Source organism: Ambystoma mexicanum, chromosome 6q (genome assembly GCF_040938575.1).
Source record: "Ambystoma mexicanum isolate Mex_15411 chromosome 6q, UKY_AmexF1_1, whole genome shotgun sequence".
NCBI lineage: Eukaryota > Metazoa > Chordata > Amphibia > Caudata > Ambystomatidae > Ambystoma > Ambystoma mexicanum.
The window spans coordinates 1,636,003,181-1,636,579,896 of record NC_090937.1 but is presented as its reverse complement, the minus strand read 5'-3'; the positions used below and the strand labels follow the sequence as shown (position 1 = coordinate 1,636,579,896).

Sequence of the window (576,716 nt, the reverse complement as noted above, 5' to 3'; positions counted from 1 at the left end):
TTTTAATTATGTGGTGTTAACTTAGAGTTGTCTAGATAGGAGTAAGGGTTGGAACTGCTTTCATTATAACTGTGTTTGAAGTGTTTTTACTATATTTTGCTAGAGTGTTTTTAACTTATGTGTATTTTAAATAAATAACTATATACTTTTGAAACCAAGCTCTGGTCAGTGTTTGCTTGTGCTATTGTGTCTGAGTACATATTGTGTATACTTTGCATACTGCCTAACTCTTCTTGAGAGAAGTCTGACTGCTCAGCCACAGCTACCAGGTAAATCTGGGTGGTACAGACTGCTACCAAAGGGGTTTACTGCTCTACCTGTAGTCTTAAATCTTTTGCAGTGTTCCCCAAGGGAACTGCACAGGTTTCTGCCTAACAGCCACCGAGGAAAACAGGGAACCCCATGCATTTTCGAAAAGAGGACACCCGTGGGAATCCGCAGAGGTGTGATTTTCGCCCATCGCCCCAGATTTTTTTACCCAGACAGCCCTGCAAAGTCGGAAATGTGGGGAAAAAAAAGCTTTTTCCGCACATTTCGCTCGCCGCACCCATCGAAACACGCCCCCCACAACACATGGCCTACCGTCCCGCGTTCCCACTGGTGTCCCGATGAAAACGGTACCTCACATGTGTGGGTGCACCTACCTGGCCGCCAAGGGGAAAGCCTAAAACACAAGTAACCCCAAGTCTGTTGTCAGAGGGAAATCTCAGACATTCTGCCGACCGGCGCAACTTACAGATATGGGCCTCGGGTGTCCAAGCCACCGAGGAAAACAGGGAACCCCATGCATTTTCGAAAAGAGGACACCCGTGGGAATCCGCAGAGGTGTGATTTGCGCCCATCGCCCCAGATTTTTTTACCCAGACAGCCATGCAAAGTCGGAAATGTGGGGAAAAAAACGCTTTTTCCGCACATTTCGCTCGCCGCACCCATCGAAACACGCCCCCCACAACACATGGCCTACCGTCCCGCGTTCCCACAGGTGTCCCGATGAAAACGGTACCTCACATGTGTGGGTGCACCTACCTGGCCGCCAAGGGGAAAGCCTAAAATACAAGTAACCCCAAGTCTGTTGTCAGAGGGAAATCTTAGACATTCTGCCGACCGGCGCAACTTACAGATATGGGCCTCGGGTGTCCAAGCCACCGAGGAAAACAGGGAACCCCATGCATTTTCGAAAAGAGGACACCCGTTGGAATCCGCAGAGGTGTGATTTGCGGCCATCGCCCCAGATTTTTTTACCCAGACAGCCCTGCAAAGTCGGAAATGTGGGGAAAAAAATGCTTTTTCCGCACATTTCGCTCGCCGCACCCATCGAAACACGCCCCCCACAACACATGGCCTACCGTCCCGCGTTCCCACAGGTGTCCCGATGAAAACGGTACCTCACATGTGTGGGTGCACCTACCTGGCCGCCAAGGGGAAAGCCTAAAACACAAGTAACCCCAAGTCTGTTGTCAGAGGGAAATCTCAGACATTCTGCCGACCGGCGCAACTTAAAGATATGGGCCTCGGGTGTCCAAGCCACCGAGGAAAACAGGGAACCCCATGCATTTTCGAAAAGAGGACACCCGTGGGAATCCGCAGAGGTGTGATTTGCGCCCATCGCCCCAGATTTTTTTACCCAGACAGCCCTGCAAAGTCGGAAATGTGGGGAAAAAAACGCTTTTTCCGCACATTTCGCTCGCCGCACCCATCGAAACACGCCCCCCACAACACATGGCCTACCGTCCCGCGTTCCCACAGGTGTCCCGATGAAAACGGTACCTCACATGTGTGGGTGCACCTACCTGGCCGCCAAGGGGAAAGCCTAAAACACAAGTAACCCCAAGTCTGTTGTCAGAGGGAAATCTCAGACATTCTGCCGACCGGCGCAACTTACAGATATGGGCCTCGGGTGTCCAAGCCACCGAGGAAAACAGGGAACCCCATGCATTTTCGAAAAGAGGACACCCGTGGGAATCCGCAGAGGTGTGATTTGCGCCCAGCGCCCCAGATTTTTTTACCCAGACAGCCATGCAAAGTCGGAAATGTGGGGAAAAAAATGCTTTTTCCGCACATTTCGCTCGCCGCACCCATCGAAACACGCCCCCCACAACACATGGCCTACCGTCCCGCGTTCCCACAGGTGTCCCGATGAAAACGGTACCTCACATGTGTGGGTGCACCTACCTGGCCGCCAAGGGGAAAGCCTAAAACACAAGTAACCCCAAGTCTGTTGTCAGAGGGAAATCTCAGACATTCTGCCGACCGGCGCAACTTAAAGATATGGGCCTCGGGTGTCCAAGCCACCGAGGAAAACAGGGAACCCCATGCATTTTCGAAAAGAGGACACCCGTGGGAATCCGCAGAGGTGTGATTTGCGCCCATCGCCCCAGATTTTTTTACCCAGACAGCCCTGCAAAGTCGGAAATGTGGGGAAAAAAACGCTTTTTGCGCACATTTCGCTCGCCGCACCCATCGAAACACGCCCCCCACAACACATGGCCTACCGTCCCGCGTTCCCACAGGTGTCCCGATGAAAACGGTACCTCACATGTGTGGGTGCACCTACCTGGCCGCCAAGGGGAAAGCCTAAAACACAAGTAACCCCAAGTCTGTTGTCAGAGGGAAATCTCAGACATTCTGCCGACCGGCGCAACTTACAGATATGGGCCTCGGGTGTCCAAGCCACCGAGGAAAACAGGGAACCCCATGCATTTTCGAAAAGAGGACACCCTTCAGAGGTGTGATTTGCGCCCATCGCCCCAGATTTTTTTACCCAGACAGCCATGCAAAGTCGGAAATGTGGGGAAAAAAACGCTTTTTCCGCACATTTCGCTCGCCGCACCCATCGAAACACGCCCCCCACAACACATGGCCTACCGTCCCGCGTTCCCACAGGTGTCCCGATGAAAACGGTACCTCACATGTGTGAATGCACCTACCTGGCCGCCAAGGGGAAAGCCTAAAATACAAGTAACCCCAAGTCTGTTGTCAGAGGGAAATCTTAGACATTCTGCCGACCGGCGCAACTTACAGATATGGGCCTCGGGTGTCCAAGCCACCGAGGAAAACAGGGAACCCCATGCATTTTCGAAAAGAGGACACCCGTTGGAATCCGCAGAGGTGTGATTTGCGCCCATCGCCCCAGATTTTTTTACCCAGACAGCCCTGCAAAGTCGGAAATGTGGGGAAAAAAACGCTTTTTCCGCACATTTCGCTCGCCGCACCCATCGAAACACGCCCCCCACAACACATAGCCTACCGTCCCGCGTTCCCACAGGTGTCCCGATGAAAACGGTACCTCACATGTGTGGGTGCACCTACCTGGCCGCCAAGGGGAAAGCCTAAAACACAAGTAACCCCAAGTCTGTTGTCAGAGGGAAATCTCAGACATTCTGCCGACCGGCGCAACTTAAAGATATGGGCCTCGGGTGTCCAAGCCACCGAGGAAAACAGGGAACCCCATGCATTTTCGAAAAGAGGACACCCGTGGGAATCCGCAGAGGTGTGATTTGCGCCCATCGCCCCAGATTTTTTTACCCAGACAGCCCTGCAAAGTCGGAAATGTGGGGAAAAAAACGCTTTTTCCGCACATTTCGCTCGCCGCACCCATCGAAACACGCCCCCCACAACACCTGGCCTACCGTCCCGCGTTCCCACAGGTGTCCCGATGAAAACGGTACCTCACATGTGTGGGTGCACCTACCTGGCCGCCAAGGGGAAAGCCTAAAACACAAGTAACCCCAAGTCTGTTGTCAGAGGGAAATCTCAGACATTCTGCCGACCGGCGCAACTTACAGATATGGGCCTCGGGTGTCCAAGCCACCGAGGAAAACAGGGAACCCCATGCATTTTCGAAAAGAGGACACCCGTGGGAATCCGCAGAGGTGTGATTTGCGCCCATCGCCCCAGATTTTTTTACCCAGACAGCCCTGCAAAGTCGGAAATGTGGGGAAAAAAACGCTTTTTCCGCACATTTCGCTCGCCGCACCCATCAAAACACGCCCCCCACAACACATGGCCTACCATCCCGCACTCCCACAGGTGTCCCGATGAAAACGGTACCTCACATGTGTGGGTGCACCTACCTGGCCGCCAAGGGGAAAGCCTAAAACACAAGTAACCCCAAGTCTGTTGTCAGAGGGAAATCTCAGACATTCTGCCGACCGGCGCAACTTACAGATATGGGCCTCGGGTGTCCAAGCCACCGAGGAAAACAGGGAACCCCATGCATTTTCGAAAAGAGGACACCCGTGGGAATCCGCAGAGGTGTGATTTGCGCCCATCGCCCCAGATTTTTTTACCCAGACAGCCCTGCAAAGTCGGAAATGTGGGGAAAAAAACGCTTTTTCCGCACATTTCGCTCGCCGCACCCATCGAAACACGCCCCCCACAACACCTGGCCTACCGTCCCGCGTTCCCACAGGTGTCCCGATGAAAACGGTACCTCACATGTGTGGGTGCACCTACCTGGCCGCCAAGGGGAAAGCCTAAAACACAAGTAACCCCAAGTCTGTTGTCAGAGGGAAATCTCAGACATTCTGCCGACCGGCGCAACTTACAGATATGGGCCTCGGGTGTCCAAGCCACCGAGGAAAACAGGGAACGTCATGCATTTTCGAAAAGAGGACACCCGTGGGAATCCGCAGAGGTGTGATTTGCGCCCATCGCCCCAGATTTTTTTACCCAGACAGCCCTGCAAAGTCGGAAATGTGGGGAAAAAACGCTTTTTCCGCACATTTCACTCGCCGCACCCATCGAAACACGCCCCCCACAACACATGGCCTACCGTCCCGCGTTCCCACAGGTGTCCCGATGAAAACGGTACCTCACATGTGTGGGTGCACCTACCTGGCCGCCAAGGGGAAAGCCTAAAATACAAGTAACCCCAAGTCTGTTGTCAGAGGGAAATCTCAGACATTCTGCCGACCGGCGCAACTTACAGATATGGGCCTCGGGTGTCCAAGCCACCGAGGAAAACAGGGAACCCCATGCATTTTCGAAAAGAGGACACCCGTTGGAATCCGCAGAGGTGTGATTTGCGCCCATCGCCCCAGATTTTTTTACCCAGACAGCCCTGCAAAGTCGGAAATGTGGGGAAAAAAACGCTTTTTCCGCACATTTCGCTCGCCGCACCCATCGAAACACGCCCCCCACAACACATGGCCTACCGTCCCGCGTTCCCACAGGTGTCCCGATGAAAACGGTACCTCACATGTGTGGGTGCACCTACCTGGCCGCCAAGGGGAAAGCCTAAAACGCAAGTAACCCCAAGTCTGTTGTCAGATGGAAATCTCAGACATTCTGCCGACCGGCGCAACTTAAAGATATGGGCCTCGGGTGTCCAAGCCACCGAGGAAAACAGGGAACCCCATGCATTTTCGAAAAGAGGACACCCGTGGGAATCCGCAGAGGTGTGATTTGCGCCCATCGCCCCAGATTTTTTTACCCAGACAGCCCTGCAAAGTCGGAAATGTGGGGAAAAAAACGCTTTTTCCGCACATTTCGCTCGCCGCACCCATCGAAACACGCCCCCCACAACACATGGCCTACCGTCCCGCGTTCCCACAGGTGTCCCGATGAAAACGGTACCTCACATGTGTGGGTGCACCTACCTGGCCGCCAAGGGGAAAGCCTAAAACACAAGTAACCCCAAGTCTGTTGTCAGAGGGAAATCTCAGACATTCTGCCGACCGGCGCAACTTACAGATATGGGCCTCGGGTGTCCAAGCCACCGAGGAAAACAGGGAACCCCATGCATTTTCGAAAAGAGGACACCCTTCAGAGGTGTGATTTGCGCCCATCGCCCTAGATTTTTTTACCCAGACAGCCATGCAAAGTCGGAAATGTGGGGAAAAAAACGCTTTTTCCGCACATTTCGCTCGCCGCACCCATCGAAACACGCCCCCCACAACACATGGCCTACCGTCCCGCGTTCCCACAGGTGTCCCGATGAAAACGGTACCTCACATGTGTGGATGCACCTACCTGGCCGCCAAGGGGAAAGCCTAAAATACAAGTAACCCCAAGTCTGTTGTCAGAGGGAAATCTTAGACATTCTGCCGACCGGCGCAACTTACAGATATGGGCCTCGGGTGTCCAAGCCACCGAGGAAAACAGGGAACCCCATGCATTTTCGAAAAGAGGACACCCTTTGGAATCCGCAGAGGTGTGATTTGCGCCCATCGCCCCAGATTTTTTTACCCAGACAGCCCTGCAAAGTCGGAAATGTGGGGAAAAAAACGCTTTTTCCGCACATTTCGCTCGCCGCACCCATCGAAACACACCCCCCACAACACATAGCCTACCGTCCCGCGTTCCCACAGGTGTCCCGATGAAAACGGTACCTCACATGTGTGGGTGCACCTACCTGGCCGCCAAGGGGAAAGCCTAAAACACAAGTAACCCCAAGTCTGTTGTCAGAGGGAAATCTCAGACATTCTGCCGACCGGCGCAACTTACAGATATGGGCCTCGGGTGTCCAAGCCACCGAGGAAAACAGGGAACCCCATGCATTTTCGAAAAGAGGACACCCGTGGGAATCCGCAGAGGTGTGATTTGCGCCCATCGCCCCAGGTTTTTTTACCCAGACAGCCCTGCAAAGTCGGAAATGTGGGGAAAAAAACGCTTTTTCCGCACATTTCGCTCGCCGCACCCATCGAAACACGCCCCCCACAACACCTGGCCTACCTCCCGCGTTCCCACAGGTGTCCCGATGAAAACGGTACCTCACATGTGTGGGTGCACCTACCTGGCCGCCAAGGGGAAAGCCTAAAACACAAGTAACCCCAAGTCTGTTGTCAGAGGGAAATCTCAGACATTCTGCCGACCGGCGCAACTTACAGATATGGGCCTCGGGTGTCCAAGCCACCGAGGAAAACAGGGAACGTCATGCATTTTCGAAAAGAGGACACCCGTGGGAATCCGCAGAGGTGTGATTTGCGCCCATCGCCCCAGATTTTTTTACCCAGACAGCCCTGCAAAGTCGGAAATGTGGGGAAAAAAACGCTTTTTCCGCACATTTCGCTCGCCGCACCCATCGAAACACGCCCCCCACAACACATGGCCTACCGTCCCGCGTTCCCACAGGTGTCCCGATGAAAACGGTACCTCACATGTGTGGGTGCACCTACCTGGCCGCCAAGGGGAAAGCCTAAAATACAAGTAACCCCAAGTCTGTTGTCAGAGGGAAATCTCAGACATTCTGCCGACCGGCGCAACTTACAGATATGGGCCTCGGGTGTCCAAGCCACCGAGGAAAACAGGGAACCCCATGCATTTTCGAAAAGAGGACACCCGTTGGAATCCGCAGAGGTGTGATTTGCGCCCATCGCCCCAGATTTTTTTACCCAGACAGCCCTGCAAAGTCGGAAATGTGGGGAAAAAAACGCTTTTTCCGCACATTTCGCTCGCCGCACCCATCGAAACACGCCCCCCACAACACATGGCCTACCGTCCCGCGTTCCCACAGGTGTCCCGATGAAAACGGTACCTCACATGTGTGGGTGCACCTACCTGGCCGCCAAGGGGAAAGCCTAAAACGCAAGTAACCCCAAGTCTGTTGTCAGATGGAAATCTCAGACATTCTGCCGACCGGCGCAACTTACAGATATGGGCCTCGGGTGTCCAAGCCACCGAGGAAAACAGGGAACCCCATGCATTTTCGAAAAGAGGACACCCGTGGGAATCCGCAGAGGTGTGATTTGCGCCCATCGCCCCAGATTTTTTTACCCAGACAGCCCTGCAAAGTCGGAAATGTGGGGAAAAAAACGCTTTTTACGCACATTTCGCTCGCCGCACCCATCGAAACACGCCCCCCACAACACATGGCCTACCGTCCCGCGTTCCCACAGGTGTCCCGATGAAAACGGTACCTCACATGTGTGGGTGCACCTACCTGGCCGCCAAGGGGAAAGCCTAAAACACAAGTAACCCCAAGTCTGTTGTCAGAGGGAAATCTCAGACATTCTGCCGACCGGCGCAACTTACAGATATGGGCCTCGGGTGTCCAAGCCACCGAGGAAAACAGGGAACCCCATGCATTTTCGAAAAGAGGACACCCGTGGGAATCCGCAGAGGTGTGATTTGCGCCCATCGCCCCAGATTTTTTTACCCAGACAGCCATGCAAAGTCGGAAATGTGGAGAAAAAAACGCTTTTTCCGCACATTTCGCTCGCCGCACCCATCGAAACACGCCCCCCACAACACATGGCCTACCGTCCCGCGTTCCCACAGGTGTCCCGATGAAAACGGTACCTCACATGTGTGGGTGCACCTACCTGGCCGCCAAGGGGAAAGCCTAAAATACAAGTAACCCCAAGTCTGTTGTCAGAGGGAAATCTCAGACATTCTGCCGACCGGCGCAACTTACAGATATGGGCCTCGGGTGTCCAAGCCACCGAGGAAAACAGGGAACCCCATGCATTTTCGAAAAGAGGACACCCGTTGGAATCCGCAGAGGTGTGATTTGCGCCCATCGCCCCAGATTTTTTTACCCAGACAGCCCTGCAAAGTCGGAAATGTGGGGAAAAAAACGCTTTTTCCGCACATTTCGCTCGCCGCACCCATCGAAACACGCCCCCCACAACACCTGGCCTACCGTCCCGCGTTCCCACAGGTGTCCCGATGAAAACGGTACCTCACATGTGTGGGTGCACCTACCTGGCCGCCAAGGGGAAAGCCTAAAACACAAGTAACCCCAAGTCTGTTGTCAGAGGGAAATCTCAGACATTCTGCCGACCGGCGCAACTTACAGATATGGGCCTCGGGTGTCCAAGCCACCGAGGAAAACAGGGAACGTCATGCATTTTCGAAAAGAGGACACCCGTGGGAATCCGCAGAGGTGTGATTTGCGCCCATCGCCCCAGATTTTTTTACCCAGACAGCCCTGCAAAGTCGGAAATGTGGGGAAAAAACGCTTTTTCCGCACATTTCACTCGCCGCACCCATCGAAACACGCCCCCCACAACACATGGCCTACCGTCCCGCGTTCCCACAGGTGTCCCGATGAAAACGGTACCTCACATGTGTGGGTGCACCTACCTGGCCGCCAAGGGGAAAGCCTAAAATACAAGTAACCCCAAGTCTGTTGTCAGAGGGAAATCTCAGACATTCTGCCGACCGGCGCAACTTACAGATATGGGCCTCGGGTGTCCAAGCCACCGAGGAAAACAGGGAACCCCATGCATTTTCGAAAAGAGGACACCCGTTGGAATCCGCAGAGGTGTGATTTGCGCCCATCGCCCCAGATTTTTTTACCCAGACAGCCCTGCAAAGTCGGAAATGTGGGGAAAAAAACGCTTTTTCCGCACATTTCGCTCGCCGCACCCATCGAAACACGCCCCCCACAACACATGGCCTACCGTCCCGCGTTCCCACAGGTGTCCCGATGAAAACGGTACCTCACATGTGTGGGTGCACCTACCTGGCCGCCAAGGGGAAAGCCTAAAACGCAAGTAACCCCAAGTCTGTTGTCAGATGGAAATCTCAGACATTCTGCCGACCGGAGCAACTTAAAGATATGGGCCTCGGGTGTCCAAGCCACCGAGGAAAACAGGGAACCCCATGCATTTTCGAAAAGAGGACACCCGTGGGAATCCGCAGAGGTGTGATTTGCGCCCATCGCCCCAGATTTTTTTACCCAGACAGCCCTGCAAAGTCGGAAATGTGGGGAAAAAAACGCTTTTTCCGCACATTTCGCTCGCCGCACCCATCGAAACACGCCCCCCACAACACATGGCCTACCGTCCCGCGTTCCCACAGGTGTCCCGATGAAAACGGTACCTCACATGTGTGGGTGCACCTACCTGGCCGCCAAGGGGAAAGCCTAAAACACAAGTAACCCCAAGTCTGTTGTCAGAGGGAAATCTCAGACATTCTGCCGACCGGCGCAACTTACAGATATGGGCCTCGGGTGTCCAAGCCACCGAGGAAAACAGGGAACCCCATGCATTTTCGAAAAGAGGACACCCTTTGGAATCCGCAGAGGTGTGATTTGCGCCCATCGCCCCAGATTTTTTTACCCAGACAGCCCTGCAAAGTCGGAAATGTGGGGAAAAAAACGCTTTTTCCGCACATTTCGCTCGCCGCACCCATCGAAACACACCCCCCACAACACATAGCCTACCGTCCCGCGTTCCCACAGGTGTCCCGATGAAAACGGTACCTCACATGTGTGGGTGCACCTACCTGGCCGCCAAGGGGAAAGCCTAAAACACAAGTAACCCCAAGTCTGTTGTCAGAGGGAAATCTCAGACATTCTGCCGACCGGCGCAACTTACAGATATGGGCCTCGGGTGTCCAAGCCACCGAGGAAAACAGGGAACCCCATGCATTTTCGAAAAGAGGACACCCGTGGGAATCCGCAGAGGTGTGATTTGCGCCCATCGCCCCAGGTTTTTTTACCCAGACAGCCCTGCAAAGTCGGAAATGTGGGGAAAAAAACGCTTTTTCCGCACATTTCGCTCGCCGCACCCATCGAAACACGCCCCCCACAACACCTGGCCTACCTCCCGCGTTCCCACAGGTGTCCCGATGAAAACGGTACCTCACATGTGTGGGTGCACCTACCTGGCCGCCAAGGGGAAAGCCTAAAACACAAGTAACCCCAAGTCTGTTGTCAGAGGGAAATCTCAGACATTCTGCCGACCGGCGCAACTTACAGATATGGGCCTCGGGTGTCCAAGCCACCGAGGAAAACAGGGAACGTCATGCATTTTCGAAAAGAGGACACCCGTGGGAATCCGCAGAGGTGTGATTTGCGCCCATCGCCCCAGATTTTTTTACCCAGACAGCCCTGCAAAGTCGGAAATGTGGGGAAAAAAACGCTTTTTCCGCACATTTCGCTCGCCGCACCCATCGAAACACGCCCCCCACAACACATGGCCTACCGTCCCGCGTTCCCACAGGTGTCCCGATGAAAACGGTACCTCACATGTGTGGGTGCACCTACCTGGCCGCCAAGGGGAAAGCCTAAAATACAAGTAACCCCAAGTCTGTTGTCAGAGGGAAATCTCAGACATTCTGCCGACCGGCGCAACTTACAGATATGGGCCTCGGGTGTCCAAGCCACCGAGGAAAACAGGGAACCCCATGCATTTTCGAAAAGAGGACACCCGTTGGAATCCGCAGAGGTGTGATTTGCGCCCATCGCCCCAGATTTTTTTACCCAGACAGCCCTGCAAAGTCGGAAATGTGGGGAAAAAAACGCTTTTTCCGCACATTTCGCTCGCCGCACCCATCGAAACACGCCCCCCACAACACATGGCCTACCGTCCCGCGTTCCCACAGGTGTCCCGATGAAAACGGTACCTCACATGTGTGGGTGCACCTACCTGGCCGCCAAGGGGAAAGCCTAAAACGCAAGTAACCCCAAGTCTGTTGTCAGATGGAAATCTCAGACATTCTGCCGACCGGCGCAACTTACAGATATGGGCCTCGGGTGTCCAAGCCACCGAGGAAAACAGGGAACCCCATGCATTTTCGAAAAGAGTACACCCGTGGGAATCCGCAGAGGTGTGATTTGCGCCCATCGCCCCAGATTTTTTTACCCAGACAGCCCTGCAAAGTCGGAAATGTGGGGAAAAAAACGCTTTTTACGCACATTTCGCTCGCCGCACCCATCGAAACACGCCCCCCACAACACATGGCCTACCGTCCCGCGTTCCCACAGGTGTCCCGATGAAAACGGTACCTCACATGTGTGGGTGCACCTACCTGGCCGCCAAGGGGAAAGCCTAAAACACAAGTAACCCCAAGTCTGTTGTCAGAGGGAAATCTCAGACATTCTGCCGACCGGCGCAACTTACAGATATGGGCCTCGGGTGTCCAAGCCACCGAGGAAAACAGGGAACCCCATGCATTTTCGAAAAGAGGACACCCGTGGGAATCCGCAGAGGTGTGATTTGCGCCCATCGCCCCAGATTTTTTTACCCAGACAGCCATGCAAAGTCGGAAATGTGGAGAAAAAAACGCTTTTTCCGCACATTTCGCTCGCCGCACCCATCGAAACACGCCCCCCACAACACATGGCCTACCGTCCCGCGTTCCCACAGGTGTCCCGATGAAAACGGTACCTCACATGTGTGGGTGCACCTACCTGGCCGCCAAGGGGAAAGCCTAAAATACAAGTAACCCCAAGTCTGTTGTCAGAGGGAAATCTCAGACATTCTGCCGACCGGCGCAACTTACAGATATGGGCCTCGGGTGTCCAAGCCACCGAGGAAAACAGGGAACCCCATGCATTTTCGAAAAGAGGACACCCGTTGGAATCCGCAGAGGTGTGATTTGCGCCCATCGCCCCAGATTTTTTTACCCAGACAGCCCTGCAAAGTCGGAAATGTGGGGAAAAAAACGCTTTTTCCGCACATTTCGCTCGCCGCACCCATCGAAACACGCCCCCCACAACACATGGCCTACCGTCCCGCGTTCCCACTGGTGTCCCGATGAAAACGGTACCTCACATGTGTGGGTGCACCTACCTGGCCGCCAAGGGGAAAGCCTAAAACACAAGTAACCCCAAGTCTGTTGTCAGAGGGAAATCTCAGACATTCTGCCGACCGGCGCAACTTACAGATATGGGCCTCGGGTGTCCAAGCCACCGAGGAAAACAGGGAACCCCATGCATTTTCGAAAAGAGGACACCCGTTGGAATCCGCAGAGGTGTGATTTGCGCCCATCGCCCCAGATTTTTTTACCCAGACAGCCCTGCAAAGTCGGAAATGTGGGGAAAAAAACGCTTTTTCCGCACATTTCGCTCGCCGCACCCATCGAAACACGCCCCCCACAACACCTGGCCTACCGTCCCGCGTTCCCACAGGTGTCCCGATGAAAACGGTACCTCACATGTGTGGGTGCACCTACCTGGCCGCCAAGGGGAAAGCCTAAAACGCAAGTAACCCCAAGTCTGTTGTCAGAGGGAAATCTCAGACATTCTGCCGACCGGCGCAACTTACAGATATGGGCCTCGGGTGTCCAAGCCACCGAGGAAAACAGGGAACCCCATGCATTTTCGAAAAGAGGACACCCGTGGGAATCCGCAGAGGTGTGATTTGCGCCCATCGCCCCAGATTTTTTTACCCAGACAGCCCTGCAAAGTCAGAAATGTGGGGAAAAAAACGCTTTTTCCGCACATTTCGCTCGCCGCACCCATCGAAACACGCCCCCCACAACACATGGCCTACCGTCCCGCGTTCCCACAGGTGTCCCGATGAAAACGGTACCTCACATGTGTGGGTGCACCTACCTGGCCGCCAAGGGGAAAGCCTAAAACACAAGTAACCCCAAGTCTGTTGTCAGAGGGAAATCTCAGACATTCTGCCGACCGGCGCAACTTACAGATATGGGCCTCGGGTGTCCAAGCCACCGAGGAAAACAGGGAACCCCATGCATTTTCGAAAAGAGGACACCCGTGGGAATCCGCAGAGGTGTGATTTGCGCCCATCGCCCCAGATTTTTTTACCCAGACAGCCCTGCAAAGTCGGAAATGTGGGGAAAAAAACACTTTTTCCGCACATTTCGCTCGCCGCACCCATCGAAACACGCCCCCCACAACACATGGCCTACCGTCCCGCGTTCCCACAGGTGTCCCGATGAAAACGGTACCTCACATGTGTGGGTGCACCTACCTGGCCGCCAAGCGGAAAGCCTAAAACACAAGTAACCCCAAGTCTGTTGTCAGAGGGAAATCTCAGACATTCTGCCGACCGGCGCAACTTACAGATATGGGCTCGGGTGTCCAAGCCACAGAGGAAAACAGGGAACCCCATGCATTTTCGAAAAGAGGACACCCGTGGGAATCCGCAGAGGTGTGATTTGCGCCCATCGCCCCAGATTTTTTTACCCAGACAGCCCTGCAAAGTCAGAAATGTGGGGAAAAAAACGCTTTTTCCGCACATTTCGCTCGCCGCACCCATCGAAACACGCCCCCCACAACACATGGCCTACCGTCCCGCGTTCCCACAGGTGTCCCGATGAAAACGGTACCTCACATGTGTGGGTGCACCTACCTGGCCGCCAAGGGGAAAGCCTAAAACACAAGTAACCCCAAGTCTGTTGTCAGAGGGAAATCTCAGACATTCTGCCGACCGGCGCAACTTACAGATATGGGCCTCGGGTGTCCAAGCCACCGAGGAAAACAGGGAACCCCATGCATTTTCGAAAAGAGGACACCCGTGGGAATCCGCAGAGGTGTGATTTGCGCCCATCGCCCCAGATTTTTTTACCCAGACAGCCCTGCAAAGTCGGAAATGTGGTGAAAAAAACGCTTTTTCCGCACATTTCGCTCGCCGCACCATTCGAAACACGCCCCCCACAACACATGGCCTACCGTCCCGCGTTCCCACAGGTGTCCCGATGAAAACGGTACCTCACATGTGTGGGTGCACCTACCTGGCCGCCAAGGGGAAAGCCTAAAACACAAGTAACCCCAAGTCTGTTGTCAGAGGGAAATCTCAGACATTCTGCCGACCGGCGCAACTTACAGATATGGGCCTCGGGTGTCCAAGCCACCGAGGAAAACGGGGAACCCCATGCATTTTCGAAAAGAGGACACCCGTGGGAATCCGCAGAGGTGTGATTTGCGCCCATCGCCCCAGATTTTTTTACCCAGACAGCCCTGCAAAGTCGGAAATGTGGGGAAAAAAACGCTTTTTCCGCACATTTCGCTCGCCGCACCCATCGAAACACGCCCCCCACAACACATGGCCTACCGTCCCGCGTTCCCACAGGTGTCCCGATGAAAACGGTACCTCACATGTGTGGGTGCACCTACCTGGCCGCCAAGGGGAAAGCCTAAAACACAAGTAACCCCAAGTCTGTTGTCAGAGGGAAATCTCAGACATTCTGCCGACCGGCGCAACTTACAGATATGGGCCTCGGGTGTCCAAGCCACCGAGGAAAACAGGGAACCCCATGCATTTTCGAAAAGAGGACACCCGTGGGAATCCGCAGAGGTGTGATTTGCGCCCATCGCCCCAGATTTTTTTACCCAGACAGCCCTGCAAAGTCGGAAATGTGGGGAAAAAAAAGCTTTTTCCGCACATTTCGCTCGCCGCACCCATCGAAACACGCCCCCCACAACACATGGCCTACCGTCCCGCGTTCCCACTGGTGTCCCGATGAAAACGGTACCTCACATGTGTGGGTGCACCTACCTGGCCGCCAAGGGGAAAGCCTAAAACACAAGTAACCCCAAGTCTGTTGTCAGAGGGAAATCTCAGACATTCTGCCGACCGGCGCAACTTACAGATATGGGCCTCGGGTGTCCAAGCCACCGAGGAAAACAGGGAACCCCATGCATTTTCGAAAAGAGGACACCCGTGGGAATCCGCAGAGGTGTGATTTGCGCCCATCGCCCCAGATTTTTTTACCCAGACAGCCATGCAAAGTCGGAAATGTGGGGAAAAAAACGCTTTTTCCGCACATTTCGCTCGCCGCACCCATCGAAACACGCCCCCCACAACACATGGCCTACCGTCCCGCGTTCCCACAGGTGTCCCGATGAAAACGGTACCTCACATGTGTGGGTGCACCTACCTGGCCGCCAAGGGGAAAGCCTAAAATACAAGTAACCCCAAGTCTGTTGTCAGAGGGAAATCTTAGACATTCTGCCGACCGGCGCAACTTACAGATATGGGCCTCGGGTGTCCAAGCCACCGAGGAAAACAGGGAACCCCATGCATTTTCGAAAAGAGGACACCCGTTGGAATCCGCAGAGGTGTGATTTGCGCCCATCGCCCCAGATTTTTTTACCCAGACAGCCCTGCAAAGTCGGAAATGTGGGGAAAAAAATGCTTTTTCCGCACATTTCGCTCGCCGCACCCATCGAAACACGCCCCCCACAACACATGGCCTACCGTCCCGCGTTCCCACAGGTGTCCCGATGAAAACGGTACCTCACATGTGTGGGTGCACCTACCTGGCCGCCAAGGGGAAAGCCTAAAACACAAGTAACCCCAAGTCTGTTGTCAGAGGGAAATCTCAGACATTCTGCCGACCGGCGCAACTTAAAGATATGGGCCTCGGGTGTCCAAGCCACCGAGGAAAACAGGGAACCCCATGCATTTTCGAAAAGAGGACACCCGTGGGAATCCGCAGAGGTGTGATTTGCGCCCATCGCCCCAGATTTTTTTACCCAGACAGCCCTGCAAAGTCGGAAATGTGGGGAAAAAAACGCTTTTTCCGCACATTTCGCTCGCCGCACCCATCGAAACACGCCCCCCACAACACATGGCCTACCGTCCCGCGTTCCCACAGGTGTCCCGATGAAAACGGTACCTCACATGTGTGGGTGCACCTACCTGGCCGCCAAGGGGAAAGCCTAAAACACAAGTAACCCCAAGTCTGTTGTCAGAGGGAAATCTCAGACATTCTGCCGACCGGCGCAACTTAAAGATATGGGCCTCGGGTGTCCAAGCCACCGAGGAAAACAGGGAACCCCATGCATTTTCGAAAAGAGGACACCCGTGGGAATCCGCAGAGGTGTGATTTGCGCCCATCGCCCCAGATTTTTTTACCCAGACAGCCCTGCAAAGTCGGAAATGTGGGGAAAAAAACGCTTTTTCCGCACATTTCGCTCGCCGCACCCATCGAAACACGCCCCCCACAACACATGGCCTACCGTCCCACGTTCCCATAGGTGTCCCGATGAAAACGGTACCTCACATGTGTGGGTGCACCTACCTGGCCGCCAAGGGGAAAGCCTAAAATACAAGTAACCCCAAGTCTGTTGTCAGAGGGAAATCTTAGACATTCTGCCGACCGGCGCAACTTACAGATATGGGCCTCGGGTGTCCAAGCCACCGAGGAAAACAGGGAACCCCATGCATTTTCGAAAAGAGGACACCCGTGGGAATCCGCAGAGGTGTGATTTGCGCCCATCGCCCCAGATTTTTTTACCCAGACAGCCCTGCAAAGTCGGAAATGTGGGGAAAAAAACGCTTTTTCCGCACATTTCGCTCGCCGCACCCATCGAAACACGCCCCCCACAACACATGGCCTACCGTCCCGCGTTCCCACAGGTGTCCCGATGAAAACGGTACCTCACATGTGTGGGTGCACCTACCTGGCCGCCAAGGGGAAAGCCTAAAACACAAGTAACCCCAAGTCTGTTGTCAGAGGGAAATCTCAGACATTCTGCCGACCGGCGCAACTTACAGATATGGGCCTCGGGTGTCCAAGCCACCGAGGAAAACAGGGAACCCCATGCATTTTCGAAAAGAGGACACCCGTGGGAATCCGCAGAGGTGTGATTTGCGCCCATCGCCCCAGATTTTTTTACCCAGACAGCCCTGCAAAATCGGAAATGTGGTGAAAAAAACGCTTTTTCCGCACATTTCGCTCGCCGCACCCATCGAAACACGCCCCCCACAACACATGGCCTACCGTCCCGCGTTCCCACAGGTGTCCCGATGAAAACGGTACCTCACATGTGTGGGTGCACCTACCTGGCCGCCAAGGGGAAAGCCTAAAACACAAGTAACCCCAAGTCTGTTGTCAGAGGGAAATCTCAGACATTCTGCCGACCGGCGCAACTTACAGATATGGGCCTCGGGTGTCCAAGCCACCGAGGAAAACGGGGAACCCCATGCATTTTCGAAAAGAGGACACCCGTGGGAATCCGCAGAGGTGTGATTTGCGCCCATCGCCCCAGATTTTTTTACCCAGACAGCCCTGCAAAGTCGGAAATGTGGGGAAAAAAAAGCTTTTTCCGCACATTTCGCTCGCCGCACCCATCGAAACACGCCCCCCACAACACATGGCCTACCGTCCCGCGTTCCCACTGGTGTCCCGATGAAAACGGTACCTCACATGTGTGGGTGCACCTACCTGGCCGCCAAGGGGAAAGCCTAAAACACAAGTAACCCCAAGTCTGTTGTCAGAGGGAAATCTCAGACATTCTGCCGACCGGCGCAACTTACAGATATGGGCCTCGGGTGTCCAAGCCACCGAGGAAAACAGGGAACCCCATGCATTTTCGAAAAGAGGACACCCGTGGGAATCCGTAGAGGTGTGATTTGCGCCCATCGCCCCAGATTTTTTTACCCAGACAGCCCTGCAAAGTCGGAAATGTGGGGAAAAAAAAGCTTTTTCCGCACATTTCGCTCGCCGCACCCATCGAAACACGCCCCCCACAACACATGGCCTACCGTCCCGCATTCCCACTGGTGTCCCGATGAAAACGGTACCTCACATGTGTGGGTGCACCTACCTGGCCGCCAAGGGGAAAGCCTAAAACACAAGTAACCCCAAGTCTGTTGTCAGAGGGAAATCTCAGACATTCTGCCGACCGGCGCAACTTACAGATATGGGCCTCGGGTGTCCAAGCCACCGAGGAAAACAGGGAACCCCATGCATTTTCGAAAAGAGGACACCCGTGGGAATCCGCAGAGGTGTGATTTGCGCCCATCGCCCCAGATTTTTTTACCCAGACAGCCCTGCAAAGTCGGAAATGTGGGGAAAAAAAAGCTTTTTCCGCACATTTCGCTCGCCGCACCCATCGAAACACGCCCCCCACAACACATGGCCTACCGTCCCGCGTTCCCACTGGTGTCCCGATGAAAACGGTACCTCACATGTGTGGGTGCACCTACCTGGCCGCCAAGGGGAAAGCCTAAAACACAAGTAACCCCAAGTCTGTTGTCAGAGGGAAATCTCAGACATTCTGCCGACCGGCGCAACTTACAGATATGGGCCTCGGGTGTCCAAGCCACCGAGGAAAACAGGGAACCCCATGCATTTTCGAAAAGAGGACACCCGTGGGAATCCGCAGAGGTGTGATTTGCGCCCATCGCCCCAGATTTATTTACCCAGACAGCCATGCAAAGTCGGAAATGTGGGGAAAAAAACGCTTTTTCCGCACATTTTGCTCGCCGCACCCATCGAAACACGCCCCCCACAACACATGGCCTACCGTCCCGCATTCCCACAGGTGTCCCGATGAAAACGGTACCTCACATGTGTGGGTGCACCTACCTGGCCGCCAAGGGGAAAGCCTAAAATACAAGTAACCCCAAGTCTGTTGTCAGAGGGAAATCTTAGACATTCTGCCGACCGGCGCAACTTACAGATATGGGCCTCGGGTGTCCAAGCCACCGAGGAAAACAGGGAACCCCATGCATTTTCGAAAAGAGGACACCCGTTGGAATCCGCAGAGGTGTGATTTGCGCCCATCGCCCCAGATTTTTTTACCCAGACAGCCCTGCAAAGTCGGAAATGTGGGGAAAAAAATGCTTTTTCCGCACATTTCGCTCGCCGCACCCATCGAAACACGCCCCCCACAACACATGGCCTACCGTCCCGCGTTCCCACAGGTGTCCCGATGAAAACGGTACCTCACATGTGTGGGTGCACCTACCTGGCCGCCAAGGGGAAAGCCTAAAACACAAGTAACCCCAAGTCTGTTGTCAGAGGGAAATCTCAGACATTCTGCCGACCGGCGCAACTTAAAGATATGGGCATCGGGTGTCCAAGCCACCGAGGAAAACAGGGAACCCCATGCATTTTCGAAAAGAGGACACCCGTGGGAATCCGCAGAGGTGTGATTTGCGCCCATCGCCCCAGATTTTTTTACCCAGACAGCCCTGCAAAGTCGGAAATGTGGGGAAAAAAACGCTTTTTCAGCACATTTCGCTCGCCGCACCCATCGAAACACGCCCCCCACAACACATGGCCTACCGTCCCGCGTTCCCACAGGTGTCCCGATGAAAACGGTACCTCACATGTGTGGGTGCACCTACCTGGCCGCCAAGGGGAAAGCCTAAAACACAAGTAACCCCAAGTCTGTTGTCAGAGGGAAATCTCAGACATTCTGCCGACCGGCGCAACTTACAGATATGGGCCTCGGGTGTCCAAGCCACCGAGGAAAACACGGAACCCCATGCATTTTCGAAAAGAGGACACCCGTGGGAATCCGCAGAGGTGTGATTTGCGCCCATCGCCCCAGATTTTTTTACCCAGACAGCCCTGCAAAGTCGGAAATGTGGGGAAAAAAACGCTTTTTCCGCACATTTCGCTCGCCGCACCCATCGAAACACGCCCCCCACAACACATGGCCTACCGTCCCGCGTTCCCACAGGTGTCCCGATGAAAACGGTACCTCACATGTGTGGGTGCACCTACCTGGCCGCCAAGGGGAAAGCCTAAAACACAAGTAACCCCAAGTCTGTTGTCAGAGGGAAATCTCAGACATTCTGCCGACCGGCGCAACTTACAGATATGGGCCTCGGGTGTCCAAGCCACCGAGGAAAACAGGGAACCCCATGCATTTTCGAAAAGAGACACCCGTGGGAATCCGCAGAGGTGTGATTTGCGCCCATCGCCCCAGATTTTTTTACCCAGACAGCCCTGCAAAGTCGGAAATGTGGTGAAAAAAACGCTTTTTCCGCACATTTCGCTCGCCGCACCCATCGAAACACGCCCCCCACAACACATGGCCTACCTTCCCGCGTTCCCACAGGTGTCCCGATGAAAACGGTACCTCACATGTGTGGGTGCACCTACCTGGCCGCCAAGGGGAAAGCCTAAAACACAAGTAACCCCAAGTCTGTTGTCAGAGGGAAATCTCAGACATTCTGCCGACCGGCGCAACTTACAGATATGGGCCTCGGGTGTCCAAGCCACCGAGGAAAACGGGGAACCCCATGCATTTTCGAAAAGAGGACACCCGTGGGAATCCGCAGAGGTGTGATTTGCGCCCATCGCCCCAGATTTTTTTACCCAGACAGCCCTGCAAAGTCGGAAATGTGGGGAAAAAAAAGCTTTTTCCGCACATTTCGCTCGCCGCACCCATCGAAACACGCCCCCCACAACACATGGCCTACCGTCCCGCGTTCCCACTGGTGTCCCGATGAAAACGGTACCTCACATGTGTGGGTGCACCTACCTGGCCGCCAAGGGGAAAGCCTAAAACACAAGTAACCCCAAGTCTGTTGTCAGAGGGAAATCTCAGACATTCTGCCGACCGGCGCAACTTACAGATATGGGCCTCGGGTGTCCAAGCCACCGAGGAAAACAGGGAACCCCATGCATTTTCGAAAAGAGGACACCCGTGGGAATCCGCAGAGGTGTGATTTGCGCCCATCGCCCCAGATTTTTTTACCCAGACAGCCCTGCAAAGTCGGAAATGTGGGGAAAAAAAAGCTTTTTCCGCACATTTCGCTCGCCGCACCCATCGAAACACGCCCCCCACAACACATGGCCTACCGTCCCGCGTTCCCACTGGTGTCCCGATGAAAACGGTACCTCACATGTGTGGGTGCACCTACCTGGCCGCCAAGGGGAAAGCCTAAAACACAAGTAACCCCAAGTCTGTTGTCAGAGGGAAATCTCAGACATTCTGCCGACCGGCGCAACTTACAGATATGGGCCTCGGGTATCCAAGCCACCGAGGAAAACAGGGAACCCCATGCATTTTCGAAAAGAGGACACCCGTGGGAATCCGCAGAGGTGTGATTTGCGCCCATCGCCCCAGATTTATTTACCCAGACAGCCATGCAAAGTCGGAAATGTGGGGAAAAAAACGCTTTTTCCGCACATTTCGCTCGCCGCACCCATCGAAACACGCCCCCCACAACACATGGCCTACCGTCCCGCGTTCCCACAGGTGTCCCGATGAAAACGGTACCTCACATGTGTGGGTGCACCTACCTGGCCGCCAAGGGGAAAGCCTAAAATACAAGTAACCCCAAGTCTGTTGTCAGAGGGAAATCTTAGACATTCTGCCGACCGGCGCAACTTACAGATATGGGCCTCGGGTGTCCAAGCCACCGAGGAAAACAGGGAACCCCATGCATTTTCGAAAAGAGGACACCCGTTGGAATCCGCAGAGGTGTGATTTGCGCCCATCGCCCCAGATTTTTTTACCCAGACAGCCCTGCAAATTCGGAAATGTGGGGAAAAAAATGCTTTTTCCGCACATTTCGCTCGCCGCACCCATCGAAACACGCCCCCCACAACACATAGCCTACCGTCCCGCGTTCCCACAGGTGTCCCGATGAAAACGGTACCTCACATGTGTGGGTGCACCTACCTGGCCGCCAAGGGGAAAGCCTAAAACACAAGTAACCCCAAGTCTGTTGTCAGAGGGAAATCTCAGACATTCTGCCGACCGGCGCAACTTAAAGATATGGGCCTCGGGTGTCCAAGCCACCGAGGAAAACAGGGAACCCCATGCATTTTCGAAAAGAGGACACCCGTGGGAATCTGCAGAGGTGTGATTTGCGCCCATCGCCCCAGATTTTTTTACCCAGACTGTTAGGCAGAAACCTGTGCAGTTCCCTTGGGGAACACTGCAAAAGATTTAAGACTACAGGTAGAGCAGTAAACCCCTTTGGTAGCAGTCTGTACCACCCAGATTTACCTGGTAGCTGTGGCTGAGCAGTCAGACTTCTCTCAAGAAGAGTTAGGCAGTATGCAAAGTATACACAATATGTACCAAAACACAATAGCACAAGCAAACACTGACCAGAGCTTGGTTTCAAAAGTATATAGTTATTTATTTAAAATACACATAAGTTAAAAACACTCTAGCAAAATATAGTAAACACTTCAAACACAGTTATAACGAAAGTAGATTCAATCCTTTCTCCTATCTAGACAACTCTAGGTTAACACCACTTAATTAAAACAGAGATGAGTGCTTAACGTTAGATGACACTCTAGTAGTTTCCAAGAAAGGGAGAGAAAAAGCAGAAATGGGTTAAACACACCACTCTAAGGTCCAGAACACTTGCAATAGGCTCAAAGAAGCACAAAGTCACAGGTGAGCAAAAGTCACTGGGCAGGGCCCACTCTTAGAGTAGCCGGAGCGAAAATGTGCCCAAGATCACACTGTTATTAGGGATTCAAAGTCTTGCAAAGAGTTAGAAAGAGGTTAGAGTGGCTTAGAAAGTTTAGCCAGGGTGTTCCAGGCACTCCCAGGTTCGAAAGCCGGGGGCTAAATCTACCCCGTACAGTCGGTAGCAAGGGAAGCCAGGCGGAACACGGTACCTTAAGCGGAAAGGATCCTCCAGCGGTGGCAGTTGTTCCAGGCAGTGGCAGCTGGGCTCGACGTCGGTCAGGGGAGAGAGAAGTTCTCGCTGAAGAGCAGAAGAAGAGGGTCGTTGCACTGCCCGGGAAGAAACCAGCCGCGGAGTCCTCCGGTTGAAGGGTTGTACCGACTTTCGTGGTTTGGGGTAAAAGTGGTGGGGTTCCGGTTGCCGGGGTGCTTGGCACTGGCAAGGCGGCCACGAGATACCTCGAGAAGCGAAAAGAAGGCGAAAACTGGTTGTCCCCACCAGTCAAGGGAAGGAGCCACTCCGTTAAGAGTTCTCCTCGGTCGTCGGGAAAAGTGGTGAGACGGTTCAGCAGGGCTCCACCGGGTGGTGTCGTCGAAGCAGGTCGGCTCAGCTCTTCCCTCGTCGGATTCTTGGTCCTGTGGCTACTTCTGAAGTTCCAGTCCCCAAAGCCCTGCTTTTATGCAGCAAACCCCCATTCACCCAGCCTAGCTGTCACTCAAACATGCTAAGTGGTGAGCCGGCCGGCTCACCACTTGGGCCAATCAGGACGGAGTGCGACTTGAGTTACCAAGGTAACTCAGTCCAGGGTGCCTAAATCCCCCTCCACCCCTCCTAAGTACCCCAGACAGAGTGGCACCACTTTGGAGGGCTTCTGTGGAGAAGCCCGCCAAAAGTGGAACAAAGGGCTCCACTTTGGGTCAGAGTTACAGAGGCGAACACCAACGCCATTTTAGAATCAAGTTTTGGCAAAAAGTCCCAACCGGAGTTATAAAAATAAATATATAAACCGGTGGTATGTTTAAGGCTACCGTAAATAAATAATTAAATGTGTTAGCCTAAAACAATGGGAAATCCCATAGGAAAATATTCGCGGTCGAATATAAAACGTAGTTTCCACTGCCACCAGCCAAAACTCGATCAGGGGGGACGGAGACGTGCCCCCTCGACTAACAGACCCTGGGGCAATCGAATTGCCCCAGCCAGTACGTCCACAATATGATGGTTTGTACTGGTTCTGTTCAGGATTCAAGACTAGCAAAGTCTTTGGTGACTTTACATGCCCTGGGAGACAGTAGTCAGTCCCAGGGTATGGAGTCTATGTTGGGGAGTCCCTAGGACACCCCTGGGTCACGGCACAGAGGGTGCTGTGTAACCCACATCACAAAAATACATGAGGCCCTATGGAGTAAAAGACCCCATAGCCCATTCAACACAAGGTTTGTCCAAGATAACACAGTTCAACATGTCCAAGAGTGAGGGTAAAAGAGTCTCACTCTTGGCAGGAGAAAAAATTAAACCCCAGAAATCCAGCAAAGCTGCTGGGGGACTCACTAGGGAGGGAAATTCAGCCTAAACAGAGAATTCTCCCTAACACTCGCCCCCCCCAGACTAAGGGACAGGAGGATTTAATCCACTCCTGGATGAACCTCATACCTCTAGTCGATGATATACATCCTAGAGAGTCCATCAGCATTTTGATGGTGACACCCTGACCTGTGCTCAATGGTGAAATCAAACCCTTGCAGGCAGATTGACCATCTCAATAGTTTTGGATTTTCCCCTTTCATTTGCATTAACCATCTCAAGGGTTGGTGGTCAGTCTGAATAACAAAAGTAGAACCATACAAGTATGGCCTAAACTTCTTCAGTGCCCACACAATAGCAAAGCATTCTCTTTCGATAGTTGCCCACCTTGTCTCAGGATCCTTCAGTTTCCTACTGATGAAGCAAATGGGGTGCTCCCTACCCTTCTCATCCAGTTGGCTTAGAACTGCACCTATACCTACATTGGAAGCATCAGTTTGTACAATGAAAGGCTGGTGGTAGTCAGGAGCTCTCAATACTGGAGCTTGGCAAAGAGCTCTCTTCAGTTTTTCAAAGGCCTGATTGCACTCCTCATTCCATTTTACCTTTTTAGGGAATTTGGGAGAGGAGATTACATTCAGTGGAGAAGCTATGGTCCCATAGTTCTCAATGAAATTCCTGTAATATCCAGTGAGGCCTAGAAAAGCTCTCACTTGGGTTTGAGTAGTTGGTGTTGTCCAATTTTGCACAGCTTCAATCTTGCTGGGCAAAGGCCTTATTTCTCCACCTCCTACCTCATGTCCAAGGTAGACCACTTTACTTTGACCAATCTGGCACTTACTGGCTTTGATTGTCAAATGGGCCTGTTCCAGAGCCTGCAACACATGTCCTAGGTGGTTCACATGTTCTTCCCAGGAGTGGCTGAAGACTGCAATGTCATCCAAGTATGCCATGCAGAAATCTTCCATCCCAGCCAGAACTTGGTTCACCATCCTTTGGAATGTGGCAGGTGCATTTTTTAGTCCAAAAGGCATGACCTTAAACTGGTACAAGCCAACTGGGGTTGAAAATGCAGTTTTCTCCTTGGCATGGTCTGTCAGGGCTATTTGCCAATAGCCTGACGTCAGGTCAAATGTGCTGAGGTACTTGGCTGCACCAAGTTTATCCACCAACTCATCTGTCCTGGGCAAAGGGTGGGCATCAGTCTTGGTGACTGCATTTAGAGCTCTATAGTCCACACAGAATCTCAAGTCTTTGGATCCTGCCTTTGGTACTAACACAACTGGGCTAGACCATGGACTAGTAGAGGGCTCTATTACCCCGAGATCAAGCATCTTCTTGACCTCTCCTTTGATGTGGGCTCTGATATGTTCTGACATTCTGTATCCTCTGCTTTTGACTGGCAGACAGTCACCAGTGAGTATCTCATGCTGGCCCCAAGGGGTCAAGCCTGGTGACAGTGAGAACAGGGAGGCAAACTGATTTAACATAGATTTGCACTCCTCTTGTTGCTCAGGTGTCAGGTCTGAAGAGAGATTGACTCCTTCAACTTTTTCATCTAAAGGTACACCTCTGAGGAGATCAGGGAGAGATTCACTCTCTTCCTCCTCTGCAGCTGAAGCTAGAAGCAAGGCTCCTACATCAGGTCTGGAGATGTATGCTTTTAGTCGGTTGGTGTGGAAGACTCTAGGAGCTTCCCTGGGTCTGCCCAGATCCACCAGATAGTTGACCTCTCCAGGTTTTCCCACAACCTTGAAGGGTCCCATCCATTTGTCTTGCAAGGCCCTCTGCCTTGTTGGGAGCATAACTAGAACTAGCTGGTCTTGAGTAAACTCAACCATGTTAGCCTTCTGGTCGTGCCAATGTTTGACCAGGGCTTGACCAGCTTTCAAGTTGTCACTTGCTTCTGCCATCATGTGTGACATTCTCCTCCGGAGACCTATCACATAGTCAGTCACTCTGACTGGCTTGAGGGGAGGAGCACCTTCCAACCCCTCCTTAATCAGGGCCAATGGACCTCTGACTGGATGGCCATAGAGAAGCTCAAAGGGAGAATAACCTACTCCCTCCTGAGGGACTTCTCTATAAGCAAAGAGAAGGCATGGCAGTAGAAGGTCCCACTTTTTCTTAAGGGGTTCTTCCAAAGCACCTATCATGCTCTTCATGGTTCTGTTAAACCTTTCAACCAACCCGTTTGTCTGAGGGTGGTAGGCGGTTGAGAACTTGTAGGTAACTCCACAGGTTTTCCACATGGCCTTCATGTAGTGGGACATAAAGTTTGACCCCCTGTCAGAGATTACCTCCTTAGGAAACCCAACCCTGGTAAAAATACCAAGGAGGGCCTTAGCCACAGCCGGAGCTGTAACAGTCCTCATAGGAATGGCCTCAGGGTACCTAGTAGCATGGTCTACTACAACAAGGATAAACCTGTTGCCTGAGGAGGTTGGAGGATCAAGGGGACCAACAATGTCAATCCCTACCCTCTCAAATGGGACTCCCACAACTGGGAGAGGCACTAAAGGTGCCACATTCTTGGAACCAACCTTACCAGAAGTCTGGCAGGTATGGCAGCTCTTACAATATCTATCTACTTCAGCCCCCATCTTTGGCCAATAAAAGTAGAGTGAGAGCCTTTCCTTGGTCTTCTTGAAACTCAAGTGGCCAGCCAAAGGTATCTCATGGGCTAGTTGTAAGAACTGTTGTCTGTTTTCTTGTGGGACTACAAGGCGTTTGTAGTCTCCAGGTTCAGACTCAGTGGGTTCACTGTAGAAGAGGCCATCTTCCCAGTGCAACCTATACTTCCCAGGCTCTTGCCCATCAGCTTGAGAAGCTGCCTGGTGGCGGAGACCTTCCAGAGTTGGACATTCTCTTTGCCCCTTACGAAAAGCTGCCCTGCTAGGCCCACCTTCTGCCAGTAAAGACTGCAGCTCAGGATGGTCCTCAGGGTCCAAATCTCCAATAAGGTTGGGGCCTCCTTCTAGCTCTTCCTCAGAGTCTAGCTCAACCACACAGGGTTGTACCTCCCTCTCAGCCTCAGCTGGAGGTGGAGTTACAGGTGTAACTTTGGACAACCTAGGGGAAGTCCTTGTTGGAAGCACTGGAGTGCTTGCTGCTGGCTTTTTCCTAGGAGTCTTGGGTTGCCCCTTTGCTCCTGATCTGGTAGTTACTGCAGTAAGTTGCTCCAGTGGTAGAGGAGTGATTTCTGTCATCATCTCCTGAGATAACCCTCTCAGGGTTTTCTCCCTTGCAGGTTTTGTGAGTTCCTGGAACCTTTTGCTAGGAGGTCTGGGGGTATGAGATACAACTCCAAGAGCTTTGAGGTCATTACCCAACAGAACCCTACCTGGCACTTCACATTGTACACTGACAGGTATTTTTACAGCCATATCATTACATTGGATGAGAACTGGTAACTGGGGACACATCTGCACAGGCCCACCAGCTAACTTGGTGAGGCATTTGGGTGCCTTAGCAACATCCTCTGCCTTGAAAAATGATTCATCCACCACAGTTATGCTGGCTCCAGTGTCCCTAATGGCAGGAGTCTCCTGACCATTCACCTGGACACTGTCCTTATAATACTCTTTAGTATTATCGGGGATAGAGTTATAGACATCTAAATTCTGTTGCTCCCACAACCCCAGAGAGACTAAAGAGACACTAGCTGAGACTCCCGTGGGTTCATCAGCTAGTAATAGAAAGTTTCCACTTGCCATATGTACTTCCTCTTCTGGAGCGAAGGCTAAGGAGGCAAGCTGGACCCCTGAAGGTTTACCCTTACATCTGGGATCTCCTTTCACATGGTCAGTAGCCTTACAAACAAAGCATGAGCCAAAGGCTCGCTGGAATGGAGGCTTGTTCTGACCTCCTTCTGGTCTGGGACCAGAAGGTACACTAGCCTGATTTGGTTTCCCTTGTGGCTTACCCTTATAGTTTTGTTTGGGGCCCTCTTTGGAATTTGTAGTATTAGAATTCTCTTTGGAGTCCTTTTTAGACTGTTTCTCCCCATCCTTCTTCTGAGTTACCCCAGAATCCTTGTGAGTGGCCCTGTTGGCAACCCACAAGTCAGCAGCCTTAGCTAGTCTCCGGGAATCCAATTCCCTGGAATCAGCCAAGTGTTGTCTGAGCTCAGGAGAGCAGGCATCATAAATAGTCTCCAACATAAACAAATTCTTCATACCTTCATAAGTGTTCACCTTGTAACCCTTAATCCATCCCTCTAAGTTTTTCAAACATTCACTCACCCAGGTAGCCCAAGGGGTACCATCATGCTTTTTGAGGTTCCTAAACCTCTTAAGATACTGGGAAGGGGTCTTCCCAAACCTAGCTATCAAAGCTAGTTTCACACATTCATAGTCCTTCCTATCCTCCTCCCCCATCTCCATTACCACATCAGTTGCAACAGGGGGAAGCCTAGAGAACAACCAGGTGAGTAAGTCATTTCCTGTGATGTTCTGGAGCCCATGATTATATTCAAACAGAGACAACCAATCCAACACATCCAACTTAGGCTCATACATACCAACCAATTCTTTAGGCATCCGGGGTCTTTTAGGACTGGAACTTCTAGAGGAGCCAGAGAGAGAAACATTCTCAACAGATAATTTCTTCATTTCTAAGTCATACTTGAGCTCCATTTCCCTTAGCCTTAGTTCTTTGTCAGTTTGAGCATTAAGTTTCTTATACTCCAATTCTAGCTTCATTTTCTCCAGTTCAAAGTACTGAGGACTAAATGTGGGACCTGGTAAAGGTCCAGTAGGCACAGCAGGTAGAGCAGGCAGAGGCCTAGGGGGGACAGTTACAACAGCCTCACCCTCCTCTTCTGACTCTTCCTCAGAATCATCAACATTTTGCTCCATGTTAATTTCAACACTGTCATCTACAGTTGCTGGAGTGGTAGGTTCCTCTGAACCATCACCCAGACTTTGGTTAGCTAACAATCTTTCAATCAGCTCCATTTTCTTGCCCTTAGTCAGGAGATCCTTATGTTTACAGAGCACTCTTAAACAATCAGCAGTTTTGGCTGCAAGGGACTCTTGACTATAGCTTTCTATAACTGACATGTTAGAGGTTTTACTTTTTCAGTGCTAAGCTTTGTGGTTAGTTGCACTAAGGTATCTAAAGCACAATAAAATGTATACTCAATACAAATCCCACCGCTGTACACCAGTGTTAGGCAGAAACCTGTGCAGTTCCCTTGGGGAACACTGCAAAAGATTTAAGACTACAGGTAGAGCAGTAAACCCCTTTGGTAGTAGTCTGTACCACCCAGATTTACCTGGTAGCTGTGGCTGAGCAGTCAGACTTCTCTCAAGAAGAGTTAGGCAGTATGCAAAGTATACACAATATGTACCAAAACACAATAGCACAAGCAAACACTGACCAGAGCTTGGTTTCAAAAGTATATAGTTATTTATTTAAAATACACATAAGTTAAAAACACTCTAGCAAAATATAGTAAACACTTCAAACACAGTTATAACGAAAGTAGATTCAATCCTTTCTCCTATCTAGACAACTCTAGGTTAACACCACTTAATTAAAACAGAGGTGAGTGCTTAACGTTAGATGACACTCTAGTAGTTTCCAAGAAAGGGAGAGAAAAAGCAGAAATGGGTTAAACACACCACTCTAAGGTCCAGAACACTTGCAATAGGCTCAAAGAAGCACAAAGTCACAGGTGAGCAAAAGTCACTGGGCAGGGCCCACTCTTAGAGTAGCCGGAGCGAAAATGTGCCCAAGATCACACTGTTATTAGGGATTCAAAGTCTTGCAAAGAGTTAGAAAGAGGTTAGAGTGGCTTAGAAAGTTTAGCCAGGGTGTTCCAGGCACTCCCAGGTTCGAAAGCCGGGGGCTAAATCTACCCCGTACAGTCGGTAGCAAGGGAAGCCAGGCGGAACACGGTACCTTAAGCGGAAAGGATCCTCCAGCGGTGGCAGTTGTTCCAGGCAGTGGCAGCTGGGCTCGACGTCGGTCAGGGGAGAGAGAAGTTCTCGCTGAAGAGCAGAAGAAGAGGGTCGTTGCACTGCCCGGGAAGAAACCAGCCGCGGAGTCCTCCGGTTGAAGGGTTGTACCGACTTTCGTGGTTTGGGGTAAAAGTGGTGGGGTTCCGGTTGCCGGGGTGCTTGGCACTGGCAAGGCGGCCACGAGATACCTCGAGAAGCGAAAAGAAGGCGAAAACTGGTTGTCCCCACCAGTCAAGGGAAGGAGCCACTCCGTTAAGAGTTCTCCTCGGTCGTCGGGAAAAGTGGTGAGACGGTTCAGCAGGGCTCCACCGGGTGGTGTCGTCGAAGCAGGTCGGCTCAGCTCTTCCCTCGTCGGATTCTTGGTCCTGTGGCGACTTCTGAAGTTCCAGTCCCCAAAGCCCTGCTTTTATGCAGCAAACCCCCATTCACCCAGCCTAGCTGTCACTCAAACATGCTAAGTGGTGAGCCGGCCGGCTCACCACTTGGGCCAATCAGGACGGAGTGCGACTTGAGTTACCAAGGTAACTCAGTCCAGGGTGCCTAAATCCCCCTCCACCCCTCCTAAGTACCCCAGACAGAGTGGCACCACTTTGGAGGGCTTCTGTGGAGAAGCCCGCCAAAAGTGGAACAAAGGGCTCCACTTTGGGTCAGAGTTACAGAGGCGAACACCAACGCCATTTTAGAATCAAGTTTTGGCAAAAAGTCCCAACCGGAGTTATAAAAATAAATATATAAACCGGTGGTATGTTTAAGGCTACCGTAAATAAATAATTAAATGTGTTAGCCTAAAACAATGGGAAATCCCATAGGAAAATATTCGCGGTCGAATATAAAACGTAGTTTCCACTGCCACCAGCCAAAACTCGATCAGGGGGGACGGAGACGTGCCCCCTCGACTAACAGACCCTGGGGCAATCGAATTGCCCCAGCCAGTACGTCCACAATATGATGGTTTGTACTGGTTCTGTTCAGGATTCAAGACTAGCAAAGTCTTTGGTGACTTTACATGCCCTGGGAGACAGTAGTCAGTCCCAGGGTATGGAGTCTATGTTGGGGAGTCCCTAGGACACCCCTGGGTCACGGCACAGAGGGTGCTGTGTAACCCACATCACAAAAATACATGAGGCCCTATGGAGTAAAAGACCCCATAGCCCATTCAACACAAGGTTTGTCCAAGATAACACAGTTCAACATGTCCAAGAGTGAGGGTAAAAGAGTCTCACTCTTGGCAGGAGAAAAAATTAAACCCCAGAAATCCAGCAAAGCTGCTGGGGGACTCACTAGGGAGGGAAATTCAGCCTAAACAGAGAATTCGCCCTAACACAGACAGCCCTGCAAAGTCGGAAATGTGGGGAAAAAAACGCTTTTTCCGCACATTTCGCTCGCCGCACCCATCGAAACACGCCCCCCACAACACCTGGCCTACCGTCCCGCGTTCCCACAGGTGTCCCGATGAAAACGGTACCTCACATGTGTGGGTGCACCTACCTGGCCGCCAAGGGGAAAGCCTAAAACACAAGTAACCCCAAGTCTGTTGTCAGAGGGAAATCTCAGACATTCTGCCGACCGGCGCAACTTACAGATATGGGCCTCGGGTGTCCAAGCCACCGAGGAAAACAGGGAACCCCATGCATTTTCGAAAAGAGGACACCCGTGGGAATCCGCAGAGGTGTGATTTGCGCCCATCGCCCCAGATTTTTTTACCCAGACAGCCCTGCAAAGTCGGAAATGTGGGGAAAAAAACGCTTTTTCCGCACATTTCGCTCGCCGCACCCATCGAAACACGCCCCCCACAACACATGGCCTACCGTCCCGCGTTCCCACAGGTGTCCCGATGAAAACGGTACCTCACATGTGTGGGTGCACCTACCTGGCCGCCAAGGGGAAAGCCTAAAACACAAGTAACCCCAAGTCTGTTGTCAGAGGGAAATCTCAGACATTCTGCCGACCGGCGCAACTTACAGATATGGGCCTCGGGTGTCCAAGCCACCGAGGAAAACAGGGAACCCCATGCATTTTCGAAAAGAGGACACCCGTGGGAATCCGCAGAGGTGTGATTTGCGCCCATCGCCCCAGATTTTTTTACCCAGACAGCCCTGCAAAGTCGGAAATGTGGTGAAAAAAACGCTTTTTCCGCACATTTCGCTCGCCGCACCCATCGAAACACGCCCCCCACAACACATGGCCTACCGTCCCGCGTTCCCACAGGTGTCCCGATGAAAACGGTACCTCACATGTGTGGGTGCACCTACCTGGCCGCCAAGGGGAAAGCCTAAAACACAAGTAACCCCAAGTCTGTTGTCAGAGGGAAATCTCAGACATTCTGCCGACCGGCGCAACTTACAGATATGGGCCTCGGGTGTCCAAGCCACCGAGGAAAACGGGGAACCCCATGCATTTTCGAAAAGAGGACACCCGTGGGAATCCGCAGAGGTGTGATTTGCGCCCATCGCCCCAGATTTTTTTACCCAGACAGCCCTGCAAAGTCGGAAATGTGGGGAAAAAAAAGCTTTTTCCGCACATTTCGCTCGCCGCACCCATCGAAACTCGCCCCCCACAACACATGGCCTACCGTCCCGCGTTCCCACTGGTGTCCCGATGAAAACGGTACCTCACATGTGTGGGTGCACCTACCTGGCCGCCAAGGGGAAAGCCTAAAACACAAGTAACCCCAAGTCTGTTGTCAGAGGGAAATCTCAGACATTCTGCCGACCGGCGCAACTTACAGATATGGGCCTCGGGTGTCCAAGCCACCGAGGAAAACAGGGAACCCCATGCATTTTCGAAAAGAGGACACCCGTGGGAATCCGTAGAGGTGTGATTTGCGCCCATCGCCCCAGATTTTTTTACCCAGACAGCCCTGCAAAGTCGGAAATGTGGGGAAAAAAACGCTTTTTCCGCACATTTCGCTCGCCGCACCCATCGAAACACGCCCCCCACAACACATGGCCTACCGTCCCGCGTTCCCACTGGTGTCCCGATGAAAACGGTACCTCACATGTGTGGGTGCACCTACCTGGCCGCCAAGGGGAAAGCCTAAAACACAAGTAACCCCAAGTCTGTTGTCAGAGGGAAATCTCAGACATTCTGCCGACCGGCGCAACTTACAGATATGGGCCTCGGGTGTCCAAGCCACCGAGGAAAACAGGGAACCCCATGCATTTTCGAAAAGAGGACACCCGTGGGAATCCGCAGAGGTGTGATTTGCGCCCATCGCCCCAGATTTTTTTACCCAGACAGCCCTGCAAAGTCGAAAATGTGGGGAAAAAAAAGCTTTTTCCGCACATTTCGCTCGCCGCACCCATCGAAACACGCCCCCCACAACACATGGCCTACCGTCCCGCGTTCCCACTGGTGTCCCGATGAAAACGGTACCTCACATGTGTGGGTGCACCTACCTGGCCGCCAAGGGGAAAGCCTAAAACACAAGTAACCCCAAGTCTGTTGTCAGAGGGAAATCTTAGACATTCTGCCGACCGGCGCAACTTACAGATATGGGCCTCGGGTGTCCAAGCCACCGAGGAAAACAGGGAACCCCATGCATTTTCGAAAAGAGGACACCCGTTGGAATCCGCAGAGGTGTGATTTGCGCCCATCGCCCCAGATTTTTTTACCCAGACAGCCCTGCAAAGTCGGAAATGTGGGGAAAAAAATGCTTTTTCTGCACATTTCGCTCGCCGCACCCATCGAAACACGCCCCCCACAACACATGGCCTACCGTCCCGCGTTCCCACAGGTGTCCCGATGAAAACGGTACCTCACATGTGTGGGTGCACCTACCTGGCCGCCAAGGGGAAAGCCTAAAACACAAGTAACCCCAAGTCTGTTGTCAGAGGGAAATCTCAGACATTCTGCCGACCGGCGCAACTTAAAGATATGGGCCTCGGGTGTCCAAGCCACCGAGGAAAACAGGGAACCCCATGCATTTTCGAAAAGAGGACACCCGTGGGAATCCGCAGAGGTGTGATTTGCGCCCATCGCCCCAGATTTTTTTACCCAGACAGCCCTGCAAAGTCGGAAATGTGGGGAAAAAAAAGCTTTTTCAGCACATTTCGCTCGCCGCACCCATCGAAACACGCCCCCCACAACACATGGCCTACCGTCCCGCGTTCCCACAGGTGTCCCGATGAAAACGGTACCTCACATGTGTGGGTGCACCTACCTGGCCGCCAAGGGGAAAGCCTAAAACACAAGTAACCCCAAGTCTGTTGTCAGAGGGAAATCTCAGACATTCTGCCGACCGGCGCAACTTACAGATATGGGCCTCGGGTGTCCAAGCCACCGAGGAAAACAGGGAACCCCATGCATTTTCGAAAAGAGGACACCCGTGGGAATCCGCAGAGGTGTGATTTGCGCCCATCGCCCCAGATTTTTTTACCCAGACAGCCCTGCAAAGTCGGAAATGTGGGGAAAAAAACGCTTTTTCCGCACATTTCGCTCGCCGCACCCATCGAAACACGCCCCCCACAACACATGGCCTACCGTCCCGCGTTCCCACAGGTGTCCCGATGAAAACGGTACCTCACATGTGTGGGTGCACCTACCTGGCCGCCAAGGGGAAAGCCTAAAACACAAGTAACCCCAAGTCTGTTGTCAGAGGGAAATCTCAGACATTCTGCCGACCGGCGCAACTTACAGATATGGGCCTCGGGTGTCCAAGCCACCGAGGAAAACAGGGAACCCCATGCATTTTCGAAAAGAGGACACCCGTGGGAATCCGCAGAGGTGTGATTTGCGCCCATCGCCCCAGATTTTTTTACCCAGACAGCCCTGCAAAGTCGGAAATGTGGTGAAAAAAACGCTTTTTCCGCACATTTCGCTCGCCGCACCCATCGAAACACGCCCCCCACAACACATGGCCTACCGTCCCGCGTTCCCACAGGTGTCCCGATGAAAACGGTACCTCACATGTGTGGGTGCACCTACCTGGCCGCCAAGGGGAAAGCCTAAAACACAAGTAACCCCAAGTCTGTTGTCAGAGGGAAATCTCAGACATTCTGCCGACCGGCGCAACTTACAGATATGGGCCTCGGGTGTCCAAGCCACCGAGGAAAACGGGGAACCCCATGCATTTTCGAAAAGAGGACACCCGTGGGAATCCGCAGAGGTGTGATTTGCGCCCATCGCCCCAGATTTTTTTACCCAGACAGCCCTGCAAAGTCGGAAATGTGGGGAAAAAAAAGCTTTTTCCGCACATTTCGCTCGCCGCACCCATCGAAACACGCCCCCCACAACACATGGCCTACCGTCCCGCGTTCCCACTGGTGTCCCGATGAAAACGGTACCTCACATGTGTGGGTGCACCTACCTGGCCGCCAAGGGGAAAGCCTAAAACACAAGTAACCCCAAGTCTGTTGTCAGAGGGAAATCTCAGACATTCTGCCGACCGGCGCAACTTACAGATATGGGCCTCGGGTGTCCAAGCCACCGAGGAAAACGGGGAACCCCATGCATTTTCGAAAAGAGGACACCCGTGGGAATCCGCAGAGGTGTGATTTGCGCCCATCGCCCCAGATTTTTTTACCCAGACAGCCCTGCAAAGTCGGAAATGTGGGGAAAAAAAAGCTTTTTCCGCACATTTCGCTCGCCGCACCCATCGAAACACGCCCCCCACAACACATGGCCTACCGTCCCGCGTTCCCACTGGTGTCCCGATGAAAACGGTACCTCACATGTGTGGGTGCACCTACCTGGCCGCCAAGGGGAAAGCCTAAAACACAAGTAACCCCAAGTCTGTTGTCAGAGGGAAATCTCAGACATTCTGCCGACCGGCGCAACTTACAGATATGGGCCTCGGGTGTCCAAGCCACCGAGGAAAACAGGGAACCCCATGCATTTTCGAAAAGAGGACACCCGTGGGAATCCGCAGAGGTGTGATTTGCGCCCATCGCCCCAGATTTTTTTACCCAGACAGCCCTGCAAAGTCGGAAATGTGGGGAAAAAAAAGCTTTTTCCGCACATTTCGCTCGCCGCACCCATCGAAACACGCCCCCCACAACACATGGCCTACCGTCCCGCGTTCCCACTGGTGTCCCGATGAAAACGGTACCTCACATGTGTGGGTGCACCTACCTGGCCGCCAAGGGGAAAGCCTAAAACACAAGTAACCCCAAGTCTGTTGTCAGAGGGAAATCTCAGACATCCTGCCGACCGGCGCAACTTACAGATATGGGCCTCGGGTATCCAAGCCACCGAGGAAAACAGGGAACCCCATGCATTTTCGAAAAGAGGACACCCGTGGGAATCCGCAGAGGTGTGATTTGCGCCCATCGCCCCAGATTTATTTACCCAGACAGCCATGCAAAGTCGGAAATGTGGGGAAAAAAACGCTTTTTCCGCACATTTCGCTCGCCGCACCCATCGAAACACGCCCCCCACAACACATGGCCTACCGTCCCGCGTTCCCACAGGTGTCCCGATGAAAACGGTACCTCACATGTGTGGGTGCACCTACCTGGCCGCCAAGGGGAAAGCCTAAAATACAAGTAACCCCAAGTCTGTTGTCAGAGGGAAATCTTAGACATTCTGCCGACCGGCGCAACTTACAGATATGGGCCTCGGGTGTCCAAGCCACCGAGGAAAACAGGGAACCCCATGCATTTTCGAAAAGAGGACACCCGTTGGAATCCGCAGAGGTGTGATTTGCGCCCATCGCCCCAGATTTTTTTACCCAGACAGCCCTGCAAAGTCGGAAATGTGGGGAAAAAAATGCTTTTTCCGCACATTTCGCTCGCCGCACCCATCGAAACACGCCCCCCACAACACATGGCCTACCGTCCCGCGTTCCCACAGGTGTCCCGATGAAAACGGTACCTCACATGTGTGGGTGCACCTACCTGGCCGCCAAGGGGAAAGCCTAAAACACAAGTAACCCCAAGTCTGTTGTCAGAGGGAAATCTCAGACATTCTGCCGACCGGCGCAACTTAAAGATATGGGCCTCGGGTGTCCAAGCCACCGAGGAAAACAGGGAACCCCATGCATTTTCGAAAAGAGGACACCCGTGGGAATCCGCAGAGGTGTGATTTGCGCCCATCGCCCCAGATTTTTTTACCCAGACAGCCCTGCAAAGTCGGAAATGTGGGGAAAAAAACGCTTTTTCCGCACATTTCGCTCGCCGCACCCATCGAAACACGCCCCCCACAACACATGGCCTACCGTCCCGCGTTCCCACAGGTGTCCCGATGAAAACGGTACCTCACATGTGTGGGTGCACCTACCTGGCCGCCAAGGGGAAAGCCTAAAACACAAGTAACCCCAAGTCTGTTGTCAGAGGGAAATCTCAGACATTCTGCCGACCGGCGCAACTTACAGATATGGGCCTCGGGTGTCCAAGCCACCGAGGAAAACAGGGAACCCCATGCATTTTCGAAAAGAGGACACCCGTGGGAATCCGCAGAGGTGTGATTTGCGCCCATCGCCCCAGATTTTTTTACCCAGACAGCCATGCAAAGTCGGAAATGTGGGGAAAAAAATGCTTTTTCCGCACATTTCGCTCGCCGCACCCATCGAAACACGCCCCCCACAACACATGGCCTACCGTCCCGCGTTCCCACAGGTGTCCCGATGAAAACGGTACCTCACATGTGTGGGTGCACCTACCTGGCCGCCAAGGGGAAAGCCTAAAACACAAGTAACCCCAAGTCTGTTGTCAGAGGGAAATCTCAGACATTCTGCCGACCGGCGCAACTTAAAGATATGGGCCTCGGGTGTCCAAGCCACCGAGGAAAACAGGGAACCCCATGCATTTTCGAAAAGAGGACACCCGTTGGAATCCGCAGAGGTGTGATTTGCGCCCATCGCCCCAGATTTTTTTACCCAGACAGCCCTGCAAAGTCGGAAATGTGGTGAAAAAAACGCTTTTTCCGCACATTTCGCTCGCCGCACCCATCGAAACACGCCCCCCACAACACATGGCCTACCGTCCCGCGTTCCCACAGGTGTCCCGATGAAAACGGTACCTCACATGTGTGGGTGCACCTACCTGGCCGCCAAGGGGAAAGCCTAAAACACAAGTAACCCCAAGTCTGTTGTCAGAGGGAAATCTCAGACATTCTGCCGACCGGCGCAACTTACAGATATGGGCCTCGGGTGTCCAAGCCACCGAGGAAAACGGGGAACCCCATGCATTTTCGAAAAGAGGACACCCGTGGGAATCCGCAGAGGTGTGATTTGCGCCCATCGCCCCAGATTTTTTTACCCAGACAGCCCTGCAAAGTCGGAAATGTGGGGAAAAAAAAGCTTTTTCCGCACATTTCGCTCGCCGCACCCATCGAAACACGCCCCCCACAACACATGGCCTACCGTCCCGCGTTCCCACTGGTGTCCCGATGAAAACGGTACCTCACATGTGTGGGTGCACCTACCTGGCCGCCAAGGGGAAAGCCTAAAACACAAGTAACCCCAAGTCTGTTGTCAGAGGGAAATCTCAGACATTCTGCCGACCGGCGCAACTTACAGATATGGGCCTCGGGTGTCCAAGCCACCGAGGAAAACAGGGAACCCCATGCATTTTCGAAAAGAGGACACCCGTGGGAATCCGCAGAGGTGTGATTTGCGCCCATCGCCCCAGATTTTTTTACCCAGACAGCCCTGCAAAGTCGGAAATGTGGGGAAAAAAAAGCTTTTTCCGCACATTTCGCTCGCCGCACCCATCGAAACACGCCCCCCACAACACATGGCCTACCGTCCCGCGTTCCCACTGGTGTCCCGATGAAAACGGTACCTCACATGTGTGGGTGCACCTACCTGGCCGCCAAGGGGAAAGCCTAAATCACAAGTAACCCCAAGTCTGTTGTCAGAGGGAAATCTCAGACATCCTGCCGACCGGCGCAACTTACAGATATGGGCCTCGGGTATCCAAGCCACCGAGGAAAACAGGGAACCCCATGCATTTTCGAAAAGAGGACACCCGTGGGAATCCGCAGAGGTGTGATTTGCGCCCATCGCCCCAGATTTATTTACCCAGACAGCCATGCAAAGTCGGAAATGTGGGGAAAAAAACGCTTTTTCCGCACATTTCGCTCGCCGCACCCATCGAAACACGCCCCCCACAACACATGGCCTACCGTCCCGCGTTCCCACAGGTGTCCCGATGAAAACGGTACCTCACATGTGTGGGTGCACCTACCTGGCCGCCAAGGGGAAAGCCTAAAATACAAGTAACCCCAAGTCTGTTGTCAGAGGGAAATCTTAGACATTCTGCCGACCGGCGCAACTTACAGATATGGGCCTCGGGTGTCCAAGCCACCGAGGAAAACAGGGAACCCCATGCATTTTCGAAAAGAGGACACCCGTTGGAATCCGCAGAGGTGTGATTTGCGCCCATCGCCCCAGATTTTTTTACCCAGACAGCCCTGCAAAGTCGGAAATGTGGGGAAAAAAATGCTTTTTCCGCACATTTCGCTCGCCGCACCCATCGAAACACGCCCCCCACAACACATGGCCTACCGTCCCGCGTTCCCACAGGTGTCCCGATGAAAACGGTACCTCACATGTGTGGGTGCACCTACCTGGCCGCCAAGGGGAAAGCCTAAAACACAAGTAACCCCAAGTCTGTTGTCAGAGGGAAATCTCAGACATTCTGCCGACCGGCGCAACTTAAAGATATGGGCCTCGGGTGTCCAAGCCACCGAGGAAAACAGGGAACCCCATGCATTTTCGAAAAGAGGACACCCGTGGGAATCCGCAGAGGTGTGATTTGCGCCCATCGCCCCAGATTTTTTTACCCAGACAGCCCTGCAAAGTCGGAAATGTGGGGAAAAAAACGCTTTTTCCGCACATTTCGCTCGCCGCACCCATCGAAACACGCCCCCCACAACACATGGCCTACCGTCCCGCGTTCCCACAGGTGTCCCGATGAAAACGGTACCTCACATGTGTGGGTGCACCTACCTGGCCGCCAAGGGGAAAGCCTAAAACACAAGTAACCCCAAGTCTGTTGTCAGAGGGAAATCTCAGACATTCTGCCGACCGGCGCAACTTACAGATATGGGCCTCGGGTGTCCAAGCCACCGAGGAAAACAGTGAACCCCATGCATTTTCGAAAAGAGGACACCCGTGGGAATCCGCAGAGGTGTGATTTGCGCCCATCGCCCCAGATTTTTTTACCCAGACAGCCATGCAAAGTCGGAAATGTGGGGAAAAAAATGCTTTTTCCGCACATTTCGCTCGCCGCACCCTCGAAACACGCCCCCCACAACACATGGCCTACCGTCCCGCGTTCCCACAGGTGTCCCGATGAAAACGGTACCTCACATGTGTGGGTGCACCTACCTGGCCGCCAAGGGGAAAGCCTAAAACACAAGTAACCCCAAGTCTGTTGTCAGAGGGAAATCTCAGACATTCTGCCGACCGGCGCAACTTAAAGATATGGGCCTCGGGTGTCCAAGCCACCGAGGAAAACAGGGAACCCCATGCATTTTCGAAAAGAGGACACCCTTCAGAGGTGTGATTTGCGCCCATCGCCCCAGATTTTTTTACCCAGACAGCCATGCAAAGTCGGAAATGTGGGGAAAAAAACGCTTTTTCCGCACATTTCGCTCGCCGCACCCATCGAAACACGCCCCCCACAACACATGGCCTACCGTCCCGCGTTCCCACAGGTGTCCCGATGAAAACGGTACCTCGCATGTGTGGGTGCACCTACCTGGCCGCCAAGGGGAAAGCCTAAAATACAAGTAACCCCAAGTCTGTTGTCAGAGGGAAATCTTAGACATTCTGCCGACCGGCGCAACTTACAGATATGGGCCTCGGGTGTCCAAGCCACCGAGGAAAACAGGGAACCCCATGCATTTTCGAAAAGAGGACACCCGTTGGAATCCGCAGAGGTGTGATTTGCGCCCATCGCCCCAGATTTTTTTACCCAGAGAGCCCTGCAAAGTCGGAAATGTGGGGAAAAAAACGCTTTTTCCGCACATTTCGCTCGCCGCACCCATCGAAACACGCCCCCCACAACACATAGCCTACCGTCCCGCGTTCCCACAGGTGTCCCGATGAAAACGGTACCTCACATGTGTGGGTGCACCTACCTGGCCGCCAAGGGGAAAGCCTAAAACACAAGTAACCCCAAGTCTGTTGTCAGAGGGAAATCTCAGACATTCTGCCGACCGGCGCAACTTAAAGATATGGGCCTCGGGTGTCCAAGCCACCGAGGAAAACAGGGAACCCCATGCATTTTCGAAAAGAGGACACCCGTGGGAATCCGCAGAGGTGTGATTTGCGCCCATCGCCCCAGATTTTTTTACCCAGACAGCCCTGCAAAGTCGGAAATGTGGGGAAAAAAACGCTTTTTCCGCACATTTCGCTCGCCGCACCCATCGAAACACGCCCCCCACAACACCTGGCCTACCGTCCCGCGTTCCCACAGGTGTCCCGATGAAAACGGTACCTCACATGTGTGGGTGCACCTACCTGGCCGCCAAGGGGAAAGCCTAAAACACAAGTAACCCCAAGTCTGTTGTCAGAGGGAAATCTCAGACATTCTGCCGACCGGCGCAACTTACAGATATGGGCCTCGGGTGTCCAAGCCACCGAGGAAAACAGGGAACCCCATGCATTTTCGAAAAGAGGACACCCGTGGGAATCCGCAGAGGTGTGATTTGCGCCCATCGCCCCAGATTTTTTTACCCAGACAGCCCTGCAAAGTCGGAAATGTGGGGAAAAAAACGCTTTTTCCGCACATTTCGCTCGCCGCACCCATCAAAACACGCCCCCCACAACACATGGCCTACCATCCCGCGTTCCCACAGGTGTCCCGATGAAAACGGTACCTCACATGTGTGGGTGCACCTACCTGGCCGCCAAGGGGAAAGCCTAAAACACAAGTAACCCCAAACTGTTGTCAGAGGGAAATCTCAGACATTCTGCCGACCGGCGCAACTTACAGATATGGGCCTCGGGTGTCCAAGCCACCGAGGAAAACAGGGAACCCCATGCATTTTCGAAAAGAGGACACCCGTGGGAATCCGCAGAGGTGTGATTTGCGCCCATCGCCCCAGATTTTTTTACCCAGACAGCCCTGCAAAGTCGGAAATGTGGGGAAAAAAACGCTTTTTCCGCACATTTCGCTCGCCGCACCCATCGAAACACGCCCCCCACAACACCTGGCCTACCGTCCCGCGTTCCCACAGGTGTCCCGATGAAAACGGTACCTCACATGTGTGGGTGCACCTACCTGGCCGCCAAGGGGAAAGCCTAAAACACAAGTAACCCCAAGTCTGTTGTCAGAGGGAAATCTCAGACATTCTGCCGACCGGCGCAACTTACAGATATGGGCCTCGGGTGTCCAAGCCACCGAGGAAAACAGGGAACGTCATGCATTTTCGAAAAGAGGACACCCGTGGGAATCTGCAGAGGTGTGATTTGCGCCCATCGCCCCAGATTTTTTTACCCAGACAGCCCTGCAAAGTCGGAAATGTGGGGAAAAAAACGCTTTTTCCGCCCATTTCGCTCGCCGCACCCATCGAAACACGCCCCCCACAACACATGGCCTACCGTCCCGCGTTCCCACAGGTGTCCCGATGAAAACGGTACCTCACATGTGTGGGTGCACCTACCTGGCCGCCAAGGGGAAAGCCTAAAATACAAGTAACCCCAAGTCTGTTGTCAGAGGGAAATCTCAGACATTCTGCCGACCGGCGCAACTTACAGATATGGGCCTCGGGTGTCCAAGCCACCGAGGAAAACAGGGAACCCCATGCATTTTCGAAAAGAGGACACCCGTTGGAATCCGCAGAGGTGTGATTTGCGCCCATCGCCCCAGATTTTTTTACCCAGACAGCCCTGCAAAGTCGGAAATGTGGGGAAAAAAACGCTTTTTCCGCACATTTCGCTCGCCGCACCCATCGAAACACGCCCCCCACAACACATGGCCTACCGTCCCGCGTTCCCACAGGTGTCCCGATGAAAACGGTACCTCACATGTGTGGGTGCACCTACCTGGCCGCCAAGGGGAAAGCCTAAAATACAAGTAACCCCAAGTCTGTTGTCAGAGGGAAATCTCAGACATTCTGCCGACCGGCGCAACTTACAGATATGGGCCTCGGGTGTCCAAGCCACCGAGGAAAACAGGGAACCCCATGCATTTTCGAAAAGAGGACACCTGTGGGAATCCGCAGAGGTGTGATTTGCGCCCATCGCCCCAGATTTTTTTACCCAGACAGCCCTGCAAAGTCGGAAATGTGGGGAAAAAAAAGCTTTTTCCGCACATTTCGCTCGCCGCACCCATCGAAACACGCCCCCCACAACACATGGCCTACCGTCCCGCGTTCCCACAGGTGTCCCGATGAAAACGGTACCTCACATGTGTGGGTGCACCTACCTGGCCGCCAAGGGGAAAGCCTAAAATACAAGTAACCCCAAGTCTGTTGTCAGAGGGAAATCTCAGACATTCTGCCGACCGGCGCAACTTACAGATATGGGCCTCGGGTGTCCAAGCCACCGAGGAAAACAGGGAACCCCATGCATTTTCGAAAAGAGGACACCCGTTGGAATCCGCAGAGGTGTGATTTGCGCCCATCGCCCCAGATTTTTTTACCCAGACAGCCCTGCAAAGTCGGAAATGTGGGGAAAAAAACGCTTTTTCCGCACATTTCGCTCGCCGCACCCATCGAAACACGCCCCCCACAACACATGGCCTACCGTCCCGCGTTCCCACAGGTGTCCCGATGAAAACGGTACCTCACATGTGTGGGTGCACCTACCTGGCCGCCAAGGGGAAAGCCTAAAACACAAGTAACCCCAAGTCTGTTGTCAGAGGGAAATCTCAGACATTCTGCCGACCGGCGCAACTTAAAGATATGGGCCTCGGGTGTCCAAGCCACCGAGGAAAACAGGGAACCCCATGCATTTTCGAAAAGAGGACACCCGTGGGAATCCGCAGAGGTGTGATTTGCGCCCATCGCCCCAGATTTTTTTACCCAGACAGCCCTGCAAAGTCGGAAATGTGGGGAAAAAAACGCCTTTTCCGCACATTTCGCTCGCCGCACCCATCGAAACACGCCCCCCACAACACATGGCCTACAGTCCCGCGTTCCCACAGGTGTCCCGATGAAAACGGTACCTCACATGTGTGGGTGCACCTACCTGGCCGCCAAGGGGAAAGCCTAAAACACAAGTAACCCCAAGTCTGTTGTCAGAGGGAAATCTCAGACATTCTGCCGACCGGTGCAACTTACAGATATGGGCCTCGGGTGTCCAAGCCACCGAGGAAAACAGGGAACCCCATGCATTTTCGAAAAGAGGACACCCGTGGGAATCCGCAGAGGTGTGATTTGCGCCCATCGCCCCAAATTTTTTTACCCAGACAGCCCTGCAAAGTCAGAAATGTGGGGAAAAAAACGCTTTTTCCGCACATTTCGCTCGCGCACCCATCGAAACACGCCCCCCACAACACATGGCCTACCGTCCCGCGTTCCCACAGGTGTCCCGATGAAAACGGTACCTCACATGTGTGGGTGCACCTACCTGGCCGCCAAGGGGAAAGCCTAAAACACAAGTAACCCCAAGTCTGTTGTCAGAGGGAAATCTCAGACATTCTGCCGACCGGCGCAAATTACAGATATGGGCCTCGGGTGTCCAAGCCACCGAGGAAAACAGGGAACCCCATGCATTTTCGAAAAGAGGACACCCGTGGGAATCCGCAGAGGTGTGATTTGCGCCCATCGCCCCAGATTTTTTTACCCAGACAGCCCTGCAAAGTCGGAAATGTGGGGAAAAAAACGCTTTTTCCGCACATTTCGCTCGCCGCACCCATCGAAACACGCCCCCCACAACACATGGCCTACAGTCCCGCGTTCCCACAGGTGTCCCGATGAAAACGGTACCTCACATGTGTGGGTGCACCTACCTGGCCGCCAAGGGGAAAGCCTAAAACACAAGTAACCCCAAGTCTGTTGTCAGAGGGAAATCTCAGACATTCTGCCGACCGGCGCAACTTACAGATATGGGCCTCGGGTGTCCAAGCCACCGAGGAAAACAGGGAACCCCATGCATTTTCGAAAAGAGGACACCCGTGGGAATCCGCAGAGGTGTGATTTGCGCCCATCGCCCCAGATTTTTTTACCCAGACAGCCCTGCAAAGTCGGAAATGTGGGGAAAAAAACGCTTTTTCCGCACATTTCGCTCGCCGCACACATCGAAACACGCCCCCCACAACACATGGCCTACCGTCCCGTGTTCCCACAGGTGTCCCGATGAAAACGGTACCTCACATGTGTGGGTGCACCTACCTGGCCGCCAAGGGGAAAGCCTAAAACACAAGTAACCCCAAGTCTGTTGTCAGAGGGAAATCTCAGACATTCTGCCAACCGGCGCAACTTACAGATATGGGACTCGGGTGTCCAAGCCACCGAGGAAAACAGGGAACCCCATGCATTTTCGAAAAGAGGACACCCGTGGGAATCCGCAGAGGTGTGATTTGCGCCCATCGCCCCAGATTTTTTTACCCAGACAGCCCTGCAAAGTCGGAAATGTGGGGAAAAAAACGCTTTTTCCGCACATTTCGCTCGCCGCACCCATCGAAACACGCCCCCCACAACACATGGCCTACCGTCCCGCGTTCCCACAGGTGTCCCGGTGAAAACGGTACCTCACATGTGTGGGTGCACCTACCTGGCCGCCAAGGCGAAAGCCTAAAACACAAGTAACCCCAAGTCTGTTGTCAGAGGGAAATCTCAGACATTCTGCCGACCGGCGCAACTTACAGATATGGGCCTCGGGTGTCCAAGCCACCGAGGAAAACAGGGAACCCCATGCATTTTCGAAAAGAGGACACCCGTGGGAATCCGCAGAGGTGTGATTTGCGCCCATCGCCCCAGATTTTTTTACCCAGACAGCCCTGCAAAGTCGGAAATGTGGGGAAAAAAACGCTTTTTCCGCACATTTCGCTCGCCGCACCCATCGAAACACGCCCCCCACAACACATGGCCTACCATCCCGCGTTCCCACAGTTGTCCCGATGAAAACGGTACCTCACATGTGTGGGTGCACCTACCTGGCCGCCAAGGGGAAGCCTAAAACACAAGTAACCCCAAGTCTGTTGTCAGAGGGAAATCTCAGACATTCTGCCGACCGGCGCAACTTACAGATATGGGCCTCGGGTGTCCAAGCCACCGAGGAAAACAGGGAACCCCATGCATTTTCGAAAAGAGGACACCCGTGGGAATCCGCAGAGGTGTGATTTGCGCCCATCGCCCCAGATTTTTTTACCCAGACAGCCCTGCAAAGTCGGAAATGTGGGGAAAAAAACGCTTTTTCCGCACATTCCGCTCGCCGCACCCATCGAAACACGCCCCCCACAACACATGGCCTACCGTCCCGCGTTCCCACAGGTGTCCCGATGAAAACGGTACCTCACATGTGTGCGTGCACCTACCTGGCCGCCAAGGGGAAAGCCTAAAACACAAGTAACCCCAAGTCTGTTGTCAGAGGGAAATCTCAGACATTCTGCCGACCGGCGCAACTTACAGATATGGGCCTCGGGTGTCCAAGCCACCAAGGAAAACAGGGAACCCCATGCATTTTCGAAAAGAGGACACCCGTGGGAATCCGCAGGGGTGTGATTTGCGCCCATCGCCCCAGATTTTTTTACCCAGACAGCCCTGCAAAGTCGGAAATGTGGGGAAAAAAACGCTTTTTCTGCACATTTCGCTCGCCGCACCCATCGAAACACGCCCCCCACAACACATGGCCTACCGTCCCGCATTCCCACAGGTGTCCCGATGAAAACGGTACCTCACATGTGTGGGTGCACCTACCTGGCCGCCAAGGGGAAAGACTAAAACACAAGTAACCCCAAGTCTGTTGTCAGAGGGAAATCTCAGACATTCTGCCGACCGGCGCAACTTACAGATATGGGCCTCGGGTGTCCAAGCCACCGAGGAAAACAGGGAACCCCATGCATTTTCGAAAAGAGGACACCCGTGGGAATCCGCAGAGGTGTGATTTGCGCCCATCGCCCCCGATTTTTTTACCCAGACAGCCCTGCAAAGTCGGAAATGTGGGGAAAAAAACGCTTTTTCCGCACATTTCGCTCGCCGCACCCATCGAAACACGCCCCCCACAACACATGGCCTACCGTCCCGCGTTCCCACAGGTGTCCCGATGAAAACGGTACCTCACATGTGTGGGTGCACCTACCTGGTCGCCAAGGGGAAAGCCTAAAACACAAGTAACCCCAAGTCTGTTGTCAGAGGGAAATCTCAGACATTCTGCCGACCGGCGCAACTTACAGATATGGGCCTCGGGTGTCCAAGCCACCGAGGAAAACAGGGAACCCCATGCATTTTCGAAAAGAGGACACCCGTGGGAATCCGCAGAGGTGTGATTTGCGCCCATCGCCCCAGATTTTTTTACCCAGACAGCCCTGCAAAGTCGGAAATGTGGGGAAAAAAACGCTTTTTCCGCACATTTCGCTCGCCGCACCCATCAAAACACGCCCCCCACAACACATGGCCTACCGTCCCGCGTTCCCACAGGTGTCCCGATGAAAACGGTACCTCACATGTGTGGGTGCACCTACCTGGCCGCCAAGGGGAAAGCCTAAAACACAAGTAACCCCAAGTCTGTTGTCAGAGGGAAATCTCAGACATTCTGCCGACCGGCGCAACTTACAGATATGGGCCTCGGGTGTCCAAGCCACCGAGGAAAACAGGGAACCCCATGCATTTTCGAAAAGAGGACACCCGTGGGAATCCGCAGAGGTGTGATTTGCGCCCATCGCCCCAGATTTTTTTACCCAGACAGCCCTGCAAAGTCGGAAATGTGGGGGAAAAAACGCTTTTTCCGCACATTTCGCTCGCCGCACCCGTCGAAACACGCCCCCCACAACACATGGCCTACAGTCCCGCGTTCCCACAGGTGTCCCGATGAAAACGGTACCTCACATGTGTGGGTGCACCTACCTGGCCGCCAAGGGGAAAGCCTAAAACACAAGTAACCCCAAGTCTGTTGTCAGAGGGAAATCTCAGACATTCTGCCGACCAGCGCAACTTACAGATATGGGCTTCGGGTGTCCAAGCCACCGAGGAAAACAGGGAACCCCATGCATTTTCGAAAAGAGGACACCCGTGGGAATCCGCAGAGGTGTGATTTGCGCCCATCGCCCCAGATTTTTTTACCCAGACAGCCCTGCAAAGTCGGAAATGTGGGGAAAAAAACGCTTTTTCCGCACATTTCGCTCACCGCACCCATCGAAACACGCCCCCCACAACACATGGCCTACCGTCCCGCGTTCCCACAGGTGTCCCGATGAAAACGGTACCTCACATGTGTGGGTGCACCTACCTGGCCGCCAAGGGGAAAGCCTAAAACACAAGTAACCCCAAGTCTGTTGTCAGAGGGAAATCTCAGACATTCTGCCGACCGGCGCAACTTACAGATATGGGCCTCGGGTGTCCAAGCCACCGAGGAAAACAGGGAACCCCATGCATTTTCGAAAAGAGGACACCCGTGGGAATCCGCATGGTGTGATTTGCGCCCATCGCCCCAGATTTTTTTACCCAGACAGCTCTGCAAAGTCGGAAATGTGGGGAAAGAAACGCTTTTTCCGCACATTTCGCTCGCCGCACCCATCGAAACACGCCCCCCACAACACATGGCCTACCATCCCGCGTTCCCACAGGTGTCCCGATGAAAACGGTACCTCACATGTGTGGGTGCACCTACCTGGCCGCCAAGGGGAAAGCCTAAAACACAAGTAACCCCAAGTCTGTTGTCAGAGGGAAATCTCAGACATTCTGCCGACCGGCGCAACTTACAGATATGGGCCTCGGGTGTCCAAGCCACAGAGAAAAACAGGGAACCCCATGCATTTTCGAAAAGAGGACACCCGTGGGAATCCGCAGAGGTGTGATTTGCGCCCATCGCCCCAGATTTTTTTACCCAGACAGCCCTGCAAAGTCGGAAATGTGGGGAAAAAAACGCTTTTTCCGCACATTTCGCTCGCCGCACCCATCGAAACACGCCCCCCACAACACATGGCCTACCGTCCCGCGTTCCCACAGGTGTCCCGATGAAAACGGTACCTCACATGTGTGGGTGCACCTACCTGGCCGCCAAGGGGAAAGCCTAAAACACAAGTAACCCCAAGTGTGTTGTCAGAGGGAAATCTCAGACATTCTGCCGACCGGCGCAACTTACAGATATGGGCCTCGGGTGTCCAAGCCACCGAGGAAAACAGGGAACCCCATTCATTTTCGAAAAGAGGACACCCGTGGGAATCCGCAGAGGTGTGATTTGCGCCCATCGCCCCAGATTTTTTTACCCAGACAGCCCTGCAAAGTCGGAAATGTGGGGAAAAAAACGCTTTTTCCGCACATTTCGCTCGCCGCACCCATCGAAACACGCCCCCCACAACACATGGCCTACCATCCCGCGTTCCCACAGGTGTCCCGATGAAAACGGTACCTTACATGTGTTGGTGCACCTACCTGGCCGCCAAGGGGAAAGCCTAAAACACAAGTAACCCCAAGTCTGTTGTCAGAGGGAAATCTCAGACATTCTGCCGACCGGCGCAACTTACAGATATGGGCCTCGGGTGTCCAAGCCACCGAGGAAAACAGGGAACCCCATGCATTTTCGAAAAGAGGACACCCGTGGGAATCCGCAGAGGTGTGATTTGCGCCCATCGCCCCAGATTTTTTTACCCAGACAGCCCTGCAAAGTCGGAAATGTGGGGAAAAAAACGCTTTTTCCGGACATTTCGCTCGCCACACCCATCGAAACACGCCCCCCACAACACATGGCCTACCGTCCCGCGTTCCCACAGGTGTCCCGATGAAAACGGTACCTCACATGTGTGGGTGCACCTACCTGGCCGCCAAGGGGAAAGCCTAAAACACAAGTAACCCCAAGTCTGTTGTCAGAGGGAAATCTCAGACATTCTGCCGACCGGCGCAACTTACAGATATGGGCCTCGGGTGTCCAAGCCACCGAGGAAAACAGGGAACCCCATGCATTTTCGAAAAGAGGACACCCGTGGGAATCCGCAGAGGTGTGATTTGCGCCCATCGCCCCAGATTTTTTTACCCAGACAGCCCTGCAAAGTCGGAAATGTGGGGAAAAAAACGCTTTTTCCGCACATTTTGCTCGCCGCACCCATCGAAACACGCCCCCCACAACACATGGCCTACCGTCCCGCGTTCCCACAGGTGTCCCGATGAAAACGGTACCTCACATGTGTGGGTGCACCTACCTGGCCGCCAAGCGGAAAGCCTAAAACACAAGTAACCCCAAGTCTGTTGTCAGAGGGAAATCTCAGACATTCTGCCGACCGGCGCAACTTACAGATATGGGCCTCGGGTGTCCAAGCCACCGAGGAAAACAGGGAACCCCATGCATTTTCGAAAAGAGGACACCCGTGGGAATCCGCAGAGGTGTGATTTGCGCCCATCGCCCCAGATTTCTTTACCCAGACAGCCCTGCAAAGTCGGAAATGTGGGGAAAAAAAAGCTTTTTCCGCACATTTCGCTCGCCGCACCCATCGAAACACGCCCCCCACAACACATGGCCTACCCTCCCGCGTTCCCACAGGTGTCCCGATGAAAACGGTACCTCACATGTGTGGGTGCACCTACCTGGCCGCCAAGGGGAAAGCCTAAAACACAAGTAACCCCAAGTCTGTTGTCAGAGGGAAATCTCAGACATTCTGCCGACCGGCGCAACTTACAGATATGGGCCTCGGGTGTCCAAGCCACCGAGGAAAACAGGGAACCCCATGCATTTTCGAAAAGAGGACACCCGTGGGAATCCGCAGAGGTGTGATTTGCGCCCATCGCCCCAGATTTTTTTACCCAGACAGCCCTGCAAAGTCAGAAATGTGGGGAAAAAAACGCTTTTTCCGCACATTTCGCTCGCCGCACCCATCGAAACACGCCCCCCACAACACATGGCCTACCGTCCCGCGTTCCCACAGGTGTCCCGATGAAAACGGTACCTCACATTTGTGGGTGCACCTACCTGGCCGCCAAGGGGAAAGCCTAAAACACAAGTAACCCCAAGTCTGTTGTCAGAGGGAAATCTCAGACATTCTGCCGACCGGCGCAACTTACAGATATGGGCCTCGGGTGTCCAAGCCACCAAGGAAAACAGGGAACCCCATGCATTTTCGAAAAGAGGACACCCGTGGGAATCCGCAGAGGTGTGATTTGCGCCCATCGCCCCAGATTTTTTTACCCAGACAGCCCTGCAAAGTCGGAAATGTGGGGAAAAAAACGCTTTTTCCGCACATTTTGCTCGCCGCACCCATCGAAACACGCCCCCCACAACACATGGCCTACCGTCCCGCTTTCCCACAGGTGTCCCGATGAAAACGGTACCTCACATGTGTGGGTGCACCTACCTGGCCGCCAAGGGGAAAGCCTAAAACACAAGTAACCCCAAGTCTGTTGTCAGAGGGAAATCTCAGACATTCTGCCGACCGGCGCAACTTACAGATATAGGCCTCGGGTGTCCAAGCCACCGAGGAAAACAGGGAACCCCATGCATTTTCGAAAAGAGGACACCCGTGGGAATCCGCAGAGGTGTGATTTGCGCCCATCGCCCCAGATTTTTTTACCCAGACAGCCCTGCAAAGTCGGAAATGTGGGGAAAAAACGCTTTTTCCGCACATTTCGCTCGCCGCACCCATCGAAACACACCCCCACAACACATGGCCTACCGTCCCGCGTTCCCACAGGTGTCCCGATGAAAACGGTACCTCACATGTGTGGGTGCACCTACCTGGCCGCCAAGGGGAAAGCCTAAAACACAAGTAACCCCAAGTCTGTTGTCAGAGGGAAATCTCAGACATTCTGCCGACCGGCGCAACTTACAGATATGGGCCTCGGGTGTCCAAGCCACCGAGGAAAACAGGGAACCCCATGCATTTACAAAAAGAGGACACCCGTGGGAATCCGCAGAGGTGTGATTTGCGCCCATCGCCCCAGATTTTTTTACCCAGACAGCCCTGCAAAGTCGGAAATGTGGGGAAAAAAACGCTTTTTCCGCACATTTCGCTCGCCGCACCCATCGAAACACGCCCCCCACAACACATGGCCTACTGTCCCGCGTTCCCACAGGTGTCCCGATGAAAAAGGTACCTCACATGTGTGGGTGCACCTACCTGGCCGCCAAGGGGAAAGCCTAAAACACAAGTAACCCCAAGTCTGTTGTCAGAGGGAAATCTCAGACATTCTGCCGACCGGCGCAACTTACAGATATGGGCCTCGGGTGTCCAAGCCACCGAGGAAAACAGGGAACCCCATGCATTTTCGAAAAGAGGACACCCGTGGGAATCCGCAGAGGTATGATTTGCGCACATCGCCCCAGAATTTATTACCCAGACACCCCCGCAAAGTCTGGGGCACATTTCGGACTTTGCGGGGGTGTCTGGGTAATGAATTCTGGGTCGATGTGCGCAAATCATACCTCTGCGGATTCCCACGGGTGTCCTCTTTTCGGAAATGCATGGGGTTCCCTGTTTTCCTCGGTGGCTTGGACACCCGAGGCCCATATCTGTAAGTTGCGCTGGTCGGCAGAATGTCTGAGATTCCCCTCTGACAACAGACTTGGGGTTACTTGTGTTTTAGGCTTTCCCCTTGGCGGCCAGGTAGGTGCACCCACACAGGTGAGGTACCGTTTTCATCGGGACACCTGTGGGAACGCGGGACAGTAGGCCTTGTGTTGTGGGGGGCGTGTTTCGATGGGTGCGGCGAGCGAAATGTGCGGAAAAAGCGTTTTTTTCCCCACATTTCGGACTTTGCAGGGCTGTCTGGGTAAAAAAATCTGGGGCGATGTGCGCAAATCACACCTCTGCGGATTCCCACGGGTGTCCTCTTTTCAAAAATGCATGGGGTTCCCTGTTTTCCTCGGTGGCTTGGACACTCGAGGCCCATATCTGTAAGTTGCGCCGGTCGGCAGAATGTCTGAGATTTCCCTCTGACAACAGACTTGGGGTTACTTGTGTTTTAGGCTTTCCCCTTGGCGGCCAGGTAGGTGCACCCACACATGTGAGGTACCGTTTTCATCGGGACACCTGTGGGAACGCGGGACGGTAGGCCATGTGTTGTGGGGGGCGTGTTTCGATGGGTGCGGCGAGCGAAATGTGCGGAAAAAGCATTTTTTTTCCCACATTTCGGACTTTGCAGGGCTGTCTGGGTAAAAAAATCTGGGGCGATGGGCGCAAATCACACCTCTGCGGATTCCCACGGGTGTCCTCTTTTCGAAAATGCATGGGGTTCCCTGTTTTCCTCGGTGGCTTGGACACCCGAGGCCCATATCTGTAAGTTGCGCCGGTCGGCAGAATGTCTGAGATTTCCCTCTGACAACAGACTTGGGGTTACTTGTGTTTTAGGCTTTCCCCTTGGCTGCCAGGTAGGTGCACCCATCACATGTGAGGTACCGTTTTCGTCGGGACACCTGTGGGAACATGAGAAGGTATGACACCTGCTGTTGGCGACGTGTTTCGGTGAGTGGACACAGGGAATTGTCTCTGAAATTGGCCGGAAATGAAGACGATTCTAAGACATTTTGCTCTGGCCACCCACCGAAACACACCGCCAACAACACGTGGCCTACCTTCCCGCGTCCCCACACGTGTCCCGATGAAAACGGTACCTCACATGTGTGGGTGCACCTACCGGGGGCGCAAAAGGAAAAGGGTAACCGACTGGGAACCCCAAGCCATTCGCCACTGCCCATGTTGTTCATGTGGGCAACCTACAGATTTGGGCCTAGGGTGTCGCAGCCAGCAAAGGAAACGGGGAACCCCATGCATTTCACAAAAGAGGACACCCGTGGGAATCCACAGAGGTCTGACTTACGCAAATCGGCCCAGAATGTAATACCCAGAACCACCAGCAAAGACCCACATGGGAGAAGGGTGCCCAAGGCCAGGGATATTACCGCCGACTTTGCTGGAGCCCTGGCTGCCCTGCGTTACAGCTTCTCCCCACCAAGGAGTCTCGGCAGTGTGCCAATACCTCCCCGAAGGGAAAAGCTGTAATGCAGCCCAGCCGCAACTCCAGGACAGTTGGAGGTGATTTGCCCAGACGGGCCATTCCCACCCACACCACCAACAATCCAGCCCCAGTCTCACCCACCCCACTGACAGTGGGCCCTAACCATAGAATAATAAAAAACAGTACTCACATAACGTTGCAGCTGCTCGGGTAGAAAAAGCTGTAAACAAAACAAAGAACATGTGTTACCTACGGTCACACCAGCAAAATGTAGCCCTCCCCGGGGGCAGATAAGGGGGGGGCTGTCCTGCACCCCTCCCTGGGCTCAGGCGTATCTGGTCCCAGGAAGGGCTGCATGACTTGGCACCCACTCCATTGCGGGCGGGGGGGAGGGGGTCAACCCCCCATCCCATTAGAAAATTCCCTGACCCTTTGGGGTGCCCCACCGCCCCCCCCTAAAAACCGTTCCACTATTTTCATTTTTTTCCTTTGGTAACCCAACTCCCCTTGGTGCAGAGGGTCACATTGGTGTGCCAATCTGGTGCCGGGGTGCCCAAACCTTACTGCCCCACCCACTGGGGGGGCCTGTCCCACCATTTTTGGGGGCCCTCTCCCACCCCACCCCCAGTGGCTGGGGGACACACCTCATGCAGGACTCCCTGGGCCTCCTCCAAATGGCTGCGTGAGGTACACCCCACCTCCATTTGGGGTGAGGGGGGAGAGGGCCACCCCAAAAGGTGGGGCAGGACCCCCAATAGATGGGGCAGTAGGGTTTGGGCACCCTGGGGGCAGATAGTCACACTAATGTGGCCATCTGCACCAAGCAAAGTAGGGTAAACAAAAAACAAAATACAAACTCACAGGCTGCTTTTTTGGGGGGGCTGAGGGCCACCCTAAATTGGCAGCGCCTGATGTACCGTAACGGGGGGTGGCCCTCAACCCCCCCCACCCCAAATGGAGGGCCCCACCTCATGCAACCCTCCCTGGGGGCAGATAGGGGGGGCCCCACCTCATGCATCCCTCCCTGGGGTCAGTTGCCCCTTCCTAGGAGCAGATATCTGCCCCCAGGGAGGGTTGCATGAGGTGGGGCCCTCCATTTGGGGTGGGGGGGGGGGTTGAGGGCCACCCCCCGTTGCGTTACATCATGCGCTGCCAATTTAGGGTGGCCCTCAGCCCCCCCTAAAAAGCAGCCTGTGATTTTGTATATTTTTTTTTGTTTACCCAACTTGGCTTGGTGCAGATGGCCACATTAGTGTGGCTATCTGCCCCCAGGGTGCCCAAACCTTACAGCCCCATCTATTGGGGGTCCTGCCCCACCTTTTGGGGTGCCCCCCCCACCCCACCCCCAATGGCTGGGGGACACACCTCATGCAGGCCTCCCTGGGCCTCCTCCAAACGGCTGCGTGAGGTACACCCCACCTCCATTTGGGGTGAGGGGGGAGAGGGCCACCCCAAAAGGTGGGGCAGGACCCCCAATAGATGGGGCAGTAGGTTTTGGGCACCCTGGGGGCAGATAGCCACACTAATGTGGCCATCTGCACCAAGCCAAGTTGGGTAAACAAAAAACAAAATGCAAAATCACAGGCTGCTTTTTAGGGGGGGCTGAGGGCCACCCTAAATTGGCAGCGCCTGATGTACCGCAACGGGGGGTGGCCCTCAACCCCCCCCACCCCAAATGGAGGGCCCCACCTCATGCAACCCTCCCTGGGGGCAGATATCTGCTCCTAGGAAGGGGCATCTGACCCCAGGGAGGGATGCATGAGGTGCCCCCCACCTATCTGCCCCCAGGGAGGGTTGCATGAGGTGGGGCCCTCCATTTGGGGTGGGGGGGGTTGAGGGCCACCCCCGTTGCGGTACATCATGCGCTGCCAATTTAGGGTGGCCCTCAGCCCCCCCTAAAAAGCAGCCTGTGATTTTGTATATTTTTTTTTGTTTACCCAACTTGGCTTGGTGCAGATGGGCCCATTAGTGTGGCTATCTGCCCCCAGGGTGCCCAAACCTTACTGCCCCATCTATTGGGGGTCCTGCCCCACCTTTTGGGGTGCCCCCCCCACCCCACCCCCAATGGCTGGGGGACACACCTCATGCAGGCCTCCCTGGGCCTCCTCCAAACGGCTGCGTGAGGTACACCCCACCTCCATTTGGGGTGAGGGGGGAGAGGGCCACCCCAAAAGGTGGGGCAGGACCCCCAATAGATGGGGCAGTAGGGTTTGGGCACCCTGGGGGCAGATAGCCACACTAATGGGCCCATCTGCACCAAGCCAAGTTGGGTAAACAAAAAACAAAATGCAAAATCACAGGCTGCTTTTTAGGGGGGGCTGAGGGCCACCCTAAATTGGCAGCGCCTGATGTACCGCAACGGGGGGTGGCCCTCAACCCCCCCCACCCCAAATGGAGGGCCCCACCTCATGCAACCCTCCCTGGGGGCAGATATCTGCTCCTAGGAAGGGGCATCTGACCCCAGGGAGGGATGCATGAGGTGGGCCCCCCCCTATCTGCCCCCAGGGAGGGTTGCATGAGGTGGGGCCCTCCATTTGGGGTGGGGGGGGTTGAGGGCCACCCCCCGTTGCGTTACATCATGCGCTGCCAATTTAGGGTGGCCCTCAGCCCCCCCTAAAAAGCAGCCTGTGATTTTGTATATTTTTTTTTGTTTACCCAACTTGGCTTGGTGCAGATGGCCACATTAGTGTGGCTATCTGCCCCCAGGGTGATCAAACCTTACTGCCCCATCTATTGGGGGTCCTGCCCCACCTTTTGGGGTGCCCTCCCCCACCCCACCCCCAATGGCTGGGGGACACACCTCATGCAGGCCTCCCTGGGCCTCCTCCAAACGGCTGCGTGAGGTACACCCCACCTCCATTTGGGGTGAGGTGGGAGAGGGCCACCCCAAAAGGTGGGGCAGGACCCCCAATAGATGGGGCAGTAGGGTTTGGGCACCCTGGGGGCAGATAGCCACACTAATGTGGCCATCTGCACCAAGCCAAGTTGGGTAAACAAAAAACAAAATGCAAAATCACAGGCTGCTTTTTAGGGGGGGCTGAGGGCCACCCTAAATTGGCAGCGCCTGATGTACCGCAACGGGGGGTGGCCCTCAACCCCCCCACCCCAAATGGAGGGCCCCACCTCATGCAACCCCCCTGGGGGCAAATATCTGCTCCTAGGAAGGGGCATCTGACCCCAGGGAGGGATGCATGAGGTGCCCCCCCTATCTGCCCCCAGGGAGGGTTGCATGAGGTGGGGCCCTCCATTTGGGGTGGGGGGGGTTGAGGGCCACCCCCCGTTGCGGTACATCATGCGCTGCTAATTTAGGCTGGCCCTCAGCCCCCCCTAAAAAGCAGCCTGTGATTTTGTATATTTTTTTTTGTTTACCCAACTTGTCTTGGTGCAGATGGGCCCATTAGTGTGGCTATCTGCCCCCAGGGTGCCCAAACCTTACTGCCCCATCTATTGGGGGTCCTGCCCCACCTTTTGGGGTGCCCCCCCCACCCCACCCCCAATGGCTGGGGGACACACCTCATGCAGGCCTCCCTGGGCCTCCTCCAAACGGCTGCGTGAGGTACACCCCACCTCCATTTGGGGTGAGGGGGGAGAGGGCCACCCCAAAAGGTGGGGCAGGACCCCCAATAGATGGGGCAGTAGGGTTTGGGCACCCTGGGGGCAGATAGCCACACTAATGGGCCCATCTGCACCAAGCCAAGTTGGGTAAACAAAAAACAAAATGCAAAATCACAGGCTGCTTTTTAGGGGGGGCTGAGGCCCACCCTAAATTGGCAGCGCCTGATGTACCGCAACGGGGGGTGGCCCTCAACCCCCCCCACCCCAAATGGAGGGCCCCACCTCATGCAACCCTCCCTGGGGGCAGATATCTGCTCCTAGGAAGGGGCATCTGACCCCAGGGAGGGATGTATGAGGTGGGCCCCCCCCTATCTGCCCCCAGGGAGGGTTGCATGAGGTGGGGCCCTCCATTTGGGGTGGGGGGGGTTGAGGGCCACCCCCCGTTGCGTTACATCATGCGCTGCCAATTTAGGGTGGCCCTCAGCCCCCCCCTAAAAAGCAGCCTGTGATTTTGTATATATTTTTTTGTTTACCCAACTTGGCTTGGTGCAGATGGCCACATTAGTGTGGCTATCTGCCCCCAGGGTGCCCAAACCTTACTGCCCCATCTATTGGGGGTCCTTCCCCACCTTTTGGGGTGCCCGCCCCACCCCACCCGCAATGGCTGGGGGACACACCTCATGCAGGCCTCCCTGGGCCTCCTCCAAACGGCTGCGTGAGGTACACCCCACCTCCATTTGGGGTGAGGGGGGAGAGGGCCACCCCAAAAGGTGGGGCAGTAGGGTTTGGGCACCCTGGGGGCAGATAGCCACACTAATGTGGCCATCTGCACCAAGCCAAGTTGGGTAAACAAAAAACAAAATGCAAATTCACAGGCTGCTTTTTAGGGGGGGCTGAGGGCCACCCTAAATTGGCAGCGCCTGATGTACCTCAACGGGGGGTGGCCCTCAACCCCCCCCCATCCCAAATGGAGGGCCCCACCTCATGCAACCCTCCCTGGGGGCAGATAGGGGGGGCCCCACCTCATGCATCCCTCCCTGGGGTCAGTTGCCCCTTCCTAGGAGCAGATATCTGCCCCCAGGGAGGGTTGCATGAGGTGGGGCCCTCCATTTGGGGTGGGGGGGGTTGAGGGCCACCCCCCGTTGCGTTACATCATGCGCTGCCAATTTAGGGTGGCCCTCAGCCCCCCCTAAAAAGCAGCCTGTGATTTTGTATATTTTTTTTTGTTTACCCAACTTGGCTTGGTGCAGATGGGCCCATTAGTGTGGCTATCTGCCCCCAGGGTGCCCAAACCTTACTGCCCCATCTATTGGGGGTCCTGCCCCACCTTTTGGGGTGCCCCCCCACCCCACCCCCAATGGCTGGGGGACACACCTCATGCAGGCCTCCCTGGGCCTCCTCCAAACGGCTGCGTGAGGTACACCCCACCTCCATTTGGGGTGAGGGGGGAGAGGGCCACCCCAAAAGGTGGGGCAGGACCCCAATAGATGGGGCAGTAGGGTTTGGGCACCCTGGGGGCAGATAGCCACACTAATGTGGCCATCTGCACCAAGCCAAGTTGGGTAAACAAAAAACAAAATGCAAATTCACAGGCTGCTTTTTAGGGGGGGCTGAGGGCCACCCTAAATTGGCAGCGCCTGATGTACCGCAACGGGGGGTGGCCCTCAACCCCCCCCCACCCCAAATGGAGGGCCCCACCTCATGCAACCCTCCCTGGGGGCAGATGGGGGGGCCCCACCTCATGCATCCCTCCCTGGGGTCAGTTGCCCCTTCCTAGGAGCAGATATCTGCCCCCAGGGAGGGTTGCATGAGGTGGGGCCCTCCATTTGGGGTGGGGGGGGGTTGAGGGCCACCCCCCGTTGCCTTACATCATGCGCTGCCAATTGAGGGTGGCCCTCAGCCCCCCCTAAAAAGCAGCCTGTGATTTTGTATATTTTTTTTTGTTTACCCAACTTGGCTTGGTGCAGATGGCCACATTAGTGTGGCTATCTGCCCCCAGGGTGCCCAAACCTTACTGCCCCATCTATTGGGGGTCCTGCCCCACCTTTTGGGGTGCCCCCCCACCCCACCCCCAATGGCTGGGGGACACACCTCATGCAGGCCTCCCTGGGCCTCCTCCAAACGGCTGCATGAGGTACACCCCACCTCCATTTGGGGTGAGGGGGGAGAGGGCCACCCCAAAAGGTGGGGCAGGACCCCCAATAGATGGGGCAGTAGGGTTTGGGCACCCTGGGGGCAGATAGTCACACTAATGTGGCCATCTGCACCAAGCCAAGTTGGGCAAACAAAAAAAAATATACAAAATCACAGGCTGCTTTTTAGGGGGGGCTGAGGGCCACCCTAAATTGTCAGCGCCTGATGTACCGCAACGGGGGGTGGCCCTCAACCCCCCCACCCCAAATGGAGGGCCCCACCTCATGCAACCCTCCCTGGGGGCAGATAGGGGGGCCCCACCTCATGCATCCCTCCCTGGGGTCAGTTGCCCCTTCCTAGGAGCAGATATCTGCCCCCAGGGAGGGTTGCATGAGGTGGGGACCTCCATTTGGGGTGGGAGGGTTGAGGGCCACCCCCCGTTGCGTTACATCATGCGCTGCCAATTTAGGGTGGCCCTCAGCCCCCCCTAAAAAGCAGCCTGTGATTTTGAATATTTTTTTTTGTTTACCCAAATTGGCTTGGTGCAGATGGCCACATTAGTGTGGCTATCTGCCCCCAGGGTGCCCAAACCTTACTGCCCCATCTATTGGGGGTCCTGCCCCACCTTTTGGGGTGCCCCCCCACCCCACCCCCAATGGCTGGGGGACACACCTCATGCAGGCCTCCCTGGGCCTCCTCCAAACGGCTGCGTGAGGTACACCCCACCTCCATTTGGGGTGAGGGGGGAGAGGGCCACCCCAAAAGGTGGGGCAGGACCCCCAATAGATGGGGCAGTAGGGTTTGGGCACCCTGGGGGCAGATAGCCACACTAATTTGGCCATCTGCACCAAGCCAAGTTGGGTAAACAAAAAACAAAATGCAAAATCACAGGCTGCTTTTTAGGGGGGGCTGAGGGCCACCCTAAATTGGCAGCGCCTGATGTACCGCAACGGGGGGTGGCCCTCAACCCCCCCCCACCCCAAATGGAGGGCCCCACCTCATGCAACCCTCCCTGGGGGCAGATAGGGGGGGGCCACCTCATGCATCCCTCCCTGGGGTCAGTTGCCCCTTCCTAGGAGCAGATATCTGCCCCCAGGGAGGGTTGCAAGGGGTGCCCCCTTTCTACTTCGGTTGGGGGGGCACCCCCCCATGGGGGGACACCCCCCCCCCCTTTAATTCAGTAAAAAAATCCATGGTGGCTAGTGGCCCCCACCCCCATTTCCCATCATTTTATTTTTATTTATTTTTTTACATTCCCTTGGGGCAGATGGTCAGCCATCTGCCCCAGGGTTCACATGCACGTGCCCCCATGCTTTGGGGTCGGGAGGGGGGAGAGGGCTGCTTACTTGAAGCAGCCCCCTCCCCCCCCCACCTCACAAAGAGATCCATGGTAGTCTAGTGGGTTGCTGGTCACGGATCGAGCGCTCTGCGCCGATCCGTGACCAGCAATGCCTCATATGTGGTGTCCTTGGAAAGGGGAGAAAGTCCCCTTTCCAGGGACACCACTTTTTGTTCAATCCCTTGTGGCCTAGTGGGCCCCAGGACCCCAAACCCCCTCCCACCTCCCCCCATCCCTCAGATTATTATTATTTTTTTATATATATATTTCCCTGGGGGCAGATGGCCAGCCATCTGCCCCCAGGGTTCATTTTCATGTGTCCCCATGCTTTGGGGGCCGGGGGGGGGAGAGGGCTGCTTACCTGAAGCAGCCCCCCTCCCCCCAACTCACAAACAGATCCATGGTGGTTCAGTGGGTTGCTGGTCACGGATCAGCGCTCTGCGCTGATCCGTGACCAGCAATGCGGCATATGAGTGGTGTCCCTGGAAAGGGGAGAAAGTCCCCTTTCCAGGGACACCACTTTTAGGTCAATCCCTGGTGGCCCAGTGGGCCCCAGGGCCCAAAACCCCCTCCCACCTCCCTCCTTCCCTCGATTTTTGTTTGATTTTTTCCCCCCCCCCACCCCTGGGGGCAGTGATCATCTGCCCCCAGGGGTCCCTGGCGCTGTGGCCCCATGCTTTGGGGCCACGGGGGAAGTGGGCCGCTTACCTAGTAAGCAGCCCCCTCTCCCCCACGCTTCACAAAAGGATCTTCTTTGATCCGTGATGTTGCTGCCCGCGGATCGAGGCGCCCTGCCCCCGATCTGCGGGCAGCAAAGCCACACAATGGGTACCGTTGGAAAGGGGAAGATCTCCCCTTTCCAACGATACCCGCCTCGATCTCCGGCTTGAAATACAGCCGGAGATCGAGGCGGAACAAGAAGGGGACTCACCTTCTCTCTCCAACGCAGCAGCCGAAAATGGCTGCTGCGTTGGAATTACTTTCCGTTTCACGCCGACGTGCGTAACGCGCGTTGGCGTGAAACTGAAGGAAATCCAACCCCCGGGCAGTGAGGGGGGACCTCCCCCTCACATAGCCCGGGGGTTGGATTACAGTTTTGAGCGATCCCTGCTTCAAAAGAATTCCGCATAATTCTGCGCAGGCCGCAGAACTTATAGCCTTGACTCGAGCTTGTGAACTGTCCGAAGGGCTAACAGTAAACATCTATACGGATAGCCAATATGCCTTTGGGGTGGTTCACAACTTCGGTAGACTTTGGAAGGAACGAGGTTTCTTGACCTCGCATGGTACTAGGATACAACATGGCACTTTAATAGTGCGACTACTCTCAGCACTTGCACTCCCTGTCCAGTTAGCTGTTGTGAAATGCACGGCACATCAGAAGGTTACAGACGATATAGGGAAAGGAAATGCTTTCGCCGACCGCATAGCTAAACAAACTGCCATGGACTCTGACTCTGAAATGTGTATTGTAAGAGAAAATGTAAATCTTCATACTATTGGTGAAAGCATTGACTCTGTAAAAGACATCCAAGCAGATGCCACTGCCGAGGAAACTAAGAGATGGGTTGAAGGTGCAGGGAAATTGGATGATGATGGATGTTGGGTGGACACGGTTGATGGAAAGTGGTTGCTCCCTGACGCCTACATTCTAATGATGGTCGTTATGGCTCACGGTCCAACCCACGTCTGTGCGCGGAAGTTAACTAAAATGTTACATACTGTATGGGCCAATGACAAGATTTTTAAAATTGCAGAGCGTTTCGTTCAAAATTGTATGGTCTGCCTTCGGCACAATGTGGGGAAATGTACCTCGACTCCTAGGGGAAGTTTTGCTCCACCCTCTTTTCCTTTTGAGGTCATTCACTTTGATTTTATTGAAATGGAACGTTGCAATGGCTTCAAATATGTACTAGTTATTATCTGTGCATTTAGTAAATGGGTTGAGGCCTTTCCTGTCAGAGACGCTACTGCTGTAACAACGGCAAAGACAATGCTAAAGGAATATATTCCTCGCTTTGGACTGCCGAGGGTTCTCTGGTCGGATAATGGGCCACATTTTATCACTGCAGTAATTCTGCAAATTTGTGCAGGGCTACAGATTGATAAACGGTTCCATTCGGCCAGACATGCTCAAAGTGCCGGATTAGTGGAAAGACATAACGGCATAATCAAGAACAAGCTCGCTAAGACGTGTGCTGGGACCAAAAAAAAATGGCCAGACGCCTTACCAATTGTGTTACTTTCAATGCGGACAACCCCTCAAACTAAGACTGGGCTCTCTCCCTTTGAGGTGGTAATGGGGAGGCCTGCTAATATTTGGGGGTTGCCTAAAAGCCGCGCATTGCGCGATGTGGAAAATGTACTTCTCTCCGACTACTGTAACCAATTGACTAAAAACCTGTTTTCGATTTATCACCAGGTGCGAGAGGCATTGCCAGTAAAGTTCGAAGGCCCTGGTCACAGTCTACGACCTGGGGATTGGGTGCTTATTAAATACTTCGAAAGGTCATCTTGCTTTGCACCACATTGGAGGGGCCCCTACCAGGTGCTCCTAGTCACTCAGACTGCGGTGCGGGTAGGAGGACGCCGCCATTGGATCCACAGCAGCCACACCAAACGGATCCCACTCCCTGTGCCATACGATACAGAAGACGCAGAATCCCTTTCCGGCGCCGTAATCAACATACCCAAAACAGCAGAAAGTGGAAAGAGAGTATCGGAGACCGTTCCGGAAATTGTAGGGCCCGACAAAACGGCCATCTTGTCTCCCTGCTCTCCCACTGCATCGTTTGTGGATCATCCACCTACCGATCCAACTTCCGTTCACTCACCACCTCCTGTGGGAAGTGACGACATCCTGTCTACTGATTCTTTTGCACCGCAAACTGTGAAGTATAATATCCGCCCGAGGAGATAGGTCTGCAACACAGCTCTTGCTGTACAATTGAAGGAATTGAGGGCTTGCCTTTTTGGCCCAATTGCATAAAGCGTTCTGCTGGCTAAAGGGTTGTGGGAAAGACATTAAGAAGACGCGCAACCGGAGTCACCAGCAAACAAACAATTGGTGTTTTTCGACTGAAGACGACAATGCCCGCACCCGCGACCGCTCGTATTGGACTTTTGGACAAACATGTGACTAGGAGAGACAATGAGCAGATATGTATGGGGGCCCCGAAATCGTTTTGTTGTCTACTTGTGATAATCACGGGATTCTTAGTAACTGTTGGTTGTGGGTTTTGGTACTTGGAGAGAATGTACCCTTTGAATGATTTCCTACCTGTTGAAAATATATCTGTTGTTCCCACTCCTTCTGTGCAACTACATACCTTGTCACCCAGAGATTTCTTGCATAGACGGAATTATCAGAATAATACTCTTCTTCTAATTATGAATGCTACTCATGCAATCCTTAACAGAACCAACTGCTGGATCTGTTCACATCTACCGCAACTTGGGGATAAGGGGCTTAGTTGGTATATTCATCCTTTACCTTTGACAACTGCTTGTTATGCTTCCCTTAGAGCACTATTCTTTTGTCGTTGGTATGACAGCATCTCAGGGAACTTTGATGGTACGAATTTGAATAGCTTTGAGAAACGTGTGTTGATGCCCCTGGGATGCTCGCTCTTTTCAAATAGAAGTAAGCCAAATGGAGCTTCTATTAGGCCTTCTGATAAATTATCTCGCCCTTTCCAATCTTTGATTTCTTTTAAAATGGCTCCGATAGGCAATAAGGATGCCACTCCTCCGTCTTATTTTGTTAACCACAGCCCCGAGTCAGTCTCGTTCTGCATACAGAGGAATGGCACGCGGTCAATGTGCGATTTTAGAAGGTGCGCCAACGTTGCAAATCTGACCAGCGAGAACAGACCTCTGTATGTAGGTGAGCCCGTCTATTTTGTTTGCGGTGATGTAGCATTTCCATGGTTGCCTAGGGATTGGCAGGGAACATGTTATTTAGGAATTTTGTTACCTGGGGTGTTTATTGCCAGCACTGGGGAAATTTTGAAAACTCGTCCACGATGAGATCTAAAAGGGGATACTTCAGCACAAACTTTAGGGGATATAATGAAGTCCTTTGTCCCATTCTTTGGACAAATGATGAATTCGGAAAATATCAGGGGATTAGCCCGAGTATTGGAGAGAACCATCAACCGGTCCACTGACATACTCTACAACATGACTCTAGAACAAAAGGTGATAAGATTAGTAGCACTCCAGAACCGGATGGCATTAGACGTCAACCTGGCTGAGCGTGGAGGAGTATGCAAATTAGTGTGGTCCGCTTGCTGCTTTTACGTACCAGACTCTTCTCCAACGATCTTTAGGGCGATCCAAAATCTGCACATTTTGAGTTCAGAGGTACATGTTCCCGAGGTTAGCTGGGGACTTAGTGCATGGTTTTGGGACCTTCTACGGTCGTGGGGATGGAAGTTGCTCTCGGGTTTACTGATTGTTTCAGGAATCTTGCTGTTTCTTTGTTGCTATATACAATGTCTTCCGAGTATTTGTTCGGCATTAGGGGGATGTTGCGCACAAGTGACAAGTACATTAGGGCGTGAAATATACGCCCCTGATAAGGTCTCCAAAGAATATGTATTGAAAGAAATCTTAGCACCCGACTTGATGGCAATTGATATCTCAGATAATGATTCAGGATGTATGGATATTGCAGTGTGGGGTTACTCGGACAGTGACTAAAATCCAATATAGCGTTTGGCATAGGCCAAAAGGAGGGTTTGTTAGATCTGATATAATATCGTTCTTTCGTTATTATATATGTTGGCCTATGCCTCTCTGCTTTTCGAGGGAATCTGTGTCGCAAGGTCTTGACCTTAGGTTAAGCGAGCCGCCATTTTAGGTCAAACCGCCATTTTGGGTTTGCCACCATGAAAGTCACCCTGTAACCTAAAATGGCCGATCTGTGTTCCCTTGTTTTTGTATTAACCTTCTCGACCTCTGACGACATGTTAATGTCTAACTCGCCTGCAGGCTACATGTTCAGGTCATGTAGACCTTGTCCTCAGATTGACCTAGGATCAGAGGCCTACATGCATTTATAATGTCAAACCGCCAGTGCATATGAATAACAACGATACTTGAAACAGTATATGTGGAAACATGTTGTCTTGTATGATACTGAAAATGTACTGTATTGTGACCAAGAATAAGGAATAATATTGATTCACAAGCCTTATTAATGAAATGTATTTGGGACCAGTTACTCGTATAAATTATGTAAATGCAGAGAAGCCCAGGCGCGGACCCTAGCCCTGGTGAATTATTTACGTACAGGAGGCTGGACATCGTCTTTGAGATGTGTATAAATGCAGCAATGTCCAGCTAGCAAATCCTGCTCACTGCTCGCACTGAACTCACCCGTGTTCTTTGTGATGTACTGACAGCCAAATAGCTATTTGTATACTTTGTTTTGTAACTGTTCAGTTTTGCAATAAAGATTCTGGGAAATCTTTACAAGCCCGTGTTGGTGTATTTCTCTTTGTCTGGTGTAAAAGCCTCATGATTTTATTTCTGATTTCACATGCAAAGGTAAAGAAACAAGGACAGCATTAATAACAATTCTTACCTGGGCAAGCAGCGAGTCCTGGCAGCACCCTGTGCTTCTCTTACCGCGCGCATCTCCTGGCTTCACCACAACCTGCAAGGGAGAAGGAACAAGGTCAGCATTGACAAAGCACTTACCTGGGCAAGCAGCGCTTCGATCGCTCATCCCACCGGAACATCTCCGCAACCTGTACAAAGAAGGGAAGAGAACACAGGTTAGCAATTAACACCAATAAACAGCGCAGCGCGCCGCTCATCAATAACTCACTGTGGTTTCGCTATCGGCGCGGCAACTCTGAGATCGCAACCATCCCTGTGAAAACGAAGAGAGACATTTTTAGGGAACAGCGTAGTGGAGCAAGACGCCGAGAAGACAGAGAAAATGGAGGGCAAGAAAGAGACAGAAAAAAGACGGAAAAGACATTATAACTCATCTGGAAAACAGCAAGCAGAGTCAGAGTCACAGCCGGTCTGGACCTGACATAAGGGCACATGGACCAGTGAAGCAACCAGGTCCACGGAATGCCCGCACCAACCACGCGCCCCTGCACAGAGATGCAGGACGGAGAGTTCAATGCAAAAACCTAAGGTGAGCAATAACCCCAAGGGAGCGGATACGGACCAGAGGGAGGTGGGAGTCCACCCATCACATAACCAGTATCTTAACCCTCCATTTTCCTGTTATAGGTGCTACCCAACGTCTGGCACATAACCAAGCAGAGAGGGGTCCGGGATAGCGCTTCGACCTCCATCCAGTATCGTGTGGCGCCCCCGTGGATACCAGGTGATCGTAACAGGAACCCTAAGTCCTGAGCAGGAGCTTCTATTTCATGGTTGTTAGAACTGTATACTTTGGAACTTGGGGAAGGGAACCCTGAGTCCTAACTTGGACAAGGAAACCCAGAGATTGGAATATGACTATTTTCATCTATAAGGGGAGACTTTTATTGGGTGGAACTATTTTTCACTTGGGGAAGGGAGCTGAAAGGAAGCTACGAGCTGGAAGAAGCTCAGAACTTTGTGTTGAACACAGTTTACTATTTGTTTGTTGACATCCTAATGCATGCAGACCCGTTAAACCCGTCCCGCGAAATTACGAGGTCCCCTCGCGGGAAACGATAAGGACGCCTGGTAAAACCAGGCATCGTTACCGGGCCCGCGAGGGGAAGAGGGAGCTAACAACGGGCCGCTCGTAACCGGCATCGCTTACCGCTACGGGCTATTCTGACCAGTCAGACCGCTATTTACGGTACCGTAAATATCGGTCTTGGGTCACGCGCGCGACCCACCATGCCAAAATTCGCAGCATGGTGTAAACCGGAGCTGATCACAAGTAATGCGCATACGTAAATATTGGCCTCCTTAAGGCCGTAAAGTACCTTACCGGCATGGAGTACATACATTCAGTGGTTCCCAGAGCCACAGGTGCACACAATCAGCACAGGTGGAGGCAATGGAGTCTGCCACAGCAGAAAAGGATCTCACCCACACACCACACCCCCTCCCACACCAAGATGATACCAATAGTGGTAGCAGTACATGAAGCAGGAGGCCCTGCCTGCAAGGGCACAACCACAAGAACAACACCAACAACACACAGGGCCCACCACAGAGTAGACACAGGGGGAGAAGGAGGGTGAGACAGGCCCAGCATGCAGCACCAGTGCAGCCTCCGTCACCACCCCAGCAGCCCCCATTCCCACGCATCAGGTCCGGTCCCTCAAGCGAACCCCTGAGCCGGTACACACCCTCTACCAGCTTGACTGTGACACCATCACCACCATAGTTGGCCTGAGAAATTACGAGATAAGTGAGCATCATACAAATACACACTGCTATCCACGCTTAACTGAAGGTGGTGCCTGTGCCCCACATCCATGCCACAGGCACCTACCAGCGCACAGTGGGGCCCATGCATGGCATATCACAACCGTCCATTTCACAGACGCAGAACCAAGTGCTCGATCACCTCCTCAAGCACACAAGGGACTACAAATCCCTACCATGGACTACCCAGGAGATATACGACACAAAAGTTGCCCCCATGCATTGGCAGGCATGCCAAATTGTATGGGTGCCCCTGACTGCACCCACGTGGATTAGGAGGAACCACATGGCATGCATGTGGCGTATTGCAACCCCAAGCAATAGCACTCCACCAACATGCAGACGGAATGCTACGCAAGCAAGAACATCACACATGGGTGGGCCCGACATCCAGGACCAACTCATGACTCAATGGCCCAGCTGAACTCCACGCTACCCTGCCGCATGGGGCCACATGCAGGACAACGTGCCTGGCTGCTTGGTGAGTCGTCTGACTGTGTCATGCCAGTGCATCTGTGCCACGAGGTGGGTGCCTGCATAAGCAAACCGGATTGAAATGATGATGCCAGTGCACAATGTTCACCCCACCAAACACCATGCCACTGCATATGCTGAATGTGGCTGCCTCCAGCATGTCACCACACTGGACAGTCATCCCTGGGAGGGGATCGAACTGAGGGCAGCAGGGATACCACACCACATCACCGGTTTGGCACACCCATATGAGTGGTGGAAGTCACCATAGTACGGATCAGAGCAGTATGATGAATATGCCACTGACTACAGCCAACACACCCAACTACGGAATCACACAGTACACAGCACTTCATGGATCTAACCTCAAGACTGCTGCATGCATTAATGAAGCACGTACCACGAGATGTGCGTGCCATTGTTCATAGACCATCTCGAAGACGCTCCCCCCTACAGCATTCCATTGCACAGGACACATATTGGGGCCATGAATGGGTTAAATGCATCCATGGACATGTGCGTATGGCCATCAATTACCTGCTGCCATGTAAGACAAGTTCAGTACTCCACCATGACAGTCCAAACACTTACCTTCATTGGCCAGACATGCAGGTGTTGGTGGCTGTTCCTTGACACCATGGTACAGGACCCCTGTCAGAAACCAACAGAACAGGCCCAAGGAGGCCTACAATACTGCCCATAGCCGTGCATGCGTGGAGATGAAGCAGCCACTTGGCTTGCATAAGGCCCATATGAGTTGCCAAAGCTGGTCTGGTGGGGGACCCATCTACTGCAATGTGTAGGTGTCCAAGACCCCCATGTCATGTGTAAAGATGAACAAAATGTGCATCCCTTGGAACGTGGCCCTGTCCCCTGACATGGGACTGCTTACACCAGATGAAGATGGAGTGAAGGAGGAGGAGGAAGTGGCAAGACAGCATCATGGAGCCGGTGCACAGGAGGGACATGTCGTGTGGCAAACATTGATTGGACATCAAAACCAAAACACAAGTCAGCAGAGGGTGACATTACATGGGCACACAGGGCACTGGGTGTGTGGATACTTGTAGACCATGCACTGTCAGATGTCATAATACACATGCTCAATGATGAATGTCCACACAGGTTAATCTTTGCGACACCAACAGTGTATTGTATATTTAAATGCATAAGTGTAAACATTCCCTCCACCACCCCACACCCCTCCCCCCCAACTCTGCAACAAACCCTCACGACCCACCCCCCTCACCCCCAACTCCACAACAAACCCTCACCCCCCCACCCCCCTGACCCCTAACTCCACAACAAACCCTCACCCCCCACCGCCCTCCCCCTAACTCCACAACAGTAGTCCCATGTTGTCCATCAAGGCCACATGTGGCAGCAATGCCGACTACTCCATGCTCCCGGGGCCCAGCGGAGGCCTGTCCCGGCGCCGCATAGAAAGCAGAGAGCATCGCGGTGGGCTTGCCGGGGTGGAGCGACTGGATGAGGGTGTGTCCTCCTGCTGAGGCGGCTGATTGGGATGCGCAGCCTCAAGGGCATCTGCAATGCGTCCAAGGACGTCGCATAACCGGTTCGTGCTCTCCGTGACCACCTGACGCATTGCCCTAAGTTCGTCTAGCCACTCCACCCTGCCCTGGCGGTTGTCTTCCATCAACTCAGTGATGAGGGCAGTGAGCTGTTTTGCACGAAGTGCATCCAGTGATGGTGTTTCATCCCTGCAGGGGATTGGGCCTACATGCCCTGGTAGGGCCTCGACTGGGGAACTGGGCCCGGGATCGGCATCTCCCTGTGCATCGCCACGTGCACTTCGACCAGGTGTGTCAGGCTCCCCTGAGTCACGGCACAACACCTGGGGGACATTGCAGGGCTCTGGGGTGTGGACGGTGGGGTAGGAGTCCTCCTCTGACGCCCCACAGATGGACAAGGGGCTGTCCACGATTTCCAGGGGGGCCGTGGCTGCCACCTCCCCAGCGATGCTCGACTCCTCTGACCTCGGGGTGGCCATTGTGGCAGGTGCAGATGCAGGGAGGGATGGGGGTGGTGCACCCTCCATGGGCCTTGGAGGAGCCGGGGTGGGTGTGTCCTTCCGGGCTGGTAAGCGACGGAACCTGCCTTTGCCCCTGGAGGTGGTGGGACAGCTTGTCTCGGGCTCCTCGCACTCATGCTCACTGCCTGTGGGGGTAGAAGAGAGGGACAACATGAGTGATTGTTTGAGATGCTAATTACATTAATGGCTGCATTCACATTTCAGTCATTTGGGGTTTGTGGCCTTTTGGGCGTTGCAACAGCACTAGTTCCTATGCATGTGTCTGATATGTACGCAGGTGTCGGAGTAACTCATCCTGCCCTGGTAATGTGCAGTCTGACTCGCACACTGCCGAACCTGCTGCACAGTGTGCATAATGGGATGTGCCAGTTAGTGCACTATGGTTGATGTGCATTATGTACTTGCACTTGGCACTTGATTGGGTGGCAGTTGGCTCGGCATTATTTGGATGGGGGGAAGGCAGCATGACAAGGTGCCTTGGACGGCCCTTGTCGGGTGTATTCATCATGTAATTGCCATTGGCAGTGTTGACTTTGGACACTCACCTCCATCAGCAGACGACGTTGCCCCACACTCCATATCGCTGACGTCCTCTATGGATTCGGTCCCAATCAAGGCCACGCATGTCTCCTCCCATGGCTCCAGTCTCATTGGGGAACTTGGGCCCCCTCCGGTCTGCAGTGCCTGACTTCGGTTGGTGGAGAGGATGCTCCGCACCCTCACCCGCAAGTCATCCCACCGCTTGCGGCAGTCCTTGGGTGCGCGGGAGGTGGTGCCTACTGCGCTCACCCTTTGGGCGGTTTGTGCCCAGATGTTTTTTTTGCAGAGCACTGCCTCTCGCCGCATATTGCCGCTGAACACGACGTCAGCGTGCTCCGCCAGGGTGTCGACCATGGCCTGCAGCTCATCCGGGCTAAATCGCTGCTTGCAGAGCCGGTCCGCCGACTTCTTCGGGGCTTTTGGCATTGCTACCGGGTGTGTAGGCCTTTTCCAAACTTCAGATTGCTCCCAAGGGTGCTGCTTGATGAGGATGGCAATGGATTGTGTTTTTAAAGATGGCCGCTGCGCTCCTTCCCGTTCCTGTGCGATGACGATATTTCCGGTTCCGTTATATTGCAGTGACCGTAATTTACGGCATCCGTAAATTACGGTCACCGTTATTTACAGACGTCGCTGCTTCCGTTGCGGTGTTGTTAAGTACGTCTCGCAGCATGCCGGTAGGGGATTTTACGGGCCATTTAGCGGCATGCCGCTAGGTGCTTTACCGGCATGGCGAAAAGCTTGTGCCCGCGAGGTCGTAATGGGCCGCAATTAGCGGTCTGTCACCAGATCGGTCTCGTTCTTTCCGCCATGCCGGTAAGTACCTGAATTTACCTCCAAGCTAGGAAATGAGGCCCAATGACTCTTCGCTTGCTCTCCTCTAACTTTTTTTGTGTTTGAGGTTTCCACCATGCTGCACATGCGCAGCAGGGTAACTCTTCTATTAATGGTGCAGCCAAGGGGAATTCCTGGCTTTACCATTACTTTTATGTGGGAAACACATGCCTCCAAAAAGTATTTGACTGTATGCTTGCAGTGTCAGTTCAACTAGGTATTTATACTGTCCAGGCAGTGTGGAGTGTGACCCTCCTATGTGTGTTGCGCCTTTAAGGGGATGTGTCCCTCCCACGTGTATTGCCCCTTTAAGATGGGCCATGACTGTGTCATGGCCCAAGCTAATAAAAGGAGCCCCTGCAGGCATGTGAGGCAGAACGGCTGCAGACTCCATGAAAGGTTGGTCTGAGTCCGTGTCTCATTAATGATGTAGGCCGCAGGCCTACACGTGGCAGCACAGGCCTGCAGGCCCTGTTGCCATGGGACCATCATGCCAGGACGGTGGCAGAGGTCTGCATGGTCAGGAGCCTGGCAGGTTGTGCCCCCACCCCGATGGCGCTGGTGTCCCATAGTGCCGAGGGGCCTGCCCGATGTCCATGGCAGGCCCCAAACCCCCAAACCCCCACAGGCACTAGGCCTGTGGTGTGCTACGAGGAAACAGCACCCGGGGGCGCCTGTCGGGTGGCCATGGCAGGCGACCCCCAACAATGGCGACGAGGAAGTCGGACTCTCCGTTTCGAAGAAAACGGTGAAAATTTGATGATGAGCCCATGCCCGTCTCTCATGTTTGTTGAGAGAGAAAAGGAAGGAAAGCGACGGAACGAGTGCCCGACCCCACCACGGGTCTGGATTGGCTTGCGCCTCACCGCCTGCGCTACGTAGTGGAACCGGGCCACCATATGGTGAGGTGTGCCCGCGGCGGTCTGCCGAAATGGAGGGAGAGAAGAGGCGCCCGCGGCAATCCGCTGCAATATAAGAGGCGTGTGCCTGTCCCCAACGAAGTCGATATGAAGTGGCTGTGGCCACTGGGGAAGTGAGGTTAGCGAGATGTGTGCGGCGTCCATTGCCGCTCATGAAGGAGGAGGAGCGAAGACAAAGGAAATGTGGGGAGCCTTGCCGGCAAGTACTCCCCGGGCCGCAGCCCTGTGGAGGGTGCTCGTGTGGCCCAGGTGTGAGTTTCGCCTGCAGGCTCCCCTGCATGCTAAACAAGGAAGTCTCCGGTGGAGCCAGAGAGACGTGCACCCGCCCCTCCAGGGGCTGAAGTGGGTGCGCGGCATCCCACCTGTGAAGAAAGGTGAGCGCGCCTATGGAGGATGCCCGGCCCAGCGTGGAAGTGACCTGCGCTTCTGTCTTTGGGGCTGGTGTTGGGCACGGCTGTCAGCCACCTTCACCAACGTTCCAGGCCCACCTGGGGTTGCCAGTCAGGAGCCCAGGAGACCTTCACGTCGGAGCAAAAGGAGAAATACGGATGGCGAGTGACTGGCCCGGCCCCCATCATACAATAAGTGGCAGCGGGCGGTGGAGGTGGAGATGTGCTCCAGCAACAGAGTTATGAAGACAGAAGCAGCCTGCCGAGTGGAGATCCTTGGGCCAAAGAGCTGCGGAATTGGAGTCGCTCCATGTTGCCGATCACAGCACAACGCCCCAGAGGCTTAGAGGCAGCCCAGTATATCACCAAGAAAGCCCAGCATCCCTGCTTTGTTCTAGTTCGCGGTCTGAGTTCCAGCGCAATGCAGATATTTTAAATGCTGGACAGATAGCATGTTGTGTACTAGAAGAGAGGATGCCTTAAGGGGGGGCGTAGAAACATGTGGGATAAAGTGCACGCAGGCAACATAGACATTTGGTTACCAAACGTGGCTGCCCTTCAGTCATAGATGATTGGTCCTGGTCGTGGGTGTGCAGTGAAGAATAAGGAGCTCCGAGTTGGAGGACGGAAGCTCAAAAACACAGTGACACATTATTACAATCTTACTCTGCCTGCAGCCCACATAGTGATCCCGAACACTGCCGGTGGTAGGTGTTACCCGGGGCTCAAGGGGCTAACGCTCATGAGCCCCCTCCATTGGAAAGGCGGAGTTTGACTGGGCAAGGGGGTTATGGGGCACGTGCGCAGCAAGCGACAGTTCCTGCTTGGTTGTGAAAGAATAAAGAAGTTCCTCCTATCTCTCCGTGTGTGCGTCCTTCATTTGGGCCTAGATCCCTAGGCAACATTTGGCGACGAGGATTTCTCCTGCAGACCGGAGTCCTCCTCCTACAGCAGTCCGCTCGTGGTGGCCAACCCAGCGAGCCTCCTCCTCCTGCTCCACCTCCGCGCAACACGGCACTCCGCCGGATCCGCCTCGCCGGACCTCCTCCATCGAACCTCCGCGGAAGCGACCCCGCCCGCGCACGTGCGGGCCTTATCTCCCAGGCGCCATGAGCACCTCCAACCCTGGGTCCAGCCAGGGCTCTCCTCAACTGCCGCGGGTGGCGAAGTCGATTCAACTACGTCTGCCCCCGCCGTTCACTATGACTACTCAAGCCACCAAAGGCCCCAGATGGACCGACTGGATGGACGATTTTCGTCACTTCGTGAGAGGCTCCGGCGACGGGGACTCCCCAACATGAGAGACATTTTCCTCAACCTGGTAGGGGGGGAGATCAAAACGGTCGTTAAGGCCATTCCGCCCGCAGACCAGGACACATTTCCAAAGCTGATCGGTGCTTTGGACAAACTGCTGATCATCGAGGTCAACCGGGACTATGAAAGATATTTGTTCAACCAATGCACCCAACTCCCGCAAGAGACCGTCGACGAATTCATCACACGTCTACGGGTGAAAGGGGCGAACTGCCAATTTGATGCGTTCTCGCTAGAGGAAGCCATCCGGCTGAGGGTGATCGAAGGATGCCTCTCCCCCGCACTCAAGAAACAGCTACTCAAAAAACCGCTCACCATGCCCGAGGTCAGTGAACTCGCCCGCATCCACGAGAGGGTGGATGCGCAGGCCTCAGCCATGGGACACTCCAACAACTCTAAAGTGGACTCGGGGGAACTTGTGGCCGCCATACTGCCCCCCCGTCAAGGCGACAGGGGCCCTCAGCCATATAGACCGCCGACTACCCCGTCGACGTCCACCCCACGTCTACAAAGACAGTGCTACCGCTGCGGGATGTCCTTCCCCCATTCAGGGTCCTGCCCAGCCCTGTCCCAGCGATGCACCAACTGCGGGAGAGAAGGACATTTTCACTCCGTCTGCAGGGAGGGCGTACCGTTTCCACCGATGCGACCCCAGGCGGCCCCCAGAATGCTCTTCCGCCCGCAGCCCCTGCAATACAGCCAGCCGAGACCATACCAACAGGGCCTCGGGCAGAGGCGTTACGTTCGAGCGATGGACGAATACCAAGCGGCAGGATATGCCCCACCGTATGACCAGGCTGAACAGCCTAGACATTTCACGGACGAATATGACAACCCGCCTGCAGAATACAGGCCGGAGACCCTCTACCAAGACGACCAGGCGGCGGCCTACTACGCACCGCAGGACCAATACGACCACGACGAGTTCGTGAACCTTATCCTCGACAACAAGGAGGCCAGGGAGGCCCCGCAAATCCCGCTCAAGATGGCGAACTGCCAATTTCAATTTATGATTGACTCTGGGGCCACAGTGAACATCATGGGTGAACAAGACGATGACCGGATACCATGCCCACCACAGCTCAATCCGTCTCGCTCCAGAATTTTCCAGTGGGGTGCCGCCACCCCGCTACAAACGGTGGGTCAATTCACCCAGTGCCTTCTCCTGAACGGGCGGCAAGTTGATGCGACCATTCACGTGATACGGTCCCTCGCCAAGAGCCGATGCCTCCTCAGCTACCACACGGCGTCGCACCTGGGACTGATCGAGATCCAGGTGAATGTGGGAGACGTGATCACCGCCGCAGCGGCCAACCCCAGCCCGGGGAACGTGGTAGATGCGATTGCTTATCATCAGACTCAATCGCTCGTCTCACAAGAAGACATCGCGGGTGCCTTCCCCAAGCTCTGCGAGGGGCTAGGAAAGCTCCGGGGACCCCCCATCAGGCTCCACATTGACCCCAACGTGCGTCCAGTGCCGCAACATCCCAGAAGGGTCGGATTCCACCTTCAGGAGACAGTTTCGGAGGCACTCCAGCAACTGTTCCGCGACGGCATCATCGAACCGGCGACGGGGCCGATGCCGTGGGTGTCCCCCCTTGTGGTGGTACCCAAGGAAGGGGGAAAGATCCGTTTGTGTGTGGACATGAGGGTGGCCAACACGGCGATTCAACGGGAGAGACACCCGGGACCATGTATTGAGGACATGATTGTGCTGCTGAACAGTGCCCAAATGTTCTCCAAACTGGACCTAAATCAGGGATACCACCAGCTGGAGCTCCACCCTGATTCCCGGCCCATAACCACATTTGCGACACACGACGGGCTCTTCAGATACCGGAGACTGAACTTTGGAATCTCATCTGCCGCTGAGATCTTCCAGGAAGCTATACGCCAGATTATCCGACCTATCAAGGGGGCTCTCAATTACAGCGACGACATTCTCGTCTTTGGATCGTCCAAGGAATCCCATGACAGGGCTCTACACGACACATGCGATGCCCTTCAGAGTGCCGGCCTCACGCTCAATATCTCAAAGTGCCGGTTCAGCAAAACGAAACTCAAGTTCTTTGGACACATCTTCTCCAAGGATGGCATGCTGCCTGACCCCGAGAAGGTCGAGACGATCACCAACCTCGCTGAGCCCCGGCAAGTGGCGGACGTCCGCTCGTTCCTCGGCATGGCGGGATACTGTGCGAGGTACATCCCCCACTATGCCTCCATCACAGACCCGCTGAGGAAACTGTTGCAGAAGGAGTCGTCGTTTGAATGGACACAGGCCTGCCAACAGGCCTTTGCGGACATCAAGCAAGCCCTCGCGGAGGCTCACCGTCTCGCATATTTCAACCCACAGTGGCACACCGAGGTGGTAGTGGATGCCAGCCCCGTAGGCCTCGGTGCCATTCTGGCCCAAACCAGTGGCGCGGATGTTAACCCCAGACACGTGGTTGCATACGCGAGCCGAGCGTTGTCAACGCCTGAACTAGCCTACTCCCAGGCCGAGAAGGAGAGCTTGGCAGCGGTCTGGGCGTGTGAGCATTTCCGCAACTTCATAATCGGGAAAAGATTCACGCTGATCACCGATCATCAGGCACTTCTCTCACTGTTTGGGAACCCGGATACCAAGATGCCACCGAGGATTGAGAGGTGGGGCATCCGCCTCCAAGAATATGATTATGACATTGTACACCGCCCGGGGGGCGACCTGAACCCCGCTGACTACCTCTCCCGACACCCCGTAGGGGCCCCGCTCGCACGGAAGGGTGACGTTGCGTATGTGCAATATGTGGCAGCCCAGGCGCTGCCCCCGGCATTGTCCCTTGCAAGGGTAGCGGCCGCATCAGCAGCCGATCCGACGACAGCCCTGGCGATCAGCCTCACGACGGCCAGCAAGTGGAAAGATCACCACAGAGCCATCCTAGCTCACCCGGGGGTGAACAAACAAGAAATCGAACGGCTAGCCCGGGTACATGGTGAACTTGCGGTAAAGGACGATAATATCCTGCTCAGAGGGTGCAGGATCGTCATCCCTGCCACACTCAGGAGCGAGGTGGTCAGCATAGCGCATGAAGGTCACAGGGGAGCCGAGAACACAAAGAAGCAGCTCAGGTGCCATGTGTGGTTCCCTCTCCTGGATGCAGCCGTTGACGAGTGGGTAAGGAACTGCCACGCCTGTCAGTGCACAGCCCCTGCAGAACTTCCGCCCCCGCTCCAACATACTCAAATACCTGATCACCCATGGGAACGAGTAGCCATGGATTTCTACGGGCCAACTGAAGCGGGCGACTACATCCTGCTCTTCATAGATGAACACTCAAGGTTCCCGATTGCCAAGGTGGTCAATTCCACAGCGTTCACTCAAGTGGCGGCGACGATAGAAGAGGTCTTTAGCGAGTGGGGGATCCCCAAGTGGGTCAAGTCCGACAACGGACCACCATTCTGTGGACACGAATTTGGGACATTGGCAGAACACCTGGGGTTCAGGCACATGAAGATCACACCGCGCCACCCCCAGGCCAATGGAATGGCGGAGCGCTTCATGGCGTCGATCAAGAAGACTATACAGAGGGCACGGCTTGACGCAGTTGATACACACCAAGCGCTATGCCGCCTGTTAAGAGACTACAGGAACACTCCTCATGAGGTCACAAATAAGACGCCCGCAGAGCTCATGTTCCGATACGAGGTGCGAACCCGCATCCCGAGAAGTACGGCGCAGGCTGAGCCGGCCGACCATGATCTGCTCCAGAGAGACGCGGCGGCAAAAGAAAACGCGAGGCGCCGCACCGATGCACGGAGAGGAGCGGTGCCGCTGGAGTTCCAGGTGGGAGATGAAGTCCTGGTGCAACAGCCGGTAAACAGGAAGACAGACCCGCGGTTTGCTCCAAGCCCCATGAGGATTGTTGCCATGAAAGGCACGATGGTGACGGCTGAAGACCAGAATAGGACCGTCACCAGAAACTGTCAGCAGTTCAGGCAATACGCAAGAAGAGAAACCACAGAAGGACCTCAGAGGGCACTCTCACCAGAACCAAGGATGCAGAGGGATGACGAGTGGTTTCCCCCGGAAGGAGATCCCCGGGACATGGGCCAGAGTGAAGCGATTGAAGAGGAGCCCGATCTTGGGACTCGAGGTGAGAGGCCGAGACGACTCATAAAGAAGCCGATGAGACTTGTTGAAGAGTGCTGAGTTATTGTTTGGACACAGAGTGTCAAGTTGATGTTTGGACATATTGTCCGGGGGTAGTGTTACCCGGGGCTCAAGGGGTTAACGCTCATGAGCCCCCTCCATTGGAAAGGCGGAGTTTGACTGGGCAAGGGGGTTATGGGGCACGTGCGCAGCAAGCGACAGTTCCTGCTTGGTTGTGAAAGAATAAAGAAGTTCCTCCTATCTCTCCGTGTGTGCGTCCTTCATTTGGGCCTAGATCCCTAGGCAACAGTAGGCATTGGCGTGCCCTGTGTCAACAACAAAAAAGAGACTGGAATGCAGCATGCCAGCGCTATGCTATGTCTGTGTCCCCGGCACTGGTAGCAATCTTGCAGTGCACTCTGTTGGTGGTGTTGCATCAGACCAAGCTACCTGTCGGGCCAGAGAGAAGGAGGCGCCATGTCCAGGTGCAAGGACGATGTATGGCCCTGTTAGAGGTGCTAACACAGGAGAGGCCTCCAGCCCCACCAGCGTTCCCAGGCGGCCGCGGTGTGTAATATAGTGCGCTCCATGTCAGAGAGATGAGGAAAGGGTCACGGGCCTCCAGCGGTGCTGTGTGGGTGTTCCTGGCATCAGAGCAAGGGAACAATGTGGCGCTCCATGTGGGCGCTATAGAACAAAAGGGGCCACTTGGCAGTGAAGGTAGATATGCTCCATGCCGGAGGCTGTGTTCCAACGAGGAGGTGAGGCTGTGGCTGTACTAAGAGGTAGCGCAGCATGTCGGCACGCTAATAGTGGAAAAGGAAACACTGCACGTCGGCAAGCCAGGTGAATGGACCTCCACTAATACTGGGCCGCCCGTGGTGACCATCAGAGCGCCACGTGCCGAGGCACAGGAGCACAGAAGGGCGGGCATGAACACCGGCATCCCACCCTGGCGCAAACCCATGGAAAGATGCTTAACTGCCAATATCTGGGCATTGGAAAACAGGTGATCATGCAAACTGGAAGGACTACACATAACATGGGGGAACACCCAGACAGAGATTGTGACATCAGCGTGTCTCTGTCCCGTGTCATCCCTCTTGGTAAACTAGAAAATAGCGAGCTTGCTTAGATCAAATGAGTGCAGCGGAGTCCGCTCAGCATGCGTCTCTCAGGGTCAGAGATGAGCAGTGGGTTGTGAGCTTGCTTTGGGACACATTAGTTCGCCATTCCTCAGCTGAAACAACAAGTGAAGGAGGAAGAAGGAGAGGCCCATGCTCAAGATGATGCTCTGAGAATCCTGCCATCGGAAAGGGCCTGGGCTGTGAGGGGGACGGGTACAATGCTGCCTAGGACTGTTTGTTCTTCTACGTCTGCCCTCTCCACTGCCCCCCTTGTACATATCTTGTGGCAGAACTGGGCTGAATGGACGGAATGCCATCCCGCACTGGTCAGAGTGGAAAGAAGTGGTAAAATGAAGAGTGGAGACAAGAGTGGCCTCACTGCGAGGTTAGGTACCGGTGTGCTCCAATGAACTGTAAATGGACTGCCACGTTATCTGCATGTGAGGTCCGGCCAACTATGGGTCTGCAAGCAAACTGATCAGGCGGAAGGCAAAGCAATTGAAGGAAATGACGCCTTGCTTCCAATGCGGGCCCTGCACGTTTGAGTCAAATGGTTTGTACGTTGTAAAGAGGGACACGACTACAGTTCAGCCGCTAGACTGAATGATGGAGCAGGGCCAGAATCCATCTGCTTGCAGTAGCAGGGCCAGAACATTTCAAGGCACTATTCATCTGAACAACCAGGTGCATTGTAGAGACACGTGCCCAGTGCCCCAGGTTTCCACACATGCCACGATGACCACTGCCTTTATAGGCCAGCTAAAGACCATACCACAGGGCATGTACTAAGGGTGGCAGGCCAGCTCCATCGTACAAGCATAGGAATTAGCCCAGTCGCTTTGGCTCACCCTGTCATCTGTGTCCGGCAAAGGCAGACCTCAAGCCCGCACCCCGAAGTAGTGCTAGGCGGAACAGAGGATGCAGCTCAGTGCGAGTGCTGTCCCACCCTCCTTTCCCACGACAGGGAAGAGACACTCCTGCGTTGGGGACCATGGCCAGCGAAGACGGGGTTGAGGAGGATGATACCCACCTACCCGGTCAGCAGCATGGGGCGCAGCCTAGGCACCCTGCTGCCCGCGTGATGCTGGTGGCATAACCTCAGGGGACTGACCCCGGCGGAGATTGGACACCCTACCATCTGGGTCTCGTTATCTGGCCCCAATAACAAGGGACTGAGCCGGTGTGGCCCCTGACGTCCGCCAGGTGAGGCTTTGCCGGCGTTTGGACTGTACCCTCAAGGGATCTGAACCTGTGGAAGTGACCATCCTGTACGGACACTGGTGGAATGTGAACTGGCCTCCGGCAGTCCGGCAGTTACATAAAGAGGACTCAGTGAACACTTGTTTTGATGTGGTCAGCCTGCATAGTAGTTACTTGCGTAAATTGGTATCAGTAAAGAACAGGTATGGGGAGCTGTGATCCCGCAGTTTTTAGGTGTGTGCTGAATGGTGCCAGCCGCTATCAATGGCGTCATTCAGTGGTGGAAGTTCCACTGACCCCAGGTTAATAAAGGGTTGTGTAACATGTGGTTGAACTGCCAACATTCCATCTGTGGTTCACCAACTGTAACTGTCACCTGCGGGGAATATGTAGAGTATGTTGATATGTTTGTGTGCTTATAACTGTGTGAGCCCCATGTGTGTAGCAGTGGGCGTATCCTAGTGGTTGTTGTTCCTATAATTTTGACATAGCCCAAATAGTGTTGTTTTGTAAGGGGCGGATCATGTAGATTTTAGTAACGTTTGTTGGTTTGTTATGAAAAAGGAGGAGTGTGGAGTGTGACCCTCCCATGTGTGTTGCCCCTTTAAGGGGATGTGTCCCTCCCACGTGTATTGCCCCTTTAAGATGGGCCATGACTGTGTCATGGGCCAAGCTAATAAAAGGAGCCCCTGCAGGCACGTGAGACAGAACGGCTGCAGACTCCATGAGAGGTTGGTCTGAGTCCGTGTCTCATTAATGATGTAGGCCGCAGGCCTACACGTGGCGGCACAGGCCTGCAGGCCCTGTTGCCATGGGACCATCATGCCAGGACGGTGGCAGAGGTCCACATGGTCAGGAGCCTGGCAGGCTGTGCCCCCACCCCGATTGGCGCTGGTGTCCCATAGTGCCAAGGGGCCTGCCCGATGTCCATGGCAGGCCCCAAACCCCCACAGGCACTGGGCCTGTGTGGTGCTGCGAGGAAACAGCACCTGGGGGCGCCTGCCGGGTGGCCATGACAGGCGACCCCCAACAGGCAGTGCTCTCAAATTTCCCGTGGCCACGCGTAGGAAGGTCATCCAGTCCTGCTTTTGCTTGGTATCTGCGACTAGAAGTGCCAGAATCCAAAGGGGGGCGGGGGGAAACAGGACTGAATGGCCTACCTATTACGGGCACGAGTAGTATGAGAGTTCTGTCCGGGTTCAGCTGTCCATTTTGGTGCTTGTGAGTGTTATGACGTGCGAACGTCCTTGTCATCAGGGAACGTCTTCCTGCAACCTTACCATCATGCCCAGTGGTCTTGGTGGGCTGCTCTGAGATCAGACTAAGACCCTATAACAACTGGCGACGAGGTGCTTGCTCCGTGTTTCAGTGATTCGCATCACGCACATTGGCGGCCCACGCTGAACTGAAAAAGACTCCCTAAATCGCAGGAGAGCTGGGCTGACCTGGCACACGTCCCGTATCCAGCTGAAGGCCACACCATCATGTTCCCTCACGCTAAACAGGCCCTCGTGCAGGCGGACACGATGCCTGCAGGCCTCCAGGTCCTCAGGTGAGGAGAGGGGAGCTGAGTCTGTTTGCCCCTGGAAAATAAAAAAGAAAAAAAAGATTATAGAGGCACACAACACGCTCAACAGTCAGCTGCCCACCCACTGGCTACAAATCAGGGAGCCTGAGGTCATGGCTGAACAGTCAGCTGCCCACCCACTGGCTACAAATCAGGGAGCCTGAGGTCATGGCTGAACAGTCAGCTGCCCACCCACTGGCTACAAATCAGGGAGCCTGAGGGCATGGCTGAACAGTCAGCTGCCCACCCACTGGCTACAAATCAGGGAGCCTGAGGTCATGGCTGAACAGTCAGCTGCCCACCCACTGGCTACAAATCAGGGAGCCTGAGGTCATGGCTGAACAGTCAGCTGCCCACCCACTGGCTACAAATCAGGGAGCCTGAGGTCATGGCTGAACAGTCAGCTTCCCACCCACTGGCTACAAATCAGGGAGCCTGAGGTCATGGCTGAACAGTCAGCTGCCCACCCACTGGCTACAAATCAGGGAGCCTGAGGGCATGGCTGAACAGTCAGCTGCCCACCCACTGGCTACAAATCAGGGAGCCTGAGGTCATGGCTGAACAGTCAGCTGCCCACCCACTGGCTACAAATCAGGGAGCCTGAGGGCATGGCTGACTGAGGGCATGGCTGAACAGTCAGCTGCCCATCCACTAGCTACAACCCACTAGCTACAAATCATGGAGCCTGAGGTCATGGCTAAACAGTGGTGCTCGTGCCGCCAGGCCCAGGTGTCCTGCTGGGCCCAGTGAAGTACGTGGGGGCACTACAAGTACCAAGAGGTGGTACGGAAGACCCAAGGGTGTCAGGTGGCAGACCTTCATAGGGAGCTTGTGCCAAGGCCCAAAAAATAAGGCCCCATCATGAGTGATGACAGGGAGGAGATGCCATTCTGGCCCCCCTCCGAGTGCCTGTCATCAGGGCACACGTCAAGGGCGGCAGCCTGGTGGCTACCCCGGTGTATTCGATTAGATGTCACAGGAGCCCCTGTGAAGCTAGGCCTCCGATGGGTCATGTAGGTAGAGCATTTTGAGATGATTTTCGAGACTGCTAGAGATGGAGGACATGGCTAGGTGGATGATGTTACTATTCTGAGCGGCAACAGAGTTGCACCAGATATTTAAGAAGCTGCAGCCCAGGGACAACGCTCATGGGGCAGCCACGCATCACTCCAGGAGTACCTCTGCCCGATGGTAAACAGAGACTATGACATTTTGTGACTGCTCAGGACCCCTCAGAATCGCTGGATGCATACCATAGATGCCTACGTCACCTTGTGGTGTCATGCAGATTTAACGACGAAACAGACAAAGTAATGGTCCAAATCACCCAGCATTTCGCTTCATCGAGGCTGCGTCGGCAGATATTAAAAGAACCTGACATCCCGCTAACAAGGATCCTGGAACTCGGCAGGGTGCATGAGCTGTCAGCGTCAAGGGTGGCTCACATGGAGGATGCCATGAGAACAGGGAGACCCATGTTGGGTTGAGAAGCCCACTGAGTGGTCAAAATAAGAACACTCAAAGACCTAAACAGACACCGGCCATGGGCGTCAGGGAGAAGATCAGGTCTTGCGAGTATGTGGTGGAGCCCTATCTCACAATCAGGCATGTCCAGTGACTGGGCAAACATGTGGATGATGTGGGAAGCCAAACCATTTCACAAGAACGTGCAGTGGATCATGGCCAGTTAATCAATCGTCTTGCCCCCCTCACCATCCCCCAACGTCAGCACTCCCAAAACAGAGGTGTGCCACAGCTTTGGATGATGGCTAAGGGTCATTTCTGTCCCGATACGAGGCTGTCACGGTCATTGGCACGGTCACGTCTGGGAATGTGAAGCCGTTGTCCCAGTATCGCAAGCAGTGTCTGCTCCAGAAGCTGGGCACACAGGTGGTCGGTCAAAATCTCCCAAAAAAAAATCTCGAAAAAAAAAGTCGAATTACTCTTTTTTTAATTATATATTTATTTTGGGGTCTGGGATTTTAAAAAAATGGTAAAAAAAGGGGGGGTTGGGGGGAACCCCCCCCATTTCGTATAAAAAACGGCATAAAAAAATGCGACTTTTTTTTTCTACCTTTTTTTGTTCGACCTTTTTTTTCGAGATTTTTCGAGATTTTATCACTATAAACCGGGCACACCATGGATCATGGTTTTCATGTATGGAGGATTCTCCCGCTACCACTGGATTAATGTATTTATTTGTATTTAATATGTGTAACACGCCTAAGCCCGCAGGCGTCGATGCACACAGAAAGACGTTAGACAAACAACAATGACAGGACAGTTAGCAAGAAGTAAGGACCCAGATAGTAGAATGAGACTAAGGTATCAAGTAAACAAAAGAGTACAGTCTCTTGCGGCACACCAACAGGTTCCTTTCCATGCAAAGTTCAGCAGGGAGAGAGTTCCACGCTAGAGGCATGCACTGGAAAAGACCAACTACTACTGTAGTGATACACAAAATTGCAACTTTGCCAATCAGGGCTTTAGATGACAGCATTAGCCGCTGAAAGCCAATAGTGTATTCAAAGTATGTGCTAAAAATGCTGACAGTAGTCTGTTGTAGCACTTCCATTATGCAGTAGTGAGCTACAAGGAATATGCAGGCCTAGTATGAGTGATAGGTCACATTATGCATTGTTGATAGACAGGCAGGGAGAGGGCCCTAGCTCTGTAGCTAATAGACATTTTTGGAGTGTTTGGAACATTATGGCACCTATATAGCGCTTAGATAGCCAGTCTTAAGCGCTATGAACACTCAGCTATGAGTGCATGCATTTTAGAGCTTGCAGATGGGGTTAATACATCCCTGCTTCCCTTAGAATATTCTACCTCACTAACGGTAGCCCTGCATGGCCCCAAGCTAATCTTCCTTTTCTCTGGGAAGGCACTGATAAGACATTCCTGAGCTTTCGCGCAGATGGGCCAGGGAGGGGCTCAGAAGAAGCACAGTGGAAATTAACAGAGTTGGGTTTTTTCCATGAGCCAGCCTATATTTTGCACAGGGAAAGTTCTGGAACTGTGCGTCATGGACGGGCAGCACGAGATTATAAAATATGCATGCTCACATGACTCGGGTGGGAGATCGTCCTGTGGACTTGGTTCGAGCAAGATCAAGTGCCCGGAACGTGGAGCTCTGACGGCACCCAGCAGCGCTGTCCTCTGAACGGGGCTTGTTACAGCTAGCTTATGAGGGCCAGGGTCTCCCAGTGCTGATTGAAGGGGCGTAAAACTGTGTTTCTCTATGTTTCTCTATATTTCTCTATGTTTCTCTATGTTTATCTAAGTTCTATGTTTCTCTATATTTTGCATTTCTCTAAGTTTTGTGCTTTGTAATCTTCTCTAACTTGAATCCCAAATGTATATGAAATTCACTGTTTAGAATAAAATACTAAAACTTATTGAAGGTGTCATTTGTCACTAGCATGAGATCACTGCTCAGCACAATAGAACCTGTATTTTGGGCTGAATTGGGTATTTTTTGCTCTCAAAGGGCTGGCCCCGAGGAAGATTTTGCCCATATCAAGACATTTGGTGGCAGCTTTGTGGGATTTGTGCAGAGCAGTGCCTTGCTGTGAAATGACAAATTATGTGAGAGAACACAGTGCAGAGTGAGGAGCAGGCTGTCGCATTTCCTTGGTGGTCTCACTGCAGCTCTGAGACTTCAAAAGACAGCAATGTTGTGTCGGCTTGCCGTGGCCGATAGCTTGTGTGGTTAAGACTCCCTTCAGTAAATCAGTCGTGACTGACTTATTGCTTGGGAATGGACCCAGGGAGTACAAGGCGATAAACAAGCGGGAAATGGCTTTGTTTAAAGCGCTCCGATGAATGGTCAAGAAAGATGTATGTTCAATTAGGAAAGAATTTTATCATGCGGTTTCCCCAGTTTAAAGTTGTAATTTGAAATGCAAAGTGAGACGGAGTTCTCAACTCTATTCTGTCATGAGGGCAGGGAAAAATAGTTGCAAGGATTTGACATGCAAATTGTGAATAGTATTCTAATCATTGATTCAGCCCCAGTGTGCTAGCGAGTGGGGGGTTGTAATGTACGGAGGCGAAGGTTCGCTTTTTTTGATGTATGCTTTTGAAGTGTTGACATTCCTGAAAAATAACGTGGGGAATGAGCCGTGCTTAGGAGAAAGAGTAACATCTGTGTTGAGAGCCTAAAGGGTTTGTTTTTTTTTGGCAACTGTAAATTCCATGTGCTAGTGGTGGTACATTCTGTTTAAAGGAAACACACTAAAATGACTATATTGCATTTTAAGCTGTGCCATGCTTATAATGGGTGAGAGACTCACTTAAAAAAGGAAGTGAGTGAATGTTATTTGGATTTTCGATTTTTGTGTATTGATTTGAAATTGCAGAATCAGTTTGCAATGGTCTGGGGGGAAAAAACAATTTATATTTTTCTAAATTGCCTCTAAATTGCCCCAGGAGTATTTTTGACTGTTCCCACGATATGCCATGGATTTGTACTGTTGCCTTATAAGTGATGTATGATTTGGAAATAGTGACCTGTTGACTGTGATACATGGTGAAAAATGTTGTTGACACAATAACAGCCCACAAGCAATATAGAGTGTGGGTTGCTCTTGCAGGAAAACCGTGCAGGGAGCTGCACTAAACATGGCATTTTTTAAATGCACTGAAATAAGTGGTTAAATTCTGGCAATGGTACAACAGAATGAAAAATCTGTGTGTGATAAGATAGCACAAAGATTTAGTGGGTTGTGGGTTCTTTTGAAAGATCGCACATTGCATAGGAGTGAGCTTGTGAAGCCAAACTACAAGGTTACAACAAAAAAAAACGTATGCTTTTAAATGGGACAATAATCAGTTTAAAACAGGCTAAAAAGACGCTTTGACATTTTGCTAAATTACATGGAGTAGAATCTGATGAGAAGAGAAAGGGCCTCTTTGAAAATAAGAGTCTTGCTGTGTGTGCAGAGCTTGTGCCTTGAAGATAACTTGCACTGTCTTGGGCGAGGTGCGCGAAGAAAAAAAAACTGTTGGAGGAAGGCAAACAAAAAGCAGAATACTGCACTCCTGTTTAGTGAAATGGTGTTTACAGAAGCTGGCAGATATGAGAGCTTTTCTGAGTTGCTGGAACAGTGCAAGAAAGAGTTAATCTGGATGAACTGTCTGAAACGAGTGCCTTCCATTGAAGCCGCCACAGTGTAAGAGTTATAGGCAAAGAGATAAGCTTGCTGCGCGAAAGATAAACAATGACATTCCTGCATTCCATCCCCTGTGAGAGACACCGTCAGTGTGAGCAAAAAACTGAGGAGAGGGGGTGCAAAGACAGAAATGCTGATCAGAAGTAAAGAATTTGCCCAGTAACACTGGAAGGAAAACAAAGGCTGCATGCAGGATGGCAGACGGGCACATCACATCTGAACATTTGGGGAACTTGTGCATCTGTGAATGGGCTAAGAAAAGACAGCTGCTCATTTCAAGAGACATTGCTGTGCAAACTGCATTCCCATGCACCATGTGATGTGATGTGAAGTGAAGCGACATTGCTGTGCAAGCTGCATCCCAGTGCTCCATGTGATGTGAACTGAAGTAAAGCGCTGTGCACTGGAGAAGAAACCTCTAGGCGCTTTGAGAAGAGAGAATACACAGCTGTTTAAAAATGCAAGCTACATTGCCAGGGCTGGAGTAACTGACAAAGACATTATGGCATTCCAGATGGAAGCAAACCTGACAAAAGCGCTTAGCCGTTTTGCAAGAGACAACATGCAGAGCGGGGCTTTGGAGTACAACATGAACACTGCACATTAGCCATGATCCAGAAGCCTCACGGCTTAGTGCAAGAATGAATGATTTGTTGAAGCAACAAAAAGAAACTGACTTAGACTATCGCGCTCAAAGGGGTGGGCCAAGAAATCAGCAAACACCCTTTGAGAAAATGATAAGTGAAAAAAACCAGAGGCTTGAAAGGCACTAGCTGTATGGAGAAAAATAAACAAAGCTGCTTGTGCAACTGCAGGCGATATTGGACTGAAAGACTTTACCTTTGAAAAATGGAGTGATGCCAGCAGGGCAAACTAAATCAAGATCATGAGACACTGGAAGCAAGTTGGCGTCTGGCATTCGTGATCGCTTTGGTGAAAAAGAAAAGCATTGTGCGACCTGGGTACTTATTATATGGCTTTTGTAAAAGCACAGATCAGTCTGAGGTACCATTGACCAACTATGATTGCATTGCACAAATGAGTTTGTGATTAGGCAGTTACACCCCGTATGGTTGAGTGTAAATAAGCCCCCAGTAACACAAAGAAGGGTGATAAATAATTGTGGTAGCAATGATAAAGTGTGTAGTTACCTGATGAGACTTCTGAAGATGGGGGTGGTGTTCAGGGAAGGGGTGGATAACGCTGATATTGAAGTTTTGATGACATCCTAATGTGAAGAATAACGACATTGTACTTTTGATGGCATCCTAACATTTCTGTTTGTATTTTGCCTAGGCAAAAAAGCAAGACAGTTGCGTGCCATTATGGGCGTAGATGTGTGCAATTTGTGGGTGACACTGATTTCAGAGAATAAGCGAGTCACTGCGAGATTCTATTTCAACTTTAAACGCGTCCTGCACCGCACTCAATGCTGCTAACATGCATGACGTATGAGGACATTTGTTCTGCAACCTGCGAAAGGTGTCCAACAGAGTAATAACTTTTGCTGAACTGGCACGGTGCAGACCTGGCTAGTTATCAAATATTTGATGCTACACATTCAAATGATTCAGTTGATGGAAATAACTTAATTGACATGTCTTGCCTTTCTTGGTTAAAGGACTATGGACAATGAGTTGTGGACTGTAAGATCATGCACCACAAACAGCTGTGTGACACAGCACTTGAATGCTAACACATTGAAAAATGGTTTTTAAATGCACTTTTTGAGATGAATCTGAAAAAACGAAATGGTTTTGCTCTTCCAACTGAATTGCTTTAACCAGAGATGCTTTGCTTTTTTGAAAAAAAACTTCTACGTTGCACGTAGGCAGGAAAATGATTTATGAATTGTTGGGGCAGCAGGATTATGCAAGCAGGAGCGTAATTTATTTTGAGATAAAATGAGTGCGCACATCAAAGTCACCTGTGCGTAGGTTAAGATTCTTAATTGAAGTAATGCTGCCAAGTGTGTGAGCTCTAATTTGAGATGGTAACCTTTGAAACACTGGATACTTTTACAGCCAGCTTAAGGCAGGTAAATGAAACCATGACTGACTTGATGTTTGATTTTATGACACATAGTGTGACACGGTTTTTTGTTAAACCAACCAGTTTCATGTTTTTGTGGGGACAGCTGTCTCCAGCACACTAATGCAAAGAGTCACCTTTTGATTGTAGACATTTGGAATAATTCTTTGGAAAAGCGCTACAAATGAGTATCCACATGGAATTGCTAGCGTACTGGCCTGGTACATTTTCGGGCATCTTTTGTCACTGAATGGATACAACGATTTGTTTAATTTGTTTAATGTGATGTTTTTTCTGACCAAGAACTGCAGCGAGTGTTCTCGCCAAGATTTTATGGACTATAACTTGACTAAATGCATTTTACACAATGGTGTGATGAAACAGCCACTGCCGGATGGTAGTATGGTGTTTGTAGCAAAAACTAATATTGTATATGGTAGATATCCCACTTGAAGAAGGGTATTCTCCAAGACACAGAAGGTAGAAATTACGAACATGTTAGATTTTCCAGTAGTAAGCAACATGTAAATTGTAGGCTGGTAATGCACACCTCTATTATTACAGTGATACACTTAGACATAGATTTATCACGAGGCAATGTTTCCTTAGTACTACCAAGCTGCTACAAATGGAGTCCATTTCTATGGCCCATCACTAGAGTGTGCGTAGCTAGGGAGCTAGATTCATTAATTGCAGGAGCTTTATATGCTTGAGACATAGAAACTGTGCACAATAAGCTAGCCACTATGGGTTCTGATGCCAGCTCTGCTATAGAACTTCTAGCCTAGTGGGGTCCATTGATAAGCCCAACACTGCTACAAGTATTGGCAACCACTGAAGATGGCAGAATTTTAGGTATGAAGACATTTTTTCTGCCATAGGGCAGGTCAACAAGACTGCTAAATACACACGATGCATTGTATGGCAAACATTGTTTAATCAGCAGGTGTTGGCTTTTTACTGAGTGAGGGCGACCATCCTCCACACACTGGCACGCAGAGCTACAGTTACCAGCATACATATGGATTAAATTGCTTGCTTTTGATTGCATGAATAACACATGCCATGCTTGATGCAAATTAGTAGAATTGTTTGTTATTTAGATAACCTGGTGCCCATGGGTTCACCTTGTTCATGAAATTAGATGGTTTCTGGTTGGGTTCCACATACATTGGGGAAGTGTCTAGTCACACAGCCCATAGTCACGTTTGAATGCCCTGGGATCAGGGGGAGGGTAGGCCCTTAGAGTGAAAGGCTGCCAGGTTTAGAGTTGGTAACCATACATAAATGCAATAGTGCATTGTAGATTAGACTACACTGGATTGCCTTGACATTCTAACTGCATGCTGCTTTTTAACTGACAATCAGTTATACAATAATTATTTAGGTATTGTTGTGTAGGCCAGGTTTTGGCTAGAGTAAATGTCCATGTTCACTTTGTGTAGGTATTTTTGTGTAGGCCAGGTTTTGGCAAGGGTATATGTCACTGTTCACTTTGTGTACATTTTTGTTTAGGTAGTGTTTTACCTTGCATGCCACGCTAACTAACCGCTAGAAGATAGTTTGCTTAAACCTCTTGCAAAGCCCCAAGGTCTTTATCACTGCACTAAATACTATATTGATGTGTATTAGTCAGCATTGTCGCACACACTTTGAATAGGGGTGGAATGTAGTGATACACAAAATTGCAAATTTGCCAATCAGGGCTTTAGATGACAGCATTAGCCGCTGAAAGTCAATAGTGTATTCAAAGTATGTGCTAAAAATGCTGACAGTAGTCTGTTGTAGCACTTCCATTATGCAGTAGTGAGCTACAAGGAATATGCAGGCCTAGTATGAGTGATAGGTCACATTATGCATTGTTGATAGACAGGCAGGGAGAGGGCCCTAGCTCTGTAGCTAATAGACATTTTTGGAGTGTTTGGAACATTATGGCACCTATATAGCGCTTAGATAGCCAGTCTTAAGAGCCAGTCTTAAGCGCTATGAACACTAAGCTATGAGTGCATGCCTTTTAGAGCTTGCAGATGGGGTTAATACATCCCTGCTTCCCTTAGAATATTCTGCCTCACTAACGGTAGCCCTGCATGGCCCCAAGCTAATCTTCCTTTTCTCTGGGAAGGCACTGATAAGACATTCCTGAGCTTTCGCGCAGATGGGCCAGGGAGGGGCTCAGAAGAAGCACAGTGGAAATTAACAGAGTTGGGTTTTTTCCATGAGCCAGCCTATATTTTGCACAGGAAAAGTTCTGGAACTGTGCGTCATGGACGGGCAGCACGAGATTATAAAATATGCATGCTCACATGACTCGGTGGGAGATCGTCTTGTGGACTTGGTTCGAGCAAGATCAAGTGCCCGGAACGTGGAGCTCTGACGGCACCCAGCAGCGCTGTCCTCTGAGCGGGGCTTGTTACAGCTAGCTTATGAGGGCCAGGGTCTCCCAGTGCTGATTGAAGGGGCGTAAGACTGTGTTTCTCTATGTTTCTCTATATTTCTCTATGTTTCTCTATGTTTATCTAAGTTCTATGTTTCTCTATATTTTGCATTTCTCTAAGTTTTGTGCTTTGTAATCTTCTCTAACTTGAATCCCAAATGTATATGAAATTCACTGTTTAGAATAAAATACTAAAACTTATTGAAGGTGTCATTTGTCACTAGCATGAGATCACTGCTCAGCACAATAGAACCTGTATTTTGGGCTGAATTGGGTATTTTTTGCTCTCAAAGGGCTGGCCCCGAGGAAGATTTTGCCCATATCAAGACAACTACCTCTTGATCTTTTAGATCTAGGACAAATTAGTCTGAAAGTATTGGAAGACCAAGTCGATCTGGTCTCCTGTTGTTGAGTAAGGCTCAGCTTAAGGAAAGAGGGAGCTGCACAAAATAAGCCTTTGTGGACCATGATATTAAGCTTAAACTGAATTATGGAAGGAATGGACAACCGATGGAGAGCTCTTCTGTGGTCCGAGATGTGGTCTTTTTTAGAGACATTTTTAACAATCCGGGATGTCTCATTTTGGAGAACTTGTAGATTATGTAAGGCACATTTACCTGGCTCCACAAAAAGAGTGTTGCCGTAGTCTCGGCGACGGTTTCACAGTTTTTCGAAGACACTTTAGGCTTCACCAGCCTCAATAACCTCAGAAGATACTGAGATTTGTTTATGATGCTGTCCGCCTGGGTATCAGCTCCCAGGGAAGCATAAAACTATCACTCCAAGGGTCTTGACCTTCTCTCGAACGGGAATAGCATGTCCCTTGATGATAAGATTAGAGAAGCGAGAATGCAGTTTCGATTTCGCGTGAGGTGAACCGAAGATTAGGAGTTCTGTTTTAGGTTTATTTAGGCACAAGCAATTTGACGACATCCAACTCTTCACTAAATTGTATGTATTCTGTACCTTCATAGATTTCTCAATATAGTCACCCGTAAATTCGATTAAGAGCTGGGCGTCATCAGCGTAATTAGTTAACAAAACACCAGACTCATCTAGCAAATTGCATAAAGGCCGAATGTAGACATTAAAAAGGGCTGGTGACAGGCAGGCGCCCTGAGGCACACCACAAATAATGCTCAATTGAGGGGAGGATGGTTGGTCACAAGCTACCCTTGACATGCGGTTGCCAAGAAAAGAGCTAAGCCAAACAAGAGCTTCTCTTGAGCTTGCACCAGTAGTCAACAAGGTTGACAGCAGTCTTTCGTGATCCACCAAATCAAATACTGATGATAAATCCAAGAGCATGAGAAGACTGGATTTGCCTTTGTCAACTATATCTAGCATTAGTGCCTGGAGTTCAAACAGAGCGCCTTACTTGCTAAAATTGGAACGAAAGCCAGACTGTCTGGGATGTAGGATGTTAGAAGATTCAAGATGGCTTTGGAATTGGGTAGTAGCACTTTGTCAACAATTGTCAGCAGGAGACAGACATTATTTATAGGAGTGTCACTACGACATTTTTGATTATGTCTGGGAAAATTTGGTGATCAAAAGAAGCATTTGTAAAATGTGTAAAAAAAAGGAGTAAGCATTTTCAAGTTGTCCAGGATGAACTTTGGCGAAATGACATAGTTTGGGCAGGAAGAAGGGCGCATTTTTTGTAAGACGATCTCCATCTCACCCACGGAGATAGGGTTGACATTAAAAAGCAAGCCAGGCTCTGCAAAAGTATTAGCTAGAGCAGCAGGGAATCTTCCGAAATGTTTACCCTAGCATCAATGATCTTATCTAAAAAAAAGAAAACTGCCACATTGTTATACAGTCATAATCCGTGTGAATGTTCATTCGAATTGCAAATTAGACTTTTCTAATTGTTAAGTAATACAGAACAGTTTCTTGATACAGTTATCAGTTTTCTCAATTTCCCTTTTTTGGTATCAAGAATTTGTTATCTATATGACTTTTCTAACTTTTTCCAAGCCTGTCGATGTTCCTGTTTAGGAGAGCGGAGTACCAGGAATGCGAATGCGAATTGAAGTCATTTTTAATGACCATAGATTTTGGCGGTGCTGACTGCCCCAGAAATCTACTCGGATAGTTGTTGTAAGTGGCAGCTAACTGGATGGAGGAATCAGAGTCCGAAGTGTCAGCCATTAATCTGGGTAGACTACTACACAGCTCTTCCGGGTCGATGATTCTCCTTAGGTTACGAGTTTAAATATGCTTAGAAATGAATGGTGTTTTTCATTCAAGGGTGCTAGACCGAGGATGCTTCTGTCCTGGTCATGTACTTGGGCATAGTACATTTCACCTAGCAAGTCCTATCCGGTGTACACTGATGGGCTCAGGGAGGAGTTACAGGTACTGTTCAAAGGTGTAGGTTACCTCAAGGGTCAAGACGTCAGGTTGCACATGGACCCGTCCGTCCAACCAGTGGCCCTACATCACAGAAGGATCCTGTTTCACCTGAGGAAGAAGGTGGTGGAGGAGCTCATCAAGCTTCTGGAGGCAGACATAATTGAGAGGGTGGGGGCCTCACACTGTGGGTCTCCCCAATTCTCGTGGCGTGCAAGCCCAAAAGCCCAGAGGATGTGCAGATTTGCATGTACATGCGACTCTCCAAATAGGTGTGGTGGGTCAGATGTTGCTGTCACTCGATTACTCTCTTTCCTTGTCATTCTCCTCTTCTTTTTTTCTAGTTCTCTTTGTCCCTTTGCGTTCCTGGACTAAGTTTATTCCTTTCTTCCCATTCAGACTTAAGGTTTTTCTCTTATTCAATGTCCACAATTTGTCTTGACTGGGACGAATTGGAGCATTCCAGTATTGATTGTTTTGTCATTCATTCACTCTTAATGCTATATCTGAACTGGGATGAGCAGGAGCGTGTCGGTAATGATTCTCTGTCTCTTCAGTTACTCTTAACACTTTGTTTTGACTGGGACGAGTAAGGGTGTTTCCAGTAATGATTCTCACTCTCTTCAGTTACTCTTAGCACTTTACCTTGACTAGGACAAGTATGAGCATTCCAGTAATCTTCAGTCCCCCTTCTGGCTCTTCCACTTTCTCCATTACCTGGAGTTTTCAGGGATAAAATTACGGGACTCCTAACAAGCAGGGACCTGCCCCATTCTTTGTCAGGTTGGCTTCTCGTTTTCTCTCTTTGGTCTGTCGTATTCGGACAGCTTCATAGGAAGTGGTATCAGCATTGTTCACGGACCCCCTGGTCTACCATGACTTGCTAGCGGTCATGCCACCAAATCTCTCGCTCTTGATCAGAACGCCTTGCATCAGCTCAGCTTCTCACGTCTCCTCTCCTTTCCTGCTCCACGTGTGTTTTCCTTTGGCATCGGTGGCTGCGTGTCCCAATTTCCTTCAGCGGGTCTCTATGAGCTGATTGGAAACCAGTGGTTCATCTCTCTATCAAAGTCTCTGCCTCCAAGTTTTATTACGCTGTCATGGGACTTCCCCGGCACAATGTCAAAGTCCTTCTTCTTTGTTGGGTTGACAATAGCATATTTGAACCGGTTCTTCATATTTTCCTCTACTTTATGTTTTTGAAGGTGGGCTAGTGATATGTTATTTAGGGAGTTCCTTATATGAACGGGAGTCCTTTTCCCCAAGTGGGGAGGCTCTCCCGGTGAGGTCATGCTTTCCTCTACCCCAATTGACGGTATTACCGAGCAGGCTTACCTCCATAGCCTTACAGTGAAAGGCTCCTTGCTGGGGAGAAGTGACAGAATACCACGATTCATCACACAGGATGCTCAAAAGGGAGCACCATCTGACACCTACCCTGAACAACATCCTTGCAGACTTACAGGGGGCAAAAGTGTTCTCTACGATTGACTATCACCAGGTGCCACTACACAAGGACTCTCGTTCCATCTCAACTTTCTCCTCACAACTGGGACTCTTGTATCAATACAAGAGGCTAGCTTTGGGGTCTCGTCGGCAATGGAGGTCTTCCAGCACACTACCAGGGGCTGGCGGACTCCTGGGTGCCCTAAACATCAGCGACAATGTTCTCATCTTCACGGCGTCCCAGAGAGAGCACATGGTGAGGTTAGCAGCATTGCTGCGATGTCTGGCACAGAATGGGCTGATGCTCAACCGCAAGAAATGCTAATTCCTACACTCCAGTGTCGGTCTGGGTTCATTTTCCACAACCAAGGGCTCTCTCCAGACCCTGCAAAGATGAGGGACATCAAGATGGCCGCTACCTCGGGGTCCCAGACTGATGTCAGGAGCTTCCAAGACATGGAAAACCTCTCCAGGCGGTTTATCCCCAAACCCAGCCTTCCTGATGGAGCCTCTCTGAGTACTCATGAAGAAGGACCATGAGTGAAAGCGGGGCAAGATGGAGCAAGAGGCGTTGGACAACACAAAAAAGGCTCTGGTGGCAGCAACCTCCATGGCGTACATTCACCCATCGCATACTACGCAGCTGGTTGTTGACGCCAGTCTGGTGGGGCTGGAATCTGTGCTACTACAGCTCGACCTAGAAGGTGAAAGGCCCCCTGTGGCATATGAACGCCAAGATTCCCAAATCGAGAGGGAGGCCCTGGTGATACTCTGGGGGTGCAGGCATTTCCACCTGTACATCTGTGGGCACCATGTAACTGTATTGATGGATCATGAACCACTGGTCCCCATCATGATGGCAACTACTCCACGACTGCCCTTCCGGCTGGAGAGGTGGCCACTGCTGCTGCAAGTGATGCTAGTATTTAGGGCTGTGGTGGATAAACCGGCCGACTACCTTTCAAGGCGCTGCTCACAAAGGAATGCTACGACGATGTGGTGGCGGACGTGGAACACCTTATCGGCATGGTCATGAGAGGCTCCGTCCCCAACTCCGTGTTGGTGGCTGACACTGCGCCATGATGAAGGTCTACAAGAGCTCTTGGACCAATTACAAGGGGAGCAGTGGGAGTCGTACCCGTCATCCAGTAGTCATCGGACGTCGGCATCACAGGCATTTCTGCAAGGACTATGGAGGGTGAGGGGCAAACTGTCTAATGGCATAGAAGGGTCCTGGGTGGCAAGCGATTGGTAATAAAACTGAAGTTGCAGCAGCAGGTGTTGGACTTGGCCCATGTAGGACACCTGGGTGCTACCAAAACAAGGTCATGCCTCTGGAAAAAAGTGTGGATCCCCAATGTGGCAGCCAAGATGGAATGGCGCCCTAGAAAGATGTGTGTGGTGCCAAGCAGCTTCACATGCAGCCAGAGCCCAACCCATTGAGACCCGGAGCTAGCCACAGAACCATGGAAAGCACTCAGCTTAGATTTCGGAACAGTCCATCAATCCGGGCACTTCTAAGTGCTGCTAGATGAATACTCGGGGTACCCACTGGTGCACTTTGTGGCATCCACAGCGGCAGAGTCAGTCATCCCAGTCCTGCAACAACTGTTTGCAGCCCTTAGGTTATCAGAATCGGTGAGGTCTGATAACGGCCCGCCATTTCAAGGAGAGGACCTTGCAAGATTCCTTAAATTCTATGGGCTCGAACATCAACACTTTACAGCGTGCTGGCAAGGACCAATGGAGACATCGAATGATTCATGCGCACCCTCAATAAGGCCTTTCGCATTGCCCAAGACCAAGGACAGACCCTGGATGAGGCCCTCACGTCATTTCTGCTACTGAACCACCCCACACACCACGACGGGGGTCGAGCCCGCGGAAGCATTCCTGGGTAAGCCGCTGTGTGGTCATTTAGAAGTAGGGATAAATGGTCACGGATGAAACAGGGCATGAGTCTCTCACAACAAACTGTGGCCTGTGTCCGTGAATTCTGTGGAACGACAAATAAAATTGCGAGAAGACTGGAAGAGGTGGAGCTGATGGGGGCCGCTGGTGGCTCCGTGAAGGAACAGGAGGACAAAAGCAGCCAAACTGAGAGAGGAACAGAGGATTCGGTGATGCACGAAGAGTGGTACCCCGGTGTTCAAAGAGGAACCCCACCACAGAGGTTTGAGGACTATATAATGGACTGACCATAGGTAGAATGTTGCAGAGGGTGTTTAAGCCATGTAACCCAGGCTATCAAGTTTGTTTTGAGTTGGTGTTTGTTATGATAGGTTGGATGGGATGTTATGATGCGCCACGTTCCTGTCATCAGGGAACATGGAGCATCAGAGGAATGATCAAATTGGGGACATGCCCTCGCACGGGTGCCAGTCCCTGCAACCTGAACACCATGTTCTGTGGTCCTTGGTGGGCTGATCTGAGATCCGAGGAAGCAGGATATTTCAAATACTGCAACTAAAAAATGTTGCCTATCCCGAATTCTGGGGCGCTTGTGCGCTGTACTAAAATCCCGATCCCCAATACTCCGACAAAGGAGAGCGTGGGTTGCGGGGGTGTCCCTGCTCCCCTTAGTCAGTGTAATGGCGTTCGGGGGACAAGAAAGGCAAAAAAGAAAAGGGAACAAAGGACCCTGCAACGCCAGTTCAGACCCACGTTTTTGGGAGTGAACTGATGCCACAGGGATGTAGGAGAGCCGCCGAAAAGGTAAGTCGGTGGGTTCATGGGGGGATGTGGGGCACAGTGATCTATGTGATCGCCATGCCGTAAAGGAAGTCGGCTATTTGAAAGTTGACATTATGGGCGGCACAGCGATTACATAATAATAATAATTTGCATTATATAGCGCTACGAACCCTCAGGCATCTGAGCGCTGCTTAGGATTCGAACATCTGCACAGATGTCAAAGCAAGCGCTCTACTCGCTGTGCTATCTACCCGGCTAGATCCGAGGAAGCCTCTATAACAGGGAGCAGCTGGTAACTTCATTTCATTTCACACTCCTCATTTTTAGTGTTGCACCTCAGGCTCCACAGTGCCAAATTAACAGATTGTGATACTGCGAAGGCGAAGGCATGGCTGCCTCCCAAGTCTCACCCTGGCACATCCATCTGGATGATCAGACTCTCCCCTACTCAGTAGGTACTGCCAGAGTCCCAAGCAGGCAGCGAGGCGCAATGAGGTCCTCCGCACCACCTCTTTGGTGGCAGAGATCATGATTGCCACAAAATGCCTCACATCCGCAGCCCACTTTATCGTCAGAATCTAGCACCACTGCTTCCAACGTAGGTAGGGCGGCAGTGCCCTTTGTTAAGATGCTCTTGCCTAATAAAAGTGCACCACACCGGCACTGTTGATTACCTGGTATGCAACAGTGCAGCTTTCACACAATGGCATAACGTCCTGAGTCTGTAAAACTGCCTCTTGAGTCACAATGTCTGCTGCTTCCTGTGACTGCCACACTTAAAACAAGCCCTTTAGAATCAGAGGCAGCTTTAATGAAAAGGGCCCCACTGACCTGGTAGGCACTGGGAGCACCAGAGTAGGTGGGCTGGGGGGGACAAACCTGGTGCAGGAGTGGTTTTGTGGTGGTCGTCGATGGTACAGTGTTGAAAGAATGTTGAAGGAAATTGGTAAATGTTTAATCTAGTTTTTAAGTTCTCTTTTAAGGTCTTCACCTAGAACTAGCTCGGCTCTGTCTCCCCACCAAGTCTTGCTGGGAATAGTTTTACATGCCGCTGACACAGTCCACATCAAGCCCGCAGACAAGAAAGGCAAGGTAGCTGTGACAAAATGACTACTGCTCTGCAGGAGTACAGGGAAGAGTAGTGGCTACGCCTCCTACTCAGCCTCACACTATTACTACTACACCAGCAGTAGATGGGTAGACCTCCTTCTCTTGTGATAACATTGGCTGAATTGGTTCAAGGCAGTGCTCAGAAAAGTGACAAGTCGAAGGCATACTCAATGGTAAACTGGTGCTTTAGCTGAGGTTGTGATGAGAGCTGCTATTGCAGTTGAGAGGTTGAAAGCTTCATCAAAAGAGTGCCAACAGCAGCACTGCGGGCCCTGTCTCAGTTCGAACGCATAGAGTACAGTCAAAGCAGTGCTGCTTTGTACTTCTTCGGGTGCTATAAATCCCACCCAAGGGCTTCTAGGACAAGGTGGCCCCTTCTTGCCCTGCCTTCCCAGTCCAGGGAGTTTGGCTGGCACCTACAGGGGTTCCTTTACCACCTTGTAGAGTGGCAGGGCTTGATCCACAGCAGTTTGCTTCCAAAGTTCCCTGGGAATGGTTTGGGGCCAGCGATCTCATCTACCAACGGTGCTCCAGAGAGGTCTTCTTCTTGATGTACAGGTAAGAATCAAGGAAGGAATGCAAGTCCCTTTCCTTATAAAGGTAAAAGGTCACAAGGGATTGGGCAGAAGCAGCCTGCTTTCAGGGGTCTTATCCCTGTCACCTAAATACCTGACTCCTGGCTTTTTGCACCTTACACATAGTGCCTTGTTCTGCAGGAAAGAGGTGACAGGAAGGACGAGAGCTCAAAGAAAAAACCGAGATGGTGGAATCCTTGGACTAAACTTTCCTACCTTTCTGGCTACTCTAACTCTGCCCCTTACCATGCCTGCAAACATTAAAGACCCATTGGTTTGTAACCCCTGGGTGCAGTGCCGGCTTTTGTTATGTTAGTGGCCCTTTGGCGTAGGGATCCTAGGAGATCTGCTGGTGGGAGTTCCTGTGCATGAGAGGACATGCCTCCCTTCCTCCTGGAGAATCAAAGGCAGGCAGCCTCCTGGCTCCTGTCTCACTTACAGCGGTGGGGACAGCCAGGCTAGCCATGGCTCCACATGGCCCCAACATGCCTGACCCGGAGTGACACTTTTATGATAGCTAATGGCGTGTGACTTTAATGATGTGCGTAGTTTTCCCAGTCACCATACCATAACCAGGCATGGCTTTTTTTTAAAGAATACACTGCCACCAGATTGCTAAGGCAGTCAATCATTGGTTTTGGAGCAGAGGTGCAGAACTTAAAATGCAGTCCCCGCCAGCAGGGACTCAGTGTTTTTGCAGCTTTCAGGAATGAATGCACTATGATTTTAGCATGGATTATTTTTAATGCAAGAGGGGTCTGATCAGCAGGCCTCCCTTTCAGAGACAGAATTTTCAAATTACTCATATGATTATATGTATTAATACATATTAAATATGCCTGGATATTCGCACCCTCACAGATGGCAACCCATCACAGTAGTTTCCTATTCCAGAATATAGGTCCTAGGATTAACAATTAGTCACTAGGTCAGGTCTACTAAATACACTAAAAAGGACAAGCAGTAAACTTTGAATGGCCTAGATGGGTGAATGCAAAGGTGACAGGGTCCTGTTTATCTGTCCCTCGAAAAGCAATCATATGTGTACATAGAGTTGAAACATGCACTTCCTTTTCAGAAGTAGAATGTCAATGTTCAGCTTCGAGTTTGCAGTTTCTGGTTTGGTGGCTGTTGTGTACGCCTTACGTCCCGCTACGCTGTGACGTAAGGCTCTGTTGATTATGATCATCTTCATTATAACCCTTAATATCTTGCAATATGCAGGCGGCTGCAGTGTTTTTCAGTTTACACCACGAGAAGGGTATTTGCAGTTTAAAAATGAAACAAAAAAAGTAGTCTGACAAGAGCAAGTGGAGAACAATAAAATCCAGTGAGGGTGTTGATTCTAATTAAAACACACACAGTGTGTTATCGTGCTACTTGGAATCCTTTTCGCAGTGTTACCTGGAGAATACAGTCTGTCTACACTGTTCATCAATCCTTATTTATTTATTTAATTTATATATTTGTAACTCGCCGAAAGCTTGCAAACATCAGGGCGCGACAAAGATACAAGGACAGAGAGTTCACAAGACAGTACAAGTAGAAAGTAAGGTAGGCTCAACATGAGCGCAGGGGTGGTAAGTGTGTCAATTATTTAAAGAGCGTGGTTTTCAGCTGCTTTCTGAATGATTGGAAGTTGCTTTCAAGCCTGAGGTTGCGGGGTAGCTCGTTCCAAAGGGAGATGGCTTTGGTGGGAAACGCTCTACCTAGGCCTGTGGCTTTTAGTCTAGCATGGCCGGATTCAAGTAATCCTTGCTTAGCAGATCTTAGGCATCTGCTTGGTTCATACCAGTTAAATTTCTTCTTCGGGTATGCCGGAACTGTGCCATTTAGGCGGCGGTGAACCAGTGTCAAGGATTTAAAAATCATACGCTCCTTTATTGCAAGCCAGTGGAGATCGTTTCTGTCTTTTGTAATATGGACGCGTTTGGATTTCCCTGCGATGGATCTGACTGCGTTATTTTGAATAATTTGACATTGCTTAATGCAATTGCTGTTGGCACCTAACAGTAGTGCATTTCTGTAGTCCATTCGGGACAGGATAGTGGTTCTGGCAATTGTAGCGCTGTTTCTGGTGCTTAGGAATGGCCTGATACGGCATATGAGCCTCTGATAGTACTGCAATTCCGTTTCAGGTATGAGACCTGCGCCTCAGCTCCCACTGAAGATTGCAAGTAGATGCCAAGTGTTTTAACTTTATTAGCCACTGTGATGGTGGAGTCCTTTATGAGGAAGGAATAGTAAGCTGAATCACTGCTCGAAACATCCTGCAGGCGTGAAGCGTGCGGTGTGCAGTGTGTGTTATTGTGCTTCTGCTACTGGGAATCTTTTTCACTGTGTTACCTGGAGAATATAGTCTGTCTTCACTTTTCATCAATCCTAAATATGACTCACTGCTCAAAACATCACGTCAGCGCGCAGCACGCAATGTGCACAGTTTGTTATCATGCTACTGCTCCTAGGAATCCTTTTTGCTGTGTTACCTGGAGAACACAGTCTGTCTACACTTTTCATCAATCCTAAATGTGACTCACTGCTCAAAACATCCTGCCAGCGCGGAACACATGGTGTGCACAGTGTGTTATTGTGCTACTGGGAATTCTTTTCGCTGTGTTACCTGGAGAAGACAGTCTGTCGACACTTTTCATCAATCCTAAATGTGATTCACTGCTCAAAACATCCTGCCAGCGCGGCGTATGCGGTGCGCGCAGTGTGTTATCGTGCTAATGCTACTGGGAATACGTTTCGCCGTGTAACCTGGAGAATACAGTCCGTCTACACTTTTCATCAATCCTAATGTGACTCACTGCTCAAAACATCCTGCCAGAGCGGAGCGTGGTGTGTGCGCAGTGTGTTATCGTGTTACCGTGTGATATTGAATGGCTGCACCCAGGACCTTTGAACAGTGAGTCACTGAATGTCGACATAAATCTCTAGCCGTTATCATGCTATGTGTAACGGTTAGCCTGCCAAGCTCCAGGGCTTTTCTTTCCTTCTGATGGCCTTTTTCATAGCCGTTTTAACGGGGTGACTGCGGGCTTCGAGCCTTTGAACCCCTGGTGACTGATCAGAAGCCACATTTAGACCAATTAGAGATACATGGTTTGCACAAAGCACCGATTGTTATTCTGTCTGTAGTCCCTGCCTCCCGGCGCCGAAACGCATTAACGCAAGTTGGCGAGGGGCGCTCACTTTTTCATGGACCGTGGATTTAAGGAGCGGTGCAAAAATGCTCGATTCATCTCAGTCACTGGAACTGGACGCTTCCACGGTGCTGCAGTACGTTATTGATCTACCTCTTCCTCCCTCTCCCGTTATTGAAATCGGAGGGGTAACAAGCGGTGATTCGTACACCTCAAATTAACAACTTTAAGGCAACCAAGCTGAATAACTCCTACTTTTCTAATCAGCAGAAGTGTAATACACTAGTTTACCAAAATCCATCTACATCTGGATTAATGAGAAATCACATCACAACATCCGTAGCCTCAATGCAACAGCTGGAACCAATCACTTGTGTTGACCTTACATCTTCTGAACAGACTGAAAGGGAGGACCAAGGTCTGGACAAAGACTTCTTTCTGAATACTCTGCCAATTTCTTCTGAAGCTCCAGACTCTGATTCAGACTCTGATTAATCTATTACCTCCTATGAGTCTACCCACGCCACAATCCTTGGTGATTAAAGCTTTAGACCCCCCAGTTTTAGGGGTAACTGACCCAATGCTCAAAGAACAAAATCAGGTTTTGAGCTCATTGCTTTCTTTATTTGAACATCTGCATAGACTTTCAAACTCATGCGACACATGTTGATCTAATATGGGGCAAAGTCCAAAACACCTCTGTATCAAATGTGGGGGTCAGACCGTCATTAGGAGGGCAGGAACTACCCTTGGAAAAGCCTCAGGCCGCTTCGGTGTTAGTCCACTCTGACAAGGTGCCACCTATACCACCGGCCCAAGAGGTTTATTTGGTGGAATCAGAGAGGGCCAACAAAGCACTTCCAAATTCTCCGCAAAATGAAGTCCTGGATGATGGTAACACAAAAGCCAAAACTAAGAGTAGGGTCAGCAAAATAAATCCAAGAATCTCAAACCCTCGAAAATATCAAACTCCATCACACTCCAAAAAACACATGTAGTGGCAACCTCCCGGGGACCACTGAGCTGTCTCGGACCACAGAATCTGTACCTCAAATATCCCTCTCAAACAACAAACAGTCACAGTGTGATCTCTTTATGTCCAACACAGTAGGGCCCCTAAATCAGGGAGAGGGTGTATTCCCTTGTGACAAACTGACAACACACTCCTCCGGAAATTCCTTGAGCATTGTTTTCCCCACCCTCCCAACCCTCAGCAATGGTGTGGGATCAGGAAACACTATACAGTACACTACACAAGTGTGCGAGGGCCCCAAAGTTTACGTTTCCCACAGTTTAGCTTTTCCCCAAAATCAACCGATGAGCCATCTTCCAGAGTCTCCTTTATCTGGTTTAAGAAAAGGGGGAAGTTTTGAGAGGTGATTTCCTCCAATCTCACCCTTGGTGGTACCCTTGGTGGTATGCAAGCGACCAGGAGAAGAGAGAAAAAGTGGAAGGTACCACGATTCATCCATCACAGTTTCCTATTTCAAAACAAGAAAAGGGAGGTAAACTGTCCTATACTGAGAATATCAGTGGTAGGCAAAGTGGCTTAAAGTTTGAGGTTACATGCATTACATATGAAAAGAGGTCTTTCGTATTGAACCGGACAGGGATTCTGAGGTTGCTTTCTCAAGTTTCTAGTCTAAAAGCAATAACATCCAGAGACACAGACAGAATCGAATTTCCATTTAGCAGAGGAACCAACGTAGTGTTACTAACATTTGCCAACCCGGTAGCTTATCGCCTTCGGGTTCCGTCTTTCTGGCGGCTACACCCTGTCTTTTATGTCTCCCTTCTCAAGTCCTGTCCAGGCCCTACCCGTCTTCGCTCCCCGGCTGCCCCGGTTTCTCCCTCCTCTCCGGATGTGTTTGAGGTGTCTGCTATTCTGGGGTCCCGTGTTCTTCGGGGGAGGCTTCAGTATCTGGTGGATTGGGTGGGTTATGGGCCCGGGGAGCGCTCCTGGGTCCCTGCCGAGGATGTGTCTGCCTCTCGTTTGGTTTCCCGGTTTCATAGGGATTACCCTCTGTGCCCACGGGGTCATGGGCCCTTGGGGGGGCTCTGTCATGCATTCAACATCACCCCATAACCCTCACGCACACACTCATTCTACCTCACGCTTCGTTTCTCATACACCTAGGCCAGACGACACTCACGCTGCTTTGGGAACTTTACCCCCATCCTCATTTCCCCTCACTCACGTTCGGGGGGTGTCATGTGAGCAAGCTTACCCCAGGGGCCGGACACGCCGCACACCCAAATACAGGGGTTCTCCGCTCCTCCGCTGGCGCCTTCCATGGCGGTTGCGGGATGCTATGCACAGACGGCCGCTTCGGCAACCACCGGCGCGGATCCAGCAGTCACGTGTCCCGGTCCCGGGTCACGTGACACGCTTGCTGGCCTCACTCGCGGATCATGTGATGCGGGGGTGGTCACTACTTAAGCAGTGAACTCCTGCGGTACCGCGCTTCACAGCTGTTCATTTTGGAGGACTCTGTTCGGCGTTTCTGGTTACTTGATTCCACGGTTTTGACTTAGGACTTCTACACGGACTTCTTGGACTACGTTTCTGCATCACCTGCTTGGATTGTTGCCTGACCTCGGATTGTTTGTTTTGGAACTGTCTTGGATTGCCCTGCATGGATTTGGTACTTTGGACATTCTCGCTTCATCAGTTTTTGTGATTCCAGTTATTGCACTACTATTGCAGGCGGGTAGGTTGGGAATTACGCCCAGCCTGCTGTTCCTCTTCCCCCATACTACCGGGGAGCCGGCTCACTTGTTCACCCCCACAAACCACCCCAGCACAGGACATAAGGCATATCAACTCCCTACTTAGGTAAGCCCCTTTACCTATTTTCAGTCATTCTGCTGTACTGTGCTCGCTTGATTGCTAATCAGAGTCTTCTTTGCAGCAGCCTGGGGGTTAGCAGTTTTCCGTGGTTCCGGCCCTTCGACGACAACCCACCTGTGGCCTCAATAACCGCAGAGGGAGTATTATTGCATTCTTCCTCTGTGGTGCTTGGGGACAGAGGTTTCATACTCTTCACGACAATCAAGAACCTGACATTAATGGTGTAAGGTCCCAAAATATCTAGGATTAAAAGTTCGAGTTCCTTTTAGAGGTATGTGTTTTGTAGCCAGCCAAACTTGATCCCCAATCTGGTATTGTGGAGCATCACTCCTATGTTGATCAGCATTTTTCTTGTATTTCTCTTTTGCTTGTTTCAAATGTTCTGTTGCCTCCTTAAAGGCTTGTGTAATAGTTGAGTGCAGATGATTCACTGCAGGCATTTCTAGGTGTTGTGGCGAGTCGAGTTCTGAGGTTCGAGGATGATGTCCATATATGGTATAAAAGGGGCTTTGTCCGGTTCCTGAATGTACAGAGTTATTGTATGCATACTCGGAAATCCATAAAATATCTTTCCAATTACTTTCAGTCTGGTGAAGAATGCAACGTAGGTACTGTTCAAGGGTCTGGTTGGTCCTCTCCGTTTGACCATCGGTCTGGGGGTGGTGACTGGTTGATCACCTCACATCGATTTGCGCCAATTGACAACATTTCTTCCAAAAATGTGAAATGAATTGACTACCTCGGTCAGAAATCAATACGGAAGGAAATCTGTGTATTCTAACAATGTTTTCAAGGAACTCCTTGGCCAGAATTGAAGCAGAAGGTAATCCCTTTAAAGGAATAAAGTGGGCCGTCTTGGAAAAAAGGTCCACAACAACTAGAATGGTGTTAAATCCATTACATGGAGGTAGATCTGTAATGAAGTCTAAAGACAAGGTATGCCATGGTGTAGGTGGAATATCCAAAGGTTGTAAAAGGCCTGCTGGTTTTTTCTTCTGACTTTTTTTTTGGCGCAAATGCCACAAGAAATCACAAATGACTTTACGTCTTTTCGCCAGGTGGGCCACCAGAATTGTCTCTTAATTTTAGCTTCAGTTTTTCCGACACCTGGGTACCCTTCCATCAGGGTGTCATGATAATTGGAGATGACTAGTTCTTGTAGTTCCTTGTGTGGTAGAAATAGTCGCCCTTGGTAGTAAGGTAAGTCATTGATGACTGAGTAATCCGGGCCCTTTTTTACCCAGTCCTGCAGGGCTGCTGGATCGTAGAGTTGTTGGATTTTTAAATGAATGTCTTCTAGTGACTGTAGAGTAGTTATGCCAAGAATTCTTTGTTCTGAAATTATAGGCACGGTTCCGGGTTCGCATATATGCTTCTCCCATCCCTATTCGGGATAAGGCATCCGCCTTGCCATTTTTACTGCCTGGTCGATAAGTGATCACGAAGTCGAATTCGGCAACAGAACAATGCCCATTGAAGTTAGCGCGATGATTGGGCTTTGGGTGTTTTTAAATACTGCAAGTTCCGGTGATCAGGCAGTAAAAATGGCATTACAGTAATGGTGCGCCTGGCACCGAGAAGATAATGTCGCCAAGCCTTAAAGGCGCATTTGATGGCTAATAACTCTTTATCGGTAACTGCATAGTTTAACTTGGGTGCTGAGAATTTTCTGGACCAAAATGTTACTGGGTGAAGTTGACCGGTTTCAGGATCTTTCTGGGACAGGACAGCTCCCATGGCTAAACTGGATGCATCAGTTTCTACTATGTATGGAAGCTCAGGGCGTGGATGCCTTAAAACGGGTGCAGAAGTGAATTTCTCCTTCAGCTCTTGAAAGGCCTTTTCAGCCTCTTCGGTCCACAAGAAGCGTTTGTTTTTTCGCAAAAGTGCTGTGATGGGGTGTACTACATGTGAGAAGTCCAGAATGAATCTGCGGTAGAAATTAGCAAATCCAAGCATGCTTGGTACCCCTTTCACTGAACTGGGTGATGGCCATTTGAGAATTGCGTCGACCTTTCGAGAGTCCATTCGGACTCCTTTCGGAGTCAGGATAAATCCAAGGAATTCAACTTCCGTAGCATGAAAAACAAATTTTTCCAATTTTGCATATAACTTGTGCTGGCGTAATTTCTCAAGCACTACACGCACGTGCTTAACATGGTCTGATTCTGAGGAGGAGTACACTAGAATATCGTCTATGTATACGACAACACAGACGTCAATGAGTTCCCGAAGGACATCCTTCATAAAATATTGGAAGGCTGCTGGCGCATTGCACAACCCGAAGGGCATCACCTGATATTTGAATAATCCGTACTTGGTGCGAAAAGCAGTCTTCCATTCGTCGCCTTTCTTTACACGTACCAGATGATATGCCCCTCGGAGATCTAATTTAGTGTAGATGCAAGCGTCCTTTACTTGGTCTAGTAATTTGGGGATCAGAGGCAATGGATATCGGTTCTTCACCGTAATCTGATTTAATGCGTGGTAGTCTATGCACGTTCTGAGGTCACCTTCCTATTTGGGCACGAAGAATAAAGCTGATGATGCGGGGGACTTAGATGGACGAATGAAGCCTTTAGCGAGGTACTGGTTCAAATATTGTCGTAGGTGAAGGTTTTCGGGTTCCGTAAGGGCATAGATTCTGCTGCATGGAGGTTGCACACCCGGTCTGAGGTCGATTTGACAATCGTATGACCTGTGCGGTGGTAAGGTGTTTGCCTGTTCTTTTTGGAAAACATCCTGGAATTCTTGATATTCCTGAGGTAACTGCACGACTGGATTAGCAACTATGGCCAGGCCTTTGTTCAAGGTTTTTTCCGGGTAACAGGTATGTGCACAATCCGGGAAGGTTATTCTCTTTTCTCGCCAATCAATACAAGGGTTATGTGTTTCTAACCAAGGTATGCCCAGTATTATTTGGAACTGCGGGGCTTTGATTAAGTCAAACACAATAGTCTCTCGATGCCCATCTTGACCCAACAGTGTCATCTCTGTGGTGGAATGAGTTACAGGCCCCGAGGCAATTTCAGTTCCATCGACTGTGGTGATGACATCCGAAGTGGTCTTTTTGCAGAGAGGTAGATTCATCCTAGAAGCCAATTCGTGGTCCAAATAGTTTTCTCGAGCCCCGCTATCAATGTATGTCCTTACAGCGTGCATACGTGATGGCTGCCTTGGATCAATTAGGACCATTGGTATGATTAGATGCGAGGTCTGAGTGTCCTTCTTCAAGCTCGGCAAGCGGACCTCTACGCTTGTCGGGCGCGGTCGTTTCCCGAATCAGGCTCTGTTTGATTTCTATCAGCAACTCCGACTACCTTCTTGGATGGTTTAATAGGGCAATCCCGTAGAAAATGTCCTGAGGTCCCACAGTACAGACACAGTTGCATCTGCCGTCTCCTTTCTCTTTATTTTGTAGTTAAGGGTTCCTTAACCCCCCCGATCTGCATTGGTTCAGATGCATCTGTTCCTTTGGGAGTAACATTGGGTTTAACCAATACCCGATTCTCGAATTTAGCTCGATCAGCCTTTCTATTCTGAAGTCGGTGGTCTAGCTGGACCACTAAGTCTATATATTTTGCGCAATCCTGAGGTGGGTTAACAACTTGGGCCAAAAGATCTTTGAGTTCACCCCGAAGGCCACGATGAAATAATGTAATTCGTTTTACCTCTGGCCATCCGGTTTCCACCACCAACCTATTGAAGGTTGCGATATAGGTTAGCAGGTCCTGGTTACCTTGTCGTAGGGAGAGAAGTTCGTTATCCAGGGCCTGTGCCTGTGAATGTCTGGCAAATAGTCTTTCCATACTCGATTGAAAATCCTGAAAATTCCGAAGAAGAGGGTCATCCTGGTTGACTAGTGGAATTGACCAATCCGCTGCGCTGCCACTAAGGTATGACATTGCAAAGGCTACTTTGGCTTGGTCGTTTGGAAAGGCTCCAGGTCTGCATAAAAAGTGCAAGCGGCATTGGTTCATGAACACGGCGAACCTTTTCGGGTCCCCAGCAAAGCGTTCGGGTGGAGCTAAAGGAATGCTCCCTGGTAGAATCACTTGCACAGGATTGCTCGATGAAATGGGGGTGGGATTTCCCCCCCTGTCCAGGGGTGGGATTTCCCCCCCTGTCCAGGTAATGGTGTTTGCCCAGCTTGGTTTTGCAGTAATTGTCTAGCAAGATCATCAGTGCGCTCCTTTGACACAATCAGTTCTCTCCTGAGGGCATTAGTTTCTTGGCGCGCGGAGTGCACCTCTGCCCTAAGTTCCTCTAACAATTGGGCTAGTTGGTCAGTTTCTGAGGTTTCCATTACGCCCAGGTGGGGATTTGTAGAAAGGCTTTGCGTTCTGTTACGCTCACCTGGTTCCCACAGGGGCGTAGATCGGACCTGGACTGCTGCGGTCTCCACCAACGTGATGCGAAGTGCAGAAATGACAGTCTGGACTGGCCCGCCTAATCTTGTCTGCTGGAGCCGTAGAAGTAATCTCCTTATGTTTTAAATGATGAGCGTAGATACCAGTTACTTCACTGGTTTGAAGGTATGGAGGAGTTCCGGAAGAATATTGGCTTCAGTGTTTATAAAGTTCAAAAAGTTCAATATGTCCGATATTCACTCTTGTTCCATTCCCTCGTAGGTTACAGCTGGGTTCTAGAGATATAGCCTGGAGGCAGCTGATGGCGTTCAGGTAAGAGTCTGTATTACCAAACTCTATGTGGTAAAAGTTGCATGAATTTAACTTGTTGTTTATCTCCCTGTATAGGTGCGGCATAAGAAGGTGCGGTGAATCATAGGTTAATGTTGCCGGTGATAAATCAGGTAAGCCTTATGGTGGCAAAGAATTGTTTTTGTCCGTTCTCTAGGCTCACCTTGTTATTTCTTTGTTTTTCCTCCCAGGTGCTGGGTTTCGACGAAGAGAATGATGGAGGCAGCGCAGAGTCGAAAGATGCTGTGGACTGGTGAGTATTACGCGGAGCAACTGCTGGCGATGCGGCGCGTGCTGGAATAATACTCTTTTCAGGCTCGGAGAAGTGCTGGGTCCGGAATCAGGTAAGAAATCAAATAATGTCCGAGATCTAACCTTTTCTCCTTCTCTTTCCTTTGTCTAGGAGCTCCGGATTTGAGGCGGGTGTGGCAGAAGACTGGATGCTGGTTTACAGGCATGGTGAGCGTTACGCTGCTGGATGCAGAATAACGCGAAGCATGTGCTGCTGTTCGGGCGTGGTTTAAATAGCCTCAAAAGTAGTCACAGGTAAAAAGTGCCTAGAACCACACCCGAGTAAAAAATAGTCCCTGTAGTAAAATAGTCCCATCCAGGCCTCACGTTGGCTTGGATTTATTTGCAGCATGGTCTGCATCAGGTAAGTAAAGTCTATGAGTCTGGCGCCTATGGCACCAGGACTGATTTCTATGATGAGCCTGGTGCCTAAGGCGCCAGGACTGAACCCAGACAGCCCCTAGCCGGGGCTGCTGAGGTTTAAATAAATGTCTAGATGCCTGCTTCCGGGGCTGATGGGCTTGGTCCAGATGCCCGGGGGTAGGCATCATGACAGGGACGTCATTTCACCAAAATGACAGGTGTAGCGGAAGTGCCATCACATGACCATTGACCCCCATGACATCACAGAAAGTGATGTCATTTGACCCCGCTCCCAAGTGACATCACGGGGAGTGATGGCAAACGACCTTCAGATTTTGTAGATGCATCTAGCACCCGTGTTTCCAGGTGCTCTCATTTCAGCCAGATATAAGAACAGAGGTGAAGTCGGTGCAGAGTCTTTCGGAGTTTGGACATTGTGCTTCGCTTTCCTGGATTGTGCCCCTGTGAATCTTTTCACCTGCTTCATACTTGGAGGAGGAGCAACGGACTCTTAGCACCGTCCCGGCCACGGAGCAGCGCAGAGTCGGTGCCGAGTCTTTCGCAGTCTTCGGGAGGTACCGGAACTCCTCTGCATGTGCCTAGGTAAACCTGATTTACACAACTCAGAACTACTTGTGATCCTTCTTTCTTTCCTTTTATTTTTTCCTTTATTTCTTTTTTTTTTTGCTCCTTGCTAAGCACCTAAATATGGTTGCCTCAACTGGGCCATTGACCAGGCACCGGGCCAGACTCCAACTGACTGCGGAATCTGAAAAACATAATCCCGGTCACAGTGACACCGCAGACAACTGCCCCCTACAAGAAGAAGCACACTACACCCAAAGCGCCATCTATCCAGACCGAGAGTGCTGGTGATTGTAAGCCAACCTCGTTCGATCCCAACTCATGCAAATATGCAGACCCTGCTCAAAGCGTCTATGCCGAGGAATTATCATTAACTGCGCTGCAAACACGGAATAACGACCTGCACAGTCCTGATATGAAAAACGAAAGCGCAGAACATACCGCTGACCCACTTGATTGGGCACAAGTGCCCCCAAAGATTGCAATAACAACAGACAAGAGCCTGTCCCCTGAAGCCAATGTAAGACTCAATCCTTTAGCACATGACGCTTCTCGCGTAGCATTTGGACAGAAAGTCACCTGAGAGCCCAACATAAACCAACAAGGAAAAAGTAGTACTTACATGATAGAGAATCAAGACGATAGATGTGATGGCAACAGAATTATGCACATCCTCGCCCTGAATCCTCGAATTACAAGAATGCTGCGAACATTCCGGACAAGCGTAGACTGGCGACACCTTCCCTTGACATTACTGAGATCGAATCAATTATGTTGAACCAAGAGAAACGTGACAACATTTTTGGGGACTTTATACCCTTCAGGCTGGACTTGAGAGACCTGGACGGAATGTCTACACTTAAACAAGAAAACTGTTTTCACACAATTGCCCCAACAACAGTTTCGCAAATACTTGACCATACTAGGGAAATTCATAAGCAGAAAACTAAAAACACCAGTCTCCCGGACACAAATGTGTTAATGCCAACTTCCTCTAGCACACACGATGATCAGAAATGTAAATGCGAACCATCAAGAGAAGATGGTGACACACCTATACCCACGACAATGGCTGAATTGCAAAGCTCTCTCATTGCAGCTACCAGCCAAGCTCTAATACCTTTCATAAAACTGTATGAATGCATAAAAGAAACCATACGCGTCCAGGCAACTTTGATTGCCTTAATTCATACGAAGCAAATGTATATCGAAACATTTGCTACCAAGATACAAACGCGTCTTGAGCAAGAAGCTGAGATTTCTGCCCAATGGCAATCCAGGTTGTTCGATGTGGCGCGAGGTGCCCGTGCTGAGAAAGAACAAATCACAACAACGCTGTTCAAACTACTCGCCGCTAAGCAACAAGAGAAAGTGGATAAGAAAGAGATTGGGCAGAGGATAACAGAACAGATTCTTCTGGCCGGTAAGGGAATTAACCAGTGCAACAAAGAGCATACAGACCCCTCCCAGCTTCGTACGGAAGAAAACCCCAAAAGGCATCCACCACGTGAACAACCAGTAGGAAACATTCGGCAGGTGGAAAACAAAAAATAACTCTGAAATCCTGTTTTCACATCAGAAACGCCACAGTCCTCGAAAGATGGACTCACCACGATAACACTGAAGACACGGGACCAAATTACTCAGCTTCTAACATCGATTCCAACCAATGAAGTGGAATCCTTCTCAATATTCGATACTTCTAGGAAAAAAACTGATAGTCATAAAAAGAAACCTAATGAAATGATTAAAAAAAGGTCTCACCGAGAGTAATGCTAGAGGATCTCGGGCCTTTTTGAGGAACCTGACCTTCCCTCCTAATACTGCGCTGCATTCCAAACAGAAGGAAAAAACTCAGCTCAAAAAGAAAATTGAACCACACCTGAACCAAAGGAACAAGCTGGTGAAACCTAAAACTAACGAAGGACAAGCAGCAGAAGACAAAGCATCAATGGAGACCATGATGAATTTCACCACCCATGATGATGAAATCTCTGATACTTCCGCGGAAAGATTTACAAACTCACCGAAAGAAAGGACTCATTCGGACTCGAAAGGAAAACTCACAAGATCGAGTCCCTAGTCAACCTGAATCTTCAAAAGAAATAATCAACTCCCCTGCGTTACTATCAGAGAAAGTAATTGAGCATTTAAAACTCCCAATATTTCTGTATCCAAGACGTCACAAGGAAGACCCCTTGATCATCCTTCAAAGACAAAAAGAACTAGGCGACGGATTAATAATGAACAGGACAAACCTGTTGCATTTGCTCCATGCAATTCCTACTCTACAATCTCTCAATTCTGGAGATATAAAAGTAATCAAATTTCCAAATAATGAAAGATCAGATTATATAGAGGTATGCTTTTATAAGCAGTAAAACGCAGACAGAGTATTGAATTGCAAATCTTCATTTAGACATCTAGGCTTTTCTTGCTCCGCTCCACTCACATCCAATCATCACTCTCTTGCTGCTAACGATAAGCAAACACATACCTCCGAATGGCACGAAAATTCAAGATCAACTAAAAAATGGTATGAAAACCTAAGACCAATAAAAGAAACACATTTCAACAAAAGAGAATGATCAGACCTCTCTCTAAAGAACACCTGGGCTCAAAGACGGTCTAGAAGTCCACGTAAACAAGACAGAGCAACATTCTGCTCCTTTACTCAAACGCGCCATCTAACCTGGAAAGAAGACGACAAAGCCTAGATGAAGACCCGATCATAGCTGCCACATGAAGAAACTAAACACCAGATCAATCTATGCTCCGAACACCAGAGGATTTTCACACCTTTATACAACAGGAAACCAGGATCTACGGAACTACAAAATTATTTGCCTGCAGGAAACTTGGCCGGTCACCCAACCAACTTGCGATGGCTACTTGAACTGCATTAATCCTGCATTACTGGGAAAAAAAGGGCCACCTTATGCGGGACTCATGACCCTGTGGAAAATAGAAGCCAAATTACATCTAGTGGAAACTCTTAATCACTGGACCCAAATTACTATTCTTGAACATGTCCAAAGCAATAAGTAAAAATAAACGAGCCCTAAAGACCAGAACCTTATTGCCCTGGTGAACATCTACTGGAATTCCGGAGCCGTAAGTGACACTACATTCATAGATGACCTGCACAACATGCTTAGGCGACCTCCAAAGTAAATACACTAATCTGGACATGATTCTATGTGGCGACATGAATATACATCTGTTCTATCCCATCCCAACGGTGCGGAAATACCTTTTTTGAAATTAGACCCCAAAGCTAAACTGTGGACAAAAGAAATAGGCATGAGAAATTTGACCCTATTAAATGAGAAAATAGATGGAGACAATCCTCCGCATCACACCTGGTCGAGAGGAGACTCAATAGCATACCTCGACTACATATATGCTTCAAATAAGATCCTGGAATCAACTAAATGCCTTGCAATTATTACAACCACACTGAGTGACCACTTTAAGATTTCCTTAACATGGTCCACTAATTTTCGATATCTTTTGAAAGAAAATATTACCACCATTGAAATAAATCCAGCTCTAAACAGATTGTGAATTTCTCCATCCCAGTTAAAAACATTGAAAGAAACGTTTCACAACTTTATAAAATCTGGCAAAATCAACTACGAGTGGCTGTTGATCCACTTTAAAATTCATCAAAGAAACAGTGGGAACACAAAAATAGAACGCACCGCACCCATGCATATTGTGAATTGATTGCCTCCAAGAAAAAATCACAGCGCAAACGTCTCCTTGCGGCCCCAAAAATAGACCCGGAAAGGGCTTCTAAGACAGTCCACATACTTGAACAAAGACATCGCAACTGGATGAAATCTATGAAATCCACCCTTGCACAGAACTATGCAGAACTCATGCTCAGGATGCTAGGAAATAAAAATACCAGGGACCTGTGGAAACTCATTAATGGGAACTCCGCGACCCAATCTCGACTATTTGCTGACGTCCATGAAAGGGCACGGGTGGAACATTTTACCAAGGTTTATGGCGACCTGACAAAAACCAAAGGCCTGACCGAGGAGACATTAGACTACCAAAAGAAATGGTACAATAACTGGGACTAAGAAGAACTTCTACAACACATTAGGCATCTGAACAGCTCCAGAGCCCCAGGGCCTGACGGCCTAAGCAATAATATCATCAAACAGCAAACAGAAGACTGGACAGAGCTATGCCTCGAACTTTTCGCATTAATTTCCGAATACAAGTATATTCCTCAAACATGGAAAGGAAACTGCCACTTTGATCCCAGTATTTAAACAAGGAGAAAGAACCCTGCCTACCAACTACAGACCTCTGGCTATGCACGATCCCCTTGGTAAAGTATTCTATTAAAAAGATTGAATGAGTGGGCAACCAAAAAGGGAATTTATGACCCACGTCAGACTGGATTTGGCAAGAAAACCGGAACCAACATAAACTTGATAATCCTAAATATATTAAAACAAGAAGCGTACAGAACCGGAACGCAAGTCCTTGCTGCCTTTGTAGACCTTCAAATGGCCTTTGGCAGTGTCAATAGAAACAAACTTTGGAACAAATTATACACCTGGGAATGCCCCGTGGATATATTAGAGCCAATTAAAGCTCTTTACAGGGACACCACTGTCAAAGTCTGCCTAACTTCAAATGGAGTTGTCTCGTCGCCTATACAAACAGCCAGGGGACTCAAACAAGGATGCCCCCTGGGTGTGACCCTGTTCAACTTCTATCTTTTTGATTCTATGGCAAGCCAAAATGGACTTACATCCTAACCCACCAAAACTCAACGGAATACACATACCTTACATCCTTTATGCCGACGATCTTGTGATCCTCGACAAGACACAAATTGGACTGCAGAGGAGGCTACGGGTGTTTTAAAAATATGTCGAGGGCAACAACATGACAATAAATACTTCCAAAACGCAAATAATGCTATTGACTGCCGAAAAGAACAATAAAGCAAAAACAACTCGGCTATTTTTAGATGGAAAATGACTAGACACAGTCCAAACAACAAAATACCTCGGCATCTGGCTGAATCAGTCAGAAATCGAAGCCCAATTGATGGACAAACTAGAAACAAAACCTGATTGCTTGCCACACAAGGCATATTAATTCATAAAAAATATGGCCAATTTTCTCTGAGACGGATTGTTGCTTTTTATAGGCAAAAAGTGGTGGCCATATGCTGTTATGGAAGCGAGATCCTACTCAATATGCCGCACCAAATATGGAACACAGTGGAAGGGATTTTCTGGCCTAAAATACTTTCCCTTCCAAAGTCTTATCCCATTCCTAGAATCCGTTTTGAACTGGCAACTCAGTCGCTGGAATCAATTAATGCTTGGAAAAACATCGATCTCTATAGAAAGATCATTATCGATTAATATATTCCAGCAATTAGGATTTTCAAAAACTTCAGTCCAGAGATGAAAAACTTCACTATGGACAGATGGAAAGGATTCTGCCGCCAAATCCTTAACAAGTATGATATTAAGGCGCTATATAAATAACACATCATTATCATAACCCGCGAAACATTAATCAACAGACAGATGGAGGCAAAAAAAGGATCTGTGAAAAAGATGGGATAAAAACCATTGATTGAAGAGAAAAGCAAATATCATATGTCACTTAATACGATCCATGAGACAAGAGCACTAAATGAACTACCCAAATACTTTTAAAAAAATCCCTTGCAAAAGAATAAAAAACACCTTCCTCAGATTCCGCATCAACATTCTTCCGACCAGAGAATATCTGTTTGTGCCAGAAGGTTACTTGCAAATCCTGGCTGGTCTAGTTGGCGATCAGTAGAGGACCAAGGGGAGAAAGAAACACGTTTGACTAGCAATCAATATTAAGAGGAGCGGTGAATAAAACCTCTTGGATTGGAATCTGTGCGATTTGAATGAAAATCATACATATTATAACTCCAGAAGACATACTTAGGTTTTAAGAAAGGGGAGAAAAAAATTACATTGAAGAAAGATTTTGCTACTCTATTACCCAGTAATACAACAGAAATATAACAAAACCATGAAAAACAAAATAAATGTACATTAGTTATTTTAAAAAGGATTACACTCACATGATTCAATGTATCATTTTATTTGGTAGATGCATGAGAACTTTCCCATTCAAAGATGGCTGTTAATTTCGTCTTGTTTCCAGAGAGCTTCCTTAGAGACAGTAATTTAATATGGTTTGCTCCATGTAAGAGCTCTGAGCTCCGAGAGTTCCCAAAACGGGCAGGAATGGGTGGGATTAGCCATAGGGAATAGCATGGCTAGGGGCAGGGAATGGGTGGGATCAATAACCAACCAACACCTAATACACTGTGTATCCCTCCTCAAATGCCATTCCTGTGTGCCCCTTGTCAGAAGCCCTTAGCCCTATCTATGCATGAATCAGTATTTGAATGCAATAGTTTGGGCTATTATAGGTGTCGCAAGCTACACCTAATAGCCCAAACAAAAGAAATCACTCCAAGGACATCATTTTTTATTACATAAGGAGTTGGAAGCATAGTGATTTAAAGTGATTTGGCCAGGATCACATACTTTGGTCAAGCAGGGAAAATGAGATTATAGGCCAGTTTTCCTGGTCATATCGTTTGTAATTTGGGAAGTAGATTACGGATTTCATTGCAAGATTGTAGTAAAAGTGTTTGTTAACAGAATTACCACCACTTTACCACAACGCAATACTAAGGGCCTCATCACGAGTTGGTTGGTAACACCGGCGGTATTACCGCCGCCGGTATTAGCCCTACCGCCAAACCCCCCGACGCTATTAGCGCCGGATCACGGGTTTGGCGGTAATGGAATTCCTCATTCCCCACTGAGCACATTTGGGAATGCCACATTCCCCATTGGGCTCAATGGGGAATCTTTGCGCTCTTACCGCTGGCGGATTTCCCGCCGGCGGTAATAGCGCAAATTTTCGGCGGATTTCCCCCCAGCTCAGAGCTGGGGAGAAATCCGCCGAAGCCCTGATTTGGCGGACCCTTAAATCCGGCAATAATAGCGTGACAGCCGGATTTAAGGGTTACCGGCAAACTCGTGATGAGGTCCTAAGAGTTTGGAGGAAATGCCTCCAGCATGTAGCTGGAGGCATTTCCTCCACTTTATCCCCAAAAACGGATGGAATGACTGCAGGTGGAATTACCACCTTCAGTAATTTCTCACAGTCCCCAATGGAGCCCTGCGGGACTCCATGAATGGGGACTAGAACCACGTTATCCCCATTCGTCATTAGTCAAATTTACCACAGATACAAGGGTAGTGACGATAAATGAGTGTGGCAGTATTGTGTGGTAAATATTGCCATACTCTTAAACACCACATATGTCACCTCTCATCCTATCTTCGGTTTTACTTCAACGTTCAGTGTTTACCGTCTTTTCAAATCTACTCCAGTACTGTGTGTTCAATAAATCTTACTTGCAAATCACCCAAACACGTGGTAAATCAACCTGGCAATAAAACGTGTATTTTCCATCAGAACGTTAAAAAGGACACAGCTGAGAATACATTCTCCACATTACAATGCAATGAATGGAAACAAGTGTGTGTGCATCTCATTAAGTAACCTACACTGCCTTTCAGAGAGAGCGCGAGAGAGAGTGAGAGAGCGAGAGCAAGAGAGCCAGGGAGAGAGAGCCAGGGGGCGAGAGAGCGCGAGAGAGCGAGGGGGCCAGAGGGAGCGCGAGAGAGCGAGAGCAAGAGAGCAAGAGAGCCAGGGAGAGAGAGCCAGGGGGCGAGAGAGCGCAAGATAGCACGAGAGAGCGAGGGGGCGAGAGCAAGAGAGCCAGGGAGAGAGAGCCAGGGGGCGAGAGGGAGCGCGAGAGAGTGAGAGAGCGAGAGCAAGAGAGCCAGGGAGAGAGAGCCAGGGGGCGAGAGAGCGCGAGAGAGCGCAAGATAGCGCGAGAGAGCGAGGGGGCGAGAGGGAGCGCGAGAGAGCGAGAGCGAGAGAGCCAGGGAGAGAGAGCCAGGGGGCGAGAGAGCGCAAGATAGCGCGAGAGAGCGAGGGGGCGAGAGAGAGCGCGAGAGAGCGAGAGCAAGAGAGCAAGAGAGCCAGGGAGAGAGAGCCAGGGGTCGAGAGAGCGCAAGATAGCACGAGAGAGCGAGGGGGCGAGAGCAAGAGAGCCAGGGAGAGAGAGCCAGGGGGCGAGAGGGAGCGCGAGAGAGTGAGAGAGCGAGAGCAAGAGAGCCAGGGAGAGAGAGCCAGGGGGCGAGAGAGCGCAAGATAGCACGAGAGAGCGAGGGGGCGAGAGCAAGAGAGCCAGGGAGAGAGAGCGAGGGGGCGAGAGGGAGCGCGAGAGAGCGAGAGCGAGAGAGCCAGGGAGAGAGAGCCAGGGGGCGAGAGAGCGCAAGATAGCACGAGAGAGCGAGGGGGCGAGAGCAAGAGAGCCAGGGAGAGAGAGCCAGGGGGCGAGAGGGAGCGCGAGAGAGTGAGAGAGCGAGAGCAAGAGAGCCAGGGAGAGAGAGCCAGGGGGCGAGAGAGCGCAAGATAGCACGAGAGAGCGAGGGGGCGAGAGCAAGAGAGCCAGGGAGAGAGAGCGAGGGGGCGAGAGGGAGCGCGAGAGAGCGAGAGCGAGAGAGCCAGGGAGAGAGAGCCAGGGGGCGAGAGAGCGCAAGATAGCGCGAGAGAGCGAGGGGGCGAGAGAGAGCCAGGGAGTGAGAGACAGTCTGATCTAGCCACAGATATGTATCTTGCTAGGAAGGATACGTATTTCATGCTTCTCAAGTCAATAAAATAATTACCATAGCAGTTATTTTTGACATGTGTAGAGGATAACAAATATCCACAAATTCTGCCACACTACTTCTGTGAAAGGCGTATTTACCACAAACTGCCACCTATTACATTTAGTACTCTTTGCTTATGGGTAAACCAAGATGACAGATCCAACTCTTCCGGGTTACACTGCCAGAGGCATGTCTTAGCCAGAAACGTTACGGCTATAATTATAGCAGCGCGGGAAAGTGGAATAAACTGGACTCCTTCTCGGAATAATAATAGCCTTGATGAGTCAGAACATTTAGAAGGCCAGTAATGTAGGCAAACGAATAGCCAATGTTGCCACTTAAATTCATTCCTTTTCTGAGAACCATTCATAACCAGAGCCACTGTGTTTTAGTCTATAATCCGAAACTACTGGCATGGGGGCGATGAGATACAGGAGACGGGATCAGAGGAGGAAGATATTTTGAGAATTACAATAGAATTGTAATCTGAGGAGGAGGACACAGCCTCATGGCGCTGTTTGTTTCTTCCCCCATCCATTGCAGACCATGCCATGATAATGCCTATGCTGTTATTCCCCAGTCCAAAAAAAACACGGTCATCTCCTTTAGCCTCCATTTGCTCTCTAGACATACAAAGATGGCGTCCTTCTTGAAAGGGAAAAATACCGCAGCTTTACACAACACTCAGGTCAGGGCAAATTGAGCACTGTATTCCCATTTACAATTAATTTGCTTATAAAAAGTGACATGCAATTTTCTCATTTTTAATTAATTTGTTGTTTTTTTAAAGTAAAATAAAGTACATATTTACAACACAATATGTTTATTATTTAATAAACCTTTCACAAAGATGCTAGAAAACAGATAGCATTTAACACCATAATCTATAGAGAGAGAAAATGCAAGGAAGGCATATTACACATTTTTTAAAACTAACAACATACAAACGTGCCTAGCTAACAACAAACACGTTTTTAACTTTTGTTGTTAAAAAAGAACTGTCATTCATTATCCTCATAAATGTCTGGTTGATATTTCGATAAAAGCATTTTTAGCACCATATTGCTAATAAATAGGGCACTTAATGCATGAGTTGGTCTTTCTCTAGATTTATATCATTCTAGTTGCAAGGTTGATGGGGAGAGTTTGTTAGAAGATGGCGCTGATACGGTGATCGCAGTTTGCAACCCTTGTGACTCCCTTGCGACCCCAATTATTTAAAACAACTTAAAAATAAAATAATGTGTGGGGAGGAAGGAGGCTCCTGGTGTAGTGGGGGTCGCCAGAGACACTGCGGTGCGGGTGCCCCCGCTACACCAGGTCTTGGAGGGTGGGGGTGGCCGGCCCAGTCCTCACCCATCATGCATCTTACGTGGCCTTGTGCCAATTAGGTTGCGCGAGTGCAGGGAAGTGGAAGGGGAGAAGAGCCAGGGGCGCGGGTGAGAACTGCAGGTAACTCAATACGTTCGGCCAGGGGTGGCTCATAAGTGCAGAGAGAAGGGACTGTAGGGTTGCAGATACAGGCCATATGTGCTGGGGTACCTGGAGGCAGTGCGAGGGCAACTGGACATGCAGTAGCCTGGGCCCGAGTTCAGAGGGTAGCCTGGTGACCAGTGCATGGAGCAGACGGGTCTTCATCAGGGGAGAGGAAGAGAGAAGGAGGACGAGAGAAAGCAGAAGTGAAAAAGTAGGTCTTAAGATGCTTCCGGAACAGAGGTGGTTCTGCTCAAGTTTGAGCGAGGCAGTGAGTCTATTCCAGAGGGAGGCCCCAGCCAAAGAGAAAGAGCTCTCTGCTTGGAAAAGCGTCTGACCCTCAGAGAGTTGGAGTGGATGAGTGGAGAGCTTGAGAAGGGAGATGTTTAGGAAGAGAGAGTTGGAGGTAGTGCGGTCTCAGGACCCAGAAAGTCTTGTGGACGATGCAAAGGGTTGCATGCTTCCTAACGCTATAGAGATCAGGGAGTTGACAACTGTTGCACTATGTGCAATTGAATTTGTGGCTGAAAAGTAACACAGCTGTATGTTATTGCGCTTTCCACCAATGGTGCTTTTTCAAAAAGTATCATTCATTTTGCAGAAAATACACCATTATGGAAACAGAGATTGCGGATCTAAGACTAGTCTGGTATGAATGAAGGCAAATGTGCAGGAGACGTTCTTCCCTCACCTAAATGTTTTGCTGGTGTTTGCACAATCGTTGTTCTGTTTGTTTTGGCAAAATCTAAACTAGCTCTGAAGGAGGTTGAGGCAACTCTTTGGGCCACGCCTACCTGGTAGCCATGCCCACCAGGGGGTGGGGCGACTAGGTAGTCATAGGCCCGGAAACTGCCGAACACCAGCTCCATCATTCTGTCATGGGGATGCAGAATATCATACAACACCGGTACGTCTGGTCACCCTAATGCAGTGGTCTTCAACGTTTTTTGTCCATGCCCCCCCTGAGCAAAATTTGGGCAGGCCGGGCTCCTACAAAAAAGCCAAATGGACAGTATGTACAAATGGCTATGAACTATTGCACACCATCACTGCACCCTAGTCCGTGGGCTCCCCCACCTGCTCCATCACAGTCGCTGCGCTGCTCCCTCATCCCACACCTTCCCAGTCCCTGGGCTCACACCATCACAGAACCTGGGCTCTCCCTACCCTGCTCCCACCACTATCCCAGAGCTCTTGCCCATCCTGCTCCCACCACAGTCCCTGGGCTCCCCCATCCCATTCCCAACACGATTTGAGGGCCAGTGGCAGCTGGTGAAGTTTTTAAGTGGAGGTTGCATAAATATTTCCCACAAAAATGCCATAGCGACCGAGCGGAGCGCGGGAACCGAACCAATCAAGTGGGGTTCGGGGTCTTCCCCCGTGTATTTCCTTTAAATTATGGGTTAAAGTGTTGCATTTTAGAGCATACTTTTAAAAAAATGGTTAAAAAGCCAAACAGTTTGCAATTGGAGCTGGAGGGCCAAGGGGGAAAGCATGGTATTTTTGACTGGACATCTATGATAGATATCCAGTAAAAAGAAAATACCATCCCTGTCTCCTGGGCTTCACAGCGCCACAGAAGGAGAGCTGTTTTCGGCAGGTGGGTAGGTGGATTGTGCAACAAAGGCATTTTTAAAATGCTTTTGTTGTACAACCCTCCTTTCCCCCTCTACCCCCCACTCGCCAAAATCAGCTCAATGGACCAAAACAAGCACACACACACACATTTACACAGCAATCACTCTATCATTTACACGAGCAGCCATAACCATACACTCACTCATAACACAAGCATACACGCATCCATACACATTTAAATAAAAAAGAAATGAACATAAACATACCTTCTGCATTGGCCTGCGTGTGTCTGCTGAAACGCCCTGCTACAGGCTGCTCTGTCCGTATGTGCGAGGAGGCGCAGGAGCTCCCCCTCGCACATACAGACATGCAGTGCCCCAGCCAGCATTTCCAATGAGCTATGCAAGGCCGGCGAAGCAAATTGCCCCCAGCCTTGCATGGCTCAGGGAGATTGTGCGCTGGGTAACTGAACTGTCAAAGGGAAACAATGTTTCCCTTTGACAGTTCAGCCAGCCCAGGAGCACTCCCTCAGCTGGAAAAAGCAGCTGAGGGAGTGCTCAGTGTTTCACTGGGCTGGCTCCTCGGCTCCACCATAATAGGGGCCACTGGGTGGACACCCCCTCACCCATTATGGATGAGCCGCCAGGCAATAGGGCAATGCCCGTGCCAAAATGCTAGTGTGTGCCAGTCAAAATGGGCCCCATTTCTGGCCAATGTAGGACAGTTTGATGAGTTACTTCACTATGCAGCTAGTAGTTTTGACCATTGCTGCTGAATAAATATTCTTTAAATGTCACAATTTGTTTATATTTTTACAAAAAACACCCCCTTGTGTACTATTTAAACAGCCTGCGACTAAAGGAATGAACATCCATTTGCAACTGCGGGCTACTCTTTCATTGGTGCTGAGACAGTTTGACGTGCCAGTCCGACCATGTGAGCAGCCCCAGCCCATTTCCTACAAGTTAAAAAAAACATATTTTTTTTTTACATTTGATGCTCAGCTCTCGCGCCCCCTGGGATGCGGCCGCACCCCCTTGGTAGGTGCGCCCTACAGTTTAAAGACCTCTGCCCTAGTGTGTGGGTATTTTATATATATATATATATATGTGATGCTGGACTGAGGAGCAGATTCTGGCGGGAAGAGGTGGCAGATGTGGGGATGGTGGTTGGTGGGAGAGGGAAGGGTGGGTAAAGAGGGGTAGGATCTATGGGCTCCCCGCCAGAAAACCCTTGGGGTAGAACAGAGGCGGCAGAGCCTCTAAGTTTACCCCTCCCTATTTTTTTAAATGGATCTGCCACAGGGTCGTTTTATGAAGAGTGGGGGGATGGCGCGGTGGCTCAGATGAGATGTGGCAAGCTATTCTTTAGAATGAGAGCGCAGAGAGGAGCGGGCACCTCTACCACATGTACCGAGCTCTCTCTGGCCAAAGGCCCCCGTGTTCCAGAACCACATTAGAGTGGGCAAAGCAAACTGAATGTTTAAACTCCATGCGCTACCCACTTCATCCCAAGGAGGGCAGAGCATAGTCCAGCCTATCAGGGATCGAGCCGGTGTAACCGGAAGTGGCAGACATCTCCGTGGGCACGTACTGCACTGGTGGGGTGACACACTTTAAATCCTGACCCCACCTCTACTCTCGCCCCCTTTGTCTCGCAGCCAATTAAGAATCACAAAGCGATTTCTCGGGGACTGCCCCTACCCCGAGAAAGCACCACACGCGGGCACGCAACAAAATGAACTGCTGAAGTTTGGGCACCTCCCAGGATCGGCGTGCCCGAGTAAAACACAGCAAGGGAACGGTGTCTAGGAACGTCCTACCCTATAGTTCCCGCTCACTACGACCTCTTCTCTTGCAGGTGTTTCCCGGTGCCACACATTAGCCCTCCCCGGCTTGCCTCGTTTACTCTCCTCTAGAGTGCATGCCCAGGTCTGCCCAGATCACGTGACCTGAGGTGGGCGGGGCGGGGGAGGGGACTGGAGGGGGCCAGGGGCACAACACTGTACATTAATGAATGAAGAGCGCCTCTTGAATGGCCTGACGCGCCTTCTTCCTTCTATGGAATAGACCCGCCCTCCCCCACACAAACCTCCCTCCCTCGCTCCGCATGACCTCCCCAGCCAGGCTCTGCCACACTCCAGATGCAGACGGGCAGCGCGCCATTCACTTCGTAACAAGTGCCACCACGTCTGCGGTCTGAGTGCCGGACACAGCGCCTAGACGCGTTTGAATCCCCAATTTCAGCGCTTCTTCGCTTCCACCCCATTACCCCTGCCTGTGAGGCGCTGTGATGGACGGCTCTGCGGGGCGATCGGTGCTGCTGTGCTGTGCTGTTGCCCTGCTCCTGTGCCCCTTGCTCGCCCAAGGTAAGATCCCCGGCTGGGCCCCTCCCCCCATTTCCTGATACCCCCGCACCTCGATGCCTTTACAGCGAGTCGTATAGGCCCCTCTTTAATACAGATCCCACCTTGACAGTGTCTGCCCGCAGAGAGGCCAAGAAGTGAATGGGCGGCTGCGACGGTCAGACAGTGCTGCCCTTCACATGAGCGAACTAAGGACAGAGCGGAGAGAGAGCGGCAGATTCAGGACGGACTCCGAAGACGGGGCCCGGGGCCACACTAAAAATGCCAATGTACCTTTGACATTTCTAACCAAAGCAGCAGAGGAACTGGGACTCAAGATCGCGCTGAATGAGCGTCACCCGCTCTCCTTCCGGCGACCCGTGACCTGTCCTGGGTCATTCTGTGTCCAGTTTTGGGGCAGTGGGGGCGGGGGTGTTTATGGAGGGACATAGCAGTGGGACTAAAAACACCACCTACCAATAACCCCGCCACCCCCATATCGGCGTCCCACAGTATTTTTAGCACGTCTTTCTCCTGGATAATAAAAGGTGCGATTTTTATTGTAAAAATAAGCAGGTTCATTCCACAGGAGTCTTTGCCCTGATTGATAATGGGGGGCTTTCCGTGTGCTTGTTTGCACAGCGTCTCTGTTGCGCAATCGGTTACTGCCGGTTGCAGGTTCGAGCTCATCGACGACTTTCTATTGCAGAATTTTGCTCCTGTTACTTAGGATCACCCAATTCCTGGACCTAACCATTTCACCCTAGCTGCTGATGGAGCTGGGCCTTTTGGGGATCGCCCAGTTTAAGGGGGCTTTCCGCAGGCACCGCCTGCCGCGAGCATCGCAGGCATGATACACCGCCCGCTTTAGATGCAGGGACAGAACACCCATTGAGTAGCTGGCAAAAGCCTCTGGCAGTGTTTGTCTTCTGCAGTTAAGCGTGGATTGCTGCAGACACAGCTGTGTGTACAGGTAATAGGCTATTTTTATTAACCTGGTCACATGGTTCCTCCATGTGACCAGGACAACAACCCTGGGAGCTACCATGTCTCCCAACAGGGGTGACATGTAACAGGCGCTATAACGTGGTTAGCCCTTTGAAGGGCCGATCTCTTGTGGCACTGCCCAGCTCATGAACGAGTTTGTGTTAATGCGACAAGAGACAACTGTAACGCTATAGATATGCTGGAAGTGTGCCATGTTTCATTTAAACTGAAAGCAGGAAGACTCAATGAGAGTGGCCACCGTGGTAGAAGCGCATGCAGGTGTGAGCTGCGCAATGAGCACACAGCACTTCTTTTTAAAAATTTAGGATCGAGCCCATGTGGCCTTTTAGGAGTGCATACTAATCGGCTGCAGGGTGTGGTATCTGCCATGCCACTACGGTGGTTCCTTGCCAACTTCCCAAAGGACTGAGATTCTAATACATGCAACCACGCCTTGCTGTGCACAGCTACATGTAAGGTCAAGCATCATGGAGCGTGTTACAGGGAGAGAGCAGGCTCATTGGGGGGAAGCGGGAGCGAGAAGGCAGGAAAGGGAGGAGTCACGAGCGGGAACATCGCCTCCGTGGAAGGTGGCAATTGCTCGCCTTGCTGAGTGATGTCACTTCAGTAGGTGCTGGTATCCTCAGGGGTGACCCCGTGTGTACTCTTTAAAGAAGCTGTGGCTCTGTGCTCTGGCCTCAGGGTGGAATACTTAATGGCTTAGCGGTTAAAGCTTTACATTGTTCCAGCCCTTCTTCAGATGCACAAAATTGAAATAAAGTTGGCGGGGCTGTTCCACGCTACAGATGAGAGCTTGGGAGTCCTATTAGAAAGTCCTAAATGATAGCTAGCCGCATGGCACTTCTGTTAGTTTGGGCTATTGGATGGCAGAGCTAGAGTACAGCTAGGGAGAAATGGCATATGAGGAGGGACACACAGCTTGTAGGTGTTTGGTTATTTGCCCACCCATTGACTACTCGTGGCTGTGCTATCCCTATGGCCAGTCCCACCCAGCACCTGCCCACCCAAAACTGCATGGGAACTCTTTCAAGTCGCCTTATTCAAGCCTTACCATCAAACCGTGCACTGGAAGTGCCTGCCAGTGTTTTTTCAAAGCAGCCTTCTGAGAGTTCATGACTTAATTGGAACCGTACACGTGCTACTGGTGCAATAAAAATGTCTAAACCAGGTCTTACTTCAGCCACACGATGTATAAGCGCTAAGCGCCTTCTACGTCTTGGCACATCTTGTGCATACATATTAAGCATTTGCAGCCACTGCTATTAGATGCCCAGGTACTCGCACCATTTTGCGCCTGCTACCATCAACGGCCACTTAATACAGCTAAGGCTGTGCCTGGCAAGCACCTTTGCCATGCCTAAAGGATAGCCCGAACCTTTGGCATTGCCAATTAGGGCTGTACCGAATAGCATATTTAGTACTTGGCCGAATACTGAATAGTTTGTTAACTATTCGTCGGAAGCCGAATATGAAGCCGAATAGTTGCTTTATTTAATAAATCATGTTGCAAACTTCAAAAAACACACTTATTAAAAAAACAAATAAAGCACCATTTTAAATGCATTATATACTTTTATTTCTCTTCTTTGTAATTAATGTAGCTTCTTTATTTAAAGTATAAAAGCCAGAAATAAAGCAGATTTAACCAAAATGAATGGACCAAATGTACAGAAGATTGTTGCATATTCAGTGCCAGTTAAAGTAGGAGGCTTCACAAATGCAAAAGGACTGCCTTTGTGAATCAGATGCATTACATTCTCTATCCAGTTGCAAAGTCGCTGCAGTCGAGTTTCGAAACTTCTTTTCAGCTCACGTAGAAATTTATAAAATGGTTGATGTCGGCTCAGGCAGGACACAAGTCAAGAGGAAATCTGAAATGCGTAAACTCCATCTCATAACTATTCACCACACCCAAACAAATGCTGCTCACTTTTCACTTATCCTAGCCACTCTTTCTCGCCAATACACAAACATATGCAACTTATAATTCCTGATAAAATATCAGATAATGTTAAACTCAAGATTCAAGTCCTTAAAAAAAGAAAAGGGGGGAATATGACGTATGCAATGGGAAGTGACATGACAGGAACTGAAAGTATCTATGCACATTTCTTTCAGTTTGTTTTTTCCAACTGAAAAAAGTGCACATTGCATATAAACATTTGCCAAAAGAAAAGATGTTCCTGTATTGTTGCAGGCTAAATATAAAAGATGAGCACCTTTTTTGTCTAAGAATATAACAAAACATGCCCTAAAGAGCAGATCACAATCTAAGATATTTTTCAGCTGTGTGATAGCAATTTGTCTGGTCTAATTCTATTCAGTTTTGCAAACTGAAGTCTATATTTGCCTTTCTGAGTTCATGTTGCATTGTATTCAAATGAGAACGTCAAAGTATTCGGCAAGAGCCGAATAGCAAGAAACTATTCGGCCGGAGCCGAATAGCTTTTTTTCAGCCGGAATTCGGCCGAATACTTACTCGAAGCCGAAGTTCGGTACACCCCTATTGCCAATGCTTGTTTTCATTGCATTTTGGACGGACTTGATAGTACTGTTGCAAAATAGAGAGGTGTGCAGGAAAGAAAACCTCCGATTTTAACCTTCCCCGGATAACATCCTTCCTTTTTTGAAACACACAAGCATCTCTTTTTCGTAGACTGTACTTTCCTCACATGTATGAAGCATGCCTTTGACAAACCAAATTGCAAAAGGAGCCTGAGTTGCACACTCGTGTTAAATCTGAAATTCACAACTTAGCCAAAGTGTCAGATGCCGGGAAAATCATTATATAAATATGTAATCAACATTATAATCGCTGTCCACTACTCCGTAAAGCCTCACCTGGTATAGTGCCTCCTATATAATAATAAAGGCGCCCATTCATTTATTGTACATTGGAGAGTTTCTCTGCGCTAACTCTAGGCAGCTTATGTTTAATGTAGCCTTGCACGGTGCCCTCCAGCACCAAAGACTCATTTTGTGATGTTATTTTCTGTGATGTTGCTACGTATGCAAATTTTGGGGAGGCCTGCAAATCATTTTAGACACAGGGTCCCACAAAACCTGGGGCCCCAGCCGGGACTGCCGCACCGAAGGTACATAGCACCAACCTGGCCATTGCGTGCGGGCACCGTGGACACGCATGCCTGTATGCTGGTAGTGGGCACCCTGGGGTCCTCCAGATGCTCTGGCCTGCAGCTCCCATTGTCCCTTGCCAGCCTAGTCCATGGTGAGCTCCATGGGATTTAGACAATATGGCGCACACATAGAGATGCCAAAATACACCTCTTACGTTGCTCCCATACGGTCAGACGCGGAAGTGTAGTATAAAACATTGGTAGGCCGCAGCACTGGTACCTGTAAAGCACCCAGGACGCCTTTTGGGACATTCAGTCTCCCGCCGTATCCCGAGGCATGAGCTCCCTGGGAGTGAGACATACACCCAGAGTGGCCGTGGCTATGCAGCCTGCACCTTAGCAACCTCGCTCACACATGTCATCAGCAGCCCAGCCTTCCTTATGCATGATGGATGGGGCATTTCCAGCTGAAGCACCCCCGCATGGCATGTGTTGCCTGGCAAAGCTGCCACAGTGGAGGCCAGTAACACAAGAAAGCTCCCGTGTAAAGCTGCATTTGCATCCACGCTTACTGGCCTGAGAAACACAAACAGGCCGGCTCTGATGGTGATAGTTAAACGTTTTTTACATTCTGCATAAAAACAATCTGAATTTGTGACAATCTCCCCACCTGATCTTTTTACACAATTCCTTTTATTGCATGTCTTAAAGCGTTGACAGAACAGGGGGTTAAATAAGAGACTTGCAGGTGTGCGTTTTGCATTCAAGGACTTGCATTTTTTCATTCAGGATGTGGAAAATAAAGCTACAATGATAAGCTTGTGCCATACCATGCTTCGATAAGGCTTTACATGTCGTGATAAGCTTGTGGCATACCATGCTTCGATAAGGCTTTACATGTCGTGATAAGCTTGTGCATTACCATGTTTCGACACGGCTTTACATGTCGTGATAAGCTTGTGCCATACCATGCTTCAACAAAGCTTTACATGTCGTGATAAGCTTGTGCCATACCATGTTTCGACATGGCTTTACATGTCGTGATAAGCTTGTGCCATACCATGTTTCAACAAAGCTTTACATGTCGTGATAAGCTTTTGCCATACCATGCTTCAACAAAGCTTTACATGTCGTGATAAGCTTGTGCCATATCATGTTTCGACACGGCTTTACATGTCGTGATAAGCTTGTGCCATATCATGTTTCGACACGGCTTTACATGTCGTGATAAGCTTGTGGCATACCATGTTTCAACAAGGCTTTACGTGTCGTGTTGTTATGCCATGTGTTTATAAAACAGGATTATTGTAGGCCTTGAAACTGAGATATTTGTACCCAGTAAAGCTTGGAAGTTATTTGGTTACTTGCCTACGTTGCAGAGTGGGTTAACAACCCTGCTTCACTGTTTAGCCAAAGTGTGTGCTCCTGGGCACTTTCAGCCTTGCTTTGACTTCACTGTAAAACAGGAGTCCTTTAAGTTCACACCCTTACAGTGAGGCAGGTTTACTAATTTTAGGGAGAACGTGGTGTACCCTCGTGCTCCTCTGTTAGTTGCGCCCAAGTCTGTCACCTAGAATTGTGCCCTGGCCCTTGATCAGTCCCTGTGGGATGTTTTTACCCATGCATCCGAGCCCTACCACAAAAACTGTGCATTACTGGCATTGAAAACATCATGATGGCCAGAACTTCCCAGAAAATGCACAGGGAAATGCATGAAGAATAGGCTGCCACCCATTTTTGCCTATGTTGTGAGCACAGGAGGGCACTGCCTAAAACCACCATTGGGCTACACACAGTAGCCTGAAACCATTGCAAAAGGGGCAATGCTGATTGCCAAAAGCAACCCATAACTATTGGGAATTCATTTTCTTCAGGTCAAATATGGCTAAATTATGGGCACAAAATCATTTTACTGCAGAACCACACCAGTGCCATGTGCTGAACCTGGATAATATACTTTCAAGTAAAATCCTTTCTTGTTTGAAATGCATTAATTCAAGACAGATCCCAAAAAAGGATGCAGTACCGACAAATTCCTCGAGGCGGCGCTAGCGGTCTAAACTCTGACAGGAGAACTGAGTGCAGTAGCTGACAAAGGAATCTGACTCAGCTGGGCTTCAAAGGCTGTGGGTTAATAAAAAACTTAGCCACCTGCTGTTCCCAGAGGCCAAAAGGCTGGGAAACCTCTCACCTCAAGAGATTCACACCAGGAGGTAGGATATCACATGACCCTCTTGATTGATAGAAGGCAGACTGGCTGGCAGCTTGCTGGAGCCCACACAAAAGGCTTTTTCCCTTGAATAGGAGATGATCATTTTGAATGTTGTCTGTAAACAAAGACCTGCCAGCAAGGAGAGACATGTTTCCTGACCCACCCGAGCTTCTAGGAGGCAGACTCAAACACTTTGGGGGGTTGAACTGCAACAAATATATATTTTATAAAAAATACTGATAACTCTTTGTAACCAAATGACAGGAATGTGAAATTTGGGGATCCTTAAAATGAAAAATGTACCCACGATTCAAGACCAAATTCAACTTTGTACCATGTTCTAGGACCGAACCGCGCTATTTATTGATATTGCAGACACTGTGCTTAAGCTAGACCAATGAAAATTTACTGGAGTATGTATGGACAGGCTGTGTATATGTGTATAATTTTTGATGAAAAACCAATGTTGCATAACCCACTAAAATCGAAAATATGTTGCCATTTCTGAATACCAGCTCGCAGGAACTGGAAGCCAGACAGGGACATGTCTTAATTCATCGGTAATATGTACATGTAATGTCAAACAACTGTGTATCTGGGAAATATGTATTTGGATCAAATATAGATTTGTGTGTAAAAATGACAGGGGTGGACCCTGTGGCCATAAAATGTACCTCATCACTCTGACTCACAACTCAGTTCCCCCAATCAAGGGAGAGAGGGAAGCTTGGCCAATGATAAGTTGAGAGAGGGGCTGACTTAGTGATGCTGCGCACACACCCATTTTTAAAAGACATAAAAAGAGCCACTGGAAGCCAGACAGGGATTCACTTTTAATTTGCTGGCGGAGTGTGCTGACATTCAACTTCACATCCAGAGACTTCAATCCATCAATCTTCAGAGACCAAGACTTTACTTCAGAATTTGTAGCAGAGAGGTCAAACCACAAGCTAAATCCCTTTTTAGCAGGCCTCAAATCATTGCAAACTATTCAAAGCCGGGCGAGCTGTTTGAATTCTTTGCCAAGAACTTTTGCCAGAAAGCAGTGCTGTACCCAGATAAAGCAGAGACACCCAGAAAGCGGAACCAGAGATCCAGACGCTGTGAGCAGAATCGGTGCCTGACAGACCCAGCAGAGCAGAGCTGACCCAGAGGCTGTGCGCAGAGACCGTCCGTGGCGAGAGAACCACAGCCAATCCTGACCCGATCCGTGACGAGGCCATTCCTTCCAAAATCTAGTGTGAGTACTCTAGGACTGTGCAAAACCCAATCTCTAAATTTACAATAATCTAATTCAATCTATTTTAATCTATTAGAACTGCATCCTAGAAATCCTGTCACCTGTCATTTTTAAAACTGTCAGCTGTCATTCTGAAACTGTGATTTCAGTTCTGAAAAACTACTTTCACAAAATCGTTCATAACTCCGGAACCGTTTGTGCTAGGAACGAGATTTAACTTTCATCTGAAAGCTTATAATCTAAGCTTTCCAATAAACCTAGAACCGACTTGGCCTGATTTCTTTACCTGTAAAAAGATAGCTGCTTTTGCTTTCCTTTGCTAAAAATTTGCTTGCCTCCTAATAACCATCCCTGAATCATTGCTAAAGTGAGCCTGAACTCAATCCAAGTATCTCTCACTCACCCTGAACCTCCTTAGGGGAATTAAAACAATTTTCAGCATATTTCTCACTTCATTGCCACCACATTCAAAGCATTTTGCCTGTGTTTAAAAACTTCTACCTGTTTTCATCTAAGCTTGCTAGGGGGAACTGAATTTCCTATTGTACTGTGATTGTATTCCCGAAGACTGTGTGTGTTACTTCCATCTCTTTGCCTTGCATATAGGGGGGGTTGAATTGCCACCAGGGGAAAAGTGAACATATTATCTCTTATGAATCCATATCAGTTGTTTTCTGTACTGCATTTTTATTCATCATTGCATCTCTTTGACCTTAAAGCATTCTCAGTTACCTTATCCTCAATACTACTCCTAAGTAACCAAATCAGTTTACCAGTAGAACATTATCCATTGTGGATTACTGCTCATATTCTTAAGTGTGATACACAATATCAATTTATTATAAAAGTGTGATATCAATTATTAATTTATTATAAAAGCGTGGTATCTATATTTTGTTTTATTTCTCAAATAAACCTTTTAACTTGCAAAACAGAACTACTTCTTGGCTCAGTAGGGTCAGGGGGATTCTAAGAGAGGGGTGTTATATAGGGGTAGTCATCCAGAACACATGAACTGGACATAAAGATATATCAATAAGGGTTTCCATTCAGTATCCCAGACTAGGCATTGACTTAGCTTTAGTGTTGAATTGAATCCTCTTACAAGTGGGGGCTCGTAGCCGGGGATTCTGGGTTAGATCTATCACTTGTGCAGATTAATACAGTGTGCTAACTGACAGGATACATACATTCGGTCGGATCACCACGCTGTGTTACGCTGTAAAGCACTCCTCAAAGGAACGCTCTAAGGAAAAGGTCTGTTTTGCAAAAATAAAATACTAATTTCTGTAAGTCAGGACAGAGATCAATCTCTAGAATGACGTTCGTGGTAGACATGAAAATAGCCAGAGAGCACTTCTTACATAAGCTATTTGTGAGAGGTGAATGGGCTGAGCAGGGCTGAGCAGGGCCAGGATGCCTGGTTGCAGGCAATCGTGCAACAGGTCACTGAAACAGGGTCAGACATATGGAGAGATCAGGGTTCATTACATGTGGCCCTGAGTGAACTATATATGGCCCCTAAAGCCAAAGATGAACATAATAAGATTGCCATATTCCCTCATCAGACATTGCTCTCTGCTTACCGGATCATCGCTGCTGGTGGAAAAACCAGCCTCTACGCGCCAGACCTCGCGCTCGCTTCTTGGAGGAGGCAGAGCGCCCTTGCGCTCACGTGACAGGTCACGTGTCTCTTCTGCCGGCTCAAAGAGGAGCACAACCCACCCTTGCGGCGTTAAGCCCGACGGGGTAAAGGGTGCCGGCTGTTGTGCGGCTGTTTGGCGCAGTGGGCCCGCAGAACCACTGCTAGCTTGCTAGACACCGATCAGAAAATGACTGCTCAATCAAGTCATGGTGGACCCGTCTTACAGGCCGATTCATGGAATAAATGTGCGCCGAAAATTCCGGCGCAGAGGGGCCTATACGTGCGCTGCGCCGAAAAATAGCGAAAAGCGCAGGGAAACCAGCGCACGTCGATTCATGGAAGTCCGTGCGTAAGAAAAGCATAGGACGTGCGCTGAAAAAGTGCGCGGCGCACGCCGACGCACAGGTCAACCAACGGCGTGCGCCACGGCCACTGCGCTATCACTCCGAGCGCAGCGCACAGCTCTAAAGTAGGCGGAACACAGGGCGGGACACTCGGAATGGGGAATAAAATGGGGCACAACACTCGGAATGGGGAAGAATGTGGGCGGCACGGGGAAGTACAGGAGGCAAGTGCGCGGAACGCCCACACACTCTCCGGCAACACGTATTCATGGATTCGAACAGGGCAAAACAGCGCTCGATCAAACCAGCGCACAGGCCCAAAAACGTATGCCACAAGTAAGCAGGCGGTAGCGTCCCGACGCACTTAACGAAAGTGCGCCAAAACCTGCGCCAACAAATACCACCCACATACAGCAATGGGCCATACCGTGACCCCAAAGGACAAATGATGTGCAAAGGTGTACGCCATTTACACGGACACCCACTGTTCAAAAATTCGCGCGTGTGTGTACAACGGGTTGCGCGAGAAGTTACTCGCGCGATTGCCCTGGGTACGTGTATCCCGGGGTGCGGGGAAGTCCCACACGCGATTGCCCTGGCCACGTCGATATCAGGGGTGCGTGTGAAGTTCCACACGCGAAAAGCCAGGGTACGTCATTTACAGGGGTGCGCGGGAAGTTTCACACGCGAAAAGCTAGGCTACGGGAATCCCAGGGGTGCGCGTGAAATCCTACACGCGAAAAACTAGGGTACGTCATTTACAGGGGTGCGCGGGAAGTTTCACACGCGGCTCTGCTGGGTGGGTCCTCACAGGTGTTCCATTCACACCCTCCACGTCCCCTGCATGCAACCCACACCACAGGGGACTACCCTGCACACCTGCTCATGCCTCCCACCACCCCCACCCCCCCCGCAGTCAGGGGCACCTGCCAGAAGGCCCCCACCCATGTCTACCACCCCCACCCCCCCCCCCGCAGTCAGGGGCACCTTCCAGCAGGCCCCCACCCATGTCTACCACCCCCCCCCCCGCAGTCAGGGGCACCTACCAGAAGGCCCCCACCCATGTACCATCCATGTCCACCTTCACCTGGGTCACAACCCCACACAATCATGACCGTAATGGACAGTCTGCCCTGCAAGAATTCCCAAACAACTATCCCATCCACCCACATATCAAACACAATGACATGTGACACACCCAATGTAAATCATATGAATGAACACATGTCTGTCACACACAGATGTTGCAAGTGAATGTCCAAACACCCCACATGTCATGCATGAAAGCAATGAGATGATACAACACATTGAAGGATCAAATGAAAATGTATTAAAAATAAACAAGGATGGTAAAAATAAAAAATAACAATAAACATGCAATGCAAACTAAATAATAAAAAAGCACAACCAAAAAAATCAGGAACACTAATTAACAAAAATAAAGTAAAATAGGGGTCCAAAGTCAAAGTCCAAAATCAAATCCAAGTACAAATGAAAGAAGAAACACATTGCCTCATGTGAAAAATTCAAACAAATATTAACATCCCTCAAACTATCAACATGATGATCCGGGTCCATGAGCCCTAATAAATGAAACCTAACTATTTACACTAAGTAAGAAAATGTCTATATACAAAACTGTGGTGCATTGTCCTTTGGCAACCAAATAATAACATTAAAACAAAGGAAACCTAACTACAACTAAACTACAGAACTATATACAAAGGCGGCGGGCAAGTCCTGCGGCTCACTGATTGTTGTTCCGGGCCAGGGCATCATCGAACTCCCGCTCGATGTCCCGGAGGCGGCCCAGTTCCACAGCCCCGAGGGTCCGCAGGGACGCCGATGTACCCACCTCCAACTCCCTGCGGATGGCCTCGAGGCACTCGGCCCGCCTCAGGGCCCTCCGCATGGAGTTCTCCGCCCTGACCATAGCGAGCCGCGCCTCTTCCGCCCGCCGCCGCTCCGCATCTATGGCATGGCCCAACCGCTGCCACACGGAAGACACTTGACGTCCAGGGTCCTCCTGCCCTCCGGCTGATGCCTGCCCCTCTGATGGTGATGGCCCCGAGCCATCAAGGCTCCCACCTTCTTCCTCCTGCTGCTGACGTGCTGGTGCCGGTGCCCTGACACCTGCTGCCTACACATCCTCCATTGTTTGGGGTGCTGTTGTTGCGGTGGCCACCCCTGCTGGACTCACGACTCCCGACTGGGGCAGGGATGTGTCATCCACCAGCTTGGCCCCATCGTCAGAGGCAGCTCCACAGGGCACCCAGGTGACGGGTGGGTAGGAAGATGGCACGGAGGACGACTGGCGCATAGGGGGTTCAGGTGAGGAGGGGGTCGGAACAAGGCCCAGTGTATGGAGGAACACAGCCTGGTCTCCCTGAGAATGGGTCCGGACGTGGGCAACCCTGCTGGTGCAAGATGATGCAGACACAGGACCGGGGACAGGATTACACACAGGCACCTCCGCGGCGGCCTGTGCTGCCTCCTGTCCCTGCCCCTGTGCTGCACCACTAGCACCAGTGGAATGCCCACCTCCAGACCCCATCTCAGTCCCTTGCACGGCCTCCTCCTCCACCAAACCCACCACCAACCTGGATGACTACCTGCCATCTTCCGCCGCGGAACCCTGTGGGGTCTCAGCTGCCCCTTCTGCTGCCGAGGAGTCCAACTTCCTCCTGCGCCTCCTGGACCTCCCCTCGGCAGCTGCGACCTGGGACACAGCACCGGACTCCTCACTCCCCGACGAGATGACAACAGGGGAGGGGAGCCGGGCCTTGCGTCTCCGGCTGGCGGTGGCATCCCTGCTGCTGTGCTCCACAGCACCTTCTCCGCCCTCCACATCAGATGACGCTGCAGGCAGGGAGAGACAGGAGACAGGCATCAGGACACTGTACAATTGACTCACACACATAACAGTTGTACAAGAGTGGCATTGTCATACTCCAGACCTGGCATCACAATCCCCAACACACTTGTCTCCTCAACGCACACACATGAGTCATTCAACAGCCATATTGCTACAGCCCGCTACATACATTCACATACAGCAGCATGAGCAGACAAAGGTGAGCCACACATCACATGATACACACGGACTCAAATACACATGCACACATGCAAAGCACACATCCAAGCATGTGTACCACTCCGCAAACTGTCAGTCATGAGATGAACATCCATGTCACATTTGCAATTCACTCTCCAACATGACAGTGTCACCTGCATCCATGTAGCAACACTGTTGCACCCTTCACAACTACACACACGCACACGCTGCAGACTAATGCACCTGGAATCAACATCCATGTGTCACACCACAAGCATGCCAACTCACATGCACAGTCAAACACATGTGCCCACACACAAGCATTTGCACTGCAAGCACACACACACACACATGCACCATCCTTGTCTCACACATCACAGGCACACATGTGCTTGTCTCACAGCCCTGCACACACACATTTATACATGGCCACACAAAGACATGTGCAACATGCACACTCCTGGCACACCACCACACACACAGCTTACAATCAGTATGCATGTACACTCACCGCTCGACTCCAGACGCGTCTGCCTCCCAAGGACCTGGACATGGAGCGCTGGGGATATGCGTTCCAGGACCCAAAGTTCATCTTGCGACAAGTGGCCCCGCCGCCCCTTGGCATCCACTGCCTTCACGAGGCGCCGGGCCTTGTTCAGGGTCCTGGACCTGTAGTCCTCCCAGCGCTTCTTGACTTGATGGAATTCTCGGACTGCCACCCCCTCTGCGTTGATGGCAGTCACAATGTCCGTCCAGATCCTGGTCCGTCCTTCCTTGTCGAGGCGCATCCGTCCGTAGAGGGCATCATACTGCCCCAGGACTCGCTCCACCAGGACACCAACTTCGGTGGCACTGAAGCTGGTGCCCCTCTGCCTCCCTGGCCGGGGGTTGCCAGTCGTGCCAGATGTTGTGCTCCCTGACATGGCAACCCCAGAGGCAGGAGTGGGTGGCCAACTGGGTCCTGGGGCTGGGCTGTGGAGCGATGGTACGGCTGTCGGGAGTCTTTGGTTCCAGCAGGGGTGGTCACAGCAACTGCACCCCTGGCTGATGTGCAGGGAGCAAACAGCAGGGCACGTGGGCAGCAGGCAGTCAGGCAGCAGCAGATGGCAGGTGGGAGCGTGCTCGGGGCTCTGGGGGGCAGGATTCCGGCCTTAGGGGCAGGAGCGTGGTCTTCCGTGTGTGAACGCGTGGCCAGCTTGATACGGAGTGAATTGGCACGTGAAAATCATGCACGTCTGCGTGGAATCCGAGGAAAGGCCGCGTAAGCACGTCAGCACGCGTACGCGATTTCATTGGTCCAAAGGGCCAGGCGCGTAAGCGCGTCTATAACGCACGGCCATTTCCCAACCTGCATGATTGGTCCAAAGGGCCAGGCGCGTATGCGCGTCTATAACGCACGGCCGTTTCCCAACCCGCGTGAAAAAATAAACCTCCCGCGCGAGCGCGTCAGCACGCGTACGCGATCTCATTGGTCCAAAGGGCCAGGCGCGTAAGCGCGCCTATGACGCACGGGTGTTTCCCAACCCACGTGAAAAAAATACACGTGCCGCGCGAGCGCATCAGCACGCGTACCCGATTTCATTGGTCCAAAGGGCCAGGCGCGTAAGCGCGCCTATGACGCACGGGTGTTTCCCAACCCACGTGAAAAAAATACACGTGCCGCGCGAGCGCGTCAGCACGCGTACCCGATTTCATTGGTCCAAAGGGACATAGCGAGTAATCGCATATTCAACTGCGCGCGTGAAAAACGCCCGGTTACCATTTACATCTGAATACAATTACAATATTAATAACGTACATTTAACCTGGTAAACCTCGAGCATGTAGTCACACACGCTCGGCCACGACACGTGCAAAATTACAACAGGCAATACGGAAAGACGTACGCCTGCAGGAAGCAGGCGTACGTGACCCGGCACGTCTAAATATTCACGTGAAAACATCCTACAAGCTCAGTGCAAAGATGAACATACCGTTCCTAGCAGCAGTGGCTGTGGGTTACCAAAGGAGGAGGAGGAGGAGAGTCAGGGCCAGAATTTTCTCACCCAGAACCAGCCTATTCGGGATGCCTGATGACCAGGTGTATGGGAGGTACAGGTTTCCAGCACACATCATACTGGACCCGGTCAGTGAGTGGGAGGATGACCTCACATCACCCACCCTGTGCTCCCAAGCACTCAGCCCTCTGCAGAAGGTCCTGAATGTACTGCACTTCTTGGGCACTGGATCTTTTCAGCGGACAAGTGCCATAGTGGGTGGTGTGTCACAGGCCACGCAGTCACGCTGTCTACACCAGGTCTTGAACATCATCACTGCACGGCCATCAGTCCGCAGGCACATATATCTCCCCAGGACTCCTGCAGAAAGGCGGGCGTGCATCCAGGAATTCTATGGTGTGGCTCAATTCCCCAAAGTGCTTGGTGCAATTGACTGCACCCATGTGGCTCTACGTCCCCCCAGGGCAACAGAGCACATCTATAGAAACCGCAAGCACTGGCATTCCATCAACGTGCAAGTTGTATGCAATGCCAAGGGAATCATCACATCAGTATATGCCAACTATCCCGGGTCCACCCACGACAGCTTCATCTACAGAATGTCTACCCTAAGCCGGGACCTAGAGGCTGGCCGGCATGGAGATACATGGCTGCTTGGTGAGCATGAATGCCACTGCACATGCATGCATGTCAGATACAGGGTCATGTCACAACACCACTAATGATACCCATCACCACCTCCGCAGGGGACAGTGCCTACCCTATCAGCCACCACATGATGACCCCAATCCGGAACCCCACCACGCCACCCGAGGTAAGGTACAACACAGCCCACATTGCAACACGGGGCATAGTGGAGCGCACATTCGGAGTGCTGAAGTCACGCTTTCGCTCCCTTGACCGTTCTGGCGGGCAGCTGTTATATGCTCCCCCACTAGTGTGCAGGATCATAGTGGCAGCATGTGTCCTGCACAACGTTGCAACACGCCGGGGCCTGCCCGTGGACATGGTGGTGCCCCCACATCCACAACCACATGCACGCCCGCTGCGCATGGGAGGGGAAAGGGCACGGGGGGAGGCAGCCCGTACGCAACTGGTGGCCAACTTCTTCACCTAGGAATCACAGTGCTGGCTAGTGCACACTGCTCTGGCACATACCATCTGACGATCAATGATGACACTACCTGACAATGTCACAAAATTTCTTGGCAATAAACTGTCAGAAACACATCAGCCTGAGATTGTTAACATGGAAGTGTCACTATGTGTGCACCCCTACCTACACATACACCAGCAATGCATAACTATGAAAAGACACAACTCCATTCATCAAAAATGCATTGGCACAGGCGAATTGCTACATTACAACATTGCCATGTCACCCAATCCCTTCACAGTCCCGCCACAGAGGACACCATGTCATGGTATGTGAGAGCAAACAAACTGACCCTCACAACATGACACCGGTGTCACAAATTGCAGTGCCCCAAATGGAACATAGCCGCACTTGAACAGCTAACCGTGATGGAGGCACTACTACACACCTGTGTAAGAGTCATTTCAATCAAATTACACACCAACCCACCCTGAAGCCCACCAAAACAAGACACAATGCATGTAATCAATGTTAGTCTCAATACCTGATTGTGCTGGTATGTCCTCACCGTCAGATGTACAGTGATGGCGCCACGCAAAAGTGTCACTGCACATCTACCGACATGTAGTCTGACTCCAGAGAGTATGCCCGTGTGAAGAACTGTGTGAAATACCTGCAAAACATGAGTAACATATGTAAGTTGAGGCACATATCAAACCATCATGCATAGTTAGGTGCAACAACAATGTACACCATGAATGTCTACACAGTATTGACTATGGACTGGCCAACAGCTCATGGGAGTCCAATGTCACCGTGTAATTTGCTGTCACTTGGGCACACCCTTTGCAAGCCCATGGAAAGGGAAGCAGGAGGGGTGTGGATGCCAGGTACCCAAGCATCGAAACCAAACTCAGGACAAGCCTGCATGTGCCCAGCCACAATACAGTGTATGCCCAGGTACCCACACAAGGCAACACACTTGAAAAATAAAAATATGATAAGAAAAAATGGCCATGAAAGGGCCGGCGGGGAGGGGGGCGCCACCTATGAGGTCCGAGGACAGGATGCACGCCACAATCCACCTGTGTGGATCATGGGAAGTAAAAACACCCCATAGGCTCGTGGCCCACACGGCTACTCTGTTGTGGGAGATGAGTCGCTATCGCTCTGGCCAGACCCTGCAGCTGACTCAGGAGGTGGGGGAGCTGCCTCAGAAGATGGTGTGACAATGGGAGGCAGCCCACGCAAAGCCCGAGTTTGCTCCTCCATGGCTGCAAGCAGGCGGGTCTGGAAGGTCTGGTTCTGGATTATGATCATGCGGAGGTCCCCATGCAGTAACTTCCGGGATGACCTGACCTCCGCACGAGTTGCCTGCATCTCGGCCGAGAGCGTCCGTGTCAGACGCTCCAGCTGCTCCTCTGTCCTTCTATGGGATGAAGCCTCAAGCTCTGACAGGGTCGACCTGAGGTGATGGAATTCTTCCCTCAGGCCTTCCCTGTGGCGCTGGGACTCCATGGAAAGTGATTCCCGCAGAGTCGCCAGTCCTGCCCGCCTGTCCATGTTGGACGCCAACATGTCCTCCCTGTGTGCCTGGCAGATGGACTCTGTAGCCTGCTCCAGTCGCTCCATCAGCCTTTCTGGGGGGACAATGGAAGTGGCCACCCTATCCATGGCCTGTGCAATCATCTCGGATGATGCTGCCTGTTGGGTGGCCATACCGTAGATGGATTGCTCCCAAGCGGTATTGCCAGGTGGCATACGGCCACCACGTTGGCGGGCACCACACCTGCCTGGGGCAAGGCGGACTGCGCCTTGCTGTGCCGGCAAAGCCTCAGGCTGCAGGACTGCATTCCCTCTCTGATCTGCAGCCCCAGGAACAGGATCAGAGATTGTGTGGTGTGGCCCTGCATCCGTAACCACCGGAGGCTGAGCTGCCGACACTGACATCCCCATTGAGGGCAATAACCCGGCTGCAGGTGGGTCGGACAGAGGAGATTCTCTCCCAAGAACACTCACCTGCGACTGCACATAGGTGTCATCCTCCGAGTCTGCACCTGAATACTGCTCGGGGGAGGAACCCCCAGAGACACCCCACGACAGCACGACCTGCAGCACTTGTGGGTTTTCACCCACAAACACACCACGTCCCTCACTTGTGGAAGGTCGGCCCGGGTTGCCCTCCTGGGACGGCTCCACCACCACATCCCCAGCATCAACAAGTGCGTCGTCCCCTGCAAAGACATGAAAGAGAGAAATGGAAACAGGCATTAGCACCATGGCATACAACAAGGGCTGATGAACAACAGAGCCAGTAGTTCAATGACACATGTCCCACATGACTGGGAAACCTCCTATGCATTCACCATCACTGGGTCTGGAGGGGAGGCTCAGGGCACACAATGATGACACAGAGAATGGAGAGCAACGCCTGCTCCCCATGCTGCCTAGCACTGGCATCACACATTGGCCGGTGATTGCCATGTCAAATGCACATGTCATCACACACATGGCATGTGACATAGCCACCTAGTGAAGAGGGAGAGGAGGGCAACTAATTTGGATTTTGGCCACTCTGGTCCTGACATTGCTTCATCACATCAAGAAGTTAACATGTTGGACATGGATCTGCTAGTCCCAATTGGCCACGATGCACAGTGCCTTGTCAACATTAACAAAATGCAGTAAACAATGAGATTCCACCTCCCCATCACCTGTAATGGATTCATATAGCATTCGTGAAGCACCTGTACAGAAATGTATGAAGGTACAGCGGAGCACTGAGGGGTGGTGGGGCAGAAGGGGATGCCATTCAACAATCCTACTGGTGCTGGTGTCATTCATGTAACGCAAGTGCAGAGGTGGGTGGCACAATGAAGTGCAAGGGGAAGTTGCGGCTGGTAGTGCTGTACAAGGTAAGTTGGACTTAACGTCGAGGGCAGATGGTGGTAGGCGCAGACAAGTGCTGGGGGGGTGGCCTATAGGGGTACAGAGACAGTCATGCAGTGCTGTGGGCTCGGAGGGGACAGGGGAGGTACACACTGCATCTGGCTCGGCAAGGTCCTTGCAGATTTCAATGTGTCCTGCAGAGTTGTCAGATGCCGCAGATATGTGCCCTTGGATTGGGGCTCTCATCTTGGTGAGAAGGGTGAGACGCTATTGCCTTTGGAGCAGGCGGCAGGCCAGTTTGCCAGAGGATGAGCATGATGCAGGCCATTTCCTCTCTGCCACCCGGCACCTGTGTTTTGGGTTCACAAGATCCGAGTCATGCCAGGAGTCAGCATTGGCATGGGGCTTCAGGCGGATTGTCATGACCCTGGCAAAGACATCCAGTGTACCTGACATAGAGTGGAGCATGGAGTGGGCCCTGTCAGGATGGGAGTGAGCCTAAGGGGGAGCTGGATGGGGGGGAGATTTTGGCAGCATAAGCCTCGACTGACACACACTTCATGGGTTGGAATACCAAGAAGGTGTGTGACAGTGGTGAGGGTGGCTTTGCCTGTGGGGTGGTGAGGGTGAGGTGGGAGGAGAGGAGAAAGTGATCACTCCAGGAGAGAGGAGTGCAGAGAGGGATGGAGAGGGGAAGGTCAGATGAGATCAGAGCATCAAGAGTGTGCCCTGCAGAATGAGTAGGGACAGACGGGAGTTTAGAGGGTGATAGGGAGTTGCTGAGGTCATGGAAAAGTCACGTGGGGGGGACAACAAGCATGCAGGTGGATGCGTACATCACCAAGGAAGAGGATTTCAGTGTCTGGGGACATGAGTGAGGAGGAGAGGTGAGGCCACTCAGAAAGGAAGTAGTACATTTGACCATTTTTCCGATACACTGTACGCACAGTTTGTGAATGTCGAGGTGAGATGGAGAGAGACGTCACACAAGCCATTCCAGAGGGGAATAGGTCTACGTAGGAGTGACAGTGGCAGGAATACCCTCAGGGAAGGCAAGGGCACACCCCCCCTGCACAGTAGTGCCGGGCCAAGGAGAGGATCTCCTGAACGTCAGGTAGGAGTGTGTCAAAGATGCAGACAGAGCTGGCCGTCAGACATGTTTCCATGAGACCAAGGATGTCAAGGTGCATTACCTCATGTAAGTGACATATATTGGAGGAATGCCTGATGCAGCGGCAGAGTAAGGAGTGTAAATGTGGAGGAGGTTGACAGCCTTGTAGGACTTACGGGGAGTGCTACAGATCAGAGGTGCAGCATGTGTAGGAGTTGGAGTGGGAGGCGGAGAAGGATCATGGGAGGGTGCAGGGAGGCAGTGCAGGATAGATGAGGAGAGAGGAGGGGGGGCAGCAGGAGAGGAAAGGAAGTTGATGAGATGTGGGTAGCATTTGTCAAGGAGAATAAGGTTGGCCTGAGGTCCTTGGACTGAGATGCTCCCATTACCATACTCATCAATTGTGGCCTCTGAGGATTGGAAGGAGGCCAAGAGTACACCCCAACGGGTCACACCATTGATGGTGGAAGAGGAGCAAGGAGAGAGGACTGGGACCATGTGAAGGGTCCATGGGACAGGCAAAGGCATGTATGAGCAGATGTCAGTGAGAGTTAACCTTGAGTAGGCTCAGATGTACTTGTCAGCAATAGGGTGGGTCGCATTGGAGGGCAGGGTGCCCTCATTTGACTGTTTGCAAGCAGGTGTCGTGAGTAGGGCACGATGGTCTGAACAGTAGAAGTCAGGGAAGATAGACCATGAAGAGCAGCATGGAGTGTGAGGGAATAGGGCTTGAAACCAGACGGAACAAGAGCACACAGGTAGGAGGTGGGTGTCAAGGCAAAATCCAGAGTATGACAGCATGTTGAGTGCCATGTATATACAGAGGACGCATTAGCATGTGGTATCATTGCATGTCAGGCATGTGACGATGGAACTTGAATGGCTGGGGGAAAGTGTAGGAATGGTATGTAAGACATAAAATGAATAGACAGGGGAGAATGAGCAACAATGTCGTGACAAAATGACAATTCAAGGGGAACTTCCATGGTGTAGGGCCATATGTGCACTGTTGGCAGTAGGGATAGTGGTGTGGGCACATGGTGTTGCACTGAACATACTGGATGAGGCACATGGGTGACACTATCAAGTCTGCCACACACCCCCTTGACAGGCACCCAACATGAAGGCTTCGCACACACACCATGCACATTGATATAACACACATGCATGTGCACTCACCGGATGATGCCTCGTAATCAGGGAGATCTCCCACACCTTGGAGTTGTCCCTCGGTGACGTAGGATCCAGCTACGGACTCGTGTGGTGTGAGTTCTATTTCCTGTGCTGGGGACCCACCTCCAGTCACCAAGGTTGCGGCATGACTTGAGGCCAGCTTATCCTTTGCCCTGCGCTTAAGGTCATTCCAGCGCTTCTGGCAATCACTAGCTGTGCGCCTCACTACTCCAAGGGCACTTATTTTGTCAGCAATGGTCTGCCAGTGTGCCTGGCGTCTGGCATGTGTGGTCTTGGACCCTGCAACGATGACCATTTCCCTATCATGGTCTGACACATACTGAACAAGTTCATTCAGTTCGGCGTCTGTGAAGCTGGGCTTCCTTGATGGGCCGGACTGTGCAGCCGTGCCTGGGGCATCAGCCTGTGCCGGACGTGCACTCTTCCTCTTCCGCTTGGAAGGGGGTGGGGATCCAGAGTGTCCTACGCCGCTGTGGACACTAGGGGCAGGAGCCGTGGTGGACTCAGTACTGGGTGTGTGGGATTGCACACTCAGCATGGGAGTAGGTGCAGGCATTGGGGGTAGAGGGATAGGGTCAGGCCTGATCTGAGGTGCATGAACTAGGACCGACACAGTCTTGGCAGGGTGTATGAGAGGTGGGGTGGATGGAGCCACACCCTGCCCACGGGGGGCAGCAGATGACCTATCTGGCATAGATGCGCGTGTCCTGATGACACCAATGTGCACCGGTGCACGTGCAGTGGACCTGCTGACCTGGATGTCAGCGATGGAGTCACCCTCGGACAGGTCTGGTGCCACAATGGGCTGGTCCAACAAGGGCTGATCAGGGTTGGTATCAGCCACATGACCCTCAACCTGGGGGGGGGAGGCGGGGGCATGGGTGTTCCTGACTGGTCCTCCAGACTGGGGGGGACAACCACGTCCCCTAGTGGATCCTCCACGGCCACCACGTGTGGCTCGGCCACCTTTGCCACCCTTACGGCTTGCACGCCTCCCAACCATGGCACTGATGTTATTGTGCGTATGGGAGTGGGTGTGCACAATTGTCCTGGGCAATTGGGTGTCAAAGGGGTTGGGTACCAGATGGTATTCGTACCCTAGTGCAGTGGCAAGGCTATATGACACCCCTGGGGAAAGATGACGGGTCACGCAACGCACAGGCACCCCAAAAAAGTTAAGGAACGTGCATGATACCCCTCCTAGACCACGTGTGCGTATGAAAAACCCTGCACTACGCTGTGGCATCCAGTAACACAGTAATGAACGTATGCGTGTCACACGCAGCCTAGATTGACCTCTGAAGAGGTACGTGACACACGGGGCAAGCACAGATGATAGATGCGTGCGCAACTCACCGTCTGCCAGGGAGAAATGCGTCAAAAAGACGCGCGTGTGCGCGTTGGCAACACCCCCGCCAAAAGAAGAATGGGACGCTGTCTGAGGAGACAGGACAACAGTAGAAGGGAACGCTGTGTGAGGAAACAGGCCCAGGAAAAAGAGCAAAAGAGAAAAAGCTGTCAGGTAACAGGGAGTACGACCTTTGAACGCTGTGAAGTAAATCGCGTGTCAACTGACAAGAAGTACAGAATACACCAACTCGCTCTCCACGAAAAGCACGTACAAGGAAATGGCGTTCTACATGTAACTTTTATGCAGGCCCACAGGTCCTGCGTCACTTCCGCGTGTAGGCGCTGAAGGGCCAGCCTCCAATCACACGCATTGACACTGGCTTGTGTTTCTTTCACGCGTGTTGGGAAACGGCCGTGCGTTATAGACGCGCTTACGCGCCTGGCCCTTTGGACCAATCACGCGTGTTGGGAAACACCCGTGCGTTATAGACGCGCTTACGCGCCTGGCCCTTTGGACCAATGAAATCGCGTACGCGTGCTGACGTGCTTACGCGCTGAGGGCCTTTCCTCGGATTCCACGCAGACGTGCATGATTTTCACGTGCCAATTCACTCCGTATCAAGCTGGCCACGCGTTCACACACGGAAGACCACGCTCCTGCCCAGAAGGCCGAGTTACTGCCCCCCAGTGCCCCGAGCAGCCTCCCACGTGCCATCTGCTGCTGCCTGCCTGCCTGCCTGCCTGCTGCCACCGTGCCCTGCCATTTGGTGCCTGCACATCAGCCATCTGCAGGCGTACAGTTGCTGTGTCCACCCCTGCTGGAACTGAAGACTCCCGACTGGAAGAACACCACTCCACAGCCCAGCCCCAGGACCAAGTTGCCCACCCACTCCTGCCTCTGGGGTTGCCATGTCGGGCACTGAAACATCTGGCACCACTGGCAACCCCCAGCCAGAGAGGCAGAGGGGCCCCAGCTTCAGTGTCACCGAGGTTGGGGTCCTGGTGGAGCGAGTCCTGGGGCAGTATGATGCCCTCTTCGGAAGTAGCCGCGCCAACTATGAAGGACGGACTCGGATCTGGGACGACATCGTGACTGCCATCAACGCGGAGGGGGTGGCAGTCCGCGACAACCGACATGTCAGGAAGCGTTGGGAGGACTGCAGGTCCAGGACCCTCTCAAAGGCCCGGCGCCTCGTGGAGGGGGGCCGGGGCCACATGAGTTCGATCCAAATGAGGGTCCTGGCACGCATACACCCAGCGCTCCACTCCCAGGTCCTTGAGAGGGAGACCCGTCTGGAGTTGAGCGGTAAGTGTGCAGGCATTGCTGTGTGAGACAGTGCATGTTGCAGTGTGCTGGTTGTGTGATGCTGTATGTGTGGAATGGGCCTTGTAGGCATGTATGTGTGCAGTGTTGTCATGGCGATGCATGTGCGACCAGTAATTTGTGGATCACATGGTTGTTGTATGTGTTGCTATGCAACCTGAGGAGGCCTATGCAGATTGGACACATGTGAGCATGCAAGTGTATGTTCGTGGACATGGGTGTGGGTGAGGGATGGATGCTGATGCCAGGTACATGTATGGTGTCGAGGTCGGTGTGCTTGACCTGCATGTCTGTGACTTTTGAATGGCATGGATGCATGACACATGTCTGTGACACTGTACAGATTCACTGATGCTGCCTAATCATCCTTGTATCCACTGTGTTTGTGATGTACGAGGCCACATGGATGTGACAGAGGTGAAGTGTGTGCGTGTGATTTGCATGACCAATGATGCATGTGAGTTCCATGACATCGTACTTTAGAAGAGTGCAGTGGACATGTATGTTGATGTGCATGCCATGGACCATGGGTGTTGCGTGTGTGTATTGCCTGACCCATGTGTTGTGGAGGGACATGATAGAAGTGTACTTTACCATTGCCAGTCATCTGATATTGCTTCCTGTGTAGGGGACCATTGTACAGTGCCCTGATGCTTGTGTTCTATGTCTCCCTCTATGCAGCGGCTAGTGATGGAGAGGGCGGAGACGGCGCTGTGGAGGTAGACGGCGGGGATGCCCCCACGGCTGCGGCGGAAGGGGTGGGTGAGCCCCCACAGGGGCCAGCTACAGCGGAAGAGGGCAAGGAGCCATCCAGGTTGGTGGTTTCTACAGAGGAGGAGGCGGCCGAGACTGAGGCACACCTGAGGCCTGGTGGGGGCATCCCTGCTGGTGCAAGTGGTGCAGTCCAGGGCCAGGGGCAGGAGGCAGCACAGGTCGCCGTGGAGGTGCCTGTGCATGTCGCTGTCCCTGACCCTGTGAGTGCACCACCATGCACCAGCATGGATGCCCCGTCCCAGGCCCGTCCGCAGGTGGAGGGGGTGTCTATGTCATCTGACTCCCCTCCACCTGCGGACGAGGGGACCCGTGGGCGCATGGAAAAGGTCCTGATTGGGGTCGCGTTGCGCACGGGGGTCATTCGTGATGACGTGCGTGCTTCCCGGGAGGAGCACGCACATCATCACGAAGAGCACCGTGCCGACGTGGCCCAGTTGGGATCTGCCATTGGCGCGGGTTTTCTGCAGGTGATGGCCAATGTGTCGGGCATCTCCTCCTCTGTGGAAAGTATGCGCCGGTCGTTCTCCTTGCCGTCTTCCGGCCCAGTTGACACCAGGGCCCCCTGTGGACCTGCCCCGACCAATGCAGCCGGCTCAGTGGGGATCCCATCCCTGCCACAATCGGGAGTCGGTGGTCCAGCTGGTGTGGACACCATGGCAACTGGACCCCTGCAGGTGGAGGATGTGCCGGCATCATCAGGCAGGGCACGTGCACGACGGCGTCGGTGGATACTATCAGCCTGGATGCCGTCGTGCTGGCAGAGGCAGTGGCTGCAGAGGCAGCGGCAGCGACGTGGGAGGCGTCATGGCTCGGGGCCATCAACATCGGAGGGGCAGCCATCGGCTGGAGGGCAGGAGGACCCTGGACAGAATGTGTCTTCCGTGTGGCAGCGGTTAGGCCACGCAATAGATGCGGAGAGGCGGCGGGCAGAAGAGGGGCGGCTCGCTATGGTCAGGGCAGTGGACTCCATGCAGAGGGCCCTGAGGCGTGCCGAGTGCCTCGAGGAGATCTGCAGGGGCTTGGAGGTGGACACTGCGTCAGCCCTGCGGGCCCTCGGGGCCATTGAGGAGGAACGCCTCGGGGAGATAGAAAGGGAGTTCGATGATGCCCTGACCCATAACATCTCTCAGTGAGCCGCAGGACTGGCCCGCCGCCTTTGTATATAGTTATGTAGATAGTAGGTTTCCTTTATTTTTATTTATTATTTGGGTTGATTGGACAATGGCCCACGTTTTTTGTATATAGTTCGCATTAGTTAGGTTTTGGGTAGGTTTCATTTTATGGTTTTTAGGGATATTGGACCCGGACAATCATCTTTGTACATAGTTTGTGGATGTTTTCGATTTTATTATTTGGACCATGGGGCAATGTGTTTGTTTTTGATTTCCATTTTGATTGACTTTGCACCCGTTCTTTTGGATTTCACCTTTCATTAGATTTTGTTTTTTTTTTACCTGTTACTTTGTGTATTCATTTAGGTGTTTCTTTTTTTTTCCTTCTTACATTTTAATACATTGTTCTTTTGATTCTATTGTGTGGACTTCTCTCATTGGTTTGTTGACTGTCACAATCTGGGTTTTCACAGTCATGTGTTGCCATTGTGTGAGTCTGACGGTTTGGACTCATGCGCATACTGCTCATTGGTTATGTATCATGTAATGGGTATTTGATTTTTGAATGGATGTGTACCTTGGATGTGTGTATGGACTGGGGTGACATGGGGTGGGATGTGGTTGCCCATGGGATCCTGGGATCTGTATTGTGATTTCCTATTGGTAGGGGAACATCTGTGTGGGCCTGGTGGAGGGTGCCCCATGACTGCTGGGTGGTGGGGTTGGTGGGAGACATGAGTGGGACATAAGTGGGGGCCTGCTGGCAGGTGCCCCACAGTGCTGGGGGGTGGGTGTGGTGGGAGGCATGAGTGGGACATGAGTGGGGGCCTGCTGGCAGGTGCCCCACAGTGCTGGGGGGTGGGTGTGGTGGGAGGCATGAGTGGGACATAAGTGGGGGGCTGCTGGCAGGTGCCCCACAGTGCTGGGGGGTGGGGTGGTGGGAGGCATGAGTGGGACATGGGTGGGGGCCTGGTGGAGGGTGCCCCATGACTGCTGGGGGGTGGGGTTGGTGGGAGACATGAGTGGGACATAAGTGGGGGCCTGCTGGCAGGTGCCCCACAGTGCTGGGGGGTGGGTGTGGTGGGAGGCATGAGTGGGACATGAGTGGGGGCCTGCTGGCAGGTGCCCCACAGTGCTGGGGGGTGGGTGTGGTGGGAGGCATGAGTGGGACATAAGTGGGGGCCTGCTGGCAGGTGCCCCACAGTGCTGGGGGGTGGGTGTGGTGGGAGGCATGAGTGGGACATAAGTGGGGGCCTGCTGGCAGGTGCCCCACAGTGCTGGGGGGTGGGTGTGGTGGGAGGCATGAGTGGGACATAAGTGGGGGCCTGCTGGCAGGTGCCCCATGACTGCTGGGGGGTGGGAGTCATGAGCAGGTGTGCAGGGTAATCCCCTGTGGTGTGGACTGCATGCAGGGGACGTGGAGGCTGTACAGGGAAGACCTGTGAAGACCCAACGATCGGAGTAGCGTGTTCAACTATCCACGCCCCCCTGAAATGGACGTAGCCTAGCTTTTCGCGTGTGAAACTTCCCGCACACCCCTGTAATGGACGTACCCTGGCTTTTCGCGTGTGGGACTTCCCGCGCACCCCTGCAATTCCCGTAGCCTAGCTTTTCGCGTGTGAAACTTCCCGCGCACCCCTGTAATGGACGTACCCTGGCTTTTCGCGTGTGGGACATCCCGCGCACCCCTGCAATCCCGTAGCCTAGCTTTTCGCGTGTGAAACTTCCCGCGCACCCCTGTAATGGACGTACCCTGGCTTTTCGCGTGTGGGACTTCCCGCGCACCCCTGCAATTCCCGTAGCCTAGCTTTTCGCGTGTGAAACGTTCCCGCGCACCCCTGAAATGGAAGTAGCCTGGAATTCCGCGTGTGAAACTTCCCCGCGCACCCCTGAAATGGACGTACCCTGGCTTTTCGCGTGTGGGACTTCCCGCGCACCCCTGCAATTCCCGTAGCCTAGCTTTTCGCGTGTGAAACGTTCCCGCGCACCCCTGAAATGGAAGTAGCCTGGAATTTCGTGTGTGAAACTTCCCCGCGCACCCCTGAAATGGACGTACCCTGGCTTTTCGCGTGTGGGACTTCCCGCGCACCCCTGGAATTCCCGTAGCCTAGCTTTTCGCGTGTGAAACTTCCCGCGAACCCCTGTAATGGACGTACCCTGGCTTTTCGCGTGTGGGACTTCCCGCGCACCCCTGCAATTCCCGTAGCCTAGCTTTTCGCGTGTGAAACGTTCCCGCGCACCCCTGAAATGGACGTACCCTAGCTTTTCGCGTGTGGGACTTCCCGCGCACCCCTGGAATTCCCGTAGCCTAGCTTTTCGCGTGTGAAACTTCCCGCGAACCCCTGTAATGGACGTACCCTGGCTTTTCGCGTGTGGGACTTCCCGCGCACCCCTGGTATTCCCCTAGCCTAGCTTTTCGCGTGTGAAACTTCCCGCGCACCCCTGTAATGGACGTACCCTGGCTTTTCGCGTGTGGGACTTCCCGCGCACCCCTGCAATTCCCGTAGCCTAGCTTTTCGCGTGTGAAACTTCCCGCGCACCCCTGTAATGGACGTACCCTGGCTTTTCGCGTGTGGGACTTCCCGCGCACCCCTGCAATTCCCGTAGCCTAGCTTTTCGCGTGTGAAACTTCCCGCGCACCCCTGTAATGGACGTACCCTGGCTTTTCGCGTGTGGGACTTCCCGCGCACCCCTGCAATTCCCGTAGCCTAGCTTTTCGCGTGTGAAACGTTCCCGCGCACCCCTGAAATGGAAGTAGCCTGGCATTTCGCGTGTGAAACTTCCCCGCGCACCCCTGAAATGGACGTACCCTGGCTTTTCGCGTGTGGGACTTCCCGCGCACCCCTGGAATTCCCGTAGCCTAGCTTTTCGCGTGTGAAACTTCCCGCGAACCCCTGTAATGGACGTACCCTGGCTTTTCGCGTGTGAAACTTCCCGCGCACCCCTGAAATGGACGTAGCCTGGGATTTGACGTGTGACACTTCCCGCGCACCCTTGAAAATCGCATGGGCCGCTTGCCGTGATGGTCCAGGGTTAGCGTAGCCCCTTGCGCTGGTTTGTGATTTTTATGAGATTTGCCAGCGCAAGGGGCGTTCCTGGGGGCGTAACTGGCGCTGCAGCGAGTCGCTGCGCCACTGTGCGCCACGGCTGCCTGGGGAAGCTAAAATCCATGAATACGCTGTGCGCCGGATTCGGTTTTGGCGCACGCGGCTGGCGCAGACTATCGCACGCGCACGCTGTGCGCCAGCCGCGTGCGCTACTTGTGCGCTGAATTCTATGAATTACCCTGTCAAGGCGTAAGACCATTCAGCAGCGCCGGATGCAAAATCCTTGGACTGCCCTCAAGCCTGACGGCTCGCCCTCTACACTCAAGAAACCAAAGGGAAGCGAACCAAGTAGTTTGCTCTCATCTACTGCCTTTAATGACCCGCAAGTAGCCCCACTAGCTGCTATGAACAATCTTGCTCCGCTTAACACTTCTGAAGTCACAATCTCTGGTACCGAGTTAACCCCACTATCCTCAGCTGTACGAGAGCAAATAGCCGTGACGACGGACACGTCCGGATTGGCGGACACAAATCTCTTGCTGCTTAGCACACAGGTTATTCCATCTGACATTTCCGCTGAGTTTCCTGTAAAGTCAGGAGAATTACTAGACGCTGTTGCGACAACTACAATAGATAACGGCCTGATTGGCCATCAAGAAGAGCCAGCGGAAGTCTCTAAACTTTCAGTCCACTTAGAAGCCACTCACAGCACAAAATTCCAACCTCAAATGCGTCTACTTTCCTTAAAAGACTTACCCCTGATTTCCCGCTTACCATCGATGTATCTCCTCCTCTGATAAAAACACTCACAGAGCAGTCGTTACTAACCGCCGAGACTGTTGACGAATTTTTCTCACCATTTGACTTCACTGACGCCGAATTAATGGAAGCTTCTCAATGTGACGAGGACACTGAGCCACAAAACAATTCCTCGAATACCGGAGTTGAAACTGAAAAAGAATTGGATGCTGTTGTTGATAAGCGGCAGGTGACCATATTAGCTGAACCCACTCCTACTCCGACGCATACAGACCCAGACGCTACCCAGCCTCAAATAAATCACGAGAAAAGGAGCACTTTGCACCATCCAATTGCAAATGTTCACCGGTCACTGAGCATATCAACCTGTCACCTAGAGCAAACAGCCTCGTTGCAAACACCTAAAAAACAGCAAATTACTATAAATAAAAATGACATGCAACGAAACATGATGCGACTAGATGACACCCTCTCCATTTAGTCAAAAAACAGAACAAACTCGCGTTCAACGCTCTAGGTTGAAAGAGCAGGGTGCGACTTTACAGTATCAACACTGCAAACACCGAGTTTGAAGCCATACGTATCTCAAACCGGAAAGAAACAAGCCAGCACGCCAATAGCTCCATCTGCTCGCACGAACTCAGTACCTTTATCAAAAGAGAACATCTGTGCTGCACCAGAAAACTCTTCTTCATGTAGCGACCTGCAGTCAGAGACATTAAATAACACACGCTCTTCTATTGAAGAAAATTCAAGAGTAAAATCTAAACCTAGTCTCTCCTCTGCCGCTGCCATGCAAATCTACAACAAAGTTTTAGCAGCTTCCTCAACAGCTCTTCTTCCCTTTTTAAAAATGTACGAATCCCTTCACGAGTCCTTTAAAGATCAGACTGCGCTCATTATAAATATAAAAACCAAGATGGAAAAATTTGAAGCAGTCAACGAGGCCCTACAGACGCAACTGACTCACGAGGCCGAACAAACATTAAGATGGCAAGAGCGGCTGAGTGATCTTGCCGCACGTCACCATTGTCAAAATGACTCTCTAATGGACGGGCTACTGGATGCAGTAAAATGGATGAGGCACACAACAGACAATGGTAAAGTTTCAAACTCTGGTGCCCCATGGTGCTGTCCTGGGCCTCACTTGACAACTACTAGCGTGTCACCAGAGGTCGCCACCGTGAACAAGGATTCGCCATTGCAAATCACGGAATTGAATAACATAAGGAACAAAAAATCGCACTCGACAATCAAGCTTCCAGCAGTGGCCGACATTTCAGTAGTGGTGTCATCACAATCCACAAAAGGAGTTGTACAACCATCACCCTTGAACGGAAAGATCGCAGACAACTTTCAAAAACCAGTTGCCGATCAGGCGGATGAACCGACACCTCTAAGACCTCAAACTGCAAAAGGAGTAGTTGCAATTCAAAATGTCTCGTTTGGAATCTTTTCTGGTCCTGCCAAATCAATACAAGTCAAGAAAGCAAAGAATTCTACTCAAAAAGGAACACAAAATGTTAGCAAAAAGACGAATATTAGCACAAATAAACCTCTCCTGAAAAGGCCACGTTCTAACGGCGCAAAGAAATTTACAAGAAATCTGACAACCCCTCCACGTCCTGTTGCTACCAAAACAAGTGCCCTGAAATCCAGATTGGAAAAACCGCAAGACAAGTGCATCTCCACCAATGATTTAGATCGCTTACCAATTCCATCTGTTAAGCGTAGACGTGAAGAGTCCTCTCAGAGGAATTGTCTTCAAACACTTCAATCGACCTATCCGACCTCTCTACTTATTCAATTGACGACGAAGATTGTTTAGCAACTGTCGTCAGTTTGGCTGACGAATGTCCGCGGCCACGGCGCGATCCTCATGGCGACCAAGCGGCGCGGAATTCATCTAAACATTCGTTCAAGCCGCAGGAATCCACAAGTCCTAAGGATAAACAAAAAGATAGACCTTCGTCATCGTCCAATACGGCCCAGCACCCGAAACCTTCAATAAAGTCAACATCAAAAGTAGTTGAGTCTCCTGCTTCAAAGTTTAATCCGAAGCAAACTGCAGCTCACTCGATGAAAAACGCTCAACCCGAGACCAACTCAAATAATCGAGTACCTGGACAATCTAATTCACGATGGTGGAAATTGGAACTAGAAAACATCCTTGAAGAAAAAAACGATGTAAATCTGAATCGTGCCAATATAATGAAGCTGCTGCACTATATCCCAGCTCTACGTATCATATCATCTGACGACATAGCGATCGTAGAATACAAATCAGAACGTAGAAATGATTGGGTCATTCTTCACATGAAATCTAGACACGTAGCAAAACCACTGCTCGATGCCAAAGATGACCTACTATTTTATGGATTCGATCTAACGATATGTGACGAGCAGTCTTCATCCAATACTGTCAACTCAAATTCTTCCAAAACCACCGGCCGCAATATGTCAAAAAGAGACGATCTGTGGAAACAGCTCAGAGAGCAGTCTTCGCTCTCATCCAACATATATAACCGGAACAAGCGCGATTAGGATAACGTCGGGTCAAATTGTATGACCCCACTGTTAACCTCATGGAATACAAGAGGATTCACACATTTGTTTCAACCAGGATCAGCGGCAGTTCTAAGAAGCCTAATTATTTGCCTGCAAGAAACTTGGCTCTGTGATTTACCTGTCTGTGATGGATATTCCGTGGCACTAAATGCTGCGGGGAAAAATAAATTTGGCAGACCATTTTCAGGGCTACTCACGCAACTAAAAAACACATTCGAGTGGGCTGTGATCGACAGTTCAAACCCAAGCTTGTTCGTGCAAGCCATAACCCTAGAATCAACATGTGAAGCCCACTTTAAAAAGAAAAAACATCTTCTGATAATAATCACTTACTGGAACCCCGCAATGATTTCAGAACTTGAGTACTTATCATCAATCATGGCGCAAATAGATGCCAGTTTTGAGCAGTTTGACGACCCTTTCGTCCTGATCTGCGGAGACCTAAACTATTCTTGGTTCAACCAAGACAAAACACGCATCTCTCGGAATCAGTTTAAAAATCTTTCTGACCCTGCCGATCGCGGTCACAAATGGGAATATGAATTAAGTTTGCGACATTGCACAATGCTGAACGGCTGTACCACAGGCGACATTCCAGCAGCCGACACCTGGCATAGAGGTCAACTAAGAAAAACCTTAGACTATATCTGGGTGTCTGATAGTTTACACCGACACATTTCCATGCTGACCATAATAAAATCGGCCAAGAGCGATCATGATGTCTTGAGGGTATTTTGGGAGCTGAAAAACAAAACTACCCAGCCAAGATACAAAACATCCCTAACTACAAACACTGCGCAAAACCGACTAAAGATAAATAGCTGTCAGATTGACATCCTGACCGCTGACTTTTGTCACGATAATAAGCTGGGCAATGCGAATAACTACGTGCCGTTGTTGTTGCAATTTTCTTCATGTTCAAATAGGCATAACATCAAAGTGACAAAAAACAAACATTCTTTCAGTGAAGAACTATCTGAAGCCAAGAAGTCGCTAAAAAAGGACATTCGGCGGTTGAAGAAACTACAATGAAACTAGAAATGCACATGAACAAATTGCGAAGAGACGATCATGTTATCGAAACTGGCTAAAATCATTTGACTGCATTCGTGACCAAGATCAAGCAGAACAAATGCTGCATGTAATAACACAAAAAGATAGCAAAAACATATGGGAGCTAATTAACAACGGCCATTTAAAACAGACGTTTGCATTATCCAATGGTGTGTCTGCATCCTGTTGGGTAAAACACTACACGTCTGTATTTACATCTTTGGACGCTGTGGAAATTGGACCAACGCTGTCGGAAAGCCGCAACTGGCATACAACTGAATCTGTAGAAGATATCGAAATTGCTATTAGAAAGCTCAAGAATTCAAGGGCGGCGGGCCCAGACGGCATATCAAACCTAATGCTGAAAGCTAATAGCAAACAATGGGCAACTTTCATCAAAGCACTATTTGATCGAATAGCAGCAACACAAACTCTTCCGGCCACATGGACTTCAGCAGTAATTGTACCAGTGTTCAAAAAAGGCAACCGTGAAGATCCGGCAAACTACCGCCCTATCGCGTTGCTCGATACTATGGGCAAAATATTTGCCACATTTTTACAAAAAAAACTTGCAAGTTGGGCTGACGAAGCAAATCTGATCGATGAAAGACAAACTGGCTTCACAAAAGGAGTGGGAATGGAATTAAACCTACTGCTTCTCAATCTGGTAAAGCTGGACGCCCTGAACCGCAAGAAAAGGTTGTTTCTTGCATTTGTTGACCTCAAACAGGCCTTCGACACCATTAACCGACAACTGTTATGGTCAAAACTCAAGGCCTGGGGTTGCCCACCACAACTACTGTCGCCCTTATTGGCACTTCATTCGAACACTACCATCCGTGTGCGCACGAATGCAGAGGGAGACTTAACAGACGAAATTGTAACAACAAAAGGTGTGAAACAGGGCTGCCCGTTAGCCGCATTACTATTCAAATTGTTCATCTCAGATCTTCCAGCAGCTTTGTCCGTAACAAGGTCGTTTCCACCGAAGGCGAATGGCAAACAGCTCAGCTGGTTATTCTATGCCGACGACATAGTCTTACTTGATTCCACCGAAATTGGCCTACAAAGACTTTTGACATCCTTACAAGTTTACGTAACTCAAAATCATCTGGCAATAAATGCTATGAAATCAAAAGTTATTGTCTTCGGCCAAAACACGCAGGCCAAGAAGCCAGTCTTCACCTGGAAAGTTAATAATGAAGCGCTAGAAAAAACCGCTGCAGTTCGTTACCTTGGAGTGTTGTTCAACACCTCTATCAGAGAACAGAGTTGGACCCTTGATGTTTTATCCCAAATGAAGATTCTCGCTCAACAAGGATCAAAACTGCATGCTAAGTATGGAAAATTTACTCTGCATCCATTAATAACCTTTTACATGCAAAAGGTATCTCCGGCAGTAACATTTGGAAGCGAGGCAGGATTGAACATAAAAGCGTAATTTTGGACTCAAAGCGAGGGGTTCTTTTGGCGAAAAGTTTTGAAATTACCCCGATGTCTCTCAATGGTTTGAATCAGATATGAACTGGGCCTTGAGTCGCTATATAATCTAGTGGTCTGGAAGTCGCTTTCAGCGCTTCGAAAAATGCATCTATCAGCACCAGAAAAAGCATATGAGATCCTATCTGAACAGTCTAACGATCCATCAGCAGGCCTACTAAACAAATGGGAAGCAAAACTGAAGTCAATCCTACTCGACGCTAACATCAACATAGAATTGTTGTTGTCGACTCCGCAGATAACGAAAAAAAAATTTCATCAATGGAATTGGAAATCAAACATGAACAAACGAAATGCTCTTACTTCATCATTAGATCTGGGAGTCTCATCAAAGAGGCTCGGAGATCTGCCAAGATACCTTGAGAAATTTCCCTCTAGACACCACAGAAATCAATTTCTAAGATTACGTCTAAATCTCTATAAAACTCGTGAGGTGCTGATGCAAAGGAAAGATCTGTCTACACCGAGTAATATCTGCCGGTTCTGTACGAAAGATGTGGAAACGAGCAAACATTTGATAATGGGGTGCCCAGCAATCGCTGCCCAACGCTCCTTGCATTTGGAACGTTTTGCACCCAAAAACGGAAATATGCAGGACTGGTGGAGTTACTTAATTTCAGGGACAAACACCCAACTAACCTGTGCCACCATTAATTTTATGGATTCGATTCTTCCTAACCTTGATGCGTTATAAGTCATTAAGAGCTGGAATTAGTATATTCCTGTGTGTTTGTCTGTGTACACCCCTCCGCTCGTTTTTTATCATCTTACTTTGAACCTGTCACTTCATTTGTAAGGATTGTATTATGTAATCATTGGAAAGAATGACAAAAAAGATTGATTTTTTTTTTACAAAACTAATGTCAATAAAAAAATAAAAAAAATAAATAAGATTGCCAGGATAGCGGCATATTTGTACCTATATATGGGAGCCATACAGAATAAATGTGCTGAAGGCCATGATCTGGCAAATAGGCAACAGATGGCGTTAGAGAAGGCCCAATTTTATCTGGACTCTTCTGAGCAGAGGCTGCTCAGGAGCCAGGAGTCAGAAAATGACAGCAGACAGTACATCACTAAAATAAAGGAGGACATGGATGTGCTGCGACAGGAAAAGGCTGACCAGGATACCAGAATTCTGGCGTTACAGAAGGAGCACCAAGACAGTTTGGACTCCTTACTGCAGAGCCAGAAAAAGCTGGAGCAACAATTAGATTTCAATGAGGTATGTGCTGAGCAGGTAGTCACCCTGCAAAGCCACCTAGATAGGGAAAAGGCAGAAAGCAATAAATTGATTCTGAAAGACCTGGATAGCCAGGCGGAGTTTGATCAGGAGCGCCAGAAAGCTGGTGCCTTCCAAAGGCAAAGGGACGACCTGGCGGCACAGATGCAGGCTCTTAGTCAGGAAAGGGATATCTTAGGCCAGGAAGTCTGCCACTTAAAAAGGAAAATTGAAGAAAATCACCTGGCCCTCCAGGGACTGAGTGACCTCCAAAAAGAAAACCAGAGCTTGTTAGAGCACACCAGGAGGGTGGAGGATGCTCGGGCAAGAAAGGAGCAGGCCAATAGGGACACAGCTCAGGAGGTAACCCTCCTGCAGCAAAGACTGGCCCAGTACTCCAGGACCAATCAGGAGGCGCAGAGAGAGAATGAGGCTCTCTGTCAGCACAATGATAGGCTCCAGCAACAGGTAGCCATGCAGGAGAGACTGATAGAGTCTAGTAAGGCCTTAACTGAGGAACTGAAAGCGCAGGCTCTGGCATTGCAACAGGAAGCAGGGGCGGATAGAGATGAGGTTCGCTGGGAAAGAGAAACTCCTGATCATAACCTCAGGAACCCTAGTACCAGAGGCCTTCATCTCTCCTAGTCCCTGGACTCTGCCACCCCCATGTCCCCTGGCGCACATGAGCACAGGGCCACAGGGATGGCAGATTACTATCCAGCTCGAAGTATGGGGCTCATAGGCCAGTACCTCCCAGGAATGGATGGGCGGGCAACCGGGTATGGGCACCCAAGTACAGTCCAGTTTAGTGGGGAACCCCGGGAGAGTAGGCCCATTAAGGGCATCCTGAAAACCTCTGCCCAGTTAGGTCAGTGGGAGGGGTACCCATCAAATCCTGGCAGCAAGGAGGGATCTGAAGACTCCTCTGAGCGCCACAGGACACAGGAGACCAGGTCCCCACATTCTGCCAGCCATTCCCAGGCTCGCAGAATCCGGGAAAACCTGGAAGATCAGACGGGCACCTCTGGGAGCAGTGCTTCTGAGTCGGAGGATGAATGGACCAGGGTTAACCGAACCAAAAAGGCCAATAAGGCAAAAAGGGCCTTGCTTAAGGATCCCTTAAAACAGATTAAGGCAATCAGGAGTGTCATCACGGTTTATCATAAGAACGCCAAGTATTCTGTTTGGGAACACTTGGAGCTCTATGAGCAAATGATGGAGACTTTCCATTTGAAGGACAGCAGTAGCTGCATCCAGTACGTCAAATGGACATTCTCCCCAGAATACCCCAGTTTCTTTGCGGGGCTGGAGGACCAAAACCATTCAAGATGGTCCACATATAGGGCGGCCATCTTAAAACATTTTTCTGTTCACAGAAATCCTCAAGAGGCTCGCAAGGCAGCCTACAATTTGCAATGTGGGGAGGATCAGGCCCCACAAGAGTTTGTGCAAGAATTAAAGCGTGCTTTTGCGCAGACCACCAGAAGGGTGCGCACGGACAGCAGAGAATTTATCAATACATTTTTCCATGCCTTGCCCAAATACATCATGACCCAGCTTGTGAGAGATTTTCATGAGAAAAGATCTTTAGACTGGGTCATTGAGCAAGCCACCCGGATCTATGAGGTGCAGAAACCGGTAGAAAACAAAAGTAATGCGCAGAAAAACCCCAAAACCAACAGCACCCCTGCTGCTGCCAAGGTGGCAGAGGTAAAGGTCACCCCCGTTTTGGATTTGGAGATGGGGGGGCCTAAAAACCTACCTGCACCTAATAACGCCAAGCCCAGAAGGCCCTCGGGCCAGTCACAGACAGGGAGTGAAGGAGGTAGTCCCACAAATGGGGTCCCTCGCTCTCCTGACTATGTAAGTCCTGGCTACAAGGGAAACCGACCCAAGGTCCTAACCCGGGGAACTTCCCTCCTAACTTCCCACAGGAGGGCAGAAACTTACCAAACCCTGGGCAGAACTTTTTCCCCAGGTATCCACCCAACTTCCAACCCCAAAACCATCCATCCTTCTTTCCCCAATTCCCTGAGCCCAGACAACCTAATCCGGGAGATGGGAGGCCAAGGGTGGAGGGGTACCCAAATCTTCCCAACCCGGGGTATTACCAGAGAAGGGATAGTTACCCTTCCCAGGATCAGACCAGGGGAGAAAACAGGACCCCGTATCAGCCTGAGCGGGTTTCCCAGTTAGAGCGCCAGGTCCAAAATATGGCACGGGATCTGGGTCACATGCTGAGGGCGCAACAGAACCCTCAGATGAGCATGCCGGCGCATAAGGCACCCAACTCTGGGCCTGGTGCTCCAGAACAATGACGGGGGCAGCACCCCGATAACCCACCGGTTCCCAGGGAGGAGGCACAAAGGGAAGGGGGGGGGGGTAAAGCCTTGGAGGAAACTTCCTTCCTCACTTGTAAACAGCCCCTGGAAACCCAGGAACCGGAAACAAAACCTCCTGCCCCTGAAAGTCTGCCACCCAAGGAGCAGAGGGGGGGTAGGAGAAACAAGGTACCCAAACAGACCCAGTTTGTGGAGGAGGTACAGATCTTCCAATTTGAGGGAGAGGGATCCGCAGAGGATCCTGGGAGAAGGATCTTCTCCTTCAGAGAACTCCTCCCAAAGAAAAATGGGTTCCAAGGGAGTCCAATATAGACTGGGGAGATGTGGAGACTGAGCTACCGCCGCCCATCATCTCATCCCAGAAACAACAGCAAGAAAATCCCCTGGTTCAAATCCATCCTGGCGACTGCCTCCAAAAAGGGGGGGTGGCCCAGAACCGGAACCAGGGAGGGGAACCCAAAACCGCATCAATAGACTGGGTAGATGTGGGGATCAAGCTGTCGCTGCCCATCATTCTATCCCTGAACCAACAATACGAAAATCCCCTGGTTAAAACCCATCCTGGTGACTGCCTCCAAAAAGGGGGGGCGGCCCAGAACCGGAACCAGGGGAACCCACAATGGATCTGATCTCCAGTTGCCGACTTTTTCTTTCAGATTCCCAAGGCTCTCCACAGAATTCTGCCCAAACCTCTTCTCTTGCAATGTCCAAAACCAGAAAATTAGCCCACCAGTTGTCCAAAAATGTACATTATTTGTGCCCCCTTGAGGAAAAGGAGGGAAGATATTATGCCCCGGTACAAGTACAGGGGCAGGGTACAATCTCAGCGCTGGTGGACCCGGGATCTCAAGCTACCCTTCTGTCCAGAAGGGCCTTTGATGAATTGAATGCAGGAAGGGGGGAGAATTACCGTATTCCTCTCACCTCCCTTCCTGGACAACTCCAGAACTTTGACGGGAAGGAAATTCACGTTGAGGGGACTGCAGATTTGGACATTAAAATTGGGCGACATAAGTTGAATCACCCGGTCATAGTTGTGACTCCAGAGGGCACCCCTTGTTTACTAGGGAATGACCTCCTGAGAAGGTTGTCACCCTTAATAGATTGCGTAAACAAGGTCCTCTGGACCCAGACTAGCCGACCAATAAAATTAAAACAGAGTGTCAACCATGTTAGTTTAAACGGCACATGCCACATGGTTGAACAAAAATCTGACCAAGTAGAATTTCACTTCCAGAACAACCAAATTCCAGACGTGACAGTAATAGCAGTAGGACAACAGACTGGTGATAGGGGGTCCTCTCTATTTCTGAAAATCGACCTTCCTTCCAGTTTAAAGTGGTATTCCACGCTGGAAGGAAACACTCTGAAATTCTATACTAATTCACAATCAGACATTCCCACTCCTATAGTCCAGAAAGAATTGAAATCAGCTCAGAGCCTGGCTGATGTTCAGCAAATTGGAGAGCAGTTGTTCATCCCTGTTCAGTTAAATGATGGGAAGGACTCTGTTCGCGCCCGAGTGTGTGTGAAAAACGGTAAGAGCTTGATCAGCGATGCCATGTTTCGCCAACTCCCAAAAGATCCAGCCATTCCCACCTTCAAACTGATAGACAAATGGGAAATGGACCTGGAAGCACCTAATTCCAAACATCTCCTGCCAAGCAGGTGTATGCTCAAAATCTCCATTGGCAACAAGTGCATAGTCCACAATTGTTGGGTCGTGCGAGACGTCCCTGCCGCCTTTTACTTAGGCAGTGACATTCTCAATCGCTTTGCCATTAGTTTGGACCTAATAAACTTCAAAGCTTGGTCCCGATTAGCGGATAATCCCATGGGCTTTGATGATCCAGAAAAAGCATTTAGGTCAGCTCAATTGCTACCTTATGCAGTTGAAATTCAGATTAAAGAGGAAGTCACCATCCCAGAAAGGACCCGAAAATTCTCCCTGGAAGTGAAAGTTAAAAGAGGACAATATTTGCAAAACCCTGATGCTTACATACATCTAAACGCTTCTCTCCAACAGCAAGGGTTGGGGGTAAACCCAACTCCATTAGTCAACATAGAACATGACACCATTCTAATAGAGGTGGATAACAGCGACTTGAAGAGTATTACTCTAGCCGCAGGCACCATTATTGGAATGGCGGTTGATGACCGACATTTTTCCATTGATTTAGGTAATGAACTGTTAGGGCCAATCCCCAAGGACTGCTTTGACAGTGACAGTGATGACAATACAGGATTTTTACCCGGCATGGGGGGAACTTCCTGGTGTACACTTCTTGCCCTTATGGTAAGGAAGATGTGACTTGTGACTTCAGGAGGGATGAGGTGATTTTCCAGGTCCATGAGGGCTGCCCTTCCCACCTGAAGCCTCCAGTCCAAATCAGCACTCTGACCAGGGACTTCTCCACCCAGCTGGAGGAGGCCGCTGAAATAGCCAAACCAGAAGTCTTTCCAGGCTTCAGGCAGATGGTGGAAGAGAGAGTCAACCTAGCTGATGCCTGTGTGACTCTGGAACAGAAGCAAAAGTTGAAACAAGTCTTCTTGGATTTCCAAGATCTCTTTGCGGTAGACTCATATGACTGTGGTCGCACTGACATCCACACAACAACAATTCCCACGGACCCTGGCATGACTTCAGTGTTTGTGAAGCAACATTGCTTGCCTCTCGCATCAATGGAGTCCCTTACTGAAATAATTAAGAACCTTGAGTCCCGGGGAATAATTCGTCCAGTCCACAGCACCTTCAATAATCCGGTGCTGGGAATATTGAAGCCAAACGGCCAGTGGAGACTCTGCGCCGACCTTAGGGAGCTCAACAAACGGGTCCATACTTCACGATGGCCTCTTCCCTACATTGACCAAGGGCTGGCCCAGATTCAGGGGTCACAGGTATTCACTGCAATAGACCTGACCAATGGGTACTGGACTGTGCCTGTCAGTAGGGAGGACCAATACAAACTGGCTTTTACCTTTGGGGGCCAGCAGTACACATGGACCCGGACTCCCTTCGGATACCTCAACTCCGGCAATTAATTCAACATTTTCCTACACAAGGCCATGCCCGACCTGGGTGCAAGGGGTAACCTGGCTTATGTAGATGATGTCTTTATCAAAAGTTCATCTGTGGAGGAACACATAGCGGAGATCCGTTATGTTCTGACCCAGTTGAGGGCCGCCGGAGCAAAACTTTCCTTTCAGAAAGCACAGTGGTGTAGAACCTGTGTTAATTTCTTGGTGCATGAGATTACTCCTCAGGGTCTCTGTCCCCAGGAAAAGAAAGTGGAAGCACTTCAGAAACTGAAAGACCCCACAACTCTGCGGGAACTAAGGAGCCTCCTTGGGCTGACTAATTACAGCAGAAAGTTCATTGAGGGCTACGCAGAGATCACCAGACCCCTGATTCATCTCTTGAAGGGGGGGGTCAAGTGGGAATGGGGTCCAGAACAATCCGAGGCAGTAAGACAACTCAAAAGAAGCCTCTCACAAGCGCCTTGCCTAGCTTACCCTGTCAGAAACAAGGAGTTCTTCCTAGAGACAGGGTTCTCTAATACGTGCTTGACGGCAGTATTATACCAAAAGCATGACAAGGTCAATAAAGTAATCTCCTATGCGAGCAAAACTTTATCCTCTGTGGAGAAAAAATTCAACGATTGTGAGAAGGCACTCCTGGCAACAGTGTGGGCATTGAAGAATTACCGCCCGTTTATCCATGGGGAACACATCATAGTGGAGACTCCACACCAGCCTCTGCAATATCTCCAAAGTGACAGAATCCGGGCCGGAAATGTGAGTAATTCCCAAATTACTTCCTGGATTCTGTCAATGCAAGGCTTTCCTGTGGAGGTCAGATATGGCCAAAACAAGAAGAGTCCCCTCGCGCAAGGTCTGGCTGACTTGCATGATTGTGCCAGAGAAAACTGTCTCAAGGACGAAAGTCTAAAAATCAAGGACAACATGGAGGCATACCTTAATTCCCCCCACAAAGCCTTTGAAGAGGACAAGTGTGAGGGAATGCCCACTGTCTATGTGGATGGATGCTCTTACCATGTTGACAACAACGGGGAAAAAGAACTGGTGGCCGGCGTAGGGAACGCATGGGTGAATGAGTCCCCAGAACCCTCCGCTGGATACAAAATTGGTCCCCGAAGTAGTCAGGTGGCAGAGCTGATGGCTGTGCATCAGGCCATCCTCACCGCTGTCCAACATCAACTCCACGAACTGGTCATAATCACAGATTCGGATTATGTACGGAACGGGTTTGTGCAGCACCTGGTTAATCGGAAAACCAGAGGCATGTTATGTGCTAATAACAAACCCTTGAAACATGGGAAGTTAATCCAACATATTGATGATCTGGTCACCTCGAATGGGATGACCATCTATTGGAAGAAGATCAAGGGTCATTCCAAGGTAGAGGGACCAGACAAAACTGGAAATGACTTAGCTGATCAGCTGGCCAAAACCGGGGCCATCCAAGGGGATCTAATCGAGATTGGGTCCTTGTTGGGGGAAATCCAGGTCACTGCTATCACTAGGTCCCAGACAAATGCTCACAATGATCTTTCAACTGCACAATGGAGTAAGGAGACCCCTGATGCTGATTTGATTACAGCTCAAAAGGGGGATCCAATAATTGGTAAGTTTTACCAACACATTGAGGACCCTGAGAACTTTCCCCTGACGGATACCGATTACATTGGGAAAGAGGACCTTAGAGTATTGATGAAATGTCCAAAAATGTTCCGGATCCAAGACTGGTTGTTGGTAAGGAAATCCCAAGCTGGCCATGATCAGTGGGTGGTTCCTACCTCATTCCGAAGCCTGATGTTAAGTCACGCCCATGATGCGGCTACCGCCAGTCATAGGGGGTTTCATACAACACTTGAGATCTTAAGAGAGGTTGCATACTGGCCACACTTGGCCAGGACCTCAACCAATATTTGAAGGGTTGTCTTGTGTGTGCACAATTTCAGCCAACATCCCTCACACACCGGGCGCCTCTCCAAAAGAGGGGAATGACACTCCCATGGTCAGATTTACAAATCGACTTTGTAGGCCCCGTGATTCGCTATGCTAGGGGAAATAAGTACATGTTGACCGTCACATGCTTGTTTACCAAGTGGGTGGAATGTCTCCCAGCCCCAAATTGCAAGGCAGAAACTGCAGCTGCCCTGATGATTAACCACATCTTTTCCCGTTTTGGTCTACCTCAAAGGATTGAGTCAGACAGAGGTAGCCACTTCACCAGTGAAGTGATGACAAAGATGTGGGAGATACTGGGGGTTAAAAGGAAGATACACATTGCTTACAGGCCAGCTTCTTCTGGAGCAGTGGAACGCTATAACCGGACCGTTGTGAGCATCTTAAAAAAGTTTGTGGCAGATTCTGGGCCAAGTTGGTATATCCGATTACCTCTGGTCCTAATGGCCATCAGATCTACCCCTTCATCTGCAACCAAAATGTCACCATTTGAGTTGATGACGGGGCGCAAGATGGTGCTTCCACAGCATTTGCTCTACAGGACCCAAGAGCAGACACTGATAAATGCCTCCACAACTCATGAGTATGTGGAGAATTTAAGGAAACACCTCCAACATGCTTTTACTTATGCTCAGCGGAATCTAGAAAGATCAGCTGATAGCATGAAGACCCACTATGACCTGAAAACTTCCAGGAAGGAATATCAGGTGGGGAACCGGGTCTATCTATACAATTTCCAAAGAAACCAGGCCAAACGGAGGAAATTTCTGCCTACATGGAAGGGGCCGTTTGAAATTATAGACAAGATCTCCCCTGTAGCTTATAAGATCCACATCCCCGAGGGTAATTTGGCAGAGGGGGAAGACAAGTGGGTCCATATTAACCAGCTAAAGTGTTGCCATCCCAGGCACACTCTGCAGCCACTGGAGGAGTCCTCTGCAATACCCGAGGGGACCGCTCCAGATTAATTCAGTTCTAACCTAAAATATCCTACATGTAGCCTATCAAATTCTGTGTTTCTCAAATGTATATGTTCTTGTCTCCTAAATTAAAAAAAAAAAAAATGTATATGTTTGCCACACCATTAGTAGTGATGGAAAAATGTCTATGAGTAGGTATTGCCGCTTCTGCTTTGTCATCCTAGGAGAGATGAAACCATGGAGACTGGCCAAGGAGAATGATCCAGGGACCGGGACCAAAGATCCGAGGGGCCCGGGGTACCGCCCAATCTTCCCATCAGGACCGGCGAGGAGAACCGATCGATCCAACCGGATGGGGGGAAAAGATGCTGAACTGTGCCATCTACCGGAAGAAGATGAGGAGAACATCCCAGATCTTGCGAGTTCCATCTGTGAAGGATCAGAATGGCCATCGCAAGAGGGGGGGGGGGGCTTGTGGGATGTTTTTACCCATGCATCCGAGCCCTACCACAAAAATTGTACATTACTGGCATTGAAAACATCATGATGGCCAGAACTTCCCAGAAAATGCACAGGGAAATGCATGAAGAATAGGCTGCCACCCATTTTTGCCTATGTTGTGAGCACAGGAGGGCACTGTCTAAAACCACCATTGGGCTACACACAGTAGCCTGAAACCATTGCAAAAGGGGCAATGCTGATTGCCAAAAGCAACCCATAACTATTGGGAATGCATTTTCTTCAGGTCAAATATGGCTAAATTATGGGCACAAAATTATTTTACTGCAGAACCACACCAGTGCCATGTGCTGAACCTGGATAATATACTTTCAAGTAAAATCCTTTCTTGTTTGAAATGCATTAATTCAAGACAGATCCCAAAAATGGATGCAGTACCGACAAATTCCTCGAGGCGGCGCTAGCGGTCTAAACTCTGACAGGAGAACTGAGTGCAGTAGCTGACAAAGGAATCTGACTCAGCTGGGCTTCAAAGGCTGTGGGTTAATTAAAAACTTAGCCACCTGCTGTTCCCAGAAGCCAAAAGGCTGGGAAACCTCTCACCTCAAGAGATTCACACCAGGAGGTAGGATATCACATGACCCTCTTGATTGATAGAAGGCAGTCTGGCTGGCAGCTTGCTGGAGCCCACACAAAAGGCTTTTTTCCCTTGAATAGGAGATGATAATTTTGAATGTTGTCTGTAAACAAAGACCTGCCAGCAAGGAGAGACATGTTTCCTGACCCACCCGAGCTTCTAGGAGGCGGACTCAAACACTTTGGGGGGTTGAACTGCAACAAATATATATTTTATAAAAATACTGATAACTCTTTGTAACCAAATGACAGGAATGTGCAATTTGGGGATCCTTAAAATGAAAAATGTACCCACGATTCAAGACCAAATTCAACTTTGTACCATGTTCTAGGACCGAACCCCGCTATTTATTGATATTGCAGACACTGTGCTTAAGCTAGATCAATGAAAATTTACTGGAGTATGTATGGACAGGCCGTGTATATGTGTATAATTTTTGATGAAAATCCAATGTTGCATAACCCACTAAAATCGAAAATATGTTGCCATTTCTGAATCCCAGCTCGCAGGAACTGGAAGCCAGACAGGGACATGTCTTAATTCATCGGTAATATGTACATGTAATGTCAAACAACTGTGTATCTGGGAAATATGTATTTGGATCAAATATAGATTTGTGTGTAAAAATGACAGGGGTGGACCCTCTGGCCATAAAACCTACCTCATCACTCTGACTCACAACTCAGTTCCCCCAATCAAGGGAGAGAGGGAAGCTTGGCCAATGATAAGTTGAGAGAGGGGCTGGCTTAGTGATGCTGCGCACACACCCATTTTCAAAAGAAATAAAAAGAGCCACTGGAAGCCAGACAGGGATTCACTTTTCATTTGCTGGCGGAGCGTGCTGACATTCAACTTCACATCCAGAGACTTCAATCCATCAATCTTCAGAGACCAAGACTTTACTTCAGAATTTGTAGCAGAGAGGTCAAACCACAAGCTAAATCCCTTTTTAGCAGGCCTCAAATCATTGCAAACTATTCACAGCCGGGCGAGCTGTTTGAATTCTTTGCCAAGAACTTTTGCCAGAAAGCAGTGCTGTACCCAGAGAAAGCAGAGACACCCAGAAAGCGGAACCAGAGATCCAGACGCTGTGAGCAGAATCGGTGCCTGACAGACCCAGCAGAGCGGAGCTGACCCAGACGCTGTGCGCAGAGACCGTCCGTGGCGAGGGAACCGCAGCCAATCCTGACGAGGCCATTCCTTCCAAAATCTAGTGTGAGTACCATAGGACTGTGCAAAACCCAATCTCTAAATTTACAATAATCTAATTCAATCTATTTTAATCTATTAGAACTGCATCCTAGAAATCCTGTCACCTGTCATTTTTAAAACTGTCAGCTGTCATTCTGAAACTGTGATTTCAGTTCTGAAAAACTACTTTCACAAAATCGTTCATAACTCCGGAACCGTTTGTGCTAGGAACGAGATTTAACTTTCATCTGAAAGCTTAGAATCTAAGCTTACCAAACAACCTAGAACCGACTTGCTTATATTTTTGCCGTAATCACGATTCACGCACTCGCGAAAATTACAGCGATCTACGATTTGGCCTGATTTCTTTATCTGTAAAAAGATAGCTGCTTTTGCTTTCCTTTGCTAAAAATGTGCTTGCCTCCTAATTGCCTCCTAATAACCATCGCTGAATCATTGCTAAAGTGAGCCTGAACTCATCCCAAGTATCTCTCACTCACCCTGAACCTCCTTAGGGGAATTAAAACCATTTTCAGCATATTTCTCACTTCATTGCCACCACATTCAAAGCATTTTGCCTGTGTTTAAAAACTTCTACCTGTTTTCATCTAAGCTTGCTGGGGGGAACTGAATTTCGTATTGTACTGTGATTGTATTCCTGAAGACTGTGTGTGTTACTTCCATCTCCTTGCCTTGCATATAGGGGGGGTTGAATTGCCACCAGGGGAAAAGTGAACATATTATCTCTTGTGAATCCATATCAGTTGTTTTCTGTACTGCATTTTTATTCATCATTGCATCTCTTTGACCTTAAAGCATTCTCAGTGACCTTATCCTCAATACTACTCCTAAGTAACCAAGTCAGTTTACCAGTAGAACATTATCCATTGTTGATTACTGCTCATATTCTTAAGTGTGATACACAATATCAATTTATTATAAAAGTGTGATATCAATTATTAATTTATTATAAAAGCGTGGTATCTATATTTTGTTTTATTTCTCAAATAAACCTTTTAACTTGCAAAACAGAACTACTTCTTGGCTCAGTGGGGTCAGGGGGATTCTAAGAGAGGGGTGTTATATAGGGGTAGTCATCCAGAACACATGAACTGGACATACAGATATATCAATAAGGGTTTCCATTCAGTATCCCAGACTAGGCATTGACTTAGCTGTAGTGTTGAATTGAATCCTCTTACATCCCATAGGACTTGATTTGACAGGCAGATATATAGCTTCAGCAGTCCAGAGATTCTAGTAGAGCAGGCAAACTCTGTGCAGTTAGGAAGGATACAGAAGCGAGGCCTTCTCTCTACACCCCCAGACCCTAAACCCTCCTCTGTGTCAACTCCACTCTCGCCACCTCACCTATACATTTCAGGAATGTGCTCAAGAGCACTCCTCTTCAAGGAATGGCTCCCACGTCCACAGTCCGCTCCCCACCCACAGCGTCTGATCTGCCCCTCCCTTCCTCTGATGCCATGTTGCCCGCCCACCCCTTCCCGGTGGTTAGCCCCCTGCTCCCTTGCACTCTTCTTCCCTCACCAAGTACTTTACCTTTGTAAAGCGCTCTGTTGCTTTCAGGAGCTAGGTCCGTGCTCAATAAATACCTTCATATTCTCAGTATTAACTGCTGTAGAACCAGGGTGTATTTCCTCCTCTTTTGCTACCCGTCTCTGAAGGTACGTGTGCCACCCAAAGTAGCCCCAGAGGAAGGGGTGAAACTCTTTGCAATGTCGTGTTTTCGTATCTGTTCTACCCCACGACCTGCCATTTTCAGTTCCTTGATGCACCAGGACCTGCACGCGATGGCCTGGGGAGCATGGCAAGGGGGCTGTGGTATGATTCCAGTGTGTGCAGATCTGAAGAGGGAGAGCTCTCTGTGTGGTGTAAGTTTGAGATATTTTGTGAGCTTTCTGGAGCAGGAGCTAAGGGGCTCTCCAGGTGGATAAGGCTGTGGTCTGTGGTTCTGTTCGAGCGGAGCTTAAGGAGTGTGTGGAGATGCTTTGGTGTATTTGTGGTGGGTTAGTGTAGTGTTTAGGCACACTTAGTGCTCCTTTGGAGGTGTACATTTCACTGTGACGTGTTGGCGCCTCAGGTGGGATGTATAATGGTTTTGAAGTCATTATTGTTACCATATCGTTCCCCAATCGGTGCCAAGTTTGATTGCATGTACACACCATCCACGCACAGGAAGTTTGGACTTTCAAAGTGCACGTGAGCAACTACAGCAAACAGTGAAAGGAAACACTGTTTGCTTTTGCTGATGACTCACCGGTGCGGCCAATGACCAGAGAGGTGGCGGAAATGATCAGCCAATCACCAGAGGGGAAACTGACCAGGCGGCTTTGCTTTCTCTGTCGTTTTCCTTCAGCCCCTTTTTAGTTTTAGATATTGGGGGGTGATTAAACTCACACTGTAATCTGCAACTATTGCCCTGATGGACAGCTAGGAGGGAGATAGCATGTGAGGTCATAGGGTAACCAGATAAAAAAAGTAAAAAACCGGGACACTGTAAGTATTTGTATTTTTGTATTTTATTTATATAGCGCACAAGGCCCAAGGGCAACCGGCGCGTCATTTAGTTACAGGCATGGTAAAAATAAAGCATTAGAATAGCCTATTGGGCTTCCTGTGCGCTAAACAAATGCGAATAAATAAATGAATAAATAAGTATACATATATACAAATTATACAGCATGTAATTACAGGCATGGTAAAATAAGACAGTTGAATGAGATATACATAGAGGGCCATTTATAGAGGGAGTACGTAATGTGAAAGAGCAGGTGATGGCAGGGAGTCAGTGACACAGTTGTAGAAACCCTGTGCGTTATGATATTGGAGTCATGACGAGTCCTGGGCAGACAACCGGGCAAGTAACATAAAAGTAGGACTAACTCTTGAAAGTGGGTGTCAAGGCACTACACTTCAGTAGTGTTTGGAGGAGAAGGGGTTTTAAATGTTACTGTTCAAAGAAACACATATTATAATTAATTTATCTCAAACGAACACTATCTTAAGTTGTAAAATGCAGCATTTCCTGTTTGCAAGATTATGCATTCCTGCCTGCCACCTATGAAGACTGACCAGAACCACTGCAGTTTCCAAAGGGAACCTGATCTTGAGAAAGGGGGACAGGGCACCAAATACCGGGACAGTCCTGGCAAAACCAGGACATCTGGTCACCCTATAGGAGGAGCACACTGCTTGATTATCCATTAATCCTTATGGCCATTCCCACTAACTCCCAGCCCAAAACCCCATTCTCCTGGGACTGCTTTGAGCTGGCTCCATCAAGCAGTAACATGAAACTTTGACCTGCTAGTGTTATTTCTAATTAGCCTGCCAAGAGGTAATGGTTAATTTTAATTACACATGTAATGTGTTACTGGTGTAATAAAAATGTTTTACTAAGTATGCCTTCAGCTATTTGATTTATGTCTGTTCTTTGCATTGAGGTCCAGTTTAAAAACCCACTGACAGTCAATATTTTCAGCTTGTTTATAAGTATTAGATGGGTATATGCCAGGACCTCCTGTCTGTCCTATGCCTGTTTAATAACCCCATCTTCCAGTTGTTGCCATTTTATGCCCAGGTATTTCCGTTATGGCAGCGCATAGCAAGTGTCTGTCCCAAAGGCCACAGCTGTTGCGTTTGTCAAAGCTTGTAGTCAATTGAAGTGACTGCAGTCATACGATTAGTGGCAACTACAAAGTGTTCTGATGAGGTACAGGCATGGGCGTGCCCACAGTATCTTGCATTGCTGCTTTGCTCAATCACTATATTAATACCATGACTTATTAAGAGTAATACTGTACAATGAACATGAAAGCATCACCTGCCAACGCTGGATTGACTTCCTGTTCTATACATGGAGGAAATGACACGGTTTATGCATTATTCACTTTATACCCATCACAGCTTTGTCTGTAGTTGTGTGTTTTAGTGTAACACGAATAGACCTGTACTGAAGATCTGTGTGTCACATAGTCCCATGTGTTTCATTTGGATCATAGCTTTCTAGTTATGAATATAATGTCTCGATAGGTGTCAGAGATGAACCTCGAGCCATGGGTTTCATTTTCCCAGGCAATGTCTAGTCTCGCCCCAGTGCAGCAAGAGCCCTGTTCTGCCCTCCCCGGCCTTTGCTGCTGCCTCGCCAACACAATCACATCATTGCAATAGAAAGAAAGAACGCGTTCATGACTTGTGCTTAAAGACTATAGCACACACAGGATTTCATTCTCACTGTCCCATGTTTTTTAATTGTCTACATGAAGGGCGCTCTCCTGGATGTTGCAATCTATTCTTCCAAAAGTCAGTCTCAGTTGAAAGTGTGGCAAGTGCCAATAGGCTTCTGGCTGCTGAGTGCTCTGCTCATATGCCCTCGCTAATGCTCCCAGGGAAGAGTGGAAGAGGGGGAAGGAGTTGGCTGGTGGGGACTAAGAGTACACTCACCAAGTACATGAAGTAAAATTAAGTTAGCTCCAAAAAGTCCATTGGATGTAAGGGGAGACGAGAGGAGGAGGTGGGCTATAAGCTGAAGCAGCCATGGTGCCTGATAATGGAACTACTTAGACCATAACCGTGCCCACCATATTGTGAGGGCTTATTGGCCACACCTGGCATACGGTGAGAGTCCCTGAGGATAGGATGCCAATATCTAGAACAAGTCTCAAGATGGCAAACCTGACTAATGGTGTGAACACTTGGGGATGTGATGCCAACACCTGGTGAATAGTGGTAGGCCAGGTGGGCAGCTTGTGTACAAGACCTGCTGTGGGAAGTGGGGTGATGAAATGCAACACGGGTGCAAGACCCCCAATTTGTGCTGACTCGACCCTTCATCTTCTGTGCTATGACTGGGCAACAATAGTGCTGATTATTACAGTGCTTAGAAGTGGCCCTTCTATACAAAGCTCTATAAAATCACAAAATTATTATTATATGATGCAAGTATAAGGCAAATTAATTTCAATCACTAGTAAATTGTGCGAGTTGTTGTCTGGTGGCAGAAGCTGGCAATTTGTTCTCTCTCTCTCTCTCTCTCTCTCTCTCTCTCTCTCTCTCTCTCTCTCTCTATCTCATACATATGTATTCTGGACATCTACACTACCACACAATGCCTGTTATTCCCTTAAACCAGTGCTCTGAGACCTTTGTTTTGGACTACAAACCCCATCAGCCCTAGCATGTGTAGTCAGTGGTGGGGGTTCATGGGAATCATAGTCCTAAACATTTACCCTGTCATGTTTTAAACTCCTTGCACCTTTACTTAAAACTTAAAGAGCAGCAATACCCATAAATATATATTGTTTTTTAAAAATAACTGCTCAAACAGTAACTCTTTCGTCTCCCAGTTGGCCAAAGTCTCTGTGTCACCTGGAAACTTGCTTTCCAGTCATTGACTTTTATGCAATAAACAAATCCTCCAAGAAACAATGTATTGACTTAAGTTTCAAATGAATAACCTATAGGAATTCAATGATTTTCAAAAGAAACTCCAGTGATGTCCAGATGACCTGGGCCCGTTTGATCCCCATAAAACTACAAATAGTGTCGTTCAAATACAGCCCCCAGACAAAAAGGAAACTGCATTTGGCTACATCAGGCCTACACATGCAGCGCATGGAACACATTGTGGGCTGGCAGAGAAGAGGCCAGCATTTCATTGTCAAACTGCAAAACAGGAACATTTTTCTGTCTTTGGATAAAACGGAGACACCATGGAAATGTGAGCCCTCTGCAGGTTGAAAACCAGGAACATGGAATATGAGACTACACTGCAGAAGGGAATTCAAAGGCACACTGTTGGCTGACAGACAAAAGGGCAGTATTTCACTTGCAACTGCCAAATATTAGAATGCTTTTTTCAGAGCAAATGAAATACACTAAATGGGCCTTGCATTTGGGTGACTAGGCCAAAGCCCTGAAACTACCTTCTATTGTCAAACGGGAAATTATATCATGCCTCCTATGTGAATGAATATATGTATATTGGCCTACGCCAAGCTGCTTGTAAGCTACTTGTGAAGAAATTCGTGTTGCAAGGTTCTGACCCTAGAATCAATGTAAATCGCCATTTTAGGTTCTCTCTCCCTGTAAAGCCACCCTGTGAGTTAAAATGGTGGACGATGTCATTCAGAATAGAACATGGCCGTCTTGACCTCTGTGTACAGCTAATATGTAACTTGCCTGCAGGCCACTTGTTAGTGTCATGATCTGAGACCTTGTCCTTCGCTGACCTGTGTGTAAAGGATTACCTGTGTCAATGAATCGAATCCATGAACATATGTTAAAGAACAATGTATTCAAATACTGAACTGAGAACACTTGTTTGAACTACATTGTATAATGTTTGAGAAGACTTTATGTGGGATTCTAAAGTACATTGTTACTAGGTAGACTTATTGGCAAATGCATTAAAGGCAAATCTTAAGGACACAAGTTGTACGACCTCGGCATGAACCCTAGATTAGTGATGTATTTATGGAATAGTTAACCCGCAGTAGGGCTGGATAGCATGCTGAAAATTGTATAAACGCCTGACTGTTTCAAGGTATATTTGCACTCACTGAGCACACCGAACCATGCTGGAGTTTGCTGTGTTGTACTGAGGGCCGATAGCTATCTGATTTGTCTTTGACTTTTTTTGTAACTGTTCAGTGTAAATTAAAAAGATCTTTGTATGTTCCTTTGTAACCTGTGTTTGGTGTATTTCCTTTTGGGCTACCCAGCCTCAATATTATTTCTTTGTTTTCAAAGTTGGCGCCCAAATAGGGACCCTCAAGATTGATGCCGGATTGTTGAAGGTTGACGCACGCTATCGGACCGGGATCGGACGGTGTGACAAAAAGGGGCCCCACTGAACGAGACGCGATACCTCAGCAGCGCTGCACGACTCAATCCTTGGACAATTAGCGTGTGGTCCGAGACGGCATCTTGACGAGGGTCCATTTCTCGAGGCAGGCAGATTTGCCGAAATCACCAAACACAAGGTAAAGTTCTTTGAAATCCGATCGGACCTCCTTAGGTTTGGTCAGGTGAGTCGTGACCTGATTCTTAATTTAATCCTGACAATTTGAATTTGGCGCATTGTATCTGCAGACACAATTATTGACCAGGTAACACCAACATTTGATATGCCTGGGAAATTGTCTACCTGCTTTAGGGCATTATTCCACAGTGATAGACAATCTTTGGAATTTAGCCGTCCGGCACCACAGGAGTGGTGGCCGGCATGTACTATGTACTGTAAGCAGGGCATTGGAAGTATAGCATTTAATGATATTTGGCACAGACAAACCAGACATGCCTCCGAACTTCAGTGGCCAGTCGATGGTAGTTTTGAAATCCCTCGTATTGAATATTTAGAGTCAATTTTGTTAAAGAAAAAGGCTAGACCTGCAGCATTTGATGTTGTACAGAATTGGAAAAAAGAAGCGTTACAGCAGCTTAAGAGTAGAGAGAAACATGCACGCCGTCATAAAACGAACGCTGAAAAAGCGTTGCTATATGATCAAGACAAACAGTCTGAGTCGGCTAGGAATATGGATAGGGCTTTCTCACTCGGTATTCAGAAAATCTATCCTTCTAAAGATCTTCATGTTTCTGATTAATTTATTGACAAATTGTTAAATGAGCGAAGGCCTGGTGCCTCTGCACCACCTCCGTATGTTCCTCTTCTTTCTGTTGTGCCTCTCCCTGCTGTTATTCCTGCTGTTCCTGCTCAACCTATTGTTCCTGCTCCTCCAGTTGTTCCATTTCTTCCAGTTGTTGTCCCTCCACCTGCTCCTCTGCCTCTTCCTATTATACCAGTAACAGTACCTCCATTGAATTTGCCTGCCCCTCCTCTTCCAAGTAGTCTTTTACCGCTTGTAGTTGATCATAGTGCGGGCTCGAGGGTTGTCACTCGCAATACTGTACCGTTAGAGAAGAAACAAGATTTTATTGCATGGCCTAAGCATTGTATGGAGAGAGATGATCGAGCTAATGTTCTTGCCACACTATCTAATATGGATAATTTTCCTGAGAAAAATGTTTTTATTGAAGGTTTAGGGATTAATTTATGTGTAATGTGGGGTAAATTAAATAATGCAGATCTCCCACAAGGTTTGAGGGATCTGAATACTTTAGTGTTTTAAAGAGACACTGTGGAGAATGTACATGAGCATGTTGAGAGGATATTTGAGTATAGAAAGGAGTTGGAAAGGTTACAGAATGAGGATGATGAAGGGGAAAGTATGTATGTACAGAAACGGTTTCTTCAGTGTCGTAAATCGATATCTGAGGAAACGCGAATTTGTACGAAAGACGCGATTAGATGGATTTCAGACATATCGATAACTGCAGTTGAGGTATATGACACATACAGTTAATATACGCTAGAAATGCAGAGGAAGGTGATACAGGTAATGGTAGAGTACCTGCAGGATGAGTGTGTAAAAAGGAAGATTAATTGTCCCACAGAGTTATTGAGCATATATAAGAGAGCTTTTTCACTTGACACTTCTTCGACTGCTTTAGCGCTCGACTTGGCTTTGTTGCTTTGTAAGCGTTCGGAGTTGCCTACTTCTCAGTTGCCTATGAGAGAGGTTCCTCCGACATTTGTCCCAAAGGTTGAGATTGCGGCCGATGCTGCACAGGGTATAGTCGCTGTGAACATTACTGCACATTATGTATCACAGTTTGTTCACGTCCCGTTCTCAAGACAGGAAGTGAACACCATTAGACAGTCTATTCCCGACATTAGGAAAAATCCGACAGGGTTCTATAAAGAAATCGAGTCCGTCTTGCAGTCCTCAGTATTCACCCTAGGCGATATTGATTTGTTATTTCCTGTACTCCTGCCCGTAGATTTGTGGAAACAAGTTAGGACTATAGACGATGTACCTGGGTTGGGAGATACATGGGCTAACATAACTAGGTTCGACGGAGAAAGGCCAGCTGGTGAGAGACCGCTTCAGGTGATACTGACTTTGCCTGACAGAATCATTGCAAAATTAAAAACCATAATTCCCGGAAAGAGAATTATTTGGGACAAGCTTACGGCCTGTATCCAAGGGAAGTCTGAGGGTGCTACCTAGTTCTTTAATCGGTTTAAACAGGTATTTTTGGATTTCAGTGGACAAGACATAGGCACAGAGTCTGGGAAAAGATTATTTGTAGACAAATTTGTACGTGGATTGCTGCCTGACATCCTGTCACATATGATGTCTTCCGAGAGCGCTTGGCAGGCGAAATCCCAATCAGAAGTACTGCACATGGCTCAGTACTACGAGAACCATGTCAATAATGAAAAAGATAGAGTCGAGAAGAGAAAAGGTGATTTAAAGACTAAAGTATTGTTACAACAAATTGTTAGAGGCCCCAGAGGGGGTAGTTCGCAGATTAGAGGTCAGTATGTTCCACAAGGGAATGTGCCCTTGGGTCCTGTGAACATTAATCAGTGTGCCTATTGTCGTCAGGAGGGTCATTGGCGTGCACAATGCCCCGTCCTTCGACAGAGGTCGAATAACACATTAGGAAATATGGGTAGACGATCCAGAGGTCGCCCGGGTGTAGGGGGCCCTGGTAGAGGTCAGTTTTCACAGGATCCCGAGCAACCTTTTTCACAGGATAATCGGACTTCAAGTGTGGATACTAGAAACATATTTGATCATCCTTCTGCTGCATATCTATCTGAAGAGCTTCCTTTTGATGATATTTTGTTTCGTTAGGATTGCCCAAAGCGGGATTTGGAACCTGCACCTATTCCCATTAATTAGAAAGGTCCCTACGTTGAAATGGTAGTGGGAAATAGGAAACATCAGTTTTTGATAGACACTGGAGCACAGAAGTGTTCCATTGATCATTCACGGGTTCCAAACATTTCGCTGTCAGGGCAAACCAACGTTTCTGTAGGGTTTTCTGGCACACCAGTTGTCTGTCCGGTTTCTTCACCGGTACCTATTTCTCTGGGTCCCTTTACGGACCACTGTCCATGTCTTTAGACTTCGAACTGTGGAGAGAATTTGCTGGGTTTGAATCTGTTGAAGGAATTAAACGCGGTAATTTATTGTTCTTCTGATGGAGTGCGTTTAACGATTTCACCACAGCAACTTTCTGTTTCCCAGTTCCTGACTAGACCGTTGCCACCAGAATTCATTGATGTACCAGAGTGTTTATGGGCAATTGATGACAATGATGTCGGTGTTCTACAGATTGAGCCTGTTAAAATAGTCTTGAAACATGGAATTAAGCTGCCACGCATTCCACAGTATAAGATCTCAGTTGAGGGCGAGCGAGCTTTGAAATGCATTGTTTCCGATTTTGTGCATCGCGGGGTGATTGAGGAAATTGCAGGTAGTTTGTGCAATAGTCCGATTTTACCCGTGTACAAGAAAGGCGATAATGCAATTCCATTTCATTTTATAATTGATTTGCGTGCCATTAATAAAGTCGTCGCTCCGCAATTTCCGATTGTGCCTGATGTGACAACAATATTAACCATGATTCCAGCTACAGCTACTTACTTTAGTGTTGTGGATCTGAAGAATGCTTTCTTTTATATTCCTATACACAAGGATAGTAGATACTTGTGCGCGTTCACCTTATGGGGATGCTCGTTCACATTTACTCGTGCACCTCAAGGTTACACAGAAAGTCCCAGCATCTACAGTAGGGCTTTAAAAGAACAGCTTGATACCCTTGAATTGCCCCCTACTTGGACATTGCTTCAATATGTTGATGATTTGCTTTTGGCTGCTGACTCCGAGAGCTCTTGTTAAGAGGGCACTGTGTTGTTGCTTATTCATTTAGCTAAACATGGTCACAAAGCTTCGCTTAAAAAGTTTCATTATTGTTGCCAGGAGGTCGCCTATTTAGGCTATCTCCTGTCAAAGGAGGGAAGAAGATTGACACCTGAAAGAATAAAACGCATTTCTGGCATGTCTGTCCCAAATACACAGAAGGAAGTTAGAGCCTTGATAGGTTTGGCTTCTTACTGTAGGTTGTGGATCCCAAACTTCTCACTAGTGATCAAGCCGATGTTGGCTTTGGCGAAGAAGGACATTTCTTCGCCATTACCATGGAGCACGGAACACCAGCAATCATTTGAGTTGCTCAGGACTGCATTGTGCTCGGCACCGGTTTTGGGCACACCAAATTATGAAAAGGCCTTTGTGTTGTTTGTGCATGAATGTGATGGATGTGCTTTGGCTGTATTAACGCACGAACATGGAGGGAAGAATAGGCCATGCAGTTACTTTTCTTCCGCCCTTGATCCTGTAGCATGCGCTTTGCCAAGATGTTTGCGAGCTGTCGCTGCTGCTGCTGCGTCTGTAAAGCAGAGTGAGGGAATGGTCCTAGGCCATGATCTAACCCTGATGGTGCCTCACTCTGTAGATGTTCTACTAAACAGAACCCAAACACAACACCTCACTTCTGCACGGTTGACGAGATATGAATTGATCTTGTTTGCTCCTCACATTCAAATTAAGAGGTGTTGTGTTCTTAATCCGGCTGAACTCCTACCTTTCCCGCAAGATACTGCTTGCGGTGATGAAGAGTCACATGACTGTCTGTATACTACCGTACAAGAGACAAAGGGTAGAATTGATCTAAAGGACACTCCTTTGAATAAGCCACAAGGGGAGATGTTTTGTGATGGCTCCTGTTTCAAACTCCCGGATGGTACATCCACAGCTGCTTATGCAATCACCACATTGAGCACGGTCATGGAAACCAAGAGAATCACGCATAACTCAGCGCAGGCCGCAGAGATTATAGCATTGACCCGAGCTTGTGAACTTTCCGAAGGGCTTACAGTAAACATATATAACGATAGTCAGTATGCCTTTGGGGTGGCTCACAACTTTGGGAGACTTTGGTCAGAGAGAGGGTTTATAACTTCGCATGGCACCAAGATTCAACATGGCTCCCTAATAGTACAACTGCTCTCAGCGCTTGCGCTCCGTACTCAGTTAGCATTCGTGAAATGTGCAGTACATCAAAAGATTATAGATGACATAGGAAAAGGGAATGCTTTCGTTGATCAGATAGCTAGACAAACTGCCACCGATCTCTTTACAGAGATGTATGTTTCAAGGGAGACTGTAGATGCCTATGCAATGGATGAGGGTGTCGGGTCTGTACGGGATATCCGAGCCGATGCCACATTAGAAGAATCCAAGGGATGGGCAGAAGGCTTGGGGAAACTCGATGATGATGGGTGTTGGGTGGACATGGTTGAAGGGAAATGGCTACTTCCTGACGCTTATATAATGATGATGGTCGTCATGGCACATGGCCCTACGCATATATGTGCCCAGAAAATGACGAGAATGTTAGAGAAAGTTTGGGTAAATGATAAGATTTCAAAAATTGCCCAGCGCTGTGTTCAGAATTGTATGAGTTGCCTACAACATAATGTGGGAAAGGGAACATCAACTCCGAGGGGCAGTTTTGGTCCACCATCTGTCCCCTTCGAAGTTATTCACTTTGATTTCATTGAGATGGAACGGTGCAGAATATGAAGTATGTTTTGGTTGTCATTTGTGCCTTTGGTAAGTGGGTTGAGGCTTTCCCTGTCAAGGATGCTACAGCAATGACCACTGCGAAAACCATGTTAAAGGAGTACTTCCCACGGTTCGGTTTGCCGAGAGTTATCTGGTCGGACAATGGTCCACATTTTATCGCTGCTGTAATTCTACAGATATGTGCGGCATTGCAAATTGCCAAACGATTCCATTCGGCCAGACATGCTCAGAGCGCCGGATATGGGAAAAGACACAATGGTATCATCAAGAACAAACTCGCTAAGACGTGTGCCGGCACTAAGTTAAAATGACCAGATGCCTTACTGATCGTGTTATTAGCTATGCGTACAACCCCTCAAACTAAGACTGGGCTCTCTCCATTTGAGGTGGTAATGGGGAGGCCTGCTAATATCTGGAATCTTCCTAAACGTAAAACTTTGAAGAACGTGGAAAATGTATTATTGTCAGATTATTGTAGCCAGTTGACTAAAAACCTGTATTTGATTTATCACCAGGTACGAGTAGCTTTACCTGTGTGATCCGAGGGCCCGGGCCACGGTATACGGCCTGGGAGCTGGGTGCTCGTCAAAGCATTCGAACGCTCTTCCTGCCTCGCACCTCGGTGGCGGGGCCCATTCCAGGTCCTGTTGGTCACCCAAACTGCAGTGCGTGTCGCAGGACGGAAGCACTGGATCCACGCGTCGCACCTCAAGAAACTTCCACACCCAGTGTCACACACTACATAAGAAACAGAACCCCTTGCTAATGCTGCAACCAACGATCCCAAAGCAGTAAATAGCGTTGAGAGTGTGTCAGAGAATCTTTCTGAGCCTGTGAGGTTTGGGAAACCTGCCATATTGTATTCACACTCTCCAAAAGTTTTGCTTCCGGGAATCGTTGCTTCAGGCTCTGCATCTGCATTTGCTCCTGATACGTTGCTTCCAACGGGAAGTGACGACACATTGTTTCTGGATCAATCAGTACCAAGAACAGCAAGGTACAATCTGCGTCCAAGAAAATAGACATACGGCACGGTCTTGCTGTGCATCTGATAGATTTACAGCACGGTTCGGCTGTGCATTCGGAGAAGGAAAAGAATCATCGAGGGCTTGCCTTTTTGCCCAAATAATTGTTTGAGGGAAAAGGGGATTCTGTTGGTTAGGGTTGTGGAAGGATTAAGAAGTCGCGCGGCCGGGAGGTCACCAGCAAAATAACTTTGGGGTTACTCGTTTGAAGACTGCGATGCCTGCGACCGCCAGTGCACGTATTGGACTTGTAAATAATTGTGTGACCAACCAGGACAATGGACGTAATGCCTGGGCCCCGAAAACGTATTGCTGTATTTTTATGATAATATTTGGTTATATAATAGTTGCTGTCTTAGGCCTTTGGTACTTTGAAGAAACTCATCCTTTAGATTCCTTGCTACCGACCGAAAATTCACCCACTGTGTCTACACCTTTTGTACATTTGCATACTTTGTCTCCTAGAGATCTCCAGCATAGACAACAATATTATAATAATACTCTGTTACTAATTATGAATGCGACACATGCTATCTTTAATAGGTCCAACTGTTGGGTCTGCTCACATTTACCGCAACATGGGGATAAGGGGCTAGGTTGGTATATTCACCCTTTACCTTTGAAAACTGCTTGTTATGCTTCTTTTAGAGCATTGTTCTTTGGTCGTTGGAATGATAACATCTCGGGGAACTTTGATGGCACTAATTTGAATAGTTTTGAGAAACGTGTTCTGACTCCCCTGGGATGCTCGCTTTTCGCAAATAGGAGCAAGCCTAACATAGCTTCTATTAGGCCCTCTGATAGACTGTCCCGTCCTTTCCAATCTTTGATTTCCTTCAAAATGGCTCCGATAGGCAATAAGGATGCCATGCCTCCTTCCTATACTGTTAACCATAGCCCCGATTCAGATTCTTTCTGCATACAGAGGAATGGCACTCAGTCAATGGGAAATTTTAGAGGTTGTGCCAACGTTGCAAATTTGACTGGCGAGGACAGACCTTTGTATGTAGGCGAACCTGTCTATTTCGTTTGCGGTAATGTAGCATTCTCCAGCATGGGGTCTGGCATGGATTCACATGCTCATGAATATTCCCCGTCGTCAGGCTGGGAATCCTCGGTAAAGAAAAAACCAGTATCAGTTTCGTTTCTGATCTGTCTTTCGTAGTAGTAACCAATCACTGGTCTCTGCGTTATACTGACCACAGCCAATGACTGCCCTCTACCTAAGCCCCGCCTCTGGCAGCCATCTTCAGATTTTTACCGCACGTTCATGTGTTGGGATCCTTGTGCTATTGCTCTCGAGCGTTAGTGCTATTTTTTCACGCTTTTTCACAGAAAACTTCGATTTTTTCGGTCAAAAGAGCCTCAAGCTCCACCGATCCTACATCCGATCAACGGGGACCCGTGTCGGATTCGTCTGCGCCCATCAAGGGTGAATATTTCGTCGAGCTACACTTCGGAGGACTCCAGAAGCTTCTCAGGCCCGGTCTCGGAGATGGCCCAGGAGAAGGGAAGCTCGACGCCCGGAAAGCTGTTCAGGGTATGCCCTGGATGCCAGCTGCAGAACGTCTTTAAGGAGGACGAACACTCTTTCTGCCTTTACTGCCTTCATGAGGACAAGACGCACGTGGAGAAGGACTGTGCGTTTTGCGGCAACATGTCGGAACGGACCATGAAGGACCGCCATCAACGTCTCGCCAACTGGCTGGAGGGTAAGAGCCCGTCCGGCGAGAAGAAGAGGAAATCCGAGCGGTCTTCTAAGACCTTTGAGGGCGCCCCGGCAACGGGGGCCCAACATAAGGCCAAGCACCGCGAGTCCGCTGGCACCGGGAGCGCCGAACGGTTGGGCTCTACGGGCGTCAGGCAGGGCGCACCCTCCCCGGCACCATCAACCACGAGCCAACGCTCTGGGTCGGGTAAGAGGAAGGCCGAGCACCCGGCGAAGCTCCTGGAGAGGCCCCGGTCGAGCTCTAAGGCAGAGGAGGAGCGTGGCAGTGCCCCCTCCCTCAAGGATAAGGCGGTGAGCGCACCTAAGGTGGTGAAGGCCTTGATCCATCCGGCCAAGCCCTCTATTGAAACGGTCGCGGCGGCCCTGGCTCAGCCTGTGGAGGCTACACCAGTGGTGGCGACCTCGGGGCCCAGAATCTCCCTGCCTCCTCGGAGGGAGTCTTCTTTTGTGCCCATCGATAGGACCCCCGTGAAACCCCCCGTGGGGAAGAAGAAGGGGGGGCAGGGCGTCGTCGTAGATTCGGCCTCAACCTCAGAAGAGGAGCTGATCGAGGTCTTAAGCCACGGCCTAGGCGTGGAAGAAGGCCAGCCCGTCGGAATGGACCCCGACGCAGGTGACGACGACGACATCGTCGAGGATACCGACGGGGCCCCTGCTCGCCCGTCGGATTCCCCTCTGCCAGCGCCGCAAGACAACTCGGCGGCCATTTTGTTGGCCATACAGTCCTTATGCTCCGAGATAAGGACGAGGCTACCGTTGCCGACGGAGGGACCTCTCCCTTCGGGGGATCCAGAACCGGGGCCTTCTGGTGTTCCCCCTACCAAGAAAAGAAGGATCCACCCACCACCTCCTTTTCAGCCGTCGCGCCCCGTCCAGCCCTCCTCCCCGTCCACCCGAGGGGATGATACGGGGACTGACACGGCAGCGACGGGTACGGACGACGAGGCATACAACGAGGATATTCCGTCGTCGCCTCCCGCCAGGGCTTCTCCGCCCGACGAGATCGGATCTTTCCACTCCATGATCTCCAGGGCTTCCGAGCTTTTCCAACTCTGCCCTGAGGAGAAGAAAAAGGAAGGCTTCCTTTATCAGCGGCGCGAGGCCAAGAGGAAGACGGTCCTCGCAGTGCCCCTGTTGGACGACATTTGGGATGAGGGCCTTACCCTCCTCAAGAACCCTTCCACGACACCAGCTAGAAGAGACCGGTACGAGAAAAAGTACCGGGTCCCGGACACGGCCCCCCTGTGCCTCCGGGCGCAGCCTACCCCGGATTCCGTCGTCTCCGCGGCGGCCAGGAAGAAAGCGGGGGGGGTGCGGCCTCCACATCGACTTCCCCGCCGGACGGCGAGGGAAAGAAATTGGATGCGATGGGACGTAGAGTCATCTCGTCGGCGGCGACGACGATTAAAGCGGCCAACGCCTTGGCTATCGTGGCCCGCTACGACAGGGAGCTCTGGTTCAAAATAGCTCCCCTGCTGGATTTTCTGCCGGACGACAAGAGGGCGGAGGCCTTGGAGATCCTGCAGGAAGGTGAGGTGGCCTCGGACCACGCCATCACCGTGGCGACGGACATCGCCGACACTGGGTTCCGGCAGTTGGGCAACGGCGTTTGCCTTCGACGTCGTGGATGGCTCAAGGCTACGGACTTCCGGCAAGACGTCCAGACCAGAGTCCTGGACATGCCCTTCGATGGGAACAACCTGTTTGGGAAGACAGTGGACTATTCCCTTCAGGCCATTAAGGCGGATACTGAGACGGCCCGGGCCCTTGGAGTTCTGCAGCAACGACGGACGCCCTTTCGGAGCGGCGGAGGCAAGGGCGCCTCCAAAAGTTCCGGCGGCGGTTTCGCTTCCTACCGTCAAGCGGCCCGCTCGTCGTCGCAAGAGGCCTACAGAGGACGAGGCAAGTCTAGCGGACCCCGCCGTCGTCGCCAAGGAGGTCAAGGCGGCAAGGCCGCGTCCAAGCAGGATTGAACCGGCCGTGGGGTCGGGCCCCCACCGAAGCACCCCGGTGGGAGGCCGGCTGGCGAGCTTCGTCAGCGTGTGGGAGTCCATCTCCACCGACCGTTGGGTGCTGGACGCTCTGGCCCGGGGACACGCACTCGAGTTTCAGAGAAGATGCCCGCGCGTCCCCCCCGTGGCCAGGAAAGAACTTCACGTCCCTCAACTTCTTCTGGAGGTAAAGGCGATGCTCAGGAAGGGCGCCATCGAACTCGTCCCAAAGAGGCTTCGGGGCTCCGGAGTTTACTCGAGATACTTCCTTGTGAGGAAGAAGACGGGGGGATGGCGCCCCATCCTAGACCTGCGACGTCTGAACAAGTTCATCAAGGCGCAGAAGTTCCGGATGGTCACCCTCCAGCACGTCCTGGGTCAGCTGGAGGAAGGAGACTTCCTATCGTCGTTGGACTTGGAGGATGCCTACTTCCACATTCCCATCCTAAAGGGGCACCGAAAATTCCTCAGGTTCGTGGTCCAAGGGCGTCACTACCAGTTCAAAGCCCTCCCCTTCGGACTACGGTCGGCACCCAGGGTATTCACCAAGTGCCTCGCACCGGTGGCGGCGCAGCTGCGCCGCGAGGGGATCCACGTCTACCCCTACCTAGACGACTGGCTCATCCGCGCCAAGACGAGGGAGCTCGCCGTGGACCACACGGCAAGGACCGTCCAACTCCTCACAGACCTGGGATTCTCCGTGAACTACGCCAAATCCCACCTGGTGCCCGCGCAAGACGCACTGTTTCTGGGAGCGAGGCTCGACACAGTGTCCCTTCTGGCCTCCCCGTCGGAGGAGAGGACCAGGACCATCTTGGGCAAGGTGCAACGGATGTTGGTGGCCGACGCGGCCAAAGTGAGGTCCATCAAGTCCCTCCTCGGGATGATGTCTTCCTGCATCTACCTCATTCCCATGTGCAGGCTCCGGATGCGCCCGTTGCAAGAATTCCTGGATGCACGCTGGATCCAGACGACGGGCAGCTTCGAGGAAAGGATCAAGCTCGACGAAAGCTTCCGACGAGTGATACAGTGGTGGGGCACCCGCGCGCATCTGACGGCGGGCATGGACTTCCAGACCCCAGCCCACCAGGAGACAGTGACCACGGATGCCTCCCTGGGTGGGGAGCGCACACCGAAAATCTGCACGCAAGGGGACTTTGGCTCCCGACGGAGAAGGCCCTGCATATCAACGTCCTGGAGCTCCGTGCAGTGTTTTGGGCCCTCAGGTCCTTCCTTCCGTCCCTCAAGGGCAAGGTGGTGAGGATCTTCACCGACAACACCACCACCATGTTTTACATCAGGAAACAGGGCGGGACCAGGTCCCCGGCACTGTCCAAGGAGGCGCAGGACCTGTGGCATTGGGCCATCGCCCAAGGGATATTCCTGGTGCCGTTTCATCTGGCAGGGATAAAAAACACCATCGCCGACTCACTCAGCAGGGAGCTGCGCTCGTGCCACGAGTGGGAACTACGGCAGGATCTAGTGGATCGCCTCTTCCGACGGTGGGGCACACCCCAGATCGACCTGTTCGCGACGGCGACGAACACCAAGTGCCGGAGGTTCGCCAGCAGGTTTCCCCAGGCGAGGAGCATGGGCGATGCTTTCTCGTTCCCCTGGGAGGGCCTTTTCCTCTACGCTTTCCCTCCCTTGCCTCTGCTAATCCGGCTTGTCAACCAGCTCAAGAGGTCACGGTGCAGGATGATCCTCGTCGCACCTGCGTGGCCGAGGCAGATATGGTTCCCGGACCTTCTGGACTTGTCAGCGTCCCCGCCAATCAAGCTGCCGGCGGACGCGGATCTACTCTCCAGGGAAGGAGGCGCCATCCTCCACCGCGACCCCAAGTCGCTGAACTTGCAGGCCTGGCTCCTGCAGCGCTAGAGTTTGGAGGATACGACATACCGGCCGACTGCAGAGAGGTTCTTGCAAAGGCCAGGGCGTCCTCGACTCTTAAGTGCTACGGACACAAATGGAAGAGGTTCTCTGTCTGGTGCCGCGCACAGAAGATTAACCCTCTACGGATTACGGCTCCCCAAGTACTGCCGTACCTGCTGACGCTGGCCAAGGCTGGTCTGGCACACGCGTCCATCAAGATTCATCTTGCTGCGATCTCCCGATACAACAGAACCACGGGACGGACGTCCTTGTGGTCTCATCGTCTGGTGAAGGAGTTCATGAAGGGACTATTCAGGTTGTTCCCGCCGGTGAAGGCTCCGGCCCCGGCGTGGGAGCTCAACGTGGTGCTGACAAAGCTCATGGGACCTCCATTCGAGCCTCTACACTCGGCCCCGTTGAAATTTCTGTCGTGGAAAACAGCGTTTCTCGTGGCCATAACCTCCGCACGACGGGTGGGAGAGATCCAGGCCCTTTCTGCAAGGCTCCGTACTTGACTTTTCACGACACGAGGGTAGTGCTCAGGACGCACCCCTCCTTCATGCCCAAGGTACCGTCGGACTTCCATCTCAACGAACCCTTGGTGTTACCTGTGTTCTTCCCGTCGCCTTCGTCGCCGGCTGAAAGGACTTTGCACTCGCTGGATGTGGCTAGAGCGCTGAAGTTCTACGTGGACCGCACGAAGTGTTTTCGGAAGACGTCACAACTCTTTGTAAACTTTGGACCTGTCAATCAGGGGAAGGCTCTCTCGAAGGCTTCCATTTCCAGATGGCTCTCCGGCTGTATCATGTACTGTCACCGGTTGGCAAACCAACCGCTGCCTGGCCGTCCGAGAGCCCATTCCACCAGAGCGATCGCAGCTACCACGGCGTTCCTATCTGGTGTGCCCCTGCTGGACATATGCAGGGCTGCTACGTGGAGGTCGACGCACACCTTCACGAAATTCTACTGCGTCGATCGGGATTCCAGGGAGGAGTCCAGGGTCGGCCAAGCAGTGCTGCGCAATCTGTTCGCCTGAGGTGAGCCTGGTGAGGAGGTAAGATGCTTAATGTTGAGTTTGATGTAATGCTTAATGTTGAGCCTTTGCCACCTCCCGTGGTTGTGCATGTGTGTACTGCTATGTATTCTTTATTCATGAGCATGTGAATCCATGCCAGACCCCATTCTGGAGAAGGAACAAGTTACTTACCTGTAACTGTTGTTCTCCAGCATGGGTCTGGCATGGATTCACATGCGAACCCTCCCGCCTACCCCTCTGCGGCTCTTCACTTGGTCATACTGCCACTTCACATGCTTCCAAATCTGAAGATGGCTGCCAGAGGCGGGGCTTAGGTAGAGGGCAGTCATTGGCTGTGGTCAGTATGACGCAGAGACCAGTGATTGGTTACTACTACGAAAGACAGATCAGAAACGAAACTGATACTGGTTTTTTCTTTACCGAGGATTCCCAGCCTGACGACGGGGAATATTCATGAGCATGTGAATCCATGCCAGACCCATGCTGGAGAACAACAGTTACAGGTAAGTAACTTGTTCCTTCCCATGGTTACCCAGGTATTGGCAGGGAACTTGTTATTTAGGAATCCTATTACCTGGGGTGTTTATAGGAAGTACTGTAGAAGTTTCAAAGGCTCGTCCACGGCAGGACGAGAATGGTGACACTTCAGCACAGGTTTTGGGAGATGTAGCGAAATCATTCCTTCCATTCTTTGGGCAGATAGCGAATTCCGAAGACATCAGGAGACTAGCGAGAGTACTGGAGAGAACCATCAACCGGACCACAGATATACTCTATAACATGACATTAGAGCAGAAAGCAATCAGATTGGTAGCACTTCAGTACCGGATGGCATTAGATGTCATTCTGGCTGAACGTGGTGGAGTATGTAAATTAGTGGGGTCCGCTTGCTGTGTTTTCGTACCAGATTCCTCCCCAACTATTTTCAAGGCAATACAGAATCTGCACGCCCTTAGTTTAGAAGTGCATGTTCCCGAGGGAAACTGGGATCTTAGCGCTTGGTTCTGGGACTTCTTGCGATCTTGGGATTGGAAAGTGCTTTCAGTCTTGCTGATCATTTTGGGAGTTCTGTTCCTTTGTTGTTGTATTCAGTGTCTACCTAGTATATGTTCGATGCTAGGGGGATGTTGCGCTCAGGTGATAGGTACGATAGGACATAAAGTGTATGCCCCGGATAAAACCTCCAAGGAATATGTGTTGAAAGAGATCTTAGTAAATGATCTGATGGCGATAGATTTTTCTGACAGCGATTCAGGCTGCATGGATGATAATGCATGGAAATGTTCGCAAGGAGATCAGAAGTAGTTTAGCACTTGGCATAGGCCAAAAGGAGGGTTTGTCAAACGGGAAATTATATCATGCCTCCTATGTGAATGAATATATGTATATTGGCCTATGCCAATCTGCTTGTAAGCTACTTGTGAAGAAATTCGTGTTGCAAGGTCCTGACCCTAGAATCAATGTAAACCACCATTTTAGGTTCTCTCTCCCTGTAAAGTCACCCTGTGAGTTAAAATGGTGGACGATGTCATTCAGAATAGAACATGGTCGTCATGACCTCTGTGTACAGCTAATATGTAACTTGCCTGCAGGCCACTTGTTAGTGTCATGAACTGAGACCTTGTCCTTCGCTGACCTGTGTGTAAAGGATTACCTGTGTCAATGAATCTAATCCATGAACATATGTTAAAGACCAATGTATCCAAATACTGAACTGAGAACACTTGTTTGAACTACATTGTATAATGCTTGAGAAGACTTTATGTGGGATCCTAAAGTACATTGTTACCAGGTAGACTAATTGGCAAATGCATTAAAGGCAAATTTTAAGGACACAAGTTGTACGACCTCGGCATGAACCCTAGATTAGTGATGTATTTATGGAATAGTTAACCCGCAATAGGGCTGGACATCATGCTGAAAATTGTATAAAAGCCTGACTGTTTCAAGGTATATTTGCACTCACTGAGCACACCGAACCATGCTGGAGTTTGCTGTGTTGTACTGAGGGCCGATAGCTATCTGATTTGTCTTTGACTTTTTTTTGTAACTGTTCAGTGTAAATTAAAAAGATCTTTGTATGTTCCTTTGTAACCTGTGTTTGGTATATTTCCTTTTGGGCTACCCAGCCTCAATATTATTTCTTTGTTTTCACACTATCACATGTGACTGATGTCTGAAGTGCAGCCTTGCTGACACAGAGAGCAAAGAATAAAGTGTAACTTTGCAAAAACAAAAACGGCTACCATGGAAAGGAGTGCATGTGCATCTTAGAACAATGAACACATGGGAAAACGAATCTCCATTGTCAGAGTCATGTGAATATATGTTAGGATGTAAAGATGACCATTGAAGGCATGATGCAAGATATTAAAAGGCCTTGTGTGAATAAGAAATTGTAACATTTACAATCGCCAGTGTCTGCTCAGGAGATTCGGCTTCAGTTTCTGTTCAGTACACTCACACAGTGACCTTCCCCCTATCTTCTATCATCTAAAACCTCTTTTTGAAGCCACAGCAGTGACCAAGAAGGAATTCCTGGTGGGTTGGGGTAGCTGCAAGGGCATGGAATGACTTACCTTGGGCTCTCCAAGCTACTGCTGACCATCTTGCTTTTCGCCGTTCTCTGAAATCTCTTTGTTCTAGGTTTCCCCTCTCCTCACTACTGCCTCACCTCTGCTGCTTAGCGCCAAGGTGCCTCGGGCGTATGTGCACTGTACATATATATAACATAACAACAACTGGGTAAATAAAAGCCGCCTTTAATGGGTTGACCTTTCTAAAACTCCAATCCGCGGTCCATCTCCCTGCACTAATGACATCCGACAGACACCAGAAGGTGCTTTAGGAGTCAGAGGTGGAGTTGTCTTCATCTGCATCAAAAGAAAAGCAGACCCAGGTTCCGGCCATTGACTTTACAAGAATGTTAATGGATTTACACCTAGCAAAAACCAACAAAGGAAGCAAATGACCAGAACACATGTTGAGTTGGAAGAAAAGAAATGTAATGTGAAATTGAAGGAACAATATGTATATCATTATAAACAGGGTCTGTATCTGCAACCCGACAGTCCCTTCTCTCTGCACCCGCTGACTGCACTTGTGAGTTAACTGCACTTCCCTGTTCCCCTCTCCCCTGGCACTTTTCCCCTTCACTCTGCTATCCACTTGCGCAATCTGAATGACACGAGGCCTAGTAAGATTGTTATTTTGTCCTCCCTTGTTTCCCCCCTTCTTGTCTTGTTGCATCTAGAAACACTTGTGTACAGGCGCATTATAAATGCCACATCATATCATATCATTATTTTGCCATAGGGTTGCATAGATAATCCTACTTTGTTCATTTTCTCAAGAACCATATGTCACACACAACTCATTGAACTATCGCTGTAACGCTTACAAATAGGCATATCTGTTGATTCAACTCCCATACAAAATTCGATCTTGGGGACAGGAGTTACAACCTAAAATGTGTTTCTAGCTCCCCAGAAAATGTCACGAAGCAGTGAAATCATGAAAAACTCTCATTCGAACCTGCAATATTGTGCCGCAATGAGACATGTTTCATTAGGTCTGGCATGGGCAGACCATTTCAGGCATATATATATATTGTTATGCTTAACTATAAATGTAAACTATTCGCCATGTTGCCATTTTTTAAAGGCATTACAGAAGTGAGAAAATGCAATTTCCCATTGGTGGGGTTATCGTTCAAAGGCATGATGCCTAGTAACTAAAATGGACCAATCAGAGAAAAAAGGCAGGACAATAGAAGTCCAATCCAAATCAAGTGCCAATGAGCTGGTACATCCTAATTTTAATATTCGGGGGTGTGATTTAGATTTGATAAGGTGATGCACAAGAGGAATGAGGGGGCTGCCTGACATCATCTGGTTTGGAACTGCTGACCAAATTGCTGGTGAACCAAGGAAGGACTAAAATCTTGCTGGGAATCTATACAAGAGAATCAAAAAGGCTGATTAATGCTGGAGAACATACTTGACTGAACCTGGTAAGACCTCTATCAAAGTACTAAAGTTTCCCCTAAGTATCCAGAAGCCTGGAGGACTTTCCTGAGCGCAAAAACCTAAAGACAATCTATGCAATTAAACTTGTCCAACGAAACCAAGTCTTGTGGGCACCTGCTTGATTTAAAATCTCCCCATTATTGATTGGGTGGGCAGACCAGGTAGACCCCTAGCATTTTCTCATCAAATCATAATTTAATGAATTCCCCTATAGCCAACTAACACAGAATGATATTGTTAAAATTAAAAATCAACAATATCGCTTCCAGTGTGAATACAAATATAGTCTGTTATTGGATTCTCCTATTTCTTTTTGCAAACACCACCATTCCCTAAAGCGAATTCCCAACTGTTCACCATTTCTCAGACGCTGCCTTAGAGCAGAGAGGTGCTGAATGTAAACTGAATATCTGGGTTTTGTGCTCGGACAGAAAAGTGTCTTGCAAAATTCCATAAGGTAAAGTCTCTGACTGAAAGCATACTCTGCTGAGGTGGGGGGTTAGGAGAGAGATTCTTCACTGCATTCTGGTGAAGGAAGAAGGGGTCTATACATGCAAAATATTTTTAAAAGTCTGTTGTGCTCCAACACTACTAGCATTTACAAGTGCGCAGGGAGATTAAAAATACAGAGCGCTGCATATATGAAACTGCCTTGGCCAATAGGAAAGCATTGCATGTTATTTAAATCAAACTTCATGTGAAGTGTATTGTTAAGTGTATGATCTGGGCATGTTTGAAGGTGCTACATGTCATTAAAAGTGAACCTCATGCAAAGTATTTTTACTGTACATGTTGTGGGGTTAAAGAGTACATGATCTGTGTTATCCTGAACTAACTAGTGTTTTTAAATAATGTTAAAAGTGTTAGGAAAGAAAAGCATTTGAGTGAGGTGGCGTGATTTGTGATTTTTTGTACAAATATTAATTTTCCTATTAATTAATAAACGTATATTCTTTCTATATGCCGGCCTGGTTCTTGGCTTACCTATTGCTAAAGGGCGAGGGACCCATGTGGTTTTGTAGGAATCACAGACCGGGTTAGATTGAACTTAAAAGCAATATTGGGGGCACTTTTCTGATTTGGGAAGGGAGAGAGTTCCCTGTATTGATTGTTGCCGCATTAATATCTCCAACAAAACACACACGAAAGTGAGCCCCGGTCTCTGCCACAAACCCATAAAGAGATGCTAGTTTGCCTCTTGCTCATATGTTATACTTTCTTTTAGACATTTGCTCCTGCATTCCACCCCAGCCCCAGGAGTGGACTGGGAACCAAAAGATGCCCTGGAAATCATTTTCAACGTGGCCCCATGTGACACATGTTCACCAAGCCCAACCATTTTCCTATGGGGACATTTGGAAATACCACACAAAAGAGGCCCAAGGTGCAGAGGCCCAGCGGGAAATCTCCAGAGATCCCTATGGTCCAGTCCACCCCTGCCCAGCCCCCACATCCTTACTCCTTCAGCCAGTCTCTGGTCCTTTTTATTAAGCCAGCAACAAAAACAGCCTTTCAGCCCAACTGAATCCCCCAACACTCCTTTCTGACTTTTCAGATCCCTTGGTAGTAATTATCACACTGTGTACAAGGTGTGGGGCAGTTTTAAGAATGTATAGTTTCAGAAAGATGCTTATTTGGGAGTTGAGAACGTTTTTACACATTTTGAGCAGAGTAGTTCTGCCTTTGACTGCAACATGGCGATAGATGGGTGTGAGCGTGGATGGAATTTCCCTCTGCCTCTGTTAGTTTTGCAGTCTGAGCTCACCCGAAAGTAAAATAGAAGACTGGTGCCTGTTCTTGTCTAGTTCACTTCAGCAACTTCATAGAATCTTATACCTAGCGTGGCGGTACACCCGTTTTTGGCGCCGCCAATTCGGCGCTGACCGGTTTGCCGCGACTGCTTTGGCACGGCCGCCAGTTTGGCGCACCCATTTTGGCGCAGAAGCCTTTCTGGCGCCGTTGCTTTGGCGCCGGGGACGTTTGGACGTGGCTGACATTGCAGCCACGTCTAAACTCCCTCACGCCAAATTCAAAAGAATAATTATTTTCAAATGCAGCACGTTGGCAGGAAATGTTATCGTGTTGCATTTGAAAAGAATTGTGGGTGTGGGTTGATGTAAACAGCGACGCCAAAAGAGGGCGTACCACTCTTTCTCCACTATATTCTTTTCAAATGCTGTCATGAAAAAAAATATACATATATATATATATATATAATGATTTATACGATATATATATATATATATATTTTTTTTTTATTAGACTGTTGCATCACAGCGGTGAAATATGTAACATTTTCGCCCCCAGGCACAAGGGCAGTTTGGTCTTGTGGTTTAGTTTTCCACCTGCTGTCTTGCAGCCCATGGTTCGTGGCTGAGCTAAAGCTTGTTTTTTTTTTAATGAGCAAAACCTACCATTATTTTTATTTAAAGAAGTGTTCTGTTTAGCCACGAACAAGGGGGTGCAAGCCTCTATGGCGGATTTCTTAACCACAAGGGCAAACCCACCTTGTGGTTGGTGTGTGCACAAATGACATATTTGAACACTGACCTTCATTATCGTAATCAAACAATAATAGCTAAATATTTCAGTATGTTTTGCTGTGACACTCTTGCATTTGTCTCATATTTACACCACCCCCACTTCCCGAAACCCTCTCAAAGGAGCACAACAAGCAATGGAACACAGATAAAAAAAAACACACACCAATGAAAATACGCAAACACAGTACTGCATGGATGATATGTTTATTATTGCAATGTGAATAAACACCTTAAAATAGCGGGAAATACATCTGTGTCTACTCCATTAAAAAACTGTGGGCAAGACTCTCCAGCAGCAGAGGAGATATTGATTTTCTGGTTTTCTTGATCCTGGATGGGTGAGTGTCGGCATGAGGGTTGCATGAACTCTCCAGCAGTAGGAGTGCTATTGGTTTTGCTATTCTTGATCCGGATGGGTGAGTGTCTGTATGAGAGTTGCAAGAACTCTCCAGCAGTGGGGGTGCTATTGGTTTTCCGGTTTCCTTCATCCTGGATGGCCAAGTGTCTGCATGAGAGTTGCAGGAACTCTCCAGCAGTAGAAGTGCTATTGGTTTTGCGGTATTCTTGATCCGGATGGGTGAGTGTCTGCATAAGGGTTGCATGAACTCTCCAGCAGTGCGGGTGCTATTGGTTTGTATTCTTGATCCTGGATGGGTGCGTGTCTGCATGAGGGTTGCATGAACTCTCCAGCAGTGGGAGTGCTATTGGTTTGTATTCTTGATCCTGGATGGGTGAGTGTCTGCATGAGGGTTGCATGAACTCTCCAGCAGTGGGGGTGCTATTGGTTTGTATTCTTGATCCTGGATGGGTGAGTGTCTGCATGAGGGTTGCATGAACTCTCCAGCAATGGGTTGTGCTATTGGTTTTGCGATATTCTTGATCCTGGATGGGTGAGTGTCGGCATGAGGGTTGCATGAACTCTCCAGCAGTGGGGGTGCTATTGGTTTTGCGATATTCCTGATCCTGGATGGGTGAGTGTCGGCATGAGGGTTGCATGAACTCTCAAGCAGTGGGGTGATATTGGTTTTGCGATATTCTTGATCCTGGATGGGTGAGTGTCTTCATGAGGGTTGCATGAACTCTCCAGCAGTGGGGGTGCTATTGGTTTGTATTCTTGATCCTGGATGGGTGAGTGTCGGCATGAGGGTTGCATGAACTCTCCAGCAATGGGTTGTGCTATTGGTTTTGTGATCTTCTTGATCCTGGATGGGTGAGTGTCTGCATGAGGTTTGCATGAACTCTCCAGCTGCGGGGTTGCTATTCGTTTTGCAGTATTCTTGATCCTGGAGGGGTGAGTGTTGGCACGAGGGTTGCATGAACTCTCCAGCAGTGGGGGTGCGATTGGTTTTGCGGTTTTCCTGATCCTGAATGGGTGAGTGTCTGTAGGAGGGTTGCATGACCTCTCCAGCAGTGGGGGTGGCATTGGTTTTCTGGTTTCTTGATCCTAGATGGGTGAGTGTCTGCATGAGGGTTGCAAGAACTGTCCAGCAGTGGGGATGCTATTGGTTTGTATTCTTGATCCTGGATGGATGAGTGCCTGCATGAGGGTTGCATGAACCCTCCAGCAGTAGGAGTGCTATTGGTTTCCAGGTTTTCTTGATCCTGCATGGGTGAGTGTCGGCATGAGGGTTGCATGAACTCTCTAGCAGTAGGAGTGCTATTGGTTTTCCGGTTTTCCTGATCCTGGATGGGTGAGTGTCTGCATGAGGTTTGCATGAACTCTCCAGCTGCGGGGTTGCTATTCGTTTTGCAGTATTCTTGATCCTGGAGGGGTGAGTGTTGGCACGAGGGTTGCATGAACTCTCCAGCAGTGGGGGTGCGATTGGTTTTGCGGTTTTCCTGATCCTGAATGGGTGAGTGTCTGTAGGAGGGTTGCATGACCTCTCCAGCAGTGGGGGTGGCATTGGTTTTCTGGTTTCTTGATCCTAGATGGGTGAGTGTCTGCATGAGGGTTGCAAGAACTCTCCATCAATGGGAGAGTTATTGGTTTGGCGGTATTCTGGATCCTTGATTGGATGAGCACCTGCACGAGGGTTGCATGAACTCTCCAGCAGTGGGGGTGCTGTTGGTTTTGCAGTATTCTTGATCCTGGATGGGTGAGTGCCTGAGTGAGTGTTGCATGAACTCTCCAGCATTGGGGGTGCTATTGGTTTTCCGGTTTTCTTGATCCTGGATGGATGAGTGTCTGCATGAGGGTTGCATGAACTCTCCAGCAGTGGCTTCCAGGTATTCATGACATCAAGCACATGCCTGTGTATTAACAGTGAGGAGTAGATGAGTGGGTAAGAGACATGGTTTCCCTTCTGGCCATGTCCTGTGTTCCTTGAAAAATGTTTGATTTTGAGAACTCCCTGCATTTTGAGGGCCATGTCCTTCTCCCTAGTGTCTTGCATAGTAGACCTCGTATGTTGCACGTGGCTTGAGACGTCAGGGCGAGTAATCCCTCTCTCGTTCCATTTTGTTCCAGGAATGAATGAATCGATGATGGGAGTCGGAGGAGAGGACGTGTTTTTCCCTGCAGTGGCCTTTGAGGTTTACTGCGAATGGACCTTCATGGGAGCCCACAAGGAGGAAGCCAGAGGCACTGATATCATCTATTCAGACGGGAGAAGGTGCCCTGACCATGTCTTCCACTGGTACAAGGGGCGCGTAAGCGAGTCCTGCAATGGCTCCTTTACGCTGAATAATCTTGGAATCCAGGACCAAGGGTGGTACCGCTCGACGTGTGACGGCAAACCACCAACTTACCACCTTCTACGTGTTTCCGGTAAGTAGACTGATTTCCTATTTCCAAAGAGCTAAGCACTGGGATGCCCTAATGCAGGAGGTTGGCCACCCTTTCCCACCTTTGGCCCTGGAAATCTGCACCCATGTACCTTACTTTCATCTCCAACTGAAACTATTCATTTGGCACCAATTCTATCCGTATAGTTCTTTATTTCGCTTCCAAGAATGTCAAGCCTCTTCCTTTATGATTGGCCGTCACCAGGAGTAGTGGCGTCTCCAGAAATCTATAATGATGGGGGCACACATATATCAAGAGGGGCGGGTCGTGGCTCAAACCAATAAGGGTTTAAGTAAACATATCCATTAAGAAGCTGTTTGCATTAATTAAGTAGGGGACTTTCTGCAAGTTCAGAGAAGATTTAAGAAAATGAAAAAGGGTTGCATCAAGTTAATGTACACCCCAAAAGGAAACCTAAGGTTTCAGAAAAGCCCCACTAAAAATGGGCACTGGGATATCATAAATTGTGTTACTGTGTTTTTTTATTGAACTAATTTTTATCCTCTTTTGTTGCTGTAGTTTTATTACTGATCAAAGACAAAATAAAAGAAATCACCTCCACTCTTCCCCTTCATTGGGTACTTCATAGCCCCCCTGAATTGCACCTCGGCCAAACACACATATCACAAGTCCAACAGGACAGTTCAACAATCATCCATCAAGTGCCCCCGCACGAAATGCTTTAAACCAATCACCCTCAAGATTGTGGCCTCTACCCCTTCTTCACTCTGTAACATCACATTGGTATGCAGTGCTTCATGGAGGAAACCTCCCTCCTCGAAGGGCTGTAATAAATGTTATTACCCAGGAGTGGTTATTAGAGAGATGCAGGTGATAAGCATATGGCAATGCCGGAGGTTAAGATTAATTCCAAATTTTCAAGCAGGTGCTCTTTCACTCGAGTTTAAAAAACTGAGAGAGAAGTCAAGGACCAAATAGATGGAGGGAGGGTATTCCAGTGCTTGGGGGCGAGAAGGGAAAAGGAGCGGAAACGCGAGGACACCCAGGGTTCAAGGAACAACCAAAAGCAAAAGAAACTGGGAGCGATGGGAGGGAGAATAGAAAGAGACCAAGGATGAGAGATTGGAGGGAAGCCAAGACCGCAGGGATATTTGAATACCAAGCACAGAAATTAAAACAGAAGTCGGCCTTCAAAATGTACCACCGAAGAGCATGCAGAGCAGTGGAAATAGACCTAAGGGGAAAGGGTGTAGATGACGCGGATCAAAGAATGGTAAATCCTCCACATAGCGATGTTAAGAAAAGCCAAAGGAACAAATAATCAGAACACTGGGAGAAGTGCAGAGAGAGAATAGGAGAGGACCAAGAGCCGACCCTTGGGGCACACCTTAGGAATGAGGGAGTACATGGGAGAACAGACCAGCCTAAGAGACACAAAAGAATTCCAACCAATTCAGAACAGAACCACGTTGACCAAGATAAGAAAGATTAGAGAGCAGAATAGTGATCCAAAGCCGCAGAGAGGTAATTGAGTACCAGGAGAGAGGAACATTTCGCATTGCATGAAGATAGGAGAAAGAGTCTCTGTAGAACGACAGAGGCAACGCCCAGATTGAAAGTGAGGAACAAGAGAGTTGATTGACGAATGAGGAGACTTGGATGGACTCTACATGTTCCACTAGTTTAGATAAGAAGGGCAGGAGTGAGATGGGATGAACGTTAGAGGGAAGAGAAGGGTCAAGTGTGCGATGGGGAGAATTGAAGCGGGAAAAGTAGTGGAGGAAAGCGACAGGTTAAAGAGATGTGAGGTAGGAAAGAAGGGAAGAGTACACTGAAGGGATTGAAGAAGGTAAAAGGTCACCAGGGGCAACAGTGGCAGGAGACCTAGCGAGGAAGGCGGAGATATCAGAGTTGGAAGGTGGATGGAAAGACATAATGTCTGTATGTGTAGAAGCTGGTGGAGACGTAGAATAGGGTCAAAGGAGTAGTGGAAGATGAGATTGAAGACTAAAAGAGGGAGATTTGTTAAGAGAAATAGCAACATCTTAAGCTGAGAGTGAAGAAAGTGAGGCTGGCTCTGGGGTTGCAGGAGCAAGAAGGCGTTTTAGGTAAGAAAAAGATAGCGGAGAAGAGCGAATTAAAGAATGTTAAAATACTGTTTAGCTGTAATAAAGTATTGTAGGTTGAATGAAGAATACACATGAGGTCCGGATCATTGGCAGGTCTGGTCTTGAGTTATCTCTACAAAGGTAGTCTCCCTCAATTTTTGTTTTCGGGGGGCCAGTATCTCGGAACGGGAGACACACTATCAGACAAATACAAAATTGAGAAAAACTGGCTACCCCACTCTATGTCCAACCAGGGCTGGCATGGTGATCTACAGAATTATTGTGATACTGGCTTTCACCTTCAAATTTAGTAATCCACATTCATACAAGACATATCTCATACTTTGTGCAAAAGAAAAAAGGATGATAAGCACAATCTAAAAACTAACATATATACATTTATCACATTGTAAAACAATGGTTCCATTCCAAACACACAACTTTTTCTTTATTCTTTGTCTTGTTTAGTTCAATGCATCGCATTCTCATAATATCTTTCAATTACTTCACAGTTTTTTCACAATAATATTGTATCCATAAATCACACTAGCCTTTACTTACATCCTGGTTGAACCTGAGCTTTGTACTAGGTAAAACCTAGTTGTGGCAGGGCTTAATTCCTACTCCCGAGTATTCACGGATCAACTCTGGGTTTTTTCAATAATTCCAGGCTGAGTGGGAAACCTATTTTGCATAAGGAAACCCAATATTTGTTTAGTTCATATTCATTTAGTTCATATTAATACAGAACAGAACACCATAAAATTACTCCTAGTGTACTAATTCTCCCTCTATTTATTGTCCAATCAACCCATGGTGTATATACCGTACTTTCTATATATTACATCTCATGGTTTGTGTTACAAACAATTCCGGCAACTGAAAGAGGAGGTAATAGGGAAATGCGACTGAACCTTAGTGAACAGAGGTAGATTTATTCCCTTAACACAGCAAATACAGGTTTGAACTTAGCGGTAGAGTGGAACAAAGTATGAGATATGTCTTGTATGAACGTGGCTTACTAAATTTGAAGGTGAAAGCCAGTATCACAATAATTCTGTAGATCACCATGCCAGCCCTGGTTGGACATAGAGTTTTTGTCAATTTTGTATTTGTCGTCTAGCCCTGGTCTTGAGCCAACGTCACTCAACCGATTGAAGTCGACGAGCCGAATGAAGGGAAGGAGTCATCCAGGGCTGTGATGGCTTGCCTCGACTGATAATTTCCTGGGCTTCTTCCTCCTCTCTGGTTTGAAACTTCCGTGCTTTAAACCATGCTTCTCCGCTGGTCGTTAGTCCTTCTTCCCTTTTTAAGTTGAACTTCCTGGGTCCTCCGCAGTATCTGACTATAGTCCTTTCTTTCTCTCGAGCACTCGTACTTATTGGTTTGAGCTTTTTCTTCACAGTATGGTTGGCTTCCAACCATTCAGTAATCTTTATGCCTTCTTTGCTCTTCTTCTTCTCAGTACAGTCATTTTAAACTGAGTGTTGGTTTCAAGATGAGTTATAACTTTTATTTTGAAAATAACAAGAGGTTTGGGGAACATCCTATCTATCCCTAATCCTAAAAGGGGATTCCCAGCCTCAATAAAACTAACAAACGTCTGCCTCAGGATGTTAAACAAAAGTGTCCTCCATCCAAAAACCCTAATCTGACCCCTACACTCTAAATTTAACATAATGTGCAAAAGGTGATTTCTATAGACTATGCATTTGTAGCCCTCTTTCAGAGTTCCAAAATTATAAAGTGTACGTGTTTATGTGTATAGAAATGGAGGGATGGTATTACAATGGTTATAAGGATCTAGACTATGATGAGAGAATGATCATGTCAGATCAATTTTGGTCCAGTATTTATATGGCAGGACTTTTAGTGTATGTGGGAGCTGCATTTTATGTTTGTAAAAGAATAGGTCTCGAAGGGGATACATTGAAACTGGAGTTTTAGACAGCAGACAAATATTAGAAGGTCAAATATGAGTAAACTAGTAGTATATGTCTGTAGTAGATGGAATAGTCACTCATATTGAGTAGGTGAATGTAAGAGAATGTTAATATGAAGAGAACAACACCCTACTCTGGAGAACTGTCTTTTTAATAGAAACAAAAATATAATTAATCAATCAATAAGAACTGTGATATGACTAACATAAGTATGATTGTGATTGTGTATATGAGGTGTGGTAATACATTTTTTAATTGAATTACTGTGATGTATTTTAAAACCTTTATTTTTGGGTTTTGATACACACATACAATAACGACCTTTGGTGATAGGTCAAAACAACATAACAACATACAGAGATAGTGCGTTCATTACACCTACAATACAATTTCACAAGTTCGGAGGTCACCTTGCAATGGTTCAGAGGGTCTCTAAGACAAAGTGCTCTGCTGAGGGCCATGAAGATTGATCGGGGTCGAACTCATAGCTGTGTCCTGGATTGTGGGTGAAGATTTAGAGGTGAGGACATCAGGTGTAGAGAGTAAATATTTGATGTAGGGAGCCCATATATCCGGGGGGCGTGCGTGTAGAGGGAGAGTCCGTAGAAACTCGGCATCCATGTCTTGACAGTACAGGATGTCGCTTTTCCACGCTGCCAGTGAGGGAAGGGGGCCGCGACCCCAGGTCAGGGCTATTCTTCTGTGGGCGAGCACCAGGAGCAGAGAAGCGAGCCTTCTCCCGGGAGCCTGCAGGTGTTTGGTCATGCTCAGGAGGGCAATGGTCGGTTGCGGGGCAATCGTTTCACCGATCACATCACTAGTGTGCTGTAGGACTGCAGTCCAAAAACGGGCCACGCCCGAGCACTGCCATGCGAGGTGAACAAAGTCAGCGTCTGGAGAAGCGCATCTTTCACAGTGATCGGAGGCATCAGGGTGATGACGTCGCCTCTTTTGGGGGGTGTAATATGTTTGATGGATGAAGTTGAAGTGTATCTGCTTATATCGAGTGTTTAAGGCTACTTTTTGAGTTTGTTGGAGAATGTAGGACCATTCCACATCGGGTATCGTGACATGGAGGGCTCTTTCCCAGCGCCGTTTCGCATTGACAGCGGGTGTCGTAGTGTCAGCCAGCAGTAATCTATATATCGTGGAAACCAGCCGCCCCTCTCCCCTCGCCTGTATCACCCTGTGTAAGAGGGTCCACGTTGGGGGTTGCTTAGGGAATGATGGGAGGATGGCCTGCAGGGTGTGCCGTAGCCTGAAATAGAGAAAAATGTCAAGCGAGGTGTTGCCCCCTCTCTCCCTGATCGCCTGCGGCGTTATGAACGTGCCCTCTGGGAAGAGGTCTCCCAGAGTTTGGATATTGGTTTTGTCCAGCCAGATCAGGAAGACTTTTTCGTTCGTCAGAGGTATGCCGGGGATAAACCTGATGGGTAATAGCGGGGAATATCTTATCTGTATTTCGTATTTGCGGGCTATTTTCTTCCAGATGGCGTATGAGGATTGGACTGTGTTTAGTGTGCTGTGCGGAACCGATTGCTCGCTGAAAATGACAGCTGTCAAGAAGTTGGGCGATGCTAGGGCGCGCTCGACCTGAACGTGTGGTCGGATATATTCAGACGCATACCAGTGGCCAAGGAATTGGGCCTGGGCCGCCCAGTAGTATTTTTCTACATCTGGAAGCGCGAGGCCGCCCTGAGTCACCGGCAACGTCAGCGTCGCATATGCGACTCGTGCTGGCTTGCCCGCCCATATTAGTTCTAGGATGAGGGACTTAATTTTCTGAATAAAGGCGCGCGAGAGTATTAGGGGTATATTTGTGAATAGATAGAGAAGCTTGGGGAGAATCACCATTTTGGTGAGTGAGACCCTCCCCCAGAGTGTTAACGGGAGGGACTTCCACCTTTGGACCCGCTCTTGAAGGGAGTGGAGCACCCGGCCGTAGTTGTCCTTGAAGATGTCGTCACGATTAAGTGACATTAGGATACCTAGATAGCGCACCTTGGAACTTTCCCACTTAAAGCCGTGGTCATCTCGAAACATAGGTATGGATTTCGTGAGTGGAAATATTACCGATTTCTAGTGGTTTATTTTGAGGCCAGATATGCCGCTAAATCGGATTACCTCGCGCATAACTGGATTGAGGTTTGTCTGGGGATCTTTAATAAAGAGCAGCACGTCGTCCGCATAGAGGGAGACGATCAGCTTGTGAGGGCCCAGAGTGATGCCTCTATCCATTCGGAGCTCTCTCAGTCTTGATGCAAGTGGTTCCATGACTAGGGCAAAGATAAGGGCGGATAGTGGGCATCCCTGCCTAGTGCCGCGTTCCAGCCTGATTCCGGGAGATCTAGTGCCACCGAGGGCGATATAGGAGCGGGGGTCGTTGTAGAGAAGAGAGACCAATTTGACAAAAGTTTTACCCAAGCCCATTTGTGTAAGAGTTGCAAAGAGGTAAGGCCATTCGACAGAGTCGAACGCCTTCTCGGCGTCTAACAGTACCGCTATGGCTTGCTGTGAGGGGTCTAAAGCGGCGGTGACGCCGAAGAGTCGTCTAATGCCATATGTCGTGCTGCGGCCTGGGATAAATCCGGCTTGGTCTCCTAGGACCAGTGCGGGCATGAGGGGAAGGAGGCGGTTAGCGAGGATCTTGGCTAGGATCTTGTTATCTAAATTGATTAGTGAGATTGGCCTATAGGAAGCGCAATCGTCCTGTGGTTTGCCTGCTTTGTGCAGGAGAGTCACGTTGGCTTCACGGAGGGTGGGAGGGAGTATTCCGCGCTCCAGGGCTTCTTCGTATACTTGTAAGAGTATCGGGGCAATCACGGCAGCATGGCTTTTATAGAATTCGCCTGTCAAGCCGTCGGGACCAGGCGCCTTGGTGCTTGGGAGAGATTTTATTGTATCTGTAATTTCTACTAGGGAGATGGGAGCATTTAGGGGTTCGCGTAATTCCTGGATTACCCAGTACAGTTCTGTGTCGTTTAGGTAGTTCTGAATCTCTTCGGGGTTGCTAGTGGTGTGAGAACTATACAGGTTTTGGTAGAATTTATGGAATGTGTTAGTGATTCCCTCTTCGGTGTAGGAGAGGGTTCCCTGCGCGTCCCGGATATATTCAACTCGGGGGGGTGTTTGATCCAGTCTCAAAAGGCGGGCTAGAAGCGCCCCGGGTTTCTGCCCCTCACCATACTGTCTGATCTTGTCTCTCTGGCTCAAAAATTTCAGTTCACGTTCTGCTGTCTCCTGAAATTTATCTAGTTCAATCTTTAGTTCGGCCTGGGTCTGCCTGTCAGGGGATGTTGCCTGAACCTTTTCAAGAGCCTTCAGGCGTCGTTCACATTCCGCCAACTCACGCCTGATTAGCTTCAGGATACCGTTTTCTTTGGCCAAGCAGACACCTCTCACATAGCATTTAAATGATTCCCATAGTGTGCCGGCTGAGTCGACTGAACCCTGGTTTGTCGCAAAAAAGGAGGTGATGTCCTGACGAAGCTCATCAGCAAAGATGGGATCTGAAAGTGAGCCAGGTTTAAACCTCCAATTCACGGGAGTTCTTGGAGACTTAGACATTGTAAAGTCAAGTGTGACCATGGAGTGGTCGGAGAGGGATCGTGGTAAAATGTGGCATGGACCCCACTCGAATGGGCTGAGTGCTGATACCAAGAGATAGCCGATGCAGGAGTTGGTGTTGTGGACCGCTGAGTGAAAAGTATAATCTTGAGAGTTCGGATGAGTGCGTCTCCAGATATCAGACAGATCGAAGGCTTGGCAGATCTCCGTGACTTGGCGGCTGGCTTTGGAAGCTCTGCTGTTGCAGCCGTGTGATTTATCAATGAGCGGGTCAAGCGGGGTGTTGAGATCCGCTCCCCACATCACTGTCGCCGAGGCGTATGTACCCAGGTTGGACATAATCCAGTTGAAGTTGCTCGGTCCGTCGACATTGGGGGCGTAGGTGTTTACCAGGACCACCTCTCTCCCAGCAAGCAGGCCCCTCACCAGCAGGAACCTGCCTTCCCCGTCCTTCCTAGAGCCAATCAGGCTGAAGCCGGCTTTTTTGTCAATTAGTATTGCCACCCCTCTCGCGTAAGAGGAGTATGAGGAGAAGTATCTGTGGCAGCCCCATGACCGGGCCCAGGATTGTTCTGCTGTTGGAGTCAGATGGGTCTCTTGTAGCATTGCAATGTTAACTTTGTGCCGCCGTAGATATTGTAGGACTTTCCTGAGTTTGGAAGGCTGGTTCCCACCGCGGATGTTCCATGTAGCAATTTTAAGCGACCCCAGATCGTAGTAGTCTAATAGAGCGGACTGGTGACACCACGACCCTGTGGTTCATATTAGGCACGAGGTTATCGAAAGGTGTGTTACCTATTGCAGGTTTCGGCATAGGACTTCGAAATTGTAGAGTGCTAGAACGCAATTGCTGAGGCAATAACAGTTTGGAATTCTCGGGATCCTTCCCGTGTGCAGGCAACCCCCAACAGGCCTGCAGATTACCCACCCCGTTTCCTCCGGGATGAGTAACTTTTGTAACCACTCCCTGCGTGGGCAACCCCCAACTCGCCCATGGTGTACCCACCCTTAACAGTTGAGCCATCGACAGTGCCGTGCTTGGGGCGCTAGACGCCTCGCAAGAGGCTGTGTGGCCCAGAGACAGTTAATCGTATGATTCTGTGGGAACTGGTAGATGTCGCTGACATCGAAGGGATCTGTGTCGTCCCATTTTGCCGCGTTTGGGAGCTTTAAGGTGGGTTCCTGCGTATGCGCTCACCCCTGCGCGGGCTCTGGTTGTTGGGAGCCTGCCCCAGCTCTTTCGATCCAGGTACTCAGTGGCCTCCTCAGGCGAGGCGAAGAAGTGGGCTCTCCCCTCATGCTGGATGCAGAGTTTGGCGGGGAACAGCATCGAGTAGAGTATCTGGTTGGCTTGAAGCTGCCGTTTGATTGCAGTGAAAGAGCGCCTCGGTGCTTGAACCGAGGGTGAGAAGTCGGGAAAGAACTGAATCGAGTCGCCATCAAATTGGAGATTCCCTTTCTCTCTGAATGCTCTGAGTATGGCATCGCGGTCCTTGTAATTAAGTAATCTGGCTATGATTGAGCGTGGGTTCGCCCCTGGGACCGGTCTGACCGTAGGGATTCTGTGCGCTCTTTCCACTATGAATAGACGTGAGAGAACCTCCGGGCCGAACAGTTCGGAGCAAATACGCTCAACATGGTCCTCCATCTTGATTTGAAGTTGCTGCTCTCTTACTCCAATAATTCTGATATTGTTTCTACGGGAACGGCCTTCTAGGTCTTCGTTTTTAGCAGCGATACTTTATCTGGGATTCCAACGCCGAGACTCTAGTGGTCAGGGATGCTGTGCCATCGTCCAGATCGGACACACGCTGTTCGACAGTGTCTAGTCTCTCGGCGTGTTGATCGAGGCGATGTTGGATACGATCTACTTTTGACGACAAATTGTCAAGTTTGCTTCCCAGGTCGCCTATACCAGCTTTTAAGTCCAATAGGATTTCCTTGATGTCGAGCTCAGGGATATGGACTTCCATGGAGCCTCCTTCCGCCGCTGGGGACGCTGGCCTGCTCGCGGTATTCGATGGCCTGGTGGCGGAGCTGGCCTCGAAATTCAGTTTTTTTTGGGACTTATCGTACTTCCCCATACTGTGTGTTCCTCCAGGGCACCTTCACTGACAAGCTGAAGCGAGAGGCAGCGTAGTGTGGCCGCGGCAGTGTTTGGGGCTAGATGCTGAGCTCCCTATCGCGGCCGGGGGTGATCGGGCCGGATATCTCGTGCAGCGCTTCAACAGCCCAGCGATCTTTGTTCAGCTCCGGGAGACCACCGCCCTCGATGCCGCCAACGCGGTCCTCCTCGCTCAGTGGCGTGCGTACGGTCGTGTGTTATTCGGCGTTGGGTCCTGTGGGCCAAGCGTCGGAGTACAGGCAGCAGGGATGCCCGGCAGGGCTCTTACCTTCGTGTGGGCGTCTCCGGCCACAGCCCGGCGATCCAGCCACCCAAGGATTACTGTACAGTGGGGAACAGCCGCGCCTCACATCCGCGGCGCCGCCGGGCCGAGGCCCCGCACACTCGTGGGGACCACCCCACACGACTTTCGCCGGGCGCCGATTTCCACGGCTCCGAGGGGTCACCTCTCGCCTGCTGTGTCGTCTCACAGGCCCAGGGTTATGAGCTCCAGCTTCCCGTTCCCTCCTGGGTAGGGGGGTAGATGAAATTTCTTCGGGTCGTTGTCAGGATTCACGATGAGCGACTCTCTTGCCTCGGCTGAGTTCGCCACGTGGGCGCCGATGCCCGGCGAGCCGCGGCCTGCAACCAGACGCTCGTATCTCAGGCCGTGGGTGGAGGAGCGAGCCCAGGAAAGCTTCGGGGGGCACAGCTCGACTTCGGAAGTCAGATTCTGGCGATCAGCGGCTGAAACGTTCCCAAAAAAAGGATGGATTAGACAGGATTAATTCCGAGCCACACGGAGCTCCCTAGGAAGCCGCCATCTTGTTCGGCTCACTAGCGCCCTCTCACTGTGATGTATTTTAATATCAAGGTTTGTTTTTAAGTGTTTAAGGTTTTGATTAACCAAATGCACTATAATAAAAAAATATATAATGAAGTTTAAGGTACAGAAAGGAAAGAAATAAAGTTATAACAGGAAAAGGGATCCTAACTTCTCCTATTTTTCTTCTTATCCTTTTGTATCTGTCCGGTGCCCCCAGGTAAAGTTGCACAACATTTCACTACTCAACAAAAGTGGGGCTCATTCCCCGTGTTTCTCTTCCCTTTTTAAGTTCAATGAAAATGACTTCTCTCTTGAGCTTCTCTACAACAGCCAAGACGAGAATGCGATAAATGCCTTTTAGCCATGTTTGAATGAAAGCATGTTGGGACGTAAACAAATAGGTTGATAACACCTTCAAAAGAAAATTCATACTTGTGGAGATAAGACATTTCCTAAATAAGGCACATAATCGCCAGTGATAAAGCGCATTGAGGGAAATGAGCCCCAGTTCATATCGCACCCATGGACCAGGAATGCATTGTGGATGTTGAAGAATGTTTCTCCAAAATTTTGATTCCAATCGATCGAGATACTTAATGGGCAAAATTGCTCTGGTCTCCAACCCATATAACAGACTAGGAGAGGCTTTTTGGTTCCAATATGTGAGGGCTGGTACCATAGAGAATTGACCATATTTATGTAATATGATCCGGGTTTGCGACATGGCTGAAGCCACCTTCCGCTCCATGGTTACCATTTGGGCTCCAGCGTGTACTGCACTCTCGAAGGACATCCATAGATGCATATAACTAGGCACCACTTCTAATTGTATATGATCAATTGACCAATTCACTTTTCCTCTAGTCAATTTATTAGGAAAGTAGTCTACAATTTGGTTTTTTTTTAGTGTTGATTTTCAGGTCGGTTTGTGTAATATATTGATCAAAGGCATTTAATAACTTCTGAAGCCCTATTGGGGTTTTGGAGATGAGCACACGGTCATCTGCGTATAAAAGGTCTTGAATCAAGGTGCCATTGATTTTAGGGGCATCAGAGGGGACGTTGTTGAAGGGCTGCTGAACGTCGTGTATAAAAAAGGTGAAGACGGCTGGAGCAAGGATGCATTCCTGCTCCAGCCCTCGTGACTTTGGAATAGACGAAGAGAGCAGGCCTTCCATTGTCAAACAACTCTGTATTGACGTGTTTGAGTGAAAGGCATAGATGATGTCGCTTAACGAAGGAGGCCACCCAGCTTTTAGCAATTTTGACATAAGTAGGACACAGGAAACCGAGTCAAATGCTGAATGCAGATCTACGAAAGCAAAATAAATTGGTTGTTTCATGAAATGGGCATGAGCTTTGATCGCTTTAAGACAAAATAGGTTCACTACCGTGCTCATACCGGCTACGAAGCCCGATTGATTCGGGTCACGTCGCTGGCAGGCTAGCGTTTAGGCATTAACGTCTCGCAAAACCAACTGGGAAAATATCTTTCCGGGAGCGTCAAGTAAAGCAATAGGGCGAAAGTTTTGAGGTGACGACCGGATGCCCTTTTTAAAGATGGTTACAATTAACGATGTACACCAAGAGACCGGAAGGATATGGGTTACCAAAATGTGTCGAAATATTTTATGCAGAATGTTCGCCCAGAGATTAGAATGTAATTTAAGCATAGCATTGTGTAGACCGTCAGGTCCAGCTGCACGTGACAAACGAGATGTCTTAATAAGATCCTCCACTATAGTCTCCAAACATTTTAATGACCAAGAAAGAGTAGATTGTTGTACATATGTGTAGTTGTCAAATTTCACATCAGCATAAAGATCAGAAAAATACTATAGCCACTGGTGTTCTTGAACACCATTAATCTGGGCACTAAGCTGCTTTTCATAAACATAATTATTCAACAGAGCCCATGTTTCAGCAATATTTTTGTTGGTCATCGCCAATTGGAAAGATTCGTTATCTTTCTGGAACATAAGCGCTTTCCTAGCTCCTATCCAATTGTAATATTTACATATCGCCGACTTGAAAGCCTTTATTTGACCATGCTTTGCAAGTTTTAAGTTGTCTTTTCTCTCCCTCCTATAACCAGTTCGCCTTTGTCTTATTTCTTGGTCATATGAATGTTTGTTTAAAGGTCGTGGGGCCTGCAGACTTAACGGTTTTCTTAAACGGAATAACTGATCGAAAATAATCAAGATCAATTCCCTTGGCTTGTTGGGCAGCAAGAACGTCCGTTAAAGCAGGCAAATTAGACTCTGATCAACGAAACCTAGTTTTCTAATTATTGATCAGCAGTGTCTGTTTAGACCATTGTCTTAACAAGGTTGTGAGATCTACAGGCCATGACCAGATTAGTGACAGCATATTATGATCGCTTTGATGTTGAACAATGATCTCAAATCTATCAATAATTGGATGTAAGGAGGCATCTATGTAGATGTAATCAATGATGCCTCGATGAAGTGCCTCGGCGCCAGGTGTGCCGAGCCGGAACATCGCCAGGCAAAGAGCTTATTTACCATCCTAAAGTTTCTATCAGCCATAAAGGTCAACCATCTCGTTGCATCACGCTTTTTAAGTCCAACCTTACTGGTTATACAGTCTATGCTGAGATTTCCTACTATAATGGTGGATGTAATATCAAAAACCATGGAGATCAGATCCAGCATGTTGGTTAATGCTTGATAAAAGGCATCATCCTCAATGCCGGCCGGATTGCGATAAATATTTAGAAGGGCAATGGTCTGGTGGGGTGTAGAGACTCTTGCTAATTCCAGAAAATTGCTGAAGGTTGTCCACAGTTTAATGGACAAGCCAGAGCTAATCTTTACAGCAATTAGGAGGCCAGAGGTGGGTCTGCCTTTTACAGATGTCTGTGCTGGGAGAAGGGAAATTTTGTGGTCAACCCATACTGCGGTCAATGTTAAGCATGTTTCCTGGAAAGCCAGGATATCAAATGTATCTATTTTATTATCAGCAATTGACCGAAGATGGAGATGTCCCCGAGTATTCCAACTAGCTAGGGCAAAGCTCTTAGATTTAGCATAAGTTGATGGTTATGCTTTCTGAGAGTGAGGAAAAGAAGAAGGATATACAGCAGTACTGCAAGGGTGACAGCAAGTGGCGCAAGAGGTCACCACATTTGAGGTTTGTCCCTCTCTTCTTGCTGGTCTGGATCTTAGGCTATAAGAAATCCCATTTGAAAAAGATCTATCTTAATTTTCCAGATGGTGTTTAGAACCACACCAGAGGGGATCCACAATCGAACAATGGAACAAGTGTAGTCCGATAAAAATTCTACCTGGGCTATATCGGAAGAGGTGATGTCCTCAAGATCAAGCACTTCGTCGAATATGTTTAGAATACTTTTCCTGTTTAGATCATATTCAATAAATGGGGCTTCACGACACGTCATAATCAAGGCGTGAGAGCGAAAGTGCTGCGGAATCTGATGAATATGCGCTTTATGATCTACTGCTTTTCAATCAAAACGAGGAACCACATTTTGCTTGTGACTGGTTCCGTTGACCGACAAAGCCTGGAAACCCGAGGACACATCAGGTTGATGGCTGGGAGTAACCTGACACGCCACCGGATCTGGGATGACGGCGGGCACTGAGATGGTATTAGGTAGGGTAGACAAACATAGCTTAGAGCCCAAAGAAACTGATTGAATAGGTGGAGCAAGTGGCCAGGGTTGTAGACGAGTTTCCAAATAGGCATCAACAGCCTTTTTAATTTCTCCTATCGCATCAGCCATGCCTAATTCCCTGCAAACAGCCGGCTTGGGTATAGACGACGTCACTACTGAGGGAGGGTGCGGGTTGCTGCAGGTCGGTTGTGTTGCAGGTGGGTTAGAACCATGATCAATGACATGTGAAGCTTTTAGGTTGCTACCACTGGCATTTGTAACGGCTGATTTATCAGCATGTTCAATGGCTTCTATAAGGTCATTCAGAGGGGCAGAGTGTGTCGGAAGGGCCTGGCTAATAGGGACAGAAACATTGTTGTTCGACACCAGGCTGGACACTGGTTGGGGACCTCGAGTATCTAAGGTTTTCTGGGTTGTCAAACTGGGACCAAAAAAGTAACTCGTGTCTTTTTTGGGAGATTTGGGACACTCTCGGTGGGTGTATAGATTTATTTAGCTGCAAAGCCATCTGTTTTTTATATTTTTACAGATGGATTGAAGTTCCTTTTGCATTTCCTGTCTGACCACCTTGACCGTCTGGATTTTTAGCAGGTTGGACTGGGAAAACAATTCCGGAGAATCAATACTTGCCCACTAGTCCCTTGCGGCCTCTTCAGTATGGCAACTTTCTGCTTCCACCACGGGCCGAATGATCCGTCGAATTAAGGGAAGAACAGAAGGGTTATTGGAGACGGTGGCCAAAAATGGGCCTAAAGCAGAAGGTACATGGAGCAATCTTGATGACAACTCTCTTTGAGTCACATGAGTGATGCTAGCATCCATGAGTCTAGAGGTAGCCTTTCAGAGATTTGTGTAATTTGAGTGGACTGAAGAGATGCTTCGAGAGACTCAAACAATCTATACAAACTATTGATTTTCGGTGTTAATAGCAGATAGCGTGATTTCTAGCACGGGAATGTTAAGCGCATTTTTATTTAAAACAAGGAGACGTACACTTGCGCGGGGTGGGTTGCGCATAAGTCACTGAAGCAGGGCAGGAAGATGAACCCATAGAACATCTGGCATAATAACCAGGCTGCTCGCTTTGAGTTGAGATGGGTGATTCACATTGGCTTGGCGTATATTGAAATATCAGAACAAGCTCTGCTTATATTCAAGCATACGTCGATCACCTGATTAGGCAGATATATTTGAGGCTGTAGTGCCACAGTCGAGACCAAGTGTAAAATGGTCTGACCGGATACTGCAAGTGAACTTAACGCGACCTCTGAAGACAATTCAACCGATGATAGGGGATGGAGTGCTGCCTGGATAGCCACCCTAACACTGCTGCGCCTGCTTGCACGGCTGTTGGGGGCCTGCTCCGATGCACCGGGCAGGCCTCATCTGGATGTCGGGATCACCCGACGTGGTTCCGCAGTACGGCAATCACGTCGCAAATAATGTAGAGGGATCACCCCTCCCACTCCCGGTCACCGGAGTACACCAATGTCTGGGTCCACCCAGAACTCGACAGCTGCAACCCCCAGCCATGATCACATGGCCAGGCTTCAATAGAGGTCGGCGTTGCCCAGCAGGGGCGCCGGCCTCGTGGAGTGCCCCGTCCCTGGGCCTACTCCACACGGTGCAGCCCCAGCCAGGGGCACATCATGAACGACACCGGAGTCAGGCTGGAGTGACTGACGAGCCGGAAGCGGCTCGTATCTTTTATTAGGTTGGTCACGAGCTACCATGCTCCCAGGAGGAGTGCCCTGCAACAACGGCCATGGAAGAGGTGTTTTGAGCAACAGTTCCACCGAGCGATTCTTGTACACAGAATTAATCATTCACATATTATTTGAAAGCGTGCGATTGTTTTGGGCTCTTTGGCTAGCCGTAGGCCTGTTCTGGTGTGGCAGCACACCGAGGGAGGGCAAAAGGGCTTTCATGGCTCCTCGTGGGCCCCAGTCTAGGCGTAGAAGCAGGCTTCTGCCCTGCTAGCCAGACCCTGACTCATGTGGAGGTAGGGGAAGAATCATGCAGGTACATCTGCCTGCCCCCTCCAAACGTACAGCTGCATGCTGGGCCATTGTTGGTTATTTTTAGAAACGCGTTGAACGTGCCGCGCTTCCTGTAGCAAAGAATGTGAGTGAATGCTCTGACACATTTCAAAAAACACTACCAGGCATACTGGCATCAAGATGAAATAACTTAAGAGAAGTAAAAAGTGGTGAGCAAAGCTGGAGTGGGAGGGAAGAGAAGAAGCAGAGAGTGATGGATAAACACCAGGCAAGAATGAAGGGAGGTGACAAGGAGAAGGGAAGAGATGCGGACATCAGGTAAATGTTTTGTTGTGTGGTCTTCTACCCCTTTCGTGATCTCTTGGCGCTCTTGTGGATCTGTAATGGAAGGAGGGTTGGGGGGTTTGTTAGTGGGATTGAGCCGGCGAAGAGCAAGAGAGCTTTGATGTGCTGTTGGCAGCTTCAGTTCGTAATAAACGGTCAATGAGCGTTAGGGCATTTTGGTTGGTAGCCGTCATGTGGTGTTGAGGTATGATTGTGTATGGGTGCTTTGTGTGTGCTTGAGTTTGGTTTCATGTCGGATGTTGTGAAGTCAGGGGTGGACTGCCCTATAGGGAACTCTGGAGATTTCCCGGTAGGCCTCTAAACTCTGATACACTTTTTTGTGTTATTTCCACATTTTCTCGTAGGAAAAGGGTTGTGCTTGCTGAAAATGTGCAATTTGGGGCCACTTTGAAAATAATTTAGCTTCTTGATTGTGTGCAGGTGTAAGAAGCATTTCATAACTATCGCATTGACTTGTGGTTCTAGTGTTAGTTCTTTGTCCATTAAGATTCCAAAGTTTTTAACCACCTTGGATGGCACTGGTGGTTTTCCCAGCAATGACAGCCACAGAAAGTGCTCGTAGTTGGCCAAGTCATTGGGTTTGATCATGATTTCAGTTTTGTCCGGATTGAGTTTAAGGCTGTTGGTCCTCATCCAGTGGCTTAGTTCCTTGAGACAGTCGGTTAGTCTTGTATTGTCCTCCTCACTGGCATCGAGATGATTTGGGTGTTGTCTGCGTAGTTGTAGCAGGTAACACCATGCCTTTTTAATGAGGTTGATAGGTGTGTCATGTATATATTTAAGAAAAACAGTGACATTGACGAGCCCTGTGGGACTCCACATGTTGTTTTGTGAGGTGTTGATCTGAATGGAGCTAGCCACATTGTTGTGGTTCTCTCTGTCAGGAATGATTTTATCCAGTGGAGGTCTGTATGCCGATCCCAATATCTTCTAGTCTTTTTATGAAGGTGTCTTGGTTGACCATGTCGAAGGCTGCTGAGAGATAGAGTAGTATTAGTGCTGAGTTTGTGTTGGAATCAGCGTTGGTCTTTAGATCCTCCCAGATGGACAATAGGGCACGTTCCTCTCATAGGTCTGAAGCCTACTTGTGCCTGAGCTATCAGATGGTTGTTTTCCACATATTCCAGTATTTGTTTGTAGACGTAACTTTCTAGTAGCTTTGCCGGGTATGGGATGTTTGAAATTGGTTGGTAGTTGGTAAGGTCTTGCATGTTTTCCGTGGTGTCTTTAAGGAGTGGTTTGATGTACGCTGATTTGAAGGCTTGTTGCACTGTTCCTGTTTCTAATAAGTGGTGGAAGAGACTGCAATAGTAGTCTGCCAGTGTTTTTTGGGAGAGGATGGTTTTGTAGACGTCTGGTGGGCAGGGATCGGCTGGGGAGACTGCTTTGTTGCTTTTGCTCATCAGGCTAGTGAATCTATCTGTTGTGAGGTTCAGTCTGGTCCTTGGTTCCGGTGTCGGCTGGCAGGGTTGGTAATTGTGGTTATTAGGCCTGCTTAGTATGATTTTCTGAATGTTGGCAATTGTGTTCTCAAAATGATTGGCAAGGTGTTTGTATAGTCTTTGTGTAGGGATTGGAGAGTTGCTGCACCTGGATGGGTTTCTCATCTCATTTATGATGTTGAACATTTCCTTTTGGGCGTTGCCTGCTCTTGCGATCCTTTTGTTGTAGTATTGTTCTTTTGTTGCTTTCAGTATTTCCGTTCTGTATAATCTGATCTACCTCTGATATGTGTTTTTGTTAGTGTTGGTCATAGGATTTCTCCCATTCTTGTTCTAGTTTCCTGTTTGTTTTTTCATTGCTTGAGGTGGGCATGAACTAGCTTACCATTGTTTTCTTATGTGAAGGGATGAAGAGTTTTTCCGGTGTGATGTCATCAATAGTTTCCAAGATCCATTTTAGGATTGCTTCTGTTCATTCTGTTGCATCTAGGGTGGTGGGTGACAGTTTTGTGGCTATTAGTTTGGTGTTTAACTCCACACTGTTAATGCTTCTCCAATTTCTATTCAAGGTTGGAGGATTATTAGCGGGCTGGTCGGGTGTTCAACAGGAGAATGGACCATGAACGGTATCATAAGGTTGTCACTCCAGAGGATTTGCATTGGTGGTGCGTTTGCAACCAGGTTTTTGTTGCTGCAGATTGCGTCTAGCCTTCTGTGTGCGTCACTCCTTTTGCCATTTGCAGTAGTTTCATTGTCGCTAGTTGGTTGGTTAGGGTTTTGGGTGAGTTGATGTTCTCTTCTTCAAACCAATGTTGAAGTCTCCAAGAATGATTAGGTGGTCTTGCTTAGTAGCCATGTTGGTGACTGCTTCCACAAAGGTGTCTACAAATTTAGCATCATAGGTTGGTGGTCTGTCGATGAGTACAAACGTAAGATGTGTTTGACGATCTGAGGCTAGGTTTACGACAATGATTCGCAGTTTGGGATGTTTAATGGTTGAGCTGTTATTTTTAGGTGGTCCTTGTAAGCCACAGCGAGTCCTCTTCCTCTTGATTTTGAAGTTGTGGGGTAGGCAGTTGTGCACTATGACCTTGCAGTTTTGAGTCAGCCAGGTTTAGGAATAGGCAAGGAATAGGATCTCTATCCATCCGACTCATAGCAGATCGTAGATTTCGGTTTTGTGCTTTGACATTGATCTGGCATTGATAATGCCTCAGTGTATCTTCTTATCTGTTGTGGTCTGTTTGGTCTTTTGCTGTGTCGTTTTGTGTTGATGTTGGTGTTTGTTGATGCCGTCGGTTTGCATGTTTTAGTCTGCAGAGTCTGTTTCTTCATTCAGTAGTTCGTTTAGGTTTCCGGATAGGGTTGATGTCTTCTTGGTGGTCTTCTAATTTTTGTGGTTGGTGGTGCCTTTGGTTGTGCCAGTTTTTGGTGATGAACAGCGTTGTAGTGTTCCTTTTTGTTATGTTTTGGTGTGTTTCACGTCTTTTCCCTGGTTGTTCTGTTAATCTACTGATGTGCTGGTAGTTCTTGAGTGTCAGTGGTTGTTTGAGTGGGAGGTGGGTTGACATGTAGGGTGTGAGTAGAGGGATTTTGGTATTATTTTCGCGAATGGACTTTGAACGTACTGATGTGTAGTCCCATGGTGTGCGTCTTTTTCCTGTGTCGTATTCTCAGATTGCTCCATTTCATAAATTCTGTTTTGGATGTTTCTTTTGCGTTGGTGTTTCCTAGTGTGTGATATATTGGAGAGACAATGCGACGCGGTAACTATAATGGGTTGTCAGTTGAGAAGTTCTCCCTTGGATGACCTGTGTATATTAGCGGTTCACAGTTGCAAAAGCCTTCCTTTGATTACTTGGGCTTGACTTTCCCTAGTGGAGGCTTGTGGTTATGTAATTGTATTTGTAGCGGTTAGGATCAACAGTTGAGAAAGCCCTCCTGCGGTTCCTTGGTTTTGGTCTTTCATTGTTCATGGAGACTTGCAGTTTTTATAGTTGTTGGAGGTGGCTCGTAGTGCGAGAGGCCCTCTCCCATGGTGATTACAGATTTGAAGATGTTTTTTGGTGGTCCTGTTTGTGATTTAGTTGTTGAGGGGGCGACCTTTGATTACCTCCTGTGGTCAAACCTTTCTCCTGCTGAGTCCTGTCTATGACTGTTCATAAAGAACAGAACACAAAGTAAATTGTTTCTAGGCAATGTGGCGATTTCTTCAATATATGACATCAGACAAGACATTGTTCAAAAATGGCATTAAAATATTTGTCAGGTGGTACAGAACTATAATCTCTTTAATCTTCTTGTACCACCAAAAAGCTACCTTCGGTCTCTTTTTCAATTATCTTGTGTATAGCGTCTTGTGCCAACATGCAGTATAATCTCAGTCGATTCCATGAACTTCACCTGCAAGTTGCAGCATGCAGTGTTTCCCTCATCAGACAATGCCTCCATCATACCAGGAACTTTGCCTTCAAAGTCAGCCCTGAAATGTTTCTCTTTGTTACTATTTTTCTCACTAGACCTCGGAGCTTGGCCTTCAAGTTCCAGCATGCAACATTCTCCTTTGTAATCTGTTTCTTAAGTAGTCTAGGATCTTGGTCGTCAAGTTGTAGCTTATGGTGCAGGCTGATAGATCTTTCTTGCAACTCTCACTGATCTCTCCCAGTGTCTGAGATATAACCATCAGCAGGAATTCACCTTCCTTACATGCACCTGGCCCAATCCTCAGCAGGGTCTATGGTATAGCTCACCACAAGCTCCCACCCTAACTCTCTACATCCAGCACATGGATTCAGTTTGTGAAAAGTAAGCTCTTTTATAGGCCACTGATTGTCTTGCTCATTACATAAGCCCTGATTTGTTATTCAATTCCTTTATTTCTCTAATTCCACACCATGTATTTTCTGGCTTTTCCTGAGGCTCCTCAGGCACCATTAGTTTTCCCGTTGGTGGTTAGTTACAAGTAATGTTGCTGCATATGCCTCCCAAGGCTTAAACGCCTAGTCGGCCATTTTAAAGTCAGGCAGAAGTATAGTGTGAGGAAGAAGGGCTATCCTGACAAGTGGCTGGGTTGGATTCGCCCTCAACAGTGCAATAGGTTCTCAGGCTTTTTGAGGGGGTCATGGGGTTATAGAAAATAATTGCTACTGTTCTGGGGCTTGACCTGCATACCCCGTTCCTAAAGGCCCAATTTATTAGCTGCAATCCTTTGCTCAGGATTCTAGTCTGTGGATCAAAAGCAGGAGTGTCTTGGCTTTTGAACAGTACCTCTGGAGAAGCTAAACAGTGGCGGACAGCTGGGGTAATATTTACCTGGAAAATTCACATGGCCAGACAATCTACGGTGTGGTGGTTTTCATTTAGACAAAATGGCGTAGGATAGACCGGGATGGCGATGGGGCTATGGGGTGGCTCTCCACACGGCCGGTGGATATATCTGGTCCCCAGAGCTGCTAGGCCATGTGTCTCGGTCACATCAAGAACAGGAGGAGACCAGAACAGACCCTTATTTCACCTATGATTTAAGACCACACAATGCAGTTTGTGAGATGATAATTCAAACTCGTTTTGTTTAGTATAAATATTCCGACATGTGCCTTTCACAGAACATACATTTCAGAGTGCATATTTCTAAAACAATGGAACACAAAGGCAAAGTGTTTGCCCAAAAACATGAGGAAAGACAGAACTGAAACTGGTCCTGAAACACAGACTTGGGCCATATACTAATATTTAATATAAAACATTACTTTAGTGATACCTGCAAAGGGAGCGGCTTGAAACAGATCTTCTCGCCTTGTTTAGAGGCGCGTTACAAATCCCATATCATATCATATCATATGGACGAAATGCAAGTGTGTGGACGGAGCGCGTCCTATGGGAGTGGTAGTATTACATGGGAATGCCCGATTACTATTCTAAACTTATTTCTTTCTTTTCTGGGGGTTTTAGAATGGTCTGCAAGGGAACATGCTTCGGTGAGGAAGGACCAAAAAGGGAGAGGGTGAGGCGTGTGGGAGGTGGAGGAGGGTAAGGGGACGAGTAACATGAACATGGGAGCCAATTGTTGCTAAACCAAAGTCGCCCTCATGGAAGCTAAGCAGCTGGGATCACCCTGGGTAAACTCCCAAAATACTCTGTTTCGTTGAGTGGACAGGGAAATAGTAACAGTGTACCCACAGTGAGAGAATTCATTGCCTGGGAAAAATCATTGTGAAACTCTGCTTTCTGGAGGAAATGCTCAGCTTTCAACAAGTTGCAGACCAGCAGCAGCCGGGAAGGAATTGGGCCGGAACAAGACGGACCTGCATGCCTGGATAAATTGCCTTGCGAGAGCGCCATTCCATGCAGCGCCGTGGTCCACACTTCCCCAAGTTGAGGAAGCTCTCTGCCTCTGACCCCCGTGAGTCTTCTAAGTGCACAATTGCATCGGAAAGTCGTCCTTTGCTCACCAGTACATCCTGAGTTCAGACAATTAAACCACCCAAAGCTGTATATGCATGTCTCACGCTTTTCACACATTTTACTGACAGGGTGACTATTTGGACAGATGAAATGAGCATCACACACAGTTCGCATTGCGTGCTCAGAAGGAATGGACAGAGAGGAAGGGGTGCATATGGATGAGTTTTGGGACAGACTTATTGCTGCACGTGACATTGTTCTTTTCTTACTAATTGCAATTTTAAAATGTTGACGATATTGGATCTACTGTTTGTTTTAATAAATTAATGAATTGAAGATCTTCTAAGTGTTTGTACCAATTATGTATTGTATTATGAAAAGTCGACATTTAAAATTAAAAAAAGAGAGGAAGGAGAGGGGACAGAGACGCCAATGGGCCTGATTCAGGGCTGGACTGGGCTATAGGGAACTCTGGAGATTTCCCGTTGGGCCTCTGCACCCTGGGTCTCTTTTGTATTTTATTTTCACATTTTCTCTTAGGAAAAGGGTTGAGATTGCTCAAAATGTGTTATGTGGGCATTTTGAAAATGATTTCCAGGGCCTCTTTTGGTTCCCAGTCCACCCCTGGCCTGATTTACAAAGCCATTTTCAATGGGATTGCTTCATTGAACTCCGGCTCAACGTCTCATGATTGTAGACCAGTTGGGAAGTGCTTAGCTAAGCCCCCGTGGATTTACCTGAAACATTTCGCTCAATTGGTGGCCATCCTGCTTTGCTACTCTGCCTCAAAACAAGAACGTACTTTGACGCCACATGCATTTTCATTCAGGCGCTAAACCTGTGGGTTTCTGTGCGATGCCCCCAGACTTTTGCTCCTGGTAAAATCTCCCGGATCCATTGGAATCTACTGCAGATGCCTACTGCGATCGGAAAATGCGCGGGGGGCTTCCATGCAATGTCCATTTTGGGGAACTGACACCACCGTGTCTGTTTAGGGGACACTGTAACCTTTTCACCTGTTCTCTGTGTAGCAAGTCTTTGGTAAATCATGTACTCAATAACCTGGAACTAAGAATAAAGGCATAAGTAAAACGCCTCATTACGAGTTTGCCAGTATTTCGGCGGTAAATCCTAATGCTGAAATATCGTTACCGGCACTTGGTCCCGTGGGTAAGTCCCCATTTCTTGGAGTCCATAGACCCCATTGGGGACTTTTTAGAAGAGAATTGGAGGATTTACTGCCAGCATCAAGTTTCTCTTAAAATCGACAGAATTACCCCGCATTGCTGGTGGTAATTCTGTAAAAATATGCAATTTGGCAGTGCGGGTAAAATGGCAGTAACGGAATAGCAGCCACGCTACACCGGCAACTCGTAATGAGGCAATAACTTTTTCTGACACAACAGCACTCTCATTCCTTTTGCACTCAAACCTCCTGGGAGCTCGTTCGCTATAATTTTATTGGTTTTCTCTACTTTTCAGAGCCTGCCTGCAATATCTCGATTGAATCCACTCCCTCTGGAATTTGCGCCATTCCACAATGCAACTTCATCCCAAATGCATCATCTGTTGTTTGGACCATGGAGGGGGGCCTGGTGTTGCCTGGGAAACCCGGACTGAGCGTACCGTGGAGGGAAGCATGTGGACTCCTCAACTACGCCGTTCAGCACAGAGGGCTCACAACGCTGCAGGCCAACGTCACGCTGATGCATGAAACAGAGGCGGGAAGGATTCAGTGTAAGTTGGCTATGTCAAGGTCAAAGAAGGTAACATGTCTGGGGTTGCTTGTGTTTCTGGGCAGAGGGGACCTGGACTGGCAGTTCGGGCTGGGCGGCTCCCATTGGTGGAAGTACCTGACTGATTTGCATATTGGTGGACCACTTTTGCAACAGCGCAGATGGGCTAAAAAAACGGTGGTGTGGAAGGCTGCAGGCACTGGTTCAGGTTTATGCAAAACCTTCCACCCATGATATTTTTGGTCACAGGAGGTATTGAGGCATTAATCAGTTCAATAACAATAACAAACGAATGATACACCAGCATAGCACACCAACACTATGTATGAGTGCACATATAATATTGCTTTCCTAAGTACATTTATTACAAAATACAACAAGAATTAAACAGATTAAAAATACATATATTGCATTATACAATGATATATGTTATTTATAATGCGCCTAATACCCAGAGCTTTCTAAGCGCAGACCCAGGGTTCAAACCTGTGATGCTCCGTGCCGTCCTGATTTCAAGGCAAGTATGTTGCTCCTGAGCTATCCTCCAGAGACATAAGTGCAATGACATAATATTAGATTGAAATAAAATGCCAATTTAGGTTAAATTATAAACACAGGTCACCCAGAGAGAAGATAGCATAGGAGGGTATGGAAGAATATGAGGCCAGACCTCACAGCCCTAACCTTTAGGCACAACTCCAGTATGGCGGGCGGGGAGAGGAGATAGATTTAGCAGGCTCGGGGCTTTGACCTGATCCTATATGCCTTATAAATGCAATTTGCAATCGTAAAATCCACTATTAGAAATGCTGTTTCATTAGATCCCATCAGGACTTCCTGTAGTGCTTTGATGCCTGCCCATTTTAGGGCAGGCTCTTTATCCATGAATACACAGGACACAAAAGAAAGAAATGGATGATTGTCTCCTGGACCTGTCACTCCCACGCAAGGAGTTTCCCATCCAACTCAACTCTGCCTTTTTTCACAAATACTAACACCAGTGATTCTGTTCTTTCACCCTCTAAATATATTTGTTGTATAATATTGTGAGGGAGACTTCAGTGCAGATCGTTAAACCCTTTTATTTATGCAGCTGTACCAGCATTGCATTAACCATGAACTAAACAGACCTAATGTCCTAGGGCATCTGGCCCTCAACAGTGCAGAGTGCTGTGATGCCTCAAAGTCAGTAAGTTGGTTGTTAAAGTCCCATCAGAGGAGCATCTGGAGCTCAACCTGCTCTGTGCCCTCTGCTCCGGCTTCTTGCGCTTCGCGCTCTTGCGAACCGGCACTTTTTGGTTCATGCCAAAATCTCGCGAGACTGGGAGTCTCACAATGTCTCTACACACCTCCCGTTGATAATGCAGAACCACTTATAGCATAACTTAGTCATTGCATCTCATCGACGTTCTGTGCTCCCTTCTCGGTTGATCTTCTTTCCTGCCGCTGGTGTCCAATACCTGACCAGTTTCCTGGAAGACTTCTGGTCCGTCTCCTTCCCTTTCTTCTTCCATGGTCTCTCTCCCTCCAGCTTCCGGTTCTTGCTCTCGCACAGTCTCTCTGACGGGGCCTCCGTAGGAGTTGGCTCCTCTTGTGGCTTTTCTACTTCACAATGTTTCTTAAACATGGCTAATCGCTCCATGTTCCATGTGCAGCCATCCTTGGTGCGGACGTGGTTGGTTCCTCTGTGAACCACTCTTATGGGTTGACTGAACTTCGAACCTGTCATTTGGTCCTTGCTTGGCAGTCGTATTTTTATCCAATCACCTTCCTCGACCTCTCGACTTTGGGTCGTCCTTCTTCTGTCGCTCCATCTTTTCATGCATGCTTTGCAGTTTTCTAGTCTCCATACTACTTCAATCATATCTACTCTGTCATCTTCTCTTACTCTGGCTAACCATGGCGGTACTAATGTAGATGCTGCTCTCCTCCCTCTAAGCATGCAAAATTGGGAGATTTGGGTGATCCCGTTAGAAGTTAACCTGTGGGCCGCTATGGCCTCTTTGACAGTTTTGAGGGGATACCTCCGTGAAGCGGTTGCAGGTTGGACGGCTCCTTTAATGAACCTATTGGCTCTCTCCACAAATCCATTGGCTTGGGGATGGTACTGCGCCGCTTTCCTCTGATGAATGTTGTTTTTGTGCAGGAATGACTCAATGTCTCTTGACACTAACTGTACTCCATTGTCTGTAACTAGCTCATTGGGGAGCCCTTTCCTCTGAAAAATGGATGTGAGGACTACTATCACTGTGGCAGTCGTGATATTGGGGACACAATTCTGCTTCTACCCACTTCCAAAGGTAGTCCACCAGAACTATGCTGTAACGATGCTCAGGGGTCATCGCCTCCAGCGGTCCGATAAAGTCTAGTCCCACTTTCAACCATTCTGCTTAGGGGATCTCTGTGGGAATCATCAGGGTTTGCCTGGCCCTTAAGCGTTCATCACTGTTGAGACACTCGTGGCATCTCTCTATCATTGTGCGAATTTCTTGATCCATGGAGGGCCACCAGTATGCTTCCCTCACTCGTCGCTGCGTTATGGTGTTCCCTAGATACCCTGAGTGGGCTCTGCATAAGATAATTTTCCTCATCCCCGTTGGTGGTATCACTTGATCGCTTTTCATGATAAGCCCATCTGCTTCTAAAACTTCCTCAGCACTTTCCGGACGGTCTCATGCCTTCTGGCACAGACCTTTCATCTGGCCATCCATTCCTGATCCACTCTCGGATTCTCACGATCGTGTGGTCTTTGCTGTCTTCTTCATTCCAGTGCATCTCACATAGTTCCAGCAAATCTGGTTCCTCGAGGTCATGGATAGACACCACTATGCATTCATCCTGCAGGAAGGTGGTGGGTTTGTCTTTGTCTTCAGGTAGCCTTGACATGCAGTCCGCCTGTACATTTTTCACCCTGCTATGTGATTAATCTCAAAGATATATTCCTGCAGCTTGGCTGCAATGCGTGCCAACCGGGGTGTGGACACTTTTGTCCCACCAGGACTGAGCATATGAATGAGGGGCTTATGGTCAGTGACCATTTTAAATTTAGTGCCCCACACATAAGAATTGAAATGTTCAACCGCCCATGCACACGCCAGCATCTCCTTCTCGACTGTGGAGTAGTTCTTCTCAGCCGTAGACAGCAAAAACTACCACATGTTCTGTGTCTCCTTTCTTTTGTGTGAGGACACCTCCTAACCCACATGCACTGGCGTCTGTGGTGATGACTGTACACCAACCTGGATTGAACAGCTGCAGGCACGGTGCTTCCACTATGCGCTGTTTGATAATTTCCACCGCTTTTTACTGGGCTTCCAGCCATGTGAATTCACTGCCTTTTTTGAGTATATCTCTCAGTGGTGTCGAATTTTCTGAAAACTTGGGGATGAATTTGGCATAATATTCTGCGAGTCCTAGGAACAACCTCACTTCATCCTTGTTAGTTGGCTCTGGAGCTTTGATTATGTCTCCCAATAGGTTTTGTTAGGGCCGTATGCCTTGTGACAAGATCTGGTACCCTAAGGACTCAACTACACGTGCTCTCAATACGCACTTTTCATACCTTAACTTGACTCCAGAATCTTGTATCTTGGTGAGAACCTTCTTCAAGGTAAAGTCATGTGTATGTTCATCTGCGGCATAGACCAGGATATCGTACTGGAAATGGGACACATTTCCTATATCCCATAGTAGCAAGTCCATCATTCGCTAAAAGGCCGAGGCTGCAGATGACAGGCCGAATGGCATCTTTGTGAACTGGTATGTGCCAAACGGGGTGATGAACGCGGTAAGTGGCTTGGAGTCTTTGTGCAAGTGTATTTGATGATACGCGTCCCTCATGTCTAACTTTGAGAACACTCTGGCCTCTTTCATCATGAGGATTAGCTCATTGATGCTAGGAAGGGGGTAGTTGTCTGAAATCACTTCCAGGTTGAGACTGCAAAGATCAGTGCATACCCTTAAGCCTTGTGAATTATGTTTCTTGATGAGGACCACAGGGCTCAACCCCTCTGAGGCCTCGACTTCTTCAATGGTGCCCTCCTTCACCATTCTGACAAGCTGGTTTCTGAGTGAGTTTCTGGATGTCGCTGGCACTGTTTGACAGGGACTGCATTCGCTTTGAGCAGTATCTTGTGAACAACGTTTTTATTCTTTCCGGCCCTTCCTGGAATAGCTTGGAAAGTCTTCCTTGACCACCAGCGCTCCTCTTGTACTGACCGTCAACACTTTGTCTTCCATGCTGGGATCAAACTTGATGTTGAGCTTGTCTTGATCGTCCCACCCTAGGACTGCTGTGCCTTCTTGACTGAAATATATTCTTTTGGTGGTTTCTCTCACCTTGAACTCTACTTTCCCTTTGATGTACCCTAGTAGGTCAATGGATGCACCTCCAAACATTGTGGGCTTGTCACGGGTGCTGAGGATCTCGACAGTTTCGGCACCCATCATCTCTTTGTATGTGCGAAGGGGCAGTATGGTTAAGTCCGAGCCAGCGTCCGCCATGACTCTCGTTTTCAAGCCGTTTATTCTGATGGCACAGTGAGGCTTTTCCCTCCTGGCTCGTGGGCTGTCCATCATTATCACAGTGGGCCTCCCTTCTTCATCGGAGGAGGAATCTCTCTCTGCATTGTACTCTGCATTGACTTTGCTGACTTTTTTGCTTCGCCATATGCATACTATCGAAAAGTGTCAGATTTTCTTGCAAACTGAGCACTCTTTATCTCTTGCTGAACATTCCCAGTCGTTTGCCAAGTGTTAATGCTGGTGCATCTGTGGCACTTCAAAGGTTCTTTTCTTCCCCACTTCCCATCTCTTGCATCAGCGACTGGTTTCTCTTTCTTGGTCCGGAAGGCTACGGCTTGTACTTCCACTGGGCCATGCCCGCCCGTGTATTCTTTCCTTCGTCCTGCGGTCACCTCAGCTGCCCGCGCGATCTTGACAGCCTTTTCCAGATGTAACTCCTTTTCTAAAATAAACGTGTCCTGCACTTTCCTGCTGTGGGTATCTACCATCAGCATATCGCAGATTAGTCCTTCAGCGTTATTTCAAAATTGCAGTGTGCCTAATTCGCATAGCTTAGTCACACAGTCGTCCACCGGTTCGGATGCTTCCTGTTTGCGGCTGTAGAACCGTATTCTGTACAAAACAGTGTTTTCTTTGCTGGCAAACCATTTGATTATTCTTCTGACGGGCCGCCTTATGCATGTCGTCATTTTCATCCACTGCTTCTTCGGGCATAAGGCTTCCAAACAGTCATTGTCCTTCTACGCCTAGCGCATTCAATAACATGGCTCTGCGTCTTGCTGCCGTGTACCCTGCGACTCACAATGCTTACAGGTACGTGGTAAATAAGGATTGCCATTGTGGCCATGGGATGGCAGGCCTATCTGGCGTTTCAAGAAAAGGCGGGGTTGGAGTTGCTCGTTGCATTGCGCCGCGTGGGTTGAGTCTTGATCCTTGTCGCTAATTATGTTGTACAATAATGTGAGGGAGACTTCAGTGCAGCTGGTTAAACCCTTTTATTTAGGCAGTACTACCAGCATTGCATTAACCATGAACTAAACAGTCCTTAAATCCTAGGGCAACTGGCCCTCAACAGTGCAGGTTGCTGTGATGCCTCAAAGTCTGTAAGTGGGTTGTTAAAGTCCCATCAAAGGAACCTGCTCCGTGCCCTCTGCTCTGGCTTCTCGCGCTTCGCGCTCCGCGCTCTTGTGACCCGGCACTTCCTGGTTCGTGCCGAGATCTTGCAAGACTGGGAGTCTCGTGATGTCTCTACAATATTTAATTCTCAAAGGATTTAGCGTGCTTTCACTGTTTTTCCATGAAGTTTTGCTTAGTGCAGTGATGTCTGCAATGTCCTGTAGGGCACTTTATAATTGGACAGTAAATAATATTCTTTAAAAGTCCGGAGAGTATTTGAGAACTCCTGACGAGGAACACTGCCACGTTGTTCCTTGCACAGTAGGCTTGTCAATATTTGATGCTCCTTTTAGAGATAATGGTAGACGCCATCTTGGAATTCGAATTAATGAAAGCACTAGATTAATAGGACTCCCATTTCGTAGAATGTTTCTCTACAGATGGCCTCCACTCTGCAGCTTCATGGTCATTTTCGATCATGGGCACTTTCAATCATGGGCACTTTCGATAAAAGACATCCTTTTTCCTCGAATAAGCAAACCTCCTCCTTCCCAGGGGGGTTACGATGGTCCAGGCTAGAAATGGAGGTGCAGCAATTGGGCAATCAGAAAGAAATAACTGTGTCTAAGCTCGGCTGAGGAGCAGTGACATCACCACAGTGGGTAGGGGTACACTTATCACACTCACTGGTTGGAGGAGCCATGGTGAATTAGCAACGAGGCGCACATCGGGGGCTAGGTATGTATGTATGCAGGTCATACCAACGAGGACTCAACCCTAGAGAGCCAAAAGCGGCCCTGTGAAGGACAATGCATTTATGGTGGTCCAGCAAGGGGGCTGCAAGAAATATATGTGAGCAAGCAGCAGGTGGCATTCTCTCATAAAGCGCTAAGTATGCAAGGTCTTAGTCTCTTCACTTGCCCTGCAATCGCTCACCTCAACCCTCCACTCCCACAACTCTTCACCCACTTACTCTTCTCTACTTCCTTCTATTTTGTCACATTCTCCTCCCCTCTCTTTACCTGCTTATTATCTTAGTTGTATTACGTTAACGAGGAATTTGCAATCATCCTGAACTTCAGCGGAGGCACTGTGGGCACAGCAAGGTGGGCGCCTCATGGGGAACTGAATTCTATAGGCCTTGGGCATGTGGAAGGCAGCACCCGGCACAAAAGAGCAGGCTGTGCCCCTGAGCCGAGCGAAGGTCCCTGCTAGATCATCGGAGCAGAATCACCAAGTGCAAAAGGCAGCAGGGCAAAAGTGCCCCCCCAGCCAACATGGGGCATCAGCTCCTCCGATGGACAGAGATCTGGAGGATCTGAGGTCGAGGCGATGGGGTCTACCTCACCGGTGTCCACCATCATCTGAATCAATCGCCAGGAAGCAGAACAAGGAAAATAATGTAATATCACAAGGTCCTTCTCGAACAGCGGGGTAGAGTCCCATAAATGATAGCAGAGGAAAGTAACTTTGGGAAAAGAAGAAATCTTAAAATACTGACTCCGTGACATGGAGAAGGAATTAGGCATCCATCTTGCGGCTGCTGTCCATCCCCCCATTTTGTCTAATTTAAACAAGATCTAGGAACAATTTCGAATACTATAGGAATAAAAAGTAGATTCTTCTCTATTAGGATCCATTTCCTCACAGACATCGGAAGTTCAAAGTCCAGAATATATTGATCCAAGACTTCTATTAGGATCCATTTCTCCACAGACATCCAGCAGTTCAAAGTCCAGAATATATTGATCCAAGACTTCTATTAGGATCCATTTCTCCACAGACATCCAGCAGTTCAAAGTCCAGAATATATTGATCCAAGACTTCTATTAGGATCCATTTCCTCACAGACATCGGAAGTTCAAAGTCCACAATATATTGATCCAAGACTTCTATTAGGATCCATTTCTCCACAGACATCCAGCAGTCCAAAGTCCAGAATATATTGATCCAAGACTTCTATTAGGATCCATTTCTCCACAGACATCCAGCAGTTCAAAGTCCAGAATATATTGATCCAAGACTTCTATTAGGATCCATTTCCTCACAGACATCGGAAGTTCAAAGTCCACAATATATTGATCCAAGACTTCTATTAGGATCCATTTCCCCACAGACATCTGGAAGTTCAAGTCTGGAATATATTGATCCAAGACTTCTATTAGGATCCATTTCCCCACAGACATCTGGAAGTTCAAGTCCAGAATGTATTGATGCAACACTTCTATTAGGACACCACACTTGGAGGCAGAGGGTGGTTATATGGAGTCTCAAGCGGATCCTCATCAAAGGGGATTAACCCTTTATACTTTTAACAATAGAGCCTGTGACTCCAAAGCTGTTTCATGTGTTTAGGGAAGACACTTCATGCCATTGACATCCTTCAATACTTGGTTAAGCAAAACATTACTTCAGTAAGTGGAAAAATAGATATTTTAATTTGAATTTCACAGGTTATACTGTGGAATCAGAAAATACAATATTAAGGCTTTTACACCATACAAAGAGAAATACACCAACACAGGCTTGTAAAGATTCCCAGAATCTTTATTGCAATACTATACAGTTTACAAAACAAAGTACACAAATAGCTATTTGGCCGTCAATACATCACAGAGACCACCAGCAGGGTTCAATGTGAGCAGTGAACAGCAATTGCTAGCTGGACATCAGCGTATTTATACAGTTTCTTCATAACGATGTTCAGCCTCCTAAAAGTTAATCATGTACTGGACTAGGGTCGCGCCAGGTTCGTTCCTAATTTACATATCTCGTGCATGCGGTTTACTTTTTAATACATTTACTAACAAACACTATTATTCTCTGGGTTTAACTTTACACTCTTTACACATTGCTTTAATGCAGGTCAAACAGATGTTTTGCATAACATGTTTAAATAGCGTTATTGTTCTTATATACTTGTAGGTTAACATCGCTGATTCAAGTAATCCCCTGATCCCGAGGTCAACAAAGGACAAGGTCTACAGGCCCCTAACATGTAGCCTGCAGGCAGGTTGGAGATTAACTCTCCTACAGAGGTTGAAGAGGTTAAAGTAATAACAAGAGAACACAGGTCGGCTATTTTAGGCCACAGAGTGACTTTGCACGATAAACTAAAATGGTGGTTTTAACCTAAAATGGAGGCTTGATTCACTTAAGGTTGCGACCTTGCAATACGGATTTCCTCACAAAGCGACTGGGCATAGGCCAACATATAAAATGAGGACGAAACAATATTATATCAGTTTTAACAATACAATAAATTCAAGGGTAATAATCCAAAAGTGCTTAAAAGAGCTAGTCTGCTACTTGTTGTCCCAATAAACATATCGGATTCCGAGTAGTGATGTATAGAACACCTTCAATAGAGAGAAGGTTTTTTTCATAGCACAAACATTAAAGGGGCTTGTGTCGTGCAAAATCACAAAGGACATACCAAGTTCATCACTCATCCACTTTTATCACATTCATACCATTCCCATTCTCAAGTATTCATGTTCATTCACAAAACATACATAAAACCAAAAAGGGAGTTAAAAAAGCCCAACATGTTTCTTTCCTAATCTTTTCTGGGTTATATTCCACGTAAATATATCAGGGGCAGAGACAAAGTTGTGGTGTTTATACAACGAAGTAAAAATACTGCATTAGCTAGCCTAACCATCCAGTAACATTAATTATACATTGAGGTTTTGGGGCATTCGAGTCTTCCGATCCTGCCAAGATGTAGCAAAGGCTACATAAGGTGTTAACCCCATACAAAAAACAGTAAACAAATGGAGAATGACTATCCATTTTAAACTGTATTACAGTTCAGCATTCTGGTAGTAAATCCAGATTAGCAGTTGCTTATTAGTAGCAAAAAACCGTTTCAGACAGTCATCAACAAGGTACACTCCTCATGTCACAGATTGCAAGTGGCATTATAAGTTTCCCTTCTCCTCACTCGTGGCAGTTGCTCAGGAGTTCTATTAGGATACATTTCCCCCCAGACATCCAGCCGGTCGAGTCCAGAATATATTGATGCAAGACTTCTGTTGGGATCCATTTTCCCCCCAGACATTTGGCAGTTCAAGTCCAGAATATATTGATGCAAGACTTCTCTCAGGATCCATTTCTCCCAGATATCCAGCAGTTCAAAGTCCAGAATATATTGATGCAAGACTTCTGTTAGGATCCATTCCCCCCAGACATCAGGCGGGTCAAAGGCATCCTGGGCGATGGGCCATGCCTTCACCATTTGCTGCACTGCTAACATGTAGATAATGTCAACTACCAACTAAAAAACACATGATGCATACACATTATTATGCATTCTTACAATGAAGAAAGTCATATCACATACACTATGCAACAAAGTCACTAAAATAATGGAAAGTGTAACATGTCCAATAGTTGAAATCTATCTGTACATGGATCACCCTTCCAGACATGCTTTGATATGTCTTTTGCACTTTTGATGTATGTTAAATGCACATATGCACAGGTTATGTGCATTCGTAGTGTACCTGTGCATTGGCGTATTGACCACGATGCCTGAATACGACAGATTTTCTGCATAAGTGTCGATAACCGTATGATGCTGATACCGAGAGTTACAAGGGAATGTTTCTATCTCATGGGACAGGACTTTCTTCAGTGCAGGCAATGCAGAGGTTGTTGTCCAGATACCTCCTTGATTGCAGGTGTGAATGAGGAGAGAGCGCTGAGAAACAGGGCCCTTCAGAGTATAAACATAAGAAGGGAACCTTCTGCGCTTTGACTGATGTGCTTTTTGTTGCAGACTCGTCTTCAATTATCGATTGTCCTCTGATGATTTTAGCTCCTGCTGTGAATTTGTTCTACACATTGGTGTTTCTGATACAGTCCTTCAATGGTAAGTTTCTTGAATAGTATTATGGGGGAAACTGTTGAGTGTCAGTTTCAATGCATACATGCCATTCGCGGAGGTAGTGGGAGTCTAGGCCGCGGCAGATGTCCACCCCCCCATCCAGATGCACCCTTCCTGCCACCTACAAAGTGATGAGATGGTACTTACTGATACCACTTGAGGAGCCTACTCGCCATATCTGACACCAACACATGACTCTGCCATGTATCACTCATGGGGCGTGGAAACGGAGGGAGAGTTTGTGTGCACACGTGGGGAACCATACTCCATGAGGAAGTTTGGAGTTGCATGGTCTGTACATTGGAACACACTGCCATCTCTCTGTAATGGGAAGCAGGAATTGTTTACCAAATGGCATCTCCCGCTCGAAAACTGGGGCCAGCGCTTGCTTTCCCGCAGCCCGCATGAGTGTGGGTGTCAGGCTCAGAGACTCCAGGCTCAACGGCAGCCAATGAATAATAACATGGTTGGTGTTAAGACAGATTTCTGAACTCTGACTTGGTGAGCAGAGGTTTAGAAGGACAGCCTAGTTTCTTGGAACAGGGTAACCTTCTGGACAAGCCAGACCAATCAGGGTAGCATTGGCAGTCAAGACTAGGTCTCAAGAGGGGTGTGGGTGACTGAAAGATCTCAATGAGCACAGAGTAAAGGACACTTACAAATCACTCCCAGTCAGGTGTGTATATATATTAAAAATACAAAAACATTTATTTCAAGGCCTTTGAGTTTCAAAACACAAATAAATCACAGTAATACTTCTAAGCCAACACAATCCTATCAATATACATATATACATAAAGGGTTAATGCATGAAATGGGTCTACAACCTAAAAGGGGAAGGAAGCAGGCAGTGCAAATAGTCTTTAGTCCCTTCTGCATCAAACACAATCCTAACTGAGAGGCAGTCCAATCCCTAGGAAGAGTGGAGTCTATTGCTCAAATGTACTTGCAATGCTGGCGCACACGGTAATGCAGATGGGCAAAACGGGGTCTCTTCAAGGGTCTGTAGCAGCTCAGGATGGTGCATGAGGTAATGCAGAATAAGTTCCCACTATTCGTGGAGGGTCTCGCCAACAGGGCAGAGGAGGTTCCAGAGTTTGGGAATAGTTTGCTAGTTCGCACTAGCAGTGGAAAGGAGAGGGGCCCTCAGGGGCCACTCATGCGTAAAAATGGATGGAAGTGCTAGGGGCCAGTGGTTAGGGTTGCAATTACTCACCGACCCCCGGCGCACTCCGGAACAAACTTCGGCAGTCGAGTCCACTTCAGTTGCAGGGTCAAATGCGGCAATCTCGTGGCTCTGCGGATTTCAGCAACAAAGATACATCGTTGAGTCCCAAACGGGACAGTGGCGATTTCTCTGCTCCTGTTGGATGGATCAGGCCAGTTCCGCTGTTAGCAGGCTTCGGGGCACAGAGGGGCACAGCTGCAATGAACTTGCAAAGTTCGTGACCACGGCTGGGTGACACTGTAACCGTGTATACTCCGGTTCGGGTGGACTCAAGAGTCCAGACCTGGGAATGCCAAGTGTATGCAATTCGGTGTGAAAGTGCCGTGAACACTGAGCATTCGATGTACCAAGTTTCAAGGGCCTCCTCGAAACAACGCTGTACCAGGGCAAAGGTCCTGCGCAAGCTGGTCAGCCCACTGGTTGGCCCAGGGACACTTCCGAAGAGGCTTACTTGCAGGTTTTGATGAAGGTGCCGAGAATATTCTAATGGGTCTAAGTGGCTTCCCAGACCTTCTGAGATGACCAGATGCAGAGGGTCCCACAGGACAAAAGCAGGCTCAGGGTGCCAAACCATCCAGCGGGTCACCAGCGGTTCCTCAACTCAGTTTCTTAGTTTCAGGATAGTTGGATCTTATCCTTCGTTCAGTGTGAACTCCAGAGATCAACATGGTATGGAGCCTTCCCTTACCCAAAATCTCCTTCACGCCAAAATGAAGAGGACCCAATGGGAGATCTGCTCACATACAGGCATACTATACCTGAACCAATCATGGACCACAGTGGTCCCAGGCATTCCCAGCACACCAGACTTTCTGGCACCCAGGATGTGTATTGGAACTAGACAGGCCATTCCCCATCCTGGGGATGCACACTTATGGCATGCATTCCCAAATAAGGACTGACCCGGGTAGGCACGACCTGGGGAAGGTGAAGGGGCAAGATGGCCAAAGGACAGGACAAATAACCTTGTGGCGTGGCCATTTTGGTCCCAGGCCACCTAACCGTGCCTAACACGGTACTCACGGTTTACCTGACAGGAAAGGGTTAAAAATACACGAAAAGATAAGCTGCCAATAGCTCTGTCCAAGGCACATATGCACTTCTCCTAAAACATCCTTTGAGAGTAACTACGGCCTTTAGAAATGACCGGAAGACCCATGTGCACTGCACTGTAAGGTACTTGGTGCACTTGCAACATGTTGCAGAAAAGTTGCAACATTAACAAGGACTAAGGGAAACAAAGTCTCCCAGCACTGACTGTCTTTAAGGGCATGTCAGTTTCCCCATAAAAAGTTAGCGAAAACCCAGAGGAGTGCAGCTGAAGGCTATGCTCCTCTGGCAAAGTCAGACTAAGGTGTTTAAACAAAGCAAAAAGTGAGGGGGTACACAACTGGAGGGAAAATTACACATGGAATGAAAATCTTTCCTAACAGTTGGCAGTGTAAGCACCCCTTCAACGTGAGGATTAAAGTTCAATTAACATGCTTCTCAGTGACTCATGTTGCTATTTCTCAGGAAAGCAGGGGTGGTCTCTTTGTCCCTATCCTGATCATGTGCTCCTACTCACAGGCGGCCTTGGCAGCGGGGGGGACCTGGGAGGAACCTTAGTTTCCACCTCTGAGATGAGGTCATGGAGGTACCTCTGGGAGTTCTGGGTTTGCCTGATAAGAGGGACCAGGAGCAGGGGCACAACTGCCCACGTCTGCAGGTTCAGGTCTGTGGGTATGGGGATTCACCCAGGGGTGACTCCTTGATATCTTGAAAAAGGAGTCATTTTGGGTTATGGCGTGTGATGGGGTTACTTTTAAGAAGCTTGATCATGGATTTGACAGAACCTTGTGAGCCACTCGCTTGACTTACACTCTGAAATGTTTTCTGGGTCATCAGTAAAATTCTTCTTGATTTCTTTTGTTCCTGTTCTTCTCTTTTGTTTCCTGGCCATCTTGTAATCATAATTGGTGATTTATAAGCACTTAAATCCCAGAGGTTTCTAAGCCTGGACCTGGGGTTCGAACCTGTGTTGCTCTGTGTCTCTTGCTTCCAACACGATGCAATGCCCCTGAGCGATCCTCCCGAAATAATTATCTTGACTATTTTTGTACCAATGTATTAATTTCTGTAAAGCGCCTTTGTGTAAGGCGATATAGAAGTAAATAGCATGCAAATACACCACCGCTCCGTGATACTTGCCCAACAGGAGGAATATGTCGAATCCCAAGTGTTTGTCCATCTCCAGGCCCCCATTTCGCATTGGATTGTGTACCTTTGTGAATATTTCAAAATCTTGGTGTGCTCTCTCTCAAAATGTACACTTCGGTGCTCAAGTGCTCCCATTGTATTTGTTTTCTCTCCCTTGGCTACTAGGTCACCCGGAGGAGTTTCTAGCTCTGCAGTGCACCCTCTTGCTCTATCCTCCAACCTGTATCTCTCCGCCACTTCTATGGCACCCACCATCTCCCCTATCTAGTCCAACTGCAATACTATCACCTATCGCCCTTCTCTCACAATGTCTGGAAGGAAAACGTTTAAAAAATATTTCTTGACCACTAACCCTGGTCTGCCCATTGCTGACACCTATGTCAGTGCAACCCCCAGACATATTGTCACCATATTCTCTTTTCTGTCACCTCCCCAGACATCTGGACTCCTCAACTCATCTCTATTCTCTCCCTTCTCGCAACTTCTCCCATTAATAGTGACACTAGATGGTATGTACTCTTGGCAGGCTTCTCATTATCCAGATGTATCATTGGGCCTCATTCCGAGTACGGCGGTAGGGGGTTAACGGCACTGGTAAGGATGCCGGTGCCGTTAACCCCCTACCACCGCATTCCGAGGTCCCTTAGCGGGTCCCACTAAGGCCGGCTGGTAAAACTATTAGCTATTTGCGGCCCATTATTAGCTCCTTCCCCATTCCCATTGAGCCCATTGAGCCCTATGGGGGCTCGAATGGGAATGGGGAATGGTATTCAGAATGGGGACTTACCGGGTCCGCAAATGTCAGAATGTCCCAGTAAGTCCCCATTCTGACACCACGGACCCGGACACGGGTTTGGAGACAGCCATGGTGATACTAGCACCATGGCTGCCTCCAAACTCGTAATGACCCCCATTGTCACTATCATGGCTCAGGGTCCTCAACTAAACTTGCTCCTCTTTGCCTGACACCTGTCATCTCACATTAACTTTCTTCCTGTGCCTGCTACTCCTTCTTCCTACATTCTGAGCCCCCCCACCTCCATGTAGGGTACCATGTCCCTGTATGCCTCACCGGAAAACCTTTAAAGGCAGAGACCTGCTTCACCTGGCTATGCTAAATGCCAACTCTGCAATCAAACACTCTGCTGACACATGCCTCCTCCTTAAAGACCCGTACCTCAACATCCTCAACCACACTGAGACATGGTTCAAGGCTAGCCCAGTCGCTGCATTTGACTCCCTCCTCCCTGACGGAGATCATCTCTAAGCCCCACCCAAACCAAGATGGCGGTGGGGTTGCCTTGATCTTCCCAGAGTGGGGCCCTTCCCTCATACCCAACCAGCTATAATCATCTTTCGAGAGCCTGGACTGCAGCCTGGTAATCTCTCTTACCTCCTCCTCGACCATTGCCACTATCTATCGACCACCTGGCTCTATCACACTGTTCCTCTCAGAATGGGCGGATTTCTCCTCCTCTCTCCTGTCCTCTACCTCTAAACTCCTTGCACTTGGTAATTTCAACATCCACCTGGACTCCTCAATCACGGCTACCACTCTCTTCTGGGACCTTTGCGCCTCGATTTCCCTCTTCATTCTCCCCTCTGGTCCTACCCACTTGGCTGGGCACACTCTCGATGCATTCATCCACACTGATCTTCTGCCCCACCCGCTCTTGTCAACCCTCTCTCTTGGTCAGACCACTCCCTCCTATCCTCTCACTTGGGCCTTCTCAGCCCCCTGACCTCACCTCCCCCAGCTTTGCCAACCTCGTTCTCTAACATTTGTCCGATGAAACGAGTGTCAGCTGCTGCCTCCGCATCTACCTTCACCCCCCTCCGTTCCCATGCCAGACTCTACCGCTGATGCTGCTCTTAGCAACTTCCACCTCGCCATTACCTACACTCTCAATATCCTTGCTCCAGTCATGGGGATTCACCTGAAACATGCTACCAAATGGAACACCTGGTATGACTCTGATTTCGAACCCCTCAAGCGCAAGTGCAGAGCTGCAGAGCGGAAGTCCTCTGACAAACTGGCCAGTTGCCTTCTCCAAAGGCAATATTGTGTCTTAATTCCACTCCAAGAAGAGAGCCCCATCCAGGCATGCATCTCTGATTAACCTTTCCCTAGAAGCTCAATGTCTCTAGAGCACTACTGCAACATCATTTTTCTTACTCTACCCAATTCCTCTCTCGGCCACCTCCAGCTTTTCCAGAATAGGGTTGCAAGACTTATCCTTAGCCTCAAGCCCAGGGAACGTATCTCTATAGCCCTAAAATCTCTCCGCTGGCTCCCTATTGTTGCAAGGATAACATTAAAATCCCTCTGCATCATCCATAAGGCTGTCTGGGGCCAGGGACCACTCTATCTGCAATCTACCATCATCAAATACTCTCCCACCATGTCATTAAGTTCCTCTGACTCCAACTCTCGGTGTCAAGCCCGTTTCTAAGTAGCGAGTTGGAGGCCAAGCTCTTTCCTTGGCTGGCGCCCTCCTATGGAACAACCTCCACCTCCTTCTCCGTCTTGAAACGTATCTCCTCAGATTCCGGAAGTGCCTCAAGACTTTCCTTTTCACCTCTTCCTTCCCCCTCGCCCTCTCATGCTAAACACCTCAGTTGCTGAGATTGGTGGCATTGGCCCTTATGTATACTGATGGGTCATGGCCGTCCTCCCAATGAACTGCAGCCCCTCCCGCTCCAAGCACTTTCCCTTGGTCACCCACTGGACTGTGTTCCCTCACAGGACTGCACTTTATATCGGCAGAAGTTAGGAAAAGTTTAGGTAAGTATCTCTCGCCATCCCACCACTCTAAAAAAGGCTTTGGGGGATCCTTCACTAGACCACCACCGATATGAGCCAGGCATGGGAGAGAAAGGGAACAGACTTTACACCTATGTAACTCTATTGAGTTCGGGGGCGTTTGAGGGCCAAAGTAGGTATGTAAACTTAACCCCCTCACTGATTTATTCTGTTTTTTCCCAGAGACCACTTCAGGTGTACATGAATCCATTGGGGCATGTACTTCTGTGATTCGTCCGATCGAGGGAGTCCCATGAGTCGTGGGTGGAGAGGTTGTTTTCGGCCATGGGATTTCGTTTTGGTCTGTAACAGTAATTGTATTATGGTTCCATAGACTAACCAGCTGATCACATTTGCCACGAAAGTAAGACGATTTCTGTGGAGAAGATGACCTCAGGATACCTCCTGGGAGTGAAGAAGACTGGATGCAATGATCAGGCGGCGACCGGCGGACCTCAGTTGGCGAACAAAGGAGAAGACAGTGCCCGGCTTCTGTTGGGGCTGGAAGGCTGAAAATGCAGATGCAGTCTAGAAGCACAAGTTGAAGATCCTTGAAGTTACAAGGATGCACTTCAAATGGGGATGGCTGCAGCGAGGTAGCCCAAGAGAGAGCTGGTCAGCCCACCGGGTGGTTCATGGACCTTGAGCAGGAGTAGAGACTGGTTGTTTCCACAGATCCAGCACAAAGGACTGATGAGGGCCTTCTTGAGACCAGGTCAGAGGAGCAGGGCTTCACCGGGACTGCACTGGAGAGTGATGCTGATCAACTGCAACAGACGTCCTCAGGTCTTCAGTGGGCTGCACTTCCTTGTAGGAGTATCAGATCCAACAATGATCTATCAAATTGCTGTAGGAGTCCTCCCTTTATTCAAGGTTTGGACTGGAGTCCCCATCAATGTCATGATCCCTTCCCCGAACCCCGATAGGAAAGTCACTGGAACCAGGCTACGATTTTGCATCTTGGCTTTAAAGGCCTTGCCATCTCATCACAGACGCTCCTGGAGTCAGTCCTGGCGCCTTTGGTGCCAGGTTCATACTCATTGTGAGGATGACATGGGACCTGGACTTGTTAATGAGCTATTGTGCAACATGGAGGCGCCCACATAGCTCAGTTCTAAGAACTGTGCTATGCGCTCTAGTGTTTTGGGTGTGATCAGGCCTTGGGATACCTGGGGCTATATAAGCCACGCCCAGGCAGAGGAACACGCTTTGCGTTACTCTGCGGTTAGCAGCGTGACGCTCACCATGCTCAGCTCGATCTCCCGAGTTCCTTGCCAGCGTTCCTGGAGCCACGTACCTGAAAGAACAAGAACATCTTTAGTCGACACTTACCTGTGAGTAGTATCATGTTCGCAATCCATCGCTCACCCTGTCCAGTGAACTCAGCATCTCAGTGCCGCATCCATCTACGGACGCCTCAACCTGGGAAGAAAAGAGCGAAAACAGCATTAGTGAGCGTTTCCATCTTACAATTCAGAAAACAGCAAGAACAATCAGACGCTTACCCGAATCCGAGCCGCTCTTGGTCAGCATCCGTTCCGGAACCTCACAATGACCTACAAAAGAGAGGAAACAGGTTAGCACATTAAAAGACAAGAAGGCACTGCATACTGCGCATTCACTGACTGCTTAGTGCTCTCTCAGTCAGCATCCATTCTGGGACATTACAGCAGCCTGCAAGTAAGAGGGGAGACACAGGTCAGCACAAGAAAAGACGAATAGCGCCGTGCATCGCGCATTCACTCACCGCCTCGTGCTCAATCCCAATCAGCACGACAACACCTATAACCTCTTCCTGCACCAAGAGGAAGAAGCAGAAACATTATCAAGGGACAAGAGAAAGAGAGAAGGACAGATTATCAAGACTGTAAAAGAACAGCAAACTTACCTTAACGAACTGGAGTCACAGCAGTTCTGGACTCAAACAGGGCCCGCACCAGTGAAGCAACTAGGTCGCGACCCGCCCACACCAGCTACACGCCCATGCACTGAGAAGCAGGACTGCGAGCGCATCCTACAAAAAGCAAGATGAGGAGAAGAGTGAAGGGGAAGGTTTGGTCCTCAAGGGAGGTGGGAGCCAAGCAACAAGAGACAGTAAGGTTTTAAATCTGATATTCCCGTATTGCAGCCCCCATCGTCGGCCGAACAGATTCCAAGAGAGGGGTTCGAGAGTGCGAGTGGTCCAACCAGGGCTGAGTGGCGTCCCCGTGGATATCAGGTGAGCGTTGGAAAGGGTCTGCAGCATTCAATCTGGCAAAGAACAAAACATTCTGCCCAGCAACATAAACTCAAGCGCACAGAGGTGGACTGGGACCAGACAGTCCAACCACCACATCCAACCACACACACAGACTTCCGCTTTGCCTCAATAAACAGAGGCTTTGGGCGGGAAAGGGTTTTACATATATGGCAATTCTTGACTTGAGAGGGCAGGAGGAAGAACGACAATATGACTAAAGGACAGGCGAAAATCCCATGGCACAGCCATTTTAGAGTATTTGGCACTCTTTGTAGCATTATGCAGAAAAATGCAAAAGTGCACAAGTAAAAAGTCAAAACATTGTAGAAAAATATCTGCTGCCACCAGCCCATCATGGACACGTTGCATTGCGTTGTTATAAGTATAAAAAAAGGATCGTAACTGCCTTCACATTTAAGATGTGTGGCGCTTTAGAAATACTATAGCAATGACACCGGAGCGGATGAACAGCCTGGAGCCCAAGTTATAGGCACAAGCGCAGTTAGGGTCTTCACGATGTGCCCTGGTGCAGCCCGCCGGTTCGATGCGCTTGCTATTAACACCTCGAGTTATCAATCCAGAAACCCGAGGTGCTAACAGCAATGTATTTAGTTTAAAGGCACGGGATGTTCATGCAAACAAAATACTTGCTTAAAATGGCTGCCGTGGAGCTGGATGCTGGGGTTTCATGCTGAGCCCCTCTTCCATTTCCATGGTTGCTGGCACAAATATGGAATGCCAGCAGCACTGCCACCAAAGGCATCAGGTGAATGAGTTGGAAAGGGACAAAAAACTGGAGGGGAGTGTGACGTGAAGAGCAGCCATCCGATTGCTTGGAGTGCGATCCAAGCAACCTAACTGGCTGGCTCCCCTGCCCCGGGTGCTAAATGAAATTCACTAGGGAAGACATGGTTTTCCTGTAATAAAATGCCCTGGGCATACGTTTCCCCATAGAAATGAGCACAAACAAAGGGAAGTAAAGCAGCAGTCTTTACCTACCCCAAAAAAGTCAGGTCGGCTGAAAAGACAAAGCAAAAAGAAAGGGTGTCCCATATAAGCAAAGCAGCAAAAGGAAAACCTAACAGCGTGTATTTAGAAGAATTCCTCATTGATCCACTGATTCAGAGCCAGACAGGGCCTTGGCCAGTGTGTCCTTAGTACAGCATCGAATAATTGGGAAACTTCATCGGTTATTTTGGCACTATTTTCTTGCTCACATTTGCGCTTCACACAGTGACATAGTGATTGGCTTTGCCACAGCTTTGACAGACTTGGCCTGTCACAAGACAGTCGGTTACGTGTGCAGTGTACTCCATACACATGCTATTTAGTCTCCTCATCTCTGTTTTGTGATTGGCATCTTCCTCGCCATGCCCCGGCACGATTGCTTGCTCAATGGCCACAGATCAAGGGAACAGAAGTTCCTGTGATTTAAATGGTTTTCTAGAGTGAAATACAAGGTTTTCCCAGCATGAGCCTGTGGTACTTGGTGGCACTGTAATCTTTTTGAAATTGGAAATTGGAAACTGGAAATTGGAATGGTGTCTTTAACCATCTCTAAGGCCCAAGGTAGACAACCAGGCTGTTGGAACCTAGAAAAGCCTTGTTGGAGGCCTCCGATCCATTCACATTATAACATCTTTTTGGTCTTTCAATAACTTCTAGATGGTCTTCTGGCACTTTTCCAATAGTTCAAGTTGTGGTACAACGTGGCGAGCAGGTTAATGGGATTCAAGCACCTCACCGTAGATCTAGCTAGAGGGATGGTTTAAGAGTTCAACTGCATTCGGATACAGGAAGGTGATAGGAAGGATAGCTCAGGAGAGGAAGGATAGCTCCGGATATCTCAGGATAGCTCACAGGAAGAAGGATAGCTCAGGAGAGGAAGGATAGCTCAGGATATCTCAGGATAGCTCACGGGAGGAAGGATAGCTCAGGAGAGGAAGGATAGCTGAGGGAAGGAAGGATAGCTCAGGAGAGGAAGGATAGCTCAGGATAGCACAGGAGAGGAAGGATAGCTCAGGATATCTCACGATAGCTCACAGGAGGAAGGATAGCTCAGGAGAGGAAGGATAGCTGAAGGAAGGAAGGATGGCTCAGGAGAGGAAGGATAGCTCAGGATAGCTGAGGGAAGGAATGATAGCTCAGGATATCTCAGGATAGCTCACGGGAGGAAGGGTAGCTCAGGATGGAAACAATAGCACAGGATAGCTGAGGGAAGGAAGGGTAGCTCAGGATGGAAAGGATAGCACAGGATAGCTCAGGCACAACACGATTGTCTTGAAAGCAAGGCAATGCGATGCAACCCAGGTTGTTCGAATCCCAAACGCGCACCTAGAAATCACTCGCTGGTACTAAGTGTGTTATAAATGCACAATAAAATAATAAATATATAAATAGGTTATGTCAGCGGATCTATGTGATGTTAACGAATTCCATTACAGAGAATGCCTTTTTACCGGACCCAAAACAACTGAAAAAATAGACTTATTTTATTTGGGGGGTTCCCCCAACCCCTTGTTTTTTCTATTAGCCTAAACCCACCCCAACTCGATCCCCACCCGTTTCCCCCTTACCCTACCCCCACATACCTTTTAACCAAATTTCTGTATTTTTTTCGTTGTTCATGTTTTCAGTGAAAAAGCATTCTCTGTAATGTATTCGGTAAAATCACTGGATACCCATGCCAGCGTGGCTCAAGGGTTCCATGTTCATCTGGAAACTGACAAAGGCAGACAAATCCTTTTCTTTGGCTTGAGCCAGTGAGTCGGCTTGAAATATCTCGACCGGCGGTGAGGGTCTTCGGCCCTCATCTCTCGACAGCTTTCCAGGCAGGTTCGATGGAGGCAAGAAGTCGGCTGACAGATGCTAGAAGCTTCAATGTTTAGATGGAGGTGTATCTCGGATGAAACATAGAAGTTGTAGCAAATCCAAATACTGTTGTGCTTAACACTGACATTCTCAAAGGCAGTACCTTTTGACTTACCAACACTTTTGGTCCTTTTGCCAGTCCACTTGATGAATGGAGGTCCTATGTCTACTCTTCCCCATCAAGAAAGTATGCAAACATTACTTGCATGGGGTGATCTAGCCATAATTCGGGGTACAGAGCACCCTGGGTGCAGAAGGCAGGACTTGATCTTCCAGCTGATCATCTCTATTGTCCCCTAAGAGTCTTGGAGTGTTCTGGAAGTTTTGAATCCACCCTATAGATGGATTTATAAACTACTTTAGTTCCAAGTGGATTTAAAAAATGATCCTGCTAAGTTTCCTGTGATTGAACAGAATGAGTGGTCTGTGAGAAACCTGATGGTGTCTCACTGTCTGAACCCTTAAAATACCTTCCTCAGGTGGCCAGGGCATGGCCATCACCCTTGGATCCAGACCCTGGGAATGGACGAGTGCGGGAGGATCACCTGCCTGGGTGAGGGGTCCTCGAGTAGTAGGATAGGGGCACACAATGGCGAGATGCGGTACACCTTACCGTAGACACCTTTTCACTGTCCTGCCCAGTGCGGTATCTAGAAACTCAACCCCCCCTTTTTCAACACAGACACTTTCTCACAGACAACTCACTGTGAGCGAAAATGGATTAGCATCTCACTACCCGACATTCCCTCTGTTACCATACACCATTTCAGAACCCATAACGTTACCCCCCCACCAATTCCAACAGATACCAAACTGGAAGCGAAGCATAGGAGAACCGGGAGAAGGAAAGTACATATACCACCCCGTGCCCTACAACAACCCATTTGTACCCAACACTACAGGCATCCCATTCACCCTGACAAAAACTCACATGGGTTTTCCAGTTTTCTTCGGAAGAAGTATGCAAGTCCCATAATCCATCCACACTGGTTTTCCCTAAAACCACTGGGACGAGGAGGAGAGAGATTGGGGAATAAGGATTGCCCATAGGAATTCCTGGGCCATTAGCTCCTATGGACGACCACCGTGTTGTCCCACTAATGGAGACAGGCAGGGTCAGGAATTCCATTCCAGCCACTCACACATGGATCCAATCATTACTCCCAGAAAGTATAAAAGACGGGGCAGGAAAGCACACTTTGAGCGAGTAGGGGATAATGGAAGGTGCGGGAAGCCAGAGGAAGGCTAGAAGAACTGGAGAGATTCTGGGAGACCTGGAGGGGGAGAAGAAAACCACACTGACACTGGCCATGTGATTCCAGAGGCGAATGCACAGTGGAGAGGGAGCTGGACCGCCCAAAGGCAAGTCCAGGGGCAGGGTCGAACTGGGACACGAAATAGGCCCGGTCATCCAAAAAAAAAGTGGTCAACCCCTCACCTCAAAAAGTTGCACACCTCTCGCCTCACGACACTTGACCTCTGATGACATCACCGGAAGTGATGTCATTTGACCCCACCCCAACGTGACATCCCAAGAAGCGATGAAACACGACCTTTCACCCCTCGACAAAACAGGAAGTGTCATCAAATAGCATTGTCCCCAAGTACACTAAATTACTGTGAATCCAAGCAGACGTCCAAGGCCAAATGATATGTTATTGTATAGCACTTACGCTTAAGCTCTTTTTTATAGAACAAATATGCCTACAATATCACCCAACCTGTGATGGTACTCATTTATCGACCTAAGAAGGCTTCTTTTTTTTTAAGTGAAAAAAAATATATATTTCGTTTTCCAATTATTTTTTTCCATACCGGCCCAGGCATGGCCAGAACACGGCCTCCACTCCCCAGGGATGATTTCGGCCTGGCCACGGGCCGAAAGGCCAAGGGGCCAATCCGACCCTGTCCAGGGGCAGCTGGGGTTGCCTGGCAGTACCCACAGCAAGACTCCTCCCCTGGGCCAGTCAGGTGAGCCCAGGTCTCCGAGGCTCAGAACAATATCCCCTTTTAGCTCCTGCAGCTCCCAATGCCAAATGCCGTTTTGTGGAGCTGAGAAGTGGGAGCAAAATCCTGACAGTGCATTCTGGGACTGGAATTCCCAAAACCCTTTTTTTTTTAAACTGTGAATTGTAAGAAGAGATTCGAGCCCGGCAGAGGGAAGTCTTCTTTGTTAACTTTTGGAGAAGGGTCTGAGCCCAGCAGAGGTAGGCCTTTTGTGAGCCTTTAAGAAGAGTCCAAGCCCGGCAGAGGGAGGCCCTTTTGAATCCTAAGAGGGGTCCAAGCCCGACAGAGGGAGACCCTTGTGATCTTTGTGAGAGAAACTGGCACCAGCGATAGAGTGGTCCCTTCGCTGCGTGGGCACTCATTCGAAGGTCTCTAGCTTGTGCCCCCTCTCCCGAATAGGGAGAAACTGCAAATACCAAGAGGCCGTAGGGGAGGCCCACATGAGGTGTCAAAGTGGTCAAACGAGGTTCAAACCAAACCCCTTGTACAGTCAAAAGTCTTTGACTCGTTGTGGAGGCAAATGTGATCCCGACTGAGGGATGCTGTGAATTGGGGTGAAACCTAACACACCCCAGAACATTGTGATGATAGAACTGCGTGAAGCCTGACTGGAGGCTTTAGGGAAAGCCTGACTGGGGGATGAGATCCGGACTTAGGTAAAGGAAGAATCTAAGGAGTCTAGAATGAATTTCTTTTGAACTATGCTAAAATGGCAGTGTGACCCCGACAGAGGGATGCCAGGAGAAAGCTAAGGGAATTGAATCCTAAATTGTTATTTAATATCTTTATTCGGCATGGGTCATATCAGTAAAGACACAACGGAATATTTATGGTCACCATTAAACAAACACTGAATAAAAGAAAGACCTCATTAACACAATCGCAATTATCAAGTTAAAATCCACGGGAAGCAAGATAAAAAGTCATTGTAAAAACCAATTCACATACTATGAAAATACAGATTACAAATCATCAATTACAAAACCCATATGCTAAAGGAGTAACATTTCCAGAGCATCACAGTAATCACCCTAGGTCCTTGATCCTCCTTAGCCAGGATCTGTGGATGTAATGAGCCACTGCTAGATCCATGGAGTTATTACATAAATGGATAGCGCCACTGACCATTGAAACAGCATGTAGTCTGAATAGGCGTTTTAAGTAGGTAGTTCTAAGATCTTTCAATTTATTACAGAACAATAAAATATTCCCCATTGTTTCCTCGCCATTTTCACACAGCGGACATACAGTGTTAGGAGAACAGGCCCAGTTTTTAGTAATGTCTCGCAAGAGCAGAGATCCTAGGCGCAGCCTCATGTACAATGCCCTTGCAAAGGCTTGTTTAATGACTGTTTGATGGCTAAGTGAGCTAGAGCCGTAGCCAAAGCAACTGTCAGCACGCTAGCTCTTAGCTCATTGTACCTTCCAAAGGATTTCTTCACTATGATTTTTGAATTACGGTCCATCTGTCGGTGGTTTAACTAGTAGGCAGAAACACCCAACTGGGCCAGCCAAGTTTTAACATGAGATAGCCAGGGATTCTTCTGCCATCCCCTCAAAGATAGAATGTACTTGAGTGTCGTGTGATATGGCTCTAAATCCCGACTTCCCAAGATCCTTACCCAATATAAAACTGGTCTAATGCATATTTCCTCATCATTTGGGGTAACATTGCACTCCATACGTGAGGAACTAGATGGGGCGCTCTAAGGCTTTAGACATTTATTTTCTGTTGTTCTCATAGGTGATACATCCGGGTGCCCCCAAACCTCAGCCCTGTAGATGGCTGACGCCTTGGCCTGCGCCTGGTAGAGGCTCAAGGCCGGCTCTAAAGCCCCCCTGTCGTGTCTGGCATAATAGGCTTTGACCGCCCCACAAGTTTTCTCTAACACAATATTGGCCTTATTACTTGGTTTTCCCAGCACCCCCCCCTTCGAAACCGGATCCTCAAGTAATCATACCAATCCACCTGGATGGTACCATTTGCCTAGAAGATTCAGAATGTTTGGTCTGTCCACCTTTGGTGAAAAGATCATAGCCCTGCTCTTTGAGGCATTCATTTCCAGACCCAATTTTACACACTCAGATTCAAAAGTGGGCAGAGCACGCAACAGGCCCATCGGGGATGTGGACAGGAGGACTGCGTCATCCGCAAAAAAGAGAACCGGGACGCGCTCACTCTCCATCTTCGGGGTATCCGCATTCTCCTGCTGGAGCCTCTCTATTATTGAGTTAATAAAAAGACAAAATAAGATGGGCGCAAGAATACATCCTTGGTTCAGCCCTCTGGCCACCCGGAAATGATCCATCACTTGACCGCCCAATCCTCACCTCACAACTACACATTGTTCTCATACAGGAGTTGGATTGGGTGAAGTAGGTCTTCAGGGATGTTTTTGCTCCACAGGACTGTCCGTAGAGTCTCTCTGGGCACACTGTCGAAGGCCGCCTTCAAGTCTTCAAAGACCCAGTATAGATTGGTCTTGGTAATCCTGAGATGTTTTTGGAAAATTAAATAAAATTTAAAGCATTGGTCAACAGTGCTTTTTCCTGCTTGGAAGCCCGAATGAAGATGGCTTAGTTGTCTCCTCAACCCTTGCTACCAGGTGCTGCTGTATCACCTTCGCAAAGGTTTTACCTGCATCCAGCAGCGAAATGGGTCGGTAGTTGCTGGGATCTGCCTTGTCTCCATTCTTGAATATAAAGACTATCACCACCACTGTCCGAGTCTTGGGTACCCAGTCTTGGGAAATAACTGCATTGAATAGCCTTGTGAGCACCGTGGGCCCAGACAGTTATTTCACTCTTATAAAGGTCCACAGGGACCCCATCCAGCCCAGGGGGCTTTCCCTGATTCTGTGCCCCAATGGCCTGAGCCACTTCTTCAACTGTGAAGGTTAACTTCTTTAGGGTGTCTATTTGTGGGGTTGTAGCCATGGAAGAAGCCCTCAAAGACTACTCAGGGTCCATCACTATACAAAGTGGATGTGCCACTTGGTCGGATTTATACTTTATGGTATCATTAACATCACCCTTTAAGTCAGTGTCGGTGATCAGGCTCCCGAAGCATACGCCACTCTTCGCATCCGCACACTCCTGGGTGGATCGCCACTGGTCCTGCCTGTACCGGGCCTTTTTTGGCACCTAAAAGTGACTTATAAGAACTTCTCATCAATTAGAGAAGGACCCTGTCCAGTGCTTTACCCCCTCTCATATATGCAATTAGGACCCTCTTGGCTAAGGAACAGTCGCGGTCAAACCAGGCTATCCGCTTCTTGGCCCCTTGCCTAATACGGTTTACTGGGGCAGATAACAGGTGCCCTACTGATTCCTGGATAGCTACGAAACACAAGCATATGTCTTTGGTGGAGGTATTTACATTGCAAATTAGTTCAATTTGTACAAGGATTTTACCATACAATGTTGAACCCGCTAGTTCCAGGTTTAAGTTTGACCATTTTATCGAGCATCGTGCATGGCCATGAACTGTGATATCCATACCTCGATCCGCCATGCGTGGGCAAGCTTCGGCAGGATTTTTCAGGGAAAGCATGATTGGTCTATGATCGCTTTCCAATCGATCCAGCGCCTCAAAGCCCACTGCCCTATGCCAGCCTTTGTTCGAGACCAGGGCATAGTCAATTCAAGATGAGCCTTTAGGGCTGTAATGGGTGAGTTTTTGATCGGTTAGAAACCGTCCTTTACAGCACATCAGGCCGAGGTTATGAAGGCTTCTAACCACTTCCAGGGTCTCCGGTGCGATCTCCCAATGAGAGTTGTCCTTACACCCGGAATAGCCCAGGCCTCATCGTCATCATCCCAGAGACCTTCCAGTGATCTCGGAAGTTCCAAGGAGGTATTAAAATCTCCAAGGTCCAAGATGAAAGTTGGACCCTTATTGGAAGCCCCCAAACGATCCACTATGTCGCACAAAGTCAGCACTGCATTAGTGGATGTCTTGACCTTCAACCTGTTGTAAACATTAAAGCGGAATACTGTTTCCTGATTAGGTCTGGTTAGTTCCACCAGTAATAAATACTCAGAGACTGTGGGTATCTGCCTTGCTTCCCAATCAAGGGCAGCTCTAAGACCGAGCACCAACCCCCCAAAGGGGTTTCCCTCTTTGGCCTTGTTTGGGCTTCACCTCGAAGATCTCGTTTCCCTGCAACGATACGGGCTCCATAGCCCAGGTCTCGTGATAGGCTATAATGTCTTATTATGTAATTAGTCTAGCAACCCACTATCATCAAGGTGTTTCGTGAGCCCTGCGATGTTCCATGAGAGTAGATTTATTGATTGCGTGCTTTGGCCCCAAGGCACAGTGTCCATATGGGCCAGTCAGTCAACAACCTCCAAGTTTGCCACCCTCCTGAGAGTGGCACCGCCCATTGGCATTCCCTGAGGTACGTGCAAGGACCTTAGTCTATTGTCTCTCCATGGGAAGGCTTTACTAGAATCACCGCCCACCCCAAGGATGTGCTAGCCCTCGGAGTGCTAAATGCTGAGGTTCAGGATAGAGGCTTTAATGACAATGTAACAACCCTGTGGGGAGGGGTAGGTGCGGGTCTCGATGCCCAACAAGCCCTGCACCAGCCACTCCTCCTTCAAACAGACCTTGATGCAATCAAGATTAATCGTGAGATGGCTAAATCTTCTTCGATTAGGTATATCATCCTGTATAATGGAAGTACAATACAACCCTTCTTGTGACGGATCCAATGAATTACCTTATTGGTGAGTGCTTCCTGACTTTCCATGGGACCCTCCAATTCCATATCCTGAAAAAACTAAGTGAACTGCATTGTGCTGACAAACGTGAACGCGACTGAGGGATGTCCACAGTGAGCGGTTGGTCTGAGCCCGACTAAGGGAGACTAACGTTGAGAGAAAGATCGGAGCGCGGCTGAGGGGGATTCAAGGTTGAAGAGTAATCACCCGACTGGAGGTTACCAGAAGGAACTGTTTGTTTTGTTGTTTATGACGTATCAGGCCCTCGAAAGCACGATACTTTGCATGAGAAAAGACTTGGGCACAGGAGGCCTTGATATAGAGAAAAGGAACTGTAAGCTCGAGCTAGAGAAGCCCAGGAGTGTACTGTGCTCAAGAATCCCACCTTGTCCCGTGCTAAAAATGTGGGGAAGGGACACCCCAGCCATAACATCCTAACTTTTCATTTTATGGACACTTCTTTCTTTTCTTGTGAACACTATCCAACATTGTTTTATAACTTGGCGGTAAGAATTGGCAATAGTTTATTTTTTAGCATAGGCACTTTTATTTGACTAGACTCTACTTGGACAGTATTATTATTTGGTGGTCGTAACTTTCTCCCATCTGAGATTTAAATTTAGATTAGGCGTTCATCTCACCCACTTTACTGTTTAATAAATACCCTTGAAGTGTGATCCCTTGTGTCTGTCTTTACTGTTGCCACCATGAGTTCCTTACAGGCCCCATTCCTGAAGTTGTGAAATCCTTACAGAGGATTGCTTCATTGTCAAGCCTACTGCCAGCAGTCTCAGTGTCATTTAAGAAGTGTTATCTCCTTTGCTGTGTCATACTGACTCCCTGTGGCTGCACGGATCAATTTCAAGACTGTCTGCATCATCCACAATGCTTTCTGGGGCCTGGGACTGCTCTATCTCCAAATTTCTCTTCCAAAACATCTTCCTTCTCGAGCTCTCTGCTCATCCACCTCCACCTTTCTGAGGGTCAGGCTCTTCTCCGAGCAGAGAGTTGGAGGCTGATCTATCTCCTCGACTGGGGCCTCCCCCTGGAACAACCTCCTGCCTCCCTCATACTTGAGCAGAACCACCTCCAGTTCAGGAAGCAACGCAAGACCTTCCTTTTCGCGTCCGCTTTCTCTCTTCCTCTCCACTGCTGATGCACCTGACTGCTCCGCGCACTGGTGATGACTGATGACATGTAACTTAGAAAGGACTGTTCGTATTCCAGTTTGAGAGGCATTGGTCTGTACAATAAAGGGTCACTGGTAGTCAGGTGCCCTGAGAACAGGAGCCTAGCAAAGGGAATCCTTTCATTCCCTTACATTGTTTCCATACATGTCCGATCTATGAAAGTCTCATCAAAGCCAGTTCTTCACCGCCCATCCGGAACCATAAAGGATAACATTGACACCCTTGCTCCAGCCTTGGCTGATTTCTGCAATCACTCCTTTGCCACTGGAACTTTCCCCTTGCCCATTAAGCACTCTCTTGTGCACACCCTTCTAAAGAAGCCCTCAGCCGATCCTTCCTCTCCAGCTAATTGGCACTGAGGAAGCTAAGACCCTACCTCGTTGAGACTCACTTCATCATACAAATTGACCATAAGCCCTTAAAATGGCTGATGAACATGAAGGTGGAGAATTATATAATGCTCAGGTGGTCCATAAGCCTCCGCTGCTTTGACTTCACTATTGAGCATAGGTCAGGTGTCCAACATAGCAATGGGATGGTTGCAAGGCTGTCCAGGATGTATAACCAACTGGAACATGAAACCCACTCACTGGGGTATGACTTTCCTCCCAACCACACCGTGCAGGCCAATGACTGTGACTCTACACGGAGGATTTGATCTAAAAGATGGGAGGAATATCATGAGGCTCTTCACCAAGCTGAAGAAGGAAAGCAACAATGCCATATCATATCATATCATATCACAACTGGACCCAAAACAATAGCATAGTGTTACCCTGTGATTTCACTCTCTCTCGCTCATAGAAGGTAACCTGAGGGCCAAAGCAGCACACTGGCAACCTAGTACGAACCTGGTACACAGAGGATCAGGGGCTAATGACAGAAGAGCCACGGAAAGTGCAGGGTGTCCGAGTGCAAACCTGCTTCCTCCCAGGGAAGAGGACCCTAGGTTACTTGAGAGCTACCGCAAAGTAATCAAAACACCAAGAAACAGTTCAATCTACGTGTCCAAAGAAGTTCCACAAAGTCCAAGACAAAAAACGTTCAAACAACCCTCATACAAGGGATAACCCAGAGGCAGGTCGAGGCGTTCCAGGTTAAACAGAGCGTACAGAAGAATCCAGGCCAACGGCATGCATCGTTAGGAGAGCAGACGAGTCGAAAACACACCCGAGGTCAGAAAGCAAACAAACAGTAGACCGACTCAATGAGTGCCACACAGCACATGGAACAGTTGAGACGCGAAGCTTTTGGGTGAATGCAGAGGTTATACTTCTGCATCATTGCTCTCTTCATCCTTGGATTGGTGAATAACATGTACTGAGCAATGACGTTTTGGGCTGGGTTGCCGGGCCATGTAGTTCTGCCATTGTATCAGCCTCCACGGAAGCTTCCAAGTATCTGATCATGATCAAAACCTCCTAACTATCGGTATCTGGGATGGATGACTGAAGCAGACCATGACATTAGTCCGGGGGTGGGTGAGTGTTAGGACACTTTTTCTTTTTGCTGTCTTTCTCCCATAGACGTCTATAGGGCACTCTTTCTTTTTGCCTTGTTTATACTCCTAACCTGATTTCTTGGAGTTAGGTAAAACCAAATGCTTTATTCACTTTACCTCCCTTGCCTGTTTGCTCATTCTTATGGGGAAACTGATCAGTCCATAAGACTATCAGTATTGAGAGATTGTCTCTCTTTATGGATTCTTGTATTTATAAACCTGCACACATCACCTTACAGTATCCTCATAACGTGGGTGTTGTGACTTTTTGGTTACAATTGTAAAACAGCCAGGGTGGGTTTGTGGCAGCGATTATATTTCTACTGTGTTTTGATCTTTTCGTGCACTTTTGCATTTACCGCAAATGGATACAAAGAGTGGCTAGCATGCTAAGATTTTTGCATCTCCATTATTCATATTGTAAGTGATTTCTGGTGGAAGCTGCTGCTTTTGCGGGTTAAGGGGTGGACTCTGTGTGAGCAAGTATTTGGGGTCTGGGACTGTGTAGTCCCAGTCCACATCCCTGGTGCCTAAATGTCTGTTTCTGGACAGATTCTGTGGCCAGTGGCTATGGTTGGCTATGGATGATTGGATAGCCACTACTAGTTTGAATGGTGCAGATCCTTACCATTGGTGCACCTGTGAGATCTTCCATCCAGATCTTGGATAAATAGGCGACTCCTGCATCCATTTGACAGATTATGGTTGTAGCCAAGACCCCTATAAAGAAGTGCCGCCCACTGAAGACCCAAGGACGACTCCTGCAGCTGGCCAGCACCAACTCCAATGAAGTAATGTTAAGCATTGCTCCTGTGCCTGATCTCACGAAGACCCTTGCCGGTGCTTTGACTGCTGGACCTGTGTGAACAACCAGTCTCAACCCCTGATCGAGGATCCGTGCATTTAGAGGTTTTGGAAGTGTCCCTGCACCAACCAGTGGACTGACCAGCTCTCTCCTCGGCCTCCTCGTTGCAGCAGTCAGCATTCTGAGAGCATTCTTGGAATTTGGAGGATCTTCAACTAGCACTACAAGATGACTGTTACTGTATTTTCAGGTTTCTTACATCAACAGAAGCTGTGCAGGACCTGTCCTTTTCTTTGTCCATTAACGATCTCCTGTTGCTGCCTGATCATGATGACTCCCATTGCAATCTGTTATCTTCACTCACTGGAGGGGTGTTCATCCGACGGGTGCAAGCACCACGACCTGGGTCTCCCTCGACCGGTCAAAGCACAGAAGGTCATGTTCCCAACAGAATCCGGGGTCTCTGGAGAAATCGAAGACAGGGAGGGTAAGTTCACAAACATTTTTCTATTACCCCCCAGTCTCCATAGGGTTACATGGGTGTAAAACCCTCTCCCTGTCAGTCTTTCCTGACTTAGATCAGTGGTGATCTGGCCAAGGGACTCACTCCTAGGCCTATCCTACTGTATTAACATTCAGAATTTTACCTACCTGAACATTTCTTCTGTTTTTGGATCTTTGAGTCACAACCACTGGCATCATCCAATCAGAGTAAACCTTCTGAAAAGTATAACTTTGGAACCAATGAGTCTATGGTACAAAACCCCAAACCATTTTAAGGCTGGATTTACAAAGTGCTGGGGAATTGTTTTAATGTTGCTCTAAAGGGCTCCTACTGTATTATATGCACCTGACTACTTACACTGGCTTTAAACCATGTGCTATTTCTATCTTCTCAGGATGAATGTACAAATGTGTTACCAATCGTAGCCCTAGATCACTCACAGCCCTCCTGAATCTAAGCGTTAATGCTCTGCTACGTATTGTGATTCGGTTTGGCTAGACATTCCTGTTCACCATAAGATGTTGACCTCCCAGAATCCGCCCCCAAGACTTATTTGTGAAATCCACTTTAACAGCAGGTGACGTGATAAGAGAAGAGATGCAGTTTGAGTCAGGATTAGTGCATGCTTACGTCAGATGTTGGATGCGAAGGCACCTTATACTTGGCTTTTAAGCCAGGCCAGTGGGATGCAAATTCAAGAGGCCCTATATGATTGGCAGTGGTGTATGCCATCTCGCAGGGGAGTAGTGCCTGGGAGCAGAGGATGTGCATGAAGCGAGGGAGTGGATGGAGAGATTCAAGTTGGTTTTATAATAATGTTTTACGATGATTCTTACAATGTTTAACTACTGCCCTATGCTTAATATGTATTGTGTCTCAAAGTGACCAACAATACAGCTGATGATGGTGATGATGGCAGTATTCCTGTTACTTTTTGCCTGGCAACTTCTCTTGATGTCTTGGAAGTCCATGCCGGAGGTTGGATGCTATCCCATTCCTTTCTGGGTTACTTTTGTGTGCCTTTGTCTGTTCTTTGTTCCCTTTATGGTGGTCTGCAGTATCATCTCGCATGCATCCTTCTATGGAACTTTCTAGCAATGCCTATGGCTGCGGCCCAACCAGGGCCCTCCAGCCACCTTCCACCTCACCGGAGACTATGTATCCTTCTAAAATGTGCCCGGACAAGCTGCGGAATCTACTCCCTACTACCAGTTGTCGAAATGCGCCAGAACTGGAGAAACTAAATGTACTACTTTTATTTTCGTACTGATCATAGTTCCACTACAATTCACAATTATTTTCACAGTTCCTGAACTATTCTTTTTGCAGTTAATGCCGCCCTCCTCTTATTACTTAAGAATTTACTTGAAGCTCATCTCTAGAAGCAGGTTCTTGGGGGCTGATAAGCACTATCAAAGTGAGTTGCTTTCTGGTCACTGCGTGGAGTAAACTGCAGGCTGAGCACTTTTTGGAAGTGTGGTGTACAGGATGGAGTCCATAGTCATAAAGTTATGTTCCTATTTGGTTCTTCCGAGACCTGGTAGAAATATGATGACCAAAATAGATATTTCAATTCTTAGCTTTATGTATCCTGTCCCTTTGCATTGTTTGTTGGCTCAAAGATGCACAGTTTTCCTGTTCAAGTAAATAGAACTATTTTGGTGTCATTAGCAGCTACTCTGAGATGCTGAACAGAGGAAGACATCATTGTTATGCTTTAAAAACTCATTATTTTCCTTCCTCACCTTTCATTTTAGGTTTTTGGGAAACAAGGGTTTCCTTTACACAATAAAGTGTTCTTTGAAAAAGGAATGGATCCGTTTGTGAATTTGGATTAGGGATTCTGGCTGTTATCGAGACGTCCTCTTTCATAGGCCTATATGTCCGTGAGCATAAAGGTGACACTGCACAGTCGTTAGTTCCAGGCTTTCTTTGGACACATGGTGCACGTCTTGTGGCACTTGTGCCTCAGTCTCTTAAATGTTAATGTTTCTTTAGCCCCACATTTTCCCAGTGAATAATAAAACCTCTCCACATTGCCCATCCTTCCACCACCAACCTTCTTGTTGAAAGCAGAAACATCTAATCCTGTGATTCAAAAGAAACAAATGGCCTCAAACACCAAGATGAGGAAGGTCCTAGAAAACGCAACAACTGCTCCTAATACAGGTACTAAGATGAGTTGGCCCTGAGGAGGCATAAAGATCAACCAAAAGAACGGGCTACATTGTATAAAAACTGACAATGGATTCAGAAAGTCGTCAACCCCAGCGTGGAGCTCGGCTGCAGCGCCCACTGAGAGACGCAACAGACCAGACAGCGTTTGACGTAGGAAATACAAAATCTGGTTGCGAGGAGAAGAGGAAACGAGGATGCCGGCCTTACGCCGTGTGCGTCCTCAAGGGTTCCTCAGGGGCAGCACCAGGCATGATGCTAAGGACCAGGAGAGTTGGGTGGTCCAGCAACTCAATACGCTGCAGACTGGCAAAGCCGAGCCAGCCGGGAAGATCGGCCCCCATCTCTGGAACCCCCGGTGAAGTATCAAAGCTGGAGAACAGGTAAAGTGTGGAATGGGAGACCCGGAGGGGCCGCTGGGCCAGAGGCAGGAGGTACCCCAACAGAAATAAACCAAGGCATAGATGAATTCTTTCTCATGATAGTGGTGGGGATAAGTCCACTAGTTACAAGAGAAGGGTCTGGCACCCGAGCGTGAATGAGCGAAACTCTCAAGGAACTCTTCCCCATCACAGTGGTCAAAAGAATCACTGGAGCCTGGAGAAGGATCTGGGATGCTAACAGGACTTGGGACTTTGTTGAAAGAAAGTCACAGTGGCCAAGTGTGTATCAAGCTGGAAACTGTGAAAAAGAGCAGTATCAAGCAATACCAGGTGAAGGGAGTCATTCTCCTAGTACTACTCCCGAAATTCTGATAGAAAACCAGGGGAGATGAGTCATTCCCCCTAGCCTTGTGTTGAACTGTGCCAAAGAGGAGCTAGAGAAGGGAAGCATTTTCTGGGTCCTAAACTGAGAGTGGATCTGGCGACACCAGGGGAGGGGAGTCCATCTGCCTGGTTTCATTGGAAGTTTGTGCAGAACCACACCAGGAGAAGGGACCTATTCTCCTGGAGAGAACATTGTGTAAAGACTGTTTGAAACGTGCAAACCAGGGGAAGGGAGTCATTCCCCGTTTATTTTTGTTTTGAAGGAAAATTGTGTAGAACCCCATCCAAGAAGCAGGAGAACTGAGCCATTCTCTCTAAAGAAGGAACTTTTTGTTATTTACCTTTTAGTTGTAGTGTGACATGTTGTCAACTCTGCTTCTCTTTGTCCTGGTCTGCTTCTGATGTTCATTCTGTAGTGGTAAAAACCAACATGTAACTACCTTCTCACGGCTCATCTCTTCTTTAGGTGACTGCCTTATGTAGTGTGAGAAACCTAAGTGTGTTCTCCCAAGTAGACCCCAAAAATCCCTTATTCATGTGGCTAAGGAAGGGCTGGCATTCTCAGATCCCAACCCTAGGGGGTGGACAAGAAAGAGAGGATCACCTGCATAGGGGAAGGTGGAGTTATGCCCGGGGGAATACCCCAGGTGAGACACGTTATTACATCGGGGAAGAGGACAAGGAGGACACAGTCCCTGAGGCTTTTATAGGCTGTTAAGTCAACCTCCCTTCCACCCACTGAATCTCCCTTACCAGAATCCAACAACCCCTCTGCATCTAGTAAACCTATTAGGAACCCAAACCTTGTTGCCATGGGAAACTACATCTCCCAGAGTCCCTATTTTTCTGTCGCCTACCCGAGTACTCCCAGTGATTCTTCTCCCCACCCCTCTGATTATTATTACCCGAACTCCCAGTCTACTTTGATAAAAGAATACATTTCCCACAATCCGCCCTATTCATTTCACAACAATAATCCTGGTCATTCCCTCGACAGACCTCCAAACTATTATTTAACAGATTTTTCCCATTCATTTCACAAACCCTACTATTCTCATCCTTTCGAGTTTACCAGCCCGCCTAGGATGAGGGTTGATGAACTAAGAGGTAGAAAGAATCCCCATGGCAATACCAGGGTTATAATTCCCTATTAAAGCCTGCTAGGTTGTCCCAGTTTTGAGGCCAGGCAGAGTGGGGAAATTACTGACAACTACACACACCTGACTGCCCTTCCCCTTCCCTGCAGGGATAAATGGTGGAGCACTGGAGCACACTCTGAGCACGGCCGAACGCACAAGGAAACAGCTATTCCAGGACGGCAGCTCAAATGGAGGAGCAATGCGGCGAGACCTGAGAGGACGTCAAGGAGGGAGTTGCCCTTTTCAATCCAGGCCCATGAAGCCTCTGACAAAAGAAACATAAGAACGGGAATCGCAGCTGGTGAATGGTGTGATGGGTGTCAGCGGTACATGGTCCCCTCCACACTGATAGGCAGGGTGGGGACACGCGGTTGCCATTGGGATACCGTCCTTGACTCCAGCGGCAAAAGAAATGCCAACGAGTTCAGCACAGCTGGTATGTCGGAAGAACCTTATAGTGGACCGGTCTGTGTTAGGCTCATGGTTGCCGTGGCAACATTAAGAAGATTAAGATACAAAGGTCATTTGTGAACGAAATTGGTACCAGAGACAGAGTGGTCTGGTGCCAAAGGGTTCATTCGGTGGTCTCTGGCTGGTACCCTGCTCCTGAAACAGGAGACTGTGTTAAACTAAAAGGGTAAAGAAAGTAGAAGTACCAAGAGGCCATGGGGAAAGCCGAGATGAGGTGTCAAGGTGGTCATACAAGGGTCAAGCCAAACCCCTTGTACAATCGAAAGTCTTTGAGGCATTGCAGAGGTTTTGATGATTGTAAAATTGTGAACCCAACTGAGGGAATTGTGAAACCGGCGTTTGCGCCCGGCAGAGTGGAACGCAGTGCAAACTGTGATTTTGTGAATAAACACGCATTGTCCACAGGCTAACAGAGTGACCCAGCGAGACGTGATCGCCCTTCGGAAGTCTTTGTTTAAAGTTGGCAAGTGCTGTGGAAGGTCTGAGCCAGGATGAGGGGGGCCGAACTAAACCTAGGTGGTTGTTTATAAAGACATTGAGACTTTTGAATATTACCAATAAGTAGATTGTGATTGAAAAGCAGTAGTGAACCTAACTGAGGGACGGCAAGAGAAAAGTTGTGAAGAAGCTAAGTGAGCAACATTGTGACAAGTATGAACCCGACTGAGGGATGTCCACAGTGAGTGGTTGGTCTGAGCCCGATTGAGGGAGGCTAACGAGTGAAAGAAGTATCGGAGCCCGGCTGAAGGCTAACAGAAGGAACTTTTGTATTGTTGTTTTGGCATATCAGGTCCTCTGAAGCAAGAGACTTTACATGAGAAGAGACTTGGGCATAGAAGGCCCTGATGTAGTAGAAGGAACTGTGAACTCGTGCCAGAGAAGCCCAGGAGTGTGCTGTGCTCAAGAGTCCCACCTTGTCCTGTGCTAAAAACATGGGAATGGGAGACCCAGGCCATGACATCCTGGCTTATCATTTTGTGAACACTTCTTTCTTTTATTGTGAACATTATCCTACACTCTTTTGTAGCATAGCGGTAAGGATTAGCAATAGTTTTATTTAGTATAGGCCCTTTTCATTTGACTAGACTACAATGGGATGGTATTATTATTATTTGTTGGTCATAGCTTGCTCCCATCTTAGATTTAGGTTTAGATTAGGCATATATCTCACACGTTTTACAGTTTAATAAACACCCTTGAACTGTGATCACTTGTGTTTGTCTTGCTTTGATACCATGCCTTTCTTACAGTAGGCCAGCAGCTTCACAGTGATTTGGGGGTTTCTGTTTCCTTCCTTCTCTGTAGCCATGGTTAAGATGTCAGAAGCTTGTAACTCAAGGTCTCTGGAGGGCTTGTCTGGCTTGCATCTTCCTGTTAGAAAGTCACTGGTCGGGGCTTGACACTGTGTGATGAAGAACCTTCCCTTCTTCCTCTCTTGGACTTTTCTGCAGGTTCTGCCAAGGCCACTCTCTTTTGGGTTTTGGGTTACCTAGAAGGCAAGTTCCATTTCAAGTCTTGATTCAGGCTTGTAATAGAACTATGGTGAGGTCTGTAGCAATGGATTTGTCCACTGATTGGTGCCACGTGCCACCATGTTCACCACAGCCAAAGGTGGTGCTTCTGCTTCAATTGCTGTTATTTTGAGAACTTCTCTTCAGTGGTAAATTGTTAATGGGTATGCCCGACTTTTGTTTTACAGAAATATTTCACTTTTTAAAGAAGAGGAAGCAAAAAAAGAGCACGAGCGAGTGGGTGCAGGAGAAAGATGGCCCTATTACATGTAGGACCGCAATCATCACATCTGGTGAGTTTACAGTGGTATCTAGTGCCCCTTCATGTTGCCCTCCCCTGAATATATAATGGGCACGAAGCAGTGCTATGAGGCGTTGTATCTCATCATTGTTACCTTGACTCTAGCCCTTCCCACAATGGACACACGCCATATTATTCTTTTCACATGATCCACTTTTCCTTTTTGTGCTGTGGTCCCGCAAACACATTCCCCTTATGAGGATGGTGAGAACGCATGAGAACCTGCAGATGGAAGCTTTTTGCAGCTTTTGGGGTGCCATTTTGGATTTGTTAACCCTACTAAGCCTGTAGTATTGGGGTGATCCGCTCTGTGTTTCTCTGATCCGTGTACGGAATCTGTTAGAATTGGAATTTTGATGTGTATGGAGAGGCAGGGCCTTATTAGCAAGTGCTAAGAGCACGTGGAATCCTTTGGAATCTGCTGGAAGGAGGCTGGTGGACATCAAAATGGAATCCTTGCTTTAAGCGGTTTCATGCAAGGAAAGTTACATGTTCAGAGCAGTCATTTCAATGCCAAAGTATTGTCTCTTTCCCTCATGGCCATCTACTACTACCATAAATAATAGGATGAGTTTCTCAAGACAATCGCTTTCATTTCACTCAACGACGGATCAAGCAGTCTGCAGGACTTCAAAAGCTAATGCTTTGTTCCATCTCTGCATAGTATTTTCAGTTAGTCCAATAAAATTTTTCAAAACCTGCATCTTGTGAGTTGTTAAAGACACTAATTCGAAATAACTAAAAGTCGTAATGTAAAAACATATTTGAATAAGAGGAACTTGCCTTGCAAACTGTTGGCTTTGTCTATGCTTGTTAGATGTATTCTTTTTTTTGTTTGGGCTATTAGGTGGCACTTGCATTAGAGTACAGCTAGAGAGAAATGGCATATGAGGAAGGGCACAAAGCTTGTAGGTGTTGTTTGGCTATTTGCCAACCTATTGACTGCCCATTGAGACGAATCCTTGGATGTCATCACTTCTCACATAGGGGGGGGGACCCTTCCAATGGGACCAGGGTGGTGCAACCACAGTCCAATAATCCCCCTGGGCGTGGTGCACCATGGAGGATCACATGGGGGAGGATCTTTATGGGACAAGGGATGACAACCCAGGGAGAATGCGGTATCCAACTAACCCCCTTTACCTAACTCCCTCACCCTCTCACCCTGAGAAGGGTACCACAGCTTCTGAAAAAGCTTAATCTACCTCTGTAAGGTAGAATTCTTGAACACACTAACCCATACCGAGACAGAAGAGTAGGGACTATAGATATGAATGTTTTGTCAAACTGGGACAATGAAGAATCAAAACAACATGCAAAAGTATACCATTAGAAGTACTGCAATGAAGAAGAGGTGCGGAGGAATGAGGTGCACTGTGCAGAAGCTGCAAGAGCAGTTTAGTCAACATGGACCTGATGTTTGCATAAACACTGAGGAAGGACTTCACCTAATGTCGAGCCCTCCCTGGAGGCACCGAGAGTTCAGAGAAGGAGGAAGCGGAGAGAAGGCAGACTGGGACGCCACAACGGGAGAACGCACCACCAGGAGGATCTGTCCTGGAGGGAACGCTCCAGGAAGAAGTTGCAAAGAAGCTCCTCACACTCTGTGGAGCTGTTGAACACGTGGAACAGGAAGCATGATTGCTGAAAGGAAGTTTCCCTAGCTGCTGCAAGCAAAAGGGAGATGTTGACGACAAGAAGCACCAGGTGGGCCAGAAGCATGACAGAAGCCCTAAGAACACCGCAGACCAATGAGACAGGTACCTGCATGTGAGGGGAGGCGATAGGGGCCCAGGGTAATGGTGTAGAAGCTGTGAAAAGGAAAAGAAACAATAGTCATGGGTCTGGGACCCTGACAATGAATATATAATGCATGTTGAAGCATCCAGGCCACTCATCCTAGTCAAAGTACCTGGCAGGCTAGTATACCAGGTGGACTGAAAATAGAAGGAAGAAAGTGTGAGTCTATGACCCACACCCACCAAAGCAATCAAGGCCTCCAGAGAAATCGTCATAGTCTCTACCTGGCCGCGTAGTACACCAGGTGGACTAAACATAGAAGGAGGAAAATCTGAGTCTGGGACCCACACTCAAAAATATAATCAAGACCTCCAGAGCAATCATCATAGTCTCAGTACCTGTCAGGGTAGTACACCAGGTGGACTAAACATAGAAGGTGTGAGTCTGGCACCCACATACAAAAAGACAATCAATGCCTTCAGAGCAATCATCGTAGTGTCAGTACCGGGCAGGGTAGTACACCGGGAGGATTAAACATAGAAGGAAAAATTTGAGTCTGTGACCCATCTCCACAAAGACAACCAGGGTCTCCAGAGCAATCATCATAGTCTCAGTGCCTGTTAGGATAGTACACCAGGTGGACTAAAATAGAAGGAAGAAAGTGTGAGTCTGGGACCCACATCCACAAAGATAATCCAGTCCTCCAGAGCAATTATCATAGTCTCAGTGCCTGGCAGGAGAGAATACCAGGAGGACTAAACCTAGATGGAAGCAAGTGTGAGTCGGGGGCCTCCACCCAAAAAGGATATCCAAGCCTCATTAGTCCTCTTCAGTCACAGTACCTGGCAGGCTAGTGAACCAGGTGGACTGAACCCAGAAAAAAACCAAGTGTGAGTCTGAGACCCACAACCACAAAGGTAGTCAAACAAAAGATAGAAGAAGAGGACCCAGATTACCCAAGGAAGTCACGTAAGGCTCAGTCCTGTACTTTCCCAAGAAAATAATTCCCAATGCCACTTAACATAGTATCATGGAACATCAGGAGATTAAATAACCCCAGAACCCCAGCAAAAGACAAAACTTGTTATAATACGTTAAGAAATAAAAAGCAGACATTGTCCTCCTCCAAGAAACCCACCTTTCTGAAGATGAAGCGATCAAATTAAAAAAGAGTATCTATGATCATTGCTTCTACTCCCAGGCCATGGGCAAGAAAAACAGAGTTATGACACTTTCAACTAAGGCGGTTATTACTCCTAGCGAAAGTGACTCAGGAGGGAGATGGTTACTATGGTGACTGACAATCAACAGCAATAAATATCAAATAATGAAGATATGTGCGCGAGCCAAACTTTTGGAACTCAATAGGTAAAAAGATTGAATCCTTTGCCAATACGAATCTAATCATAGGTGGGGATTGGGCTCTCTCATTGACCCGATCAATGATTGAAAATCCACAGTAAGTTTCTCAGGAGGGAAGGTGCCCAAATCCCTGACAAGAATGATATGATATGATAAGCTATTTATGACGCGCCTGGACACAAGTGGCCATGAAGCTCCACTTAACTGGTATCTGGAGACTCTGGAACCCAGACGAAATAGACGTCACATTCTATTTGAACACCCACCAGGCCAACACAAGAAGTGATTATTTTCTAACATGTAATCACATTAAGGAATAATATAATCGAGGCTAAAATATGGTCAATTGTCCTCTCAGACTGCACACCCTTGTCACTGCTGATGGATGTCAATCCCAGAAATAAACACAATAAAATATGGCGTTTCAACACATCGTTACTCATCGACACAGAATTTACAATAGAGGTAGAGGGCTTTTGTCAGGAGTTTTTCTACATTAACGAAACTGAACACACCCATATGGAAACAAGTTGGGATGCATTCAACGCTACACTGATAGGCGAAATCAATAGAAAATGTACAGCTCAAAAAGTTCATATGAGAAAGAATACCAAGATTCCCTTACCAAAATCAAACAATTATAGAAATGATACCTCCAAAATCACCCTTAGGAATCTGATCAAATCAAAAATGTAATTTTAGAAAAGATCAACTATAGCGGCCGACATAGCGATGTTAAACATTAAGGCAAAATACCATGGTGGTTCAAATAAAGCTGTCAAATGTCTGGCGAGATACTTGGAGGCAAGAAAAGAAAAAAATAAAATAGACTCCATCAAGAACAAGCTAGGGACACCCCCACTCCCACTAAGGACACTGAGAGCCCAGGGTTTCGCAGATTACTATCGCACACTTCACTCATCTGGCACCTCCACATCCCTCAACATCCAGGCAGAGTTAATCACATTCCTAGACAACATGCCAATAAAGAGCCCAAGTAAAGTAGACCTAAAGGGTTTAGACGTCAGGCATTTTGAAATTAATCTTCTCTATGAAATAAAGGAACTCACCCCATAGAACTTGATCAAACCTTTATGAATACCTTAACTCCCAGACTACTTAAACTTTATGACAATTTCCACAACAATGCCCCATATACTGGAACTTGTGAAAAAGCAAACAACATCATTTAACCAAAAGGTAACACAGATACCACCACCCCAAAACATTACAGACCTATATAATTAATAAATGCAGACTGTAAGATCTAAACCAATTTTCTTGCCACAAGACTAGAGAAAACTCTGCCATTCTTGAGCCAAAATGGCCAAATTTGTACATAAAAGGGAGACAGACCAGTTAAAAAACTAGACTTGTAGCGGACATAATAGCATCCCCACCCCTGACCTAGAACCTAGACCTATGGCACTAGATGTCAAAAAAGCGTTTGACCCCGTAAATGCATTTATCACACCCAGGGCCACAATCACTGTCAACAACGCAGCCTCTTCTCTATTCTCTTTAAACAGTGGCACTAGATTAAGTTTCGCACTACTCCATATTGTAGCACCCGAACCGCTGTTGTTATTAATCAGGGACGCAAATCATATGGGAATGCAAACCCAAAATCTCCATCTTAAGCTAGCTGCATACACAGACAACGTTCTTATTTCTGTCTCCAACCCCAGCACCACTGTGAGGAGAGCAATGATGAATATAAAGAACTACAGAAAAGTATTTGGATGTAAACTAAACAGAGATAAGACAGAACTCCTACTGTTATCGGTAACATGCAATAAGAGTGATCTCGAAGATCTGGGCCTGAGTTAGAAAAAAGACTACATTAAATACTTGGGTATTGAGGTCACTCCAGATATAGATTCAACCACATCCAAAGTCTAAATTGTCACAATTAAAAATATTAAAGAAAACATTGAAAACTGATCACCTCTGTGTCTGATATGGTTGGGCAGACTGGACACAATTAAAATTATAACCTCTCCGATATTACTTTAGCCCCTTGCAATGATCTCAATCCCCTTCACCACCAAGTTCTACATGGAAGTGAACTCAATCCTAACATAATTGTGTGGAAGGGCAAACTGCCACAAATCTCCTTAAAAAACTCTAGACAAACAATTGGGGAGGGGCTCAATCCCCAAATTTACTAGTGTACCAACAAGCCTTCATACTAGCACAAGTTAATCAAATTACTTCTCCCCCCTTGTGGACAAGTGAGATTCTCTGAGATGGCTCGAACTCTAAGAAGCCCTTCCGTACCCGTTCCCATTGGCTTGCAGACTCAGTATGAAAAAAGCAAAGCAACATGACCACCCAATGTGGGCCTCATCACCAAAAATATTTTCTTTATTCACTTAAACTCCTGGTTTAAATCGAAATGAGTCGCATTCCTACACTTTGGCACAACCCAAGATTAAGCATTAAAAAAATATCACTACACTGGGCCCCGTGGATTGAAAGAAAGATACGCTACACACGCCAATTCTGGCGTAGTAACTCACCTCTGCAGATCTCCAAGTTACATATGCTCTATTGAGTTTGGTCACTATTTGAAACTAATTAGAGGAATAAACAAACTCAAAGCAAAAAACATGTCAGCTGTCTTAAAAAGCACAGATGATATTCGGCTGGGTAGTAAATTGTACAAGGCCATCAAATTCTATAACCACGCACTCTCATTAACAATACAGTAACAGTCTGTTCAGCAACCACTAAGAAATGGGAACAAAACCTGGTCATTAACTTATATCCCTCCCAACGGCAACAAATCTGTAAAAGTATCGAGATCAGCCAGCCAGTCCCTAAGCCTCTTTTTCGTCCTACACAGAGCTCTTTGGTCACCAGAAAGAATGCATAAGTCCAAAATTGCCTCCAGTGCAAACTGTTGGAGATGTAATGACACACAAGAAGTAGGCTCAATGAAGATTCTCCTGCCCAAGCCAGGCCAAGTTTTGAAGAGATAACAAAGAAAATCATAGATATACTTCAGCTGGTTGCATACATCTCACTAAAGGAACTCTGCCTCAACCTCCTAAGCAAAGATACCCAGACAGACAAAGCTCCTAGACACCCAGTTATCAGCAGCAGCCATCCAAAGTATAACATTCCAATGGAAAAATCAAGACCCCCCCCCCCCGACATCTCACACGGTATGGTGGGAACTCCATCTGCCTCTCACATAGACTGGAAAAACAATATGGGGGGATGCAAAGAAATAATACATTTTTCAATGGGAGCATGCAAACACATGACACATTTTTATATACTTTGAGCCCTTTAGCGAACTTCCTAAGCATCAACCATCTCAACAGTTTATCCAAGAAACAGTTCTCGGAGGTCCGCAAGCTACCATAATCAAACATACTTCATATCACTATCAGCACATCTTCTGTCCGTTCCGATATATAGAGGGCAACATGAACTCAAGAGCACACTTGGCTGGGTTGCCTGTGGTCTTTTTGGCTGCTTCCTCTCCCCCTTATATGAATATTAGAGAAGGTCCACGCAGACATCCCATGCTGCCCTCTAGTAGCTACAAGCATCACCAGCTCGTGTAACCTCCTCAAGAGTTTAGCACAAAACGGCCACTCTCATGTAAAAATACCGATCATTGTATAGCCCACCTTCCTTTTGCAGGCCTCAAAGGAATGACCGTACAACGTGCACGATCTCCTCGACTTACGGTGGGTTCCCCTTCCCTAACTTCCCAGGCTTTCCTCTATTCTATTCTACTTACTCTCTGTTTTCTTATTCACTGCTCTCTTGAATTCAACCACCTGTACATCACTGAATCGTGTAATACAGGACACTAGCTGGGGGTCTATACTGCTACTTCACTTGATTAATGTAAAATATTGTTCACCCAGAATTTACTTTCTAACTGTTAAACTTCTCTTTCCTTCTGTCTTCAGACATGGTACCAGTTCTGTTAGACAGCAACACATCCTGTTATTGTGGCTCCCCATGTAGGCCAGCTGTCTACCCAATACTATTGGACCAGGTTTCATGCTTTCATCCCTTGTCTTTCCTGGTAGTGACAGTGCGTATGATGTAATGCTTGCTGTTCTTTTACAAAATCATAATAAAAACATTCCAAACAAAAAAAGGAATCTTGGATGTATGTGATTTTTTTTTTAGAAAATAAAATACTGCAGCCGAAAATACATTTATTTGCACATTTCAATGCATTTCTATGGGGGAGACCCTCAATCCTCCCCATATGCCCCTTACGATATGTATTACCCTAACCCTCCCGCATATAAATGCATTGAAACGCGCATTTTCGAAATTTGTCATTTTCCTATGCAGCATTTTCTGTCACCCCCGGATCTCCCTCATTTGGGCTCGGACCCTTCTCAAATATCAGCCTCCATCCTCCGGGTTGACTACGGCTTTCTCTTTTCTTTAGCAGGATTCACTTCCCTTTCACTTTCACGATGCAGGATTCAGTTCCCTTGTTTCTCAATGTCTTTTCATACAGTTCATAGTGGACATCGCTTGGCCGGGTTCACGTCTGTCAATGCACTGCTCCTTGGGACTTTAGACTTTGCCCCTCTTTACTGGCATCCCTCCCTTGGGTTCACTCGCACCGTTTCAGTACTTTCATTGCTGGCATCCCTCTTCTGGGTTCGCTCTTATCATTTCAATACTTTCAATGCTGCAGAATTTGCATACCTTACTTTCACACAGTTTGTAGTGAAGTCTTTCAATTGTACTTCCCTTGCTCCTCCTTATCAGCGTAGACACGGTGTGGGTACTGCCGGCATCTGCTGGAACACACTTGGTCTATTGTCCTCGGTCTTATGATTTCTTCTGTGGAGGTTTTGCGGATTTGCATCGGAAAAGGGCAAGGTCGTGCCCTTCCATCTCAGCCACTAAATATCTGCTGCCTTTCCCCTCCTCTTGAACTGCCGGGTCTGGATAGCCATCTCGTCGTGCTGTCTGCCTCGCTCGTACTGTGCTCTCTTGCTTCACCTTTTATCCCTTTGGGGAAAAGAAAGGGCTAAGGTGTGTGAGATTTAAGTCAATTGTCTGACTTTGCCTGACCATTGTGTCGGGACATGTCAGGTAAACAGTTTTATTACAAGTCAGTTGTGCAAAGATGTTTTTGTCGGAAAGGGGGAAGTTAGAGAATTTGAGTATCCTACGGTGTATAGAGAGGAAGAGGTTTTTGTATGGGATTATAGTTCTCTTGCTAGGAATTTGGGTAAATTCGGAAGGGTGAAATTTGGTGGGTGTGTGGGATGAACTGTAATCACCAGGATTATTGTAGGAAGACAAACAGCAGGGTTTGTGGGAACAGTAGTGTTTTGCCTGAGCAGGTTGCGATTGCAGGAAATGAGGGACGTGATTGGTAGGGTTCTGTCAAGGTAGATTTGGTATTCAGGAAAGAATGTCCTGGCCTCTCCTGAATAAGAGATTCTCAAGGTTTGATGGGCAGAATACCCTCCGGTTTCTCACAGGAGTGTAGATCTCTCTCCTCTGCAGGAGCCTCCCTCTGGAATGGTCTTCCTGCCCATCTCAGGCATGAGACAGTTGTCCCCAAGTTCCAGAAGCTCCTCAAGACCCTCCTTTTCTCTTCTTCTTTCCCTCTCCCCCTCCCCTGCTAACACCCCTGTCTGCATCAGCGACTGGCTGCCTGGTTCCCTTTGAGTTCTACGGGACACCAGGCAACCCGCTAAGTCCACCTCCTTCCATGCACTTAACATGTGGACTCTCACCCTGCCAGGATCCTACCCACCAGCCACCCAGCACAGCTAAATGCACGCATTCAGACACTTTGTGGCATAATTGCGCTGTTAAAACCTACAAACTGCCTATGCATTCATTTACTTGTTTTACCGCTGCAGTTAGACCAATCTAATTTCATGTTCCTTTCTGGGTATTGGGTTAAACCAGCAGATGCATTCTGGTACATGTACGCTGTCCAAGAGTCAGAGGGCTGGAGGAGGCATACTGAGTACATTTGTTTGCAGCAAGCTACTAAGAGCTGGAGAGACCTTGATTGCATTCACCTGTCCCAAGCCACGGCAGGCTAGGCTGCTCAGAGATGAAGAGACTTTAATTGCAATCCACTGCTTCAGGCCACTGAAGGTTGGTCTGGGCTTAATTGAACACTGCTACCTCAGGCTGTCACCAGCTCCACCCTGTTGGCTGTCATGGCCATTATAAGCTCACTTGGAACTGAAGCAGTTGTTCATTCAACTGCTTCCACTGGGAGTTCGTTTTTGGGCTCCTGGGATCAGTTTTGAACCTTTCCTGAATGTCCTGATTTTGGCTTTTGAATCCTTTTTGTTGTTGCTGCTTTGCTGCCCCTCTTTCAGCCCTCTTTTGTAGTCTGCATGTTTTTGAAACTTTCCTTGATTTGCAGCTTTTGATTTCTGAAACATTGTCCGGTTTTGCTGAACCTTCAGTTCTTTACTGATATCTTTTCTGACTTTCTGTAAACACTGTTTCGCAGACTTGTCCTGTTTCTGCCTTGCTTTTCTCTCTTTTGCTCTGCAATCCCAATCACTTGAAGTTTTCCTGTTTGTTCCTTGTTTGTGATATTTCCAGGCTTCAGTCCATAGTTCCGGTGCCTCTTCTTAAGAACTCTGAGTTTCCTGATCTCCTAGTATTCACTGTGTTGGCAGCGACCTATGTCCTTTGCATTGTGTATTCTGATATTACAGTCTCTACGTTGAACTTTGCTTCTCTGTCATGTACCTGCTTATTTCTTTCCATTCTGCTATCTGTCTTTATTACATCATGGTCCACTGTTGTGCCTCCATTCTGTATCTATTTGCAGTGTGACCCCTGGGTTGGTCTCCATTCAGATCAAATAAAGGAAAGACTTCTGTTGCTTTCGTCTAGTCCGTTGGAGTCTTACCTGCTTCAGCATATTGTCTCCAGTTTCTCTTACGTCTCTTACACTGGGCCTCATTACAAGTCTGCCGAAATTAAGTGTGCTGGTAGCAACGTACCGACACCCTTTCCGGACTCTCAAACTAGAACTCTGACCTGCCGGGTGCATCGGGTCCGGTTTATGTATTTTAATTTTTATAACCCGCCACACACCCGTAGGCCTCAGGCGCACACACAAAACAGGGAAAGGGTGAGCAATCAAAGATCAGGAGTCAGGCAACGATTGGCACAGTTGTCACAGAAGAACCAGCACCATTGCCAGTGCTTCCGAGTCCCCATTCCGTGAATCCTATGGGACTCCATGGGAATGGGGACTAACATTTTCCACCGCCTGATATCCCCGGCTGCCGGCGGAAGCAGAGTTTAAGTGCGGTGGCAACCGTTGCTGCCGAACTTGAGATGAGGCGCAGTGAATACAACAGTCTCTTCGGCACGCCTGACTCATGACACTGCTGTATGACCATTGGTAAGAGTAATTTGTTAGTACCAATCCCAAGGACTTGACCTAGTCCCTGGAGACCCCTTATCATATTCCAGTACACCCTTTATTTCGATCAATCTGTGTTGCCCAGTATATGTGCTTGTCTTTGCTTTCTCTCTGTCTCTTTACTTACAGCCAGCTCCTGCCCCCTGCAGTTGCTGTGATTACCTGTTTCAACTCAGATCATCTTGGTTTCAGGTATATGCTAGCATTGCCTTCAGAATCTCCCCTGATCTGCAGTGCAACTGTGAGATATAACTTTGCCCTGTGCTCTCTGGCCAGACACACCCCCTGCACCCCATACAATCTCTTGCACTTACCTACATGGCCTCACCTTAGCGCTCGCCTAGCCTCTGTGGCCCCCCCCCCTTTTCCTCCCCTCTTTTCACCTTCACTCTCTCCTTTTCTCCCTGCATGTCTCTTTTCACCCGAGCACTTCACATTTCGCGCAGACCGGCATTCCTACACCCCCCATCGCAGATTTTGTTACTGCACTTGCACAATCAGGATATCACAAGGCCTGGTAGGACCGCTATTTTGATCTCCTCCTTTGCCCTCCCCCCCCACCCTTTTCTGTCTTGTGGTTCCTTCAAACACCATTTGTTGCAAAGGCGCCTTACAATAAATAAAAATGACCATCTGTGATCGGTGGAGCTACAGCCTAGGCTTCCTCTAGGGTGTAGACCCGAGCATGGTAGTGGAGTGTACCCCTAAATGTGTTACTTTACCTGTTGTCCGCAAAGGTTCTTCTAAAATACATTTTTGTATTCACCTGTTGACTTTGCCAAAGCTTGTGCAGGTAAACATATGAGACTTCCAACGCCCTTTCAGGTATTTACATGTCCCTTGACTTTGCGGCGACACTGAACTGTTCACCTAATAGAGAGGGATTGCTGAAAGGAGTGACCTGCCTGATCATTTTAAGGCGCTATGTATGATGCAAGTCTTGAGTCGCTTGTCCCTGTCATCCTGCAGAGCAGTAGTCATTTCATCAAAGCACCACACTAGTATACAAAAACACATTTAGGATGCAACACATATAGATCTCTATTTGTGCAAATAAGTATTCAGGCACATAAGACAATGGGCCTCATTACGAGTTTGGAGGTAGCCAGCCGCTATTTGCGGCATGGCTGCCTCCAAACTCGGGTCTGGGTTCCTTGAATGAGGAATTACGGGGCCATTCCAACCTTGGGGAACCCGGTAATTCCTCATTCAGTTTACCCATCCCCATTTGAGCCCCCATAGGGCTCAATTGGAATGGGGAGGGAGCTAACAACGGGCCCGTTAACAACGGGCCCGTTGTTAGCTCCAGGTCCTTTAGCGGCTCTCGCAAAGGACGGCTGGTTTTACCAGCCGGTCTTAGCGGGACCCGCTAAGGGACCTCGTAATGCAGCGGTAAGGGGTTAACGGCACCGGCATCCTTACTGGCGCCATTATCCCCTTCCCACCAACCTCGTAATGAGGTCCATAGTATTAAAAAGCATCCCGGATATGTAGTAATGTGTCTGAGGAACCGCCCCAACCTAACACTTTGTGGGTCCAATATCACAGATGGCAACAAATTAGAAATGACAACGAGGAGCGAAAATAATGGTTACCAGACATTTTAACACTGAGATGAAAAAATCAAGGTGCCTACACAACACTGTACGGTGTCCTAAAGACACCATCCACTCTTATCATATAGATGCACTTGCGCGATCTGAGTGGCACCTGGCCTAGTAAGATCGTTGTCTGTCTTCCCTCTATTCCCCCTCCCTTGCCTCGTCGCGCCTCGAAACACTTGTGTGTAGGCGCGTTATAAATGCCATATCATATCATATCATATCATATCATATCATATTGGAGAGCCTATCCCAGGTGATAAGCCGAAGACCTCCCCCAAATCTGGGCACATTTTAGAAACAATTACCAGTGCAATGAACTTCAGTGAAAAAGATTGTATTGCACGCTTTATTTAATCGAATTCCATTAACACAAAAAAAACCTTTCGGAGAAGATAATATACTGATAATCATTAACATACCATAAAGTTAACAAATAAATTGCATACAGGAGTGTGTAGTCCCTCCTATAAGCCTTTGCTGTTACCCCAGAGAGGACATCATTCATGACCATTTTAACCTCCAAATCGGAGCCTCTTTTACATCGTGAATCAGACAACGGTTGTAGTGTTACACTTCATTATCAAAAAGAAAGAGTGCTTCCAAGTAAAACCTAATATTACATTTAATAAAATAGGGCTTTAACCACTTCTGTCTTAAATCAATGTGACATTTGCAAATTAGTAGGAAGTGACCCAAATCTGCTTACACTCCCATTCCACAGCGGCTCCTCTGAGACTCTGCTCTGCCTGAGACTCTGCTCCGCCTAAGACTCTGCTCTGCCTGAGACTCTGCTCCCCCTGAGACACGGCTCCTATGAGACTCTGCTCTGCCTGAGACTCTGCTCCGCCTGAGACTCTGCTCTGCCTGAGACTCTGCTCCCCCTGAGACACGGCTCCTCTGAGACTCTGCTCTGCCTGAGACTCTGCTCTGCCTGAGACTCTGCTCCGCCTGAGACTCTGCTCCGCCTGAGACTCTGCTCCGCCTGAGACTCTGCTCCGCCTGAGACACGGCTCCTCTGAGACTCTGCTCTGCCTGAGACTCTGCTCCGCCTGAGACTCTGCTCCGCCTGAGACTCTGCTCCCCCTGAGACACGGCTCCTCTGAGACTCTGCTCTGCCTGAGACTCTGCTCCTCCTGAGACTCTGCTCTGCCTGAGACTCTGCTCCTCCTGAGACTCTGCTCCGCCTGAGACTCTGCTCCGCCTGAGACTCTGCTCCCCCTGAGACACGGCTCCTCTGAGACTCTGCTCTGCCTGAGACTCTGCTCCGCCTGAGACTCTGCTCCCCCTGAGACACGGCTCCTCTGAGACTCTGCTCTGCCTTAGACTCTGCTCCGCCTGAGACTCTGCTCCGCCTGAGACTCTGCTCCCCCTGAGACACGGCTCCTCTGAGACTCTGCTCTGCCTTAGACTCTGCTCCGCCTGAGACTCTGCTCCGCCTGAGACTCTGCTCCGCCTGAGACTCTGCTCCCCCTGAGACACGGCTCTGCCTGAGACTCTGCTCCGCCTGAGACTCTGCTCCGCCTGAGACTCTGCTCCTCTGAGACTCTGCTCCCCCTGAGACACGGCTCCTCTGAGACTCTGCTCTGCCTGAGACTCTGCTCCGCCTGAGACTCTGCTCCGCCTGAGACTCTGCTCCCCCTGAGACACGGCTCCTCTGAGACTCTGCTCCGCCTGAGACTCTGCTCCGTCTGAGACTCTGCTCCCCCTGAGACACGGCTCCTCTGAGACTCTGCTCTGCCTGAGACTCTGCTCCGCCTGAGACTCTGCTCCTCTGAGACTCTGCTCCCCCTGAGACACGGCTCCTCTGAGACTCTGCTCTGCCTGAGACTCTGCTCCGCCTGAGACTCTGCTCCGCCTGAGACTCTGCTCCCCCTGAGACACGGCTCCTCTGAGACTCTGCTCTGCCTGAGACTCTGCTCCACCTGAGACTCTGCTCCGCCTGAGACTCTGCTCCTCTGAGACTCTGCTCCTCTGAGACTCGGCTCCGCCTGAGACACGGCTCCGCCTGAGACACTGCTCCTCTGAGACTCTGCTCTGCCTGAGACTCTGCTCCGCCTGAGACTCTGCTCCCCCTGAGACACGGCTCCTCTGAGACTCTGCTCCGCCTGAGACTCTGCTCCGCCTGAGACTCTGCTCCTCTGAGACTCTGCTCCCCCTGAGACACGGCTCCTCTGAGACTCTGCTCCGCCTGAGACTCTGCTCCTCTGAGACTCTGCTCCTCTAAGACTCTGCTCCGCCTGAGACACAGCTCCGCCTGAGACACAGCTCCTCTGAGACTCTGGTCCCCCTGAGACACGGCTCCTCTGAGACTCTGCTCCGCCTGAGACTCTGCTCCTCTGAGACTCTGCTCCTCTGAGACTCTCCTCCGCCTGGGACACAGCTCCTCTGAGACTCTGCTCCACCTGAGACACTGCTCCTCTGAGACTCTGCTCCACCTGAGACACTGCTCCTCTGAGACTCTGCTCCGCCTGAGACACTGCTCCGCCTGAGACTCTGCTCCGCCTGAGACTCTGCTCCCCCTGAGACTCTGCTCCACCTGAGACACTGCTCCTCTGAGACACTGCTCCGCCTGAGACACTTCTCCGCCTGAGACACTGCTCCGCCTGAGACTCTGCTCCCCCTGAGACACTGCTCCGCCTGAGATTCTGCTCTACCTGAGACACTGCTCCTCTGAGACTCTGCTCCGCCTGAGACATGGCTCCGCCTGAGACACTGCTCCTCTGAGGCTCAGCTACGCCTGAGACATGGCTCCTCTGAGACTGTGCTCCGCCTGAGACACGGCTCCTCTGAGACTCTGCTCCACCTGAGACACTGCTCCTCTGAGACTCTGCTCCGCCTGAGACACGGCTCCGCCTGAGACACTGCTCCTCTGAGGCTCTGCTCCGCCTGAGACTCTGCTCCGCCTGAGACACGGCTCCTCTGAGACTCTGCTCCGCCTGAGACACGGCTCCGCCTGAGACACTGCTCCTCTGAGACGCAGCTCCGCCTGAGACACAGCTCCTCTGAGACTCTGCCCTGCCTGAGACACGGCTCCGCCTGAGACACTGCTGCTCTGAGACTCTGCTACGCCTAAGACATGGCTCCTCTGAGACTCTGCTCCGCCTGAGACACGGCTCCTCTGAGACTCTGCTCCCCCTGAGACATGGCTCCTCTGAGACTCTGCTTCGCCTGAGACTCTGCTCCCCCTGAGACACTGCTCCTCTGAGACTCTGCTACGCCTGAGACATGGCTCCTCTGAGACTCTGCTCGGCCTGAGACACGGCTCCCCTGAGACACAGCTCCGCCTGAGACACGGCTCCTCTGAGACTCTGCTCCGCCTGAGACACGGCTCCTCTGAGACGCAGCTCCGCCTGAGACACGGCTCCTCTGAGACTCTGCTCCCCCTGAGGCACGGCTCCTCTGAGACTCTGCTCCGCCTGAGACTTTGCTCCACCTGAGACACTGCTCCTCTGAGACTCTGCTCCGCCTGAGACATGGCTGCGCCTGAGACACTGCTCCTCTGAGACTCTGCTACGCCTGAGACATGGCTCCTCTGAGACTCTGCTCCGCCTGAGACACGGCTCCTCTGAGACGCAGCTCCGCCTGAGACACGGCGCCTCTGAGACTCTGCTCCACCTGAGACACGGCTCCTCTGAGACTCTGCTCCGCCTGAGACACGGCTCCTCTGGTCCGCCTGAGACACGGCACCTCTGAGACTCTGCTCCGCCTGAGATATGGCTCCTCTGAGACGCAGCTCCGCCTGAGACACGGCTCCTCTGAGACTCTGCTCCACCTGAGACACGGCTCCTCTGAGACTCTGCTCCGCCGCCCCATTGTCTACAGGCATTTGATGTGGCATGATGAGTCTGGTCCTCTCAATGAAAAATAGTTACACAGTCATCAAAAATTAACTAACCAAAGTGTACAAACATATTTACATTGAGAGAAGCAGGAAGGAAAACTGTAAAAATACAGTAAAAACCCCTGGTAAATACTAACAACCCAATTCTTAGCCTAGAAATACCTGTCCCCTCTGTGCCCCCACCCCGCTTCAAAATGGTCTAGGGCCAGGAACCCCCAAGGTCACTTTGGAAAGTTCCAGGTCAAGTAGAAAGTTCCATAGAAGTAAACGGAACGAAGTCAGGAGGCCATCCACGCGTATTGGGAAAATGAAGGTATGCCTCGGTTTTACCCCACAGCTAATTAATAATTTGGTTGCAAACAATCACTGGAGAGGACCGCAGGAGAACGCAATGAAGCAATCCAGTGATCTGTTGAAGAACCAAAGACCCCAGAAAAAAAGGCAGCAAAGCAGGAAGACCCCTAGAGTAGAGACTCACTACAAAGGAATCCAAACCCAAGACCAAAGGGACCCCTGAGGTTGAGTGACTCGAGTAAAGAATTACCCATAGGAGCCAGAAGTAAGTACTCGCAGTTGCAGTTTTGACAATGGCTCCCGCAAGACAACACAACCTGGGTAAATACGAGCTTCTTCCTAGGTGTGGCTTACAGGGGTCCGGTGCTAAGGGGCTTGAACCCTTGGCCAGCGACAGCCCATATGCACAAATGCAATAATAGGCTGTCTCCTCACGATTCAGCCCATCAAGCTATCCTTGTGAGAAAGACTCCGGTAAGACGAAGGAACCCCGTATAGAGGGATTATGGCAGCTCATGGATAAAAGGAGGGTGGCACAAACACAGACTGTCCCATGATGAGGGCAGAGATGGAGACCCAGCACGGCCCAAGGAGTAGATGAGGCAAGGAAGTGGTTTCCCACTAACCTTCCAGGCAACGTCATCTCACGCCTAGAAACACTTGTGTACAGGCGCGTTATAAATGCTATATCACATCATACCATATCCACTGACATTAAGGTGGAAGAACCTGGCGAGCATTGGCAGTAAATCAGCATGGAGCTGGTTCCAGCAAGGAAGGCTTGACCCAGCACCAAAGTAGCATCAGCAGGCGGACGTAGGAACCCTGTCCTAGACTTCCAGAAGTTGAAACCCCAACTAGAATGTGTCCAAGCCCCTACATTCATCCAGTATAGTCAGACGAGGGCTTACAAGTGCACACATCAGCAGGAATTGGCTAGAAACTCCTCCAGCAGAATCGCTTTTTCAAACACCCAGCAGTAAGAGAGTGAACAGTCGGATGGGGACTCCTTATCACCACTGCCTGAAGGGGCGGGTGAAAGCCAGCAGACCAATCACTACAGTGGGCTAGGTAGGAAGGACTCATGTAGCCAAACATTCTGGTTGGCCATTTGGATCGCCACTCATCCCAGACCACCGCCATGCGAAGAGACTTAGACGGGCATAAGCCAGTTGGAACCAATATGGAGGGTATATTGTGGCCTCACGAAGAGCCCACATGATCGGACTGGCCGTTTTCAGCCTACTCAAATGGGCAGGGGTGTTGCTAGGTCTGGATCCGGGGCTACGCTAATGTCAGGGGTGTCGGGACTCGGGGCTAGCTAGCCTTTTGGTAGCACCTGAGCGTCTATCCGGGGCTACAACCAAAAGACTGGGGGCTATAGCCCCCACAGCCCCCCCTAGAAACACCTCTGCCAATGGGTACTGAAAAGGAAGAAGATTGGACTACCATTGCAGTAAAATGGCTTGCATCTCAAAATAAAATACAGCACAACCAGCTTACTCCCAAAAATCATTTTAGGGTAGCACAATGTGAATATGATGTTATATAATCACCCTAGGGCAAAACTAGGTGAGGGGCACCTGTGGGACTGGCAGCCTTATGGGGCAAACCCAGTACAATATACCTGAAGTATAGCAAAAAGGGTCGCAATGCCAGAGGGACTTCAGGAGAAGGCCCTTTGGACACCAAATAGTCAGTGATGTAAAAAATACAGGGAAAGCGAAATGTCGAGGAGTCTTGGGAAGTGTGGCGCTGCCTGATGACTGGGCGCGCAACATAAATAAACGGGGCTTTCCCGGCCGCGTCAGAGCGACCGGGAAGCCCGAACCTAGAAGGACGTGTCTGTCTGAGTCCTTCGGTGCCAGGCTTACGGCGAAGCGCAGGGGGGCGCCAGCAACCCCCAACAGTGGCGACGAGTGGGGGAGATGATGCCCGGGCCCGGCGGTGACTATGAATACAATTTTTTCACCGAAAGGAGGTCGGATTGAAAACTTTGTATCACGCCGCGGGTAGTGCGTTACCCACGCAGCTGGTGGCCATTTTGTCAAACGGCTGTGGGACTTCACGAAGCTCCGGTTTGGGCTCTGAAGCGGCCCCAGGCCTAATTTTTGGAACTCTTGATTGCAGGCAGGCATACCTGCATGCACATGTGCCTGAAGATGATTTTGTCATTTCCTTGGGTCTTCTACGTCGAGTGAAAGCAAGAAGGAGAGCTATAATGTCTGAGTTTGTATAGCCCACACATTTTCTTCTTCCAATTTTTGGAGCAGCTGAAGGCTGGGGGCCTTCTTCATCCTCTTCATCATCAGACTGGTGGCCCCACTGATCTTCATCCTCTTCATCATCACAGAGGTGTGGTGCAGCAGTTGTTTTCTCCAATGGTGCTGGCTGGAGGTATTTGGACTGGATGTTTGAGTTGCGGCCCCTGTCTTCCACGCTGGGGGTGCCTGTGCGCTCGAACTGATGAGTGATACTGAGGACCAGGACGGAGTGGCGGTGCAGCAGCCGCCACGTGCGCCAGCAGCACCTCAAGGTTTGCTGCCTCCAGTGCAGCCGGCACAGCAGCCTCTGGTTGGTCAGGCAGGCCTTCAGGGTCCTCTACTTCCAGTGCAGCCTGTGGCAGCACCTGTTGTTCAGCAGATTCCCCCTGTTATGGCTCAGGTACGTGCACAGGCGGCTCTGCAGCCCATCCCGGAGTTTGATGTATCGGGCCCACCTTCCAGTTTGGGGCCCAGATGGAGGAGGTGGGTGGACCGCCTGGACATGTACTTTCGGGCTGCCCAGGTGGTAGATGATGATACCCGGCTGGCAACTATGCTGTACTCGGCAGGTCCATCTGTCCAAGAGACTTTTGAATCACTTCCGCAGGGGATGGATCCTATGATCAGACGAAGGCTGCTCTGCAGGCCTACTTCCTGCCTCTCGCCAATGCGGATTATGAACGTTTTGTCATGCTCTCTGCCAAACAGAAAGACGATGAGACTCTGGACACTTTCTATGGCCGCCTAAGGCGTCTCTCGCTGGCCTGCGCTTGGGGTGATGTGGAGGACATGATCAGGACGATGCTGATCCAGGCTTGTTCATCAGGCAAACTAAGGCGCCAGGTGCTAAGGGAGCCTGGAATTACGCTTCACCGCATCCTTGAACTGGGGAGGTGCCATGAGGTGTCGGAGGCGAGAGCAGCTAGAATGGAGGCCGGGTCATGCCCCATCAAGACCGAAGAGGTATGTGCAATGTGGTGAGGTGGCAGGGGCACCCGAAGACCTGGCAGCAGTCCCCGGGATCGAGCCGGGAGGGCAGGAGAAATCTGCCAAAAATGTGGGCATGACCTGCCCCACCCTACTGAATGCCCTGCGGCTGGAAAGACCTGTGGACGGTGTGGGATACCGGATCATTTCTCGAGAGTATGCAAAGCAGCAATGCCGGTATTGGTACCAAGGGGCCCGGGACGGTTCAGTCTCAATCGCCAGGGTCAACCATCCAACGTCGCTCAGGTGGATCAGACTGAGGAGGATGCCCAGGTGGAGGAAGCGGTAGAAGAGGACGAAGAGAACGTCTTCTTTGTCTCGAGTGTGGGGATCCTGAAAAGTAAGAACAGGAGACAGCCAAGGTGCGTGGTCGAGCTGAACCTATCTCCAGTCCCAGTCCTCGTGGACACTGCGGCGTCGGTGAATGTAATGGCCCGTGGACACTATGATGCCATGGACAAGCCCCCCAAGCTGGCTGCTCCCAAGGCCCGCATCTTTGCCTTCGGTGGTGTTGACCCCATCCCTCTGGACGGTGTGTTCATGGCAAAAGTAGAACATGAGGGCTCCCAAATCACTGCACGATTCTACGTGACACCAGTGAGCATCAACACGCTGTTAAGTTGTGCTGCAGCAGAGGCCCTCGGCATCGTCAACTTCGCATACTCTGTCTATTTAGAGGACATTAATTACTTGCTCGAGAAGTATGCCGCATTGTTAAAGGGGATCGGGTAGATGGCCAGTGACCCAGTGAGGTTACACATTGATGAGTCGGTGCAGCCCATTGCCCTGAAACATCGAAGGGTGCTGTTCCACCTCCGTGACCTTGTCGACAAGGAGCTGGACAATTTGGTCAATCTTGACATTATAGAAAAGGTGGAAGGCCCGACGCCCTGGGTGTCCCAGATAGTGGTGGCACGGAAGCCTAAACAACCCGATGCTGTGAGAATCTGCGTCGACATGAGGCTCCCGAACAAGGCCATTAAGAGAGAGAGACACCTCACCCCGACGATCGATGACATCATTGCGGAGGCACAGGGCGCTCTTTTCTTTTTGAAACTGGACCTTCGAGCGGGCTATCACCAGGTTGTCCTCCACCCCGAGTCGAGGTACATTACCACCTTCACGACACACCGAGGGCTGTACCGCTATAAGAGACTGAGTTTTGGTGTGTCCTCGGCGGCGGAGGTGTTCCAGAACATTATTCAGGGCGCCCTGGCTGATCTGGACATAAGCGACGACATCCTGGTGTTTGCAAGAACAGAAGTAGACCATCTGAGGCGGTTGGCGAAGACGTTCGAAAGACTACAATCCTTGGGACTCACCCTCCACAAAGAGAAGTGTGAATTTCTCCGACCATCGATAGAATTCTTTGGATTTGTATTCAAAGAAGGGGGGTGTCTCCTGATCCCCGGAAGGTGCAGGACATAAAGAAGGCGCAGCCTCCGGAGTCCGTGTCTGAGGTGCGAAGTTTCCTAGGCATGGTTACATACTGTGGACAGTTCATTAAAAATCTGGCCTCCAGTTGGGAACCTCTCAGGGCACTGACCAGGAAGGATGTCATCTGGAATTGGGGACTGCTAGAACAGGCGGCTTTTGAGGACATAAAGGGTGCCCTGGCGGCTGAAGACACCATGTCGTTCTTCGGTCCAGCATTACCATCAGAGATCATCGTTGACGCCAGCCCATTCAGCCTGGGCGCTGTGCTGACACAAATTGACAGTGGTGGGGGCATCCGCCCGGTGGCATATGCCAGCAAGGTCCTGTCCGATGCAGAGAAGCGATACTCGCAGATCGAGCGTGAAGCGCTGGCAGTACTGTGGGGATGCCGGCACTTCCGGGTCTACGTCCTTGGATGCCTGTTGACGGTGGTGACAGACCACAAGCCCCTGCTTCCCATCCTAGCAGGGTCATCATCCAAGCCACGCTTTGAGAGGCGGATGCTCGCCCTTTTGGAGTATGGAGTCACCTTGGTATACCGGCCAGGAGCGAACAACGCTGCAGACTATCTCTCCAGACACCCTGGGGCGTCCGCAGGCGAAGTCCAGGACGCCTGTGCAGAAGAAGCAGAAGAGCACGTCCGTGTGGTGGTGGAGGCAGCCACGCCAAATGCCATGCCTCTCCAGGAGCTGGAGGCAGCTGCAGCGCAAGATGAGTGCTTCCAGATCCTAAGGCACTCGATGCAACAGGGCTCCTGGAAGTCGGTGCTGGAGGCTCTGGCGGGGCGCACCCAGGAGGCCAGAACCGGACTTGAGCAACTATGGAAAGTACGGGAGGAATAATCGTTCTCAACATCTGGCCTTCTGCTCCGTGGAGATCGGATTGTGGTGCCCCAATCGAAGGTGGACGAGGTGATCGCCTTGGCTCACCGTGGTCATCAGGGTGCCGCCAAGACCAAGGCATGCCTACGGCTGAAGGTGTGGTTCCCTGAGCTGGAACGCAAGGTGGATGACTTTGTGGCGGCCTGTGTGTGGTGCCAGGCGGCATCTCCCCTGCAGCGGGAACCTGCAATAGAGACAATGCCTAGGGGGACGCACCCTTGGGAAACTGTTCATGCAGACTTTGGATCCACCACCATGGGCACCCTCTTCCTAGTTCTGGTCGACGAGTACTCTAGATACCCCGAGGTGGAGTTTGTGGACTCTGTGGCATTCAAGCACATTGTGGTGGCCGTGGAAAAGGTGTATGCGGCCCATAGTTTCCCATGCATGCTGTGTTCGGACAATGGGGCGCCATTCCAGAGCGAACGCTTCTCGGAGCTGATGGAGAGCTATGGGTGGTGCACAGGAAGATCATGCCTCTCTGGCCCCGGGCCAATGGTGAAGCAGAACGGCTTATGAGTGTGATGCTGGAAATGCATTGGAGGGACAGGGCCTCTGTATCCTTGTCCTTTACTGCTTTTTATCGTGTGTTCTGTCGTGTTTTCCGCGCAGGAGTTCATGTGGGACTCCTGGCGGTGCAGCTCTCTTTCTTTTGGTTTGGTGAATGGACCTGTGGGATACCCTTATGGCACCCATGGGTGGGGGTACAACCCTGTGCCCCTAGTGTATGTTTTTGGGCACCTGTGGGTGGGCCACAGAGCAGGGTATGGGCTGGTGGCAGCTCCATGCTGAATTTGACAGGTGCGCGGAGTATCCTCCATTTTGGGATACCCCGGCCCTGCCATTGGGATCAGTTGATTCCTGATGGAAAACAAGATGGCCCTGTTGGCCTCTTGCTTTCTATTACCCATTACCTAGTTTTCCCAAAGTCCTGGGAAGCCCTGACTCTGTCCCTTCCCCCTGACTGGCGGTTGGATGGAAGTGCCATATATGGTGTTGTTGTGAAGGCCGAGTCAGACTAGCTGGAGCCTTCCTGGTGATGTATGTTGTGCGTACCTCCTGTGGGTGGCACCTGGGTGAATAGAGTGTGTGACGAATATGCATTCTGTGTTGTGGGTGTCTAGTATATGGTGGTTGACACAATGACCGAGACAACCCTGCCCAAAACTGGTATGAATGCAGCTTGGAGTGTTGAATGGCTCGGTACTTGTCCCAATACACATAACTTGTTGTGAGTGTCTGGAGAGAAGTGAATGGCCTGAATACCTTGTGTGCCTGATTGGCTGCCTGCCTGCATGAATGCCCGTAGTCGTGATTGGATGCTTGAGTGTGACCCAGTGGAATGAATGGGAGATCAACAGTATATCTGGGGACCTCTCACTGCTAGGTATCGTGTTCAGAAGCTGAAGTCCACTACGACGAGTAACTGGATTAACTGATGCTTGACCTTGAAGCCCTGCTGGACGAGAAGAATTGCTTCTGCTCTCCTCCACAATCTGAAAGCTGCTGTGCCTCCAAGGACTGACCCAGAGAGGACCTGGTAAGGCGCCCTCTTCCCGAGCTACGAGGGACCATCGTGCACAGCTGATCTTTGCCAATGCTCCCTGGTAGACAGACCTTCGACAGGCTGCTGACCCGACATGGGGACTGCTGCGTAACTCCAAGGAGAAGCACTCGGACTGTTGACCACCACTGTCGACGACCACCGTCGCCGACCGGAGCCGCTGTGCTCCCGTTTGCCTAAGAACTTTCATTGATCATCGGACGCTCTCGTCTGCATCGTCACCCGCTTGTCTCCCGCTGGAGAAGGCCCGGCCGTCGACGTATCCACCGGTGGGTTTCCCGCCACCTACAGACCGCAGAGACGCCGACGACTCGACGCCCTTGCTGGGCCACAGTTCTTCATCATCTCTTTGCGGTCCAGAACTATTGTCATCGAGGTGCCCCGCATGCCTCTTCCTTGCAGGATGCCAATGCTCTGTCGTCGACGAGCACCACTAGGAATGAAGCGGCCACTTCCCTGCCATAGTTCACCCCGTTCACCGTCGGACGTTCGACGACCCGTGACTCCTGCCTTAAAGGGAGGGCTCTCAAGAAGGGCCGTCGATTCCCCGACACCGAACGCCAAGTTCCCCGACACCCCTCGACGATCCGTGGCTCCCTCCTGAAAGGGAGGCACTCAAGAAGGATTGGTCGGTGCATCGTCGGAGAACTCTACTCCACCAGGTACATTGGGGGGGTAAAACCTTAATAGGAAGAAGTAAGACTATCGAACATTATATGGACTGGGCTTGTGCTATATATCTTTATTTACAGGTTGCCCAGGTGGGGGGATCTCCACACAGACCTGTGCCTAGCGGTAGGGGCCAGCATTCTGCCTATTGTTTCAACCATCTTACGTTCCTGCCTATCTCTATTGCTGGTTTACTCGTTATTGATCTGTGTGACATTTTAACCGTACAGTTGATGCACTTTAATGAGATTTGATAACATTAGTGGTACCACTCTAGACGTGTATATATTTATCATTATTGACTTCCAAGTACAAAGTGCGTTATTGTGATCGTCTACATACCTTTGAATATTAATTATATAAAGACTGAGTTTTCAGTAATACAGTGTGTGGACATTCCTTTGTGGGGGTTCGGGGACTACACTGTACTTAAGAACCAGCCCGCATCACCTCCTGAGAAGCTAGGCCTTGATTGCTCGTCCATTGCTACCTTATAGAGAATCTTGGCTGGGGTCTTCTGTGCCTCTCCTCTACCATATAGAGAGCGGAAGTACAGACACCCCCTACCGGTCTTTACAATGAGGACACTAAATAAGACCTTTAGAATTGCTCAGGGACAGGGGCAGTCGCTCCAGAGAGCCCTGTACCAGTTTCTGAGGGTGTATTGCACCACGCCACATGCATCCACTGGAGTGGCCCCGGCGGAGGCATTTTTCAAGCGGTGTCCTCGGGGTTTGCTACCGGAGGTAGGAGAGAAAGAACCTGGGGTGATCAATGACCAACAGGTCGAGATGGACTGGCGGTTGAGGATCGAGCAAGAGAACATTCGGAGAGGGCTTCGCCCGCAGCGGCTGGAGCCTGGCGACGAGGTCCTCATTCGGAATAGGCATCCACATGGGAAGCTCTCCCTACCGTATGAGCCGGAACCGCTGGATGTCATCGCAGTCCGGGGATCCATGGTGACTGCATCGGACAGACGGTCGGCGGTAACGCGCAATGTGAGTTTCTTCAAGAAACTGCGGGATCCAATAACTGATCCACTTCCTGATCCAGACCCAGGAGAAATCCCTGGGGACGAAGGGGAAACACCATGTCTGCCTGAGTCCCCGGCCCGGGGCATGCCCGTGGACAGATCACCTGTGTCGGGGGTGAGCAGGAGGTACTCCCAGAGGGCTGGGCGAGGGAAACCTGCTCACCTCAGCGACTACGTGTTGGGTCTCCGGCTGATTGTCCTGACGATGAGTACTGTTAAGTAGGGGGACCCGGGTGGATGTCAATAAAGGGGTGTTTTGAACATGGGGTCTCGGGAAATGTTAAGTATTCGTTTTGGTGTGGTTTGCAGTGTCTAGTATTAGTATTGCTATTGTTCTCCCGGAAAAAGGAGGAGTGTGGCGCTGCCCGATGACTGGGCGCGCACGCGGCGGCGTGATGTTGCACGCCGCGTGCAACATAAATAAACGGGGTGTTCCCAGCTGCGTCAGAGCGACCGGGAAGCCCGAACCTAGAAGGTCGTGTCTGTCTGAGTCCTTCGGTGCAGGGGCTTACGGCGATGCGCAGGGGGCAGCCAGCAACCCCCAACAGGAAGTGTCCCACGAATGGGAATTCTGTTATACCATGTACTACATAAATACTGTACAGATAAAATAAATACACTTTTACTGAGTCAACCCCGCCGGGGCTGAACCCTCCATGTAAAGCCCAGAACTCAGCAGCTTGCACTTAACCTACTGAGCTCTCCATGCATCTAATCTAACTTGAGAAACTACTGTCACGTGTAAGCGATGCTTTCTTGCTGTATTTGCCTTAGGCTGCGTCCCTTGACAGGCACCGCTGTTCCGCCGCTGCACAGCTGTAGACATACATGTAGTATTTGCTGGCAGCCTTGTGGACTGAGACTACGTACATGGAAGACACACACAGCAATGTGTGCTCTCCGGTGTTTGCAAAGCTTTGCAAACCATTTCTGATCCCCCTTTTGGTTATTTCAATGCACCCCACAGGCTGTACTGTTAGGAAACCTGGGCATTAGTAACATCATAACTATTGATGTTAGTACCGTTTGCCTTTTGCAAAACGTGCACAGTACCCAAGGTGTATGCCCTGTAGACTGGCACTCCCTCAATGCCTGTATCATTTATGTCTCAATCACAAGCCTCCACAGAAAAGGCCCCTGATTAGCCTAACTACACAGTGCACCCCAATAGCCTCTGGTGCTCGTCCTCTGACAATATAAGCTCCCCTAGAGCCTTGAAGCTCACTGTGGCGCACACTGTGCTAGATGTGTTGAACAGGTGCTCCAGCGAACAATGCGCCATGAAGCCTACCATCAACTCTTAGCAACAGCCATTCCTCCTGCTGCAAAGCCCTTTGCAGAACTGCACCATTCAAATTAATTAATTCATTAATTTAAAAAATGGCACTGCAGATCCCCCATCAGTGGCTGGGAGATCTCCCATCAGTGGCTGGGAGAACTCCCATCATTGGCTGAGAGATCTCCCATCAGTGGCTGGGAGATCTCCCATCAGTGGATGGGAGATCTCCCGTCAGTGGCTGGGAGATCTCCCATCATTGGCTGAGAGATCTCCCATCAGTGGCTGGGAGATCTGGGAGATCTCCCATCAGTGGCTGAGAGATCTCCCATCAGTGGCTGAGAGATCTCCCATCATAATTGGTGGTAGATCTCCCATCAGTGGCCGGGAGATGTTGGTCTGGTCTTCAAAGAGGCCCAGCATTGCTTAGGTAGAGCATTGTCTATCTGGCAGCCTCCAGGGCTCCACTTAGTGTGTTACTTATTTTGTTGTTGTATGTTTCTGTATGTTGAGAACCCATTAAAGATCTCAAGGGAGGTTCCCTGCAACATGAAGCCCTCTCTGCATGCGCGGACCATATCCTTGTGTGAAATTCCCAGTAAAGGCAGCCATAGGTTGTCTTCCTAGTCTAGGGCTCTGCAACCTTTGGATCTCCTGATACTTTAGACTACAACTCCTATCAGCCCTAGACAGCTTATTCAATGGTGAGGGATCATGGGAGTCACAGTCAAAAGAGATCCGCAGATTGCAGACCGTGTCCTAGTGCTTACCTCTTATACAATGACTTCAAAGTTGTGCTAATGTGCTTTTAGTGTGCTACCATTGCCAAAATAATACTGTTACCTCTTCTTTCCTGTTTTAGTGGAACGTGCTTTCAAATTCTTTCAAACGGTGATCGTGCTAATCTGTACTGGGTGTTTTTGTTACCAGTTCTTTTCTAGAGGTAAGTCCATAATTTCTAGCTCATTAAGAACAGAATGTCCAATATTTTGAACGTACCACTATGGAGTAATGATGAAGGGTCAGCTGCTCATTTTATTTCATTGCTTGGAATATTTACATGCTACAAAGAATATTCTAATTTTTGATGCTTGTGAATCTGCTTAGAATGACATGTCTGACATCTAGTGGTAATCGCAGAATATTGCATTTTTTTCAAAGATCGAAGTTGACATGGTTCGTGATTGTAACTCTATCCCTAACCTGACATGTTGTATTCCCAAAATCCTTAACACATCGAGGTACCACAGATTGTTGTCTTCCGCCTATGTAGTCGGTCGCACAAATGCGGTGCTCAAAAGAGCTAATATTGTTTGATCTACCCTTAAGCGGTTCGTGCTTACCTTCTCGATGGCTGCTTGGACGGCTACTCAATGTCTGATCCTGCCTCTTCGACGATCCTTCTACCGACGACACGTGACTGATTTCCTCGCGTACATGGCCCTCCGGCCCGGCCTCACAGTAGGGAGAGTGGGGCCCAGTTATTACTGACTTTCTCTCGAGAATGCCTCTTCTTTTCCCCTCCTCTTCTCTTTCCTTCAGCCTGGATGCCGTTTCTCTCTGCTATGTAGCGAACACCTTTTAAATTCTGCCTGTCTTGCTATGGCAAATTTTCCTGGAAAGATACCCATAGCCAGTGCAATTGGTGCCTCCCTCGTGACCACGATGAGCGCTGTTGCAAGGCCTGCAAACGTTTTCGGCCCAATACCTTAAAAGACAGGCACATGAAGCAGTTAACAGCCTAGGCCATGCAGGCCAGCTAGTCCCAGCGCCATCACCTCAGAGGAGGAGTCTTTCGGCAGTCGCAGCACCAATTCAGATGCTGTTGACTTAAAAGTGGAACCCTTGCATTCCTGCATGTCGGTCCTCGGCCAGACAAGCATTACATCGGCAGTGTGATGGGGAAGTCACACTCCGGCGACAAGGGCACACACGCAACACCTGGTCCTAAGCACACAATCCCTACACTTTCCTCGACAGATCTGCTGAGAAAGTTGTCGGTGCCCGTGGGCCTTTGGAAAACTTTGGCGGGACCCTCGGAACCTCACGTCTAAACGCCCTCTATGCACCCACCATCACAGCCTGCACACAGCAACAAGTCTTCTGTTTCAGCGGGCGCTCATGCTATAACCCTGACACACAATGCAGTAGTGTCGAAAGATGTGCCGAAGCAGGCCCATTTGTCAAAAAAACACTTCCGAAGCTTCGGGAGAAGCTTTCTAAAGCTTGTTTATACGGCTCTGACCCCCGAAAGGCTGTTCTCCTGCCTCTCCTCCGCTATCTAGGGCCCTGCAGCTGGACTCTGCTCCAACTGGCCAGCATTTTCCTCCTGCTGATGATTCAGACTCATCTGGGTGGACTAGGGATACATTTGAGGCAGGCATGGACAAAATGGCAGAGTTTATCAAGTTTTAAGGCCAGTTTGATGATATTCTCAAATACCATAGGCCTGTTGATTCCAGTCCCAGATACTCCTTTTACCAGGTGCAGAGTTTGCATCCTTGCATGAGCACCGTCCACAGGATCCCCAGGTGGATGTATTTCTGGATGACCAGGATGACCCCGACCAGGACATCTACTATGTTCCTGATCCAAGCCACACTGCTCAGTACCCTGCCTCTCAAGACCCAGACTGGGACCCTGCTGATGACCAAGGGCACGTGACACTCTACGTCTCCCCATAACCCTGACCATGTGAACATCTTTTTGGTCTGTTGCACAACCTCGGGACCCGTCGCCCATCGACGATCAGATGCTTTTTAATAACCTTCCTACGAAGGTGGGTGATCATTTTAAAATCACCACCTAAGAAGCCATCCCTGACTCAGACTTTGTGGAGGACATCCCTAAGGAAAACGTTCCGGTCAGCCAAGTTATCCCCCTTCTGGGGTGTGTTTTCCTCCTGTATTTAAAATTACATTGTGAAACCTTGCCCTTTTTTCTCCTTTATACAGGACTCTCAAACTTATGTGTGTTTTTCTCCTGTATCCAAACGACATTGTGAAGGTATTGCCATTCGTTGGTCTTGACCCCTTTGCCTAGCATTCATTTAGCATACTTTTTACCAGTGTATAAGTGCCTATCGTCTTGTCCAATTGTCTAATATTGTCTCGTCTCTCTCTGTCTCATCTGCTTTGTGCCCCTCCCTAGTGTGCTCCCCTCCCTCCACCCCTTCCTCTTCTCTACTCTCCCCACCTACCCTATGGTGCTCTCTATCTCTCCTTTCTTTTCTAACTGCTTCTCTATTGACTATCCTGCTCTCCTCACTAAATCTGGTAGGAAGACATTTAAAAGGGACATCCTGGTCTCAAACCCAAGCCTCCCTATCGCTGACACCTACACCAGTGCCTCCTCTAGGCAAACCCTCACCGACATCCTCTTTGTCGTTCCCTCGCCAGACCTATGGACTCTTCATATGGTCTCTGTGCTGTAACCTCTCTCTTCTTCTCCCATTAATGGTGGCACCCGGTGGGAGGCCCTCCTGGCCTCCTTCGACTCCTCTAAGGTCATCATTAATGTTTACCTGAATGGTACTGTCTTGATCCAAGGCCCTCAAGCCAGTTTTCTCCTCTTTGACAGACGCTTCCCGCGCCTCATCAATTTCCTCCCTTCTCCTGCTGTCCCCTCTCTTCCCTCCATGGCTTCCTTGCCTAACCCTGCTGTCTCCTCCTTGTCTACCTTGCCCTCTCCTCCTTCCTCTCTGCCCCCCCTCAGACTTTTTCTACACCCCTGCAAGGCGTACCTCTGATTTGTATCCCTCCCGGAAGTCTTTCAAGGATGGATACCTTCTCCATATTGCCACTCTTAACTCTCGCTCAGCTGTCAAACACTCCTCTGACATCTGCCGCCTCCTGGAAGAACTTGACCTTGAAGTCCTCAGTCTCACTGAGACATGGTTCACAGCCAGCTCTGTCACGAGCTTTGACACTCTCCTCACTGACGGCTACAAGATCCTCTTGGCGCCCAGGTCCAACCCCTCTCACCACTCCTCTCTCCTGGAGGGATCACTTTCTCTTTTCCTCCCAACTCTCTCTCTCTCCACCCCACAGGACAAGCCAATTCCTGCACTGCCACCTACATTCTCAGTCATCCAACCCATGAAGCGTGTGTCAGTTGAGGCTTTTGCTGCCACTTTCTCTCCCCATCCTCCTCCTCTGAATGGCTCACATCCTGACACAGCACTTTCCATGCTCCACTCTTCTATCTCTGATACCCTTGATGTTCTTGCCCCTGTCATGAGGATCCGCTTGAAGCCCAAAGCCAAGTGCAACTCCTGGTACAACTTAGACCTTGCCACCCTTAAACGCAAGGGGAGGGTGGCTGAGAGGAAATGGCATGCTTCCGGTACATCCTCTGACAAACTGGCCTGCCGTCTGCTCCAAAAGCGATACAGGCTCTCTCTCTGCACCAAGAAGAGAGCCAACATCCAAGTCTGGGTCTCTGCGGCTTCTAACAACTCGGCCAAACTCTTTAAAATCTGCAAAGAGCTGGCCAATCCTGCTGCAGTTTCCACTTCTCCTATCTCCTCCCAGGTCCTCTGCATGGCCATGGCTTCTTATTTCATCTCTAAAACTCAGGACATCCTGTCCTCCCTCTGTTCCTCTCCCCTTACCCTCTCTACTTCCTGCTCTTCCTCCGGCCCTTCTTCTGCCACCTCTCCTCCCTCCTTCTCTGTCTTTCCCATTCTCCCCAGACGAGGTTTCTAGACAAGTATGATCTATTCACCCCTGTGCCTCCTAAACAATCAAGGACCACATTGACACCCTGGCTCCTGCTCTGGCCGACCTCTGTAACCACTCCTTTGCCACTGGAGTCTTCCCTTCTGCTCTGAAGCACTCCCTTGTGCACCCTCTTCTTAAGAAACCCTCAACTGACCCCTCCTGCCTGGCTAACTATCGCCCAATCTCCATCATTTCTTTCCTGGGCAAAATCCTGGAAAAACTGGCCATCTCCCAGTTTAATCTTCACACTGAATCTGTTGGTAGTCTCCATGACCATCTGTCTGGCTTCAGAGCTGCCAGAAGCACGGAAACTGCTCTCCTGAACATCCTTGAAGAACTGCTCTCCAACCTCGATTCCAACAAACCCTGTGTCCTCATCTTACTTGATATCTCTTCTGCCTTTGACATGGTCAACCATGCCATCCTGCTCCATCGTCTCCGTGATAACCTGGCTATCACCAATCAGGCCCTGGCTTGGCTGACCTCTTTCCTCTCCGATCGACCCTCCTAGGACCAACTTGGTTCCTTCCTGTCCTCCATCTCTATCTCTACCTGTGGTGTTCCCCAGGGGTCTAACCTCTCTCCCTGGCTGTTCAACCAATACCTGGCACTTCTTGCCCACCGCATTGCCGCTCTCTGCCCCAACTTTCAGTGCTATGCGGATGACACTCAACTCATTTTTAGGCTAACCTCAGCCACCTCTTCTCCCTCTCTCATCTCTGACTGTCTGTCTGCCATCCAGGAGTGGTGTGCTGCCAATGATCTCTGCCGTAATGCCAGTAAGACAGAGATTGTCCTCATCGGCACACCATGTTGCTCCTTTCCGGTCACTCTCTGGCCAGCCTCTCTTGGCCCTCTTCCTGCTCCCACCTCTGAGGCTAAAACCCTTGGGGTCATCTTCGACTCCGCACTCTCCTTCTCACCTGTTATGGACTTGATGGTCGTGCAGAGTATGAATACCTCCGTCCCAAAGTACCACACAGACAATACCAGAAACACTGCCTGTGCGGTCTTTGAGGCCACAGGTGTGGTAGTCCGTCGGGCCTGGATTCAGGAACAGCCAGAAGAACCCCTTGAACGCTTTAAGGCAATGGATTATGAGGTTATGCACAGAGCAGGAATAATAAACACAAGAACACAGGTAACTTGACACTGCTTACCTATGTGTACGAAAAAGGTTGCCCAGAGACGTGAGGAAGGACTGGACCCCAGGGCAGGAGCTGTATGAGGTCAGGAGTATAGACAGGTAAACACCTAGCGTGGGGGCCTGAGGCCAGGTTCCAAGACAAAGAGACGTGATCCGTAGAGTATCCAGGGACGATACCGTGGTCAGGCAACAAGAGGATCAAAGTTCGAACAGTAGCAGGGTGATGCAGAGCAGTCCGTGGAGCAAGGCGTAGTCAGGCAACAGGAGGTCCAAAGTTCGAACAGTAGAAGGGTGAGGCAAAGCAATCCGCGGAACAAAGCGTGGTCGAGGAAACAATCCGTAAGTCAAAACCGAAGAACTAAGCGTCACGTGGTCCAGGAGGAAAACAGCTGTGAAGCAACGCTCCTTGTTTCCGGAAGCCTTTAAACAATGTCAGAAGTCACGTGATACGTGACACGGAAGCGTTGCTGCGAGATGGAAAATCACGTGATCCGTGACGCGCGGGTCTCTGTGGGCAGCACATGGCGCTATGGCGAGACGAAATCCTCCAATTCAGCTGCCAAGAACGGGAGGGGCGATAGACGCCAGGTCTGCCATGCTGCAATCTACCATGATGGGCGAAGGGATGCCAGGGATTACGTGAGCCAGGGTGCGTGTGTGGGGTAGTGGGAGGGACGGAGGCCGAGGGCGGGGAAAGAGCACCTGTAGGGGATGCACTCGGTGCGGGAGAGAGACAGAGTCCCCCCTCAAAGGCCCACGACCCCGTGGGCAGGTAGGGAGGTCCCTATGAAAACGTGCAACAAGAAGCGGGGCATGGACATCACGGGAGGAAACCCAAGAGCGGTCGTCAGGACCATAACCCACCCAGTCCACGAGATACTGAAGGCGACCCCTGTGAAAGCGGGAACCCAGGATAGCACTGACCTCGAAGACATCCGGGGAGGACACCGAGACAGGGGTGGGTGGAGCACTGACACGGGTAGGAGCAAGGCAGGGCTTGAGGAGAGAGGTATGAAATACCAGGTGGATCCGCCAAGCAGGAGGAACAGTAAGGCGGAAGGCCACGGGGTTCAGAACCTTTGTGATCCTGTAGGGACCCACGAAACGAGGCAGCAGCTTGCGACACCCAGGGATACGTAAGTGCCGGGTCGACAGCCACACCCGGTCACCCACGCGGTACTCAGGGGCCACTGACCGCCTCCGGTCAGCCTTCGTCTTCATAACCGTCTGGGCCTCACGGAGATGGATAAGGGTCTGAGCATGGACATCCGCCAGGTCGCGAACGCAGGCGTTGGCAGCAGGGGTGGCGGAGGAGAGATCAGGGAGCGGGAGGGTGCGTGGATGTTGCCCATACATAGAATAGAAAGGGGAGAAACCAGTAGCTGAGTGTTGTGAGTTGTTATATGCAAATTCAGCGAGGTGGAGCAGATTGGACCAGGAGTCTTGGTATTGGAGGGTCAAACACCGCAGGTACTGTTCCATGGCCTGATTCACTCTCTTGGTCTGCCCATCGCTTTCTGGCTGATAGGCAGAGGAGAAGCGAGCATCAATACCCAGGAGCTTGGTAAGGGCACGCCAGAAACAAGAAGTAAACTGTGACCCGCGATCCGATACGATGACCTGCGGAAGACCAAAGAGACAAAAGACTGTCTTGAAGAACAAGCGGGCCAATGTCGGGGCTGAGGGTATGCCGGTACAGGGAATGAAGCGGGCCATCTTAGCGTAGGAGTCCACGATAACCCAGATGGTGTCATAACCTTGTCTGCGTGGTAGGTCCGTGACAAGATCCATGGAGATAGTATGCCACGGTCTGGGGGGAATGGGTAGCGGCTGGAGTAAGCCCAGGGGACGTCCTCTGCGTGACTTGCATTGGGCACATATCGAACAGGTGTTTACATAGTTCTCTATATCCCTTCTCATGGACGGCCACCAGCACCACCGGTGTAGCAGATCCAGGGTGCGTTGCTGCCCTGGATGACCGTTTATGGCAGCATCGTGAGACCAGACAAGCGCCTGGTTGTGCACATCGCACGTGGGAAGGAACAGCTTGCCCTGGACAAACGGCAACCCCTCCCGAAGTACAATGTCCCATTCAGTGAGCGCATGTGGGTGTTGGGAGACCCATTGTCTAATGGCGGTAAGCATAGGCGGGGATGGTGTACATAAACAAATAACATGGCCCTTCCCCAACAATGTGTCTGGGAACGAAGACAATGGTTCCCCCCCGGGAGAGCGGGAAAGGGCATCTGCTTTGCCATGAACAAGACCTGGCCTGTGCTTAACCACAAAATCAAAGGCAGCGAAGAACAAGTGCCAACGCACTTGTCTACTATTCACACATTTAAGAGAGGCCAGGTCCTGTAGGTTCCTGTGGTCTGTGTATACTACTGTCTGGTGTTTCGCCCCCATGAGGTGGTGTCGCCATGATTGGAGGGCGTCCTTGATGGCCAACAGCTCTTTCTCAGTCACTGTGTAGTGGGACTCGGCTACGGTGAACTTCCGTGAGTGGTATGCTACCGGATGCAAATATCCGTGGCCGGACATGGCTGTGACAGTATGGCACCCAGAGCGAACGAGGAAGCGTCTGCCTCTAGTACAAACGGGAGGTCCGGGTCAGGGTGCTGTAACACAGGGGCAGAAACAAACCTGAATTTAAGCGCCTCGAAGGCCTCCTGATGTACAGAGGACCAGACGAAGGGGACTAGAGGGCTGGTCAGCGCAGTCAGTGGAGATACAATGGAAGAGAAGCCAACGATGAACCGCCGGTAAAAGTTAGCAAAGCCGAGAAAAGACTGGAGTTGTTTGAGGTTGACCAGGACTGGCCATTCTGTGACAGCACGGACCTTTGACTGATTCATGGATAACCCTCCAGGGGTGATGTGAAAACCCAGGAATTCCACCTCCCTCGTATGAAACAAGCATTTCTCGGGCTTGGCGAATAGGGCGTTCTTCTTGAGGCGGGAGAGGACTTCTCTGACATGAGCGATATGTTCTTTCAAGGAGGACGAATAGATCAATATGTCGTCCAAATAGACCACCATGTACGTATCCAGGATGTCAGAGAATACGTCGTTGATGAAACGTTGGAAAGTTGCAGGGGCATTACAGAGCCCGAAGGGCATCACGGTGTATTCAAATAATCCCTGTCGGGAGCAAAATGCCGTTTTCCATTCGTCTCCACACCGCATGCGGATTAGGTTGTATGCCCCTCTCAGGTCTAGCTTGGTAAAGAGGGACGCCTTCGTCAACCTGTCCAGTAGCGTGGAGATGAGCGGAATGGGGTACCTATTCTTTACGGTGATAGCATTTAACCGTCTATAGTCTACGCATGGGCGCAGATCGCCTTCCTTTTTTGGCACGAAAAATATAGGACTGGCAGCTGGAGAACAGGAAGGGCGGATATGACCCAAACGCAAGGCTTGCTGGATGTATTCTTTTAAGGCCCGTTCCTCAGACTGTGATAACGAGTAGATTCTACCCCTTGGTATGGGAGCATCCGGGAGAAGATCAATAGGACAGTGTAGGGTCTGTGTGGAGGTAGACCTTCCGCTGTGACTTTGTCGAAAACCATATGATAGTCGTGGTAGTCCACGGGAATGCCTGCCATAACAGCTCCCACGGTATGTGATGACGTGGTGTCGGGATCTGTGTCCCTGATACTGGAGGAAGCCAAAGCGCCGAGGATCCTGGCAGGAGAGGAGAGTGATTCTGGTTCTGTTAGGCAGAAGTGCTGGCATTCCTCCGACTCGAACGTTACTTGTCCCGTTCCCCAATTAATCAAAGGGTTGTGGTGCCTTAACCAGGGGATACCCAAAATAACACTGAACTGTGGCGTGATGATGAGGTCAAACGACAGGTTCTCCTTATGGGTGCTCTGTATCACCACTTCCAGAGGCGCAGTTTGGTGTTTGATCGGACCAGAGGGCAAGGATGTGCCATCGACTGCTTGCACTGGTTCCGGGTGTTCTTTTTTAATCAGGGGCAGATTGAGACGATGGGCTAATGCGATGTCTATGAAACAACCCGTGGCCCCGGATTCGATCACGATCTGAACAGCATGGACGATCTCCCTGGTAGGTTTCAAAAGGGTGTGAACCACAACCGGTCTGATAGGACCGAAGGCGGGTTCAGTGGGGGTCGTGGACAGGCTCACCGGTGCCCCCTGTATCATGGGCGAGCCTTCTGAAAACCCGACGCCTTGTTCTTTGGTCGTCGGGGGCATTCCCTTACGTAGTGTCCATTTAGCCCGCAATAAAAACAGGTGTTGTCGGTTCTCCGACGTTCCCGTTCGGACTGTGTTATCGGGCTTCGAATCCCGCCTATTTGCATGGGTTCGGAACCGGCGGGAGAAGGGGTCGGGGTTGACTGGCCGGCGAACGTGGTTTCTGCCTTCCGTTCGGATCTCCAGGCGTCCACCTGTAGTGCAAGGTCTACAAGATCCGTGAACACAGAGGGAAGGGCAGGAACCACCGACAGGGCGTCCTTCATGGCGTTGCATAGACCTCGGTAGAACACGATCGCCTTCTTTTCCTCTGGCCAGGAAGTCTCAGCGGCGAGCTGATTGTACCGGGTGATGTACTCAATTAGTGTTTGTTTACCCTGTGAGAGATCTAGTAGTTCCAGGTCCCTTGACTGGGCCTTATAGCGGGTGTCGAACACTTTAGCCATCTCTGTTACGAGAAGCTCGAAGTCGTATAAAGCAGGGTGGTCGTTTTCTAGCAACGGGTTTGCCCAGGTAGCCGCTACTCCGGATAGATGAGACAAAAGAAAGGCAGCCTTTGTGACAGAATCGGGGAAGGCTTGGGGTCTGCACAAGAAGTGAAGTTTACATTGGTTTATGAAGGTGCAGTATTTACGTGGGTCACCCTGGTAGCGTTCTGGGGCAGCAAGAGGGAAGGAGGTCGGGAGCAACACGGGAGTGGGGGCAGGGGCTGGAGCAGGGACAGGCTGGACTAGAGGGGCAGGGTCCCCGAACTCGGTGTCTGCAGGTAGGGGATAACGTGTGCTCTGCAAGGCGTCTAGGCGATGGTGAATGGCGGTAGTGGCTGCGGCCATGTCGGTCCTAAGAGCCGCCACGGCCTGCATTAAAGCAGTCACTGGGTCCCCGGCGGAGGGATTCATACTCTGGACGGCCAAAAGGCTTCACAGTCTGTTATGGACTTGATGGTCGTGCAGAGTATGAATACCTCCGTCCCCAAGTACCACACAGACAATACCAGAAACACTGCCTGTGCGGTCTTTGAGGCCACAGGTGTGGTAGTCCGTCGGGCCTGGATTCAGGAACAGCCAGAAGAACCCCTTGAACGCTGTAAGGCAATGGATTATGAGGTTATGCACAGAGCAGGAATAAAAAACACAAGAACACAGGTAACTTGACACTGCTTACCTATGTGTACGAAAAAGGTTGCCCAGAGACGTGAGGAAGGAATGGACCCCAGGGCAGGAGCTGTATGAGGTCAGGAGTATAGACAGGTAAACACCTAGCGTGGGGGCCTGAGGCCAGGTTCCAAGACAAAGAGACGTGATCCGTAGAGTATCCAGGGACGATACCGTGGTCAGGCAACAAGAGGACCAAAGTTCGAACAGTAGAAGGGTGAGGCAGAGCAATCCGTGGGGCAAAGCGTAGTCTGGCAACAGGAGGTCCAAAGTTCGAACAGTAGCAGGGTGAGGCAGAGCAGTCCGTGGAGCAAGGCGTAGTCAGGCAACAGGAGGTCCAAAGTTCAAACAGTAGAAGGGTTAGGCAAAGCAATCCGTGGAACAAAGCGTGGTCGAGGAAACAATCCGTAAGTCAAAACGAAAGAAATAAGCGTCACGTGATCCAGGAGGAAAACAGCTGTGAAGCAACGCTCCTTGTTTCCGGAAGCCTTTAAACAATGTCAGAAGTCACGTGATACGTGACACGGAAGCGTTGCTGCGTGATGGAAAATCACGTGATCCGTGACGCGCGGGTCTCCGTGGGCAGCGCATGGCGCTATGGCGAGACGAAATCCTCCAGTTCAGCTGCCAATAACGGGAGGGGCGATAGACGCCAGGTCTGCCATGCTGCAATCTACCATGATGGACGAAGGGATGCCAGGGATTACGTTAGCCAGGGTGCGTGTGTGGGGTAGTGGGAGGGACGGAGTCCGAGGGCGGGGAAAGAGCACCTGTAGGGGATGCACTCAGTGCGGGAGACGTGACATCACCTCACATCTCTGACATCTCTAAGAAGTAACACTACCAGCTGCACCTCTTCAGAGGTATTCTTCCTTTCCTCTCCTTCCCCCAGAATCTCACTGTCTCCAGAGCTCTGGTTCTCTCTAGGCTGGATTATTGCAACAGCCTGTTTCTAAATCTGCCTGCTTCTACTCTCCGCCCTCTGCAACTCATCCAGAAAAGGACAGTGAGACTTGTCCTTGGCCTCAAGCCTAGGGATCGTATCTCTCCAGGACGGAAATCTCTGCACTGGCTCCCAGTGGCTGCAAGGATTAAGTTCAAAACCCTCTGGATTTTCCACAAGGCCTTCTGGGGCCTGGGGCCTCAATATCTTCAACTCTCTTCCAAAATATCCTCCCTCTCGAGCTCTTCGCTCATCCGCCTCCAACTCCCTCAGGGTCAGTCGCTTCTCCAAGCAACAAGTTGGTGGTAGATCTTGTTCTTCGGCTGGAGCCTCCCTCTGTAACAACCTCCCTGCCTCCCTGAAACTTGATGAGAACCATCTCTGGTTCCGGAAGCACCTCAAAACCTTCCTCTTTGCTTCTGCTTTCTCTCCTCCTCTCCCCGGCTGAACTCCTGGCTGACACTGAAACTGCACTCTGACCTCGAACCCAGGTCCCCTCCCCCGCCAGTTGCTCACCTGCACCGCCTTCTTGACAAACCCTGCGCTTGCTTGAGGACTGTTTTCTGTATCCCTACAGTCCCATACAAGCACTTGACATCTGATGTCTGCACTTACCCTTGCACTTGCCACCAGATGGCCACACCTTTTACTTATTTTTACTGTCGATCCCATGTACTGCACTACTTCCTCCCCCATCCCCTCTGCACTTTTCCCCTTCCCTCGTCCCCTGCACTTGCGCGATCTCAATGTTCACCTGGCCTAGTAAGACCGCTGTCTGTCTATCCTCTGTTCCCCCTCGCTTGCCTTGTTGCGCCTTGAAACACTTGTGTATAGGCACATTATAAATGCTGTATCACATTATATCATATCTTAATTCGGTAAAGAAACGCCTAGCTCTCTCTCTCTTCTAAATCCCTCGCTCACTCGTGCGGTCAACCCTCGAGTGGCGAAGATGTTCTGCCTAGTACCATCAGACACTCGGTATATCAGGGGCCAAGCCGTCCCAGATTCCCTAGTTGTCACAACAACAAGGAAAAGGGCAGGAGTGCTGTTATCCTTGACAGAGTCTCCTCCAGAAAAGGATTGCAAAAAACTGTACGCTCTCGGCAAACATGTCACCACCTCTGCTGCCTTCTGTACCCGTATTGCCAACAACACCATGCTCCTCGTGAGCTATAGTGGCGTACAATGGGGACTCGTTCAAGAGGGCCTTCAGAGTATCCTGGAACCAACCCACACCCAACTCCTAGCCGTGGTTGCGGAAGGACAACAGTCACGCAGAATATCTTTAAAATTACTCTAGACTCTGCTGAGACAACGGGATGCGAGCTCCCACAACGGACTCTTCTAAAATGCCACGCCTGGCTAAACTCAGGATTTCATCCAGAACCCAGGGCTTCCCTCGTCAATAAACCTGTGGAGGATGCTGTAAGGCAGTCGATGAGGCTTTGGAGACCACTAAGAAGGAGCACATGACAGATCTCATTTAGGTAAGTTTATCTAAAGTCTAACTGCTGTGGAACTTTATAAGACTTATATCTTGGTATTAGGGACCCAACTCTTAATATAGGCCTGTACTACACAAGTCGATAGAGTGGCTGAGCAGCCCGGCCTATGTTAGGAGGGGTACTGTGAGCTGTAGAGCAGTACACTGAAATCAATAAACACAAGGATCCAAGTAAACACTTACACAATTATATTAAAATATGTATTTATATATACACAAGGCAAATCAATCGAACTAAAACGCAGCAACTAGCTATAACATTCAATGGAGGATGTATTTAAATGAATTCAAGAATCAATAACCCAGGTGCGTCATTTCTTTCTATGCACACGGAGTGACATCAATAAAGGCCAGTAATAGCACTTAAGTATCACCTTTACACATTGAGTTTGGGAGAGAAAGTTTTAGAGCTAGAACTCACTATAGCAACTGTTACAATAGTCTTTTCTCACAGAGGGATGTAGGTAGTCTGTTTCCCAGCATAAAAAAGTGTTACACAATTTAAAACCTATGGGGGAACCAGCACTGCCAAAGCCAATAGGGTTCGAGAAGGGGAGCCTTTTGGGAACCAGGATAACCAAAGTCAAGTGGATAGTTCTAGTTTTAATGCAGTTATTCAGAGGAAAAGTTAATCAAACAGTCAGTGGTTCTTGGAGAATTCCAGGAGCTCAGGAGGAGCCTACCTGATGGTGCACAAGCTGCAAGGCCTGCACAGGTGAGTTGAGCTCAACTCTAGATGGGTGAAAACAGCACTTCCCAAGCAGGGAAGCACCGGGTAGTTACACCTGAAGCCCCACAGTAACTTAAAGAAGAAGATTTTCCAGCTGATGCAGTGATGCAGACCCTGATTCCTGCTCGCTGGTCGTGGTGACGAAATGGGGGACCTTTGGCAGGCTTCTGCAGCAGCACTCTGGAGAGGGACTCGGAAGCAATGGATTCCACTCACTTCAGCAGCTCTTTGTAGTCTTGGCGTATTTTTCTTGGCGCCAAGGAGAAGTGAATGTCCCCGGTTGGATTTTCCTCAGTCACTGAGTCCTGAACTCTGGTGAGGGGACTTTTGATGAAGAATTCCTGCTTCTGTAGGACGCCACGGATGCCTGCGAAGTTTCAGCCGGATTCTTTCTTCGGAAGATGATGCCTTCGATGATGGTCCAAGTACCCCGGGTATTGGGATATTGCAGCCTAGGAAGGTTGCAGCAAGTCGGGGGGGGGAGGGTGTTGAGCCAAAACGAAGCAGGTCTCGAGGCCAGTTGGTCCTACCAGCCTAAGGGAGGAAGTCGTCCTTGGTGGATCTTCCCTGTCGATGTGAATACGGGGTCAGCACAGCTGCAACGCTTTTGTGGTCCTGGAAGGTGCTGCTGGTGTTTTGCTCATCCTCTTGATCAGATCAAACTGTCCCAGAACATTTGAAAATGGGCACTCAAACACAACATGCTCCTACTATCACAACGTATTCCAGGGGTACACAATCTTCTGGGAGACATACTCAGCAGAGAGATGCCCCTACCCGTAAAACACAAGTGGCGATTGCAAGAGCACATTCTACTCAACGACTTTGCAGAATGGGGTTTTCTAGACATCGACTTGTTCGGGACTCTGGAGAATGCCAATGCCCAGACTACGCCTCCAGGTACCCCCAGAGGCGGTCCAACGGGAACGGTCGCTGGAGAACATGGTCCTGGGGATTTCCTCTGATTCCCCTTCTCAACAGGATAGTGCACAAGATGCACCAGAAACAAGTCACTATGATGCTGGTGGTTTCTCGATGCCCGTACAACATGCTGTCACAAGACCTAGAGAGAACACTACATCCGTGCCTCCAAACACGCAACTTTGCAGCTTTGAAGGCATTGATACTCCAATAATTGGAAATGTTTTCTCATTTGGTGCAATACTAGAAACATCAACCCAATTGACTGTTCACCTAAAGATATAGGGCCTCATTCTAAGTCGGCCGGTCCAGTAGGAAAGTGCTGGTATTCATGGATACAGGCACTTTACCAGACCGGCCAACTAGAGGTTTGTCGCTGGGGCACCAAGTTAACTCCAGCTAAAAGCTGGAGGTAAGGCAGGGGCCCCACCGGCAAAAGAGCCGTCATTACCGGCACCGGTATTGCCAGGTGCCGGTAATGATGGCACATCCCCTCATGGAGTCCTATGGGACCCAATGAATGGTGATTAACACCATCACTCCGGCACCCATAATCCGGTGGCAATGCTGCCGAGCCGGAAACAGTAACAATATTTGCTGGTACCCTGGCGGCTCTACCGCCAGGATACCAGCAATGTTGGAATGAGGCCCATAGTCCTTTATATAACACACCTTTTAGACTCAGGACTTGTTTTTAATTTCCTAAAGGACCACCTTGCCACCCTCTCTGCGTATGCCACATCTCAGAGCAAGGTTTCATGGTGGAAGATTCCTGTGATTAAGGCTTTCATGGAAGAGGTAAAGAGACTTCACCCTCCTATTTCCAACCCAACTCCCAGATGGGACTTGAATATTGTTCTCACAAGGTTAATGGAGCCCTTCTTTTGAGCCAATGCATAAGGCTAGTCTTTAGGCCCTTACCTATAAGACTGACCTCTAGGTGGCCATTAGCTCTATAAGGAGAGTTAGTGACCTGCAGGCTCTATTGAGCAGGACCACCTCAGGTTCCGGAAGCAAATCAAGACTTTCCTTTTTGCTTTTGCCTACTCTCGCTCGTTCCCATGCTGATGTTCTTAACTGCTGCATAAACTGGTTACCTGGCCTCCCTCTGAACCTTACAGGGATCATGCACCTTCAGGACCAGTAGCCCCAGGCACTGCCGCCGGGCCTACTTAGGACTTGGGACTGTATCTGCAACTCTACAGTCTCCTGCCTCCAGCACTTACTTAGAACCGGCCACCCGAGCTGCATTTACTTGAGCTTTGCTTTGCATTCTCCTTTTCCCTCCCACTGGCATTTCTCCTCTTCCTTCTATTTGCACAATATGAATGACACAAGGCCTAATAAGATTGTTTGTTTTGTTCCCCTTTGTATTCCACTTCCTTGTCTTGTTGCAGCTAGAAACACTAATGTACAGGCACGTTATAAATGACTTATCATATTCACAAAGATAAGGTGGTTTTGCGCACACACCCTCATTGTGTGCCTTAATTCATCTCGAAGTTCCATGTGAACCAATCAATTGTACTTCCTACTTTCTTTCAGAACCCCACTAACTCAGCTGAAAAGATGCCTCCATACACTAGATGTTAGGAAACGATTGTATACTACCATGCAAACACTAAACCTCTGAGGGAGACAAACCAATTCTTTGTCTCTGTGGCAGCCGGTAGAGAAGGGAATCCTGTCTATAAATCTGCAGTTTCAAATTGGATTGTTAGATGCATCACAGTGTTACTCTCTTGCCAAGAGAGACTCACCCTTTGTGCTTAGAGCTCACTCTACTACTCTGGCAATAGGGGCTACCATAGCATTCATTGCAAATGTTCCTCTAGATTCTATTTGAAAAGCAGCAACTTGGAGTTCTGTTCATACATCCACCCAACACTACTTCTTAGATGCACACTCTTAAGACTGGTTGTCAGGTGGTTCAGGGGGTGTTAATACATCTCTTTGCTGCCATTCCTTCACACATCTGACCACCATCTTCTGTTACTGCTCACTAGTCAATGCACAGCACGTGATTCTAAGCAGATTCACAAGCATCAGAAGACATACATTACTCACCATAATCACATTTCTGCTGCTTAGTCACATGCGCCCACCCTTCCTCCCCTCTTGGAGTAGAAGGATCATAGACATCTTACACCTTCTTCTGTAACAATCACGCTTTTGTAAGGCCCCCTCATGGCAGAAGAAAAACAACTGGTGGGACCTTGACGTGTGAAGGGTTTTGGGGACACTACACGTCACATTACTGATAGTGTTACAGTCACGCCCTAGTTGATGTCCCTTTTCGATCTTCGAAAAAAGATGCAATACTCCTATACGATAACGGCGAGTAATGTATGTCATTCAAGAGTTCTATTTTAATAGTTATTCCTACTATCACTAGCGGGGCTATTCTCTTGTGTTGTCCCACTGGCTGCTTGCAATCACCATCTTATTCATCTATTTATTTGATCGTTTATAGCACAGACCTAGCTCAAGAGCAACAGAGCGCTTTACAACATGTGGAAGCCACCGTTGGGCATGGTGTTTTTGGACAGTTGCGTAGTCTTGTTGGTCGGAAGGGTGGAAACATGTGTATTTAGTCATGAGGGAGGTGTTGATGGAAGAGCCACATTTTTTGTGTTTGGCAGAACTGGAGGATGGTGAGAGAGTACCGAGCTTTCGGCAGGATCGAGTTCCAGATGAACCTCACTATAAAACAGAGACGACGAAGATTGAGGACAACCTAGAAGAAAAGGCCATCAATTATACTGCGATGAGGAAGAGGCGTGGAGGAATGAAGAGCACTGCACAGACGTTGCATGAGCGGTCTAGTCAATCTGGAGCATATTTATGTATAATAACTGAGGAAGGGCTCAGACAGGGATTCAGCCCTCCATGGGAATCCGCAAGGTTGTAGAAGCAGGAAGCAGAGAGAAGGTAGACCAGGACGCTGAGACAGGAGCACACCAGTAGGGTCTAGCGTGGAGAGACCACTCTAGGAAGATGGAGGAAGATGCTCCTGGCATCCCCTGCAGCCGGCAAGCATTTGTAGTGGGGAACACACCAGCCAAAAGAAAGTTTACCTTGCGTAGCCGCTGCAGACCGCAGGGAAACACTGACCGGCGAAGAATCAGCATGGCAATCGCGAACTGTCCGGAGAGTCCCAAGACCACCGCAGACCCTGGAAAAAGGTGTGCAGGCGTGAGGGGAAGAAAAGGGGCCCAAAGCAAGACTACAGAATCTGGAAGCAAGGAGGGGAGAAGGGGTTAAGCGTCTGGGACCCTGCCAAGGAAAATATAATCACTTGCAAAGGCACCCAGACCCCTCATCATAGTCACAGTGCCTGGCAGGTTACTGTACCAGGTGGACGAAATATAAAAGGAGGAAAGTGCAAGTCTGTGACCCACTCCCACAAAGGCAATCAAGGCCTCCACAGCAATCATTATAGTCCCAGTACCTGGAAGGCTAGTGTACCAGGTGGACTAAACATAGAAGGAACAAAGTGTAAGTCTGGCATCCACATCCACAAATACAGTTAATGCTTCCAGAGCAATCAAAATAGTCACAGTACCTGGCAGGAGAGAATACCAGGTTGATTAAATAGAGAAGGAAGAAAGTGCAAGTCTGGGACCGACGCACATAAAAACCACCAAAATAGTCTTGGCACCCCTCAAAGTTAAGATATTTGGGAGGAAAATATACAAAGGGGCTTGTGCTAAAAGAGTGAAGAATAAGCCTAAGGAAGTTTTTAAAAAAAGGACCAATCCTTTACTTCATAGGACTATGGACAGAGGAGACGGGGGTTAGCCAGTGAAGGCCTGGAACCCACAATCAAATAGAAGCTGAGAAGAAAAACCCAGGGAGGAGAACCCTAACCCTCCCGTAAATCTGTGGAACATTAGGTGGAAGAAGGTATCTGTTTTTGTTTTGTTAAGAGACTGCCAAATATTCCAGTCCAGAAGTAGAAGACACTTTTTTGGAAAGGGTCAGAGACTTTATCCTTAGTTCTAGATTAGTCTAAGGGGCAGAATAGGTTTGCACATTGCAGAGGACGTATATTATTTCAGACATTCTGACCATTCCCTTAGCTTATTGTTTGAGGCAGGGATACCCTTGTAGTCTTGGGGACAAGAAGGTTTTCCACTTTTCCTTTGACTTTAACGATCCATAGCAACATCCATAACCCTTTCATGTCAGTCTTATCCTTCTGCACCCTTACAGGTCTCAAATGAAATATTATGATGGGGAAATAAGTACTCTGGTTACCCAGAACACTATCTGAGCATAATATTAGTAAAAATAATGTAATGGCCAGTTAATATTTAACTCACTCTTTTTCCCTAAAATATGAGCCCTGTGCCTGGTGGGAGACACACTAGATATAGACTTTCAGAGGTGAGAAAAGAAAAAGACCCCTAGACAACATCACATAAAGTAATTACCAGACAGGGTCCAAGGGCACCACACACAACTTTGCACAGGTTTCCTGCTACATTCTATGTACAGCACTATCTATAATACATACGCATATAGCACAATTGTAGCATTTAAGTGTAGTGAAAATGGGAACACAATGTCCAGCACAGTCAGGAGGGCCACCAAGATATGTTTTAGTGGGACAGGCCGTAGGCCCAGAAGGGGATATTACACTCCATTTTCAAGGAGGGAAAAGGTAGCAACACACAGTGCTACATTGTAAATCCTGGGCAGGAGTGTCAAACAACACAGATTTAAAAATCCCTAATAAATCAGGGGAAGCCTCTAAAAATCCAGAGCTTGGTGAAGAACTCCATCCCTAGCGGCACTGAAGGAAGTTGCAAAGTCCTGGTAAGTATCTTGCAGTATCACTTGTAGCAGTTCAAAGTGGAAGAAAGCGCCTCATAGGAAACGATTGGTCCAATTCTATGGCCCAAACGGCAGTTCTGAAAAAAAGCTTAGTAAATCCCAGTTCCTTCCCACAAGTACCCAGAAGAATGCAATCGACCCCAGGGGACACCAGTGGACACCCAGAAGATGAGATCTAGTGGAGGCTTTGAGGACCAGCAGTCTCAGAAGCGGAGAAAGTGCAGGATTAAGCCTCCGAATGTTAAACAATAGATAAATGGTGTCGAAAAAAAGCAAACCCTTCATCCCAGAAAACAACCTCCGATCTGTTGCCCAAGCCTTGGTCCTCTTCCATCTGGATGATGGCAATGCTCTTTAGGAAAGGTCGTCCAGCGACTACCCTGGCATCCCTAAAATGTGACTTTGGAACCTCCACCCTATCAAAATCAGACTGCCCCATCACTTCTACAGTGCAGGAAAGAGCTCAAGACCTTCCTCTTCAAGGAATGGCTCCTCCTTAACACCTATGTCCACACGCCTGCACTCCCCAGCCTACCTGAGACTCAGTGATCTACTCCCTACTGTTTCTCACCCTGGTTGCTTATCGATCCTGTGAGATTAATCACGGGATTCAGTCACTTGTCCCCAGGGGTCAGCCTTGAGGCTAGGGAGATGAACCGGCTACACAATACCCTCCCTTGGGGTAGAGGCAAATGGGACCTCACTGGTCGGTCCGAGGAGGAACTCCCTAACCATACCACCTATAGACCATCTTTAATAACACCTATCAGAAGAAAACATGAAGAACTAGCTGACGTTTGTTATTGGTATGTAGAACACTTGAATAAACCTGAAAAGGAATTCCTAGGTGGGACTGAGACGAAGACCACTCAACTAATACAGAATGCAAACTATGCAGAGAGAAAGGACTTTGATATTCTACCTGGGAAACCCCACAGCACCGCCATAAATCAAAGGTGAGGAGACCTAACAGAGCTAAGCCCAGGGGATCCGAATCACCTGTGAGGATGGACGAAGCAAACGGGAATCACGGCTTCAGAGGCTGAAGGGATTCTGGCATGCAAGACCAGAAAACCTACCTTCAGGAAATTCTGAAAGATGAGAAGCTGAAGAAAGGCTTCAATGTCAATGGAGTGACCGAGTGAGAAATGGTTGTGTGACCAGAGATTGGTGGATTGAGGAATCCCTAAACTATACCGATACCACGTACCTGATTCACCCGTGGAACGTGGCAAAGCAAGGAGGAAGCGAAGAGTGGAAAAGAAAACCTGACTGGCTTGGAAGAAGACCCTCTGCAGACCGCAACCCCAGTGACGCGATCCTTGAGTCAAGAAGGTAATTGGGAGAGCAGGAGACCGGGGTGGAGAACCGATAATATTGAATGGAATCCTTATACTCGTCCCAGTAAAAACAAAGTGTTTGAGAAACGTGGAAATCATTACTGGAACACTCCTACTCGTCCCAGTATGAGCAAAGTGTTGAAAATACTGGAGAAGAGTGTGAGTTATAAGTGGAACAGACCTATTATTCCTAATCTAGGAAAAAACAGAACATTACATAGAAATAAACGCCAAGGGTTTAGAAGAATAGAATTTCCCCAATGAAAGAAAGGAATAACAACAAATCAAATCACATGGGAGAAGAAGAACATTGAGAGGGAGAACCACAGTGTAAAAGGCACCGTTTGAAAGTTGAAAAGGCCAATATATGAACTATTCGATTTAATAGAAGAAGGTGCCATGAAATATCTGCAAATTCTTTACTGAAGTGAACTTGCTGAGAAGCCAATCACAAGAGGAGGGAGTAATTCTTTGTGACTCAATTATTTTCATAGTGACAGGGAGAGATTCAATTAGTTTTGGACAGGGGGCCGATTTTCCTTTTAGACTCACTGACTATTGACGAGCACCCTACTTAATTTTGTTTGGCAGGGAAACCCATATCTTAGGGAAAATTAGAGATTTTTACTTTTCTTTCTATAAAGATTATCCAAAAATGGAAGATCTGACTCCTGATTCTTCTTCCGATATGCCACAATCCCTTGCTGCCAATTGCCCATCCTCACCCTCCCCTGCCAACTACTTCACCCTTTTCTCTGCTTCCCTTGATGTCTTATCTCCCCTATGATTGTAAAGCGCCCATTGCTTCCAGAAGCTTGGCCCGTGCTTAATAAATACCCCAATAATACTAATATTAATAGAAGGGAACATCAATGGACTATGGGGACCCCTAAGGGAGAGTATCTTTATTCTGCCAGCCCACGGCCCATAGATACGAACTTGGTGTCGGCTCCTAAACACACCATTCCAGGAAAGCATATCAGCCCTGTCAGTAAAGGCTTCCTTTTAAAGGGTAATATGGAGATCCAGTCACCCAGGTTCTTGTACCCTGAACCAATGATTATCTTACGTCCTTCAAAACCATACAGAAGTGAAATTAGTGATGGGCATGGCTCCAGGAGGATGGAGGAACCTGCACAAAGAAGACCATGGTGACTCAGTAGGCAGACGTAGATGGCACACCAGCAAAAATGGCCCACTCAGAAGGACAACAGTGGTGGTGACCGAAGATGACCTAGGCAAGCAGCTTTAGTGGGGGAGGGTGGAGTTCCAACACCTTCTCAGGTGGCAGCAGCTTCCAGAACCAAGGTGGCCGACCCTGGCAGGAAACTGTGGTAAAGCTGGAGGAAAAGGAGCCCAATAAATGATCCCAAGTTAGAAGGCCTAGCCACAGTATATGAGGAGGACCAGTATGAGGAAAAGGAAATCTCAGAAGGGCCACTAGTAGCCACAAACCCAAACCACAGATGGGTCCAGGCCCCTGGAATCCAGCCAGTATGACCAAAATGCAGCAATGCTGGGAAACAGCAAAAAATCCTCGAGTGGCCAAGCCGATTGCTCACCTTCTAAAGGTCCACCCTGCAGCAATGAGCTCAGGTCAGGGTTTCCCCTATATGTACTATCACTCACAGGGGCCAGGGATTTAAAATAAAGGTTTTGGCATCCATCCAATCATGAAGGGCCAAACACCCATGATCAAAGCCACAGGAAGTGCAGTGCCCCACAAATGGCCAAGAGCCGGTCTAGCCCAGTCCAAATCACTATGGTGGCTGCCATCCTGGGCTCACAAAGAATCCACTTAGGCAGAACAGCCATTTTAAGTGTCAGAGAATAGGACATTAGTACTCCACTGGCTATCATAAAGGTTCATTGTGCTACTAAAATGATACATTTGATCTCAGCCCTGGTGAAGCAAAAACTAAATATTAGCTGCCACCAGCCCATCCACTAAACCCCTGCGACTGGGCGCTTTATGGTTGACCCAAAATACCTTAAGTAAGGTCAAAGGGAATGTTGTGGCAAGCCACTTCAGTAGAGGTTTGCCTGACCAAAAAAATAAATTAGACCCCCGCCCCAAAAGAGGGGGAAGGTAAAGACAAGGGGTCTTATAAAATGAGACTACAGAACCCCAAAAATGAAATCCTGCTCTAAAAGTCCCAAAAGTCAGCTTCAACATTATAGCATTGGTGAAATGGAGGGGCAGCCCCTCTCAAGCTCCTCCTGGAACTCCTCTCTTCCTGGTGCCCTAGTCGATCCCAACTCCACTGCCACCCTACACCCTTACTTGTAATCCACTGCTTTTGTCCCCTATGTACAATACTATGTTTCTTTCCAACTAGATTTGGGGATTATAAATCCCAAACATGCATGTACTTGGGTACTATTCCTCTGCTAATGTGTGTATCATGTCCCTCATGTACATGATGCAAAGGTGGTGGAACATACAAGCACTGTGTACCTCTAACCTTGAGCACCTCTTGTTGTGACCTGTATTTTGTGACCTGAACATACACGCACTGTGTACCTCTAACCTTGAGCACCTCTTGTTGTGACCTGTATTTTGTGACCTGAACATACAGGCACTGTGTACTTCTTCTAACCTTGAGCACCTCTTGTTGTGACCTGTATTTTGTGACCTGAACATACAGGCACTGTGTACTTCTTCTAACCTTGAGCACCTCTTGTTGTGACCTGTATTTTGTGACCTGAACATACAAGCACTGTGTACCTCTAACCTTGAGCACCTCTTGTTGTGACCTGTATTTTGTGACCTGAACATACAAGCACTGTGTACCTCTAACCTTGAGCACCTCTTGTTGTGACCTGTATTTTGTGACCTGAACATACAAGCACTGTGTACCTGTAACCTTGAGCACCTCTTGTTGTGACCTGTATTTTGTGACCTGAACATACAAGCACTGTGTACCTGTAACCTTGAGCACCTCTTGTTGTGACCTGTATTTTGTGACCTGAACATACAGGCACTGTGTACCTCTTCTAACCTTGAGCACGTCTTGTTGTGACCTGTATTTTGTGACCTGAACATACAGGCACTGTGTACCTCTTCTAACCTTGAGCACGTCTTGTTGTGACCTGTATTTTGTGACCTGAACATACAGGCACTGTGTACCTCTTCTAACCTTGAGCACCTCTTGTTGTGACCTGTATTTTGTGACCTGAACATACAGGCACTGTGTACCTCTTCTAACCTTGAGCACGTCTTGTTGTGACCTGTATTTTGTGACCTGAACATACAGGCACTGTGTACCTCTTCTAACCTTGAGCACCTCTTGTTGTGACCTGTATTTTGTGACCTGAACATACAGGCACTGTGTACCTCTTCTAACCTTGAGCACGTCTTGTTGTGACCTGTATTTTGTGACCTGAACATACAGGCACTGTGTACCTCTTCTAACCTTGAGCACCTCTTGTTGTGACCTGTATTTTGTGACCTGAACATACAAGCACTGTGTACCTCTAACCTTGAGCACGTCTTGTTGTGACCTGTATTTTGTGACCTGAACATACAGGCACTGTGTACCTCTAACCTTGAGCACCTCTTGTTGTGACCTGTATTTTGTGACCTGAACATACAGGCACTGTGTACTTCTTCTAACCTTGAGCACCTCTTGTTGTGACCTGTATTTTGTGACCTGAACATACAGGCACTGTGTACCTGTAACCTTGAGCACCTCTTGTTGTGACCTGTATTTTGTGACCTGAACATACAGGCACTGTGTACTTCTTCTAACCTTGAGCACCTCTTGTTGTGACCTGTATTTTGTGACCTGAACATACACGCACTGTGTACCTGTAACCTTGAGCACCTCTTGTTGTGACCTGTATTTTGTGACCTGAACATACAGGCACTGTGTACTTCTTCTAACCTTGAGCACCTCTTGTTGTGACCTGTATTTTGTGACCTGAACATACAAGCACTGTGTACTTCTTCTAACCTTGAGCACCTCTTGTTGTGACCTGTATTTTGTGACCTGAACATACAAGCACTGTGTACTTCTTCTAACCTTGAGCACCTCTTGTTGTGACCTGTATTTTGTGACCTGAACATACAGGCACTGTGTACCTCTAACCTTGAGCACCTCTTGTTGTGACCTGTATTTTGTGACCTGAACATACAAGCACTGTGTACCTGTAACCTTGAGCACCTCTTGTTGTGACCTGTATTTTGTGACCTGAACATACAGGCACTGTGTACCTCTTCTAACCTTGAGCACCTCTTGTTGTGACCTGTATTTTGTGACCTGAACATACAGGCACTGTGTACTTCTTCTAACCTTGAGCACCTCTTGCTGTGACCTGTATTTTGCACAGGATGGAAGATGATCTTTGCTCTTCTACTCATCCTAACTTTGCTGGTCCAGATGGTGCTGAGCATCTTTGAAAAATGTGTCCTGGAAAAAGGTATGTTCTAGTTTTATTTCTTGATCTAGATTAAAGGTTTTCTTTTAGAAATGTATAATCATTGACACGAGCTATACAGATAAAGGGGGTATCAGCCCCTTTTACTCCTGAAAAGAGGCCAAAGCCCCCAACAAAAAATAGTAAACCAATGCAAGAAGACTTCCCCTGCTTCTACCCACATGGCTCAGTGCCAAAGGAAGAAAGTCTTGAGTTATCCCTGCCTGATCAGAGGACGACAAATTGTGCCTTTTTAATGTGCAGGATCCAGGTGCAAAGAAATATTTAGTACAAAAACATTTCTGTTTTACAGTTCAAACATTTGTTATTGCTTATGTAATACTCCCATTAGGAATTGGACTTTTTTCGCCCTAAAAAAACATTTTACACCCAAATTTTTAAAAAAATAAGGAGTAAATGCTCCCACTTCAAAATCTTATTGGGAGCACTGATTGACACCTATGTAGCATCTTACACTCTACTCAGGTATGACCTCCTCCTCCCCCCTCTCTCCTTTAGATCTTCCTGCAATCTCCTCTTCTCCGCTGATACCCCCTCGCTAGTCTTGTTCATTCCTGAAGCCTCTGGGTCTTCCTCCTCCAAGTCACCCGTCTTCACTAAATATGAAAATCCTGCTCCTACAGCCCATGCCACACTGGGGTAGCTAGAACTCTTCCCCCCTCTTGGGTGGCACTCTGCTTAAGGGTCTGCAGTCCTGGCACCCATGTGTTGAAGGGCTGGGGTTGGTTGGGGGTTTCAATGTCTTGCGGGTTAGAGTGCGACTGGTCTAAGACTTGTTGGAATACAGAAGTGTCTGCTGATCCAAGGAAGGCCATCGGTGACAAGCTTGTCCATGGCCTCTGAGTAATGAAGGGTTGGAGAGTTACTGAGGCCTTGACCCTTAGTCTCACTTAAGATGGATTTTCAGAACATTCTGCGAGGACGCCCTGAACTAGTGAATAGGAGTAGACATTGAGGTCTATCCAAACCCAGTCAAGGTAGAGTAGCAGAATGGTAAGACTTAGACTCATGAGGGTCTGGAGTGGTGTAGGGCTACGATAACACACACATACATACATTCTCACACCCACGTACCACTGTCTCTCGCCAACTGATACCTCTGCATGCACGTGCTCTACAATCCTCCTTCACGCTCTGCTGCACTGACCTGCTGCCTCTTGGTCTCTTGGTCTGCCTCCTCCTTTTCCCTCACCACCCCGTTTCCAGTTACCCCTTTTATGGGCCTCAACTACTCCAATTGGACCCGCAGCCTTTCTGGTTCCCCAGGCCAAGCACTTCCTTGTTTTCCTCAGGGTGGTATCACAAAGGTACAATGCCTTAAAATACCTCTGATACCCTGTCCTTTCCTTGAGTGCGGTTCTTTTCAATGTTATTATGAGCTCGGTCTTTAGGCGGGTGCCTGCTCGAGTACAGCTATGGCGGCACGCAACAAACACAATTGGTCCGGAGGTCTTTGTTCGCCTGTCCCGGTGCTTTGTGTTCAGGGCCATGATGTCCCCCCCCCAGATTCCTCTCTGCTGGGTTACCTGTTCCCTCCTCTGAGAATGGAGGAGAGGTGAGCAATGGTAAGGACATTGAGAGCACATTCAGCAGAGTGTTTACGCTGGAATTCTGATTGGAGGGGACCACGAAGTATGTGAAGCTTGGCGTAAATGACAATATGGTTAAAACTCGTACATGGTCTTGTGGTGGTGAGGCAGAAGCTTGACAGTACGAAGTAGCCTTCACGTAAAAAGACGGATACCTATTTTAATCCATGCACACCAATACTACTCCATTCAAACAGATTTTATTTCAGGGTTTGAGCACTGTTTAATATAATGCAAGTCCAGTTTCTTGCTTATTTCAGTTCAATCTGTTTCCATATCTAAGTACGATGTTCCATTTCCGGTTTGAGGGTTGTAGTGCCAACCAGTGGAGCCAGAACGTTTCGTTTTGTTTTCTCTTCCTCAATGTATTATTCTTTCCTGACGTGGTCTTGTCTTCTCCTTTTAGTGAAGCCCAGGAGACTGAAACTGCATCCACCTGGAGTCAGGAAAAGAATAAATACAGGTAGGTGAACACCAGAAACAGGGCCCTTCTTGCTTGTGCTCTGATAGCCCACTTAGGCGTGAAAAGACAAGGAGGGGGAAACAAAGGGAGGACAAACAACGATCTTACTAGGCCTTGTGTCATTCAGATCGTGCACGTGCAGGGACGAGGGAAGGGGAGAAGTGCCAGGGGGGAGCGGAAAGGGGGAAGTACAGTTAACTCACAAGTGCAGCCAGCAGGTGGCTCATAAGTGCAGAGAGCAGGGACTGTAGGGTAGCAGATACAGACCTGTAGGTGTTGTGGAGGCCAGATGGTATGTCCTGCTCCTGGGGCACCAGAGCAGGACATCTGGTTGCCGGGATCACCCGGATTACAAGGCATGCTGCGATCACACAGAGTGTACCATAGAGGGCACCCTTTGGTTACCGGATCACCGCAACGACAGTAATGCTGGGGGCACCCAGCAAGCAACGTGGGACAGGGGACACCCTGTCCGCCCATGTTCACATGGGCATCATCATGGCATGGGGGCACCCAGGCCCAATAGGTGAAACGGCCGGTGTTGCCCAGCAGGGGCACCTGCACCATCTGGCTGAGTTGCCCAGCAGGGGCTCTGCTAATCCAGCTTCTCATGAGAGATGGCTTTACCCAGCAGGGGCGCCGTCTCTGGTGTGGCCTGACAAGGCTGGCATGCCATCTGCCTGTTACGCAGCGCGCCGCGCTGCGATGGGTGACACAACAGGCAGGAGTCTGTTACCTTTCAAGACTGGCGAGCGGGACGCCGCTCATTCTTTTTATTTAACACTGTCACGTGGTTATCGCCACAACCTCTTGGGAGGGGAGCGGTGACCCACTACACCAGAGGCAGTGCAAGGGCAACTGGACATGCAGGAACCTGGGCATGAGTTCTGAGGGTAACCAGGTGACCAGTGTGCCGAGCATTCAGGTAAATCTGCAGGAGAGAGGAAGAGAGAAAGCGGAAAAGAAAATGAAGGTCTTGAGTTGCTTCCGGAACCACAGGTGGTTCTGCTCTATTTTGAGAGAGGTAGGGAGGCTGTTCCATAAGGAGGCCACAGCCGAGGAGGGAGATCTGCCACCAACTCTCTGCTTGGAGAAATGTCTGACCCTCAGATTTGAGGGAGATGGAAGAGAAAGTTGGAGGTAGAGTGGTCCAGGTCCCAGAAAGACTTGTGGACGATGCAGAGGGTCCTGATATTGATCCTTGCAGCCGCGGGGAGCAGTGAAGAGATTTCAGAGCTGGAGAGATGTGATCCCTGGGCTTGGGCCCAAGGACAAGTCTTGCAGGGAGTAGAGGCAGTCAGATTTAGAAAGAGGCTGTTACAGTAGTCCAGCCTAGAGAGGACCGGAGCTCTGGAGACAGTGCTCTTCTAGGGGAAAATGAGAAAAGGAAGAATACCTCTGAGGAGGCGCAGCTGATAGTTTGACTTGTTAGAGACGTCAGAGATGTGAGGAGAGAAGAAGAGGCTGGAGTCGAAGATGACACCAAGGTTCTCAGCCTCATATGAAGGAGCAGGAAAAGAGCCCAGAATGGGCAGACAGAAAGGGAGAGGAAAGGAAGGAGCGGGTGTCCCAATGAGGGGGATCTCTGTCTTACTGACATTAAGGCAGAGATCATTGGTGGCACATCGTTCCTGAATTGCGGGCCAGACAGTCTGGTATGAGAAGAAGAGGTGGCTGAGGGGAGCCTGAAAGATAGCTGAGTGTCATCCGCATGACATTGAACATTGGAGCAGAAAGTAGTGATGCAGTGGGCGAGAGGTGCCAGGTAGCGGATGAAAAGCCAGGGAGAGAGGTTAGGCACCTGGGGAATACCACAAGTAGAGAGAGAGAGATAGAAAAGAGGAAAGACCCCAGTTGGACTTGAGAGGGTTGGTTGGTGAGAAAGGAGATCACCCAGCCCAGGGCCTGATCAGTGATACCAAGGTTGTCACAGAGGCGATTGAGCAGGATAGCATGGTTGACCATGTCAAAAGCAGAGGATAGATCGTGAAGAATGAGGACAGAAGGGAGATTAGAGTCAAGATTGGAGAGCAAATCTTCACTGGTGTTTAGGAGAGCATTTTACGTGCTTCTGGTCCGTGCTCTGGCAGCATTGAAGCCAGACTGGTGGTCATGGAGACGACCAACAGATTCAGTATGTAGATTAAACTGGGAGATGGACAGCTTTTCCAAGAGTTTGCCCAGGAAAGGAGTGATGGTGATCGGGCTATAGTTAGCTGGAGAGGAAGGATCAGCCAAGGGCTTCTTTAGAAGGGGGTGCACAAGGGAGTGCTTAAAGGGGGAGGGGAATGTGCCTGCGGCAAAGGAGTGATTGAAGAAATCGGTCAAGGCTGCAACAAGGGTGTCAATGTGGTCCTTGATGGTTCTAGATGAGCAGGGGAGAACCTGCTTTGACGAAACTTTCATATATCTGACTTGTCTAGAAACATCATCAGGGCTGAACAGGGAATAGGAGGAGAAAGGAGGAGAGAAGGCCTAAAATGGGCCAGGAGTGGTAGAGAAGGAGGAAGAGGAGCTCGAGGGAGAGAGGGTAGACAGAATGTCCTGAGCTTTGTTGGTGAAATGAGAGGGAACAGGAGCAGTAGAGACTGCAGCAGGATTGGCCAGCTCCTTGCATATTTTGAAAAGTGTGGCTGAGTTGTTAGATGCCACAGAGATGCGAGCTTGGATGTAGGCTCTCTTTTTAAAGAGAGCTGAGCGTCTGTACTGCCTTTGAATCAGACGACAGGCCAGTTCGTCAGGGGATGCGTCTAATGCTCCCCACTTACATTCACGGGCGGCGAGGTCGGCATGGTACCAAGAGTTGCACTTGGATTTCGGCTTCATGAAGATCCTCATGACAGGGACAAGGACATTCAGGGTGTTAGAGATAGAGAGATGAAGGTTAGAGAGAGCTGTGTCAGGGTGTGAGTCAGCCAAAGATGCAGGAGGAGGAGAGAAAGTAGTGGTGAAAGCCTCAACTGACACACGCTTCATCGGTCGGATGACCGAGAAGGTAGGTGGCATTGTGGTATTACCCAAATTGGTCATTTCAAATTGACCATATGGTACAACTGGTCAAATTCGGCCAGTACCATTTGGTCATATTGAAACAATCAATTTGGGTAATCACTACCAAACATGGGGGAGCTGGCGTTGTGGGGGTGTACCCCACTCCCCATGTTTGGTAGTGATTGCCTTTGGGGGTGACGGGGGTGTGCCCTGCTTCTGGAGGTCTAGAGGTGGGGACCAAAGAAAACAACCGGACCCTGTGGTAGTGGAACCGACCCGCGTAGGAGGGACGGATCTGACAGCGCAGGGTAAGAACATGCACCTAAACATGGCTGCATCTAAATTGGCTCCGCTGCCGAATTGACCACAGTCAATCCGGCCGCAAACAATTGTGCCACAGCCAAAACGTATACATCCGGCAGTGCTGGAGTCTGCTTGACCTGAGGTGTAGAGAGAAACAGAGGTGGGAGGAAAGAAGGAAGCGATCACTCCAGGAGAGAGGAGTGGTGAGAGGGTTAGAGAAGGGGAGGTCTGAGGAGATCAGAACATTAGGGTGATAGAAGCAAGGATCCACTCCAGGAAAATCAAGGCTACTTCCCCACCGGGATGGTTAGTTCTGGGTTCAGAGAGTATCTTGTAGCCATCAGGAAGGAGAGTGTCAAAGCTTGTGACAGAGCTGGTCGTGAACCAAGTCTCAGTGAGACCTGGAAAATCCAAATCAAACTCTTCCAGGAGACGGCAGATGTCAGAGGAATGCTTGACAGCTGAACAAGAGTTGAGAGTAGCGATTTGGAGCAGGTTGCCACAATTGAAGGACTTCCGGGGAGAGGGGTACAGGCCAGACGTACGCCCTGCAGAAGTGTTGGAGGTACCTGATGATGGGCAGAGGAGTAAGGAAGAGAAGGCAGCGTAGTCAGAGATGGCGAAGAGAGTGCAAGATTGACGGAGGGGAGAAGCAACAGGGTGGCCAGAGAAGCAGCATGGGATGCCGAGGAGATGGCAGAGGAAGGAGGTGGCAGAGGAGCCTGGGAGGGGTAAGATGGGATAGCAGGAGAGGAATGGAAGTTGATAGGGCGTGGGAAGCATCTATCAAAAAGGAAGAGATTGGCCTGAGGCCCCTGGACCAGGATGGTGCCACTTAAATAGACATTAGTGATGGTCTTAGAGAAATGGAAGGGGGCCAGGAGGGCCTCCCAACGGGTACCACAATTAATGGTTGAAGAGCAAAAAGGAGAGAGAACAGAGACCATATGGGGGTCCATAGGCCTGGAGCGGGAACCATGGCCCAGTTAAGGGAGTATAGGATGAAGATGGCCCAGTTAAGGAAGTATAGGATGGCGATGGCCCAGTTAAAGGAGTATAAGATGAAGATGGCCCAGTTATGGTAGTATAAGATGAAGATGGCCCAGTTAAGGAAGTATAGGATGAAGATGGCCCAGTTAAAGGAGTATAGGATGAAGATGGCCCAGTTAAAGGAGTATAAGATGAAGATGGCCCAGTTATGGTAGTATAAGATGAAGATGGCCCATTTAAGGAAGTATAGGATGAAGATGGCCCAGTTAAGGGCGTATAGGATGAAGATTGACCAGTTAAGGTAGTATCGGATGAAGATGGCCCAGTTAAAGGAGTATAAGATGAAGATGGCCCAGTTAAGGTAGTATAGGATGAAGATGGCCCATTTAAGGAAGTATAGGATGAAGATGGCCCAGTTAAAGGAGTATAAGATGAAGATGGCCCAGTTAAAGGAGTATAAGATGAAGATGGCCCAGTTAAGGTAGTATAGGATGAAGATGGCCCATTTAAGGAAGTATAGGATGAAGATGGCCCAGTTAAAGGAGTATAAGATGAAGATGGCCCAGTTAAAGGAGTATAAGATGAAGATGGCCCAGTTAAGGGAGTATAGGATGAAGATGGCCCAGTTAAGGAAGTATAGGATGAAGATGGCCCAGTTAAAGGAGTATAAGATGAAGATGGCCCAGTTAAGGAAGTATAGGATGAAGATGGCTCAGTTAAGGTAGTATAGGATGAAGATGGCCCAGTTAAAGGAGTATAAGATGAAGATGGCCCAGTTATGGTAGTATAAGATGAAGATGGCCCAGTTAAGGGAGCATAAGATGAAGATGGCCCAGTTAAGGGAGTATAAGATGAAGTTGGCCTAGTTAAAAGAGTATAAGATGAAGATGGCCCAGTTAAAAGAGTATAAGATGAAGATGGCCCAGTTAAAAGAGTATAAGATGAAGATGGCCCAGTTAAGGGAGTAAAGATGAAAATGGACGAGTTAAGGAAGTATAGGATGACGATGGCCCAGTTATGGTAGTATAAGATGAAGTTGGCCCAGTTAAAAGAGTATAAGATGAAGATGGCCCAGTTAAAAGAGTATAAGATGAAGATGGCCCAGTTAAGGGAGTATAAGATGAAGATAGACCAGTTAAGGAAGTATAGGATGACGATGGCCCAGCTATGGTAGTATAAGATGAAGATGGCCCAGTTAAGGGAGCATAAGATGAAGATGGACCAGTTAAGGAAATATAGGATGACGATGGCCCAGTTATGGTAGTATAAAATGAAGATGGCCCAGTTAAGGGAGCATAAGATGAAGATGGCCCAGTTAAGGGAGTATAAGATGAAGTTGGCCCAGTTAAAAGAGTATAAGATGAAGATGTCCCAGTTAAAAGAGTATAAGATGAAGATGGCCTAGTTAAGGGAGTATAAGATGAAGATGGCCCATTTAAGGAAGTATAGGATGAAGATGGCCAAGTTAAGGGAGTATAAGATGAGGAGGGCCCAATTAAAGGAGTATAAGATAAAGGTGCTCAGTTTAGGAAGCATATAATGACGATGGCCCAGTGAAGGGAGTATAAGACAAAGATGGCCCAGTTAAGGAAGTATAGGATGAAGATGGCCCAGTTAAGGGAGTATAAGATGAAGATGGCCCAGTTATGGTAGTATAAGATGAAGATGGCCCAGTTAAGGAAGTATGGGATGAAGATGGCCAAGTTAAAGGAGTATAAGGTGAAGATGGCCCAGTTAAAGGAGTATAAGATGAAGATGGCCCAGTTAAGGTAGTATAGGATGAAGATGGCCCAGTTAAGGAAGTATAGGATGAAGATGGCCCAGTTAAAGGAGTATAAGACGAAGATGGCCCAGTTAAAGGAGTATAAGATGAAGATGGCCCAGTTAAGGGAGTATAGGATGAAGATGGCCCAGTTAAGGAAGTATAGGATGAAGATGGCCCAGTTAAAGGAGCATAAGATGAAGATGGCCCAGTTAAGGAAGTATAGGATGAAGATGGCCCAGTTAAGGTAGTATAGGATGAAGATGGCCCAGTTATGGTAGTATAAGATGAAGATGGCCCAGTTAAGGGAGTATAAGATGAAATTGGCCCAGTTAAAAGAGTATAAGATGAAGATGGCCCAGTTAAGGAAGTATGGGATGAAGATGGCCAAGTTAAAGGAGTATAAGGTGAAGACGGCCCAGTTAAAGGAGTATAAGATGAAGATGGCCCAGTTAAGGTAGTATAGGATGAAGATGGCCCAGTTAAGGAAGTATAGGATGAAGATGGCCCAGTTAAAGGAGTATAAGACGAAGATGGCCCAGTTAAAGGAGTATAAGATGAAGATGGCCCAGTTAAGGGAGTATAGGATGAAGATGGCCCAGTTAAGGAAGTATAGGATGAAGATGGCCCAGTTAAAGGAGCATAAGATGAAGATGGCCCAGTTAAGGAAGTATAGGATGAAGATGGCCCAGTTAAGGTAGTATAGGATGAAGATGGCCCAGTTAAAGGAGTATAAGATGAAGATGGCCCAGTTATGGTAGTATAAGATGAAGATGGCCCAGTTAAGGGAGCATAAGATGAAGATGGCCCAGTTAAGGGAGTATAAGATGAAATTGGCCCAGTTAAAAGAGTATAAGATGAAGATGGCCCAGTTATGGTAGTATAAGATGAAGATGGCCCAGTTAAGGGAGCATAAGATGAAGATGGCCCAGTTAAGGGAGTATAAGATGAAGTTGGCCCAGTTAAAAGAGTATAAGATGAAGTTGGCCCAGTTAAAAGAGTATAAGATGAAGATGGCCCAGTTAAGGGAGTATAAGATGAAGATTGACCAGTTAAGGAAGTATAAAATGAAGAGGACCCAATTAAAGGAGTATAAGATAAAGGTGCTCAGTTTAGGAAGCATAGAATGACGATGGCCCAGTGAAGGGAGTATAAGACAAAGATGGCCCAGTTAAGGAAGTATAGGATGAAGATGGCCCAGTTAAGGGAGTATAAGATGAAGTTGGCCCAGTTAAGGAAGTATAGGATGAAGATGGCCCTATTAAAGAGTATAGGATGAAGATGGCCCAGTTAAGGAAGTATAGGATGAAGATGGCCCAGTTAAAGGAGTATAAGATGAAGATGGCCCAGTTAAGGGAGTATAGGATGAAGATGGCCCAGTTAAGGAAGTATAGGATGAAGATGGCCCAGTTAAAGGAGCATAAGATGAAGATGGCCCAGTTAAGGAAGTATAGGATGAAGATGGCCCAGCTAAGGTAGTATAGGATGAAGATGGCCCAGTTAAAGGAGTATAAGATGAAGATGGCCCAGTTATGGTAGTATAAGATGAAGATGGCCCAGTTAAGGGAGCATAAGATGAAGATGGCCCAGTTAAGGGAGTATAAGATGAAATTGGCCCAGTTAAGAGTATAAGATGAAGATGGCCCAGTTATGGTAGTATAAGATGAAGATGGCCCAGTTAAGGGAGCATAAGATGAAGATGGCCCAGTTAAGGGAGTATAAGATGAAGTTGGCCCAGTTAAAAGAGTATAAGATGAAGTTGGCCCAGTTAAAAGAGTATAAGATGAAGATGGCCCAGTTAAGGGAGTATAAGATGAAGATTGACCAGTTAAGGAAGTATAAAATGAAGAGGACCCAATTAAAGGAGTATAAGATAAAGGTGCTCAGTTTAGGAAGCATAGAATGACGATGGCCCAGTGAAGGGAGTATAAGACAAAGATGGCCCAGTTAAGGAAGTATAGGATGAAGATGGCCCAGTTAAGGGAGTATAAGATGAAGTTGGCCCAGTTAAGGAAGTATAGGATGAAGATGGCCCTATTAAAGAGTATAGGATGAAGATGGCCCAGTAAGGGAGTATAAGATGAAAATGGCCCAGTTATGGTAGTATAGGATGAAGATGGCCCAGTTAAGGGAGCATGAAGTTTACCCTATTAAATGAGTATAGGATGAAGATGGCCCAGTTAAGGGAGTATAAAATGAAGATGGCCCTATTAAATGAGTATAGGATGAAGATGGCCCAATTAAGGGAGTATAAGATGAAGATGGCCCGGTTAAGGTAGTATAGGATGAAGTTGGCCCAGTTAAGGGAGTATAAGATGAAGATGGCCCAGTTAAGGGAGTTTAAGATGAAGATGGCCCAGTTAAGGTAGTATAGGATGAAGTTGGCCCAATTAAGGGAGTATAAGATGAAGATGGCCCAGTAATGGGAGTATAAGATGAAGATGGCCCAGTTAAGGGAGAAGAAGATGAAGATGGCCCAGTTAAGGGAGCATGAAGTTGGCCCTATTAAATGAGTATAGGATGAAGATGGCCCAGTTAAGGGAGTATAACATGAAGATGGCCCTATTAAAAGAGTATAGGATGAAGATGGCCCAATTAAGGGAGTATAACATGAAGATGGCCCTATTAAATGAGTATAGGATGAAGATGGCCCAATTAAGGGAGTATAAGATGAAGATGGCCCAGTTAAGGTAGTATTGGATGAAGATGGCCCAGTTAAGGGAGTATTTGATGAAGATGGCCCAGTTAAGGGAGTATAAGATGAAGATGGCCCAGTTAAGGGAGTATAAGATGAAGATGTCCCAGTTAAGGTAGTATAGGATGAAGTTGGCCCAGTTAAGGGAGTATAAGATGAAGATGGCCCAGTAATGGGAGTATAAGATGAAGATGGCCCAGTTAAGGGACTAGAAGATGAAGATGGCCCAGTTAAGGGAGTATAAGATGAAGATGGCCCAGTTAAGGGAGTAGAAGATGAAGATGGCCCAGTTAAGGGAGTATAAGATGAAGATGGCCCTGTTAAATCAGTATAGGAGGAAAATGGCCCAGTTAAGGAAGTATAAGATCACAATAACCCAGTGTAGTAGTATAAGATGATTAGCTCCCCTGAATCAATGCACATCTTGCTTCTATGCGCTGCACATGTGTTCTCTTATGCTGTCCTTCTACACTAATGCTTTTGCAGGTGTGTCGTAGGCAACTTGTCATCGAGGTAGCCATTAAGGCAGACTAGTTGTTGACCATAGTCCTTTGCAGGTCTACAAACCTCAACAAACCAACCACACCTGCAGTCCTGTTTTCAACCCCCCTTCTCCCCAGGCCCTATCCAGCCTCCCAGGACATCTCCTCAGGGCAGTACTGGAGTGTATTTACTGCAGCTGCTCTATATTCCTGCAGAGCAGCGCCTCAGTAGACCCCGCTATGTCCCGTTTATCTGACGTTTGCATCATTTTGCCAGTGAAGGATGTAGTGCCGTGTTCAAGCATGTTTAAAGCACAGTTTAGAGTGTGGTTATTTTGGATTGTGCAAAGTTTACTTTCTGTTTAGATGCAATGTGCTTCCTTTGAAAATGCTGCATGTCACATGTTTAGCTTTAAACCTGCAGTTTGCTCAATGTACATAATCGGTTAAATTTATAAAATAAAAGTATGTCAAAGTACCTAAGTGTTAAAATGTGTGTCAAGATGATTGCACACAACAAGTAAGTTAAAGTTGGTTCATATATGGTCCGTTTGTGGCCTAAACTGCATTTTTGGCCAAATGGCAGTTTTCGTCGTTTTGCAGGAAAGGGAGATGCTTTTTCTCTAAAGTCCTGGGGCAAGGCAAGCTGTGCTGGACAGAGCAACCTCGGCTCTGACTGTGGACATATCCTGATGCTGGCCCTCCTGGTTTGGTATGGTCCTGTGTCCAGGGACAGAGTAACCTCAGCTCTGACTAGGGACATATCCTGATGCTGTCCCTCCTGGTGGGGTATGGCCCTGTGTCCAGGGACAGAGCAACCTCAGCTCTGATTGGGGACAGATCCTGATGCTGGCCCTCCTTGTGGGGTATGGTCATGTGTCCAGGGACAGAGCAACCTCAGCTCTGACAAGGGAAACACCCTGATGCTGGCCCTCCTGGTGTGGTATGGTCCTGTGTCCAGGGACAGAGCAAGCTCAGCTCTGACTAGGGAACTATCCTGATGCTGGCCCTCCTGGTGTGGTATGGTCCTGTGTCCAGGGACAGAGCAAGCTCAGCTCTGACTAGGGAACTATTCTGATACTGGCCCTCCTGGTGTGGTATGGTCCTGTGTCCAGGGACAGAGCAAGCTCAGCTCTGACTAGGGAACTCTCCTGGTACTGGCCCTCCTGGTGGGATATGGTCCTGTGTCCAGGGACAGAGCAACCTCAGCTCTGACAAGGGAAACACACTGATGCAGGCCCTCCTGATGGGGTGTATGGTCCTGTGTCCAGGGACAGAGCAACCTCAGCTCTGATTAGGGACATATCCTGATGCTGGCCCTCCTGGTGGGGTATGGTCCGGTGTCCAGGGACAGAGCACCCTCAGCTATGACAAGGGAAACACCCTGATGCTGGCCCTCCTGGTGGGGTATGGTCCTGTGTGTTAGGGAGAATTCTCTGTTTAGGCTGAATTTCCTAACCTGAGTCCCCCAGCAGCTTTGATGAATTTTTTGGGGTTTATTTTTTTCTCCTGCCAAGAGTGAGACTCTTTTACCCTCACTCTTGGGCATGATTTGAGTGTGTTTCTTTGAATCTAGATGTGTTTAATGGGCTATGGGGTCTTTTACCCCATAGGGCTTCATGTGTTTTTGTGATGTGTGTTACACAGCACCCTCAGTGCAGTAACACAGGGGTGGCATAGTGACCCCCCAGTATAGACTCCATACCCTGGGACTGACTACTGTCTCCCAGGGCATGTAAAGTCACCATTGACTTTACTAGTCTTAAATTCTGAACAGAACCAGTACAAACCATCCTATTGTGGACGTACTGGCTGGGGCAATTCAATTGCCCCGGGGTCTGTTAGTCGAGGGGGCACGTCTCCGTCCCCCCTGATCGAGTTTTGGCTGGTGGCAGTGGATACTACTTTTTATATTCAACCGCGAATATTTCTCTATGGGATTTTCCCATTGTTCGAGGCTACTATCTTTATTTATTTAATTACGATAGTCTCGAACATACCGCCGGTTTATTTAATTAATATTAATTCTCCGGTTGGTATTTTTTGCCAAAACTCGGTTCTAAAATGGCGTTTGTGTTCTCTTCTGTGACTCCAACCCAAGTCGAGCCCTTTGTTCCACCTTTTGGCGGGCTTCTCCACAGAAGCCCTCCAAAGTGGTGCCACTCTGTCTGGGGTACTTAGGGGGGGTGGAGGGGGATTTAGGCACCCTGGACTGAGTTGCCTAGGCAACTTAAGTCGCACTCCGTCCTGATTGGCCCAAGTGGTGAGCCGGCCGGCTCACCACTTAGCATGTTTGAGTGACAGCTAGGCTGAGTGAATGGGGGTTTTCTGCATAAAAGCAGGGCTTTGGGGACTGGAACTTCAGAAGTCGCCACAGGACCTGAGAATCCGACGAGGGAGAAGCTGAGCTGACCTGCCACGATGACACCACCGATGGAGCCCTGCTGGACCGTCTCACCACTTTTCCCAACGACAGAGGAGATCTCCCGCCGGAGAGTCTTCTTCCTTTGCTGGTGGGGATAACCAGTTTCACTGTCTTTTCGCCTTCCCGACGTATCTCGTGGCCGCCTTGCCTGTGCCAAGCACCCCGGCAACCGGGATACCACGTTTTACCACGACCGCGAATTAAAGGGTACTACCTTTAACCGCAAAACTCCGCGGCTGGTTTCTTCCCTGGCAGTGCAACGACCTTCATCTTTCCTCCAAGTCGAGATCTTATCTTCCCCTGGACGACGACGTGACTTGCACCCACTGCCAGGAACAACTGCCACCGCTGGAGGATCATTCCCACTTAAGGTACCGTGTCCCGCCTGGCTTCCCTTGCCACCGACTGTACGGGGTAGATTTAGCCCCCGTCTTTCGAACCTGGGTTAGCCTGGGACACCCTGGCTAAACTTTTCTGAGCCTCTCTAAACTCTTTCTGAACTCTCTGCAAGACTTTCTAAGCCTAGTGTAACTGTGTGATCTTGGGCGCATTTGTGCTCTGCTCTCTCTAAGAGTGGGCCCAACCTTTGGACTTTGGCTCACCAGTGACTTTTGCTCTTCCGCCTTGCGAACAGTATTCCTAAATCTTAGAGTGGTGTACCTTTCCATATTCTGTCTTTTTCCCTCCCTTTTTCACAAACTTATTGGAGTGCCATCTAGTTAAGCGCTCACCTCTGTATGAAAATAAGTGGTGTTTTACTAAGACTCATCTGATAAGGAATAAGGGGTGTATATATTATAATAGTAACAGTGTTTAGAGTGTTTAACAATAAGAGTGCTGGAGTGTTTCAAACAGTGTGTTTTTAAATAAATAATTAGATACTTTGATACCAAAGCTCGGGTCAGTGTTTGCTTGTATTATTGTGTCTGAGTGCCTATTGTGTATACTTTGCATACTGCCTAACTCTTCTTGAGGGAAGTCTGACTGCTCAGCCACAGCTACCAGGTAAATCTGGGTGGTACAGACTAGGGCTGTAACGGTATTACGGTATACCGTTAAAGATACCGTGAACCAATTAATTGAACAATAATAACCGTCACATTGTTTATACCGGTATACCGTTCATACCGTTAAGTGTGCTTTTCAATCTGATTTGGAAAGGCTGCAGTAAGCAAGTGCTGCGCAATCTTGGTCTTGCACTGTTGGATGTGCCGTCTGCCAAGTCGTTTCAGTTTGAGCAGTTTTTAATGCCATTCCATAAACCACACGTGCCTGACACAAAAACAATATGTTAGCAATAGGAAGAATAAATACAGTGCCAAGAAGGAAAAGGGTTTGCTTTTTTTTAATTTACATTTATTTTTAAAGCACTCACACAGCCCGCAGGCATCGAGACGCTGTTAAAGAAATTGTTTTTGTTTATTTAGTTGCGTAATTGTTTTTGTCTTAGTTGCGTATTTATAGCGTGCTTAAACACCCAGAGGATTCGCCTTGTTCTTTGGTCGTCGGGGGCATTCCCTTACGTAGTGTCCATTTAGCCCGCAATAAAAACAGGTGTTGTCGGTTCTCCGACGTTCCCGTTCGGACTGTGTTATCGGGCTTCGAATCCCGCCTATTTGCATGGGTTCGGAACCGGCGGGAGAAGGGGTCGGGGTTGACTGGCCGGCGAACGTGGTTTCTGCCTTCCGTTCGGATCTCCAGGCGTCCACCTGTAGTGCAAGGTCTACAAGATCCGTGAACACAGAGGGAAGGGCAGGAACCACCGACAGGGCGTCCTTCATGGCGTTGCATAGACCTCGGTAGAACACGATCGCCTTCTTTTCCTCTGGCCAGGAAGTCTCAGCGGCGAGCTGATTGTACCGGGTGATGTACTCAATTAGTGTTTGTTTACCCTGTGAGAGATCTAGTAGTTCCAGGTCCCTTGACTGGGCCTTATAGCGGGTGTCGAACACTTTAGCCATCTCTGTTACGAGAAGCTCGAAGTCGTATAAAGCAGGGTGGTCGTTTTCTAGCAACGGGTTTGCCCAGGTAGCCGCTACTCCGGATAGATGAGACAAAAGAAAGGCAGCCTTTGTGACAGAATCGGGGAAGGCTTGGGGTCTGCACAAGAAGTGAAGTTTACATTGGTTTATGAAGGTGCAGTATTTACGTGGGTCACCCTGGTAGCGTTCTGGGGCAGCAAGAGGGAAGGAGGTCGGGAGCAACACGGGAGTGGGGGCAGGGGCTGGAGCAGGGACAGGCTGGACTAGAGGGGCAGGGTCCCCGAACTCGGTGTCTGCAGGTAGGGGATAACGTGTGCTCTGCAAGGCGTCTAGGCGATGGTGAATGGCGGTAGTGGCTGCGGCCATGTCGGTCCTAAGAGCCGCCACGGCCTGCATTAAAGCAGTCACTGGGTCCCCGGCGGAGGGATTCATACTCTGGACGGCCAAAAGGCTTCACAGTCTGTTATGGACTTGATGGTCGTGCAGAGTATGAATACCTCCGTCCCCAAGTACCACACAGACAATACCAGAAACACTGCCTGTGCGGTCTTTGAGGCCACAGGTGTGGTAGTCCGTCGGGCCTGGATTCAGGAACAGCCAGAAGAACCCCTTGAACGCTGTAAGGCAATGGATTATGAGGTTATGCACAGAGCAGGAATAAAAAACACAAGAACACAGGTAACTTGACACTGCTTACCTATGTGTACGAAAAAGGTTGCCCAGAGACGTGAGGAAGGAATGGACCCCAGGGCAGGAGCTGTATGAGGTCAGGAGTATAGACAGGTAAACACCTAGCGTGGGGGCCTGAGGCCAGGTTCCAAGACAAAGAGACGTGATCCGTAGAGTATCCAGGGACGATACCGTGGTCAGGCAACAAGAGGACCAAAGTTCGAACAGTAGAAGGGTGAGGCAGAGCAATCCGTGGGGCAAAGCGTAGTCTGGCAACAGGAGGTCCAAAGTTCGAACAGTAGCAGGGTGAGGCAGAGCAGTCCGTGGAGCAAGGCGTAGTCAGGCAACAGGAGGTCCAAAGTTCAAACAGTAGAAGGGTTAGGCAAAGCAATCCGTGGAACAAAGCGTGGTCGAGGAAACAATCCGTAAGTCAAAACGAAAGAAATAAGCGTCACGTGATCCAGGAGGAAAACAGCTGTGAAGCAACGCTCCTTGTTTCCGGAAGCCTTTAAACAATGTCAGAAGTCACGTGATACGTGACACGGAAGCGTTGCTGCGTGATGGAAAATCACGTGATCCGTGACGCGCGGGTCTCCGTGGGCAGCGCATGGCGCTATGGCGAGACGAAATCCTCCAGTTCAGCTGCCAATAACGGGAGGGGCGATAGACGCCAGGTCTGCCATGCTGCAATCTACCATGATGGACGAAGGGATGCCAGGGATTACGTTAGCCAGGGTGCGTGTGTGGGGTAGTGGGAGGGACGGAGTCCGAGGGCGGGGAAAGAGCACCTGTAGGGGATGCACTCAGTGCGGGAGACGTGACATCACCTCACATCTCTGACATCTCTAAGAAGTAACACTACCAGCTGCACCTCTTCAGAGGTATTCTTCCTTTCCTCTCCTTCCCCCAGAATCTCACTGTCTCCAGAGCTCTGGTTCTCTCTAGGCTGGATTATTGCAACAGCCTGTTTCTAAATCTGCCTGCTTCTACTCTCCGCCCTCTGCAACTCATCCAGAACAGGACAGTGAGACTTGTCCTTGGCCTCAAGCCTAGGGATCGTATCTCTCCAGGACGGAAATCTCTGCACTGGCTCCCAGTGGCTGCAAGGATTAAGTTCAAAACCCTCTGGATTTTCCACAAGGCCTTCTGGGGCCTGGGGCCTCAATATCTTCAACTCTCTTCCAAAATATCCTCCCTCTCGAGCTCTTCGCTCATCCGCCTCCAACTCCCTCAGGGTCAGTCGCTTCTCCAAGCAACAAGTTGGTGGTAGATCTTGTTCTTCGGCTGGAGCCTCCCTCTGTAACAACCTCCCTGCCTCCCTGAAACTTGATGAGAACCATCTCTGGTTCCGGAAGCACCTCAAAACCTTCCTCTTTGCTTCTGCTTTCTCTCCTCCTCTCCCCGGCTGAACTCCTGGCTGACACTGAAACTGCACTCTGACCTCGAACCCAGGTCCCCTCCCCCGCCAGTTGCTCACCTGCACCGCCTTCTTGACAAACCCTGCGCTTGCTTGAGGACTGTTTTCTGTATCCCTACAGTCCCATACAAGCACTTGACATCTGATGTCTGCACTTACCCTTGCACTTGCCACCAGATGGCCACACCTTTTACTTATTTTTACTGTCGATCCCATGTACTGCACTACTTCCTCCCCCATCCCCTCTGCACTTTTCCCCTTCCCTCGTCCCCTGCACTTGCGCGATCTCAATGTTCACCTGGCCTAGTAAGACCGCTGTCTGTCTATCCTCTGTTCCCCCTCGCTTGCCTTGTTGCGCCTTGAAACACTTGTGTATAGGCACATTATAAATGCTGTATCACATTATATCATATCTTAATTCGGTAAAGAAACGCCTAGCTCTCTCTCTCTTCTAAATCCCTCGCTCACTCGTGCGGTCAACCCTCGAGTGGCGAAGATGTTCTGCCTAGTACCATCAGACACTCGGTATATCAGGGGCCAAGCCGTCCCAGATTCCCTAGTTGTCACAACAACAAGGAAAAGGGCAGGAGTGCTGTTATCCTTGACAGAGTCTCCTCCAGAAAAGGATTGCAAAAAACTGTACGCTCTCGGCAAACATGTCACCACCTCTGCTGCCTTCTGTACCCGTATTGCCAACAACACCATGCTCCTCGTGAGCTATAGTGGCGTACAATGGGGACTCGTTCAAGAGGGCCTTCAGAGTATCCTGGAACCAACCCACACCCAACTCCTAGCCGTGGTTGCGGAAGGACAACAGTCACGCAGAATATCTTTAAAATTACTCTAGACTCTGCTGAGACAACGGGATGCGAGCTCCCACAACGGACTCTTCTAAAATGCCACGCCTGGCTAAACTCAGGATTTCATCCAGAACCCAGGGCTTCCCTCGTCAATAAACCTGTGGAGGATGCTGTAAGGCAGTCGATGAGGCTTTGGAGACCACTAAGAAGGAGCACATGACAGATCTCAGTTAGGTAAGTTTATCTAAAGTCTAACTGCTGTGGAACTTTATAAGACTTATATCTTGGTATTAGGGACCCAACTCTTAATATAGGCCTGTACTACACAAGTCGATAGAGTGGCTGAGCAGCCCGGCCTATGTTAGGAGGGGTACTGTGAGCTGTAGAGCAGTACACTGAAATCAATAAACACAAGGATCCAAGTAAACACTTACACAATTATATTAAAATATGTATTTATATATACACAAGGCAAATCAATCGAACTAAAACGCAGCAACTAGCTATAACATTCAATGGAGGATGTATTTAAATGAATTCAAGAATCAATAACCCAGGTGCGTCATTTCTTTCTATGCACACGGAGTGACATCAATAAAGGCCAGTAATAGCACTTAAGTATCACCTTTACACATTGAGTTTGGGAGAGAAAGTTTTAGAGCTAGAACTCACTATAGCAACTGTTACAATAGTCTTTTCTCACAGAGGGATGTAGGTAGTCTGTTTCCCAGCATAAAAAAGTGTTACACAATTTAAAACCTATGGGGGAACCAGCACTGCCAAAGCCAATAGGGTTCGAGAAGGGGAGCCTTTTGGGAACCAGGATAACCAAAGTCAAGTGGATAGTTCTAGTTTTAATGCAGTTATTCAGAGGAAAAGTTAATCAAACAGTCAGTGGTTCTTGGAGAATTCCAGGAGCTCAGGAGGAGCCTACCTGATGGTGCACAAGCTGCAAGGCCTGCACAGGTGAGTTGAGCTCAACTCTAGATGGGTGAAAACAGCACTTCCCAAGCAGGGAAGCACCGGGTAGTTACACCTGAAGCCCCACAGTAACTTAAAGAAGAAGATTTTCCAGCTGATGCAGTGATGCAGACCCTGATTCCTGCTCGCTGGTCGTGGTGACGAAATGGGGGACCTTTGGCAGGCTTCTGCAGCAGCACTCTGGAGAGGGACTCGGAAGCAATGGATTCCACTCACTTCAGCAGCTCTTTGTAGTCTTGGCGTATTTTTCTTGGCGCCAAGGAGAAGTGAATGTCCCCGGTTGGATTTTCCTCAGTCACTGAGTCCTGAACTCTGGTGAGGGGACTTTTGATGAAGAATTCCTGCTTCTGTAGGACGCCACGGATGCCTGCGAAGTTTCAGCCGGATTCTTTCTTCGGAAGATGATGCCTTCGATGATGGTCCAAGTACCCCGGGTATTGGGATATTGCAGCCTAGGAAGGTTGCAGCAAGTCGGGGGGGGGAGGGTGTTGAGCCAAAACGAAGCAGGTCTCGAGGCCAGTTGGTCCTACCAGCCTAAGGGAGGAAGTCGTCCTTGGTGGATCTTCCCTGTCGATGTGAATACGGGGTCAGCACAGCTGCAACGCTTTTGTGGTCCTGGAAGGTGCTGCTGGTGTTTTGCTCATCCTCTTGATCAGATCAAACTGTCCCAGAACATTTGAAAATGGGCACTCAAACACAACATGCTCCTACTATCACAACGTATTCCAGGGGTACACAATCTTCTGGGAGACATACTCAGCAGAGAGATGCCCCTACCCGTAAAACACAAGTGGCGATTGCAAGAGCACATTCTACTCAACGACTTTGCAGAATGGGGTTTTCTAGACATCGACTTGTTCGGGACTCTGGAGAATGCCAATGCCCAGACTACGCCTCCAGGTACCCCCAGAGGCGGTCCAACGGGAACGGTCGCTGGAGAACATGGTCCTGGGGATTTCCTCTGATTCCCCTTCTCAACAGGATAGTGCACAAGATGCACCAGAAACAAGTCACTATGATGCTGGTGGTTTCTCGATGCCCGTACAACATGCTGTCACAAGACCTAGAGAGAACACTACATCCGTGCCTCCAAACACGCAACTTTGCAGCTTTGAAGGCATTGATACTCCAATAATTGGAAATGTTTTCTCATTTGGTGCAATACTAGAAACATCAACCCAATTGACTGTTCACCTAAAGATATAGGGCCTCATTCTAAGTCGGCCGGTCCAGTAGGAAAGTGCTGGTATTCATGGATACAGGCACTTTACCAGACCGGCCAACTAGAGGTTTGTCGCTGGGGCACCAAGTTAACTCCAGCTAAAAGCTGGAGGTAAGGCAGGGGCCCCACCGGCAAAAGAGCCGTCATTACCGGCACCGGTATTGCCAGGTGCCGGTAATGATGGCACATCCCCTCATGGAGTCCTATGGGACCCAATGAATGGTGATTAACACCATCACTCCGGCACCCATAATCCGGTGGCAATGCTGCCGAGCCGGAAACAGTAACAATATTTGCTGGTACCCTGGCGGCTCTACCGCCAGGATACCAGCAATGTTGGAATGAGGCCCATAGTCCTTTATATAACACACCTTTTAGACTCAGGACTTGTTTTTAATTTCCTAAAGGACCACCTTGCCACCCTCTCTGCGTATGCCACATCTCAGAGCAAGGTTTCATGGTGGAAGATTCCTGTGATTAAGGCTTTCATGGAAGAGGTAAAGAGACTTCACCCTCCTATTTCCAACCCAACTCCCAGATGGGACTTGAATATTGTTCTCACAAGGTTAATGGAGCCCTTCTTTTGAGCCAATGCATAAGGCTAGTCTTTAGGCCCTTACCTATAAGACTGACCTCTAGGTGGCCATTAGCTCTATAAGGAGAGTTAGTGACCTGCAGGCTCTATTGAGCAGGACCACCTCAGGTTCCGGAAGCAAATCAAGACTTTCCTTTTTGCTTTTGCCTACTCTCGCTCGTTCCCATGCTGATGTTCTTAACTGCTGCATAAACTGGTTACCTGGCCTCCCTCTGAACCTTACAGGGATCATGCACCTTCAGGACCAGTAGCCCCAGGCACTGCCGCCGGGCCTACTTAGGACTTGGGACTGTATCTGCAACTCTACAGTCTCCTGCCTCCAGCACTTACTTAGAACCGGCCACCCGAGCTGCATTTACTTGAGCTTTGCTTTGCATTCTCCTTTTCCCTCCCACTGGCATTTCTCCTCTTCCTTCTATTTGCACAATATGAATGACACAAGGCCTAATAAGATTGTTTGTTTTGTTCCCCTTTGTATTCCACTTCCTTGTCTTGTTGCAGCTAGAAACACTAATGTACAGGCACGTTATAAATGACTTATCATATTCACAAAGATAAGGTGGTTTTGCGCACACACCCTCATTGTGTGCCTTAATTCATCTCGAAGTTCCATGTGAACCAATCAATTGTACTTCCTACTTTCTTTCAGAACCCCACTAACTCAGCTGAAAAGATGCCTCCATACACTAGATGTTAGGAAACGATTGTATACTACCATGCAAACACTAAACCTCTGAGGGAGACAAACCAATTCTTTGTCTCTGTGGCAGCCGGTAGAGAAGGGAATCCTGTCTATAAATCTGCAGTTTCAAATTGGATTGTTAGATGCATCACAGTGTTACTCTCTTGCCAAGAGAGACTCACCCTTTGTGCTTAGAGCTCACTCTACTACTCTGGCAATAGGGGCTACCATAGCATTCATTGCAAATGTTCCTCTAGATTCTATTTGAAAAGCAGCAACTTGGAGTTCTGTTCATACATCCACCCAACACTACTTCTTAGATGCACACTCTTAAGACTGGTTGTCAGGTGGTTCAGGGGGTGTTAATACATCTCTTTGCTGCCATTCCTTCACACATCTGACCACCATCTTCTGTTACTGCTCACTAGTCAATGCACAGCACGTGATTCTAAGCAGATTCACAAGCATCAGAAGACATACATTACTCACCATAATCACATTTCTGCTGCTTAGTCACATGCGCCCACCCTTCCTCCCCTCTTGGAGTAGAAGGATCATAGACATCTTACACCTTCTTCTGTAACAATCACGCTTTTGTAAGGCCCCCTCATGGCAGAAGAAAAACAACTGGTGGGACCTTGACGTGTGAAGGGTTTTGGGGACACTACACGTCACATTACTGATAGTGTTACAGTCACGCCCTAGTTGATGTCCCTTTTCGATCTTCGAAAAAAGATGCAATACTCCTATACGATAACGGCGAGTAATGTATGTCATTCAAGAGTTCTATTTTAATAGTTATTCCTACTATCACTAGCGGGGCTATTCTCTTGTGTTGTCCCACTGGCTGCTTGCAATCACCATCTTATTCATCTATTTATTTGATCGTTTATAGCACAGACCTAGCTCAAGAGCAACAGAGCGCTTTACAACATGTGGAAGCCACCGTTGGGCATGGTGTTTTTGGACAGTTGCGTAGTCTTGTTGGTCGGAAGGGTGGAAACATGTGTATTTAGTCATGAGGGAGGTGTTGATGGAAGAGCCACATTTTTTGTGTTTGGCAGAACTGGAGGATGGTGAGAGAGTACCGAGCTTTCGGCAGGATCGAGTTCCAGATGAACCTCACTATAAAACAGAGACGACGAAGATTGAGGACAACCTAGAAGAAAAGGCCATCAATTATACTGCGATGAGGAAGAGGCGTGGAGGAATGAAGAGCACTGCACAGACGTTGCATGAGCGGTCTAGTCAATCTGGAGCATATTTATGTATAATAACTGAGGAAGGGCTCAGACAGGGATTCAGCCCTCCATGGGAATCCGCAAGGTTGTAGAAGCAGGAAGCAGAGAGAAGGTAGACCAGGACGCTGAGACAGGAGCACACCAGTAGGGTCTAGCGTGGAGAGACCACTCTAGGAAGATGGAGGAAGATGCTCCTGGCATCCCCTGCAGCCGGCAAGCATTTGTAGTGGGGAACACACCAGCCAAAAGAAAGTTTACCTTGCGTAGCCGCTGCAGACCGCAGGGAAACACTGACCGGCGAAGAATCAGCATGGCAATCGCGAACTGTCCGGAGAGTCCCAAGACCACCGCAGACCCTGGAAAAAGGTGTGCAGGCGTGAGGGGAAGAAAAGGGGCCCAAAGCAAGACTACAGAATCTGGAAGCAAGGAGGGGAGAAGGGGTTAAGCGTCTGGGACCCTGCCAAGGAAAATATAATCACTTGCAAAGGCACCCAGACCCCTCATCATAGTCACAGTGCCTGGCAGGTTACTGTACCAGGTGGACGAAATATAAAAGGAGGAAAGTGCAAGTCTGTGACCCACTCCCACAAAGGCAATCAAGGCCTCCACAGCAATCATTATAGTCCCAGTACCTGGAAGGCTAGTGTACCAGGTGGACTAAACATAGAAGGAACAAAGTGTAAGTCTGGCATCCACATCCACAAATACAGTTAATGCTTCCAGAGCAATCAAAATAGTCACAGTACCTGGCAGGAGAGAATACCAGGTTGATTAAATAGAGAAGGAAGAAAGTGCAAGTCTGGGACCGACGCACATAAAAACCACCAAAATAGTCTTGGCACCCCTCAAAGTTAAGATATTTGGGAGGAAAATATACAAAGGGGCTTGTGCTAAAAGAGTGAAGAATAAGCCTAAGGAAGTTTTTAAAAAAAGGACCAATCCTTTACTTCATAGGACTATGGACAGAGGAGACGGGGGTTAGCCAGTGAAGGCCTGGAACCCACAATCAAATAGAAGCTGAGAAGAAAAACCCAGGGAGGAGAACCCTAACCCTCCCGTAAATCTGTGGAACATTAGGTGGAAGAAGGTATCTGTTTTTGTTTTGTTAAGAGACTGCCAAATATTCCAGTCCAGAAGTAGAAGACACTTTTTTGGAAAGGGTCAGAGACTTTATCCTTAGTTCTAGATTAGTCTAAGGGGCAGAATAGGTTTGCACATTGCAGAGGACGTATATTATTTCAGACATTCTGACCATTCCCTTAGCTTATTGTTTGAGGCAGGGATACCCTTGTAGTCTTGGGGACAAGAAGGTTTTCCACTTTTCCTTTGACTTTAACGATCCATAGCAACATCCATAACCCTTTCATGTCAGTCTTATCCTTCTGCACCCTTACAGGTCTCAAATGAAATATTATGATGGGGAAATAAGTACTCTGGTTACCCAGAACACTATCTGAGCATAATATTAGTAAAAATAATGTAATGGCCAGTTAATATTTAACTCACTCTTTTTCCCTAAAATATGAGCCCTGTGCCTGGTGGGAGACACACTAGATATAGACTTTCAGAGGTGAGAAAAGAAAAAGACCCCTAGACAACATCACATAAAGTAATTACCAGACAGGGTCCAAGGGCACCACACACAACTTTGCACAGGTTTCCTGCTACATTCTATGTACAGCACTATCTATAATACATACGCATATAGCACAATTGTAGCATTTAAGTGTAGTGAAAATGGGAACACAATGTCCAGCACAGTCAGGAGGGCCACCAAGATATGTTTTAGTGGGACAGGCCGTAGGCCCAGAAGGGGATATTACACTCCATTTTCAAGGAGGGAAAAGGTAGAAACACACAGTGCTACATTGTAAATCCTGGGCAGGAGTGTCAAACAACACAGATTTAAAAATCCCTAATAAATCAGGGGAAGCCTCTAAAAATCCAGAGCTTGGTGAAGAACTCCATCCCTAGCGGCACTGAAGGAAGTTGCAAAGTCCTGGTAAGTATCTTGCAGTATCACTTGTAGCAGTTCAAAGTGGAAGAAAGCGCCTCATAGGAAACGATTGGTCCAATTCTATGGCCCAAACGGCAGTTCTGAAAAAAAGCTTAGTAAATCCCAGTTCCTTCCCACAAGTACCCAGAAGAATGCAATCGACCCCAGGGGACACCAGTGGACACCCAGAAGATGAGATCTAGTGGAGGCTTTGAGGACCAGCAGTCTCAGAAGCGGAGAAAGTGCAGGATTAAGCCTCCGAATGTTAAACAATAGATAAATGGTGTCGAAAAAAAGCAAACCCTTCATCCCAGAAAACAACCTCCGATCTGTTGCCCAAGCCTTGGTCCTCTTCCATCTGGATGATGGCAATGCTCTTTAGGAAAGGTCGTCCAGCGACTACCCTGGCATCCCTAAAATGTGACTTTGGAACCTCCACCCTATCAAAATCAGACTGCCCCATCACTTCTACAGTGCAGGAAAGAGCTCAAGACCTTCCTCTTCAAGGAATGGCTCCTCCTTAACACCTATGTCCACACGCCTGCACTCCCCAGCCTACCTGAGACTCAGTGATCTACTCCCTACTGTTTCTCACCCTGGTTGCTTATCGATCCTGTGAGATTAATCACGGGATTCAGTCACTTGTCCCCAGGGGTCAGCCTTGAGGCTAGGGAGATGAACCGGCTACACAATACCCTCCCTTGGGGTAGAGGCAAATGGGACCTCACTGGTCGGTCCGAGGAGGAACTCCCTAACCATACCACCTATAGACCATCTTTAATAACACCTATCAGAAGAAAACATGAAGAACTAGCTGACGTTTGTTATTGGTATGTAGAACACTTGAATAAACCTGAAAAGGAATTCCTAGGTGGGACTGAGACGAAGACCACTCAACTAATACAGAATGCAAACTATGCAGAGAGAAAGGACTTTGATATTCTACCTGGGAAACCCCACAGCACCGCCATAAATCAAAGGTGAGGAGACCTAACAGAGCTAAGCCCAGGGGATCCGAATCACCTGTGAGGATGGACGAAGCAAACGGGAATCACGGCTTCAGAGGCTGAAGGGATTCTGGCATGCAAGACCAGAAAACCTACCTTCAGGAAATTCTGAAAGATGAGAAGCTGAAGAAAGGCTTCAATGTCAATGGAGTGACCGAGTGAGAAATGGTTGTGTGACCAGAGATTGGTGGATTGAGGAATCCCTAAACTATACCGATACCACGTACCTGATTCACCCGTGGAACGTGGCAAAGCAAGGAGGAAGCGAAGAGTGGAAAAGAAAACCTGACTGGCTTGGAAGAAGACCCTCTGCAGACCGCAACCCCAGTGACGCGATCCTTGAGTCAAGAAGGTAATTGGGAGAGCAGGAGACCGGGGTGGAGAACCGATAATATTGAATGGAATCCTTATACTCGTCCCAGTAAAAACAAAGTGTTTGAGAAACGTGGAAATCATTACTGGAACACTCCTACTCGTCCCAGTATGAGCAAAGTGTTGAAAATACTGGAGAAGAGTGTGAGTTATAAGTGGAACAGACCTATTATTCCTAATCTAGGAAAAAACAGAACATTACATAGAAATAAACGCCAAGGGTTTAGAAGAATAGAATTTCCCCAATGAAAGAAAGGAATAACAACAAATCAAATCACATGGGAGAAGAAGAACATTGAGAGGGAGAACCACAGTGTAAAAGGCACCGTTTGAAAGTTGAAAAGGCCAATATATGAACTATTCGATTTAATAGAAGAAGGTGCCATGAAATATCTGCAAATTCTTTACTGAAGTGAACTTGCTGAGAAGCCAATCACAAGAGGAGGGAGTAATTCTTTGTGACTCAATTATTTTCATAGTGACAGGGAGAGATTCAATTAGTTTTGGACAGGGGGCCGATTTTCCTTTTAGACTCACTGACTATTGACGAGCACCCTACTTAATTTTGTTTGGCAGGGAAACCCATATCTTAGGGAAAATTAGAGATTTTTACTTTTCTTTCTATAAAGATTATCCAAAAATGGAAGATCTGACTCCTGATTCTTCTTCCGATATGCCACAATCCCTTGCTGCCAATTGCCCATCCTCACCCTCCCCTGCCAACTACTTCACCCTTTTCTCTGCTTCCCTTGATGTCTTATCTCCCCTATGATTGTAAAGCGCCCATTGCTTCCAGAAGCTTGGCCCGTGCTTAATAAATACCCCAATAATACTAATATTAATAGAAGGGAACATCAATGGACTATGGGGACCCCTAAGGGAGAGTATCTTTATTCTGCCAGCCCACGGCCCATAGATACGAACTTGGTGTCGGCTCCTAAACACACCATTCCAGGAAAGCATATCAGCCCTGTCAGTAAAGGCTTCCTTTTAAAGGGTAATATGGAGATCCAGTCACCCAGGTTCTTGTACCCTGAACCAATGATTATCTTACGTCCTTCAAAACCATACAGAAGTGAAATTAGTGATGGGCATGGCTCCAGGAGGATGGAGGAACCTGCACAAAGAAGACCATGGTGACTCAGTAGGCAGACGTAGATGGCACACCAGCAAAAATGGCCCACTCAGAAGGACAACAGTGGTGGTGACCGAAGATGACCTAGGCAAGCAGCTTTAGTGGGGGAGGGTGGAGTTCCAACACCTTCTCAGGTGGCAGCAGCTTCCAGAACCAAGGTGGCCGACCCTGGCAGGAAACTGTGGTAAAGCTGGAGGAAAAGGAGCCCAATAAATGATCCCAAGTTAGAAGGCCTAGCCACAGTATATGAGGAGGACCAGTATGAGGAAAAGGAAATCTCAGAAGGGCCACTAGTAGCCACAAACCCAAACCACAGATGGGTCCAGGCCCCTGGAATCCAGCCAGTATGACCAAAATGCAGCAATGCTGGGAAACAGCAAAAAATCCTCGAGTGGCCAAGCCGATTGCTCACCTTCTAAAGGTCCACCCTGCAGCAATGAGCTCAGGTCAGGGTTTCCCCTATATGTACTATCACTCACAGGGGCCAGGGATTTAAAATAAAGGTTTTGGCATCCATCCAATCATGAAGGGCCAAACACCCATGATCAAAGCCACAGGAAGTGCAGTGCCCCACAAATGGCCAAGAGCCGGTCTAGCCCAGTCCAAATCACTATGGTGGCTGCCATCCTGGGCTCACAAAGAATCCACTTAGGCAGAACAGCCATTTTAAGTGTCAGAGAATAGGACATTAGTACTCCACTGGCTATCATAAAGGTTCATTGTGCTACTAAAATGATACATTTGATCTCAGCCCTGGTGAAGCAAAAACTAAATATTAGCTGCCACCAGCCCATCCACTAAACCCCTGCGACTGGGCGCTTTATGGTTGACCCAAAATACCTTAAGTAAGGTCAAAGGGAATGTTGTGGCAAGCCACTTCAGTAGAGGTTTGCCTGACCAAAAAAATAAATTAGACCCCCGCCCCAAAAGAGGGGGAAGGTAAAGACAAGGGGTCTTATAAAATGAGACTACAGAACCCCAAAAATGAAATCCTGCTCTAAAAGTCCCAAAAGTCAGCTTCAACATTATAGCATTGGTGAAATGGAGGGGCAGCCCCTCTCAAGCTCCTCCTGGAACTCCTCTCTTCCTGGTGCCCTAGTCGATCCCAACTCCACTGCCACCCTACACCCTTACTTGTAATCCACTGCTTTTGTCCCCTATGTACAATACTATGTTTCTTTCCAACTAGATTTTGGGATTATAAATCCCAAACATGCATGTACTTGGGTACTATTCCTCTGCTAATGTGTGTATCATGTCCCTCATGTACATGATGCAAAGGTGGTGGAACATACAAGCACTGTGTACCTCTAACCTTGAGCACCTCTTGTTGTGACCTGTATTTTGTGACCTGAACATACACGCACTGTGTACCTCTAACCTTGAGCACCTCTTGTTGTGACCTGTATTTTGTGACCTGAACATACAGGCACTGTGTACTTCTTCTAACCTTGAGCACCTCTTGTTGTGACCTGTATTTTGTGACCTGAACATACAGGCACTGTGTACTTCTTCTAACCTTGAGCACCTCTTGTTGTGACCTGTATTTTGTGACCTGAACATACAAGCACTGTGTACCTCTAACCTTGAGCACCTCTTGTTGTGACCTGTATTTTGTGACCTGAACATACAAGCACTGTGTACCTCTAACCTTGAGCACCTCTTGTTGTGACCTGTATTTTGTGACCTGAACATACACGCACTGTGTACCTCTAACCTTGAGCACCTCTTGTTGTGACCTGTATTTTGTGACCTGAACATACAGGCACTGTGTACTTCTTCTAACCTTGAGCACCTCTTGTTGTGACCTGTATTTTGTGACCTGAACATACAGGCACTGTGTACTTCTTCTAACCTTGAGCACCTCTTGTTGTGACCTGTATTTTGTGACCTGAACATACAAGCACTGTGTACCTCTAACCTTGAGCACCTCTTGTTGTGACCTGTATTTTGTGACCTGAACATACAAGCACTGTGTACCTCTAACCTTGAGCACCTCTTGTTGTGACCTGTATTTTGTGACCTGAACATACAAGCACTGTGTACCTGTAACCTTGAGCACCTCTTGTTGTGACCTGTATTTTGTGACCTGAACATACAAGCACTGTGTACCTGTAACCTTGAGCACCTCTTGTTGTGACCTGTATTTTGTGACCTGAACATACAGGCACTGTGTACCTCTTCTAACCTTGAGCACGTCTTGTTGTGACCTGTATTTTGTGACCTGAACATACAGGCACTGTGTACCTCTTCTAACCTTGAGCACGTCTTGTTGTGACCTGTATTTTGTGACCTGAACATACAGGCACTGTGTACCTCTTCTAACCTTGAGCACCTCTTGTTGTGACCTGTATTTTGTGACCTGAACATACAGGCACTGTGTACCTCTTCTAACCTTGAGCACGTCTTGTTGTGACCTGTATTTTGTGACCTGAACATACAGGCACTGTGTACCTCTTCTAACCTTGAGCACCTCTTGTTGTGACCTGTATTTTGTGACCTGAACATACAGGCACTGTGTACCTCTTCTAACCTTGAGCACGTCTTGTTGTGACCTGTATTTTGTGACCTGAACATACAGGCACTGTGTACCTCTTCTAACCTTGAGCACCTCTTGTTGTGACCTGTATTTTGTGACCTGAACATACAAGCACTGTGTACCTCTAACCTTGAGCACGTCTTGTTGTGACCTGTATTTTGTGACCTGAACATACAGGCACTGTGTACCTCTAACCTTGAGCACCTCTTGTTGTGACCTGTATTTTGTGACCTGAACATACAGGCACTGTGTACTTCTTCTAACCTTGAGCACCTCTTGTTGTGACCTGTATTTTGTGACCTGAACATACAGGCACTGTGTACCTGTAACCTTGAGCACCTCTTGTTGTGACCTGTATTTTGTGACCTGAACATACAGGCACTGTGTACTTCTTCTAACCTTGAGCACCTCTTGTTGTGACCTGTATTTTGTGACCTGAACATACACGCACTGTGTACCTGTAACCTTGAGCACCTCTTGTTGTGACCTGTATTTTGTGACCTGAACATACAGGCACTGTGTACTTCTTCTAACCTTGAGCACCTCTTGTTGTGACCTGTATTTTGTGACCTGAACATACAAGCACTGTGTACTTCTTCTAACCTTGAGCACCTCTTGTTGTGACCTGTATTTTGTGACCTGAACATACAAGCACTGTGTACTTCTTCTAACCTTGAGCACCTCTTGTTGTGACCTGTATTTTGTGACCTGAACATACAGGCACTGTGTACCTCTAACCTTGAGCACCTCTTGTTGTGACCTGTATTTTGTGACCTGAACATACAAGCACTGTGTACCTGTAACCTTGAGCACCTCTTGTTGTGACCTGTATTTTGTGACCTGAACATACAGGCACTGTGTACCTCTTCTAACCTTGAGCACCTCTTGTTGTGACCTGTATTTTGTGACCTGAACATACAGGCACTGTGTACTTCTTCTAACCTTGAGCACCTCTTGCTGTGACCTGTATTTTGCACAGGATGGAAGATGATCTTTGCTCTTCTACTCATCCTAACTTTGCTGGTCCAGATGGTGCTGAGCATCTTTGAAAAATGTGTCCTGGAAAAAGGTATGTTCTAGTTTTATTTCTTGATCTAGATTAAAGGTTTTCTTTTAGAAATGTATAATCATTGACACGAGCTATACAGATAAAGGGGGTATCAGCCCCTTTTACTCCTGAAAAGAGGCCAAAGCCCCCAACAAAAAATAGTAAACCAATGCAAGAAGACTTCCCCTGCTTCTACCCACATGGCTCAGTGCCAAAGGAAGAAAGTCTTGAGTTATCCCTGCCTGATCAGAGGACGACAAATTGTGCCTTTTTAATGTGCAGGATCCAGGTGCAAAGAAATATTTAGTACAAAAACATTTCTGTTTTACAGTTCAAACATTTGTTATTGCTTATGTAATACTCCCATTAGGAATTGGACTTTTTTCGCCCTAAAAAAACATTTTACACCCAAATTTTTAAAAAAATAAGGAGTAAATGCTCCCACTTCAAAATCTTATTGGGAGCACTGATTGACACCTATGTAGCATCTTACACTCTACTCAGGTATGACCTCCTCCTCCCCCCTCTCTCCTTTAGATCTTCCTGCAATCTCCTCTTCTCCGCTGATACCCCCTCGCTAGTCTTGTTCATTCCTGAAGCCTCTGGGTCTTCCTCCTCCAAGTCACCCGTCTTCACTAAATATGAAAATCCTGCTCCTACAGCCCATGCCACACTGGGGTAGCTAGAACTCTTCCCCCCTCTTGGGTGGCACTCTGCTTAAGGGTCTGCAGTCCTGGCACCCATGTGTTGAAGGGCTGGGGTTGGTTGGGGGTTTCAATGTCTTGCGGGTTAGAGTGCGACTGGTCTAAGACTTGTTGGAATACAGAAGTGTCTGCTGATCCAAGGAAGGCCATCGGTGACAAGCTTGTCCATGGCCTCTGAGTAATGAAGGGTTGGAGAGTTACTGAGGCCTTGACCCTTAGTCTCACTTAAGATGGATTTTCAGAACATTCTGCGAGGACGCCCTGAACTAGTGAATAGGAGTAGACATTGAGGTCTATCCAAACCCAGTCAAGGTAGAGTAGCAGAATGGTAAGACTTAGACTCATGAGGGTCTGGAGTGGTGTAGGGCTACGATAACACACACATACATACATTCTCACACCCACGTACCACTGTCTCTCGCCAACTGATACCTCTGCATGCACGTGCTCTACAATCCTCCTTCACGCTCTGCTGCACTGACCTGCTGCCTCTTGGTCTCTTGGTCTGCCTCCTCCTTTTCCCTCACCGCCCCGTTTCCAGTTACCCCTTTTATGGGCCTCAACTACTCCAATTGGACCCGCAGCCTTTCTGGTTCCCCAGGCCAAGCACTTCCTTGTTTTCCTCAGGGTGGTATCACAAAGGTACAATGCCTTAAAATACCTCTGATACCCTGTCCTTTCCTTGAGTGCGGTTCTTTTCAATGTTATTATGAGCTCGGTCTTTAGGCGGGTGCCTGCTCGAGTACAGCTATGGCGGCACGCAACAAACACAATTGGTCCGGAGGTCTTTGTTCGCCTGTCCCGGTGCTTTGTGTTCAGGGCCATGATGTCCCCCCCCCAGATTCCTCTCTGCTGGGTTACCTGTTCCCTCCTCTGAGAATGGAGGAGAGGTGAGCAATGGTAAGGACATTGAGAGCACATTCAGCAGAGTGTTTACGCTGGAATTCTGATTGGAGGGGACCACGAAGTATGTGAAGCTTGGCGTAAATGACAATATGGTTAAAACTCGTACATGGTCTTGTGGTGGTGAGGCAGAAGCTTGACAGTACGAAGTAGCCTTCACGTAAAAAGACGGATACCTATTTTAATCCATGCACACCAATACTACTCCATTCAAACAGATTTTATTTCAGGGTTTGAGCACTGTTTAATATAATGCAAGTCCAGTTTCTTGCTTATTTCAGTTCAATCTGTTTCCATATCTAAGTACGATGTTCCATTTCCGGTTTGAGGGTTGTAGTGCCAACCAGTGGAGCCAGAACGTTTCGTTTTGTTTTCTCTTCCTCAATGTATTATTCTTTCCTGACGTGGTCTTGTCTTCTCCTTTTAGTGAAGCCCAGGAGACTGAAACTGCATCCACCTGGAGTCAGGAAAAGAATAAATACAGGTAGGTGAACACCAGAAACAGGGCCCTTCTTGCTTGTGCTCTGATAGCCCACTTAGGCGTGAAAAGACAAGGAGGGGGAAACAAAGGGAGGACAAACAACGATCTTACTAGGCCTTGTGTCATTCAGATCGTGCACGTGCAGGGACGAGGGAAGGGGAGAAGTGCCAGGGGGGAGCGGAAAGGGGGAAGTACAGTTAACTCACAAGTGCAGCCAGCAGGTGGCTCATAAGTGCAGAGAGCAGGGACTGTAGGGTAGCAGATACAGACCTGTAGGTGTTGTGGAGGCCAGATGGTATGTCCTGCTCCTGGGGCACCAGAGCAGGACATCTGGTTGCCGGGATCACCCGGATTACAAGGCATGCTGCGATCACACAGAGTGTACCATAGAGGGCACCCTTTGGTTACCGGATCACCGCAACGACAGTAATGCTGGGGGCACCCAGCAAGCAACGTGGGACAGGGGACACCCTGTCCGCCCATGTTCACATGGGCATCATCATGGCATGGGGGCACCCAGGCCCAATAGGTGAAACGGCCGGTGTTGCCCAGCAGGGGCACCTGCACCATCTGGCTGAGTTGCCCAGCAGGGGCTCTGCTAATCCAGCTTCTCATGAGAGATGGCTTTACCCAGCAGGGGCGCCGTCTCTGGTGTGGCCTGACAAGGCTGGCATGCCATCTGCCTGTTACGCAGCGCGCCGCGCTGCGATGGGTGACACAACAGGCAGGAGTCTGTTACCTTTCAAGACTGGCGAGCGGGACGCCGCTCATTCTTTTTATTTAACACTGTCACGTGGTTATCGCCACAACCTCTTGGGAGGGGAGCGGTGACCCACTACACCAGAGGCAGTGCAAGGGCAACTGGACATGCAGGAACCTGGGCATGAGTTCTGAGGGTAACCAGGTGACCAGTGCGCCGAGCATTCAGGTAAATCTGCAGGAGAGAGGAAGAGAGAAAGCGGAAAAGAAAATGAAGGTCTTGAGTTGCTTCCGGAACCACAGGTGGTTCTGCTCTATTTTGAGAGAGGTAGGGAGGCTGTTCCATAAGGAGGCCACAGCCGAGGAGGGAGATCTGCCACCAACTCTCTGCTTGGAGAAATGTCTGACCCTCAGATTTGAGGGAGATGGAAGAGAAAGTTGGAGGTAGAGTGGTCCAGGTCCCAGAAAGACTTGTGGACGATGCAGAGGGTCCTGATATTGATCCTTGCAGCCGCGGGGAGCAGTGAAGAGATTTCAGAGCTGGAGAGATGTGATCCCTGGGCTTGGGCCCAAGGACAAGTCTTGCAGGGAGTAGAGGCAGTCAGATTTAGAAAGAGGCTGTTACAGTAGTCCAGCCTAGAGAGGACCGGAGCTCTGGAGACAGTGCTCTTCTAGGGGAAAATGAGAAAAGGAAGAATACCTCTGAGGAGGCGCAGCTGATAGTTTGACTTGTTAGAGACGTCAGAGATGTGAGGAGAGAAGAAGAGGCTGGAGTCGAAGATGACACCAAGGTTCTCAGCCTCATATGAAGGAGCAGGAAAAGAGCCCAGAATGGGCAGACAGAAAGGGAGAGGAAAGGAAGGAGCGGGTGTCCCAATGAGGGGGATCTCTGTCTTACTGACATTAAGGCAGAGATCATTGGTGGCACATCGTTCCTGAATTGCGGGCCAGACAGTCTGGTATGAGAAGAAGAGGTGGCTGAGGGGAGCCTGAAAGATAGCTGAGTGTCATCCGCATGACATTGAACATTGGAGCAGAAAGTAGTGATGCAGTGGGCGAGAGGTGCCAGGTAGCGGATGAAAAGCCAGGGAGAGAGGTTAGGCACCTGGGGAATACCACAAGTAGAGAGAGAGAGATAGAAAAGAGGAAAGACCCCAGTTGGACTTGAGAGGGTTGGTTGGTGAGAAAGGAGATCACCCAGCCCAGGGCCTGATCAGTGATACCAAGGTTGTCACAGAGGCGATTGAGCAGGATAGCATGGTTGACCATGTCAAAAGCAGAGGATAGATCGTGAAGAATGAGGACAGAAGGGAGATTAGAGTCAAGATTGGAGAGCAAATCTTCACTGGTGTTTAGGAGAGCATTTTACGTGCTTCTGGTCCGTGCTCTGGCAGCATTGAAGCCAGACTGGTGGTCATGGAGACGACCAACAGATTCAGTATGTAGATTAAACTGGGAGATGGACAGCTTTTCCAAGAGTTTGCCCAGGAAAGGAGTGATGGTGATCGGGCTATAGTTAGCTGGAGAGGAAGGATCAGCCAAGGGCTTCTTTAGAAGGGGGTGCACAAGGGAGTGCTTAAAGGGGGAGGGGAATGTGCCTGCGGCAAAGGAGTGATTGAAGAAATCGGTCAAGGCTGCAACAAGGGTGTCAATGTGGTCCTTGATGGTTCTAGATGAGCAGGGGAGAACCTGCTTTGACGAAACTTTCATATATCTGACTTGTCTAGAAACATCATCAGGGCTGAACAGGGAATAGGAGGAGAAAGGAGGAGAGAAGGCCTAAAATGGGCCAGGAGTGGTAGAGAAGGAGGAAGAGGAGCTCGAGGGAGAGAGGGTAGACAGAATGTCCTGAGCTTTGTTGGTGAAATGAGAGGGAACAGGAGCAGTAGAGACTGCAGCAGGATTGGCCAGCTCCTTGCATATTTTGAAAAGTGTGGCTGAGTTGTTAGATGCCACAGAGATGCGAGCTTGGATGTAGGCTCTCTTTTTAAAGAGAGCTGAGCGTCTGTACTGCCTTTGAATCAGACGACAGGCCAGTTCGTCAGGGGATGCGTCTAATGCTCCCCACTTACATTCACGGGCGGCGAGGTCGGCATGGTACCAAGAGTTGCACTTGGATTTCGGCTTCATGAAGATCCTCATGACAGGGACAAGGACATTCAGGGTGTTAGAGATAGAGAGATGAAGGTTAGAGAGAGCTGTGTCAGGGTGTGAGTCAGCCAAAGATGCAGGAGGAGGAGAGAAAGTAGTGGTGAAAGCCTCAACTGACACACGCTTCATCGGTCGGATGACCGAGAAGGTAGGTGGCATTGTGGTATTACCCAAATTGGTCATTTCAAATTGACCATATGGTACAACTGGTCAAATTCGGCCAGTACCATTTGGTCATATTGAAACAATCAATTTGGGTAATCACTACCAAACATGGGGGAGCTGGCGTTGTGGGGGTGTACCCCACTCCCCATGTTTGGTAGTGATTGCCTTTGGGGGTGACGGGGGTGTGCCCTGCTTCTGGAGGTCTAGAGGTGGGGACCAAAGAAAACAACCGGACCCTGTGGTAGTGGAACCGACCCGCGTAGGAGGGACGGATCTGACAGCGCAGGGTAAGAACATGCACCTAAACATGGCTGCATCTAAATTGGCTCCGCTGCCGAATTGACCACAGTCAATCCGGCCGCAAACAATTGTGCCACAGCCAAAACGTATACATCCGGCAGTGCTGGAGTCTGCTTGACCTGAGGTGTAGAGAGAAACAGAGGTGGGAGGAAAGAAGGAAGCGATCACTCCAGGAGAGAGGAGTGGTGAGAGGGTTAGAGAAGGGGAGGTCTGAGGAGATCAGAACATTAGGGTGATAGAAGCAAGGATCCACTCCAGGAAAATCAAGGCTACTTCCCCACCGGGATGGTTAGTTCTGGGTTCAGAGAGTATCTTGTAGCCATCAGGAAGGAGAGTGTCAAAGCTTGTGACAGAGCTGGTCGTGAACCAAGTCTCAGTGAGACCTGGAAAATCCAAATCAAACTCTTCCAGGAGACGGCAGATGTCAGAGGAATGCTTGACAGCTGAACAAGAGTTGAGAGTAGCGATTTGGAGCAGGTTGCCACAATTGAAGGACTTCCGGGGAGAGGGGTACAGGCCAGACGTACGCCCTGCAGAAGTGTTGGAGGTACCTGATGATGGGCAGAGGAGTAAGGAAGAGAAGGCAGCGTAGTCAGAGATGGCGAAGAGAGTGCAAGATTGACGGAGGGGAGAAGCAACAGGGTGGCCAGAGAAGCAGCATGGGATGCCGAGGAGATGGCAGAGGAAGGAGGTGGCAGAGGAGCCTGGGAGGGGTAAGATGGGATAGCAGGAGAGGAATGGAAGTTGATAGGGCGTGGGAAGCATCTATCAAAAAGGAAGAGATTGGCCTGAGGCCCCTGGACCAGGATGGTGCCACTTAAATAGACATTAGTGATGGTCTTAGAGAAATGGAAGGGGGCCAGGAGGGCCTCCCAACGGGTACCACAATTAATGGTTGAAGAGCAAAAAGGAGAGAGAACAGAGACCATATGGGGGTCCATAGGCCTGGAGCGGGAACCATGGCCCAGTTAAGGGAGTATAGGATGAAGATGGCCCAGTTAAGGAAGTATAGGATGGCGATGGCCCAGTTAAAGGAGTATAAGATGAAGATGGCCCAGTTATGGTAGTATAAGATGAAGATGGCCCAGTTAAGGAAGTATAGGATGAAGATGGCCCAGTTAAAGGAGTATAGGTTGAAGATGGCCCAGTTAAAGGAGTATAAGATGAAGATGGCCCAGTTATGGTAGTATAAGATGAAGATGGCCCATTTAAGGAAGTATAGGATGAAGATGGCCCAGTTAAGGGCGTATAGGATGAAGATTGACCAGTTAAGGTAGTATCGGATGAAGATGGCCCAGTTAAAGGAGTATAAGATGAAGATGGCCCAGTTAAGGTAGTATAGGATGAAGATGGCCCATTTAAGGAAGTATAGGATGAAGATGGCCCAGTTAAAGGAGTATAAGATGAAGATGGCCCAGTTAAAGGAGTATAAGATGAAGATGGCCCAGTTAAGGTAGTATAGGATGAAGATGGCCCATTTAAGGAAGTATAGGATGAAGATGGCCCAGTTAAAGGAGTATAAGATGAAGATGGCCCAGTTAAAGGAGTATAAGATGAAGATGGCCCAGTTAAGGGAGTATAGGATGAAGATGGCCCAGTTAAGGAAGTATAGGATGAAGATGGCCCAGTTAAAGGAGTATAAGATGAAGATGGCCCAGTTAAGGAAGTATAGGATGAAGATGGCCCAGTTAAGGTAGTATAGGATGAAGATGGCCCAGTTAAAGGAGTATAAGATGAAGATGGCCCAGTTATGGTAGTATAAGATGAAGATGGCCCAGTTAAGGGAGCATAAGATGAAGATGGCCCAGTTAAGGGAGTATAAGATGAAGTTGGCCTAGTTAAAAGAGTATAAGATGAAGATGGCCCAGTTAAAAGAGTATAAGATGAAGATGGCCCAGTTAAAAGAGTATAAGATGAAGATGGCCCAGTTAAGGGAGTAAAGATGAAAATGGACGAGTTAAGGAAGTATAGGATGACGATGGCCCAGTTATGGTAGTATAAGATGAAGTTGGCCCAGTTAAAAGAGTATAAGATGAAGATGGCCCAGTTAAAAGAGTATAAGATGAAGATGGCCCAGTTAAGGGAGTATAAGATGAAGATAGACCAGTTAAGGAAGTATAGGATGACGATGGCCCAGCTATGGTAGTATAAGATGAAGATGGCCCAGTTAAGGGAGCATAAGATGAAGATGGACCAGTTAAGGAAATATAGGATGACGATGGCCCAGTTATGGTAGTATAAAATGAAGATGGCCCAGTTAAGGGAGCATAAGATGAAGATGGCCCAGTTAAGGGAGTATAAGATGAAGTTGGCCCAGTTAAAAGAGTATAAGATGAAGATGTCCCAGTTAAAAGAGTATAAGATGAAGATGGCCTAGTTAAGGGAGTATAAGATGAAGATGGCCCATTTAAGGAAGTATAGGATGAAGATGGCCAAGTTAAGGGAGTATAAGATGAGGAGGGCCCAATTAAAGGAGTATAAGATAAAGGTGCTCAGTTTAGGAAGCATATAATGACGATGGCCCAGTGAAGGGAGTATAAGACAAAGATGGCCCAGTTAAGGAAGTATAGGATGAAGATGGCCCAGTTAAGGGAGTATAAGATGAAGATGGCCCAGTTATGGTAGTATAAGATGAAGATGGCCCAGTTAAGGAAGTATGGGATGAAGATGGCCAAGTTAAAGGAGTATAAGGTGAAGATGGCCCAGTTAAAGGAGTATAAGATGAAGATGGCCCAGTTAAGGTAGTATAGGATGAAGATGGCCCAGTTAAGGAAGTATAGGATGAAGATGGCCCAGTTAAAGGAGTATAAGACGAAGATGGCCCAGTTAAAGGAGTATAAGATGAAGATGGCCCAGTTAAGGGAGTATAGGATGAAGATGGCCCAGTTAAGGAAGTATAGGATGAAGATGGCCCAGTTAAAGGAGCATAAGATGAAGATGGCCCAGTTAAGGAAGTATAGGATGAAGATGGCCCAGTTAAGGTAGTATAGGATGAAGATGGCCCAGTTATGGTAGTATAAGATGAAGATGGCCCAGTTAAGGGAGTATAAGATGAAATTGGCCCAGTTAAAAGAGTATAAGATGAAGATGGCCCAGTTAAGGAAGTATGGGATGAAGATGGCCAAGTTAAAGGAGTATAAGGTGAAGACGGCCCAGTTAAAGGAGTATAAGATGAAGATGGCCCAGTTAAGGTAGTATAGGATGAAGATGGCCCAGTTAAGGAAGTATAGGATGAAGATGGCCCAGTTAAAGGAGTATAAGACGAAGATGGCCCAGTTAAAGGAGTATAAGATGAAGATGGCCCAGTTAAGGGAGTATAGGATGAAGATGGCCCAGTTAAGGAAGTATAGGATGAAGATGGCCCAGTTAAAGGAGCATAAGATGAAGATGGCCCAGTTAAGGAAGTATAGGATGAAGATGGCCCAGTTAAGGTAGTATAGGATGAAGATGGCCCAGTTAAAGGAGTATAAGATGAAGATGGCCCAGTTATGGTAGTATAAGATGAAGATGGCCCAGTTAAGGGAGCATAAGATGAAGATGGCCCAGTTAAGGGAGTATAAGATGAAATTGGCCCAGTTAAAAGAGTATAAGATGAAGATGGCCCAGTTATGGTAGTATAAGATGAAGATGGCCCAGTTAAGGGAGCATAAGATGAAGATGGCCCAGTTAAGGGAGTATAAGATGAAGTTGGCCCAGTTAAAAGAGTATAAGATGAAGTTGGCCCAGTTAAAAGAGTATAAGATGAAGATGGCCCAGTTAAGGGAGTATAAGATGAAGATTGACCAGTTAAGGAAGTATAAAATGAAGAGGACCCAATTAAAGGAGTATAAGATAAAGGTGCTCAGTTTAGGAAGCATAGAATGACGATGGCCCAGTGAAGGGAGTATAAGACAAAGATGGCCCAGTTAAGGAAGTATAGGATGAAGATGGCCCAGTTAAGGGAGTATAAGATGAAGTTGGCCCAGTTAAGGAAGTATAGGATGAAGATGGCCCTATTAAAGAGTATAGGATGAAGATGGCCCAGTTAAGGAAGTATAGGATGAAGATGGCCCAGTTAAAGGAGTATAAGATGAAGATGGCCCAGTTAAGGGAGTATAGGATGAAGATGGCCCAGTTAAGGAAGTATAGGATGAAGATGGCCCAGTTAAAGGAGCATAAGATGAAGATGGCCCAGTTAAGGAAGTATAGGATGAAGATGGCCCAGCTAAGGTAGTATAGGATGAAGATGGCCCAGTTAAAGGAGTATAAGATGAAGATGGCCCAGTTATGGTAGTATAAGATGAAGATGGCCCAGTTAAGGGAGCATAAGATGAAGATGGCCCAGTTAAGGGAGTATAAGATGAAATTGGCCCAGTTAAGAGTATAAGATGAAGATGGCCCAGTTATGGTAGTATAAGATGAAGATGGCCCAGTTAAGGGAGCATAAGATGAAGATGGCCCAGTTAAGGGAGTATAAGATGAAGTTGGCCCAGTTAAAAGAGTATAAGATGAAGTTGGCCCAGTTAAAAGAGTATAAGATGAAGATGGCCCAGTTAAGGGAGTATAAGATGAAGATTGACCAGTTAAGGAAGTATAAAATGAAGAGGACCCAATTAAAGGAGTATAAGATAAAGGTGCTCAGTTTAGGAAGCATAGAATGACGATGGCCCAGTGAAGGGAGTATAAGACAAAGATGGCCCAGTTAAGGAAGTATAGGATGAAGATGGCCCAGTTAAGGGAGTATAAGATGAAGTTGGCCCAGTTAAGGAAGTATAGGATGAAGATGGCCCTATTAAAGAGTATAGGATGAAGATGGCCCAGTAAGGGAGTATAAGATGAAAATGGCCCAGTTATGGTAGTATAGGATGAAGATGGCCCAGTTAAGGGAGCATGAAGTTTACCCTATTAAATGAGTATAGGATGAAGATGGCCCAGTTAAGGGAGTATAAAATGAAGATGGCCCTATTAAATGAGTATAGGATGAAGATGGCCCAATTAAGGGAGTATAAGATGAAGATGGCCCAGTTAAGGTAGTATAGGATGAAGTTGGCCCAGTTAAGGGAGTATAAGATGAAGATGGCCCAGTTAAGGGAGTTTAAGATGAAGATGGCCCAGTTAAGGTAGTATAGGATGAAGTTGGCCCAATTAAGGGAGTATAAGATGAAGATGGCCCAGTAATGGGAGTATAAGATGAAGATGGCCCAGTTAAGGGAGAAGAAGATGAAGATGGCCCAGTTAAGGGAGCATGAAGTTGGCCCTATTAAATGAGTATAGGATGAAGATGGCCCAGTTAAGGGAGTATAACATGAAGATGGCCCTATTAAAAGAGTATAGGATGAAGATGGCCCAATTAAGGGAGTATAACATGAAGATGGCCCTATTAAATGAGTATAGGATGAAGATGGCCCAATTAAGGGAGTATAAGATGAAGATGGCCCAGTTAAGGTAGTATTGGATGAAGATGGCCCAGTTAAGGGAGTATTTGATGAAGATGGCCCAGTTAAGGGAGTATAAGATGAAGATGGCCCAGTTAAGGGAGTATAAGATGAAGATGTCCCAGTTAAGGTAGTATAGGATGAAGTTGGCCCAGTTAAGGGAGTATAAGATGAAGATGGCCCAGTAATGGGAGTATAAGATGAAGATGGCCCAGTTAAGGGACTAGAAGATGAAGATGGCCCAGTTAAGGGAGTATAAGATGAAGATGGCCCAGTTAAGGGAGTAGAAGATGAAGATGGCCCAGTTAAGGGAGTATAAGATGAAGATGGCCCTGTTAAATCAGTATAGGAGGAAAATGGCCCAGTTAAGGAAGTATAAGATCACAATAACCCAGTGTAGTAGTATAAGATGATTAGCTCCCCTGAATCAATGCACATCTTGCTTCTATGCGCTGCACATGTGTTCTCTTATGCTGTCCTTCTACACTAATGCTTTTGCAGGTGTGTCGTAGGCAACTTGTCATCGAGGTAGCCATTAAGGCAGACTAGTTGTTGACCATAGTCCTTTGCAGGTCTACAAACCTCAACAAACCAACCACACCTGCAGTCCTGTTTTCAACCCCCCTTCTCCCCAGGCCCTATCCAGCCTCCCAGGACATCTCCTCAGGGCAGTACTGGAGTGTATTTACTGCAGCTGCTCTATATTCCTGCAGAGCAGCGCCTCAGTAGACCCCGCTATGTCCCGTTTATCTGACGTTTGCATCATTTTGCCAGTGAAGGATGTAGTGCCGTGTTCAAGCATGTTTAAAGCACAGTTTAGAGTGTGGTTATTTTGGATTGTGCAAAGTTTACTTTCTGTTTAGATGCAATGTGCTTCCTTTGAAAATGCTGCATGTCACATGTTTAGCTTTAAACCTGCAGTTTGCTCAATGTACATAATCGGTTAAATTTATAAAATAAAAGTATGTCAAAGTACCTAAGTGTTAAAATGTGTGTCAAGATGATTGCACACAACAAGTAAGTTAAAGTTGGTTCATATATGGTCCGTTTGTGGCCTAAACTGCATTTTTGGCCAAATGGCAGTTTTCGTCGTTTTGCAGGAAAGGGAGATGCTTTTTCTCTAAAGTCCTGGGGCAAGGCAAGCTGTGCTGGACAGAGCAACCTCGGCTCTGACTGTGGACATATCCTGATGCTGGCCCTCCTGGTTTGGTATGGTCCTGTGTCCAGGGACAGAGTAACCTCAGCTCTGACTAGGGACATATCCTGATGCTGTCCCTCCTGGTGGGGTATGGCCCTGTGTCCAGGGACAGAGCAACCTCAGCTCTGATTGGGGACAGATCCTGATGCTGGCCCTCCTTGTGGGGTATGGTCATGTGTCCAGGGACAGAGCAACCTCAGCTCTGACAAGGGAAACACCCTGATGCTGGCCCTCCTGGTGTGGTATGGTCCTGTGTCCAGGGACAGAGCAAGCTCAGCTCTGACTAGGGAACTATCCTGATGCTGGCCCTCCTGGTGTGGTATGGTCCTGTGTCCAGGGACAGAGCAAGCTCAGCTCTGACTAGGGAACTATTCTGATACTGGCCCTCCTGGTGTGGTATGGTCCTGTGTCCAGGGACAGAGCAAGCTCAGCTCTGACTAGGGAACTCTCCTGGTACTGGCCCTCCTGGTGGGATATGGTCCTGTGTCCAGGGACAGAGCAACCTCAGCTCTGACAAGGGAAACACACTGATGCAGGCCCTCCTGATGGGGTGTATGGTCCTGTGTCCAGGGACAGAGCAACCTCAGCTCTGATTAGGGACATATCCTGATGCTGGCCCTCCTGGTGGGGTATGGTCCGGTGTCCAGGGACAGAGCACCCTCAGCTATGACAAGGGAAACACCCTGATGCTGGCCCTCCTGGTGGGGTATGGTCCTGTGTGTTAGGGAGAATTCTCTGTTTAGGCTGAATTTCCTAACCTGAGTCCCCCAGCAGCTTTGATGAATTTTTTGGGGTTTATTTTTTTCTCCTGCCAAGAGTGAGACTCTTTTACCCTCACTCTTGGGCATGATTTGAGTGTGTTTCTTTGAATCTAGATGTGTTTAATGGGCTATGGGGTCTTTTACCCCATAGGGCTTCATGTGTTTTTGTGATGTGTGTTACACAGCACCCTCAGTGCAGTAACACAGGGGTGGCATAGTGACCCCCCAGTATAGACTCCATACCCTGGGACTGACTACTGTCTCCCAGGGCATGTAAAGTCACCATTGACTTTACTAGTCTTAAATTCTGAACAGAACCAGTACAAACCATTCTATTGTGGACGTACTGGCTGGGGCAATTCAATTGCCCCGGGGTCTGTTAGTCGAGGGGGCACGTCTCCGTCCCCCCTGATCGAGTTTTGGCTGGTGGCAGTGGATACTACTTTTTATATTCAACCGCGAATATTTCTCTATGGGATTTTCCCATTGTTCGAGGCTACTATCTTTATTTATTTAATTACGATAGTCTCGAACATACCGCCGGTTTATTTAATTAATATTAATTCTCCGGTTGGTATTTTTTGCCAAAACTCGGTTCTAAAATGGCGTTTGTGTTCTCTTCTGTGACTCCAACCCAAGTCGAGCCCTTTGTTCCACCTTTTGGCGGGCTTCTCCACAGAAGCCCTCCAAAGTGGTGCCACTCTGTCTGGGGTACTTAGGGGGGGTGGAGGGGGATTTAGGCACCCTGGACTGAGTTGCCTAGGCAACTTAAGTCGCACTCCGTCCTGATTGGCCCAAGTGGTGAGCCGGCCGGCTCACCACTTAGCATGTTTGAGTGACAGCTAGGCTGAGTGAATGGGGGTTTTCTGCATAAAAGCAGGGCTTTGAGGACTGGAACTTCAGAAGTCGCCACAGGACCTGAGAATCCGACGAGGGAGAAGCTGAGCTGACCTGCCACGATGACACCACCGATGGAGCCCTGCTGGACCGTCTCACCACTTTTCCCAACGACAGAGGAGATCTCCCGCCGGAGAGTCTTCTTCCTTTGCTGGTGGGGATAACCAGTTTCACTGTCTTTTCGCCTTCCCGACGTATCTCGTGGCCGCCTTGCCTGTGCCAAGCACCCCGGCAACCGGGATACCACGTTTTACCACGACCGCGAATTAAAGGGTACTACCTTTAACCGCAAAACTCCGCGGCTGGTTTCTTCCCTGGCAGTGCAACGACCTTCATCTTTCCTCCAAGTCGAGATCTTATCTTCCCCTGGACGACGACGTGACTTGCACCCACTGCCAGGAACAACTGCCACCGCTGGAGGATCATTCCCACTTAAGGTACCGTGTCCCGCCTGGCTTCCCTTGCCACCGACTGTACGGGGTAGATTTAGCCCCCGTCTTTCGAACCTGGGTTAGCCTGGGACACCCTGGCTAAACTTTTCTGAGCCTCTCTAAACTCTTTCTGAACTCTCTGCAAGACTTTCTAAGCCTAGTGTAACTGTGTGATCTTGGGCGCATTTGTGCTCTGCTCTCTCTAAGAGTGGGCCCAACCTTTGGACTTTGGCTCACCAGTGACTTTTGCTCTTCCGCCTTGCGAACAGTATTCCTAAATCTTAGAGTGGTGTACCTTTCCATATTCTGTCTTTTTCCCTCCCTTTTTCACAAACTTATTGGAGTGCCATCTAGTTAAGCGCTCACCTCTGTATGAAAATAAGTGGTGTTTTACTAAGACTCATCTGATAAGGAATAAGGGGTGTATATATTATAATAGTAACAGTGTTTAGAGTGTTTAACAATAAGAGTGCTGGAGTGTTTCAAACAGTGTGTTTTTAAATAAATAATTAGATACTTTGATACCAAAGCTCGGGTCAGTGTTTGCTTGTATTATTGTGTCTGAGTGCCTATTGTGTATACTTTGCATACTGCCTAACTCTTCTTGAGGGAAGTCTGACTGCTCAGCCACAGCTACCAGGTAAATCTGGGTGGTACAGACTAGGGCTGTAACGGTATTACGGTATACCGTTAAAGATACCGTGAACCAATTAATTGAACAATAATAACCGTCACATTGTTTATACCGGTATACCGTTCATACCGTTAAGTGTGCTTTTCAATCTGATTTGGAAAGGCTGCAGTAAGCAAGTGCTGCGCAATCTTGGTCTTGCACTGTTGGATGTGCCGTCTGCCAAGTCGTTTCAGTTTGAGCAGTTTTTAATGCCATTCCATAAACCACACGTGCCTGACACAAAAACAATATGTTAGCAATAGGAAGAATAAATACAGTGCCAAGAAGGAAAAGGGTTTGCTTTTTTTTAATTTACATTTATTTTTAAAGCACTCACACAGCCCGCAGGCATCGAGACGCTGTTAAAGAAATTGTTTTTGTTTATTTAGTTGCGTAATTGTTTTTGTCTTAGTTGCGTATTTATAGCGTGCTTAAACACCCAGAGGATTCTAAGCGCGGACCCGGGGATCGAACCTGTGTTGCTTTGTGTCGTATTGCTTCCAAGGCGCACACGTTGCTGGTGAGCTATCCTTCCGGGACTTTGGGTTGGTGGCTTTGGGGTTTATATATCTATAATGGATAATGTTTTCTAAACATATGACAATGGGGGCTTTCGCTGGTTCTATCATTGAATTTACATATAATAAGTCACCCTGCGAAATTTACTCATCTCTGTGGGTATTCCCTGCTGCCATGCCAAAGGGTAACATGTCCGTGATTACTGAACACCTTTTGGCCCGGAAGTAAACTAAAGGCTGTAACAAAAAGAGAGAGTGTGTGTGCGTGTGTGTGTGTATGCGCACAAGCGTATACTACCATCAGCCTTCACTGATCTGTGGCATGCAGATTATCAAGATGGCAACATGTTCATCTTCACCAGTAGCCAGTGGGGGAGCTAAAAGCCAAAATGACCACTTAAGAAAAGCTATTCAGTTTGCTCTGCCAGTCGCAGCAGGCCCCCCCCCCCGCCTCCTCCTCTCCACACGTGTGTTTGTGTTTGGTGGAAGCAAGGGGTGGCATTTCAGTGGAAAGTATGTTGAAAAGCCCAATTCTGGACCTGGGTGCCTGGTTTTGTTTGTAATGATAAATCTGACAATTTTTGACCTTTTAGAGAATATTTAAGATTAGTTAACTCCACCTGCTATACCGCGATAACCATGATATACCGTCATTTGGCAAGAAGGTTATTGTTCCGTCATAAAACTAATACCGTGACACCCCTAGTACAGACTGCTACCAAGTGGGTTTACTGCTAACACCTGTAGTCCTAAATCTTTTGTAGTGTTCCCTAAGGGAACTGCACAGGTTTCTGCCTAACACTGGTGTACAGCGGTGGGATTTGTATTGAGTATACATTTTAGAGTGCTTTAGGATACCTTAGTACAACTAACCACAAAGTTTAACACTGAAAAAGTAATCTTTCTAACATGTCAAAAAATGGAAAATTATAGTCAAGAGTCCCTTGCTACAAAAACTGCTGATTGTTTAAGAGTTCTCTGTAAGCATAAGAATCCCCTGACTAAAGGCAAGAAAATGGAATTAATAGAAAGGTTGCTAGCTAACCAAAGTCTGGATGATGGTTCAGAGGAACCTACCATGCCAGAAAATGTAGATAACAGTATAGAGATTGATGTTGATCAAAATGTTGATAATCTTGAGGAAGAGTCAGAAGAGGAGGGTGAGGCTGCTGTGACTGTCCCCCCTAGGCCTCTGTCTGCTCTACCAGCTGTACCTACTGGGCCTTTGCCAAGTCCCACACTTAGTCCTCAATATCTTGAATTAGAGAAAATGAAACTTGAACTAGAGTTCAAGAGACTGAATACTCAGGCTGAACAGAGACACCAGGAACTGAATCAAGAACTAAGGCTAAGGGAAATGGAGCTCAAGCATGAGCTAGAAATGAAGAAATTATCTGTTGAAAATGCTTCTCTCTCTGGCTCCTCTAGAAGTTCCAGTCCTAAAAGACCCTGGATGCCTAAAGAATTGGTTGGTATGTATGAGCCTAAGTTGGATGTGTTGGATTGGTTGTCTCTGTTTGAATATAATCATGGGCTCCAGAACATCACAGGAAATGACTTACTCACCTGGGTGTTCTCTGGGCTTCCCCCTGTTGCAACTGATGTGGTAATGGAGTTGGGGGAGGAGGATAGGAAAGAGTATGAATGTGTGAAACTAGCTCTGATAGCTAGATTTGGGAAGACCCCTTCCCAGTATCTTAATAGGTTTAGGACCCTCAAAAAGCATGATGGTACCCCTTGGGCTACCTGGGTGAGTGAAGGGTTGAAAAACTTAGAGGGATGGATTAAGGGTTACAAAGTGAACACTTATGAAGGTATGAAGAATCTTTTTATGTTGGAGTCAATTTATGATGCCTGCTCTCCTGAGCTCAGACAGCACTTGGCTGATTCAAAGGAATTAGATTCCCGAAAACTAGCTAAGGCTGCTGACTTGTGGGTCGCCAACAGGGCCACTCACAAGGATTCTGGGGTAACTCAGAAAAAGGATGAGGGGAAACAGCCTAAAAAGGACTCCAAAGAGAATTCTAATACTGCAAATTCCAAAGAGGGCCCCAAACAAAACCATAAGGGTAAGCCACAAGGGAAACCACAGCAGAATAGTGTCTCCTCTGGTGCCAAACCAGAGGGAGGTCAGAACAAGCCCCCATTCCAGAAAGCATTTGGAAAATGCTTTGTTTGTGGCTCTACTGACCATGTGAAAGGAGATCCCAGATGCAAGGGTAAACCTTCAGGGATCCAACTTGCCTCCTTAGCCTTCGCTCCAGAAGAGGAAGTCCCAATGGCAAGTGGAAACTTTCTCCTACTGGCTGATGAACCCATTGGGGTCTCAGCCAGTGTTTCTTTAGTCTATCTGGGGTTGTGGGAACAAAAGAACTTAGTTGTGTATAATTCTATCACAGATAATACTAAAGAGTATTATAAAGACAGTGTCCAGGTGAATGGTCAGGAGACTCCTGCCATTAGAGGCACTGGGGCCAGCATAACTGTGATGGATGAATTATTTTTCAAGGCAGAGGATGTTGCTAAGGCACCCAAATGCCTCACCAAGTTAGCTGGAGGGCCTGTGCAGATGTGTCCCCAGTTACCAGTTCTCATCCAGTGTAATGATATGGCTGTAAAGATACCTGTCAGTATACAATGTGAAGTACCAGGTAGGGTTCTGTTGGGTAATGACCTGAAAGCTCTTGGAGTTGTGTCGCATACCCCCAGACCACCTAGTAAAAGGTTACAGGAGCTCACAAAACCTGCAAGAGAGAAAACCCTGCGAGGGTTATCTCAGGAGATGATGACAGAGATCACTCCTTTACCACTGGAGCAACTCACTGCAGTAACTTACCAGATCAGGAGCAAAGGGGCAACCCAAGACTCCTAGGAAAAAGTCAGCAGCAAGCACTCCAGTGCTTCCATCAGTTACACCGGTAACTCCACCTCCAGCTGAGGCTGAGAGGGAGGTACAACGCTGTGTGGTTGAACTAGACTCTGAAGAAGAGCTAGTGGGAGGCCAAGAACTTATTGGAGATCTAGACCCTGAGGACCATCCTGAGCTGCAGTCTTTACTGGCAGAAGGTGGGCCCAGCAGGGCAGCTTTCCGTAAGGGGCAAAGAGAATGTCCAACTCTGGAGGGTCTCCGCCACCAGGCAGCTGCTCAGGCTGATGGGCAAGAGCCTGGGAAGTATAGGTTGCACTGGGAAGATGGCCTCTTCTACAGTGAACCAAATGAGTCTGAACCTGGAGACTACAAACGCCTTGTAGTACCTCAAGAAAACAGACAACAGTTCTTGCACTTAGCCCACGAGATTCCTTTGACTGGTCACTTGAGTTTCAAGAAGACCAAGGAAAGGCTCTTACTCTACTTCTATTGGCCAAAAATGGGGGCAGAAGTAGATAAGTTTTGCAAGAGCTGCCATACCTGCCAAACCTCTGGTAAGGTTGGCTCCAAGAATGTGGCACCTTTACTGCCTCTCCCAGTTGTGGGAGTACCATTTGAGAGGGTAGGGATTGCCATTGTTGGTCCCCTTGATCCCCCAACCTCCTCAGGCAACAGGTTTATCCTTGTTGTAGTAGACCATGCTACTAGGTACCCTGAGGCAATTCCTATGAGGACTGTTACAGCTCCGGCTGTGGCTAAGGCCCTCCTTGGTATTTTTACCAGGGTTATGATATGATATGATATATGATATGATATGATATGATATGATATGATAAGGCATTTGTAACGCGCCTATACACAAGTGTTTCAAGGCGCGACGAGGCAGGGGGGGAACAAGGGGAGACAGACAACGATCTTACTAGGCCAGGTGTCAATCAGATCGCGCAAGTGCAACGGTAGAGGGGAAGGGAAAAGTGCATGGGGGAAAGGGAGAGGGGAAAGTGCAGTACAGGGTTATTAGCATACAGCATACAGGATAAATAAGGGCCAGCTGGTGGCAAGTGCGAGGTAAGTGCAGACAAGTGCTGGGAAGGGGGGCTGTATGGATACAGACACAGTCCCGTAGTGCAGGGGTTGCCGTGGAGGCAGGGGAGAGTGGCTGGGCCGAGAACGGTGAATGGCCCAGTTGCAGATTCAGTGCAGTTTCAGTAGTATTAGCAGGGGAGAGGGGGAGAGAAAGCGGAGGTAAAGAGGAAGGTTTTGAGGTGCTTCCGGAACCGGAGGTGGTTCTCCTCAAGTTTCAGGGAGGTAGGAAGGCTGTTCCAGAGGGAGGCCCCTGCAGTGGAAAGAGATCTGCCCCCAACTCGTTGTTTGGAGAAGCGGCTGACCCTGAGGGAGTTGGAGGCGGATGAGCGAAGAGATCGAGAAGGAAGATATTTATGAAGAGAGAGTTGAAGGTATTTTGGCCCAAGGCCCCAGACGGCCTTGTGGACAATGCAGAGGGTTTTGAACTTGATCCTCGCAGTCTCTGGGAGCCAGTGTAGTGATTTCAGTCCTGGAGAGATACGGTCCCTGGGCTTGAGGCCAAGGACAAGTCTTGCAGTCCTGTTCTGGATGAGTTGCAAAGGGCGGAGAGTAGAGGCGGGCAGATTAAGATAGAGGCTGTTACAGTAGTCCAGCTTAGAGAGAACCAGGGCTCTAGAGACAGTGAGCTTCTGGGGGAAGGGGAGGAAAGGAAGGATACCTCTGAGGAGGTGTAGCTGGTAGTGTGACTTCTTAGATACGTCGGATATGTGAGGAGAGAAGGAGAGTGTGGAGTCGAAGATGACCCCAAGGTTTTTTGCCTTGCAGGTAGGAGCAGGAAGAGGGCCCAGAGAGGCCGGCCAGAGAGCAGCAGGGAAGGAGGGAGTGGGAGTGCCGATGAGTAGAATCTCAGTCTTACTGGCATTAAGGTAGAGGTCGTTGGTGGCACACCATTCCTGGATAGCAGAAAGACAGTCAGAGATGAGGGAAGGAGAAGAGGAGGCTGAGGGTAGCCTGAAAATGAGTTGGGTATCATCCGCATAGCACTGAAAGTAGGGGCAGAGAGCGGCGACGTGGTGGGCGAGAAGTGCCAGATACTGGTTGAACAGCCAGGGAGAGAGGTTAGATCCCTGGGGGACACCACAGGTAGAGAAGAAGATGTCAGAGAGGAAAGACCCCAGTTGGACCTGGGAGGGTCGATTTGAGAGGAAAGAGGTCAGCCACGTCAGAGCCTGACCAATGATACCGAGGTTATCACGGAGACGGTTGAGCAGGATGGTATGGTTGACTGTATCAAAGGCAGAAGAGAGATCAAGCAAAATGAGAACACATGGAATGTTAGAGTCAAGGTTCGAGAGCAGGTCCTCACGGATGTTCAGGAGAGCAGTTTCCGTGCTTCTGGCAGCTCTGAAGCCAGATTGATGGTCATGAAGACTACCAACACATTCAGCATGGAGATTAAGCTGGGAGATGGCCAGTTTCTCCAGGAGCTTGCCCAGGAAGGGAGTGATAGAGATTGGGCGATAGTTAGCTGGGAAGGAAGGGTCGGAAGAGGGTTTCTTAAGAAGGGGGTGCACAAGGGAGTGCTTGAGAGGGGATGGGAAGACTCCAGAGGCGAAGGAGTGATTGCAGAAGTCAGCAAGGGCAGGAGCCAAGGAGTCAATGTGGTCCTTGTTAGTTTTGGAGGAACAGGGGTGGACCTGTTTTGACGAGACTTTCATAGATCGGACTTGTCTTGAAACCTCGTCAGCAGAAAAAAGGGGAAAGGAAGAGAAGGAGAGAGGAGGGGTGGCTGCAGAAGAGCCAGAGGAAGGGCAGGGAATAGAGGGGGGGAGGTTATAGGAGGAGAGTGAGGACAGGATGTCCTGAGTTTTTGAAATGAAGTGAGAGGCCAGTGCCGTGCAGAGGGCCTGGGAGGGGACAGGAGAGGTAGAGACTGCAGCAGGGTTGGCCAGCTCCTTGCAGATTTTAAAGAGTTCGGCCGAATTATTAGATGCCGCAGAGATGCGGGCTTGGATAAGGGCTCTCTTCTTGGTGAGAACGGAGAGCCGGTATTGCCTTTGGAGCAGGCGACAGGCCAGTTTGTCAGAGGATGAACATGAAGCACGCTATTTCCTCTCTGCCACCCTGCACTTGCGTTTAAGGGTGACGAGATCTGAGTCATACCAGGAGTTACATTTGACTTTGGGCTTCAGGCGGATTCTCATGACAGGGGCAAGGATATCAAGAGTATCAGATATAGCAGAGTGGAGAGTGGAGAGGGCTGTGTCAGGGTGGGAGTCAGCCGAAGGGGGAGAAGGGGGCAAGAAGGTGGCAGCGAAAGACTCAACTGACACGCGCTTCATGGGTCGGATGACCGAGAAGGAAGGTGGCAGTGATGGGGGTGGCTTTGCCTGTGGGGTAGGGAGGGTGAGGTGGGAGGAGAGGAGAAAGTGATCACTCCAGGAGAGAGGAGTGGAGAGAGGGACAGAGAGAGGAAGGTCAGAGGAGATCAGGGCATCAAGAGTGTGCCCTGCAGAATCAGTCGGCCCAGACGGGAGAATAGAGAATGAGAGAGAGTCGCAGAGATTGCGAAAGAGTCCAGAGGGGGGACAGGAGGCATCCAGGTGGATGTTGAAGTCTCCAAGAAAGAGGAGTTGAGTGGTTGAGGACAGGAGTGAGGAGGAGAGGTCCGCCCACTCGGAGAGGAAGGAGGAAATTTGACCAGGTGGCCGATAGATAGTAGCTACGGTAAGGGAATGGCTAGGAGAGAGAGAGAGTCGGCAGACAAGACATTCAAAAGAGGAGTAGGTCTGCATAGGAGTAACAGTGGCAGGAATCCACTCGGGGAAGATAAGGGCCACACCTCCCCCCGCACGGTTGGGCCTGGGCACAGAGAGGATCTTGTAACCGTCGGGTAGGAGTGTGTCAAACTGGTGACAGAGCTGGCCGTGAACCATGCCTCAGTGAAACCGAGTACGTCAAGGTCAAGTTCCTCAAGAAGGCGGCAGATATCAGAGGAATGTTTGACGGCAGAGCGAGAGTTAAGAGTGGCAATGTGGAGAACTTTGCCATCTTTGAAGGACTTCCGGGGAGGGGTACAGATCAGAGGTACGCCCTGCGGAGGTGAAGAAGGAGCACGAGAGGGGGTGGGGAGGGAGGGAAGAGGCAGGTTAGTCGAGGACAGAGGAGGGGGCACAGCAGTAGAGGAAAGGAAGTTGATGAGGCGTGGGAATCGTCTATCGAAGAGGTGAAGGTTGGCCTGAGGGCCTTGGACCAAGACGGTCCCATTAGCATAGACATTAATGATGGCTTAGAGGAGTGGAAGGAAGCCAAGAGGACATCCCAATGGGTGCCACCATTAATGGGAGAAGAGGAGAAAGGAGAGAGCACAGAGACCATATGAAGGGTCCATAGGTCAGGAGAAGGCACGAAAAAGAGGATGTCAGTGAGAGTTTCCTTGGAGGAGGCACTAGTGTAGGTGTCAGCGATAGGGAGGCCTGGGTTGGAGACCAGGATGTCCTTTTTAAACGTTTTCCTACCAGATTTAGTGAGGAGAGCAGGATAGTTAATGGAGAAGCAGTTAGAAAAGATTGGTGAGATAGAGAGCACCATAGAATAGGAGGGAGTGGGTGGGGGAAGACAGGACAAGCGCAAGCGGACAGGAAGAGAGCGGCAGGCGTTAGTTTACCACAAATTCAGAACATAGTAAGCGTATCAGGTACACAGTGGAGAGGCCACCTAAGTTTGAAAATCCTGCAGAGGGAGAAAAACCCTAGTTTACCACAAATTCGGAACACGGTGAACACAATAAGGGGTATCAGGTACACAGTGGAGAGGCCACCTAAGTTTGAAAATCCTGCAGAGGGAGAAAAACCCTAGTTTACCACAAATTCGGAACACGGTGAACACAGTAAGGGGTATCAGGTACACAGTGGAGAGGCCACCTAAGTTTGAAAATCCTGCAGAGGGAGAAAAACCCTAGTTTACCACAAATTCAGAACACAAAGAAGTGTAGCCACACTGCGAGGAAGTGAACAGGTAGGGGTGGGGTGGGCCGAGGGAGCAGGAGGAGCTCACAAGATGAAGCGGTGGAATGGCCCTGGCGTCCCCTGCGGACACCTGCAGACACACCGGGAGCCGCAAAGGAGGGAGCAGCCCTTTGCCTAAGGGGGCCCTTAGCCGCTGGGGCTGCCGGGCAGGGGCTGCCCTGGTAGCACCAATAAGAGGAGGAGGAGACACGGGCCGGCAGCCAATCAGGGGGGAGCTGGGAGGATTGGAGGCGGGAGGGAGGGAGGGGACCAAGGAGAAACACGGAAGGGGAGAGAGGGGGGCTGGGGAGAACACACGAGGGGAAAAACAAGGACAGCAGCCCAAGAATGGGCAGAAAAACAATACACGGCCCACGGAGGGCTCAAATACCTTTGTCTGAGGGCCTGCAGTCACCGGCTCTGCCTGATGGAAGTGGTTGGGTTTCCTAAGGAAGTAATATCCGACAGGGGGTCAAACTTTATGTCCCACTACATGAAAGCCATGTGGAAAACCTGTGGAGTTACTTACAAGTTCTCAACCGCATACCACCCCCAGACCAATGGGTTGGTAGAAAGGTTTAACAGAACCATGAAGAGCATGATAGGTGCTTTAGAGGAACCTCTAAAAAGAAAGTGGGACCTTCTACTGCCATGCCTTCTCTTTGCTTATAGAGAAGTCCCTCAGGAGGGAGTAGGTTATTCTCCCTTTGAACTTCTCTATGGCCATCCAGTCAGAGGTCCATTGGCCCTGATTAAGGAGGGATTGGGAGGTGCTCCTCCCCTCAAGCCATTCAGAGTGACTGACTGTGATAGGTCTCCGTAGGAGAATGTCACACATGATGGCAGAAGCTAGTGATAACCTGAAAGCTGGACAAGCTTTGGTCAAGCATTGGCATGATCAAAAGGCTAACATGGTTGAGTTCACTCAAGACCAGCTAGTTCTCGTTATGCTCCCAACAAGGCAGAGGGCCTTGCAATACAAATGGATGGGACCCTTCAAAGTTGTGGGAAAACTTGGGGAGGTCAACTATCTGGTGGATCTGGCCAGCCCCAGGGAAGCTCCTAGAGTCTTCCACACCAACCGCCTGAAAGCGTACGTCTCCAGACCTGAAGTAGGAGCCTTGCTTCTAGCTTCAGCAGCAAAGGAAGAAGAGAGTGAGTCTCTCCCTGATCTCCTCAGAGGTGTACCTATAGATGAAAAAATTGAAGGAGTCAATCTCTCTTCAGATCTGACACCTGAGCAACAAGAGGAGTGCAAATCTATGTTAAATCAGTTTGCCTGCCTGTTCTCACTCTCACCAGGCTTGACCCCTTGGGGACAGCACGAGATACTCACTGATGACTGTCTGCCAGTCAAAAGCAGAGGATACCGAATGTCAGAAAATGTGAGAACCCATATCAAGGGGGAGGTCAAGAAGATGCTTGATCTCGGGGTAATAGAACCCTCTACTAGTCCATGGTCTAGCCCAGTTGTGTTAGTACCAAAGGTAGGATCCAAAGACTTGAGATTCTGTGTGGACTATAGAGCTCTTAATGCAGTCACAAAGGCTGATGTCCACCCTTTACCAAGGACAGATGAGTTGGTGGATAAACTTGGTGCAGCCAAGTACCTCAGCACATTTGACCTTACGTCAGGCTATTGGCAAAAAGCCTTGACAGACCATGCCAAGGAGAAAACTGCATTTTCCACCCCAGTTGGCTTGTACCAGTTTAAGGTCATGCCTTTTGGATTAAAAAATGCACCTGCTACATTCCAAAGGATGGTGAATCAAGTTCTAGCTGGGATGGAGGACTTCTGCATGGCATACTTGGATGACATTGCAGTCTTCAGCCACTCCTGGGAGGATCATGTGAACCACCTAGGGCATGTTTTGCAGGCTCTTGGACAGGCCAATTTGACTATAAAGGCAAGTAAATGCCAGATAGGTCAAAGTAAGGTGGTCTACCTTGGGCATGAGGTAGGAGGTGGAGAAACCGGGCCTTTGCTCAGCAAAATTGAAGCTGTGCAAAATTGGACAACACCTACTACTCAAACCCAGGTGAGAGCCTTCCTAGGCCTCACTGGGTATTACAGGAATTTCATTGAGAACTATGGGACCATAGCTTCTCCACTGAATGTAATCTCCTCTCCAAAATTCCCTAAAAAGGTCAAATGGAATGAGGAGTGCAATCAGGCCTTTGAAAAACTGAAGAAAGCTCTTTGCCAAGCTCCAGTACTGAGAGCTCCTGACTACCACCAAACTTTCATTGTACAAACTGATGCTTCCAATGTAGGTATAGGTGCAGTTCTAAGCCAACTGGATGTGAAGGGTAGGAAGCACCCCATTTGCTTCATCAGCGTAAGCTGAAGGATCCTGAGACAAGGTGGGCAACAATCGAAAGAGAATGCTTTGCTATTGTGTGGGCACTGAAGAAGTTTAGGCCATACTTGTATGGTTCTACTTTTGTTATTCAGACAGACCACCAACCCTTGAGATGGTTAATGCAAATGAAGGGAGAAAATCCAAAACTATTGAGATGGTCAATCTGCCTGCAAGGGTTTGATTTCACCATTGAGCACAGGTCAGGGTGTCACCATCAAAATGCTGATGGACTCTCTAGGATGTATGTCATCGAATAGAGGTATGAGGTTCATCCAGGAGTGGATTAAATCCTCCTGTCCCTTAGTCTGGGGGGGGGCGAGTGTTAGGGAGAATTCTATGTTTAGGCTGAATTTCCTAACCTAGTGAGTCCCCCAGCAGCTTTGCTGGATTTATTGGGGTTTATTTTTTTCTCCTGCCAAGAGTGAGACTCTTTTACCCTCACTCTTGGGCATGATTTCAGTGTGTTTCTTTGAATCTAGATGTGTTTAATGGGCTATGGGGTCTTTTACCCCATAGGGCTTCATGCGTTTTTGTGATGTGTGTTACACAGCACCCTCAGTGCAGTAACACAGGGGTGGCATAGTGACCCCCCAGTATAGACTCCATACCCTGGGACTGACTACTGTCTCCCAGGGCATGTTAAGTCACCATTGACCTCACTAGTCTTAAATTCTGAACAGAACCAGTACAAACCATCATATTGTGGGCGTACTGGCTGGGGCAATTCAATTGCCCCGGGGTCTGTTAGTCGAGGGGGCACGTCTCCGTCCCCCTGATCGAGTTTTGGCTGGTGGCAGTGGATACTACTTTTTATATTCAACCGCAAATATTTCTCTATGGGATTTTCCCATTGTTCAAGGCTACTATCTTTATTTATTTAATTACGATAGCCTCGAACATACCGCCGGTTTATTTAATTAATATTAATTCTCCGGTTGGTATTTTTTGCCAAAACTCGGTTCTAAAATGGCGTTTGTGTTCTCTTCTGTGACTCCAACCCAAGTCGAGCCCTTTGTTCCACTTTTTGGCGGGAAAGTGGTGCCACTCTGTCTGGGGTACTTAGGAGGGGTGGAGGGGGATTTAGGCACCCTGGACTGAGTTGCCTAGGCAACTCAAGTCGCACTCCGTCCTGATTGGCCCAAGTGGTGAGCCGGCCGGCTCACCACTCAGCATGTTTGAGCGACAGCTAGGCTGAGTGAATGGGGGTTTTCTGCATAAAAGCAGGGCTTTGGGGACTGGAACTTCAGAAGTCGCCACAGGACCTAAGAATCTGACGAGGAAGAAGCTGAGCCGACCTGCCACGACGACACCATCGGTGGAGCCCTGCTGGACCGTCTCACCACTTTTCCCAATGACAGAGGAGATCTCCCGCCGGAGAGTCTTCTTCCTTTGACTGGTGGGGATAACCAGTTTCTTTTCGCCTTCCCGATGTATCTCGTGGCCGCCTTGCCTGTGCCAAGCACCCCACCGGCAACCGGGATACCACGTTTTACCACAACCGCGAATTAAAGGGTACTACCTTTAACCGGAAAACTCTGCGGCTGGTTTCTTCCCTGGCAGTGCAACGACCTTCATCTTTCCTCCAAGTCGAGATCTTCTCTTCCCCTGGACGACGACGTGACTTGCACCCACTGCCAGGAACAACTGCCACCGCTGGAGGATCCTTCCCACTTAAGGTACCGTGTCCCGCCTGGCTTCCCTTGCCACCGACTGTACGGGGTAGATTTAGCCCCCGGCTTTCGAACCTGGGTTAGCCTGGGACACCCTGGCTAAACTTTTCTGAGCCTCTCTAAACTCTTTCTGAACTCTCTGCAAGACTTTCTAAGCCTAGTGTAACTGTGTGATCTTGGGCGCATTTGCGCTCTGCTCTTTCTAAGAGTGGGCCCAGCCTTTGGACTTTCGCTCACCAGCGACTTTTGCTCTTCTGCCTTGCGAACAGTGTTCCTAAATCTTAGAGTGGTGTACCTTTCCATATTCTGTCTTTTTCCCTCCCTTTTTCACAAACTTATTGGAGTGCCATCTAGTTAAGCGCCACCTCTGTATGAAAATAAGTGTTGTTTTACTAAGACTCATCTGATAAGGAATAAGGGGTGCATATATTATAATAGTAACTGTGTTTAGAGTGTTTTACAATAAGAGTGCTGGAGTGTTTCAAACAGTGTGTTTTTAAATAAATAATTGTATACTTTGATACCAAAGCTCTGGTCAGTGTTTGCTTGTATTATTGTGTCTGAGTGCCTATTGTGTATACTTTGCATACTGCCTAACTCTTCTTGAGGGAAGTCTGACTGCTCAGCCACAGCTACCAGGTAAATCTGGGTGGTACAGACTGCTACCAAGTGGGTTTACTGCTAACACCTGTAGTCCTAAATCTTTTGCAGTGTTCCCTAAGGGAACTGCACAGGTTTCTGCCTAACACTGAGTCCAGAGACAGAGCAACCTCAGCTTTGACTAGGGAAACATCCTGATGCTGGCCCTCCTGGTGGGGTATGGTCCTGTGTCCAGAGACAGAGCAACCTCAGCTCTGACTAGGGAAACACCCTTATGCCGGCCCTCCTGGTGGGGTATGGTCCTGTGTCCAGGGACAGAGCAACTTCTGCTCTGACTAGGGACATATCCTGATGTTGGCCCTCCTGGTGGGGTATGTTCCTGTGTCCAGGAACAGAGCAACCTCAGCTCTGACAAAGGAAACACCCTGATGCTGGCCCTCCTGGTGGGGTATGGTCCTGTGTCCATGGACAGAGCAACCCAGCTCTGACTGGGGACATATCCTGATGCTGACCGTCCTGGTGGGGTATTGTCCTGTGTCCAGGGACAGAGCCACCTTAGCTCTGACTAGTGACATATCTTGATGCTGGCCCTCCTGGTGGGGTATGGCCCTGTGTCCAGGGACAGAGTAACCTAGCCGGTCAAGTGGCACAGCGAGTAGAGCGCCCGCTTTGGCACCCGTGCAGAGCCTGTTAACGCAGGTTCGAATCCCGGCAGCGCCAAACTCAGCGTTTCATCCTTCCGAGGTCGATAAATGAGCACCACACACCGTGGGTAATAATAAGCAGCGCTCAGATACCTGAGGGTTTGTAGCGCTATATAAAAGCCTAATTATTATTATTATTATTATTAACCTCAGTTCTGACTAGGGACATATCCTGATGCCGGCTTTCCTGGTCGGGTATGGTCCTGTGTCCAGGGACAGAGCAACCCAGCTCTGTCAAGGGAAACACCCTGATGCTGGCCCTCCTGGTGGGGTATGGTCCTGTGTCCAGGGACAGAGCAACCTCATCTCTGACTAGGGACATGTCCTGATGCTGGCCCTCCTGGTGGGGTATGGTCCGGTGTCCAGGGACAGAGCACCCTCAGCTCTGACAAGGGAAACACCCTGACGCTGGCCCTCCTGGTGGGGTATGGTCCCTGTGTCCAAGGACAGAGCAACCTCAGCTCTGACTGGGGACATATCCTGATGCTGACCGTCCTGGTGGGGTATTGTCCTGTGTCCAGGGACAGAGCCACCTTAGCTCTGACTAGTGACATATCTTGATGCTGGCCCTCCTGGTGGGGTATGGCCCTGTGTCCAGGGACAGAGTAACCTCAGCTCTGACTAGGGACATATCCTGATGCTGGCCCTCCTGGTGGGGTATGGTCCGGTGTCCAGGGACAGAGCACCCTCAGCTCTGACAAGGGAAACACCCTGATGCTGGCCCTCCTGGTGGGGTATGGTCCTGTGTCCAAGGACAGAGCAACCTCAGCTCTGACTGGGGACATATCCTGATGCTGACCGTCCTGGTGGGGTATTGTCCTGTGTCCAGGGACAGAGCCACCTTAGCTCTGACTAGTGACATATCTTGATGCTGGCCCTCCTGGTGGGGTATGGCCCTGTGTCCAGGGACAGAGTAACCTCAGCTCTGACTAGGGACATATCCTGATGCCGGCTCTCCTGGTCGGGTATGGTCCTGTGTCCATGGACAGAGCAAACTCATCTCTGACTAGGGACATATCCTGATGCTGGCCCTGCTGGTGGGGTATGGCCCTGTGTCCAGGGACAGAGTAACCTCAGCTCTGACTAGGGAACTCTCCTGTTGCTGGCCCTCGTGGCGGGGTATGGTCCTGTGTCCAGGGACAGAGCAACCTCAGCTCTGACTGGGGACAGATACTGATGCTGGCCCTCCTGGTGGGGTATGGTCATGTGTCCAGGGACAGAGCAACCTCAGCTGTAACTAGGCAAACACCCTGATGCTGGCCCTCCTGGTGGGGAGTAGTCCTGTGTCCAGGGACAGAGCAACCTCAGCTCTGACTAGGGAACTATCCTGATGTCGGCCCTCCTGGTGAGGTATGGTCCTGTGCCCAGGGACAGAGCAACCTCAGCTCTGACAAGGGAACTATCCAGATGCCGGCCCTGCTGGTAGTGTATGGTTCTGTGTCCAGGGACAGAGCAACCTCAGCTCTGACTAGGGAACTATCCTGATGCCGGTCCTCCTGGTGGGGTGTATGGTCCTGTGTCCAGGGACAGAGCAACCTCAGCTCTGACAAGGGAAACACCCTGATGCTGGCCCTCCTGGTGGGGTATGGTCCTGTGTCCAGGGACAGAGCAACCTCAGCTCTGACTAGGGAACTCTCCTGGTGCTGGCCCTCCTGGTGGGGTATGGTCCTGTGTCCAAGGACAGAGAAAACTCAGCTCTGACTAGGGACATATCCTGATGCCTGCCCTCCTGGTGGGGTATGGTCCTGTGTCCAGGGACAGAGCAACCTCAGCTCTGACTAGGGAAACACCCTGATGCTCACCCTCCTGGTGGGGTATGGTCCTGTTTCCAAGGACAGAGCAACCCAGCTCTGACTAGGGAAACACTCTGATGCTGGCCCTCCTGGTGGGCTATGGTCCTGTGTCCAGGGACAGAGCCACCTCAGCTCTGACTAGGGACATATCCTGATGCTGGCCCTCCTGGTGGGGTATGGTCCTGTTTCCAGGGACAGAGCCACCTCCGCTCTGACTAGGGAAACACTCTGATGCTGGCCCTCCCGGTGGGGTATGGTCCTGTTTCCAGGGACATAGCAACCTCAGTTCTGAGTAGGGAACTATCCTGATACTGGCCCTCCTGGTGGGGTATGGTCCTGTGTCCAGGGACAGAGCAACCTCAGCTCTGACTAGGGACATATCCTGATGGCAGCCCTCATGTCATGATGCATGCCTCCAGTCTTCACGGCCAGACCAGCCTTCCCCAGTTGCAGGCTTCCATTGGGACCTTTAAGGCCACAAAACCTTTTCAGAGGCCTTCCTGGAGCCAGGCTCATATTATTTGATCGTGTGGATGAGGATTCAGGGAACATGGAGGCACACATAGCCCAGTCCTGTGGAACTGAGCTATGCAGTCTAGTTTCCAGCGAGTGGCTGGGCTTGGGACTACTTTACCCAGGACTATTTGACCAGGGCTATATAAACCACACCCAAGGAACAGAACACGCTTCACATTATTCTGCACTCCTGCAGCGTAACGCTCATTTTGCCTGTTCAGCTCCTGCTTACCTGGACTTCAGCCACACCTCGGGAACCACGGACCATCAGCACCTTTCAGAGAAAGGAAAGAGAAAACAAGAAAAAGAACAGCGGTTGAGTTCTTACCTGAGAGAAGCAGTCTTCCAGCTCCATCCGAACGGCTTTCTCTTCCGCCGCTCCTGGGAACCACCGCACCTGCAGAAACGACACAAGAAGGGAGAACGAATACTTACCCGGAGGCGACAGTCATCTCAGGATTCCATCATTGCGGTTCACGCGATCGCAGCACCGGAGCCTCACTGCACCTGCAGAGGAAAGGAAAAGAGACACCAGGTTAGCCGCGCAATAGAAATATCCCTTTTAAAATACATCTCGACACCGCGCTTTCATGCTAACACCTGCGTAAATACTGCTCAGCGTCGCAGTGAGGAGTCCATTCCCTCATCTGGCATCTCCAAAACCGCTCCTGCAAAAGAATAAGCACTATAGTGAAACTTTGGCATCAAAAGAACACATCAAACAAAAACTGTTACCTAGAACCAATTGGTACAAGGACTTACCTACGGAGTCACAGATGCTCTGGATTCCTCTACAGGCTGCAGGATCAGTGACAGAACTAGATCCAGTGAAAGTGCCTAAGAACATTAAAGCGCCCCTGCATTCAGATGCAGGATGGAGAGCCCATTGTTAAAATACCTAAGGTGAGACATAAGCACAGAGGGAAGCGGTTGGAGGTTTAAGGGAGGTGGGACTCTTGCACACCTTGCGCAGCAATTTAACATCCCCGTTCACCATTCTAGGGGAATGCCCAAGTGTGAGAGAAGTAGTGAGACAGGAAGAGACGCGCGCAGACCTTCATCGCTCAGCTTCGTGGAACGTCCCCATGGAGACCAGGTGAGTGTTACAGAACGCAACACCTTTATAAAATCCTCTACCTGGGCATCATGGAAACCTCTGAGACTGACCAGTTTTGCCCAGCTTTAGGGGGAACTCAGGGCAGAGGTGCACTCTGCTTGATAAGAAACGAATGCTCTAAGAAGAGAACTGATTGTGACTAAAGATTGCACGATGAACTAGCCAGACAATTACTTCAGTTGCCGGCTGCACCTGCAAAAACGACACAAGAAGGGAGAACGAATACTTACCCGGAGGCGACAGTCCTCTCAGGATTCGATCAATGCGGTTCACGCGATCACAGCTCTGGAGCCTCACCCCACCTGCAGAGGAAGGCAAAAGAGACACCAGGTTAGCCGCGCAATAGAATGATCCATTTTAAAATACATCGCGATGCTGCGCTTTTGCGCTAACACTCACCTGCATAAATACTACTCAGCGTTGCAGTGAGGAGTCTATTCCTTCATCTGGCATCTCCAAAACCGCTCATGCAAAAGAATAAGCACAATAGTGAAACTTTGGCATCAAAAGAACACATTAAACAAAAACTGTTACCAAGAACCAATTTGTACAAGGACTTACCTACGGAGTCACACATGCTCTGGATTCCACTACTGGCTGCAGGATCAGTGACGGAACTAGATCCAGTGAAAGTGCCTAAGAACATTAAAGCGCCCCTGCATTCAGATGCAGGATGGAGAGCCCATCGTTAAAATACCTAAGGTGAGACATAAGCACAGAGGGAAGCGGTTGAAGGTTTAAGGGAGGTGGGAGTCTTGGCCACCTTGCGCAGCAATGTAACATCTCCGTTCGTCATTCTAGGGGAACGCCCAAGTGTGAGAGAAGTAGTGAGACAGGAAGAGACGCGCGCAGACCTTCATCGCTCAGCTTTGTGGGATGCCCCTGTGGAGACCAGGTGAGCATAACACCTCCTGGTGGGGTATGGTCCTTTGTCCAGGGACAGGGCAACCTCAGCTCTGACTAGGGAACTACCCTGATGCCGGCTCTCCTGGTGGGGTGTGGTCCTGTGTCCAGGGACAGAGTAACCTCAGCTCTGACTAGGGTCATATCCTGATGCCGGCTCTCCTGGTGGGGTGTGGTCCTGTGTCCAGGGACAGAGTAACCTCAGCTCTGACTAGTGTCATATCCTGATGCCAGCCCTCCTGGTGGGGTATGGTCCTGTGTCCAGGGACCGGGCAACCTCAGCTCTGACTAGGGAAATACCCTGATGCCTGCCCTCCTGGTGGGGTGTGGTCCTGTGTCCAAGGACAGAGCCACATCAGCTCTCACTATGGCATATCCTGATGCTGGCATTCCTGGTGGGGTATGGCCCTGTGTCCAGGGACAGAGCAACCTCAGCTCTGACTAGGCATCTATCCTGATGCCGGCCCTCCTGGTGGGGTATGGTCCTGTGACTACGGACCGAGCAACCTCAGCTCTGACTAGGGAAACACCCTGATGCTGGGGTCTGGTCCTGTGTCCAGGGACAGAGCAACCTCAGCTCTGACTATGGACATATCCTGATGCTGGCACTCCTGGTGGGCTATAGTCCTGTGTCCACGGACCGAGCAACCTGAGCTCTGACTAGGGAAATACCCTGATACTGGGGTCTGGTCCTGTGTCTAGGGACAGAGCAAACTCAGCTCTGACTAGGTACATATCCTGATGCTGGCCCTGCTGGTGGGGTAGTGTCCTATGTTCAGGGACAGAGTAACCTCAGCTCTGACTATGGAAATATCCTGATGCTGGCCCTCCTGTGTGGTATAGTCCTGTGTCCAGGGACAGAGTAACCTCAGCTCTGACTAGGGACATATCTGGATGCTGGCTATTCTGGTGGGGTATGGTCCTGTGTCCAGGGCACAGGCAAGACAGTGACAGTACCTTTTTCCAACCCAGGAGAGACTTTAGCCACTTGACCACCCAAGACGCCAGGATTGCCTTAAGCCATACTCGGGCGCTTTCACATAGACTAGGGTCTGATAGGTTACAACTTCTGCGTACAGGCTTAACTATAGACACATGTAACAGAAGCCGTATTGTCATGGAGTCCAGCAATGTTAGTTGCCTTGTGGTACCAGGCTGTTGTTCATAAGCAAAAACCTTGTGCAACTTTCAAGGCGTAAAGGTCAAGTGGACATTTTTTTATTTAAATGATTTTCATGGCGAATAATACTGCCGTTGAAACATTGCATTGGAATTCATTGCAGTACACTTCATCACACCTCACGGACCTACACATTCATAATAAAGGAGCAGATGCCCCCATACTAAGAAAGTCTCAAGTTATGACCTGTGGTTATTAAGCTACAGTTCATTAGGTGAGTAACTTAGTACATGGTAAAGGTCCATGCACCCCAAAAGTTCAATCATTCGCTCTAGAGGTTGCATGTGCTCTGAGTACTGGCGGTATAGCAATGTTATTACCTATCTGAGCCGAAGGGTAAACACACAGCATTCATACACCAACTACAGAGCAACTTGTTTGCAGTTGGCACTTAACATATCACCAATAAATACAAATACACAAAGAACATGACACATCTGAAACACGTAAACAGCTGGCCAGTGTGTCAAGGTGCTCAATGAGTCACGAGACAAAAAACACAGTGAGTTCCAACTTTCACTCTCAAAATATGTGAACAAAACAATGGGGATTCCCAGTCTACGTGTTCCCTGTACTTTTGAAGGAGACGCAATCCTCCCTAGTCCAGGGTACCCCTGCTGTTTGAGCCCCATCCCAGCCCGTTTCCTCTCTTCTCCACCCTCCTCACCGTCTCTAATTCTCTCTCTTCGTCGCTCTCTGTACTCTTTCCACAGGTCTCCCCATCTCTAGCTGCTCTCTCCTAGTCTCTCCCTTGCCACTAAACTCTGATTGTTGGTTTTAATCCCTCTCTCCTGTCACTGGTCTCCACGCCACATTCTGATCATATCCGCTTCCCTCCAACTCTCACTCCTCCCACAGGACCCTCACTTTGCACTCCTTTGTAGAGAAGGAGCCAAGGACCCCCACCTCAACCATCACTCCCTTTTTCCTATATGTTGGGGACCAGAGTGTGAGACACGTGCAGAACCAGTGAAAAAACCTACACCACAAAGGATCAGGGAAGTAAGGTACCCATTAATGAAGCCATGTAAGCATTCATGACAATATGATGGCCATTTCAATGAAATCCCAGAAGAAGAGTGAAGAATTAGGAAAAGGGAAGATTGGTGCCATCATGCGAAGACAGGACTGACGCACCTAGAAGAGATACAGAGACGAAGGAACATAGACATTCTAAAGAATCTAAAGAGAAGGAGGTGGTAAAGATGAGCAACATTTCGGGTTTGAGATGAAGACGCTCATGTTACAGAAATGCTGAAGAAAATGCAGAGTCATTTTCCACGTGCACAGATGCCATAAACGCAAGCAGACAAACTATTCTTAAGGCTAGCTACGTAGTGAATAGATTGCGGCAAGCGCCAAACGTATATGTATAGGAATGGATGTTACACAGCACACTTTAGCAGAATCTGGTCCCAGTGAACAGAAGGGTTTTCTTTGTGGCGCAGTTTGAAAACAATCTTAATGACAGAGGTGAATTAAAGAAAGGCTTGGCTGGCCCAGCACCAAGAAGTCAAGGCCACTGTGAGCCTGGATGTTCATACAATAGCTACAAAACATGTGAAAAGAACAACACCCATTGCCAAAGAAGAGGTACAAGAACATTGAAGACGCCGGAGGTTCATCGTTTAATAGTATTTTCAATGCAGCAAAAGCTCTGAAAAGTGGTCTCCAGTCACATGGTCGGATGAAAATAGATATTGGGACGATCTACACCAACTCAAGAACACAGAGTATGCCTATACGCGCACTTTATTCTGAGGCTCAAAGTACAGAGCTAAGGCCAGGATAAAAGACTAACTGGCAGATGGCTAGAGTGATGATAGATGGCAGGCTAATGAGGTGGGAAGCCATGGTCATGCCCTGGATGCCGGCTTGCGTGCTGCTAGCATGTATGGAATAGTACAGAGGAGTACAAGGGTGCCAAACCAATCATAGAGGGCCACGTATTAGAGAGCCCTATTGTTTGTATAACCAATAGGACGTTGTGTATTTGATGATGTCCGTAGTGACTTGCACTTGAGGAGGGCTTAGTTGCCCACCTGATGTTGGAGACCCAAACACTTTCCCTGACAAGTATGGAACGTATACCTAGATGTTCCCTTTAAACCTATCACTTTCCCAAATAGGTTTTTGTAGTTTGCCATGTAGATTAACATCAATGATGACAAGTTTTTACTATATAACCAGTATTTCTTAGTGAGAAGGTCGAGCAAATTATCGTGGATGTTCGTTATACTCCCTGTTTTAGACAATTGCAAATAAAACAGCCACTTTGCCATCTTCCTGAGTCAGTCTGATTATTGATTTTTGAGTATATTCTGCTTCCCCATCCACCCCACCTTAAAGGGCTACCTCGTCTTAAAGGGCCTGTGTTTGGCACACTGGTTCAACTTCCCCCACCCTGCCTCTCACTTCCGTCTCCTCCCCTTCCCCTACTGTTTTCCAAATTCTTTGTATTCCTCCACAATTGCTTCCAACACTTTCCCACTTCTACTCAACCTGCTTCCTGCTCACACTGCAAAATAACCTGCATCCACTATATCACTCACTTCCAGTTGGAACACCTTACCTTCTCTCTCTGTAACTAGTCCAGAGTCACCGCCAAGTCTCCCTCCAGCTGCTCCACCCTCCTCTCTGGACTGTTCATCCTCCAGCACCTTGTCCCCAACCTCACCCATACACCTTTCCATCAACTGGCTCTTCTGACATGTTATATTCCTTCTCGTCCTGGCTAGAACACTTATTCCAACCCATTGAAATGGAGGGTTCCATGGGCCCATCACTCTGAGTAATCCCGCTTGAGAGCCTGGACATCCCCTGGAAGTCTTCAAAATGACCTCTAGCTCCACCCCATGTTCAGCCATCATCGGTGTAATCTGTTCCATGTGGTAATTGGGTTTGTTTGTTTACTGCTCACCTCCTGGGCTGGGTAAAACCTTTTCTACAGAGGTTTTGGTGTGAGGTCCATTGCCCTTGTCTACCCTAGTGCTGGGCTGCTTCCTGCTAGTTCCAGCTGCTCTGCTGATGCCCCCTGATCTCCTATAGCCAGTATGAGGTTTGCGGGGTAGGGGTTTGGCCCATTATCTATTTATTGAGCATTTGTTAGGTGCCTATACAACAAAAAAGTGTTTCAAGGCACCACTAGACTAAGTGCGGAGGGAACAAGGGGAGTACAAAATAATAGCAAAAGAAACAAAATATACAATTGTGGTCCTACTAGGCCTTGTTGCATTTGGTCATGCGAGTGCTGTGAAGAGAAGTGCAGTACAAAGGGGAGCGGGGGGAGGGAGCAAGATATGGGCAAGTGCAAGTGAGAGCCTGGGAGGGAAGTGCCGAAGGATGCCAGGGGAGGACCACTGGCTAAGTGCTCGGGTGTGGGAATTCCATGGGTGGGATGCCCAGCCACCTGGTATGGGGCCTACAAGGTAGTGTTTGGGGGGAGGGCGGGGAAGGTGCTGGTGTCAACTGGGCAGGGGCCTGGTACCTGTGAGATTCATGAAGTTCCAGGCCGGAAAGTCTCAGCGGAAATGGGGTGATTAGCAGGGAAGGGAAAGAGATAGAGAAAAGCAGAGTTTTGAGAATTTTCTGGAACTTAAGGCGGCCCGACTCAAGTCTGTGAGGGGCAGGGAGGCTGTTCCAAACCCTCTGCTTGGGGAAGCGTTTGACAAGCAGAGAGTTGGAGTTAGAGGAGCAGAGGTCTCTAACAGGGAAGTATTTAGGCAGAGAAAGCTGGAGATACCGTGGTCCCAGGCCCCAGAAAGCTTTGTCGATGATGCAGAGAGTCTTGAATTTGAGAGGCAAAGTGGGGTACCTGTTTGGTTGTGCGCTAGGGCCAAAAACATGGGTTTGGGTCAGTATTAGGTGAGGATTTTAGCAGCGGTTTATAGGAAAAGGTGGGTCCCCCGACCCACTTTCTTGAAAACGCTTTAGAAAAAGATTCCCCAACCCGCGCTGAAAAACACTCCCATATATTTGTGAACAGACTTTGTTTAGACGAAAAAAGATTTGGTGATAAACAGTATCAACGTTTATTGTACTGAGTGAAGATTTAAACAAATAATAAGATAGCCACCATTGGGTACTTTGTTCCACACTGACTCAGACGTAATGCAACGTTTCTCGTGTATGCGCAGAAATTGCCATGAATGCCTACACCAAAGACAGTCCTAAAGAATCCCTGAATGTCTTATACCAAAAACACACATGTTTACACCTGCTATCGGGTCCTCCTCAGGGCATATTCGGATTATTAATTCTTAAAGTACTGTGAGTGAATTAACCGACAGACACTGTTTGCAGGTTATACAACTGCATCATTTTTATTGCTGCATCTGAGGGTAATATAATCAACTAAGCACACATTTTGCGAACACTTGAAATAAAGATTATACCAGATATTCATACATAAGAGGAGGTAGTAGAAAGAAGTTTGAAGGAAAGCTGTGTGTCATCAGCTTAACACTGGAAATGAAGAGAGAAGGAGATCATCAGGTCAGCAATAGGGAGCAAGATAGATATTGAAGAGCGATGGCGATAGGATAGATCCCTGAGGGACGCTGCAGGTAGAGAGTGACGTGGTGGAGGAGAAAGGGCCCGGCTGCAACTGGGCGGAAAGAGGTCAGCCAATCCAGTGCCAGGTCCATGATGCCGAGGGTATCACAGAGCCATTTTATGAGGATAGAATGGTTGACCGTGTCAAAGGCAGAGGAGAGATCGAGGAGAATGATAACAGCAGGAGAATTAGTCAAGATTTGCGAGCATATCTACACAGGTGTTCCAGATTGCAGTTTCCATGCCTCTGGATGCCCAGAATCCAGATTGATGGTCATGGAGGCAACCAGCGAGTTCAGTATGCTGGATCAGTTGGGAAAGGACCAACTTCTCCAGGAGTTTACCCAGGAAGGGGGTGGTGGAGATAGGGCCATAGTTAGCCAGGCAGGAAGGGTCAGCAGACAGCTTTTTTAGGTGAGGGTGTACAAGGGAGTGCTTGAGGGATAGACGGAAAGAGCCAGTGGCAAAGGAGCAGTTACAGAAATCGGCACGAGCTGGGGCGTGAGAAGGAAATGATGTCCTTAATGGTTCTAGAAGAGCAGGGGAGCACCTGTTTGGGTGAGACCTTCATAGAGCGGACAACTTTAGTGACCTCATCAGGTGTTATGGGCAGGAGGGAGGAGAGTGTGGGCGGTGGACTGAGGGGAGCCAGGGGAGGAAGGAGAGTGGGATTGGGAGTGGAAGTGATGGTGGAGAGTGAGGCCAGGATGTCCTGAGTTTTGGATGAGAAATGGGAGGCCAGTGCAGTGCAGAGGGCCTGGGAAGGGTAGACGGGAGGTGGAGACTGCAGTTGGATTGGCGAGTGCCTATTTTTGAAAGTTCAGTCGTGTTATTAATGGCTCCAGAAATGCAGGCTTAGATGCGGGCCCTCTTCTTGGAGCGAGTAGAAAATGATACTGCCTTTGGATCAGGCGACAGGCCAGTTTGTCAGAGGATGAACCCGAGGTCTGTCACTTCCGTACAGCAACTCTGCACTTACATTTCAGAGATATTAAATCGGAGTCTCACCAGCCATTGCAGTTGAAGGTATGTTTCAGGCGGATCCTCATGACGGGGGCAAGGATGTCGAGGGTGTTAGAGATGAAGAGGTGAAGTTTAGCAAGGACAGAGTCAGAGGGAGAATCGGAAGCAGGGATGGGAGGGGATGAAAGTGGAAGCAAAAGCAGCAACTGTCACTCGCTTCATCAGTGGAATGATGGCGAAGGAGGCTGGCAGTGCGAGGAGTGGTTCAGACACAGGGCCTAGGGGCCCCGAGTGGGAGTAGAGGAGAGATGGGTCAGACCAGGAGAGGGGGGGTGGGGACCGAGTTAGAGATAGGGATGCCTCCATAGATGAGGGCATCCAGTGTCAGTCCAGCTGAGTGGGTCGGACCGGAAGGAAGAATAGTGAGATAGAGAGGGAATCACAGAGGTCATGGAACAGTGAGGTGCTAATTCAGATGAGTCGAAGTGGATGTTCACTGAGGAGTAGGAGTTTGGAAGAAGAGGTAAAGTGGGAGTAGGTGAGAGGAAGAGAGAGATAGGGGCGGGGGCCTGTAGATGGTAGCGAGCCTGAGTGAGAGAGTAGGAGAGACCCCAAGCCTACAGACGAAACATTCAAAAGAGAGGTAGGATTGGGTAAGTATGATAGAAGCAGGGACACACTCAGGGAACATCAGGGCCACTCCACCTCTGGGCCGGTTGGGCCAGGGTTTGGAGAGGATTTTGTAGCCCTCTGAAAGGAGAGTGTCAACAGCAGTTACAGACTTGGCACTGACCCACGTCTCGGTAAGGGCCAGGTCGTTGAGATCAAAGTCTTCAAGAAGGAGACAGATGTCAGAGGAGTGTTTGACAGCAGAATGAGTATTCAGGGTAGCTAAGTGAAGAAGATTACCACCTTTGAAAGTTTTCTGAGGTGGGGTCAGGGGCGTGGTACTGCCGTTGTTGGTGGTGGAGAGGATAGATGAGAGGAGAAAGGAGGAGTAGCAGGAGAAGAGAGGACGTTGATGAGAGAAGGCAAGTGCTGGTCAAGGAGGAGAAGTGTAGGTTGAGAACCTTGGGCCTTGATAATGCCATTGTGATAGACATTAATGATGCACCCAGAGGATGAGAAGTATGCCAAGAGTACTTCTCATCTAGTTAGTTCCACCCTTGATGGGTGAGGAGGAGAAAGGGGAGAGGAGTGGAGACCAAGTGGGGAGTCCATAGGTCCGGGGAGAGGACAGAGAAGAGGATGTCAGTAATAGTCTGCCTGGAAGTAGCAGTAATGTTCGTGCCAGCAATAGGTAGGCCTAGATTAGAGGCCAGGAGTGGTTTTTAAAGATTTTTTTCTTTCAGCCTTTTTGAGGGAGCAAGGATAGGTGATTAAGTAGCAGTTAGAATAGATACGAGAGAAAGAGAGCACCATGTAGCGGAGGAGGGGGAGGGACAGACGTAGAAGCTGCACAGTGCACAAATAAACTCCCCCAGCGGCCTACCAGCCAAGCAGGCGCAGATGAAAGAGGTGCTTTAAACAAGATATGCTCAGAGAAGCAGAATTTAAGTACCCAGACTGGATGAGTGCTAAAGTGTAGCTGAAGCAATCGATGCTATCCAACTTCTGAAGGGGAAGTGTAGTCAATTCACAATTTGGGAGCCTGTCTGTTGCTCCTCCAGGCCCGGGTGTTGTCTGCTTGGCCCTGGTGCATTCATTGTGCTACTTGTAGTCCAATTCTTTTGTGTTGTGCTGCATCTCAGAAGCCATTATCCAATTCACATTGTGGAGGGTTCTGGCATATTCTGGTAATTGCTGTGCATTGGGAACAACCTGAAAGAATAGAAAATTAAACCTGATCAGGGCAGAGGCTAGTAGGCATTGGGACTGAGACAGAGGCACCAATGTACATCTGTGTCTCAACACATACTGGCAATGGGTCCCCCTGAACTCTCCCACATCCTCTCTGGGGTGTGTGCCCCCCTTAACGGGGTCAGACCTATGACCTTGTAACATTTCACAAATCCGAACATTGTTAATTTTGTCAGCCATTGTTCATGCAATAATGCATGACAATTTAGGTCCGGGTTTGACATATATCTCTTTTAACTGCATTATAATGCCCCTCTACACACCAAAGGGTGAAAGGTGTTTATTGGCCCAAAAGGTACATAGAGAAAGAGCCAAAGGCCTCTACTGGAAGTACCACCCCTATCTTGCCTATATGTTGGGAACCAGAAATAGGGACACGCACGACACCTGTAATGATGCCCATATGGTGAGCAGCCTTTGAAGCAAAGTATCCATTGAGAAGACCATTCTTTATGTATCTACGAAAAGCTGACAGCCTCTTGGGAAGGATTCCTGAAGAGCACGAAGAGACAAATGGAAGAGGAGACTGGTGACGCACATGAAGCAAGGTGACACACCGAGAAGAGATGCTAAGTGAGGAGGTGAAAAGACCATAAAGAATCTGATGATAAAGTAAAGAATCGAGTGACCCTTTACGTGCAGAATGAAGATTGCACGCTTAAAGAGCACGGAAGAAAATAAAAAAAACGTTTTATCAGTGTACAGATGCAGGAACGCAAGCAGACTAAGGATTCATGAAGGCTGGCTATACACAGTGAATAGACTGCAGGCGGTGCCACCAATATATATATATATATATATATATATATATATATATATATATATATATATATATATTCACTAACAAAAAACCTTGTTAAAGGGACGTTATGGTTAAGTTGCACCACTGAAAAACCTATGAAATTCCTAGGAAAAACGTTCCTACAGCAACGTTATGGTTACAGGTAAAACTGAAACCCCCCAGAAATTTGGCAGTTATGGTTAGGTCTGCAACCAAAACTCGTGCTACTAGTGTGCACTGCAAGGACTAACACACATGACCTCAAAGATGACATCACAAATGTCATTGATGACATCACTGATGCCATCACATGTCTGGCTCCCTCTTTTGATTTTCACTGACATATGTAGGGCAGGTGGTTTTCTTCACTGTCAGGCAGGAAGTGAACTTTCAAAAGGTACTATATGTGTAGATCTTACCCTTCTCAAATGCCTTTACACTCTTTTCCTAAGGGGCCAGTCACATCTTGTGATACATGTAAATAGTGGAAGAAGCAGGCCTGAAACACAGCAAACCTTTCTGTGCATGAAGATAATCAGTTAGATTATGAACCCGTTCGGGTAACACAGCTGCTTTTTTGCTTACTTTACTTTCCCGGTATATGGGCATATTTGTGTGCATTGTGGTCTCTTTATGGTTTGCGTGTAGTAGTGCAAATATGTAGTAAGTGAGGGGTATCAGGTACTTATTACATATTACACAGTATGCAAAACTCTGAAAATAAAGCATTTATCATAATAATATGTTACATGGCAAACATTTGAATATTGGACCTCTATGGTGCATGCTGCAGACAATGACTATGTTTCTGCATGAGGTGGTTACTATAGTGCAATGCTGTTTATAGCAATGGATTGTGCACTGAATGATGTATCTCATGATAGTTCTCCCAATCACCTCTGATAGTTCTGTGGCAACATTATATTGACAATCCCTTGTGGAGGCTTGTTATTAAAACTAAAGGCACATGTGATGGCATCAGTGATATCATCAATGACATTTGTCATGTCATCTTTGAGGTCATGGGTGTTAGTCCTTGCAGTGCACAGTGGTAGCGCAAGTTATGGTTGTGTCCCTTACCATGCCAGGCACATTTCTGGGTTTTTTGGTTTTACCTGTAACAATAACGTCCCTGTAGGAACGTTTTTCCAATAGGTTTCATAGGTTTTTTAGTAGTGCAACTTAACCATAACGTTCCTTTAACAATGTTTTTTGTTAGTGAATTTCATAGGTTTTTAGTAGGGCACTTTAACCGTAACGTTACTTTAGGCTAGTTGTTTCAATAAAGGGGAAATGTTTTTAGTAGCACATACCATAACGTCCACTTAACAATGTTTTTTGTTAGTGAATTTCATAGGTTTTTAGTAGGGCACAGTAACCGGAACATTGCTATAGCATGGTGTTTTCTGTGAAGATGATAGCTCTTTGGTACTACAACTGACCATAATGTCCCGTTAACAACAGTTTGTCACTGATTCCTTGGCTGCCGTCATGATGAACATGTGGAAAGGCCAACATCTCTGGTGTTTGTATCCATTTGTGCTACCCCTTCCTTTTCCTAATAGTGTTGGTGCATCTTAGCAATTACAGATGTACATGGTAAGTGGTGGTGAGTGTTTGAGTGGTTTCTCTGTTTGTGTTAACATTGCATGCTGCATCTGTGCCGCACAGTACTGGGCGCGAAGACTGCAGGTGAAGAATATGGATGTTTCCTAGGGAGGGACGGCGTATGTGAAATCACACTGCAAGTATCCGTAGGACTCCATTAGTGGCTGCATGTCTGCATCTTCTAATGCACTTTTAAATAGTTGTGGGAGCGCACCTGTATCCATTGCACAGTTATACCCATACATAGGGCATCCTCTGTGTGCTCGTAACACCGGCCCTGTCGCCAGCCTTACGGATTCATACGGTATGCAACCCCATTTCAAGTACTCCTGCTGACTACGTGGGTGGCTCTGCAAACGTACAAAGGTATTACTGTAGCACTCCTGGCTGTATGAAGCCCACTGGTAAACAAAGAACAGCAACCAGCAGTGTAACGGGGCGTGTTAAGTGTAGCATTAATTTGCTTGAGGTGCTGCTTGCCTTTCCATGACCCGTGAAACCGACACACCGGCTTGCACTGAACACTGTGACGGAAAGTGTCAAGAGGTCGCCTGCGGGTCGTATAGTTGAAGAAAACATGTAACTGCAGGAGGGACAGTTTGTAGTATCTGCAAAATGGCAAAGGTGGTGCGGCTTTGTCACGCACATACTAGTGCATGTACAGGCAAATAAGCAATGTACAGAATGTGCAGAACGCAAACAATGTCAGTGGTGGCTAAGAAAGAACTGTTGCCGCATAGGTCGCGTGTGGCTAATTGGTTTCCTGCTCCACGTGATGAAGCTGTGTTGCGCGTTGTTGTAAACATTCTTGTATTCCACAATTCATGCATCTCTGTGAATACTACTCCTACGGCTGATGGCGCAGCATGAACTGTTTGTAGTGCATGTGACAACAACTGAAATGGAAGCACAAGGGACCAGTGGGCAGTCTACCGCCCTTCCAACAATGCAGTAGCGTAATTTCATGTACAGCATGTTCCACATCTGCTGCGGCCAACAACAGTGGCACTCCTGTTAGGCAGAATGACATGCAGTACCCTTTGGGAACACTACACACAATTAAGACTACAAGTGTCAGTACAATTTCACCTTTGGTACAAGCCTGTAATACACAGTAATGTGGTAGCAGTGGCTGAGCAGCCAGACTTATCTCAAGAGTAAAGTGAGCAGTACAATAGGCTACACAAAGGACTAGCAATCACAGTGGTTCAAAAAAACACTTATTCAAGGTTTCTTGGTAAAATAATATACATTTATTTACACAGTCAGTTGGAAAACATTCCACTAGTAAGAGCAGCTCAATATCACAATCTAATATACTACAATACACAACCAATTAGTTTCTGAACAAGTTCAGCTCCCCTGAAGTGAGAGCAAAATGGCACTTCAGTTACTTTAAAAAGGGGTAAAAAGACAACGTTATAAGAATCAATAGCACAATTACTTTCAGAGGTAGGGCAAATAGTTTCAGTTCACTACAACCAGCAATTCAATTCAATAGGCCTGGCCCAAAGTCAATGGTTCAGAGTCTTTGGATAGCGTAGCACAGTTCTGGTAGTAAACGGTTAAGTCTTTGCCACGGTTCTTAGAATAATTTGGTCAGAGGAAAAGTTAGATGTCGGTTTAGGGAAGAACATGCCTTCAAAGCTTTCACCGCGGCCGAACAGAGTTCTGAACCGCACTTGCACAGTACCTTGTAAGTGAAGAAAATCTGTAGCTGAGGCAATTGTTCCTGGCAGTTCCTGCAGATCTCGCTGTTCCTGAGCTTTAGTCGTGGTGACAAGAAGAAAGACATTGGGAGGTTCCTGCACTGCCCATGGAAGAGGCCACAAGCTTGGCAAAATGTCGGTTTAAGGTGTGAGTGCCTTAAAGACCACAAACTGGTATCCATCCCACTGGCTATCCGGTTTTCAACAGCACTCTGAAGAAAATTCAACCAGTATAGGGATGGTGTCCAGGCGGCTTACGAGTTGGTTGTTCCCACCAAACTCAAGGGAAGAAGTTAACCTTGAAGGGCTTCTCTGTCGATGGTGTTTCAGGTAATATGGACCTGCAGCAGGGCTTCACCAGTGGACCAGGAGTTGCAGCAGTCATCTTCCTTCAGCTCGTCTTCAGTTCTTTCGTTCCAGTGGTCGACTCTGCTTTCCAAGTCCCAGAGCCCTGCTTTTAAACAGTTTTCCCCGATTCATTCCAGCCTGGCTGTCACTCAGACAGCAGGGTGGCTGTCCTTGCCGGACAGCCAGCCGGCCAATCACGCCAGAGTGCATTTGGGTCTCCTAGGAGACTAAGCACAGAGAATTTCAGGCACCTCCCTCACATCCCCAGACACTCAGGTGCCGAAGGCCAACAAACAAAGGGTCCAAAACTGGTTTGGCGAGCAGAGTTAAACACAAGAAGGACCTTTCCAAAAAGAAATGGTGAAAAAAGTTAACCGGAGTCTGTTTTTACAGATAGGTCTTGGGCGCCATATTGAAAAACATGGCTGACCCGATTTTTTGCTACCATTGTTCGCGGTCGGGAAAAATCATGGTAATTTTATCTAAACCACTGCCAGCAGCCATTTCAAGTGGGAAAGGGTAACATTTAACTGTTACATGACTGTTTTGACTCAGGGGATACTAGGCAACCCCTCCAGCACTCTATAGGACGATAGTGTGTGCTGGGTCTGTAAATTCAAAGAGACTAGTAAAGTCAATGTAACTTTACATGCTCTGGGAGACAGTAGTCAGTCCCAGAGAAGATATTTAAACCTTGGGGAGTCTGAAAGACACCCCTGTGCCACTGCACTAAAGGTGCTGTGTGACACACAAGAAAAAGATGATGCCTATGGAGTTGTTTTAAAACTCCATAACCAAGGAACACAAAAGTAAAACACAGATCAAAATACATGAAAGAGTGGGAAAAAAGGCTCACACTCTTTCCAGGTAAAAATTTAAATCCTCGAAATCCAGCAAAGTTGCTGGGGGTCTCAAAAGGTAAGGCAAATGAGCACATACTTGAGAATTCTCCCTAACAACTCCTATAGGGCAGCAGAGCGCTAAAACATCCTTGCAGACCACATGCCGCGCTACAGACCCTCACCCGGAAAAGGTAATTGTTTTGTGCATGTACAGCAACGCGCTACTCTACAGAGGGAAGGTACTTGGATTTGCGCGGAAAGGCTCCTTCTGGTAGCATGACATTGACTGGCGCCTATGTAGGTGAGGGCCACCCAATAATTCCGTCTCTCGCACGTCCCCTTTGGTATCCATGCAGGTGCAGCACCTTCCATACTGGGCCTTTCCTGCCGTTCCTTCTGTGGTGTGTGTTAGAAGACCAAAATAAACGGAAAAGAACTGGGAAAGGAAAAAAGGGAAATAAAGAAAGCTACTTTCAGAGATGAACAATGGAATTGCGAATGAACAGCGAAACGCCGGGCGGTGTGACACTGTGCAAAACACTGTAGTCGAATCGGGTGGGAAGGGGGTCGCTGTAGAAAGCGGTTTCTTGACTTGTTGCAGAGTGTTATGAAGAGTTTCAGTGCACAATACTTACTACAAACATTTTTCCACAACTTTCAAGAAGGGCACCAAGGCAATATGGATCGGGTGTGCAGAAATCGGGATTGCAGGATTAGTAAGATGAACGTTATTGCTGGGGGAAAGTGTTCGTGCAGTGAAACATCAAATTTCTATGTGTGAAGTATGCCATTGGCACATGACGTAGAAAGGCACAAATAGATTTCTTCACAATGTACCATACGTCCTCCATTTGTGGACCAAATGAAAAATAACGCAGCCACATCGGTCTCGGCGTAATGCAATAGAAAGTTATACAGGAGATCGGAAACAGACACATGACCTGGGCAAGTGCTTCCTTCATCGCAAAAGGCAATGAAACTCGTGTAACATGCTACGCATTTTCCCCTCCACAATAAAGAACAGTAATGTCGGCATGATTGTGCATCACCACAGTATCACGCAGGCAAACCAAATTCAGTCACTTCATTGTAGGTACTCCATAGCACTACACATCCACGTGATAGAATTGACAATGAGCAGCTACTGCACAGTGTTTTCCAATTACTTTCAAGCTATGTATTTCGAACTCCCCCAAAACCCACATGCTGTTGCTCGTGAAACACACAGCCATAACCCCACCCTCTGTATTTCTGTCGACAACTACACCGTGTGCCACAGTCTGTGCATACACACCACACCCAGAAACCTTATTGCTCAATCCCGTCGTCTCTACACGCCCATTTCTATGGCCGTCATCTGCAAAAGGGGCATATCTAACACATGCCACTGTGACAAGTATCGCGATATCTGCAGACTTTTTGTGCTGTGCGCGCGTGGCAGTGCAGGAATAACTTTCAACCAGGGTAGGGAGCTTTGTTAGTTGTGGTGGCTCTGAAAAGAGCCTTTTTTTAAAAAATCTTTTTAAAGGTGCTTGCATAGAAACACCTTTTTTGCGATTTTTATAATTATTTTTGTGTTTTGTACGTCAGCTTACTTTCTTACAATAGGGTCTTCACTGCAGCCTGTACACTGTGAAACAAAACGTCATTGCCACTGGTCGACATAGACATTCCATTGGCTTTAAAAAGGGGTATATATATTGAGAACGATTGTTCTCATTCTCACAGAAGAGCATCCCAGCAGCATTCAAGAAGTCACACATGCTTCTGGTGATGAGACCCCTTCCGACCTCTGGCTGGCGACAGGAATCATTGGAAAAGTCCCATATGATTCTCGGTGGGATACATGAGAAAAACACCTTGGCAGTGGGGAAAATTTGCTTCACTGCTTTCATCACCTTCTTCAGTTGACGGTACACTTGAGAACAAGCCATGGAACCCAAATGGAATGCTCCGTATTGCACAACCACACCGTATGCTAGCTGAAGTGGCCACTCGTCGACATACTGCAAGCACAGTGTCGACACTGCTCACATCGCCACAGCACCACAAAGCGTCCACTCCCTCCAAATCGAAATTGCAATGAAAGCCTTTTTCTACGGCATACTGCAACAGATCTTCCACAAAGGCATCACCGACTATCAAGACAGTGCGTCTCGCCATCTCTGCCTGCCACTCAGAAATGTGCTAATTCCCTCTACCTTAGAGACCCCCAGCAACTTTGCTGGATTTTGCGGACTTGATTTGTTTACCTGGAGAGAGCGTGACCCTTTTTTCCCCACTCTCTCATGTATTTTGATATGTGTTTTACATTGTGTTTCCTTTGGATATGGAGTCTAACCAACTCCATTGGCATCATCTTTTACAATTGTGTCACAAAGCACCTTCAGTGCAGTGACACAGGGAAGTCTTTTAGATTGCCCAAGGTTTAAATACCTTCTCTGGGATCAACTACAGTTTCCCAGAAAAGTGGAGTGAAACTGACTTAGCCCTGTAAATTCCTAGACCCAGCACACCCTATCTTACAATAGAGTGCTGGAGGGGTTACTTAGTATCCTCTGTGTCTAGATACTCATGTAGCATTCAAATGTTACCCTTTTCTCTCAGAATGTGTGGTGGCAGTGGTTTTACAACAAACTGCCTTGATTTATCCCGACCACAAACTTTTCGTAGCTCCGATAGCGTTAAATCGCGAAAGCCATGTTTTTCAAGATAGCGCCCAGCCATCGTTGCTAAAATGGTTCCAGGTCTTCTTTTATCGCAATGTCTTTGTGAAAAGGTCCTTCTAGTGTTTTTCTCTGCGCGATAAACCAGATTTAGTCTGTTTGTTCATTCGCCTTTGGCGGGCTTCAGGAGTGAAATGCGCTTCTGGCTCCAAAGTGTCTGGTGTAGACAGGAAGTGTGGGAGGTGCCCGAAACTCCCTGTGCTTAGTCTCCTAGGAGACCCAAATGCACTCTGTGATGATTGGCTGGCTGACTGTCCGGCAAGGACAGCCACCCTACTGGGTGAGTGGCGGCTAGGCTGGAATGAATGGGAGAGAACTGAATAAAAGGTGAGTCTCTTGGCTTGGGAGGCAGAGTCGACCACTGGAACGAAGGAACCGAAGAAGAGCTTGAAGAGGACGGTTGCTGCAACTCATGGACCGTTGGTTTGCCTCCGCTGCTGCAGGTCTGAATCGCCAAGTTTGCATCGACAGAGAAGCCCTTCAAGGACGACTTCTCCCTTTGAGCTGGTAGCACCAATCAACTCCCAAGTAAGCCACCTGGACACCCATCTCAGAGCTGGATGCATTTCCTCAGAGTGGTGCAGGTAACTATAGAGCCAGGGAGAGGGACACCAGATTGTGTGTGTTTTTTGTAAGCTGGCCAAGTGTTTGGAAGAACCTCCGGACTCCCACAACGTCGGACCGAGTGAGCCTGACTCCCTCAGCTGAGTAAGGGACCTCAGAAGCAAGAACAGTCCACCTTGACACCGAGGACCAGTGTTATTACCAGTGCGTTAGCTGAAACGTGAAAAAGCCACTAAAATTGAAGTTATCCAGTTTTGAGATTTTGACCGTCCCAGTGCAGTGCAGGAGTCCCCCAACGTCCTCCCGCTTGTCCCCTCCTGCAGGAACTGCCAGGAACAGAAGTCATCAGCTGCCTCTTTGTCTTCATTGTAAGGTACTGTGAAACAAGACTGAGGGCCTCATTACACGTTGTGCGGTAAAAATCGCAAATTACCGGCATAGCGCTATTAACGTGTCCGCCCTTGCAAGAGGGCGCTAATAGCGTACCATTACGAGTACGCGGACACGAGCATAGCGCCATGCTGGTAATGACCCTATCGCCATGCCGCTAAAGTCCCCAAAAAGTCCCTTACCGACTTCGACGAAAGTGCAGATAGCACCTCCGCCCTCACGCTACATGCAAATAGTGGTCACTGCTATTAGCAGTGACCGTTAAATTGCGGAACCGGAAATAGCGTCATCGCACAGGAACGGGAAGGAGCACAGCGGCCATCTTCAAAAACACACGACCACTGGAGGCGGTGTCGCACTCATAGCCAAAGACTCAATCACCATCAGAAAGGCTGACAAAACTATCAACAATAACAGCGACTACCTTCAATTAAAACTCACTATCTCGCACCAATGCACCATCACCCTACACCTCATCTATCGACCACCAGGCCCCCTAGGAGACTTCCAGGCCTCCATCACCCACTTCCTGGCGGACAACCTCAAAAAGTCTTCCAAAGCCATTCTCCTTGGAGACATCAACCTTGGCCTGAATGACGCCAAAGACCCTACAGCCAAAGCACTTGACACAGCTCTAGCCACCCTAGGATTCGTCAACACCATCAACAACCCCACACACGCCCTAGGCAGATCACTAGACTGGATCGCCCACCACAACTGCCCCATCACAGTCACGGGCAACACCCCCACCCCATGGTCCAACCACCACACCATCACCTTTAACATCCCCACCACTACAACCACATCCCACCCCCCTCCTCCCTTGCCTCCTGCCCTTACAAGGAGTGCCCGTCAACTGACCAAAGAAAGACTCCTACCCTTCTTACAGGGACCCGCCTTCACAGCCCCATTCTCCAACGACCCGGAAACTCTGGCAAAAAATTATGATACGGCCATCACAGCAGCAATCAATACCATCGCCCCACTTAAACTTCGGAAAACCAAACCCACTAGACACGCTAATGCGTGGTTCACCCAAGACCTTCTAAAACTACGCTCCGACAAACGGGCAGCATTAGCTCTTTGGCAAACATCACGGGATGAGAAAGACAAACTCAACTTCAAATCCCTTGCAATTAATTACAAGAAAGCCATCATTAAAGCCAAAGCTAAATCCTTCGAAGAGAGAATTACTAAGGCCAAGTCGAACACCAAGGAAATGTTCGCCATTTTCAGGGAACTTGAGAACCCCACACCCACCCCCCAAAACTTCACTAAGGACAAAGAATGGTGTGACAACATCCAAAAAGCCATGCGCAATAAGATCAGCTCTCTCCAAGCCAAAATCTTGAACACCAAACTAACACTCTCCACCCACACTACACCCTCCCCACCACCACTGCCCCCATCACCCACTGAGGCCCCACCCACCTTCTCGTTTAAAACCGTCCAAGAAAACGACATGATCAACATTATGAAAAACATAAAACCCTCCAATTGCAAAGGCGACCCCTCTCCTGCCTCCATCATCAAAGACTGCGCAGACACCTTGGCCCCTTTTCTAACAGCCTTCGTCAACGCCTCCTTCACCACAGGGAGAGTCCCCGCCTGCCTAAAGGAAGCATGGGTCCGACCCCTCATAAAGAAACCCACACTTGACCCCAACTCCCCTAATAACTACCGCCCCATCACCACTGTCCCTTTCCTCCTCAAGATTCTAGACAAAGCAGCCTACCTGCAGGTCCAGCACTTCCTCGAAGAACAGAACCTCCTTGGACTGAGACAATCCGGCTTTCGCCCTAGGCATGGGACAGAGACCGCCCTACTCGACCTAAAAAACCAAATGGACGACGCAAGGGACCAAGGCAAACCTGTCTTGCTCCTTCTCCTGGATCTGTCGGCAGCTTTTGATCTTGTAGACCACGACATCCTCTGCCACCACCTCTCCTCCACAGCCAACTTCTCTCAAGAAGCCATTACATGGATCACCTCCTTCCTCCAAGGCAGGACCATGCAGGTCTTCTCTGACCTAGCCACTGCATCACCCTCTATCATGCTATGTGGGGTGCCCCAAGGCTCCTGCCTCTCCCCCACCCTCTACAACATCTTCACCCGCCCCCTCTTCCTCATCCTTGACGCCACGGGCATCTCTCACACCAACTACGCCGACGACACACAGATCCTTCTCACTCTGACAGGCGACTATGACACGGACTCTGCTACCCTCAACAACACAATTCAAATGTGGATGGCTATCAACGGCCTCTGCCTTAACGCCGACAAAACTGAGCTCCTACTCGTAGGCTCCCTTGACACCATCAAGAAACTTGACGCTCAGTTCAGCCATTTCACCATTGACTCAATCACGATCCCAGTACTTGACACGGTAAAAACACTAGGCGTCTACTTAGACTCCAATCTATCCATGACCAGACAAGTAAACGCCATTGCCTCCTCGGCCGCCTACCATGCAAAACTCCTTAACGCAATCAGACCTTATCTGTCAAAAGACACTTGCACTAACATAGCCAGGGCCATAACCGGCTCGCGACTTGATTACTGCAATATTCTATTCCTTGGGACCTCCAACAAAAATCTTGAGAAGCTCCAAGTAATACAGAACAGTGCCCTACGCGCTGCACAAGGCATTGCCAAGAGAGAGCACATCACCGCTGCCAGAAAAGCTTCCCACTGGCTCCCCATAAAGGAGAGGATCCTATTCAAGGCTCTAAGCATCACCCACAAATGTGTCCATCTTGCCGCCCCAATGTACCTTTCCCAGAGGATCCACCTGGATTCCTCCACAAGACCCACTAGATCACCCTATGCCAGCATGCTCTCAGTACCCAGGGTAAAAAGGACCAGAGCAGGGGGCTCCAGTTTCCCGTACCTCGCTGCCGTACACTGGAACACCCTCCCTAGCTCCCTGCGCTCTGAACCCTCACTGACCGCCTTTCAGAAAACCCTGAAAACGACCCTGTTCATCTAACAATTACATGGCCTAGCCCTCATAATTGTATTGTATGATGTATTATGTGGTATATCTGATCACAGGTCACTGCCTACTGTAACCCAAGGCACAACCTGCTCACATTGTAACTAAGTCTTCCTGGCAAGTAACAGTGCCACAATGCCCCTGGGCTGCCTGCGCGCTATATAAATTTAATAAATAAATAAAATAAATAAATCCATTGCCATCCTCTGCCCCCTGGACCTGTTTTGAGTAGTTTGCAATTGGAAATCCACAGGGACACCCTCGACATGCCTAAGGCTGTTAAAAAAACCACTGACCGGCAGCGCAAGGAAAGGTTTACCACGGAGGAGCTAATAATGCTCACACAGACCCTTGCTGCTAATGCCACCGTGGTCTTTGCGAGCGACATGCGTCGAGAGACCCTTATCCGAAAGAAGGCAATCTGGGCAGAGGTTGCCTTGAAAGTGAGTGCTGTGGACACCACCACCCGCAATGTGCGTGAGTGCAGAAAGCAGTGGGATGATCTCTGCCTCTGGATCAGAAGCATCCTGTCTGCAAACCACAATATTGCCACAGCAGGTGGATCTGATTCGCCCATTAAATTAAAGGAGTGGGAAGAGACCTGCGCCAGCCTCATTGGAGTGGAATCAATAGAGGGAGTCGGGAGGATGGAGGTTGGCGTGGCAACCACTTCAGATGGAGGTGAGTGTACACATGAAAGTATGCACTGTGAATCTTCAGGTCCCCCCAAATGTGAGCCCAGAATCACCTCATGGATGCCCAAACATCCACATATGCATACAAACCTGGCCATGTCAGTGTCAAACCCAAACACACACACATGCACACATCACCAGAGACAAGTGCCACACACAACCATGCATGGATGAGCCACTGAACTGACACATCACCTGCATCCTTACCAATGAAGTCCAAATGCCCACAACTGCATTATTGACGTATACTCCATTAAGTACATATAACCGTAACCAATGCCATCCCCCTCTTTGTCCCCGACAGGCTCACATACAGACAGTGAGGATACAGGCACTGCATCTCAGGCACCCCCTGCGAGTAAAAAATCAAGGGCACAGGACACAGAGGACACCCCCACGACATCAAGGGGCAAAGCTAGAAGAGTCCACATGCAGAGTGGCAAACATCGGTGGAGCGCCACTGCCACGATGCAACTGTCCACACCACCAACAACTGCCCCACCTCCTGAGGTGAACCCACCACCACAGATGCCAGCCACGGAGGGCCCACCCTCAGCTGCAACTAGTTCCACAGGAGAGGCAGCAGCCACTGCACCACTCTCAGATGTGGAGGATACGACAGATTTCCACATGGAGATGCACACCCCAACCCCCCTGGGACTCCTTAGGCATCACCACAGCAGACACCTGGGTCCAGTGTCCCTGGCGGGGACAACATGGGAGGTTTCAGTAGCCCACCGGTGGCTTCACCTGTTGTCCTGGTTGCATCAGAAGGCGCAGCACCCACACCACCAGAACGCAACAGTGCCCTCGACCTGGCCAGCATCAGCCAGCGGCAAGAGGACATAACTGTGCTGGTTGGGTAGCATGTGGAGGAGGCTGCCCGTCTCAGGGCGGAGAGTACAGAGACAGCCAGGCACTTCAGGGAGGCGATGGAGGCCTGCACCAAACGGGCTGTGTGGGGAGATTGTCCAACTTATGGAGGTCCTCACACGGATAGCGGACGCAATGGACTGCCAGTTCCCACCACCACCACCACCAGGACAGTCAGCCACTTCCTCATCCGCCAGTTCGAGGCAGACAAGCCCCCTCTGCCGCTCCTCACGCACCACCAGGCGCACGTCTAGCCAGCCTCCTAATGCTGGTGGTGGCAATGGCAAATAGGGACTGCATGGTCAAGCTTCCACGTGTATAGCTGGACAACAACATTGTGCCAGACACATAAGGAACTGTTGTGGGGGGTGGGGGAAGGGTGTTTGTGGGCTTTTGTGGGGGGTGGGGGGAAGGGTGTTTTGGGCTGGTGTGGGGGCTGGGGGGAAGGGTGTTTTTGGGCTGTTGTGGGGTTGGGGGAAAGGGTGGTGGGATATTTGGGGACATGCACTTTTACATCTTTACATTTCTTAATACACTGGTGTTTAATCCATACACAGGCTTGGACTTCAACAATGGCGACAGGGTCCCTTGTGCGCTTCCAAACAGACACCAGTGCATTACTACCCATATCCATTCCTACAAAAAGAAAAAATGTAACTCAGAATATTTGGTTGATCAGATGCTGTCTCACAGCACGTCCCTCCTGGCCATCCCATCTTGCATGACCTGCATCCCCGTCAACTCCGTCCTCATCACCATCATCATCCTCATCAGGTGCTTCTATTTCTACGTCAGGGGGCAGTGGCACATTCCGTCTGATACACATATTGTGCAGCATGACACATGCCATGGTGATCTTGGCCACCTTCTCATGGCCATACAGGAGAGCGCCACCAGACCTGCTAATGCAGCTAAACCGTGTTTTCAAAAGGCCAAAAGTCTGCTCGATCACGACGCGGGTACGGGTATGTGCACGATTGTAGTCCTCTTCGTGCCTGTTCTGTGGGTTCTGTACAGGGGTTAGCAGCCACCTCTTCAGGGGATAGCCGGCATCACCTGTATGGGGGGACGAATGGGGTCTGGTTACTGTTCACCTCAAGAGCGGCCTGTTCATATCACACAAATTGACTTTGCATTGTGATTGAAGTCCACAATTAACAGCATGCATGCAGACGATCTGTGTGACTGCAATGTGCAAAGTTGAGCTCGACCCTGCAAGTGAACATGCCCCATTAATGCCTCCTAAAGTAATTGACATGTCCTGGGTGAGGCCCGGTTTTACGTGTCCCTGGGCCCAGGCAGAATTGGTACCACACTGCTAGTGTACTGCCATTCAAACATTTATGTTGCCATGCTGAGAGGCATCACTTCAGTGGTGCTATAGGTGCGTGGTACAATGCTATGGGTAGGGGTGATCCCTTTGCATGCACTCAAGGGCACATGGCATTATTGTGGTTGTGCAGCGCTGATTCTGTATGACTGTCTTGACGGCATGTAGGAGCTTTGTGTATTTTGTGGTGTTGAATGTTGAGGAATGTGGATGTGGATGGATGTTTAATGTTTTTAGACCTAGATTGTTCTCTATGTTGTGTAGCTTATACTTGCATGTCGGTTCATCTCAGGTAGATTGCGGCCTTCCCAGATGGACATTGGCGTACATGTGTATGTGCATTTGTCCTACGGACGACAAGCTACACCCAGTTGGAGTATGTATCTCCCCCCAATCACACCCAGTTAGAGTATGTATCTCCCCCCACCCCAATCACACCCAGTTGGAGTATGTATCTCCCCCACCCCAATCACACCCAGTTGGAGTATGTATCTCCCCCCCAATCATACCCAGTTGGAGTATGTATCCCCCCCAATCACACCTAGTTGGAGTATGTATCTCCCTCACCAATCACACCCAGTTGGAGTATGTATCCCCCCCCAATCACACCTAGTTGGAGTATGTATCTCCCCCCCAATCATACCCAGTTGGAGTATGTATCTCCCCCCCCCAATCACACCTAGTTGGAGTATGTATCTCCCCCCAAATCACACACAGTTGGAGTATGTACCCCCCCCCAATCACACCCAGTTGGAGTATGTATCTCCCCCCCAATCACACCTAGTTGGAATATGTATCTCCACCCCCAATCACACCCAGTTGGAGTATGTATCCCCCCCAATCACACCTAGTTGGAGTATGTATCTCCCCCCCCAATCATACCCAGTTGGAGTATGTATCTCCCCCCAATCACACCTAGTTGGAGTATGTATCTCCCCCCCCCAATCACACCCAGTTGGAGTATGTATCCCCCCCAATCACACCCAGTTGGAGTATGTATCTCCCCCACCCCAATCACACCCAGTTGGAGTATGTATCTCCCTCCCAATCATACCCAGTTGGAGTATGTATCCCCCCCAATCACACCTAGTTGGAGTATGTATCTCCTCCCCCAATCACACCCAGTTGGAGTATGTACCCCCGCCCCTCAATCACACTGCATGTAGGAGCTTTGTGTATTTTGTGGTGTTGAATGTTGTGGAATGTGGATGTGGATGGATGTTTAATGTTTTTAGACCTAGATTGTTCTCTATGTTGTGTAGCTTATACTTGCATGTCGGTTCATCTCAGGTAGATTGTGGCCTTCCCAGATGGACATTGGCGTACATGTGTATGTGCATTTGTCCTACGGACGACAAGCTACACCCAGTTGGAGTATGTATCTCCCCCCAATCACACCCAGTTAGAGTATGTATCTCCCCCCACCCCAATCACACCCAGTTGGAGTATGTATCTCCCCCACCCCAATCACACCCAGTTGGAGTATGTATCTCCCCCCCCCAATCATACCCAGTTGGAGTATGTATCCCCCCCAATCACACCTAGTTGGAGTATGTATCTCCCTCACCAATCACACCCAGTTGGAGTATGTATCCCCCCCAATCACACCTAGTTGGAGTATGTATCTCCCCCCCAATCATACCCAGTTGGAGTATGTATCTCCCCCCCCCAATCACACCTAGTTGGAGTATGTATCTCCCCCCAAATCACACCCAGTTGGAGTATGTACCCCCCCAATCACACCCAGTTGGAGTATGTATCTCCCCCACCCCAATCACACCCAGTTGGAGTATGTATCTCCCCCCCCCAATCATACCCAGTTGGAGTATGTATCCCCCCCAATCACACCTAGTTGGAATATGTATCTCCACCCCCAATCACACCCAGTTGGAGTATGTATCCCCCCCAATCACACCCAGTTGGAGTATGTATCCCCCCCCAATCACACCCAGTTGGAGTATGTATCTCCCCCACCCCAATCACACCCAGTTGGAGTATGTATCTCCCCCCCAATCATACCCAGTTGGAGTATGTATCCCCCCCAATCACACCTAGTTGGAGTATGTATCTCCTCCCCCAATCACACCCAGTTGGAGTATGTACCCCCGCCCCTCAATCACACTGCATGTAGGAGCTTTGTGTATTTTGTGGTGTTGAATGTTGTGGAATGTGGATGTGGATGGATGTTTAATGTTTTTAGACCTAGATTGTTCTCTATGTTGTGTAGCTTATACTTGCATGTCGGTTCATCTCAGGTAGATTGTGGCCTTCCCAGATGGACATTGGCGTACATGTGTATGTGCATTTGTCCTACGGACGACAAGCTACACCCAGTTGGAGTATGTATCTCCCCCCAATCACACCCAGTTAGAGTATGTATCTCCCCCCACCCCAATCACACCCAGTTGGAGTATGTATCTCCCCCACCCCAATCACACCCAGTTGGAGTATGTATCTCCCCCCCCCAATCATACCCAGTTGGAGTATGTATCCCCCCCAATCACACCTAGTTGGAGTATGTATCTCCCTCACCAATCACACCCAGTTGGAGTATGTATCCCCCCCAATCACACCTAGTTGGAGTATGTATCTCCCCCCCAATCATACCCAGTTGGAGTATGTATCTCCCCCCCCCAATCACACCTAGTTGGAGTATGTATCTCCCCCCAAATCACACCCAGTTGGAGTATGTACCCCCCCCAATCACACCCAGTTGGAGTATGTATCTCCCCCACCCCAATCACACCCAGTTGGAGTATGTATCTCCCCCCCCCAATCATACCCAGTTGGAGTATGTATCCCCCCCAATCACACCTAGTTGGAATATGTATCTCCCCCCCCAATCACACCCAGTTGGAGTATGTATCCCCCCCCAATCACACCCAGTTGGAGTATGTATCTCCCCCACCCCAATCACACCCAGTTGGAGTATGTATCTCCCCCCCCAATCATACCCAGTTGGAGTATGTATCCCCCCCAATCACACCTAGTTGGAGTATGTATCTCCCCCCCCCAATCACACCCAGTTGGAGTATGTACCCCCGCCCCTCAATCACACTGCCATGTCCTTGCCCTGCTACTCACCAAGTAGCCACAAACGTTGTCCACTTGTCGCTCCATGTAGCGTGGTATCGTTGAGTTCCGCAGGACCATGGAATCATGGGTTGATCCGGGAAATCTTGTTGGCGTCACATACCATTTGGACATTGATGGAGCTTCCTGTTTCGGTAGACTACTTCATTGTGATGTGGGACCACCAATTCCACATGGGTACAATCGATGGCCCCAATGCAACTTGGGATGCCTGCCAGTGAATAGAAGCCAACTTTGGTGTTTGCAATCTCCTGGGCAGTCCGTGGCATGAATATGTGTTCAGGTGCATGCCTCAGGAGGGCATCGAGTACCTGGTTCAGCGTGCGTGAGAATACTGGTTGTGAGATGCCATGCATGTGCCCCACTGTATGCTGGTAGGTGCCTGTGGCCAGGAAGTGGAGCACGGTCACCACCTTTAGTAGAGGGGGGATGGCAGTTCTGATGTCTATGAGGCTCACAATGTCATCATGTATCATGTCCACGATGCTGGTGATGGTATCCCGGTCCAGACGGTACAGGGTGTGTATCTGCTCAGGGGTTAGGTTAAATGGACTGGCTCTGATCCTGGGGATTGGTGACTGCCTCTGTGGTATGACTAGGTGCCTTGGTGGTGCTTGCTGTGCCTGTCTTGCCCTCCTCCTCCTCCTCCTGCGTCTCCTCTGTGCTGCCTGTTGTTGTTGCTGCTGCACTGCAATCATGTCCTCCAGCCCATGTAATGCTGCTAGTATTGGGACCATCTTGGTGTGAGAAGGGGTGTGTGAAGAGTTGTGGTGTGCTCCTTTTGTGCTGCCACAGTCTCAATTGCCTCCACCTGTGCTGATTGTGTCCACCTGTGGCAGGTGGGAACACTGCTCCGTTCTCTTAACGGGTGGTTCGCTATGCCGGTATTAGTGCCATGGCGGTAAGGGATTTTGGGGGCTTTACCATGCCACTATTGGCATGTCCGCTTGGTTTGTGATGGTGTGCTATTAGCGGCATGGCATTATTTACGGGATGAAGGGTCGAGTGCACGCGGGCTGGCCGCTATTAGTGCCACCGTACTTAGCGGTGCCGCTAATAGCGGTGAGCCAGGTCGTAATTGGCATGGGGATTTAACGTTACTGGTATTCCATTACCGGTAACGTTAAATCCCTACCGCCTACCGTGTAATGAGGCCCTGAGAGTACTTGAAAGTGCTTGAAACTTTTGAAACTCACAGGCCTAATCAGCTTGTGACCCAACATATGATTCTTCTTTTTACAAACTTCTTCTAAGAACTTGTGCAGAGACTTTTCCGTTTACTTACCAGAACCGCTTTATCATATCCAAGACTTTAGCCCATTGACTTTGGCCTAGCCTATTGAATTGAATTGACTCTTCTGGTGAACTCAAAGTATTTACACTATCTAAGAATAATGGTAGTCTTTTAGGTTCTGATAATCTTTACCTTTTACTCCTCTTGAAAAGTAGTGAAGTATATTTGTGTGTTATTATATAATTGCCTCTAATGTATGTTTTATAACTGACTGATAAATACATTAATACGTATTTATCCAAGAAACCTTGAGTATAAGAGTTTATTTGAACACCTGTGATTGTAAACCTCTGTATAACATCATTACTGCTCACATTCCCCTCTTGAGATAAACCTGCCTGCTGAGCATGTTACCAAAACTGTGTAGTGCAGTCTTATACCAAAGGTTGGTTTGCTTACACCTGTAGTTATAGTTGTGTGTAGTTTTCCCAGAGGGTGCTGCATACAAACTTTGCCTAACACACTCTCAATACACAGAGTAATGAAAATATGTTTTACTGTCTTTTCATGTGACGCACACCCTGAGCACCTGATTGGACAATCCCCACAGTACCATTTCCATTGGCCAGCATGGTCAGAAGCACAGATTGTGGCACGTGTGCTTTCCCAATTAGTGCGAGGGCCGCGCCCCACTAATGCAGGAGGAGTCCGTCTTCCTACTGGCGTGCTTTCCTGTCACGCACTCCCTGAGCACCTGATAGGACAATCTCTACAGTCCTATTTCCATAGGCCAGCATGGTGAGAGGTGCAGAATGTGGCACATGCCCTTCCTAAGTACTGCGAGGGCATGGCCCGAGGGAAGCAGGAGTCCTTCTTCCTATTGCCGCACACCCTAATCACCTGATTGGACAATCCCCACAGTCCCATTTCCATGGCCGCCATCCGCAAAATCTCCAGATAAAGCTTTTGTGCTGCATGTGATCGTGGGGGAATAACTTGCAACCAGGGTAGGAGGAGTTTGTGGTAAGGGGCAGCTCTTAAAAGAGCCTTTTTTTTATATGCTTCTAGAGAAACTCATTTTTTAATTTTTTTATTTGCTATTGTGTTTTCTTGTGCTCGCATTATTACAGTAAACTCTTCACCACATCCTGTAGACGGGCACACAAAACTGCATTGCCAATGGGTGACAACAAAATGGCATTTTCTTTGAAAAACTCTGCATTTCCACAACTAATGAGGTCATTGTTGCAGAAGAACATTACACGAGCGGACAAAAAAGTATACATGCTTCTGGTGATGAGACACCTTCCTGCGTCGGGCTCGGAACAACATCCATGAGCAGTGGCCCATACTCTTCGTGATATTATGGATGAGAAAAGTACCTGGCAGTGGGAAAAAGCAACTGCACGACCTCCAGCAATCTCCTCAGTCAATGGAAGAAATCTAAGCAAGCCATGTAACCCATATGCATGCCGCCGTAGTGGATGACGATAACATCTATTGTTGCAAAAGTGGACAGGTCTTTGCAAAGTGCATGCATATTGGGGAAATTGCACTAATACACATCGTTCCACAATGCGCCCACTCCTTCCAAACCAAAATTGCCTTCAAAGTGTCTTTCCAGGGCATAGTTGTGCAGATCTATGACAAAGGGATCACCTACAGTCAACACAATGCGTTTCTCCATGTCAGCCACCCTAAGTACGCAGAGTATAATGTACAACAGTTTGACCGCCCCTTCCTGTGAACCACATCCACAGTACCTGATTGAATAATCCCCACAGTGCCATGTTAATTGGGCAACATGATGCGAAGGGCAGATTGTAGCACGTGTACTTCCCAAAGTACTGCGAGGGCCACACCCCTGTAAAGCTGGAGAAGTTGTTCTTCCCTTTGCACTATCTTCTCTGCAGCACTACCTTATTGGGTTACACATAAATAGGCACACCCTCATCCACCAATTGATCGAACCCACCATCATCCAACACTGTCACTCCTGTACAACCCTTCAAATGTACGTTACACATTTACAGTACGTGTTGTGCCATTCCAAAGCACGTCCACTACAAAGTTCAGTAAAAGTATGCACGGTTTCTCCATCCACATACATCGACATAGCCATCCAGGATGTAGCAGTTGTATTCCTGAAAGTAACATGGAATCCGCTACTTTTTTGTGATAGTGGGCAGGGGGGGGGGGCGTGATAAGCAATATCAAGCTGGGTAGGGGATTGGGTCTTCCATCGTAGAGGTATAACGTTTTCTTTTTTTAAACGCGTGCAAGCAACTTCTTTTTTGGTTTTTCTCTTTATATGCGTTTCTGTTTACCTCTCCTCACATTTTACAACATTCGGGTCAATGCTTCTTGCACAGTGTAAAAAAAAACAGCATTGCCAATGACGCTCAAATAAATGCCATTTCTACGTAACCACTGCATATTTTGCAACCTCATGATCTCATAGTGGGCGGAGAACACGCCAGCAGTCTGCATAAATTCACACATGATTCTGTTTATAACACACCTTCCGACCTCTGGCTGGGGACAAATTACACCGACATGGGCCCATACTCCTCTTGGTGTTATCCATGAGAAAACAACCTTGGCAGTAGGAAAAATCCACATCCCTGCGTTCAGCAACCTCTTCAGGTGACGGATTAAACGTCCACACGACATGTAACCCAAATGTAGAATTCCATAGTGCACCACGACAAGGTCAACATTCGTGACGGACGCCACATATCTGCAAAGGCGAACCATCCCGCCAAAACTGCAGTCACCCTGACAGCCCCAGAAAGCGTCCACTCCTTCCAACCCGAAATGACCAGCAACGCCTCTTTGCACACAACACTTGTAAAGATGGCGCACAAAGGTATCACTGACGATAAGCACTGTGTGTCTCTCCATCTCGACCAACCTCATGACACAGTATTGGGATGAAATGGTACCGCCCCTTCCTGTCAACCACACCCTAAACACCTAATTGCCTATTTCCCACAATTTCATTTGCATGGCCACAATGCTCATAATGGCAAGATGTGGCATATGTGCTTTCCCATCTACAGTGAGGGCTACATCCCAGTCAGTGGTCGAAGTTACAGAAAGAAGTAATGGAACTATGTTCCCTACTGGCCTGCACCACTTCCCACAAACCCCATCGCTACACACCCTCCCACGCACAATGCAAACCCCTAAACACATGTGCCTGCTGTTTAGGGGAACGTTCGGTGCAGTGCACTGAAATTGCAAGTTTCAACTTCTTCCTACACTTTTATTTGAAAACGAAACTGTTGAAGAACGGTTTTGTTTTAAAATTAAAGTATAGGAACAGTAAAGCTTAATTAAAAGAAGTAGAGGAGCACCGCTCCCGACCGCTCCTGCCCACTTTGACCACTGAGCCCAGTAAAGCAGACACAATACTTTTTTCCTTTGCACAGGCTTTTTTGCAGCACTTCCTCATTGGGTGCTGTCAAATTTTCAAACACGCATGCAGCAATCACATACAAACCCTCTGCATTGCACACTATCATTTCTGTACACCACTCTATATTTACCGTTAAACACTTTCAGTACACGTTCTGTTTGATTCCAAAACCCCTCCACCTGAAACTTCTGCTAAAGAATGCACGATTGCAGCATCCACAAAGATCCTGAGGTGCACCCAGCACACCTTTGGACATGAACAAACAGTGCAGCTCTTGCCCACCCCCACCACGACACTATGGATCCATGCATGCGACCATGTGGGCAGCTAACATTATACACAAACGTAACATACGTAGCAGCACTTCTACCCAACTCCCCCACACCATAAAACACCCATTCATGAAAACATGTCACAATTAGCAGAATCCACAAACATACCACAGCCTGCACCACCCCTACCCACTGCCTTCACAAAGTATTGTGTCACTGGCAACCTAAGCACAACAGCTTCACAACATTGGGCCTACTTCTATAAATCTGCACACAGCAGAGTAAACAAGCACATATGAGCTGCACTTCAACCATACCCTCTTCATACTCACATTATATAAACACTGCACCCTGTGGCCACACTGCACAACTTTTCACTGCAACATCGCCACCATACACCAAATACTGTAGCATGTTGCAACTATCACCACAACCATGGAACACACAATACACACTTTTCAATTCACTTGTGCTGCTGTAGCACGTCTACAATGTGCTCCATACCCATTCTCCAAAGATCAACCCTCTGTGCCTGATGCACTGTCAAACCTGCATTGCTGCAGTGGGTGTGCTCCTTGCACACATTCCATGCACAGTAATGCAACCATGCATGTCAGCATGTCACCAGCTACCACTATGCACATATGCACCACTGGCACAAGCACTCCTACCCAACCTCCACACTGCAATGGATATGCACAGCGTTAAATGCAACAGCTACCATAATGTACAAACATTACACTGTCTCCGGCACCCCTACGCCCTTTCCTTCACATACTATTGTCTTATCCACTTCCACTCAGACTGTATTGTGTCACTGCCAACCTAACCACAAAATCTTCACAACATTGCCCCTACGCAAAGCAGTCTGCACACAGCACACTATCCAAGCACTTATAAGCTGCCCGTCAACTATAACCTCTACCATACTGACATTATGCAAACACTGCACCCAGTGCCCACACTGCGTGACTTTTCACTGCACCATCTCCAACCATACATGAAAAACTTTACCATGTTCTAACAGTCACCTGACCTGCGAAACCAAACATACATGCATGGCTGCTCACTTCTGCTGCTCTATTGCGTCTGAAATGTGCTCCACACCCATTCTGTACAAGTCACCACCCTCTAACTGATGCAGAGTCAAAAATGCATTTCTGCCGTGGGTGTACTCAAGCCCTAGGCTCTTGAGTAAATGGCCTACGGCCTAAGGCCTTCCGCCATGCACTCAATAGTCTAGATCTTGCACACGCCCACTGCAACGTAATGCCACCATGCAAGTCACCAACTACGACAATCCACATACACACTACTGCCACCAACACTTCTAACCAACCTGCGGACTGCCATGGAGCTATGCAGCAAAAAATTGCAACAGTTACCATAATGTAGAAAGAAAACACTGTCTCCTGCACCTGTGTGCACTTTCATTCACATACTACGGCCGTACCCACTTCCATTCACAAAGTATTGTGTCACTGCCAACCTACCCACATATTGTGCGCAACATTGGCCCTACTCAAACCAATCTGCACACACCACACTATGCAAGCACCACCCTCTACTGGATGCAGAGTCAGACATGCATTGCTGCGGTGGGTGTGCTGAAGGCCTAGGCTCTCGAGTGCATGCCCTACGGCCTTCTGCAATACACCCAATAGTCTAATCGTTCAACAGACCCACCGCAACTTCATGCACCCATGCATGCCACCATGTGCCCAACTACCGCTATCCATCCGCAGAGCACAGCCAACCGCGCTCCCACCCAACCTGTGTCATGTGCAATTCACTCCCCTTCTGAATTTCACCTGACACCGCTCACCATGGAAAGAGGTCGCTGCAAACAGGTGGCTGCAGAAGCTATCAGGCTTTTATGACAGCTGCCTCCAATCACCACACAAAGTATTCGCCTGTCTAGGTACCCGCGGATTGGTGCAATACGCAGGAATACTGCAGTCACTCCTCCATCTTCTTCTACCTATGTACATATGTCACATGAACCACTTATCACTCCCCCGCCCTTTCCCTCCCTTCTTGCCGCCTACACATGGCGTATGGTATGTTTTCCAGACCCTTCCGCCAGTGCACTGTCCTCTGTTTCACCATGGCAGCATTTGCCAAAAAATGTTGACGCAGACAACGCTTCCCTCCAACCAACCACCGGCCGCGTTGAAAGTACTCCGACAGCATGCCGTACCACAAGCCAATGACACTCCTGCCACGGAGCGAACAGGGAAATGAGTCCGCGGAGTGGACCCAGATATCAACTAAGAGATGTACATTTCAGTTGTTTGCAACAAAAGTACTGCTCGGATTCCCACCAAACACACAAAAGCATGCTCTCTGACCCAAGCACCCGCTTCTGTCGCAAATTTGGTGCAAAACCGTCCATCTGTTCGGGCTTTAGCCATGCGCAAAGTTTTTGCCCATTCAGTCTATGGAGAAAAAAAATGTTTGGGATCCCCCCTATAACTTCCCCCCCTGTGCAAAACCTTACCAACGTTGACAAAAGAATTCAGACCGGGCCATATACCTTTTTTGCAAAGTTTGGTGAGGATTCGTCCAGGGGGAGAGTAGTTGTAAACTGCCGAAAAAGTGGTCTTCCTGTGAGTTTAGCAACTTAACTATAAATACATGGCCACTACCGCGGGCCGTGTAATGTCTAGAATCTGGATGTTCCACATCGTATTTGAGCAAACAAGGATCGTATGAGCAGAAGGGCTGAAAGTGTGGCGCAGTAGACTAAGAACGGCTGGTGATGGAGGAAGAATCGAGAAGGCTTGTCTGGCCCAGTGTCAAGGGTTGAGGCCACCAAGAATTTGGATATCTATCATGGATAGAAACAATGAACGTGAGAGGCGAGGCAAGCTCCTGCTAAGGTGTAATGAAAAGACAATGAGTGCCAGGTTGTATTCATTTTAATAGTATTAAATGCAAAGAAGAAGCTTAAAACGTGGTCTCCAGTCACATGACCCAAATGAAAATAGACCTGGGCATGCTACGCCAAGACTTCAAGATAAGGGTATGCTTACACTCCCTTCCATTCCCAGGAGCTGCGATACTGACTATTTTATGGCAGACCACTTGAGTGATGATGGATGATGGGCTCATTGAGTGGGAGCGAAGGATGGCACCAGCACTGTGCTATGGAAATACTCTTGACTGAGAATGTCTGGTTTTGCCCCGGATATCAAAGAAAACCTCTGGACATGCCGTTTGCTGGCAAAAAATTGTTTGGTTTAAAGGGCAATGAAGCTCTCCAGAAATCGCTGGGACTGTCGGTCCGACAGCAACACAACCCGTGAACCCTGTTTGCAGTTGTTGGAAAGATTTCTCTTTTTGCACCTTTCCCTCCATAATTTCCTATCGAACGGCATTCTTTTTTGCTCTGTTTTTATCCTGTCCTGACTTTTTGAAGGGAACTAAAGACTTCACCTACACGTCCGTTGTCTTTGCTCATTGTTACAGGGAAACTGACTAGTCCTTTAGATTATCAGTACTGGGAAACTGTCTCCCTTTTTAATTCTTGTACGTTTTAACACTTCACACAGCACCTGTCTGAATGTTGCATATCCTTACCATTGGTGGGCTTGGACCTGCTTCCAGCTTGTGTTTTGGTTAAGAGGACCTCTGCAGCCATTTCTTCACATCTGCGTTGGTGCTAAGAATCCCCTGAAGAAGAACAGCTGACTGAAGATCCAAAGATGACTCTCGAAGTGGCCCAGCATCTTTTGTCTGGCTCGGTGAAGACCTGCTCCTCTGCCTGATCTCCGAAGACCCTGAGCTATGCTTCAGCTCTTGGACAAGTGGGACCAACGCATCAAAGTCTTCGGAACTGTCTCTGGAGTGCCCGATGGACTGATTAGCTCTCTCGTGGGCTACATTGCCAGCAACATTGCCATTCCAAATTGTACTCCAGAACTTTGGTGGTCACACACTTGTGCCACAAGTAGCATTCTTCCCGATTCTAGCTTTCGACCTTCAAGGGAACCTGTAAAGACTCCTTGCCGCCTGTGTGCAGAAACCATTGCTGGAACAGGCCTTCCTCCGACATGTAAAGTGTCCTGAAAAAGCCTGCATCTCTGAATTCTGCATTTCTCCTCCGAAAAAGGTTGCATCGTGCATTTCCATTCAACCGGAAGAATCCTCAAACCTGCAACTCCTGATCCCCTGTCACTGGAACAAATGACAGAAGATCTCGCAGTCCCCTGAGACTAAGCCTTGACTAGCAAGCTGGTTCAGTGACACTCCAACAGGGGTTGTGGTAGGGGTGCACCCAGAGAAGGCATCTTTGCCTCCACTGTGCCCTCCATTGCCAGAGGTGTGAACCCTCAGAGTCAGACTTCGACCATCACTCCCTTGTGGGAGGCAGATGTTCCCAATTCGGCAAACAGTGGATGCTTGCCATTTATGATGTATGGGCCTTACAGGTCCTTCCTCAGGGTTACTGTCTCCATTTTGCTCATCTTCCAGGTCATCCGTCCTATGACCAGTTCTTGCCTCTGGATCCCCTCCTACTGGAGGAGGCCATCAGTTTCTGGCAAAGGAGGTGTAGACCCAGGACCATGCTCGGAACGAGGTGAGGGCTGGTATTCAACCTATTTTCTGGTGCCGAAAAAGGACTGGACCTATGTCCTATCTTGGATCTGAGGCTTTTGAACTTGTTTTTGCTTAGTGACAGTTCAAAATGGTTTTCTTAGCCCAGATTCTTCAAGCCGTAGACCTGCAGTATTGACTGGTCCTTCTGGATCTCCAGGATGCATATTTCCATGTGCCCATCCAGAGGCAGTTCCTGTGACGCAAGGTGGGGATCTGCAGTTACCAATTCAAGGTCTTGCCGTTCGGCTTTTCTTTGGCACCCAGGGTCTTCACCAAGCTGCCGGTATTGGTAGTGACTCACAACAGAAGAGCTGCCATCCATGTCTTTCCCAATCTGGATGACTGGCTCATTGGAGCTGGAACCCCAGACAAGATGACAGCACACTTGTACCAGACATGCAGCCAGTTGCACACATGGGGTTTCTCCCTGAACTTCAGGAAGTCTCAGGTTTTGACATCCCAGTCTCTCAGATTTATCGGCATGGTCTTGGACACTCCCCTGGACTGAGACTTCCCGCTCAAAGGACTGAGTAGCGAACATCCTCAAGAAGGTGCATGTCTTCCAACCACAGGAAAAGGTTCCTTCCTCAGCTTTCCTGTAATTGCTAGGCCTTTCGGCCTCGTGCATCCTTGTAGTGCTAGAGACTCGGCTACGCTTGAGGACGCTTCAGTAGCTTCTCAGTTGTCAGTGATTTCAGTTTCAGGTACGTACCCAGAAATTCTTCAGGTCTCTGCAATAGGTTTCCAGAGACCTGAATTAGTGGTCACAGAGAGACAACCGACTAAGAGGTGAGTTGTTTTGGCAACCCTGGCCCCAACTGACTCTTGTCTCGTATATGTCCCTGAAGTACTGGGGCACTCACCTCTCCGTTCTAATGGTGAAGCGACCTTTGCGCTCTGTCGGATTGCAGGGCAGCACATACATTTGCTTGAGTTGTGGGAGATCAGGTTGGTCCTGGTCACTTTCCTCCCTTCTGTACAAGGCAACTCTGTGTTGGCCCTGACGGACACAGTAGCCATGCACTACCTCAACAAACTGGGTGGAGTGGGTTCCTTACCTCTATGCAGAGAAGCAATGCGAGTGTGGTTCTGGGCTTTGGAGAACAGCGTGTCTCTGATGACAGCTCGTTTGGCTGGCAAGTGGATCTCTTCACTTCCAGTATGAACATGATCGTTCTGCTCCAGGGAGGTTCCATTCGACAGCGTGTTTTGGGAGATGCCCTAATGGTCGAGCAGGATTTTGACCTGCTCCATGCCTTCTTGCGGATCCATCATTTTGCTGGTTCTTAGGAGGCTATGCCTGTTTGGATCCATAAGTATTTTGATTGCTACGGACTGGGTCCAGAGAATGAGGAACCCGGAGGTGCTTGGCATGGCCATCTCCCTTCCTGCTGTCTTCTACAGAGAGTGGACCTCCTCTCCCGATTGCAAGGAGAAGCCCTACACTCGATCCTCAAAAGTCTGAAACAACATGCTTGGCTGCTGAATGTTTAAGGTGTAGGTAGTGGGATTTGTTGGAGGACATCCTAGGCGTGCTCCTCTATGCTAGGAGACTCGCCACCAAACACTTTAATGTCAGTATATAGTGTAGGATTTTGGCTTGGTTCCAGGAGAGGGATCTGGACCCTTGAACCTGTTCCACATCCTCTGCCCCGGATTTTCTGCTCTTTGGCCCTGAGCAGATTGGCACTGTGGAAAAAATAATTCCTGGGGAGTTTTGTAATCGGCTTCCCATATGCCAGTATTTTTCCCCAGTGTGGAATTTCAATTTGGTGTTAACGTTTCTAATGTGTGCTCTGTATGAGCCCCTCCATTCTTGTTCATTGAGATTACTCCCCCTGTAAGATGATTTTCCTGCTTGCCATCACTTCCACTAGACTGGTCAGTGAGCTGCAGGTGTTTTCTGTTAAACCTCCCTACTTGGTTTTCTCCAAGGGGAAGGTGATGAGAGTGAGGCCATTTGTCCTCCTGAAAGTGGTCTCTGGTTTCCATCTTTCTTAGAAGATCCAATCTGCCTTTATTTTGTTTCCCCTCCCCCTCATTCTCCCAAGGCAGAGGAGCATTTCCATTGGCTGGACCCGGTGTGGGACCTCTGCTGCGTCTCTCTGGCGAGAGAGGGCAGGAAAGATTACCTGCTTTTTGTGGGTTCAGCTGGTGCCTGTGATTGCAGGGCTGTGACCAAACCTACCCTGTCAAGGTGGATCATTTTCTGCATCTCGTAATGCTATGATCTGACTGGTAAGGAGGCACCTGAGGATATTGGGGCAGACGCCACCTGGCGACTGGTTGCCACCTCGGCTTTGCAATATGTAAGCCTGCTTCTGGATATTTGCCAGGCAGCTTTGGCGGCTTCTTTGCACACGTTCACTAAACATTACTGCTTGGATTCTTTGTCTGGTCAGGACGTTTCTTTGGCAGAGCTTTCCTTCAGAGTAATCTGGTTTAGGTGGTGTCCTTGCTATCATGCCTCTTCAAGGTCTATTTACTGCTTTAGGAGTCTATTAAAGCCGGGAACCCGTGGGAGGAAGGAATCCAGTAGAAGAACAAATTACTTACCTCTCGGTCATGTTCTTTCTGATGGATGTTTCTCCCATATATTCCTCATCGCCCTCCCTACCTGCCCCACCTTGGCGGAAAACTGATGCACTTTGTTCCTGCTGTCCTTCAGTTTAAGAGTGCTAGGGTGGAGCAAAGGTCAAAGGGCGTGACGCCTCTACATATACTTGCCCGGATATAATGACTCAGCAGGGCGTCTAGAGGCATCTGGCGGAGCCACACTGCACCTGGTTGAAAAGGTTTATGGAGAACAGCTGTGCTGGGAGATAGATATTAAAGATGAGGAATACGTGGGAGTAATATCCATCAGAAAGAACAGTACAGAGGGGAAAATAATTTGCTCTTTCTATGAGGTAGGTAAGTGATAATTGCCTCGAAGCATGGAGCGTGTGCTCCCTGAGGCCACCTACTGTCCAATAGTCTGCAGCAGACGTATTGGTACTGAGGTTCTACAGTGCTACAACTTGCAAAGACTTTTGTTTTTAATTTGGACAATTACAGTCGGTCTAGTCTGATCATTGATACCAATTCCTTTGGTGGAAGAGAATATTCCCAATGATCATCTTACTTTCTTATTTGGCATGCAATAAACTGCTTTCATGATCCTTCAGTAGGTGATGGACCTGCAGTGAGTAAGCAGTATTTTAAAACACAGTACATATATTCCATTCAAGTGACTACATTACCCCACCTAACGATACATAAGGGTTCCTATCACTCAGTCCCCTGCCTGATCGTGGCGTGGTGGATGGTGGGGCCACAAAGTGGGTGGGTGCTGCTGCATGTCCCATGATGATAGGTCTGGGATGGCGAGAGGTGAATGCTAGAAGCGGGAGAAAGTAACTCACCGCGTGAGGCTGTGTCGGTACTTACTTCTGCTTCAAAAGATGTGGTGGTGCGATCTAGGAACCAAGCGCACACCCTGTTATCTCTAAAAGGGCTCTAACAAGTAAGTACATAAGAAAAGTTAAAAGTCCCTGTTAAGAATTATCACATATTTTTAGCGAGCAAACAGGACCTTTCCGCTGGTTGTCACATACTTTTGTGGGAGTTGATGGCCAATGGAGGCTCATCCATGGTGCATGCCATGCAGATAATGCAGACGCATGCCACAAGCAGGCACGGGGAAGGCCTGACCTGTGAGAGGCTGTCTGCGATATTGCAATCCAAGATGGTGGACCAACTTGATAAAACTTTGGTCTGCACCAAGCTGCAAAACCCAATGCAAGTTCAAACACCTGAAGCAATTGTAGTGTCAAAACCAAGCAACCAATCAGTAAGTCCCATTCCTGATACCTCACAGCTGGAAGCTATTCATAATTTACAAACCCTATTACCATGTAGACTAGGGTATACAATGGAAGTGGAATGATGACTTGGTGTGGATGTTTAGACAAGGAGCAAGCAGAGTTTTCAAAAGCACGCAGAAAAGACACTGGCAGTGAGAAAGGAGGAAGAAGGTAAAGCAGGGAATTGGTAACCCAAATGAGTGAAAAGAGGGCAAAGGTGAGTAGGACAAAGGAACAGAGGAGGATGAGAAAGAGAGAAGAAGTAGGGGGCTGAGAAGGAGAGAGTGGGAGAGGGGAGAGGAAGCGAGTGAAGAGGAGAGCAGGAGATGGAAAAGAGAATACGAGTAAGGTGAAAAGGAGAGGATGAGGATGAAATGGGGAGAGAAGAGTGGGATAAAGAGAGAGATGGACAGGGGAAAAACAAGAGCTTGGAAAGTAGAGGAGAAAGAGGCAGAAAGACAGACTATCAAGAAGAGGGAATTGGAGGAGGTGAGAAGAGAGAAAAGGGCCGGGGTGGCATCAGGTGATGGAGGAAGGTGGGGAGGGTGACAAGAGAAAGGAAGGAAGGAGGAGACTGAGACATGAGGAGGCAAAGAGAGAAAGAGCACAGAACACAAAAAAGAGAGGATGAAAGAGCAAAGGGACATGTCAAGCTCCAGTTGGGCCAGAGGGCTAGAATAAAGGGGGGTGATCCCTGAGTCTGAGGGGGTTCAGCATGCTATGGAGGTGAGAGAATGGAAAGGAAACAGGTGTCGTAGAACCAGGGCCCTGGCAAGGAAGGTAGTGAAATACCTATAAGGACGACACTGGGAGCTCAGCCGAGGCCTCCTGTCTGGCTACATATCTGGGCCTTTTCAGGGTGCACCTCCAACCGAGCAATTTAGCCCACATTTGTCTAGTAAGATACTTTGGACTTGAGAATGCCTTGGAGAGACATTCCCCATCATATTCCAGCCCATCAAGAAATATGAAGATCCCGGAAGAGAACGGTCACCTAGAGGTGTTAGAGATGGGGAACGCCTCTGACTCAACAAGAACATTCTGAAAGGATTTATACTTGGAGACCTTCTGTTTTGTGGGTCAAAGTCAGACCATTTAAGAGTTTCAGATAATTTAATTTAAACCACCTTAAATAAATACAATCTGGAAAAGAGGATCTGGTGTCTTCACAATCCATCAGAAAGATCAGATGATTTGTGAAGAAAGCAGCACCAGCCTTTGCATTTTAAATACCAAATATTATGAAACAGTTATTACTATTTCTATTCCGTGGGGTATGACATGATTTAGGATATGTTTTGTTTAAACTTTGTTTCCTTCTGACCCACAGGGATCCGTTTTTCTTTGTTTCCTTTTGACCCACAGGGATCCGTTTTTCTTTGTTTCCTTTTGACCCACAGGGATCCGTTTTTCTTTGTTTCCTTTTGACCCACAGGGATCCGTTTTTCTTTGTTTCCTTTTGACCCACAGTGATCTGTTTTTCTTTGTTTCCTTTTGACCCACAGGGATCCGTTTTTCTTTGTTTCCTTTTGACCCACAGGGATCCGTTTTTCTTTGTTTCCTTTTGACCCACAGGGATCCGTTTTTCTTTGTTTTCTTTTGACCCACAGGGATCCGTTTTTCTTTGTTTCCTTTTGGCCCACAGTGATCCGTTTTTCATTGTTTCCTTTTGACCCACAGTGACCTGTTTTTCATTGTTTCCTTGTGACCCACAGGGATCCGTTTTTCTTTGTTTCCTTTTGACCCACAGGGATCCGTTTTTCTTTGTTTCCTTTTGACCCACAAGGATCCGTTTTTCTTTGTTTCCTTTTGACCCACAGGGATCCGTTTTTCTTTGTTTCCTTTTGACCCACAGCGATCCGTTTTTCTTTGTTTCCTTTTGGCCCACAGTGATCTGTTTTTCATTGTTTCCTTTTGACCGACAGGGATCCGTTTTTCATTGTTTCCTTTTGACCCACAGGGATCTGTTTTTTTTTGTTTCCTTTTGACCCACAAGGATCCGTTTTTCATTGTTTCCTTTTGACCCACAGTGATCTGTTTTTCATTGTTTCCTTTTGACCCACAGTGATCTGTTTTTCATTGTTTCCTTGTGACCCACAGGGATCCATTTTTCTTTGTTTCCTTTTGACCCACAGTGATCTGTTTTTCTTTGTTTCCTTTTGACCCACAGGGATCCGTTTTGCCGCAGCTCTTCTGCAGCACCTGTGTATCATTACTGGAGCAGTCTTCTTTGGAATGGAATGTAAGTATTTAACAGATGTATAGATATGTAGAAATTGGCCCCGCATGATCTAACTATCGTTGATGAAATGTGGCCACTCATAGATGATTGGTCTGGACTTTGTGACAATTATCATCACGCAGGTTTATTTATTTATTGTTCACATGTTAGGCGCTTATACAGGAAGCAAATACTGTTTCAAAGCGCCCACAGGGCAACAGGGAGGGGACAGGGGATGATAGACAATGTAATTACAAAAATGTTAAATAGTGAAATACAACAATATAAGAAGAGACAATGGGGAGGGGAAGACAAACCTACTATGCCTTGTGAGTGTTCAGAACGTGCAAGTGTAAAGGGGAGAGGGGTATGGGGTAGGTGCTGTGGTGCTATGGAGAATATCCGGTGAAGTGCTATGAGGAATGATAAGTGTAACCTCCAGTGGTGGGGGGTGAGCCGAAGCAGGTGTAGAGGATAGACATCTGCTAGGATGATAAGATGTGGGAGGTCAGGGTCCCAAGGATGCATAAGATCCCTGCACACCAATGAAGCTACTGTGTGATTGGCAGCAGAGAGAGGGAGGGAGGGAAGGAAGAGGTAAAGAGGAAAGTCTTGAGGCTTTTCCAGAACTTAAGGAGGTCCTGCTCAAGACGAAGAGGGATGGGGAGGCTGTTCCAAAGAAGGGAGCCCGCTGAGGAAAGCGATCGACCACTTGCCCTCTATTAGCAAACTGCTTTACACACAAGTAGTTGGTGCCTGAGGAACACAGGTGACTAGAGAGGGGGAGAATATGTACTTAGAAAGAGCTGCAGAGTGGTCCCCGGCCCCAGACTGCCTTGTGGATGATGCAGAGGGATTTGAATTTAATCTGTGCTGCGATCGAGAGCCAGTGAAGACTTTGTGGGGCAGGAGAGATGCAGTCCCTGGGCTTGAGGCCAAGGATAACTCTTGCTGGCCTATTCTGGATTAGCTGATGGGGTCAAAGGTAGATGAATGAAAAGGTTATTGCAATAGTCAAGCCTACAGATAACCAGAGCCCGGGTAACTTTGAGTCTCTGGGGAAGGTGAGGAAAGGTAGAATTCCTTTCAGAAGGAAGAGCTGAAAGTGGGACCTTTTGGCAATGTCCTGAGTATGAGGGAGGAAGGATAGGGAGGAGTCGAAGATTACTCCAAGGTTTCTGGCTTCCGAAGAGGGAGCAAGGGGAGAGCCCAACGAAGAAGGCCAGAGGGAAGGGAAGAAGTCGGGGAACTGACAACTCCAAGCATCTCCTATGCATGCTCACCAGTCTTGACTGGCACCCCCAAACATCTCCTATGCATGCTCACCAGTCCTGACTGGCACCCCCAAACATCTCCTATGCGTGCTCACCATTAGTGACTGGCACCCTCAAACATATCCTATGCATGAACTCCAGTCCTGACTGGCACCCCGAACATCTCCTATGCATGCTTTCCAGTCCCGACGGGCACACCCACACATCTCCTATGCCTGCTCACCAGTCCTGACTGGCAACCACAAACATCTCCTATTCATTGCTCACCAGTCCTGACTGGCAACTCCAAACATCTCCTATACATGCTCAACAGTCCCGACTGGCAATCCCAAACATCTCCTATGTATGCTCTCCAGTCCTGACTGGCAACCACAAACATCTTCTTTGCATGCTCTCCAGTACTGAGTGGCACCCCCAAACATCTCCTATATATGCTCCCCAGTCCTGACCTGCAACCACAAACATCTTCTTTGCATGCTCTCCAGTCCTGAGTGGCACCCCCAAACATCTCCTATATATGCTCCCCAGTCCTGACTGGCGACCACAAACATCTTCTTTGCATGCTCTCCAGTCCTGAGTGGCACCCCTAAACATTTCCTATATATGCTCCCCAGTCCTGACTGGCAACCACAAACATCTTCTTTGCATGCTCTCCAGTCCTGAGTGGCACCCCCAAACATCTCCTATATATGCTCTACAGTCCTGACTGGCACGTCTTACCTTGGTTTATTAGCACTATGGACAGGCCCCACAGCTGGCATGCCCATATTTCACAGACGATCAGTCTGCAATTTGCTTGACTACTCTTGGTCGATTCGAACAAATACAAACTCCCACATGCATATATACATATACGTGTGTAGGGGCAAAGGCATAGGGAGTAAGGGGAGTCAGTCATAGGGTGGACCCAATAAAAAAAGGGGTTGAATTTAAGTTGACCAAAATGAAATTAACAGATTCTAGTCTATGTAAGAGCGTAGAACTCTTGCAGCCAATGAGGCTGTTGACCAGTGCAAGCCCAGGTTTGGAGCAGCCAGAGTGCTGTGCATCCAGGCCCATTGCCAACATTGCACTATGGGCTCCGAGGCACATCTTTCAGCACTTGTGATGTGAAGAGGTGGGTGGAAAAGGCCTTTGATCACTATATAAAATCAGATATAACATCTATCCCACCAATAACCATCTTACTCCTGCCTGTCTTCTGTGCTCTCTACATTCATATAAAACAACACTGAAAACTGGCTTCATAAACCAGGTTCAATGTCGTGGACACACAAGATAGGGTTTTTTTCTTCATTGTTTTGGATAACAAAAGCATTTAGCAGCTTGTCTTGACATCACTGGTGCTAAAGGCATTCATGACCTGGATGATGGCATGACCTTGCTAGCAAAGGCACTGCTGCCCATGTTTAGGACCACCACTTCTGTCTGGCCATTAACCTGGTTGCCAAGGACGTTTCTGGCAGGGTCGCCCCGCCATGCCGGTCGTTAATGCCCCGATAGCATCTGCCATAGAAATGCAGTGTGTGATGAAGGGAAGGGAAGTCTAGAAATGAATCATTTTGTTTTCTTCAACTCATGAGGCTGTTGTTATGGTACTTTCTGTTATGTGCCCTGTGGTGAGTCAGACATAGGAGACGGATAAGAAGCCATGTTTCAAATGTAGCATTCAGGCATTGAACTAAAATGGGTCCCAACCTTATATCAGGTTGTTTGAATCCCACCTCTGACACCACTTGCGGTAAGTCATACATAGGACGGACAAGAAGTAATGTTTCAAATGTAGGAGTTTTATTAACGTAAAAGAATGCCTCGCCACCCCTGCAACTCTGGTGGAGATTTTCCTTAAGCTTCATAGGAAAATTAGTAAATTGGTGCTCATCAGGACATCTTAGAAAAACAAGCTCAGTCCTCAGACTGAACCTAATCTACCCTAATATCTGACACTACCACTAATACCAAAAGGAAACATAAACACACTAGAAAAGCATTACTACTCCCTCTTCTCAGGCTGGTTGGTTACCGATCCTCACCAAGTTTTGTCTTTGGTCATATCCTTTTGGTTCAGGCCTTGGCCTGTTGTTGCATTTCAAATAAATCCTTTATCCTTTCTCGGTTTCTAGAAAAGAGGATTTCTGATTTTTTAGTTCAAAAAGTTCAATTCTCAGTTGCAGCATTTGTTCCAGTAGAACGGCTACTCATGTAGCACAACAGGCTCTGGACTTCTGTTTAGACTCTGTTTCTTGTTCACCCCCCAGGATGTTGCAGTCTCTCTTGGGTTATTGTTTCTCTTATTTGGTCAGTTTAGCCTTTCCCAGTTTGGCACTATTCACCCCCTACTGGTTTCTCAACCCTGGGTGGGCTCTCTGTTTCTTGTTGCTCTTTCCCCCTCATGGGATTTCTTGTAACTCCCCACAACGTGGACTAACCAGCCTCTCCGGCCGTCTGGTTTGCTAATAGCTCTCATCACTTTGTGGATTATTTCAGTGCTTTACTACTGTGCTCCTGTTTCTCCTTGTCAACTGTGTACCAGACTCTCGGGAGCAGTGCTCATCGGGGGCGGCTTCTACTCCGATTGCTGCAGCACCGTGCGTGCTCTGTGGTCAGCTCTCACTGCGGTTCTTCCTGTTGGCATTGTAGCTGCTGAACGCTGGTATGCTGCATCTGCGGTGGATCTGTCGCCCGCTTTCTCTGTGGAGCCAAGCTCTTTGGGCTCTCCGCCCTCCTGAACTCGACAGTGAGAATTTGATTGGCCTATACTTTATTCCTGATTGGTCTACGCAGCAGGGGCAATGCAAGAAGGTAGCCATAACACGTACAAGGACATAATATGGCAAGTAATTGAGGATAAATGTGGGCCTTAGAGAGGTTATCAGATTCATTCACATTACACATGTTTTCATTTCTGATATATCTCTCCAGGTAGGCTTGAAGTAATTTTGACAAGCGGTTATGATATATGATACGATGAGTCATTTATAACGCGCAGGTACACAAGTGTTCCTAGGCGCGACAAGTCAAGGGATGACAAAACAATCAATCTTACTAGGCCTTGTGTCATTCAGATTGTGCTAGTGCGATAAAGCAAAGTGCAGGGAGGGGGGGGAGAAGTGGGAAGTTCCAGGGAGAGCGAAGGGGGAAGTGCAATCGGGGTAGCATTGCTCCAAGTAGTGCAGGGCGGCTCAGGGTAAGTGCAGGGAGGCAGGGGACTGTAGGATAACAGTTACAGCCCCTAAGTGCGGGGTAGGCCCGGAGGCAGTGCAGGGGTGACTAGTCGTGGGAGAGCCTGGTACCCAATGAGACTCTTGAGGATAGCCAGGCCACCAGTCAGCGTAGCAGACAGCTAGGTCAGCAGGCGGGAGAGAGGGAGAGATAAAAAACAGAGGTTAAAAGGAAGGTGTGAGCTGCTTCCGGAACTTCAGGTGGTCAGGCTCAGGTTTGAGAGGGGCAGGGAGGCCATTCCAGAGGAGGTACCTGCAGAGGAGAGAGATCTACCCCCCACTCTTTACCTGGAGAAGCGTCTGACCCTCAGAGGTGGCTGAGCGAAGGGCTCGAGAAGGAAGGTGTTTTGGAAGAGAGTTGAATATAGTGCGAGACCTGGCCCAGAAAGCCATGTGGACGATGCAGAGGGTCTTGAACTTTATCCTTGCAGCCACCGGAAGCCAGTGGAGAGATCTCAGGGCTGAGGAGATACAGTCCCTGGGTTTGAAGCCAAGGACAAGTCTCACAGCCCTGTTCTGGATTAGTTGCAGAGAGCGGACAGTAGAGGAAGGCAGATTGAGAAAGAGTCTGTTACAGTAGTCCATCCTAGAGAGAACCAGGGCTCTGGAGACAGTGAGCTTCTGGGGGAAAGTGAGAAAAGGAAGGATACCTCTGAATAGGTTCAGCTGGTAGTGGGCCTTCTTGGCAAAGTCTTGATGTGAGGAGAGGTGGAGAGAGTTGAGTCGAAGATGACACAAAGATTTTTGCCTCGCAGGAAGGTGAAGGAAGAGGGCCCAAAGTGGGCAGCCAGAGTGAGAGAGGGAAAGCGGGAGCGGAGGTCCCAATGAGAATGATCTCAGTATTACTGCCAATAAGGCAGAGATTGTTGGCACCAATCCTGAATCATGGTTAGACAATCATCAGGAATGAGCGAGGAGAGGAGGCTGAGGGGAGCCTGAAAGAGAGCTGAGGGTCATCCGCATAACACTGAAAGTTAGAGGTGAAGGTAGAGATAACGTGGGCCAATGGGCCCATTAGATATTAAAGAGCCAGGGTGAGAGGTGAGATCCCTGGGGAACACCACATGTGGAGAGAGAGGTGGTGGAGAGAAAGGACCCACGTTGAACCTTGGAGGGTTGGTCCAGGAGGAGGGAGGACAACCACTCCAGGGCCTGATCTATGATGCCCAGGTTCTCACAGAGTCAATTGATCATGATGGCATGATTGACCGTGTCAAAGGCAGAGGAAAGGTCATGGAGGATGAGGACAGAAGGAAGGATTGAATCGGGATTAGTGAGCAGATCTTCATGGAAGTTCTGGAGAGCAGTTTCCATGCCTTTGGCTGCTCCGAAGCCACGCTGACAGTTGTGGAGACAACCAAGAGATTCAGTGTGGAGAGTAAACTGGGAGATGGCCAGCTTTTCCAGGGGTATGCCCAGGAAATGAGTGATCGCGATTGAGCGATAATTTGCCAGACAGGAAGGATTGGCAGAAGGCTTTTTAAGGAGGTGATGAGCAAGGGAGTGCTTCAGGAGAGAGGGGAAAGTTACATTGGCAAAAGAGTGATTGTAGAAATCAGCCGAGGCTGGAGCGAGTGTGTCAATGTTGTCCTTGAAGGTACTGGAGGAGCAGGGGATCACCTGTTTGAACAACACTTTCATAGATGAGACTTATCTAGAAACCTTGTCAGGTGTAGTCAGAGAGAAAGGGGAGAATCGAAGAGGAGAGGGAGAGACAGCCAGATGGGGGTCGAGAGAGATAGAGGGAGAGAAAGAGAGAGAGGACAGGATGTCCGGAGTTTTAGTAGTGAAGTGAGAAGGCAGGGCCGTACAGAGGGTCTGGGAGGGAACAGGAGAGGTGGAGACTGCAGAAGGATTGGCCAGCTCCTTGCAGATTTTAAAGAGTTTGGCTGTGTTGTTAGAGGCCGCAGAGATGTGGTCTTGGATGTGGACTCTCTTCTTGGACAGGACAGAGAGTCTTTATTGCCTTTGGAGCAGGCTGCAGTCCAGTTTGTCAGAGGATGCGCCCAATGCCCTCCACTTCCTCTCAGCCACCCTACACTTGCATTTCAGGGCGGCAAGGTCAGAGTCATACCAAGAGTCGCACTTGAAGGTAGGCTTCAGATGGATTCTCATGACAGGGGCAAGGACGTCCAGAGTGTTGGAGATAGAAAGATGCAGGTTAGAGAGGGCTGTGTCAGAGTGTGAGTCAGCCGCAGGAGTGGGAGGAGCAGAGTAGGTATCAGCAAAGGTATCCACTGACTTCATGGGTCAAATGTTGGCAGTGCTGGGGTGGGCTTAGCCTAGGGGACAGAGTGTCAGTTGAGAGGAGAGCAGAAAGTGGTCAGTCCAAGAGAGAGGAGTGGTGAGAGGGTTTGAGAGGGGGATGTCTGAGGGGATGAGAACATCCAAGGTATGCCCGGCAGAGTGTGTTAGACCAGAGGGTAGAATGGAAAGAGAGAGAGTGACGCAGAGGTTGCGGAACAGTCCCAAGGAGGGATTAGACGCATCCAGGTGGATGTTGAGGTCTCAGAGGAGGAGAAGTTGAGAGGTAGAGTCAAGGGGGGTAGAGGAGAGGTCATCCCACTCTGAGAGGAAGAGGACGACCTTGCCAGTTGGCTTGTAGATTGTGACCACAGTCAGAGAGAGGCCAGGAGAGGTCGAGAGCCTGCAGACCAGGCATTCAAGGAGGAGTAATCCTGCGTTGAAATGACAGAAATGCATCTATGTGATTATTGCAACCCCCATAATTACGATGGCCAAAAATGCTGAATTTTTTTTTAAAAACCCCTTTACACCACATACATATGCAGGGGGAGACCCCCTGCAGCACCCCCATATTACCATTATATCACATCCGCACACTTATATATATATATGGTGTAACGGGATCTAAAAAATAAAAGTTCGCATTTTCGACCGATGTAATTGTGAGGGTGACATTTTGGGTCATTATCACAGAAACAGGGACCCACTCCAGAAAGATCAGAGCTACTCCGCCTCTGGGCCGGTTGGTTCTGGGTTCACAGAGGATCCTGTAGCCATTGGGGAGGAGAGTGTCAAAACTTGTCACAGAACTGGCTGTGTACCATGTCTCTGTGAGAGCGAGGACATCCAGGTCCAGTTCTTTCAGGAAGTGGCAGATGTCAGAGGAGTGTTTGACAGCAGAGCGAGAGTAGAGATTAGCAACGTGGAGCAGGTTGCAACATTGGAAAGACTTCAACGGCAGGGTACAGGCTTGAGGACTTCACTGCGGAAGTGGTATAGGGGCATGATAGTGGCCAGAGGTGGTAGAGGGAGGAGGCAAAGTAGCCAGAGAGGAGGAGGAGGAGCAGCAAGGAGCCAGGGAAGCGGCAGAAGAAGAAGGTGGCAGAGGAGCCATAGGTGTTGGTAGGAGTAGCAGGAGAAGGAAGGAAGTTGATAAGACGTGGGAGACGCCTTTGGAAAAGGAGGTGTTCGAATTTCCCAGAGAGCACAAGTACTGCACAGAAATGGAGATGCAAGGTGTTGATTACTTACCAGTGGGAGCGGGAAACTGCTTTGGCGATAAGGCAATCAGATATTATTGCAGGCGGCGGGGGCTTCACGGTCCTCCAGGCCCGGAAAAGGGCCAGACAAGGCAAATTCTGCCCTTAGGTCAAGGCCCTTTGGAAGGGGGCTGGTGTTCGTCTACCGGCTCCCGGCCCAATTTAGGATAAGAGCTGCTGCCCAGCCAATCAGCTGCTTCAAGGAGGCAAGTGGAGGCCGTCAGTTGGAGACAGTGTACCCGGCGGTCATGTTGGAAGGTCCGGGTTTGCAGATGCTGTGTTCGTTGTGTTGCAAGAGGACTTCCAAGCAGGTGGTGTTTGCTTTGAAAGTTAGGGGAAATTATATAAACATTTAAGGTGCAAGGAGGTCTAAGTGTAATTCACGTTTCTGAATCTTCCATCTTTTTTTGAATTTCTGTTCCCCCACCCCATGTTTTGGTTAACAAGTTGCACTTTCGTGAACATGTGCTCCAGAAAGCAGTTCATTAACATATAAACTGCAGCATCCCCATTTTATAAGGACACTTCATTGTGATTGTAGTAGGTTAGTACCGGCCAAAATGGCGCAAGGGCTCATTTTCCAAGTCCCTGCAGCGCACATTGTTTTGCTAAGGTCAGTCCTGGAGGTGTTAAGTTTGACGAAATAACTTTTTTTCATACTCGAGGGCATGTTCGTGATTTTTGTAGGCGGAGTAGGGCATGGAAGAGGGCTTCCATTTTCTCCTCCCTTTTCCAAAAACCGCATGGTTTTGCACCAGCATGTTGGTATCATGATGGCGTAAAACCAATCGATTATGTGGCATCTTCCTGCATTTTACACCTTCAAAAAGCAGTCGGATTCCATAGCAATCCATGTTAAATGCTGCCTGCCCTGCATAAGTGGCAGGTGGCATTTACTTAATTTACTCTAGCTGCACTATAGAGTGCAAAGAGAAGACGGAAGGCCAATTAGGCCTGATTTTCATGCCTTGTCTTCGGACCTCTCTGCTTACATCCTCCCACCCCCTTCTTGCAATTTAGGTAAAAAAGTAAATTGACCTCCACAGTGCAGCAAAAAAACACAGGGAAAAATGGGCTGTGCAGTAAAAAAGTGTAAAGAATAGCCGTAAGTGGCGTACGCCAGTCTTTCCAGTTGCTTACCTCTAGGGGGCATGTATTTGCAGGCAGAGTGGGAGATGAGAGGGGTATCTGTTGTGTCCTTGTTCTCACTCCATCTGAAAAGCCTGGTCATTGTACGCCTGCGTCAGATTTTCATTCAGGCATACAAGGAATGATGCCTTTATTTAGCACCTGGTAAAATCAGGCCGATTCCATAAGACTTTACAGGCCGATTCCATAAGACGCGACAGTAAATGACATCTGCTAAGCATTATTTTCAGGCAGCATTTACATATTTTACAAACTGGATAGTGAAGATAAATTGTAAAGATCATTTTGCCCGTTTTAATGCTTTTTTTAACTCCATTTTGAGAGAGTGGTCAATTTCATTCAGGGGACCCAACATCTCTGTCCACATCAAAATTTGGATACTGGTAAAGAGCATTTTTCAGCTTCGAGGCCATTAACCTCCAATGTTGGATCACCAGAGGTGGTGAAACTGGTGATTTCAGTGGGTATGGAACCGATGGCGCCTCCTTCCGTATAGGGACACAACGATCAGGCTGGTGACCTCGCATCTGATTTTCGTGAAGACACATGCAAATCGAAGACTACAAGAGCATCCACCAGTCAGACCGCAGGGCTGCGTGTAGCGATGAACACCACAGTAGGAGATAATTGCTCTCTGTCATAGAAAGATCCTTCCATTCTAAGCTCCAGTGATCAACCAGCGACTAAAATACCCGTGGGTGAAGGAAGAAGTCCATATACCAGCGAAGGCTACTCCATGGACTGTGCAAAACAATACCCATTTATTTTCCACTATCGGAAGGAGGTACTGCTGTGCTTGGAAGATTGTAGCCAATGGTTTCAAACAGCTTGTGTTGGATGACTACTCTGATTTCCTCAACTCCATCCTTTGAGACTGGCATACGCTGTGATTAAAATTGGGGTCTTTGGAGCAAATGGGACCACTTTGAAGGAGGTTTGTGTATTGTTACTTGCTTCTGGATGTTGTTTGACATTCCAGTCATTACCTCATGAGCCCTTTTGGCTGAGGACCAATGGGCTAAAAGAAAATGTATGAGAGGTTTCAAGTGTACCTTTGCAATTGTGCTGGTGTTGTGAACGCCAACGTGGCCCCCTAAAGGCACACCCAGGCTCTGACTGATTGCTCTGAGAGGAATGCCTCCAAACGCTATCAAAGGGTTTGCACTGATGACACGTAAATCATCCTTTTGTTTCATTAAGTACGAAATATTCTGTTGATAGACATAAATTAGAGGGAATGATTGGTGTTATGTTTGCGATGTTTAGAAGAATGCGTGTAGATATGATCATTCGTTTTCTGTGTGAAGCTAAGCCAAAAGTAAGTCATTAGATTTGTTTTGTTGTATGAATATATCGTAAGATATTTTGATCATTGTAAGATGTGATTAGTTCAATTGACCTGTAACACACCAAAATACTAAAAACAGCCTTTTCGATTCTGTTTTGAATCCGCTCCAATTAACTCGAATTTCTTGGTTTTAATTAGAGATAACCTTTTAAAGGTTATTTTGAGCCTCTGCTCGGCAGTTCTGTCTTCCACTCTCTTGGCCAATGACTCTGCTATTCCTCTGTTGATGCAGTTTGGATTTGCTAATCGTCTTTGGCTCTGCAGTGCTGTCTTCCACTCTCTTCGTCAATGACTCTGCTATTCCTCTGTTGATGCAGTTTGGATTTGCTAATCGTCTTTGGCTCTGCAGTGCTGTCTTCCACTCTCTTGGCCAATGACTCTGCTATTCCTCTGTTGATGCAGTTTGGATTTGCTAATCGTCTTTGGCTCTGCAGTGCTGTCTTCCACTCTCTTCGTCAATGACTCTGCTATTCCTCTGTTGATGCAGTTTGGATTTGCTAATCGTCTTTGGCTCTGCAGTGCTGTCTTCCACTCTCTTGGCCAATGACTCTGCTATTCCTCTGTTGATGCAGTTTGGATTTGCTAATCGTCTTTGGCTCTGCAGTGCTGTCTTCCACTCTCTTTGCCAATGACTCTGCTATTCCTCTGTTGATGCAGTTTGGATTTGCTAATCGTCTTTGGCTCTGCAGTACTATATTCCACACTCTCTGCCAATGACTTCACTATTCCTCTGTTGATGCAGTTTGGATTTGCTAATCGTCTTTGGCTCTGCAGTGCTGTCTTCCACTCTCTTGGCCAATGACTCTGCTATTCCTCTGTTGATGCAGTTTGGATTTGCTAATCGTCTTTGGCTCTGCAGTGCTGTCTTCCACTCTCTTTGCCAATGACTCTGCTATTCCTCTGTTGATGCAGTTTGTATTTGCTAATCGTCTTTGGCTCTGCAGTACTATATTCCACACTCTCTGCCAATGACTTCACTATTCCTCTGTTGATGCAGTTTGGATTTGCTAATCGTCTTTGGCTCTGCAGTGCTGTCTTCCACTCTCTTTGCCAATGACTCTGCTATTCCTCTGTTGATGCAGTTTGTATTTGCTAATCGTCTTTGGCTCTGCAGTACTATATTCCACTCTCTTTGCCAATGACTCTGCTATTCCTCTGTTGATGCAGTTTGGATTTGATAATTGTCTTTGGCTCTGCAGTACTATATTCCACACTCTCTGCCAATGACTCTGCTATTCCTCTGTTGATGCAGTTTGGATTTGCTAATCGTCTTTGGCTCTGCAGTACTATATTCCACACTCTCTGCCAATGACTCTGCTATTCCTCTGTTGATGCAGTTTGGATTTGCTAATCGTCTTTGGCTCTGCAGTGCTGTCTTCCACTCTCTTTGCCATTGACTCTGCTATTCCTCTGTTGATGCAGTTTGGATTTGATAATTGTCTTTGGCTCTGCAGTACTATATTCCACACTCTCTGCCAATGACTCTGCTATTCCTCTGTTTATGCAGTTTGGATTTGCTAATCGTCTTTGGCTCTGCAGTACTATATTCCACGCTCTCTGCCAATGACTCTGCTATTCCTCCGTTGATGCAGTTTGGATTTGCTAATCGTCTTTGGCTCTGCAGTGCTGTCTTCCACTCTCTTTGCCAATGACTCTGCTATTCCTCTGTTGATGCAGTTTGTATTTGCTAATCGTCTTTGGCTCTGCAGTGCTGTCTTCCACTCTCTTTGCCAATGACTCTGCTATTCCTCTGTTGATGCAGTTTGGATTTGCTAATCGTCTTTGACTCTGCAGTACTATATTCCACACTCTCTGCCAATGACTCTGATATTCCTCTGTTGATGCAGTTTGGATTTGCTAATCGTCTTTGGCTCTGCAGTGCTGTCTTCCACTCTCTTTGCCAATGACTCTGCTATTCCTCTGTTGATGCAGTTTGGATTTGCTAATTGTCTTTGGCTCTGCAGTGCTGTCTTCCACTCTCTTTGCCAATGACTCTGCTATTCCTCTGTTGATGCAGTTTGGATTTGCTAATCGTCTTTGGCTCTGCAGTACTATATTCCACACTCTCTGCCAATGACTCTGCTATTCCTCTGTTGATGCAGTTTGGATTTGCTAATCGTCTTTGGCTCTGCAGTGCCGTCTTCCACTCTCTTTGCCAATGACTCTGCTATTCCTCTGTTGATGCAGTTTGGATTTACTAATCGTCTTTGGCTCTGCAGTACTATATTCCACACTCTCTGCCAATGACTCTGCTATTCCTCTGTTGATGCAGTTTGGATTTGCTAATCGTCTTTGGCTCTGCAGTGCTGTCTTCCACTCTCTGCCAATGACTCTGCTATTCCTCTGTTGATGCAGTTTGGATTTGATAATCGTCTTTGGCTCTGCAGTACTATATTCCACACTCTCTGCCAATGACTCTGCTATTCCTCTGTTGATGCAGTTTGGATTTGATAATCGTCTTTGGCTCTGCAGTACTATATTCCACACTCTCTGCCAATGACTCTGCTATTCCTCTGTTGATGCAGTTTGGATTTGCTAATCGTCTTTGGCTCTGCAGTGCTGTCTTCCACTCTCTTTGCCAATGACTCTGCTATTCCTCTGTTGATGCAGTTTGGATTTGCTAATTGTCTTTGGCTCTGCAGTGCTGTCTTCCACTCTCTTTGCCAATGACTCTGCTATTCCTCAGTTGATGCAATTTGGATTTGCTAATTGTCTTTGGCTCTGTAGTGCTGTCTTCCACTCTCTTTGCCAATGACTCTGCTATTCCTCTGTTGATGCAGTTTGGATTTGCTAATCGTCTTTGGCTCTGCAGTACTATATTCCACACTCTCTGCTAATGACTCTGCTATTCCTCTGTTGATGCAGTTTGGATTTGCTAATCGTCTTTGGCTCTGCAGTGCTGTCTTCCACTCTCTTTGCCAATGACTCTGCTATTCCTCTGTTGATGCAGTTTGGATTTGCTAATTGCTCTACAGTGCTGTCTTCCACTCTCTTTGCCAATGACTCTGCTATTCCTCTGTTGATGCAGTTTGGATTTGCAAATCGTCTTTGGCTCTGCAGTGCTGTCTTCCACTCTCTGCCAATGACTCTGCTATTCCTCTGTTGATGCAGTTTGGATTTGCTAATCGTCTTTGGCTCTGCAGTGCTGTCTTCCACTCTCTTTGCCAATGACTCTGCTATTCCTCTGTTGATGCAGTTTGGATTTGCTAATCGTCTTTGGCTCTGCAGTGCTGTCTTCCACTCTCTTTGCCAATGACTCTGCTATTCCTCTGTTGATGCAGTTTGGATTTGCTAATCGTCTATGGCTCTGCAGTGCTGTCTTCCACTCTCTTTGCCAATGACTCTGCTATTCCTCTGTTGATGCAGTTTGGATTTGCTAATCGTCTTTGGCTCTGCAGTGCTGTCTTCCACTCTCTTTGCCAATGACTCTGCTATTCCTCTGTTGATGCAGTTTGGATTTGCTAATTGTCTTTGGCTCTGCAGTGCTGTCTTCCACTCTCTTTGCCAATGACTCTGCTATTCCTCTGTTGATGCAGTTTGGATTTGCTAATCGTCTTTGGCTCTGCAGTACTATATTCCACACTCTCTGCTAATGACTCTGCTATTCCTCTGTTGATGCAGTTTGGATTTGCTAATCGTCTTTGGCTCTGCAGTGCTGTCTTCCACTCTCTTTGCCAATGACTCTGCTATTCCTCTGTTGATGCAGTTTGGATTTGCTAATTGCTCTGCAGTGCTGTCTTCCACTCTCTTTGCCAATGACTCTGCTATTCCTCTGTTGATGCAGTTTGGATTTGCTAATCGTCTTTGGCTCTGCAGTGCTGTCTTCCACTCTCTGCCAATGACTCTGCTATTCCTCTGTTGATGCAGTTTGGATTTGCTAATCGTCTTTGGCTCTGCAGTGCTGTCTTCCACTCTCTTTGCCAATGACTCTGCTATTCCTCTGTTGATGCAGTTTGGATTTGCTAATCGTCTTTGGCTCTGCAGTGCTGTCTTCCACTCTCTTTGCCAATGACTCTGCTATTCCTCTGTTGATGCAGTTTGGATTTGCTAATCGTCTTTGGCTCTGCAGTGCTGTCTTCCACTCTCTTTGCCAATGACTCTGCTATTCCTCTGTTGATGCAGTTTGGATTTGCTAATCGTCTTTGGCTCTGCAGTGCTGTCTTCCACTCTCTTTGCGATTACTCTTATTACTCTTTTAATGCAGTTTGGATTTGATAATCGTCTGAGTAAGTTTTTACTGAGATGCGTTTTGCATTCCCACAAGTAGAGCAACGGTAGTGCAGGGGCTGAGACAAGATCAAAAAGGAGACCCTGAAAGGATAGTTCGATTCCTCATCACGATCCGAGACGTTTCTGATGTGATGTGTGAATTAGCATGAGTACGTACACCACAACCCCCAAATCTATTAGTCAACCATTCTCCAGGTGGAAGTCAGACAATTATTTTACAGAAGTTCCATGTGCAAGGCATGTTAATAGATGAACTGGTTCAATCTCTTGAGGTCGAGGACGGGCCTGAACTTTTCCAAAGGCGTATTCACCAACATCGGAGCAAAACATCTTCCTTCCTGTAGGCACAAAGCAGCACTTGGATTGTGGACATTTTTGCAGAATTAGTTAAACACCAGAAAACGGGGTTGTCCTCTACAACATAGCTTTTGATACAGAAGTAATAACTTTCTGTGAAACAGGAGAGGATTTTTGAAACTATATTGAACATCTGTTCCTGTCGACATCCTATGCCCACAAATCAGACCTATCCACCGTTTGAGCTGCAAAGTGACTGAGATGGCCAACAAATTGATATGATATGGTATTTGTAACGTGCTTATACACTAGTGTTTCAAGACGGGACGAGGCGAGGGGGGTGGGGAACAAGGGGGGACAGACAACGATCCTACTAGGCCAAGTGTCATTCAGATCGCGCAAGTGCAAGGGAAGAAGGAAAAGGTAAAGTGCAAGGGGGAAAGGGAGATGGGAAAGTGCAGTACACGGTTAGTAGAATACAAGATAAATAATAAGGGCCAGCTAGTGGCAAGTGCAAGGTAAGTGCCGGGAGGAGGGGCTGTAGGGATACAGAGACAGTCCCGCAGTGCAGTGGTTGCCAGGGAGGCAGTGCAGGGAAGAGTGAGCTGGGCCAAGGACCGAGATCAGTGACTGGGCCAGTTGCAGATTTAGTGCAGGTTCAGTGATTTTAGCAGGGGAGAGGGGGAGAGAAAGCGGAGGCAAGGAGGAAGGTTTTGAGGTGCTTCCGGAACCGGAGATGGTTCTCCTCATGTTTCAGCGAGGCGGGAAGGCTGTTCCAGAGGGAGGCCCCTGCTGCGGAGAGAGATCTACCCCAACTCGTTGCTTGGAGAAGCGGCTGACCCTGAGGGAGTTGGAGGCGGAGGAGCGAAGAGCTCGGGAAGGAAGATATTTAGGAAGAGAGAGTTGAAGGTATTTTGGCCCAAGGCCCCAGAAGGCCTTGTGGACAATGCAGAGGGTTTTGAGCTTAATCCTCGCAGCCACTGGGAGCCAGTGTAACAATTTCAGTCCTGGAGAGATACGGTCCCTGGGCTTGAGGCCAAGGACAATTTTCGCAGTCCTATTCTGGATGAGTTGCAAAGGGCGGAGGGTAGAGGCAGGCAGATTTAGGTAGAGGCTGTTACAGTAGTCCAGCTTTGAGAGAACCAGGGCTCTAGAGACAGTGAGCTTCTGGGGGAAGGAGAGGAAAGGAAGGATACCTCTGAGGAGGTGTAGCTGGTAGTGTGACTTCTTAGAAACGTCAGAAATGTGAGGAGAGAAGGAGAGTGTGGAGTTGAAGATGACCCTGAGGTTTTTTGCCATGCAGGTAGGAGCAGGAAGAGGGCCAGAGAGCTGCAGGAAAGGTGGGAGTGGGTGTGCTGATGAGTAGAATCTCAGTCTTACTGGCATTAAGGCAGAGGTCGTTGGCGGCACACCATTCCTGGATGGCAGACAGACAGTCAGAGATGAGGGAAGGAAAGGAGGAGGCCGAGGGTAGCCTGAAAATGAGCTGGGTATCATCCGCATGGCACTGAAAGTTGGGACAGAGAGCGGCGATGCGGTGGGCGAGAAGTGCCAGATACTGGTTGAACAGCCAAGGAGAGAAGTTAGAACCCTGGGGGACACCACAGGTAGAGAAAAAGATGTCAGAGAGGAATTAGTAATGTGTATCTGAATAATCATTACCCTAGTACAGAAGGGTTTAGCAAGGAGGGTGGCACAGTGGTTTGACCAAAGTTGAAGAGCTTCTTCCTCACCCTCAGAAGAGCGCCCAACAGATGGAGAAGTTACTAGTAGAAAGGAAATCTGTAGCATTGTTTTGCAGGTGAATCATTTTCCAGTTCCTCTGTATGACTGCGCCTGTTTGGGGTCACAGAAGGATTTCCCTAAGGAGTACAGCTAGGGTTCAAATAGAAATAGAGCTAGAAATGGCAATTATGCCAGTGCCATCTCCATACCTGCATTTGTTTTCCACTTGCGCCACTAGAGCTGCAAGTGCGCTTCCATGAAGAAATTGCCCAATGCTACTGCTCCCAATATGTGTTATTATATATGTCAGTGCTATATTGATCAGGTCATTCCATTACCTCGAGGAGGGCTGGGGGTATTGGCTTCATCCTGGTATGAACTAAAGAGTTAATTAAATCTAGCAGGAGGAACTGTGCTGCATCTGCATGTCCTGGATATGCTGTAATCTACATACGATTCCTTGATGCACGTCTTCTCACTGTCGGTTTTCCAATCCATACAATGTGCCTCCACTTGGTGTAAAAGTTGACTGACCCAGCCAGTCTTACAGCCGGTCATCTATCGAAACATGAATGAGGAGGCAGCTACGGCCACGTCCCTACATTGACAGAGGATTGTGTGAAGAGCCAGGAATGAGATGCAGACACAGAGGGCTCATGTGTGTGGATACTAACCTTTATTGAAATCATAATGGGGGTTGGGAAAGATCTCACTGTCCCCATCTAGAAGGTATTTTCCTACCTCAACCAAAACCTAAGGGTCTGTCCGTTATCAAGATGTCCAAAAGCAAAAATGTCCTGTGTCAGAACTCCTATCCTAGCCCTCTCACACTAAACATAACTATAAGGGGCTAAGGATAATATCTTTGGCTTGAAAAGTCCACAAATATTCAAGTTCAACAAAAGGTGTAAATTCAACGGAAATCTCCAATGTGTAGTATTCACAGTTAAAAGGGATGGCTGCCAGCCCCGGGTTTCTCTTCACCAAAGTAAAAAGTTCAAAAAGAATAACCAAGTTCCTGTAGCCCAAGAGGATAACTCCCTCCTCCTGATGTTGCAATTCACTCCTGAGGAAATTACTCCCTTCCCCAGGTGTTCTCCTCATGCATTGCAGTTCAAAATCCTAAGGGTATGACTCTTCCTTTAGATTCCCTTTTCAAAATGCCACAATGTGGGTACGGTTCCCAGACTCACACAACACCTGGTATACTCCCCTGTCAGACTTTTATTTTACAGTTCCTTTCAAGAAGGGTTATTGCTCTTCCTTTTCTGGTTTCCTTCACATCTCTACCTTGCCTGGTATACTCTCCTACCAGGACTTTCAATTTCAACTTTATGGGTGCAAGTCCCAGACTTGCAGTTTGTCTGGTGTACTCTCCTGCCAAGATGTTCAACACAACAGTCAACAGCTTCAAGACCAAGGGGGTATTTAGCTTCCCCAAGTTCCCCTTTTCATTTGGGTACTTGTTTCCTTTTTTGCCACAAACTTGGACTATGAAGATTAGCCATGTTTCAAGCTGTAGGGATTCACCTCCAACTTGTGCTTAGGAGTTCCTTCTCCCATGCCCATGCAGTGACCCAGCCTCCACTGGTGCTTGAATGGATTCCATAGCTTCTTCGACTCCCGTTCGGGTCCTGCTTTGCACCTGCTGTCTCTTTTCCATACCGACGGCTCCCCTTTTCAAGGGATGGCGTTCTGTGTATCACCCCGGGTTCCCTTGCCGGCGCAAAGCTTCATCTTTGCTTAGCTTCCCCCATTGACATCTCCAGTGCCTATGGGAGTGCGTTGAAAACAAAGACGTCGCCTTTCCTGATCTCCATTCTGCTCTCAGGCTTTGCTTGTTTCCTTCTTTTTCTCGATGGTTCACTTGCGTCTTTGTGCTTGCCTGTCTTGCCTGTCTACTGACAGCTTGACTTAACCGGCAAAGGCTAGCCGGCCTGATCTTCCTGTGTTGCTCAGCTGTTCCATCTTTGAACTCCGCGCTGAGAAAGGGAGAGGCACAGAGCCCATCAGATTTCTCCAACTACTAGCCTGCTCTTTTCGATTCAGTTGAACAATCTTCATTCTGGTTTCCCTCTTCCTCGTGTCAGTGTTTTTTATTAGGTTGGTTTCAGAATATTGAAGGATACTGTCAAGGGGCTTTGTGGGTTGCTGAGGGGGATTATTACTATTTGCCATTAAAGTATGTGGACAAGTATGACAATGTCTCACTCCCCCTGATGGTCACCTCCCCCCATATGATCCTCCCTCAAATGGCCGCCCGCAGGATCAGAATTAGACGTCACCCTTTTCTAATTCAAAACAAGAGCTCAGTGATGGCCAACAATAAAATTTGAAATCCGAGCTTATGGAGTCCTTTAGCCTCCAGCATAATCTTATCCTAAAACACACAAGTCTCATATACTTTCCCCAGCAAAAGGGTCAGAAAAGCCACCTTATAAAAGTCTAGACCTACACTAGAACAAAGTCACACATAATTCCTCTGGTACCATCGCTCCAGGGAGTGCACAGAACGCCCAGGGTTCACTAGCTGCAGTTTTCCCAGTATGCAGTTTGGAAGGAAATGTGGTGCCTAGCACACTATGGCTTTGGATGTTCGCTTCCGGCCCCTTGTGTAATTTAAAGATGGGCTATCTCCTCCCCGCAACTACGGATCTGTTGGTCAGATGAGTATTCTCTCACCGGAGGGCCTTGTCAGGCAGCCAGTTTTACCTTCCTGCACACGATCTGGTGGTGTGGTTCAGATTCCCTTCTCTATGCTCTCCTCTATGGGCTTAGGTCAAAAGTGCATAAGGACTTCTCGCATTCCAAACGGGGATTTATATTTGCTGCCCATCCTTTTGTGTGCTTTTAAAGTTGGGCTACCTTGATACCCAACTACTGGGTTGGACAACAGAGGAGCATTTTATTAACCCTCACATGAGGGTTATTGTCAAGGACTTGTCTGAATACAGAAAACCCTAGCCAACTAAGTATAGCAACTGGGGTCATCTTTCACAGGGAGACTTTTCCCTCGAGAGCACAGCCTGCAGTGAATAGGAAATAACCTGGCAGGCTAGGGTGCAAGTGAAAAGACAGGAGCAACCAGCAGGACTAGAGGGAGAAAACAAACATAAATGAGGTCAATACTAGGACGGTGAACAAGAGACACACCACCACCTGCTCCCTTGTACCCGACTCCTACCTGTTCTTCAAACCTATTGTTACACAGAGAACTCCTACCAAAGAGTCAATGGCAGTTCTACTCCAGGCACCTTCGTCAGAGGATGTTGAATGCATGGTGTTCTTTAGTATCTAGTATCTAAACCTGACCCGTACGGCACAACGGCGCAATATGAAAATATAAAGGGACAAAGGTTCAACCACAGTGTATATCCAGTGCTGAGAGTCACTGCAATGTCCAAATTCCAGCAATTCCACACAGAAGATCCAATGGAGATAACCAGAAGTTCTGGCGCAGAATGGCAAAAAAAACCCAGCAAAAACACAGGTGATTCGGAGTGTCACAGCTGACAACCAAAAACGGGCAAAAATAAACCCACAGAATCCAAAATAAACCCACAGAATGTCCAAACGTCACAGCAGTCACAGGGAAGGCAGCACAATCTAGGAAAACTATCACAGGTTTCAAATACCAAAGAATCAGTCCAGAGGTAACAGCAGGCAAGGAGCAAGAATGGTCAGTCTGGGTAACAGAAACGAGTCAAAACAGTAGGATCAAAGGCACAGAGCAGAACAGGGGAAACTGAGCTCACTGTACGTTATACAAACGTTTTAAGGTGCGCTGCACAGCTTTCCTTGACTGGATAAATACAAGTCTTTGAGATATTCAGAGGACTTCCGGATAGCGCCGTGATGCAAAAACGTGAGAGCATCACGTGACCTAGTTCCCAGTAACATGGGAACTGTAGTCCCGCAACTTGCTGTGTGCCGGGAATGTGCATGCATGACAACTCGTTTTCTCTGCAGAATACACTGCGGAAGGCGCCAGCAACGTAGAGGAGTGCGAGGTCGGAGACCTACAGGGGGCAATTGAGTCTTTGCAGTTATTGTCAGGCAACTAATTTTACCCTCTTTCCACAGGCCTTGGTTATTCGGTTGCTAGTGAAAATCTTGGGCTTCTAGCTTTTCAGTCACACCCATAGCTCTCAACTCACCCGTTTTTGGCGGGTGTCACCCGCCTTGCAAAGGGCTGACTCCCCCGCCCAGCCTCCTGCACGGCCATTCATTCCAATGGGCGTCTCACCCGCCAAAAACAAAATCGGGTGATTTCACCCGCCTTTGCAACACAAATGGTTGAGAGCTGGACACCTCACACCAAGAAGTCTACAATATGTTGGCCGAATATGAACAGTCAATCTCACCCTTAATGGTTAATTGTGAACGCGGGCCAAATGTTTCTCCTACATTCTTCCTAGACTCTCCTAACCATCCATCACCTCCCTCCAGATAGTGGCCTCTCCCAACAGAGAAAAGTTGAGTTATCTCCCAACCCACCTCTGGATTTGTGGGTAGAGGTTTAATTATCTCTGTCTTGTTGAGTTCATAGCAGAAATCCCCAGGTTTCAGGCTATGCATTTCCCTTCCCCGCGTACCTATGACACTAACGGTTGGCGTGGGGATGGTGAAGGGAGGCCTGACCTGAAAATGGCTGCTTGACGCCTTCATAACTTCACTGAGCCATGCGCACTCGGGGAGGAAGTAATTAATAGTGACATTCAAACTAACGAAAGTAGCCGCCACTAACAAAAGAAATATCATAGCTGACCAATGAAGGAAAGGGAAGCAAGTGGCCTAGAAAGAGTTTACATAGGGCCCAGGTAACCCAGAGAGAATATAGATGAACTCGGGGTGGGGTTAGAGACAGAGAGAGAGATGAGGCCGGGAGAGGAAATCATGTGCAGAAAGCCAAATAAGGAGCCAGAGAGAAGACATTGGCCACTGAGGCTGTTTCAGGGTTCAATATCATGCACCTAATTTTTTGATCTCAAGAATACAAAATGGCTGGGCGCTGTGGTTTAAGCCCTGTTTTGGATGCTTCTTTTGTTAGTTTCTTCTGGCCCTCTCCTCTCAGGTATGGCCTTTTAGGGGCATGCATCTTTTCTGGGTTCTTGATAGAAGCACTATTGGATGTTTCCTGACTGTTTGAATAGTGGGGGTCCTTATGATTGGATGGTTGGTGTAACTCCTAACCTGAATTTAGGCTAAAAGGATAGAGTCTGGAGCCGTTTCTCGCGTTGACCAATGGAGCCAATTACCCTGTGGAAAGGAAAGGGCAGTGGGAGACGGTGGATGACTGCTGCTGCGACCAACATTGAGTCAGCTAACAACTGTGTTGCAAAGCTTCCCCTACTTCCGCAGAGACCAGCTAGAAACGCTTCCCTTCCTTGGACTTTGGATACCAACTAGTCTGAAGACCTGCTCGTTGTCCTTGCTTTCGCAGTGCTCATAAGATTGCAGGTTTGTAGTTCACCTGGAGCTCTAGTTCATCTTCAAGGAGCTGCACTGCCTTGTCACGTTAATGCTGTCTGGTCTTAGGACTTTGTGGGGTTCTTCCCTGCACTTGAAAAGCCTTCTGGCCCTGCCACTGTCATTCTTCATCGTCAAGATGGGTCTGCCTTGGACTGAGTGTGTCCTCCATGCTGCCTCATACCTGCTAATTCTGAGTCACAACTGCAGTTTCTCCCATCTGCTGCTCCTACGAGGTCCTCTTGCTTCGTGGGGTACTACCTTGCAATATCCCCCCCCCACCCCACCAGGGGTGTTGCTGGTGTCTGACGTGTCCATCTGAAGGAGTCTTGAATCTGCAACCAGAGCACACAACCAGAAGCCCACTGCCACAGAGTCCAATGGGGAGCCCAGGCATTCGAACAATCCTCTGTCCTGTTTGGATGTTGGTGTTCATGTTAGCAGGGCAAGGGTCTTTAAGTCCCCTCTCTCCATAGAGAAGCATTAGGACATGAAGTGTACCCGCAGCTATCCTTGCCTTGGCTATGGTGCTTGTGTATTTGTTGTGCGCTCCGAGACCCCCAACCGGCCCATAGAGTTGGGGTTTGCTCAGAGCTATTTAAGATAGCGGCACCCGTGAGATGGATGGGGGTGCAGATATATTACTTCGACACAAATCAATAAGGACAACTCAACGGTTTGGCAAGGGGAGTCTGTTTAATGGCAAGTACAAAAAAGGGGGAGTTATGAATGTCAGCAATGGTGCGATCTTCCTTCTCGCTTCAACTCCCCTGAACTTCATAAAAATCCTAACATTTATACTGAAAACTCGTCATGATTGACGTGTAACACTCAAAAGTTGACATGGAATTCTATTGGTTCGATAAAGGTAACTTTACTATAGGTTCTATATCTGTATATGGTAACAGAGTGAGGGGATTGCAAAAACACTGTCAGGTGGGCATCTAAGCCCTTCCTTCAAAAATGACTACTGCAGACATCACTAAAAGTATGGCGTCCTATTGGTTCTACTATCTATATGACCCTAGATTACTTGGTCCACTGTGATTGGGTTGGCACCAACCCCATGCATACTTTTTCACTTTGCTTAGCAGCACGCAGAATGGTCGGCCAGGTGCAGGGTGCCCCTCAACTCACCCAGCCTTCCTTCAATCAATCATCACTTTAGTGGCTGTGTGTCAATTATTTCGCTGTGGTTGGCCTCGAGACTGCATCTTCTGCCTAGATATCTTCTCCTGGCTAACAGCCATGCGTAGGTGTGGGGGTCTTGCTTTGCTTGTTCGGCTGGTCACGTGATTCAGACACCGTGGATTTGCCTTTTCGTCAACAATTTGTGTATTTGATTTTATGTTCACCCACCACCTGCCTTCGCCATCTTATCTTGCCCCTTCAAAGCATTATATTCTGGTGCTTGCTTCAGTTGATTGTAGCTACTGCTCGTTCATTTTGATGGATACGACCTTGGTTCCCTAGGCTAGAGTTGCCTCTGCTGAGTTTCGTTTCTGCCGCTCAGCTCCTGATGTCATTGAATGTGAAACCTTTCTCGAATGGCCTTAGTAATTTTGGTGATTCTGCGTTTTGTACAAAGTGGAAGTATACTTCATATAAAGTGCTTTATTTGAGGTAGATATGTATGTGGCGCTGGCTGCACTGTCCCTCTACTAAGCATAGCAAGCCACACAATTCTCTTAGCTTTCTTGCGGTTCCAAGCATATGTACACGTGTAAACTGGTCAAATATCTTTGCCATGCTTACAGCTTAAGCTTCTTTCATTTGACATCGCCTTCACACTCTAAGTTCACGATATCCTTGTGCATGGCGTTTCGTCTATTCATGTCATTGTCTTGTCGTCATTTCTTCTATAGGTGAGTCAGTCCGGGTTCTCGTGACGTCACCATTCGTCATCCATTAGGACCTTTTTGGTTTCTTCAGGGATTGTATTTAGACGATCTTCGGTTTGTCTCATTTGTTGATATGGCTTTCTCAATGGGTACCTTACTGTCCATGGTTTCCTCGGTACTGGTACTTCGATAGGCATCATTCTTCTGATAGGTACTGGACAGAGCCCCACTGCGGCTCTCTGCTAGTTTATTTGCTGATCATACGTCACATATCTCGGTGTAACAGTTCCTGGACTTCAAAATGGACGGTTGGAGTGCGGGCTGTATTTGGGACCTACTCTACAGTTGGCAGTTGATGTAGGCCTGCTGGAGGACTGTCTTGATATGGGGAAAATCTTCCTCGGGACCAGCCCTTGAGAGCAAAAATTACCCAACTCAGCCCAAAATACAGGTTCTATTGTGCCGAGCAGTGAACTCATGCTAGTGACAAATGACACTTTCAAAAAGTTTTAGCATTTATTCTAAACATTAAATTTCAGCAACATCTTGGGATTGAAGTTAGAGAAGATTACAAAACACAAAACTTAGAGAAATGTAAATATAGAGAAACATAGAACTTAGAGAAACATAGAGAAACACAGTCTTACGCCCCTTCAATCAGCACTGGGAGACCCTGGCCCTCATAAGCTAGCTGTAGCCAGCCCCGCTCAGAGGACAGCGCTGCAGGGTGCCGACAAAGCAGCAGGTTCCGGACACTCGATTTTGCTTGAACCAAGTCCACAGATCGATCTCCCACCTGAGTCATGTGGGCATGCATTTTTATAATCTTGTGCTGTCAGTCCATGACGCACAGTTCCAGAACTTTCCCTGTGCAAAATATAGGCTTGCTCATGGAAAAACCCAATTCTGTGATGCTCCCTGCTCGCTCCTACCCCTCCCTTGGAGCCCTCTCTGCAAAAGCACTGGAATGTCCTTATCAGCGTGTGGGCAAGGCCGTACCAGGCCTTCTCAGGGAAACAGGATTTGTTTACGAAGCCATGCAGGGCTACAGTTAGAAAGGCAGAATATTCTAAGAGAAGTCGAGATTAATTAACCCTATGTGAGCAAGCTCTAAAAGGCATGCACTCATAGCTTAGTGTTCATAGCGCTTAAGATTGGCTATCTAAGCGCTATATAGGTGCCATAATGTTCCAAGCACTCCAATAATGTCTATTAGCTACAGAACTGGGGCCTCCGCCCTGCCTGTCTATCTACAATGCATAATGTGACCTACCACCCCTAGTAGGCCTGCATATTCCTTGTAGCTCACTACTGCGTAATGGAAGTGCTACAACAGACTACTGTCAGCATTTTTGGCACATACTTTGAATAAACTATTGGCTTTCAGCGGCTAATGCTGTCATCTAAAGCCCTGATTGGCAAGGTTGCAATTTTGTGTATCACTACAAGGACCCAGGCATATCTGATGTGGGAGAAGTCATCTTTATTTACTAACAGCATCACAACGTATGACAGAGGATGTCCTCTTATACGGGCCATCTCCCATAACATCTATAAGAGCCCTGACTTCGATCCCCAGACCTAAAATACCTTTCTCTTTATAGGAAACTTGGCTTTTGAATGATTGCTGTGAGTGTAAGATGATATTGTCTGGTTTTCTGTAGCAAGTGTTGAGCAGTACTGTACCACAGCCATGATCACTGTTCATTAGATTGGCTGAACCTCTAGAGCCTATGGTTGATTGCATCAGACCTTATATAGACCATAAGGCTCTGTGGCAAGTCCATGGTGAGAACGTTGATACGCCCATAGAGAGTGAACTGAACCTCAGACATGCCAACGAGCCATAGCTTCGGGTAGGGCATGGCAGGTCCAGCAGGTGGGATGGTGGGTACAGGACAGGTAATGCTATTGTATAGTGCTTGGGGGAGATCCGCCAGAAGCATGTGATTAGGAAGGCCAAAGACATACAAGCAGGGGATGCGGCTCGGCTAACAAAGTGCTCAAGATTAAAGGATGTTCCGCAAGTAAGAATGAGGTTCAAATGTAACGAAATGTTGCTTTTTATTTCACTGCCTAAAACTCTATAAAAGGCAACTGAATCTGTAGTATACCTCCGTCCCTAAGCAACCAACAGCAAGGTATAAATGACTTGCTGTTCGGAGATTAGGGCCACAGGTGGCAGGAACAGGAACCCGGATCCGCCAAGTGGCAGCTGGAACAGAATTAGCAGGTTAAGTGAATACTGAAGAGAATTTGAGTACAGACAACAAACTAGGTCAAAGTTAGAAGGAACCTACCAAGATGTGTTCTGCAGGAATGTTAAACGGAGGATATGTGGTTAGAGTGTTTCAGGAGTAAACCTGTTCCCTCAGTGAGCCCAAGCAGCAAGTGACTGAATAAGCAACCGGAAGGGTGGTTAGTCACTGAAGGGCTCCCCGGAAGCACCTGCTGTCGTAGAACAAAGTTCAGACAAGAGACGTGAGTGTTCTCCAAAAGTTCGGAAGAAACATGAGTCGTTGAAGGAACAAAGTCTGTGTACCTCAACACAACAAGGAAAATCAAAAACAATCCGTGGTACAAGTCTGTGGTCAAAACCAGTTGGAAACTGCAGTTCCAAGGCAAAGTGCCGACAAGGGGAAGGCAGAGGAATCCACTAAACAAGTTTGAGGGCGAAGTATTCTATAATCCGGAGCTAGAAATCACATAATGCCAAACCGCTGAGTCAAACAGCTGAGAAGCACTGTGTAGTGGAAGAACCGCAGTTTTAAACGTGTTTCTATGGAAACCCGGACACGTACATAAGGGTCGTCACAATACTTGAAGGGGGAAAAGGATTGTCCATATTACAGGCATTATTACTTCATTAGGTACTCACAGCATCTCCAGAAGTCGATTCCCATCATATCCAGTGCCTAGGTGTGTTAACCCTAGGTACACAGGTATGGTTAGGGCAGAATAAACACTGACATATGGCTCGACTGGTTCAACCATCAAATTCAATAGGCTCAAAGTGGCTCAAAAGATGGGGCACAAATAAGTTTGAGGTAATGTGAAGGTGGAAACGAACTCCAAAACTCGATTCTCCAGAGAAGTGAGTCACAGAATCAGTTTATTTCTTTACAACCGTAGAGAAACAGACACTGGAACTGGCAGAGCATCCACGTCCTGGAAAATGGTGCAGCTGTATTGTCATGCACGTCCCGTCTCAGTCACTAGCATGATCATTAATAACCCCCGATTCACACACCTCTCTCAGGAGTAGACATACTGTTATCCCGCAGACCGTCAGCAAAGAAGAACATCTCTGTATTTCAAATGGAAATTACCTTGACGTATGTACAGTGTTGCCAACTCCTCAGTGAAGAAAGTAGCTATTGGCTCCCCTGGAAGTCGCTAGAAGTAGCTAGATGACGTCACTGCCTAATTTGCATAATTACCTCCACTTTCCCCCTGCGATTTATGGCTTTTACTGTGGCCCCCTCCCCTTTTAACACCTCCCTTTTAAGTTATCAGTGTGTTTTTGCATTACTCCCGTTAGAAAACGGGCGAATGACCACACTTTCTTTTCAATTGTTTTGGAAACTTGCATAAATGAGCAAGTCTCCAAACCAATTGAAAAAAGTAGCTAGATTTCTCGCTAGCCGCTTTTCAATGAAAAAGTCACTAGGGGGGCGTACTTTCTCGCTAAATATAGCGAGAAAGTCGCTAAATTGGCAACACTGCGTATGTATGGTCGTACGAGGAAATGCTTTTCCTTGTTTATGCGATCTCGAAGTAGGAGGGATCGACGGTCACAGCAATCACGTGACAAAGTTTCTACAGCAACGCTTCATCATGTTACTGCAACACTTCCCAACACGTTAACTTATTCTTTCCCACAACATAATCCATCTCAAAGTTCTTATCCACATGGTCTATAAACCTGGGTCTGCCGGTGACCTGTAATGGTGGCCCACGAACAACATAGTCCATCTCAAAGATCTTATCCACGTGGCCTATAAACCTGTGTCTGCCGGAGACCTGCAATGGTGGCCAACGACCAACATAGTCCATCTCAAAGTTCTTATCCACGTGGTCTCTATACCTGGGTCTGCCGGAGACCTGAAAGGGCGGCCTGCAAGCAACACAATCACTTCCAAGGTTCTTAGGTGCATATTCTGGGTCTTCCTTTGGGGCTTCCTGGTTGCTGGTGTGAAATACTACTCTGCGGCTCTGCTATTCACTGTCATCTCTCTCTCTCGCTGTTGGGTTGCCAGCTCCCTTCCTCCACCGCAAGGACTTTTGGACTTTGGGGTCCTGAACCACTGAGCAGAACAGGGCCAGGTAGACATGGATTGATAACAAGTGGTACTTGACATTTGCAGCCAAGTAGAAAGGACGGGGACTAGTGCATTGTAGTGTAACGCTCACCTGATTCCCACGGAGGCACTGGTCTTGGCAGGGTGGTAACTGTATCTCGAAAAGTGAAGTGCAGGACTCGATTGGCTTCCGGGGCTGGGCCTCTTTGCACTGTGTGTCTAACTCGAAGAGTAAGATGTCTGCAGGTGAAAGAATATGGGGTTAATGACCTGGGATTGTCGGGTGTCTCTCTCTCTCCCCCTCTCACTTATCCGTGGAGCCCCAAGGTCAACGTGCTCACCTTAGATAGGTGAATGCTGGACTCTCCATCTGCGTCTGGTGCAGGGTGCCGTTACCAGTTCCTTCACTGGGTTGAAACGTAGGCCTCTTGACTTCAGAGGATTGCTAACCGTCGTTAACTGCACGAACGGTGAGTTTCCGGGCACCTTTAATGTCCTTACAGTCTTTAGGTGCGTGGGCACGTTAGTATGGAATAGGGCTCTGTATAATGTTCTTTTCTAATGGTGCCTTTTGTCTTGCAGGGCTCTTGTGGCGGAAGATGGTGGTTTGAAGAGATTCGGAGTTCGAGCCAGCGCATAGGAATGAAGCGCTTGGGAGTGCGTAAGTAAGTGCCTGTTGCCTGCTTTCGAAATGCACTCCAACTGTCTCTTTTCTTTTGCAGGTATGAGTTCGGATGCTGAAGAGACTCTGGAAAACGCCGAAGTATTTGCAGGCGCCTAATTGTGGAGAGCGCAATGGCGCGTGAGTAAATAGCCTGCCAAATGTCTCTCCTTTTCTCTTTCAGGTGCAGGAATGCAGCGTTGAAGAAAACCGGAATTCGAGGGGTGCCGGTAAGTAAATTCCCCACAGGAATAATTATGCTTTTGTCTTCACAGGCTTTTATAATGGCGGAGGAGCAGCGCGAAGAGTTGGTAACTGCCGATGGATCAGGTGAGGAAAGCGCTGCGAGTGAAGGTTGCTGTGCTAACCTGTTGTTTCTTTGTCTTTGCAGGTGCTTCTGAAGACTGGATACAAGAAAGGTAAGCTTTTGTTCTCACAGGTTCAGGATCAGAAGAAAGAAGACTGGAACCGACACGGTGAGCGTTCTGCTGCAGATGCAGAATAACGCGAAGCACGTTGCATCAATCGGGTGTGGTTTAAATAGCCTTGGAGTGATGAGGCGTCTTCCTCCACTGCCTCGCCCAGGTAAGAAAAGAGTTCATGTTCTAGAAGAGTTCCAGTGTTGTATCCAGGGAGTGGAGCCTGCCCCACCCAGGTAAGAAACTAGTCCCGGCTCGCAGAGGATTCCCATATGGCTGGTAAGTAAGCAGCATGGTCTGCTGCAGGTAAGTCCACCCAAGCATCTTTATACATGTTATGAGCCCGGCGCTTCCAGTGCCGGGACCAGTGATTTTGATGAGCCTGGTGCCACCGGCGCCAGGACAAGGTCCAAAAGGTCCCAATGGGGACCGGCTGGTGCCTAGGATGAAGGTTAGAGGCCTGCTTCCAAGGACGTTGGGCTGGTCCTAGCCCCTTGGAAGCAGTGATCATGACAGCACCCCCCCTCAAGGCCCCTCCCAAGCGCGTCTTCTCCGGGGGTTTTGGCTTGTCGGGGTGATTTAGATGGAATTTCTTGACCAGACGAGGTGCATGGACATGTTCTGAGGGTTCCCAAGACCTTTCCTGGGGGCCGTATCCTTTCCAATCAACCAGGTAGTATAACTTAGATTTGGAGATTTTGGAGTCTAGGATGTTCTTTACTTCGAACTCAAGTTCTCCATCCACTAGAACAGGTTCTGGGAGTTTGGTCAATCGGGTTTCTGGTTGTACTGGTTTTAGTAGGGAGACATGGAACACTGGATGTATTTTCATATGAGAAGGCAATTCCAATTTGACAGCCACCGGATTAATTATGGCAGAGATGAGATAGGGTCCTAGGTATCTCGGGATGAAAGTGCGGGGTCCTTTTAGAGGCAGGTGCTTAGTGGATAACCAGACCTGATCTCCCACAGAGTAGTGAGGGGCCTCTTTACGGTGTAGATCCGCTCCTTTTTTGTATAGTGATTTAGCTCTTTGCAGATGGACAGTGGCTTCTTTAAAAGCATGAGTGATCACCGAGTGCAAGTGATCCACAGCAGGTGTTTCGAGTTTTTGGGGAGGATCCAGGTTAGAGGTCCTAGGATGGGTTCCGTATAACAGGAAGAAGGGAGTCTTCCCGGTTCCAGAATGGATCGAATTTTTATAAGCATATTCAGCGATCCAAAGGATATCCTTCCAAGGGTTTTCAGTTTGTTGGAGCATGCAACGTAAATATTGCTCCAGAGTTTGATTTGTCCTCTCGGTTTGTCCGTCAGTTTGGGGATGGTGACTAGTTGAAAGTCTCACATCAATATGGGCTAAGCGACAGCAACTTCGCCAAAAGTGGGAGATGAATTGACTTCCTCTATCGGAGACCAAAACCGAGGGGAAACCGTGTAACCGAACAATGTTTTCTAGAAATTCTCGGGCTAACACTGAAGCTGAAGGTAGGCCCTTTAGGGGAATGAAGTGAGCCATCTTGGAGAATAGATCCACGACTACTAAAATGGTATTATACCCTGAGCACGGAGGTAAGTCAGTGATGAAATCCATGGACAGGGTATGCCATGGACAGGGAGGGTTGTCAAGCGGGTGTAAGAGGCCGGCTGGTTTCTCTTTCTGGCTTTTATTCTGAGCACACACACCGCAGGAGATTACAAAGTCTCTAATGTCCTTCTTCCATGATGGCCACCAGAAATGTCTTTTGACCTTTTCCATGGTTTTGGTAATGCCAGGGTGACCCTCCATTAATGAGTCATGATAACAGGAGATTACCTGTTTTTGTATTTTCTCACAGGGCAAGTACAATCGTCCTCGGAAATATGGTAGGTCTTGATCCACTGAGAAGTCCTTCCCCTTGAGTTGCCAGTCCTGTAATTCTGCCGGAGTTAGGAGTGATTTGACCGTTGTCTCGATGTCTTCCAGGGATTGAGCGCTGACCAAACCCAAAACTCTTTGTTCAGGGATTATGGGTATTGGTTCAGGATTGGTCAAGTGTTCATCTATTCCCATCCGGGAGAGGGCATCTGCTTTTCCGTTTTTACTGCCTGGTCGATAAGTAATTATAAAGTCAAACTCAGCCAAAAACAGAGCCCAGCGGAGCTGCCTGGAAGACTGAGCTTTGGCCGTCTTCAGATATTGTAAGTTGCGGTGATCTGTCATTACTGTGACTGTGTGTCTGGCTCCCAAAAGGTAATGCCGCCAGGCCTTAAAGGCCGATCTGATAGCTAGAAGTTCCTTGTCTGTAATAGTATAGTTGATCTCGGGAGCCGAGAATTTGCGGGACCAAAAGGCTACAGGATGTAATTGGTGTGTAACTGGATCCCTTTGTGATAAAACTGCCCCCATAGCAAGACTAAAAGCATCTGTTTCAACGATGTAGGGGAGTTCTGGGAGGGGATGTTTCAGAACAGGTGCAGAGATGAATTTAGCTTTTAAGTCTTGGAAAGCTTGTTCCGCCTCTGTAGACCACTCAAAACGTTTGTTTTTCTTTAACAGAGCGGTGATGGGCTGGACTATTCGAGAGAATTCGGGAATGAACCTGGGGTAAAAGTTAGCGAAGCCTAACATGCTTTGAACTCCTTTTACAGAGGTTGGTGAAGGCCACTTGATGATTGCATCGACCTTTTTTGAATCCATATGGACTCCGTTAGGCGACAGTATGAATCCCAGGAATTCAACTTCAGTTACGTTGAAAACGCATTTTTCAAGCTTAGCAAAAAGGTTATGTTGACGCAATCTCTCGAGGACCTCTTTAACGTGTTTCCGATGTTCCTCTTCAGATGCTGAATAGACGAGGATGTCGTCAATATAGACAACTACACACACATCTATGAGTTCTCTGAGGACGTCATTCATAAAATACTGGAAGGCGGCCGGAGCGTTGCATAGTCCAAAGGGCATAACTTGATATTCAAACAGCCCATACTTGGTGCGGAAGGCCGTCTTCCATTCATCGCCCTCTTTTACTCGTACCAAATGGTAGGCTCCTCTGAGATCCAACTTTGTATATATACATGCGTTTTTGACTTGGTCCAGGAGTTCAGGGATCAAAGGCAACGGGTATCTGTTTTTAACGGTGATTTGGTTCAGGGCGCGGTAATCTATACAAGTTGTAAGGTCTCCTTCCTTTTTCGGAACGAAGAACAAAGCCGAAGAAGCCGGGGATTTTGAAGGACGGATAAACCCGTTAGCTAGGTATTGGTCCAGATATTGTCTGAGGTGGAGATTCTCTGGCTCGGTGAGGGCATAAATCCTACTGCAAGGAGGAGTAGATCCGGGTATCAGGTCTATTTGACAGTCGTAAGACCTATGAGGAGGCAGGGAGTTAGCTTGGTCCTTCTGAAAGACGTCTTGGAATTCCTGGTATTCAGGAGGTAGTTGGGGAACCTCAGAAGAGATTGCTGCCAGTGAAACGTCGGGCCGAGGATAACAAGTGGGGATACATTCAGGAAACTGAACCGTCTTTGCTCGCCAATCGATCTGAGGATTGTGCTTCTCTAACCAAGGAATTCCTAGAATGATCTGGAACTGAGGGGCCTTGATCACATCGAACACGATTTTCTCCCGGTGTCCATCTTGGCTCACTAACGTCACTTCCTGGGTGGTGTGAGTTACTGGTCCGGAGGCTATCTCCGTGCCATCCACTGTAGTAATGACATCTTTTACTGCCTTAGGACAAAGAGGTAGATTCATCCTTGATACCATTTCACGGTCCACATAATTGCCGATTGCTCCGCTGTCGATGTAAGCTTCAATTGCATGCAAACGATCCGGACGTTCAGGGCTAATGAGGACCATAGGCACCACGAAATGCGAGGTCAGGGAACAGATTTTAACACTCGGCAAGAGGACCTCTACACTTGTCGGGCTAGGTCGTTTCCCTGCTCAGAATTTGTGGTACAGGTAAATGCAGCTCCTACAGCCTTCTTAGCTGGTTTCACTGGACAGTCTCGAAGAAAGTGCCCCGAGTTTCCGCAATAGATGCATAATTGCAGCTGTCTTCTCCTTTCTCGCTCTTTTTGGGTTAATGTCCTTTCATGCCCCCTATTTGCATGGGTTCCACGGTGTCAACTCTCCTAGCTGAGGTCTGCGGTTTGGAAATCACTCGGGTATCAAATTTGGAACGATCAGCCTTCCTGTTCTGTAATCTGTGGTCCAATTGAACAACTAGGTCAATATAGTCTGAGCAGTCTTGTGGAGGATTCACAACTTGAGCTAACACATCCTTGAGCTCTCCACGCAGGCCTCTGTAGAAAAGCGTAATTCTCTTATCCTCAGGCCATTGAGTTTCCACTATAAGTCTGTTGAATGATGCGATGTAAGTCAAAAGGTCTTGATTACCCTGTCGTAACGAAAGGAGTTCATTGTCCAAGGCCTGCCCTTGTGAATGTCTTGCGAACAGTTTCTCCATGCTGGACTGGAAAGCCTGGAAATTATGAAGAACCGGATCATCCTGAGTGACTAAGGGATCGACCAATCTGCGGCACTGCCACTGAGATAAGAAAGCACGAAGGCCACCTTGGCCTGATCTGTTGGGAAGGCTGCTGGCCTACATAAGAAGTGTAAGCGGCACTGGTTAATGAACACTGCAAATCTCTTTGGGTCACCAGAAAAGCGTCGGGCGGAGCCAAGGGCACATTACCGGGTAGATTGATTTGCACTGGGTTTGTGGAGGATGCTGAAGGATAGTTTCCTCCTGAAGCGGGCAAAGGTGTTTGTCCTGCCTGCGTTTGTAGCAATTGCCTAGCGAGGTCATCTGTTCGCTCCTTGGATATAATCAGCTCTCTTCTTAGAGCGTTCGTTTCCTGACGAGCTGCATGTACTTCCGCTCTTAGTTCCCCAAGTAACTGGGCCAATTGATCGGTATCTGAGGTTTCCATTGCGCCTGGGTAGGAGTTTTGCGGTGGGCTTCGCGTTCTGTAACGCTCACCTGATTCCCACGGAGGCGCTGGTCTTGGCAGGGTGGTAACTGTATCTCGAAAAGTGAAGTGCAGGACTCGATTGGCTTCCGGGGCTGGGCCTCTTCGCACTGTGTGTCTAACTCGAAGAGTAAGATGTCTGCAGGTGAAAGAATATGGGGTTAATGACCTGGGATTGTCGGGTGTCTCTCTCTCTCCCCCTCTCACTTATCCGTGGAGCCCCAAGGTCAACGTGCTCACCTTAGATAGGTGAATCCTGGCCTCTCCATCTGCGTCTGGTGCAGGGTGCCGTTACCAGTTCCTTCACTGGGTTGAAACGTAGGCCTCTTGACTTCAGAGGATTGCTAACCGTCGTTAACTGCACGAACAGTGAGTTTCCGGGCACCTTTAATGTCCTTACAGTCTTTACGTGCGTGGGCACGTTAGTATTGAATAGGGCTCTGTATAATGTTCTTTTCTGATGGTGCCTTTTGTCTTGCAGGGCTCTTGAGGCGGGAGATGGTGGTTTGAAGAGAGCCGGAGTTCGAGCCAGCGCATAGGAATGAAGCGCTTGGGAGTGCGTAAGTAAGTGCCTGTTGCCTGCTTTCGATGCACTCCAACTGTCTCTTTTCTTTTGCAGGTATGAGTTCAGATGCTGAAGAGACTCTGGAAAACGCCGGAGTATTTGCAGGCGCCTAATTGTGGAGGGCGCAATGGCGCGTGAGTAAATAGCCTGCCTAATGTCTCTCCTTTTCTCTTTCAGGTGCAGGAATGCAGCGTTGAAGAAAACCGGAATTCAAGGGGTGCCGGTAAGTAAATTCCCCACAGGAATAATTATGCTTTTGTCTTCACAGGCTTTTATAATGGTGGAGGAGCAGCGCGAAGAGTTGGTAACTGCTGATGGATCAGGTGAGGAAAGCGCTGCGAGTGAAGGTTGCTGTGCTAACCTGTTGTTTCTTTGTCTTTGCAGGTGCTTCTGAAGACTGGATACAAGAAAGGTAAGCTTTTGTTCTCACAGGTTCAGGATCGGAAGAAAGAAGACTGGAACCGACACGGTGAGCGTTCTGCTGCAGATGCAGAATAACGCGAAGCACGTTGCATCAATCGGGTGTGGTTTAAATAGCCTTGGAGTGATGAGGCGTCTTCCTCCACTGCCTCGCCCAGGTAAGAAAAGAGTTCATGTTCTAGAAGAGTTCCAGTGTTGTATCCAGGGAGTGGAGCCTGCCCCATTCAGGTAAGAAACTAGTCCCGGCTCGCAGAGGATTCCCATATGGCTGGTAAGTAAGCAGCATGGTCTGCTGCAGGTAAGTCCACCCAAGCATCTTTATACATGTTATGAGCCCGGCGCTTCCAGTGCCGGGACCAGTGATTTTGATGAGCCTGGTGCCACCGGCGCCAGGACAAGGTCCAAAAGGTCCCAATGGGGACCGGCTGGTGCCTAGGATGAAGGTTAGAGGCCTGCTTCCAAGGACGTTGGGCTGGTCCTAGCCCCTTGGAAGCAGTGATCATGACATGTAGCTCCCTCACTGTGAGGAATTGCCATCTGATGCAGGTGATTCCTTCTCCAACGGGGTAATCTAGCAGCCAGATCCCCCTTTCATAGCTCTCAACCATTTGTGTCACAAAGGCGGGTGAAAACACCCGATTTTATTTTTGGCGGGTGAGAGGCCCATTGAAATGAATGGGCATGCAGGAGGCTTGGCGGGTGAGTCAGCTGTTTAGAAGGCGTGTGACACCCGCCAAAAGCGTGTGAGTTGAGAGCTATGCCCTTTGTCACAACTCCATGCCAAAAGCATAGTGCACTTGTGCCCTGCTGCATCAGTAGCCTGATCCGCAGCATCCGCTGAGCAGGTTCAAAGGTTACAAGATGCCTACTCGACCGCCGCAGTGACATCAAAGTCACTGCAGCTCAGGGGCAACATTTAAGACATTTAAGATATGCCCACGGTACCCAAACTGCTACAATCATGCATACCCCATGCTGCTGGCAGGGTAATCTCTAAGAATAAGCTATGTCTGAGTTTAGGCAGCGTGCATGGCGATACTTATGGTCATCACCGCTTCAAGCCAATTGATATTGCACATATGTCCACACCTACTAACGCTAGGTTTTAACCTTGACTCTGGTCTCACCTCCACAAAACAAAGAAATACTATGGCATCTGCCACGGCTTACACGTGTAAACTGATTAGATCAGCTAAACCCTTCCTCTCTACAAGCAGTTGTACCACATTGGCAAGAGCACTTGTGCTATCGAAGATGGACTATTGTAACGCTCTTTACATTGGTGCCAACAAATATATCAGTAAGAAAATACAATTACTCCAAAACAATGCCTTAAGAACGGCGTTCGGAATGTCCAAACGAGATCACATCTCCACAGCGAGGAGAAATAACAACTAGCTATCTAATCTTGATAAAATCAAACTCAAAACTGCCTCCCTAACTTTCAAGGCCCTCAACAATGCAGCACCCCCATACCTCACTAAGAGGTTTAATAAAAGACCGTCTATCCGACCCACGAGATCAACTTACACCAACTGCTTGACAGTTCCACCATTCAAACGAGTTATCATTGGGGGAAATAGCTTTCCTGTGAAAAATGCCCAACTATTGAGCTCTCTGCCCACACACCTGAGGGAAAACCAATTATACCAGCACTTCAGGTGTAACATTATCAATTGGTTTAAATCAAATGATATCTAAATCCAGACCAGGGAGAGAAAGGCCTCCAACCCTTCCCAACAGTCCCTACCTTACATGACTGCCATCCTACTTATTGTATACTCTGCTATGCCCTGTACTATAACTGTAAACTGTACACCTAATTTGGAATATGTAATTCTGTTATTTCCTCTGTGCTACATTATGCAACTTTTTAAGCCCCCCACTTCAATTTGTAACATGTAAACTTGTACATTTGTAAATCCCACTGTACTACACTATGTAACCTTGTAAGCTTAAATTACCCTTTGTCTCTGCGCTCTGATACCTGGCGATACTTATGATCATCACCGCTTCAAGCCAATTGATATTGCACATATGTCCACACCTACTAATGCTAGGTTTTAACCTTGACTGGCGCGCGCTACAAATAAATAAATAAATAAACAAACAAACAAACAAACCTGTGAGTCAGCTCTGCTGTAGAAGGGTATGTGTATTAGGGTCAAACGGGCCGATACTGCCACCTGGCAGGACAAAAACCCAGAGGACTCAGCCTCTCTTTGTGAGGACAGGTAACCACCCCCATCCCCCTCACCCCCAGTGACCACTGCCCAGCAGGCAGCAGCCCTGGGCCCAGGTATCAAAGGAGCACACCCATTTCGGAGGGGTAGACTTACACCAGGGTGCTGCATGTCTAAAGGTCTTTTGTTGTCAGTAGGAGTAACAAGAACTGGCATAGGTTAGGCAGGAGTGCTCTCCTATAGACAATAGAAGAAGCCGTCCACCATCTTGTTTCTCGCTCTCTCTTTCCCTTTCCTGTCTTCTCTGCTTCCCCTGGGGCAAAGCACTTTGGGTTGAAGATCAAGATGGCAAAGTCCACTCCTGCCAAGAGTTTGTATTGGCCCCCAAAAGCAGGTAAGCTTTAGACCAATCACCTGAGGACGTATTCTTTTAAATGAAGGAGTCTCGCACCCATTCAAAAGAATACCTTCAGTTCCTCGTGAATCAGTTAAAGCCAAAGAGACGTTCTGAGGACTCTTAACTGGACTTCCTTTGAGACAGTTGCACTGTCCAAAGCACTCTGCTGGAGTTGATGAAGGAGTCGTCCAAGACAGAAGGAATATCTGTCCACTAACCACTCTCAGGGACTATCAGGAGTGACCAGTGCTGTGGACCAGGACCAAACAATTTGCAATGGATCTTCTGTGCCAGAAGAGCAGACCCTGAACTGGAGAATCTTGTCCTCGAGTCCTTTGCGAATGCCTCACAGCAACCCAGATTGCCAGATCAGTCGAATCTCCCTGTCAACCCGCATCCTGATGGAGAGTGAAGGCACTGGTGTCTGTGTTCCCCTAACCAGTCAAACAATTGTACTACATCTCCTTCAGCTCGACACAGAATCACACTCTAGCAGAGCCCGTCTAGTGCCAGGCCCGAAGCGCCTGCTAATCACCGGAACCCAAACCAAATCTCTGGAGGATAACTCGCCTACCCGGATGTTACCCTATGGCTTGACCCAACTTGCCCGGAAACCACCGCCTCATTGCTTGCACCGCGACTCCCCCGTGATCACCACTTCATGACCGCTGCCCACTGACGCGATCCGCTGGAGCATCAATCGCCGACCTCTGGCAGCGAATAAAACCAGACTCAGCCATGCCAAGGTTGAAGCATTCTTTGGACGGCCCTGACCTGCAGCACTTGAACCACTGTCATTCGACCGCACCATATTTTCCCCTGCTCGACACCCGCTTGCTGACAGGCACTCTGCGATCCTACATGCCCGGCTGAGCCTGATCAGCTTTCATCAACTTTCAACCAGGGTCTGCTGCGACTGGTTAGGTCACAATCATCCTAGTCTTCCCCAGGTTTTTTGATATTACCTTACCTACCACCCCTGAAACAGCTGTAAATTCTACTTTCCATCGTCTGTCGCATCCTCTCTATCTTTCTTCTGGGGTAGGTTTTTGTACAGTAATCTCTTTTCGTTCTACTTGCAGATGGTGTGTTTTATTAAAGGGTTTATATTTTGATAGAACCTTGATTGGACATTCCCATTATTTTGGACTGTGATACTACTGGTTCACCTTCACACCCCTCTTACGAGTATAGCCTGCCCCCAGCCCGCGTTTTCACGAAAGGTGAAGGAGGTATATCTCTTAACTGTCCCTGTTTAACCTTTATGATTGTGTTGTTTTTTCTACAAGTGTGAAGGCTGAGCGAGCCATTTTGATCCAACTCACTCGTGTACTCCAGCGATGCAGAATCCAGTCCGTCACACTCACCCCACCTTTGGGGCAGGACTGTCTCTGGCAAACACCCTGGTAGGCCTCCTGCCCTCTTTGGGGTCCCCATCCCCTCTTGACTTGGTCAGGTCCAGAACCCTGTCCTGCATTGTATATTCTGATTAGATTATTGTCTAGGGTTTTTTACTACTTTAATTATGTTTAAGAATGGTATTTTTTTTTAATATATATATATATATATATATATTTTGTGTGAATAGTCTAATATTTTTCAAACCCCACACTACTGCTGGTTCTGGAAAATCTCTCGAGGGAGGGACCAAAAAGAGAGAAGGAGAGGGCTGGAGACTGAGAGAGAAAGATGGTGATAGGTAGGGAATCCTGTATAAAATTAAAAGCTACCCTAAGATCCTTTATAAGATGAGGAGGGCACAATATTTCTTATAGCACAGATTCTGTGAGAACAGAACTATGTTTTACAATTAACTAGGACACTGAAACCCCCATAGCAGCAAGAGGTGGTCTAGGCACTAGCCTTGTAGTGTGAATTGCCAATAGTGAACTTACCACTGTCTCCCTGGGAAGAAGACCTACTGTAACGATGTGGCTGAGTATTCTATACTTTTGACAGTGAGTTTGAGCCCAGAAGTGGCTTGGCGCTATATCCCTGTGACATCATTATTTGACCCATATTGACACTATTGCTGTAGACCCATGCCAAGGAGGGAATCGTCGTTCTGTTGTAGATGCACCCCTACATCTGGTAGTATTTTATCCCAACCGCGTTACTTTTGTAATTAGACCAAGTTGAAGCTTTTACCTGTATGGATCCAGCACAACCCATCCTGGATTGCAGATGACTAAACAGGAAGGTGGGAACTCTCCATTAATTCCTTCACCTGCTGCAGCCAGAGGCCATCTTGAACTCAAGACCACTATCAATCTCGGGGGATGCCTCCCTCCATGTTGCAAAGACTGGGGATTCCCCAATCCAAATGACCATGGTGTTCTTCCCAAACTGCTTACTTCTAGCTGCTACAGTATACCGACTCGCCTGCACATCCAGTCAACAGCCTGTCCGCCGTTGAAGCTCGACTACCAAACTGAAGCTGATGAAGTCTATGATCCACGACGTTTAAGTAACATTTCAAAACAGCCTTCTTCAGTTCGAACCCACTTTGACATCTGCTTGCTGTTGGACCTCCTCGACTACAGCATTTCGAAACTGCACCAAACCGCCAACATCACAGAGAAGCCTAGCTTGCTGTTGTCGAACCGCCAAGACACTAAAGGTAGTATTGACCGATATCTGACCCAATTGTCAGTTTCTGGGCCCTAGGGACTGGCTAGGTCACATTAATCCCTTTTTGCAACTCAAGATCAATATCCTTTAAGTATTGTGTTTTTTATTTTATTTCCTCCCCTTGTCTCATTATTCAGAGTGCTGCCTCTTGCTACCTTGCATTTTCTGCGCTTTTCTACAGGGGTGTGATTTTAAAGTGTTTTCTAGTTAGTTATTGTACATGGTGTGTTCAAAGTGTATATATGTTTCTACAACCTTGATTGGACATTCCTTTATTTTGGACTGTTGTGCTTCACTGTTGGTTTGCTATCGGTTTAATTCCACGTTCCTCTTAAAGGTATAGTCTGCCCTCGGCCGCGTTACCACAAACGGAAAATGGGGTACACGCGCCTTATGATTGGTATCACTCTTGTTTTGTAGAAGTGTCAGTGGTAGAAGTCAGTTTGGCGGTTTTATGTCAATTATTTGCTTTCTGAGGTCGCACTTAAAAAAGACCAATTTACTTCCGATCGGTTCGTGCGGCCCTCAGAAAGCAAAAAAAAAGGACATGACCCAGGCTTTAAAAACAAAATTGGGCGGGTTTCTCCCCACCTCACCCTGAACTCCCACTCGCTGCTTGCCGCCCTGCTCCCCCCTCTGCAAACACACACAAACACTGATACATTTTCAGTTCCGCTTTTCTTACACTTACACACACACACCCAACACACTAAAACACACACTCGCCTGACACTCCGACGGCGCTTGCTCTCTGTCTCCCGTGCCTATCAGCCCCTGCACGCACCCGTGTGCGGAAGTGACATGACAGTTCGATTTAGAAAGACTGTTCCGTGCGGTCACTGAGAGGTCTTTCTAAATCGATCTTTTTTGTAAAAGATCTTTTCAAAAAGGTCTTTTCACTTAGTGCCAGTTTTTCTCACAGTGGATTATAGCAAACTCCTAAATATATTGGATACGTTGATTTTTATTAATGGTCATGTCTGCTCACCGCAGTCTTACTGTAAATGCCTCCAGGCAGCCTTTTGATAAAGGACCCACAGCCGGAGCAGGACATTTCGGTGCAGGCCTTTTGGCGCCCGCTGCATGCCCGGCGGCGCGTTTGGCGCAGGGCCCTCTGTGGCATGCCCTGTCGGTGCTTCAAAGGGGAACCTAACACCAGCACCGTATCTAAAACTCTAATAAGTGCAGTGGTTTGGTTGGCGATATAAGTAAGGAATTAATGGTCGGTTCAGCCGACCTCACATGCTGAACGGGCCATGTACTCCGGGAAAACGCTGTCATCAGGAACGCAGCAATTATTCGTATGTTGGATGTCTTCACATTCAAGAAACGGTGCTGCGCGATGTCATCACCAAAGGTGGGCCTGTGCACAAGGTGCGCACCAGCACATGGCATACCGCCCTGCAGTGTTCAGTGGTTACACTCTGCAAAGGGGGGGGAGGGGGAGATTGGTGGCACCCCTCCTGGCTGCCACTGACCGATGACGTATTCAGCAAACCTTTATGTAAAGTTAAGTGAACCGTCTTTCAATGCATGGATAATTTGTTTTACAGTGGATATAGGACGGGCTTTGCCCATATGTGACTGGCATTTCATGTAAAGCAGGCCTCTGGGGAGATGGTAGTTCGTGACCTGAAGCCCAAGACCATAAAATGCAATGCAGCCCTACTGTTGCAATGCAGCCCTACTGTTGCATTGCAGCCCTACTGTTGCATTTCAGCCCTACTGTTGCATTGCAGCCCTACTGTTGCATTTCAGCCCTACTGTTGCATGCAGCCCTACTGCTGCAATGCAGCGCTACTCTTGCATTGCAGCCCTACTGTTGCATGCATCCCTACTGTTGCAGTGCAGCCCTACTGTTCCATTGCAGCCCTACTGCTACAATGCAGCTCTACTCTTGCATTGCAGGCCTACTGTTGCAATGCATCCCTACTCTTGCATGCAGCCCTACTGTTGCATGCATCCCTACTGTTGCAGTGCAGCCCTACTGTTCCATTGCAGCCCTACTGCTGCAATGCAGCTCTACTCTTGCATTGCAACCCTACGGTTGCAATGCAGCCCTACTCTTGCATGCAGCCCTACTGTTCCATTGCAGCCCTGCTGTTGCAATGCAGGCCTACTGTTGCATTGCAGTCCTACTGTTGCAATGCATCTCTACTGTTGCAATGCAGCCCTACTGTTGCATTGCAGCCCTACTCCTGCAATGCAGCCCTACTGCTGCATTGCAGCCCTGATGTTGCAATGCAGCCCTACTCTTGCATGCAGCCCTACTGTTCCATTGCAGCCCTACTTCTGCAATGCAGCCCTACTCTTGCAATGCAACCCTACTCTTGAATTGCATCCATACTGTTGCAATGCATCCCTACTGCTGCAATGCAGCCCTACTGTTGCATTGCAGCACTGCTGTTGCAATTCAGCCCTGCTGTTGCAATGCAGGCCTACTGTTGCATTGCAGCCCCACTGTTGCAATGCATCCCTACTGATGCAATGCAGCCCTACAGTTGCATCGCAGCCCTACAGTTGCATTGCAGCCCTACTGTTGCAATGCAGCCCTACTGTTGCAATGCAGCCCTACTGCTGCAATGCAGCCCTACGGTTGCATTGCAGCCCTGCTGTTACAATGGAGCCCTGCTGTTACAATGCAGCCCTACTGTTGCAATGCAGCCCTACTCTTGCATGCAGCCCTACTGTTCCATTGCAGCCCTACTTCTGCAATGCAGCCCTCGTCTTGCAATGCAGCCCTACTCTTGGAATGCAGCCCTACTGTTGCATTGCAGCCCTGCTGTTGCACTGCAGGCCTACTGTTGCATTGCAGTCCTACTGTTGCAATGCAACCCTACTGCTGCAATGCAGCCCTACGGTTGCATTGCAGCCCTAAAGTTGCATTGCAGCCCTACGGTTGCAATGCAGCCCTACGGTTGTATTGCAGCCCTACTGTTGAAATGCAGCCCTACTGTTTCTGACCTTTTAGGGATCTGATGGGCAACTGCCCTGAATTATGGTGTGTTCTACTACAAAGCCACCTTAATGTCACAGAGCGCACATATATGTCTCTGTCTTCAGCTAGGCTTGTCTACAAACTGTGCCTCTTCAGAGGTTTTGGACTACAACAGCCATGATCCTCCACCATTGACTATATTGGCCAATTATGATGGGAGTTGTTGCCCAAAACATCGGTAGAGAGTCATCAACTCGTCCTTCTGGGTTATTATATAAGCAGTATCAGTGTTTATGGATCGCCTGCTGTGAGCCATTAGCTCAGTTCTTTGATGTATGGTTTATCTATCCTAGGTTCCCAGATGAGATGCCTGTCGTTGCTCCACATGGGCTGGGGCAATGCAGTTCTAATCATCGTTGCGTCCTATCTACCACTGCAGATCAGCACCGCTCTCTGTAAGTAACATAGTGCTCTCTCTAAGTGACATACCTGCATCTGTGTCTTGCCTGTTTGCATTTGAAGACCGCCATAATAAAGCTGTGTCTGTTGTGAATGTTTGCATGTGAGTGTGATGCGCAACCTCTGCGATCTTTGACTTGAGGCGGAAGAGTCTATGCTCTGAGACTACTTTCTCATCAGGGAAGGCGGAAGCCCAGAGTACAATATTAAGGACTAAGTGGATAACCTCTCACACTTGCATTGTCTGACATCTCACACTGGTATATGATATACAGATTCTTGGTTTGACTTTCTTTTTCAGATAGACACTATAACAAATTAGTACCATGCAAAAGCTGGGAGATAGTGCCCCAGCTGAGATCATCTCAGTACCCCACATATCATCTCTGTATATACCACAAACCTTCCAGTCCATGTTAGTCGCAGACAGAACCTAGACATGCCTGATGCAACATACAACCTTTAGCCCTTTCACAATCAACATAGCTTTCCGCACCAAGAGTGGCAGTTAAAGTACAGAGTCAGAATATTTCAACTCCCGTCTCCACCAGGTAGCGTCTCAGGTAACTCCATACGTCTCTCAGTCTGATAGAGCGATGTGCCGGGTTGCGTCTCAGGTAACACCATACGTCTCTGAGTCTGACAGTCGATGTGCCAGGTCACGTCTCAGGTTACACCGTACGTCTCTGGGTCTGACCGAGGGATGTTCCGGACCATCCGTCTCTGGGTCTGACAGAGGGATGTGCCGGGTCGCGTCTCTGGTAACACCATCCGTCTCTGGGTCTGACAGAGGGATATGCTGGACCATCCGTCTCTGGGTCTGACAGAGCGATGTGCCAGGTTGCGTCTCAGGTAACACCATACGTCTCTGAGTCTGACAGAGGCATGTGCTGGGCCGCGTCTCAGATAACACCATTTGTCTCTGGGTCTGACAGAGCGATGTGCCGAACCATCCGTCTCTGGGTCTGACAGAGGGATGTGCCGGGTCGCGTCTCTGGTAACACCATCCGTCTTTGGGTCTGACAGAGGGATGTGCTGGGTTGCGTTTCAGGTAACACCATATGTCTCTCTGTCTGACAGAGCGATGTTCCAGATCGCATCTCAGGTAACACCATTCGTCTCTGGGTCTGACAGAGGGATGTGCCAGGTCCCATCTCGGGTAATACCATATGTCTCTGGGTCTGTCAGAGCGATGTACTGGGTCACGTCTCTGGTGTTAAGATGGATTTCTGAACTCTGTCCTGGAGGGGCAGAGGTTCAGAAGGCCAGCCTAGTTTCTTGGAACAGGGTAACCTCTGGACAAGCCAGACCAATCAAGGTAGTGATCGTGGCAGTCAAGACTAGGTCTCAAGAGGGGTGAGGGTGACTGAAAGCCTGCAATGAGCACACAAAGCAAGGACCCTTACAAATTACTCCAAGCAGGTGTTACATTAAAAATATAGACACATTTATTACAAGGCCTTTGTAACATTGACCGTAGCGAGAAATCACAATAAAACTCAAGTAAACCAACACATCACAATCAAATACTATATATATATATATATATATACATATACAATTACCAACGAGTCTAACGAGTAAGACGCACGAAATGTGCAGACCACCTAGATGGGGAGGAAAACAGGCAGTGCGAATAATAGTTAGACCCAGTCTGCCTTCAGAGGCACCTAACTAGAAGGAGGTCCGAGCCCTACGAAGAGTGGAGCCTTGTGCTCAAAAGTACCTGCACACGCGGGTGCCAACGGGCAAAGGGGAGTCTCCTCGAGGGAATCAGGCAGTTCAGTTAGGTGAACAAATGAAGATGAACAGAGCCCCGCGACTCAAGCGCAGCCTCCACTGTGGGCAGAAGCAGAGCGCAAGTACGGAAAGGCGTGCTGTTTGACACAGCAGGGAAATGCTATGGGCTACTGCAGGAGGGCGACCAGTTCCTAGCGATGCTACTCACCGGTCCCCGATGCAGGCAGACCCAGGCTTCTCCGTGTCAGTTTCAGTGCTGGCAGGTTCAGATACGAGCAGGGGACGTCTCGGCGTCATGTAGATTCCGCAGCAGCAGAAGTTAGAGTTGAGGATGTCCCAAACGCAGTGAACCCACACAGTTTGTTACCACAGCAGGGCAACGGAGCGGCCGTGTGTATTTCAGCCCAATGTACACTTCTCACTTCAGACCTGGGCATGCCAAGTGTACGAATCGTGTGAGAGTGGCAAGGACTCGTAATACAGCAGCAACCTGACAGCGGTTACAGAGCAAGACTCCTGGGTAGGCTGGTCAGTCCACTGGATGGCCCAGAGACACTTCCGAAGGCTTACGTGCAGGAGATGGTGAAGATACCGAGAATAGTTGTTCCACTATTCCAAAGGGTCGAAGTACCAGTACAGGCCTTCTCGTTCGATCAGAGGTAGAAAGGGTTTCACAAAGCGACAGCAGTGCAGAGGAGCAGTCCTTCAGCGGGTCACCAGCGATTCCTCGGTTCAGCCTCGTAGTTGCAGGATACTTGGCTCCTGTATTCCTTTGTTCGTGAGAACTCAGGAGATCGACATGGTAGTGGTGTTTCCAGCCTCCTCTTATCCACGGTTTCCTTCGTGCCAAAACGGAGGGGAGCCAATGGGAGATCTGCTCACAAAACACTCACACCATACGTGGACCTATCACGGACCACGGTGGTCCCAGGCATTCACGACACACTAGACTCTCTGGCACCCAGATGTGTATTGGGACCAGACATCCCAGCCCACATCCTGGAGGCACACACAAGGCCTGTAGAAGCCCGCAAAAGCATCTGTGTTGCGCGGGAAAGTACATGCCCAAATAAGGAAGGCCCCGGTCGGCTAGACCTGGAGAAGGTGAAGGGAGCAAGACGGTCAGCGGGCAGGACAAAGAGCCTAGTGGTCTGGCCATTTTGGAAGCCAGGCCACCATTTGGGCTAAGCGTGAGAAACGCGCTTAAACGCCAAAAGGAGCTCAAAAACACAAAGAAACGATCGCTGCCACCAGTCCCGTCCGTGATTCACTTGCACCGTTCGTTAACAATCCAAAGAGAGTGTCTAGGGCCTGTAGAAGACTAGAGACCCAAGAGAGCAGTAACTTAGCTTACAATGCCCTCTTGTGCCAAGTTGCGCGAAAGCTGCAACATGATAAAAGAACTACGGAAAACAACGTTTCCCGGTACTGACTGTCTTAAGGGCATGTCAGTTTCCCCGTAAGAATGGAGCGAAAGCCCAGAGGAGTGCGGCAAAAGGCTGCACTTCTCTGGCAAAGTCTAGATCATGGTGAAAACAACAGCAAAAAGTTCAAGGGTTGCCACTTGGAAGGAACATTACCCACAATTAAGACATTTTTCCTAACATTTGGTAACACCATACTTCTCTGGGTGTGACAGAGTGATGTGCTGGGTCGCGTCTCAGGTAGCACCATATGTCTCTGGGTCTGACAAAACGATGTGCCAGGTGGCGTCTCGGGTAACACCATTCATCTCTGCGTCTGACAGAGGGATATGCTGGACCATCCATCTCTGGGTCTGACAGAGCGATGTGCCAGGTCACGTCTCAGGTAACACCATACGTCTCTGAGTCTGACAGAGGCATGGGCTGGGCCGCGTCTCAGGTAACACCATCCGTCTCTGGGTCTGACAGAGCGATGTGCCGAACCATCCATCTCTGGGTCTGACAGAGGGATGTGCCGGGTCGCGTCTCAGGTAACACCTTTCGTCTCTGGGTCTGACAGAGGGATCTGCCAGGTCGCGTCTCAGGTAACACCATCCATCTCTGGGTCTGACAGAGGGATGTGCCGGGTCATGTCTCAGGTAACACCATTCGTCTCTGAGTCTGATAGAGCGATGTGCCAGGTCACGTCTCAGGTAACACCATACATCGCTGAATCTGACAGAGCGATGTGCCGGGTCGCGTCTCAGGTAACACCATTCGTCTCTGGGTCTGATAGAGGGATGTGCCAGGTCACGTATCAGGTAACACCATATGTCTCTGGATCTGACAGAGCAATGTGCCAGGTAGCATCACCGGTAACACCATTCGTCTCTGGGTCTGACAGAGGGATGTGCCAGGTCGCGTCTCAGGTAACACCATATGTCTCTGGGCCTGTCAGAGCGATGTGCCGGGTCGCGCCTCAGGTAACACCATTCGTCTCTGGGTCTGACAGAGCAATGTGCCAGGTCACGCCTCAGGTAACAGCATTCATCTCTGGGTCTGACAGAAGTATATGCCAGGTCGCGTCTCAGGTAACACCATCCATCTCTGGGTCTGACAGAGGGATGTGCCGGGCCGCGTCTTAGGTAACACCATACGTCACTGAGTCTGACAGAGCGATGTGCCGGGTCGCGTCTCAGGTAACACCATACGTCTCTGGGTGTGACAGAGGGATGTGCCAAGTCACATCTCACGTAACATCATTCGTCTCTGGGTCTGACAGAGCGATGTGCTGCGTTGCATCTCTGGTAACACCATACGTCTCTCTGTCTGACAGAGCGATATGCCGGGTCACGATAGACCTCCTCGCATTCGTTAGCTTTGATCAATTTGTGTCACCACTGATTTGCTGATGGTCCACTTCTGTCCATCCACGGCTAAGCAGTGCCCTCTCGAGCCAGTAGCAATGCAACACCATGGATTTACCCAATATCTTTGGGAGGGGTAGGGGAAAAACCCAAGAGACATATCTGACGACAGTCTATAGCATTGGTATTCGTGATATCCGCAAATGTATTACTAACCTCACACAAGAATTCTGCTATTTTGGGACATGTCCAAGTCACATGTATAAAGTGAGCCTCAGGTTGTTTGCATTTTGGGCATGCCCGGATACTGTTGGATCACAATTCCTGGCTTTCAATGGAGTATACAATGATATTGTAGTGCTCAGTGCTTGTAATTGAGGGTGATGTAATGCGACTGCCAGCATATCTTTTCCCATTTCTCATCTTCGACCGTGATTCCCAGTTTGATCTCCCACCTTGACTTGGCAATCGCATTATCAACTGGGAATTATACATTGCTAACTTATAAAGTGAGGAGATAACCCTAAATGTGGTGTCAGCTCCCCTTTTTATGCTTGCATAGAGAAGTGCATTAGAGAGAGTCATTCGGCCATAGAGCCTGTCCATAAAAATAAGTTGTCTGTCACTGAATAGGTCCTCAAACCTGGTGAATCCCTGCTATGTAGTTTGCACATGATGCCCCCTTCTGTAGTAAACAGAATCCCCATTGTGTTGTTCAAAAAAGCCAGTGGAAAAAAGGAGGAGGTAGTGTATACTTCTTGTGTAGCTTCCGTGCTCCCATCTTGTATTTTCAACGGGATCTCTTCAGGTACGGTGGCATGCGCCAGCAGTAGAAGGGATCGCCTCCAGTTCAATAGGTTGTACAAGCATTCTTTCTAGTTTAATACATTGAGGTATCGGAGGGGACAGGTACCAATAGATTGCATGGGGAAGCATACAGACCAATGTGTACACTCCAGAGTCTGGGACATTTAGCCCTCCCCCTTCATACTGCAATATCAGCATTAAGTGGTCTAAAGCTTCTACCTGCATGGTGTTCCCTGAGGATAGCAGTGACTGGCTCAATAGCCAAGCAAGTAGGATTTGGGAAAGAGGCCAGTCCTGGTGTGTACCTCTGGAGAGTGGGAAACATGCTGATGTTACTCCATTTGCGTAGACCCGAGCAGTGGGATTGTATATTTTAGGATACTAACCATATGAAATAAGATACCACCCCCATTCTGCTGGGCACCTCCAATATGAAGAACCATTCTTATGTGTTAAAGGCTTTCCCCACATCTAGAAAGGTGGAGTGTCTCCGAGTGTTCCGTGTGTTCAGAACTCTGTTACTGGATACTGTGGCTGGAGTGTTTTCACCATCTCTATCATCAAGGAGGAGCCTACATGCTAAATACTCCACTCTGACGCAGAGCGTCGCGCAGTGTCTCTGAGTGTTTCGTGTGTTCGGAACTCTGTTACTGGATACTGTGGCTGGAGTGTTTTCACCATCTCTATCATCAAGGAGGAGCCTACATGCTAAATACTCCACTCTGACGCAGAGCGTCGCGCAGTGTCTCTGAGTGTTTCGTGTGTTCGGAACTCTGTTACTGGATACTGTGGCTGGAGTTTTTTCACCATCTCTATCATCAAGGAGGAGCCTACATGCTAAATACTCCACTCTGACGCAGAGCGTCGCGCAGTGTCTCCGAGTGTTTCGTGTGTTCGGTGTGAGGCAGTGGGTGGCGATTAGACAGCCAACCATGCTGGGAACTTTTTGAACTCATGGAGCTGCTCGCTGCCTCTCCGCTAATCCCTCTAACACAGGCACGAATGCAACGCTTTCAATTGGAGCCGGGAAACATAACCATACAGCTTGAACAACTTGAACGTGTAAGTCTTTGTCCAAATAATGATTTATTTGACTGTAATCATGTGCCACCTATTAAGTACCCCATGCGAGCGCCGTCTGGCGTGTCCTGCCCCTCAACTGAATCAGTGCCTGATATCCACAGTGCTTCCTTGGGTGCTGCACAAATAGACTTCACTAAGTACTCATGTAGCGGAGCGCTTTCCGATAATGGTACGTGCTTAATAACGAACTGCTTAAATATGACATCAAAAATGGAAGACAAACAAAGGGGCTGATGGGGCGGATGATTCTCATCATGGAGTTCAATCTGCTCAATGCTTGCAAGCCACGATGGACAAACAACGTGCTCTTGGAAGCTTTAACACACACTGTAACACTCACTTGGTTACCGCACAACACGAGGAAGCAGTAAATAGCTTCATACAGCAAAACCGGTTTAATAACCAAGGAAACGTTATGTTCGACTGGAATGGTCAGCACGAAACAACAGGCTGCCCAAAATCAAAGGAAAGTTACCATCACTTCATGTTTTAGCGTTTTGCATAATGGATCAGGCGAGCGAAGTGAATGTGAAGCAGAGCTCAAGTAATGAGATTGGAACTGTGGCGGGCGTCATGTTGTCTGTGAAAGACACTCCATGCGTGGTCACCGTGGATGAGGTGTTTTTTACAACAAGGGACCGAACTCATGACCTGGAATTTGGTGCTCCACACAACCCGATAATCACCGAATTACAGCCACAAGGGGTTCTGCCAAACGAAAGATATAACTCGCTGGTGGTAGCAGATAAACTAATTAAAGATCTGATAAAAATTAACGCCACTATAGCTGGCTCCTCCCCAACTTTGGAACCTTTCAGGAATAAGACAAGTACCCAGATTGCCCCTAACAAACGTGTAAATGGCAAATATACTTACAAGGACAAAGAAATAGAAGGAAATGCTCTATTGGGGCCCCAACAGTCTGGTCGTAAATATATACGAAGAAGACTAGACTCTAGTCTAAATCCGAGAGCAGTATTTTCATGCTCACAGAACACGGAAGTTTCCATTACAGAAATACAGAGCATCTGTGATAAGAGACAGTCAAGAAGCCCAATTAAGGCCAATGTAAGATCTGAATCTGAATTATTTCTGACACTTGACGAGAGAAGGGGGTTAGTTACCACAAAAGCCGCTATAACAGCTAATCACCAGAGGGACGTGCCTTACAAAAGTCTGCGGACAAATAGAACTTCCAATACTATTGATACTCCCAGATGCAAGGGCTGTAATGGAATCAGTGAAGTGAAATCCACTAAAGGTACGGCAGCTAGTGAGGATTGGCGAGAAGACAGGAGATTGCCCACAAAGAACAACAGATGGAGTTCTCTTACATATTTACTGAAGAGCCATAAGAGACATTGTTATGTCTAATGGTGGTGCTTTGAACTCCAGAGGCTTTGACAACTCCCGTTGCGAGGGAACCTGCCCAAGCTCAAAGAAATCCTCACCCCCGTGAGGAGATCCAGACAGCAGCACCCTCTTCAATCAACGTTGCTGCCCACATCGTGCAACAAACATTTAGGCGTGAGGAGGCCCTGTCCGTTGCCCAGGCAACTAGCCTTGTTGTTGCAGGAACATACCAGTGAAAATCACTGCCACTGGCCCGGAGTCTGATTGTTCCCAACATCCTGCCAGCTCCTCCCCTCCTGCCTTAAATGGAGGAGGAGGAGACCGGCAGGCGAAGCTGCAGGGAGAAGGGGGGAGGAAAGGGCCTTTCTCCCTCTCTGCAGCTCTCCGCTACTCGACGGTGCGGGATGGTGCCCCTTGCCTAGCCTCGCAAGGTAAGGCCTTCACTACAAGCCAGAACATCACGCTCTGTAGAAATCATGTCACAGTCATAAGGCCTGTCTCCTACACTCCTCTACCCCCACCATCCAGTGCCAGAAACTCGCAACTCTGCTCCCGACCAGCCCCGCCCCTCTCCTACGTTCTAAACTCCTACAACCGCAACAAGACGGTGGGAATCAGATGCGTACAAAGCGCTTACCGCTCCCAAAGTAATGCCACCAATTATTGTTATCTGCCTTATTCCATTACCATTGCTACCCCCACCCTCACCTCGTCATCAGCCCCTCTCTCCTTCTCCTCTGCCATACCCGCCTCGTGCACCCAAGCTGGCGGCCCGCTTCTGATTGTGTCTCCGACACCCATTACTTCAAAGTCTCTTCTGCAACAACACATAGTGAGCATTTGCTCCGACTTTCTAAAGTCGGATAACCTTGTGACACACCTATTTCTTCACTGGAGGGAGCCCCTACTGTGACCCTGCCCACTATCAACACCACTTACCTGCATACTGTTTGTAACAAAGGTGCGGGCTCTCCTACCATGGACAATTATTGCCTGTCATTGACCATTAACACATGTATACCACTGCCTGCCCTACACGTTGCCCGCACGCTCGCTCATGCCTCTGAAGCCAATATTGTGCCTGCACCTGCGCCCATTGATGTGCCCATGCCCTCGCTTGCCTGTGATACTGATGCTATGCCTTCTATGCTTGCACCTGTGCCCATTGATGTGCCCATGCCCTCACTTGCCTGTGATACTGATGCTATGCCTTCTATGCTTGCACCTGTGCCCATTGATGTGCCCATGCCCTTACCTGCTAGTGATGCTGCTGCCACGCCCACTATACCAGCCCCTCTGCCCTTTGTGCGCTCATGCCCCTACATGTGTGTGCTAGTGATACTAGGCTTACTTCACCTCCTGTGCCCACGCCTGTGCCCACTGGTACACCCATGCCATTACCCACCTGTGTTGTTGACATTACGCACAGTGTGCTTGCACCTGCTCATAACAACATATCTATGTCCGCATCTGCTTACAGCTGCTAACCTCGGGCGCACACCACCTAAGACCCATCAAGGTACACCCCAACTGACTGCCACTCTTAGCTGTGCATTGGTCAATGCCCGATCACTACCAGCCCATGCCCTAGATGTCCATGACCTCATGATCAAGGATAACCTTGACCGGCTGATAATAACAGAAACCTGGCTGAATGAAGCCTCAGGCCCTGCACTCTCACAGAGAGGCGGTGGAGTGGCCCTTATCGCTCGAGAAACCTTTGCTATTAGGGAGGTCAAAGGGGAGCACAGTCACAACTGTGACTACCTCCTACTCAGAATCAACCTCTCCCATAACTGCACCATCACCGTGCATATTGTCTATCGCCCCCCGGGTCCCATTGCTGTATTTCATGAGACGCTCATCCTCTCCCTGTCTGACAACATCTAAAAGACCTCTCAAATCCTGCTCCTGGGTGATCTAAATCTAGGCCTTAATGACCCAAAGGGCTCCCATGCCAACACCTTGAACAAAGCCCTGACCACCTTAGGGTTCTCACACATCAAAGGAAGCACCCTGGATTGGATCAGTCACCACAATTGCGCTGTCCGAATCACTGCTAATATTCCGATTCCATGGTCCGACTACCACTATATTCAATTTGACCTCAGTACTAATAAAGTGCCCCCTAAGCCTATAATCCCATGTCCAGCAGCCCTCACCTCAGAAAATATTGCACCTTGTCTCATGGTGCCTCCTCTGCAGGCTCCATTCTCCAAAGACCCTGGCATTCTCGCCAGCACTTTTAAACTTATCGTCACCCAAGATGTAGACGCTATCTCTCCTCTCACCCTAAAGAAAGCCCAAAAAGTTGAACATTCCAACGCCTGGTTCTCCCCAGAGCTGCTTGAACTACACTCTAAGAAAAGGCTTGCACTCTCAGCCCGGGAAAATCAACCCATCTGAAGCCACTAGGACGGCTTTCAAAGCTATTTCCAAAGTTTACAAAGCGAACATAGTCCAGGCTAACGCCACCTCATTCAATTCAAGGATAGACAATGCCAAATCAGGGTCAAAAGAAATCTTCACCATCTTTAGAGAGTTGGAAAAACCGTCCACTTCTCCCCCTACTCTACTTAAGGACGAAAAGTGGTGCAATAGCATTCAGTCTGCCATGCTGGATAAGCTTAATACCCTGCAAACTAAAAGCCTGGGTACGCCCGTTCCTTAAAAAAACGTCCCTTGACCCAACGGTTCCGGGGAACTACAGGCCTATTACCACTGTCCCATTCCTACTAAAAATGTTGGACAAAGCAGCCTACCTGCAAGTCCAAAAATTCCTAGAAGACAACCGTCTGCTCGGCCTTCGGCAGTCTGGTTTATGCCCACGACATGGCACTGAAACAGCTCTCCTAGACCTTAAAAACCAAATGGACAACCTCAGAGACACAAGCAAACCTGCCCTTCTTTTGCTCCTCGTTATATCTGCAGTATCTCGTATACCAACTACGCGGATGACACACAGGTGCTTATCCCACTTACTGGAGACTACGATGCAGACATGAACACCCTCACTACTATTTATTCCATGATCCATTCATAGATGGCAGATAACTGGTTATGCCTCAATATTGAGAAAACCTGTCCTTCACAGTGGATAATATACCCATAAAGGTATCCCCTAACGTCAAGACCCTTGGTGTCTACCTCAATCCGGATTTGACAATGGATAGACAGGTCAATGCTATTGCCTCCTCATCGGCCTATTACTCCAAAGTACTCAATGCAGCTAGACCCCTCTTATCTCGGCAGAACTGCCTCAACATTGCTAGGGCAATGATCGGATCAAGACTTGACTACTGCAATACCCTCCTTGTAGGGACCTCCTGTAAAAACCTGGCTAAACTCCAACTTGTTCAGAACAACGCCCTAAGGGCGGACACAGGAACATCAAGGAAAGACCACATCTCTGAAGTGAGAAGGCAGGCTCACTGGCTCCCTGTCAAAGAGAGAATTGTTTTTAAACCCTTTCCCTTACACATAAATGCCTCCACAATCTGGCTCCCCCCTACCTGGTCCAAAGAATTGCCAAACATACCTCTGCTAGACCTTTGAGGAAGGGCTATACCAACATGTTTGCCACTCCCAAGACAAAGAGTCTGTGCCGAGGGCACTAGCTTCCCCGCGATGGCCGTTTCGCACTGGAATGCCATTCCCACTCACCTAAGGATGATCGATTCCCACGTAGCATTCTGCAAAGCAATGAAAACAAAGCTTTTTGTCTGATTGTGTACTCTGTACATCTCGCCGTATTGTGGCCGGATGGTAGCTGCTTTTAGAAAACGCCTTCACACACTAGTGTAATGATGACTGATAAATGCCATCTATGAATCTCCTCTTTGACTTTAGCTGTTATCACCAATGTATATGCAATCAAGAGACCACTTGTGTCATTTGTAACCATTTAATCAAGCTTACGTACAATTTCTTGTAACAGCACCTCAATGCCCCTGGTCTGCAAGTGCGCTATTCAAATAAATAAAATAAAATAAAGAAATGCAGATGATCTTTCGTCAAAAAAAATATGCAAAACAGAAATTGTCAGAATGATGCCCCTCTGAGTAGATAAATGACAAAATGTTGTCTAAATCATTGATGAACAACAGATCAAAAATCCAGCTACGGAATGAGGATAATCTGTATGAGAGCTCTCTCGATGTCAGCCAACCCAAAGAACCAATAATAGATATGAAAAAAACAATTAAGATCACATTTGTGTGCAAAGAGAGAAACCTGGAAACTTCTGATATGGAGGGCAACGTTGTGAATGCTCAAAACGGCCAAGAAAACTTGAGTTGGATTGCAGGCAGTCTAAATACAAGAAGGGAGAGTTAATGCCAACACATTAATGAAGGAAAGCATTTACAGATGGGATCTTAGAATACAAGAGGCTTTGTCCATCTGTTCAACAATAATTCAGGAGCCATAGAGACGCTCGACATCATATGCCTACAGGAAACTTGGCTTGTAGCTTCACAATCTGCTGAAGGTTTTGAGATTGGCTTGAATCCAGCTATTAAGCAGGCGATGGGTTGACCAATGGCTGGACTGATAACGATGGTCAAATTACAACAAGGTTTACGCATAGTAAATGCAGTAAACCATTCACCATATGTACAACAATTGAACATCGAAATCCAAGGTAAAAAGTTGGAAGAAAAGTTGAAAATATAAATAATCAACCTTTACTGGCAGCATAATTCAACTAATGGGTGGGAATTCCTGGATCATATAGGAGAAGTGATTGACTCAATTATGACCAATGAAGAACACGCAAAAATGATAGTATGTGGTGATCTTGCTATGGAATGCCTCACGTTGACCACTATCAAGAGTAAATTAAATAGAAGTCGCCTAAACATCAGAAGCAAATTAAAGCGGCCCGGGAAGAAGAGATGGACTATCGCAGTATGGTATTAGTGAATGGAAATGTTAGAGGCGCAACATCTCCCGAATACCTACTTTGGGAAGAGACAAGTCCATCCAACTCAATCCTAGATTACTTCTACGTCTATGAGAACTTGATGGGGAAAATTCAAAAACTAAATGTTATACCTATGCCTTATAGTGATCATAAGCTGGTCAAAATAGATCTATATTGCATAGGTTTGCCCTGTGAAGACAAAGTCATTAATGTAATGTCAGGGAGAAACAGATTGAGAATGGATGGAGACCAAATTACAATGCTAGCTAGGTTGTTATCTGGAACCAGACAAAGCAAATCAACTGATCGAATCAACCAGCCCTACTCCAGTTATATTCTCAAACTAAAAATGGATGTAAGGCAAATTACTTTAAGAATAAACATGTCTATGATGCAGTTATTGTGGACAAAAAACGGGATCTAAGAAAAACGATCAGGAGGTTGAAGAACGACCCTGCCTGTGACTTCAGAATTGAACAGAAGTGAGCTAAAATGAGATATAAAAACTGGTTACGATCCCATAAAAGCACCATGCTGCAGAGAGATTCTGAGGAAATGCTTAAGATCTTAACATTGGAGAACCCCAGGACATTCTGGGATATGATCAACAACATGGCATCTACCCAACTAGCCATCCAAAAGAATGTGGTGTCTGAAGCCCAATGGATAGAACATTACACAACGCTGTTTAAAAAGAGAATGGATTCTGTGTTTAAGAACTCTGAACCATCAGGCCCATGGGAATTGTGTTTTGATAAGGTTGAAATCTTGGAAAACAGCCTCAAACTCAGTTCTTCGAGAGCTCTCGGCCCTGATGGGTTGTCAAACGAAATTCTGAAGCAGCATCCAGAAGAGTGCGCTGAGTTCCGTACCAATCTGTTCAATAAGATTGCGGGGAAAAAAAGGCTTCCGGCCTCTTGTAAAAGTGATATAATCGTGCCTGTATTTAAAAAAGGTGTACAATCAGATCTGAAAAATTACAGGCCGATAGCACTTTTAGATGTAGTGGGAAAAATCGTTGCAACTCAGTTGCCGAAAAGGCTGACACAGTGGATAAAACAAAGCAATGCTTTTGATGGTTCATAGTGATAATATCGAATCAAAAAATCTTGAAAACAAAAACCTCGAATACAAAAGGCTGAAAAAAAAATATAGAATTTTTTTTTCAATGTGTTTTTTCAACCCCCCTTTTTTTCATTTTTTTTTATTTTACCCCTTTTTTTACTTACCTGACCCCAAAAACATATATAAATAAATAAATAAAAAATTCGATATTTTTTTTTTCGAGATTTTTGTTTCGAGCTTTTTGTCATTCGAGATTGTGTTTTCGAGATTTTGACTGACCACCGCTTTTGATATGCGCCAAACAGGATTCGTTAAAGGCATTGGCTGTGGGTTGAATCTATTTTTAATCAACTTGCTAAAAATGGAAGCTATTAGTAAAAGAACTAAAATATATTTAGCCTCTGTTGATTTGGCTCACGCCTTCAATAGCATTTATCGCGAGCTGTAATGGACCAAAATGGAGCAGCTGAAATGTCCACCAAGCTTGCTCTCTGCTATTAAAGAACTCTACTCGAACACTGAAATAAAAGTAAGAGTAGAGCAGAAGGGGCCCCTTTCGTCAGCAATAAGAACTTCAATTGGTGTCAAACAGGGTTGCCCTTGGGAGCCTCCCTATTTAATCTGTTCATGGCGGATGTCGGAACAGCAATGGATGAAGTACAAACATTTGCGCCAAATATTAACAGGAACAGATTAGGTTACATGCTCTATTCTGATGACATTGTTTTATTGGCTACTACGGCGATAGGCTTACAGAGAAAGCTTCAAGCTCTAAAGCAAAACACAGAAAAAAATGGCTTCACGATCAACCCAGCAAAAATGGCGGTATTAGTGCTACAAAGTCTAACGGGAGGTGATAAAAGGACCGGGAAAAGATTCAAGTGGTCAATTGGTAAAGATCCAATAAAACTCACAACAGAGGCACAATACCTGGGAGTTCTAATAAACTCACACATAAATGATTATCAAATGGTGCGGATACTACAACGCAAATGCAAATTTTTGACTGCGCGGGGAGTAGCAATAAACAAAAAGTATGGAAACTTTACCTTGACACCTGCGCCGGAGTTTTACAAATCTAAGGTGATACCACCCCTGATATATGGTGGAGAAGCAAGGTTGGGATGCCCTCATTCACTATGGGCTTGGTGTGAAAATACAGACTGGACAAATGTCCTACAGATTCCAAGAAGTACCCCACTTCCTGCATCAGATTTGAGCTTGGATTAACCTCGATAAACTCAAAGGTTATGTGGCACATGCTTTCATTATATAGAAAAGCGTGTGGAGCTATTGAGCTACAGCAATATCAAATATTGAACTCAACGTCACAAAAAAACTCAGGTGAATCGAATTTAAGTGGAAACAACATGTGAAACTATCCTTGTTCAGTTGCAGGTGGACAAGATAACTCATCCAAAACTGAATGCGGTAAAAAAAAATCTGTGGACTAAAGACTGGTGCGAAAACTCAGAGCAGAGAGCACAGCATAGATGTATGGCCAAATCTGTCTATGAATCAAGAGCCATGAACATACTACCTGAGTATTTAACCATCCTTCCATGTGGTAAGAAGAGGAAGACCTTCATGAAGTTTCGATTAAATGCAATGAAAGCAACATAGATGACGGTTGCAGGTTCTGTGAGTCAAACACTGAATCGTTGAAGCACCTTGCAAGAAGCTGAGATACCTTAGAACAGCCTAATCATAAATCATAAAAAGCCACATCTAAGTGGAGAAGATTGGTGGAAGGTGTGATTGCTGAAGGATCTGATAAAAAGCTAACCTTTGCGCTAATATTCTATTTAGAACAATTGGAAATGTACCTGATTGAAAAGAAGAGCGTTTTTGGGTGATAGACATGATCATGTGGTTTCTGTCTGCACCTCATTGGTGTGAGCTTATTATTTTTGAACTCTTCATTCATCATGGAAGGGGGAGAAAGAATGATCAATATGTATGATGTTGAGTTAGACTGATATTGCACTCATATTGATGAATTGTGTTCTATATTTTTAAAGTTTGTAATGAACTGTATAAAATGAATAAAAAAAATAAAAAAACGAAAGGCAGCAACAGCTGGGATCGCAGGATCAATCGGTGCCATATCGAGCAGCTTTCTTAAATTATGTGACATAGAACAGCCAGGCACAAAGGTGGTCATCAATGATCATGTTCGGCAGGAGAGGGAGAATTCTACGGGCCAACTCCGTAGCAAATATTTTATTATCCGCGTTCAACATCAACAGGAGTCTATAGGACTCATGGTCCTGTGGGTCCTTATTTGGTAGCACCACTATTCTAGTTTCATTTGTTGATGGAGGAGTTCACCTTGCTCCAGAGCTATACTATACATTGCCAGTATTTCCGGAAACAGTATATCGGCAAACTCAGCTGACACGCCGTCCTGACCAGAAGCCTTTCCAGACTTCAGCTCTAAAATCTTCCCCGGAGAAGGGAGCCTTCAGTGGAGCCCTTTGTTCTTCACTTCGCCACATCAAGGTGGCACTGTCCAAGTATTTTCCTAGTTGGGTCCTGGTTTTACCAAGTTTAGATGAGTATAATGAGGAGTAATATTGTAGAAAAACCGAGTTAATACCCTCTGCGTGTGATATACCAATGCCACTTGGAGGCTATATCCTTACGACCTTTATCCCGTTTGATCAACAAAGCCAATATCCTACCTGGTCTATCAGACTCGGCATACCTTCTGGCCATTGGTTTACGGCACGCATTCTGAATTCCCTATCTTCTAAGGGAATTCAGAGTGGGTGGCAGGTATGAATAGCATAGGAGAGTAGTAGGCTGACTTGTAGTTGCGTGTTCATCATAAAGTGATTTCTAGCGTGCTTCGCAGTTATTCAATTCCCTGAACAGCAATTTCAAAATCCCAAATTCTTTTGCAGCACAGGCACCCCAAATGTATGCTTTAAATGCCTCCAACACAACAGTATAGTTATCCACTGAAAGAGAGTTGATATGGAAGAAATGTATAATGTCTTCCCGCACTTCAGATCTGAACAGCAGGCCCGTCAGTGATTCAGGTTTAAATCTCCAGGTGGGAGCCCAGGGGAAGCTACACTACTCGAGTAGAGTCGGAGCATGGACAGAAAGGGTTCTAGCCCACAACTGAACATTTAACTGATGTGTTCAAAATGCCTACTGAACCCAACCACATATCCAGTCGGGAATAGGAGTATTGGAGCGTAGAATAAAATGTATATCCCCTCACAGTTTCATATATTGCATGCCAAATATTTACCACGTGTAAAGTAGAACACGCTTCCCGGGTAGTCCGCACAGCCTTTGGATGAACTGGCCCTCAGCAAAGAGGACCTGTCTAAGCAAGGTTAGTGTTATAATCTCCTCCTATCAATATTTCATGTCCAACACAGAGTGTACACTTATCAAAGAACCCTTGAAAAATCCAAGACCATCCACATTGGGTGCATAAATCCTTTAGCACCTTTCATTGCCCTTCTTAGCCCCTTCTGTAGCCCACACAGTCCCCTTCATATCCTTTTGTTGCCCTCAAGTCCCTATTATACCCTTTTTCGATGCCACCCCAGTCCCATTTAGCCCCTTTTCTTACCCCCATTAGCCCTCTTTGTTGACCGCTACCCTTTAGCCCCCCCCTTCTTGACTCCCAGCCCCTGACACAAGCTCCTCCCTTGTTTTGCGTGGCACATTTCTGCTCTGGTTTAGCCCTAAATACCAGGCCACACTGCCAGGCTCGGCCCTGGCACATCCTTACCCATGTATTCCCTGGCTCTTCCAGGTATGCCACTTACACGACCCACCACCACCATGACATGTCTGCCGTCAGTGTCAGTTACAACCTCATTTAGTCTTCAGTCTAAAGTCCACATTCATGCATATCCTTGATTCATTTTACAGGCATTGACTGCGCAAGGCCATTACCTTCAAGGATTGCCAGCCTGTAAAGGGGTTGTACCTATTGGTACCACAGCATATTGCCAACTCACCTGCTTTAGGTGGGTGGCACCCATCATAGAATCAGTTCTCTCACCCCGCCAATCCTCTTGCCCTTCCATAGATGGCAACAGAGATTTCACCCGCTAAATAGAAACCTACCTTTTAATTTGGAATGGTTGGCAGGGATGGGAAGGGAGATAGTATGTCCTTATTTTCAGATGAGAAACTAAGCTTCCCTGTTATTGCTGCTGAAAACTGGAACGCCCTCCCACACAAACTCAGAGCTGAGCAATGATACTGGGTCCCCTGTAGACACCTTAAGACTCTACTGTTTACCCTGGGTGCTGCACCCAAGGACTTGCCTCTCTAGGACAATCACGCCCCTAGTTTCTCGTGATCCATAAGCTCCAGTCTTCTTTTTTATTTGTTCTTTTTTTCTCTGTATTATGTACAATTTGCTTGCAACCGGCGCGCTGATGCCTGAGGGCTTGTTGCACTTTATAAATGTTTAAAAAAATAAAAGCGTGCTCTTCCAATGTCTCTAGTGTAATAAAGTATACATAAGACGAAGGTGGCCAACATGGAAATGCATAATGGAACTACTTCTAGTCCCTTCTCTATTTCCATTGGCAGTCACATGAGTAGTGCAAAAGAAAGAGTCTGGTGGGTGGAGTTATTTTTTTAGGTGGGAAGAATCAGGGAGGTCTCTTAGGAGGATTTGCTGAATTCCTCTGGTGAGGGCTTTGGAGAGCCAACCCTGTTCGATGTGGCTTCCCAGCAAATTCATCCAAACTCTGATTGATTTAAGTGATGAAGCAATCGGCCTCACTCTTAGGAGGAGAAGGCGATGGATCACAAATGCACCAAGTAAAAGAGTACATATTTCTCCGCTCATATTTTCTAGGCAATCTATTTGTTATAAACCATGCAGAAAGGTTAAATGTTCATAAGCTAAGGTATCAAGTGGCAGTACAACATCAGCTGCAGATATTAGAGCTGGGCGAGCCGGGCGTAGCTTGGGCAGGTCTGAGTCCAAACTGGGGCTGAGGTGGGGCTCAGGTGTGACCCTACTCTCGGATCTGTGCCTAACCACGAGCCCATGGGATTCCCCCAACGGTAAATAAATGTGGTAAAAAAGAAACCGCTCGTGACGTTCTAGCAGCACTTGCAGGAACACACCCACCCGACTTCCTGTCCCAGCCCAGCCACTCATTGATTTGCTGGGGCAGGAGAGGAGCACTTCCTGATGCGGCTTTGCTGTGGCAGGCAGAAAAACTATAGGTAAGCGAGCACAAAGGGGTGATAGGAAGTGCCTATCACCTTCTTGTGCTACTCCGAGGGTTGCCCACTTGCCATCTCTCATGCCCCCACCCTTCCCCTTATCATTCATAAACACTGCTGCTGGCCCTGCCCACCCTCTTTTCTCTGTCCCTCTTCCCCATCCCATCCCATCTCCAAAACACAAGTACTCCCAACACAAGTGCCAACATCCCCTTTTCCGAGCCCCCTTCCATCGAGCCATCCTCACAACACCAGTGCTGTCCCTTCTCTCCCCATTGGCCACCATCCCCTTTCCCTTGTTATCTGCTTGTGGCCCCAGACTGATACCCCCACTCCCCAAAACGCTGGTGCTGTCCTTCCCTCTCCTCCAGTTCCTAAATCCCACTTTCCAAAGAAAAGGCACATTGGCAGCCACACCCCCAGAGCCATGTTTCCAGCCCCCCTACCATCCATTTTCCCCCACCTCACCCTGGCTCCCACCAGTCCCCTTTCTCCACCCTTCCCCAAGCCACTATCCACTAAATGCTGGCAGCGGCCCCACCCCACAACTGCCACTAGCCCCTTTTGTTGACCCCCCAGCATCCTTTAGCACCTTTCATTGCCCTTCTTAGCCCCTTCTGTAGCCCACACAGTCCCCTTCATATCCTTTTGTTGCCCTCAAGTCCCTATTATACCCTTTTTTGATGCCACCCCAGTCCCATTTAGCCCCTTTTCTTACCCCATTAGCCCTCATTGTTGACCACTGCCCTTTAGCCCCACCTTCTTGACTCCCAGCCCCTGACACAAGCTCCTCCCTTGTTTTGCGTGGCACATTTCTGCTCTGGTTTGGCCCTAAATACCAGGCCACACTGCCAGGCTCGGCCCTGGCCCATCCTTACCCATGTATTCCCTGGCTCTTCCAGGTATAGTAAATATAAAGGGTGAAACGCAAAACATAACCTAACACATATAAGGCAAGTATTTCAAATACAACCAACTGTCTTATAAAGCCCAACCCAAGACCCCGAACAAGTGTTCCACCAAGGTTCACTGGTAACAAAAGTTTTGAATTACTTTACTGAGTTAGAAAGATCTTGAAACTTCTTCCCATAGGAAACAATGGGACAAAGGCAGGCGTTCAGGCATATTTACGGTTATGTCATAGGCAGGTTCTCACTTGCAGGTTTCTCTGACAACATGGAGGCAGCCATCCAACCAGGTAGTCGGGAGGCTCCAAGGAAGAATTTCCATCCATGTTACACGACTAAAGACAACTACAGGTGTCCATTTTGACCTGCATGTGTTTCAAAGTGGTGCTGCAACCATCATGAACAACACTGCACTGTAACTTTACCATAGCATGGGGTAGAACTAACTATAATATTTATGTTGGTGCAATTCGTCATACCCAATACCCTGCCCCCACTGAATGAACGCAGGTGTGATGTCTCCAGCAGGCCACCGGCCCTGCACCAGATTGTGTAGGCTACCGAATGAATATGCACAGGTTTGGGTGCCAGTCCAAAGTGTGACGATTCATGGGATGCCTTCACTACTCCCCTGATGGGAACCCTTCGTCGTGAGGATAGGAAGGTGAGCCCGTTCCGCAATGTTCCCCCCAGGGTTGGCGGCAGGCGGGACCTCACAGGGAGAGACTCCTCTTTTGGGGATAAGGACTACCCTTCCATCAAGGAACCCCCTAAATCCCCCTGTGAAGAATCATTGAAACCAGGCCTTCCGCTGTAACATCCTCCACAAGTCAATGTTATTCTAGCGTTACACCAACTCACCATCAATCAAACATACTGAGAAGATAAAGAGGATACCAGAAGTAAAGATTACCCAGTGGTTGGCAGCCAACCATACTGGGACTATGAAGATTGAGCGAGAGAGGAAGAACGCTCACGAGAAAGAGACAAAGGACTATGATATGAAATGATATGATTGGTTATTTTTAACGCGCTTAATACTCAGAGGTTTCTAAGGGTGGACACCGGGATTGAACCTCAGTTTCTCTGTGTCGTCTAGCTTCCAAGGCAAGCACTTTGTCCCTGAACTATCCTCCCGAGACTATGGTACTTCGCTGGAGAGGAACAAGTACATCCCTTTAAACATAGAAGAAAGACCAATGTATGTTGTTGTTGGAACCTGGGAGGTTCAGCGCTGGTGAGAGCAAGAGACCAGAGAGCCACGGGAAGTCCTCAGACTACAGGACGCAGCAACCACAAGGCGGAAGAAGCACGGAGAGGGCTAAGAGCCAAACTGTGTATGCCCAAGAACGAATATCAAGGCAGTGGCATGACCCTGAATAGGTGGACCATCTGGCCCTCAAATAACATTGCGACCACAACTGGAAAGGCTCAGTGGAACATGTTACCGGGAGAGAGAAGGCACGCTACATGTGCAGAAGAGACAAGAGGCAGCCACAGGAAGAACCAATGAAGCAATCAGTCAGAATAGAGGTAAAAGGAGAGGCAGGAGACCCCATAGGGGAAAGCGGCATGAAGAGCCTCAAGGGAAGAATACCCAGGGACTCATCACAATGGTCACAGTGGTTCCGAATACCTTAAAGAAAGGTGAAGAATACCCAGGGACTCATCATATTTGTCACAGTGGTCATGAATACCTTAAAGAAAGGGAAGAATACCCAGGGACTCAACATATTATTCACAGTGGTTCTGAATACCTTAAAGAAAGGGAAGAATACCTAGGGACTCATCATATTCGTCACAGTGGTTCTGAATACCTTAAAGAAAGGGAAGAATACCCAGGGACTCATCATATTCGTCACAGTGGTTCTGAATACCTTAAAGAAAGGGAAGAATACCCAGGGACTCATCATATTCGTCACAGTGGTTCTGAATACCTTAAAGAAAGGGAAGAATACCTAGGGACTCATCATATTCGTCACAGTGGTTCTGAATACCTTAAAGAAAGGGAAGAATACCCAGGGACTCATCATATTCGTCACAGTGGTTCTGAATACCTTAAAGAAAGGGAAGAATACCCAGGGACTCATCATATTCGTCACAGTGGTTCTGAATACCTTAAAGAAAGGGAAGAATACCCAGGGACTCATCATATTCGTCACAGTGGTTCTGAATACCTTAAAGAAAGGGAAGAATACCCAGGGACTCATCATATTCGTCACAGTGGTTCTGAATACATTAAAGAAAGGGAAGAATACCTAGGGACTCATCATATTCGTCACAGTGGTTCTGAATACCTTAAAGAAAGGGAAGAATACCCAGGGACTCATCATATTCGTCACAGTGGTTCTGAATACCTTAAAGAAAGGGAAGAATACCCAGGGACTCATCATATTCGTCACAGTGGTTCTGAATACCTTAAAGAAAGGGAAGAATACCCAGGGACTCATCATATTCGTCACAGTGGTTCTGAATACCTTAAAGAAAGGGAAGAATACCCAGGGACTCATCATATTCGTCACAGTGGTTCTGAATACATTAAAGAAAGGGAAGAATACCTAGGGACTCATCATATTCGTCACAGTGGTTCTGAATACCTTAAAGAAAGGGAAGAATACCCAGGGACTCATCATATTCGTCACAGTGGTTCTGAATACCTTAAAGAAAGGGAAGAATACCCAGGGACTCATCATATTCGTCACAGTGGTTCTGAATACCTTAAAGAAAGGGAAGAATACCCAGGGACTCATCATATTCGTCACAGTGGTTCTGAATACCTTAAAGAAAGGGAAGAATACCCAGGGACTCATCATATTCGTCACAGTGGTTCTGAATACCTTAAAGAAAGGGAAGAATACCCAGGGACTCATCATATTCGTCACAGTGGTTCTGAATACCTTAAAGAAAGGGAAGAATACCCAGGGACTCATCATATTCGTCACAGTGGTTCTGAATACATTAAAGAAAGGGAAGAATACCTAGGGACTCATCATATTCGTCACAGTGGTTCTGAATACCTTAAAGAAAGGGAAGAATACCTAGGGACTCATCATATTCGTCACTGTGGTTGTGAATACTTTAAATAGTGTGAAGGACAGTTAATTAAGTCCACAGAGTGATTGAAGTTTAAACCACAGATAGAAAACCATCTAGAGATACTGCAAGAATCAGAAAGAGATGTGGGTCAAAAGCCTATTGTGGGATTCCAAGGACTTCTATTGAAAATGGTGGAAAAATGTCCTAGAAGAATTAAAGGATTTGATTCACACGTTTACCAAGAACTATTTGAAAATAGACTATTAATGCTAGAGGAAGCCTGTCCAGGAGCAGGGAGTCATTCTCCTGGACCCCTTTCCCTTTCCTTTGGTATTTAATTAGTGATAGCGTCAGCATAGGCTAGCTTTTGACCGAGGACTGGTCATTACTTTGGACTGCCATACTAATGACAAGGCCCATAGTTTGTTTTATGTTAGGTAGGGCACACCTTTGTGATAGGGACAGATAGGTCTTTTTCTTAATATGTTAATAAAAAGAATTGTAAGAATGCCACCATTTGGTCCTCCGCCTTCTTCGGACCTACCACAAAAGGTACAATCAGTTTGGTCAGCATGCCACTTTGTGCAATACGAATGGCAATTTAAACTAGGGTAGGGATGTGAGCAGGAGGTTTTGGATGGTTTCCCAGGAGTTTCGTAGACTTTGCTAGTTTTGTGGGGCAGTGTGGGATACTTTGATGTCTGTTTGTGACAACATATGCTTTAAAATGACCCATACTTCCCCCAAAATGCATCTCCAAATTGTAATAAAACAGTTTTTTGCAAACAGTTTAATTCTTGAACAGTTATCAGTAAAGGTGGGCTACAATTTCTCATGCCTCTGCTTATTTAGCTTGGCAATTAAGTGGTGCTAAAGCGCCATCCATAAGACAAAACTATTAGATTGGTGTATGGCAGGAGACGCAGCATCTTCAAACCTTGGGCTGCTGTGTTATTTCTAAGCAGCCTCCTCTGACTGCGGGTCGTGCCAGTCCTTGCACCCGAAGGCCCTTCAGGAAAGGGCGGCTATGATCACTGTGATGCTGGAAAGGCATCTGAGGGACAGGGCCTCTGAATCCTTGTCCTTTTACTGTTTTTACCGTGTGTTCTGTTATGTTTTCTGCCCCGGAGTCCATGTGGGACTCCTGGCAGTGCAGCTCTCTCTTTTGGTTTGGTGAACAGACCCATGGGATACCCTTATGGCACCCATGGGTAGGGGTACAACCCTGTGCCCCTAGTGTATGTTTTTGGGCACCTGTGGGTGACCCCAGAGCAGGGTATGGGCTGGTGGCAGCTCCATGCTGAAATTGACAGGTGCTCTGGGTGTCCTCCATTTTGGGATACACAGGCCCTGCCATTGGGATCTGTTGATTCCTGATAGAATACAAGATGGCCTCTGTGGCCTCTTGCTTTCTATTGCCTGTTATCTTGTTTTCCCAAAGTCCTGGGAAGCCCTGTCTCTGTCCCTTCCCCCTGACTGGCTGTTGGGTGGAAGTTCCATGTATGGTATTGTTGTGAAGGCCCAGCTAGACTGGCTGGAGCCTTCCCAGTGACTGTATGTTGTGGGTACCTCCTGTGGGTGGGACCTGGGTGAATGAAGTGTGTGACCAATATACACTTCTTGTTGTGGTTTCTGGCCTGAGAGACAAAAGACTGAGACAGCCCTGCCCGAAACTGGCCTGAATGCAGTGTGTAGTGTTGAATGGCTGGGTACTTGTCCCAATCCACATTCCTTGTTGTGAGTGTCTGGAAGGGAGGAGTGTGGCCTGAATGCACTGTGTGCCTGATTGGCTGACTGACTGCATGAATGGCCTGCAGTATGATTGGCTGCTGAGTGTGTGCCAGCAGCATGGATGAGAGAGAGGATAGTATATCTGGGGACCTCTCACCACTGGAAAAGTGTTCAGAAGGGACCTTTGGTTGAGAAGCAAGCATTGTGCTCCTACAGCAGCCAGGGAGCTGAGTCTCCACTCTACGAGTAACTGGAACTGCTGATCCTCGACGTCCTGCTGGAAGAAGAAGACTTGCTGTGGCATTTGCTTCGACCAATCTGAAGGCTGACGAATTCGTCGAGGGCTGACTCGAGAGAGGACCTGGTAAGGCGCCTTCTTCCCGTGCTCCGAGGGACCATCGAGCACCGCTCCATCTTCGCCGAAGCGCCCTGGAAGACAGACCCTCGAAAGGTTGTCGACCCGAGACGGGACCGCTGAGGAGATCGAGGTGAAGCACCCGGACATCGACGCCGTCGAAGTCCATTGCCGTCGACCAGGGTTCGCAGGTTTGTGTAACCGCTGGAGGCCCGTCGAAGTTGTGTTGCCCAGCCGTGGGAACCACTTGACGCCGTGCCGCCGACGACTGGAGCCGTCCGCTCCTGTGCCTAAGAACATTCAAACGAAGGACTCTCTCGAGCGCGTCGTCGACCGCGTATCCTGCCGGAGAAAGTCGAGGACGACCAACGCGCCGAGGAGAAACCTGCCGGTGGGTTTCCCGCCACCCGACGACCTCAAAGACTCGGACGACTCGACGCCCTTGCTGGGCTTCCGTCTCTACAATCTTTGCGGTCCAGAACTATTGTCATCGAGGTGCCCCGCACACCTCCGCCTTGCAGGACGCCGACGCCCCGACGCCGACGAGCACCGCTCGGACGAAGCTGCCGCCTCTTCGACATTGTTCTACCTCGTCTGTCGACGGACGTTCGACGCCCCGTGCCTCCCGCTTGAAAGGGAAGGCATTCAAGAAGGGCCGTCGATTCCCCGTCGCCGAACAGCGAGTTCCTCGACATTTGTCGACGCCTCTTCGAGGAGCTCGACTCCACCAGGTACATTGGGGGGGTAAAACATTATAGGAGAGAATAAGACTTGCAGAGCAATATATGGACTGGGCTTGTGCTATATCTTTCTTTACAGGTTGCCCAGGTGGGGGGATCTCCACACAGAACTGTGCCTAGTGGTAGGGGTCAGTCTTCTGCCTATTGCTCAACCATCTTATTTTCTCTCCTCTCTCTATTGCTGGTTTCACTCTATTGGTCTGTGTGACATTGTACAGTATTGTTCATGCACTTCAATGAGATCTAGGGTGGTACCACTTTAGGATTGTAAATATTTGTCATTGTAGATTTTGCCAGAGTACAAAGTGAGTTATCAGGATAAATGTACATAATCTTAAATGTTGATTATATAAAGACTGTGTTCTAATCAATACAGAGTGTGGATGTTCCTTTGTGGGGGTTTGGGGATACACTGTACTTAAGAACCAGCCCGCATCACCTCCTGAGAAGCTAGGCCTTGATTGCTCGACCATTGCTACCGAATAGAGAATCTTGGCTGGGGTCTCCTGTGCCTCTCCTCCACCATATAGGGAGCGGAAGTACAGACACCCCCCACCGGTCGTTGAGCCGTTCTCTCACAATCACCTACATCCACAAGACTAGGGGTGAAGTTGCACGGTCCCGTTTGAGGTGCGCGTTGCGGAATGCTGATCCAAGGAGAGGTCGGATCCTCACACCGACATTCATCTTCATCTAAGAAGAGCCATTGCACCAAGGAATTCCCAGACGAGTGTGCTCTGGGACCTTTTCACCCCAATCATCCACCCTAGAGGAATGGGAGAACCTTTGCTAAAGATGTTTGACATCTTTGCCAAGGCACAGGTGGCTATGGCCTCGGCAGTGATGGCTCCAGTAACAACGAGAACCACTGTTTCTTTTGTGACCGGCAGGGCTCCCACAGGGGATCACTCCTGCATGCCTACGGGCTTTGCAATGGACCCTAAGAGGGACGAAGTCAACCAGGGCTGTCAGACTCTGTCTTCCGACATCAAAGTTTTGGCACCGGCTGCGACTTTGTCATTGGCGTCACGGATGCCAGAGATTTTCTGGAATATGGTCCTCGCTCCTAAATACTCTTCATGTCAAGCATTTATGAAATCTATGATGAAAAGGGAGATTAGGTGGCATGTGGACAGGAACCTCTAGTCTCCAGCGAAGAGAGAGACTTTCCGGAGAAAAGGGATAGGCGAAGACAGCTCCCCTGAGCTGGACATCCTTTCAGCCTCCACCCCTGGTAAGCCTCAGGCATCTTTCCAGAGACAGATTTCTAAAGTGGCTGATTCCCCGAGCTAGCTGTCCCATCCAGGCCTACAATTCAATTCAATTTTACAGATATCCTGGATAAAGGCCCCTAAAAGGTAAACCTGGCTACCTTCCAACGTAGCAGTAGTGGCCTGCTACTGTCAGTGTGGGAAAGGCCTGCCTTTGGACCTGCAGTTTACAGGGAACTTGCCCGAACGCCCGTGTTGAACCCTTGGATCCAGTCTTCTTGTCCACTCATGCCTCCCCGGAGAGTTTAGTGGGATAGGCTGCAACTGTGAACCTATAATGATTTGCCTTTCCTGGAAGGGAGAATAAGAGACTGGACTTCTGCAGGAAGAACATTTTTTGCATCGGGTAGCCTTGCCAAATCAATGCCTTTTTATTCCCTGGTGACATTTTCTATTTTGGGCTCAGGTCCTCAGTAGCCAATGCAGTGGAACACATCCCAGAGGGTCCCGCCTCTGGGTCAGAACGGCAGAGAAGCCCCATTGCCAGACACTGCAGTCAGGTCTTGAAACGGCTGATTGTGTCACCGGTCCTGGTCACTGTCATGAGCACAGTGATTGGGCATCATTCCTGGATGAGGACGTTGGGGCTCACAGATAATGTTCAAGCTAAACTATTGTACCTGCCATTAGATGGGCAGAACCTGTTTGGGGCTAAGGCAGATGACGTCCTTCAGAAATTCCAGTCCTCAAAGGATACAGTGAAGCCCTTGGCCTTTGGCCTGGCCATTCTGGCCGTTCAACAGCCCTCTGCTCCTTCTTCAAGGGGTCAGGGTTTTTGTCCCTCATCCTCCTATGCTCCATGTGGTCGAGGTCATTTGAAATGCAGACGCTTTCCAGAATGGGTAGAGGTGGACCCAGAGTTGATGCTGCTGGGGCCACTTTCCTCTCAACACCAGAAGGTGCAACACCTCTATGATCTTCTGCTACGAGTCCCCTGTGGGGGGAGGGGGATCAGCTCTGAATGGTCAAGGCCACGCCTTATGCTTGGGCCTTTCAGCTCATAAAATAGGGCTACTGTCTCCTTTTCATGCAGCGCCCGCTGGCCAATGCTCTCCCACCAACACTGTGCCTCTGAGTGCCATCCTTTTGGAGGACAGGAGTTTGCGTCCGATACTGGATCTGGGGATGCAAAATTTGTTCCTGCGCAAGGACAAGTTCAATATGGTTACTCGAGCCCAGATCCTGCAAGGCCTCGAACTGCACAACTGGTTGGTTTCACCAGACCTTCAGGATGCCTACTTCCAAGTGTTGATTTATCAAAAGCACAGCAAGTAACTGAGGTTTGTGGTAGTCCAGCATTACTGCTAGTTCAAAGTCCTGCCGTTCTGTGTTTCCTCAGCTTCCAGTGTTTGCCGTTCTAATACCCCTGATTTATCACGGTGGATCCTGACATTGACTCTGCAGCGCATTCCCATCCGAGGAGTGAGTGGTGAATATCTCTCGGATGGTCAATGTCCTGCAATCGCAGGAACATCTACCTGACTCCACCTTTCTGCGCCTACCAGGCCTCATGGCCTTCTGCATCTGACTGGTTACGGAGGCTCAGCTGTACATGTGATTGCTTAATTGGTGCCACCGTTGCAAATACTTGCAATTTCAGGGCCACATGTCAGAGCTCCTACAGGTTTAGACTCAGGTAGCTGCAGACCTTGCATGGTGGGCTGTAAAAGACAACTTGCTAAGAGGTGAATTGTTTCATTAACCCTGGCCCCTGTTGAGGGTGGTCACTGATGTATCTCGGACAGGTTGGGGCGCACACCTGTCAAAACGGACAGTGAGCCGACTGTGGCCCACCCCTGAGTCTCAAGAATGTATCAATTTTCTGGAGTTGAGAGCGATCAGGCTAATCCTGGTCGCCTTCCTCCTCCCTGTGAAGAGCCAGACTGTGCTGATCTTGACAGTCAAAACAGTGGCTTTGCACAACCTCAACAAATGTGGTAGAGTAGGGTCTTTGCAGCTGTGCAGAGAGGCCAAGTGGCTGTGGTTCTGGGCTCTTGGTGTCTCTCTAATGGCTGCTCATCTGGCCGAAAGTGAGAATGTCACTGTGTTTTCCAATGTGAACAGAAATTTCGAGTTCTACCAAGGGGAATTTCCTCATCACAGAGCTCTAGGGGATGCCCTGACATGGAGATCTAACCTACTTTATGCATTCCCGACTATATCTGTCATTCTACTGGTTCTCATGAGATTGCCTCTGTTCAGGACCATGTTGATTCTGATTGCTTTTGTACAGGTCGCGGAAGGAGCTGGCATCCAGAGTTGCTGGACATGTCCATCTGCCCTCCCTAGTGCTTCTCAAGGAAAGTTGGGTCCTCCAGGGGAACCTCAGGAGCGTGAACCCTCATGCTTGGCTACTGAGAGGCTGAGATACAAGGAGTTGAAATTGTCAGATGATATCCTTGATGTACTCATAGAAGCTCGGAGACCCACAACAAAGTCCAATAATGTCTGCAAGTGGTGTACATTTTCGGCTTTTGTATTGTATTGTTTATTTATATAGCGCCTATACACATGATAGTGTTTCAAAGGCTTTGTTCTGGGAGAGGGATTTGGACCCTTTATCCTGTCCGTTATCCACTGTGAGTTTCTTGCTGTCCTTGGCCCAGTCGGGTTTGCAGATCGGCATTCTAAAATTATACCGCACCACTATTTTGGCTTTTAAAAGGTCATCGGAACAGGGCTCATTCTCCAGAATGGGGTCTTGCATTGGTCGCATGTTCATGAATATTTCCTGTCGTCGGGCTGAGAATGTTCGGTAAAAAGAAAACAGTTTACCTCTAAACTTTATTGTGATAAGAAGAGGTTGAGGTCCTTTGAGGATGCTTCCTCTGTGAAGATCCAAAAGATCCAAAAGAAGGCAAAATCGAATGCTCCTTTGGTATCCTCGTCAACGATCTGCAGGGCCAGGTTCTGGAAGGGGTCGGGCACCGTCGATGGCTTGCTTGCCGGCTGGTGGACTGCTGTTGTCCATGTGGAAGTCGCTGCCACCATCCATGCATAAGTCGTAAAAGAGCAGATCTGCAAAGGACACATCTGTGGCCGCTCCGTAGACGCAGTTAGTTGCGTGAGCCCTTCCCGCGATAGCCTCATCCACCATGATCACTGCCCGTCGACTCCCTCCTCCTCAACGACAAACAGGACCGGTACCCTGTCGACCACCACTTCGGCGAAGACCGACCCGTCGATGAACACGTCGGCGAAGTCAGGGAGAAATAGTCTTCCTTCAGCAATGAAGAGTTTGTCAATGACTGTCATCTTCATGACAATCGCCTTGCCCAGTGTCTCTCTCCCTCCCAGCCTGCAGCTCCTGTGTCTGGCCCAGCCAAGAGACCTCCACGTCCACCTCGGCACCAGCCAATACTGCCCATTGGGCACCCATTACCCCTGAGCCAGTGCTAGGGTCCCAACCCCCTGTGGCCAAGGAGTCAGTTCACAGGGATACTGGTACAGACACCTACACCAGGACGCGGTCACCAACCCCCACATCATCGTCCATGTTGCCTCTTGGCCAAGAAGGCAAGAAGTTCAATGCGGCTGACAAGTGCATCATTGACAAAGCAGCCTCCACCATCAAGGCCGCTAACGCTTTGGGCATTCTGTCAAGGTACGACCGGGAGCTGTGGTACAAGCAAGGGCCTATCCTGGACTTTCTCCCTGATGACAAGAAGGCCAAAGCCATGGCCCTATTACAGGAAGAAGTAGCTTTAGAACATGCCATCACTTTCGTGCTCGACATACCGGATTCATGATTCTACCAGATGGGGAATCGTATGGCATTCTGGCGTCGGGGTTGGCTGAAGGCCACACATTTCTACACAGAAGTGAAGACCAAGGTTGTGAACATGCCGTTTGACGGGGACAACCTATTTGGAAAGGCAGTGGATGACACTTTCCCGGCCATGAAGACCAACAGGGAGACTGCTCGCTCTCTGGGGACCCTGCAGTAGCGAAGGTCGTACTTTCGTTCCCTGAAGGGAAAAGTCTTCATATCCTCCACAATCCCCTAACGCCAGCCCACCCGCTCCCCCACCAAGGAGGCCTACAGAGATGGCACCCAACATCATCGTCGTCCACCATCCAGGACACAGACACCCAAGCAGGCCTCAACCAATGTGGAGGATGCAGCCTGAGTGGACGTGAGGGAAGGTGTATGGGTCAGTGAGTGGTGGGTGAATGAGTAGGAATGTGATAGCATGTGTTTGAATGTTCTGAGTGGGTGGGTGTGTTCCTATGTGGACATGAGAGGTTTATTGGTGAATAAATGGTGGGTGAATGCGTAGGAATGTGAGCGGGTGTGTGTGTTCTGGGTGGGTGTGTGCCAGTGGGAGTGTATGCGAGAGAATGTATATGGACGAGTTACTGGTGGGTGAATGGGTATGAATGTGATTGTGTGTGTGAATGTTCTGGGTGGGTAGTTGCATGCCTGTTTGGTGAATGCAGTGTGAATGAATGTGAGAGGAGATTTATGGGTGGGTGACTGCTGGGTGAAAGGGGATGTACATGTAAGGCCCTAGATACAGGGGATCACTGGAGCATTTCTGACACATCCTTTATTAACTTTGCATGTTTTACTGGTATTTTCAGGCAAAGCCAATTTCATGTGTGTCATTACCTGGCTAAACTGGCATTTTGGTGCAGCCAGTCTAGCTATTGCTTACTGTGGCATGACATGTATTACTCAGCATCTTTGATAAAGCAAGCATGATAAGTAGTTTTAACTTGCTAGACTGACATTTGGGTGTAGCAGCCAGTATATTTGTTACTGTAGCATGACGTTTTATTAATTGAGCATCTATGGTGAAGCAAGGATGATAAGTGTTCTTATTGGTCGAGACTGTTTTACATTGGAACCAGTTTGGACATGATTTCTTATTGTGACATGTCACTTTTAATGACCAAACTAATGAGAGTATTTTCTTACATAGGAATACTGGCATATATTGGCACAGCCATCTTTGTGCCAGTAATGATACTATGAAAAACATCTCACAGCATGAAAATGTGTTTTTATACTGGCATATATTGCAGGGACCGGCATGACAATGCATTGGGAAATGCAGCTGTGCACTTTTGATGACTTTTATCTATTGTAGTTACCCTACACCCTACACAACCATTTGCAAACTGCCTGGACTTTTACCCCAATTTTCACAGACAGTGTGCTGTGTAATGCACCATTTTAACCCATTATTGAAAACATTTTCTTAGGGGAGGGGGAATGATCCCCCCAGCTGCCCCAAACCCATTTTCTTTAGTTTTGGCACCCTGCTACGCTCTGTCACAATCGAAACCTTGAGGTAAATATTCACACTCTCCAATAAAACAACTCAACATCTATCACTGGTTATTGGTATAGTTGGAGACCAGGCAGCACCCCCTTCTTTCTATGCTAGGTCAAACATTGATTTAAAAAAACATATTTACTTCTTTCACTTGGAGGAGTGCCTGTCCCTGCTGCAGCATAATCATCATGGACATTGTGCACACGTGATGGTCCGCGCCGGCCCGGGATGCGCCGTGCCATGTGCTTTGTTAAGGAGGTTGGGGGCCCTCAATATGGCTCTCAGGGGGGCCCTCAAATTGTGTGCTACACCGCGGTCCGGCTCCCTCACTTCTACAGTTCAGGAAGAAGCAGAAGACCCCTCCTTTTCAAGGAATGTCTCCTCCCTAATACCTAGGTCCACACACCCTCCTCTCCCCACCCTACCTGGGACTGGGTGACCTGATCCACACCGTTTCCTCCCCGGGTTGCTTCTAGGTCCCTTGCCGACAAATTGCCCCTCCTTTCCCTACCCGGTTCTCTTCTCACTGCCTTGTTTCTCTGCTTCCCTCACCATGTTCTTCCCCCTATGATTGTAAAGTACTCCGTGGCTTCCGGAAGCTAGGACTGCACTCAATAAATACCATAATAATAATGATATCATACTGTCTTAACACTCTGAAGACCGGGAATAGAAAGGCCGGACCTGATCAAAATGTAAACTATAACAGATGGGGAGGGGTTGGGCGAGGATTGGTTAACTGCCCAGATTTCCATAAAAAGTGGGAATGTTAATTCTTAGATCTTGAAGGGGGGCGGGGTGTTCTGGCTTGCACATTTCAATCAAGCAACCCTTAATTGGCGGCTTGTCTTTTCTTCTGTGCCTTTCCAACAGGGTGTTTTAGGAGCAGACCCTGATATAGATAAGGAAACGGCGTAAGGGTTCTGTAGAGTATTGGGGAGAAAGGGTGGCTAACTGGGAATAGGTTTAAAGTCTAATCAATAATAAACAAATACAGCCTCAATGACAGAGACAATGAAGACGTGAAACCAGGATCCAGGCCAGGGATCCAGGCCAGGGATCCAGGCCAGGGACTCAGACCAGGGACTCAGATATGGCTTGGTTTCAAGCGAGAAATATTTACACGCTGTTCGCTGATTCGGATGTAACGTAATTTTTTAAGGGAGTCAAAAAAGCCATTTGTACTCCCAATGGGTGACTTTCTAGGCAAGTAACATTATATTTAATCTGTAAAATCGGTATCTTTTTGTAATGCATTGTTCTTGATAGGTAGACAGGCAGGGCTGTGAGGGAGGCTGGGGGAGGAGGGGACCAGATGTGAAAGGGACCTTGAAGGCCGGACGGATCCAGATCAGGAAAGAGGTGCAGGGGTGCTCCCGAACCCCATCTGGGGAGATTACAGAAGCCCAGTGCCTCAATTCAGGACAGCAATGCCAACTGTTAAACAATTGCACTAACAATTTCCCCCCCTCTGCATACACCTCTCAAACTCCCAACCAAACACAACCACAAACCTACAGCACAACAAACCGCACAAACTTCACTACATTGCAACAACAAAACAAAACACACAGACTCGCACAACAGGACACGACGAGTCTCGGCCGCAAACACCCCAGGCCCAGCCAACGGACCCACCAGGCTGAGGCCGCCAACAGCACATCACTGCTCTCTTGCACTTTTCCAGCTTCCTCCCACTAACCCCGCCTCCCGTCGCTTTTTCAGAGCCGCCAGAGCGCCAGGGGACCACTCTGGTGGTGGTAGTGCGTGGTACAAATGTCCTTTAACATTAACATTGATGCCCAGTAATTCAAACAAGAAAAGATTCATTTGTGCTCCAAAGTTTATTTTAGTATCTGTACATTTGATCAACTTGCCTTCCTCTGCTGGTGCCTGACAGATCAGAATGTTTTGGTGCTACTATGTACTTGTGTGTCTGTTGAGGCCTACTGTTTATTTGTACCTCCTATTTTATGTTGGGAATATTTGATGGTCTTTGCACAGGAAAGCCCTCTAGTCTGCTGCTTATCTGCAGTCCTACCATATTTCATATGTGAAATCGAATGCAGATGAAACAATGGGCTTCATTACGAGTATGGAGGTAGCCATGCCGCTTTTAGCAGCATGGCTACCCCCATACCGGGTACCGGGTCCCGGTCCCGCAAACGGGGACTTATCGGGACATTCTGACCTTGGAGGGCCCGGTAAATTATAGGACTCAATGGGAATGGGGAGGATGCCAACAATGGGCCTGTTAATGACGGACCCGTTGTTAGCATCCTGGTCTGCTTGTGCGTCCCGCTGAGGACGCCTGGTCTGACCAGGCATTCCACAGCGGGACCCGCTGCATACCTCGTAATAGGGTGGCCCGGAATGAACGGTGCCGGTCCCTTACCGGCACCGTTCATTCCGTGGCCGCCTAGGTTCTAATGAGGACCAATGTTTTTTCTCATAGCTGATGGCGTCTGTCCTGAGAAGCCATCTGCGAAAAGGGACGTTTTTGCTTCTAAAGTTCACATGGGAGGGGTGTTGGGGGCATTCCTTGTAGAGGTGACCTTGGTGGTAGAAGCTCCATATACACCCCAAGGGACTGAAGGGGAAATAAATGGCCATTGGGCCCATTATGGTGCCCGCTCCTTCTCCCTACTATAGGGGCTGCCGTGAGCTCTCACCAACGTGTCTTAAATATGTATTCAACTCAGAGCCCAAACAATCAAGCTGTTTATGTTATAATTTGTCCATTAATAATACAAACATGACTATATCGGTTCATATTCCATTTTACAGACATGGCCATCATTTACAGAAGACGTCGATGTGGTGAGGAGACTAAAGTGCCGGACGACACTTCTTCTAGCACCAAAGACCACTCCATCGAAGGGCACAGCGAGTCTTTCCTTCAAGGAAATGAATTTCCCCCCCGAGATAATATTAGTTGACAATTGCTGGAAGAAAATGTTGTCGATGCAGATATAGTGATATTCCCAACCACTGTAAAGCTGTCTGAAACTGACGTATGCACATGGGAGCTGGAGCCCAATTTCCTAGTCCCTGCTAGTTGCAAATCCAAATCTGTCTTTATCCCTAAAGCACAACGTGAGTTGGTTCTCTCAAAGCTTAATGATTGGACAATTTCTATCAAGCCGCCAGATAAGGGAAGGGATTCACTAGAACAGGGCATGAGAGATTTCAGCACAGAAATGGGTCGACAACTAAGTGATCTCATCTGTATTAGGAAATCAGTGCAACACCCTACACACTGTGGTTCATCAGAACTTTCTACATCTGCAGAATTTTGGGGGCAGCGAGGAGCTATTGATCAAGATGAATGTTATTTTCCATGCAGGATCTTCCCTGCCATAACTCCTCTCTTCTGTCTACTGCTCTCTACTCCCTGCCTGCCCTCTCTACTCCTGGGAGTAGAGAGGAGTGTACTGCAGCGCGCTTCGGGACTTGTTGCAGTTCCCACATTCATTCCATTTTCTGCAATGGAGAGGCGAGTAATCAAGGGGGGAGACAGAGAGCCCTTGCTTGTGACACCTGCCACGAGAGTCTCTCTGATCAGCAGCCCCTTCGAATCGCTTAAATTAATCCCAGTAAAGCAGATCCGCGTTAGCTTCGCAGAGCGACGTACACGTGCACGTCCTACGCTAGTTGATTTTAAATATTGCGTCGTTACGAAATCGACATCTAATAAACCGAGTCATAATAAATCCAGTTCTAGGTATAATGACGTTTGTACTCGTGGAAAGAGAACTCTTTTAATCAAACGCAGGAAAAAGGAAAATCGCTGCCCCGCTCAGATCGAGGAAATTGAAGCTGATTATAAATTACGTATTCTCCTCAAGGGAAATGCTTTTTATGATCATAAATTACAGCCGGCAAGAGATTCTTGTGAGTTCTGCAAATGTGTTGCCTGGTCCATTCTAGATAAAGCTCCTACTCCAGGCATTCATGTAAATCCTGCTCCATGCCGCAGTCATTTCTGCCGCCTGTATTTTCAGCCCAAAGTAGACGCTCAAGTCCTTGATACCCGTGCGGAGGGGGCTGATCCCCCGATATTGATGGCTCAATTTACCCTAGAGGTTATAGGTTGGCGACATTCCAAGGATTTCATCAGGGCACTCGGCGTGGGCAGGACTCCAGGCGATAGCTACAGGAGACGCATTATGCTCCCGAGACCTGTTTTATTAAATCTTTTAAACAACGATTTATTTACTAGAGCAGCCCCACAATCCTGGCCTCCATCGCATCGCGTCCCAATTAACAAAACAGATCAGTTCGGCCGTTCATCGAATTCCGTCCCTAGTACCTTCATGGAATCATTGGGTGCACGTTTTGGGAAGCTTATATTACGGTGCCCTGACAAAGTGAATTTAAGGAGGCATCGGCTTTCTCCTGCCTCTGCAGGCATCCAGAAGGGCCAAGCAGGTAGCAATCAATGGTTAATGTTGAAAGGCGCAACCCTCAAGAAGGCGTCAATTTATCTCTCTTTGGTTAACCTGAAGGCCGTGATTGATGCCGGGAACAGATGTAACCACTCGGAGACTCTTGGGAACATGGGTATTGATGTTCTAATACTTGCACTGATCCAAGCTCTTCACTTGAGACATACATCGCTCTACTGCAGAAACTACACATCCCTTTCTTATACATACCAAGGATTTCCCAGGGGTGTGCAGTGACCCGTCAATTCGGAAGCCTGCTCCATAACAGTGTTGTGGCTTCCCTGCTTGAAGTAGTAGTCAAATGTACAATGTGGACTACTTAATTAAGATGCATCAGTATATTCCAGCATCCAGCACCGGATCCAAACCAACAAAGAGTGTGATTTGTGAAAGGGAAAGAAAGACTAAAATAAAGAGGATGAGGAATGCCCAGTAAGACAGAAGGAGGTGATGAAGAGACTGAATATCAAAAGAAGAAAGCAGGTGAATAAACAGGAAGATAAAGAGGATATTGAAGGAGAACCCTGGAGAGATAAAAGAGGAGGGAAAGATAGAAAAGGGGAGGAGAGCAGGACAGATGACTTAACGAGGAGGGAGGCGACCAGGAAGAGGAAATGAGGGAAGTGGAGAGGGGAGACCAGGAAGAGGAAATGAGGGAAGTGGAGGGAGGAGACCAGGAAGAGGAATTGAGGGAAGTGGAGACAGGAGACCAGGAAGAGGAAATGAGGGAAGTGGAGGGAGGAGACCAGGAAGAGGAAATGAGGGAAGTGGAGGGAGGAGACCAGGAAGAGGAAATGAGGGAAGTGGAGGGAGGAGACCAGGAAGAGGAAATGAGGGAAGTGAAGAGGGGTGACCAGGAAGAGGAAATGAGAGAAGTGGAGGGAGGAGACCAGGAAGAGGAAATGAGGGAAGTGGAGGGAGGAGACCAGGAAGAGGAAATGAGGGAAGTGAAGAGGGGTGACCAGGAAGAGGAAATGAAACAAGTGGAGAGGGGAGACCAGGAAGAGGAAATGAGGGAAGTGGAGACAGGAGACCAGGAAGAGGAAATGAGGGAGGTGGAGGGAGGAGATCAGGAAGAAGAAATGAGGGAAGTAAAGAGGGGTGACCAGGAAGAGGAAATGAGGGAAGTGGAGGGAGCAGACCAGGAAGAGGAAATGAGGGAAGTGAAGAGGGGTGACCAGGAAGAGGAAATGAAACAAGTGGAGAGGGGAGACCAGGAAGAGGAAATGAGGGAAGTGGAGGGAGGAGACCAGGAAGAGGAAATGAGGGAGGTGGAGGGAGGAGATCAGGAAGAAGAAATGAGGGAAGTAAAGAGGGGTGACCAGGAAGAGGAAATGAGGGAAGTGGAGGGAGGAGACCAGGAAGAGGAAATGAGGGAAGTGGAGGGAGCAGACCAGGAAGAGGAAATGAGGGAAGTGAAGAGGGGTGACCAGGAAGAGGAAATGAGAGAAGTGGAGGGAGGAGACCAGGAAGAGGAAATGAGGGAAGTGGAGGGAGGAGACCAGGAAGAGGAAATGAGGGAAGTGGAGGGAGGAGACCAGGAAGAGGAAATGAGGGAAGTGGAGGGAGCACACCAGGAAGAGGAAATGAGGGAAGTGAAGAGGGGTGACCAGGAAGAGGAAATGAGAGAAGTGGAGGGAGGAGACCAGGAAGAGGAAATGAGGGAAGTGGAGGGAGGAGACCAGGAAGAGGAAATGAGGGAAGTGGAGGGAGGTGACCAGGAAGAGGAAATGAGGAAAGCGGAGAGGGGATAACAGGTAGAGGAAATGAGGGTAGTGGAGAGGGGGAGACCAGGAAGAGGAAATGAGGGAAGTGGAGGGAGGAGACCAGGAAGAGGAAATGAGGAAAGCGGAGAGGGGATAACAGGAAGAGGAAATGAGGGTAGTGGAGAGGGGGAGACCAGGAAGAGGAAATGAGGGAAGTGGAGGGAGGAGACCAGGAAGAGGAAATGAGGAAAGCGGAGAGGGGATAACAGGAAGAGGAAATGAGGGTAGTGGAGAGGGGGAGACCAGGAAGAGGAAATGAGGGAAGTGGAGGGAGGAGACCAGGAAGAGGAAATGAGGAAAGCGGAGAGGGGATAACAGGAAGAGGAAATGAGGGTCGTGGAGAGGGGGAGACCAGGAAGGGGAAATGAGGGAAGTGGAGGGAGGAGACAGGGAAGAGGAAATGAGGGAAGTGAAGAGGGGTGACCAGGAAGAGAAAACGAGGGAAGTGGAGGGAGGAGACCAGGAAGAGGAAATGAGGGAAGTGGAGGGAGGAGACAGGGAAGAGGAAATGAGGGAAGTGGAGGGAGGAGACCAGGAAGAGGAAATGAGGGAAGTGGAGGGAGGAGATCAGGAAGAGGAAATGAGGGAAGTGGAGGTAGGAGACCAGGAAGAGGAAATGAGGGAAGTGAAGAGGGGTGACCGGGAAGAGGAAATGAGAGAAGTGGAGGGAGGAGACCAGGAAGAGGAAATGAGGGAAGTGGAGGGAGGAGACCAGGAAGAGGAAATTAGGGAAGTGGAGGGAGGAGACCAGGAAGAGGAAATGAGGGAAGTGGAGACGGGAGACCAGGAAGAGGAAATGAGGGAAGTGGAGGGAGGAGACCAGGAAGAGGAAATGAGGGAAGTGATTACAAGGCGAAGGACGCGCTGTACACTGCTGTTTAGAAATTGGATCCGAAGTGTGCTTCAGATCTAATGGTGGTGGGGGCTGTCAATGGGCCAGTGATCCGTTGTATAAAGAGACTGAGGGGGGGGGAATTCGTTCTCTGTGGTTACATCAACTCTACTTTCTTAGTCGACATTTACTTCCACATTTGTTGAGTGCATGACCAATACATCAATATAGGGGCAGGGAGTGGGGTTGTGTGGGGGACAGTTGAAGAGAGTATGGAAAGGGGACCCAATTAACAGAACAAGTCTCATGACCAACAGGAATGTGACTAAAATCAATACGATTAAGGCAGTTTATGAAACCACACTCAACCTAGTCGACACTGACCCTACTGGCGATCACCAAAGCAGGACAGCATCACCAAGGAAACCACAAGGTGTGCATTTGACTTCTTAAGACCCTGTTCTGTGCTGCACATGCACCGCCAGGGGGGGCACAAGGTAAGGCCTCCAGCCCCCTAAGCCATGGCCCGCACAGAGTGGGGCGACAGGGAGTTGCAAAGAAACTACTGTACATGCTTGTAGATTCTCGCATCACCACTAAAGTTACAATAGAGAAAGGGGGGTGGGAGGGGGAAGAGGATGATGCCAGAAATGCACTTTCAGATCAGATCCGCCAACAGGGCACCGATGACGCTGCACCCCATAAACATACTATGAAGCGGCTCATTTACAAGAATCCCTCACAGTTAAGCGCCCCGGTTGTCATTATATCAAATCCCTAAAAACAAAAGTAGTACCGAAAGCGGTCACTTGTGTATGGTAACAAACCGCCTATGCCCAAACCCAAATGCACCTATTAATTTCCTTATTTTACCTTCTATTTAAATCCAGTTGTTATTTAAGCATCAAAAACTGATGGGTGGGGGCTTTAGCGGGCCAGGTAATGCCCGGGGCAGTTTAACAATAGACCTTGCATTACCTGCCCCGTTCAGCCCCCGCCTTGAGGTGTTTATTGCTGCACAGTTGCTGTTTCTCAATTTAAAAAAAATAAACTACAAAGATGGCCTCCAGAGATTAGGGAGAAGGGAACGACACGTTGTCCAGTCTATTCATTTATTTCAGGCACACTTCGCAGGGTGAGTTACTGATTTAGTTTGCTCTTAAATACTTTAAATTCACAATGCAGACAAAAAAATCCAAAAAGCATTTAGAGTTGAATAAGCATCCATTCCAGACTTTGTATTTTTCTTTGTCGCAAGTTGCAGTTATTGTATGTTTTTTCTGCTGTTGTTTCTGTTATGATCATCACAAGACATTCCATCTCTGTGTCCTCGGTCACTTGACAAAATCCTGTATCTAAAAGCTTGATTAAAGTCTAGGAATGTTTGACCATAGCACATAGGCCCTTGATTTCATTGTGTGCAAATTAAAGCTTTGTTGTAATGTGTCTATCTTTCCTATCCCCATGGCATGCTGTTCAGGATGTTTATTTGCATGTGTGAGGTAACGAGTGTCCAGAGTACAGGAGGCCGTGTGAGGCCAACCTCTGAAGCCTGAAAGGTAGAGCCACCAGGTCTCACATGTGGTCGACTTTGCACCGGAGCGGCAGATGAACTGGCCTGCTGTTAAATCTGTTACCAGTTTAATGGTATCCACTACAAAGTGTAATTTGCCTTCTGACTTTGAGAACATTCAGACATCTAATTGCTCATTTTACTATAGCTGGTAAGATAGCTCAGTGGGTTGTACGCTCACAGCGATGTGTGTGTGTGTGTGTGTGTGTGTGTGATCGGCAGGTTCAATTTCCAGCAAGGCCAACTCAGCATTTCATCCTTTTGAGGTTGATTAATGAGTACCAAGACAGATTGTGTGTATATGTGTTCTATATAAAGCGTGTACGCGCTATATAATAACACATCATCCTTTGGCCTTGGATGTCTGCTTGCATTCACAGTAATTTGGTAATATGGGTCTATGCACACTGATATTAACGGTACATGTGGGGATGCAGTCTTGTATGAAATGTATATCACATTACAGTGATATTGTCACCATATTTATCGTAGTGTACTTCGTTTTGTTATGGGGTGACATGTATTGCAACACTTGCTGTGATGTCACTTCAGGGTAGTGTCAAATGACATCACTTCCTGTGATCAGAGGTCAAGGTTCATGTGATGTCACTCCCGCTACTCCTGGCATTTCGGTGAAATGAGGTCCCTGCTAACAAACCGTACTTCAGCCCTCATAATAAATAGTGCAATGTGGAAAACATTGAGGCTTCCTGTTAACGCGTGACTGCAGTACTAAATGCTGACGTTAGATGGCAACAAATCCAAACAGAAGCCAAGTTATGGGCCGCATATTAAGATGCAGGTGTAAAGGGAAGACAGCATCGTTTAAATATGCAGAGTTAAGATGAATATATTATCTCCACCATTGTGAACTAATGCTCTCTTTATGTCTTTGCAACTTGTGCTGGAGTTTCTTCCATACATCTGACAACCATTATTTGAAACACTACTTTTTTTAATCCAGACTTCCGTAGATAAAACTGGATTGAAAGAATGACTTTCTGATGTACAGTCTCCGAAGTATGCTAGTGTCTGTGTTATCGCTCACACTTAGCTTGGGAGCAACAGTGAACCGCACATGAGTTAGTGGAAACAAGATGGTTGCATTTACAAGACTATCCCGGGGCAGTGGAAATCCCAGGACTGCGGATTCAAAATCACAGCGAGAAATTCCCTAAAACGCCGGGTCTTTCACCCTTTTCTGAACTGCAGGAGTGTTTGGGTGCTCCTGATCACATCAGGGATGGGTTTCCAGCATGCGGGGCTCGGTTTCCCAGAGTTCTGACTCTGCACGCTCTGGCTCCTGGTGGAGCCTGTACCACCAGAGGTGTGTGATGTGGCAGCTGGGTAGACGGGCATTCAGGTGGCGAATGCCTTGTATGTGAAGTGAAGATCACACAAAAAAAGGTGACGTTGAATTTCGTGGAACCTATTATGAGGCATTAAGAACTGCCACGTGTTCAGTAGTGAGTCCAGTGTGGACCGCGTTTCTCCCATCAATGGCTGCAATCTCTAGGGTTTGTGCCACGGGTCGGAAGTCTCATAGATTCATAGATGTGTACAGTAGGGAGTCCAGTGTGGACCGCGTTTCTCCCATCAATGGCTGCCATCCCTAGGGTTTGTGCCGCAGGCCGGAAGTCCTGTAGATGTGTACAGTAAGGAGTCCAGTGTGGACAGCGTTTCTCCCATCAATGGCTGCAGTCTCTAGGGTTTGTGCTGCTGGCTGGAAGTCCTGTAGATGTGTACAGTAGGGAGTCCAGTGTGGACAGCGTTTCTCCCAGCAATGGCTGTAATCTCTAGGGTTTGTGCCGCGGGCCGGAAGTCCTGTAGATGTGTACAGTAGGTTGTCCAGTGTGGGCAGCGTTTCTCCCATCAATGGCTGCAGACTCTAGGGTTTGTGCTGCTGGCTGGAAGTCTTGTAGATGTGTACCAGTGTGGACAGCATTTCTCCCATCAATGGCTGCAATCTCTAGGGTTTGTGCCGTAGGCCGGAATTCCTGTAGATGTGTACAGTAGGTTGTCCAGTGTGGGCAACGTTTCTCCCATCAAAGGCTGCAGTCTCTAGGGTTTGTGCTGCTGGCTGGAAGTCTTGTAGATGTGTACAGTAGGGAGTCCAGTGTGGACAGTGTTTCTCCTATCAATGGCTGCAATCTCTAGGGTCAGTGCCGCGGGCTGGGAGCCGTGTAGATGTGTGCAGTAGGGAGTCCAGTGTGGAGTGTGTTTCTCCCATCGTTGGCTGCAATCCCTAGAATCAGTGCCGCGGGCCGGGAGCCATGTAGATGTGTACAATAGGGAGTCCAGTGTGGACAGCGTTCCTCCCATCAATGCCTGCAATCTCTAGGGGTTGAGCCGCGGGCTGGAATTCCTGTAGTGGAAGAAATAGCTTGATCTAGCATAACAGTGTGAACTGAGAGCAAGCAGGCAGAGCCCTCTTGGTAATATGCTGCTGGAAGAAGATGTTAGAGAAAGCAAGATGGGGGCATTTAGAAGACAATCCCGGAGCAGTCGTAAGCTGAGGACTTCGGATAGAAAAAGAACCCGTGCGATTGGACGGAGGGGGCGAGTTGAGGAGTGAGCCAATCGAAGTGTGTGTCTTTTGGCCGCCCTTGGAAGGTTTCCTGTTTGGACGGGTTACTGAGGAGAACACATTCTGGTCTGCTTGCCCTTAAGCTTGCCATCCGCATTTGAATGGGGGCAATGCATTTCTGGAGGTGTTTGATGTTCTTGGAGCAGTTTTCTCGAAGGTACAGCCGGGCTTCGTCGGTTTATTGGTATAAAGTGATGTTTAGATAATCGAGGAGAGGAACTTGCAGTTCCATGAACTGGAATAGAGGGTATTGATCCCTGTGGAACTCACCAGGGAACTAGGCCAGGGTTCGATGCAAAGGTACACATCTGAAGAACTTGGTGTCTGCGTGATTGGCTAGAAGAGAGCCAATGATGAACTGTGCCTGAGAGGTCCATTGCTTTGTGCAACGAGGCTGGTCAGAGTATTGTAGGCTTTTCAAAGGCAGCAGAAAGGTCCAGGAAGCAAGAGGACCGCTGTCCGTGATCGGGGGAGCATCGTTGGTTCCTGGAATAGTAACCGATCCTGAGCTGCATTCGGGAGGGGACCCAGTTTAGTGATCCCAGAGGAGGCCATGGAGGCTGATCTGCTCACGGAGTTGATCGGGTGCTACTTTCTCAATAAATGGAAGGCTGGTGATTGGCAAGTAGTTGGCGAGGTCCTCTGAGCCCAGGGTAGGTTTTGTGAGGAGCGGGCGGATCAGTCCTGGTTTAGGCAGCTCAGTTCAGCAAGCCATGAACTACTTGAATGAGAGGGGTGACGGTGGGTCATGTTGTTATGTATCTGATTATATCATTACAGTCACCATGTTTCTATTAAATAATGCCAGGAGACCACCTTCATGTCTCAACTCCTTTTGTTCCATTTCTTAACTGACTGCTCTTCAATCCTTTTCCTGGTATACCCATTCTAGTTCTAATATCTCTTCATTCCACATTCTACAAGCCACAACACCCCCCCCTTGCTTATCATATAGGTTCATTCCCCATCTGTCCATCAAGATCACCTCTACATCTGCTCAATCGGACGTGCAGGCTTACGAGTATTTCTTTGGGGCCAAATATTGACTGTCCCCTGACTTCCCTCACCAGCTACACATGGTGGAGAATGTCCACAGTCTTTAAGTGACATGACATCAACAGGTTCTTCATTTCCCCGTTCCGCATGCACCTCTTCATTTCTTCTCTCCTCATATGCTTCTTCCCCACCTGAATCAACTTGAAACAATGCATGAAAGAACGCATCCCCGGACACTTCATCTCTCCTTGCCATGATCACGGGCCCTTTACACTCGGTCACAAAGAGAGGCTCTGACTCATCATTAAGGTCTATCTTCTTGACCATCTTCCTTCGCTGCCTTTGACCCCATCGCATGCTCTCATCCCCATCCATCAAATGTTCCTCATGTTCCTCAACTTTCCTCTTACCAGTTGTCCAAACTCTGTCCCACTTTACTACTTCCCTTTCAATGTCACCATCCTCCTCTCCATTTACACAATTATCATTTTCACACCCTGGGAAGCAGCCTTTTCCTTGGTAGCTGACCAGTCTTTCACTGAGAGCACATCCTGTCGCTTTATGGGAACTCCTTCGGTGACTTCTTAGGGTCTCTTCCATCATTAGGCATTGTTTCCCATTCAATATTGGCTGGGCATCAGTTCCACAGGTCGACAATAGAGATGTTCTCCCTTTACACACGACCAAAAAGTGATTTCTCTGACAACATCCCACACATCTTCGACCAATGGCTGGGCATCGACCTTTGTGTGGAAACCTAAATCCACATCTAGAACACATCTTTCCTTGACCACCCCCGTTGATACCATTCCATGTGCTTTGAGATAATATCCTGCTCGAATATTGGGACTGTTTTTGCACATTGCATCTGAAGCCAGCCAGTGTCTCCAACTTCCCGTCACTTTCCATATCTTCTGCTTGTTTCTCAAGTCTTTCATACATTCTCGCCAATTCCAGAATATCTTTCAATGAGAGGGGCGCTCTCAGAAGATGTCTCCGCAACTCTGACGATGTGCAGCTTTCGATTATTCTTAACCTAATAGCTTCTTCATCATCAAACTTTGCAAACTCACAATAGGTTGCTTTCTCTTGCAATCGTAATACAAACTGTGCAATTGTCTCCTGTGGTCTCTGTTTGCATTGGTTAAACAGATATCTCTCATAATCTTTGTTAGGAGGAATTGTCAAGCGTTCCTCTAGAGCAGCACGAAGAAGCTGATACGATGTTCTCTCCTCAGTTGTTGTCAATGTTCTTATGATACTCCTCATTTCTCCTCCCACCAAATTCATGAATATGTCTAATTTATTTGGAGTATTCTCATTTCCTAGTGCTCTCATGAAGCCCTCAAATTCAATCACCCACTCTTGCCACCGCCGCCCTTGATCATCATATGGCTCAGGATTGAATGATTCTGGACGGTGTAGGTAATTAATTACTCTCGAGGATATGGCGGTTTCACATATGTCCTGAACTAGATTTAAATCCCCACTCATACCCTCAGATGACATTTTGAGCTGGTAGTTTTACATAAGATATGCAGATTTCTTTTTCTGTAGACTGCTGTGATAACAATACCGGATCTGCGCTGAAATAGGATTAAACTTTGTTTTCTATCCATGCACCTCAGCCATTCTGCATGCACCTCAAGATCCCCTCAACTGTTATTGCTGGTTTTGAATTGACAGTCTGTCCCTGTCTTATTTTGATATAGCGCAGCGTTATTGATTTTGCTGTTCTATTGACATTGCTGTACAAGTGTAGGTGTCATTTCTTTGATTTTTTGTCTGACATTGAATTGCTGCAACTCCGACACTGATGTGTCATGCATTGTCACACCTACATGACTGTGTTGCTGTGACGGCCCTTGTAATGTATGTTGTTAATCCACAGCGTTTAATGCACTACGCACTATGCTGCTGTGCACACTGCAATGAATGAAGGCATAGGCATAATTATATCACTTTAGGGCTTCAAATATGGTCTTGGAAATTAATGTTCAGTGTCTTGGCCGAGTTTGCTTTGCTTTTAACAGACAAATAACGTGTTGACAGTGTGCCCTTGGGTTTTAGAGACCAATACTTCTTTAGGATGGTAGAGATCTCCCTTATTTGCTAATCTGAGCACTCTTGCCACTGTATGCGCATGGCCTTTATGTCATCTCATCAATTCCTTCTTCCAATATTCGTTTGAAACCCTTGCTTTTACACTGCGTTGCTCTTGCAGGCAATGTTTATATTGTCATGTTATCAACGATCAATCCAAAATAAAGTGACCGTGCTTATTTCATGTTGTTAAACTCTTGCTTTAAACTTTAATGTCTGTTGAGATTATTTTATTCTTTGTTATTTCTGGTGCACACTCTCAATATCTACTGTTGTTTGTTTCGTTCTGCTTCACAAGTGCTGCCTATTCGTTTTAATAATTTTTCTTAGTTCACATCAGGAAAAAAAAAATATTCATTTCTATAACTGCATTGGTGTATAAGTGTTACTTTAAACGTGTGCACTAGATGGCTTATTATTGCTTACAAAGTCCAGCAGGTGGCGCCAGTGCTCCATGTAGCCTCCAAGAAACACGAGCCACAAAACAAAAGAATGCTCCATGCGTCAATGTAAGGAAAATTAATTCAATCTGCTTTTCCGCTCAGCTGGGTAAATGATTATTTCTTCATTTAGATTTTCTTTAACGCTGCAAACGTATCAGGGCTCACTTTCATTTGCATGCCTTACTTTTTTTGTCTCCGATGTGTTGCTATGCCAACATTCCGATTTCACTCAGGCAAAACAAGTATGGCTGCATGTTTTCTACGCAATGCCTTTATTACTCTCATTGGCCCTCATTACGACCCTGGCGGAAACCGAAAAACGATGGCGGAAATGCAATACCGCCATCGAATAGCGCTCGGTGCGACTATGACCCGTCACCGCAAAGTACGAAGCCATTAGCGACACCGTAGTGAACGCCAACGCTAACTGCACCAAGCACACGCGCGCGCGCCATGCCAAACCGTAAACACCACCATGGCGCAAGGGTACGCCAATTCCGACCCTAGCGGACATGTACCTAACGCCATCAAGCATGGCGGAATGTACCATTCCGCCATGGTGAGAAGTACGGCATCGCGAATCAACCGTAAACGGCCCCACTGAGTGCCTGTACACCTCTCCCTGCCCACAAAGTACAACTCCCCGTAGGTGCAATGAAGTCACAATGCAACCAGTGAAATGTACAAGTCACACATGCATGCCAACGAACAAATGAAACACAAGAGGGGCCAATGGGAGCTGCAGGGCACAGATGGCACGAATACAGAAGCCATCCCAATGGACATGACCACAGTCCCCCACCAAGAAACGCACGCAAACACAGGCACCTGTGACCAGCAATATTCCGAAAATCACATCATTCCACCAGTCCACCTGGCTGACCGGCATCTGTTACACAAAACCCAATCCCCCGCCCCTGAGCATGACAACATTGGCAGCCCCCATCCCTGACCTCACGGGCTTCGTAGGCAAACGCGCCCAGTACAGTACCACGCAACTAAACTCCGAAGCTGGAACCCAATGCAGATCTCCTCACAATACATCGCTCCCCAAATAGGAATATGCCACATCACTTGCAAAGAAGAACGCTACACGGGCCAAATCAGAATAGAAATTTAATGCACAACAAAATCACCAAGCCCATACAGCCATCAGGCCATGAACTCCAAAACACATTTCACCATTGTGGGCTGCATCCGCAAGAAATGACCAGCCACTACTTGTGTGACGCCCTGTTCCATCATGGTACACAGAGCCACATTCACGTACGAAAAGGCAACATGGAAGCGCACAGAACCGCAGGGCCATCCCAATGGGGAGGCACTAGTCCAGCTGAAAGGCCGAAATGTTGCTCCGAGCCACCAGTACTGCGTAAGGGCATGTGGCCCATTGGCGATCGTCCCATAAGATCGTAATGCTGCTCCACTGATTAACACGAAGCAGCAGGTGTCGGGAGTAAAACCCATCTGCAGGAGTGGCATACAGATGGCAGTGGCAAAAGGGGAGGAGATACCTGTCAACCAAAAGAAAAGAAAAAGAACAGAATGGCCATCAGAACTACATTCCAACAACTCACTTCAATGATCACACTAAATCCACAGCCATATGCATGCTAGCCCACTCCAAAGGTTCATCACCACCCAAAAACCACTTGCGACTCATAACTATCTATATCGAGGTGTAAACACCATCACAAACGAGTGTACCTGTGCATGCGTCTGTCAAAACAGAATCCATCAGATGGGATTGGTAACGTGCATGGACACAAGTGTCTGAGGGCGCGTCGAGACAGGGAGGGCTCAACAAGGCCAGATAGACGATGGTCCCACTATGGCAGCCCTGCATCACATAGCGTAGGGGAGGCGGATAGATCCCAAGAAGCCCTGTACATGGCAAACTCTGTATCAAATCACCTGCCCATGCATCCATTCATCATTCCCTCATCCCGGGATTAAAACGCCTGAATATTTACTCACATAACATTAGAAATATCCATTGAGTCTGTGCGTTATGCAGCCTGCAAAATCCACAGTGCCCCAGCCCGTAATTCCAGTGTTGTGAAGTAACATGTATTTGGGAACGTCCGGCCTCATCGCCCACGTCGCTATTGCGCATCCCAAACTATTCATATCAATCATTGCTTCCTCGCCATGGCCCCTGTCTCAAGGACATTGAACAATAGAACGTTATATTTGCAGTCAGACCTGTGGGCATTTCCTCGCCGCTAGCTGAAAACCGAAAGCGCCGCCCTTCGAATTCCTCATTTGCAACATCACGTCGAAGAGGCATCTGTGGCCGTTTGGAATCACTAATTAATCCATCGAGTGCGGCTGTGTGTGAAAATGGCAACTGCTTTCACCCACAAATGGGACGCCCCGCCCGTCGTTGCAACTCGGTACAGTGATGCATGAGGGCCCACCGTTACTCGAGTACTACGTTCCACTGACCCTTCACAAGTCTGTTCGCGACTGCACAGATAGTATGTGAAACAATGGGACCATAGCCGAATGTACATATCAACAAATGTTACACGGCCATCGGGTACAAATACATGATTGCAATAGCAAGATGCCATTCCTCGAATTGCAGCGTTGTGTGCGGGACGTGCTCGGCCGAAGGGGCGAGCAGTTTGCCCAGATGGAATGAATCACCACAGGTGGAGGCCATACAGCCTGAAAACACATAAATTGCACACCCAGTCTCCTCCCACAACCACACCGAAATGCTACCGGCAGGACTCGCGATGTTGGCCCTGGGGGACATGATAGCACTGCAAGTACTCCAACTCCAAGAAGAAGACGAACACCAACTACAACCGGCCGCACGGAGGAGACGCAGGAGGAGGAGGAGGGCAAGGCAGGGCCAGCAAGGGCCGCCAGCACAGCCACTACCACCACGCAGGCAGGCCGCAATCCCACGCCTCCGAGCACATCCGTTCAACCTCACTGATGAGCAGATCCACACCCTCTACCGTCTGGACCGGGACACCATAGCCGCCATTGTGGACATGACACAGGCTGACCTTGTCAGCATGATAGATAGCCCAACCGCCATCCCACCCCTACTGAAGGTGGTGTCTGTACTCCACTTCCTGGCCACAGGCACCTACCAGCACACAGTCGGACAGTTGCATGGCATTTCTCAGCCACTGTTCTCACGGACACTATTGCAAGTGCTCGATGCCCTCCTGCAGCACGCAGACGACTACATCTCCCTACCACGCTCGGAGCAGGAAATTACCAACACAAAAGTGGGATTCCATGCACTTGCCGGCATACCGGGTTGCATTGGTGCCATCGACTGCACCCATGTGGAATTGGTCGTCCCACATGCCATGGAGGCCCAGTACCGCAACCGAAAACAATTTCATTCTCTGAATGTACAAATGGTGTGTGACTCCAACAGGATCATTACACATTGTTGTGCCAGATTCCCTGGATCAACCCATGATTCTATGGTCTTGAGGAACTCTACAATACCACGCTACATGGAGCGACACGCAGGGAACAGATCCTGGCTACTCGGTGAGTCACATTACATGCATGATAATGTGGGGTATGTGATTCGGCAATGACCTGGCAGGAAGGGGGGGGGGTGCGTACGTAGCAATGGCATTCCACATCATACGTTTATCGTCCACATACAGGTGATGCTGGATATCCACTGAAGAGATGGCTCCTCACACCAGTCCGGAACCCACGGGACCAGCATGAGGAGGACTACAACCATGCCCACTCACGTACCCGTGTAGTCATCGAACAGGCATTCGGCCTACTGAAGGGTCGTTTCCGCTGCCTCAGCAGGTCTGGCGGGGCACTCCTGTACCGCCATGAGAAGGTTGCAAAGATGGTGATGGCATGTGTCATGCTCCACAACATGTGCGTACGTAGAAATGTGCCCATGCCCCCTGACGCAGAACTGCAAGCACCTGATGATGGTCATGATGAGGGTGGGGATGTGGCAGCACCTCAAGGAGTCTGCGAGGCACCGGAGGGCCGTGACATTCGTCAGCATCTCATTGATGTATGCTTCTAGCACTCACGCCTGGTGGCTGATACATGGACACGGGACTCGTGGCACTGTGTGTGTCTGGGACATGCACAATATGGACTGTACGCCTATGATGGCCTAGTACACAAAGATCAATGTCCACACATCTCATTGGTTGATCGTGCACTGTTTATGGCATATGTGATATCATATTGAACACCCTATCGACCCGCCACCCAAGTGAGCCCAACACACCCCCTCCACCCTCCTACCTCCCCCCCGAACACCAGTGTCCAAAGATGCTCATTGTCAGTGGGCAGTCGCTATTGCAAGCCCCCTCTGCGGGTATCAGGGGCACCCCTGCCTGTGGAGCGCAGGTTCCTCCCAGATCTACGTTGGGGGCTGCCCTGGACGGAACTTGCAACGGATGATGTCTCTGCCTGCTCACGTCCATGCATGTCCCTAAGGGTTTGCGAGAGCTCAGTGAGCACACGGCGCACTGCGGCAAGTTCGGCACATACGTCTTTGGACGTCGCATGCAGTTCCCCCCTCAGGCTCTCGGTGCTACTCTCCATTTGTGCCCTTAGTGTCTCTGTACTTCTCTCCATTTCTGCCCTAAGTGTCTCAGTTGATGTTTCTATGTCTGCCTTAGTGCCCCCACATTCATCGGCATGGTCCTTGAGGAGCGTGGCCAGTTGCTGCTGTTGCACGATTAACTGGTCGAGGGACTGTTGCCTCTGCTGGGCCATGGCCATTTGCGGGGGTGTCACAGAGGGGCTGTTGTCCTCATGTTGCCTTGCCACAGGGCTTGTGGGGGATGGCCAGTCGTCGTCTTGTGGGTGCCCCTGCGTGGTATCCTCATGTTGTACGGGATGGGACAGACAGGGGGATTGGGACAGGTCATGGATGGATCTGACTTCGACATCCCCGTCTTCTGTGTCGGAGCATGCTGCCATCAATGGGGTGTCACCTATGGTGCTGCTGCCACCAGAGGCAGTGCCTTCTGTGGCATCCGGAGGGGGGACCTGTGGTGGTGGTGGTGGTGTGGGCATGCTGGCTGCTGGGGTGCCTGTTGATGTTCCCTCCTCTGTGCTGCCACCTGATTTGTGCTGCTGCCGTGTCTTGATGCGTGCAGCTGAGGTGGAGGGTCTTTGGCCGTTGGTCTTGGCCCTCTTTGCAGGTGTGCTGGTAGGGGTGTCCTGATGCTCGTCGTTTGGATCGGACCCTGTGGTGGAGTAAAGGAGGGCGAGGGTTATTAATGGGTCTGTGGGTATTGGAATGGCATTGTATCACATGCATTGGGGTGGTACCTGAGGGTGATTTGGGTCGGGGCCTTGGAGGTGCTTTCATTTGTGTGTGGAGTGAGGGTGCAGTTGTTTGGCAGCCTGCAGTTAGGGTGTGCCTGCTGCACGTGTAGTGCGTTTTTTAGGGGTTTTTAATTATTTATGTATTTATTGTGGGTTTTAACGTGCGCTATCAGGCCGATGTGTGTGGACGTTCTCCTGGACATGTGTTTCTGTTGCACTATGTGGACACATGGTACCTCACATGATTGGACATTGTGGATTTGGCATTGTTTTATTTGGCCCACCTACCTGAATCTTCGGATGTCTGCACTCCTTTCTCCATCCCTCCGACTCCCTCTATGCTCTCCATTCCGATGGTGGAGGCACAGATTTCTTCCCAGGGGGTCAACTTGATGGGTGAATCAGGGCCTCCCCCGGTGGCTGTGGCAATGTTGCGGTTGGCAGAGAGTATGCTGCGGACGCGTATCCGCAGGTCGTCCCATCGCTTTCGGCATTGCTGTGGGGTGCGGGGTGCGGTCCCCACAGCACTTACCCGCTGTGCCACCAGAGCCCATATGGCCTTCTTGTTTGCAAGTGCCGTCCTGGTCATTTGCGTGGAGAAGACGACGGCAGCATTCTCCTGGAGGGTCTCTGTTAGCACGGTGAGTTCCTCACGGGAGAAGTGGACCTGCCGCTTGCGGTCGCACGCTTTCTTCGCTACTTTTCCCATTTTTCTTGGTTTTGCTAGGGTGGATGACGGGTTGGGGTGTGTCTCTGGGTAGTGTTTTTAGTGGTTGTGTGGTTTTAGTGGTTTTATAGGTGTACGGCGGGATGTTTCCCGTTCCGGGCCCATGTTTTAACTTCCGTTTCCGTATATTTCCGGTCACCGTACTTTCCGGTAGGCGCACACTGCGGTGTCCGCTGTGATGGGTGGCGGTATTGCACCTAGGGCGCCGTACGGCGGCGGTGTGGGCCGTTTTGGGGTCATTTCCGCCATCGCGGACTTTGCACTTCCGCCATGCCGTGGTGCTCGTGCCCGATGGGTCGGAATGGGCCGCACTTTGCTCCATCGTGCAATGGCGGAAACGCTATTTACGCTGTGGCGGTCCGGTCAGTCACTTTCCGCCAGGGTCGTAATGAGGGCCATTATCTCGAGTGCTGTGCCTCGCGCATTGTAAGTTCCACATCAAAAAATGCTTTCTTTGTACAGCGTTCCATACTTTTTTAGCCTTTGTATATGCCCTATATTTGGTCACTCAAGCTTTAAAGTTCCGATTGTAAAATAAAATAAGTAACTGTGCTGCACAGGCTTACCGTCATTTTCTTCCAGTCACCTCCACAGACCATCTGTGTCTTGATCGTTTATTTTTTCCTGTTTTACAGCATGAGTCAGTCACTACCTCGTCGCCAAATGTTATGTATCTGATTATATCATTACAGTCACCATGTTTCTATTAAATAATGCCAGGAGACCACCTTCATGTCTCAACTCCTTTTGTTCCATTTCTTAACTGACTGCTCTTCAATCCTTTTCCTGGTATACCCATTCTAGTTCTATTCTCTCTTCATTCTACAAGCCACAACACATGTGAACGTGATTTTCTTCATATGGCAGTCAGTAGGATGCTGGCAATGTAAAGGGGTGGCTTTCCTGAGACGAGTTTTGGTGAGGCCCTTTAGAGTTAGGGGCGGGAGGCAGTCTAGGGTTGGCATACGTAAGGGAGGACTTAGAAACAAGGCTTGGGGCAAGGTAGTCATGGCATACCTAAAGGACTGTTGGAGAAGATTGGGGCAGCCTACCCATAAGGGTGTTCGTCCTGGGATGTGGGAGAGCGTTCTGGCCCAACCACTCTCCTCTGCCCTGTAAACCTTTCTGCCCTTCATTTCACTGTGTCTGTGTCATTCTTGGTGGAATCCATGCTTGTTGTGTTAAGTGTTGTCAAGATCGGGAGCAGACGGATATGAGACTTACCTGTGGGCTGAGGGGGGTACTTGGATTATTAAATTACATTTGTACTGTATTTCCTTTTTACCTTTGGTTTGGGCCTTAACTCAGGTCTTCAGAGTAGGGAAGCTTTCCCTAGCCAAGATGGAGACGGAGACTCTGCACTCTGATTGGCTGCAGTGAGAATAAAGGCTCTGAGATCACCATTCTAAACTGCCTTTCATCAGTCTTTGTGAGAGAGTTAGTGCAGCACGTTCGGAGCTTCTATGGGTAAGGAGCTCCCTCCAGTGGGCTTTCACGGCACTGCATGCGTGCAGCAGAAATATTCCATTTTGACATTTCTATTCTTTTTTTGAAGCGCGAGATTGGCGCCGTTTGTTTGGAACTGTTTTCGCTTTTTGATTAGTACAGAAGACATCTTGAAGCCGAGCACCCAGTATCTAGGAAGCAAACCTCAGAACATGTGAGCAGGGTTCACTGATGAGTTTAAGCTTGAATACAGACTAAGTTCTATGATGACCTCAAAGAAGACGCCTTCCAGTTTAAAGAAAAGTTTTCTCTCAAGAACTGTTTAGAGAACATTGTCAGCCAAGAACACTTCACGTTAAAAGAATCCTTCTCAGCGTTTGCAGAGGGAATTCAGGGGCAATGAGTCAAATCAAGGGGATGATGAGAGAGGAGGGTTGGTTTAATTACAAATGTATGATCAAATATGTTAATCTTTCTCACTCTCATGCAGATTCCCTCTAGAGCCAAGGACGGGTTTCTCAACAATGTATTTTATCCACTTCCCCTTTCCCTTGGGGGTGTTCTGGGCTCAGCTGTTTTTAAACCAGATTGAGTGCGAAACACCTTGGAGGGACTGTGGTGTTCAGCAGCTCCTGAGGACGTCAAGAGAAAACATTGCCCTGACAAGTATCACTCGTCGAGTGATCTGCGAGCCGAGGACATCCGGGCACTTGCATAGGAACCCTGACAGGGAAGTAAAGAGGAGGTCAAAGGAAAAAGAAAAAAACAGTATTAAGAGAGGCTTTTGACTCGAGGATAGAGGTTAGAGCGTTTCCGAAAGGTCAAATGGAGCTCAGTCTTATTCAGCGCCAATGGAAGAGTATTCCATAGAGTGGACGCCTTACCATCCATCGTCACTTTGCGAATTCCAGGACCAGAAAGATAGCAAAGAAATGCAGGCTTCTAGTTGTCCTCTACCCGGTGAACTTGTCACAAATATGAGAAGCCCCCTGTCCATAACAGCCACAGTGAATCAGGCCCAGAGCTTTCAACTTAATCCCACTCTCTACAGGAATCTAGTGAAGACGAAGTCACACAGGTGAAATATGAGCGTATTTAGGCGATCCGGCCACTGGGCAACGGCTGAATTTTTCTATATGTCCAACCTATTAAGAAGGTACTTAGGCTGGTCTAGCAGAGTGGCAGTTTAATAGTTAATAATCCCTGAAATGGAAGAGGCAACCGCTGCTCTACAGAGAGCTCCGGGAATAAAGGGCATCACTTTTTTAATGTTCTCATTCTATAGTTCTTTCCGGTATCGGAAAAGAGCCAAGATACGGGGCCAGAAATATGAGGTCCAAATGGAACGCGCCGGCGGTGGCGCAATTACTAAACCATCAGTTTTTTCTCTGTTAAGCTTCAATCAGTTATTATGAAACAATTACCAATATCCGCGAGACAAACTCTCAGCCGGACAGCCGCCTTGTCCTGATCCTCTCTGGGAATCGGCAGGGTACCACCCGCACAGGAATTCAAACTGCGCCCATGCGAGCGGATCAGTCTGGATGATGGGCAAGTAGGGGAGACATTGCTGATCCCTGCGGGATCCCGCGGATCAGGGTAGAACGGGCAGACTTGAAAGGAGGTAGGGACAGTGCTTGGGACTGTTCTGTGAGAAAAGATCTAAGCCTCTGAAGCACAGTGTCGGAATCTCGTCCCTTCACCAAGACAACGGCACAGGATGGTCGATGGTATCAAAGGCTGCAGACAAGTCCAGCATAATAGCAATCCCAGCACCACCCTGGCTGAGCAGCATCAGTGACTGATACAAGCACTGATTCAGTGCCAATAGACAAGTGACAACTACACCGAAAAGGGCCCAAAACACACGCATCTTCCAGAAAACTCTTTAACCGAGGCATGACAATAGCTCCCAGGACTTTCATAAGAAGCATAAGGAGGGAAATAGAATGGGAATTTGCCAGAAGAGCCAGATCTAAAGAGAGTTCTTCAGGCGAGGAGTTACCAGAACCAAGGAACCAAAGAAATCAACCAGAGCCCGCATAAGAGTGGGAGGTAAATCCCCAGAAATATGTTTTAAAACCTGCAGGGGCAGAGGGTCTAGAGGAGGGGAAGATCTAAGCATAGGTATAACAGAAGAGACTTGGTCCTCAGTAGTTACACAGAAGGCTGAGAAAGAAGCTCCAGAAACAGAAGATACAGACACAGCCTGAGGGAGGGCAACTGCAGAACCCTTGGAGGGGGCTGCAATATTATTCTAACTAGTACATCTTCTGAACAAAAAAAGTGGTGAGTGTCACGGATTACCTGAGCAGAAGGCACAGAAGAAGAGACTAAATTGGGGGACAACCAATCCCGAAACTCTGCAAACAGCCCTTTAGATTGATTAAGAGCAGTAGAGCTACAGACAGAGAAATAGGTCCTTTTTGCCTCCTAAATGCCCTTATGATAACTAAGGTGACAGGCAGTCACATGATTTCTTTCTGATAATGGATAAGGTGAGTGCCATGTCCTTCCGCGTGTCTAGACAGAAGTGCAGAATTCCAAGGGGCAGACAGTCTCAAGGGACTTTCTCCTGGTTTTTTAGGTGCCTGGTCTGGCCCATGAGGGCTGAAGGGCTGCCAGATTATCACATTCTGAAGCAAAGAGAGGGTTGTAGAGTCCACTTGTCTCCATGCGCGGCGAGGTTGGTAAAATGGCCTACCTGGTGTCGGAATTGGGTGGGGGCGCATAAAGTACATGGTACAATAAAATGGTCCCACCAAAATATAGCAGGGCGGGGTGGACCATTGACGCGCTGACATCTGCAGAAAGCAGATCAAGTGTCTCCCCGTTGGCATGGGTAGGGCCATGGGCACATTGGGATAATTGAAGGCCAGCCAAAATGGGCGCTTGCGAGTCAAAACGGACATCGGGCCAGACATTAATATCTCCAGAGACAAACAAGCCCAGGCACCCTCGCCCGCACTAACGTACAAGGCAGGACAAGGCAGAGCTGGGAGGATAGCTCAGGGGCAATGCGCTCACCTTGGAAGCAAGACGAAATGGGGCAACACAGGTTGGATCCCCGGGTCCGCGCTTAGAAACCTCTGGGTATTAAGCGCCTTATAAATAACCATCTACAATTACAAATCACCACAGAAACATGTGCTCCTATTACCCTTCGATGCCACTCACTTCCTGGCTTTTCGAAGGTACGTCTGTGAGCAATGAATACCAACATTTTAAAAAAGAATATATATAATTTGCTCCACGAATCGGATTTTCACAGGCACCAACGAGAACAGAGGGGAGGCATGTTTATTGGGCTGTCATTTAAAGTACAAGAGAAGCAGGGGCAGGGTCAATGGTGGGCCCTCTGTCACTCCCCTCCTTCGGCGAGAATAGGTGGGTGCTGGGCGAGGTGGGCAGAATAATAAAGGAAATTGTGTAAGAGGGAACAGGTGGTGAAGTACAAAGTGGAAGACCTTTCTTAGATTATTTTTTCTATTCCTGATGGTATGTGGGTTTCAGTAGTGGATGCATGTATGGCTGGAGTTCTGTTTGTATAAGACATCTCTATAAAAGACATGATTCCTGAAAGCCCAACATTAAGAACATTAAGAAACAATTCTACCAACTGAACCTGAGAAGGTATATTTGCGGTCAAGCGACTGACTTGCAAACTCACATCCTGCATCTACCACTTAAGCAATAGAACCCGAGCGTCGGGGGCATTACCGTCCCAGGTAATGCCCCGGGGCCCTTAGGTAAAGATCCGAGCGAAGCTCTAAATCTAAATCAAGGGTGTCCATAGGAAAGGGTTGCCCCAGAAGAGGGCAGCTCCTGTTTGGACCTATTCAGACTGGAAGGACCCAGGACCAGAGACATGCTCCTCTAACATCAGGTAAGTTCCCTCGAATATGTGTTTCACCCCCCTCTCCCAACAGCCCATCCCCACCATCACCAGTCATCACCAACCCTGCTGTCCACCAGCAATATCATGGAAACTGAACCACATCAACGTCAGCCACGTCCCCACAGACCTATCAGCACTCCATCACCCACCCCGTCATGAAAACTGATGCTCGTCAAAGTTTTTTCATCAATCAGCCAATCGGACGATATCACGAACCTCATCACCACATATGACTTGGATGCCATCTCCATAGCTGTGACATAGATGACACCCACCTCCACACACATCCTAGACGTCGTCATTCCCTGCAGCTTCTGCAATCTTCAATAAAACTGTTCAAACAAGATGGTTGGAGTGCTCGCCATCATTCTCAAGGCATCATGGCCGTGCACCCAACTGTATGTCGCCATCATCAGATGTTTTGAAGATCTTTCTTGACACTTCCCAATCCCCCACCACCCAAGCCCAACACCTTATTGGAGGGTTCACAGACGTCGTCACCACAATGTCTCTGGCGCACGCCAACAACATATTCATTGATGACTTCAACATCCCAGGCAACCAAATCAATGAGCAAAATCTACACTGCCTCCTTGACATTGAACCTCACAAAGCACATGAAAAATCCAGCTGACAGAAAAGGTACTATATATACAAACGCATCCACACTACCATGTAAAACCTCCATCACGGCTCTTCAAGTTCGTTCGACTGTTTGCAACCATCTGGCAATCCCTTGTGACATTAGGCACACCATCCCAGTCAAGCACAACCAGCAAACAAGCCTTCAGGTCATTCATGAACTTCTCAGTGATGGGACTCAAAGAAGACATAGCCAACCTCCACCTCACATGGGCCTATTGACCTCAGACGGCAGGAATGTGACATGCTTCTCCAAGAACTCAATACCACCCTCACAAACAATATCAACTACCATGCTGCAGTAAAACAACCCCCTCCCCCCTAAGCTACACCATCCACACCATGCTACACCCAAGAACTCAACTTAAATCAAAAGACCCATCAGAAAACAAGAAAAGACCTGGTGAAAATCCTGCCGGGCATCCACCTTCGCACTACTCAGGGAATGCTGTGCTACATGAAGATGACTGATCACCACTGCCAAGGCCAACTACTGCCAAAATACCATAGCCAAGTCCAACAGTGACATCATAGCCCTCTTCAAAACCATTGCATTAACCCTCTGTCCAACCCTGCCGTACTGCACTCCATCAAAAACTCCACTGCCATTAACTCTTTCTTTATAAACAAGATCAGCACACACACCAATGCCACAACTGACAGCACATTACACATTCCAACACGCAAAAACACATCTACCTGGACAACTTTGTAAACACTCACTAGACCTCACTGCCACCCTCACACACGTCAACAGTACATTGTATGCAGACAACAGTGTCCCTGTTGTCATACTCAAGAGCCTTCCAATAGAAGCGCCCAACGTACCTGAAAATCATCATCAGCTCCAAAACTCAAGGCACTTTCCCATTAACCCTCATGACCAGAAAAACCCTCACGCTTCTCAAGGCACCAACACTGAACCTTGTCATCAACTACCGCCCAATCACCAATCTTCCCTTCCTAGGTAAGAGCCTTGAGAAAGCAGTAATCACGCGACTCAACCAACACATGAAAATTAACAACCTTCTTCAGTCCTACCTATCTGTTTCAGGCCCAGATGTAGCACAGAAACGGCAACCATCAAGGTGATTGACCATGCCTTTAAATTCCTCGATGATGGCCGTCCTTGCCTTCTGGTTCTCTCTGACCTCTCAGCAGCATTCGACACAGCAGCCCACCAGACAGTCACCAGCCTTCTACATCGTTGCATGGGGATCAGACAGATCATCCTCAGTTCAAATCCAACTTTGCAAATTGCCGCCAGTTTATCTAAATAAATTCCTCCAGATCACCAACCTTACCCATCACCTGTGGAGTCCCACGACTATTTATCCTTTCCCAGTGCTAGTCAATCTTTACATGGAACCACTCTCTTGACTCCACAGAACATCCACATCGACCAATACAATGATGACACGCAGCTCTACCTCAAGGTATCCTCCATCGGAGACATCCACAGGCTCAAGGCCTGCATCACATTGATCCAGTCCTGGATGTCCAGTGCTAACCTGAAGCTATACCCCTCCAAGACCGAATTCCTATTGCTGACCAACAACACTGAACACCCAGACAGCCAAACCTTGCTCTTTGCTGTTACTCTTGAGGGCTTCACATCACAGCTGGCTCCCTACACCAGTTCTCTTGGATTCAACAGCGACAGTCCCCTCTTCTTCAAATCTCATAGCAAGAAAGACCCAAATTGATTGATGCCAACTTTCTCCCCTGCAAAAAATCAAGCCCTTCTTTCCTGAAATCAACTTCAGATCTGCTTTTATATTGTTTACAGTGTGAATGGAATTGTTTTTGTGATTTACCAAGCTTTGGCCCTCTCCCTCCAGGATGGTCGTGGTGCCCATTTGGAAGGCCTTCCTGCGACTACTCAGGCACACCCGAGATGTGTTCTACATGCTGCAGCGCGACTCAGCAAATTCAATCACATCACTCTTACCCCTCATCGAACTGCACTGGCTCCCGCTGCAAGCATGGATCAACTTCAGAAACTGCTGCATCATCTACAAGGCTGTTGCCCAGAAGTCCCCAAGCTATCTCCCTGGGAAGATTAGCATTCTGCGATCCACCAGAAGTAAGGACATGTGCAGACTTGAGCTCTCACAGTGCAGGAAGGAAAGAACCAGAAGACAGGCCTTCTCTGTCTACGCCCCAAGACTCTGGAACTACCCCACATCAACATCAGACTCGCCATGTCTCTTCTACAGGTCAGGAAAGAGCTCAAGACCCACCTCTTCAAAGAATAACTTCTCCCTGACTATTCGGCCCACACATCCTCTAGCCAACCTGATCCCCACTGATTCCTACCCTACTTGCCTCATTTCCCACCTCCCCTGTTGTTGGCTCCCCACTCCACTGTATCTCTGCTTCCCTCACTGTGCCCTTTCCCGTATGATTTGTAAAGTGCTCCGTTGCTTTCCTAAGCTAAGCCCACACAATAAATACCCCAATACTGATAACTCGGCTGCCACCCTATGTTACCAAATATAAACTTAAATCATGTTTCTTTCATATAGTAATTATGTAACCATTGACATGTTTCACACCTCAATTATTTGTCCTTTGTCTTAATTATGGCAACTGCTCCAGGATTTGCAAACTAATTTCAAATCTTAGTTTCACTGGTTAACAAAAGTGTGTGATTCTGTCTAATCTACGAAAATGTGAAGTCCATAGAAATGATTCTATTCAGACTGCATATCATTTAAAACCAAATCTCCCTCATTGGGCCTCATTACGAGTCAGGCGTTAAGGGGTTAACGGCGCGGTAAACGGCACCGACCCTTAACGCCTGATTACAAGGTCCCTTAGCGCCATGGTGATTTTAACGCCTGCTTTTTGCAGGCGTTAAAATCCATGGCACTAAGGGACCATGGTGCTAATTACGCCACCGTAATTTACGGTGGCGTAATTAGCACCTTCCCCACTCCTATTTTGCCCTATGGGGCAAAAATGGGAATGGGGAAGGGTAAAATGGGAAATGGGGATTTACCGCCCCACTCACCTTGGAATGGGGCGGTAAATCCGTCATCCACCATGGTGTAAACGTAGTTTACACCATGGTGGTAAGGGTACGACCCAGGCGGTAACTTACCGCCTGGGTCGTAATGAGGCCCATTGTATTGTAGTAGGCGCAAGTGTGAACATGCAAAGGATGTCCTTCATATCCAGTTACTGAAATCTGGCTAGTACAGCAGGTTAATGCGCCAGCTGCAGGGAAAAGTGTAACCGGCAGTCATTAGCTTAGAACTTTGGCACAGATGTGCAGAACCCTCTCAGCGGTTCCTCACTTCAACGTGGACCAAGTGAGGATCATTCATGTGGGTGTCTGTGTGTCGAAGAAATATATGCATTGCCTTTAAATCTCCCAATGTAAACATTGGGTCATGGACTCTCTCTTCCTTCGCTGTGACATATGGCCCTGATTCATGGATTCTTTGCGCCGAAAAAAACAGGATTTGTGCGCCATTCTGTCTGCCTGTTTAACAAATGGGGATTTGCGGGCAGAATGGAGCACAAATCCCGTTTTTTTTCGGCACAAATAATCCATGAATCAGGGCAGTTTTCCGGGCTGCAGGTGCAATGACGGTAGACTTCAACACTGGAGTAATAAAACACTTCCTCGTTCTGCTCAATTTGTCTTTGCAAACGGTGTATTATGTGCCCACTAAGCAGGTGCCATTCTATACACTGCCTACATATTTCGCTGCATTGCAGCAAGTAGTGACAGGACTTTTATAAACACACACAGGCCTGGAAGGTACCTGCTTAATCTGTGCAGCTCTGTGCCCCAGCTGGGCTAGTTAAACTTTAACCAGGCATTTATTCGGATTAAAACACGCAGTGGGAATTTAGACCCTACGTAATCAGAGAAGTTTGCACCGCTCCTGTCCGCATTGCGCCGTGTGGCTGTATTAATGAACACCATGCTGTGTCTGCTTGTGTCACACATGATCTGCGTGAGTGCAGCCTGCTCTGCTGCGGACTGTGCTCTCATAGCTCTGCCAGGGCACGCAACGTTCCCAAAGTCATGTGAAGAACAGTAGGCGGGGTCTTGCTATGCTCCGTTTTTTCGGATGGGAACTAGACACTATGGGCTTCATTAGAGGGTTTGGCCGTCCGGAAAAAAGGATGCTGGTAGCAATGTACCGCCACCCTTACCGGACCACCAAACTTCGAGTTTGTCGGTAGGGGCATGGAACTCCAGGCAGGCCTGACCTGCAGTGTTTTCAATTAAGCAGCAGCACCGTTAAGAACCGTAATGTTAAATGTATTTGTACTGTGCACCGTCACCAACGGAATTGGTCCCCAGGCGCTCTTAGTTACTTAGTTAGAATTAGATAGAATTGTGAATATTAGCCTGCTGAATCTGTAAACGATAAGGTGGGATGGGTTGGTAAGGTGAAGAGGGAGCAGGATAGTGAGAGGAGTGCAGCTTCAACTCGGTATACACCGGGTTGTGAGCTTTGGTGTGGGTATTGGATCGGTGTCAGTCCGTGTGTGCTGTTGCTCCGGCTTATGTGTTGTTGCAGTGTTGTGAAGTGCGTGCGGCTTGTTGTGCGAGAGATGGTTGTGTGAGTTTTTTGAGTGATAAAAGTATGCAGAGTTTGAGCTTATAATTGGTTAATGGGTTACCTGGCCTTTAGCATGCTAACATTCACAGTTTTGTCTAAGTGTGGCACTTGTTTGCCTTCATAATCCTATCTAGATGCTGCACTGGCCAATGTTCAGAATTCTGCCAACATTCACAATCCTACTTAGATGTGGCACAGGCTAGTGTTTAGAAATCTGTCTATGTGTGGGCATGCACACATTCACAATTTAATCTGGATGCTACGCAGGCTGGTGTTCACAATTCTGAGTGTGGTACATGCTAACTTTCAAGTTTCATCTAGGCGCGGGCATGCTAACCTTCAATCAAAATGCTATCTAGATGTGACGCAGACTAATGTTCACAATTCTATCTAAGTGTGGACATGCCAATATTCACAATTCTATCTAAGTACGGGTATGCTAACATTCAAAATACCATCTAGATGCAACGCAGACTAATGTTCACAATTCTAAGTGTGGCATATGCTAGTCATTCAGGTTTCGCCTAAGTGCGGGCATGCTAACATTCACAATTCTACCCAAGTGTGACATGCCAATATTCACAATTCTATCTAAGTGCGGGCATGCTAACCTTCAAAGTCCCATCTAAATGCGACGCAGGCTAATATTCACAGTTCTATCTAAGTGTGGACATGCTAACATTCACAATTCTATCTAAGTGCGGGCATGCTAACATTCAGAGTCCCATCTTGATGTGACTCAGGCTAATATTCACAATTCTATCTAAGTGTGGGCATGCTAACATTCAAAGTCCCATCTAGATGCGACGCAGGCTAATATTCACAATTCTATCTAATTCTAACTAAGTGCGGGCATGCTAACATTCAGAGTCCCATCTAGATGGGACTCAGGCTAACATTCACAATTCTATCTGAGTGCGGGCATGCTAACATTCAAAGCCCCATCTAGATGCAATGCAGGCTAATATTCACAATTCTATCTAAGTGTGGGCATGCTAACATTCACATTTCTATCTAAGTGTGGGCATGGTACCATTCAAAGTCCCATCTAGATGCAACTCGCGCTAACATTCACAATTCTATCTAAGTGTGGACATGCTAACATTCAAAGTCCCATCTAGATGCGACGCAGGCTAATATTCACAATTCTATGTGTGGGCATGCTAACATTCAAAGTCTCATCTAGATGCGACGCAGGCTAATATTCACAATTCTATCTAAGTGTGGACATGCTAACATTCACAATTCTATCTAAGTGCGGGCATGCTAACATTCAGAGTCCCATCTTGATGTGATGCAGGCTAATATTCACAATTCTATCTAAGTGTGGGCATGCTAACATTCACATTTCTATCTAAGTGTGGGCATGCTACCATTCAAAGTCCCATCTAGATGCAACTCGCGCTAACATTCACAATTCTATCTAAGTGTGGGCATGCTAACATTCACATTTCTATCTAAGTGTGGACATGCTAACATTCAAAGTCCCATCTAGATGCGATGCAGGCTAATATTCACAATTCTATGTGTGGGCATGCTAACATTCAAAGTCTCATCTAGATGCGACGCAGGCTAATATTCACAATTCTATCTAAGTGTGTACATGCTAACATTCACATTTCTATCTAAGTGCGGGCATGCTAACATTCAGAGTCCCATCTATATGCAACTCGCGCTAACATTTACAATTCTATCTAAGTGCGGGCATGCTAACATTCAAAGTCTCATCTAGATGTGACTCAGGCTAATCTTCACAATTCTACCTAAGTGCGGGCATGCTAACATTCAAAGTCCCATCTGGATGCGACGCAGGCTAATATTCACAATTCTATGTGTGGGCATGCTAACATTCAAAGTCTCATCTAGATGCGACGCAGGCTAATATTCACAATTCTATCTAAGTGTGGACATGCTAACATTCACAATTCTATCTAAGTGTGGGCATGCTACCATTCAAAGTCCCATCTAGATGCAACTCGCGCTAACATTCACAATTCTATCTAAGTGTGGGCATGCTAACATTCACATTTCTATCTAAGTGTGGGCATGCTACCATTCAAAGTCCCATCTAGATGCAACTTGCGCTAATATTCACAATTCTATCTAAGTGCGGGCATGCTAACATTCAAAGTCTCATCTAGATGTGACGCAGGCTAATATTCACAATTCTATCTAAGTGTGGACATGCTAACATTCACAATTCTATCTAAGTGTGGACATGCTAACATTCAAAGTCCCATCTAGATGCGACGCAGGCTAATATTCACAATTCTATGTGTGGGCATGCTAACATTCAAAGTCTCATCTAGATGCGGCGCAGGCTAATATTCACAATTCTATCTAAGTGTGGGCATGCTACCATTCAAAGTCCCATCTAGATGCAACTCGCGCTAACATTCACAATTCTATCTAAGTGCGGGCATGCTAACATTCAGAGTCCCATCTAGATGTGACTCAGGCTAATCTTCACAATTCTATCTAAGTGCGGGCATGCTAACATTCAAAGTCTCATCTAGATGCGACGCAGGATAATATTCACAATTCTATCTAAGTGTGTACATGCTAACATTCAAAGTCTCATCTAGATGCGACGCAGGCTAATATTCACAATTCTATGTGTGGGCATGCTAACATTCAAAGTCTCATCTAGATGCGACGCAGGCTAATATTCACAATTCTATCTAAGTGTGGACATGCTAACATTCACAATTCTATCTAAGTGTGGGCATGCTACCATTCAAAGTCCCATCTAGATGCAACTCGCGCTAACATTCACAATTATATCTAAGTGTGGGCATGCTAACATTCACATTTCTATCTAAGTGTGGGCATGCTACCATTCAAAGTCCCATCTAGATGCAACTTGCGCTAACATTCACAATTCTATCTAAGTGTGGACATGCTAACATTCAAAGTCCCATCTAGATGCGACGCAGGCTAATATTCACAATTCTATGTGTGGGCATGCTAACATTCAAAGTCTCATCTAGATGCGACGCAGGCTAATATTCACAATTCTATCTAAGTGTGGGCATGCTACCATTCAAAGTCCCATCTAGATGCAACTCGCGCTAACATTCACAATTCTATCTAAGTGCGGGCCTGCTAACATTCAGAGTCCCATCTAGATGTGACTCAGGCTAATCTTCACAATTCTATCTAAGTGCGGGCATGCTAACATTCAAAGTCTCATCTAGATGCGACGCAGGATAATATTCACAATTCTATCTAAGTGTGGACATGCTAACATTCAAAGTCTCATCTAGATGCGACGCAGGATAATATTCACAATTCTATCTAAGTGTGGACATGCTAACATTCACAATTCTATCTAAGTGCGGGCATGCTAACATTCAGAGTCCCATCTAGCTGTGACTCAGGCTAATCTTCACAATTCTAAGTGTGGGCATGCTAGCATTCAAAGTCCCATCTAGATGCGACGCAGGCTAATATTCACAATTCTATCTAATTCTATCTAAGTGCGGGCATGCTAACATTCAGAGTCCCATCTAGATGCGATACAGGCTAATATTCACAATTCTATCTAAGTGTGGGCATGCTAACATTCACAATTCTATCTAAGTATGGGCATGCTAACATTCAAAGTCCCATCTAGATGCGACTCGGACTAACATTCACAATTCTATCTAAGTGTGGGCATGCTAACATTCAAAGTCCCATCTAGATGTGACGCAGGATAATATGTCTGTTAGCTGCTGGCTTCCTTGGCTTCCCCTGCGGACACCTGCAGACACATCTTGGAGCCGCCAATGTAGGAGCCGCCCTTTGCCTCAGGGTCCTTGGCCGCAGGGGCTGCCGGTCAGAGGGCTGCCCTGGGATGTTCTTGCTATGGGGCATGTGGACCAATCCGGATGCAGTGGGCGGGTTGGAAGGTGGGCAGAAGGGAAAACAAGAAGGGGGTGGGCACAGGGATAGTAAACACGCGCCGAGTGCGCAATGGTGCTTTTAAGCGCCATGTATTAATATAAAGTTGCCCTTTTGGGTGAGGGTCAGGAGCTCCTTACCTTTCTGCTCAGGGGGGCGCTGGTGATGGCGGCGAGCATCTAGTGTCGAGCCTCACTGCGGCCTCTGTTTTGCTTTGTTTCAAATTTTTTTAAAAAGAACCAATCAGGACGGGGAGGCGGGCAGAAGGAAAACCAGGAAGCGGGTGGGCACAGGGATAGAAAATATGCGCCGATTGTGCAATGGTGCTTTTAAGCGCCATATATTAATATAAAGTTGCCCTTTTGGGTGAGGGTCAGGAGACTCCTTACCTTGCTGCTCAGGGGGCGGCTGGTGATGGATAACATACAAATAAAAATTGTTTCATGTTACATTCGAGCAGAACAGGTTGGCCTGCTTTAAACGTTGACCATGTCCTTTATGGGCGTCTGTCAATATGTTACTTCCCTGCTGCAAATCTTACATACGAAACGCCAGAACAACTAGGCCCAGAGCGCAAAGATTTAGTCAGGTTGAAATAACGAGATACTGAAGAGCAATCATACATTTCAGAGTGGGAAAAGCAAATATGACCCCAACGTGCTTTGAAAAACGCAACTTTCTGATGTGGAGTCAGATGCGCTACCATTGCCCCACGAGGCCCTTAGCAACCTTGTGTGCGGGCCCATCGGCAAGCCCAGAAGAAATTTGTCACACCAAGCTGCCGCCACCATCTCCCTGCTGCCACCTAAAATCTTCATCACTCCTTTACAGACGACGTTGATGCCGAAAATGCTGTAAACCCAATTAAAACACGTTTTGCACAACGGCGCCCATCTCAAAGGAATAGCTTAACAGCATTATATGCCCCTACCTCGCTCCCGGCGCACGCCTTTGTTGCCCCGTTCACCTTTCTACAATTACTCTGTTCCTTACCCGACACTGCCTTGTTGCTGTACGAAATCTCGCATTCGCTGGAACCCATCATGCCTGAACTGGAAGCCGCCTTCTACTGGAACGGAAACACGTCATGAACGAGCACAAACAAAAATCTTGTCCTTAGGTGGCGTGGCAGGCGTCCTCTGCTTGGGGCTGGATCTAATGGGGATCTACCTTTCCACCACCGCTAATGATAGTCTGGTGGCACCGGATTATGGGGCGGCGGAAACAGTGTTACGTGGTCAGCGGTAGCCCGTCACTTACCGGCAGGTTTTACCGCCAACCTCACAATGAGGCCCTATGAGAGCTTTCACTGCTGTTCCTGCCTTTTGTACTCTATGAATGAAGGTACCTTGCAAGGCACTGTACACTAAGGGACCAAAAAAACAGGCATAATAATGCAAACAGGCGCTCAACCCAGAGGTTTCTCAGCACTCGACCTGGCACTTCAATAAAAATCATTAATATGAACAAAATCAATGGCAAAACAGTTGCGTTTTCAGCCTCTTTCTAAAATCATAAATAATCGGTATCTCCCTGATGTCCAAAGGGTGATTATTCAAGTGCTCGACGGAGCGACGATCTTAATGGTCTATGGAACAACGGCAGACAGACCGCCGTCTCATGTAAGGAGAGGTAGAGCAGGACCATTTTGAAGAATCTGTAAGAGCATTTTACAACAGACACATTTTCCCCTCTTATGGCCTGTGCTAAAGTAGCACAGTCCAATGTCGATTTCAATGGTCTGATTTGTCTTAGTCATTAAGAAGTAAGGAAAGGAACTTGTTAAACTACCAATTTCTGGATCCAGTGACAAAGAGGAATGACTAATCACCCCTAAGGATTTTACTAGGTCGTGAACACTCTCCGGAGAACATGAGAGGGAGGAATACACACATTTCATTCTCTGATGGAATCAGCCCAAACTAATTGGATGACACCCAGCCCACAATAGCTTGAAAAGTAGCTTGAAGAAAGGCAGAATTTCAATGCTATAGAGTGGCTGCCTCTACTCCTGGTGGCGGTGAAACCTGATGAATATGTATGTTTGTGTGTGGACCTGTGGCAACTAAACTAGAATGTCATTGTGTAGCAGCACACCTTGCCCAATATAAGCAAGCTGGGATCCAACATGGTCTGAAAATCACGAGGTGCACTTACACAGGTCTTCACGTAAATTCATTGTGTTTGTGTCCCACTAAGGCTTTATCAATTCAAATGAATGAACGTTGGCCTAATGTCGGCCTCTTCAGTATTTCTTAAGAGAATGCAACATCTAGTTGACAAGTTTACAAAGATTCAGTATTTCCAGGTGATTTACTATAATTGTTCTTTTATAACGTGCTTCATACCGATTCAAACCTATGTTGCACTGTGTTGTTTTGCTTCCAAGATAAAGCGTTTCCCCTGAGCTATCCCCTCTCACCTCTCCCCTCCTACAATGTTAGAATGGTCTGTTATGGAAGAGCCAAACCTAACCTAGTGTCAATGATCTCTATGCTCCAGCAACACTGTCTTACTATGAAGAAGTATGTTGTAGTGTATTCCTGAGTGCTGGTGACACCACTGACCCTGGAATGCTGTGATGTCAGTGAATCTGGAGTGTTATGTGTTATGTTGTGAACAGGGGCTCTAACAGTTGCAGTTGGAGAGAATAAGCTGGCATGAGGGATGTGCCGGTGTCTTCCTGGCATATTCTTACCAATAACACTACTATCAACTTACCTGCTGGCCCAGATCTTGGTTTACAGTACCACCTTATTTCACTGGCGACGAGGATGGGATCCTGTCAAGGAAGGGGCAGCAGTTAATGCCAGGAACATCACCATCCATGTACTCACGTCCCATAGGTGATGCCAGCCATTTCCAAGTTCCCTGGTCTGGGAACAGTGTTTCAGCAGGCCTGGTGGTGCTGAAGGCATAGCTCTCAACCATTTGCCTCGCAAAGGCGGGTGAAATCACCCGATTTTGTTTTTGGCGGGTGAGACGCCCATTGGAATGAGTGGGAGTGCAGGAGGCTTGGCGGGTGAGTCAGCCCTTTGCAAGGCGGGTGACACCCGCCAAAAGCGGGTGAGTTGAGAGCTATGGCTGAAGGAGAAGATTTCCGGTGTGCCTGTAGCGGAGCTGATCGGCACACGGTATGGTGTGCAGTGGAGAAGGGTACTTTTGGTATAGTGCTCCAGTAGTGAGAGCCTAAGCAGGCCAAGCGGTGCTGAATGCTGGCGGTTTCCTTGTGCCCTGAAGCCAAAGAAATACGAAGCATAGTTTCGGTGTGCTGAACGGGATACAGTGGGAAAGCGCCTCTGCACTAACCTGTCATTGTGCCTGGGGCATTGAGAGGACCGTGCCTTTCAGGCAGTGCAGGAGCCACCAAAGGACAGACTAGCTTCATTGGCCGTGAGTACGGCCGGTTGCTGGGTGAGTTTGGCGGTGTCGGGAGGAGCACGAAGATTTTGTGTTTGTGTGTGCTGGAGTGACGTCCAGCTTGGAAGCCGGTGCTATGGCTGGGTTTTAGGTGGTCGCAAGGAGGAGGGTGCCGGTGAAGGAAACACGCGGCACCATGGACTCCTAAGGGGTTGCCCTGGTGTAAATGGCCGCTGCGATGTTACGCCCTTAGAGCTAGCCATCGAAATGATGACGTCGGCAGATCTTCAGTCAGTGTCCTGAGATGTGGAGGAAGCCTGGAGCGTGATGAGCGTGCGGTGCGCAGACAGCAGAGTGACGTGGATTTTCCATTGCCGGAGTGGAATGGCATGGGTTTGGGTTCCATGGAAACTTTGGACTGAGTTGAGTTCAGTGTTGGCGTTCCGTTACCAGAGGGGAGTTGCGCGGGATCAGATTCCCTGGGGCTGTCGGTCTATGGTGCAGTCGGCATTGTGCAGACTGGGTAGGACCTGATTCCAGCCTAGGAGGATAATGTGGGCATGGAATGCCGTCTGGAGTGCAGCAAGAGGAACCCATTGGAGCATAGGGGGTTCTTTTGGGGTAGCTGAGGCAGGTCTGCACCAGATCTGGTGCGGGTGTTGCCAGTTTGTTCCCTGGGATCGTTCAAGTCCTGCGCAAGAAGGACGTTATTCAGTAGGTGTGTGTAAGGCCGTTTGCGTGGTGTCTCGTGTGTATGTTGTGGCCTTGTTTGTTAGGGTGGGTGTTTGTGTGTTGGGCCTGTGTGTGTGAGTGTGTGCCTTTATGTAGTGGCCCCTATGCATGGACTTTTTTTCACTTTTTGTTGACATGTGCTTTCTTGCAGGTGGGGTTTGGACTCATGGTTTGCGGGTCTATGTTCATGATTGTACTATTGAAATATAAAATGCGTACCATTTGTTCTAACAGGATTTTTTTCAGCTGGAGCTTAATGGGTGGGCGACCTCGTCTCGCGGGTGGGTTTGGACCAGTGGGTTATGGTCAACAAAGACTCGGGGGTGGGTTGGACTTGTTGGGTGATCGTTCAATTCCTTATAGTTGCATTGTGTTGTTCCGAGCATTGCATATAACTTGACTTCCAACATGGGAACTGGAACCTTCGTCGCTCAGTGACAACGTTTAGTGACATCATCATCATAATTATTCTTGTATTGTGTTCCCTGTCTTCTGTGTGGAGGCTGTGGCCGGTGAGTCAAGAAATGTGGGCAGTGATTTCAGGGGAAAAGTGGTCCCGTTGCTGTGGTGTGTTGCGTAAAGGGTGTGTTCCGTGAATTATTGTGTTGCGAAATGGGTGTCCTTATGATAGCCTAGGTTGGTCTAGGGGTCCCATAGGTTAGTTATGTGGCGTGTAAGTGCATTTTGGCATGGACTAGGGGTCCTGGGTGTGCGGTGATGCACTGCGTTTGGTGCAGTTTGGCTTGGACTAGGGATCCTGGGTTGTAGTGATGGTTTCTGCGGTGGTGCAGTTTGGCAAGGACTAGGGATCCTGGGTTGTAGTGATGGTGTGCTGTGGTGGTGCAGTTGGCTTGGACTAGAGGTCCTGGGTTGTAGTATGGTGCGCTGCGGTGGTGCAGTCAGCTTGGACTAGGGGTCCTAGGTGTGTGTTTGGTGAACTGTCATGGGCAGTCGGCAGGGACCTGGGGTCTTGTGGTGTGGTGGCTTATGGAGTGTGTTTTGGCGCCGTTTAAGTTGACCGTGTTTTCTTATGGTGTTCTTGTGTGTTAGGTGTGCTCTCTATGAGTGCTGTAGTGGACTGATGTTAGTGGTGGTGTGCTTCTTGTGCTCTCTGTTGAGCTGGGATTGTGCCCGGGGGTGGCAGCCCTGGGGCCCTAGGGTGCAGTCTAGGGCGGAAGGTTATTTGGTGCACGGAAGGTTTGGAGTGTTAGTGTATTGTACTTTTGGGGAACGCTGGAGCGTGGCAGGCTCTTGCTTTCAAGGGGTAGCTTGAAACAGGTGGTAGTGCTTAGTTTGTTATTTTTGTCCTCAAGTATTTTTCCAGTTCAGGTTTTAGGGGAGGTGTAGCCCTTATTCCACTTCGGTGGGTTCCTCATTTGTTGTGGTTTTGTGGGGACGGAGTGGAGTTTGAGTGTATTCTTAGGCATGTTTAGAGTGCAGGTTCTTTTGTACCATTTATTTCGTGGCACGGTTTGGGTACAGATTCTTGGGGTGCCATGTAGGTTATGGTGCGTCGTGTTTTGGCATTTTAATATAATTCTGTGTTGATTTTGGGGTTGTGAGTGAGCTCCAGGTGGACAGTGTATCTAGGTATATTAATGGTGTCCATTTGGGGTCCGGTGTGTTGTGCATTTACGTGCCGGCCACAAGTACTTCTGGGGAATTGTTCTGGTGAAAGTATTGAGTTGGAGATCTTTCTTGTTTCAGAAATGTAAGGAGGGAGAAGTGTTGTAGTGTATCCCTGAGTCCTGGTGACACCACTGACCCTGGAATGCTGTGATGTCAGTGAATGTGGAGTGTTAGGTGTTGTGTTGTGAACAGGGGTTCTAACATTACAGTTGGGGAAAGTGAGCTGGCATGAGGGACGTGCCGGTGTCTTCCTGGCACATACTTACCAATAAACCTACTATCAATTTACCTGCTGGTCCGGGTCTTGGTTTACATTACCACCTTATTAGAAAGTACCTTTTCAGAGCTCAGGGAATTGGTCACTTGGGCACTGCGTCACTGCCAAAGGGGTGTGACCCAAGGGTGCGATAGTGGAAGCCATAAAGGCCGTCTGAGTTCCCAGAAATAAAGAAGAACTGGTGTCGTTCCTGCGAATGGTGGAATTTTACCAAATGTTTTGCTGCGTGAGATAGTTTGACAACTCTCGTGGAGCTAGCTCATGAAGGGATATATTAGAATAATGAACACAAAGAAAGTATGGAGAGGTAATTTCTGATGGCCCTATGCTGATAGGTGATTACTGGTGGCCCTATGCAGATAGGTGATTGCTGGTGGCCATATGCTAATAGGTGATTACTGGTGGACCTATGCTGATGGGTGATTGCTGGTGGTTCTATGCTGATGGGCGATTACTGGTGGCCCTATGCTGATGGCTGATTATTGGTGGCCCTATGCTGATGGGTGATTGGTGGTGGCCCTTTGCTGATAGGTGATTGCTGGTGGCCATATGCTGATAGGTGATTGCTGGTGGACCTATGCTGATGGGTGATTACTGGTGGCCCTATGCTGATGGGTGATTGCTGGTGGCCCTATGCTGATAGGTGATTGCTGTTGGCCATATGCTGATAGGTGATTACTGGTAGACCCATGCTGATGGGTGATTGCTGGTGGCTCTATGCTGATGGGTGATTGCTGGTGGCCCTATGCTGATGGGTGATACTGGTGTCCCTACGATGATAGGTGATTACTGGTGGTCCTATGCTGATGGGTGATTGCTGGTGTCCCTACGATAGGTGATTACTGGTGGCTCTATGATATGATATGGCATTCATAACGCGCCTATTTTTTTTTTTTTAATTAAAATGCATATGGTTTATAGCTTTAAACCTTACATTTATCATAATCTCATTGCATAAGTTAATACAAAAAGATTTGACAATTTAACATGAATTATCCAAGGAGAGATAATTGTCCATGACCAGGCATCAATTGTGTCTGGATTGCTTGCCAGAAGCGAATAACCGCAGTCATCATGGAATTGTTGTTGCCAGATAAGATCTCATCGTTCCATCGTTCCTCAGGGTCCATGGGTTTGTTGGATTTCATGTAGAGCCTACCAACTGCAATGTGTTCCTCTGCTAAGGCCGGACATTGTATTAATAGATGATGGAGACTTTCAATACTGTCTTCTTCCCTGCAATACCTGCATGTTTGATTTCGAAGGGATTTTTGTGCTCGGATCCCAAGAATTTGCTGTGTTGGAAGTGCATTAAGGCGAAGCCGCATGAAGGTTTCTCGGATTAGACGGTCAGGAAACAGGTTCAGATAACGAGGGATTACATATAAGGCTCTAACTTCAGTGATACAATTTAACGTACGTTTGTATCCATCCTTTTCTTTTATTGTTGATATCCAGTTGAATCTTTCAATTTGGATTTTGGCTCTTTGGGGTCTACAAACTAAGGTTTCGATTGATATGTCATAATCCTTTCTTGATTGAGGAATTCCTTCCATTTATTCAGTGCCATTGCGTTGATGTTTCCAGCGATTGGACAAAGAATGTTCAGGGCGGGAATCTTCTAAAGTGTTTCAAGGTGCGATGAGGAAAGGGAGGGAAACAGAGGACAAAGACAACAATCCTACTAGGCCAGGTGTCATTCAGATCGCGCAAGTGCATGCGAAGGGGGAAAGGAAAGTGCAGTACATGGGAGTAGATGATAACAATAAAATAAATAGCGGCAAGCAAGTGGCAAGTGCAAGGGTAAGTGCGGACATCAGCTATTGAAGACTGGTGGGGGGACTGTAGGGATACAGAAACAGTCCCTGAGTGTGGGGGTTGCCAGGTGGGCAGTGCAGGTGTGTGATGCTGGCAGTAGAGGGCCCTGGGTCAGGGATCAGAAGGGTGTTCAGGTAGCCAGTGAATACCGGTTTCAGCCAGGAGGTCAGCAGAGGAGAGGAGGAGAGAAGGCAGAAGCAAAGAGATAAGTTTTGAGGTCTTTCCGTAACCGGAGATGGTTCTCCACAAGTTTAAGGGAGGCATGGAGGGTTTTCCAGAGGGATGCACCAGCCGAGGAGAGAGATCTACCACCAACTTGTTGCTTGGAGAAGCGACTGACCATGAGGGAGTTGGAGGCGGATGAGCGAAGAGCTCAAGAAGGAGGATATTTAAGAAGAGCGAGTTGGAGGTATTGAGGACCCAGGCCCCAGAAGGCCTTGTGGATAATGCAGAGGGTTTTGAACTTAATCCTTGCAGCCACTGGGAGCCAATGCAGAGATTTCAGTCCTGGGGAGATACAATCCCTGGGCTTGAGGCCAAGGAGAGGTCACGCAGTCCTGTTATGGATGAGTTGCAGAGAGCTGAGAGTAGAGGCAGGCAGTTTTAGAACGAGGCTGTTGCAATAGTCCAGCCTAGAGGGAACCAGCGCTCCGGAGACAGTGAGCTTCTGGGGGAAGGAGAGGAAAGTCAGAATACCTCTGAGGAGGTGAAGCTGGTAGTGTGACTTCTTGGAGACGTCAGAGATGTGAGAAGAGAAGGAGAGTGTGGAGTCGAAGATGACCCCAAGGTTTTTGGCTTCGAAGGTGGGAGCGGGAAGAGGACCAAGAGAGGCTGGCCAGAGAGCAGCAGGAAAGGAGGGGGTGGGTGTGCCAATGAGGAGAATCTCAGTCTTACTGGCATTAAGGCAGAGGGGATTACAGGCACACCACTAGTGGATAGCAGACAGACAGTCAGAGATGAGGGAAGGAGAGAACGAGGTAGAGGGTAGCCTGAAAATGAGCTGGGTGTCATCCGTATAACACTGACAGTTGGGGCAGAGAGAGCGGCAATGCGGTGGACAAGGACAGCCAGGTATTGATTGAACAGCCAGGAAGAGAGGTTAGACCCCTTGGGGACACCACAGGTAGAGAAAAAGGTGATGGAGAGGAAGGACCCAAGTTGAACCTGGGAGGGTCGGTCAGAGAGGAAAAAAGTCAGCCACGCAAGAGCCTGACCAGTGATACCCAGGTTATCACGGAGACGGTTGAGCAGGATGGCATGGTTGACAGTGTCAAAGGCAGATGTGAGATCAAGCAGGATGAGGACACTAGGGTGTTGGAGTCAAGATTAGAAAGCAGGTCTTCACGGATGTTCAGGAGAGCAGTTTCCATGCTTCTGGCAGCTCTGAAACCAGACTGATGGTCACGAAGGCAACCAACAGAATCAGTATGGAGATTAAGCTGGGAGATGGCCAGTTTCTCCAGGAGCTTGCCCAGGAAGGGAGTGATGGAGATTGGGCGATAGTTAGCCGGGCATGAGGGGTCGGCAGAGGGTTTCTTAAGAAGGGGATGCACAAGGGAGTGCTTCAGGGGGGATGGGAAGACTCCGGTGGCGAAGGAGTGATTGCAGAAATCAGCCAGGGCAGGAGCCAGGGTGTCGATGTGGTCCTTGATAGTTTTGGAGGAACAAGGGTGAACCTCTTTTGATGAGACTTTCATAGATCGGACTTGTCTAGAAACCTTGTCTGCTACTAGTGCTTTATAAACTCCTACTCAGCCCCATGCTACTAATGGTCCTACTCCGCCCCATGCTACTAGTGGTTTATAAACTCCTACCCAGTCCCATGCTACTAGTGGTCCTACTCAGCCCCATGCTACAAGTGGTTTATAAACTCCTACTCAGCCCCTTGCTACTAGTGGTCCTACTCAGCCCCATGCTACTAGTGGTCCTACTCAGTCCCATGCTACTAGTGGTTTATAAACTCCCGCTCAGCCCCATGTACTAGCGGTTTATAAACTCCTACTCAGCCCCTTGCTACTAGTGGTCCTACTCAGCCCCATGTTACAAGTGGTTTATAAACTCCTACCCAGTCCCATGCTACTAGTGGTCCTACTCAGCCCCATGCTACAAGTGGTTTATAAACTCCTACTCAGCCCCTTGCTACTAGTGGTCCTACTCAGCCCCATGCTACAAGTGGTTTATAATCTCCTGCTCAGCCACATGCTACTAGTGGCTTATAAACTCCCGCTCTGCCCCTTGCTGCCTGGCAGAAACCTGTGCAGTTCCCTTAGGGACCACTGCAAAAAGTTTAAGACTACAGGTGTTAGCAGTAAACCCAATTGGTAGCAGTCTGTTCCAACCAGATTTACCTGGTAGCTGTGGCTGAGCAGTCAGACTTCTCTCAAGAAGAGTTAGGCAGTATATAGAGTATACACAATAGGGCTAAAAATACAGTAGTACAAGCAAACACTGACCAGAGCTTTGGTATAAAAGTATATAATTATTTAAAAACACACTTGTAAAAAATACACTGGCACTAATGTGTCAAGCAAGTTCAAACACAGTCACTAGAAATATATACACCTCCCTAATTAATTATTTGATAAGTTGAGGTTTGTACACCACTTATTTAGCAAAACAGAGGTGAGCGCGTAACCATAGATGGCACTCCAATAACGATTTAAAAAGGGAGGCTCACCATTGGGCCAATCACACAAGAGTGCGACTTGAGTTGCCAAGGCAACTCAGTCCAGGGTGCCTATTCCCCCCTCCCACACATCCTGTAGACCGAGACAGAGTGGCACCACTTTTGGAGGCTTCTGTGCAGAAGCCCGCCAAAAGTGGAACAAAGGGCTCGACTTGGGTTGGAGTTACAGAGGCGAACACAACCGTCCTGGGAAAAAGACCCAACCGGGGAATAAATATTAAATAAATAACCCAGCGGTATCTTTAACATTGCACCAAAAAAGTTGTGCGTTTAAAATGAATGGGAAAATCCCATAGGAAATATTCCGGTGGAATATTTCGCGTGGTAACCACTGCCACCAGCCAGAAACTCGACAAGGGGGGTCTGGACAGTGCCCCCTTGAAAAACAGACCCAGGGGCAATCGAATTACCCCAACCAGTATTTCCACAATATGATGGTTTGTACTGGTTCTGTTCACAATTTAAGACTGGTAAAGTCAATGGTGACTTTACATGCCCTGGGAGACAGTAGTCAGTCCCAGGGTATGGAGTCTATGTTCGGGGGCCACTATAACACCCCTGTGATACTGCACTGAGGGTGCTGCGTAACACACTTACCAAAAACACATGAAGCCCTATGGAGTAAAAGACCCCATAGCCCATAAAACACATTACAAAGTCAAAGGACATTCTCAAATCATGCCTAAGAGTGGGAGAAAAAGAGTCTCACTCTTAGCAGGAGAAAAAATTAAACCCCAAAAATCCAGCAAAGCTGCTGGGGGACTCACTAGGTTTGGGATATTAGCCTTTACAGAGAATTCTCCCTAACACTTGCTACTAATGCTCCCACTCAGCCCCATGCTACAAGTGGTTTATAAACTCCCGCTCAGCCCCATGCTACTAGTGGTCCTACTCAGCCCCATGCTACTAGTGGTCCTACTCCGCCCCATGCTACTAGTGGTCCTACTCAGCCCCATGCTACTAGTGGTCCTACTCCGCCCCATGCTACTAGTGGTCCTACTCAGCCCCATGCTACTAGTGGTCCTACTCAACCCCATGCTACTAGTGGTCCTACTCCGCCCCATGCTACTAGTGGTCCTACTCAGCCCCATGCTACTAGTGGTTCTACTCCGCCCCTTGCTACTAGTGGTCCTACTCAGCCCCATGCTACTAGTGGTCCTACTCCGCCCCATGCTACTAGTGGTCCTACTCCTTCCCATGCTATTAGTGGTCCTACTCAGCCCCATGCTACTAGTGGTCCTACTCCGCCCCATGCTACTAGTGGTCCTACTCAGCCCCATGCTACTAGTGGTCCTACTCCGCCCCATGCTACTAGTGGTCCTACTCAGCCCCATGCTACTAGTGGTCCTACTCCGCCCCATGCTACTTGTGGTCCTACTCCGCCCCATGCTACTAGTGGTCCTACTCCGCCCCATGCTACTAGTGGTCCTACTCCGCCCCATGCTACTAGTGGTCCTACTCAGCCCCATGCTACTAGTGGTCCTACTCAGCCCCATGCTACTTGTGGTCCTACTCAGCCCCATACTACTAGTGGTCCTACTCAGCCCCATGCTACTTGTGGTCCTACTCAGCCCCATGCTACCATGTGATCTTAATCCTAAAGATGAAACAGGCACCATAGGATGTTCAGCAGGAGTTGAGCCAGCAAGGAAGCGTCCAAAAACCAATAGCACAGTAGGTACCAATATATGCCTCTAATCAAGGTTCTATACAAAAAAAGCCACTTTAAATACACTAAAAGGACAGCCCCAATATTAAAAACCCCAGTAACCCACTGATATAAATACATACACAGATAATGCAGACTTTTGTAGAAAGGGGAGTTATGGGTACTAAATCACAAGGGCCTCTAGGCATAGGTTCTTTGTGGGAAGTTCAAGGTTTTCTTTTTAAGGTTAAGAGTGGGTGGGTTCATAAATGTCACTAGCACCTATAAGATAAGACCAGGAGGACAGGGCCACTGTAGCTACCTCAATGTCTTGTTTCAGGAGCTCGACAGCATCAAGCTGGGCTTCTGACCACTGTTTGGTTGGCCGAGTCAAGGTTGAGTCGACAAAGCTGATACGACTGCCTACCGCAATGCAGGCAATTCAGCAAGCGGCAATGGCTCGCGGCTATGAGAAGCTTGGGGTAAGCAGCAATACGCAGATCCATAGGGCTCTCAACAGTGGCTTGATGGTAGCCATGAGGCGATTCAGGATTAGCAGCAGACCAGCAAGACTGGGGCCAAAGACCCCATGCGGTTCTGCAGCAGCAATCGGTTCAAAGCTCAAAGAAGCCAGCGAAGAGCCAGACAATGCTGTGTCTGCGGCTCGAAGATGCTCACGACATTTAAAAAGCATGGAATGTCAAAAGCTGGTTCTTGCAGCAGCTCAACAGGCTGGCCAATCGGCCCACAGTGGTTCAAAGATACAGGGAGAGTCAGAGTCAGCCTCCTCTGATACTGGGGTACTGTGAGGTCCTGTTCAGGGTCTCTGAGAAAAAGTTCCTCTTCTGCCCTTCCCAGTCAGAAAGGTTTACAGAATCACTTGCACGGTAGCCACTTCCACAGGAAAATTCCAGCAACAGGCGGGCCTTTTCTGAGCTTTTAGTGAGATGGTCTGCGCCCTCCTTGGAAATGCTTGTATGCACCCTAATGACTGCAGAATTTGGACAGCCTAAATCCCAACAACTTTCCAGTGAAATCATGTCTGTGGAGGATTCTTCTGGATGTTTCTTCAAGATGATCCCAATGAGGGTTTAATTACTAGGGGGTCTCACTCACTTATATGGTCATTTTGCCTCCGTAGATTGGTCCTTTCCAAGCCTTCTGTAAGGGGCAATCCTTTCAGCTGTGATTAGGGTTTTGCCTTCTGGTGCCAGCTCACAGAGTGCCTTGTCTGAAGAAAGTTAGGAGAGATCACAGGAAGGCTGTGTGGGCTAGGCATTTTCAAGATGGCAGGAACCTTGTCCATTCTGGGACAGTGTTAAGACTTCCCAGCAGAGAACAAAGTGACATCCATGGATAAGCCCACATCTGTTGTAGGTCAAACTCCCAGCCCCAGACAGCAACACACAAATGCCCCTGACAGCTATATGAGTCACTACAATGACACCAGATGAATTTTGGCATTTATAATTGTATTTCCCCTTAGGCCACTATTTCAAACTAGACATGAAATCGTCGTCCCGGACAGACCTGATCCCGCTCAACCTTCTCAAAAAAGTCATGCCGGTGATTGCACCTCTTGTTATTACTGCTGTTAATCTATATTTCTCTAACGCCCACATCCCTGTTTCACTCAAACACGTCTTGATCAGACCTCTCCTGAAAAAGCCTACACTTGACCCTTTGATACTTTCTAATTTTTGGCCTATCTCCCTCCTATTGTCTCCTATGAAACTTTTGGAAGCGTTGGTCACTCCCCTTCTTTGCTTCTTCCTGGAGTATTTTGGTGTTCTCCACCCATACCAGTCTGCTTTCCGCCCCGGCTGGGGCACAGAAATAGTCCTGGTGTCGGCAGTGGATGAGCTATCCCAGACTGTGGATCAAGGTGGTGTCGGTGCCGGGATCCTGCTGGACCTCTATGCCGCTTTTGACACTGTGGACCATGGCATCCTCCTTGAGAGGCTGTGTCTAGCAGCGATCTCTGGCACGGTCCTTGACTGGTTTGGGTCTTTCCTCCATAGCCATTCCCAGTCTCTCTCGCTCTCGCCTCCTCTCTCTCTACCCCCACACCCCTCACATGTGGTGTGCCTCAGGGCTATGCTCTTTCCCCTCTGCTCTTTAATCTCTACATCCAGCCTGTTGTCAAGGTGATTCACTCTTTTGGGTTTTGGTGCTTTTCATATGTAGATGACACTCAAATTTGGTTTAGGTCGAAATTACCTAAAAAAAATTAGTCACATTGACCTAAAGTTCTAAAAATGCTACCACCAAAGGCTCGAACACCAAAAGTTTGAACCTTTGGTGCTAGCATTGAAAAAAAACAGGGGCTGCTGGGGTGTCCCCCGCATCGCCCCGCTCACTATACTTCATGGTATAGTGAGCAGGTATTGCGGGGGACACCCCCGCAGTCTTCCGTTACAAAAAAAAAGAAAAGAAAAGGACCCTGCAGCGCCGGTTCCCGATCATGGAAGTGAAAGGGAACTGGTGCTGCAGGGACACCAGTGTGAAGATGAAGGTAAGTGGGGTTTGTTTATGTTGGGGGTGTGGGTGGGGGTCTGCTGAGGGTGTGGTGTGGGGGAGTTATGGGTTTGTTGTGGGTGTTTTGTGTGTGTGTGTGGGTGTGAGAATGTATGTGTGTTTGTATGAGAAAGGTGCAAACCTTTGGTAGTTTACACCTTTCTCATGCGAACGCTTTGCCCGCGGTACTTTCAGCCGTGGGCAAATCACTCGGATTCCTCAAATTCTGAGTAGTGGCGTAAATGTCTTTCAGCCGCCCATGTTTGCAAGGGGGTAAAATTGGCTTTGGCTCAATGGGGACAAAACGGAGGTCTTGATCGTTGGGTCCATTCCTGAGTCTTCAGGCTGGTCTTTAGCTTTCTGGCCTGCCGAACCTGACCCCTTACCTATCCTGTCCACAGTAGTTAAAGACCTGGGCATGAAGCTCTCTGCCTCTCTGTCCATACAGGCACAAGTCAGCTCTATTTGCCAGTCCGTCCATTCCCAAATGCGCATTCTGCGCAAGGTTCTACCTTACCTTCCTCGGACTCTCCACCCTTTGGTAGTTTCCTCACTCACATCCGACTGGATTATTGCATTTCGCTCTTTTTGGGGCAGCCCTGTTTTTTACTACAGCGGCTGCAAGTCCTTCAATATTCTGCAGCCTGGTTGGCTACTGGCACTACTTGCTATGCCTCTGTCTCCACCATCCTCTGTGCCTTACACTGGCTGTCTGTGGCCAAACGGGAGAAGTTCAAGGCCCTTTGCCTTGATCTCCGGGCTTTCTACAAAACTGGGCCAGAATACCTTCAGGCAAAGTTTGTTCATTATGTTCTGTCGCGCTCGCTGCGCTTCTCTACCACACTTCAGGTTCGTGTTCCCCGATTCAGGCTTTCTCGGGTTGGTGGTCGATCTTTCTCGGTGGCTGCTGCCCTTTTATGGAGCTGATCCCCTCTGTCTCTGGGTGCGATTACTAGCCATCTGAGGTTTCGACGCACTCTGAAAACCTTTTGGTTCTTAGCTTGAGTTCTCATGTCACTTTTTCTGAGTCTCGCATCATGAGGAATACACCAGGTGACAAAGGGGAATCATGGGACATAGATAAACAGATGTGGCGGGGGCAATGCCCGCAGTAGAAGCAATCATATTCACTTTGATGGCCGGCATTAGAGTTTCTACGAGGGGGCAATGGAATGCACCACGGTGGGGCCTCTTCCCAGGTGCAATAGATTACATCTTAGGGCAGATTTGATTGAGTGCATGTGTGCAGTGTTTTTAATGACAGTGGTTATCGAGTGGTAGTGGTGAGGGCTGAGGAAGGAGAAGGAACGGAAGTGGGGGGAGTGCAAGGAGTGATAGAGACGAATCAGGGTCCTCGATATGAGGAAGAAATGAGACTCACAGTGGTCTTCAAACATTTTTGGCCTGGCACCCCCTGAGCAAAATGTGGGCAGGCTGGGCCCCCAACCCAAAATTCCAAATGACAGTAAGTCCAAAGGGCTATGAACGGTCGCGCGCTGGTGCTGTTCCCTTCCCCCGGGAATAGTCCTGGGGCTCCCGCACATGCACGTAAATGGTACGATTACACACAATATTCATTGCAAGCTGAAGAGCAGATTAAGATCTAGACTAAAAAAATAGACTTTTTATTTCTTCCGAATGTGGGAGTGCGACCCCTTGGACATGAAGCTGCGCCCCCCCAGACCGTCGTGCCCCACAGTTTGAATACCCCTGTATTAGAGGGAGAAGCAAGCAGTAAAATGAGCGGGTGGCGCTCCATAGATGAATATGAAGATAAGACTTAAGAAAGGATTGGTTGAGCATTGGGACCCATCCAGCATGGAGTGGGCTCTGGACCAGAGGACAGTTTGAGCCCAGTGGATGGTGAGGGGCGAGAATGATATCCTCCATGTTAAGCAGCCTTATCCTAACAGCACTGGCAATGACAGTGATGGGGCAGCGAAGTTTATATCACTGCCCTAAAATGTCCTAAAATGGAGGGCAGGGTGCAGAAGACAGGGGGGGAAGCAAAGGGAATGGGGGAGAGGTGGGCAGGTGGGCGTTAAGGGCTGGGAGGTCAAAGAGCTCAGTCTTAGAGGAGATAAGCATAAGGCGGCTAAGCGCGCTTAGAGGCAGTCAAAGATTTAGGCTGACATATCTGGGCTGAATGAAGGCATGGGGTGATCTGGGTTTCATCTGCAACAGGTGTTAAGAGAACAGGAAGGGGTAAATGGGCCTTTTCAAGTCAGAAGGTGTAGAGGGTGCCCAGAAGCGGGCCTACGATAGAGCCTCTGGGCACTACCAGCCCCAGAAAAGGCAGGGCTTGGCGGAATTAATGTTATATAAGATTGACAAGGAACACTCATCGAGGTAGCGGGTCAGAAAGAGGAGAGGAGTATTCTGGGTAGCGGGTCAGACAGGGGAGCGGAGTATTCTGGGTAGTGGGTCAGACAGGGGAGAGGAGTATTCTGGGTAGTGGGTCAGACAGAGGAGAGGAGTATTCTGGGTAGTGGGTCAGACAGGGGGAGGAGTATTCTGGGTAGTGGGTCAGATAGAGGAGAGGAGTATTCTGGGTAGTGGGTCAGACAGAGGAGAGGAGTATTCTGCGTAGTGGGTCAGACAGGGGAGAGGAGTATTCTGGGTAGTGGGTCAGACAGAGGAGAGGAGTATTCTGGGAAGTGGGTCAGATAGGGGAGAGGAGTATTCTGGGTAGTGGGTCAAACAGGGGAGAGGAGTATTCTGGGTACTGGGTCAGACAGGGGAGAGGAGTATTCTGGGTAGTGGGTCAGACAGAGGAGAGGAGTATTCTGGGTAGTGGGTCTGACAGGGGAGAGGAGTATTCTGGGTAGTGGGTCAGACAGAGGAGAGGAGTATTCTGGGAAGTGGGTCAGACAGGGGAGAGGAGTATTCTGGGTAGTGGGTCAGACAGGGGAGAGGAGTATTCTGGGTAGTGGGTCAGACAGAGTAGAGGAGTATTCTGGGAAGTGGGTCAGACAGGGGAGAGGAGTATTCTGGGTAGTGGGTCAGACAAGGGAGAGGAGTATTTGGTTACAAGTCATTTGGTCGAAAACCAAATGATCGAATGCCATTTGATCGAGGGTCAAATGGTCGAAAAAATGGTCGAATTTTTTTTTTATTATTTTTTTTTACCAAACAAAACTGAAAAATTATATAAATAAATAAATAAAAAAATGTAACCATTTTTTTTTCGACCATTTGACTTTCGATCAAATGGTCATTCGATCTTTTATTTTCGACCATTTGACCGGACACCAGAGTATTCTGGATCTCAGAGTGGGGAAGGTCAACAGAAGGAGTAGTGATCAACAGTGAGTAAGGCAATGGATGGGTCCAAGAGGCTGTAGGGTAGCACACAAAGGCGGCCCCTACTCAGGAGCTTGCAGAAGTGAGTAAGGTCACTGAGTTTCCGAGATTCAAGGCAGTTTGTGAAGCACCAAACGTTCAGGGAGTTTAGAGAAAGTGGGGAGCCAAGCCAGTAGGTGGATCGATTATTTGGGTGGACTCAGGGCTTCTTGATGCTTCGTAAGGCTGAGTCTACCTTGTAGAAGGCAGGGACTATCCCCCGGGGTGGAGCGAGAAGTTAAAGAGGGAGGAAAGGTAGAGCCTGGCCAATGGTGAATGTCGTTCACAGTTTGAGGGGAAGGGTCCACTCAGGGACACAGGAAGCTGGCAACTGAAGGATGGGGGCCAATTCAGAGGATGAAAAGAGGGAGGAGAGAGAGGAGAGAGAGTAGGGTGGTGAGGTGGCCACGGAATTTCATGATGTTGGAAAGAAGTGCAGGGTAAAGACTCTGGTGGGAAAGCTTGCAGGGGTGAAACCAAAGATACGAATTACATAAAACAGAAGACCTGCCCTCTGGAAGTAACCACCAGAGAGGTTACTTCCTTGCCTATTCCTGACAGACAACGAGCAGCTTTGGAGTGAAGTACCTGAGCCATATTGGATGATATTGATACTTGTACTGGGACCAATCAGCATCCAGAATGAGCTAGAAATAAATGGTTTACAGAAATCAATCTACTGCATGGTAAGGAAAGTCAGCAGAGACCTTGCGCTATATCGCAGCTAAATGTTCTGTTAATGCAACAGCGCTGTTTCTACAAATGAGAGATCCTAAAATCCAAAAAACAAAACTTTGGGAATAAGTTTGAGAAGGCTCCTAATTATTCCCAATTGTATGAATCCTTCACACTCTCTGTTTCACAATCTTGACACTTTTTATACATAGAACTGACAAGATGAGATCAGAACTGAACTTGTTGCCCTCTAAGACCACGTACCAATGAGCCAGGGCAGATATCTGGGTCCTTTGCAAGGCATAAATTAGTTTTCAAAAATTGATTAGCAGAATGTGCTAATTAAAATATTTTTGATTAGCAAATAAACATATTTGATTAGCAATTTTGTACTCCTATTTTAAATGTCACCCAAAGTTAGTTTTACCCCAAGACAAACAATTAGCAAGAATACAGCATTTCTATGTACCTCTCAAGTACAATGAGTGTCTGTAAACTGTAAAGGTTCACAGCATGAATGGACCAGATAAATTGATCTGATTTTAAAAAAGCTCTGACTTTTTTTTCAGTTCAAGGCTCTGTGCAGCTGGGTCATGCAGCAGTCAGTAGTGCATTGTACAGTGTCCATCAAATTGTCAACAAGACATCAATACAGATGCAATTGTGAGTGTGTCATTTTTATTTTATTATCAAGTTTCACTTAGCTAGTGTTCTGGCATATAACAGTCACAAGTAACTCCCAAAGATGAAGACAGCAGCTACAAGAAGTTTGTGACACATTGGGGACATTAGTGATCTTATTCTGCAGAACCAAATGTCCAGTTGCCAGCCTCTTGGTCTGGCCAGGTCAGTGAGGCCATGGTGCAGCACCTACCAGTTACTAGTGCCGTAAAGTCTCATGCATCTACGAGACAAATCGGCCCAGCAAGTTACATTTACTCATCCATTTATGGTCTGGCTTATTGCAAGTCAGCAAAAAGTGAGATGATTTAAAAGATCAAAATAAATAATCTAATGAGGGAGTGCCATGAAATACCTAAAAGCCAATAGAAAAATCAACAGGGTGTCCAAGAGGTCGGAAATCTCTTCTCTAAACCTACGGCACACAGGCACCACATTTTGTGACTACATGGCATTGTGGGAAGTATTGAGTGGCAAGTTAGCAGCAAATTGTGCAATGTAATGCCCATCAGGCCTCCAGCACTGCCCAAGGATAAATCATGCACATTTCTGTTCTTGCCAGCACACTGGTGTGGCTGGGTTGGGTCAAATGATTTGCCCAGGATCACACAGTTTGGTTAAGCAGTGAAGCCAGAATTTACCAGCAATTTAAGCAACTTGCCACATACCTTCCAAGTTCTAATTAGTAGTACACATATTAGTTTTGTTTCAAGAACTACAAAATGGTTGTTTATCTGCAAAGAGCAAAAAGAAAGAGTTAATCTACTCTATCAAAAACTGGTGCTCTCAGTTGGCCCTAAGGAGGGCTGCACTTTTATAGAATCCAATATGTGACCTTTTGTTAAAGTATTCGCAAATCAATTATCACCATCAACGGTAATTAGTTCCAGGAAATGATTATTCACATCCCTTTGCAAAGCTTTTTATAGGAATATTATTGTAGTGTCATATTCACTGAGACTGCGCCAAAATTAGTTTAGATTGCATGTACAGATGCCAATGCATTTCGGTTACAAAAACCTTCATCAGGGTGTACATTCATTCTGTTATCAATTAACAGTTACACGTTTTACATAATTATAAACCATTAAGTGACCACATCGTTACAATTGAAACATGTTTTTACACATACCATATCCCAGTGTCCAACATGATGATAACATAAAAAAGGAAAGAGAAAAGAGAAACAAACTAATTGTCAATGACTATGTGTACATTAGTTCTGACTGATAAGCAAAAAAATGTGGGAATAGATCTCATACCTTAAGTATCTAACGTTTCTCCACCTTGTGTGAGAAGCAACAATTTGCAGTGCGGGCTCCTGTAAAACCCACAGGAAAGCTCATCAGTAGCATACAACTGAAATTGTAAGCTGTAAATGCGAAGCGAGCAGAGCCTGCCTTACCAGACGAAAAATGCTGTGTCAATGGAAGCCGTGTTCGCACGAGCATGCGCGCAAATTATTAGTTTCAGTATTTAAATGTTCCCATGGTGACCAAACGGCGTTGTGTCGAGGCACGTAGGCCTTGGGTCCCACACCGTGTCATCACAGTGGCCAGGACTATCACCATGGAGAACCACTATAATGTAAATATTGAAAGCTCGTTGTTGAGCGGCTTCTGCACGAAAAAAATGTATTCAAAGCAGGCACATTGAGGTGCGGCTTCTACTAGAGAAAAAGTGTGAATTAAAGCAGGCACGCTGGTATGTGTATCTACAATGGTAAAGAAACCATGTTGAGGAAACTGAATACCGGCAGAGCAGATAAATGGATTTGTGCTTTAAAAACTCTTTAAATATAATGAATAACACATGGGGATGAACACACATTTAAATTGCACATATTAAAGCAAAATATAACAACAGTGACTCTGATCTGTGTGTCTTCCAAAAAAATGACTCAAAATGACATAACGATACAATATAAACGGTACACTGGAGGTACAAAGCAAAACAAGGACTCCTCTGGTGCGTACTGAATCGCCCTCAAGGGGCGTGTCACAATGGTAACTGTCTCTGTTTCTAAGTGATTAATCTGTACATGTAATCTAAACTAATTTTGGTGCAGCCTCAGTGAATATGATACAACAATAATATTCCTATAAAAATCTTCGTAAAGGGATGTGAATAAACATTTCCTTGAACTAATTACCGTTGATGGTGATAATTGATTGCGAATACTTTAACAAAAGGTCACATATTGAATTCTCGAAAAGTGCAGCCCTCCTTAGGGCCAACTGAGAGCACCAGTTTTTGATAGAGTAGATTAACTCTATCTTTTTGCTCATTACTATTTGGTCCTTATGCCATAGGACCTCCTCATAACTGGTAGCCCCATGCAAAAGTTTTATATTCTAAAAAGAAAAAATACATATTTCTTGGACATATGAGCAATATTGTAGTGCCCACCTTCATACTTCATTTTGTTTATCTGCAAAGAACACAAATCACTCAAAGCAACCACCTTTGGGGGAGTATTTGAAACACCCTGAGTACAGCGCGGCCACCTTCACCAATAACACATCCTGCTTGCAGAAGGCCTTTGAATAGTCTACAATTAAAAAGTTATTTTTAGAATAAAAAGTTGGGCTAGGCTTTGCTTACCTCTCAGGCCTGTTGTTATAAAGTCACAGTGGGTTGGGCCTCTCTGCCTAATCTTCCTCTACACTCAGACCAATTCCTACAAAATAGGCAAAAAGCAACTCATTACCCACAACAATGCACACTCACTCTGGGGGGGACTCGAGAATCAACACGGCCCCTCAGCACCCGCTATGGAGTGAAAATAATATTTCTCCCACCCAAATGGGTGGGAGAAATAAATGCTAGCGCAGCCACTTGCTAACAGTACACCCAGCCCAGCAATCTGGAACAGCGTTGGGGCCTTTAGCCATTACAAACTAAAGAGGACTCGAGCCTCTGGGAGGAGGGGGTTCCAGCAAATGCCCCCATCTTTCCAGTCCGCAAAGCACAGCAATAAAAGTCACAATTTTCGTTCTGGTGCTTTTAATATGCGCTTTGCAGTGCTCACATTAAAGTTATGGACAGTGCCTCCTGCTGGCTGGGGCTGCCTGCTTCGTGATAAATTCGGCAGCTAACCTCCATGCACCACTGCAGGCTCGGACTGGCCTATAGGGCAATAGGCCCATGGCTTAACCAAAAACACAAAATGCTTGTGTGGGCCCATTTTTTGGGTCAAAGTGGGCCACCTTTTTTTGCCAATGTGGGCCAGTTTGATGAGTTACTGGACTATATTGTGGCTAATAGCTTTGACCAGTGTTGCTGAATATATATTCTCTAAAATGTATAATTTGCATCGCACTGGATCAGAAACCTCCCCCTTGGGTTATTCAAACAGCGTCACAAACGGAATGAATTCCCATTTGCAACTGTGGAGCACTTTTTCGTTGGTGCCCGAGACAATTATTGTATGTCCCAGTCTGACCCTGCGCCACTTGCAACCCTCAGCAGTGGCGGGCCGGGAGGCACACATCTTGAGCCGGGCCTGTAGCTGCTCACAGAAGCCTTTTTCAAAGGCCCTCTGTGAGCAGGCTGCGTTATTACTGCGAGTGTTGGGTGTTAGAGAGTGGCTGGCAATAATATATCTCCCGCCCATTTGGGCAACTGTGGAGCACTTTTTAGTTGGGGCCCGAGTCAATTATTGTATGCCCCAATCTGACCCTGCACCACTTTCCACCCTCAGCAGTGGGGGGCTGGGGGAGCACACATCTTCAGCTGGGCCTGTTGCTGGGTCCTGTTGCTGGGTGTTAGAGAGTGGCTGGCAATAATATTTCTCCCGCCCGAACGGACAGGATAAATCATGTTGTCAGCCACTAGGTAAAATCAGCACCCTCAGTAATAACGCAGCCTGCTCGTAGAAGGCTTTAAATATTCTTTCATAAAATGAAAGCATATCTAAAGCTTTCTGTGAGCAGGCTGCGTTATTACTGCGAGTGCTGGGTGTTAGAGAGTGGCAGGCAATAACATTTCTCCCGCCCGAACGGGCGGGAGAAATAATCTTGTCAGCCACTTTCTAAAACCAGCACCCGCAGTAATAATGCTGCCGGCTCGTAGAAGGCTTTAAATATTCTTTCATTAAATGAAAGAATATTTAAAGCCTTCTACGAGCACAAAACATTAATGCAAAACGGGCCCGGATCCCCCACCCAAACCTCCCCTAAGCACTCCTTACCTCACAAAACGCCAGAGCCAGAGTGAGACGGGGACTGAGATCCTCCTCTCACGCGATGACTTTGGCATCCGGGCTGGGCTCATAACATGGTCCAATATTATGAGCCCAGCCCCGGGTGCTACTGCCTCACCTGCAGTGTATGCTGTGCACAGCCTCACTCAGGCAGAGTAGAGGCAGAGTTTAGGCACAATCTTTTGTTTTGCTGTATATTTAATGAATCATATTGCAGTTTGTGCAACATAATTCATTAAATATACAGCAAAACAGTGGTATTGTATCGCAAATTGCGATGCGATACCGCTTATTTTATGCCTTGCTTTAGGCCTATTAGAAAGGATTTGATTTGATTTCAGAACTTATAGTGCTCATACCCCCAGATGGGTATGTGCTGAGATGAGCTGAATCCATCTATAACTGTGTCACAAAAGCACAGGCTGACGATGAAAAGAAATAGAGTGTAGGCAAACAAGTGTGTTTTAAGTTGAATCCTAAAAATCGCAAAGAGTCGAGACATCAGAGCTTCAGAGGTAGAGCGTTCCATGCTCTGGGGCCAAAGGCAGAAAACCGTCTCTCACCCCAAGTGGTCGTTCTAACCAGTGGGACCTGTAAAAATCGCTGAGGACGGTGCAGCTGAATCTTTGCATTTAGAAAGGCTGGTGCCATCCCATGGTTACACTTGAACACCAAGCAAAGCACCTTTAACAGGATTCTCGGAGCGATCGGAAGCCAATGAAGATTCCTTCTATAGTGAGAGATTTCAATTCTTCTACTTAGTGAGAGAATCAGTCTGACAGCAGAATTCTGAGCTACCTGTAATCTCTTTATTTGAAATGTTTGACCCCCATAAGGCGGGCATTGCAGCAGTCTAGCCTAGCATTGGTCAGTATTCCAGCCACTGTTGGCCGATCCTTCTCTACAATGAGAGACATGACTGGTTTCAATTGGTAATAGACTGACTTACCCATTTGGCTGACCTGTGACTTGCAGTCCATACTTGACTGTCAGATACAGCCTCAATTCTTCAGTGTCTCTGAGTTTCTGGCAGGAACACCAAATAAGAGGGGCAAGGGGTAGTATGAACCATCTTTTGTACCAATCTCTTTACACCCATTACGAAAACCTCCATTTTGGAGGGGTTCAGCTGGAGTTTGTTCTTTAGCATTCACCTCTTAATCTTGTTGGTGCAGGTAAAAACCAAATTTACTGCTTCCAAAGGCTGATTAAGTCACACATAAATGTGGCTGTCATCTGCATATGAGTAGTATGACAACCCAAATTCGGTATAAATATTCAACAGTGTACGTATGTAAATTTTAAATAGCAGATGTGATAGCGAGGACCCCTGAGGAACCCGGCACTCTGTTTCTGGGAGACAATCACCCATTTTCACCTGTTGAGTGCGATCAGTCAGAAAGGACACACACCATCTCAGGACCTCTTCTGAAATATGTGCCACTGATGACAGCCTTGAAATGAGAGTCTCAAAATCAACTGTGTCGAAGGCTGCCGACAAGTCCAGCATGACAAGCATACTGACAGTTCCTTCGTCGGCGGCCCCCAACAGGTCATCCCAGGCCGACACCAAGGCGGTCTCAGTGCCATGGCCTGGTCTGAAGCACGACTGAAAACAGGCAAGGATCCCATGTTCATCTACAAAGATCTGGAGTTGTTTTGTCACCACTTTCTCCAAGATTATAGCAGACCACAGCAGGCCGGGTATAGGACGATAGTTGGAGAAACCCTTATGATCTAATGTTGGTTTTTTTAATAGTGGCGTGAGAAAGATTTGTTTTCAATTGCAGAGGATCACAACCCTGCAATAGTGAGGCATTCACCATGGATGCCCAGGGTGCACCGAGGGCCATGGCATGCTGTTTAGCCAGATAAGCTGGGATCGAATCATAGCTGAGTTTCGTAGGTTTCAGCTTTCCTAAATTCTCAATGATTTCATTGGTTCAAACAGGCGAGAAAGAGAATTTGGGGCATGTGCTGGGAGGGTAAATAGAATAAAAAATACTCAGGTCAGCTTTAATCGCGGCCAGACAGGCAGTCATGTTATCTCGAATGATATTGATTTTCTCTTGAAAGAAACAATTAAGCTCATTAGCCATAGTGGCTGATGCTGAAAGGTGAGAATTAGCATTCTCTGGGACAGAGAATTATTTTATTGCACACAACAGCACTTTAGGTCTGTTCTCAGCTGAATCAATTTGTTTTTGCAGTGTTGCAAAATGTCTTGTTTGTAAGTGGCCAGTGCTAATTTAGCTGCCAAACAACTAGTTTCATCTCTTAATTTGAGCCAAATTGTCTCTTTTTTTCTGTATTGTCGCTTCAGATTTTTCAAGTTCTCATTATACCATTGTTTTTTTTCCTTTTGCTTTGCTTGATGGCTTTTAATGGGGCAATACAATTGCAGTTGTTTTGCAAACATGTCATCAAATAGGAATAATAATCTGAACAGTCCATAGTGGGTTGAATATGGGGTAGGTTCTGTATAAGATCGTGGTCAGAAATACTGTCAAGGTCCCTTTTCCGACGACGCAATTGTATATTAGTGCCAATATTTTGTAACTGAGACTGACAAGGACTCGATAGAAGAAAGCTCACCAGAGAATGATCGGACCAACTAACAGGGGTTATAACACAATCCCCTGGATTCCAGCCTCAATAAATGACAGGGTCCAGACAATGCCCACCCACCTGGGCAGGTAAATCAGAAAGAAGAGAAAGATCATGGGTTTGCAAGATATCTAACACATATCTGCAATCGCCATCTTCCACAACATGGCACCAAATGCTTAGATCACCCAGAATGATTAGGTTGCCATGCTGGAGCACCTGTGATCCTAAATAAGCATCTAAGGCATCCAGAAATAATGTTGGCAGAACCAGGGGGTCTATAACAAAGGAGAAGATGATGGGCCTCAGTAGGTGATGGATGGTAGGTGCAGACTAGGATTTGGGATGGACCATCCCAATCAAGTGATTGAACATTACTGCCTTTAAGGGAAGATTTCACCACAATTGCCACTCCACCCCCTCTTTGTTGGGTGCCACAGGTCAGAACCCATGCCACTTAGAGTGGGGTTACACGGGTCAGAATCCATGCCATTTTCTGTGGGGTGCCACGGGTCAGAACCCATTCCTCTTAGTGTGGTGTGCCACAGGTCAGAATGCATGCCACTTTGTCTGCGGTGCCATGGGTCAGAACCCATGCCACTTAGTATGGGGTGCCATGGGTAAGAACACATGCCACTTAGTGTTGGGTACCAAAGGTCATAATTCATGCCATTTAGTGTGGGGTGTCACAGGTCGGAACCCATGCCACTTTGTGTGGGGTGCCACAGGTCAGTAACCATGACTATTAGTGTGGGGTGCCACATGTCAGAATCCATGCCACTTAGTGTGGGGTACCATGGGTTGGACTGATGCCACTTAGTGAGGGGTGCCACGGGTCAGAATCCATGCCACTTTGTGTGGTGTGCCACAGGTCAGAATGCATGCCACTTTGTCTGGGGTGCCATGGGTCAAAAACCATGCCACTTAGTGTGGGGTGCCACAGGTCAGAATTCATGCCATTTAGTGTGGGGTCCCACAGGTCAGAATGCATGCCACTTAGTGTGGGGGTACCATGGGTCAGAATCCATGCCACCTAGTCTGGGGTGCCACGGGTCAGAACGCATGACACTTTGTGTGGGGTGCCATGGGTCAGAATCCATGCCACTTAGTGTGGGGTGCCACGGGTCAGAACCCATGCCACTTAGTGTGGGGTACCACGGGTCAGAATCCATGCCACTTAGTCTGGGGGGCCACGGGTCAGAACCCATGCCACTTAGTGTGGGATACCATGGGACAGAATCCATGCCACTTAGTCTGGGGTGCCACGGGTCAGAACCCATGCCACTTTGTGTGGGTGTCAAATGGGAAATTATATCGTGCCTCCTATTGCAATGAATATGTGTATATTGGCCTACGCCAAGCTGTTTATAAGCCACTTGAGAAGAAATCCGTGTTGCAAGGTCCTGACCTTAAAATCAATGTAAACCGCCATTTTAGGTCAATCCGCCATTTTAGGTTCTCTCTGTAAAGTCACCCTGTGAGTTAAAATGGTGGACGATGTCATTCCGAAATACAACATTGCCGTCTTGACCTCTGTGTGTAATTAATATGTAACTTGCCTGAAGGCCACTTGTTGGGGTCGTGAACTGAGACATTGTCCTTCGCTGACCTGTGTGTAAAGGATTACTCGTGCAATGAAACTAATCCACAAGCATATGTTAAGAACAATGTATCCAAATACTGAACTAAGAACACTTGTTTAACTACATTGTATTAATGTTTGAGAAGACCTGTATGGGAAATCACAAAATACACAGTTGCCGTGTAGGCTTGTTGATGTATGTATTAAAGGCAAACTAGTTGCATGTGGATATGCAAACTCGGCATGAACCCTAGATCAGTAATGTATTAGAGGAATATTAACCCGAAGTAGGGTTGGACATCATGTTCGCAAATGGTATAAAAGAACAACTATTTCTAATGTACAACGTCTCTCACTGAACACACTGAACCACGCTGGTGTTTGTTGTGTTGTACTGAGGACCGATAGCTATCTGTTACTTTTCTTGGAAAACTGTTCAGTATAAAATAAAGTTCTTTGTATGGTCCTTTGTAACCTGTGTTCGGTGTATTTCCTTTTGGGGTACTCAGCCTCGATATTTTGATTTTGTTTGCACAGTTGGTGCCCGAATAGGGACCCTCAAGATTGATGCCGGATTGTCAAAGGTTGAAACTTGCTATCGGACGGTGTGACAAAATAAGGGGACCCTTCTGAACGAGACGTGACACCTCAGCAGCGCTGCACAACCCGATCCCTGGATGATTAGCTTGTGGTCCGAGACGGCATCTTGACGAGGGTCCACTTATCGAGGTGGGCAGATTTGCTGAAATCACCAAACACGAGGTAAGATTAGTTAGGTAAGATTCTTTGTAAACCAATCGGACCTCCTGATCAGGTGAGTCGTGACCTGATTCTTAAATATCCTGATAATTTGATTTTGGCGTATTGTATCTGCAGACACAATTATTGACCAGGTAACACCAATAATTTGATATGCCTGGGAAATTGTCTACCTGCTTCAGGACGTTATTCTGCAGCGATAGACAATCTTTAGAATTTAGCTGTCCGGCACCACAGGAGGGGTCGCCGGCGTGTACTATGTACTGTAAGCATGGCATTGGAAGTATAGTGTTTAATGATATTTGGCATAGACAAACCCGACATGCCTCTGAACTTCAGTGACCAATCAATGGTAGTTTTAAAATCCCTCATATTGAGTATTTAGAGTCAATTCTATTAAAGAAAAAGGCTAGACCTGCAGCATTCAATGTTTTGCAGAATTGGAAAAAAGAAGCGTTGCAGCAAGTTAAGAGTAGAGAAAAACATGCACGCCGTCATAAGACGAACGCCGAAAAAGCATTATTGTATCACCAAGATAAACATTCTGAGTCAACTAGGAATATGAATAGGGCTTTCTCACTTGGAATTCAGAAAATCTATCCTTCTAAAGACCTTCATGTTTCCAACGAATTCATAGACAAATTGTTAAATGAACGAAGGCCTGGTGCCTCTGCGCCACCTCCGTATGTTCCTCTTCCTGCTGCTTTGCCTCTTCCTGCTGCTATTCCTGCTCTACCTGCTGTTGTTCCTGTTGTTCCTGTTGTTCCTGCTCCTCCTAATGTTCCTCTTCCTCCAGTTACTGTTTCTCCACCTATTCCTCCACCCCTTCCTATTGCACCAGTTACAGTACCTCCATTGAATTTACCTGCTCCCCCTCTTCCAAGTGGTCCTGTGCTGCTTGTAGTCAATCACGGTGCGGGGTCAAGGGTTGTCACTCGCAATACTGTACCGCCAGAGAAGAAACAGAATTTGATTGCATAGGCTAAGCATTGTGTGGAGAGAGATGATCAAGCTAATGTTTTTGCCACACTTTTTAATATGGATAATTTTCCTGCGAAAATTGTTTTTATTGAAGGTTTAGGGATTCATTTATCTGTAATGTGGGGCAAATTAAATAATACAGATCTCCTGCAAGGGTTAAGGGATCTAAACACTTTAGCGTTTTCAAGAGACACTGTGGAGTAAGTAAATGAGCATGTCGAGAGGTTATTTGAGTATAGAAAGGAGTTGGAAAGGTTACAGAATGAGGATGACGGGGGGGAAGTATGTACAGAAACGGTTCCTTCCTTGTCGAAAATCGATATCTTAGGAAGCACGAATTTGTACGAAAGACGCGTTTAAATGGATTTCAGATATGTCGATAACTCCAGTTGAAGTATATGACACATACAGTCAGTATACGCCAGAAATGCAGAGGAAAGTGATACAGGTAATGATAGAGTACCTGCAGGATGATTGTGTAAAGAGAAAAATTAGTTGTCCCACAGAGTTATTGAGTATTTATAAGAGAGCTTTTTCACTTGACACTTCTTCGACTGCTTTAGCGCTCGACTTGACTCTGTTGCTTAGTAAGCGTTCGGAGATGCCTACTTCTCAGTTGCCTATGAGAGAGTTTCCTCCGACATTTGTCCCGAAGGTTGAGATTGCGGCTGGTCCTGCCGCAAATATATTCGCTGTGAACATTCCTGCACATTATGTATCGCAGTTTGTTCATGTCCCGTTCTCAAGACAGGAAGTGAATACTATTAGATAATCTATTCCTGATATTAGGAAAAATCCGACAGGATTTATAAAGAAATAGAGTCTGTCTTGCAGTCTTCAGTATTCACTCTAGGTGATATTGATTTGTTATTTCCTGTACTCCTGCCCGTAGATTTGTGGAAACAAGTTAGGACTATAGATGACGTACCAGGGTTGGTAGATACATGGGCGAATATAACTAGATTCGATGGAGAAAGGCCAGCTGGTGAAAGACCACCCCAGGTGATACTAACTTTGCCTGATAGAATTATTACAAGTTTTAAAACCATAATTTCTGAGAAAAGAATTATTTGGGACAAGCTTACGACCTGTGTCCAAGGGAAGTCTGAGGGTGCTACCGAGTTCTTTAATCAGTTCAAACAGGTATTCTCGGATTTCAGCGGACACGATTTAGGCACAGAGTCTGGGAAAACATTATTTGTGGACAAATTTGTGCGTGGATTGCTCCCTGACATCCAGTCACAAATGATGTCTTCTGAGAGCGCCTAGCAGGTGAAGTCCCAATCAGAAGTACTGCACATGGCTCAGTACTACGAGAATCGTGTCAATAATGAAAAAAGATAGAGTTGAGAAGCGAAAAGGTGATTTAAAGACTAAAGTACTATTACAGCAAATTGTTAGAGGCTCCAGGGGGGTAGTTCGCAGATTAGAGGTCAGTCTGTTCCACAAGGGAATGTGCCCTTGGGTCCTGTGAACATTAACCAGTGTGCCTATTGTCGACAAGAGGGTCATTGGTGTGCACAATGCCCCGTCCTTCGACAGAGGTCGAATAACATATTTGGGAATATGGGTATGACGATCCAGAGGTCGCCCGCGTGAGGGGGGGCCCTGGTAGAGGTCAGTTTGCACAGGATCCTCAGCAACCTTTCTCACAGGATAATCAGACTCTAAGTGTGGATACTCGGAACACATTTGATCATCCTTCTGCAGCATATCTATCTGAAGAGCTTCCTTTTGATGATATTCTGTTTCGTTAGGATTGCCCGAAGCACGGTTTGGAACCTATACCTATTTGCGTCAATCAGAAAGGTGCCTACGTTGAAATGGTGGTGGGAAATAGGAAACATCAATTTTTGATAGATACTGGAGCACAGAAGTCTTCCATTGATCATTCACGGGTTCCAAACATTCCACTGTCAGGGCAAACCAATGTTTGTGTAGGGTTTTCTGGCACACCAGTTGTTTGTCCAGTTTCTTCGTCGGTACCTATTTCTCTGGGTCCCTTTACGGCCCACTGTCCATTCCTTTTGACTTCGAATTGGGGAGAGAATTTGCTGGGGTTGAACCTGTTGAAAGAATTAAATGCAGTAATGTATTGTTCATCTGATGGAGTGCGCTTGACTATTTCACAACAGCAACTTTCTCTCTCTCAATTCTTAACCAGACCTTTGCCGCCAGAATTCATTGATGTACCAGAGTGCTTATGGGCAGTTGACGACAATGATGTCGGTGTTTTACAGATTGAGCCTGTTAAGAAAGTCTTGAAACATGGAATTGAGCTGCCACGCATTCCCCAGTATAAGATTTCAGTTGAGGACGAGCAAGCTTTGAAATGCATTGTTTCCGATTTTGTGCATCGTGGGGTGATTGAGGAAATTTCAGGAAGTTTGTGCAATAGTCCGATTTTACCCCTGTACCGGAAAGGCGATAATGCAATTCCATACCGTTTCATAATTGATCTACGTGACATTAATAAAGTCGTAGCTCCACAATTTCCAATTATGCCTGATGTGACGACAATATTAACCATGATTCCAGCTACAGCTACTTACTTTAGTGTTGTGGACCTGAAGAATGCTTTCTTTAGTATTCCTATACACAAGGATAGTAGATACTTCTTCGCGTTCACCTTAGGGGGACGCTCGTTCACATTTACTCGTGCACCTCAAGGTTGCACAGAGAGTCCTAGCATCGACAGTAGGGCTTTGAAAGAACAGCTTGATACTCTTGAATTGCCCTCTACTTGTACATTGCTTCAGTATGTTGATGACTTGCTTTTAGCTGCAGACTCTGAAAGTGCCTGCAAGGAGGGCACTGTGTTGTTGCTTATATATCTAGCTAAACATGGTCACAAAGCTTCGCTTAAAAAGTTTCAATATTGTTGCCAGGAGGTCGCCTATTTAGGCTATCTCCTGTCAAAGGAGGGAAGAAGATTGACACCTGAAAGAATAAAACACATTCCTGGCATGTCTGTCCCAAATACACAGAAGGAAGTTAGAGCCTTGATAGGAATGGCTTCCTACTGTAGGTTGTGGATCCAGAATTGTTCACTAGTGATCAAACCGATGTTGGCTTTGACAAAGAAGGGCATTTCTTTGCCATTGCCATGTAACGCGGAACACCAGCAATCGTTTGATTTGCTTAAGACTGCATTATGTTCGGCACCAGTTTTGGGCACACCAAACTATGAAAAGGCCTTTGTGTTGTTTGTGCATGAATATGATGGATGTGCTTTGGCTGTATTAACGCAGGAACATGGAGGGAAGAATAGGCCATGCGCTTACTTTTCTTCCGCCCTTGATCCTGTAGCATGCGCTTTGCCAAGATGTTTGCGAGCTGTCGCTGCTGCTGCTGCGTCTGTAAAACAGAGTGAGGGAATGGTCCTAGGCCATGATTTAACCCTGATGGTGCCTCAATCTGTAGATGTTCTACTGAACCAAACCCAAACGCAACACCTCACTTTCGCACGGTTGACGAGATATGAATTGATCTTGTTTGCTCCTTACATCCAAATTAAGAGGTGTTGTGTTCTTAATCCGGCTGAACTCCTACGTTTCCCGCAAGGTACTACCTGCGGCGATGAATAGTCACATGACTGTCTGTATACTACCGAACAAGAGACAAAGGGTAGAATTGATTTTCAAGACACTCCTTTGAATAATCCGCAAGGAGAGCTGTTTTGTGATGGCTCCTGCTTCAAACTTCCAGATGGTACATCCACAGCTGCTTATGCAATCACCACATTAAGCACGGTCGTGGAAACCAAGAGAATCACGCATAACTCTGCGCAGGCCGCAGAGATTACAGCATTGATCAGAGCTTCTGAACTTTCCATAGGGCTTACAGTAAAAATATATACTGATAGTCAGTATGCCTTTGGGGTGGTACACAACTTTGGGAGACTTTGGTCAGAGAGAGGGTTCCTAACTTCACATGGCACAAAAATCCAACATGGCTCCCTAATAGTACAACTGCTCTCAGCGTTTGCGCTCCCTACTCAGTTAGCCGTCATAAAATGTGTAGCACATCGAAAGATTACAGAATGCATAGGAAAGGGGAATGCTTTCGCTGATCAGATAGCTAGACAAGTTAGGACTTGCTGCTACCGATCTCCTTAAGGAGATGTATGTTTCAAGGGAGACTGTAAATGCCTATGCAATGGACGAGGGTGTTGGGTCTGTACGGGATATCCAAGCCGATGCCACGTTAGAAGAATCCAAGAGGTGGGCTGAAGGCTTGGGGAAGCACGATGATGACGGGGGTTGGGTGGACATAGTTGAAGGGAAATGGCTACTCGCTGACGCTTATGTAATGATGATGGTCATCATGGCCCATGGTCCTACGCATATATGTGCCCAGAAAGTCACGAAAATGTTAGGGAAAGTTTGGGCAAATGACAACATTTCGAAAATTGCCCAGCGCTATGTTCAGGACTGCATGATTTGCCTACGACATAATGTGGGAAAGGGGACAGCAACTCCAAGGGGAGATTTGGGCCACCCTCTTTCCCCTTCGAAGTCATCCATTTTGACTTTATTGAAATGGAACGCTGTAATAATATGAAGTACGTATTAGTTGTCATCTGTGCTTTTAGTAAATGGGTTGAGGCTTTCCCTGTCAAAGATGCTACAGCCATGACTACTGCGAAAACCATGTTAATAGAATATTTCCCGCGGTTCGGGCTACCAAGAGTCATCTGGTCGGACAATGGTCCACATTTTGTCATTGCTGTAATTCTGCAGATATGTTGAAAATGTATTACTTTCAGATTATTGCAGCCAGTTGACTAAAAACCTGTATTTGATGTATCACCACCGCCTTGCTGGTGGGGCCCATTCCAGGTCCTGTTGGTCACACAGACGGCGGTGCAGGTCTCTGGCAGAAATAATTGGATCCATGCGTGCATGCCAAGAAACTTCCTCACCCAGTGCCACACGATACAGAAGAAACAGAACCCCTCGCTAATGCTGCAAGCAACGATCCCAAAGCAGTAGATAGTGCTGAGAGTGTATCGGAGAATCTTTCTGAGCCTGTGAGGCTTGGGAAACCTGCCATTTTGTCTCCACACCCTCCAAAAGTTTTGCTTTCGGAAATTGCTGTTTCAAATTCGGCATCTTCACTGGTCTCTGATACGTTACTTCCAACGAGAAGTGACGACACATTGTTTCCGGATTAATCAGTACCGGGAAAAGCAAGGCACAATCTGCATCCAAAAAGATAGACTTACGGCACGGTTTTGCTGTGCATCTGATAGACTTACGTTACGGTTCGCCTGTGCATTCTGTTGGCTAGGGTTGTGGAAGGACTAAGAAGTCGCGCGGCTGGGAGGTCGCCAGCAACGAACATTGGGGGTTTCCGTTTGAAGACTACAATGCCTGCCACCGCTACCGCTCGTATGAGACTTGTAAATAATTGTGTGACCACCCAGGATCATGGACAAAGCACTTGGGCCCCAAAAACGTATTGCTGAGTTCTTATAATAATATTTGGTTTTCTAATAGTCACTGTCTAAGGTTTATGGTACCTCGAGGAAACTCATCTTTTAGAGTCCTTGTTACGGACTGAAAATGTACCCACTGTTCCTACTCCCTTTGTACATTTGCATACTCTGTCCCCTAGGGACTCCCAGCATAGACAAAGGTACCACAATAATACTCTGCTACTTATCATGAATGCCACGCATGCCATTTTTAATAAGTCCAACTGTTGGGTCTGCTCACATTTACCGCAACATGGGGATAAGGGGCTAGGTTGGTATATTCATCTGTTACCTTTGACAACTGCTTGTTATGCTTCTCTTAGAGCACTGTTCTTTGGCCGTTGGAACGATAGCATCTCTGGGAACTTTGATGGCACTAATTTAAATAGCTTTGAGAAACGTGTTCTGACTCCCCTGGGATGCTCGCTTTTCGCAAATAGGAATAAGATCAATGTTGCTTCTATTAGGCCTTCTGATAGACTGTCTCATCCTTTCCAATCTTTGATTTCCTTCAAGATGGCTCCGATAGGCAATAAGGATGCCATGCCTCCTTCTTACACTGTTAACCATAGCCCCAATTCAGTTTCTCTCTGCATACAGAGGAATGGTATTAGAGGTTGTGGTAACGTTGCAAATTTGACTGGGGAAGACAGACCTCTGTATGTAGGCGACCTGTCTACTTTGTTTGCGGTAATCTAGCATTTCCATGGTTGCCCAGGGATTGGCAGGGAACCTGTTATTTAGGGATCCTGTTACCTGGAGTGTTTATAGCTAGTACAGTAGAGGTTTCAAAGGCTCGTCCACGGCGGGACGAGAATGGTAACACTCCAGCACAGATCCTGGGAGATGTAGCAAAGTCATTTGTGCCTTTTTGGGGGCAGATAGCGAATTCCGAAGTTATCAGAAGACTAGCGAGAGTACTGGAGAGAACCATCAACCGGACCAGGGACATACTCTATAATATGACATTAGAACAGAAAGCAATAAGATTAGTAGCGCTTCAGAACTGGATGGCATTAGATGTCATTCTGGCTGAACGTGGTGGAGTGTGTAAATTAGTGGGGTCAGCTTGCTGTGTTTTCGTGCCAGATTCCTCCCCAACTATCTTCAAGGCAACACAGAATCTGCACGTCCTTAGTTCAGAAGTGCATGTTCCCGAGGGAAATTGGGATCTTAGTGTTTGGTTCTGGGACTTCTTGCGATCTTGGGGTTGGAAGGTACTTTCGGTCTTGCTGATCATTTTGGGAATTCTGTTGTTCCTTTGTTGTTGTATCCAGTGTCTACCTAGTATATGTTTGATGCTAGGGGGATGTTGCGCACAAGCGATAGGTACAATAGGACATAAAGTGTATGCCCCGGATAAAACCTCGAAGAAATACGTGTTTAAGGAAATTTTAGTGAATGATCTGATGGCAATAGATATTTCTGACAGCGATTCAGGGTGCATGGACGATGATGCATGGAGTTATTTGCAAGGAGATCCAAAGTAGTTTAGCACTTGGCATAGGCCAAAAGGAGGGTTTGTCAAATGGGAAATTATATCGTGCCTCCTATTGCAACGAATATGTGTATTTTGGCCTACGCCAAGCTGCTTATAAGCCGCTTGAGAAGAAATCCGTGTTGCAAGGTCCTGACCTTAAAGTCAATGTAAACCGCCATTTTAGGTCAATCCGCCATTTTAGGTTCTCTCTGTAAAGTCACCCTGTGAGTTAAAATGGTGGACGATGTCATTCCGAAATACAACATGGCCGTCTTGACCTCTGTGTGTAATTAATATGTAACTTGCCTGCAGGCCATTTGTTTGGGTCGTGAACTGAGACCTTGTCCTTCGCTGACCTGTGTGTAAAGGATTACTCGTGCAATGAAAATAATCCACGAGCATATGTTAAGATCAATGTATCCAAATACTGAACTAAGAACACTTGTTTAACTACATTGTGTTAATGTTTGAGAAGACCTGTATGGGAAATCCCAAAATACACAGTTGCCGTGTAGGCTTGTTGACGTATGTATTAAAGGTAGAATAGTTGCATGTGGATATGCAAACTCGGCATGAACCCTAGATCAGTAATGTATTAGAGGAATATTAACCCGAAGTAGGGTTGGACATCATGTTCGCAAATGGTATAAAAGAGCGACAAATTCTGATGTACAGCGTCTCTCACTGAACACACTGAAACATGCTGGAGTTTGTTGTGTTGTACTGAGGGCCGATAGCTATCTGTTACTTTTCTTGGAAAACTGTTCAGTATAAAATAAAGTTCTTTGTATATTCCTTTGTAACCCGTGTTCGGTGTATTTCCTTTAGGGGTAATCAGCCTCGATATTTTGATTTTGTTTTCACATGGGGTGCCACGGGTCCGAATCCATGTTACTTAGTGTGGGTTGCCACAGGTCAGAATCCATGGCACTTAGTGTGTGGTACCACGGGTCAGAATCCATGCCACTTATTGTGAGGTGCCATGGGTCAGAACCCATGCCACTTAGTATGGGGTGCCACGGGTCACAACCCATGCCACTTAGTGTGGGGTACAACGGGTCAGAATCCATGCCACTTAGTCTGGGGTGCCACGGGTCAGAATCCATGCCACTTAGTGTGAGGTGCCACAGGTCAGAATCCATGCCACTTAGTGTGGGGTACCATAGGTCTGAATTCATGCCATTTAGTGTGGGGTGTCACAGGTCGGAACACATGCCACTTTGTGTTGGGTGCCACAGGTCAGTACCCATGCCGCTGGAATATCTCTACCTGTCGACGTCTAACATTTTTAGTAACCCGAGACTGGTGGCCTGATCATGATCAAGGGGCACAATCCTGCCAGTTTATCCTTGCATGGAATCTGCAAATGATTCATAATCATTTAACTGCCCTTGCAGAACTTGCACTGATACAGCCGCAATCAAATGCTCCTGATTATATTTTGACATGTAAAATCGTTAAATTAAAATCGGAGAGAAATCATGAGCTAAGAATTCTTAAAAGAAACTTCTACTCCACACACTGTAGCAACTATCTTGTAAGTAAGAAGTTATTACTAGGCAGATATAGATGCAAGATAAGAGCGGCCAGATCGGCATTTCATCTAATTGGTAACCAAAACATGATACGCCTAATCTGTAACCGCAACACGCGGGACATTTGGAAATTACTGCGCACAGTGAACAAATGTACTAGGCCTTCGCTTGAATCATCGATTGATGGCATTGCTTGGTCCAACTTTTATGCACAGAAATACCAGCTTCCACCAAGATTTTCATCTGCAGATATTATGGACTTAGTTATCCATATTCCAATGACATGCCCATGGACCATTAAAGACATTCTGTTTGCTATCTCCAAACTTAAATCATCAAAATGTGCAGGTCCTGACGGCCTCCCTCCCTGTGTAATCAAAGACGACCCACTGTTCTGGGCCAATACTTTTCTGAAGATTTTTCAATCTATCTTTATTCAAAAATATCTTCCGACCTCGTGGGTTTGTTCTATTATCATCCCATTACATAAAAAAGGACCTACAAATAACCCTCTCAATTTTAGGCCTATTGCACTAATGGACGTGGCATCTAAAATCTTTTCTCTCCTCTTATTGAAGGAGGTTGAAGCCCACATTTCTGAGAATCATATCCTAAACAAAGTACAGACTGGTTTTCGAAAGAATATGGGCACACAATTAAACGCCACGATCCTAGCACATTTAAAAGCTGAAGTATTTCGTCCTAATCATGGTCCAATCTTTATAGCATCACTGGATCTATCCTCTGCATTTGAATGCGTTATTCGCAGTAGGCTCTGGAACAAAATGCTCCAACTGAAATTCCCTCCCTACTTGGTAGCATTAATTGCGCTGTTACATGATAAAACATCTTTTAGAGTACGCCTCTCGAGTCAGGGCAATTTGACTGCCCCCATTTCCACTGCAATTGGGGTTAAGCAAGGATGTAATCTCGCAGCGGTCCTATTCAACCTTTATCTATCAGACATTGAAGAGCTATGGGATCCGGCTTTTTCTAACACAGTTCGTCTTGGCAAACTTCAGCTGTCTTGGCTGGCGTATGCCGATGACGTGCTTCTTTTTGATAGTACACAATCAGGTTTGCAAAACAAACTGAATATTTTTCAGCATTATTGTAGCGATAACAATTTGACGATAAATTCCACAAAATCGAATATCCTTGTGCTCTCTTCAAAAGTAAAAACTCGCAAATTTCGATGGCACTTGAATTCTTGCAATATTCAAATTGTTAAACAGATTACTTATCTGGGCTACAACTTGGCAAATAATTTGTCTGCTAATTTTTGGCAAATTATACTTGCGGAAAAAATTCGACCCTTGCAAAATCAAATGAAAATGATTTTCCATAAGTATTGCAAATTTTCTCTACTTCCGTTGTTTGAATTTTATTCTAAGAAGATTGAAGCAATAATTTTGTACAGTCTAGATCTTTGTCTTTTAGATCTATCAGGCTTTCTAAATAAACCTCAAGCAAAATTGTGGAAGGCCACTTTAGGTCTTCTGAATTATCTTCCTAATTCAATATTACTACATGAACTAGGGCTGAATACACTTGGCAGTGCGTCATGATTGGCGCATGTTAAGGAACTTTGCAAAAATGTGCTCTCCGATTGAAAATTCCATTTATGAGGACTTTAAAATTATGTTGCAGGAAGCTTATCCTATATCTATTAGAACTTTCTATAAGCGTATGCTTTCTATTTTAGCGAGTATAAACATTTCTGCTGAAGCTCTACCATCTAAACTATTTAAAGCACATAAACGACTGTTCGGGAATGATTGGGCGGTTATTTGTTTGCAAATATCGGTCTACAAATCGTTCACCGAATATGCGAAATTCCGTTATAAGCAATCACCAAGACTACCATATTTGATACTCTGCCCCTGCGCTGAAACTAGAGCCCTTTACATGCGATTCCGTCTAGACCTATTGCATATGAAATCAAGAACGAAACATTGGGAGAATACTGTTAATAATACTAACAGTACTAGCTGCAGATTTTGTAATAAATCGGAAGTAATCGAAACTTTAAAACATCTTTTTCTAATATGTCCATTCTTTGAAACCGAAAGAGTGAAAACGATTAAATCCTTCAGCTTGACAGACTCGAGTTTTGTAAGAGAATTAATTTGGTCGCGTTGTATGTGGGGCTCCTCAAATGCTATTATTTTAGCGACAGTACGTTTAGTGAAAATCATTATGGAGGCACTATCATCGAGTTTAGAGACTGCCCCTCATTGAGTTACAACTTTTAGTGTTTGGCTCAAGACTATATACATACATGTATATGTGTATATATATATATGTATGTATATATATATATATGTGTAGTTACTACTAAGTTTTCTTTTATATGTTTATTTTTTACCATACATTATGTCTTGCAAAAAAAAAGTATTAAAAAAAAGTATAAAAAAAAAAAATAAAAAAAAAAATTATGTTTTCCTTATCCTTCTTTGTTTATGTGAAGTATTATATGAGATTATACATGATATTTGTAGTTTGATGTTCTTCTTATTTCGCTTTTTTTAAACCCTTTTTAATTTGTAAATTGATAAAAATTGTGAAATTGTGTACATGTAATCTATAGAATGAACCGAATGAACTAAATATTACAAAGATGTAAAGATGTTTATTGGATGTAACTTTTATGAACGATGCTATAATTTTGTAAAGATGCGTATGCATCAAAAACAAAATTTTGATCAATAAACTTAAAAAAAAAAAAAAAAAGTACCCATGCC

The 576,716-nt window shown here is 48.6% G+C and overlaps 2 protein-coding genes across 2 annotated transcripts; both read left to right on the top strand.

Moving 5' to 3' along the window:
- The first annotated feature begins 126,771 nt into the window (after window positions 1–126,771).
- LOC138516928 (uncharacterized) lies at window positions 126,772–509,189 on the top strand. Its single transcript, XM_069632392.1, has 13 exons — window positions 126,772–127,104; window positions 202,411–202,710; window positions 226,569–226,823; window positions 237,246–237,338; window positions 265,681–265,785; window positions 293,019–293,099; window positions 318,013–318,102; window positions 320,116–320,172; window positions 349,438–349,527; window positions 351,541–351,597; window positions 424,425–424,496; window positions 468,363–468,464; window positions 503,538–509,189. The coding sequence occupies exons 1-13, from the start codon at window positions 127,029–127,031 to the stop codon at window positions 503,687–503,689; spliced, it is 1,530 nt and encodes a 509-aa protein (XP_069488493.1). The 5' UTR covers window positions 126,772–127,028; the 3' UTR covers window positions 503,690–509,189.
- Window positions 505,813–506,952, top strand: LOC138515399 (golgin subfamily A member 6-like protein 22). Its single transcript, XM_069630256.1, has one exon. It carries the CDS (start codon window positions 505,813–505,815, stop codon window positions 506,950–506,952), a length of 1,140 nt encoding a protein of 379 aa, XP_069486357.1.
- Window positions 509,190–576,716: the final 67,527 nt, after the last annotated feature.

What these genes read in the sequence shown, in the direction of transcription:
- LOC138515399 (XM_069630256.1), top strand. Translation starts at nt 505,813, where the DNA reads ATGAGGGAAGTGGAGAGGGGAGACCAGGAAGAGGAAATGAGGGAAGTG.
- LOC138516928 (XM_069632392.1), top strand. Translation starts at nt 127,029, where the DNA reads ATGGACGGCTCTGCGGGGCGATCGGTGCTGCTGTGCTGTGCTGTTGCC. An exon ending in AGAGGCGGGAAGGATTCAGT is followed by an intron (nt 226,824 to 237,245) that starts GTAAGTTGGCTA and finishes TTTTTGTTGCAG; the next exon opens with ACTCGTCTTCAATTATCGAT. An exon ending in CAGGAAAAGAATAAATACAG is followed by an intron (nt 351,598 to 424,424) that starts GTAGGTGAACAC and finishes TTTGACCCACAG; the next exon opens with GGATCCGTTTTGCCGCAGCT.